The 485,974-nt window shown below is 47.6% G+C and overlaps 8 protein-coding genes and 1 non-coding gene across 13 annotated transcripts; 5 read left to right on the top strand and 4 right to left on the bottom strand.

Moving 5' to 3' along the window:
• Positions 1–9,878: 9,878 nt before the first annotated feature.
• Positions 9,879–39,898, bottom strand: KBTBD12 (kelch repeat and BTB domain containing 12). Its single transcript, XM_065749357.1, has 6 exons — positions 39,826–39,898; positions 36,739–37,874; positions 35,569–35,839; positions 32,434–32,584; positions 23,627–23,824; positions 9,879–13,622 (listed from the first exon to the last, which is right to left on the bottom strand). Exons 2-6 carry the CDS (start codon positions 37,806–37,808, stop codon positions 13,453–13,455), a joined length of 1,860 nt encoding a protein of 619 aa, XP_065605429.1. The 5' UTR covers positions 37,809–37,874; positions 39,826–39,898; the 3' UTR covers positions 9,879–13,452.
• A 17,603-nt stretch (positions 39,899–57,501) lies between these two features.
• Positions 57,502–109,295, top strand: MGLL (monoglyceride lipase). Its single transcript, XM_065749269.1, has 8 exons — positions 57,502–57,642; positions 58,157–58,295; positions 74,994–75,100; positions 96,439–96,575; positions 97,592–97,702; positions 103,559–103,648; positions 107,641–107,856; positions 108,267–109,295. Exons 1-8 carry the CDS (start codon positions 57,633–57,635, stop codon positions 108,390–108,392), a joined length of 936 nt encoding a protein of 311 aa, XP_065605341.1. The 5' UTR covers positions 57,502–57,632; the 3' UTR covers positions 108,393–109,295.
• Positions 109,296–115,327: 6,032 nt separating this feature from the next.
• ABTB1 (ankyrin repeat and BTB domain containing 1) lies at positions 115,328–138,892 on the bottom strand. The gene is made up of 12 exons (XM_065749262.1): positions 138,765–138,892; positions 137,732–137,794; positions 136,612–136,667; positions 135,482–135,626; positions 133,781–133,940; positions 132,785–132,830; positions 131,678–131,794; positions 126,790–126,905; positions 122,392–122,490; positions 121,675–121,842; positions 118,398–118,598; positions 115,328–116,718 (listed from the first exon to the last, which is right to left on the bottom strand). Exons 1-12 carry the CDS (start codon positions 138,818–138,820, stop codon positions 116,512–116,514), a joined length of 1,434 nt encoding a protein of 477 aa, XP_065605334.1. The 5' UTR covers positions 138,821–138,892; the 3' UTR covers positions 115,328–116,511.
• A 3,922-nt stretch (positions 138,893–142,814) lies between these two features.
• PODXL2 (podocalyxin like 2) lies at positions 142,815–170,572 on the bottom strand. Its single transcript, XM_065749387.1, has 8 exons — positions 170,509–170,572; positions 160,809–161,102; positions 151,113–152,008; positions 149,985–150,059; positions 146,916–147,072; positions 145,311–145,372; positions 143,648–143,827; positions 142,815–143,318 (listed from the first exon to the last, which is right to left on the bottom strand). Exons 1-8 carry the CDS (start codon positions 170,570–170,572, stop codon positions 143,109–143,111), a joined length of 1,938 nt encoding a protein of 645 aa, XP_065605459.1. The 3' UTR covers positions 142,815–143,108.
• A 7,094-nt stretch (positions 170,573–177,666) lies between these two features.
• Positions 177,667–189,150, bottom strand: MCM2 (minichromosome maintenance complex component 2). The gene is made up of 16 exons (XM_065749336.1): positions 189,116–189,150; positions 188,631–188,818; positions 188,045–188,220; positions 187,462–187,725; positions 186,313–186,532; positions 185,809–186,016; positions 185,209–185,343; positions 184,809–185,000; positions 183,639–183,732; positions 182,764–183,014; positions 182,393–182,519; positions 182,063–182,175; positions 181,700–181,942; positions 180,747–180,929; positions 179,298–179,453; positions 177,667–178,717 (listed from the first exon to the last, which is right to left on the bottom strand). Exons 1-16 carry the CDS (start codon positions 189,119–189,121, stop codon positions 178,607–178,609), a joined length of 2,667 nt encoding a protein of 888 aa, XP_065605408.1. The 5' UTR covers positions 189,122–189,150; the 3' UTR covers positions 177,667–178,606.
• A 544-nt stretch (positions 189,151–189,694) lies between these two features.
• On the top strand, positions 189,695–231,890 carry TPRA1 (transmembrane protein adipocyte associated 1). Of its 3 annotated transcripts, none has more exons than XM_065749265.1 (12): positions 189,695–189,766; positions 193,174–193,373; positions 193,511–193,643; positions 195,417–195,503; positions 197,060–197,132; positions 198,114–198,193; positions 199,303–199,413; positions 199,808–199,868; positions 200,319–200,421; positions 201,065–201,145; positions 202,200–203,057; positions 231,880–231,890. In XM_065749265.1, exons 2-11 carry the CDS (start codon positions 193,201–193,203, stop codon positions 202,432–202,434), a joined length of 1,137 nt encoding a protein of 378 aa, XP_065605337.1. In that variant the 5' UTR covers positions 189,695–189,766; positions 193,174–193,200; the 3' UTR covers positions 202,435–203,057; positions 231,880–231,890. The 3 variants fall into 3 exon arrangements, with proteins under 3 accessions (XP_065605337.1, XP_065605338.1, XP_065605339.1); XM_065749266.1 differs by having other exon boundaries at positions 189,696–189,766; positions 193,178–193,373; XM_065749267.1 differs by lacking the exon at positions 189,695–189,766 and adding an exon at positions 191,344–192,927.
• CHCHD6 (coiled-coil-helix-coiled-coil-helix domain containing 6) lies at positions 205,463–302,413 on the top strand. The gene is made up of 9 exons (XM_065749270.1): positions 205,463–205,580; positions 205,779–205,899; positions 207,225–207,294; positions 207,727–207,871; positions 233,926–233,946; positions 238,858–238,941; positions 257,058–257,128; positions 271,877–272,012; positions 301,873–302,413. Exons 1-9 carry the CDS (start codon positions 205,491–205,493, stop codon positions 301,894–301,896), a joined length of 762 nt encoding a protein of 253 aa, XP_065605342.1. The 5' UTR covers positions 205,463–205,490; the 3' UTR covers positions 301,897–302,413.
• A 12,852-nt stretch (positions 302,414–315,265) lies between these two features.
• On the top strand, positions 315,266–406,380 carry PLXNA1 (plexin A1). Of its 3 annotated transcripts, none has more exons than XM_065749260.1 (32): positions 315,266–315,474; positions 327,667–329,016; positions 332,575–332,757; positions 352,514–352,654; positions 354,784–354,884; positions 355,906–356,029; positions 358,068–358,221; positions 358,808–358,907; positions 365,087–365,201; positions 370,318–370,518; positions 376,303–376,399; positions 376,482–376,672; positions 379,072–379,223; positions 379,357–379,477; positions 379,697–379,833; positions 380,310–380,477; positions 381,347–381,440; positions 381,826–382,065; positions 382,183–382,326; positions 383,026–383,260; positions 384,621–384,763; positions 387,823–388,079; positions 390,451–390,517; positions 394,053–394,199; positions 394,595–394,754; positions 395,318–395,421; positions 395,845–395,941; positions 396,374–396,564; positions 397,383–397,552; positions 399,184–399,396; positions 402,328–402,478; positions 405,351–406,380. In XM_065749260.1, exons 2-32 carry the CDS (start codon positions 327,814–327,816, stop codon positions 405,444–405,446), a joined length of 5,697 nt encoding a protein of 1,898 aa, XP_065605332.1. In that variant the 5' UTR covers positions 315,266–315,474; positions 327,667–327,813; the 3' UTR covers positions 405,447–406,380. The 3 variants fall into 3 exon arrangements, with proteins under 3 accessions (XP_065605332.1, XP_065605333.1, XP_065605331.1); XM_065749261.1 differs by lacking the exon at positions 315,266–315,474 and adding an exon at positions 320,014–320,089 and having other exon boundaries at positions 387,829–388,079; XM_065749259.1 differs by lacking the exon at positions 315,266–315,474 and adding an exon at positions 320,014–320,089.
• Positions 406,381–463,839: 57,459 nt separating this feature from the next.
• TRNAL-UAA (transfer RNA leucine (anticodon UAA)) lies at positions 463,840–463,922 on the top strand. The gene has a single exon. It is a non-coding gene; the product is annotated as a tRNA-Leu (tRNA).
• Positions 463,923–485,974: the final 22,052 nt, after the last annotated feature.

Here is a 485,974-nt window from a genome sequence, read left to right as displayed (position 1 = left end):
AATTTATTAAAACACGGGGAACCACTGTGAGAGGTGCTGATAACATCACTATGCCTCATGGTGGTTAAGTTAGAAAGGGTAATGTGGCTTTGCTCTTATCTAAGCAGCTCTGTGCTTCTAGCCACTTAGAAATCAGGTGACTAGGTCACTGTCTAGACTCCACGCTCTGTGGAGATGCTGATGTGCACCTCTGGAGAAACACTGACTCCACTTATCTAACACATCTGTGTAAGGTGTCTTCTCAAAGATGTTATCTCTGAATCAAGCTTGGGCATTTTTGAGAGAGACTGAGGGGAAGCTTGTCAATCTGCTGTTTCTATTGTAATTGCTCTTTTGACAAACAGATAGTGTCAGTCTCTAGGGCCTCAGTCTATTTCTCCTCCACAGTGATAAATCTATCCTTAAAAAATGGCTTCTCAGGGTATAATGTCACGCTTATTCTTTATGCTGTTTTTATTTTAATCCGTGACATATAGATAGGTTAAATAAAGGGCTGTTACTCTTTACAAGGCCCATCTGTTAGGCATATGGATTTCCTGTTGTCTTTTGAAATAATTGCAGACAGTATTGTAATTTGGTTTGATAGAAGAAAACAAACCTTATAGTTACATACAGAATTGTCTACTTAGACACAGAAGCTGAAAAGTCAGCAGTTTTTGCTTACCTCTCTCTATTGTCCATTCTGAATCTGAAAAACTTCATATTTGGGGATATGAAAATACAGTCCTAAAGCTGAATTTGCCTCTGAAGTTCAATTCTGGAAATGAATGGTTTATGAAAACTAGCTTCCTTAGAAATCTACAGTGAAAAGCATCTTTTTTTTTTTTCCTTTTTTGCCTACTGAAGTAAAAAATACACATATAGAGAATTCAGGGTCAGCTGCTTTGTATAATCAGCTGTCACTCTTCAGAACAGAAGAGTGAAAGAAACTGAAGGTACAGTTGTTAGGGAATTATTTTGGTGACATTGCATGAGACACAGGGTCAAGTTTCAGCTTACAATGAGTCCCAGACTTGAACGGTTTATCTTGGGATCTATTTTGGTAGCCAGTCACACTTTGAGTGACAGAAGTAGCATTTGTAACAGTAGGGTTGGTTTTTACAGTTTTGGAGTAGTATTGACTGCTACAAAAGGACTCAGTTTAATACAGAGACAGCTGGTACAACTGGAGTGATGATGATGAGGCTGGCATATAATTAATTAACAGCTCTTTAGAAAAGAACAGTATCCGAGAAGCAGATGTAGATATTAAACAACTTATTTTCATGCCTTGATCTTCTTTGAACCAAATCAGTTCCTCACTTGTCACCAAAGTAATCCTGCTTTGGAAATAGTGTAATTTAGGGCCATTAAAATCATTCATATTCACTTAATGGCTTTGAATTTTGTTAGCCAATGTATTCCACTGTTTCACACAGTGTAAATCTTCAGCATTTGCTGCAAAATTATATATCTCAATATACCTCTATTACATTAGTACAAAATTGACATTTAATTACTGCTTTTGAAATGTCTACACACTGTAGTTATTGACTACAGGTGCTGGACCCAGTTGTGCTTAATTGTACCCCGATGCAAACAACAAAGGCTGTATGATTGCTTTAACAGTGAGGTAAAAAGAGAAAAGGAAAAAGGAAGAAGGTAGGAGTGGAGAGTAAAAGTGGAAAAAGGAGCACAGATGAATTTCTCACTGCATCCAAACAGTTTGGTTTAGTTCTAGCAGCATTGCTTAAAGAAACTGGCCACAAACTGTTTGAAGAGGTTGAATTAATCAAATCTGGGACATGCTCGCTCTCTGTTTCCACATTGCTGCTTGTATCTGTGTGACAAAGCTTTCATGTTGCATTGAATAAAGGCTTTTTTTTTTTTTTCTACCAAAGAAGCTAAAAGAAACTCTCTTTAGCTGTTGTTACAACACATCCTGGAATCTCTGGAGGGAAATAAATCTATTTGTTCCTACACACGTTTGTGTTTGTACACACACATAAACGGGGACATTCACCTTACAGAGTGGGGCTAGTTAATAGATGCAGCATTGGACTGCAAGAGGGAGCCAGGGTGCCAATACAGCTCTGTGTATGGGTCTGTTTAACAGCCATATTCATATACAGCCTCTGATACCTGATGTACAAACCAGTAATAGTCTATTTAACCACAAGGTGGAAGAACTGCTTTACTTATGATGCCACCTCAGCATGTGTGAAGTACAGAAAACTCTGTAGGCAAGTTTTATTATCATTCTTATTAGATATACGACATCAGTGGGACCATTTAGGACCAGAACTCCACATGCTGTGTGTTATATAAACGTGGCAATCCTGCCAGGAGCTTCCTGATGGTAGCTCCTATTGCTACACAGAGAACTTGGGTCTGTGTTACTTGAGATCACTGTGATGTGTTTCTCTGCATAATCCAGCTGTGCCACTAGAGATCTCTTCTTTGATGAGGTGTTGAGAACTACATTTCCAGTTAAGTATTACGGACTAGTATTTTCTTTGATAAATTTCAGCTTGTGCTTTATTACAGGGCAATGGAAAATGCTGGGTGAAGAGGTCTTTCTTCCTGGTGGAAACAAAGAAATTAGTTAATTTATCTTTTTTTTTTTTTTTTCTTTCCAATAAAATCCTCTGCTTCATTAATAGAAGGACTATACAAATGTAAATTCCTTCTAGGCCAACAGACTTCTAGTGGAGGACATGCATCCTAAAAGATAAAACCTGCATTATCTATAAGGGATGCAATTCAGGTTCTTTCCTAAATACAGGAAACTAAGAAATGCAAAAGCAGATCATATCCCAAAGTTTACAGAATTGTGTACAAAAAAAATTCCAGTTCAGATATCTAAACTCAGATGCCAAAACCACTGTTTAAATAGAATTGCCCTAGATACATCAAAAGAAGTAAACTTAGCTTCCCTGTCAGACATAACCCCAATATTGCAGTGCACGAAATAATTTCTGACATTACCAGGACGTGAGAGGTTAACTACACGTCTTCATACTGCTTTGCATGAAATGTTTTGAATCCTGAACTCCTGTTATGACTCACATCCCTATTTCTCCAACTTGCTCACCCAAGCACTCCTGGAACATCACTCTCCTCACTGCATTCATGGCAATGCCTCATCAGGTATCTAGAATACTTCATAATACTGTCACTTGAAAAAGAAAAAGAGGCCACAGAGAAGGGTTATTTTTCATGTTCTGTGTGTTTTACTGTGGCTGCCATAAGTGGATTCTGTACAAATGATACTAGAGCTAATGACCCCAAGCACGTTCACTGTTGCAGGGATTAAGAACTGGCTTTCAGTTATATGATCTGTTTTTCAACCATCAAACTGTTGACCTATCAAGAGGAAAAAAAAAGATAAACAAAAATGTGTGGAGGATTAGGAAAAGGAACCTGAGCTGTTTGATTTGGTATACAATGAATAAGGTTTGACTTGATTTTTGCTGCATTTTGTTCAATCATTTTAATGAAACTTCTCCCCAGAACATTTGCTTGAGGAACACTTTGCAATTAAAAACAGCATACTATTTCCAGTCATCAGTTTTTAAAAGTTTCTTTAATATTCTTATTATGCTTGCAGGTGTCAGGTAGCAGAGCTAGGTGTCTCTGTCGGTTTTTCTAATGGCTTTCTTTCGTACCATCATTGTAGAATCATAGAATCCTTTGCTTTGGAAGGGACCCTTAAAAGGTCTGACCCCCGTACAGTGGTCAGGGGCACCCACAGCTCCATCAGGTGCTCTGAGCCTGTCCAGCCTGACCTTGGGTGTCACCCAAGGTGGTGGCACCCACCACATCTCTGGGCAGCCTGTGCCAGTGCTTCACTCAGCCCTTTCTGTAAAAACCTTCTTCCTTAGATCCAATTTAAGCCTCCTTTCTTTTAACTGGAAACCATTTCCTCTTGTCCTGTCATCGTTTCCTGGTACCGCAAAAGTATTCACTGTCATTGACACAGAAACTAGAACTGCATTCTGGCTTTGAGTAGTCCACAGGCAGTGATATTTCCAATGGTCTTTGAGTTCAGTTTTGTCTTAGCTTCTTGATTTCCATTGTGTTGTAGGATTTGTTAAAAATGCCCCTCAGGAACACACTGTCATTTACATTGGGCGGGCGGTTGCTGTGGATGGTTCAGCAGTGGGTTCAATGTCATTCCCAGGAGCTGGTTCTTCCTCTAGACCTGGACCACCTGGATTTTTCAGTGGAACAACAGTGCCATTCAGCATCTGGATAATTTCAGCTTCTCAATCAGATGTACAAAGTGGTTTTTTTTGATACTATCTTTCCTTTTAAAAATTGCAGTTTGAATCCAAACAATATCAATTACTCGCTACGTATCACTTTGTCTAATTGCCCTCTGATTGGTTTTCCTTGGTCCCAGAGAAAGCTTTTATACGTGCTAACAGGATGCCAGCATTGGTTTGATCCTGCTCCTATTACAGAGCCAGAGTTCTGCTGGACTGCATCCTCTGAGTGGATCTCATCCCAATGGATCTCCTACTGCACTTTATAAAACACATCCAGTAATCCACTAACAACAGAAATACAATTTCAATACGCACTTCACAGAGTGCCAAAATAAAGCTAGCTGCAGCTTCCCTTCCCATTTGTGCTCATAAGGATTTACTTTCCTTATAAAAGAACCCTGTGTCTTTATCAAGCTCTATCTAGCTCAGCTGAGAAAATAAAGAGGTAAATACGAGCTGATATCACAATAGTACAAGCACATTGATTTCCTCCTTAAATGCAAGTGAGCAGGACCGTGGCCAACTGCAAAGAGTGCAGAGCTAACACACCGTGGCAGGGATGTGCCTGGTGGTTTGCTGGTTTTACATTGTTACACTGACTTTACCTGAAATAAGGAACAAATAAATCAGATTAAAGACTGAGCTGCCCAGGACAGCAGCATTAGTACAGAAAATTTCCTGGCAAGATCATTGTTATTATGTGTATCAGATGACTGCTTCATGCTGCAGTGCTGAGCAGGGGTGGAGTCTTAATCCTTTTTGAAATGTACTTGAAGAAAAACCTTTCGGAAGGTTTTATCATCTGCAAATACTTGAAAAAGGGTGAGCCTCTTATCCCGTGGTTTTGTTCGTATGCTGTTTGGCCTCTTTGTATGAGAGCACGAGGCATCAAGCAGCAAGCTCTTAACGTCTGAGTCATGACGAGGCTCTGCAGCAATTATCAATCTTTGATTGTACAATCGTTGACTGTTCCCCCCCCCGGAAAGCACTCCAAGGAGCAGACTGTACAGTGGGCGAGCTTCAGGGCTGAGCTGTATGCTGGTGCACCCAGGCATGGCTTGATAAGTGAATTTTCAAGTGGTGGTGCTGGCACCATCAGCCGCCGCACCACACACCCATTAGCGGGCGTTTGTTTCTTTCCCTGTGCCTCTTTGTGCTGTGCCAGTATACACAGTTCTGTAGCTTCATGGCAACACGGACGATGAAACGATTTGGCTGCAAAAGGCTTTTTGCAAGTTCTGCAGCTGAGCTACAGGCTTAGCTTCTTTCCTCTGCATTTCGGAGTCCTGATTGCACTGTGAGTGGATCTGGCTTAGGTACATGCATTTCACGTGAAGCCACGTCTCACAGCTCACAGTAATTCTTAGGCAAAACATTTCATACACGCAGAGGGCAAAAAACAAGTTATGTCAATGGGAATTCTGCCATTGATTCCAGTAGGTGAAGATTTGTCCTTAAAACATCAGTGCTGCAAGGAAGAAGAAACTTAAGGATCCTTTAACGACTGCGTACTCTGAATGTAAGCTGGAATTCTATGACTCTGTGGAGTCAAACACCTTTCCCCAGAGTCAGCTTACAGAGATACCACTTTGAGCATCTCGCCTGCTATTCTGTGGGAATTTAGAAAAATACAGATGAATGACAGATGCTGAAATATCTGATATGAAATTTGAGACTCAGATTAAGTACGAGCTTTCTCCCTTTAGGATTTGAACTGACCTTAACTAAGGAACTGCTCCCTTTGTTTTCAGTGGGCTTTTGCTGCAGTGAATGAACCAGGAGGAAGGGCAAAATGAAGAATGAACAGAGCAGACCCATCTGAAATGTTTTTTTGAGATAATGCTGGTCTGGGAGCTCCTTCCATTCAACTTCCCTTATACCTTTGCGCTCTCTCTCCCTGTTTGGGGTGTAGATAACACTAATGCAAAATTCATTTGGCTGATATCTTTAACATTGCTAATGGGAATCATCTGGAGAAGAGAACATGAAAATCACAGGCTATTTAGTCCATGACCTTGTTATTCAGGCTCCCAGCAGGGAGGCCAGCCATGACAGTGTTTATTTTTCTGTTGATTTTTTAGCATTTTGACCTATCCACTAGCTATGGGATTGCCATATAATAGCACATTGAGCAGTGGTCAGAGACAGGACAGCCAGCTACAGGGAGTCACTCTCGGCCTGCCCAGCATTTGACCTGCAAGGTGTAGGTCCCCATCACCAGGCTGTCACACCTCACCTCATGCTTTGTTTCCTTTCCGTCCTCACCCAAAAGGTGAGATCTTAGCCCTTGGCGATATTTTTAGGCAGACCTTAGGTCTGAGTATTACGACTTGCAGAGTGTGGGAGAGAAGCATCTGCCCTATTTTTTTTTATTTTATTTTTATTCATGTAACTCTTTCTGAACGTTTTTTTTTTTATAATCTTTGCCAACTAGCTGCTGTACACGGGTTTCTGGCCTAAAAGAAAACAGAACACATGGGCGGCTTTCTGATCAGACCTGTCCTGCAAACTAACTGCATTTATTTATTATGTTGCTTTACTGGGACTTTTGAACTGCAGGGGAATGCCAGTGCAACTCCCTGCCTTAGTTACAAATGTTCCCTTCCCTGCAAAACTTCTTAAGCTGAAAGATTTTTAGACTCTCAGGTGCCATGTATTAGATATTACCTGTCAGTTCAGCTAACATTATTTACTCATGCACACTGTGGGGAAGGCAGTGCAATCCCCAGTATGAATTCAGCAACTCAGCAAGTAGATGCCGCATTGTTTTTATGTTATCAATATCCTGAAGTCCACTTCTGCATATTCAGTAAGCAATTTCTTGGATGGAACAGTGCCTTTTAGCGGCCAGTTAAATGCATTACAGATTGGTTATGGAAACCCCCGGGGACTCAGAGCAGCTGCTTTCCTATCAATTCAGGTAATTCAGGTCTCAGTTACCCAGTAAATCTGCCACACTTCTGTAAACCACCCTCGGTCGGCTTGAGAGCAGTTGTGTCTATCTAAACAGCATACTTTATTAAATCAAGCCTGCATTGAGAAACATACACCCCTTCTTTAATTACTGCTGTTTAAATTCAGCCTCAATTAGTGACCTCTCAATTTGCTGAGATTACACTGCTCGGTATTCCTTGCTGTTTTCCTGGGAAGAAGTGAATGAAATGTCATAGTGAGCTGCAGACACACGGTGTCTTCTTTCCCAAGAGGGCTGAAGCTCTGAATGCTGTCTGCAGCTAAAACCGGGGAGATGGCAGAGGTGCAGTAATGATATTATTCTACCAGTGTACAGTATTTTGTGATCTCTAGATCTCAGCGTAACGATACAGCCACCACCTCCTCTAAAATCAGGGCAGACACGAATGGATAAGGGGGACGAGGGGTTGGGGAACAGCTTTAAACCGAAAGGGGGCATTTAGTTTATATTTTTGGAAGAAATTTTTTACTCAGAGAGCAGTGAGGCACTGGCATGGCTGCCCAGAGAGCTGTGGATGTACCCTGGAGGTGCTCAAGGCTATGGATGGGGCCCTGGACAGCCTGAGCTGGTGGAGGGCAGCCTGCCCAAGGCATGGCGATGGAACTGGAAGATTTTTAAAGTCCCCTCCAGCTTACGCCCTTCTGTAACGAGCACTGTTGCAAACGTTTCACACGGTTGAACCTAGGTGATGCTCAAGGCTAGGAACAAAACCCAGAGGCTAGGATTTCAGATCTGTGCTCTACTTATAAGCCAACACCCCCCTGCACTCCTCCTGCTGCTGGGAAGCCTGAGAGCCCACTGAATGGGTATCAGAGCTGTTTTATGTTGGCATTTTGCAGTTGTTTCAGCCACGTTCTAAAGGAATGAGTCAGGGATTTGTGTATGTGGGAAGTGGTTTCCTCTCACATTACCTTATATATGGATGAAGTATGAGGTTGCTGATTGGGAAAATAAAGTAGTGAGACTGACTGTCATTTTAGTGGCTGTGCTTGGATCTCATTATGAAAAGCCCCCAGCCTGAGGAGGCCAGTTTGGATAGCAGATTTCATAGAAAAGCTGGTGACATCACTCGCATTCTTGTAAAGAATGACTAGAAAGGGACAAAGTGGAGAAAAAATACCAATAGTTAACCTGATGCATTAGACACCAGGTTCTTCAGTGTAACTGTGGGAGAAAATCAGGCTAGGAGACATGAGCTATATTGCAGTAATGAAGATGCCTCCCTCTGTGCTTCTGACAGTTTTTCTAGCAGCTAGTGTTCAAGAATCAGAGATAACAATGATGGCTTGTGCCTGCAATCATTACAGCTATGGCACGCGCAGCATGCAAGGCATTTAATGTCAGACTAAGCAGCATAGTACTGCGAGACAGCAGCAAACAGAGCAGGGGTCACCTGCCTGCCCAGCTGGGTCAGAGCCAGGAAGCAGATGTGTCGCAAAGAAGGCAGATTGTGTTTGCAATGAATCTAAGTCACAGAACTTGGGTTGGAGGCCTGCTATGGTCATCTTCCATCCTTCAGAGTCAGTTTGTTGCTGGAGTAATGGGCTCCTAAGGAGCCTGGCAAACACCCCAGGTGGACATTCCCATCTTCTGGGGAGGCAAAGGGGAAAAGAAGGAGTGGATGGGCTGAGGCAGGAGCAGGGAAGGTAAAGGGAAACAGAAAAGACCTGCACAACACCTTCAGGAGTAATGGACTACAGCCAGCAAAAGATTTGGAGAAGGAAGACAGGCCAGGACTAAAAGATTTCCCCAACCATTCCATAGCTCAGCAAGGAATTTCAGCTTTTTGATCTGAGGCCTGGAATAGTTCCATATATTTAAAGAACAGCACTTTATTTGAAGTATTTTGATGAGCTATGCAGAGACAGGTTGCCAGGTAAGTGTTAAAAAGGGATTCTGCTGCTGTCAGTAAAGAACTTCCAAAAATAATGTTATACATATGTATAGAAAACGCATACAAGTATACATCCTGGAACACTTAAATGAGTTTTTGTTTGAAGGTAATTTCTTCTGGCAAGGCAGCACAGCTCAGCACCGTGCTGACTCTCTGCTCCAGCAGCACAAACACATAACCCAGCATGGCCTTCACCACGGCTGCAGTCAGGAGTGGTTATTAAATCTTTCCATCAGACACCCAGGCAGGGCAGTAAGCACATGGAAAAGAAGGAAGTGTACTTCTGTATAAGCTCTATGTATATTTTCTCTATTTCCCCATATTTCCTTTGCTTTCAACCTCAACATGTCAAATGATTGTAAATTGCAAGCATACTAGTTCCAGCTGAGCACAACTGGGGGTGAAAATAGCTTTTCTTTAAAGCTACAGCTACAGTCCACTTGAAAAGCTGTAGGGAAAGCCACGGAAACCTGCAAAGAGTAGCTGAAATTCTGACCTGGGGATTCAAAGCATTATGATTCATGAAACTAATTTTCAGAGGAGCTCCATAATCCATTAGGAGAGCAGCCTATGAAAGAGACCTCGTCGCTGCAACTAAGATAGTAATCAGTAGGTAAATCCATATTAAAAGAACATCATTGAGTTCCAGATCAGCAGAAAAACAATACAGACCTGCATAAATATACTTTATGACTTTATGTGCTTATATGTATTATTGTCACCTTTGCTTTCATTGCTTTTCAGGTGATCAAGGTCTCAATGCACAGTTTGAGTAGAGGAAAAATGTGAGATTAAGATCCAAGGTACAATCCTTTTACATCTTGAATTCTCCCTGGGAAGTGGCAGAAGCATCACTGCACCCACCTTGGCTCCTCCTCTGTTCATAACGTTCTGAGAGTAGCTCTAGGTTTTGTTGCTGGGAGCTCAGTTATAACCTCACTCAGCCTCTTGCCTGGAACATACCTGGGAATGCAGTATCCAGCAGCTTTGTGTGCACTGAGGTGATTTTCTGCTGGCAAGCTGAAGCATCCCGAATGGCAGAATACAACTGGAACACAATCCACAACCTTCCCCATGCATTTCAGTACTGCACATGAGGAAACTGTGCATGTGTTTGCCTTGCACAGAGGCAGGGACTAAACCACAAACCATCACAGTGGTGGCATGTGAGAACGCATAGTCAGCTGCTTGAGGGTTCATGTGTAGGCAGCTCTTGTGATCTCACAGGTGAAAACAGAGATTGGGGACCCACAGGGATCTTTATGAAATCAGCCATGCACTGACAATTTCAAAAGAAAACACGAATGGGGCCAAAAATAGAAAGCTTCAATTAGCTTTTCATAGCTTTTCATTTTTTTCTTTACTCCCCATGTACCATGTGACCAGTAACCTCTCCAATATTTTTTTATTTGTAGTTGGCAACTAGTGATGTACTTCAGTGTTTCAAGTGAAACCGAAGAGCATGTCTTTGCTTAATAATCCCCCCATTCATTCACACAGCCCTTAGCTTGCCAGCACTGCTTTGTTCACATTTCAGAATTATGGATGATGTCAAGGCAGCCTTGATTAAAGGCTCAGCTAACTGCTGCTCAGCTGGGAAGTGGCTGAAGTAAACTATTATTTCAGTGAAGCACACAAGCTTGGAGAATACATATTCTGCAACATTAGGATTCGTAACAGAAGAAATTAAGGCTCTCAAGGGCTTTCCCAGGAATGTGAGATTACCCATGAACATATCAGACATGCAACATTCGCACACTCCTGGAAGGATTTTGGCTCATATTGGTACCTCACAGTAAACATGCTTTCTGCTTCTTCCTTTCTCCCCTCAAGCTTTCCTTTCCAACTATTAGCTTAGAAACTGTAGTCGCCCCGGGGGCAAACGATGAACTAAGTGGGGTCCACACGACATTTAGAAGTTGGAATCTAAATTGGTCTGACTGTTCTTCTGTTCTAGATATTTAAACAAGAAGAAAACAACTCCCTGCTGGATACTTAGTGCTGGTCTGTCAGACAGAAACAGAGACACTGAAGTCATGTCAGCAGCCAGACCAGGCAGGCAGAAGGAAAGCAATGCTCCATGCATGGGAGGACAAGTGGCTTTTCAGTGGTCCATGAAGAAAACCAAAAAAGGTGATAGTGTATCTATAGGTACTGTAGGAGAATTTGGAGTAATTACAAGGAAACACTCAGCAGTTTGGTTGAGAGCTGCTCCTCAAACACTGCTTCCTGCTGACTTGAGGGCTCTGCAGAGACATTTTTGCCTATACTTCACAGGAATAACTGAAGTTTAAGGTATTTCCAATATTACATGGCTAGTCAGAAAACAATCTATTGCTTTTGTTTAAAAACATGTTTAAATAGATTTTTTTTCCACCTCTTTAGTCTTATATCTACAGCAATGTTTTTGAGCAGAGCAATCGAGTCTCTCTTGTCACAGCTCTCCTCTGGTCAGATAACACATATCAACAAAGAAAACAGAACAACTGGATGACATGTCACTGCTACAGACACGGGTGTCTGCATTTAGGCTGTGACACTCACTCTGCCCAGGAAACAAAGGGAGGAAAGAGATCAGTTTTTTGGCTCACAATTTACTCATTTTCTGCACGCTTTCCTCAGTTCCTCCCACCAACTCCTTTATTATCTGAGTAGTCCTCAGCATGTGATAACAGTTATCAGGTAAACTCCAGTGACCTTCCTGCTAATTGTTTTTATATGATAGATGAATATTCCCGTTGGATATTTTAAAGAATAGATCATGAATCAGAAAAGTCGGGACTGGGGAAGGGCTTTTGGGTCATCCTCTTCACCTCTATCTGCAAAAAGCATTGCAAGTTAAAAGAAAAAAAAAAAAGGACTCTCATTTTTGTAGCCTAACATGTGATTGTGAAAGAAAATGGGGATGTTCTGAAGTGCAAGTCCTGCAAGTGATTACAGATGAACCACCTGATGGATTCCCTCATTTCTTTGCCAATTGTTTCCTTCCAGTTTTGTGACTGCTTTTGTAACCATAAAAATCGACTTCCTGCTGACTGTGATAGTTCTTCTGCACTAACGTACTCTCACAATGCTTACCTCTGACATTCACTGTTGCATCATACTTTCATCTGAAGTTTCGGCCCAAGAACACAACTGAGGTTTCCAGTTCTCCTGTCCACACTGCACAGGCAATCACTGACCTATTCTGTGATGTAGGTACCAGGAGATGATGAATAGTGGTAGCTCAAATAGGACAGCTGTACTGGTAATGATTCACTGTCTTTCAAGCCCTGTCTTCAAGCCCTAGAAAGGCTAGCAAAGCTTTAAGAAACACCGTTTGAATTACCCCTCTTCACTGCGCTTATAGCCAATTCCACGGGTACAGAATTTGCCTTGTTTTTTCATTAAAGCTACTTCTATAAAACCAGCTACTTTACATAAACTCTAAATGCTGCTGTTTTTATCCTCCCTCCATAGAGGCAGAGCTGATATGCAGCTAACACTGTTTCTCCTTTATTTTGTTTTAATTTATATCTCCTCCTCCATCTGATCGCACAAGTTTCTGCCTCGTGACAGGTAGGATCTATGTGAAAATTTGAGCTGCTTCTCATCTTTGGTGCAGCATTACTAAAGGAAAATTCGTTTGTGACTTGTTGCCAGAAGACCAGTTTTCTACCAACACAGCCTCAGCTCTGCTGCCAAAGAAAGGATGTCCTGACTGTGGGTTAGATAATGTTTGCAGTAGCTAGTGTACTTGGCTAATGAACCTTGGCTAATGCTTTCTTTTTGTTTAAGCAAACAAATGCTCTTCTCCTTCTTCCCTCTGCTTCTGTATCACCCAATTAGTCTGTTGCTTTGGTACAGCCAGCCTGGTTTGCATCAGCTGACTTCAGATATTTCTTAGCCCCCTAGGTAGACTAGCAGAACTCAGCGGGATGAACAGTAACAGAGGGTTTCTCCTGGCTACAGCTTTCCTTCAAGCATGGTATTCTGCTGCAAGGTCAGCCTCAGGCTGCTTCCATGCCTAAGGCATAAGCCCCAGAAGCACACCTAGGCTGCACCACCAGATTACTTCTTGCACAGCTAAGTGGCAGACCAAGAGACAAGGCTAGCAAACTCAGCTTTCAGTCACAGAAGTCCAGAGTACAAGTGCTAGCAAATTAAGCATCATCTGAGAAGCACATTTTGAAGGCAGTTCTGTCCTTAAGCTTGTGGTGCCGGCTTCTCTCTCTCCATGGCACTTAGCCAATGGAGAGAACGGAGCCATTGGCTCCATCCAGAGCCAATGCAGCATTTCTCTCTCCACATTCATCTCTTTCTGCAGAATCTGGAAGCAGAGTGCCTTTGAAAATCTATTGGTCCACTAAATCAGGAGGAGGTGGGATAAGATCCCGTGGGTTCAGCCTAGCAACAAGGCATACATCATAGCTGTCGTGCATGAGGACATTGACGGCCACCACGTTCCACTGGTTCTCCCATGTATCTAACTCGAGGATCTCTTTGGTGATGACTTCATGACGAGCTGAAATGCAGAAGCAACAGCAGGAATCAGAATTGTGGCCCAATAGGATCAAAGAGGTTTGCAAAAGCATCATTGCTGTTCTTTAAAGGTTGGCAATGAAAAGGTACTTCGTGGTACCAACAGCTACACTGTCTGAGGAGTATGCGAATCCATCATAGAATCATTGTGGTTGGAAAAGACTTCTAAGATCATCTAGTCCAACCATCCACCTACTAGCAATATTGCCCACTGACCATGTCCCTGAGTACTACATCTCCGTGGATCTTGAATACCTCCATGGACAGTGACACCACCACCTCCCTGGACAGCTGTGTCAGTGCCTCACCTAATGTTTTTCCTAATGTTCAACTTGAATATCCCCTGGTGCAACTGCTTCTTGTCCTATGGAAATCAATGTTAATATATAGCAAACAAGTTGATGTAAATGGAAACCTATACAGTGTATTCACTACTCATCCCGTGAACAGCAGATAGAAACATAAGGCTCCCCACCTTGCTAGGAGCATGCAGGGGGTATCTCATTATGCAATCAAGTGTCAAATGCTCAGTTTAAGACATACTGCCTATTGTTAACAACGTGCCTACATACAGTGCATCATTTTTTCTTCACCATTAAAGCAGACAAGCAGCTTTTCACTAACAAAAGTAATCACCACGCAGCAGAGAACTGTAGTTGTCAACCAACAGTGCTGTATTGAACTTCTTGTGAAAGGTAACGCCTTTATTTGCTTGAACTCTCCAGCAATGTTGGTATTCAACTCCAAGCTATCTCCTAAAAATAAAAAGTATCTTTTGTTTTTGCCCACTTTCTCATCTTAAAGTTGCTTTCCACACTGAGATCCCCATTCATATCTTTTCTATAATTTATTATTCTTTACACCACCTCATGTCCAATCCTTCTTATCTTGTGGCTGCATCCCATCATTTGGACACTGCCCTTCTCTGGAAATGACAGCAAAAGTGTTGACAAAGAGTGAAACACAGAAGAGTATCTGCAGGCATATATTGCTTTTTGGGTTGGAAACATCACAGATGCCTCCAGAGGACAGCATCCTCATGGTTTTACAACCCCCCAGATGGTGTTACTGTGGTTTAGCTCCGAGCAAAATTGTTGCTGATGTTACAATGACGTAGAGCTGTGGGATTTAGACACCCCAGTGCTCCTTCACAAGTAGTTCTAGGATGTGGGGAGATCATATGAGGAAAAAAACACTCATTCCTCTGTTAGAAATTCTTTGCCTTGCTGAGCTATTGAGGTGCCCATCTGCACTTCTGCAGGACCTGCGAGAATTGAGGATCTCTTGGCTTTTTGGAAATTCATGTCATACATTTACCTAAGGAAACTACTCACCAACCTCTCCCCATCTCTGATCCCTCTGTCACCCAAGAAAGGAGCACAGCACAAGGTTTCTGCATTGCAGCCCATAAGCAATTTCCCCTTGATTGTGTCAGAACTGTGGCGACATTTTTGTTGGTCTCAGCCCTCTGGGAGCTTCACAGATCTTGCTTAGCAAATTTAGGATACCATCTCAGAACGTGGCCTCATTTGAATAGTCCTTGTTCTATTCCTTTCTTCCATTCCCAGAAAGTGAAACAACAGTGGTGAAGGTTTCCTTGTAGCACTTTGTTAGTTCATTAAGTATAGGAAAATAGGTAGGAAGGCGTCAACCTTGCATGGGAGAAGGCAGCAAACCTCTAAAATTCCCCACAGCATGTGAAGAGAAGGCACAACCGAACCCACGAGCAAATAGCACGTGGCAGTAGCCAAGAGTTCATATGCGTCCATATGACCCTGTGACAGGAGCAGGCTTTTCCTAGGAGACAACTATGAAGACAAACAGGCCTGAGCTGTGACACAGGAGGCTCCAGTCCCTGGATTTATTATTAGATCATCTCCTGTATGCAATAAATTTGTATGCCTGGATTTTCTTTGGCATATATCATGACAAAAATGAGACAACTGGAGGAAAGAAATCCAACAGTGGAACTGTCTGAAACCTTCATTGGGTGATTGGGACACTACAGAGAAAATCATAATTAAAATATCAAAGGCAGACTCAGCAACCCTTCCTTGCAAGCCTCGCTGTGTTTTTTCCTGACTCTGGTGAGTCACAACCTTCTGTGTCCCTCATTTCCCTTTTTTGTGGGATAATGTAGCTGGTTTGGTTCCCCGCTGCAAATTCTGATTTCCAGCATGTGGACTGTTAGCTAGCTCTTAACCCCTGGGAGATAAAGAGGTTACAGAGCTGAAATAAAGGAAGCAATCACTTCTCCAGTCTTGTCTTGTTTCATATGAAAAGAAGCAGCACTCTTTGTGCAAGAAAGTTCATGCAAGGAAACGCACTGCTCACAAGATCATTATGCTTCAAAATATGACACACACCCTTTTTTAGATGAGAAATGAGCTAAAGCACCTCAACTTTGACACCAACCTTCCTCACTCCCACACTCCCTTTGTGTGGACAGAGGAGAGGTAATGTCTATCACCAATTCTGGAAGTTTGCCACCTCTGATTCCAGACCATAATGTTGGATTTGTGCTTTAATTCCACTAAACTGCTTAAAATCTACCCAAATACAAATAGAATGTGAAATTCTTTTATCTGTTTGTGTGCTTTTAAGGCAGTAGCTTTGCAGCCAATTTTATTTAAAGGAGATAAAGACAACTACAAAAAGAAATTACACAGATAATCCTTTTAAAAAGCCACGCCACAGAATTCCCTATCACACATAGTGCCGTTCTGCATCACTTCCCAGACAGCCACTGTACCTAAGGAAGGGATTTCATTCCCTTCCAAAGTGTTTGCAATCTTTTCTTTCTACAAAATGAGGCTGTATTTTCCTGTGCATTATCATTTAATCACAAGAAGATGAAAAGTCTTCAGAAACTTCCTTTGCAGCCCTGATGCTTTAAAAACAGTAAAACAGCACTTACAGCAACATGACTTTCTCCTATTTGCAAAAGGAAAAGGCTATTTATTCTCTACAAAGGATTTTTTTATTTTTATTTCTACAGAGCCTGACTTCATTTTATGTTGTATGCTTTCTCACATCATTTGAATAAAGGCCGACCGTAAATCAGGATGGACCGTACTCAGAAAGACCCACACTATGACTGCAGGCAATGTTATAAATATTTGATCTGCCTTTATTTATTTATTTATTTATTTTTAACTTCATTCAATTCGTAAATTGGGCTTGGGAGGAGAAATGTTTTTTCTTCAGAGTATACTACGAACACAACTCTGGGTTGTTGGGGTTTTTTTTTTATCTCTCTATGAGAGCTCACTGACACTGACTGTTCTATGAGCGTTCATCTTAAGGAAAAAAGTAAGGAAATACGGAGAGTGTGTTCCTTAAAGCATGATGCTTCTACACACATCAGTGCAGGGCACAGGTAACCAAACCAGCTTTGGACAAGCACACCTGCAACCCAGCCATGGCACAGCCACTGCTGTATAGCCAGCTGTACCTATTAGGTAAGTTCATTCAGAGCAGGACCAGATACCTCAGCACAGAACCACACTGAGTAGTGGGGTGTATCATAGGATCACAGAATCACTAAGGATGGAAAAGACCTTCACGATCACCAAGTCCAGCCATCAACCCACCCTTGCCACACCCACTGACCCCATCCCTCAATTCCACATCTCCACCATTTGTGAACAGCTCCAGGGATGGTGACTCCACCACTCCCTAGGCAGCCCGCACCAGTGCATTACCACTCTTTCTGAGAAGAAATTCTTCCTGATACCCAACCTGAAGTAGTCTTGGTGTCGCATCTGACCCTTGCCCATGACATCTACCCTGAGATATCCTCACCCAGACCGCTTTCCTGAGCTCCTGCTGATGTCAGTCCTGGCACTTCTCAGGTCATCTCAGAACCTTTTCTTCTCCCATCAGCACAGTTCTCTAACATCCTTTATCTTCTCTACCCATTAATTGATTTATGAAAAAAGCCATCAAACCTCTAGTGGTTGAATTGTTAACTAGCTGCTTTGCTTTTTACATGGAAAAAGCACTAGAACATCACAAGGTGCCTGCCAGTCCCCAACGCTGCATACTCAGGGCACTCTTCCAAGGATTCCCAGGTCCTTGTTACACAACAGCCACCCCAGAGCTGTCCTGAAGCAGCTCGGCCTCCAGTGCTAGTTCCTAACTGGTTTTGCATGCCATTATCTGCACCAGAGAGCAGACGGTGATTTTAAACATGCGGGATTAGCCTCTGCTACTTATCTTCCTCACCACTAATAGCTGCTTTCATAATTACATGATGTAGAGTTAGGTGACTTGGGAATTCATGTTTGTGTCGCAGCAGGAAGAAAGTGCATTTAGATCGTTATCACCAGATGTACTGGATCCTGATGCGCAGAAGGAAAAAGAATAAGTTCATCAAGTCTGTGGCCTCCAATCCCATCTGAGCATGTGAGCTGCCCCCAGCTCCACCAGCCTCACTCGCACCCGCTGGGGTCACACACATCCATCATCTGTGCCTGTGGGCAGAAGCAGGCAGAGAATACACAGGAGGGGGAACTTGGCTCGGCTGTTTAACATGCTAGCCAGCCTTCAGGATGCCGAGTTCCAAGGCAGCATTCCCCACCAGACACAGCAAAAACTGAATTTACAGCTATGGCAGCTCGCTGTTTTCCAAGCACCTGCACGGAGTAAGGTAAGCTATGCTCTCATAGGCAAGGCTTCTATCCTCTCGCTCTGCTGTGTAATTCTTCAGGACTGCTATCCACCCATTCCCTCACAAATCAGTATCTATTAAAATTAAAATAAAGACTGGCCAACAGGAAGGAGCTTCTGATTCAGTTACTTCAACTGATTTCCTTGGGACCGATCCAGCTGCTTCAGCTTTTGAACTCTTTCCAGTTATCTATTGTTTGTAGGCCAGGCCTCCTCCAGCCTTACAGGGCACGGATCCTGCTGGTGCTGAGGGCAGGATGATGGGTCACAGCAGAGCAGGATCAGCGCTCTTGGAGTCAATGCACCATTCACGGGAATAAAAGCTGGGGGATCAGAATAAGAATTACTGGCCTCCAACCATATTAAGATACTGTTTCTAAATGCTTTGTGATGGGCTAATACATTATTAATCGGCGATATAAAGCATGTTTAGACTGTATGCATGGCAGGCAGTTATGAACACAATGGAAGATGTCATACGTGGCTGTAAGCCATGTTTCTAAACGACCTATTGACCTCCTTAGCAATTAATTAAAATGCATCAAAATATCAGTTAATCATTTATTAACCCTTTATAAACTATAAATGATCCTTTGCAAGGAGCACCACCGAATTGCTAATACAGTCAGGCGGCAAGCTGAATTTGGATCTGAAACAAGAAGGTGCTGCACACCAGCAATTCCCTGACCTGCACTGGCCTTATTTACCACAGCGAGTTTCTAGCTAATGAGCACAGGGCTGGAAGGAGCACCCCGGAGAGGTGCCAGAGCAGCCCTCCAGAGAAAGGACAGAATTCAAGTGGCATTTTTCAGGGTGGACCCGTAGAGACGCAGCATTGGTGTGTCAGATTTCCGTGCTGAGTGAAACGCAGGGACCCCGAATCCATTTCATGGGTGGGGGATGCATATGTAAATGGTAACAACTGTGGGCAGGAGAACTTTAATTATTCATCACTGCCTGGTAAATTCTAACTGAAGGAAGCAAGCAGTGCTGCAGATCGGCAGCCCAGGGTTTGCCCCTCTGCTTTATTTAGCTGGGAACATGCGAAGGTGCTGGAGAAACAGCTTTCCTTCCAATACCTCATCCCCCAAACTTCACAAGTCTAGTATTTACTGTGCCAGACTTCTTAATGTCTAGATTTAATTTGATTCCAGTAATGTACCATAACCACTGTAATAAAAAAACAGGCATTACAACAATTCCCCATCTAAATCACATTAATGGATGAGGCTGAGGGGAAAAGCCTTTATGGGAGATTAGTCAAAATAAATAACTATTAAGCTAGTCCACTATCAGAAGAGGGTGGCATGGAGATGCAAACTCATTAGCTCAGCTGGAATACAGTAATTACGACCCAGCTCTGTGCTGCCGCAAGCAGTGCTGCTGCTATTCCAGTGCATGGATTGCAATTTATGTAAATAGGGAAGAAGAGGCCAGAAGGTGCACCTGAGGTAAGCATACTATTCTTTTTTTCCTGTAGAATCAGAGTTACACAGCTAGCAGACTGCTACGGTATCACCCAGCTATCATTACAGACAAAATTGAGATTCTCGTGCTCCAAGTCCAGAAGCATCTCTTTCCTTTTTCCTTCTGCTGCCAGTAATGTCCCTGGAGTAAAAAAGTGAATTTCTATTTGATAGCAGCGATAAGTAAATAGCAGATCCGGGCTGAGCTGCTGTGGTCTCACATGGAATTTTAACATATAGAGGAAGGAAGCAGCAAATGTTATCTTCTCTGCTATGAACCGTGTTGGAGAAAGATGGCAGAGCAGCCAGTTCAGAGAAAGGCGGTTCCACATCAAATGCTATAGCTGATAAAATCACAAGGCATTTTAAGTGGCACGAGCCACTAGCAGCAGACATGTAAAGCATCTCATTTGAACTGAGGTGGTTGTCCCTTCACTTTGCACACCAGCTGATGACACATGGGCTTACAATAACGACAGCATTCGAATCACAATCAAGTTTAAATATCGTGGAATTCTGTTCAAATCTGAGGCAGACAGTGGGACCAGCATCTATAATCTAAAGCTACAACCAAGAAAGCAGACCCCTGCTGATTGTTCCCACACCCTCAGCCCCCAGAGACACTGCAAGATCTCTTTGAGGCCACAGCACGTCAATGAATGCACGTCTCCATGAGCTGATAGCAGTCCCAGCAAACGCACACTTGCTTTCTTTATTTACACTGGGGAAAAAATATTTGTAATATTCAGAAGCAGTCATAGGGAAAGAGAATACAGCATGGCAGTCATTTATTTGTGTGTAGTGCTCGCTGCATACATGCAGAGCTGCTCACCCTTCTCCAACAAGGGCCACTAATGAGCCTGCACCTGCCATGCCCAGCTTCACATTAATAGCTGCCAACCTGCGCAGGTGTCAGGTTTTAGGGCTATGTAAAGGCAAAGGAAATAAGATGTGTCAACAAGAACACCGTACACTCAGTCTGCAAAGGCTGCTTTAAAATCCATAGCTACAGCACTAAATGCAGCAACATATTTTAGCAATTAGTGGAAAGCTGCCTGGCTGCTGCACATTGGGTCCTTCTGAATATTCATACCCTTGACTATCATTTTCACTCTGCAGAACTACAAAGCAGTGGATAAACCCAATGATTTTAAACATATCTGAATCTCTTGCTGAGTGCTACAACACTGCTGACAAATAGCAGGCAACACTCATGCCTCTCAGCTACACGAACCAGAGCTGAGAGTCAGATGTGCAGATTATTGGTTCTTATTTGCCATAATGGTTTTAGTAGAAAATGAACTAATTTCTATAAACAATTAGCTAATGGACAGCGCATGGCAAGCCATGCTAAAGCAGGAAACTGGAATTTGAATTCAAAGCAAGCAGAATGTGTTTGGTACCTTTGGACAGGAAGGTACACAGAGCACAGTGCACACACAAGTAAAATTCAGATGAATAACATCCTTATTAGACCAACTTTTATGCTGTTGGATTAAGAGTGAGCTTAAATGAGTGCAAAGGGAAATTGAAGGAGGTGGGGACAGATATCCAGTGTAAACAGCTGCTTATGTACCTGGGCAAAGACTTCCCAGCACAGCAATATCTTGGGTTTGATTGCTTTTTTTATTTTATTTTGAGAAGCACTCATACTCAAGTGTTCACAGCAGCCTTTTAGAGTTCAGCAGGCAGCAAACACAGCCTACAGCTGTGCCTCCAGCTTGTTCCAAAAACTCCACTTGGTGGAAAGTAAATTACAATGTTTTGTAAAACTGGAATATCCTCTCTCGGTTGCATCCCTCACAAAAACTGAAGTTGCATGCCAAGAAGCCCAAAAGACTGAAACCAAACAAGGACATTCTAAAATAACCCTATATCTGCTACTAAAGCAGCAGCAGCACATGTTGTTCTGGGAATATACTGAATCTGCTGAGCAGCTGTAATTGTGAAAAAGCAAAGGCAAGCCACTCTTCAAGTTCCCACATAACAGTAACAACCCTCTGTCCCTCGCTCTAGCCTTCACCCCTAAAAACCAATACTCCTTCCAGCATGCAGAGAGACTGAGCCAGGGAAGGAAGCCAGCTAGATAACCTTCAGGTTCAGCATGCAGGCTCCAGACATCTATTCCTTGATGGTAGTAGCTAGAAGCTATTGTTATGAAGATTTAAACAACCCTTTTCCTCTAATTAATTGAGGGTCATGTTAAGAAGCCTATCTTTAAGGCACAGCTTCCTCTCAACTCCTCAGGCATTTGGATATATCAAACTTACAGCTGACAGTAGGAATCCTATTTTGGCTCCCTTGTTAAAAAGACATCACAATGTCTAACAACACAAACCCATGCTATTTCTGCACTGGCATATGAAATGCACGCATAGCAGGGTCAGAATTCAGGTTGCACAGGTAACTGCAAAATTGTCATTTTCTAACACCAACTTATTGCTTTCTAATCTAAACAGCACTTTTAGGGCAGTGAAGCTCAATGCACAATTACATAGACTGCAATAACGTAGCCAGGAATCAGGACCCCACGGTGCAGGCATTGTATGTGCATACAGAAGATGGCCAGCTTGAAACCCACAGGGGAACTTCCCACCTCTCCCAGTACTACCATTCTTAATGTGAGACTCAGAGACAGAACCTGGTGGTACTGCAAGGAGCCCTTTCATGGTTCTGAAGCTATCTTATTCAGAGAATTTCATACTAATCTGTTAGTCATCTTGAATGAAATTGCTTCATTTGACAGTGAAGACAATCAGCCTTTTGAGATGTAAACCCACTGGTTGTTTAGGCTTTTCCCTTACACTGCTGAGGAAAAAGGCAGATACGATGACACTGTGTTTGCTATGGAAATGCAAACATCATGATGCTGTGATGCATCATAACCATGTTCTGAAGTCACAGAATTTTCATCAGAGATGGCATAAATGCATGGCTGCTAGTGAGCTGCTGTACAACTGTTTTCAGGAAGCAGCCTCTTCAAGCAGCAGCAAACAGAGAGACGAGCTAAGACGTGGCAATGACTCAAAGAAATTGCAACCACAGTGTTTGTAATGGAACTGAAAACCAGCACAGCCACAGTCAGCATCATGTGGAGGAGACACCTCCCAGTGATACTACGTGAACATTCCTGGGCAGCAGTGAGCCTGACATGGCATGCATTAGTAGTGCATAATGCATTTGTGTTACTGCCATCACCTAGAAAGGAAATAGGGTTAGCAGCTGCTCCATAGTAGGAGAGTAAGTGTGCACGTGTTGAGAGGCTCTCTGCATTTATAATCAGAATATAATGCTCAATGGCACTGGGGATTTAGGCAGTAGGTGGGAGGAGGAAGATGAAGGGAGAAAAGTGGTCATGATGCTGGGATTTGAAATCAGCAGATCTGGGATTTTAGTACCTCAGCTCCCAGTCTAGGTTACTGATTAAATGTACAAGGTTTTCCAGCGCTGAAAATGAAAAGCATGTAAGTAAATAGATCTGCTGCCGCAGATCAATAATCCCTTAGCCTCCAACAAATATGCTCAAGTCCTTTAATGTTCATAACATGCACTGAGACTCTGATCTCAATAGCTCTGGATGTAAATCCAGAAGAATTCTGCCAAGTTCATAGTTTTGAAAAGGTTCAGTGCCGATCAGAAAAATCCATAATTTTTCATGCTTTGATAAAGCATGGGAGAATAAACAGAACACAACGCGTATTGACATTAGGAGTCAGCAGTCCAAAGGACTTATTCAGCTCTGTGGTTCCGGGGCACACCAGTGCCACCGACAAGGTTATTCAGCCAGGTCAGCCTGCATGCAGGGAAAGTGATTTCAACCAGGCAAAGAATTTCAGACTCGCTTGAGTACCTGCTCCATGAAATCCTCCGCAGAGGTACAGCTTCCCTTCCACGCAGCCTGCACAGGTAGAGTTTGTTCGCAAGGAGAGGAGGGGGGAAGGCATAGGAGGTCCATCCCTCCAGAAGTCTCCATCAGGGTTATAAATCTCCACTGCATCAAGACATTTCCGTGTCTGCCCCCTGTCACGGCCAAGGCACCCAATTCCTCCTATGGAAAAAGGACACTTAGGTCAAATGTAGCAGCCCCAGGAAAATACACTGCTGGTTGCATCTTTTTTGTGTATCTGTTTTGTTTACGTGTCCTCATATCCCTCCTGTTCCATTTCCAGCTCCAAAAGTTCATTAGGAAGTGAACTCAAAGCAGAAGACACCACCCATTACCAGCAGAAATACAGCAAGATCCTTTCTGAGGGCTTGTGGCAAAGGAAGGACAAGAAACATGTCTTCAAAACACAAAGGTATTTTTGTCTTGTTTTCTTCATTTGTGGTAGAAATTGTCATAATTATGTGCTTCGTGTGCTGGACTTTCTCATAGAGTTGTAGTGGATCCCAAATTATTTCCCAGTTACTGTTAGTGCTCATTAATCTCACTTGCTAACCAACAGTCACTCGGGTTTGTCTTTCTCAACGAAAGAAAGGTTATACCCATTTCTTAAGCAAAAGAAACAAAACCATCCCACATGCAGGAGCACCAACTGAGTTAGCTGTGACCAGCTCCCCTGCTGGAGGGTTAATTAGGATGCCCGAGTTCCTTGTGCGGCACTGAAACAGATCCCAGTTTTCATTTGCTGGGTGATACTGCAACAGGCTGCAGGAGCACTCGAGATCTCAGTGCAGTCTGCAAACACTGTGCCCTGGAAGCATAGTGCAAACACTGCCTTTCCAAATCTTTCCTGTTGATCAAAATCAGATTTTGACGCCATTCTCCTAAATTTATCAAGAAAAGCTTCAAGGACTACTCAGCCAACCTCTGCCTCAGATAAAGCTATTTAGCTGATTGCTTACCACACTCTTTGATTCTGTAGTATCCTTAGAATCAGAGTACAGGGTGACTTGATACCAGAATAAGAACAGCTATGGAGCACCATAGAAGGATAGTTAAGATAGCTCTCATTGGGAGCCAATAGTAAAGCTCCCCATAGACTGATTCAGCCTGTTCAGGAGACAACTTTGTGATGTCAGAGAGACTGCAGCAGGTTACCAAGCACTATTAAAATTGCTCAGGTGGCACTCAAGTTCCACCTGAGAAGATTTAGATGTTTATCCATAAGGAAGAGTCTTCATCTGAGGAATGAAAGAGGGTCTTGTTCAGGGGAATGGATGACAGGATGATACAAGCTGAGGCATGCATGTGGCATATCAGACTCAAATAACTGAATAGGTTTTTTTGATTACCTCAGTACTTCATGTACGCCAGTGCTTGAAGTGACCCCAGAACATTTTCTACAAGCCAAGTTGCTATTTGCTTATTTCTTAGTGTATTTTTATTGTCATTGCCAAGTTCACTAGCTATGGGGCATGGCAGCTTTAGAAATAAGAAATAATGAGGTAAGGCACAGTCAGAGCCTTTTGCAAAAAAGTCACCACCATTAGTAGTTAATGAAGACACTCAGCTGCCAGCCCTGGGGATCAGCTCCAAGCGTTTCCCCTCTACAATTACTAGAGAAGTAATCTGTAGTAGTCTATTGGAAATCTTTTCAAGAGTTTAAGAGCTACCACATTCTCAAACATTTACAAAACCTTCATGGGGTAATTTAAGCAATTTCAATTTGACCTCCTTTAATCCTGTCACAATCAGATAGTCCTGAAGGTACAAGATATCTCCAACTTATTTTTGCCCTCGACAGCCATTCCAGTTAAATCCAATTTCATGTTCAATTTACAACAAAGGCAAAGCTAAGTTCTCAGCAAAGAGAAAATGAGAAGGAAAATCGGAGGGAAGTCTAATTTTCAAGCTTAAAAAAAAGTGGTATTCTGAACAACAAGAAATCAAACTCACAGAAGAATTCCAATCTCCTTTCTTAAAACAATGTGAGCGCTGAAATATTGCTAACAAAGGAATGCAAGGATATTAGATTCTACCAGCACTGCTTTGCCTTGTTCCCAGATATGGTAGTTCAGAAATGCTCCTGCAAGACAATACTTTTTCCTCTATGGAGAGCAACATCTCAGGCCTCTTCCCAAAGGACTGAATACACAAATCAGCCGGAAAATTTCTCAAAGCAAAATCAAATCACATCTGCAACCATGTGGAGGCATCTCACATTAAACAGACCATCCATCACCTATAATGTGTACAACACACAAGACTTGAAATTAGCAGAAAAAATAAACTTGCTGCATCAGGCAATTCGTGCTGCTTTGTCCTCAGTCACTCACAGATCCCAGAACTCATCCTGTTTCACTGCCTTCTTCACTGAGATTTATTAAGCCATTAGGATTGCAAGCGGAGACATATGGAGTTGCAGTTAAGATCAAGAAGGCTGCCTGTTTTGTGTTCTCTGGGTACAAAGGCTGAGCAACTGAGTCGATGTTTTGTTCCTACAGAGGCCTCTATGTGGAACAGAGGTGCCCTTAAGAGGCTGAGGGAGAGCAGAAGGGCAGAGAGCTGTAAATCATTTGGGAGAGACTGTGCCAAGTGGATGTGTTCAAGATGTGTATACGTGACACCGAGGAACACTATTTAGTAGCAATATTGGTGGCAGGTGAACACTTGAACTCAGCAATCTTAGAGGTCTTTTCCAACCTTCTATATATTCTGTGATTCCAAATGCCCTGTCAGCAGCACAAGAGTCAAGAAAGGGTCATTTCTGTGTGTTTGAAACTGTGTCATTGCACCTTAAGCTACACAGAGTTATAAATAGGGTCATTATAACTTGTATGCTATGGTCACGACCTCCTGGGAGACCTAACAGGTGTGCTGAAGGGTAGCAATTGCTATTTGCACAGCTAAGGACTGCGTTAGATGCTGGGGAGGGTGGGTCAGTAACCCACACTCATCCCCTCTTGTCACAGAGTAGGGGAATTCAATGCCACCTGGCTCAGTCCCCTATGTAAAGCCCAATTGGGAGAGATAGTTTTCTCACCAGGAGTTTCAAACACTTCTGTCACTTTCACATTCATCACACACAGGGATTTAATCCCAGAACTCAGCCATCCCCATACTCACCCATTACAAACACACCCTTTCAACACGTTAGGCTTTTAACTTTATTGGCTTTCCCTAAGAGATATTTCAGATGCCACTGATGGACTAAAAAAAGCCAATGAAGTCACCTTTGTGTTCCCAAACCCATTAATGCTTGAGTGCTTTCCATATCACGCTTGGATGATTCTGCAACCACACATACTTTCAAGGGCACTCTGTAAGCAGTGGTTCTAATGGACTTTAAATTTAATATGAAGTTCTGCTTGTAAAATAAATAATATAGAAATGTACGTGATCTTCATATAGAAATCAGGATGGAAAAGACAAGCCTTTGATGCAAGAAGGCAAAGCAGAGGTAGGTGATGTGATTAGCACATCCTCAGCATCTCAATGAGGTACCGTCCTGTGCCTTTGCTGTATCCACACACTGTTTGTAGCTGGCTGAAGGCAGATATTTTTGCTTTGCCTAATGTCAGCTGCCTCTTTCTCACCCCAGTCTCATCTGAGAAGGCTGAATGCAATTTGCATCACATCACTTCTAATAACAGAACACCCTCTCAGTGCATAAGGGGGAATACCTGTAAGGGCTGTGAGGTGGTGTGCACTAGCAAAAATGAGTTCAGTAGATGCAAAGGAAAACAGCACCGTATGAATACACGTACATAGAATTGTTTGATCAGGAAGAAACCTTTAAAGGCCTTCTGGTTCAACCCCCCTGCAATGAACAGGGACACCCACAGCTCCATCAGATACTCAGAGCCTGTTTGGCCTTACCTTGGCTGTCTGCAGGCGTGGGACTGCCCACTTCTCTGGGCAGCCTGTGCCAGTGCTTCACTCAACCCTTAGGGTCTGAGTGTTGTGAACTGCTCATTAATGTTCATATTATCTAACATCATTCCCCCACGTACAGATAGCTTAAATTAAGGATGACCCACATCTCTCAGCTACAGCAGCATATTAGAGAAACATTCAGCTCCCAGAAGGAAGCTTGTCCCAGGCAAACACAATGAGCTTACCAGTAAGGCATAGCTGCACAAGCAGGCAACTGCAAAGAGTCCACTGACAGTCCAGAAGTCATCAGGCAACAGAAAGGGGAAGAAAACTTAATAGAGCCCCAGCCCTGTGCTTAAATGGTGCCTGTGAACCTATGGGCAGAGGGTGTGGGTGAAGGCCCCATGTGAGACTGATCAGGATGATTGAGATCTTTTAATGCCCTCAGGGCATTGATACTAGGATTCTTCACCATATAATTAAATACTCAGATCACAATACAGAGCAATATTTTCTCACTATCATTTCTGTGACTTGGTTGAAAAAAATAAAAAAAGAAGAAGAATTCTCCAACACGCAAGTGAAATCTAAACTCGTGCTCTCTTTTGCTTCTCATAAAATAATTTACTCTTAAAATGATCTCTGGAATGCACAATGGGCTTAATAGCATGAATCTCTTATGTAATGTTTCCCTTCATTAACAGCACTCAAGCTGAGAGTCTCAGCACTTCCATTGCTCGCTCACTGTCTGAGGAAACAGGGCTGCATAACTGGATTCCTGGAGAAATGAGGGAGCAGTAAAGCCAGTCCTGGCAGGCACTTCCAGAGATGAGAAGCACTGTCATTCTCCACTAACACGGAGCAAAGCAGATGATGTAATGCAGTTTGTGGAAAGCACAAGGGCAGAAGATTGATTAGAAGCATAGTTGAAAAAAAACCCCACAATTATCTTCTTCAACATGGTGAACGCTTCAGTTTCAGTCCCTTCTTTTCTCTTTAATGCCATGTTCTTGTTTCCTTCAGTAATCCTTAAGTGAGTAGGGAGCATTTCTGATCTTGTGTATCAAACCAAATTTTGCCTTTTTCATCCCTTCCTGCACACAGGCACCACAGAGACTGTGGCACAGGTACAACAGAGCAGAATCAGGCCCATAATCTGCCACTTGTCAGAAGTCCAAAGCATATCTAAAAATAGGCACGTTTATTTTAGAAGAAGGTGTTATTCAAATTCACAGCTAATACTCAAACCTGAAAGCTAAAATGCCTCCTTCCATTCCCTCCTACACAAGCTTTCCTTCTCAAGGAGACCCCAAAGTGCATATTCAAATAGGTACTTTATGACCAAGACTTTCAGTACTTAACTAAACCTCATTTAACTGCTTAAAACTTTTAAGAGAAGCTCTTGGCAAGAACTTGGGGAAAAAAACACCAAACAAGTTTCAAAGAGGTGGGATGCCAGGCTAAAGAGGATAAACAAAAATTCTTTGATTCCTAAATCTTCACTAATAGGATTTCCCATTTAAGTCCTTCTATATGTTCTTATTTTTAAAGCAGGAATTGCATAACATAAATGCTACCCTTGGTTAAATCTGCTGTGGTGATTCAGTATTTTTTAATAGTGACACATATTTCAGAAACAGCAGTTTTACAGAATGCATTTCATTATAAGGTAATAATATACCACTCAAAGGGCTCATTTGGGTAAATCTTCCTAATTTATCCCTTGGCTGCAATGAGTTTACAGAGTCTTAGCTGCATAGGATATTTTTTTAAAGCAAGAGCTTAAGATGCATGACCTGAAATAGAGCCCTCCCATCTGGTTTTCTTCCAAAAGTATCTCAATTGCCTCTGTCATTAAGAACACAATACTGCTCTTTCTTGGTCTTTCCAATGAATATAGTTATGTTCCTGGGAAAATATGGAGAGAAAGAGCTAAGACAGTCAAATGGGATGAAAAGGAGAAAGGATTTTGAGCCTTAGGAAATGCTATTCATTTTCTTTTAGGGTTTATGTGCTGTATAAGTAGCATAGAAATAGTACACAACAGTTGTAGGACTGCTGATTCAGACACATGGTACAAGTTCCTGCACAGTGTTATTATTCAGACAAAAAATCTCTAACCTATTTCTCATTTTCCTGTAATAACTGTGACTCTCGAGTAATTCCATTGAAAACATTAGGGTTTTACACACTGGTACCAGCAATTATGCTGGGAAGGGTTTTTGGGCAGTGATTGTGTACTTTACATTCTGTGCTGACAGGACTTCTCAAAACATAACACTTCAGTGGATAAGCATCAGATGCTGATCTGGTTAGAACAAAACACCACTGGTGTAACATCCCACCACTGAAATCAGCAGACTACTTACTACAGGTATATACCTACAGCAAAAAATTATGCTTGTATATCAAGGAGGCTGACACTTTTTCTCATTTAAAACTAATGCTCCATCTATGCTTTTTGCTTCACATTTATGATAGAACTTGGATTCATACGTCAGAGATATTAAAGATTAATGCTTTGTGAGGTGACTTGAGGCCATAACCATCCTCATTACACTTGGTACTTGGCCAGTGCAAGATTACACCTGGAGCAGAGACCGTGTGTAATAGCAGCAGAATAAGATGTCAGTATCAGTAACTGCACCATTGTTTGCAGACAGAGTTCTATGGGAAAGTGCTACATCATTTTTAGAGGCCTTGGAAAAATTTTCAGACTCCTCTACAGCTTCCAGACCATGACAGGTAACATTTACCATCCTAACATTAGGAGGAAAAATGTTCACTTCCACCAAAAGAGAAAATGTGGATTCAAACTCACATATCCAAAGGTAGAATTTTATGAGAAATCATTTTTGGATCTGTGTTGGGTTTATTTTTCAAGTTAAAAGTGAGCTGCAAAATTATTTGATTTCCTAAGGTAACAAGGCTTATGCAATTATCCACAGTAGATGTGTTCTTTGTGCTTATATTATTTTGTCTTCCTCTCACAGCTTTTGACTCCACTGGTCAGTTTCAGCCAAATTTTACAGATTTATGAACGTTAGAATCCTCATTTTGTGAAAATAGTGGAAAAGCTTTGTGAAAATAAGAGGAAATAGGGAAACAGGAGTTGGTGAACACAGCCCAGACCTACGTCAGAATGTCTTCTCTGCATTTGTGCTGCCTGATACTGACTCATTTATGTCTGTGTTTGCTGCAGTCACACCTTGCAGGGGACATGGCATCAAAACAGAGGCAGGTTCAGATAAACAACGATAAAACTTTCTAAAAAGTCTTCTCCTTGGGAATTACTCCAGATTTATGCTGTTCTAACTGAGAACAAACACTGAGAACACAAAAAATACATGTATTAACTCAGAGGATGGAACTTGCTCATTTTTGGTGCACCCTTTAACCCGAACATCCAGCACTCCTTATTTAAGAGCCTACTGAAGTTTACAGATGCTAACCTTTGACAATAATGTATCTCTGCTTGTGGAGCTCTCTTTCCATTCTTGCTTCTTTCTTGCTTTCTCCTGCTTGTGCCTGTGTGTCTGTCTCCAGGCTCTTAAGGGAAAGAAGCTTCTCTGAAAGGCAATTGCTGAGTTCAAGTTTTCCCTTTCTACTTAACAGACACTTTCTTAAAGATACCCACTGCAAAATGCTTCCTCTGTGTTACGTTAGGAACGCTCCCCATTGTATGTGGTTTATGATTAGCCAGACTAAACAAGAACACTTCTTACATAGGAAGCATGTTGATTTCATAAGACTGCGTTCACTGTGTTCACTTTGTTAGGCTTGTAAGTCGTAGTTTGAAGCAGAAGGGATTGCAAGATACTGATGTGATTGTTACCTTCTTCGTTTTCAATGCTACTGACCTTGGGAGTATGGAAGGACATCAGCACAGCTCACCACTGGAGCAATTGCACAGACTTCTCTCCCTCTTCAAGCAGTCTTCAGTGATGCATCTATCTATGATTCTTCTCCTACTTGCCTATTTACCTTTGTACTCCCTACTGTCTTCCCAAGATGTCCCTTCAGCTTTTTTCCCATATCGTTGCCAGTACCTACAATGTTTTTTTCTCTGGCTTCACTTTCCTGCCTTCCACCATCGTTTTCTCTCCATAAAATTCCTTCTAGTATTGCTTTTCAGAACTGTCTACTAGTGTTTAAGAGCAGATGATGTTCTTTCTACTGGCTTGGACAGACACTGGGATGCAGCCATAAAGACTTGCCTTTGGGAAGAGTCATGTTATGGATGAACTACAGAACTGGGGACTTACCAATAATTATTCTGGGACAACAAATTTGTGACAAGAGATTTGGGGAGAACTCTTCCACAAAACTCTTAAAACTTTGGGTTGAAATATTGTGCTGAAATGAAAAATTGAAAAGTTTGAATTAAAAAATAACGGTGAAAGATTCAGGCTTAAAAAAAAAAAGCACTCCACTGAGTTGGGTGGAAGAGAACGATTCATTGATTTTTATCAGAATTACAATGTTGGTTATGCCTGGGACATCCAAATTCTCTTTTACTTATGCCATTCCTTCTTGGCATGGAACACGTTAGTTAGCTTCCCACTGTACACCTGCAAAATGATGCTATCCGGGTTTCCCTATTCATCCTTTGAAATTTATTATTATTTATAGTACTCACCAGCACTCTGAAGAAAAGTAGTTTAAAAAGTGAAGTATCTTCGTTATGTTAATTCAGAACACTAAGCATTCATTTAATTTGATTTACATGTATTAAGGAAGGAAGAAATAGATCCCAAAAAATACCATCCATTAAATCCAACATACCTTTTATCCTACTGTACGTAGCAAAGAGTGAAATATTTCTCCTCACAGAAGCAACTTGCTGGAAAAAAAGACAAAGTCATGGTGCTATCTGTTAAAAATCTCTTTCCTCTTACCCAAGACATAAATCTCGCTGTTGACCACGGCTGTGCTGAAGCGGTATTTGGAGTACTTCATTGGCGCGCGCTCCGTCCATTTGTCTCGGCCTGGGTCGTACTGAAACATTCTGTTACTTAATCGATCCGGCTCATCGTCAGGCAGATCCATCTATATGAAATATGACAGCCATATAATAATACAACATTTGGAGCCCTCTGCACATGCCTACGTGCAATTAATCACAGCAGACAGATGAGCAGATAAATAACATAAACACATCAATTAGAGCTGCGAAGTGATGCACATGCAGGACGGTTTAACAGCACTGCTGACTGGTGGCTGGGAGTACGTCGTGGAAGGCAAATGAATAAGAGTGAATTTATATGCTGTAGCAGTAAAGCTGAGGATCTGGGTAATAACAATACATTTACGGGCCCAGCTCTGGCAGAACAAGGTTCTTATACAAGGCTGCTGTGAAGTACTAGTAATAGAGAAAAAAACTTGCTGTATTTTTTTCCTGCTAATGGCTGAATTTCTACTTCCACTGTTTTCCAGACCATACCATGAGTATTTGGTTGGCCTTACTCAGGCATGTGTATGTACATAGCTTATCCTCAAGTTGTACGTACAACCCTGCCTGCAGCAGTAGGGTTTGAACTAGATGGTCTTTGAGATATCTTCCAACCCAATCTATTCTTTGATTCAGTGATTCTAGCTAGTCAGCCACACCAGAGTACTGTCGTTCAACTGCTGCAACTTCTCCTTCAATACTTTTAATGGCAAGCTCCTAATGCTGTATCTTTGCTCCCAAAGTACCACACCTACTCCTTTTGTTCTTCACTATCTCTCCCTTTCTCTCCTGCATAACACAGGAAGCTCAGGGTATGTTTCTGAGTACAGTAGGCTTTGTGCTGAGGATCCTGAAACTTCAGGATTAAAGGTTTCATGTAGAGAGGATAGAACTACTTTGTTTACTTGTAAAGCTGGTTTATGTGTTCTTACATTCCAAAGATTCATTTCTAGCACTGATGGAAAAGGTTTAGCAGGACATGGTTAGTGGCAATATTGGTGGTAAGTAGACAGTTGGACTAGATGATTTTAGATGTCTTTTTCAACTTTAATGATTCTATGATATAACGTACGAGATAGTAGAAGTCAAACTAAAAGGCAATATATAACTTCTTGATTGTCCATTAGAGTGCCCAGGGACACATTTTTCTCCACGAGAGGTGTAAAATACTGATTTATTCACTGAGAAAGGAATAAACTGCATTTTCAACACAGAATAAGCATATACTTAAGAGCAGACACCATTTGACATGCTCTACATTCACATCCTACATCATTTCTGCAGTGACACACATGACAATCCGCTCTGTTACAAAAATACTACAAAGCTATAGTCTTGGATTAATTAGTATTAATCTGATAATCTGCAGACTGCTTTTGTATGGACTCACACCCTCACATACTCTTAGTAAAGCTGTGCTGATTGCCAGGTATGAATTTCAGGCATTTCCCAGGTGTCTGTGATTTTTTAAAACCATTGTTGGGTTAGTGTTTGTGGTTTGTGCATCTAAGCCATTTTCTCCCCCTTTCAATCTGTCCCGAAGACCTATTTAAGGCAGACAAAGCTGAATCACACTTCCACAGTTGGAATTGTTATGTCTTCCAGTTCAAGCTTTCCTTCTTTTTTAGTGGACAGATTGTTTCTACATTAAACCCTTACTTCTTTAAGGTATCCTTGCTCTGTTGTTTTAGTATGAGGAATGCTCTCTGGTCTTTGTTGTCTCCTTTGGGAACTTCAGCATCTAAACCCTGTTTGCTGAATACATCTCATATAAGCACTTCAAACAGTAATATATTTCAAGTGATCACAAAGCAATGAGATGTGATGACAGGCTGAAAACATCATAGCTGGCAGTAACGATTACAGGTGCTCTACATCACTGCCAAGTAGATGTGTTTTTTATTCTTTCCTGTATGCCCAGAACTGAACTGCAGTGAGCAGTAAATAAGGATGGATTAAACTCTTAAAAACATCTTTCACAGTGGGAACGACTGGAGAGAGCAAGCATTGTTTCTGACACCTACCTGCCTCATAGCACAGTTCTGTGTACTCCCTGTTGCACTGAAAATGGTATCTGTGGCCCTACTGAAAATCCCTGTTAAAACTTAATATGGTCAAGCAATGCAACTGAAGCAAAAAATGGGTGGATTGCAGGAACCTGTTTTATAGAAAATGCCTTAACTTTTCATTTAAAATATGATAAAAATCAAATTAATAAGCTTTAGATAACCAGGAAGTTTTCCTGAGAAGCTGAGGGAAACTAAATTTCAAATGTAAATCTGGCCTTGAAATTTACCTAGGTACATGGGTTTTGAATGCCAGGCTCAGTTAAGGAGCTCTGTATTGTCTAAAGAACATCATTTACTGACACTCAGCAACACGAAGAAGACAGCCTATAGGAAGAGGAAAGACTGCAGTTAATTTTTCCACAGTCTGTAATGACAACAGCAACAAGCTAAACAGCACATTTGATGGGACAAGGGGAAATGGCTTCAAACTAAAAGTGTGGAGATTTAGACTGGACGTAAGGAAGAAGGTTTTGTTTGGTTGTTTAAACAGTGAGGGTGGTGAAGTACAGGTTACCCAAGAGGTGGTGTGCCCCATCCCTGCAGACACCCAAGGTCCAGCTGGATGGGCTCTGAGCACCTGGTGGAGCTGTGGGTGCCCCTGTGCATTGCAGGGGTTGGACCAGATGGCCTTTAAGGCCACCAAACTCAGCATCCCTTCCAGCTCAGATGATTCTAAACAAGAATTGATATTTCTAGTTTCTGCAAATATAAGGTATTGAACCCAGCAGCTATTTTATGTGGAACTCACACTGACATGAAAAATCTAAAATCTTAAGAAAGCTCGTTCACCATGCACATCTTCATGAAAGAATTGCCCTTCTTGAAATTGGTATTCTCAGTGAGAATGACTTAACATGGATTAATATGGGTATCATTCCTCTTTACCCTGTCTGGTTTTCCTAGAAAAGATGTCATATAATGTGAGCAATTTATTCTCCCATGCAAGAAGCCATAAAATAGCACAACATGAAAAGCAAGCGTTTTTCTGCCATATAACTGGTACTTTTCTCAACCTGTGGTGTCCAGCCACCCAGGACATAGAGCTTGTTCTTCATTGTCACCGCTGCATGGCAGGCTAACGGCACTGGCAGAGGAGCTGTGCTTCTCCAGGTACCTTGCTCCTGGGAGTACTTCTCCATGCAGTTTGTGACCACATATTGATTTTTGATTTTCATTTGCCCTCCAATCACATAGAGATCATTGTGGACAGTGCCCAGTGCATAGAGTTCACGGAACTGAGCGGTGCACAGGCTGTGCCAAAACTGATTTCCTCGCTGGTGGTATCTGTGGGGAAATTCAAAGCTGTAAATGCCCTGCTTCAATGCAGTCCCATATGATTGCTTATAAATGTTAGCCCCTTCATCTTCAACGCTTATGCAGTGATGTGATGACAAGAGCAGCTTTCTCCTTCATAGAGAGTTTATACAATTGGCATCGTTGTTTGCAAGATCAAGCATTTTTAATATTAGGGATCCTGATTTTAAGCATTCTTTCGAAAAATATTTGAGCCTAATCAAGGTAAGGAGTCCCTTTTTTCTGCATGTGCTGTTCTGAAACTGTTCCCCACTGAAGTTATGGGAAGAGCAAGAAGTAAGCACGGCTACTTCATCTGACTTGTAGGGATTTACTTCATCCAATTTAGGTATCTATGTTTGAAAAAAAAAAGTTATTTTTAATTTTGTTTTTAATCCAGAAAAGCTCTGGCTTTCTTTAAAATGGGCTCATTTAAAAAAGACTTAAGTAGAATGAAATTTAAATCATCACAGTTTTCACCTCTGAGCAGCAATGTGGATTTTTCAGAGAAGACTTATCTCTGCCATACTGGATTCCTTAGGTTATTCACTTGACACATTTACCACTGCCCCAAAAAGAGAATCCTAGGAATATGTGGAGATTTCTGTTGGGAGAATATAAAATCCACATACAACAAAGTAGGATCTAATCGAGCTTATTTACACTAAGATTCCACTGTGGTAAACCCTCCTTTCAGGAGAAGAAGCAAAGGTTGCATATAAGTTCAGTTTACCATGAAAGTCAATTGTGAGAAACTGATTAGAGTAGCCAAAAATCTCAAAAACTTTCAGGTAAAGAACACTTTGTGTAATTGTCTTTTCTTGATCTTAGAAAAATTTTTTGGACTTAAAATCTATAAGTAATCAGGGATTTTCTGACAGGGTACACACCTATAAATTTCAATGTTCCTGTTTTTTTGTCTAGACATTTTGGCGGCGCTTGCCTCTCCTGCCACAATAATATCATTATTCTCAGTGACAACACCACTGCAAACACTTCCTAAACCCTCTCCATACTTTGGAGAGGAAATGAAGTAAGTCTTTTGTGTTGCAGGAGCATAGCAAAAACTGGCATCTGCATAGCTCCCATGTCTTGACCTAATGCCAAGGGAATTGTTGCCGATGCAGAGTAAGAGATCAGTAGTCTCCATGCCATATCGCAAGCTGAGAGAAGGGTGAGTGGCTAGTTTGATGCTTTTCAACGCGTCCTCAAACATATCATTGCATTCTGAATTGCACAGGATCATCGTGTTCCTTTTGCGGGCTTCCATGAGAAAGGAAGGGCTGACCAATACCAGTCTCACTTGCTTCAGGAGCTCAATAAGATGTTCTGCACGTGACTTTCTGCTGTGGTTCACCCATCTAATGACAAGGTCCAGAATGCTTTCCTCCCTGGAAACGTTCAGATCATCTGATTTTATAAGAGTCAACAGCTGCTGGACTTCAACCTCTAATATTTCTTCCTGTAAGCTCACCTCAGCAAAGTGCTGATATAAGTATCTCTTCGCTTGATCACATAAATCTTCTGCCCCAATCTGGTTTGCAAAGTAGTAGACGCCCACACAATTGGAAGCATCCATGTGGTCCATCATGTACTTCTGACACATCCTGAAAACGTCTTCCATCTGCATGAAATACGAAGCCAGTGCAACAGTCTGCACGTTCTGGTTAGTGAGGTGCAAATCCGCACTGTACATATAATTGAGTATTACAGACACACTCTCTGCAGAGATGTCATACAGTACCACTTCTCTCTGGGTGCATTCAACCAAGCCACAGGTAAACATGGCTTTGAAATAAGAACTGAAGGCAGCTAGTACCACCTTATGGCAGGGGAATTTCTCACCTTCAGCAACTAGCACAACATCAACTATCTCTGATGATTCTTTCATTCTTTTCACTTGTTCCAGTAAAGTCAAGCTATGGCGCTGCTTTCTTTTCTCCTCAGACCTATGATCCATGGTTTGATCTCCAAACTATCTCCTTTTAGATCTCCTTGGAATTCAAGATCTTCATCCAGAATGTTTCTAGAGATAGAATGGGAACACAGCTCAATAAGAAAGAATAACTAGGCAAATTAATATCACTGTTCATACCTAAAGATAAGTCATTCTGTAGAGTGTGTCATAAACTAGTAATACATCAATAGCATGTAGAATTATGGTAAGAATTCATGCTGAAGGTCTCCAGGACTTAAAAACAAACAAACAAGATTACTCCAAGCAATCATTAGTTTTTCATTTAACGTTTAATGCTTTCCCCCAAAGTTTTGTGATTATTCAAAGAAAATTTCAGACTCCCCCTTCAAAACAATCTTTTCCAGCTGCTTTCTCCCTCTTTTATTAAAATCAAGTGAAAGATTTCTGCTGACTTTAACAAACTCAAGGTATAACTCCCTCGGATATTCAATTTTGTCTTTCATGTGGACCCGGAGGAAATTAACCCACTGCTTAGGTGCTGAAATACCTCATTGTATTTTCAACTTTCCCCTTAGGTTGGGGAGTGGGATGGGACAGTGCTTTTTTCAGTGTTCACAGATTCATTCAGACTAGGAGTTATGCTTGGATAGGGAATTCAGGAAAGACTTTAAAAAGGCTACAAAACAAAAAAAGGAAAAAGGAAAAGGAATGTGAGACTTGCTTCTCTCATTACTTCTTACAGTGATCTACACCTCTGAAAAACAGTGGGAAATAAAGCCACTGGTGCTACCCAGTTCCCTGGCAATTATAGAAAGATGTGGGGCCCTTCAGTGAACCTCATGAGCTTTCAAGATTAGCCAGAATGTGAGGTACAGTGGAAAAGCTGTCAACAGGAGAATAAAACCTACCCATCACTTGAGGGATATCAGTCCTCAGCAGTTTCTGCCTCTAATATGGTAATGAGACAATTTTGTGGCAGAAATGCGTTAAGGAATCATGTCACGAATCACTGATGCACAGACAAGTCCTAAAGCTACAGTATAACCATGTTTGAAACATATTTGTAGCATAGTATGAATTGCTTAATGGGACTGCTCAAATGAGTAACATACCTCACCAGCTTAAAATTTGCAGCATCCGGATCTGGTACAACAGATTGGGCTTGCTTTCTCTAGTATGGAAAGCATAAGGAATAGCCTGTTTCATTATAGAAGTCTGCATCAATGTAGGAAATTATTATAGGAAATCCTTTGACATCTGATTTTTCTACAGAGATGGACCAAAAGAACCGAAATTTTATAGCTATTTCTGAAAAGGATATCTGCAGCTATACTATAGATTTCAAGCCTACTCTTTTAGCTGCCCAGTTGTTTTTGGAAGTGGTCATCATTCTATTTTAGCAAATTAAATACATTTCTCACTAAGTGCTAAATTAAAAGCCAGGCATGTTTAAAGACTAGCATTTCCTTGATTTTTATTGATTCTTTCCATATTCTAAATTTGGAACTAGAAGTAACACATCTGAGAGATGAATCTGGGTTATTATCAGTTTTAAAATGGATTTGGAAGAGAAAATATTAATTTTATAATCTGAACGTGGGCCAGGTTCTGAGCTCTTACGGTAATATTTAAAAAATCAATGAAAGATAATAAATTCTGCACAAAAATAAAGTGATGTTGAATGTAGATTTTTTTTCTCCTGGCTACACTGAAATGAAATTCAAGAAACCTTAGTTCTTAATTCTGTATCGACCGTCCATGGAGCAGCCTTTACATTCAACAAAAGCCTTTTTTGAAACAGCTGGGGTTTTTTTTATCCTTTGTGGTAATTAGATGGCCAATTTGTCATTTTCCCCTCTAGCTATTTTATTACTTCGTAATGGTTGGTTTTTGCTGCATTTAATAAACGAACTACTTCACGACTGAAAGATCATGTGTTATGAGTACACATCTCAAGCAGCTGAGTTGTACTGCCATTCACTGAGCCGCTCGTTCTCCAACTTGATGAAAGCGTTCACTACAAACAAGACCTCAATCAAGTTCAACAATCCAAACTAACCAAGCTTCTTCCTCCAAAATGATCAACTTCCCTCCTTTCTGTTTTTGATCCCATAACTTCACACATCCTCCACCTTCGCAGTAATGGACAAAATGTGCATTTCTGATGTGGAGAACAAGTGAGATGATTAATCATCACCATCTTTTCCAGACTTTTATACATATCAGGAAGCAGCGTGTAGAACTGAGTTACAGCTTAATTTCCCTTTGCTGGCCACCTTCAAGTTTTCTTTCACCATTAATTTAGCTTTCTTAAGATCAACGCTGTCTTTGATTACAAGGTTCAACAGATTTGCAAATTCCATGTGTTTGTTTAGAAATGATTTGGATATTCGACACAAAGTGAATGCTCACAGCCATCTTCCCTTTACTTTCTAAGGCATGAGCAGTAGAAATCTTGAACTACAACACAGCTGACACTGTTCACATGCCATTCTGAGTACAAGTTTGTGATCATAAATATCAAAATCATTTGAGTTAGAAGGGACCCTTAAAGGTCAACTGATCCAACCCCTGCGACAAACAGGGACACCCATAACTCCATCAGGTACTCAGAGCCTGTCCAGCCTGACCTGACCAGACTGAAGTAAGAAGCTTCTTCCTTATATCCACTCTATATATCCCCTCTAGTTTAAAACCATTTCCCCTCATCCTATCACACCAGACCTACCTAAAGAGTCTGTTCCTTTCCTTCTTATAGTGACAGAGATAGCCTATGACCATCACTCAAGTTGGACCACATGGCCTTTACACGTCTCTTCCATCTCAATTCTGTGATTCTATCAATCCTTTCATTAACTAGAAAGTTCACCCCCTACATTAGCTGCAAACTTGTCACTCCCTTCCTGGCTTTTATCAGTGTTTAGGTGAGGTCATTGGAAAAATATTAATATTCTCCTATATATCACTGGAAAGACCATTAAAGTGTAATAAAGAAATGAAGCTGCTTTGCTTTCCCCCCTGGGTTACAGAGGAGAAAGAGGGTACAAAGATATTAAAAGAAAGGATAAATGTGATACAAACACAATCTGCAGTCAGGCACTGTACTGAGATCATGCCAGAAGCTGGGTTGTCATTACAAAGCTCCCACACAAGGCTCAAATCCTTTGTAGCATCACCAGGAACTAAAATCAGAATTTTGGGATATTTCTTCTTTGTATTGTGAAGAATGGATTCAGGTACAAATCTTCCATTGATGTTATTTCACCTCAGAGCCACGCTGTTAATTTTCCTCCACTTCTGGCTATTAATTTTATGCACTTGTTAGCTGTTTTGTTAAATTTTGCTTCTTTTTTAACCTTTGTGTCATGAACCTTACACAAAGAGTCACGCTTAATGTCACACCCAAGCCACAGCACACGTTTTGCCAGGCAGTGGGGTGCTGTTTAAAACATAAATAAGCACGCTGCTGCGAGCTCAGCTCTTCAGCTTTTATGAAGCAACTATAAATAAATGCTGTCCTCAATTCTCAGTTACAGCACAGCCTCTTTGAACTGCCCCAGCGCACAGGGACTGCTAACCAGATGGAAACGTCTCATCAGGAATTTCCCTTAACCCCAGGAAAAAGAAAAAAGAAAAAGGCAGCCTTGTAATTAGAGACATTATTTTGGTCTGGGACATGGGTTTCCCTTGCCTCTCCCCATGTCTCTGGGAATTCACATGTTCCTGTGCCATGGCGGGAGGCTGGGAGCTGCAGGACCCGGCCCCAAAGAGGTCACAGAGCCCAGCATGGGTCAGCCCTGCCTCCTCCTTGCCTTGTTCTCATTATTCTCCACTTTAATGAGGCTGCCCTTCTTCAGCCTGCATCCCTTCAGGTGCTGAGCGGATCAGAGTTCAGTCACATCAAAGAAGCAGTGCCTCTGCCTATGAATTATTTGTGCTTCCTTTGTTATCAGTAAGCCAGGGAGTAAATCTGCTAATTGTGTGCATTATGACATTTGGCTGACAGCCACAGCCAGGCAGAAATCAACACTCGGATGATAATCGCATTATAATCTGGGTGGTTAATTGTGGAGGCTGTGCTGGCATTTAAGACTGGGATTTTAAGCCTCACTCCAGTACTCAGGAAGAGTGAATAACAATGCTAATCATGATAAAGGGAAAATATATCACAAGAATAAGGTACAGAAAGGAATCTTCCAGGGAATTATAGCCTATCTTACCTAATTCTTCGAAAGATGTTGGGAGAAATTGAATTATAACAACTTAGAGGCAATAAGGTGATAAAAGCAGCTACAGCACCTATCTATCAAGAACAAATTATGCCAGTCCAATGGGTTTTTTCCAGGGCTGATGGGGGATAAATTAGATAATTTGTCTTAAGTGAAATTATCCTATGATCTCATATGATATCGTTTGAAAAAATGTGATTAAATCAATGGAATAAATGAAGATAGTGAGTGGGCAATATTGGTGGTATGCAAACAGTTGGACTAGATGATTTTAGAGCTCCTCTCCAACCTTAGTGACTCTATGATTCTGTCACTTAGAAGTCCAAATGGATGAAAAAGCACATTCAAATAACAGTCATCCTTGATCAAACTGGGAAACACTGCTGGTCAGTAGGTAGAGAGCTGCTCCCTGAAACCGTAGGTGGACACTTCTTGCTTTGATTTATACATTATTTCATCAATGATTTTCATCCACTCTGGCAAGATAAAGTATAGGAAAAAGCGCAGAAGAGTGGAAGGGCACTTCAGTGGGAGAGCATCCAACTCTTTTTATAGAATTTATGTCTGTGTGGTTTGACAGAGTATACAGATAAATGTTGCTAATAAATGGTTCCCTGTGACAATTAGACATTTGGTGTTTGGGTGTAGCTCATCCACCACCATAAATCCCACTTCTCTCAAGTTCTCAGTATCCTACCAGTTGCTAAGTACTTAGAGATTTGGGTTCTTCAGGTTTTCAAAAGAAAGTTAAAATTGCATGTTCTATTTAAGCTCACTGTGTAATTTTGGAACTGAAGAGCCCACATTGCTTTCCACTGTAGAACTTCAGCCCCAACGTGCTTTAATAGGTTTGCCAGGGGGATAAGGTCACTCGAGTCAGAACAAGAACTCTCCTTGCTCAATGCTGTAGATTCTCCCAGAATCAGCCCTAGAGACAGTGTTCTTCAGGTGATCTGAACTGACCTAATGAGCAACCTGGTCCAGTGGGAGGCACCCCCACCTGTAGCAGGGGGGTTGGAACTAGGTGATCTTAAAGGTCCCTTCCAACCCAAACCATTCTATGGTTGCTGGAAGGGTCAGAGGAACTGCAAAGTTTTGAAGAAGTGAATGCTGCAGACATACTGACATCTGAGAAAGACGTCAACTATTTTTCTCCTTCCAATCCTGTGGCACCTTATTTATTCCCACATGCCATCTGACACCAAGGAGCTGAGCCAAGGCCCTCAGAAGTCTCCCGGCAGCCAGCTCCTGCTGTCTGTGGAACTTCTCTACCAGGTTATGGTGGCTGGGAGAAGCCAAACCTAACAGTGAGATTTAAGCAGCCTGCAGATCTGCTGAAATTGGTTGGGAATGTGCTTAACTATGGGAGACCTGGAGCTGCTTTAATCACCTTTCAAAGCACTTGGGAAATTGGTGATTCTGGAAAGGTTTGACAGCATGAGCTCTGTTTACACCCAAGACAGAGGTTCAGATGTGGGACTGGATTAACATTGATCCTACCTCAGCACATACAAGGCTTTTTTCTTTAAGCTGTTATAGACTCATAAAACCAAAGAAGCTAAAAACGAAAGACTTCACGGGCTGCCTCTTGAAATATGCCTTCACCTGCCCTTAATCTTTGTCTAGTTCAAGGCTTTGTGGAATCAGCCAAAAGAATCCCACAACATAAGTAGAAAACACACACGGCTCTGTTCACAAACACTTCCCTGTAAACAGCCCCCACCCTGAGCAATGACATACATTCTATTCTTCTTGTACAATTAGTGCAAACTCACATATACAGAGCCCATTTCTTTTACAGTTTACGTGTGCAGATCATTTTCTTACATATCAAAACTAAATGAAATGGCAAAGTGCTCCTCACAGTAGGAGGAGGCACAAGTTTTCTGCATAGCCAGTGATAGATGCCAGCAGAAGGAAAATGTGTTTCTGAGATGTAGTTCATTAGCTCTCTCAGCAGCCTGGCAGAGGTCAGAGAAGCTTCTCATTTTACTTTTCTCTAACCATACTGCAGAGTACAGGAAAGGCCTTCTTTCTGGAACAATTACACCATATCATGCTTTTATAGACGGAACTATATCACAATTAAAAGAAACAATCTGATAATTCGATGCAGACCAAACTCTATTTGCACTTTTACAGTAGAAAAGACCATTAATTGCAATTGCCAATATTATCATAAAACTCTGAAGTATGTACCCTTCTGGTTACCAAAGGTCAGTATGCAAACCTCAGTATGCCAGTTACTAAGCATCAAAATTAAAATAAATTACATGATGCAAACCTTAGAACTTAACATTAATTCTACTTTGAATCCAGCCCCCACCACAAGCTTTTTGTAGTTTCAGTTCCAAGCAAGTATTTAGGTACACCCATCCACACAGAAAAGGAAGCCATGCAGCACACCAGCACTCACACACCCATGATGTGCACCGAGTCTGTAATCCCCATATGAAACATTCTCAGTTTGTTGATGGTAAGAAGCAGTCCCAGGCACACAGGGATACTCCAGTGGGAGCAAAGCACTTCCTGCAGAATTACGGGTCCCTGAGGACACGTATCCAACATCCCAAAGCAGCCCCACTGCACCCACCCAGCTCAGCTCCAAGAAGGGGTTCAGCATGTACCTTTGTGAGCTTGGGAGCAGCAGGTGCCTGTGAGACTGTGTGGGAGAGGCAAGGATTGAAAAGGAGGGAAACAAACCTCATATCACAGCAGAGAGCTGCTGTGCACAGGAAGGTGACAGGGCTATGAATAGAGCTGGGCTCCTGGCTGGAAGGAGACAGCACTGCTCGGGTGTCATGCACAAGGCCATGTCAGGACAGCTGGCACCAGGGCTGCTCTCCCTCTCCAGTACCAGCAGAGGATATGCTATTGCTGCTAATTCAACCCACTCAAGGTGGGGCTCTGTAGAGACCACTGCCTCTACAGCCGAGCACCACCCCAGACTACTGCTCTTCCACACCTCAAGAGCTGAAGTTGGAACAACAGGATGAGGAGGAATGGCTTCCAAACTAAAAGAAAGGAGATTTAGACTGGATACAGCAAATTTCATTATAAAAGTGGCAATCCTTACAATTAAAGTGGTGAAGCACTGGCACAGGTTGCTCAGAGAGGTAGGCATCCCTGGAGACACCCACCATCCCTGCAGACAGCCAAGGTCAGGCTGGACGGGCTCTGAACACCCACTGGAGCTGCGTGTGTCCCCATTCATTGCAGGGGGGTGGGACCAGGTGGCCCCTGAGGATCTCTTCCAACTCAAACAATTTTAAGGCTAAAAAATTGAGTAGTTCCTCTCTGTGAGGGGTGAGCAGCTTTAGGAGGAAGGATTTTTGCCTACGAAGTATCTATGTATTGTTAATCAGTTGTAAACCACGATCATCAACACGCTTATGCTGATGTAAAACAGAAACAGATTCACTGAATTGATCCAAAATAACAGGGCTGCACTGATCTCCACCAGCTGCAGATCTGCTCCTCCAGTGGCATACTCCAAAAATTGAAGGGGGAAATCAAGAGGACCATAATACACTATTCATACCTCTGTGCATTTAAACAAAGATGAAGTAAAAAAATCAGGGCTGTAAAACCTGATTGATGTTGGGCCTATATTTTCAGCTGAGAAAGACATTAAAGGGATTTCCAGAACGCTCTCTTCCCAAGTGGTATTAATTTATTCTCTGAACTAATTGGTTGATTGATCATTATAACTTCTGAGAAAAATCTAAAAACAAATATCTTTACCTAGACCTTTAGTCAGATGGTAACATGGTTTTGAAAACAGGGTTTTCTCAGAAGCAGTGAGGGTTGTGTTCAGGAATGCTCGATAGTCAATAGCAATTTGTTGCTTTAAGGAGGAAATCAAGATGTACAACTCCTTGAAAAGCATATTTCATATAAATTGCAAACAAAAATAAGAAAAAAGTTACACAATGAAAGTCTGCTCAGACAGGAAATTTGATAGACCAGATTACAAAGATGTCTGTGGTCTATACTCCCAGATTGTTCCTATTAAAGTTCAGTTATCTTAGAAATATAAACACCCAATCCAATCCCATACTGTGGCTTCCACAGAAGCCAGGATGGAACAGTGAACCACATGCCCTAAAATGCCTTGTCCTCTTGTCACATGCAACAGTTCATAGCACCATGTTGGTTAACACTGAGCACATACATAATAAATTTTATTTATAGGAAATCACTCCACTACCATAATAGCGGGCCACCAACCAGTAAGGAGATCAAGCACCAAGGGCCCCATTCAACCTGGCCTTGATCACCTCCAGGGATAAAAGGAGCATCCACAGCTTCTGCAGTTCTGCTAGAAGTAAACCACGATACTTTGGTGGCTCTCTCTCCTTAGATAGGGCCCATTCAAATACAAGAAAACAGAAGCAGAGAGATTTACTTGACCCAGTGTAATCCCATTATCTCTTATTTCACTCTGAACAAAACACTGATTTTTTTTTCCCCTTTAAGATAAGCGCTGACCTCTAGAGCAGAGCAAGGGCAATCCAGACATGCCAGTAACTGCCCATCTGGGGAGCAGCACCCCTGTGGTCCCCCTGCATTGAAATATCTTCCTGGCTCAGCTGACCTGATTCCCAGGTTGCCTCACGGATAATGTGGCATGCCAACCACCCGCTGCTTTCTCATTTAAATAAATGAGAAAGTTGAGGCTAAATTAACACTCCAGCAGAGGTAATAAGGGCCAACTCAGCAGCTGCCGTGATGTATGCAAATTGCAGTTTCACACATTAGGAGCTAGATGTTGCTTAATTTGTAGGTCTTTCCGTCTTGAAAAAGAAAGAGCCTTTGTCAAATTCAGGCAATCTGTAAAAATGAAAGTAAAAAAGGGCCAAAGGGAGCTCCTAAAATCAGCTGCTCACCTGCACCTACCCTCTTCCTCCAGGGGTTTCCCTCCTGATCCCCTGATGTACAGTTATTACTGAGTTGCACTGCACTGTCTGATGCCTTTAGGCAAGGATCTGCTGATTTCCAGCAAATACACTGCCTGATTGAGGGGGCACCAACAGCCCTTCGGTACAACCAGAAACCTCCCCCCTCCCCATGTTGCAGCAACCCAGGAGCTTAACAGCCACCAGGTTTCTTTCTCTAGGAATGAAACTGTAGCAGAGCAAAGCGAGGCCTGTCATAGCAGCCAGTTAATCAGGCAGAAGGAAGGGGCAGATAGGAAAGAATCTGTTCTCCTTTTAGATCCATAGAGCTGACAACAGAGATAACAAAGAAACAACCAGCTGCATTTTTGAAAAAGCTGCTCTGAACATTACTAATACTCCCAATGCCTTTAAGAAATATATGAGTATATCTGTGCCAGGGTCAAAAAAAAAAAAAACCTTCCAAATGGAGACCAAAATGCAATTGAAAGTGCAGCAATGACAGTGGAACAGCAAGGTCCCAGGCTGCAGTAAGCGAGGATATGCTCAAAGGCAACAGTCACAGAAATAAAGAATCTACTTACCCTTGGAAGGCCTCAGGCACACAGAGATCCCCAGCAAGATACCCTTGCCTCCACTGCCAACCCTTAAATGAGGCCTGGGAAGGGGTGGATCCTGTCTCCACCCCTTGCAGTCACACAGGTGTGTTGCATTGCATGCACCTGAGCTCCCCTGGGGTGGCTCTGCCTTCCCACCAGGTACTCCATCACTGGCTTGGGCTGTGACTTAGCATCTCTAGTACAGAGACCAAATCTGAAAGTTACATAGGGAAATACATACTCAAAACAGTGGAACATGAGGTCATTATGGCCACAAAGAATAAAAAACTAACATTCCTCAGAAGATACAAGATAACATAAAAACACTGTGAATCGGACTGCCACTTAGTACAAACCCCTGCAATTCTCTCGGCCTTTGTCCCTCATCACCAAAGCAGGATGATGATGGTTTCATACCAGCTGGAGTGATTAATTCACTGAGCTGCAGGGCCCACGTGCCAACAGTGCAAATTAAGACACATATACAGGTTTGCATGCTCCAGTAAATTCTGCATTTGCTGCGGTCTTGTAACTATCACAAAGTTGTGCTACAAAAATGCACGAAGAGCTTCAGCAGCAGCAGCAGGTGAACTACCAAAACACAAAGCCAACTATGCATCACTTTTTTTGACAAACCGAGGCAATAACTCTGAGATACGTGGACTCCTCCTGTCACAAGCAGGAGACGTTTGTCTCTTAAATATCTCAAAGATGCTGCTTCATAGATGCCTAGATTTGAGCATTTGGCTGCAGATCTTCTCTACTATTCCCCCACTGCCCCAGCTAAGATTGATATTTGTAGCATAGTGCTGGAGTTCCAGTCCATGCAATTAATCTATATGCTAGAGCCAAACGGTCCAAAATACCTACTCACTTATCCATGCTTTCTTCTACCCATCCATCAGTCTTGAGGTGAAGGAAAGACTATCTAGTCAGGTAAATATTCTCTTTCATTGTATAGGTTGAATCATCAGCTGTAACTTTTTGAGTTCAGTGGTGAGGGAGCTCATAAATTAGGAGGCAAAAGCCTAGACAGATCTGCAGCAATGTCACCTGTTTAATTACTGGTCTGCAGTCGCCCCTAAACATGGGGCTTATTTTGTTCAAACCTGGCTACTGTATTTAGTGGTTTGTTCTAGAGTAGCACTGCATCACAGGAAATGAACAGGAGTTAGAATCATGGAAACATTAAGGTTGGAAAAGATCTCTAAGATCATTTAGTCCAATTGTCCACCCACCACCAATGTTATCCATTAACCACGTCCCTCAGTGCCCATTTCTTAACACCACCAGGGCTGGTGATTCCACCGCTCCCCAGGCAGCACCTTCCAATGCATTATCACTTTCTGGAGAAGAAATTGTTCCTAATATCCAACCTGAGCCTCCCCTGGTGCAACTTGAGGTCATTACAATCCTTCAAAAAAGTGAAATTTCTTCTACTTCTGTTCAATTAAAAAAAAAAAAAGAGGAAAAAAACGTATCATCTTCCAAGTTACACCCTATGTGGCACTCTTCCAAACCTCTTTCCATATGTTCTTAAGTGTTGAAAGCCCAAATGTTCCATATCTCACTGTCAAATTCTCTGGCTCTCTCCCAACAGCCCTTACAATACATTTGGGCATTGTCTAGTAAGAAAAAAATAAATACCTCAGATTGATAATTAAATATATATTTGATCATCTTCTAGATACAAATGGCCAAGGAGTGCAGCGCTGAATGAATCGTTCATGTGGACAGATTTTGAAATAGCAGAAGGACGTATTTCTGGTCTCACTGAAGCGGCCCCAGAAATTCTGGTATTGCTGGAGAGCTCTGAGACAAGGGGCAGAAGTGGAGACCAATGAGCCACTCAGGTAGCTCGCAGCAACTGCAGATGCTACTGACTCAAAGGCAGAAACAAAACCACAGACAGCTTTGATATAAGAGTACCAAAGACCGTGGCCAACATGTAGCAGATGTCTTGCACTGGGGCTAAGTGAGAGCTGGGGGATGAACATCCAGATTCAGTACTTTGGATGTTGTTACCAGCACATGCTGCTAATTTATAATAAGAACAAATAGGAAGGTTGCTACAGGCCTTGAGAATTGAAGATGCCCTTCTCTAAAGCTTGCTAACAATCCTTTGCTCTCTAGGGCTGTAATAATGTCATCATCATCATCTCACGTACAAGTACTTCATGTGGTTATAGATGTTCTGCCCTCTTTTTTACTGCAGTTCTCCTCATTTGTCATCCCCTTTCCCAAGGCATGCTTCTGGGCAATTATCATGTGCTTCAGCTCAGCCGAGGAGGGAAACTGGTGAATGTGTTTTCCCTTGCTAGGAGCTATAAAGTAAATTGTAGCAGATACTGCAAAAATCAAATAACCAAGAGGGTTTTCCTCTGATAAGCATTTCACTTGATGGATATTCTTTACTTTCTCCAGTATTTCTTCTGATTGACAGCAGGGTGAGAATCTGGCCTCCCATTAACTAACGAAAGCAGCTGTTTTGCTGACCCAGCTTCCTGGCTGGGAATGGATCCAGTCAGCTGTGGATAACAAATCCACTAATAGGGATTTCAAAGATTTCATACATTATTTCCTTTTTAATATTTACGCAGTTACTTTTCTTACAGAATCTGTTAGGCAGATGTTAGGAAGCAATATACATGAATTGGAAAGAAAATGCATGTCTTGCACAGCCGTACACTGAACATGTGTGAGTGGCTGGAGCAGAGAAACCAGAGATAAAGGAGAGAAAAAATAAAATGTATCAGTGCAGATCTGCCTAGGATTATAAAGAAGAAATAGCACAAGGCAAGCTCTTCTCATCAGCCATACATTCAGTGCACACCCAAAACAACAAGCCTGCGACCTTCTCTAACAACTGCTGAGTTATACTCACCATTGGTAAATGGAAGATGAATTTAGCCTTGACCAAGGAGGTGCAGTTCCCATCAATATCAAAGAGCCCTCCAGCCTGTTACATCGGTAGTCAGTGTGATGGACAGAGCTGAAACATTCCAACACACATTTTTGTGCTCAAAAATCCCAAAGCATCTTTAGATCACTGCACATACAGGTGTAACTAGGAGTGATCATGAGTTAAAACTCTTGCCTCCATGTGTAAAATTATTGTAATATAAACAAACTTCAGACAGTGACAGCAGCAGTAAAAAAATCCACGAGATCAGCATAGAAAGCAAAAACCAGAGGAGCATTTTGCCCCCAAAAATGCAGTTATCCAGGCTGGGGTTTTATCCAGAACATGATATTCCCTGTACTTGTAAACTTGGGGGATCTTTAAGACAGAAAAGTTACTGCTTGGGTTGTTTGTAGGGTTCTGATGGATAGATTTTGAGATGAGATTAGAAATACTAATTGTATAATTAGGTAAATAAAATCAGGTGCCATTAGGAACAGATTCTTCCCTCGGCTTACCTCCAGTATTGAGCCCTGCTATTCTCTGTCCTGACTTCTCCCCTGCAAAATAGTAATATCCCTCCTGCTGGATATGTTTAGAAATCCCAGCTTCAAAGCAGCAAATTAGAGTGAAATAAAATATTTCACTAAGTAATAATAAAAATACCAAGCGTCTTTTATGACATTTTCCATCAGTAGCAGTTAATGTACTCCATAGACCGGGCCGGTATAATTAACTTTATCATCCCGTAGAGCCAGAGCTACTGAGCCAAGTTAGGAAATAACTCACCTGTGACACCACAACTCTCTTACAATGCCTTTTAGGATCATAACACATCCTTGGGGGTTGTGCGTAGAGTCAATTTCATTCAAAAAATTCCATAACAGTGATCGCAGCCCTCTAAAATTCCACCTCAGTGTTTACAAATCTGCAAGCTCTATCAAAAATAATGTTGCAAAAGAAGCCTTAAAAGTCACAAGCCAGCCAGGACGTTCAATATTTCACATCTAAATTACAATATAAAACCTCATTTTGGGAAATGCAATGAAAGAACTGGGGTTGGGAGCTTTTTAAAACAACATTTGCCACAAAAATAATAATAATAATAATAATAAAAAAGGAGCTTGAACATTTGGGTTGCCAAGGCAGAAACAAGCACCACAGACACATTTTCTCCTTATGGGGATTCATCAAGGTTGTGCAGTGCAGCTGTTGCCTTACTAAAAGAAAGTTTCGGCCCCTGGCTGGAAGAAACAGAAACGTAATTATGTTATGATGAGCTGGAAAACACGCAAAGAAAAATTGGAATGCAAAGCATGATAAATGATGCATTGTCAACTGCAGAACAGCAAGAAAACCAGGCGGCACGATCATAACTCTTCTCCAGACAGCGCTTCCAGTCTGGCTACCCAAAGAAAGCGAATGGTGCTGGTGAGGCACTTGGCACAGGCTGCCACGGAGTGCTGGGGCCATGGCATCCCTGGGGGTGTTCAGCAACCGTGCAGATGTGGCACTGAGGGATGTGGTCGGTGGGCATGGTGGGGTGGGGTTGGATTTGGTGATCGTAGAGGTCTTTTCCAACCCGAATGCTTCTACAACTCTATGACTGTATCAGTAGTATCAGGGCTACATGCAGCTGTATCACAGTGGAACAGGACATGCCACGTTGTAGCAGACTCCTCAGTCTGTCTGCCCTCGCAGTGACAGGGACAGGGTTTCTCTTCACATCTGTTCTCATGGCGTAAGTGGGTTCAGAGGGAAAATGAGTAGTTATGGTTCCTTACTGGAATCTTCTCTTTAGAAACCAACGCCACCGGGCCGCAGAGATAAGACGGGATGTTTGTTCTGAGAAAACCCTCTAACGATTAGAAAGTTGATAAAAAATAATTGCTTAAGCCCACCCGCAGTCACTGGGGAGGGTGTTAGACCTCAATCAAGACCGCAGGCTTCAAGGACACAGCAGAGCTGTTGCTGTGCCCTCTAGTGCCCGACAGCTGCAATTTCTCCGCTGTTTCTAAATACCAGCAGTTGAGCACCCGAGAAAAACTGACTTCCTCCCTCCCTTGGTGGGGCGCTGATGAGGTTATGTAGGTCCAGAGCTTAAAAATTATATATCCTATTTATTTTGGAGCATAGAGCTGTCAGGAGAACTTCCCCTGTACAGACAAAACTTGAGGGCAGAGTTTCAGCCTTCTGGTTTGGATGTGCTGCTTTTGGAATGTGCTTCCAGAGTCCGGAGTTAATATTCTAGGGTTGATTTATGTTGTTGTTGGTTTAATTAATATATATATCTATATCAACAAAACCACCAAACCACCCATCAGAACGCGTATTGCCTCTGTAATTAAAACCAACCAGCTCTGAAATTAGCATCTACGTAGGATGGGTCATCTTCTGTACATCAGTTTAAAGGACTGAAACTTGTATTCAAACTGTGTGATTTGAAGCAGATATTTTTGGCCCTGTCAAATAAGTAGCACAGGCAAGACACTAATCTCTTCTCTCATACAGCACTGCTTGCGGTCACGGACTTGTAGGTAACTTCTAATGACAGTGGGATTTATAGTATTGTTATGACTTCTATTACCTACAAAAATAACGCTATCTTTATCACTAAATATTGACATTTTCGTGGTTAAAATGCTTTATTACTTCATGGTAATTTGCATCTAGGGTCATTATAGCACTTGCAGCTTCCTCTAGTAATTTATTCCCTCTGATTCGGGAGAATGAAAACGGATAGAAATTACCAACAAGCACCAACTGGTGGAAGCCTGCAAACAGTTCCTGTGCTGCTCAGATGCCCTGCAGTAACCATTCATCCTTTCTCCATTTCACACAGCACCACTTTGGGAAGAGGTGCATGACACTGCAGAACCACAGAGCTCGTTATAAGTTTTTCCATGTTGTTACACTAAACTTGATCAATCAAACACTGTCCTTCAGCATTCCCTTTCTCAATCCAATTTGCTTGACACCAAGTTTATACAAGTTTAGTTTTTGGCTGCAAGGCATTAAAATAGATATTTTAAAGGAAAACACAAACACTGTATCCCTGTGCCCACTCCTGGACATGTCTTGTGTGGGACAGACGAAGAGAAGGGCCAAACCTAAACAACAGCTCTACACTGACAGCTTCAGTGGCATCAGGTTCTCTGCTTTCCACTCAATTTCAACTGCTCTTCATTCATTCTCACTGTTTCCCATGTGCTCTCCCCTGTGCTGCCTGCTGCTCTCCAGCTTCTCCCTGCCTACTGTCATTTCTAGCATTTTCCTTTTGGAGGGGATTCTTCCATCACCACAAACTACTTGGATATTGTGCCATTGCGTCCTCTTCCTCCTGTATTCATTTTTCCCCATTTTCATCATCACAGAATCACCCAGAACCACAGAACTGTAGGGATTGGAAGGGACCTCTAGAGACCATCTAGTTCAACCCTCCTGCTGAAGTCTCCCTTTGAGGCCTTGGTGAACAGAATGCCCCATGGTTTAGCACCGACTCCCATAAAATTCCCTTCTCAAACCAAAATGCTTCCTCACAATACAAAAACATCAGATTGTCTGCCAACAGGAGCAGAGAGGCCATGCAAAATCTCATCACCTCCACATGCCAACAGCTTACAATCCATTAAAAATTCATTTTATGACTGAAAGCATCATGACAAAGAAAGTCCTGTCTCAGTCCCTTGCCCCACCACCAGAATTACACTGCAGCCCACCACATCCCCATCCCTCCTGCTCCCTTCCTTCTCTCTCCCTTTGTTGTGATGAAAGCTTCTCATTTGGATATTTTTTTCTGTAATTCTTGCAACTTTTCTTGAAATGTGGACTCTTTTCCTACAGTTTGCCCCTTTTGAGGGTCTATCCTTTCTCTATGTTCCTTTAGGTACCTTTGGCATCAGCAGTGATGCTAAACTTAAGCAATGCCTCATTCCTTAATAAAGCAAACATCTTTCCCTACTATTACCAAGTTAGTACAGAAGTGTATTTCTATTTGTTATTAGGACACTGATTGAGGTTTAACTGTGTTTCCGCAATGCATTTCACTCCACAGAGGCAAGAGAGGATGTTGCAGTCTCTTAAATACTGCACTCTTGTGCTCATACATCCCTTTGATTTCTCTCAGGGAGAATGGTATGCAATAATTACTCCGCTCAAGGCTTGTGTGTTGTTTTTATATCTGCTAGGTGGATACTTCAGATCCAATCCAGTGTTTTCAGGTGGCCTTTCATTCACAGCTTAAACTCCATGCAAGTAGCTGGTCATTGGTTGCTTCTCGCTTATTTTTATCCCAAGATGGGAGGGAGGGGCGTGCTTTCCATGCAAAGAAATGTCCCCAAATTCCTGTGGGCTCAAGGAAGGAGAGAGAAGGGAAGGAAGGGGTGGTTCGTGCTCCACTCATCCACTTCTGTTCAAATCTCTGCAGCGAGGTAGCTGAGTGTCAATGTGCTGACCAGGGCAGGCTCCCAAAGGCAGGATCTGGGTCCCAGCAAAGGTCATTTTCTTTCAGATGCTATTTTTGTCCTGTAGTATAGGCAGTGATCTTCCCTCGTCTCCCCCACCTCGCTGGGAACTCGGATATTCCCAGCACACAGCAGGAGAGGAGCCTGCTCCTGGCGTTTCATGGAGCGCCGCAGGGAAGCAGCGAAGTGCTCCTGGCAGAGCAGCTGTGTGAGCAGGGGAAGAGGGTGCTTCCTTCTTTCCTTGCTTTTTTATGCAGTTATTATCTGATCCGTACCCTTTAAATAAACATCCAAGTCCTTGATCCTCCCAGCAACGGAACTGGCTTCTTTAATAGCACCCAGCCCTGCCCAGACAGTAGCTGGCCCAGTAAATCCTAAACTCCACATACAGCTCCCAGGGCTCTGTTAAGACCCCAGCTGACCTAAATCTCGCTTGTTATAAGCAGCTATAAATGTGGTTTTTTTCTTAAGCAATGCCAATTGTTCTTCTGCGGTATATAACTAAACCTCCCCTTTAGGGCATTTAATATAAATGACACTGAAAGAGGAAGAAGTCTGCTTTTGATTTCCTTTTTCTTTTTATATGGGTCATCTCAGAGGTTTTACATTTATTGTTATTATTGTTAGCATTTATTTCTTTTCTTTCTTTGGAGGTTTGGGCTTGCTGAACACATTGAATAGTGTTAAAAACATTATAAAGAGCTGCTCCTTAAAAAGCTCTGACACCTTTAATTATATGCAGGCATCTAAAAAATAAAGCTTGTATTGTCAGCGTTGTGAAACATACTGAATCTGTGCTCTTAATATAAACAGAATCAGAGTCATAGAATCACTGAGGTCGGAAAAGACCTCCTCTAAGACCACCAAGTCCAAGTCCAACCCTTCCCCACCGTGCCCATAACCACATCCCTCAGTGCCACATCTCCACCAGGGGGATGATAGTGACACCCTGGGCAGCTGTGCCAGTGCCTCACTGTTCTTTCTGAGCAGATATTTTTTTTCCTAATATCCAACCCTTCCCTCGTGCTACTTGAGGCCTTTAACTCTTGTCCTAGAGGAACACAACAGTGTACCGAAGATGAACTCATACTGAGCTTTGTTATCCATCCTCTCAAAATACCACAGCTGCCGTCGTGAGAAGGGCTTTGTTGGATGGAATGTGAAAGAAAACCAATTACTGGGCCTCGATCTCCTGTCATGCTACCAATACTGCTGAGAGCACTCAATAAATACTGAACCCTTACAGCATTAAATGACAAAACTTCAGGTATCAGGAAGAACTCATTCTCCAGAAGGGTGGTAATGTGTTGGCACAGCTGCCCAGGGAGGTGGTGGATTCACTGTCCCTGGAGGTGTACAACTGTGTGGATGTGGCACAGAGGGACGTGGTCTGAGGGCACTACTGGTGGCAGTTGGACCGGATGATCTTGGAGGTCTTTTCCAGCCTCAGTGATTCCGAATGCCTCTGTGAGAGCTCAGTATCTGGATGCCTTTGGGCCTGGGGAGCTATTTCAGCTCCTGGGAACCTCGCAGCGACAATTTACATAAGCAAATGTCATATGCCATAAAATACATCCCAAATTATACAGTTGCAACATATGTATTGCATATAAGCTATGATAATTAGCTGCAGTATCTGTGTATAAATTATATCCTGCATTTTTTAAATTGCCTTCCTTCCTATACCACGAATGGGGTTGCAAATCAGGGTGCTTGGGTGCTCCTTTGAAGCAGTACCTCAAAGGTGTGATCTTCCCGGTGTGGCTTCAAGGGCTCACCTGGATCCTAAGAGCCAAGGGTGGATTTGGGACAGCACGGACAGGTTGGCACCGGGGCAGCCGGGGTGGGGGGGCTTCGCGGTGATGAACCCCATCCACGCTCCGAAGGAGGGGGTCTACGGGCGGCCCCTCCCGTGCCACCGAGGGCAGCGATGCGAGGGGCGGGCGGAGCCGGTGGGGGAGGCTGAGCTGCAAGGGGGGGACATAGGGGGGGGGGTCGGCGGCACCGCATGGGGGGGGGCAGCGAACCGAGCAGCGCCGGGGGGGCGACCACCGCGTCCCGGAGCCGGACCCGGGGAGGCTGCACGGAGCCGGGGAGGAGGGGAGGGTGGGGGGGGTGGGCTCCGTGCGACCTGAGCTGGAGCGGGTGCGCGGGTCCCTCCTCCTCCTCGCCCTCCTCCTCCTCCTCCTCCTCCTCCCCGCCGCTCGCAGCAAGTTGCGCTCGCGTCGGAGACGGCTCGGCAGCGGCGATCGCTTTGAGAAAAAAGGTCTCCCCCTGTCCCTCTGTCTCGCCCCCAGCCCCCACCGCCGTGGCCTCGACACAGTAAGTGGCAGGAAGGAAGTTTAGTTGCAAACAACCTGCGGCAGCGGTAACTTTGTGCTGCGTGCCTTCAAGGTGCCTTTGATGCGTGCGGCAGCTTCTGGCAAGTGGACTGCAGCTCTCCCAGCCGTCGGCCCTCCCTCTTCTTCCCCCCCCCCCCCAACTTCCCCCACCCTTCCCAACCTCCCCTCCCACCACCACCGCTACTTCAGCCCACACACGAAAAAAAAAAAAAAAAAAGAAAAAAAAGAAAAAGTGATGAAATGAAGGAGAAGTGGTGAAATTACCCAAACGACTTTCCGCCGGGAGCCAGCGAGCCGCCGAGAGGAGCTGCGGAGCGCTCCGGAGCTGCCCGGCACGGACCCAGCGGCACCGCAACGCGATGCACAGAGCCTCAGCTGCTGGAGCTCGCCTTGCCATGCCGGCTGCTCACTAGCATGCAAACCCTCGCCCAGGATGAAAACAGGTTTGTGGCAGTTTGCTGGAGATTTTTCCTTCCCCACCCCGCCGGCACTTTGCTGTCGGTGCGTGAGAAGATCTTAATGATGGCAACGGGCGCCTCTGCCGCGTTCCCTCCGCTGTTCTTTGGAGATAAATCTTTCATGCGGCTGTCTTTTCCTATCTGTGGTGGTTGCTGCACAATCTGCACTTGATTGCAGCTCAGATATTCTTTTTAAGATCCGCTTCACAAAATAATGCAAAGTAAACACAGATGGGAGAAGTGGGGGAGAGAAAGCTGTGATGAAGTAGTGATGGTGGATGGATCTTCCCTCCTTTCTCCCTCCACTGCCTTCCCCTGAATGCGAGCCTTCCCTGCTATGGCTTTAAAGATTTGGGCACTCTTTGGATGGAGGTTTGGAGGGACACTTCCATCGGCGGTGCTTGCTTTGCTGATCAACTTCCTTAATGTCTGTGGCTCCCAAACCTGTCAGCTTTGTCTCGCCTTCCCCTGTCCTCAAGTTTCTTCCATCACCTTGCAGGTCATTCATCCAGAATGCCCGAAGAAAGTTCACCAAAGCGGAGTCCTCAAAACATCCCATACAAGGACCTGCCCCACATCATCAACGCTGATGGGCAGCACCTCTTCTGCAGGTACTGGAAGCCACCAGCAGCTGCCAGGTGAGCACTTCACAGCAAATACCTTTTTGACCATCAGTAAGACTCTATGTTTTATTGCTTGGCTGGCGTGACTGGGCTATGTGCACCAGGCTTTGCAGAGCTGCTAAGAGATGTCTCTCTTCTGAGAAGAGAGCTCCTGCTGTAATGACTGGATTCCCCAACCCTTTCCTCACTCAAGCTCATCTTACAGATGTGAACCACAGAGTTACTCTCACCCTGTGCACAGCTGCCTCGCTTGGCACTTCTGTGTCTGCATCCAGAGTGGCACTTGCAGGTGGCTGTGCCTATCAGCAACAAAGTACCTTCAAACTAATAGCAATCAGGGAGGGATGGGATGCCAGCTCAGCGATAGCTGCCCTTCTTGATTTTCTTAGTGTCAACAAATACATCAGCATCTGAGTTCAGTCTGATCGGTAACAGCAGAAATCTCAGGGCAACAGGCAGAGTTGGTCTAACTGTGTTGCTTTTTAACTGCTCTTTTTTTTTCCCCCTTTTAATTTATCTGTGGCCAGTAAATGACTTAGGAAGCTCTCTCTGGGACCTCTCAGTGAGTTCAAAACTGAACTCAGTGAGAAACACAGACAAGGTATCAGATAGAGACATTTAAATAATGTCTTTTTCATAATTTAAATAGTGCCCTGAGTGTAATAGCTTTCTGTGCTGATTATGATCTGCTATAGAAAGCTATCTGTGTTTCTCCCGTAGTTATTTATGGCTGCTCATCTTGCTGCCAGTATCTGCTGTCAGATTCTGGCTTGACACATACTTTTGCTACCCCTAGTTGTATAGACAGCTACTTTACAAAATCTGGTTGTTAGTTGGTTGGTTGTTTCCAAGCAAGCCAAGGGGAAAAGCTATGTTGACTATTTTATCGTATTTTCTTTCTACAGCTGATAGGCAAGCACAGTAAAAGTTGTTGAAGCAGGAGTTCAGCTAGGCAGGAATTGCACTTTCCCATGCCCACCTGATGGGTTGCATCCAAACCATCTTGGAGAGGTGGATACGTGCCCAACTTCCCTGGCCTTGTGTTCGGTGCCTGCTGACCGAGGGGCCACACGGTGACTTACGGTCAGGAGGTGGCCTGCACCTATGCAATGTACATTGCCCCCTTGTCCCCAGGGCTGTGCAGCCACCCCATGCAGCTCCACTGCACTTACTGGGCTCTAGGACATTGGTTTTGCCTGAAGATCTGTGTTCCTACGATCCCTCCACAGAGCTCTCTGTAGTTACAACTATTCACCGACTTTCAGGAGGTGGAAAGTTTTTGGTGCAGATGTTTTCCACGTTCTTTGTACCAGCCTCAAGATTTCCTGTATTGAGGAAAAAAAAATGGTATCAAACCAAGCTTCTACTGTGAAATCAGGCTGTCTCATATTGTAATGCTAATTAATCATTAACTGCCCACAATGATCTTCATCCAGTAGTGAAACTGCTTTCTCTTTTCATGTTTAATTTCTTAGCAAATTAGTAGTGAGTGGATGGGTCTTTGATCAAGAAATGAAAGGATGATAAAGAACTGAGAGTTAAAACTTAGTGCCAAAGTCCTCTGGGTAGTTAATTTTTTAGGGCTCTGTGAACCAAGCAGTTAATTGAGAGCAAGCTTGCCCTACTTTTGTGACAACAAAAGTAGAGGGGATCAGTGTTGCTCATTTACAAGTGGTTCCTGTGTGTGTGTATTTGTATATGAGGAAGGGCGTACTGTTTATTATTAGCTTGTTTTGCATTGTTATGTATGAGAGAGAATGCAAGTGACTGAACAGCATGTTAGTGCCTATATTCTACAGTCAGGAACGCTCTTGAAGTGCTTTGATAGGCAAACCAAAAATACATCTTTTCCCTCTCACTTTTCATAAGTAGCTCAGCTTATTCTGCTTCATATGTAAAAGCTTGGCAACTTTCATCTAATTTTAAATGTTCAGCAAAAATGATCTATATATATGTACAGGGAGAGAGAGGCACCTCAGGGGACTTTTGTTGGCCTATTACAATTACTCTGTTTCAAATACTGAAGGTGATTCTTTCAGACTCACAACTCAATTGTTGATTCAGGTTGAAATCCTCACACTAATGAGTGACACTGTAACAGTCGAACGGTGGGATCTTCCATTGATCCATTATGCACCTCATCCCAGCTAGAGCTGCAGAAATACCTTTTCACTGCAGATGCCCAAAGGTTATCATTGACTTGGCTTCAATTAGAGCAGAACTTACTGTCCTCTATCCACCCCCCAGGGAGAAAATAATGGGATATCTGCCAAAGGGAAAAATTAAGAAGTGGTGCTGGTCTGGGGTTGGAGGGCAAACAATGGGTGGACACTGGGGCCAACCAGCAGACATTGCCCTTCGGAGTGGGTATTTCTCTTTTATTTCCTCAAACAGACCCGCAAAGGTGGAAAAAGGCTTAAACAAACAAACAAACAAACACAAAAATTGGTTGGGAAGATGAGAAATTTTGTAAGGCTCTTCTGTTCCGTGCACACAAATATTCAGGCTCAGATCCTGCACGGTGTTGATCCAACTGATCAGCCCATACTGGTGCACATATGGATGCTTTGTTGTAAGTGCCACCGAGGCCAAGGTTGTGGTGCGAGTGAAAGGCACCTATTGTGAGTTCCTCAGCGGGGGCTGCTTTGTTTCAGGGGGGGATTTAGGTGATTACTTCACAGGAAGCTGACACACAAAGGCACTCAGATGTCATAGTGATTAGATGGGGTAGATAGAGTAGATATTAACGGGGCTAAGGAAGGAGGGTGACTGTTCTTCACCTCTTGGAGTGAGGGGTCAGCCCATGGGGAGAGCTGGAGCTGCAGGTACAACATCCCAGCCAGCAACCTGGTGAGCTGACTGACTTGTTGAGCAAGTTTCATCCCCAGATGTAATTAAGGGGTCTTGTTGAATGTGGTGGGGAGGGAAAAGTCCTGTGTTCTGGTGTCGTTCTCTTGGATCCTGCCAAGAGCAGGGTTTGTGGAGCATGACAGCAGGTAGCTGGCGTGGGGAGCTCACTCGTGAGGTCCCAATTCTGGGACTGTATAATGTTGTTTGGAGGAGATAAACATTGGTACCAGAACAGATTGATCTCATGCCTATGGCATGTCCCAGTACCCGAGGAAATCTTACTTAATTGAAAAGCAGTCCTTGTATAAACAAAAACAACAGCTCCATGCAAGGTTACAACCTCTGCCACCACCCAGAGCCTCCTGAGTCAAAATATGAGGTAACAGGAGGTGAGGAATTAAGAAACCGTGCTCTGTTCCCAGCCCTCAGACAAAGCTGCTAAGAATAGAGGTGGAATGAGGAACGGGAAGGAAAGTCGGGAGGAGAAGTCAAACCATTTCCTTTGAGGCCCCAAAAGGGCTTGAAGAAGTTCAACAATGACCTTCATTCCCCTCTGTTCGATATCCTGGTGGCCTTTTCTGGATGTCTCAGCTGTTCCCATCACTGCCCAGATAACTACAAACTGTTTGGTGCACCTTGGGATTTGTTGACCCAGCTCAGTTTCGAAGCGTACCAATATCACCAGTTTTACCAATAGCCTGCACCCACCATTGACTTCAGAGTGGGACAGTAGTGTTTGGGTCTGCTCTGTAAGTACATATAAATGAAGGTTGGACACTTGAAGCTTGAGACGCACACCGTTAGAAGGTGCTTTTGAAAATGCACATTCTCTGGTGGGGAGGCTGCCTGGAGCTGACACATGTGTGAGCCACGTACGTTTTCCTGCTCGATTGTTAACGTACACTGAAATGGCTTGGTTTGACTTCAGACATCGTGACCGTGATTTAGGGAACAACACAATTATCTGAGTGAATGCTGCCTTTGTAGGAATTCTTTCAGCTCTACACTTCAAAAGTGTGATTAAAAATACAAAATGAAACAAAGCCCACCTGCTTCTCTATTTGCTTTTTTTTTTCCTTTTTAAAAATGCTTGTCATTCGTTCTGACTTGTTAGTGATAAAAGTGCAAGCCAAAAAGGAGAAAATCTATTTCTCTCTCCCTGAAGGACTTTGCAGAAGTGCCTGTACTGCAGAAATACAAACTGCCTTTAGATTTGAACCAGCCCTTGAACTGTGAATATTGCTTGCTGATTTTGGCACCTCATTATCAGCATTTCCATGGCATTTCCAGAAGAACAGCACTGCTCCCAGCATGAGCAGATGACAAAGTTAAATTTGACTTTCAGACCCTTCCAAAATGACTAAATAAATAAATAAACTGAAGCAAAGTCAAAGCAAAGGAAACCAAGTCACTAGTTTTAACGTCCCTGGTTATGCAGTGAAAGTCTCTAGAAATACAGACTTTTCTAATCCGGTGCCACTCTGGAAGAACGCTTTGGTTTGTACTAATGAGGTCAACTTCAAACTAATGCACAAGGGCCAAATTTGTATGGTTTAAAGTGACGTATGTCAGCATCATCTGTCATAGGGTGAACTGAGCTCTCTGCGTGCCTGATCACATCCATAGACAGAGCACAGGGGAAATAAGAGATTTTCGCTTAACGATTTTCATAGTTGAACCAACATTCCTGGCTTCACTTGCTATACTGCCTGAGTTTCTAAAGCCTTCCTTCTCCAGTTCATCAGATGTGTGCATTCCTTCAATGGTTATATTTTCTTTGCTCAATTTGAGAGACTTATTCATTGTGACTGGCAGCTTCCCATGATTTCTTATCCAGTTGGTGGGAAAATTAATAAACTAGCTTCACCTGTGAGGGACTCTGACAGACATGAGAGTGGCTTCACTTCTTGTCACGAGTGTTCCCAGCAGCTTCCATTCTGTAGGACAGGTTTTCTCCAGCCCCCACAGGAATGTCTGACAGATGCAAATCTCCTTTTTTTTTTCCATGGAAGTCAAGGAAAAAGACAAGTAACAAAGAGAATAACGATGCTTACAAACAGCTCCTTTTGTTTACTACAGTCTTAGGATCAGTTTCTGGGCACAAAGAAGACAGTGCAACTTTATGGATGCTGGTGTGTGGGATCAAGATGACTTCAGGAGTTCCCTGTTGTGAATCTCAGAAATTTCATTAAATTTTCATCCTGGTCCTGAGACAACAGCACAGGACACAGAATCGGTTTTTGGTTCTTCATGTGCCACTAAGCTGGTGAGCCAAGTCATCAACCAGATCATCAGACTTGTTACGTGTTGAAGGTGATGCCATCTCTGAAGCTGCAAACTCATGAACTGTGCCAAGGTTCCAGATGCAAGAACTCTTTCTTTCAGTAGCACGAGGAACATATAGGTTCAGACAAAACAATGAAAGCACCTGCACACTGTTCCCTGCCTCAGTTACTTTAGCACTCTTGAACACCCTGAGGCAGCAATTTCAGATCACCATAAACGCATCCACAAGACTTGGCTGGCACAGTTGTATTGGCTAGAAGACAATGTGTTTTCTAGCTGCATGTTGCAGAGGACTTGGCCTGGGTTTCCTTGTGAGTTCCCCTGAAGCTGCTGTGGCTTTGTGCTTTTCAGAGCCAGGCTGAACATCTGACCTCTTTGTTCTTCTGGGGAAATTACATTGTTCTAAGAGCTGTCCCTGCAGAAGCATTTGGCTGAGCTGCCTTCCCTATGCCCAGGCGTCCCATTGTTTGAATGTGCTTCCACTTGAATGGAAGCCATCAGTGTTTAACAACCTTCCAGAAGATGTGACAAAACTTTGACAGCAAATGGCTGATCCTCCGTGCCTTAAACTTTATCAAAGGAAGGACTATTGCATCCTGCCCAGGAGAATCCTTAAAATCCCTTGTCTCATCACACCCCAGAATCTTACCTTTAACTTAATTATATCCTTGTACTTCCCTACTTCATCGCCTCCATACTCCATACCCTTGTCACTACTTCACTAATACTGATACTATGACACTCTACCAGTATGGCTTATTATCCAACAGGGAGGAAAGTAGCAATGCCAGGCTAAAGTTTCTGATATCATTAAGACCTTGAGTAATACTTCATGTGTACTTCCATTGGAATGAGACTCCCCTTCTATGTGACAGACACTTGCTCTTCAGCCAGGATCCGTCTTCATTTCTGTCTAGTAGGCAATCACTTGATGACAGAGCTTCTGCATCCACGCTAACAAAGTGATGGCAAAGGCAGATTGCTAGACCTAAAATATTCAGTGGAAAAAAGAGGAAAAAAGAAGTAAACGAGGAGCAGAGAAGAGAGCAAAAAACAGTCAAGACTATGCACAATGACCAAAGATATAAATAACGGGGCCTTTGATTTCTCTGTGCTTTCGTTTCTCGCATCTAAAATTGGGTATCAAGGTGAGCGATGTAAGTGGGGTGAGAACAGTGAGATCTGGAGTCCCCAGAAAAAAGTCGCCTGAGAAAGTAATTTATTTCTTTAGAGTTTGTGGTTGAAGAGTGCTTGATGCTCAAGAAGAGATTTTTAAAAGCTACTATGTAATCATTAGTTGTTCTTGCTTTTCAGCTACAAGTCAATTGTCTCAGCATCAATCTACTAAAAGAAAAGAGAGAAAAAAAAGAAAATATTGACAGATGAGCTAGAGTCAATCATTCAATGGTAATAATGTAGTAATCTTTGGTCTGGTATTGTGTATAGATGAGCAAGCAGAAAATGTACAGACTACGATAGAATTAATAGATGAGAAAGATGACTGATTTTTTCAGTCATCTCTCTCTCCTATGCTAAAAAAAAAAAGAAACAACAACCAAAAAAACAAAAGCAAAAACAAAAAAACCCTTGCTCTGTAGGTTTTCTTTCCATCAAGCTTATAAACTGTGGTATGATGGAAAAAATTTAAAGCTTTGCCTCTTGCAAGGGCAGAAAGTTGGCTTGATTTGCTCCAGGTGTCAGCAGGTTACTTAATTTACCAGCTGGAAAGATAGATTTCATGTCTTATTTTTCAAAATAATTTTTACTTTTATTATTCAGAATTATCTCAGTAAGATTTCAAATTCTCTTGTCAAAATCCAGATATCTGCAGTGTCTTAATTTGCGGAGCTAAAGAAGTGAGGAATGATTGAGGAAGGACTAGGTAATTAAATTACTCTGGAGATAACATCTAGCTGACCTAATAGCAGTAGTGTTTATTGTTTGGTTTGGGTTTTTTTGTTGTTGTTGTTTCTTTTTTTTTTGAGTCTTGTGTGAGAGCTAGACTACTATATTTGAAGTAATAAAAACTGTATTCCAAGCAGCATTCATAATTTCATTTTATTAAAAGGATATTCAAGGGTCAGCCTTCAGCCATCATCTGGCCCTCTCTAAATGGTTTTAGTGAGGAGAACCACACAGTTAAAACCAGGTTGTCCTGAAAATGCACAGATTGCCTTTCTGATGTGATTAGCTGCCCACAGGTTCTTTAGCACAGAAAGCTTTTTAAAATGTGGCTTTTTCTTTCCAGATTCACTGTAGCCCTGTGAACGCAGCTCGAGAATGGGGCTAGGGGAACCCATGTTCAGGTTGAACATTAGGAAAAATTTATTCTCCAAAAGAGTGGTGAGGTGTTGGAACAGGCTGCCCTTGGAGGCGGTGGAGTTACTGTCCCTAGAGGTGTTCCTGAACTGTGGGATGTGGGTCAGTGGGCATGGTGGAGTTGGGTTCATGGTTGGACTTGGTGATCTTAGTGGTCTTAACGATTCTATGATTTTGGCTCTGCTGTTGAGTTCCCAGTGACTGCTGTAGGGCTGGGTTTTGCCTCACACTGTGTGTCCAACCCATGCCAGTGGCATGCTGCCTGGCCATGGGCAAGACTTTCACCTCCTGTACTCAGTTTACATGTCAAGGGTAGGGAGGATCAGTCCTTGCCCAGTGGGTGAGGGGTCTCTCGATCATCTCTTCATTAGATGGCTGTTTGCCAATCATAGTTGCACCCTTTGGAAAGCATGTTGGGTTTTATGAATGAGGAGTGTTGCACAAAAGCCAGCTGTTGTTATTGCTGATGCTATTTATTTACTGGTCGCACTTCTTCCAGAGCTATGGGATGGAAGAAAAGCAATCAGCAGATTCACTTTGTTTATATTCAATCACACTTTCGGTGTTTGGGGAATGTTAATTTGATAAACACAACTCCTAAAGCCCCTAGTTTTTCATGGTCATTGTATGACACCAAGGCATGGGTTCTGACCACCAGGGCTCTGCTTGTTGTGTGTCTTCAACTGCTGCTTTAGGAGTGGCACTCCCTTTGCACATCACATCAAAGGTAGCATCCATTCTTTGTGTTTTGCCTTGTGATCCCACAAATGGTGGCTTGTAAGTGGTCAGAGGAGAGGCTCAGGAGGACAAGCAAGGCATCCTGCTCTCCCCCACAGCTCTGACTCTTTCTTTGCCAGAGGAGCAGGAGCCAGCCAGCCTAGCAGTGGTGGAGTTAATAGCTGTAGTTTTGACAGTGTTTGCTCTTAGTATTGTCAAAGCTTTTTAGAAATGGTCCCAAATATGCGGTGCTTCTCAGTTTCTGGTGAAGCTATCCACAGAAAACACAGCATTCCTGCAGCAGAATAACAGCTTGTGGTTTAAATAAGTGTTGTTATTTCTGCTTTGCTGTAGGTGTACATGTATGTTTTGGCTCAGTGGCTGCCAGATACTGTAAATGAGTATTGATTTCCTTTTCTATTTTAAGCTTTTCTAAAGAAAAGGCATCCCACATACCTTTAGCTTTCTTTGCCTCTACTTAAAGTGATTACTTCTTTATTCCATTGTCATTACTCATCCTAATTTTAACAGTTGCACTCGAAGTTGCCCAGATCTCCATTCAACTTCTGTTGTTTAAAGCTGTTACATCTGGCCATCTTTGAGAGCAAACCAACAGGTCACTGTACAGAACTCATGGCAAGAAGATCCTTATTGATGTTGCTGTAGCATCTCTCGCTGCCATGGGTGATGGTGCCCTAGGACTGGAAATGAAAGAGAGTTTCAGGAAGCAAGTCTGTGGCAGCTAAGTTCTATGGACAAATGTGTTAGCTCAGTGCCACCATGAAATAACACAGACCTAGGTTTGGCAACAGAAGGCATTAGTCTCTCTCTGTTTGTTAACTTGTAAATCGTTGCACCTCTGCTGTGTTTCAGATTTATGTTGGTTAGAGACATGGATAAATATGCCAGCCTTTAAAGCCTATGTTCCAGCAGTCACTGCCTTAGGAAGATGATGGTGTGTCACGTTTAGCTGTTTATGTTCAACTTTCTTTCCTACCTCTGTGGCAAACATGGAATACAAAATTAATTGGAACAGGCTCAAAGCCTTGGCAAGTGCTTTGCTTGTGACATTACTGATTTCCCAGAGGAATAGTTCCTGATATTGATTTTGACAGAGACTGCAAAGCCTCTCTCTGCAAAGGTTCTCCTCATAGTCAGGCAGGGCTGGAGTGCAGCTCTGGGATGTGCCAAGAGGATTATTCATTAGAAATTAATGTGCTTAATCTCAAAGTATGCTAAAATATACATAACTACTTTATGATTGAGATATCAATCTTTGAGTTTCTGTCTCTATGGTTTTGGCCTAATTCCACACAGGCTTTTGGAAAGTCAGGCAGGAAATGATTGGTTCTTTGGAGACGCATGTCATCTGTGAAATCTGAACTGGCCTTTTAGAAGTCAGTTTGTGAAAGATAACCAATTAAGACTCCTGCAAACATAGAGAGCCGCAGACAAAACTGGATCCAAAAGGCAAAAGTGAGGAAGGGCAATTTCCTCTGCGCAGGAAATAATCAAGAACTCCTGAGCTTATCATGGTGGAATTATCTGGTACAAACCATGCTATCAGGTCTGAGCATTTCAGGGAACTGAAGTTTTCTGTTTGGCTTTAGACCATTGCTACACGTGGGAATTGTACAGTCAGGGCTATATTAAAAATTAATAATAGCATACTGTCTCAGGACAAGTACAATGTCATCGCCTTTCTTGCTCCTTACTCACAGATCACTTTCAAGCCAGTGGAAGATTTACCCAAGTAATTCTACAGTGCCTGATTTAAGTACTTTGTGCACTTTTTGATGCAAGCAGCAGCTTGGAAACAGTCTAATCATTTGTGCCACATGTGCACCGCTGTGTTTCTTCCCTGCAAAGGTGCTAGGGTAATTACCTGAATTCTTCCTTTTCTGTTTCACTGTCATGTCAAGAGTTGTCTGTGCCATCCATTTCCTGAAATAACAGTGTGAGAGTGGAGATGGTTTGATCAAAAACAAGTCACAGAAAATAGGTGTAGTTCTTCCTTCACAGATTGCTGTGCTCTGTAGAAAGGCAGTAGTAGAAGAGGAAAGAGTGGCACCACAGCAGAGTGCTCATCTGTCCCACATATCGAGAGCACTGGGTCCACAGTGGCCCACCAAGGAAAATTGCATCTTTGATACCAAAGTGAGAGAGTGTCCTGGAACCCTAGATTCTCTTCAGTTTTATTTAAAAAAAAAAAAAAAGGTGAGAAGATCCTGCTTATGAATTTCAAGCTACACGCACACATTTCAGTTCTGATCTCAGCCTTGTGTCCCATGAAGTACTACTTCAAAGCTTTCTTGAAACGAAATACAGCTGGTCTCAGATGTTGACTTTCAGGGACTTGTCTGGAGCTATGCAGTTGCAAGATTCAAATAATTCCACCTCGCCTGAAGTTTCCTTCATCTCTTTTCCCAGTATTAGACCAGTCATGAGTTATTTGTGGTGAGAGCTTGCTCTTCAAGGAGCTACTATAAATCAGCATAAGCTGTTTCTCCACATTGTTTTGTGCTGGCTCCAGCTAGTTCCTGTTGAGCTATTTGTTTCGAAATATATCTGTACTATCCAGTCCTGTCTCTGCTCTGTTGATTTATGGTGCCTAGGCTTTCTGGTGTTGTTGAATAACCCACCTGTGGTACTCGTCTTGGAGGTCACAGCAGCTTTCAGATCTCCTAACCCTATGCTGATGAGGAATCACTGCGATTTTGGAGTGCATTATGAAGCCAGGCTTGCAAGCATGTGCATGAACAGCTGCTGAAGTAATTCCTCATGGAAGCAAACATGGGTAAGACTGAGCCTTAAGTTTCCAACATGTTAGACAGTAGGATGCTGCTCAAACTAAAAGCAGCCCCTCTAGACAAGCTTGAATGGGAACTTTCAAGCGTGAGTAAATTGTTAAAGGGAGAAGATATGAAGCAGGATTTGCTGGAGGAGTTTATTTTAAAAATGCCAGTTCAGGATCTGGACCACAGTCCTGTGCTTTGATGCAGGCTCCGGTGTTCAGAGGTTGTTCACAGGCTGAACTACTACAGTCTTGAACCAATGCTAGCCTCAGTCTACCTGGAAAAGGTGAGTTCCTCCAAATTTAGAGCACTGTGAGACATTCGTGCTGATCGCAGGCACCTTCTGGAAGTTCCCAAAGAGGAAGACTCCATTGATGCTACAGGATCAGTGCTGTTAAGAGAAGGTCAGTGTAGACTTGACTAAAGATTAACATTTTTCCTTGAGTTGAAAAAAGTAGCAGTAGAACTGCTGGTTTAAGGTAGCATCATTAAACTCTGATGACAGCTGGAAAAGGATGTGACTACCAGGTTATGGGTCTGTGTAATAAAGCTGAGCATAAATGGGCCAGCAGAGCAAAGGCTATGAATGTGTTTTCCCAAAAAGCTGAGCAACAGAGCAAGCAAAGCACTTGAATTAAACGAATTTGCCTCTTTGAAACATGGGTTGGAATTCAGAGCAAAGTCATCACTTCTTGTGCCCTCAGATATACATAACTCTGTAAGTTTCCTGGCGACAGAAGGACGGCATGAAGGGACACACCTGACTCCACCATCAATTTTCCTGTCTAACTGGAGTCACCAGCCCGAATGCTTGGCTAGCTGGCTAGGTCACATGCATACACAACACGAGAGAAACACCCATAAATTTTTGTAATCCCTGCCCAAGGCCAAGTTCTGCCAGGGTCACTCAGGGCTATAGATCAAGAAAAGTGCAAAAGCTGACTCAAATAGCAGATACACAGGCATCCCTCTTCCAAACTGCAAGTCCACACCCAATACAAGAAGATCTAGAGACCTCCAGAGGAACATCAGCAACATCTGTTAAGTGAACAAAACATTTCACTCTTCATTATGTGTGCTTGGAAAATATTATCTGGATATTTCTGAGAAACAGGTAATCTTTAAAGGTAGAAAATGGGAATAGTGCTTAAATCTTAACCAAGTTACCATCTGCTATGTGCATAATCTTATTGTAGGGAAAGATAGGAAATCTTCAGAATCAGTGAGGGCTCCTAATACAAGAATGCATACCTGTAACTGATTTTCCATGACAATATCCTGTGGAAGCAAAATAGACACACATGATGTAATAAGTTTAAGTTTGTGATCAATTATCCAGATCTTTCTTCAGAAGTGCCACCAGTGAAGTATCTTTCATACACGTTTATTGTTTGCAGTACTTCTAAGAGTCAAGATGACACCAGCTGATAAATCAGCTGGAACAACACAGCCAATAATAATAATCAATTCAAGTAAGCCAGTCATTTTCTGGCAGCCTCAGCTAACTTGGAGCTTTCTTGTTGGTTAATTTTTAACAATTACTTGAGGAATCTGGTGTCAAGTATTCAAAGCTGCAAAAATCAGATGTTCTTCGTTAGAGCTGATCTGGTTCTGGCAAAAAAATCATATCAAATGAATGCATAGTTGCCTTCCATAGAATAACATGGTATTAGGTTAAGTTGCCAGGGTCTGATTCAGGAAATCACTTCTGCATGTGATTAAATCAGTCCTAATGCAGAACAGCATTTATAAATCCTTTTTTTAGCTTTAATCTTGTACTTTGTAAGTCCTACTGACTTTCATGAGTCGAAGGGAGTTTCCTGAGGTTAAGCAAGTACTTAAATATTGTTCTGAAGAGGGATGCTTTCAAATGGGGTGGGAAATATTGCATTTTTTATGTATGCAGTCATAGGAAGCTTGTCTTTAGTTCTTTGGTCTTGTCCCAGTGTTCTGAGATATTCTCTGGCAATATCACACACGGGCCCCACCAAAGTGCTTCAGCCCCGGAGGGCAGGATGGATCATACCACCCTGCTCACAGCCTGTCCCACCTGCACGTGGGATCTCTGGGCATGCTGCTGGCTCTGCAAGGTGCAGGTGCAACACAAGAGGGGCTGATACAGCCATGGGAGAGCAGCCCAGCAGAGATGTGGGTGTGGGGGCTGGTCACTGGCATGCACCATTACCTCCTAATAGCAGATAATGGTAAAAACTAACATTGGCCTGCTGTTTGTTGTGCTAAGTAACCACATCTGTTTGCCAAGCTGTGCAGTACCAGCAGGGAGGAACCTCTTGTGGTGAGGGAGGGAGGAGCAGAAGGCGATGAGAAGGGCAGGGACATGTGAAAACTGTTGCTTTTGCAAACAGCAATCAATAGCTGCTTTCCTTTCATAGCCATAATCACTATTGTACTGGTGAGGTGAGAGCTGGCCCACAGAGACTCACCTGTGCCCCAGCTCACACCTCGGTGTTGCGTGTGACACACCCATGGAGTGTGGGGAAATGTGTGATCACGTGCATCCAAGGTGCTGTCTTGAGCAGAAGCCAAAACAGCACTTTGGCACCATTTCGAGTTGTTCAGCAATTATTGTTCCACCAGCCCAAGCCAGCTGAAGCATCCAAAGATGTGTCAGGCCGATCTGCTTGCAGTTAGAAACGAGAGCTCGTGGGTTCAGGCACAGGTCAGCCTTCACAAGAAAGCATTGCAGGCTGTGAGCCATGCCTTCTACCTGAGATTTATATGTTTGCAAGGATTTCATCACTGAAATTGCGAGAGGTGAAGAAATTTCTCCCCACGATCGATCTGGTGCACGGCCAATACACAAACCTTGCTTAAACAACGCTTCCATTGAGGCACTGCAGCCACACGAAACCTTACAGGGTTTCTTGTATTGGTTTGAAATGATTCGCAGAAGCCCCTCTGTTCAAAGCCATCTCAGATATTCTGTTACATGTTTCTTCCTTTCCAGCCACTGCGATTCGAGAGCAGGGGTGTCTGCAAAAATGTTTGCATACAGTGAAGCACTGCCGTCACTCAAACCAGTCACTCGCTGTACTTGCACGCCAGCTTGCCAGGGAAAATATGTGCTCCATGTATTTGTTACACTGCCTTCAGGTACCCTTTGCCAAATCTAAACTTGTTTTTGGAAAATGGAAGATGAGGGGAAAGAGCCAAATCCTTCAGTCCTGGCTCAGATGATGCTCGGATAACTTCAGGTTTTCAAGGCGTTATATCCAATGCATGGCCCCTGTGCACAGAGACTCTGAAGATTGAGCTGCTTCTGTTTAGACATAGCAATTTGAACATTTTGCTCCTTGTTTATCAAACCTAAATTCATAGGACAAAACTTTGAAAAGTGTCTGAGCCATCTTGACAGCTACTGCCATTAGGGCTCCTAAGGCACAAACAGTCCCAGGGATTTTATTCAGTATTTTGCTCATGGCAATTGTCATGCTGGCTTAGATGTTGCAGGAACACCTTGCTTCTCTGCAGCACGGAGCTTTTTCTTTTCTTGCTGGCTTCACAGAAGATGAGGGGGCTGAGATCTAGCAGGTTGCTGTCAGGCAGAGTCACGGTGCTGCGGCAGTGTGAATGAAAGCAAAATTAGGGCTTTGCTGTCAGGGGGATGAAATATCAGCAAGCGTTTCCCGGCAAAGATCTCTTCAGCAGCTTCCCATTAGTTTTCATTCACTTGATGTATTTCAGTGCATACATTCAAATCATATTTCTCTGAGAAGGGAAGGGCTGTGTGTAGTCAGGCGAGCTGCGCCTTAATCTCTGTGCATAGTCAGCAGGAAGAAGGTTGGTGCTACAGAGAGTAACAGAGGGCTTAAGTGAAACACTGCAGAGAGGAGCTGCCAGGAGCCAGGGAGCAGGAGCGATGCACAGAGAGCCTCACTGACTGAGCTGGCCATCTGTGTGATGGGTGCACATGGGTCTTGTCTCACATTTCCTTAGTTTCTCCATCAGAGGCTGACTATGCCAGCCCTGGCTGGAGTCTGCGGGGCTGCCTGTGGCTGGGAAAGATGGGACATGCAAAGCAGTGATGGCTGTGTTTCAGAACGGTGACATTCTCCAGTGTGGAATGAGCAGACTTTCCATCTCTTCCACCTCTGGCACCGAGGGACATGGTTTGTTGGGGACGGTGGGGATGGGTTGGGGTTGGACTGGGTGATCTTAGTGGTCTTTTCCAATCTTAATGATTCTATGATTTGGTATTTGGATATATAATAATAGGCATTGCACTCTGGAAATCAGGTGGTCCAGCAAGTATATTGATAACGTGACAAGTGCATCGACAGGGGGGGCTGAAAAGGAAGGAATGAGTGCTCCACATCGACCATTTTGAAATCTTCAGTGAAAATAAAAAACATTTGTAAGTTGCAGCAAGTTGTGTTACGTGGCCTAACCTCAGCCTTGCTGATTAGTGTTAGAAAGATGCCAGAGCATCTTTGCATTGCTGTGTTTGAAGTCCCTCTGCTAAATCCTTCTGGTTTCAATGGGTGCTCTTTCAAGCTGTCTAGCATGAGCAAATACTTTGAAGCGGGTGCTCATCAAAGCGGCAGAGCAGGATTTTCTACACCACTCACATCTTTTTTTAAGTTTAAATATATTAAGATCAAAGCAGTTTACTGCAGTGAACACACAGAAAATGTATTCAAAACCTCAATCAAAATAAAGCAGAGGGAATCATTAGCTGTAAACTGCTGCATTATTTTGTGTTGTCAGTTCATTTAATGCACTGAAAACCTCAAACCTGTAGCCTTCTGACTGTTCTGCGTGGCTGATGTTCCAATGACAGATGGTACTTGTAAAGGAACAAGTCATGTTTATGCTACTAAAGCTGGATTTTGAAAAGTCACCTGTTGAATTCAGCAAAACTTATGTAATCTCATTGCTACTTCCACTGCATTTCTAGTCCAACTCTGCACAGACTTTGCCCAGTAAAAAGAATGAAAAAGTTCATTCAACTTCAGTCACTCTCACAGTGAAAATAAAGCATCGTTGGTGCAACTGTAATATTTGAAGATAAATTTTTCTTTGATGTCCTTCACAAAGAAGTGTCTATTAGACTGTCTATTTCCATGGTTCCTCTCTGTAGTTGTACAGTGACTATGTAAAAGTCCCCTTAATTGCCAAAGGGAAGCAACTGTTTGGGGGCAGAATGTGCAAGATTACCAGAACTGGGGTCAAAAGATAAAATTCCAAACTCGAAGCAATGTTCTGGACTCTGCTTGAGATTTGCTGTTTAGCTGAAATTTCATCTTTAAGCGTGCTCTGTAGCATTTGATAGTGCTGCAAAGTAAAAAGTTAGGGACCATTTGTGTTTCAAATCACCAGGAGATACCAACTCCATGAAACTCAAGGGCAGCATTCCCACTGCAAAAGCAGTGTGAAAGCCTCAAAGCCACGGTGTAGTTACCCACCCCAAGGACTGATGCTGATGTCCATCTGCATTTCGAACTTGTAGCAGATCCTGGTTGCAAATAACAGTCTGTCCCATGTACAGCTGACTTGTTTGCGGTCTGCCCTGCTGCCATCTGTTGAAGATTGAGCCGATGTTAGGTTAGGATGGCAATCTGTTTCCCCATGTTAAAACTCCCATCAGCCCTTATTTAACTTGCCTTGTATTTGCTGATATCTGAAATGCTGTTGCTAAATTGAATGTGCTGTTTTTGCTTGCGGCTCTGAAGCCTTTGTGCGTTGATTGCTGAGTTAATGATTTATACCTTAATGCTCCATTTAGGGCCCTCGTGTTTATCGCTCATGGCGCTGGGGAACACTGCGGCCGTTATGATGACTTGGCCCAGAGGCTGACAGAACTTAACTTGTTTGTATTTGCCCATGACCATGGTGAGTAGCCTAAAACAGTACTTGATTTACAGCAGCTCAGGACTTTACTGAGGCAAACGCCATTAAAGCTACTCAGCAGTGAGAGAAAAGTCAATAAAATACATATCAGCATAAATGAGAAAGGGAGTATTCAAAGCTCTGTAATAATCTGCATACTGAATCTATAAGAGAGCAACCCTATTTCTCTGGGTTTTCCTCAATCTTATCATTAACATTACTGCTGATGCTGATTTAACCTCTCTGTAAAGGACTATTTCTCTTTCACCTGTCACCTGGGGGGTGAGGAGGGATTGTCCACTGTCGCAGTGGGACTAGGAGCCACTTTTGCTGGATTCATGCTGCTCCTTGTACTGAAAAATCACAGAGGAGGGTCTGAAATGACAGCATAGCTTTCATACAGCAGCACAACTAGATAGCTGCACCCTTGGAACTTAAACAGGCATAGAGACATCACAGGCTTTTGTTTGGAGACGTCTCGACAGACCAGCAGAGACAACAGAGCTGGCTGTAGACCAGAGCTATGCTGGGAAAGCACCTTGTGTTTCTTCAAGGCTGTGCTAACGCTGCCACACTGCTCCACCCTCAACCTGTAAATACCTGGGCAATGCAGAGCCATGTAGGCTCACTGTCCCTGCCTTTTCCAGCTTGAGAATCTCTGCTCTGCTCCATTCCATGATGTAGGTATGCTGAGTATCACCGGATCTCCTGAAGCATTTGAAGCAGGACAGATTTGACCCATCTATCCTGCTATTTGGTAGCATCATCTCACACTTGACTCATAGAATGGCTTTGGATTGGAAGGGACCATAAAGATCATCAACCTCCAGTTTCACTGTTGTGGGCAGAGCTGCCCCCCACCAGATCAGGCTGCCCAGGGCCCCATCCAGCTTTGCTTTGAATGCTTCCAGTGATGGGGCATCCATAGCTTCTCTGGGCACGCTGTGCCAGTGCCTCACCACCTCTGAGTAAAGTCTCAGCTTCAGGTCTTACTTGTACTTGGAAGTCTTTGTTTTTATCCCTGCATATCACTGCCTCTCACTGCAAGAGTCAGTTTTGAGCTGACAGGTGAAATAGGATGATCTTCCACTGACATTGGAAAGCATACTGTAATGCAATGGGAAGTTCTCCCTAGCTCTCCTCAAAGGCAAGGTTGCTGAACTTGAGCTTGCAGATCCTGAAAGCTGTTGAAGGGAGAACACATGAGACACTGCACCATTTAGTCTGAGAGAGGAAGGGCAATGTCTCAGCAAATTCAAATACTCAAAGCTTCACCATGTTTTTGCTTTCATGATTCCTTTTCACTCACAGCACTGTACTTGGTGTGCAGAATTCTCCCTGACAAAAACAGGATCCAGTCCTGAACATGTAACTACTGTCTGTGGTTTTACAGGCAGTGCAGAGCTGACTTCACAAGGACAGTTGACCTGTGCAGGAGTATCTGATGACCACAGGCATCTGTTTCTCCTTATATAGCCAGAAATGTTCAAAGTGTGGTCTCATTCACATCGGTATACTTCCTTCTGATTCAGACGTAGGCTGTTGGGAGCATGCAATCATCCTAGCAGAAAGGGTCTCCATTCCTCTTTTGGTATCTATGTGACACAAAGTTCATGAGAAAGGCAGCGGCATGGACCCGTGCTGCTCACCCTGCAGCTGCACTCAGTAGACCACAATGTATGCAAAAAGTGATGGAATAAGGCCCTACGAATTTGTTCAAATGCCAGGGCCCATCACCCCAGGACTGTGGTTGCTCCCTGTGCATGCTGAGTAGGCCTTCATTCCTTGTTCCCTTAATACTCAATAACCATTTTGACAAGTGTAATTGAAATAGCAATATTTGAAGCAATGAGTCTAGAAAAAGTGATAGAGCATTGTATTTATTGCATGGATTTGGTACAGAGAATGACTCTTCTGTAGGTGGGAAGGAGCTTTGGGGTGAAGGATCCTGTCAGGTGTTTATTGTGCTGCATAAAGAGACAGTTATTTGCTCTTTTTCCTTGACTTTTTATTTTTTTTTAATTTTTTTTTTTTTTACTAGAGAAGCATAGGTAAGTTGTGTTTTTCTTTCTATAGACAGAATTGTTGAATCGATCATTTCACTTAAAACACTTCTGGTTGCTCGGTTGCTTAAGAGCATCATTCTCCCTGTCAGACCTACAGTATTCGTTGTCAACTCAGTTTGGTTTTCTTCATCACAAGAGGGAGAGGGCAAAGAGGAACCTGACAGCAGAACACTGAAGATGCAATTGTACTACACAAAGAGCTCATTTAAATGAGATTGGATTCACTAAGCTACAGAGACAATTAATGTATTTTAGTCTCTATAAAATAATATTTGCACCTAGAGAGGTGAGTGGTGAGGACAGAACTTGTCTGGAGTAATACAGTTACAGCCTGAGCTGAAGGACAGGGTCTGGGCTCTGAGCACCTGATGGAGCTGTAGGTGTCCCAGTTCAGTGCACTGGAGTTGAACTGGGCAAACTTTAGGGGTCCCTTCCAACTCCAACTATTCCATGACATACACACCTCCATTGCTAAATCAACCCAGAGCAAATGGAAGACTGTAACATTCCCCCACCATTTTCCCCTTTCCAAATCACCTCACTAGTGTGTTTCCTCTTTGTGTCTTTGGATAATATTAGTTTTTCAAATGCATTAGCAAAATAATTGCTTTCTCTTTGTAATTTCTTATGATAACTCTTAAGTACTTGGCATAGTTTTTTTGACCTGGATTCTTGTTCTGGAATACTCATGGATATATTTCCCAATTACAGCATTATATTATTCATGCAGTTCCACAGCATGGCTAGCATGATTTCCCAAATGAGTTGAGAAGTTGCTAGGGCTGTAGTATGTGTGACTTGACTGATTTATACGGTGTCTATCCTTCAGTCAAAAGGAGGAAAAATAATTTTCATTTATACTGCTGATTCTGTAAAAGCTCATATGTGGGCTGTAAATCTAGCTGAAGGCTGCTCTGCACCACTGTTTCTTGTTATGTGAGGCTACAGCAAAATGGCTGGTACATCACAGGGTAATAGTGCCCATCCAAATTTGTGTCTTCCTATTGGCATCAGAAAAGTGGCATTGGCTTGGTTCTCTCAGCATCTCAGAGCATGTTATTTTTGCATTTGCTCTTTCAAATACTTCACATTAACCTCTAGACAGCTGTATCTCATAGCTATGTTTTAGAAACTTTGCACATTAGTGGTGATAACTTATTTCCAGAAGACCTCTTAGGTCTCCTTTGCACCTAACATTGATAAATTGCTTTCTTTAATATCAGCCTCATGGAAGAGAAAAATGCTATTTCTTTGTGTGATGCAGCATTTCATCCTGTGGTCTCTTGCGTTTTGAAAGGCAGGTAATGGTTTTCCACGGTTACTGAGTGTACTCAGTCTGGAGCTTCATGAGTTAAGGTTGCTGAGATGACCCCACTATGTATTTCCATAAGGTTCAGCTTTGTTGAAACTAAATTTCACGTTTCGATTTCCTTCCTATTTTACTGTTTTATTACAGTCAACATTCTGATGACAGACAAAGAGACAGACAAATATATTAGGTTATTGGCAATCAATTTAGGGAATCCCTCCTAGAAGGAATACCCGTGGGAGATTCATCAAACTGGAGTGATATGGTAATTCTTCACAGAGCTGCAGACAGATTGCAGCTCCTTTAGTTACATTATAATATTTTAAGGTAAAGCAGAGAGCCAAGGAAAATGAGAATAAAGGATAGAGAATGTGTCTTTGTTTCCCCTAACCAAGCATTTTCAGTTGGTGAAGCACATGATGTTCCAGCTATCCTTGTCTCACTTCTTGAAACATCTCATTTGCTGAGATCTTATTTTGTACGGTTGCACTACATGGCCTGAGACCAGAACAACCACAGTTTCACCTTCAGAAGTGCACGTCAGCTAACAGGGGTTACAAAAGCATTCCACGATCCATGGCCCCCAAAAATACATTCATATAGCTCTTACACTTCTAACAATGATGGCAGAAGACGTCTTTTTCACTCAGAATTGCAGGTGCTACCTACGGGTAATGAGTAATGGTCTTCTGGTATGAGGATGAGGAAAGTGAATTACTACATCCTAACCAGGCAGCAGATCTTATCCTTTAGATTTGGTTGAGGACAGCACTTTGCAATGCTGGTGTGCACTGCAGATGGGCTAAGAGGACCCTCTCAGACACCTACTGCTGCTTGTGCTCCCCATTGATTTCCTCATTGCTTTCTCTATTTAAGTGTGTATTTTTAAAAAGCAGAAAGTAGCTGGAGGCTTTTAAATGCTTCAAATGTTACTTGGTGGTGGTGGCTTTTTTTTTTTTCAAGTGATTGCTGTGTTGTTGTTGCAACTGTTAAAAGACCATTTTGTTGATGAGAACAGAAGGCTTTTATTTATTCATAGCACTGGGAAGGATTGGTCTGATGAGAAAGGTTAAAAAGGACTGAACACAAATTGGGAGGGGGGGAAGACTAAGAAGGATGTCAGCATTAATAAGAGCATTAATAAAAATGAGGTGCAGTGAGAAGGAAGTGCTCATGGACACTGGGATGAGGGAATGTTCCTGGAGAGCAGTGCTCCCGATGATGTGAAATCACCATGGGTCTGGAGACATCAGCGTTGCAGGAGCACAAAATCACTGTTCTCTCCATGAATCCTACTTTCATTCATGCTCCCAGCAGCAGGAAGAACCTCACCAAATAGTTGGGATCTACTTGCACTGCCAACTTGCACTACCTGAGCTATATCAGCAGCCCTGCTCTGAGCAGCTGGTCTGCTGCTGATGTGCCCATCCTTAGAAAGATCTTTGGCTAGGGAAGAGAATCTAGAACTATCTCTGTACCTGTATCAGTGTGTTCTCTTTCTGAATTTGTGAAGTTGTTCACCTACCAGTGGCAATTGCAAGGCAGGAGACCCAGTAGCCAAGGTAAATTCCCCTCTCTTCCTCTGTATTTCCTCTGCATGAAGCCCAGCTCTTCACAAATCCTCTTCACAAAAGCTTTCTTTTAATATTTTTACATGTGGTTCCAAACAGAAGATTCCTAACCTAGAAGGAAATTTTTCAGAGCTCCTAATTAAATTCCACAAGTACATTCCCTATGGAGAAATTAGCCCGTTTGTTCTTCAGATTATCTCCACTTGTCCATCTTTCAGTATTTTATGATCATTTATTTGGATTGGAAAGAGAGCTGCTAAGTGGTGATTAATCTGTCCTGCCGTGATACAAGTGTATGGCATAAATCTTTGTATATATAGCTCCAAAAAATACCAGACTGAAAGCGTGTGACAGAGCAAAAGTAATGGGGATATAAGGGAACTCTTAAATGATTCTTTGACCTTTGCTCTGTGTCATACGGACCTGCGAGTCCCTGCTGAAACTCATCCATTCTCCCCTTTTAACCCAGGGGATGATTGAGCCATAAACATGCTGCTATGTGAAAAGCAGAGATGGCACCTCAGGGGATACAGAAGGGAATATTCACTCTGGTCTTTCCATCACTCAGCTTTTCTCATCCTAGCATCCCCTATATATTAACAGGAGCCTATAGAAGATGGCTGTATGGATGGACTAGCAGAGCTCAGCCAGTGCTGGCTTATCCCTGTTTTGACTCCAGATTTGGTACGGTCCCCAGCCAGTCTATCTCTCCCTGGCCTTTGCTTCTCCAAATGTTGAACAAAGGTAGCAGTCAGGCTTATCTGCCCTCTAGGGCAGCAGTGAGGAATGCTCAGCATGCACAGGGCATGCAGGAGGTAAAACCACAGGGCGCAGTTACCGGGTGAGAGTTCAGATAGTGCAGAACATTGTATAATTCCACAGGCAGTTGGAAAACTATAGGATTCCAGAGCAAAGTCCTCCTATTAAACTAACAGCTAATAAGTAAACTTCCTCCTGCCATCCAGGTCTGCTGGCAGGTGACCACTGGTCTTGTAGCACTGATCTTCAGGCAGCAGTGACTATTTGCTAAGGAGAAGAGGCCTGAACCTCTCTGAAAATATGGGCAAAATGATTCATACTGGTAAAAGGTCCAACTTTCCCCATGCTCTTGAATGTACTCTTTCAATTGGATAGTGTATTTCCTCTTGCTGTCTTCCAGTCTGCTGCATGAGGTTGGTTTCTGTTGGTAGCAGTGAGCATGTTTCTCAGAGGAAATAGTCATCAATATAGACCAAGTGGTCTCTATGCATTTCTTACAGTACAGGGATGTTGAACTGTGCCTATAAACATACCAGAATATAGCATAGCCCAACCTCAGGGTTGTAACAGGCAATTGTGGGTGCTTTGGGGAGGGGTTTCACTAAACAAAACTGTTCTATACTGTAGTGATTTTTGAGCAGCTTGTCACAGACATCTGCAACCCAGTCTTGCTCTGCTGAAATCATCTCAGAAGCAGACCTGTCACATCAGCACCAGCTCTTTGTCCACACTGGGATCTTAGAATCATAGAATCATTAAGGTTGGAAAAGACCACTAAGACCATCCAATCCAATTGCAAAACCATCACCACATGGCCTCCTCCAACACAGCAAGCAGTGTTTCTTTCTGAGGAAAGCAGCCACCCAACAGCAAGAAATCGCATACCCATGGTGGCTTGTGCTTGATCAAAGGCTGCAAGCTGAGATTTGGAAATGTATGTGCGGCTTTTATTTTGTCTTGTGAAGGCAGATGAAACAATGCCGTCAAGCAGGGAAGCAGCTAGACCACAGCAAACTAAAAATAAACAGATGATGAGTCTGAGTATGACCAGTGTTTCTGTAATGGAATGTTTTGCTTAAAGCATTTGAGTTTGGGAATGGTCAAGGGTGCTCAGAGGTGTTTCCCTTCCCTCTACTCCAAGGATGAGTTCGACAGACTTGCTGAGAGTAATCTGGAAACCATGCTTGATGTGAAAGGTGGGAAAGCACAGTGCTGAGTCATGGGAGTTGGGAAATCGTGAGAGCTGGGTTCACTTTTGGCACAGACACATTTAAAAGAGACAGCTGAGCCTCTGAAATTAGTTGTGTAGTGTCATCTAATGTGTGCTATGAAAACGTGCCAAAAAAAACTAAGGAGGCTCAAAGCAATCTTTCTGTTTATCTGACCATTTTTTTGAAGTCAGATAGGTTTGTCACATTATCAGTGATATAAAACAGGCCTATAAATTCCACGTGATTAACCAGAGTGGATGCAAGCATTGTTTGCATGAGGGGAAGGCAATGCAGATGCTCTTTCCCCATTGCCCCTGGATGTGCACATCACTAGACAATCACGTTGGACTGCAGCAAGGATTGTGAAATACTAGATATCGTTTCCTCTCTTCCCCCACTTGCTCTGCTACTTGCAACCACTCAGACATTTCCTCACTGCTCTAGACCTACCCTGTACCAAAGATTATTGAGTAAACAAGCACGTGTTATGCAGACGAGCAGAATCCTTGGCTTGGTTCCTGGCTAAGCTGAGTTGCTCTTGCTGCAGCTGAGGTGAGCAGGGGGAGGTGTGGATCTGAGCTGAAGCCTGCTCAGAGCTGGGACACCCTATCCTCAGCTCCGTCCCATCCACCTTTGGGCACTGTCAGGTGATGTGAAGAAGGCAATCCACAGCCAGCTCTTCTGGCCTTGCAAAAAGCCACAGTACAAGGGAATCCCTTCTGGGGCACAGCAGGATCTAAGGAGCTGATTTTTTACTCTGAAAGAAAGAGGCCGTGCGATCCGTCCTAGTTCTCCTAATTATTCACTGCTTATTAATGAGCGGGGGGAGGAATGTCAGTAGGTCATTCCATGAGATAGTACATCTTCTCAGCAGCTGCTTCTTGAACAAAGCCTCGCTGTTGGCCTTCACACAAGGAGGCGTGAGGCTGTAACAACGGGCCCTAGTGAGAGGGGAGACAACGGGAGAGGGAACAGAATGCTCCCTTTTTAACACAACTCTGAGCATGGAGCTGGCAGCATTGGCCACCTTCCAGACCGTGCTCCTCAACCTGTCACTGTTAACTGTTAACAGACAGGCTGCATGACAAAGATGTGTCATTCATTCAGGAAAGTTAAAAAGTTTCCTTCTTCCATAGGGGTTTGGTGCTTCTAGTTTGCCTTCCGTGCTTCTGCCTCTCAGATGAGAAATAGTCTCCATGATGCAGAGGAGTGGATCATTAAATTTGTGTGGAGTGCAGAGGATGCTGGGACTAAATGAGAGGAATTTTGGACAAGGGGTCCTGATGTTCAGGAATAGCATCCTTTATTCAGATAAATGGTGAGCAACCTGAAAGAACTGTAGATGTCCCTGTTCATTACAGGGGGTTTGGACTTGATGACTTCAGAGTCCTTTCCAACTCAAACAATTCTACAATCCTGTCAAATAGCCTTGACTTAATAAGCTCATTTCATTTTTCAGCCCGTTTTCTTGCTTCTGTGATCTCAAAGATCTGTGTAATTGTCGTCTATACTCAGTCTTTACGTATATAAATCAAGCATCTCCATGTCAGAAGGCAGGCTCAGACATATCTTGTCGCTGTGCTTCCTATTAGTGAAGGAAAGTTGACAACCTCCTGTAATGTTTTCAGCAGCTTCTTGCCCTCCCATAACCCGCTTTGCATGTGTATGCCTGTGTGCAAGATGGTTGAGGGTGGAAGGACAAGGACCAGATGTTTAATAAAGAGCTCAGGCTGAGAGAACAGATCATTTCACGTTACTAGATACATCTGCTCTCTGAAGCTGTTGAACAGATATCAAACTTGCTTCAGTCTTTGCTCCAGGGATCATTTCCTTTACTGGCTTTACACAGCAAGACATTAGTTCATATCAGCAAGGACATTGGCTTCAAGAAGCTATCTGGAAGAATATGTACCCTTCAGAGGAAAAAGCAGTAAAAAGAGGTTGCATATATCATCAGTGGAACTTTTTAATTAGTGGTGTGGATGATGGGATAGGAAGCACTTTCAGGAAGTTTACAAGGATATCAAATAGTAGAAAGCAAGTGCATGATAGAAGGCTGCTATTCACAGGGGCCTTGACAGGCTGAAGAAACGAACTGGCATGAAATGGGCTTTCAACAATGGCACTTGTGAGGTCCTGCATCTGGGGCAGAACAACCCTGTGCAGCAGGGAAGGTTGGGCAATGAATGAATAGAAAGCAGCTTTGCGGAAAAAGACCCGGAGATCCTTGCAGACAAGTTGAACATGGGTCAACAGTGTGACCTTGTGGTGAGGAAGGCCACCACATACTGGGCTGCACTGGAAAAACTATAGTCAACTGAAGAGAAGTGATTATTCCCTTCCATTGAGCATTTGTGAGACCACATCTGAAGCGCCGGGTCCAAATTGCTCCCCAGTACAAGGAAAACATTGACATACTGGAGCAAGGCCAGAGGAAGGCTGTCAAAACAATTAGAGTACTGGAGAACAAGATGTACAAGGAGAGGCTGATAAAACTGCATTTATTTAGCTTTAGAAGAGAAGGCTATCAGGATATTCTATTGCTGTCTACGAGTACCCAGAGTGGGAACAAAAAGGACCAGACTCTTCTTGAATGTTTGTGGTGATAGGATGAAGGAAATGACATATCACAGCTTGAGAAATTCCAATTAAACAAAAGGAAAAAATGTTGTCATCATGTGGGCAGACAAAAGCTAGAGGAGGACCCAGAGAAGTGGGGCAATCTGTAGCCTTGGAGATATTTAAAGCTCAAATGGACAAGGCCCTCTACAACCTGACAGAATGGCTTTCGGTAGGACCTTGAACTAGACAATCTCCACATATCCCTTCCAACCTCACTATGTCTATGGCTTTATTAACACCCTAAGGAACTTCCTAACTGCTAGCATATGGGACGTGTCTTCCAAAATTTAAATACAGGAGGTTTTGAAATGGGGGAAGAAATGACCCCTCTAAAAGCATGGTCCAGTGATCCATATAGTTAGGAACAGCTTTATCTTCAATGCCTTTTGATGCCTTTGCACAATGAGAAAAAGGAAGCATGTGTTTATTTTCACCTTTACAAGGACGTTTTTTTTCCCATAGCAACAGCATTTCATTAACATGACTAGCTTTGCTATTGTTTGTCAGTGGTATCTAATTTGGAGGAGGTTGTTTCAGAAGCTAATTACTGGTGATTCGTCACCTATAAATGTATCTTCATACAGATGTGGAGTTTGTCCTCCTGTAGAAGTACAAACGGCTGTTCTAAGTTATCGGACAACACTGGAAAAGTGCAGAAGAAAAGATGTTCTCTGTATGGAGCTCCTGTTGGGTTGAAACATAACCTAATTTCTTCAAACCCTTTTTAGATGGATAACAGGACCCAAAGAAACACTGTCTATCTCAGGCTGGTGTCTAGCTCAGTGCTAGTCTCTAGGAACAGGATTGTTGGGCAGTATTGTATTCAAAGTAAGCTCTTACTTGCACTGAAAAAGTAAGGCAAAGGACAGGTGGCTTTACAGAGAAAGGAAAATGCATAACTGGACTGTAAAACATTGTTATCCATTTCAGCTTAATTTTTATGCCCTTTGTACCCCACTTAGGTTGCAAATGACTGAATAAAATTGCTCTTGCTGGACTGAACAGCTACTGTAGTGGGGGAAACTACTCTGTGAAGAAAGCAAAACTTATCAGAGCTCCTAAAGAAAGAATTGCTCTTCAGATCACATAAGTAGCAATCTGTATGCAGTCACAGGAAGTCTCAATTAAGCTGCATGCTTTTTTGATCAAAAATGCAGTTGTCTCATTCCGTTTTTCACCAAACTGCTGCTATAACAGTTTTCCTGGGCCTGCCCCAGGCAAACTGATTGCCCTGTATTTGTCAGCACACTGTACGATGTTATTAGCTGGTACAGGATCTAAGCCAATAAAAGGGTCCTTACAAGTGAGGCATCAGACCCCATGGCATCCACTGGCTTCAGGGGACGTCCCTTAATGCTCCATGCTCTCAGAGGATGAGAGATACTTGCCAAAGTGCATGGAAGCAGTTGGTACACTGCTTTGCATGCCACGTAGTTCTGATATGCAGTGTTTGCTGGTTTATTTGCTCATTCATAACATGTGGTGTGTTGTTACAAAGCTCTGATTAAAATGAGTGGATTTTCTCCATAAATAAGTAACCACGTTGATTTTCCTGTGAGTATGTGTGTATGTTGCAGACTATGAACCCTTTTAAGTGTCTGTTCTCACAAGTCTGAACACCAACAGACATTTCTCTTTTTAATAAAAAAAAACAGACTGTTTTTAAAATTCAAGATGTTCTCCAGCAGTGGCCGCAAACAAGACACTTCATACTGCAGCAACACACCCCAGAAGCAAAATAGACAAAGAAGGAAGGGAAAAATGGTCTCTTTTTTTTTTTTGGATTCACATCTTCAAATTCTTCCCCTGTTAATTGAGTGGAGTGTTGTAGAGAAATATGTTTTGTCACCGTGTCGGGTGTTTTCAGTTACTCATGTTCCTCCTATTGCACATTCACTTTGAATGTGAAACAGAAAAAGCATTTCTTTGTTTATTAAAACATGCTATTATTAGGAGCACGGACAGGAGGACACTCCCTGGGTCATGGAGTGTTTTGTTCCTGCAAATAGCATCCACCAGTTTTTTTCACAAATGGCCCAAGCTCAGCTTTTAACCAAGTTTGGTTGGTAGCAAAGTGTGCTGCTCTGGGCCCATGCACCTCTGACTCTTAGAAATGCTCTCCCCACCTCTTGTCTCAGTGTCTTCTCGTGGGTTTTAAGGTTGGCTTTGTTATTTTAATAGGAAATTAATAAGACTTGGGCTGTTATTTTAGGGAAGAAAAGATGGTTTTCGCTGCGAAAGAGGTGTATGGGGAACTCTGGGAAACGTGGTTGGTGATTTGGGAAAATGATTTCAGAATTTAAAAAAATTAATCATCAAAACAGAAAGTCTCTGGCAGTGTGATACTCCTTTAGTCCATTAATATGCAGAGCAGAACATCTGGTCAGCTGTTGTTTGCTTTCCAACCCGGATGAGATTTTCCAGCACCGCTGTAACATTCCTTTCAGCCCTGAGCATTTTCTTTGTACAAACAAACTGAGGACTGCTAAAGGTCTCACAAAACCTATGGCCAGCTGGAAATAGTCTTCTCTGAAGGTGTGTGCACCCACTGTGAAGTCTTCTGCGCAGTCTGGTGGTCAGGGAGCCGCTTATAGTGCAGGAGTCTGATTTTGTAACGCACCAATCTGTTCACCAAGACATCAAAGGAGGACTGGTCAACCCATTTCTGTGAGCAGGTCTGTGCTGGCCATGGCAGAATTCATTGCAGTGACTCCAAAAATACTGCCTGCAGGCTCAGTTCATGGAGAAAGCTGCTAGACCCGTGGCATCCCTAATGCTGAGATTTATCGTGGGCACTTTCCAACCTGAGACTCCTTGTTCAGCTTAGAAAAACAAATAATGCTGAATTGTAGATGGTACAAAGAATCATTTTCAATCCAGGCCCCTTCAAATTGGCATTTTCCACGCTGCATTTGTTTTCTGTTTCTGAATTTATCAAAGGCAAAGCGTGCTGACGATTTGTTTCATTCAGTCTGCAGCCTGGTGGGGCCAAGCTTATGCTGGGGGAAGGGGGGGGAGATTGAACTGAGTCCTTCTGATCCTATTTGGGATGCAAAATAGCTTGCATAGCCCAGAAGCAGGATACAGGTCCCCAGCCTTCAACAGCACATTTGCAGTGGTGAGTTGGCGACCGAGGTGCAGAGATGCCAGCTAGGATTCAATCGCTGTCATCCAGGCATGATTTGAAGTGAGAAACAGAGCACAGAGAGCAGCAATCTGCCTGTTGGATTCTGACCTGCCTGGTAAATATATGTGCAGCAGGATTTCAGAGTTGCAGGGAGGAATTACAGAGGACAGTGGATCAGCTGCCAAAAAGCAGCTGAAACAATCACACTGAAATCAATCTGTACCAAGAGAGGACAGCAGTTCTGAGAGAATTATTGCTGCAGGACGAATTTAGTTGTGCTATTTTCTGCCATGCTACTTTTCCTGTGCTCCATCTTGTTGCCACACAACCCGGTGCCAGCTGGCAATCCTGGGCTGTCCTGGCACACTGTATAGGGCTGTCCCACCCGAGCACACTGCCTGACAGACCCCACTTAATGAGAAGAGGGGTTCTTAATTGTGTGGATGGGAAAAGCGGGTACCAGTTAGGGCTGGTAGGGTTTGGGTCAGCTGTAGCCCTGTTAAAAACAACAAAGGCTGTCCTTATTCCAAATTAATCCACCTGCTTCTTACATGATATAATCACTGAGTTTATGCAAAGTGGGTACAAAAAGCTGTCAGTGCTGGAAGAGTGCTATTTCCTTCATGCCCTGTCAGGAACAGGGACAAATCCAGCCTAATGAGGGTGGCACTGCCTGGTCATTAAACCACTGCCATGTGGCAGTGTGAAAGAGCGAAGCAGAAAGGAAAAACCTTCTCAGTGCTGTGGAACTCATGTTGTCCCAAGCTCCCTTCAGCCAAATCAGCCACAATTGCAATAGTACAGATCCCAAACACGGGAGCCAGGGAGCCCAGGTTTGTGAACGACCTTTTGGCAGCTCAGTTGGTAGAACACCTTGACGCTGTCTTTGAATGCTATAGCCAGGTTTATAAGCATTATCTTTGCTATCTATTTGCCAGTCGCTGGAAAAATAAAGAAGATTATATAACCAACTATCTGTGCCAAGATTGCTTTGGAGTAGAGAAATGCTGTACTCCAGTGCCAAGAATCTCACGGACTCAACATAACCCACCAGGAGCCCCTGTTCTATGTGGGAACTTGTGTTTATTTTAACATGCAAGTAAATTGGGTGAAAAAAGGCTCGGGGTTTTTTTGTTTGTTTGTTATTGATGTGGGTTCCCAATGGGTGATCTGTATGGAGGAGAACCTTTTGAAGAAAGCTTGAAAGAAATCTCTGCCTGTCCCCCAAGACATCAGTCAACAGCACGGAGGGAGTTACTGATGCTCCAGCTTTCATCTCTTTTTCTTCTTGATGCCTAATCTAGTGTTAGCAGTGAAGAATTAGGCTTGTCTTCCCTGAGATGAATCAATTTGATTGTTTTCTGAAGCATAAAAATGTTAAAAAAGTGATAGATAAAAATACAGATAGATAGATAGATAGATAGACAGATAGACAGGTAGATTGATTAGATAGATGATAGAAGAATAGGTAGATAAGGATAGATAAGGATAGGTAGATAAGGATAGATAGACAGATGGATAAACAGTTGTTTTAAAACTTAATTTAAAATAGCAGGAAGATTTTCCTTGGCTGCTAAAGAAGTCCTTATCCAGTGATAACTCTAGCTACCATTAATGGCATCTCAAGACATAGGTGGAGAGCACAACAGAAACTTAGACTATTCTTAAAATATATATCAGTGACGTATAGGCAGAATGAAACAGTGAGAGCCTAGATTAACTCCAGCAAAGTCCATGGAATTTTTCTGTGGTAACTGAGAGCTATTACTGGTTTTATGTCATCCCAGAATAAGTCTTTGAGGACTACCTCTGTTGTTAAATATACCCATCCCTTCTATACTCCACTGAATGATCCGCTCTATGGGAGAGAGAAATCTCAGTGCAACATCACAAGAAAAACAGTTTAAAATTATTATAGGGCCTTAAATAAAATCACTTATTACCTTATTGTAAGAAAATATATACTGTGTGCCTCACTTGTTTTTTATCTGACACTTACGTAGTGATTTTAATCCCATGGCAAAAAGAGATGAAATAGGAATGGCTTCACCCATCACAAAAGGGAACTCTTTTGTAGGGGAGCTCAACAGCTGCACAACCATCCATGCCAGCGTTGTGCAGCGATTTCAAGTCATGGTGGAGAAGGACGTGCCCTTCAGCTGCCTTTTGCTTTAGTGTTGCTGAGGGCTGGCCGCAGCGTCTGCTGTTTGTAAATGCAGCCTGTGAAGAGCTTATTATTTGCAGCATAAACACTCAGATGGCTTTTTTTCAGCATGTTTTCATGAGCAGCATGAAGTTCCAGGAACACTTTAAGAAAGTGCAATTCAGAGCCAAATTCAGCAACAGCATAAGGAATGGGCAAGTCTTGTAGAGCCAAGAGAACCATGCCTGCATCCATTAGAGATGAATTGAATCTTAACATCGGCAGTAACAGTTTGCCTTGTTGGACAGAGTTAATGACTGCTCTGATATGTACCAGGTCATTTTGTTTGTCATCTTTAGAGTACAGAAAAGATTTTAAATGGTTTCAGCAAGATGATTGGTTCTCTGCTGCCCAGCAATAAGGCACAAATAATTTTAGTATAGAAAATTGCCTGTTTCTTTTTTTTTTCTAACCAAGACAACAAACAATATAACTCTGTGTGTGCACTATTCTAAAAATATCTCAGCTCTGCAAATGTGTCTCTGATGTAGGCGGAGAAGGCTTTCAGTTTGCTGCACTCTTTGTGTGAGACAAGTGCATAAAGACTATCCAGCAAATGCTGAAAGGAAAATGATTTTCCTAATCTTGAGAAGGAAAAAGGATGATTCTGGACTTGTGTATTCAAAGCAAGACTTCCCTTTGATAAGAGGGAGGCAATTCTTCGGCAAATGCTTAATGTATAAAATGCTGAGGGTGGAGAGATACTGCTCGGTACCATAGCTAATGGCTTTATAACCTGGCTATTGTCATGGGAAACTGTATATTCACTGTATCTATATAGGTGGTACAAAAGAAGGGATGCTGAAGGCTGTTCAGACTGAGGAGAACAGACAAGAGTTGCCAGCAATAATATATCGCATGTTGTGATGTACTTCAGATCCTCAAAACAGATAAAGATGGAACCAGCTGTTGGGTTGAGCCTTCTCCTATAAGTTCTCAGTGCTTCCCAGATGTCTCAGGTGTCCCTGTCCTGTCCTTCACAGCTGCATGCAAAATGAAGAGTATGGACATACAGAGGGCAGGCACTACTGAGCGAATCAGGCTTGGTTTAAGACAAGAGGAGATGGCCTCAGGACAAGAGGTAATGGCCTCAAGTCGTGCCAGGGGAGAGTTGGGTTGGATATTAGAAAAAATGACTCAGAAAGAGTCATAAGGCACTGGCACAGGCTGCCCCGGGAGGTGGTGGAGTCACTGTCCCTGGAGGTATTCAAGAAATGTTCCACTAAGGGACATGGTTTATGGCCGTTGTGCTGATGGTTTGAGAGCTGGACTTGATCTCAGTGGTCTTTTCCAACCTTAATGATTCTATAATCCTGTTGCTGGGGAATGAAAAAAGCCAGTGGGGAAGAAAAAGCAGAATGGGCTCCCTCGCTGTGATGAAGATGCTCTCAGGGCAAGGAAGCTGCTTTGTTGAGCAGGGCTCTTTCTGATGGAATCAGAGGTGTTTCCTGTGTGTATTTGTTCTGCGAGTAGAACATTTGCTTTACATGTTCCTGAGGGTAAAGGAACAGCCTGTTGACTTTTCCAGATGTTGACTGTACTACTTTGAAGCTTATTCCTGTTGCTTTCATTGTTTGTGAGTCTGAATGGTGGATCAGATGTACTGCTTGTTAAATGAATAATTAAACTCTGGGGGCTTTGAAATCTAATATATTTAATTAATGAGCTTTGCTCACTCGATGAAAAAGATGTGTACTCGATTCATTATAAACCAAGTATAGTTTGCTCAGGAGTGAATTGTTCTGACAATTTGAAGTGTTTACTTGATCGTTATTTTCTTTCATTAAACCTCAAACAAAAAACCCAACACCCAAGCAGAAAATGAAAGCTTTGCACATTTGTTATGTACACCCATTATTAGTGTCATCTTGTGTATCGTATCACCCACATTCTCCATCTACGTGCTTTCTCCTTTCTCCTCCTCTGCAAAAATGCACTGCCTTACATTCTTGGATTAGAGTTAATTATTATGTTTAGATCTTGCAGTACCTGGGACCAAGGTCTGTGATGACGACCTACAGCTACACATACAACAAAAAGCAGTCCTTGCTCAGACAAGTTTAAATAGATCCCATAAATACAGGCATCAGCTGTAATGCCTTGTGACACCACTTAATTAGCTGCTACGACTTCCAAAATTAAAGCACTCCTGAAAACTGTATCTGCTTCATTTTGAGCTTTAAAGGTGGGCATTGGCAAAGCACTGTGCTGTATCACTGCCCATCCCATCTCCAGTTTGGGGAAGAAACCTGAGTCCTGAGGAACAAAGCAGATCTTTCACAATGTTCATAAACGCTTAGCACTCCTTCAAACCCCTCCTCCAAAAGGCATTCAGCTATTTGTTTCAAATGGACTTGTCAGATTCCAGCAGTAGATCTCTCCAGTAAGCTTACTGATCAAAGAGGTAGAGAAAGAAGAGGGTCTTCAGACTGAGCTTAGCACAGGATCTTGCAAAAATCCTTTCTTTGCTGCTGCCCATTGTGCTGCAGTGTGCTGGAGCAGTAAGATCACCTTTCTGACCTCCCACGGCCCCTTTGGGAGTGAATCACATCCATGCTCTGGCTTATTAAACCAGAGGCTGCTGCAGCAAGCCTTGCAAATGGCCCCACTGACATCATTAAGAAGAGTCCTTTTAGTGTGGGATTCTGCTCTGCAGGAGCAGCTCATCCACTGGAGGTTGTTAATGTGGCAGGTCTCGCATTTAGCAGCTCCTGCATCCACGCTCCATCATTAGTGCAGTTCCAAATGTATTTACGCCCTGGGAGCAGTAAACTTCTCCCAACCCTCCCTCTCAGTGATTCTCCCACTTTAAACTCTTTGAGTTAGGGACATGGAATTGTTTCAGTTGCAAGGGACCCTTAAAGATCATGTGGTCCAACCCCCTGCAATGCACAGGGACACCCACAGCTCCATCAGGTGCTCAGAGCCCGTCCAACCTGACCTTGGCTGGGATGGGGCACCACCACTACTCTGGGCAGCCTGTGCCAGTGCCTCACTTCCCTTATTGTAAAAAACTTCTTCCTTATATCCAGTCTAAATCTAAATTTCCTCTCTTTCAGTTTGAAACCATTTCCCCTTGTCCCGTCACAACAGTTAGGTATTTAGAGAGAAAAAAACAAGCACATGGTGTGATGGATCCTAAGCCAGGTGTCAAGCCCTGTGCTCCTGTTGGTTATTTCTACCATCAGTTGGCTGGAGACAGCGTTTCACCTCACCAGTGCCTGTGGTGGTAGCCTTACTGCAACAAAAATGGATCAAAATCATCTCTGTTCTCCCAAAGCAGGAAGCCTCCAAATATGTGAATAGTCAAGATCCAGACTCTGCCTGGAGAGTTACTGCTCCCCTGGCAGCTTTCTCATGTCCTCTCTAAGTTTTATGGCTTTTCCATAGTAAATAGTGAGCAAAGGCTGAAAAAACAACATAGACCATAATTTCTGCTCTCCCATGACTACGAGCTTTAAGGAACACCACTGACACTAGAAAATCTACAGCTAAAGTCCGTATTTTACCCTGCGCTTTTCATGTCACCTCATCTTCTGTGGCAAAACGTCCCATCTGGAGCTTTGAGGAATGGCTCACAGCACACCTGAGCACACAGGGTTGAGCAGTGCCTTTGTTAGGAGAGTCTGGCACTAGAAGGAGAAAGAAACACATACAGCCTGGGGCTTATATAGAAGCCAGAAAGCAAGACTCTGCTCAGGTGTGATGGAGTGGAGAGCCCAGAGGGATTTTCTCATCTTGGCTCAGCATGATTTGCTGAGGATTTGAGGCTCCTCCATCCAGAGGGAACGCAGCTAAGACAAAAGTTGTCAAAGCCCCTTCTCATTTGTTCTTCTCCCTGTTTCTCAGCAGAGGAGCTGTTCAGCAGCCTTCCCCGTTACCAACCCAGATAAGGATGCAGCTCTCTTTAAGATGAGCAGTGCTGCTGAGCTTACCCAAACTGAGATGGCTCCTTTATACAGGCAGAGCGACACCTATGCAATGATAATTCAATCCCCAGAGCCCTCTCACCATCAGGTATTCCACTGCCAAATCCTCAGCTTTGTCTTCCTGCTCAGGCAGTCAGCATTATTCCACCCAGAGGGGGATGTAGGGTTGGAGGATCTACAGCCACAGGGGGAATCATGCTCTGAGGTCATGCTTTCAGGCAGTGTTTACTGATCACAAGCCACTCTTCGTGCCCCCACATTGATAGAGCTGCAGTCTGAACAAACACATGCAGAAAATAGCATATTGGGCCAGACCTCTGCAGTCTTTATTCAGACTTTGTTAGACTTAGCTCCTTTGCTGATACTTTCTGAGCTGGGAGATTCAAACTTTCAATAAACTCATTCTCTGGTGGAATAAGTTTGGTTTCTTACAGAGGAGGAGAGGAAAGGAATATACACAACCAATGCCATCTAGCAGGGAGTATTGGTGCAAGGGCTTGCATGGTCTTCTTATACCACATATGCAGACAAACTGCTCCCCAAGCACTGCTGTGTGCCATGAGCAGGGAACAGTAGCTTAGTAGCTAAAAGCACGTTCGTTAAGCAATCAATAAAATTACCATAAACCTGGAGAAACTCAGTGGTCTGCTCATCAGAGCTGCTGCTCAGGCATTTCTTGGCTTCCCAAGCATAGATACCTCTCTGTTACAGGCAGCGTCGTTGTTGTGTAGTAGGACTGACAACCACAGAGGCCTTCCAGACCTGCCTCTCTCTCTTCAGGAACAGGGCAAAGCCTCACAGCTCCAAAACAGACTCACAGCCCATATACAGACCTGGGCCACAGCGATGCTGCTATTTCTGCTTGCTCAGCTGTCTCGCACAGACTGCACAGAAAGAGATATGAGAAGCAAGTGCACCGGAGAAAAAAGAAGTGGAAGTGCAGAGCTCTGCTAAGAGAGCAGGTTCCTCCCTCTGGACTGCTCAGCTCCTATCAGCTTGTTAAATCTGCAGTTCAAATGTTGAGCAGAAGACACATTTGAGCTACACAAAGTGAGATGACAGTATATGGAGGTTGGGAAAAAGATCCGCTAGCCCCACACATGGCTTTAGTTCTATAGATCATTTTAATTGGCTCTTCAGATTTGCTTCTGGCCACTGACCCATGGAAGATGCTTACTGCATCATATTTTGGCAGAAACTGGAGTGAGTGCATGGAGAGCAGCACTAGTAATATATTATTTGCAATTGACCAGGATGACATCTCTGTGTTGGTTGGGCAGATATCATGGCTGATTGCTGTGCTCGCTGCCATGAGTCCCAGCTCTGGAGACCACCTGGAAGAGCAAACAAGCAAGCTCAGGTTTTCTTAGACATCAGGATTCAACAAGCCATTACCCTCTGTGGCTTTCAATCTCTCCCTGCAGTCTGGTTCCACCAGAGAAGCCCCAGGGAGGCACACGCAAGGGGGGGAGGGTGATGTTTGGCACCCCCTACACTCCATCAGTATGGAAGTGGTTTGCATAGCATTTTTCCCTTCACTGTTCTCCTGGAATAGAAACCAACAGGGAACTGCTTTTAAGGAAGAATCCCATCCCTGGTAGATACCATCACATACGTGTGGTGTGGTACACATGCAAAGTGCTTCCCCAAGGTGGATTCCACTATACTGTAAGGGATGCAGTTTAGTGGGGAAATATTGGTGGTAGGTGGACAGTTGGACTAGATGAGGAGGTCTTTTCCAGTCTTGGTGATGCTGTGACTAATTTCAAGCCTTTGTGAGCTCAGAACTGCCTGGGACTGTGCTCGTGGATCTGCTGAGTCCACCTCTGCCAGGGATACCACCACTGTTTCCATGGCAACTCTTCATCTCCCATTTTTGTCATTCCTTTCCCTTTGATTAGACGAGATAATTCCCAGATACAGAATGAACCAGCAGCACCCAGGTACAGCACAGTTTGCGTGAGCACTTGTTTAGAAGGGGCATGCCACCTGATGTATCCCCGCTACGGGCTGCTGCCTCCCCCACCACTTGGCCTCTGCTCCTCAGCTCATAGTAGGAAGGCTCCCAGCTCACCTCCTGCTCCAGAGCAGCACTGAGCAGAGGACTCTGCAATGCTCATGCACACCCACACGTTGGAACAGCCTATATCCAAGGTCCATTAAGTTTATAGAAATTGTATCCAGCGTTCAGAATTTTTTCCCTTTCGTGGCAGTGCTCGTGCAGTAGTTCTCGCTCTACAGTGAACCATCAGATTCCAACAGCTACGATCCTTTATACTTCTGCAGCAGTCTTTCTGTTGAGAGATCACTGAACAGCTGAGGTCGTCAGGGACCTCTGGGTCCACGTGCTCCTTCCTCAGGGACACCCAGAGTTGAGTGCCCACGATCACATCCAGGCATCCTTTGAAGACCTCCAAGGAGGATAGCCTCAAAAAGACTGCAGGAGAAGGACAATAACAGCCCAATAGGCACATTTCAATAAAGCTTTTCTTGACTGCAACTGCTGTAAATCACTCAGATGCACGTTTCTCTTTTCCCCTACAGTTGGCCATGGGCAGAGTGAGGGGGATCGGATGGTCGTCTCTGACTTCCACGTCTTCATCAGGGACAGCTTGCAGCACATTGATCTCATGAAAAAGGATCATCCAGGGCTGCCCATCCTCATCCTGGGGCACTCCATGGTAAGCATCTTCCCACCCCTCCTTGCAGGGTACAATTGATTGGTCAGCATGCCTTACTGCACAAGTTCTGCCTCCACTATAGCTAGCCCTTAACTTCTCTGCCTGGATCACGGCCCTAATTAGTGCCCATTTGCAACAGTGGACCTGTTTTTCAGTGGGACCTTTCAATTATGCTGGGAACCCTACAAATCCTACCACCTCCCTGTAGCACTGGGCTTCTCCTTTCATTTTACTCAGTAACCAGGAGGGTAAGCCCTCCAAAGCTTTGTGAGCAGCTAGGGGATGAAGCACGAAAGCACTGCATAGCCTCATTCTGTTAAATAACCTTACAGGGAAACGTACCAAGGATTAGGGCTGCAAAAACAAAGGCAATGATTTGGTGAACACATCTGAAGTCGGGTTCTGACAGCACGGGCCAAATCCCTTTATTCAAGCTAGCAATATTCCCATTGATGTCATTGATCTTCTCCCCCTGCCTTCCTGGAGGAGAGAAAAATGAATAAGTGCTTTGGGATTCAGCCCATGCTCAGATAAATGATTGTTCTTGCATAAGAACGCATGGCATGCTCTGAAGTGCTCGCAAAGCCGCTGTAACAAGGAGCTAATTTCCCAGCAAGGTCTTTCAGATGCTTCTGGCTGCTGCTCTATTTAACAAGCCCTTGCTTCTCTGGAAGCGTGGAAAGTCACCAAAGATTTCCCTTGGCAACTAATCCTGTGCAAACTTCCCCCAGCGAGCCAGCCAAGTCCCTGCAACCCCCAGCCCTCCTTCTGTCCTCAGACTGAGCCCGGCCACAATTGGCTCAAAATGATGTGCACGGTGTCAGGCTGGGCTGGAGTGGTATCTGTGATGTGGAAAAGAAGGACATTTAACTCCCAGTAATGAGTGAGGATTTCTGCATGCTGGGTAGTCCGGGCAGAAATTGTTTGTTTTTTTGAACTAAACCCTTCCACTAACAGGATTACCATATAAGCCAGATGTTGTGAGCTGCACTAAGCCCTGTTATTCTGCAATGCAGGGGGGAGCCATCTCCATTCTGACAGCCAGCGAGAGGCCCAGTGACTTTTCAGGCATGCTGCTGATCTCTCCTCTGGTGGTTGCCAGCCCAGAAGTTGCCACCCCCATCAAGGTAAGAGCCAACAAGACATCTCTTCCATGGAAGGAAACTTACTGAGATCTCCAGCCTTCTCCTCTTAGAACAAGTAAAAATGGTTTCAAACTAAAAGAGGGGAGACTTAGATTGGACATAAGGAAGACTTTTTCTACAATAAGGGCAGTGAGGCACAGGCTGCCCGGAGAGGAGATGGGTGCCCCATCACTGGAGACAGCCAAGGTCAGGCTGGATGGGCTCTGAGCACCTGATGGAGCTGTGGGTGTCCCTGTGCATCACAGGGGTTGGACCACATGGCCTTTAAGGGTCCCTTCCAACTCAGATGATTCTACAAGAACACCAAACCCACTGAGATAGGTACCGCCTGAATGCCAATCAGTACATTGCTTTGGAGTGCCTCTCCCACAGCAGCACCCTCTGTTTGAAGGGGAAGTGAATCCTGAACTCATCTAGAAAAGCCTATGTAAATGGGAACCAGGGAGCAATGCACTACAGGAGGTGGGAGCAGACTGTGCTGTCATCACACGCCCCACAGCAGCCCACGCAGCGCCGGCCTTCCCCTTCCTCTCAGTTTTCTCCCTGACTCATACAGAGCCTGGTACAGTTGCAACACAGGCTGCTGGCGATGTCAGGGCAGGGTTATTTTAGACATTCGGGGGATGACTGATTTCTAAACAAAGCTAGAGTTCTTGAGCCCCAGGAATCCACGAGCCTGAATGGCTTCCAGCTAGAGCATCACAGCCCCAACATCAGCACCATCTGTGGCTACCACCTTGTGCATTTCCTTCTGTTGGTATTCAGGCTTTACCTCCTCCTGTCCACATCTCCCACCCTGGGTTATTTCTGACCCCAGTTTGCGCTGCCTGCTCTGTCCTCCTCCAGGGAGGAGGCCAGCCCTCAGCTCTCCCGCCCTTTCTAGATGCTTAAAGAATAAACAACTCTAAAAAGAGACTGTAAGCAAAGGGAAGGACCAAGCTAAGGCAGCAGTAATGAGAGAACAGCTCATTCCCACAGTCCTCATGCCTTTAACCTTTCTCCTTAGACTCTTCTAGGGCTAGCTTCTCATTTTCATCTACTTCTGAACTATTTCTCCTCCTAACCTTTCTCCTTAGACTCTTCTAGGGCTAGCTTCTCATTTTCATCTACTTCTGAACTATTTTTTTTCTCTTATTTTTTTCCTGAGAAAAAGGAGACATCTTGCTTCAGCTTTCAGCATAATCCTGTCACACCTTGTGCTGTACCTAAGCCACTGACTGACCCCACAAAAGACGATTACAAGCCCCAAGGGTGGCTTTTAATCATCTCTCTCTTCCATAGAAGGAAATGTGTTGAGACCTCCAGCCTCGAAATGCCAAACCCCGCTGAGAGCTGCACCACCTGGATGCCAGTCAGTGTTTTCCTCATGAGTGACTCCCCACAGGAGGAAAATACAGAAAGCTTTTCTTCCTTTTAGAGCTATTCAGTTTACTAGATGCCAAATCCTTTCTGAAATAAGGACTAACCAGCTCTATGGAAATTAGTGTTGCTGCAGTCTGGCTTCTTGCAGGTCAGTAGCAGATAGTAATGACATTTCAATGCAGGAAATCCTAATCTCTAACTGGAGTATTGCAAAGTTGTTTATGGGGTCACATTCCTAGGGAGCATCTCAAGCACAATAATAGCAGTTCACAGTGCATTCCTTTCTCTCAGATCTATTGCTGCTTCTCAAAACTGATAGAGATGTAATTATTTTTGAAATCTCTGCTGCATCAAATACATTTCAAAATCATTCCCAGAGTTGGAAAGACATTTGCAAGAGGAAGGAGTGAAAGCAAGCAGAGTATTCGTGCAAAAGCTGCCATTTTCCAAAAAGCTGAGCTCAAAACATTGGTGTGCTTTTTCCTTCTGAGAGCCAAAGGAAACAGCATTGGTGCCAGTGCCTCTGAGGCACAAAGGCTTCGGTTTTCCCCTGGAACCGGTGCGACTTTCCAGGCCGTGAGCCATTTCCCAAGGACCACTGCATTCAGCCCATCGCTGGGGCAGTTTCCAGCTGAGCAAGAATTTACCTTGGCTAAACAAATGAGAGCTCAAAGCAGCAACACAATTCATCCAGTGCCCTGGGAATCCTGATTGAAACATCCACCTTACTTGTTCTGAACCCAGTGAGGAGAGCAGGGTCCCGCTGCTCTCTCTGGACCCAACTTGGCTCTGAGCCTTCTATATTTCAAAGGATGCAAAGGGACAGAAACCACACGTGCTGACGAAGAGCAGCATGAGAATAAGAAAGCGTGTCCTGCTGAATTTCTGCTGATGAGTGCTGTGAAATAGAGTGGGCAGCACAATCTCAGAAATAATAACCATTACCCCCAGCATATGCCTGACACAATCAGTACACAAGAATGGCTCTTTGCTTCTTGAGTTTTCCATTTGGCCTCTTGCAGAGGTATGGAGACATCATACCTGGCATCTCCCTGATCACATACCATATCATATTCCTGATATCCCATCTCCCCGACATCCCTGCGCCCATTGCTCTCAGCCTGATAACAAGAGCTCATCACAGTGTTCCTCCCAGAGAGTTTTCTGCTCAGCCAAACGAGCCTGGCTAACTTAAGCAGCTCACACATCACCTTTTTGATAATCCAGCACATTTGTCAGTGAACTGCACTAAAAAACATTCACTCAAGCAGTTGGTCAAGAAGAGATCCTGAGAGAGAAGCAAGCACACAGACCTCCCCTGTGTGTGGGTACAGGGATTGCTCTGTTCAGAAGAAACACATCCACACTGCAAAGCATCCGTGCAGTTAAACCAATGCAAAACCCATGAAGTCAGCTTTGAGTTGCACTTCCAGTCAAGAGGCAACGTTCAGATCTCCATTTTGAGCTTATTTGGAGATTACTCTCACAGAGGAGGAGGTGGGAGATCTGAACTGTGCTAGGATTTCACACACCTGCATTGAGCAACTCAGCAGTGCTCTGAAGTGTCATCCTCAGCCCAGCCAATATCTCCAGCATTGCACTCTTGGTCATTTGGGAGCAGTTATCCCAAGAACCAACAATTGCCACTTTGAACCAACAGGGACATAAACTCCTCATATATCAAACACAGCCAGTCCTTCAATAACATGGCTTTTAATTAAAGTCCAGCATGTCACAGCTCGCATCACATTGCTCATAATTATTGGAGGCCCAGGGGAACCTTTTAACTTTTTGATTATAACGTAAAATTTCAGGTTCCCACTGGATGTGACCTTGAGTCATAGGACACGAGGTAATGGCCTGAAGTTGTTCTGGGGAGGTTCAGGTTGGATATTAGGAACAGTTTCTTCTCAGAAAGAGCTGTCAGGCACTGGCTCAGCTGCTCAGGGAGTGGTGAAGTCACCACCCCTGAAGGTGTTCCAGAACCATGGAGATGTGGCACTGGTTATGGGCATGGTGGGGAGGGTTGGGGTTGGACTTGTCATCTTACTGGTCTTTTCCAACCTGAATTCTATAATCCAAACGTGGAGGGTGTACTCCCAGCAGGTCTGAAGACCCTCCAAAAATCAGAGTCCTTTCCCAATGAGTCTTTCATACCAAAAGGTTCTGCCTGTGTGCAAATATGAGTTCATGTGCACACAGAAAATACATATACGTGGGCACATCTAATGTGTTACCTACAGAGCCTGGGGCTTCTCGTATGCAGCTGAACACCAGAAACATCTGCACTGACACCACTCACCTGGGCTGGAAGTGCTTGGGCCCAGATCCAGCTGTATTTCTGTAGCAGTTTGGCAAAACTCCAGATACGTGCAGAAGCTTCAGGAATTTTCCAAAGCGTGTCACAGAGGTCATCCGTAGGCTGTGGAGATAAGCACGTAACGTTAGAACAGAGAAATGGCCAAAAAACTGCTTTGCTCATCACCACCAAACATATGACTTCTTCCATAATCTAAGAAGATACCTACTAACTTTCTCCTAAAGCTGAATTCAAAAGCAGGGAAAGCCCTGCTCCCCGTTTTATGCGTGGTCATAGACCTAACTGTCTATTGCCTTAATAACAGTATACAGAATCTGCAGCTGACATTCTAAGCAGATCTTGAGAGAGCATCAGCTAACCTCTCACGCCGAGATTTTCCTCTTCACTTAGTGGTCATTAGGCACAGCAACTCACCCTAGCACTTAACTCAGGCTCCAATTTTAGGGCAGCCTAATTGCCTCAGGTTGGCACAGTAACGTTCAGAGGCAGGCACATCCAAACCACTATTCAGATCTCAGAGGTGTTCTGAGCTTGTTTCTCTCAGCCTTCGTAGGCTGAAAAGGAAACCTACAACAATTACATTTCCAAATTAAATGCCTCAGCAAAGGATCTACAGTTACTTTCCACATATCTGGGTCAGTGTAAGTGGTTTAGAGAAGCAAAACTTATGTAGTATTGTCAGCTTAAAGTCCTTACCTAGAATTCATTCCAGTGAATATCTCAAATCATCACAATGCATTAACACAACAGAAAAAAACCTCATTCTTGCTCATTGTACTTGCACCTGTGGGAGTATGTTTTTAATGGGTCAGCTCCAGAGATCTCAGGATAGGTTACTTTCATTCACACAGTCCAATTTTGACATGGTTTGGTGGGCAAGATGGAGATGAGCTGATAGTTTGACTTGATCTGAACAGCATTTCCAGCCTTAATGATCCTATGAAATGATGACACCTGTGTAAGAACAGGCAGCAGCAGGTATAGCTGCTTTAACCCCAAGAAAGAGAGCACTCACATTCCACTAACAAAGAAGACATCACTCGCCCCTTTCCAAGAATCAGGGCTTACCAAACACTACAAATAGAGAAGCTTCCCTGCCCCCCATTGCTTACACCTGTGCTCCCAGGACGGGCTACACCCCATCACCAGGTGCTCAGTCACTGGTTCAGGCCCTGACCTGATGGTTCCCGTGCACCTTGTTGGTAGCCACATCCAGCCCAAAGCACAGGTTCTCAGATCTGCTCTGAGTCCTCACTGCTTGTCACGTTGGACGACTTTGACTTCAACCTTGTGTTATTCCTCTAATATCATAATTACTCTGTCATGTATCATCTGTGATCCAAAATGTCAGAGCGCTTCAGAAGTGATTAAATCTAAGCAGAAACAGGGAACATAGGTGACAGCTCACCTGCAGGTATTAGCTGAGAACACAGAGGGGCTTGTAAAAAAACAACATACACTAATGGCACAATTTCTGACTCAGGTGGTGATCACTTAATTAAAGACAGCTACCAAAGGTCAGAGCAGAAACACAGTACCAACGTGCTTGTAGTGCTATTCAAATGAGTGATTTTCATCTGCCAGTGGTTTCAGGCCTGGGCTGCTGAATGCTTTTGTGTTTCCTTCCCAGGAGACAAGTGAGCAATAGATTCCTTAGCCAACGTGTGCACATTTTGTTGTTGCTTATTTGCAGATTCCCCTGAGGATCTGCTTTATCAGAAAGAGTGCAGCTCCTGCAAATGGCACAGAGTGTCACGTGCACCACAGCCTGAAATCAGAGCTGGGGCAGCAGGACAGGGCAGTGACAGCCACAAAAAAATAACAGCTCCGTGGGGAACGGAGACAGCTTTTTCCTATCAAGGTGCCTCACCCATACCTTTTTGGAAATTAACTTGAGGGTGAGAAAGAGGAAAGGGGTGATGAAGTTGCAGTGCGGTGGACTGAGAGCTGACACATGTCAGACCTGCACACCCACCCAATCCCAGGAGCAGTTTAGACACTCACTTTAAGAGAAATGCTTTAAAATATAGGACAGATCTCTATCCTGTGTCACCTGACGTTTCTCAACTGTTTAATTTCAGCACTGATTCCCACCAGCTCAGGATTGGGTCCTCTATGCCTCTCTGGCCCTAACCACTTGCTTTTCTCTTCCACAGGTTTTTGCAGCAAAAGTACTCAACCTTGTGCTTCCAAACTTGTCTCTGGGATCAATAGATCCAAGTGCCATTTCCCGGAACAAGAAGGAGGTGAGAACCTTAATGCCACTTAAAGTTACTGCGTAGTCGGTATCCTGTTGCATCCTTCTCTTTTCTCTTAAAAAAAAAAAGAAAAATCAAACACAAAAAGCATTTTGCTAAATCACAAGAGCTAGATCCATGCCCTTTTGCACAGAGCAGGACATGTGGCTCACCATGGGAAAGCAGCTCTGGCTCCCTGCATGCCTCCTGCTCCACCACCACTCCTCACTGCCTGCAAATGCTACCAAAGGCTGCATTTCCAACCCTGCTCTTTCAAGTGCAAAACTCCAGTGCCAGAGGTTGGTATTCCTGCTTTCACACCAGGATTGCATCGTGCTGAATGCATTCAGACAGATGAAAAAAAGCACGCTTGCCCTGAAGACCTCGTTACAAGCTCTCCTGGATTGCACTCTGGCTCTGCCACAGCCTTTCCAAACGGATTATGTGTTCTTTCTGTGCCTGGGAATAATACTGAAGCGAGCTGCAGTGAAGCAGCCATCGTAACAACCTAATTCCAGCTCCACTGCCAGTGTGAATGGAGTGGTTCCAGGATCAACTTCTGTCAGTGCCATCGTAGCTTGAGACTCTTCTCCCATTCACACCTTCTCCTAGCAAAAACCACTGCAGCCCATTCATGCCACCACTGGCACAGCCAGATGTCCCTGCAACTGCTGCCACAACACCTGACAATTCTCTTTCCCTCTCGGTGTGGAGGTAGGAGAGCAAGCAGGGAGACACGGTCAACAGGTGAGTGAAGCTGCTTGGTCCAGAGAGGGGAATGACCCAGAACTTGGTGTATTTCAGAAAGACTGAATGGAGAACGCAGCACCCAAAAGCAGGAGAGCTCACTGCTGTGGCGAGCTGCTCCGCTGACAAATGCTGTCACTTCTACTGCACACACAGTGCTAGAATTGAAGCTGAAAGGATCAGAAAGGAGCAAAGATGGTGTCAACTGATGCAGTGCATCAGCTTCAGTGCATTTAACTTGTACCGTTGACTCACCCATTAGAAAACTGCAAAGAAAATGAATCTCACAGAAGAGAATTATGAAGGCTGGAGAAGACCCCTGTGACCTCATCCATCCAATTGCCACCAGTACTGCCCACATCCCTCAGTGCCACATCTCCACAGTTCTGGAACACCCCACGCAGCACGTGCCAACGCATTACCACTCTTTTGAAGAAAAAATTCTTCCTAATGCCCAACCTGGCTCTTTCCTGGCACAACTTGAGGCCATACCCTCTTGTCCTATTGAATAGCAATCAGGCTTCCAGGGTTCAGGTCTAGGAATCCAAGGCTGTTCCCCCTCCCTGAGCAGTGAGCGTTGCTGGGACATGCGGCTCTCTGCCCGACTCAGGGTCATTACACAGCACTGTGTCACATCTGCTCTTTAAGGATGGCAGTTTTAAACACACCTGCTTCCAACAGCTGGATCTTCTGCTGGAAACTGCTGCACTAAAAGGCATGACAAGAGGAAAGTGCTGATGGGAGACACCCCAGTCATAATACAAGAAGAGTGTCAGCGAACTTCCTTAATTTACCACACAACGTTGTCCAAATATTTCCCTATTCCATGGGAACAATTTATAATAAGCACTATCCTGTGTTGTTTTACCTTTTTTTCCACCCAAATATTTACTGCTGCTCCCACTGCTGCGTGATGCTCCAAGTCTCAAGAGCTTCCTGTGTGTGTTGTTTTTTCTCTGCCCTTCCCCTTCCCGTGCAGGAAGGGAAAGCATTTCACGGCACATGAGAACAGGTCTGCTTCGGTATGCTCACAATGGAGGGTCTTCAGAACAAGGCTGCTCCCTGCCTTGCTGCCTGCCCATGAACTTGCCTCTGGCACAGCAGCAACGGGCTGCAATGCACTCAACAGAAGGTAACACAGCATCTCATCCTCTGGCTGCCACTGGCACACACTCCACCCTCCCTTTGGACACGGGTTGCACGGCCTTAAAGCACACAGTGTGCTGGAAACATCCATTATTTATATGTTAAACATATTCTTCTGCCCGGCCAACTTTTCATTCTCTGGAAATATTTTTGGGATGTCATCCAAGAATTTCCTGGTGAGGCTGTGTTCCCAGCAGGCTGTCCTCAGGGTGTACGCACCGCAACACAGGATGGCATGGAGATGCTCCTTTGATCCATTTGCAGTATCAAATGCAAGAGACACGAAAGAGAGCAAGGTACAACCTCAAAACCCCACTCCTGCTTCCAGGGTATAACAGCATAACCTGTAATAGTCTCAAAATGAAACAGGACAAGTAAATTGCCTTCATCGCAACAGCGAGCTCCTAAATCTTTAATTTTTTTCCTTTTTAATTATTTAATTTCTGCTTATTAGCTTGAAGCTGTGGACAAAGCTTCTGCTCTGCACTTACACCATGCTCTGAGCATTAGCTTTCCAACAAGGATTTTGTTGGTTCACGGGCAAAAAGATCCTCCCACCCACTGCTGATGGATCTGGGATGGGATAAAGTTACTGTTTTTTCCCCTTCCATCATCTATACAAAAACATTTGTTGACAGCTCAGTAGCTAAAACAATTCCCTGTTCTTTAGGAAGAGAGCAAGAGATAGAAACTTATTAGGTCATTCTCCTAGCACGTATGGCACAGGGGATGCATAGCACACATTAATTCATCAACATTATTTTACTCCACGGGAAGAGAATTTCTGTTAGTCCACCACCCACTTCTCCTGATTCTGCCTCTCCCTCAATTCCTTCTGTTAAAAGTATAATAAATAACAAAACATCTCAAGGCTGTGCTGCTTTAGTGCAGCACTAACTTAGACACGAGCTCAGCTGAAGCAAGAGTAGCCAGTGCAACCCAGTGGGTTTGCTCAAAGTGGGGGACAATGGGACATGGTTTAGCAGGCAATATTGATGGCAGGTGGACAGTTGGACTGGATGATCTCAGAGGGCTTTTCCAACCATAATGATTCTATGAAAACGCTGATGGAATTCAATGAAGCAAGAAGGCAATGGGGAAAGACCTCTGTGCACCTGTGCCTCCCTGCCAGCTCCATTTCCAGTGCTTCGTGCCCCAACACATTTAAGATGCCAAGGAAGAAAATCAGCTCTATACCCTTAGCAAACGAATGTCCCAGTTGGGAAAGCCCCACCACGTTGTGTCCTCCTGCCTTCCCAGTAACCTCACAATGTCCTCACCTTCCTGCAGAGCGAGGAGAGCTTGAACAAGACCTCTGTGTCCGCAAGGAGAGAAGGTGGCTTTGGCTAACCTATAAAGAACCCTCGTTTCTACAAACATCTGCCAGGGCCAAGAGAAACCTGGAGGCTGTGCCAGAGACCAACTCGTGATCAAAGCATTCTGGCAAATACTGAGATGGCAGTGGCTGTGTGGGCCGTCTCCATGTACAGTATACAAATATTTACTGTAGATTTGCCTGCTGCGGTAACTGCTCCTTCCTAGCAACTTTCTGCACCAGCTCTGGTGTATTTTTAGCCTCTCACAGTCTGGCTGAGCAAGTTGTTGACTTTTTTTCTTGCCTACCCCTAATCCCATCGTTATGTCTGCATCCTCTGTACCCAGAGCAGAGCATCTGTGTACAAGCACTGCACAGCAGACACGTCAGCTACCTGCAGGCCTAGGTCACAAAATCCTAGGTTGGAGGGGGCCTTAAGGACTATCTCATTCCAACCTGTGGACTAGTTGCCCCATGCCAGCTCAGGCTGCCCAGTGCCCCATCAAACCTGGCCTTAAATACCTCCAGGGATGGGGCATCCACAGCTCTGGGCAGCCGTGCCAGTGCCTCACCGCTCTGAGCACAGAATTTCTCCCTCACTGTTAGTTAGGGAGAAACAGGCAGCCATTATTCAGTTGCAGACGTGGTGAAGATGTCAGCCCTGACAATGGCAGGAATTCTTGATGGGGCAGGAAATGAGCGTGCGAGCCAAGGATAGAGCCTCCTCACCACCTGCTCTGCCCTTTCCGCATGAAATATTGCTAACCTGAAATCACCCCTCTCTCCCTGCCAGATAGAGTCCTACACATCCGACCCCCTGGTCTACCACGGTGGCATGAAGGTCTCCTTTGTCATCCAGCTGATGAATGCCATTGCCAGAATCGAGCGAGCTCTCCCCAAGCTGACTTTGCCCATCCTGGTGCTGCACGGCTCTTCTGACAAGCTCTGTGATATCAAAGGCTCCTATTTACTGATGGACACGGTGCAGAGCCAGGACAAGACACTGAAGGTCAGCACTCTCTCTCCATTTTTAGGATGCTGTCCCGCAAGGGTAGGGCTCGGCACCACTCACTGCAAAGCTCACACTGGGGAAGCAGGACTGGTGCCTGGCAAACCCAGCAAGTTCCCAGCCCCTCAGGGAAGGAAGGAATGCTTGGTGTTGAGCAGAGCAGGGTCTATCAGCACAGAAGATCTCTTTTTGAGGCAGAGTATGCCAGAGCCAATGGCATCCCTTTGATAAGTTGACACACACAAGATCGCTGAGGTTGGAAAGACCACTAGACCTTCTGGTCCAAACCACACCTGGGAGAAAAAACAGACAAGGAGTGGGATCGTGGGTGTTGCCAAGAGGAGCTGAAGGCTGCTCTGCCCATGAGGTTGTCTGTTCAGTGCTAATCCCTGCTCTCTCCCTGTCTGCAGGTGTACGAGGAAGCCTACCATGCACTGCACAAAGAGCTGCCTGAGGTCACCACCTCTGTCTTCACGGAAATACTGACGTGGGTCGGCCAGAAGGTCTCAGCAGCTGGAGAAACCAGCCAGACCTAAGAGCAATTCTTTCTGCAGCTCTTACTGGGGTTTCCTGGGAATAGAAGCTTTCCTGAATAGAATTCTCTCTGGAAAAGATCTAGCGTGGAGGGACTCGTGGGATATTTTTGCCATACACAGTGTAAGGGGTGGGGAGAGAGGCACAGGGTGGATGTTACTGGTGTAAATGACCCTTGCCATAATCTGAGGAAGCACTGACAGCTGTGGGAGCAGCCCCCAAAGCCTTCCAGGTTGGGAAATTTTAGTGAGATTCCCCTCACTCACCGAGCTTCCTCCATCACTTCCTCTTCTCTGCTTTCGCGGGGGTGGCAGGGGTGTATTAATACTGCAATAATTTTTTTGGTATGTTAGAGAAACCAGTACCTTCCACTTGGCAGTTTCAATTCCCTATCCCCACCACCTGGTCCTTTCACAGCCCTGGCTCTGGAGAGAGGAGCGGGTGAGCATAGACTCAAGCCCACGCATCCCATTCACAAACCAGGCTATTCCCAATGCCAAACCCCATCGCCTCTGCAAGATGAACTATTCTGTAAATAGTTGTAGGGGCTGCTTTTCTTCAACCCCTTCTTTTTTCCTTTTTTCTTTCTTCCCCACCCCCCATCTTGGGATTAATCATTTGCGCTACTGAAACTGAAAAAGCAGAGTTATATGAGAATATAGTAATATAATATATGATGTATATAGAGGTGGTTGGGAGCTGGGGAAGAAATGGGAGGAGAAGCTAGAAAAAGGTTAATTGTTCATTCTCTTGGTGAGGATGAATGTTGCCCCATCGGGATCCAGCCCTCTCACCATAACTTTACAATCATAATCTGTTGTTTCATCAGTTGGAAAACGTCCTGAGAAAAACCACTAGAGAGAAGTACAGAGCACCTGGTGGGTGGGGATTAGCAGCAGGCAGCTTCACGGTCCCCTGCTTCAGCAGGAAACCCACAGCATGACCCCAGCTCACCACCAAGCTCCTGCCCACCTCCTGCCCCTCTCCATCCACCTCTGCAAGTGAGGACACCGGGCTGCCCCAAGGTGACAAACCTCACGATGGGGCCCGGTGCTGCTGCCCCAGGCTGGATCCTGCCCCATGGGGGTCTTGCCCCTTCCTCCTGCCCTTGGAGCTGCTTCTGGAGAGATCCAGGAAAGGGACCTCTGTGCAATAGCAGGCAGAACCCATCAGCATGGTGGGATGCAGGATGTGTGGGTGCAGGATGCATTCTTGCCATCACCCCTACGTGCCCAAGTCAGGAAAGCTCTCTTATAGAGGTGAAAGCAGGCACTTTTCCACTTGTGTTTTCCTGCCTTTAAAGGGAGGAACCAGCTGGAGTTCTCCCAGCTCGTGATTAAAACAGCATTCCTGCGCAACCACGTGCTCCCACCCACCCCTGCTAAACCTGCAGTGACTCTCGCACTGTTGCTTTGCTGCAACTTCATTCTCCCAAGCAAGGGCCCTCCGTGCCAGGCACTGCTGGGAGAGGCACAGCAGCACCACGGTGGGGACCAGGCTCCTCAGGAGCAGAGCCACGTGGGTGTGACGCTGCGGTGACAGATGTCACACGGATCAGAGCAAAGCAATGACTTGAGGGTGGGATTTTCAAAAGCACTTTTCCCCAGGAAGCCAGGAGGAACGGATCAATGCCCCCCATTCTTTATGTCCCAAATTGACAAGCACTTTGCCAGGGAGCAGGAGGGTCAGAGCTCACTGCTGGCTCCCGCCTGCCCCAGGGTCTGCAGTCAGTGCCTTGCAGAGCGTGGCTCGCCCACCACACATCTGCAGTTTGGAAGGAAGGAAAGGAAGGCAGTTACGTGCACCTGGGGAACTCATCCCTCTGTCCAGCGGTGCTGGCTGCCCGAGGGAAGCTGTGATTGAAAAATCAGGTTAGCAAGCAAATATGTACCTGCTGCTCCCCTACCCTGCACATAAGCTACTTTATATTGACCCAGTTCAGTTTCCCCATGCCCTGGAGGAACCCTTCCTTCACTGACCAGATTAGCAACGAGCAGAGCTGCTGCCAAGGGAAATGTAATTAAACTATTTCCCAGCAGCGGGTCCCATGCACAGGGAGCACAGCCAGCCTTACAAATGTTGCTGTGCAGAGACCAGTCTGCCTTGGAGAAGAGGTGGCACCCGTGACCAAGCAATAGTGATGTGCAACTGCCATCCATGCCACCACCTGTAGCACTGGGAGGCCATTCCCCTCTGCCCACCACGTTTTCCACTTAGCCTGTTCTTTTTGTACCACTCTCCTCAGTACACTGCCACCACAGACCCTTGGAGATCACACTTATTTTTCCAAGTAATTTGTTTCTCTCGTTTTGTTTTGTCCCAGTTCGATAAAATACATTTATATATATATATACATATATAAAAGCATATATACATACACATGTATTTTCAGTGGGAAACCATATACAAGTTTAGGATTCTTAAAGGAATACAATGTATATTGCAACTAATAAATAAAGGTATGTTTTCTGAATGGAGCGTGTTTGGGGGCATCATTTGCTATCACCATCCCTCTAGAAAGAGATCTGAGAGACTAAATCCAGGTTTAGGTGCCCTTGCTGTCGTGAAAGTGATAGAATCACTGAGGTTGGAATAAGACCTCTAAGAACATCTAGTGCAACCATCAGCCCTACCACTGCCATAGCCAGAGGTGACCTTTCTGTTTTTAGCACAGGTTTGTTGCCCAGCCTTGGGCTCTGTGCCTATTTCCCCACCGAGCACTTAAGCCTCGTGCTGCCCTGAGCCGGTGTCACCTCTCAGGGATGTCATTATTCAGCCCAACGTCCACAAACAAGGAGCCATTTCCATAGCCCCCACCACAATGCCTCGGCATGGACTGACAGAGGGCTCACATCTGCTCAGAGCAGAGCAGGCAAGGGAAACTCTTCAGTGCCTGGAAGTACTCCACACATTCAGGAGGAAAACAACTCCTAGCAGATCAATGAAGAGTTCAGATGGGTTGCACGAGAAAGCACTGAAATCTGACCAAAGGAAACCGCTTGGCCTGGGGGAGAAACACAGGGAAACACTTGTGTCCTCTTGAAAGACAACACAGCTCCAGACCTGGAAGATTGTTGTTTAACCACACACACGATTGGAAAACGTCACATGAAGAAACAAGGAGCAGTCATCCTGGGAGGAGATGCACAGTGCCCACGTCTTGAAGGGCTTTGAGCGTACTAACCCCAGTGAGGGGCATCTCAGCAGAAAAAGCATTCTGGACATTTCACCCAAAACATTTTCAGCTCCTCAAGCAGAGATCGAACTTGCCACCAGCAAGCTTGTGTTAAAACTCTTGATTACAGTTCATTTTTACATCCAGGGAGGAGGAGGGTGCAAGGAGTTGGAGAGAGCAGATTGCTGGCTCCCGTTATGGAAGCAAACTTAATAAAATTCAGAGAAATATTGGTGGTTCTTGAGATGCTGTGCCAAGAATGTGTTAGAATAAAACCTTCTGAGCAGAAGGGAGAGAGAGAATGTCATCTTAGCCTCGATAGCAAAGATCAGCCTTCATCTCTGAAAGTATATCTCAGGGAATGGTAGCTAACGCATTTCCTTGCCTTCCCTCCAGAGCAGGTCTCTGCACAGCCTCACACAATTCATCACTGCTGCAGCCTTGCACGAATGGTATTGGGATGACCCTGGGTAGCAGAGAAGCAATAGGATAAAAGAATAAAAAGGGAGGGATGTTTTCCTGCTGGGGTTATAATGTAACCTCAGTGCTTCCATAGGAAAACTCCATCACATTCCCCTGGCTTTCTTTAAAAACAAAAGCCAAACCAAAAATACCACCCTGAGCTCACGAACCGACACATCTGACCCCAGCACAGCTCTCCTCCACCTCCCTCCTGCTCACACACTGTGCCAAAGCACAGCCTCGTGCCTTGCCATACCAGCAAGAGAGCAGGGAGCTAATGGCCCCGCTGGGACCAGCGGCCAGAAAACCACCCCACAGCCACAGCCAGGAGGGAGCAAGCCTGGAGCAGATGGCATCCTCCAGTCCCACTCTTCCCCCCCAAGCTCCGCCAGCAGCAGGAGGAGGGAGAGGAAAGCTCACACACTTGTTTCCCTGAGCTTACTTTGGGAACTGAGCAGCCAGACCCTCAAGGCCTGGGCTAGCACTCTACGTGGCACTGATCCTCTTCCAGGGCTCTCTTCAGCATCCTGAAGCACGCTGTGGATGTGTGAGCTCACAAAGCTGACCACAACTACCCACAGCAGGAAAAAACCACTCACCCACCTCATTTCCAACCTGCCCTAACGAGGCAGGCAGACATCACCTTGATTCAAAACAGGCCTCAGCTGTGACAAACTGTTTGCCAGTGTGGCATCTCTTATCCTAATAAACCCATTATGTCAAAACTGGTTTTGGCTTCGAAGGTGGAACTAAACCTGCTCTGCCAACACAGCCAACACCACCCCCCCACCCCCCCAAGAACCAAACCCAGACAAAACCCAGCAGGAGGGGAGAAGACAGCAAATACCTACATTTGTAACACTATAATATGATAGAAAGTGCAGCAGTGGCAGCATAGTAGCAAGGTCCTAGGTCACAGCAGGTAAGGATATGCTCAAATGTGGCAGCTGTGGATACAGAAACCAAGGAGACAATCTACTTACCCTTGGAAGGCCTCTGGTATGCAGGGATCCCCAGCAAGACGCCTTTGCCTCCACTGCCAACCCTCAAATGAGGGCTGGGAAGGGGTTGATCCTGGCTCCACCCCCTTGCAGTCACACAGGTGTGTTGAATTGCATGCACCTGAGCTCCCTGGGGTGGCCCTGCCTTCCCACCAGGTGCTCCATCACTGGTTCAGGCTGTGACTTAGCATTTCCACTGCAGTCCTCCAGGAGAAGAGAAAATGCCTGGGCACCCTGAGCCCTCTGAACAAGTCTGAGTAGTTAAGCACAGGAAACACTTTCTCTGCAGGCTGAGAAATGGATTTAATGGGAAGGCAGCAAGGACACGGGGTGACAAGCAGAGATGGACAGACAACCTGGGCAAGGTAAAGGAACAACACTCAAGGAACCCACCACATCCATCCAGAAATAACACCATGCTGACGTTAGTTGGTAACAAAGAGGCCACAGCAGGAAGAGATGTAGTGAAATAGACTGTTTTATTGCTGCACACATGCTTACATCTTCTTAAATATATCACTGCTCTGATAAATTTTACAATCTTCTTAATTCTGCAAGTGGCTAGTGGTAAATAAAAGGGACAGAGGCAACAGAACACAAAAAGGACACCAGCAACAGAAATAAAATCCTACATTATTTTGTGATAAAATTATTTGCAGCAAGAACGAAGTGAAATCAAATCTACATTTTGACCTGGCTCATGTTAATTAGAGAGCTTGCCTGCATGCTGACCATCTGCTGATGCATGCTTCTTCATAGTTTGTTTTGCCAAAAGGCATCTGCTGAGAAAAGAATGAGCACGTGCCTTGGTAATCCAGCTCCTGCACCTCACTCAGGACTAACAGGAGGCAAAGGCCACGTCCTGCTCTGCAGTGGCTCCGTGGGAGCCCCATGCAGGGCTGACCAAACCATTGCTGTGGAAAGCTGCCTACCAAGACATCAGAATTATGCAGAAGTAGAGGGGGTGCGGTAAACTTAACACCCTGCTTATGTTCAGTGTCATCTTCAGCCATAAATGGAGGAGAAACGCAGGGGGTGAAGCAGCTGGGCTAAGCTGTTGGCTGTCTCTGCAGCAGATTTGCATGAGACTGAGTAAGAAAGGAGGCAGCTCTGCTCTTCCAGCCTTCTTTGCCCAAAATATCTGGGACATTGCATCAGACCTTTCTAAACAGTCCTTCCCCTCCTCAAATCCACCGAGACGCCTTTACCAGTTCAAGTTGCACCGGGCTCTTTGGTGGTCTTGTCAAAGCCATCCTGAGCTTGGAGATGGACAGATGCATACATCCCCCACTCACACAACACACACACACAGCTCCTGTCCACGTCACCACGTCAAACATAAGCACGCTCTGATTGCTGCCATACTGCAACACACCCTGCACCCCCATACCCTTGTATGGCTGCAGAAAGCAAACCACAGCTCCTCCCAAGCATCCTGACACAGAAGAATTGAAGCAGCTGTGCAGCCACGATCCCTTGTCACCAAGAAACCAGTTTAACACAGAAAAGCACAGACACCTGGGGTCCCATCTCACTGTGCTCCATTCCTGCCCTGCCAGTTCTGTTCACAGCTTCTGCTAGGGCAACTCAATCCTGACATGATTTTGACAAAGTCTAGCTCCAGCAGTCAAACCCCAGTGACACTTTCTCAGTGAACCCAGCCTGCCCAGTGCAAGTGGTGCCCAAAGCCTGCCCACGAGGCTGCACACAGCTCCGGTGCACGCTGGGTACGGGCAGATGCTCTGAGCAAGGTTGGCAAGTTTGGTGAGAGCATGAGCACCTCACCAGGTGAGGTCAGACTCATCCACTCAGCAAATCCACACTTTGCAGCAAGTCCCTGCTGAACAGTGGTGCTCCAAACACTTCCCTTATCTGTGTGAAGCAATACTACCATTACAGGAAACAACACCCTGGAACTGCAGGGGACCAGTTCTCACCTCAAATGCTAAAAGCACACTTGACAGGGATTATTTCAAGCTCCCACTGCACAGAGTGACCAAAATGACAGTATGTATTAGTAACGGCAGCCACCATCTGTGCAAGATTCCCTGCGTGCTTCACACAATGCTTTTTCTTCCTCCCAACTCACAGCACAGCAGAATATGCCCAGCCTGAGCCTTGGAGACCTGAGACTCTCCTAACGTGCCATTCCACAGACAAACAGCTCTCAGGGCAGCTTACTTGGCAGGCAAAGCTTTGTGCAGGGGTACTGCCTGCTGATCAGTGCCGAGGAGAAATAACATCATTACCCTCATTAGGAGTCCAGGGAGACGAAGAGATAACATGACCTACTGCAGAATACAGAATCAAAAACATTTATTAGTACAAACAGTGAATTTCCTGGAGAACAATGAAGCTACAAGGCTGAAGTCTGAGTAAAGCCACAAGGTCAAAGAGTGGGACAGCTGCCCCCTGAGAGACCCAAAGGGCCCCTTTTTCTTTTTTTTTTTAAAGACTTCTGGTGACCCCTCTTCTCCTGATCTACCAGGAAGTCTGTTTTGCTCTACCACAATGGATCAAGAAAAAGACAAAAGTGCTGTTTCCAATAAGAAGGCATTTCCTTTCCCTGTTTGGGAGACAAGGGGCCTCTCCCTTCTTCATGCACTGAAAGCCACTGCTTTCTAGGAAAGAGAGGTCTCTGGTCTCCACTGCAGTCCCCAAGATATCTGTTCTGAAAGAAAAGCTTTTAAATTATTCAATTGCACATCACACGCAGAACAAGATCAAATCTCTGCTCTGTATCTCCCTCCGGATTGCATATACGTTGTCCATCTGTCAGACCTCAGGTATCTCAAAATCTGAGATATTTCCACTCCTTTGAGCGTGGAAATCCAAATGCCAACACTTCAGAGCAATGGAAAATTAGGGATGATCTGGAAGTAGCTTTGGCTTTTTTTTCACCTAAGAACTAGAACAGTAGGTGAAAACGGCACCTTCCATACAGCCAAGTGCTTCTGCATCTCTGTTAGGGAAGTGCTGCTCACCTTCTCCAATCTTACAAAGCTACAGAAGCCACCTCCTTTCTAATATACTCATTTGGAAAGTTTAATCCAGTTTTCTTCTGCTGCTGCTGGCAATTCAACAATTATCCTGGCATGAACCAGTTTATGAAGTGTGCTTTTGGGCAACAAAGGATGGATCCTAACATCAGGCAGTAGCAAGTCCCCCAGCACAGCTCCCTCACCCCCACGACTTGCAGACTCCTATCCACTCTGCGTTGTACAAAGCAGCAGCGACTAAATTAGGCTGAGCCTTGGGAGCTACTTCTGAAAAGAGACAAAAACAAAATAAAACCAAACACAAACCAGACATGCAAATGTCCAGACATAAATAAATTAAAAAGAAATCATGCCTGAAAGTGGATGGAAAAGAGGACAAGGTAGGGGGAAAAAGAAGCATTTGGAGACTCAGATGTTCTTGCACTCAGAGCCAACCCACCGGGGGGTTACGCAGGCTGCATACGACAGGCAGGATTTGCACACATCAGCACTCAAGCCCTATACTGGCCAGAAGGTTTTCCAGAGCTTCAAGTTTCTGGTTGGCTTCCTCGATGGCACTGTAAGTCTGCACATTGCTAGTGATGTGGAAGCGGATGTCGTCGACCAGGGGAATGGAGTCGGTCTCCTGCCGCTCCTCCACTGCCTCCGCGTTCTCCTTCACAGCAGTCACAAACTCCTCCAACTCCACCAGCTGGGTAGGGTGCGCAAAAGCATCATTAGGAAGACAAAGCAGCAAGTAAAGAGAGGTAAAGGGTTGGGATAGTGGGCTCTGTCACTGCTGAGAGAGCTGAAAGGGGAATGCTAAGGGCATACGGAAACTCAAACCTTTTCATCTATTCTTCTTAAGGACTGTTCTCTCCAGAAAGGCTCCCAAGCAGGAACTGGCAGCAGGAGCCATGAAAAGCTGCCAGACAGCTTTGAGAAATGTCTTGCAGCAGGCAAGACAGCAGTCCCTTCTGCCCAATTCAGAACCAGGAGACCCAGATGACTCTATCTCCACCATGGCACTCAGCCTCACCACCAACAGCCAACCAGCAGATCAGCAGCAATGAGCTGCTCTGTGCTCTGCTCAACCTGACAGAATCAGGCCATCTGCAAATGATTTTGTATCAAGTTCCCCAAGAACATGTGGTGTGCTGAAGGGTGAGAGGCAGCTTCCATCTGTCTATGTGACTGAAGTGCACCTGGGCACAGCAGGTTGCTAAGCCCTGGTCTGTGCTGTACATGCTGCCAAAATCTCACCCCATTGCCACCATCAGTGCTTCTCCACAAGATGCTGGCAGCTGCTGATGTTCTACCAGCTGGGGCAGAGCCATTTGTGCTAACACACTTAGGAAGGCACATTGCTGATACTGGGTCCAAGGATGCCCAATCAAGGTTAGGAAGGAAAATGCAAAGGGGACCAGGAGCTCTACCTTGCCCAGTTACTACTTCCGATATCAATTCAGCTTTCAAACCAAATCCCCTTTTAAGTCAGAACCTGGATGCCTACTGATGCATTTATCATCCCCAAACTATATGCTGTACAAAGTAACAGTGCCAAAATTATTTCCTTCACTGCTTTCACAATCAGGAAGAATTTCACACCTTTCAAGTTGCAGGTGAAAGTGCTACATTCCCATGTGAGCTGTACAAGCCATTAATAAAGATCTGTCTAAGGACAAAAACACCCCATAGATTCTAGTTTGTCCTTTTGCATAGCAACTTAGCCTATGAGTCCCAAACTTCAAGCTGTAATCATTCCATGTAACACTTAAGCGGAGCCTCATAAAGAAAACTTCAGTGTTAGAATCATTATTTCTGTCTGTTCAACAGCAAATTTCCCCAGTGAAAGCCTCTACTGTTAGATTTATCATCCTGGAGGAGAGAGGAGATCATACTGATTACTCTTTTTGACAGCAATATGCCAGGAAGAACATCCCTCCCCAACTTGAGCAGGCAATGAGCAAGCACTGGCATACATTTCCTGAACCAAGCTTCCCTGTAAACCCCATTGGGTTCTCCACGCTGCATTTGGGCAGTATCACTGCTGTTTCATCTGCAGCAGCTCAAAGTTCAGTGAAAGGCTCCGACCCAAAGCACCTGCAGAACTTTTTCAGTGAGTTTTTCACCTTGCAGTCCACGTTGCTGTGCTGGACAGCCGTTGACAGCATTTGGCTCGCTGCAGTGACACTCCACACCCTCCCTCCTAACCCATCACACACATTCCAACTCAACAGCTGCTCTTTTTCAGGAAGCACATTAAATCAGAGAGGGCAACTATTTATCACACACCGAAGTGCAACCACCAAATCTGCTGTACCCGTGGCTCTCTGTGCATTTAGATTTATGGGCACGCGTGGTGAGTGCAGTGGGGGGTGGCTCTGCTACCTTCTCGATGATCTTTGCCATGTACTCCGTGCACTGGTCCTCTAGCCGGGTCAGCTGGAACAGCTTTGCAATCCTCCAGATGCTGACAACGTTGTCTTCATCAAGGATCTGTGCCAAGGTCCTGCCACACAGGCGCTTGAGCCCAGGCAACAGGTACATGTCTGCCACACACAGCACGTCGTAGGCGTTTTCTGGGGACAGCTGGCAACAGCAAAGAGGGAAATTACTGCCCAATCCTCACCAGCAAACTGCCCTCTTGTGTCTTAGCAGAGATTCCCTGAACTGCTTCTTGGCCCATTAGAGGCACTAAGGAGAGGCAGGAGCTCAACCTGTCAGGGCCAGGCCTTCCACTCAGCCACTACAGAGGAGTTCAAACTGCAGCAGAGGCAGCTTGCTCACACCAAGCAAGAAGTCAGCCATTCTGCAGCTTTCCTCTCTAAGCACAAAGCAATGCTGAAAGCACTGCTGCACGATGGCTGCTAAGAAATGTTTTGTGTGCCAACAGAAGGAGGTAGCTCTTACCACAGGTACTGAATGCCCTTCAGAGATGGGCTGGCAGAACAGTGCACCTTGTTTCAACAGGGGCTTTTCCTTTCTTTTTCTACTTTTAGACTCACATTTTCTCAAAACTGTGCAAAGTTCCTTCCTCCAGCTGGCTCTGCGAAGTCAGGCAGTGTGTCCTCCTGTCCCCACTCTCCATTTTCTTCTCTTTTGGCAACTCCTGACCTTATCAAACTAAACCTGGAAGGCCCGAGTCAGCCAGTGAAAAAGGGAATGAGAAATCTGAGTGCAGACACTACAGGGATCTGAGATCAAGGATTCCACAGGCAAGTGGACACGACTCATCCCTGCCTCAAGCACAGCTCTCAGAGTTAGTAGTAATCTCTAGCAGTTACGGTCAGAACCAGGACAGGCAGAATCTAAAATCTAGCTCTGATGCACGTGGAGCCTTCAATCTATCACCATCAGGGCTGGATGAAGCACACAGAAGGAACACATCTAGTGGCACAGGAATATACCCAAGGTCAGAAAACTGCATGAGACCCAACTAGCTGAGAAACCTGATCAAATACTACTGGAGTTTTGAGAGGCATTCCAACAGAACTAAATTCATGCACCAGATGCTCAAGCTTACACTGTTTGCGAATGGCCTTTAACATTTTCAGACTCTTGAGGTAGGGAACCAGATTCCCATTTCCTTCTTGGGGATTTTTCTTCCTTGCAAGTGATGGGGGAATAAAAAATGTCATAGGTAATGCTGGAGACACCACCTCCAGCTTCACTCAATCTCTCCCCTCTGCCTGTGCAAATACTATTTTAGTCAGCAATCTGCGTCACTAACCTGGAACTACAGCCTCTTTCTGCATAGTTCTGTTCCTGCTAATGTGAAGTGCAAACAGTGCAGTATGAGCATTTTAACAGCCAGTCTACAGAATACAGCATATCCTGGCTGTGGAAGAAGCAAGATCACTTCTGTACAGAAATCAAGCCACACTGGTCTAGAGTGATGAGCTCTACTGCAGCACTGTCTGTTGCCCTGATAACTGCTCAGCAGCAAAAACACTGCTGTCCACATCTACAAGTGGCTGCTCACTCTGACAACTGCAAAAGGTTGATTATTTCTTCCCCTACAGCTGTCCACACTGGCGTTTGGACAAGCCACTCACAGCAAATGTCTCAGTAGTTTAACAACCTGCAACAGCTGTGCAGAAGGATGTAAGATGTATGAGAAGCATGTAATAGGTGCTACAGTGCCACAGTGTTCAAACAAAGCTCTTGGGGTTGTTAATCAAGTGCTGCTTTGTCCTTTTGTAAGGCTCCAGGAACCTCACAAGCTAGAGGTGTTCGACTCAGTAGTATTGATGGCAGCAGATTTCAGCTGTTAGATTGAGGGCAAACAAAACAAATGTTGTCACATAAAGCCTCGAGCCCACACAGATATTCTGATTGCCCACTTCTCTTTCCACCTGGAACCTTTTCTACCTTGTGTACACACGCCTCCCTCCCACTGCAAGCATTGTCACTACTGTGATGCAGAGCAGCTGTAGTAGTTCTCTGGAAAAAGAAAAGTAGAAGTAAGACATTGATACCTGACTGGAGAAACACAGGGCAGGGACAACGCTCCACATTCAAGTGTAGAACTTGAGCTACATCCCTGTTTTCCTGACCATTCATCTCCTGCTACCTTTTCATCACGAATGAACTCTAGCAGAAAAACTCACGTCCTGGTTGCTCACTCTAAAATTCATTTTGCACAGGAAACATAGATGCAAGACTCCTTTCATTCCTACATATTGTTACTGGTCTGTTTTCCTGCTCTAAGTGCAGACAGAGCAGCTGGGGCACCCCTTGGAAAGCAACAGCTGCCTGGGAAACATCCTTCCTGTAAACCATCACAAGGAGGGCAGGCAGACTGGAGAGGTGCAAGGGAAAGAGTCTTAAGGTCAGGAGCATCTTCATGACTCTAACACATGCTGAATACATCTCTCCCTACTGTTTATTTCTGGCTGCTGCTCAGAGATGAAGAGATCAACAGAAACAAGGTCACAGCTGCGTGTGCTCTCTGTACGTGGCAGCTAACCCAGAGCATGACTGCTGCTTTGGAAGAAGTGACACTGACAGGTGCAGCAGCCTCTGGTCACTCCCCTAATGCTAGAATGTGTTCTGGCATCTTGTAGTCAGACTTATGGAAAACATATGCCACAAAATCAAAGCAGGAAGCTGCCCCAACAATGACATTTGCTGCACCTTCCATTAAGCTCAAAATGGGGTCGTTTAGGGCTATTTTGTCCTTGCTTGCAAAGCTGAGCACAGCAAGGCCTTGGTCTCCCAGAGGACCCTCTGCCCACCACAGCAATAAGTAACAGTGGCAATAATGACTTGCTACAAATGGAAAAGTGGGCTACAATGCCAAGAGTAAATAAGCATGAATCTATTAACCTTTCCACATCTCCAAATGTGTTCAATCTGCCATCTACTGGCAGCTCCCCACCTTATCCTACCAGAAAGGGGACGTTAGTAAAGCTCTGCATTTACCAGACCAACATGCAAGCTTATTTCCAAACTTCTGTCACTGGGTGAAAGAGTAGGCATTGGCTTCCTGAATGTCATGCTCACTGACTGTTCCACAGCAAGTCCCATTACATGAGTCTCCTGAAGTAGCTGAGTAGGGCAACGGTATTTATGAAACCACCTACAGGATGTTGCAGAAAAACACTGCAGTGCACACCTCCAGAAGTAACCAGCACAGGAGAAAATGCTCTGTGGCCAGCCTCACCTCTGTATCATCACTGTAGATATAGTGGAGGACCCGGATGAAGATGTCTTCTGAGATGTTATGGAGGGTCACCACAGGGATGCTGGGCTGTGTCTGCAGCTCCTCACTCTCACAGAAATGGTCTTCAAGAAGGGCTTTGAAATAATCACTACGACCACAGAAAAATGCCTGGAGAAGAAAAGACAAAAGCACTAGTAACTATCTCTTCTCACTGCACCAAGCTAACAACACTACCACACAACCATCAGAAGCAGCTCAAAGATATTCCTGACTCCGATTCTCCCTTCATTCTGAAGCTGCATCTCCAGTCTTTGAGTGAGAGTTCTTCCTTTTCCCTACTTTATTTCTAAGCCTCAGAGCAAAAAAAGCATTTGTCAACTAAAGAGATTCACAAGTAGCATGGGACTGAAGCAGGATATTGAGTTGAGGCTGGATCTGAAAATCTATTCTTATTGCTATTTACTTGCAAACCAAACATTCCCCTGTCCAGGCACTGAACTCACATGCTGTATCTGAATTCATAAACGTATCTTCCCACCTTTGCAAGAAAGGCAAGATTTGCTGTTTCATTAAATGTTTTAAATAACCATTTCCCGCTGCAGTGAGACTCTCAGTTTTCCAGCTGATGAGGCAATGCTGTTTCTGCAAAGTGCATTCAGCACTGGAAGAACAGACTTCTGGCAATGGAAGAGAAGGCAGAATAGCACAGGAGCATACCTTATGGCATAAGAAGTTGTAATCTGCCACCCGGAAGCACACATCAGGACAACTATTGAAGTTGTCGGTGCTGTCAAACGGCAGCTCTCCAAAACCAACCTGCAAATTGAAATCAGAAAATCACATCTTTAGCATTCCTGCTATAAACATGCTCAAGACTGTGAGTGTGGACCTCTCGGTTTCCCCAGGCACAACCATCCATCTGTTCTCCTAGCACACCACAGAGCACCAGAAATGCTATGAACAAAGATTTCAATGGGAAGGACTGGAACCTGGTCTCTGTGCTCCTGACAGAGCTATTCCTGGTACAACTTACAGCTGCCTCTCTCATCCATGAGAACTCCCTGACCCTTCCATACACCTCCAGAAATCATTTCTGTGTTCCCTAGCAAGGCAGATAATCAAGTGGAGGCGAAGTTCATTTCTTGTGGGGGATATCATAAGCCTCCTAGAGCTCTGGACTGGCACATTACTGTGTAGATGTACAGGTGGAAGTAGTAAAGTATAGATTACATAGATGCATACACCAGCTTGAAATGGTTTGGCTACAATTACTGCTTCACTTGAATAATATAACATTTCCAAAGCACATTTTAAATTTCTCATTTGATTTCCAGCCAAAGATAGTGTTGTTGCAGTATTAATACTCTAGTGAATTATTTTAACACCAACACACCTCCTCCCAGTCCCACATGCCAACAAAGACAGCACGCACACACAAAAAAAATCTGTTGGCCTTATGTTATTTTAAAGTGATGCTTCCGAATGTTTTCACTTTCACCTTATTCTATGCACAGGGTAATTCAGTTGCTAAAAAAGAAGTTTGTATTCACAGTCATGTATCCAAGACAATTAATCTCCTGAAACAAAAGCGTCCCCTGGTTCTTGCTTTCCAGACACATGCCCTGACCCTGCCTGGGACAAAGAATTCAGTTTATTACCACCATTTCTCATCCATGAAAGTTAAATCCCAAGTTTGCACCTGGGAGAATCCTGGGCATAATGAGTGCTCTTCCAACTATAGAGGACCTAAGTATCATTTCCTCAACCCTACCTGGAAGCAACTTACTTACTTGCAGCTTTACTGAGCAGCTAGGTATCTCCTCTCCTCAAGACTAAGCAAAGACACAGCCTGTGATATGTTAGGTTGGTGCTCTTGGCTGAAATTAGTTTGTATGCAGTGGGGTTTCTCTCACAAAGGTTCTATAACGTGGCAAGACCCCAAGCTGGCAAAAGCTCACACCACCACTAAACATGGCAATCTGGCTCCATTTGCTGGGCTGTCCATCCACAGCAACATTTGGCAGCCTCTGCTTCCTGATCAGAGGAGAGTAAGCCCAATGACATGCAAATTGGGCACATGTTGTCACAGAGATGCCATGTCTCCCCTGTGAGCCCTTCCCTTGCACCCCACTAGGGCACTTCCCTCCCAGAAGACACAGCAATCCAGCTTGAGATGTAAACTCCCCAGCTCCTCTGCACATCCCTTCTTCGCTCTCTTTTCATTCCTCAAATGTAAAATTTGAAAATCCACCCCTCTGAGATAGGCACAGGAGTTCATTCGTCTCAGTTTGTCTTCCAAATGACAAAATGCTACTGGCTGAACCTCCAGCTTCCAGCCTCGCCTGCTCCCCCCTCTGATACTCAGGTTTACAAGGTCATTTCCAACTCCCACTACAAAAGCAGGTTCATTCTTTGTCACTCCTATTCAGCACAAAGTGGCTTTGCAGCATTTTTCCTTTTATTCCCCTCTTACGTCTCTACTGCTTCTACTCTCCTCCTCTGCCACACTTGAGAAGTTTCATCTCCCTTTCTGGGTCTCCCCATAGAAAAACAGTTTTTTTCCCCCGCCCCATTCAGACAACCATTTTCCCTCCAACTAGGCAAAGCACAGCTGCCAAAATTAAGTATATTAGCCCAGAGGCAAAAGCAGTCTAATGTCCAAGGTGCAAACACCTTCACAATAAAAACTCACCACACAGAAACATTCTCAACATCTCTTATAGCATAAGACAGTGTGAATATTCACAGCATCTTGCAGCCACCACAAGGATCAAGTCTTGGCTGTTAGGAATTTGCTATTACTGCTCAAATAGAAACGTTGCCAGAGGCAAAAGCACACAAAACAGCTCAGTGACAGCAATCTGTACCCTGGCCAAGAGATTATCTCAGCAAGAAGATTCAGCTGTAAATAAATTACAATGCTAAATACAAAGGTTAATGAGCCAAGAAGAGATTACCAGCCCATAATCAGATGCAAGTGGACTGGATAAAAAATTGGGAAGTAAGTGGTAATAGTTCAGTTGATCTGTCTCTGCCAAACAGAAAAAGTAAAGTTCAGGAACAACTGCCATGGACACGGCTGCAGTGACATCATTTCCAAACATGTAGCAATGATCTTTATCCCCAAAATGACAAATGGTCACATTTCTCATAGTCACACCATGTGTAAATACGGATGGAAAGAACTGTTTAGTTGAGGGCATGCTCTGATCCTCCTGATTTCATCTTGTGTTGGAAAATAACACAAGATAAAAGGTAATGACAAGGCAGTTGCAAGGAAGCAATGTGCCTGCAGTCCTCCACACTGCAAGTCCTGGATCTCTACCTCAGAGGTCAACTGTAGACACAAGATGAAGAGCTAGGTGGACAAGGCAGTGGAAGGACACTTGATTTTTGATGGTTCTTTAACCTAAATACGTCACTGCAAAATTTTACTGCGAGAAACCAATGAAGAGGCTGTTCTGGTCAGAAAATTCTGGCTACAAAAAAATGAAAAGAATAAAATGCTAATCAAAGTTTCAGTCACACAGTCACACACATTACTGAACAAGGAAATTGGAGTGCATAGTTTTCTGCAACGTTCAAAAATCAAAGATGTCACGTGAATTATTTATTTACAATCAAATGGAAAGTAGTGTACACCCCAATTTCCTTTGATACACCACCATATGATACTCAGCAGCTCAGAGCATCTCATCAAATGCTGATTATTAACTGAACTGCCAACAGGAAATGCTGATTTTTACTAGAAACCAAATACTAATTGTGATCTGCACGATTGTATAAAATGATTGTATTATTCCAAGTTTCATATTCTCCTTTCAGTTCCAACTCTGCATGAAAGAATTAAAAGGGAAATGAAATCCTTAAACCCTGATAGGAGTGTGCTAAAAGTATCAGGGAACAGTAATCAAACAGAAAGCATTATTTTTACTTGAGAAGCGACTTAAAATGTATGTAAATCTCACTGCTCTAGAGCCACGATCATTTGTTTCATTTCTAGAGAGGCAGTATTATGGCATACTTGCAGGACTGCCTCCCTTTAAAGCCTACAGGCATACAGAAAGGTATATTGAAAGCCACAAATGAATGCTCAGTTATATGGGGGAGGGAGGTCATACAGAAATAACTTTTGTGTTGGTAGATGGAAATTTGATACAGAAAAGGTCCCTCCATAACGTGTTCAGCACTCAGAGATTTTCTCTGCCAAAAGGCAATGCAAAACATGGGGGGATACTGCAAGTAACAATCCCTGTCCAGCAGCTTGGTCATATCTGCAGCAAACAAGTCTGTTCAGCAGAGGATGAAAAGAAAAAAGGAGAGGCAATAAACTTTGCTATACCACTCAGTCATACAACCTCTGGGCATAGCCACCCAAGATGAGTTCACATTATTAAATCTTATTAAATCCAGTGCTTGGCATGAGAGAGAAAAGAGTAGACATAAAAGTAAGCTGAATCTGCTGGTAGTACAGAAAGCAAGAGATGCAGGGAGAATGAAGGGCACCAATATTTAACCTGATCTGCAGCTGGAAGTGAAGATCCACAGTTTTGAGTCTAATATATCTGACTGTATTTTAACACAGCGATTGCCAACAAGACATAGTTAAGAAAAGTAAATCTACTGCCAGTCAGTTTGCTTCAGAGGAACTCACTTCTGCTTCAACTATTGCCCAGGTTTGAAAGCAGGATGTCAGTTCCTAGCAAGAAAGCCCAGCAAGGCACCTTCCCTCTTTATGTCCCTTTGGGTAACAATGCATGCTAGTGGCATATTCTGATGTGCAAGAAGGGCAGTAGAGAGATGGAAAAAGAGTGGGGGCCAACTCTTGTCCCACTGTAGTTGATGGAGAAATCCCCACCAAGTGCATGGCAAAGGTTTCATTTAGCAAGATCCCCACTGGGGGAAAAATGCAAGTGAAAGGACCAGCACTGGCAGCCTCATTAAACAATTTTACAGCACTTCCAAGCAGTAAAGTGCTTCGGCACTTACAAAATGAGCTTGAAGCATTAACACCAGCAAACCAGCAACCACTAAACTCAAATAGAGAGAATGCGATTGGACACGTGAACGCATCACAGCCCCACAGAGATCACAAGTAGTGTAAATGCTCCCTACCCGCAGTTCTGCTGGCAGGGCGCAGTCTGCTAGAAGAGCCAGATCTTCCTGCAGCTGGCAGTTATCTGTGGGCTCAATCGTCAGCACTTTCACACAGGTCCCTGGCTTGGAAGAGACTGGAAGAAGCAAAAAACAAATGAGCAGAGATGGCTAAATTCCCATACAAACATTGTCTCCCAGTTAGGGAAAAGAGACTCCAGGAAACACCAGTATTACTGCTGACTATTGCAGTGAAAGCTAAACAAGTGATTCTATGTAAGCATGCATACAGCATCCCTTGCCTCAATTGGTGAGTGGGGCTGGAAGGGGATGCAGGTATCACTGTCTCTCCTCAAACCTTACTCACTCCTTGCACTAGAATATGGTCTGTAGCAAAACCAAACTTGCTATAGACATATTTGAAGCCAGCTTGTTCTCTGCAATCCTTGCTATTCATTACAGCTGAGGACTGTCCTACAGACTGCCTCTGATCCCACAAGAGCCACCTGTACAATGACTTCCCCAGCTGACCACCCCTACCACTGACAGCATCACCTGAGGTCCAGACCACACCAGAGAGCATGCTGTTTAAAAGAAGCTGCCCCCGTGCCTCTCTGCTCTGCCAAGTCCTTTCAGCTATTTTTTTTCCAGGAACAAAGGAATTTATTCTTGTTTAGGTAATAAGTGCACCCAGGTTTGTTACCTATCCTCTACCTGCAGATCCCATAGCACTATGACCTTCAAAACACCTGGACTCAAGGGTGCCTTTGCATCTTCCTGTCTTGCCTTGTCACTCAGCAGATTGATTAAAGGGACACAATATACACACTTTCAGTTCTGTGGTCTCCAAAGCTGCAGGGGAGCTCATTAAATCCAAAAGTACTTTTCCTTTTTTTTTTTTTTTCCTTTTCATTTTTAAAATTCAGCCTTGCTGTACACCTGTAGTACCCCAGACTGCTGCCATGCCCACACAGAAGGGTTTGCTTTCCTTGCTGCCCAAGCACAAGTCTCCAGTTTGCTCCAGCATCAGCATCTCATCCATTAAACAAAGAAGGCTGGAGTCCCTCCTGAAACCACTGGGAACAAGATCTGCCATCATGAAAGATAAACACATTCAAACCTGCCATGCCTCCCCTTTGCTTGCACTGCCTCATTCCAGAAAGAAAGCAGTCTACTGTAACACTTCTAATCCCTTTTTCCATTGGAAATAGCAATGTAAGCTTGTAAAATTCAAGCTTTAAGAAATCTTCACTGCTTTTGAAAGTTCAGCTCTGTGAATAAGGACAGGAGCACTCTAACTTCAAACAAGCAGCAGAGCAAAGTATATCCAGCTATTCCATTGCAACAGCACAGCTGTTAGCACAGCCTTTCCTCTTTCTGACCACCTACCTCCTACAGTTCACTGCCTCAGGTTTTTTTCACAAGCTAGCATGCTTTGGGTGGGGACTGGGGCACGTAAGACGTTCAGGAGTCCCTGAACACAGGCAGGTGGAGCAGCACCAGCAAATGCAAGGTTGTAGTGAGAGGAACGCTTGAGAAGGAGCGACAGAGATGCAAAGTTAACTCTCAAGGACAAAAGAGTTAAGCTGAAGTGCTCGGCACAGCTTATGACAGTTATGATTCACTGCACTGAAACCCCTCGCAGGTGAATCACGCCACCTGGAGACCTCATTGTTTCCTGACATTTTGCACAGCACTGCATGAGCTCTGTCAGATGACTCTGCTGGGCCGTGGGCGAAACGAGACCACGACGTGCCACAAAACACGTTCTCCACCCCCTCCTTCCCATTATTGCTGCACCCTTCAGATATGCCACAGCTGTACCTCCAATGGGCAGAATATCCCAGAAAGGTACTGGAAGAGGAAGGATAATCTAGCGGTACAATGCAGCCAGGTATCATCACTGCTAAACAGATAGCTGAAGCAGGAGAGAGAGAGCACTGAATTCACTTTACTAGCACCGAATGCTACTTTGATATAGGGTAAATAAGCCAAAAAGAGACCTGGCCCCAACACAAACATAACGGAGTGCACTTTCTTGAAGAGCGCTGTCCATTTACAGACAGCATGAGGGAAGGAGATCTCTCACTGTGCAATTAGAAATTCTTTCTGGTAGAGTGAATTGTTTATATTTGTGTAGTGCCTATTGCAAGAGTTGCCAAATCAATCAGGCTCTGCAGCACTAATGGACCCAGAGAGTTTTAAGCAGTAGTCAAGCGAGAGAGCTCTTCTCATGGGATCTACAAAGCAGCTGTGCACTTCCATAGCAGCAAGGGAGGACAGTGATCTGCCTGAGAAGCACATCTATCAGGAGACACTTCAGACACTGTGTCTCTCAAAATCCAAGAGCACACAGTTGGTATCAAACCATCAGCTGCCTTTGCTTCCACTGCTCAGCACTTCTTTGCAGCCCTTTGTTTCAGGTGAGCCTGTGTAATGCAAAATCCAGACCAAAGCAAGCACCCAAACCTTTCCTAAGCAGCATCACACACAGATACCTCCTCCCAATGTCACAACAAATTATTATCACTGATTCTGTACATCCAGTGCCTCCGTACGAAGGCAAGTATCACAGATTTTACTCGAAACGTTTCTGTCCTACAGTTTCTAGAAATAACTACAGGACATTTGTTTTTAAATATATCCATTTCTGAATGAAGCAGACTATGGCTTAATCTAGAAAAACACCATTGGAGCTCTTCCAAACACTGCTACAGTCTTCCTCCTTGCAGACACAGCACACATGCACAGGAAAACATGTAAGCACTCACAAAGTCTATGCAACAGAAGGCCATAGGTCAGCCTTTCCTAAACTACTGCCTGTGGATGCTAAGTTTTAAGCACTTCTGAAATGCTGATTAACTCCATCTAGATAACAAGATTGAAGAGACTGCAATTATCTACTGGAGCTGCACAGGCCTAAATTCACAAATGTTACTGGGCTCCACAGGAAACACTTTCAACAGGCAGACAGTCCTCATGTACCAGAGGGAGCAGGAATGATTTGTCAGGTATCAGCCATGATGGGATCTAAGGTCTTTACTACTTTTAACATATATAATTCTTGTATACATTGTTTTTCCGAAGAATATGAGACAGAAACATCTAACAGATCAATCAGCTCTTCTATATATTCAGTTGAATTCGTAAATAAAAAGCAAGGCTTGTACTTCCACCACTGCTTTAAACACACTGATTACACCTAACATCAGGCCCCAGAAACAATAAACTCCTACCTGACAAAGAACAAAGAAATCAAACCACTTGTTCCACATCACCCAGGAAGTTTGTATCACACTTTTAAGTAAAGCTTGTACCTGGAACTTCCAAGCACTGTGCAATGTTACCCCACCATTTTCCATTTCTGAGTGTGCCAAGAAGTCAGTAGCTATGCAGTTTGCCAACTTAACCACTAGACTTTCTAATCCTCGAGTTTCCAGTTAGTGGCTTCACATAGCCAGCAAACTATTCACCTTATATTTTCCTGTCACAATTTAATTTAACCACATTTGAATGGTTATCTCTAGGGTCTCAGTAAGAGACTCAGTAAGACCCTAGGGTCTCAGTAAGACCCTAGAGGGAAAAAATAAATAATTAAAAAAAAACCAAACATCTCCAGCATCTCATTGGATTACTCTGATATCAAAAGATACCACAAGATAATTCTGTTATCCAATTTTTTATTTTCTAGTCATGGTATTCACCACTCCCTTCTTCCACCGACCATCCAATAAACACACTGCTATCTTACTCATAGAAAGAAAGTGAGAAATACATATTTAACTTCTGCAGATGTATGTTAACATTTGTGTTTATGTGGTGGAGGTAACACTTCTAGCACAGCTTCATGGTGCAAGGACTTACAGCCTGATCCATATGAGAACAGCTGTACTGTGGTAAGCTAATTGCACACGCCTAAGGGGAGACATATACACGGCAGTATCATCCAAGTGATTGCAGATAAGCAATTTCTTCAGGCAGATGTATTGTCCCTATCTGTTAAGCTCTGCAACTTAAAGAGGCTGAATAATCAGAACTCGTAATTCAAAAGGGAAAGCTGCAATAGCCTGCAATAGCTATACCCTTAAATGAAGGAAAAAGATGCTACTGATTTAAAAACTACAAACTATCTTCTTGAAATAAAACTAACTTGGTGGAAGGAGTTAAATGAAACAAAAATGAGATTTTTTTCAGCCTGAAGGTTTTGTTACTTGATAATTTTTTATGTAATGACTAAAACTGTGCTGTTTGGATTCTTCTCCACGTGTCCTTTCACTTGAACTAAGGAGATGAATGATAAACTCCAATTGTTCACTTTTATGCAATAAGTTGATGTCATGATTAGATCACAAGCTCTCTGAATTATAGAAAGCCCTCAAATAGAGGATTGAATCATTTAATGTTTGGCACATACATGCTTCATAAACACACGTGGCCTTTCAGAGATACTTCTCAGCTCTTAAAAAGAACTGTTGTATCTCTTTCTGTATCTCTTCTGAGCCAATTATCAAATGTTTTCCTTCAGTTAAGAGGCAGCTAAATGCAAAAAGGACTTCCAATTGTCCAAATTTTATCTCCCCAGGGATTTAAATAGGGTCTCTGCTGAAAAGCACTTCCCAATATACCCCAAGCACGCCAGTGCATGGCTGGCAACCACGGCAAAGTCCTGCTGCCACAGCTGTTGTACTATAGTGAAAACATACAATACAAATGATAAACATAAACATGCTAGAAACTACCCTACAGAGAGTATATGATTGAAAACTACCAAGCCAACACGGGAATTTCAGAACAGAATCACATTTCAGAAGCCCAAAGGACACCACGAAACATCTACCATCACACTTCCCTCTTTTTCCTTCAAAGAGCACGCACACAGAGCAGAGACAGCAGCAAGTAAAATGCTCACCGAATTCATAGACTTTTTTACATTTGATCTCCAAGTCATCTATGAGGTCCTGCAGCCAGCACTGTTTGGCTAATCTCTTGCAGTCATTTACATATTCTACATCAATATCAAGACGACCTGTCAAGGAGAAATGCAGATAGCTCTTATAACCCACATCACTTAGGTGTAAAAGCAGCAAATTCAAGGACTGATGACTAAAGGGCACAGAAATGCACTGATTAGATACAGTACCTCACCTTCAGTGTCAGGTCACACTCATTCCGAGAAGCTAAGATTTGCTACCTCTCTGCTCCCCACTTGGTACATCTCAGTTTGACATCTGATTCACATTCCCATCTTCCAGCATGTACCCTAACAGCTTCATTCAAGAGGTCAAAGACCTAACAGTCTTACACAAAAAAGCACCCAATTCTCTCAGAGAATTAGCAGCAAGCACGACTGCCATCATGGGCTTTGTAGCTTAGAGCAAGAAAAGACTTTAAGCCACAACACTGTCATCCCAGAATCCTTTACCACCACTGAAAACATGGCAAGGAACAGTTCTCAAAACACAGGACTGGAGGACAACCTTGAAGTTATTTTTTGGCACCACCTCCTGGCCTGAAGCAGCTCAGCACTCAGCATGCCTACAACACAACACCTGAGTTTTTGATTGAAGGTTTATTCAAGATCAACTTCTGCTCAAAAAAATAATCAGTCAGTAGTCAAATTGTTCAGAGTGCACTGCTCAGACGTGCCAGACTGAAAACGCTGTTTAGAGGAACCTAGGTTTTCAAGAGGTATGTAAATTGTTATTCCAGATGATAAATTTACTTTCTGTGAGTTAAAAATACATTCTCCATGTCTATTCAACCAATCAACCAAAGCTGTTATTTTTTTTAATTGACTCTAAAGCTATTGGCAGGACAAGAACTGGCAAAAGGTACAAAACTGGAAGAGCTGCAGATTGCTCACATTCTTCTCTTTGCCAGCAGAAAGGACATGTTGGCTACCCGTGTACCCAAACACACCTGTCTGTAAGCCAGTGCCACCCAAACTGTGCTATGGCAGAGGGACAGACAGCAGCCCACCAGCCACACATACATACACACACAGTAAATCATTTACCTGTGTATAGATACTGCAGCAGAGAGCCAAAGGCTGCGGGATTTATCTAAAACAAAACATGAGAAAGTTACCTTGAGAATTACCAGGAATTTAAGAATAAGCTTGAAACTTGACTGGATACAAACATGATCCTGCTGAGAAAAAAAAAAAGTTGGGGGAAACACACACACAAACACACAAACCCCATCTAAATGGCAACTCAGACAGCAGTCTGAACACCCAATTTCCTTGCTCCTTGCACAAGTAATGATGCCACTCCACCTGGTTTACACAGCTCTTTAGATGTATTGGCTGTTACTAATCCATGTGCCTGGCAGGCAGGATCAAACTAACAGGGGTGCTCCAAAGACAGTTTTAATCCAGACTCTAAAATCCCAACTTCTACTGGTCTCAAACATTTCCAGCTCTTCCTTTTAATTTGAGAGGCAGGCTGTGCTCTAATACAAAGAGAGAGACATCAAGTAACGTCCTGAGAAACTGGAAGTATGTTTTCCACAAGAGGCTTTGCACTGCCACAATTAAGCTATAGAAACATATGCCAGAGTACTGGTGATTAATGGATGGAATGCACTTAACAGCCTATTTAGTTCCTCATGTAAAGGCAACAAAAGGGACTCAATTAGTGCCAATTATGGAGGTGATGTCTTCCCTACAGACCACCTGTCCACCAGGAATTAGACAAATTCAACTCATCCCTCAGAGAAGCTGTGACACAGCTGGCAGATGGTAACAGCTACCTGCTACTGCGATTAATTAAGCTATATCTGAGGCCATGATAGAGGGAACAAAGGCAAAATATGCAGTCAACATGCCTTTTGTTATCTGAACAAGATGCTATTTTATGCAGAAAGTGCCTTCACAAGTCTTTCTCCTTGCCTAGGGTCACGACGCAGGAGCTACTCAGGGTGGAAATTAACCCCCAAATCATCCTTCCCACTCACTTCTCTCGCCCAGCTGAAATGAGAAAGAAAAGGCTAGAACAACAGCCATGCTCACCAGCGGGTGCTTCAGCACTATCATGTTCTTTCCCTTCCACTTGGTCTCAAACATTTCTGCAAAGTAGGCACTGCGAGCACTGAGAATGCAGCGGTGGGCACAGAAGGATTTGCCATGAACAATGAAAACGATGTCACTTTGATAACCCTGCTCCAGCAACCTGTATGGAACAAGGGGAGAGGAAAACTGATGCAGAATGAAAAAGGAGAGAACGGAGCAGAGCTAGTGGCAGACATGGCACAATGAGGACTTAAATGAACAACAGGTCAAAGAATGCAGGGGAAAAAGGGGTTTAAAAATTGCCCACTTTGCCTAGATGCCTCTTATCAAATGGGATGCACACACTTGCACAAAAGAATTACTCCACCACCAGATATGGTGCAGTTTTCCTGCTCTCTGGCCACTGTCAGTGTGCATGCCCTAACCGTGCAGCAAACAGGAAAGGACTTGAGATGACACATCCTCAGATGAAGGAAGGATGTTACACACATGCAACACAGGAGATTACTACATAAGAGATGAAGCCCTGCTTATGTTTGCTCACACATACCCTCCCTCATTCTTTAAAAGGAGAAAAGTAAGATCACTACTCAAAAGACTTCTGGCATCCATCACCAGTGTTTCCTAATACGCATCACTTTTTGGGGTTTACATTCTTACAAACATCTCTGAAAGGTCAAATGTGGTCAGAGAAGTCAGGCATTTTACTCCCCTTAGAAAGCAGGACTGATGTACTGAAAGATGTGGGGTCATACAAGCAGAGTCTTGAATGCTGACCTCGATTTTCCACCACTCAAACATCCTTCCTACTCATGTCTTGCCCAAAACAAAATAGAAACATTTGTGTTTAATTTTTGCCCCCTTCTGTTGTCTTTTGCATCAACCTTGATGCAAGGTCTGTTTGGAATGAGAAGTGGAAAGCAGCACTTCTTGGTTGTCATGTGTGCTCAGCCTTACATCATCTGAGCCACAGACTCACGGGGGAGAGACAGATCACCCTGCAAAACTCCACTTCTCTCAAAGGCAGAATCTGATTTAAGTCAGATAAATGAGTTTCCTTCCTCTACTCTTTCCCTACAGCTTTAGAAAGTAGGACTTTGAGGGCAGAAGAACAGTAAGAGGGGAAGACTGACACTAATCCCCAACTGCTAGAGCAAGTTAGGCTTCTTTTCAAGTCAAAACTACATAGTGAGACAGGCAACTTTCAGAAATATTTTGAATTCAAAATTAACACATGTTAATTCAATTTTAATGAACAGAAAGACCTCCCTATAAGTGAGCCTAAAGAAGCCCCAAACCGAGTATTTCAGGAACAAAACACCCATTATCACTGTTGGAAATCTTGGTTTGTAGGCTATTAGTACTTTAGCCCTGAAACTTAATTTCAGCTGACATTTATCCTAAATTGCTGATGTGGTTTTAGCAATCTGATTTTGGCTCGACAGCCAACCAGCTTTCCATTGGCTGTGGAGTGTGTAACTAGGTCACTGGAGGCTACATTGCAAATGTTTGCATACCTGGAAGTCAACCCTCGGGGCACGGAGGAACATCCCTTAGGAAGCCCTGCATGCCCAGGAAAAAGACAGGGCTCTGATTAGCTGACTTCCAAATCCACCCTTAACAGAGAGCTCGAATATCTAGCTTAACAGCTAAGGAAGGGTGACAGAATGCATGGCACACGGAGCTGTTTCATCTGCTTACCGCTGCAGGAAGACATCATAGTAGTCTCTTTTCATGCACTTTGCTGTGATCTGCTTGTACTCCTTCAGCAGACATCGGATGGCATCACTCAACGCTCCGTACAAACAACGCTCCCCATCAAATGTGTTTGCCTCACATTTCGCTCCTGCAAAGTGGCAACAGGTACACATCAGCAGGCAGTTACACCTTTCACGTGTCCCTGAGTGATCACTGAACAAGTACGTGCTTGGCTGGTGACACGTTTCACTGTCATCTCCAATGCTGCTGTGCTTTATTATGAAAATTCAATTCCCCCCACACCTGCATCAGCTAATGTTCTCCCACCGCTTAATCCCTTTCTGAAGGCATCATGACTCATCCATATACTGATTTTGGTAATAGGGTCTCAGCACGATTCCAGCACTGTTCTGAAAAGAGTCTCACTGGAGAGAGCATGACCTGGACGAATTGGACTTCTAACAGCTTCTCCAGAAGGCATTTCTGTCTTGTACAAGACAAGAGACACCTCTTTAGGTTAGGCTCTGCTAGAGATTTGAAGGGCACTTGCATTTTCCCATTTCAGAAATACATGTGGGGTAAATTAAGCAGAAGAGACAAATCTTCCAAGACCTGACTGCACACTGATTCCTCTGCTAGAATGCAGAGCACCACCACAACCTTAAGAAAGTTGGGTGCTGAGAACCTAAGGGGCATGCACCTTGTGTGGACAGTTTGCCTTCCTTTGCTTAAGGTTAGTAAAAAGCCTTTGCATTTCACCTTTAAGTCCTATATGAAGCAAGGCTAACAGAAGACTGCAAGAAAGCTTGACATGACAGTTCCTCAAACGAAGTACAGTTCTTACATCAACACACTCCCAAAAGAAATGCACACTTCCAAAACGTTAACTGTGATTTCTGAAAGTCATGCTGCCTCTTAAGTTAACACAGAAAGCTTCCCTGAAGTAAATTCAAGCAGCAAGTGGTCTGCAGAAGGGGCCAGGATGAACCCGCAGTGAGCAGAGGGTCTCAAATGCAGCCAGCAACCTCTAATCAGACAGTTCATTGAAACAGAAGTTTCCACAAGGTACAGGTAGAACAATACAGTCTCTACAGGCAAGTAAGAAGAAATATAATTGAGACACTTTTGCTCACCATTGGCTAGAAGATAGCGTACAAGCTCCTCGTGTCCACAGAGGCAAGCATAATACCTGGCAATAACAAGAGAAAGAAAACTGGAGATATAATAGGATACAAAATTCAGAGTTCGGGCACTGCACAGCATGAGAAATTCAGCACTGAGCCATTCGTGATAAGCTTAGAAGATGGCTCCTCATAGAAGTGAGGAACTGTTCCCAAATAACACGTAAGCCTGACCCAGATCAAGCAGGATCTGATCCTAGCACTACCAGGCACTGCTGTCTTGCAAGGAGATCTCAGGGTCCCAGTTCAAGTTCCACATCTTGTGTTGCACCACTGGCTGCCAAATCTGCCTCCTCATTTTAACAGAGTTCATTTCATGGACACTCAGCAATTCTACCCAACTCCCAGGAACACTCCTTTGGATGTCAATCTGATTGCTGCATAATGTGACAATGAGGGAACAGTGTTCATATCAGATGTACAGAAAACACACCCCTCAAAGTCCTTCTTAAGACTGTTTTGTTACCCCGTTCACACTCGATGCCTTTTCTAATTCACTCTCACAAAGAGCCCAAAGTGTCCTGTTCTCCTTAGGAGAATTCTATCAGCTGTACTGCAGCAGGCAAACGTGGCTTTACTTTGGGAAGCTACTCCATACTCTAAGTATATTGCAGACATCTAAAGATGCTTTGGAATTACAATGCAGGAACTTAAAAAGCTCAGCAAGGAGATTCATCACTACATACTGCAAGTTCACAGCCTTGCCAGACAGCAAACCAACCATCACTTTTGCACTTCATCAGGTCATGCTTTTGCCTGACAAGACATGCTAGAATGCCATAGACCTTAATGGAACAAACTGGCCTACCCAGGCCAAGAACAGACTGCTCCATCCAGGTTATTTGGTCACCAAATTAACTGTGCTTCTCATCACTATGTCCCTTAGTGAAACAAAGGCATATTTACCACAGCACCGACAGAGGGGAGAAGCAGAAATACGCAGCCAAATCTCCTACAAAGCAAAACGCAGCTCATTTTCTAACAGAGCTCCCAGATGTGATACAGAGAGAATGAAAGAGCCTTGAAAGCCCTGTCCTCCCGCCCAGCCAGTGCTCTACGGTGCAGGACTCACAGAGGTGTACTGTCCCACTTATCACGGACATTAATTTCCACATCTCGCTGCTCAAGAAGGTATCTGGAAGAGAAACAGGAGCAAAGTCATAAGTTCATGCAGTTGCTCGCACAGACATGTTCTCCTCTTCAAAAAAATACGAGCTTGAGTTTGTACAGTAACTTCCCAAGGCACAACAGGATCTGACGTTCAACTCTGGGAGCTGTCAGCTCTGGCTGAAGGGGAATCAGGCAAACCGAAGAACTGCAGCACGGGTTGGTGATTCCTTCAGTCTTAAATCAAATGTAAGGGAAGAGAGGGATCAAGCCCATCTCCTGCTGACCCCTAACAGGGCCAGAGCCATAGGAGAAGTAGGAGCAGAACCTTCATATGCTCCTAAAATGCTCATAGTGTGGATATGTGGCCAATATGTGGCCAAACTTACAAGGCCAAGGCTGGACTGCTTACCCCATCTGCGACTTTTCTTGCCATGAGTCACTCCAGACTGCCCTTAGTTCCTGTGGCTCCCTTGTCCTGCTCACTCACACTGTATCAAGTGCTGTCAACCCGGAAGGTGTGCCTTTAGCGCCTCTAGAAGCCAACCTTCCCCTTCTGCACAGACCTCCTAAGCAGCCTGGCTCTTACTACAGCCCGTCCCCACCTCCAGCGACAGCCAACCCTCAAACATTTCCCTCACCCACCACGCCAGTTCCTCCTTTCCCTCCCTCCATGCTTTCTTCCTCAAACTCCAGCTTCACCCCATTATCCCCCCCCCCACTTCCTCCCTTCTCAGCCCACTTCGGCTACATGTGCGGCTCGTCCCCTTTGCTTTCATAGCGTCCTCACAGTTTCTCCCCTATCTCCTCAGTGCTAGCTACCAAAATCCCCCGCAAGGTCACCCGCAGGGCCTCTCCTTCTGCAGCAAAGCTGCAACGTAACACTCGCAACGAATTACGGATGCAAACAGCCCCCCCGGGACCTAAGCGAGGAAGGCCGGGGATCGCGCAGGGCGAGGCCTCCAAGTACCCACTCCCCCCCCCCCAACCCCGCTCACCGCACGCGGCTCACGTCCCCCTTCTTGCAGCTGGTGAACAGATCGTTGGTGTCCATGGCCGGGGAAGGCCACGGGGCGGCGACGCCGCATTGACACTACGGGCGAAGGGCAGACCGCCGGGCCGGGGCACGGGGCCGAAGGGGCCGCGTCAGGACGGAAGCGCTCACGGATGTAAACACGGAGCGGACGGGGCGGCAGGAGAGGCCCCGCCACCGCAGGCGGAAGCGGCTCCGAGCGCAGCGCCCCCTGGCGTCCAGGAGGACCGACCGCCGCCCCGCGGAACCGGCTCCGCTCCTGGGAGAGACGGAGGCAGGGAAGGGGAACGAGACGCGACAAGCAGAAGCCACTCGGCTCAGTGGTCAGACACCGCAGAGGTGCGTTTTATTGCAAAGAAACCGAAAACCGCGGCCCCGGCGCTTGTAGGGCCAGACGCAAGTGTTTGTAGCGCCCAAGCAGGAGCCGGGGGTCCAGCAGGAAGGAGAGCTGCGAGGAGGGGGCCGGGCTGGGCTCGCGGAAGGGCTGCCAGCAAGGTGAAGGGCTGAGCTGCTCCTCGGCAGCCGCAGATGGCAACAGGGGAGCTGCGCTGGGCACCAGCCGCGCTGGGATGCTGCTCTGCTGCTTCAAGGTCACGGGGCAATCATCCACGCACCGCTGTGCCTCTATTTCACACTGCACGCTTTGCCCCGAGCTGATAGGTAAAGCGTTGGCAGCCCGTGTTGCAGACAGCGCGTCTCCGCAGTAAGCAGGCAGCTCTACATCTGACATGCCACGAGGCAGGCTTGCAGCACACGGGGTACTACACCCTTCTCTGCAGACCCCAGTCTGCAGCTGGGCCACCCCTGCCCCTCTCCGGCTACCGTCCCACAGAGGTGGAGCCGTTGTGCTCTTGGCTGTGCATCCAGCTGATGCCAGCACCACAGTGCTAGGGCACAGCGCTCGTGCTAGCTCTGACAAACCACTTTTGTTTCCACGCAGAGCCTCTGACTTCTGTCCGTAGTGCTGGAGGATGAGGGGAGCAGAAGGAGCCATGACTCTGGGATGGCTGTCCAGGGCTCCTACACTGTGACGCAGCAGAACATCCCATCTCATCACTTTGCAGACAGTGACATCCTTGTACAAATCATCCAATCCATCCGTGCTCTGTGCCATCCCCTCTGCTCACAAGCTGCTCCTGCAGCCCCTGTGAGTAAAGCAGGTGACTCTTCTAGGCAAGTCACAGGAAACAAATACCCACTGATAAAGAGAAGAAAGTCCTTTCTTAACTTTTTGCTTCCAATTGTTCGGCAGCCGCCAGGTGTCAGTGCGATCAAACGTTTGGCAGATGGGACTACAGCGAAGTCCTGGTGGGTGGAAAATGCTTTTCCAGGAATTGCTCTGTCTTGTCTGCTCTGGGGCCTGGTGCACCTCTCTGAGAAGTCCGGCTTTGACAGTCTTTGTTAAAAAGAAGTTTACCTACATTAAATTGATAGAAAAGTTTCCCATAACAAGACAAGTGATAAAGTTTCTCTTCCTTTTTAAGTCCTCCCTGTACAGACCTGGACCCAAGCACTGAACAGCAAAGTGAAACGGGCTACAGACAGCCTTTCTACAGCACCTCCCAGCCTGCACGTACTAGGAAGTGACCCATCTGCAGGACTTGCAGGAGAGGACAACAGTGCAATTGACTTAACAATATCAACCTAGTGCAAAAAATGATACAGAGAAAAAAAAAACAAATGGAAAAAGGTATAAAAAGATCACCAGACTACAACTAAATGCTATTAGCCAGTAGATTTGTGGAGATAAACTGAGATCATATAGCCAAGACCCTGTCAGAGACGTTAGAATATTGGTCTGGCCTTTGTGATAGCCACTGTCAGGCACTCGCAAGAGACCTTGGAGCACTCCAGATTCACAGGAATCCACCACAGGCTCTGGAATACAGTCAGGCTGTATAAACACAGGGCAGCAAACCAGGAGGATTTGCTGGTTATTAATAAGCCTCGGTGTCTTCCTTGCTTTTTTTAGAGTTTGAAGGCTTAGACCAGATCAGGAGGAGCTGAGTCCAACAAGAAGCATACTTTACTTTATCAGCACCTTGTTGTTTCTCTGAATTAGTAGCACAGGGAAAAGAGGGGGCAGCAAAGCAGCTCCTGGCAATGAAGCACACCAAGAAAGAGTTTTGTGTGTGAACTAATTCACATCTGACTGGTGAACGTACCTTTATAATAGCCACTGGGTTAAAAAAAAGCAACCAAACAAAAATTTAGTGAGGATTATTGGACTTAGAAACATACAGTGAAACTGCCTAAAGGCCACAGCTATGCCAGGCCCTGTTATGCTAAGTGCTATACAAACTCAAATTTAAACTCCATGCTTTAAATTTACTCACCATATTATATTAACAACTTGCATTTAATCCTGTGAACCTCAAAATGCCATCAATGCAGCCAATGAACTTGTGCAGTTTCACTGCACGAACCCACCAAATTCAGAAGGAGTCACAAGTGAGGGTCAGTCAGCAAAGGGCCACACGTGGCCATCCACATGCATTCACTGCTCCCCCACAACAGCCACCCATTATCAACTGCTAAGGCAGGAGAGAGAACTCCTGGTACCCGCAGCTCTGCCAACAAGATACAAAAGGAGCTGGTGGTCACCATCTCTTCCACAACACAAGGGAAAGGTACAAAGGCAGAATAAACACTGAAAATTGGAATCTGGATAGGAAACCAAAGGCTGACACTTTTCTTGAATAGACTTATCAAGCTGGTACTACATCAAGGTGATCTGTGTTTCAGTTTGTACGCAAAGCACTATGCAAAATGATACAGACTCTTTTGTACCTTGAGTTTAGGGACTAACATCGGGGAGGAACATGCTAAGAATACCTATACATTCAGAGACAGATTTACAGACTGCATATCTGGAGTCGTTCTGTACAAGGTCTCTTTAAAGACCAAATGTGAAGCTGCATCTTGCAGGAAAAGCAAGCAGATCACCATAATGGACAGGAATAGTGTTGCCACTGACCTAAGCAAGTCCCTCAATCCCTCATAACAGAAGAAACAAATGTTCTGGGATTCCAGGCTTGAAAGTAGTTCCAAGTCTCGATTTAGACAGGGCTCAGAGAACAATTATGCATATTCACGTGCCTTTTATCACACATCTTCAGGGAGTTGGGGCCTCAAAGTTGCCTGAGGCGTGCCTGAGAAACGTTCATTGGGGAGCTCTTAGATCTGCTTCTCATCCAAACAGGCTTTTACACTTGTTTGAATGCAGCAATTTTAAAGAGCAACCCTGATTAACACCAATACGATATTAAACACTCCACACTTCAAGGCAGGATCCTGGAAAGGAAACAAAAGGGCCAGAAAACCATCGGTTTGAGTTTCCACTTTTCTTCCTGTTAAAAGTCTCCCATAGTCTTTATGCTTTCTCAAAAAGATTAACTGAAACAAATCTATCCTGGAGAATGCAAAAGGAGTAGAAAAGACTTCCCAATCTAAGACCGAGACAAGGGATACTTTGCTGCTAATTTTACAGGCTGTTAGGTGAAAGAGGCAGGTAAAACTCTCCAACCTAATGCAAGTTTCCAGCTAAGATGCTGCACCATGGCACCACATCCTCTGCATCAGCCAAACAAGAATAAAGTGCCCAGACTTTGCAAGCACAGCTTGGAGCTGTGGAAGGGAAAAAGGAATCTGCACTGTTTAGGGGAGTGAGGTTGAGGGGGGGGGGGGGGGGGGGGGGGAAAGAGATGACAGCAAGATATTCTTCCCAGACATAAACATCTGAATGCTAGAGTGCTAAAAAAACCTCTTGTCATGGAGTGTAACACAATCTCAGCCAAGGATATCGACAGAGTTGTGGCTCCCTCCATCCAGAATACCACATACACTTCACAGCACCTGCAGGGATTGAGAGCTATTCAGAGATAAAAATCCAGATGTAGCAAGGTCAGGATCTGGCTGACATAACTTCAGCTGGACTCTCAAAGTGAATTTATTCCCCAAAGCTGGACTCTTAGTGCTAGACTTGCCTCGACTCCTTGCTTCTCAAGCCCAGACACTACCAGAGAGCTACAGTAAGTGCATTTAAAGGTGATGAAAGCATTGGTGCTACTGATAGGAACACACACAGAGACCTACCCACCCACCCATCCCACTTCCCTCTGTTCAGTGATCCTCCTGGCTCCAAGCCACGGATGCAGGCTCAGGACTTCCATCGGGAAAGCTTGCCCAAAAATCTGACCCTTTCTGAGCCTTTAAGAAGTTCCTGATAAGCCACCTGATCCCATGGTCCACCAGTCAAGATAGGAGAGAGACAATTATATTTCAGGCGTTTGTTCCCTCTCTTCTTTTTCTAAAGATGTGTGTCTTCCTCAAACACATCCACGTCTTCGCTTGCCTGCTTATTGATCAGGACATCCCAGCTGTCAGGGCCATTGATGGTGTTGCCACCATTCACGCTTGGCTTCTTCTCCTGCATTTCTGACTGGCTGTCACTAGCCACATCCAAGGTGGGGTTGTCATGGCAGCCGTTCTCAACAAAGCGCAGCTCCTCACCATGTGACTGCAAAGGAGGGAGAGGAGCAGAGATAAGTGAGGATAGGTTCTGGCACTGCTGAGAAGAAAAATCAGAACAGGTTATGAGGGTCACCAAAGCCTTAGCAGATCATCTTTGGAAAAAGTATATTTATTCCTGGCCCAAACCTTACAGCAGAAATGAGCCATCCTGAGTGGACAGGTTTACGTTTCACTAAATGGCTTCCTTGCTGCTCCAGCAGTGTATCCAGCTACGTCCACAAAGTGGATGGAAAAAACAATCCCCCTCAACTTGCCATAACCCTTCATCCCAAGGGATTAGAATCCAACCATCTTCCCCACCTGTCCCGTACTCACCATGTTCTTCATCTTAGGCAGGCGTCTCTGCCAGCAGTTGTATATGAGCCCCAGTACAATAATGATGGCACAGATGGAGCCAATGATCACCAGTACCACAAAGAGTTTCCCATAATCACTGCGTGTCTGGTTGGGGTGTGACTGACAGCTTGTGGTGGTTGAATAGTTCTGGATGCCAATCTGGAAGGAAGCAAGGAAAGAAGTACACTGAATACCCTGGCCTGTCATCAGGTAGGATCTGCTCAGTTTTCTGGGTATAAGTACAGGACTGTCACCACAGGCAGAAGAACTAAAAGGCAAGGTTAGGGAGCCAGGATGTTCACTGTCTTACACGACTAGAAGGCACATAAATTTAACACCATCATCTCTGAGAGCTGGCCAATCAGCCAAGTGTCAGAAGGCATAATCCTGCCTTGACTGCCTGCACAAGCACTGCACCAACATGCAAAACAGAGAGGCTTTCATGGGAGAAGATATCCAAGATTTAGTTCTCTTTTAATTGTCAGCAAAGCCCAACGACATTCCCTGTGACTTGGTGGGAACACAGCCTGGTTATGTAACAATTCAATACTAAGTATGATGGGTGTAAGAGAATATCCTCCCTCTTCTTTCCAAGCCCATGCTGCCACAAGGTCAGTGCAGTGAGCAGTGTTTCATTATTGATAGAGCTGGAGAGTCAGAGGCAGGCAGTGGGGCCACTGTGGTAGCATGCATGCTAATGTGGAGGTATTGCTGTACACAGAATTCAAACCTTACACTGACATGAATCCTTTCTGGACAGTTCTAGCTGCTGATGCTTCAGTCACACTATTTCTACAGGGTTGTCTTTTTAGCACTTTCTCTGGTGTAAGCTAATCAATAACTCACTGATCATTTAATTTGCTTTATCTAACTGCACCGGTTTGATAGGTCAGGGAAAAACCTGAGAGGAGACATCCAGCAAGGTGGTGGCCCAATTCTGATGCTAAAGTCAGCAGAATTACTCCAGGAGTGCTTAAAGGAAATAAAAGCAGCAGAATCAGGCCTTCAGTGCCTAAGCATCTAACTCAGAGATCACGAGTCTATTTTGCCTTCACCTCTTCACTCTTCCAAACTGCCTACAATTAGAGGCAAATGCATGAGGACATGAAGCAGCTAGCAGTGGATTATGGCATCCATTACCTGTGGCTCTCTGCCTCCCTTTGTGGAGGCAGTTACGTAAAAGGAGTGAAATGCAGACCCTGGAATAGCAGAAGGAATGTGTCCTATCTACAAGCACCTCCCTAACCTCCTTCAGCAAAGGCTGAGCAACTGGCAACAGCCAGTCTATGTAAATCAGCAGGGCTGATTCTGGGGCTCTGCAGCACTCACATCACCACAGGCAAGAGTGTGGAAGGTACGGGACTAAGCAGCCCAACAAAACAAATGTGTGAAAAGCAACTTCAAAACTAAGCCAGAAAAGCAGGTAGGGAATAACCCACAGTTACTCTCTTAATGGGAACAGACATAATGATCTGGCAACTACCAGAGAGGGCAGGAAGGACTTTGCCAAGTGTCAGATTAAACTGTGTGCCTGCTGTGGGTTCAGCACTTGGATAGACTGAGATGCCTCCACATTTGCAAGGTGCTTATTTTAATTGTATAGCCAGTCTTAAAGGATGGATGCAGGCAGACAGGCTTTTACCTCAGCTAAGCTCCTCTTAACATCCCCCAGTGCCATGAGAACATCTTTTGTAGGGATGACACCTGTAAAGAAGGAGATAGAGATCAGTGCTGCCCTTTCAGCTCAGGTTAACTAAGTTAGATGTACTCAACACTGTGAAATGCCTAATAGGATGGAAGCAGGGGAACACACATTTTTGTTCACTGGTACTTTAGGTTAGGAGACTGAAAATTCAAGGACAATAACACCAGGGGTACTGCCAAATGTTCCTCAAAGAGGGAAAAAATCCAGGCATGAACTGATACTACAGGCACCTAGGTACCCTCCCCCCAGCAGCCACAGAAGCTCTCAGGATCTGTATCTGCCCTGAGAGCAGCAACATCCTAAGTCATGGAGACAGGTGTGTGTGCTGCCCAGTTGAGCCTCCCTGCCCTTTCCAGCTCCTGAGCTGCAGCACTTAAGATGTTCCCACAGAAATCCATGCTCACCTGTCACATCCTTTTTAGCAAGTGTGTTTTGCTCTGCAGGGTCACTGTGGAAAGGTAAAGCCCCTGACACAACAGCACAGGCTGCTAAAGGTGTGCTGTAATAGCTCCACTTCCAGCAGGAGCTTTAGCCAAGGAGTCACCGGTCCACCATGAGCAAACCTCTCCTGGACCCTTCTTCCCTAACAGTTCCCAGGATGTTCTCCAAACCAGGTGAGCATGAACAGTCAAGGAGGATTTAGAGACTGAGGCCCATTTCTACTCTCACTTGTTAAGCAATAAAAAGAGAACCTAACAAAAGCACAACACTCCAGGGCACAAAATACTTTGCTTCCTGAAGTTTCTTAACTCAGGGATATATCCCAGGTTGGTTGTGCTTGTTCATACCTGTGTTTTCTTTCATTGGTTTGTGTATTCCCTCCCTTCCTTGGGAAGGGAGACATCCTCTCCCTTTCTTTTAGAAGACGAAATGCTTACCAAAGCCTTTTCATTGGCATATGGTTCAGCTTGGGAGAGATGTAATGATTTAAGGCATCGATACAGCAAATATCACTTAAACGTTAGCTGTATTTTCCTACTACTTCAGGGCCTTTTAGAGTACTGTTTTGTTTTTTTTTTCATATAGGCCACAATGTCAACATTAGAAGCCTCTAGCATGAAGCAGAAGCAGTATAGAAAAAGCATTCTCCTTCCAGAAGGGGATGAAGATGTTAAAATGCCCCAGCACAGCTTACTTCTAGTGTCAACTCTTTTTTTGCTTTGGGAATGCTAGAGAGGCACTCTGTCAGGACTGCCCAGGTACAGATGGGAGTTAAGTGGTAAGTTAAAAAGTGATCTAAGAGCAGGCTGTCATGTCCTGCCACAGCAGCAGCCTGCTCATAGGGGACAGCACAGAAGCACAGGGATAGAAGCTGACAAGTGCTCATGTGAAGGCAATCCAGGGGGGAGGAAAGCAGGAAGCAAAGTGCAGATCAAGCAGTGAGGGACAAGCCACTTCATTCCTCAAATCCTGTTAACACTGGGAATAGGTGGAACTGAACTGCAAACAGAGCAAAAGCTCCTTTCAACATGGCTAAGCATCTCCATTTGGGAGCACCCTAGAAACAACCCCTATCACAGGAAGACTCTTCCCAGCACTTACCCTGTTCCCCTGCCAGTGTCATTAGCAAGTGCTTGTCGTTTTCATTGGGTTTGCTCAGAGAGATCAGCCAGTGGTCCTGCAGTCCATCTGTCTGCCTGGAGAAGGCATCCTCCACCAGTGCCAACAGCTGGGGACCCCTCTCCAGCCGAAATTCCTCCTGCCATGGGAAAAGGACATTGGTGAGCAGTGGTAGGAATGGCAGGTGTAGCACTTTCAGGGCTCACATGACTGCGTGGCAAAGACACCTGCATCAGGTACACCCAAAACCCAGCAATGCTAAACCTGGTGCAGCCCCAGTGCCCGGGCTGGACCCGTGGAGTTCTCAGGACACACCTATCCTCCTTCCGGAGCTCCTGTGGCCACCACATACCCCACCCTGTGCTAAGCCCAGCACACAGGGATCCTGAAGCAACATCATCACGTAAGGCAAGCAGCAGCCAGGCTTTTCCCTGCAGCCAGTGCTGGGTCAGCAGGTGCAGCTCGGCCTGACATGCTCCAGCCATCTCTTGGCAGGCTCCTTCGCTGCTTTCCCACTCCTGTGTTTCTATTCTTATCTCCAGTTGCCATGTCAACCTGAAGGCCACACAGATGATTAATAAAATGGAGAGCTCTTGTTGCCATGGCAATTTGAAGCGCTCAAGGCAGGCACAGGCTTGTGCCGAAAAAGGCCTAATTGGAAAAGACACCGATGACTGGGGCCTGAATCATGAGGGCCTGCCAGTGCCTTGTCTCATCAAGTTATGGGTTTTGGCATCAGCAGGGAGGCTGGGGCAGCAGTGCAAGGATGCAGAGTGGTGCTGTGGAGCTGTGGTTCCTGCTGCCAGCCTGAGGCTCTGTTCTGGGGGATGTGGAGGAAAGGGGAGCAGCGTTGCCCTAGAGCAGGACAAGAGAGGTGAGAAGTTTCTAGTCACAGGGAAAGCAGGGGTTGCAGAGTACTGAGGAATTCTCCTTGGCAGAGAAAAGGGAGCTGTGAAAGAGTCTGAAAGCACACGAGCAGAGTTAGAGGTCGCCTCCTGAACACAGCCAGGTACCACCACTGGGTCAGATCCTGCAGTCCTCACTTAAGCAAAATTCCCAGGTGTACTGAGTGGGAGATGTGCCAGCAGGGACTAAAGTGACTGCCCTGACCAGAGCCTATTGAGGAGATAAATAGGCTGCCAGCTTAACCCAGCAATACAGACATCAACCCCACAGCAGGTAAATGCCCAGCACCATGAAGAACATTAACATTCAAGGTGTGACTCTGCAAGTGTCACACCTCCTCATCCCTTGGCTTTTCACTGGGGCTCTGTACTGAACCAGGCATCAAACACAATAAATGTTTTAAGAATCTCCATGCTAATTTAAGCTACAACACTTGTAATGGAGATTCTGCCTCATGGTCCCAGAAATCCAAGCTATACAGGCTTTGGATACAGAAAGCAGAAAACAAAAGGGACAGGCAGAGGGTAGGTGAGCCATCCAAACTAAGCAAAGGGGAGGAAACAAACTGTGTCAGTAATGGTGGAAAGGAGAAGAGTCTGATTCCAGTTTCAGCCATGCAAAGTGGTAACAGGAGAAAGGGAATGAATATGTATGTCATCAAGCGTCCCTTTGAATAACAAGGAAGAAAGCACAAATCACTCATTGGGAAATATGTTTTGAAAAATGAAATCAAGTAGAAGAAGAGTTCAGGCCTGCCTATCCCAGGACGCTGTCTTCTTTCAGCATGGCAGAACTGAGGATTCAACAGTAAAGGCATAATTTTATCAAGAGACATCAGCACATCAGCTTTTAAGCTCTCACCCTTCCAGTGGTTTAAACAACACAAGACCAAAAGAAGAAAGCTACCACGTTCTGCAAAATTAATAAGCATTTAAACTCCACAGAGATGCTAGAAAGAGTAATTGTGGATGCAAAAGAAACAGAGCAGCAGGAATACGGTTTTCAAGGACTGGTTTTCTAAGTTGCAATTGTGTACTGCAACAGAGATGCTTCAAGCTCTCCGAAGGGCAAACTAGACTGCATGAAGTCAGAAAGAAAAAGCCCAGCTTTTAATCTACCTTTAAAGCAGTCAACATTTTTAGTTTTGGCTTACACAACAAAGTCAACAGCTTTATCGTGTCAATCATCTGCTTTTGCTGTCCCCCAAAATTTCACCTTAAACACTAAAAAAAAAAAAACAAAAAAACCACCACAAACTCATCACTAGCAGAAATAGGTCAGTGGCAGAACTACCCTGCAGTAACAAATCCAGCCTGCTCTGCCCATGGCTGGAGCTGTAGCAAGCAGGGACACAAGGACAGAATATAGTTCCCCAATGAAATATTTTGGTCTCAGGCTGTCAGGCTCATCATCATTTTCAAGAATTATGAAAGGCACCTTGACCTCCAGCCTTTCATAACTAGTTTCCAACTGCCTGATGAAAGGCCTACCAGAGGTGAACGAGCCAGAGATCCACAAGGGGCTCCAGACTCATGAATTAACTGCAGCTTTATGGGGATGGATGGACGTGCATTGGATTAGCAGAGCGTGACTGGTTAGCAGACCCAGAGAACACATAAGATAAGGGGTTGGGAAAAAGAGGCACTTAAGGAAGATTTAGTGACAGCTTCTTGATACTGAGCCATTCACATGGCAAACGGGGAGTCCTTTTTCCTCTGAGCCATCAGAGAAATAGTACTACATCCTGGAAGGAGAAGAAGTACAAGGAAAAAGAACAGAGGAAAGGAGGATCTGACCTCAACACCACCATGTTGCCTGCAAGTAAGAGGTGCAGTGTTAAAGGCTCTAATGTCTCCTCATAAACCAGGTGAGAATTGGCACAAACTAACAGCCAGTAGTTAGTGAAAATCCAGTCTGGAATTTATATAGTCTAGACTTTGAGATAAATCCTCTCTCCACCCACTCTTTCCCCACTTGGAGAACAAGAATATTTTTTGTCCTTCCCTCCACAGCCTCTACAGGGCCTTTGAGAATTAATGCTTTTAAAATGTTTTGTAGTGAAAGCACACAGCAAGAGCTGTGCCTGCCTCCACATCTCTAAGCAATATTCCTCCCCTGCCATCAAATCTCTGTGGACATACTTACACAGTCGATGTTATCTGACATATTCAGGATGATGTAGTTTTTCCCCGCAAGGTTGCTCCAGTCTTTGCAGATCACCTGGAAAGACAAGACAAAGACAGATGGGTTCACATAGCAAATGCAGCTCTCCTGCTGAAAGTGCAGGGTACACAAGAGGCTGTGCCATACCCCAGAGAAGTGCTCCTCAAAGTAACTGTACTCTAACTTTTTGCACTAGGAAGGATTCACCTTTCCATTTGTGATGTGGGACACTAGGTGTTTCTGTTTTAGCAGAAGCACATGAGGCAAGGACAAGGTTGCTGTGTCAGCTTCCCACAGTCCATCTTAACTAGAGTACCTAGAGTCTGGGAAACTCACTGGAAAGCTCTCTGGCCTGCAGCCTTATTCTGTATGCAATCAGCACAGCGCAAAAACTAACAAAGAGCTTCTGTGGTCCTTAACTGGTGAAATAGGGTCCATCCATAAACTGTGTAGACAGGATTGGAAGCACAGAGGGACTAAGCTCAGGGTCCCAAATACCTTGGGATAGAAAGAACAAAAGCTTTCCCTGTCACTTTTTTTTTTCTTTTTTGCCAGTTTGATCCTCCTACCTCTCTTTCTTTTTACCAGCTGCCAGTCTGTTGGATTCAAGAACTGCAGCTCACCTCACACCTCCTCACCTACGAGTCCCCTAGACAAACACCCTCACAGATCACTGTACCCTGCTCCACCTGCTCTGCATCTGTTATCTGCATTAGGCAGCAGCAGAAGCAAAAATAGCACTACATTCTCACTCCCTTTCCAGAAATCCTTGGGGCCATTTTTGTCCTGACACTTCCAATAACGAAGGCTGAGGAAACAAGGAGCTCTTGCTGCTATGTGTGCCCCAGAGGGTAGGTGTTTTTTAGAAGCAATATTTTGGGCAGCAATTCATAAGGGAAGATGTCGGGGGGGGGGAGGAAGGAGGAAGGGCTTACTTCAAGAATCACGGGTACCCTTAACTCTCCAAAATCTAGTTTTTTGCTGGGGTGGGCAAACAGAAAAGCTACTTCCACCAGTCAGATCCAAGGCAGTGGTCAGGTTAAGGAGTTAAACACCCCATCAAATATCTCCACTGCTACCTCTCATCCACTGCCCACCTCCCAGTGCTACCTGTGCTGAATTCCAGGGCACTTCTGTTGGCAGCACGGCCATGCGGGCATCTCCAGCCTGTGGTGACAAGCTCCTTTCTGCTGTAACAGTCTCTGTTGCTACCTCTGTGTCATTCCAGATAGGATCCAGCACAGGCTCATCAGCCCTGTCCCACGGAGCTGCAGAGGAAGCTGGATGCTGCTCACCACCAGAAAGAGTCTGAGTATCTGCAGAGCTGCCTCCAGGAGGGAGCGTCCCCATAGGCATCTCTGCTGTCTGCTCCAGCTCAGTTAGCACTGTGGGCTCCAGCATCTCCCACCCCACTGTTGTCTCCAAGAACTCATCTCTGGCTGAATGTTCTTCCCCACCAGCCTCCGTCGTGGACTCTGAAAGCTCCGCACTTGTGGCAGTTGCAGTCTGTTCTGAATCAGCTCTCTCAACAGCCCACATATCTCCAGTTGTCACCTCAAATTGCTCTTCCAAAACACCAGGGGACTGTGCGGGAGTAGTAGGAAAAGCAGAGGACACAGGCAGAAGACCAGGACCCATGCTGCTCCCAAGGTCTAAGCCAGGAGAAACAGAGTCCTCTTCTTGCCCTCCTATGGCAGCCTCGGTCACAACATCTGGCCTGGCGGAGGCTGTGGAAAGCAGGAGAGCAGACAAAGACTCTTCTTGGTCCACTGGTTCAGAAGATGTAACTTCTGGCTCTGAGGTCTGGAGGCTCTCCAATGCTCCTCTTGAGTGGTCTATAGGGAGCAGCCCCTCCTCTTCCTCCAGTGTGCTGGAGAAAGGCGTGTGCAAGTCAGGCTCTACAAATTCTGCTGGTGTCTGGACAGTGGCTGCTTCCCAGTTCTTTTTTGTCTGTGTCCCATTCCCTTTCAGCACGGCCTTCTGAGAGGCAGCAGAAAAACTGTAGTCTAAAAAAAAGAGATCCAAGAGACTTCATGTCAAAACCTAAGCACCCAATAACTCTGAACAAAATGGAGCCGACCCCAATGCATGCATCTAGCCACAGATAGGGTCTAATGGCAGAGATCTTTAAGACAGGACAGCCTCCCACTGAAAAGAACAAACCCACCAGGTATGTGCAGGGCAAACTCTGGTATTTACCCAGCTCCCTGTCCCATCCAAATGGACCCACTTCCCCTAGGAAGTTACTCCTCTCACTCCTTTCTGCCCTGAAGGTGTTTTCATAGTCCTGCAACTAACAGCTTCAACGCCTGGTATCTCTAAGGTGAAGTTACAAGCGTTAGGAATCAGGCTGGGACTCAGGCATTCATTCTGCATGAGATTCAGAAACGTGGTAGATTGTAACAGCAGACACAAGCTAAATGGGAAATACCAGAGAAGAGAACAACAGCACAGTAAACCAAGTCCTTTTCCTTGGCACGGCCAGGTTATACACCAAAACCTGAATTAACCTAGGCATCTTTGAAATGCAGAACTCCAGTTTATAGAGCACTTTGCAGTGTAAAAGCCATCTCACAAACATCTGTGGGGTATCTGTGATATTCCCACATCATTAAGGTGCAGTTTTGCTGCAAGGAAGCAGAAGTCAGAAACGAGATGAATGTAACTCTCCTCCCTCCAACTTCAACTCCAAGCTGTCCTGTGGCTCTGACAATGAATGCCAATGATATTACTATCATCTCACAAATGTGAGGTTAGAGCAAGTAGTGGAAACCCAAAGAGGAGTAGAATAAGACAATCCATAAGAACAGACACATTAAGCTGGAGCCTTTAACTTTCTTGAGGAATCTCCCTGTTAGATCTGAGTAATTCTATTTCATCAGCTTGCTCCCTAATTAACTCCCTTTCTCCCCAGATGAGCACAGCACATACTTTGAGAAAGGGAAGGAAGGCAGTCTCTCTACAACCAGAAATGAGCACCCTGCCCAGTCTTTGGTTATGGGTAGTAAGCGACAGCCTGAAATCCCCAAGGCCTGCATCTCTTCTCCTGCCTGACAAAGTAGATGCCTCACTGAGCACTGCCAGCAGCTGTTGTCTGGTTGCCTTACAGAGATGATCTGCACAAGCCATCTCTGTACACCTGACTCCAAACCATTGAGAGCTGCTGCTGGAACAGGCACTGAACTCCTAAACAGAGAGGTCCACATCAGCATAGCTTCCATTGTCTTGAATGTGCTCTGGCAAAGAGAGCTGCCCATGTTGCTTCTCATCCTTCCTGATGGGAGAACCGTGCTGCTCCCGCTTCAGCCCTAGGGATGCTCCTGTTTAGCTGAGATGTAGCTTTCCTAATCCACATCCTCTTCCCTTCCATTGCCTGGTCTTCCCAGAGGTCTTAACCAAGAGTTACGTAACCCAGTGCCTGCAGAAATAGAGCTGCTGGTTAATGGCAGATGTGGCCACAGACCACAGAATTGAGGACATTAGGTCAGGACCCTCTGCAGACAGATGGTGAAGGTTTAGCACATCCCCCAGGGCTCTGCTGCTGCACAGATACTCAAGGTCTGTATCAAAAACATGGCAGCAGCCCTGCCTATCCTGACACACTGAATGAAAAGAGAGGTACATGTTGGTCCTGCCCTCTAAACCAAAGCCATCAGATGAGGCATTATTTTAAAGGATCAGTGACCCATTCTGCTACCTCCCTCACCTAGAGACATTCTCAGCTATTCTCGATTCCTCTCTACCTCCTTCTCTTCCCTCCCCTGCACCTCTTTGCAGCAGGAGAAAATAGGCACAGAAGAAAAACACATGGGGCAAAAGCAGCATGAAGTTTGCCCCAGAGGAGTAGGGAATGCTCCCAACCTATCAGCTCTCCTTTGAAGTCACAGGTTTAACATGACTTAAGGTGCTCTGTCACCAATTAGCTGGCTCCTGAGAGGAGAAGCCTGTGTGGTACAGCCAGGTTGCCTTTCCACAAACAAAATCTAAGGAAGCCTGAGGGACTGCTGCCTCTGCCATCTCTCCTGGGTGAAGGAAGCTCAGGAGAACTGGTCCCACTCTCTCCCAGCAGGCTCCTGTCTTCTGTGGCAGCTGAAAGCTGAAACCTGAGCTGCTTTTCAGAGGCAGCAAATCAGTGAAGCAGACACGCTCCCTGCTAACTAATTTCACATTCCCACTTGCCACCAGTCTTTCCACCACCCTCAGTCCTAAACCAAGAGCATCCACCTCCTGTCTGCTTCGGTAAGACCCCATGCTTCACAGTCTTAACTCCCTTCGTATCTTGCTCAGACTGTTATTCAGCTACTTACCTTGCAGACAGGGCAAGAGGCAAAACACAGAGAACACTGAATCTTGAGGTTTTCTGGCCAGAGTTGTACTGCTGTGTGCTCCTTAAAACAAGCTGCTCTCCATATAACTCAGATCCCAAAGCGGTTCGATCACCTACCAAGCTTAGAGATTCAGGGATGGTTATCAAACCCTTCCTTCCACACTTTTCAGATAGACACTTGGATCCTGCCTGGAAACATCTTTCACAGCCTCACTACCAAGGAAAGGTATCTACCTCCCAAGAGCAGGTCTTTTTAAAGCACTCATATTTCAGTTCCTTTCCCCCTTCCTCTACAGTTGGATGGAATTATTCCACACTGTCCATCTCCTTGGTATGACCATGCTGGTCCCATCATCTTCTTCCCAAGGCTCTTCCCAGACAAGCTGATTTCCATCACTCACATGCAATACAAAGCAAAGTGCTTCCCCACTGGAGACATCTCAGCACTTGCCTTGATTTCCCTTCCCCTAAACCCTATAGGAATACCAAAGGGCACCTCCCATTTTTAATGAACTGGCTGCATTGCCAGATCTGTCAAGCTGGTTTATCAGCTCATCAAACTGCAGTGAGGAAGCAGAAGGCTGCCAGTCAGAAGGGTTTCTGGGAAGGGAGTAAATAACAACCGCACACGTTGTTATCTCTGTTCCTGCCATAGTCTGCCTGCTAAGTCTCTCACTGAGTGCAGCAGTAGGTTGAAGAATGAGAGAAACTTGTGACCACACAAAGAGATGGCATGTGCCACATAGCATCATAAGAGGGAATGGTTTTAAACTAAGACAGAGGAGACTTAGGTTAGATACAAGAAGGAGTTTTTCACACAGAGGGTGGTGATGTACTGGAAGAGGCTTTTGTAATGGTATATAATAGGACCAGCTCATTCAAGTAGATGTCACAAAAGAAAGGAAAAGAGTGCTCATCCATCTCTGAGGATTAAGGCTCACAAGGGAGAACTCCACAGAGGAGGAACCTCCAGCAAGAGATCCTTCCTCCGTGGCAGTCAGCCCTTAAACGGGGTCTAACAGGGGCTGAGCCTGGCTCCACCTCTTCTGGTTGCACAGGTGAACTGCCTTCACCTGTGCTCCCAGGGCTGACTGGGTCTTTCCTTCTGGGGCTCAATCAGAGGTTCAGACCGTGACTCAGCAGTTGCCATACAGTTGCCCAGAGAGATCATGGATGCCCTATTCTTGGAGGGATTCAAGGCAAGGCTGGATGTGGCTCTGGGCAGCCTGGTCTAGTGGTTGGCGACTCTGCTCACGGCAAAGGGATTGAATCGAGATGATCTTTCTTCTCCAGCCACACAGTCCTGCAGGGAAAGACCAGATGAGGTGTGCCTGCCTGCTGAACTCCACATCGTGTTCTCTTCCAGAGCTTCTCAGTCACACACCTCCTTAGGAGTCCACCAATATGAAATTCCACACCCCCACCTCACCTCCTTGCCTTAGTTATGCCACCCTAATGCTTTCCACCAGTAGCCTTATTGCATCACAGCACTGAACTGTCTTCATCCCCCCCAGACCACAAAGATTTTCCCTTCTGAGCTCCCTTGAAAAGACCCTCGGGCACAATGTTCCATCTTGCATGGCCATTCTGCCACTCCAAGCCCCGCACACTGACATCTCCCAGGCAGACCTGAGCCTGGGTCGCACAGATTCATATCCTTTGCCTGTGGAGATAATTTGTCCTGGGAGAAGCGAACATGAGCTCCAAAGCTCTGCAAGAGACCCCATTTAGGCTGTGTCCTGCTTCCTCTGAAATCAATACCAAAACTTCCCTGACACCAGATGGGCCAGGACTTGGAACTCCGCCACAACACGATTCCCCAGCCAGACATTTAATTCATTACACTTCTGTTTCTCCTTCATTCAGAAGAGTTAGTCTCTGTTATTGTCCTCTGAGGTTCCTTAACCTGTATTTGTCACCATTAGCTGTTTAAAGGAACTGAGATAGCTCAGAAAAAGAGTGAGCCTCATCATTTTTAGTACACATAACCTGACCATAAGGTCTTTATTGGATTAAACTGGAAGATCATGTTAACTGGTGATTGAATTACTGATAACTAGAAGGCAGTGTAATAAAGACAAGAACATTCCCGGGCTCCCATCACAACAACACAGCTCAAAGTGCAAGACAAGCTTTAGCTGCTGCTTAAAATGCAGGCAGTTCTGAGGTGGTATCTTCTTGCTGGTTTACAGTATATAAAGCAGCAAGGCTTACTGCAAAAAGGCATACAACATCTGATTAAAATTGCACGGGGGTTTCAAGGAGGCAAAAAGGCAATCACTGGTGCTGGAACTGAGCCAGCTGGGGCTAATACCTTTGTCCTCCAGAACAGGTATGTGAAGTTACAGTCTGCCAATCCAAGATGCATCCAAAGAGATCACAGTTAAAAGACTCCAAAGGCAGCAAATCGGTTACGTTGCATGATGCTTGGAAGATGCTTCGGGTAGATACCAGGCGCTTTAAAGCACTGCAGCTGTTCCCAAACAGCCCCGTGCCTTTTTCCTGCTGTGTGCATGATCCACAGTAAGAAGAAAGCAGCTTCATGCAACATGGGATCAGACAAAGAGAGTCACACCAGAACAGCGTTATGCACAGACAGATTCCACTTGTTGCACATCAGTCTTTGCGAGCAGTGGCTTGGTCAAGATCACTTGTCCCAAGACAAATCACCTAACGTGTCAATGCACGTTAAACCAGGGCATAAACAAGAGGCATCTTGGGATCTGAGCTCAGGCAGGGGCTGCTCAGTGCTAAGCTTCTTATGTAGACAGTCTTTACCAGGTGCTTCATTTCATTAAGGCTTGGTAGAAGATGGTATTAAGAACTGCAGCTTTGCTGTCAGTCTGGATGAAGAGGCAGCAGATTTCAGTAAGGCTGAGTGAGACTGAGATCTCTCTGACAAGAGGCAAATAATTCATCAAGGAAGGAAGTGAATCTCTTCTATCAGAATTCTATCAATTTCAACAGCTTGCTTCCCAATTAACTCCCTTTGTCCCTAGGATGAGCACAGCACATATCACTATCAGAAAAGAGCGGAGGATGGAAGAGATTTTATCCTAATAGTTGGTTGGAAAACTTATTTTTCTTTAGATACAGTGCTTCTAACTTGCTTGCCCTTCTACCCCTCATCCCAGCTCTCGTGGAAATCTCTTCCACTCCTGACTATGAATAATTACAGATTACTTTTTTTCCTCCTTCAGAGTGCCACATGCCACCCCAGTGACTCACCAGCCCATAAGACCAAATTTGATAGCTCCCAGCTCAGACATGCCACGGACTTCACGGGAACAATCTTGGAGCTAGAAGTGCAGAATCTGTAAGGAAGTGAGCCTTGTGCCAGCCCAGCAACATGCTGGAGGCTGTGATGATGCACTCCAGCCCTCAGAGGCTCAGCTGTTGGGCAAGGGAGGAGAGGAGCAAAGTGCTGTCATTCACCAGTCTCTCCCAAGTCTTGGATCAATTTTCAGGAGCCCACACTTCCCACCAATTAATAATTAGGCTGCCTCAACCAAAAGATTTCACTGGACTGAGAACACAAGCCTTCAGACAAAACAAGATGGAGAAAGTGGAAAGGAAGGCAAAAAAAGCCAGATGCAAGTCCCCAAAGGTCCACTATATCTTTAAGGTTGAACTGGGGCTCAGGCCAACTTGATACTGAAGGCGAAACAAAGCAGCTAAATCCAAATGAAAATCTGAGCAGCTTTGGGGTTTCCCAGAAGCTGGAGGGCAGAAGCAGCACGTTCACAGCTCCTCCGACCTGCTGTCTGGCTAAAGTACAAGCCACCCACCACTTTTTTTTCTATAGAATATGGCACCCATTTTCCCAACAGACCTAACTATCTCTTCCAGATGCAGCTCCACCTGGTAATAGCTGTATGTGAACAACAAAGCCAAGACAAACTGATGGGTTAGTACACATCGCAACCGTGTGCTTCTGTGCACCCTCTGACAGAAGGAGATAAATCTCAGGGTCCTTCCTCGGGCTGATGCTCACTGATGTCAATATAGATTTACTATTCCTTACCATAAATCAGCAAAGGCACATTATTCAAGGGAATCAAGTGCCCCAGGCTGAGCTGTGCTCTGCCAGTGGGAGTTTGTTCTCACTTTCTAATGGACTAACAGGTGTTCCTACATGCCACATGTTTTCCAGAAATATTTTTAAAGGATGTTCAAGTGCACTTAAACAAAAACAAAAAGAAACAGCAGCTGCAGATTGTTTTGTTTTTTTGTCTCTCAGCCTCAGAGTCACAAAAAGGCAGAGCAGTTTCCCCACGCAGACTTCAGAACACACAAAAAAGAGAGATGACTAATACAGTTTTGAGCTCTCAGGAGATCTGGCCCATGTGAAAGGAGACCACCAATTCCAACCCCAGAGTCTTTACACGGAACAGGGAAGGAAGCCAGCACTACACATCTCCCTCCGTAGCCGTGAATTTTCCCACTCAAGTACTGTAACATTCTGTTTTCTGCCTCTATTGATACAGGGTCCCAAATCTGTGCCTGGGGCAGATCTAACAGCTATGCTGGGTTTTACTCCACTGTCATTCAGAGAGAGATCCTACATAAGGAGAACTTAGACTTCCTTCTTATTTTTTTTTTAAATAGCAGCTGTTTGAAACTGTTTAATGGATTTATAGGTTGAAAATAACCTAACAGATGTCATTACACAGTTCCACGAGGTATCACATGGCATCTGTCACACATGCAGAACATAAGATCCATTGGTTGCATGTCTGTCTCATGCACAGACTTTGCACGACAGAGTGGGCTTCCCAATTTAGGGATGCTATTACAATATCCTTTATTGTAAAATGACACACAGCAGGTTTCTAATTAAATTTTAAGTAGAAATGGGCTCCCAGCTCCTGAATAATTCAAACTGTTCTATTAACCAAGGTTCTGAAATGCCACCGAGACACGAGGTCTGGACACAGCAACAGCCAGGGAAAAAGCAGTGCTTGGAAGCACTGAAGTGCTGGGCAGCAGATAGGGCAGGGTATGCGTAAAGGACAGCTGAAAGAGCACATCTGCTCATGTAGGAAAGCACTGCAGGCAAGAACGGAAAGAGAGGTGAACGCGTTCTGCATACAAATGTGGCGAGGCACGTGCAAGAGGCAAGGCTGGATTTGGTACCCAGTGCATCTCGCTCTCAATGCACAAGCACATGCTGTTCTCCAAGTCACGTCCAGAGCTGTGAGGACACGCAGGTGCCTCCTGGCACACAAATAAAAGCGCTGCTGAGCACGCTGCCAGCTCGTGAGGGAGATTAAGCCGGAGCATGTCCCAGGGATGTGCTGGTGGGAACATCCAGCGTGAGCAACACTGCAGAGGAAGCATCTACTCAGCTTCTTCAGTACTCTACTCAGCTACTTCAGTACTCTACCCACAGCAAGCCTGCAAGTGCCCAGGAGCTGCATGAGCAGCAGGAACGTGGCTCGTTGAGTTTGAGGGCAATACCAGTGAGCAAACGGATTCAGAGACCTAAGCTAGGAAGGCCCTTGCCCTCCACAGAGTGCGTGGGGCCTCAGCGAGCAGCCTGAGCTGTGCTGTCGATTAGTGCAGCAGTTCTCACGCCTGTGTGAGCTCAGGTCTTTTTAAGGTCAGAAACGGGTATGAAGATAAGACTAACACAAGACCTGTGCCTTCTAAATCCAGACCTGAGTCAGACCTGCTGAGAGGAGGCAGTGATACTGGGTGAGGACGGATAGGGCTGCAGGCCTGGCTCCTGGTAACACTTAATACGTGCCCCACATGACACTTAAGAGCAGAAGCATGCAAAATAATCCCCTAAGCTACTGGAAACCCTGCAGAGACACCTCCACCTTCCTCCCATCATTTGCCCTGAGAGCACCTCAAAGCCAACAATGGACATGGGAGGGGACCACTGAGGGGGCCAACACTGAAAAATACCCAAAGAGAAAAGAAAGCTCAAATACTAATGCAGTTCATTTGCTCAAGAGGGAGGACAGCGTAGGCAGTAGGGCAGCTGCTGTCTTCAGTCAGGTCAAATCGCTACTGCAGTCACAGAGTGAGGAACCCAGGATTTGGCCTGGGAGATCCAGTCACGACCCAAATCCTAAGATGGTCTTGATCTCTGAGCCAGGGTCATGGGACCTTCATATCACAATTAATTGACACCAACAGAAAGAAGAAAGACAGAGAAAAATAAGGAGAAAAGAAGTGAGAGAGAAAAAAAGGTTCAAGGCAAATGGAAAACTAAGTGGAAGCAATACTCTTCCCAGCTCAGGGAACCTCACAGCAGCTCAGGAAAAAAGTCTCAGCTGGAACATGGTTTCTAAAGCCTGTGCTTGCTCAGGGTTCACTGGGGACACATCAGGCACTGAGGTGAGAAAATAGAGCTGACGTTTAATCTCAGCCCCTCTTAGGAAGAGTTATGTCAAAGCAGGAAAACAGATCCCCACATCCCTTTGCCTCCCCAGAGCCCTGGCAGAAAGAATAGGGTAAGAATAGCTTACCTGTTGCCGGTCCCAAGTCCAAGCTGGATTCGTTGAGCTCTCCCCCATCTTCCCAGAAGTACTGTGGAGGCTGTAAGATCTTGGACTCCTCATTCTCCTCGCTGGCAAAGCCTGATCCTGGGGCAGCATGCAGAGAGCTAGGGATGAGATCAGGCTCTGCAGTCTCAGGGCTGGATTGCTCATGGGAATTCAATGCCTCCAGATGGGACATAACAGCAAACTCCAGCAGGGAAGTTGAAGTGAGGCCATCAGTGGTCGGCTCCTCCGAGGAGGCAAGGCAGAGGCACAAAGTTCCTGTACAGTAACAATAAACCTGCATTAGAGAGAGAAGACTGACAGCAGGCTGCTCTTGTCTAGACAACCTGCTTAACCAACCCGCCTTTGGGGTAATTTGCCCCTCAGATGGGCTGCACTCTCAGCTGAGGAGGAAAATCAGGCTACGTGGGGAGATGCTCACAGCTATACAGAGTAGCACTCACAGCCAGGAAGAGCCAATGCCAAACAGCCACTTGGGCACTTCAGTGGAGCAGTGATGGGGCAGCCTTCTGGGGGCTTTTTGCCTCCTTGAAAGGATGGGTTGCCTTGTTAGTCATCCATCCTGCAAAGGAGGTGGAACATCTTATACTGAAGGCATAAAATCCCAGCTCTGCAAGTCAATGAGTTTCCTATTCAACTGTCACCCAGCCAAGATTTCACCCTAGTGCTCCCAGTCTGCAGCTACATTACATGCAGGGGGATTGATTTAAACCGAAATTATTTAAATCATCAATATTAATCGTGTTTTAAATCATCAGCCTGACAATCTATTCTTAAGCCATTGATTTTAACTTCATTTTGCATTCACATTTTTTTGTTTCTTTGAGGATAAGCTGACTATCACAGGTAAGAATTAAGACTAACAGCAAAAAAGCTACCAAATGTTAAGCAGGGAGGCAGGTGACACTTAACACTTTTGTTGAAACAATTACAGACCTGGTATTTCCATTTTACATACTAGAAAGTTTGACTGACACTTCTCGATTCCTCGATGAGACTTTAATTGTGATTTGTGTCAAGGTACATTCACATGTATATTGAGCTTCAATCAAAATGCAGGAAAACAGCATCTGGAACTTGGCTTTATTCAACCGATAAATACCACCATAAGTATGGAGACATAAGGAAAAACTACATTTCCCAAAACATGCTTTGCATTTAAAGCAGTTTTGTTAAGCAAGGGAAGTAACTAATGTGGGTGAACTGAACCAATAGCTTCCCAGCCCTCTGTTCTTCAGCACATTAAAACTAGAGGATCTCATCCTTTCACAGCTGAATTTTATTCATAGATTAAAAGAAATAAGAAAAAAGAGAAAGACAAGCTCTCCTGCTTCCTCAGCTTATAGCCAGTTTCTCAGTTTTTAATGAACTAGTCACTGAACTGAACTAATTGAATAAGCTGAAATGAAGACTAATTTGGCATCTTTCTTTGGTAACTGATTTTCCAAACGAAAGAAGTGCAGCAGATCTAACCCATCTGGGCTTCAATAAAATACCTGATACAGTGGTCCATGCAGAATTACAAGAGAAACAAAGAAAGACAACAGTTTGTTGAGAAATAGGCAACTGTAAGGCATTGGCTATAGCAAATTTGACAGAGGTCTCTTTTGGAGAGAGGCTATTAGAGGAAATCCTCAAGGTCTGTCCATGGACCTGGTGCTGTTTAACATTTTCTTAAGTGACCTTGCTACAAAAATTGGGAACAAAGCCATAAAATTAGCCAAGGAAACAAAGCTCGGAGATATCCTCACTGCACAGAAAGACTGTAGTAGAGCCAGGCGACCCCAAGGATGGAAATAACAGCTGTTACAAAAAAATGAACGCTGCGAAGTAGTAAGGTACCACCCTGAGAACCAGCAGCAACCATTCTCTGATATAAGATAGGAAACCATCCGTTAGAAACATCTTAAGAGGACAAACACCTGTATCAGAAAGAGCTCTGAGACTATCACCAGAATGCACATGTGAAAAAGCCTGCAGTCCTGAAGCATTTGAAACAGAGATTTTACAAAGCACTGCTGAGACATCACCTGAATGCTGCATGCAGATTTGGATACACGTGGCCTGAAAGAGTTAGGCAGAGCTGAATCTGCCTTCAGGCAAGGGCACTGACTGGGCAGCTTCCTGAGGTTCCTTCCCACCACGGGGTCCTATGACTCCACATCCCAGAAGGACAAATTCCTATCGGTGCAAGTACCAAGAAAAGTTATGGGGTGACAGAAGATGGGTTGGCCCCTGTGCTTTCACTGAAAACACTGGCTTCTTAGAGCAAAAAAATTATTTAGAGATTGCTGCTCACATGCCAGGTTGGTTACCAGACCCACCCTGGGAATGCTGGGAGCCCAGAAATGCCTTGTGCCTGCTCTGACCTTCTCCATCTATTTCTGCAAATCTCTGAACTGAACAAAAACCAATATTGGTTACTCTTTCCCATATTCATTTGAGCCCGGCTTCTGTACTTCTCAGCCTCATTTGTTTTGTTCTATTGATCCAAGGCAAGATCGGCTGAGACCATCGCAGCAACAAAAAGCAAATGGCAAAGGAGGCTGAGCATCACAGGGGCAGGAGCCTACTGCAGCACCACGGGGCCAAACAAAGCACTCTGGGCATCCCTGCGGGCTGCAGTGGGTAATGAGAACTTGCAGGCCTCACGGGTGGGAGCAGTGGTCCAGAGAGCCCCAGCCAGGCCAGCCCTGTGCTGCTTCAGTGGTGCCCAGCAAGCTCTGAAGCTCTGGAGCTGAGGCTGGGCTTTCCTGACCTGACATAAGACACCTGGCAGTGTCTGCATCGCTAACAGAGTGCTGCTGAGCCCTGTGCAGCTGAGCCAGAGACAGCACTTGTCTGGAGGAGCTTACAGCCTGTGACAGAGAACGGCAGAGAGGAGAAAGTGAATACTGTTTTCAAAGCTAACAAGAAAAGTGGAGATGAAGGATGGAGAGAGATTACAGCGGGTCCAAGGCCACATGGAAAATTCAGTGTAGCTGGGGGCAAAACTGATGGCTTGATCCTACTTTACCTCTTCATCTGTCCCAATGCCTCAGTTTCCTCCAAGTCCTGCGAACACAGATGTAGCTGATGTGACTCTCTGGCTTTCCAGCCATACCACAACATCCTCTTGCAGCCAGCCAGGCAAAGCCTCACGGCACAGCTGTGGTTTAAGCTACTCAGTTTCCATCATCCACACACCATTCAGGCTGCCTGCAGGTCACAGCCCATCTCAACACCCTACAACAAACACCTCATGGCAGATGAAGCTGGGGACCCAGAGAGCTAATCCCATTCCTCTGGGAAGCTCAGGCCCTGGGACTTGGTATACCCTCATTTAACTCTGAAATGTTTACACAGTTTAAACCCCCTAAGCTGCATTATCTTGTTTACTGGGCTACTCTGCTCTCCTCAGCCCAAGATAAAACTCCACCATCTCATCACTAAGAGTGAGTCACTAATAGGCACAGCTCGAGGAAGCCAGGTTTTCCTGGAGTGGATCTAGGGTAAGAAATCAGCTTGGGGCCTGACCCACAAGCACACAGCACAGAGGTTGGCCTGGGGGAACCCTCTGCCCAGCACCAGCCCAAACACCACAGGAAACCTTCTCCAGACAGCACTCTGACACCACTTTGTACCCTCTGCAGCAGCAGTGGTAACAACCTAAATGCTGGGTTTGTGGCACCAAACAAGGATTTGCCTCCTTTCCCCCAGCTCTATTCCAAGCATCTGATAAAGGAGCCCAGTGCAGCTGTCAACTCCGAGGCAAAGAAAGAATCAAAGCACAAGCTGAGCAGGAGGCAGTGAAGCGGAGTCGAGAAATATAACCCAAGGAATCAGTGCATAGCCATCATCCTCCTAGGATGGGGAATGGAGATCAGGCAACTTCCATCAGCCTCCCAGTCTGGTATATTAAAAGGCATATCAAGCAGTAGCAAAAAAGAAACACAAACGAATCAAACCGTGCGACTGTAGATGGGAGGGAGCGGGGAACTGAGCCAGGGCTCGCCAGCTGCTTCAATGGGGCGTTTGTCTCTCGTTTCTATTTTTGCGGCACCTCCGCGTAACCTGGGGGAGATGAGGCTCTGCATGCTAAAGAGGGCAGTCAGCCTTCAGGATGAGAGCACGGGAGACAACGCTGTGCCCAGCTCACAGAGAGGAGGGGTGAGAAAGGAGAGAAAGCGAGAGAGGTAAGCAGAGCCAGGAGAGGGAACAAAGGCAGGGAGCGTGCAGCGGGAGCAGCAAGAAGCTCCTGCGCTGCCTGCAAACTCCAGCTGCTGGCACCTTCAAACGCGACACGTGCAGGGAGCAGTGACCTTGCTGAAGATGCTTCTCGTCCCCAAGGAAGGGAAGAGGGGCGATTTCAACAGCAGAGTAATACTGCAGTGTTACCTTTCCATGGCGGCTGGAAAAGTGCCAGCCTGGAGCACACGCATGGAATGAGTGTGGTGGTTGCCGATCCCACCGGCGCCTCGGAAAACAGCTCCAATTCATGGCAGGGAGGCTTGCTCTGTAGCTACTCAGCAGCAGGAAAAAAAATATCTGAGAAAAGAATACCTTCCACCTATCTCCCAAAGTGCAGCTCCGAGTTTGTGAGCAATTCTAGGAGAACCCCGAAGTATTTTCTATACTAGGCAGCCAAGAACCACTCCATCCCTTTGCCAGAAGGCAAGCCACCTCTCCATGGGATGGGCAGCTGTTTAAAAGCTCCCAACTGGCCTATTGAATGGGGCTAGAAGTGAAAGAGGAAATCAGTTATTTCTGTATCCAGCTGAAATTAGAGGAGGGATTTGGGGACACTGAATGGAAGCTAACTGTGACTGTGTCAAGCAGCCTTTAAAATTGTCTTGCTTTTTGATTAACAACAAGCAAACCTCAGTTTTATCTCCAAGGAAATATACCAACATTCCATAAGACATCAATCACACGGGCTTGAGTTGCAGGGAGGCTCCTGTGCCCACTCTCTCCCCAGCTGGATAAGCTGGATTTAGCTCTCCTTCTTGGGTGCTGCAACTGTAACACACCACCCTGAATCAAGATCAGCCCTGCTTTAGAGGAAAAGCATTTGCCAGAGCACAGGCTCCGAATTCTTGGGCTCTCAGCATCAACTAGCAGAGCCTGCCTGTACAGTACCACCCAGGTATACACAGAAGAGGAGTCAGGGCATCTCTGTATCACCAATGCAACAGCTACAACAATGTCTATCTGTCCATGCTGCTGTTGACGTTCCCTTCAAGCCCAGCCCAAACCCAGGAGTTATCAAACAACATTATTTTGTAGGAGAGCTGGGTCAGGAATGGGTCATCTGTTGGTAATCAGTTAGGATAGAAACACAACGACCAGATGAGGGAAGCATCTGCCAGGGATATTCCCTCCCCAGACCACCCCCCGGAAAAGCTAGGGAGCATGGCCCAAGGGCAGGGAGGAGAGAGACCCAGGGGCAGAACAGCCAACGCACAAACCACGTGCTTGCAGAACATAAAAAAAACCACAGCTAATTCAAATAACAAAAAAGGATCCCAGCCACAGACGAGGGAGGAAGAGAAGATGAGGGCTGCTGTCCCAGCTGATTCCCCTGCTCTCACCTGGAGTCTCTGACCACGCAGCTTGTGCAGGGAAACACAAATGACAGCCACATAACAGACAGAAGTCATTTCGGTGCTAATTTAGTTACAGCTACACCGCTCCAGCCCAGCTCCCACCCGGCCCTATTGCTGCTCCCACACTGGACCAGACCACTTGCAAATTCAGCTGGGCCCCTAATTTCTGAGAACATTTCTAATTAGGGTTTCAGAAAACAAGATCAGACTGCTTATCCTCCTCCGTACTGTCAGCAAGCAGGTCCCTCACCCTGCATCCCTTGCAGCCGTTCACCTTCCCGTGGCCCTTTGCAAAGCAGTGGGAAAGGCAGTGCAGGAGCACATACAGATCCTGCTCTAATTGAAAAGAAGGTGACAAGGCACAACTGAAGAAGCCCTCGCAACTCTTCAGGAGATCCTAAAGCACAGTGTATTTGTGCCAAGCATCTTTATGCTTTTGTAGGTCTTTACAGCTGGCAGAATCAGAGAGCTCAAACACCGGGGCGCAGCGCGTGCTTGGCTGCACATATTGAGCACACACTACCTTGCCATTTGCAAAGGACTGCAAACATGTGCTCCCCTGACATTTCAGCAGAGAAACACCTACAGCACAGACCCCAGTACGACGTTGGGAAGCAGCCAGGCACTACCCCAAGATGCACCTGCTCCTACTGATGAATGCAGATGTGCACTGAGGTCTCACCTCTGGGGATGAAGGGATCCTCAGGCCAGCACCATGAAGCATCAGCTCTCCTACCCTTATCACCAGTAACGAGACAGCTCCAAGCACCACCACCCATCTCCACAGGGGTGCTACCACACAATAAGGTCACAGCAACTCAGCCGAGCCATTCTTCCCCCGCTCAGTCACCAACTGACACCGGGATTGCAGCCACGCTTGGTTTCAGTCTCCCAGACTGTTTGCCTTCGCTCCCTCCCGCATCGTCTCGGAGCCTTCACACCTCCCTCCTCCACTGCTGCAACGTCTGCTCTCCTCCACACCTCTCGCTACAAACAGTTCCCAGCTCAGGGGGAGACACAGCCCCCAGGGAAAAGGCACCAGGAAGGCAGCTGCAAACAGGAGAGGTGAATTTACTTCTCTGTTACCTTCCCTAGCTCCCCTCAAAGCAGCCCGCAGGCCCCCAGGGGTTAACAAACCGTAGATGAAAGCCACTGATCTAGGCAAAAAGAAAAACAACCCAGCCCACAGATTGCTTTGCCCTCTCACAGGCACAAAACATTTCATCCGTCTGCCAAAAAAACCACCTTGCCAGGCTCACACCTCTTGCTCGGCATCGATCTGGACTATGCACCACACAGAGGTGCACCCAATAAAGGTGTGCGGTTGCTCCGTCCGTGAGCTCCCTGCCTGGGCTACCACAGAGCAGGCATCCCTCCAGGCATGGTCAAAACGTATGAGAAAGCCACCTCTGACACCCAGCTCAGCCTAAAGAAAGCTGAAACTCATAGGCAGCTGGGCTCAGCAGCAGCGCAGTGTTAATCACCCAACTAAGCGTGTCCTCCAAGAGGCTCCAATGCAATTTCATGTAACCTGAGGCAAAAAAAAAGCCTCATGCAGCCTCAGTTGTCCTGCATGGGCACCAGCTACCTGCACAGCACCCCAGGTCAAAGAGGGAGCTGAGAGCAGTTGCAGTATATAAAGGGAAGGCTGCAAAGCTGGCCTACAGACAGCAAAAAAGAAACCCCACAACTTCAGTGCAGCTCCAGATTCAGAGCTTGGCCAGGCACAGGGGTGCTGGGGACACCATCGGGGCACACCTTCCTCGCCAGCATCCCCGTCCCCCCACGCAAACCGCTGCACGTGTCTGCTCTGTCTCTGCGTGACTGACTGGGCTACGCTCGTGTGGCTGACGAACAGCATCTCTCCATTCTTTCAGGATTACGTGTTTCAGCTGCTGGTGAGGACTGGAAGCAAGCTCACCCGCGTGCCAGTCGTGGGCTGCCATGCACCTTCCCGCAGCCCCTCTCACCACGGCCGCCTTTGTTGCTGCTGCTCATTTATTTACCCACAAAATGCCAGAGCGTCTTCCCACGCTGAGCAGAGGGGGGAAAAAAAACTTTTTGGTGTGCTCTGATCTGTAGCTTTTCGCCTGCAGCTTCCCCTTGAGGGCTTAATGTAGTTATTTCTACCCCTGATGCCTATAATTAAATGAACATTTCCTTATGGCACCGAAGAGGCCAAGGAAAAACTGACTACAGGGAATTTTCATCCATCCTGATTTATACTCCCTCAGCTCAGGCACATTCACGCACACAGTGTTAACAACGAATCTTCCAAGCAAGCTGAGAGGAAAATAAATAAATAAATAGCCCATATGCAGACAAGCAACACAGAAGAAATGAAAGGGAAAAGACCACTTCCCTCCTCTCTCCCTCTGCTTTTAACCACATCATTTTCCTAATTGTAAAAGCAAAAGGGCTCGGATACCAGCAGCCTGTGAAGGTGTTTCCGTGCTCCAACAGCAGACTGACGCTGCCCGGCTCACTGCTGGGACCCTGCTGCAGTGCACGCTGTGTTGCAGCCCATCCTGCAGGTCCACAGAGGCTCCTGACCCCATAGACAGACATCAGCACTCAGGCTTTAACCATGCCTGCCTTGAGGGACTGGAGGAGCAAGGCCACAGCACACTTAATTATTCCAGGCTGGAACAGCTCCTAAACCACAGAGCAAAGCTGCCAACCAAAATGGGGCTCAGTTTATAAATTCTCAGCAGCCTTGGCCTCCAATTTGAGATTCCTCTCAATGTAGGTAGGGATCCAGGTCTCCCTAGAGATGCTAAGCTAACCAAGTCCAGCCCACCAATGCCACCACACCCCACCAGGATTACCAGTTTCACTGGATAATGAAATGAGCTTCCCCTTGCCTCCCATCTTTAAGTCTCTGTGCTAGGGCAGCAGAGAGATCACAGAAATCCAAGGACCCAAATCCTCTGCCTCATCACCAGCTGGATAGCGACACTACAAAGTTTCCAGCAGTCTCAGCAGAAGAGGAAACACTCCCTCAGCACAGCAGCATCAGCTGTAGTCCTTTTGGCTGCCAGACTTTAAAACCACCACGAGGTCACTGTCCATCCTCCACAGAGCAAACGCAGCTTTTGAGCAATGGGGCCGGGGCCAGGTGCTAACAGAATGGCGGGTGAGAATTCAGCAGCTCCTCCCCACGCACACTGCTCAGAGGAAGGTTGGAAGGAATAGGGAGCACAGGTGATGAGATGCAGCCAGAGGACTTTGGCCAGCTGTGCCCTTAACGCAGAGCCTGCCTCGAGGAGCCCACAGAGCTGTCTCCCAGCTCAGCTCGGGCACGGCTTATCGCATCGGTGGCACAGCATATTGGCACGGCACCACAACAAGTCTTCTGATCCGTTTTGCTCTTTAAGCTCGCTATTGTTTGCGAACCTAAAAGGCTTTATCCCTTCTCTTGAGGGAGCCCCGGAGCACAGGGGCGAGGCACGGCACAGCCAGCCGCTCAGGGCCAGAGCGGTCCCGCAGCGCTTACAGATGGCACATTCCCCCACGAACATTTCCAGGAGATTGGGGCAATGAGATAAGCGCGGCGGGGGGCTGCGTGTCACTGCATCACAGCTCGGTCGCGCTGGTTGGGAAAGCAGCCCTCCCTCCCTGCCAGAATGACTCAAGACAAAGACTCCCCCACACTTGAGACGATCTGAACTCCTGCTCCCCAAACCTCACTCAAACCACGTTTCGGTACAAAAGGAGACGGCGGTTGGGAGGGAGAGCGCAATCCCAGCCTCGCGAGTCCCGAAGCCCTTTGTTGGGAGACCTCCCCAGATCATTTAAAAATAGGAGCTCAGCCCTCGCAACTATTCCCGCACTTAATTGCCGTTCCCTGGCACGCCACCTCCCCTCCAAATTTCAAGAGGGGGAGGGATAGGCAGCGAAACCCCCGCGGCGCCAGGTCCGAGAGAGAGCGGAGCGGGGTCGGAGCTGCGGGCACCGCGGGGGGACGGCTCCAGGGGACAGCAGCCGGCACCAAGCGAGCACTCAACGCGGAGCCCCAGAGCGGAGGGCGGCCCACACCCACCACCGGCGCTCGCCTCCCCCCATTTCCCTTCACTCACCGGCGGCCAGGAGGAGCAGCAGCAGCGGCGGCGGCAACGCCGGGGCCCGGAGCATCGGCTGCATGGCGGCGGCCGCTGCCCTGCCGCGCCGCCTCTTCACGGGGAGCGGGGCCGCCCCGCAGCCCGCCGGGCTCTGCCCCTCTCCTCCCCGCACCGCATCCCGGCGCCGCCTCCTCCTCCTCCGCCGCTCTGAGGGCGGGGGATGGCTCCGAGGCGGGCTCCGAGGCGGGCCCCTCGCGCTCCGCCGCACAACCAACCCCGGCCGCCCCCCCCGGGGTGGATATTGGGGGTTGGATGTTAGGAGAAGCTCCTCTGAGAGAGCGGTGGGGCAGCGGCACAGCGGCCCGGGGAGGTGGTGAGGTCACCGGCCCCGCAGGTGTTCCAGGATCGGGTGTATGTGGCTCGGTGTTCTTAGAGGTCTTTTCCACCCTCAGTGGTGCTGCGATGCTGAGCCAAACAGCCCCGGGTGTTTGGTACAGTCAGGACTGTAGCTCCCGCCAGACCATCAGCACCCCTTGGGGCAATTAACTCCATTTTTTCTAACTTTATTTCATTTGGGGTCTTTTTTTGGCTATTCTCTCCCCTCTGTCACCCATCCCCAGGCAGAAGTTACCTCACCAGGGCAGGTGACAGGCTGGCAGCACCCGTTACCCAAAGCAAAGCCAGCAGGCTTGAACCAAAGCCTTCTTTTGGACCACATCCTCCAGCACTCTGAAAGTCCTTTTTATTCCAGAATCAATGCAGCCCCCAGCCCCCACCGAGCAGGAAATGCAGCAGGAACTTCTGAGCCGCCGCTTAGTCCTTTGCTGAGATAAAAACCCCTCAGTGCACTCAGGCTCTAGCCCATGCGTGGCATGTAATGAATGCTCTTGTCATTTTTTCGCTTCTTCTGCTGGTAATTTGGCCGTCTCAGCATGCAGGTGGCTCACTATGAGCAAGAAACTAAGAGCCTTTCAGATCTCCTGACCCTGCCACATCCAGCCCCCCAATCTTAGAAACTGGATCCAGTGTCTCCAGCAGCCCAATGGCATCAAAGGAAGCGCAGAGATGCCCTCGTGAATTACACGGCCTTGCATCAGGGGAAGGGGAACTGTGCATGCTTCCTATGAGGCTCCTGGAAAAGAGAAGTGTCTTAGACAAGAAAATGAAATAAAATCAGTGCTGACATCGATCAGGCGGCAAAGCACAGAACAGCCAGTAGGGGTGGGCAACACCAGTGCTCTCTAATAGCAACGTGAACCTAAATACAGTGCAGCCAATGTCTTTGCCTTGCACTGCCTCTGATAGGCACGGCTGGCTCAGCTCCCCCGAGGTACTGACAGCTTTATAGGCAACGGCTTGCCATTTCTCCTTTGATCTTCTCCAGCCCCCCTACCTGGGTTTGTTCTCCAACAATGTTTGGTAAAAGGGGCTTTGCAATTGTACTGACTGCTTTTTTATAGCTGCTTCAAAGCCATCGAGGAAGGCAATAGCAGGAGAAACTTTCCAAGGTGTTACCGTGATCTGTTCTCCTTCAGAATTGTTCAATTTCACAGTTATGTCTATTAGAGGGAATCAAAAGGGAAGTGTGTATTTTAGGCTGCCGAAGCTGGAAATCCTTCTGCTGCCTCTCCCCGTAAGTTACCGTAACAGCTTTTGCCTCCAGGAAATTCAACCAGCTTTCTGATTTCAATTTAAGGGACACCGTGTTCGACAGTACCTGCAAACAAAAGCTACCGAAGCAGAGGAATGAGGTGATAGCTATGGGAAAGACTTTGGTGCCTAGAAGTTGTTAATTAAAAACAAATTAAACGCAAGCCTAATCTCAGCAGAAGCAGAACTTGTTTTGAAGCTCCAGTTTGAAAGAAAAGGCAAAAGTGCCACGTTAATTGGAATTATGCTGTTAAGATGTTTTATTCTCCTAAATACAGCAAAAGTGAATTCACCTACAAAGATGAAAGTGATCTATTGCCCTTGCTCAGCAGAGAGAGAAAATAAACAATAAGCAGAACAAATAAGCAGTCAGACAGTAAGCTCTTGCAGTGTTAGAAACGTAGGGTGCCACTAGGACTAGGGAAAGGGTTTAACCCTGTGCTGATTGCCCTCTCTCAGTAGTCCACACAACAGAAAGCTATCTGGGGCATATTACAGCAGGTGAAAGAAAATAAGCTGCTTTCAGACCTCGCCCAGTTACTCTGAGTGCTGGCTTTTTGGGACAGAGGCTGTGACACAGCAGGTTCGTGGCACACTCAGCTATTTAACCCCATGCGCTGTGAGGCTGAGCAGCTTTTTGGCCCCACATCCCACCTTGAGAGGAGGGCTTCAGGCTCCCCTGCCCCTCCTTTCTTAGGCTCAAGGAAGGATTTAACCTCTCCCTTTTTGTGATGTGTATTTATTTCAGAGTCTCTGGCATGCTTTATATAAGCTCATTTGCTGAGTTAGCCTTTTTAAAGCTGGAATACTGAAACATTTTTGACTGCACTGAGAAGGAATGGGCACCCACTATTCTTCTATAGCACAGGCATGCAGCTGCTCTGTGGCTTCTGCTCTCATCCAAAAATCCTGCTGGAGAAGACATAATCACTTCAAGAGGAGAGACCTGGAAGGCAGTTGGTGCCTTCCAGGATGTGCTGTAATTAAAGGGAAACTCAATCTCCTCTACAGAGAGCCCAGGAGCAGGAGCAAGACCTTCTGTATCACTCCGAGCCTTTCTTCATATCTGCACCATCTTCCTCCTCGTAGGGGAGGCTTCTCACCTGGGACACATTGCTGTTACCAATCCTGCTTGCTTCCCATGCCCTGATACCACATGGTAGAAGAGCAAGCGTGAGTTGTGGTTTACTTTTCCTCCCAGTTTTCACGTGCTTCCCTTCCCTGCTGGTCCGCGTGTCTCTCCTCTCTAAAGCAGAGCTGATTGCTGCATTAACAGCAGTGCCATTCTGCAGCAGGCTCTGACAGCAAGCCTCAGCGGACTCCTAGAGGGCAGATGGAAACAAAGCTATATTGAATTTGATTAAGGGGCCAGAATAACCTTTAACTGAGCTACCTGAGGCAAGGTGGCAGGCAGCTCTCCAGCTGAAAGCCAAAGCTGGTTCCCTCATATCACAGGGATGGAGCTCCCTGCTCTAGAGGAAGAGCAACCCAATTCCATTGCAGTAAGCATGCAGAGGGATGGTCACAGCCTTCAGCTGGTACAAGGGGTGACCACTGAGCTCCCAGCCAGGAAGGACGTGATCTCTTGAGGCTATTTCACATCATTTGAGTTAGGTTTCTGCATAATGTAAAAACCCCTTATTTCTTCACTAAGCTTAGAAACTCAGTTCCTAAGCAGAGCCCAAATTCCCCCTTTGGAAAAGGTTGCAGAAGGATGGAAAAACCTGCAAAAATACAGAAAACTAGATGTCATGAGAGCAAGCAAACCTCAGACTTGCAGGACCAGAAGCATAAACAAACTAAAGCTCAGCAGAGATGGATAATAATATTTCTACTCCCAGGTGGAGCTTAAATAGAGCACTTGGGCCATGGGCGGGGTGGTGAACCTAGGTGATGCTATTCAGGGTTATAAAGGCCTACTAGTACTCACAATGCCCAGACACCAATGGCTTTTCTCCTTGTACAGTGACCTGAGATAGTGTTTAGAGGGAGCGTGGGACACTCAATGAACAAAGGGCCTTCTCTGGAAAAAGCCCTGAGTAGCTCATGTGCTTTTCCTTGCTAAACTGGAGCACTCAATGCTTCTTTGAGAGAAGCTCCTGGTTCCTTAGCAGTTGGCTAAGTTGGGATGCAGTCAGCTCCAGTGCACAGGGAGCAGCCTGCATCTGAAGAGGTCTAATATCTATTGGCTCTGAGAATAAACATATACTGTCCTACAGGGACTGCTGGCACTCTTACTGCTGTGTTTCTGCATGGTTTGATGGGACAGAAGATCTTCAGCATCTTTTATGCAGAACTGTTATTTTTCAAGTCTCCCTGAACACCAGAGAACTCAGAAGAGAAAGTTGGCAGCTTCTCTAGGTTTCCCCCACGACCCACTCCTCCTTATCTTTAGTGGGAAGCGACGTGTGAGACGAGCAGAAAGAAGCACAGCCTGCTTTTCCAAGCAGCTTTTGCTCCAAAGATGCAGTGCTCAGCAGCCCCTTGAGGCTCCCTAAAGACGTTTAGTTATGGCTGAGGAGTGCGCTGGATGGCTGAAGTCATTGGCAGACCAGTGCTCCATGATAATGGAGACATTAAATCAGTCATGGCAGCATGAACTGCATAATAGATGCAAAATACAGCAGAAGTCTGATCCAATTTTGGCTCTACATTGTTAAGCGGTGAAGTATCTCAGGGATGGAAAAGTACTAGGAAGCGTGGAGTGTGCTCCACGTGCAGCGTGGCACAAGGGGAAGCAGTCTACTTGCCCACAAGTGTAGATGCAGAACTTCCAGATCCATATTCCCATAGTGTTTTAATGGCTCTGCATGCTGCAATTCACCTGATCAGTTCAGCTGAGGCCAACTAAGAGCCATAAGCACACGAAGGGGCCTTCCTGCTTCAACTGCAGCTGGTCGGTCTGTTCTAGGACCAGGTCACACTGTCCAATAGTGCTGCTTCATCTTGAGCATTGTGCTGTGAAACTTCTTGACAACCAGCTTCTGGCCAGCTCTTCAGAAAGCACACAGGAGATGGACAGATCAAGGTCCAGCCCAGGTCTGCTGTGAGAGAAACTGAAATAACACCGGTCCAGAAATAATGCATACGCTATTTTTTCCAAGTGTTTATGGCATTAACGTGGGGAAAAAAATCTTCAGTGTAGTGGAGGTAGAGCTTCCTGTACTTGGAGGGCATCTGCCATTTGACAAGCAGACTCAGAAACAGATGCTAAGCACATGGGTGCAACACAGGACTTGGAGATATAACGTAGCTGTTTATGATCACAATAAAGGCAGAAGCTCCCAAGATGCTAAACCCTTTCAGTAGGCAGGAAAGGGCTCAAGAAAGAGAGAAGATTTCTATCTTCCTCTTTTATTCCCAACTCATACCCTGCTGGGTTAGCTGGCTATCTGAAGGCACCTGCAGACACTGTATGTACATGTATATATATTGTAGAACCATAGAGTATCCCGTGTCCCCAGGGAACACAAGGATCAGGCTAATACTCCATCCAGGCAGAATGCTCCATGCTGGGCTGAGGTCAAACAGTTTCTATGAGATGCAGAGCCACGCTGTTCTCTTAGGAGCATGCACACAGCATGTTCAAATTAAACTGGATCAGGACCTGGCCTGTTGTGCCCTTTTCAAATCGAGATGTTCTTCCAAGGCTGATTAGAAGGGATGCTGCCTGGCATCACAGAGCTCTGCCTGCTCTGCAGGAAGCAAGCCCATCACCTTCCCATCCGTGCCCAGGCTGTGGATGAACCTCACCTCTCCAAAACTTTTCTTTATCCCCAAGTGATCAGAGGCAGCCCAGAGTGTTCAAATCTCAGCAGTGAGGATTGAAGTGCTCACGACTGACTAAACTCAAGGCTGTTCAGGGAGCAGCTCCTTATTTCACATGCAGCTTGGCTTGCTGATCTCCAGAACCCTACAGTAAAATCTTTGCCCCATTCTGCTGGAACATGCCCCTGGAGAGGCAGCCACTGCTCAAAGCAGCATCTATTTTCACTCATCTTCACCCCTGTCCAAACCAGACACCTGATGCTGTCAACAGCCAAAGTTTGCTCCAGGGAACCTGAAAAGCTCAGTGGCTGTGAGAAGAGGAACATGCCTTCAGACTGGCATTAACACTCCACCGCGCAGCTCATGTCAACATTAGCAAGGGCACAGCTGCAAGAATTCATTGCTCTGCTGGATGCTGGCAATGCAAGGTGGAAAGGCGTAACTCTATGTAGTGAGGATTCAAGATGAGGCAGCGAGTGAAGTGACAAACAAGTGACTCCAACAGTGGCATCCTTCTGTTGCCACAGCTCGCATCATGCACCGAGTGAGATGGCACAGAGGACAGGACTCAATCTTCATGCCATGATGCCAGTTCAGTTATCTGACAAGCTTGTTGCACCCCCCATTACTGCTGGGGTTGCTATCTCAGGGCCAGCACTTTCTCCAGCAAGGCCACAGGGTTCCCACAGAGCTGGACACAGCTCCAGGTTTCTCTCCTCAGGGATTGCCTCTGTTCATGGCCTCTGCCATCAGATGAGGTGCTAGCAGAGCTGTGCACGAAGCTCAAGAGCCACTCTGGCTTTCAGCAAGACCTGACCCCAGGGCTCCAGGCACACAGCAGCACTGCTGTCCCCCCACCACGGATCTGACACACTCACTCACTCAGAGAGCAAAGGGCAAGCTCAGGCAAGGAGGGCATGCCAGGAAAGTGACTCTGAGGGCTGCCTGCAGAAAGCCCTGGTAGACAGAGACCCAGTGGGAAGGGAAAAAGCCAGCCAAAACAGTTAAACAAATACACAGGAGGGAGCTGGCAGACAGAAAAGGCAATCACACTGAGCCAGTTTCAGGCTGAGAGTCATGTGCTAGGCCCCCAGCAGGGTTCAAGCTCCTGAATAACAGCCAGGCTGAGAGGGGACACACACATATCACCACGACAAAACTCCACAATGCTGGCAGCTAGGGACACGTCTGCTTGGCCAGCACAGAATTGCAGCATCCAGTTTACAAATTCTCCTGAGCAAAGGCAGGAGGAGGCTGGAGATGTTGTAGTGCCCACATCCAACCAGAAAAAGCACATTCACTTCAGCAGACCCTGGAGAGGTTTTACTGCTGCTCCCACACTGGTATCCAAGTCCCCTGGTATCCAAGTCCCAGCCAAGCTGGCAGATAAGTGCTGCTTTAGGATGGTCTCAAGGTGACAGCAGCACCCAGGGGACAGAGTTCCACAGAGGGATCAGAGCTCCAGACTGGAGCTGGGTGGAAATGGCAGCACTCACGTGACTGTACTGTGCACAACCATATCCTGGTATCCAGCCCCAAGGAGGACATGCAATAGCTGAAACCAATACAGGCAGGACTTATCTTTATCTGCACAAGCAGTGCCCGTAACCTGAAGACTAAACATAGGATGTCAGTACCCAGGCCATAACTGACCAGCAAACTGCTGAGCAGCTGCTGCAGCCTCAAGATTGTTCAGCTACACTCTTCCTTCCCACCATAACTGCAAGACTTAATACAACAAAAAAAAGGAAACAAAAGTATTGGAAATCAAATTGTATTAAAATTAATTGTATTAAAATGCACACAGTAAGAAAATTGCATGCGAATTATCAGCCCATCTTGCTCTCCTTTAACATTTCCAGCTCAGGGCTTCTCTACCATACTCAAGTAGCGATCTCAATAAAAGGATGTGAGGTGCTGTTCAGTTCAGGTGCCAGGACTTGGGTGAGCTGTAAATTCACATCAGCTAACAGCTGTGCAGAGTTATCACACACTGAGTCAGGGGAAGCCCTTTCCCTGAGGACACTGACCCTGCATATTCTGAAGGCACTTCTGCCCATCCACAACAGCCCTAATATTAGAAATGGTTTAAGTTTTGAATCATTCCTCATCTTCCTCCACCCCCCCTTCCTTTCACTTGCAGAAACCAAGCAGATCAGCCCATGTGGGCACCTGGGGAAATGTCAAGTGTCAGGTGCAAAGGCCTGGAGCTGAGCAGCTGCCTTGCTCACGTAGAGCTGAAAGCAGTTCCAATTACCACCCACAGCAGGTTGTGGAGTCACCAGAGATGGGAAAAAAGATCTCTGAAGGTGCTTGCAATCCAAGGGGCATGGACGAGGCAGACAAATGCCTTTCAAATGCTCCCACTCATCCCTCCTGCAGATGAGCTCTTAACAACTAGGGACAAATAAACAGCAAACACACCATCTCTGTGGCCAGCAATTCTTTCCCTGTTGGGCTCAGCTACAAAGCAGAACAGCGAACAAAATTGCTAAAGAGAATTGGCTGGGCATTTAACTACTTAACTCTGTTCTATTTACAATGTCTCCAGCAGCTCAGCAGTTCCTTAATCCATAAGGCACAAAGCAAGCAAGAGAATGTGTAGCTTAGTCCCTCTGGATCGTGAACTCTGTAGCACAGCTGGGTGGGCAGAAGCACAGATGTTTCATCTCACACATGGTGGGCTCTGCTGACAGCCTCAGAACTGCTGGACAATCAGCTTTCGTTTCACATCACGGCTGAACCTGTTCATCTTGAACACCTCGCTGTCATAGAAGGTGGAGAGGTTGTGGATGTTGATCTGCCGAGCCTGGGAAGAGGACAGAGCAGGGGGACAGGTAAGAGCTTATTCAGAAAAATACGCACCATGTGGTTTTCCACAGCAGAGGGCAGACAAAATTTGTCAGTCAGCAATCTCTGCTCAGCAGGAACCAGAACTGCAGTACCAGGGGAGACTGCAGGTCAGGAGAACAGAGCATTGGCAGAGCTCAGCTGAGTGAAGAGAGGATGCTGGCTCAGCATCTGCCTGCTCTCAGCTCGTCCTTCTACTTCCACTAGAGGAAAAGCACACTTATTAAAACTAGCTATTATCCCAAAGCTCCCAATCCTCATCCAGGTTTGTAGGATCTCTGACAGGGTACGGTCAGGATTTACTTCGACCTCAAAGCTTTATGGGGGTATGTGAGGACTGAAGAGGAAGAATATGGTACTTCCAGGCAAGACAGGAGTAGAGACAGATGAAACAGGCCTGGTTCTGGGCTGAACTGTGTAACACTGGGTTTTTACATTGACTCACAAGGACATATACACCACGAGAACACCTCTGTTTGAGGCTGCCAAGACAAAGCAGGAAGCAGCCTCACAGAAAGCTTGTTAGGATAAGCTCATACCTTATCCACCAGATCCTTCTCTGGGATTTCTATGGTGTCTTGCTGCGCCCCGTAGCGGTTTCTCTGGTACGTCACCTGCTCTGCAACCAGCTGCTTCAGGATGAACAGCAGCAGCTCGTTGTTGTCTCGCTTGAAGGAAAGGTAGCGGGAGAACGTCTGGGAGGGAGGATGAGACAAACCAAGAGGGTCAGGAACCCAGTGCCACACTGCAGGTCTCCTGTGCCCCAAACCAACCAATCCTTCTTCCACAGAGCACAAGGGGAACCGCATGACACCACTGTCACCTGCACTTAAGTGTTTCTTATGGGATTTCAGCCTTGCCAAGCTGTCATCTGCACACACAGTAACAATACAGCCCTGGATCACCCAAGTCAATTCTGTCAGCTGCTGACACCCATACAGAAATCTCTGGAGAGCCCTGAAGCCTCCCAAGGGCTGAAAGGGTATCACTGCGGAGGTTTGCTGCCCTTGGGGAAGGGTAGGGCAGTATCCCTTAACTGAGACTGCCCTGTGCCCAGCAGACTCTCACGCCTGGCTGGCAATCTGCAGCTAAAGAGAGAGGCCACGAGTCACCCAGACTGAGGGCAGGCACTCTGTGGATAGATGCCAGGCTGTGGCTGGCCAAGAGCTGTTCAGAGCCAGGCCCTGCCACTCAAAGGGCAGCCTCTCACTGAACCACACTGTGAGCTGCACTGGGATCATCAGTCCTCTGAGAAGCTCTTGAAAAACTGTAGAGAAACTGCCACTGGCTGTGGCAGCAGTGGAAGTGCTGGGCCAAAGCAGGAGAAGTGCCAAAAGAAGAGAAGCACAACAGATACAGAGGTTTGGGACATGCGTAGGGCAAGTAACCCAAAAGAATAGTATCCACAAGAAATAACGGAGTGAATGATATAGTTTGTAAGGCTTATCTGGGTGGTAAACAGACAACCAGTAAGTAAAGAAAGGCTCACCTTCTGCAGATGGTTGAGGCTTGCTCAAAACTCCACAGGGGAGGGATCTCCAGCAAGAGATCCTTCCCCAGTGGTGGTCAGCCCTTAAATGGGGTCTGGGAGAGGTGGAGCCAGACTCCACCCCTTCTGCTCACACAGTGCATTGCCTTCACCTGTGCTCCTGCAGCTGACTCAGTGCTCACCTCAGGTGATCCATCAGTGGTTCAGGCTGCAGTTCAGTAGTTCCCATACACACGTCTGTCCTCACTGTTATCTCAGCCCTGACAGAACATCACTGCTAAGAGAGCCCTTCCATGCCCCACAACAGACTAGCGACAGGCAGTGATTCTGAAGGCACTCCTGCATAAAAGTTCCCCATTTGTACATGTGTGGCATCTGCTTGTGCAGGACAGACCCCTACAGAGCCTGCAGGAGCCCCTTCCCACAGCCAGGACAAACAAGGGGGCTGCAGCCCGACCCTGAGGGTCAGGGGTGCGGTTCTTGGCTCAGTGGTACCCACCTTGCGCATGCTCCGCATGACACTGAACTTCTGCGTGTCGATGAAACTCTCCAGCATCACCCGGATGGCCATGTTGACATCGTCCTCCACCACGTAATCTCTCAGGTGCATGCGGGCGTGAGCCTCGGCCATCCGGATCATGGACTCAATGTGCCGCACCGTGATGGGGATGCTGCCAGTTGCCTAAGGAGGGAGGGGAAGGAGCAGCTCCTTAGTGAAGGATAGATGGCAGGGCAAGACTGGGGGCTTCTAGGTCAGGACCTGCTTTGCACTGTAGGAGACGTGCCTGGACCCCTGTGGACTGTGTAAAGTTAAGTAGGCTCTGCCATCTGCTGGCAAATCCTGCACAGTGTGGTCCAGACTCCAATATTTAACATTTTAGTCTGGTAGAACGTTAGGAAATGCTGTGTGGGGTCCCTCTTTGCCAGTGTTTAGTGCCTTTCCAGGGTCAGCAATCCTTAGGTTACCTTCACACCAAGCATTACGTGGAGAAACAAAAATGTTCAAGAAAAGAATTTCCCAAGCTCACCAAGTCTGACCTCAAAACATTCCACGTATTGTTGGAGAGGAAGAAATGAGCCTGAGAAACCTCTGATAGAAGGATATTTCTACACAGAACATCTTGTAACATAATAAGAGCATATGGGTCTGAGTGAATGCAAGCATCTCCTGTGGGCCTGCCACACTGGGTCACAATGAAAGGACTCTGCTCTGGCAGACTTGTGCATGTGTCCAGCCCATCACTCTGTGTATTACCTATGAGCAAGACTCTGCATCTAATTGAAGATGCATCTGTTCAGCAGATACTGTAGGATCTGCCGTCTCTCACAAAAAAAAGCAGCACAGATTCTTGTGACACGAATAGCTAGAGTGTGTCAACATATGCTGGAGCAGCCACAGGCTGATTTGCAGTCTGGATACATACTTCTTCCCTCTTTCCTCAGCATTCTCACCATAGACTCTTTCCTGAGGTCACTGTACATCCGGGCCACCTTGTCCTGGTCCATCTGGTTGAGTTTGGGGTGGACTTTCTCTTTGGCATAGACGATGTATTTCCTCAGGATCTCCTGAGGAATGGGTTCCACCCCATATGTATTGGGGAGAATAACCTCACTGGTGTCTCCATTCCCTGCCTCCTTGCTACCTGGGTGGTGCTTGACATGGCTGCCAACTACAAACCGGGCGAGCATTTCATCCTACAAGAGAGAAGTGTAATAACAGAACTGAAGACACCCACTAGACAGCAGAACTCCGTAAGCAGCCGCAGCTGAGCATCCTAAAAGCACAGCACAAGCACATTGACAGCATGATTTTACCTGCACGGGGTCCACTGTGTCTCTCACCACACACAGGATATCGAATCGAGAGATGATGGGCTCTGTCAGGTCTACGTTCTCCGAGAAAGTCAGCGATGGATCGTATCGACCACCTGGAGCAGAGACAAACCTCAACATCAACCACAGGCTTCAGGGCCGAAGCTTTGAGGTAAACACCAATCTCCTTCACAGGGAGACTTCCCTGCTCGCTTGATTTGTGTTCCAGACTGGAGAAATCACAGGCAGAGGAAAGGGAAGCTGCACCACAGTACTTGACACAACAGGACTGGTGCTGGAGGTATGAGTATTCCTGTGGCTCTCAGCACTTACCTATGGGATTGGCAGCAGCAATAACAGTGCAGCGAGCCTGTAAGGACGTGACAATGCCTGCTTTGGAGATGGAAATACTTTGCTGTTCCATGGCTTCGTGTATGCTGGTCCTATCCTGGTCGTTCATCTACAAGAAAGCAAAGATGATTCACCTCAAGTCAACGTTGTCTGATGCACCAAGGAGAACTAGCTTGCATGGGGTGCTCTGAAGAGAGTGCAAACTGCACTACAGAGCAGCAAAGGCCTAAACAAACTGCAGGAAGCCCGGTCTGCTGGCAGATGGCACCCCTAGTTATCACATCTCATCACAAAAGGTTATGGCCACCCCCTCCACAGCTCATCTTACCCAGAGAGATGCAGCTGGGACTCACCTTATCAAATTCATCAATCAGACAGACACCTCTGTCAGCCAGCACGAGGGCTCCTGCTTCCAAAGTCCACTCTTTGCTGACCGGGTGCCTCTGCACATAAGCTGTGAGACCCACAGCAGAAGCACCCTGGCCAGTGGTGAAGATGGCTCTGCTAGACACCTTCTCTATGTACTTAAGAAACTGTGACTTTGCAGTACCAGGGTCTCCACAGAGAAGCACATTGATGTCCCCACGGACTTTGTGTTTGCCACCTACAGCAGAAATGGGAGAGACACACAGGCAGCTGAGTCCTCTGTGCGTGACCTGAGAGCAACCCTATCCTGAACACCACAAAACTGAAGGGAAGGCAAAGAGTATGCAGAGAAATTATATAGAGAAAGTCAAGGGAAAATCAGATAGAGCTGTTGTCATATTTTGTTATGGCTAAGAACACTGAGAAGAACCAAAAGAACTGAAGGATCAATGCAGCAGCACATAAGCACTGGGAATAAAACAGAGCTTTTTCCTTTCCACTGCAACTGCAGCTTTTTAAATTGAGTGTAAAAAAGCATTTCTAACCCTGTTGAATGCATTCTTTTCAGATGATAACAAAACAGGACACCAACAGACCAACCCTTTAAAGTGCCATCAAGTATGACTTCCTAGAGGAAGAGGAATAAAAACAGGCCTAGGCTTGCAGCAGGAGCTGTTTTCAGTCTTAGCTTTTCTAATCTCACATCAGCTTTCAGTGTGATGGAACAGCCACTTCAATCAGAGTTCTCCCTCAGTCTGTTAACTCATCTGTCTCGAAGACACAGAGACAACCCTATCCACTCTCACTGCAACAGACAAATCCAGATCCCTTGAATCAGCCCTGCACAACACGTTACACTCACCTGGGTTTTTGGGCTCTCCACCAAACAGAGCTAAAGCCAAACCCCTCTTGATATCTTCATGTCCATAAATAGATGGGGCAATGCTGGCAAAAATCTGAAAGGAAAAGCAAAGGGTTATCTAGGGAGTAACATTTCCCAGCCTGGGCAGAAAGTGGCATGAAAACCAGCTTGGGTTGATCTATGGCTGCCGTTACTACAGAGCTGCTTTCAGAGTCTTCTACTGTTCATGCTGAGGACTTTTCAAAGGCAACCATCATAACCAGGAGTCACGTAAAGCTGTTCCAAAACAAAAAATGATGCTATTGGATCAACTGACACTGTTTAGTTTGGTGCTGGAAGAAGCAGCCACTGCCTCCAGACTCCAGTTGCACACCACAGTGGCTGTTATCACCTGTTGAGAAGCTAGGGACCTTGATTCACTGCACATGATAGGTGGATGGGTTGTGTTACGCATGAATCATGGTCAAATATGATTAACAACAGGCTTATTTTCTCAAGGGTGATCTGATACTAGTCTGACGCTGGAGAATGCTGATTTTAAAAGCTCTGACTTAAATGAAGCTGCTCTGCTCACCAGAAACAACACAGTCAAAAACTGTGCAACCAAGGCAACAGAGTGAAGTCTCCACACTGGAGAGTTAAAACACAACTTAAGTGAGGTTGAACATCAGTCCAGCAGCCTTCTTCTTTGGAGTATTGGATTCAGGTCTCAGGACGTGGAGACAAACAAAGCTACGACCTCCAGCACAGTTTAGCCATCAACATCCCCTCATCATCAGTTCTGCAAGCATTGGCCCCTCAGAATACCCCCTCACAGTTTGCTTTCAGGATATAGCAAGAGAGACTAATCATCAAGTATAAGCAGTCTGAGAACCTCTCACCCATTCTTCCAGCCTGTGGCCATGTGGAGGCTCAGAGAAAGAAGGGGAGGAACAGAAAATTTGATCCCCAGAAGGATGAGGGAAATGTCATATTTGCATCTCTCCCACAACTCATGTTTATCAACAGCTGAGAGATGATCAGAAGAGCACTCAGAGGGAACTGAGGTTTCTAATAGCCCCTCAACCCAGTGTTCAGCTAGCTGACACCTCGCATCGCTTTCTGATCCAACTGCCAGACGATGGATGGCTCTCAGCAGGAAAAGAAGGGTATTATTTGAGACAGACCCACCTTCTCCCCAATTTGCTCGTCCTTGGACAGAGCCACAAGCATCTTCACGTCCTCGTCGGTCAGCTCCCCAACAGCCAGCTTGTTGTCCTTCTTGGCAATGTGGTTGGCCAGGATCACGGTCGCAAACACTGGGAACCCGTTGGCAGTGTTCAAGGAGCCATCATAGTTGTTGTGATAGATCCCCGTGAGCTCCTGGGAAGCAGGAAATGGCCTGTCACTGCACGCACAGCATCAAACAGCCTCCTTTTTCCATTTTAAGATAATCAGCCTTGAAAGTAGCTGCCCAAATGTATCTGAAGACGATCTGTCCCCACTTCTCCTCTGATACAATTACTGCTGTCCCCCGTGATGTTATTGTCAGGGAGTTGAAAAATACTCTGTGCTCCCTCCACGTACTTACAATCTCATCCCCTGGCTTGCAGCTGTCAACCAGATCAGCAAGGAGAATGGCATCCTTGGAGCGGGGCAGCCTGCCAGCAGCTACCTTCCCAGGGCTCTCCTGGATTTTGATGCGCTGATAGTTCTGATAGACTGTCTGCAGCAAGAAAATAAAAGTTAACCAGCATGTCTGGGTGGCCTCAGCACTGCCACTTCTCAAAGGCACCACACTGGAAAGAGTCTACTCAAAGATTTACTCTATTTTGGCTAGAAAACTATAGGAGGACGGAAGTTGAGAACAGCCATTCCAGACCGTGACAGATAACAATGATGACAAATCTTTTTTCCATATAAGTTTCAGCTTCTGTGGTGTTGGTCCGACCTGGATCAGTTCCTGGGATAAAGGCACTCTGCTCGTGATGATTAAAAATATCAAAGCAAAGAATAAAAGCCAGATGCTCCACATCAGGGATTTTGCTACCGTCCTCCAGTTTCCTTAGCAGAATATACTGACCTAACTTGGAAAGAAGGACAGTTGGACAGCTTTTGTCCAGCCCAGGCAGAACCAGCAGCCTGCCTTGTTTGTGCAGTTAAGCAGCTCCCAGGCACCCACATCTCTTACCTCTTCCATGTTGATTTCAAAGGGGCCAAGAGATTGACACTCTGGACAGGAACCGGGTTTCACCTCCTGGTTCTGGGACTGAAAAAAGGGTCCCAAGATGAAGTTGCACTTGGTGCAGTTGTACTTGACCATGCTCAGCTGAGGCAGGACCCCTGTGCAACTCGTCACCACTCCACTGGTCCGGATCAACTGGTTCAAGTGTAGTTGCCTGAAGAAAGAGAGATACTGGATGCCCGCAGGGCACAGAATGCACAACACCCTGCAGATGCATTTCTGCTCCAAGGCACAACTACCACAGGCTTTCTAAGAAATAATTATTGGTAGGAAGATCAACGTTTGTGTTTTACCTTAGGGAACAACTCATCCTTAATCACTCTTTTTTCTGTTACAAGCTTAGCTATCCTGTTGGGTATATCTAGAACTGTGGCTTACAGACTAGCTCTCCTTAGCAACCCAGAGCCTGCTGTAGGTCCTACAGCCACTGCTGGTAGTTCTGCTGCTTACCTGAGCGACCTCAACTCTTCCACCAGAGGGAGGTGGGAGATACGAACGTGGATCTCCTGAGCAATACGATCATACTTTGGGTACATGGCCAACACCACTTCCTTGGCTGCTTCATCAAAGATCTTGAGCATTTCTGCTGGGGCCTCAGGTAGAAAGTAGGCAAGGACATGTTCCTGGGCAGCCAGGTCCTCGTAGTTCACCACCAGACTCTCTCTGTTCTCTTAAGAAAAAGAAAGGGAGCATTTCTTTTTCAACCTGCTCACTTCTCAGACAGCCTGTAAAAGATATTCAGAATGCACGGAAGCATGTTTCCTGCAAGCTGCACCTCCCCTGAGAAATGTGGAGGTCACCAATTTGAAAACGGATGGAAAAATCTTCTGAAGTTATTTTTCTAATATTTTTTTATCACTATTAATTGTATGATTATTCCTGTGCAGTTCTGCAGGTATTTCTCGGGCTCAATGTTCCTGAGACCCTGAGCCCAACAAACAACTCTCACACAGATCTGCAGGAAACACAAGCTAATAGCAGCAGAGACAACTGGCAAAAACCTTCTGCTTCTGATGCTCCTGAGATGGGGCAAGACAAACACCTTTTACTTTCTATCTGTGTAACACTGACCACGATCCAGTACTCCATCTTCTGACTCAATGTAAATGAGAAATACAAACAACTGAAGTTGTTCCTAAACATGATAATTTCAGCTTCAGAAAACTTTCAAAGAGTTTCTGTCCACGACTGCTTCTGTCAGTGCCTAATTAGAACACAACGCTGCAACACAGACATCATTTTCAAAGTCATAGGATCTGTTTGTGGGGATCCAGTTTCCAGTGTGAGAAAGTAACTGCCACAGACAGCAAGTTATTGTCTCTTTCAGGTCATGAGCATGCAGCCCACTGTCTGCTGCCCCACATACTTTTTGACAGCATTTCTAGGATGTGAATATAAATGAGCAGCAGACACGAGGGGCCTTCTGATTAGTCAGAATCAAAGAGGATAGTCATGGTGTTTCCATTATTCATTTATCCCTACTAGCATCAGTTTCTCAAAGTGCTGTCTGGAGTGAACGGGACAGGCAGAAAAAAATGTACCTGCAGACTGAATCAGTTGCAAAGTACCCACGTAAAGAGGGTTATCAGCCAGCTGTACCTTTGCACATGTCGCTGATCCTCTCCTTGAAGACATTGTGCCCGTGGTCATCCACGTGGGTCTTCAAGAAGTTCTTGAAGCGGTGGTAGATCTCGAGCCGGGGAGCTGCCATGGAAACCCACTCCCTCACTGAATGCCCTTTCATGTCTTCCAGATTCTCAATGCTCTCGATCATGTCTTCATCTTCCTCCTCCATGCCATCAGCAGCCCGCTCTGCCAGCCGCCTCTTCCGCGAAGGACGGTCTTCATCTTCGTCGTCACTATCTGTGGGTTGGGAAGATAAACTGGTCAGGGTTGGGATTCCCACTCCCCTTCCTTGGGCTAGTCATGGATGGGCTGCACAGGCTGTGGAAGCAAAGAGGCTGGCGCTTGGGATACAAACCAAGCACCACCTCAGGCCCAGCCGACCTCCAGTTCACTTCCAGCCTGGTTCCTGCAGCTTCCCCAGTAGCTGAAGTCTTTAAAGGGAAACATTTGTATGCAACAGCACTCAAACATCTCCATTAGCGTACTGAGAAAGTAAGTCCAAACAACAAACTTCCAAGACCATTTAAGGCTCTCCCACTCTGTCACCTCCACCTACCATACAGCAGCCCCCTCCTCATGCGGCCCATGCCCTGCTCCAGCTCACGGTCCCGCTGCCTCATTGCTCTCTCTGCTGCTTCCCTCTGGCTGGCAGTCAGCTCCTCCACATCTTCATCATCCAAGGCCAGGCCCTCTGCCTCGTAGACATCCAGCTCTGGGATGGGGCGGTAGTCCCTGTGGCACACAAAGAGCATTGAGACAAGCTCCACAAGGCATTTCTCCAGCCCTCCCTTGGCTACCACCACGTCAGGACAGATGTTCTGCAGTGAGCAAGAAGGAGCAAGGGGAGCTGCCGTGCAGTACGAAAGGCTCCAGCACCAGGATTACAAACACCAGCACTCAAGGCTGTGTTGTACAGTTCACCAGCTGGCTGGCAGGGCTGGCCGAGTAACAAAGCATTAACATTTATGGTCGCAAGAGCAAGGAGCTGGGGTAATAAAGGGAATATCTGCTTGACATATTGCACTGTTGTGTCAAGTTACTTTGTCGGATATCTCGGCATCAGCACGCACTGAGAACCCCAACAGCAAAACCTCATTCGCAAACGCAGCTCCCCAGACGCCGGCTCTCAGCGGCCTCCGTACCTCTCCATCCCCTCCCCGATGAGCTCTTCTCCTTCTTCCTCCTCCTCGGGGAGCCCCTCGGTGCCCAGGAGCCCTTCGGACTCATCCTCGAAGGGGGGCAGATCCCGGCCGGGGCTGGACGTGAAGGCATCGCCGCGACGGGAGCTGCGCACGGGGCTGGTGACCGCCGCCTGCGACTCGGAGGAGTCCTGCGAGGATGGGACAGCGGGTAAGGATGGACAGGGAAGCGGGCTGCCCCTCCTCCCCACCCGGGTAAGGGGGCTTGGCGGAGGGGAACGCTGCAGAGAAGATCCCCGATCCGCCCCAAAGCTCCCATCTCCGGGACAGGGCCACGTGGACACTTCCCACGATATCTGGAGCGTCCCCACCGAGCGCAGCCCCGTTAGAAAAGACAAACCAACGCACAACAGGGCTCCTTGCAGGGCGGGGAGGAATCGGGGATTGAGCCCACCCGCCCCAACCCAGCTCCCGTCCCGGCCGCTCACCGCCATCACCGCTTCCTACCCCGCCGGATTCCGCGCGAAACTGTACCACGTGGTCAGCAAAAGCGCGCGAAACCTTATGAATAATGAATATATCCGCCGCGTGCCCCGCCCCCGCCTCATGAATATGCATGAGGCTTCGCCGGGGGGCCCCGCGGCGACGACAGGCGAGAGCGGCTCGAGCTGAGTGCACTGCTCTGGGAGGAGAGCTGCTCAACCCATCGCTGGGCTGGGGCTCCCCTCCCCGGCAACAGAGGGCAGACGCCGGAGTACGGCCCATTGTATGTCCCGCGGAGCAAACTCAAAGCTCGTAGAAGGCATCAGCAGGTCGGGGGGGGGGGGGGGCTCTGAAACAACACGTGCGCGTCTGTCTGTGCAGGTCCTCTGCAGCCGCATAGCCAGGCAGCTCACGCTGGGGAGCACGCATCGCCTCCCGCCCCGCGCTGCCAGCCCCAAGCCCCGCAGCGTACCGCCCACCCGGGCCCTCCCACCGGCGCCGAGCTCCTCCTCCTCCGCTTACCATTGGCCGGGGCCTCCGCTTCTTTCCGCCTCCCCAGCAGCAGCGCTGGGGCCGCGGCCTGGCATGGCGGGGCTGGGCCCCCGCGACTGAGCGCTGGGAAGGCCAAGGCCGGGCAGAGCCGCGCCCAGCTGCGGGTATGGAGCGGGACGGCGGCGGGGGGGGCACGGCCTGGGCCTGGCTGCGGCCCTCGGAGCCCGGAGCGGGGGGGGTGGGGCGGTCTCTGCCCGCTGTCCCGGCCGCGCTCGGGCCTCGGGGCCGCGCTGGTTCTCGGGTGTGCGCGCGGAGCTCGGGGTGCTCTGGAGCCGCGCGCTTCGTCCCGCTGCTCTCGCAGCGGCTGCTCGCCTGTTGTTTGTGCGGAGCTGAGGCGTCCCCGTGCTGCTCCTTTCCTTCCTCTGCCTCGTGCGGGAAGGAAACGTGATGTGTGGTGTACCCCAGCTTGCTCCTGAGCTTGGCGTTCTGTCTGCTTTGACTTACTGGTGCTTTTGTTGCTTTTCTTTAGTTCCTCTCTTTTAGAGTTTCATCCTAAAGCAGAAGCGATAGTGAAAGCTGGGGAGAAGGGACTTGAGCCGTGGCAGGGCAGGCGGGCCACCTGTTGGTTCCAGTCCGGCCGTGAGTGGCAATGGCTTTGATCGAAGGGGAGATCTGAGCAACTGTCTTTATAGAGGACAGCAGCGGGAAAAGGTTTCCTCTCCCCTTTAAAGCCGTGTAACCTATTGAAGTAATGCTTTTGTTTAAGCAGGAATCCAGTAAGCATACTTCAGTTACACACATCCAGAGTTGTAGGGAGCGTACCAGCCCTGGTGCAGTCTGTGCTCACAAGGTTTTCCAATGCTGTTTCCAGAAAGAAAGCAAGCAATTGCTTTTGTTAAACCTGGAAGTGCAGTAGGTGTGTGTGCACCTGTACGTGGTTGAGTTTTGAGGCTGCAGAGAACTGCTGGTGACCTGGGCCATGGGTTTCCTTGAGCTTGGTTACAATATAAATATGTGTCCTGAACCAAAAAGCAGAATCCCGTCGGTAAGAGGCAGCTGCCTGCCCGGTGCTGTATCACAGTGGCATAGAAAACTCTTTTTCCTTTTGTTTTCTAGCATGTGGTGGTTCGAGCTGCTTGTCAGAAGGGATGGCTGGGGCACAGGGTGCTGCTGTGTGGCTGCGGGGAGGCTTCAGCTCCTCTGTGTGGGCTGGGCTGGTGGCCTTGGGCAGGGTGTGGTGAGTGATCTCTGGGCTATGCTCAGCTGACCCGGTTATGGGGCACGGGTTTGGGGTGTGCAGCAGGGAGCAGTGCTGCTGGGCATGATGGAGCCTAACTGCTTCCCTGGCGTCAGTTCCCAGTCCCATTGCTGTGGGTTTGTTGCTGGTGAGCACAACCAGGAACGGGATGCATCTCAGCATCCTCTCTGTAGTCTTTGGCTGTTAGAAAGACAAGAAGCGTGCTGGCAGTGTGCTCTGGCTGCCCTTCTGCAGCATGCTGCTCGTTTTGCTGCCCTGCCTTTGTAGGGTACTAGCTCCAGGGCGCAGTGAGCAGCCTGGCACGGTGGTAAGCTGGGTTCTGCTTTGCCCTTTGAAACCTCGTGACTGAGGCTGACTGTTGCATGTGGCCTCTCCTCTCCTTATCAGCAGCTCACTGTTGTTGCGTGATAGTGATGGATTCTAGGGAAAAAGGTTGGAGGCTGCTTGTTCTTCTTTCCTAAGAACACGTTTATTTTTCCATGTAGTTCTTCTGCAGGTTTAATCAAACCGTTTTCATTGGGGTTTCCCAGGTGAAATTCTTTGTCTCAGAAGCTGTTAGAGGTGTGATGGTTCACAGCTGGTGTAATTCTACTCACGCTCTGTGAGTTTTCTCTATCCTTTCCCAGCATTTTTAAGTATCAGAAGGAATAAGGGATTCTTCTGTGTTGGCAAATGTGACTGTGTGTTTGCTGCTGCTGAGCTGTGGAGGTCAGTGAAAATGCTTCAGAGGAGAAGAATGGAACAGAATTATTTACAGGAAATCCTTCTCAGTGGTGTCAGTCTAGAGGAGTGAGTTACTGGAGGGAAGAGAGGATGCTTCAGGGGAAGTCTGCAGTGTGAAGGTGGCTTGCTGGAACCCCCACTAGGACTGGGATCGTCTGGCACAGGTATTGCCATCTCAGCACAAAGTTGATCTTTCCAGCTTTCTGTGTGTTTATTTAACAATGTCTTATGTGCAGCATGGCATATGGCAGTTGGAAAGGAAAATCCTATCCCAGGGAGTATCTATCAATGTGGGTGAATCAAAGGGGAGGGGTTGTTGGGAGAGGCGTGGTGCCTCCAGTCCTCAGAAGAATTAGGATGAATCTCAGCCTCTGAAGGAAGGTCTGTGCCCTGGAGTCCTGAGGAGTTTGTGGGGAAGGTGCTGCTGAGCCCTGAAAGCTCCAGAGGTGACACAGGGTTGTGCTTGTTCTCTCTGACCTGTGAGTCATCTCAAACCTACCAGGAAAACGACCTGCTGACTCCTGGCACTGAGGCTGTTGGTTTTGCTATGCCAGCCAGGGTTTGATTCAAGCAGGGAGATTTTTTTCTTTTAAGATGAATTCTGGATTGGCCGTAGCACGTGGTTCAGTCTCTGGTGATGTGCATATCCACTCGAGCTTCTGAGGTGATGGTGGAACCAACAGAGAGACTGCAGCTGTTACTTCTACTGCTGCAGCACTTAGAAAGCCACTGGGTACAAGTTGTGTGGAGTGTAACAGAGAGCAAAGTTTGTCTTCTGCAAGGACAGCTAATAACACAGCAGCACAGGGCCTGGGGGTGGACAGATGGCAGAAAAGATAATGATCTCTCAGGGCAGGCAACTCAGAAACATCTCAGCAGGAGAATGGGAAGCTCTGTCTTGTCTGTTTTCTGGGTGCCTGAAGGGGGGTAAGGTAGGGCAGCAGGAGAGCCAAGCACCATGACTCGCTCTGAGTTCACAGCTCTTTGCTGCCAGTGAGCTTGAAGGAGATGCTAACTTTCTGCATCTTTACTGTGCTGCTTAAGATCAGAATAGTTCTGGTGTCTTGCAGAGAGGGAAATATGCTGAATTTTGGCTTTTTGAGGATTGATTTCTGAATACAGTCCCTGTAGGTAGAAGAATGTGGGTCTCTGACTGTGGAGTTGCTAGCAACTTTTCCTTTGCTGTTGTAGAAATTAGTTTGTTGACTTCTTGTGCTTGGGAGCTAGAATAATCGGTGCTCTGATGCAGCAGGATTTTTATCTGTCTGACGATGCCATGTATTGCTTCTGAGGTTTGATGTCTCCTATCAATCTGCTGAGGCTCAAATAATCACTGTTCTGAAGGTGCATTTTACTGTGATACAAGATGCTGATTTTACACTGTCTACCTTAATGGCTGTGTGCAGAGTAAAGGCAGGTGTTATTCTGTTGTGTAATAGTCTTTGATTACAATAATTTGCTGTTACATGCAGGAAGCAGTTGTGTGTGGCCCTAATGGAAGGGATATGCTTTTTTAACTCTGACTCACAACTGATTTAAAGTGCCCTTTTCTCTCTGCTGTTGTCTCGTGCCGTGTTTGACCTGAACAAGCAAGAAGGCAGGATATTCCAGTCCGTGATGACCACGATGAGATTCTCCATGTCTGACAACATCACACACTCTACTGCCCTGGTGACAGAACTAGATAATGTGACAGCTTTGTCTCCAACGACGCAGACAATCAATGGCACGAACATCACGGTGCCACATAAGTGCCTGCTGTTGCTCTATGAGGACATTGGGAAGTCCAGGTGAGAAAGAGAAGATGGGATCACAGTCTGGGTCAGGGAAAAGAGCTTGCTTTCTCAGAGCTGGGTGAGAAGGGGCTGGTACCTTGCTTTCTAGATGCTGAAGATCAGGACAAAACTGTTCTATTTACTTTTTGCAGAGTCCGCTACTGGGATCTTTTGCTCCTGGTTCCCAATGTGCTTTTCTTTATGTTTCTTCTCTGGAAGCTGCCCTCTGCCAGGGCCAAAATCCGGGTCACTTCCAGCCCAATCTTCACTACATTCTACATACTTGTGAGTACTGCTGTGTGCTTTTGAACTGATTGAAGGAGTGTTTTTGTTACCACTTGTGAGCAATACTGCTGAACCAATGGAGAGAGAGCCTAGACCAAATCTCACAGTTGGAGGTACGCTACCAGGAGTAGATTTTTTGCTGTCTGAACTCTGCTTTTCAGCTTCTGGTTATGTCCATATCTGGATATAGGTGGATTTATTCTATGGTGGCTTTTTTTTATTCTCTGGTCTCCTTCTGTTGTGCTGTAGACTTGGAATCCAGCATTTTATATTTTCCCTGTTCCTTGTGGTAAGTGGCATGACATGAAACCAGTATCTCACTGAGTTCACATGTGTGAAATGTTGGAGCATAATAAGCAGCTCCATACACAACTGCTCCAAACTTAAAAATAATAATAATAATAATTTTACTGTCAATTTCCAGTCTGGATTTAGGTATTCCTTTTCATTTCCAGTAATACAGGGAAGGTAAATGAAAATAAAAAGCTCTGAAGTCTCTCAGAAGCAAAACTCCTCAGAAACCAGAGGGAAGAAAGAGCGAGCTGACTCTGCTGTTGACAATTTCAGAGCAGTGTGAGAAGTAGAAAGTGCTGAAACAGTCGTAGAGAAAACTGCTTTCACTCAGTTTGATCTTCTGGATTATTCTCTCTGGAAATGAGTATCAGTATGTTCAGTGAGGATTTCCTTTCAGATGTCTCTTTGTCGCATTCTGAAGGAATGCTTTCTTGTGGAGTCAGTGATTAAAGCCAAGTTGATAGCTCTGGAGGACTCTATTGAAAGGAAAACACACCCTTTTTGCTTCCTCTCTGAGTTGTTGCTGCTCCAGGGATTTTCTTTTTTTGTCAGTGTTTTGTCCCTGTTTTCCACCCAAGAAGGGAATGTTGCATGGTTATTCTTTTGAGCAATTTGCATCTCCTCTTCCTCTGAGGAGGAAGCATCCTGCTGTAGGTGGCTTTTTGGTTGATTCCATTCTCCATCCACCTTGAAGTCAGCTTGTACTTCTCACTCTGTGATAGATGTGGCTGTTTCATACCTTTGTCATTAGTGTAAATAAGCCTGTAGCTTGGAGAATTGTATCTGGAAAAATCTGCTTTCTCAGAGAGCGAGTCTGTACAGCAGAGGATAGGTATATCCAACAGAGCTCTTCATTCTGTAGCATGGCTGAGGCAGCACAGAGACTGGAGGATTAGCCTTGCTGAGATCTGTGCTGTCATGCTGAAATGGTATGAGCTGACTTGGGTATCTTAACGCTGCACTGTGCAGTAGGTGAAGATGCTTTAAAGCTGTTATCGGAGTTGTCTTATCTTTTGCGTTCCTGAGCATTGTCAGTGTTGTGAAAAGAAACAACAGTGTGGATTTCAGCTTTATCAAAGATCTGAGATGAGGTAGTCGGTATCAAGTGGCTTCTGTTATCTGATGGGATTGGTTTATTCAGTCATACCAAGCACTTGATCTTCCAATTCAGAGAGATGTATTTTTTTGTATGATCGCCCCCAGTGAACTGAGAGGTGTGGAGAATGATTGCTTGTAAGAGAGTCGTCGTAAAGGAGTGCTTAATCTGACAGCTGAAGAGAGGTGCACCTTCATAAGCTCTAAGCCAGAATTCCTGTACCTGATAAACCTTCAGGAAGTTAACTCAAATATGTTATGGGAAGTCCCCAGTACACATAAAAAGACTTCGAAGCTGGCCTGGAAACAGCACGCCAGAAATGTCTATGATCACCATGCATACGTGCCTTTTGAATTAATCTCTTTGCTACTTTTTTCATGTAGGTATTTGTGGTGGCTTTGGTTGGTATTGCCCGTGCTGTTGTCTCCATGACTGTGAGTGCCTCTGATGCTGCCACAGTTGCTGATAAGGTAGGTACAGCACTCATTCTGGAGGCTCTGCTTTGTGGTGGTGTGGCCACGGTGTTCTGCTACTGCTTCCCATTTGTGTGCATGCAAGAGGAAGGTGGTTTTATTTGCAGTGCTTATAGCTGTGTTTACTATGAAATCCTGTTCTAGCTGTATCTAAGTGGTCACAACCTCTTCAGGCTGTAAAACAATGGGCTTCCTAATTTAGACATGCAAACGGTGGTAAAACTTTCCTGTTTCAGAGATAGAAAGTTCTGCTTTGCAAGAGCTAAACAAACATTTAGATACCTTTAGTGGATAGGAGAAGTGTGGCCTTCCATGTTCTTGCTGTCTTTGAAGGGCTCTTGGAAAAATACTGTACTTCCTTGTGTTGAAAGTAAATAAAACTACTTTTTGTCCTGATAGCAGGATGTCCTTGCAGTTACTTCCAGCACAGGGTGAACCCTTAACAAACAGGAAATAGCCTTGTATGTGCTGTTCCTTTGTAATCACTTGAGTTGCAACAGAGTGTTACCTAAAACAAAAAGCTCTGCCTATCTTGAGGTGCTGGAGAGAGAAGAGCCACAGATCATCTGCCTTTCTCACTGAGGATCTGTATGGTGTTTTTCTCCTTAATGTTGCCTGTCAGAGCATTTTTAGGCACTGTGTGTTATGTGTGGATGAGTATTTGTTGCATTTTCATTCACCTCTGTTGAACAGACAGAAGTCCAGGACTTGAGTAATGGAGAAGAGATGAGAAGTTGCTTTTTTCAGCTCTGCTGGTACTTCTCCACAGTACAATTGCTGAGAAGTTATGCAGAAAGACAGACTTGATATAATTTTTTCCTGCAGATGCCTCTTAACTGTTATTTTTTTATCCTTTTTCTCATATACACATATTTCTCTTGTGTTAAAAAGCATCACTTGCCTCTTATTATCTGCATATTTTCTAAGCAGTGCTACTGGGAGCTTGGAGAAAAAGAATTAATGAGCCAGAATCTAGGTTCTTGTACCCAGGTTCGACACTGGTTTATTGGAGGACTTTCTGGAAAGTCTCTTAACCTGCTGTTTATCTGGTCTTGTTTCACCAAATAAAGTATGGGAATGAAAATGACAGACTGGAAGCTATTAATTGCAGAGTTGGCTATATTTTGGATTTGGGGACCACTGTCTTTGAAGGAAGACTTATGTCTTCTTTCAGTCTTTACTTCAGAATTTACTACTTTAGGATCTGGCCCAGTTGAATATCAGAGCTGTAAGATCATTTTGAGTTGCTTCTTCCTTTGAGTAGCACAGAAGTGCATGGCTATGGCAAATGACCAGTTCATAAACGTGGCAGGCAGTGGCCACATTGTCTCTATGCTGTTTGCTTGCTCTCACATGATTGTCCTGTCCAGGCAAGGTCAGAGCTTGGGATGTGAAAAATAAGCATCGTGCAAATCATAAGGGAAGGTTGCAGGAATAGCCTGCTCACTGAGAGACAGCCATCCCCTGGAGTAGAGAGCATCATTTTCTGTATTAACTTGTAGCTGGTTCCTGGCTCCTTCTGATCATGTTCGTCTGTTTTCTTTATGCCACAGATCCTGTGGGAGATCACGAGGTTCTTCCTTCTGGCGATCGAGCTGAGCGTGGTGATTCTAGGCCTTGCCTTTGGTAAGTGTCAGGTGCTTTACTGAGTGCTACCAATGTTTCCTATTCCCTTCCTTTCCACCAAGGCTGCATCTGTAAGTGTGTGTTTAAGGGGTTCTGGAATAAAGACAGAAGACAAACTGGGCAGTTTGTTAGCAATGGTTGGAAGCCTGTGGTTACATTTATGGTTCTGCAACTTGTGCAGTTTCAGGGTTTATCTGTGCTTTGTTTCTCCTGCATGTGGTGAGGTACTGCACGACATGTGCAGAAGACTGTTTGTACACAGACCAGATGTCTGATCTTTGCATAAAACACATCTTATGTAAGATGGTTATGTTTGAGGATACTTCTGTCCTCTCACCCTTGTTTAGTTTGATTCTCTCCTGGCTTCATTCAATTCATTTGTAGTCAGTCACTCTGCATTCAGTTGTATGAGTGAAAATAGTTTGGAACACATCTTGCTGAGGGGCAGACGTGGGGGAGGGGGAACTTGATAGGTGTCTCTATCACATCTGCAATTGAGACTGGAGTACTGGTTCTCACTTCTGTGGGGTTGTAAAATAATACAGGCTGGAGGGAGCTTTCAGGGATTGATTGCTCCAGCACATCTCAGTGCAAATGGTTCTAAATTGTTAGGCCTTTCTTCCTCTAACTCAGTCTCCCATCACTGTTTTTCCTGAAAATAATCTCCAGCTTGTCCCTGTAGCAGATTATGGAGTCATTCCTGCTTTTATTCCTTTTGGCCTCATAACACCAGTGAATGAACTCGTTTATTTTTTGTATGTTTGTGTGGGTGGGAGGAAAGCAAGTTTAAAACCTATTGTTTTATGGGCTTTGTTTTGTGTTTAAAAGGATCAGCTCCGCAAGTGGAAGCAGTTATGAAGGGTTAAGTGAGCTGGAACCTTCCCATAGGGCATTTGGAAATGCAGATGTTTTCTTGTGATTGTTTTGGGGAGAACTGATTTTTAGCACATCCCGAATCACTTCTGTATTCGTTAATTCCAGGTCACCTGGAGAGCAAGTCAAGTGTGAAGCATGTTCTAGCAATCACTACAGTGCTGTCTTTAGCATATTCTGTCACTCAGGTGAGTATGTTAGAGCTGAAGAGGTTAACTGGCTTAAAGTCAGGTGTGGGGCTCCTGCCTGGGGCGTGGGGGAAGCAGCAGCATTGCTCTTTAGGCTGTGGGGGAAGACTGAATTCTTGTGGTAGTATATGAAGATCCCCAGAATATACTCTAGACAGTCCTCTTCATGGCATGAGTGGCTCAGCCAGGGTTGAGAAATAAGGTGGAAAATACAGATGGATGGCTTTGTCCAGTGGATCTTGGAACAAGAGTTGGAATTTCTCACATCTGTGCCATGAATTTTGAATCTGGCTTCAAGTGCAATGCAAACTAGATGGAGACTGCCCAAGTGTGCTCACCAGGCTGTGCACTATGCTGTTTGTCTCCTTTCTCTTGATCTGAGAGCTCTTGCTTCCCTTCAAATTAGCAGCTGGCTTGCTAACTCCATTTATTAGCTCAGTCCATCTCTCTGGACAATGCAGTATGTGTCTGGTGTTATTCTTCTCATTGGTATGTAAGTGGTCAGCCTTGTGCCTCTATTTGAGGTGATACCAGAATAACACAGGCAGCTGTTTGGTGATCAGGCCCTTGTGTGCAGAGGCAGTGAGCTGCTCATTACCAGATGACACTTAATTGTGCACCTACAGCTCTAGCACTTTGATACACTGAATCTGGGTTCAGTATATGCTTAAAAGTGCTTTTCTCTCTCCACTGTACGGTGGCTTCTGTTCTTAATCATTTCTCAGATTCAAATGGGGGAGACAGTCTTCTTTCCCAGCTCTTACACAAGTGTAGGCATTTATATTCTGGGTATAGCAAGATAGGTGTAAGTGAGAGATTCAAATGGGTCTCTGGAACAGATGGCTGATGGCATCCTCTCTCCTCCTTTTACTCTCTTTCTGGAATATCATTGATACTGTTTCCTTTAGATACTCATTCTTGTCACTTTGTTCCCCCCTCACGTCTTGTGCTTCTTCCTTTTCTCCTTGGTGAACTTAATGGGCAACATTTGTGTCTCAGGTGGCAGAGAACTTTTATTTGAACTTTAAACATAGTCTCTTTTATACAGACAGTCACTGTAACGAGGATACCAACCATAACAGTATTGTGATGTGCCATTTCTTTCCTAGGGGACCTTGGAAATCCTATACCCTGATGCTCACCTCTCAGCTGAAGACTTCAACATCTATGGCCACGGAGGGAGACACTTCTGGCTTGCCAGCTCTTGTTTCTTCTTTCTGGTGAGTATGAGGCATGTGTTAAATACTCTGACAGCCTCTCTGTATTTTCTAAATGAGACAAGGAGGATGATTTGAGTATAGAAAGGCCCTGGGCCCTTCCTGCCTGATAGGCAATGCAGCACTGATGCTTTTCACGAGGTGGAGAAGTGGAAGAAGTAAAGATGCAAACTGCAACAAATGAATCCCAGCTGAACTCAGGTGTTCCTCACTACCTTGTTTCTTGATGACTGGCCTTTGTGTGCAGATGAGGTGAGATGTGGAGCTCTCACATTTGCACTGGATTTAATAATGGGGGACTGTGCCCTGATTTGAGACATCTAGGATGCTCGTGATACCACATATTGTCCTTGCAAGTCTTCCTAAGCTACAGAAAAATCTTTTTTTGTCTCAACAGGTCTATTCCTTTGTGGTGATTCTTCCAAAAACTCCTCTTAAAGATCGGATTTCTCTGCCCTGTAAGTGACTGTAGTGTTTCCATCATGTAAATAGAGCAGCACCAGTATATAACATAAGTGGTGGGAGTAAGAGGTTCCTCTGTATGGCTGTGCTATGGATGCATCTAGCTGTTTCAGGGTACAACTTCAGATTGAGCTGTGGAGTTCTTTATTTGTCTCTAGTGTCTTGGCATGTGTTGCCAGAGCCATCTGCTTTCGTGCTCTCAGAGCTCATTTTCTGTGTGTTTGCATGCATACATGTGCAGGAGAGTATGTTCAGCCCTTTATACCTCTGTCAGTCCTGGCAGTGTGGGACAGAAAAATTTGGTCTTTACTGCTAAGAGTTTATAAATAACCAAGATGCTGAGATGCTTACACTGGGTTTGCTGTCTCTGTCAAACAGAACCTATTTGCATTGTGCTGGTGGTTATGAGGTTGAGCTTTACCTTTATGCCCATGTCTTTCTCACAGCCAGGAAGAGTTTTTACATTTATGCTGGGATCCTGGCAGTGCTGAATCTGGTGCAGGGTCTGGGCAGTGCCCTTCTCTGTGTGGATATTATAGAAGGACTGTGGTATGTATGTTGGGGAAGGAGTCTACAGCCTGCTTTCTAGTGGTACATTTGTGTCCTTCAACACTGTCTTGGGTAAACAAACTTCTACAGTGTTCCTAAGGAGGAATAAAGCTATTTTTTTTGTTGTTTTATTGGACGAAAAAAAAAAATTAAATGGTCAGGAAACTCACAGCTGGGAAGTCTTTGGAGCTGCATGTTCCACAGTGGTCTTGAGGTGGTGAACAAGAGCAGCAGCGTGAGTCCACTGATGCCTGGTCCATTGGCTTGTTTTGTATCTAATCAGCGAGCAAATAGCCTGTTTTTGGAAGTGGAGGTGCTGGAAGTAACAGAGGCACCTTCAGTCATATCTGGAGTCTCATTCTGCAGGGATCAATCACATTCCATGAGTCAAAACTGGGAGTACTGGGACTCTGCCTTGAGTCACATCCTGGGATGTGGCATGGTTCCCTTTCAGAGTGACTAGAAGCAGTGACATGGTTGCAGCAATGTCTGTTACTTTGCATGTTTAGCATAGGATTTGTGCTTGGCTTGCATGCTCTTGAAGGAAACAGAGTCGTTTCTTCTGCGTGGACGTGGTTGGGGTTATCCAGCTGTATTCTGTTTGAGTCCTAGATACATTCATGTTCCCTGTTGCTTTTGACAGCTGTGTTGATGCTACTACGTTCCTCTACTTCAGCTTCTTTGCACCTCTCATCTATGTGGCATTCCTGAAAGGCTTCTTTGGGTGAGTAGCAGGAACAGGGGTTGGGTTGTTACTTGATGGTTCTGTACCAAGATTTATTATGTGGTTGGAAAACAGGCAATGACTGGAATGCCACTTAGGGAGCCAGTGTTTCATTCCTGGCTTACTGATTTGCTTTTGTGGCCCTACACTGGCCACTTCTATCCAACACTCCCCTGTGTACAGGGTAGAGCTGATTGTATTCCTCCCAAACATTTCTGACAGTCGCTTCAGGGTCTGCATCCTATTCAGTGCAAAGTTCTGCTGCTGAAATCAGTGACTAAATGATGAGCGAGGCACTGAGTCCTGACAGATGAAGCTGGCTCCGAGTGGGTTTTTAGGTGGTTTGCTGATTAAGCAACCCTTAAGCTTTTGGGGTTCCCGTGCAATGAACCGGTCACCACTGGAAAGCTCTGTCGAGTGTTGATTGCAGGGCCGAGGGTGCCGCCGTGTGGCCGCTCAGGGGAGATGTGCGTTGGTAGAAAAGAGTGCTTCGATGTAAGCTGTATGTTCTGCTGTCTGAGCAGGAGACGTCAGTGAGGCTTCAGAACTACTAAAACCAGAGCATCAAAAATGTTTCTGATGTCTTCTGAAATCAGGACAGTACATGGAGATAGAAAGTGCTGTTTTGTGAGCGTGTGTATTTTGAGTTTCCTTTAGGGCACAAATGGAATGTGGAGTAGAATCCTTTGGCTGGATTTCACAGCAAACAGTGATGCCTGGGTGCTGTTCTCAGTAATTCTGAACTCACAAAGAGGAGAACGTGCTCACGACACTGATGTCAGGACTCTGCTGTGTTGTTTTTTTTTTTCCCTGGGTAGCCTGGTCTGAAGCTCCAGTTAGCACTGTTTCACAGCTGTTATTCCACTATGTCTATATCCAGACTGAAAGCTAATATATGACGTTCTTTAATAGAAGAGAAAGACATTCTTTAATAGAAGAGACAGTCCTTTGATACTTAAATGTGTTGTTTCAGTGCTGCTGAGTTTCTGTAAAGGATAAGTGGCTGTTATGAGATACTTTGCTTATATGTGTTTTAAATTCCTAATGACTCTAGGTCTGAGCCGAAGATCCTTTTCTCCTACAAATGTCAAGTGGATGAACCTGAAGATGTGGATGTGCACCTACCCCACGCTTATGCTGTTGCCAAGAAGGAGGGAATGGATTCTGGGTTCTACTCAAGCACTCAGATTGATACCACGGCCTACCTGGATGACGTGGCCTCTATGCCATATCACGTGGGCAGCATCAACAGCATAGACAGTGATCGTTGGAAAGCCATCAATTCCTAAGGCAGGGGTTCCCTGCACCTGATGCCTCGTTTTCCCTTGTAAACTCCCCGATACTGCAGATGTTAGGATATCCACTGGAAGTCTGTTCATTGCTATCTGCTGTGGCTTTCCTCTTTTTCCTTAGGATTTCTGAAACTTATTTTGGAACTAAGTTAACAGCCAAAATCCTTTTGGAATGAACATTTTTCTGTCGTTGCCTGAGAACAATTTAGAACAGTCCTGTTCATAAAAACCCATAAACACTGAACCTTCCTGATTCTTCGTGTTCCAGATGTGAATATGACCCAGAAGGCAGTCCTGACTGGCACCTCTTGCTTCTCAATGACTGACAGCACTTGCTTGCCAACTAAGGGAACGTTGTTTAGGGGCTGTTTATTTGTCTTCTACACCTAGAGAGAGAGCTTGGTGGTTTAAACCAAAATAGGTTTTTCTAGGCTTTCTCAGGCAGCACAGATGTCTGGATCTTGTCATAAGAACAGCACAGGCAGCAATAGCAGTGTCTAAATGAGGAAGCTGCTCAGTTGGACTCATCTCTGGTTTCAGCTAATGCTAATGAAAAATGTGAACTGCGATTGTTACGAGTTCAAAGGATTGTGTTCTGAGAGTGTGGGAAGGAGAAGAATGTCCAGCATATCCTAAGGCTGTTTTGGAGGGCTTATGCTAGTAGCTTGCAGCATGTGTGTGAGCTGACAAAACGACAGGGAGGCAGGACAGGCAGCTGCTGCCCAGCTGAGCTGAAGAAGTTGTGAAACAGTCCATGGATATGGCACTGCTGTGCATCTGAGCTCACAGGGAGATCTCTATAACAGCACTGAAGCATGGCTGAGTGTCAAGAACACAGCGTGTACGGTTGGTGTATGTTATCTGCAGTGTGCTTCATGGCTCTGGCAGGGTCATGGAGAGGGCTGTGAGGGAAGAGGCTGTCTCTGCTGATGAAGGCTTCAGAGATATTAAGATGCCTGAAGCAGAATGGAGGCTGATGAATCTGAGCTGTCAGTGCGTAGTGACTGGGAGCTCTCAAACACCATGGGCATCTTGGAACACCAGTCAGGTTGGTTCTAGGTTGGGAGGCAGGTGGGAAGGGATGCTCTGCTACAGCTTCTGTAGCGTCCTCTTCTGTTACCCTTCAGATCCCAAGACTTCTACTGACCTTACTAGGCTTTTTGTCTTGGTTTATTGAAAGTGCTTCCGGGCATGTGAAGTGTGGTTCATTTAAAAACTGGAACTTGATCTTTTCCACACTGGAATAGGGACTGTTGTCATTGCTGTTTGGCATGCAGTTCCAAGACATTTTGTTCCAATCCAGGGACTGTGAAGCTGATAGCTGCAATAAACTGGTTTCTGAGACAGATTGTGCTCTCCAATGATGAAGAGGCTTATTCTTCTAGCTTTGGGGTAGTCACCTTTGGGGAGCCTACCTAACCCTTCTGGGTAGGTGGAGATTTGCTGTAGGCGATAGCAACTTCCCATTAAAAATTGTATAAAGAAGGAATTTGAAACATTTCAGCACTGTGCATCTCTTGCCCTAGCTGTTCCTCAAGAAATACTGGGATAAGTGTTCCTCAAGAAATACTGGGATAAGAGTTCATGGGAAATCATGCAGGGTGCAGCATGGAGGTACCAGTTCAGGTCCTGAGCGGGTCTGGGGAAAGCATTTCTCACCGTAGGGGAAGAAACAGTTTGGATAAGAACACAAGGTTCCTATCAGTTGCCAAAACTATGCAGGCCCCTCGCTTATCTTTTTTTGTCAATGAGCAGTGCAGCCTCTCTGTTCTGCAGCCTGGGCACTTTGCCCTGCAGGCTTCTGGGTAGCTAGCGTTGCCACCATTAATAATAATAAATAATGCCACAAAACACTTTTTTTATCACAAAAAAGACTTCCATGTGTGAGAGCAAGTCTCAAGTGTCCTGCCTTCCACATTTCCATTAGGAAAGGGGTGGACAAGCAACTGGCCTGGCCAAGTCGGTCCTTGCCACGTTAGGGCAGTGTTCTGTGCTCCTCCTGTTGCTTGCTGCGAATCTGCCTCAGCCACATTTTACTTGTAGAAGGGATGGATGATGCAGTGCCTGAATTGCCCTGCTGCTGCTCTTAGTGTGGCTCCGATCATGAGCTGCTGTTAGCAAACGTGGGGAAACCTGCAGAGCTTCCCTGGAGTCGGTTGGCCTTGGATGGGTCTGAAAGGTCTGAATGTCTCTGCAGCTCACCTGAGCAGGTGGTCAGCATGGCTGCCCTGTCCTGTGCCTGCAGAGCTCCTGTATTTCTGGAGCAGCCTGTGTTCTGCTGCTGGGGAGCTCCTGTGCTAGGTCATGGACTGACCTTCCTTCTGTGTGTATATATAATGCTTTGGGCCGTATTTGCAATGGTCCTTGAGCAGAAGTGTGTTGTGTGTGGGGGTGTGCGTGTGTAAAGAGTCTAAATATAGAATAAATGTATATTTTTGTTTGTAAAATAAAGAAATAAAATGATGTTTGGCATAAATGGTTATACTTTCTTTCTCAAATGATCCATGTTTCGGAGAAAATGATTTTTAGAGTTAAAAACAGGTTTTGGCAGATGTTAATGGAATTATGTGGTGCCTTTTTGTAGCGGATGGATTTTTTTCCCTTCTTGGATGCCTATGACAGCATGTGGATGAGCAGAGCGTGGTCTTAAGCTTTAAGCAATTGAGAGAAGCCTTGGGCTTTTCTCCATGACTTGATCTTGCTGTTCCAGGTCAGGGTTTCTCCCTTCTTGTGTGGAGGTGACACACAGCTTCGCATTCTGGGCTTTGGAGCGACTGCTGGTGATCCTTTTCGGCTCAAGTGCCATCGGTTGAGGTGAGCAGGTGCCGGGTTAGAAATAACGCAGCTGTGAGAGTGGTCTGGGAGGAACGGCCCCGGGGACCGTGACCGCGCCGGACCACAGCTCCCACAATGCCCCGCGGCACGCCGCCAGCACGGCGCTTCGCGATTGGCCGTCCCGGAGCCGCCCGCCAATGGGAGCACGCCATGTTGGCGGGTGCCGGCAGCGTGTCGGGGCTGGGGGGAGAGGCATCCCCAGCGGCCGCCCCGCCGGCATGGGGGGCAGCGAGAGCAGCCAGGGCGGCAGGAAGGTGTCCTTCGGGCTGGACGAGCGGGAGCAAGTCCGGGTGCTGCACGGCATCAAGGTGAGGCGGGCACGGCTTCGGTCGGGGGGGGGACTGCTGCAGCCCCGGGCCGGCCTGCGCTCACCTCAGCGTTGCGTTGCGGGGTGAGCCCCGCGCCCCGCCTCTCCTCCGTGAAGGATGCTTGTTTCCGTCCGCTGCTCGTCCTCGTGCTTAGCTGACTAACTTGGTTGATTTCTTTCTCACGTATGCGCGTTTTAGCTCACTGAAGACGTAGTGAATCGAATGAAGGAATCTCAAAGTAGAAAGGACAGCCAGAGATCGCCCCGCTCATCCAGTGGTACAGCTCCAACAGCTGCGGAAGGGAAACCCAAATCTACAGGTACTGCCAGTCCCTGTCAGGTCTGTGGATTTGACACCTGTAGGGGAGCTGTTAGGTCAGGGTTTGACCTGGTGAAGGGGCGTGGCTGCCCGGTTCAGGGGTGTTGTTTCCCCTGAAACAACAGGCAAGTTGTTTGCACCTGTGTTCCCCACCAGACCAGAAGGGGTGGGCCAAGGGTGGAGCCCCCCTGGGCTCGGATAAGGGGCAGCCACTGAAGGTAGAGCATCTCTCAGGCCTAGGCTGCTTCCTGGGAAGGAGTGCTGCACACCTGGAGTGCCCCTTCACTAGTTGGGTGAGTTGCAGTCTTCTTTCTGTGGATAACTGTTGGCCTACCTGCACGTCAAGGGGTATTTTGCTGCTTCTGAAGTGGGACAGCGTGTTGCTGTCGCGTGTTATATAGCATGAGTATCCTGAGAGGAGCAGCTGAAATACTGTAGTTTTAGTTCTGTTGCTGTGTGACTTTAAGACAACTTGTTTTCATAGGTCCTTTTGTTTTGTCTATAGAGTGCTATCATTCTCAGAAGCATCAATAAACTTGCAGGACTTTGTGGTTATAGAGTTTCAGATAAACACGCAGTAAGCAAGGCAGTGATTATTTCATCTTTGTTTCTGGATTCCTTTTCCATGCACAGGGAGTTTATGGTGGATGGGTGGGGAGATGGTACTTTTTGTTGTTTGAAAATAAATTCCTTCTTGGAGGGGAAGGATAGACTGGATGCAGCTTATGTGATGTGTCAGGTGAACAGCGAGAACGTGATTTCTGAACTTGACTTTCTTTACAGTTCAGAAAATGATCTGATTTCTATTGGTTCACAAATATACTCTGTTGATAAACTTTTATCGGTGTGGATTACAGGCATACAAACTAACGTGAGGTTTATGAGCCAGGCCTTCACTGCTGGAAATTTCTTTGCTGTTAGCCTACATCTTTTCTGAAAGTGGTTTCAATTTTATGGATGAGCTCCATCAAATAATTTAATCTCTGTAATTACAAGGAAAGCGGGAAGAGTTAATGGAGCTAGAAGGAACAGCTAGAAAATGGGACTGGAAATATGCTCGTGTTTCACTGTGTGTGTGAGTAACATCCTTACCTAGATGCTTCTGCAGTGTGCTTGGTTCAGTGTGCCTTGTGAACACAGTGCTGGCAGTATCTCTTTCATGAATTCTAACTCAGATTTAGGTTTTGTTGAGGCTTTTCTAGGAGTGTTATTCATTCTCTTGGTGGGATAATGTGGGTTAAGTATTTTCTTCTCATCAAATAATTTATGCTGTGATGACAGCGTTTTGTGTTACGGTTGCTGCAGATTTCTGTTCTTTCTTTCTAGGAGTCCAGCCACCAGCAGCAGGTAACTCTGGTCAGAAGGCTACAGTTGCAGAGCAGGAGTTATACAGGAGGTGAGGTGAAGTTTGGGGAACAAGATAGTTTAGCTCCTTTTACACTGCCAAGCGAACTCCTTTTATTGTGGTACAGCCTTTCATCTTTTCTGAAGCAGTATCTATTTATCTAGCTAACTACATTCTGTTATTATGATTTTTAGATGAGAGTTAAGTACTTAATAGAGTTAAATGTAACTGAAATATAAGCTTACACGGAGCTCAGTTGGCTGTTTTTGCCTGTGAACACGTCAGTGAAAACTGCAGGTCATGCTTGAAGTTTGTTGGACTTTTCAGTTTCTGCTAATAATGGGGGGACTGCGAGCAGACTTTGTGCCTAATTGATTATGCATTTGGGTTTTTGCCCTCGTCAAGGATTGTCCATGCTAGGCCATGACCCCATTGCCAGAAGTCAGCTGGTCAGCTTTCTGTTTGTTTTTGGCACTGCTATAGGTATGAGCAGGAGCAGGCCCTGGTCCAAGAGGAGCTGCTCCGACTGGCCAAGAGAGAAAGGGAAGCAGCTGGTGAGACACTGAGCACTGCCCTTCAGTGGGAAAGGAACAGCACCATCGAGGAGAGGAAGAGAGCAGCTCAGCTGGTGAGTAACAGCACCATCCAGAGTATTCCCATGCAGGACAGTCTGAAATCTCTCTCCTTGAAGGGGTTTGTTATATGTCACTTGTATGTTGAGTTGAGAAACTGATTTAGTCTGAAACGCTTGCCACCTCTTTACTCTTTGGCTTACAGTGCAGGTGGCAAGCTGTGCCTCTCAGGCAGTGATTCTGAGGGCAGGCTGGCAGGGATTGGCATGAGCAATGATTGTGCTGAGGACAGCCTGACCTGTGGGGGGAGGAGGATGAATAGTAGGTCAGTGTGCTTTGTGTGTATGGGATTGTTGTCTCATTGTGTTCTATTGAACTGCAAAGTGTATGGAACATGTTTCAATACATGTGGGATCAAACTCTGATCTGACGTGTCATGAAGCTTTGCTTTGTGTTCCTGGAGCATGGCTGTGCAAGTACACAATTTAATTAAAATAATTCTTGAATCTTTTGTCGTCTTGGTAACAAAATGTATTGATGCTTAATGCTCTCTTGGTATCATTTCTGTGTTCTATTAAATACTGATGTTACTTTGACCATGCTGTGCTGCCTATACACAATACAGAGTCTTACTGGAACTGCCACTTCTTCCTGACCTGCAGTAGGATGAGGTGTGACAGCAAGGGGGGGCTGTGCTTCCTGCAGTGAGGTCAAACTGCCTGTTTGTGTGAACTCTGATGTTGAAAATCTTTGTTGAGAGAGCTGGGCTACGAGTTAATTCTCTTAACCTAATGCATACTGGGAGGACAGTTTGGAAGAGGGGACAGACTTGAGCAGTGTTTGCTGTCTGTGTTCTGTCCTACTGATCTCTTGGTTGTGCTTGATGGAACTGAAGACTCTCGGTGAGCGTGTTCTGTCTGTGTGCTGAGTATGGCTTACCCAGGTACGTGATTTGGCTGCAAAGCATTTTGAAGTTATAATACTGGGGGCTGAATAAATAAAATTGAAATGCAAATGACTATTATGGTTTGGGCAGAATGCTGTAGCCCATCTCTGGCAGTAGTGCTTCTGGAGAGCACGAGAACAGAGCAGCCACAAGGCAGTGCTTCCCACCTGCTGACCCTTGCAACTTCTGTTCTGAGGCTTCTTTGGTTAAAGGTTGTTTTATCACCTGTGAATGTATTCGTTGTGGTTTTGGACCTGTTAATGCCTTCTATCTCTCTAGTAACCTGTAGCATGTGACTGTCACTAAGGCTCTGAGGTTGCTCTCCCTGGTATAGCTGGTAACTTTTGCTTGCCAGATTGTGCCCTAACCATGGGAAGTCTGTCTGGTTGCTGAGCTTTGGGATAGTGATGTCTGAGGCAGGTGACTGCTATTGCTCTAGATAGGTGGTCTGGGTCAGCAGACACAGTGTTAGCTCTCTTCCCACTGGGAAGAGTGTTATCTTTATGAATGCAGTTAACAGCTGTGTAAAGAGAGGTGGAAGAAGTTAGTGTCCAGCCTAAAGATAAGGCCTGCCCTCCTGCAGTGGGCTACATAGGATGGTCTGAGAGCTGTGACTAGCAGAGACAGCAATAGTTGTGAAGTCTGATACCTCTAAAACGAGGTGGGGACTGACCTCTAATGTACAAAAGCTGTTTTCTTATCTGAATTAGCTTTGAATCCTGTGGTGTTGTACGTCCAGGTACTGCAAACTTGATGTTGTACAAATACTGGATCATGCTTTTCCAGTGTAACCTGCAAAACATAAATATTGGCCATGCAATGTGTTGCAAGGCTGAGAAACTTGAACTTCATTGCTCTTCAACTGTCTCCTGATCAGTCATAAACTTAAGACCCTTAAAAATGGAATAGTCTGGTCTGTCCTTCCAAAGATGAGGTCACAGCTACTGTCTGTTGGTCTGCAGGTGTCTTTCTAAGCAGGAACCGTTTCTGTCACACTTTTTGAATTGTTAGGATCCCTATTGGATTTGCTGTACCTCAGCTGCAGTTTCCTTTCAGGTATAGTCACCTGATTCTGCTTTCTGAATCCTATTTGTATCATATCTGCCCTTTGTCTTCCAGTATTTTCTTTTTCCTTTATTTGGAACAGAGCTTGAATATTTTTGCTCACTCTTCTGCTTTCTAGTCCTGGAGTGTTAAGTAAATAATGGATGTGGGATGCTCTTTCATCTCATCTGTATCTGTCCTCCCTCTCGGGCAGGAAGGAGTAGTGGAGGTAGATGTACCTGGTGGTACTCTCTGTGCAGATGGAACTGAAAATATTCTGCAGTTTATAAAGGAAACTGCTTTTGGAGTTCTTGTATTTTATTATGACCTACAAGGAAAGCCAGAGAAAAATGGGCCAGCTCCCATGATGGAAATAGGTTAGTAATTTGCTTCTAACAGTACTTACCTTTGTAAGAATTGAAAATCATGCCATGTATCGTTAGGTTTATTTTATTGTTTATTTTGATGCTTACAGTAAGATCCTGAGCTGCCCTGAGCCCTCCCTGCATCAGTTTGTTATAGCTGGCCTTCGCAGTGCTGCAATATCCTCCTTTAACTTTACCATTTGTGGATCGTAAATCCAAATAGGATAGCTGGATTTTGAAACCATTTCATTTTGATTGTGCTGAACATTGCTTGTCATTTAATCTGTGCTTTATGACTTTTGCTCTGCCTTTTATTATTGGCAGGATCTTCGAGGGACTTCAGTGATATTATATAGTGTACAGTCCTGGAGAGAGTGTGGCTAATGCTGTCAGGTTCTGGGCCCTTCATCCTTTTGGGATAGGGTACAGATTAAATCTGGTTGATCTTTCTTTTTCTGAACAGTTCACTGGTCACAGAAGAATGTGGATCCTGTTCTACATTTGTGTCTTGATTTATTTTTTTAGTAACTTAGAACAAGGAATTTAACTTGTAGATCACTTAGGTTTTGACTAAAGCTCCCTAAAGGTGTTCAGAGCTCTGTAAGTGGAAACACTGCAGCACTGTGTAGGTTTTGATGACCCATGTGGGACTGGCTCAGGTGGAAGCAGCCATCCACAGCAGCTGAGCACAGCTCTCACCAGTGGATATCAGATTTGTTTGTGCATCACTGCAGGATCACAGTACTGGCTGGACTCTCCAATAACTTAATGCCACAAGTACTAACAAGACAACAAGGATGATGTGTACAGTACATCAGAGCAGGGCCTGTGGTGTATAACTAAAGCCTGAAGTCCCATGTGCAATATGCAGGAATCACACCAGCCATCTTTTTTTTCCTGAATTCCACTTTGTGAAACTTCTAAACTTGTCTTACTTGAGTTATTTAATTCCTTGTCTTTGTTGTGAATAGTCTTGCATTTTCGTAAACCTCAAATCTTTCCTTTTTCATTTCCAATTAATCAAAACCTCATCTCTTAACTCCTTGCTGCTTCTGGCTTTTTTTTCCTACTAACAAAAGAAACTTTGCAAGCAAAGCTGCTCTTTTGTAATCTCCTAGGGCTGTGCAGGGTGTGCAGCATGAGCTGTCATCTTGGAGCCAGTGACTCCCAGCCTGATGGCTTTTGCTGGAACGTTTGAAACAAATCAATGTGGAATGGGGCTGGAGAAAAGCAGAAGCTGGTGGGGGGAATCAACGTGATTAAGCGAAGACATCTCATTACTGCTCTAGAAAGGGAGGATTATAACTTATAAAATAGGAGGATCTCATTTAGGGGCCGTGAGTGCCTGTGTTATCAGGACAGAGGGAGAGCAAATAGAATAAATGAAATTAATACTTTGAAAAGAAGCATTATGCGGATTTCAGAATTGAACTAATATGATTTGTGCCGAGCCTCAAAGTTCTTATCTTCCCATTTAATACCCCTCAGATAATGGCTTTGTCAGAGTTATTGACCAAGAGTCCTCGTACCACTTGGAAGGAATGAACTCAGAAATGGGGCGATGGTAGGACAAACTTTGCGCCATAATTAGCTGTTTCAGGCAAGACAGAAGGGCAGGGAAGTCCTTTCTCCAGCCAGTGACAAGGGATGGTTTACCACTCCCAGCCCTGAGCTCTAGCTGGCTGGATGGCTGCCTCATTTTTCTGGTGGCTCTTTGGGGAATGCGTGTGGGACAAAGTCCTTGCAGGAAGCAGGGCTTGGCCTGTCTCTGGGTGCTCCAGAGATGATTTTGATGCTGATTTTGATCAGTCATGGGCTGCTGGGTTCCTTTCAAAGGATCTGTTGCCCAGAAATAATCTATTTGCTTTTCGGAGCCTCACTTCTGACCTTGATTTGGGAGAGAAAGGCTGAAGGCAGAGTGCTGAGTGGGAACAACTTTGGTTGGGTCAGCAAGTTTTGATGTTGTTGTGAGTGTGGGATTCTGAGCTCCAGGGCTTTGCACACAACATGTACACACTCTAAGCTCCAAAGAGTCCCAGCACACGTTTCATGCATACCAGCTGGTATTTCTTTTGCCCCTTGGAAGGAATGATCCTATTGGCCCATCAGTAGAAAGCCTTCTTTGGTCTTCTGGTAACTGCTGAAGCTTCAAGCTCATCTTGCTTAGGTTCTTGCCCATTGTTATTGGCTGATGTTAACTGTAGAAGCAGCTGAACTGGGACTGGAAGGTAGACAACTCTGGTTCGTGCTGTCATTTCTTGCCACTGTGACAAGCTGTATTGACCAGCTGAGCTCCTGTAGTAGCAAAGTGTTGGTGATAGTGTGGGGACATCAGTGAGGTGAGTCTGTTATTTCTGGGCTCAGGCCTCTATCAGCAACACGTGTTTTTTTTTTTCCCTCCCCATGCACGTGAATTGTTGCAGTGGAAGGCAGTGATCCTGTCAGCTTTGCCTGATGGTTTGGGCATTGCTGTGGCAGTTCTGTTGGTGCTGTTTGCTCTGTGTTTACAATGTAGCTGCACGTTGTGCTCAAACTATTCTGTTTTTCAGTTTGCACATCTATGTTGCTAACACAAATGCTGTTTTTCTGTCTTCAGTAATTCTTTCTGTGTGGGTTTCTTGATGGAAGCCTTTTTGGTGGGTGAGACACTGACTTAAATCTGAAAACATGGGTACTTAGTTTTGAACTATAATGCAACGTGAGGGGGGAAAAAAATCGGGTTTTTAATGTTTAATTTCTCATTGCTGTTACAGTGATTAGCAACAAACATCTACACGTGCTTACTGCAGGAATCGACACCTTGCTTCAGATTCATTTTTATATTTTGTTTGGAATATGTAATGCATTTTAGGTATTGGGACCTGAATTTGCAATTTGGGTGCAGCCAGTTATGGGGACATGTCCTCCTGGTGGTCTGGCTGTTTGCAGAGCACTGACACTCTTGTGTCAGGCACTTACATACCCTCAGAGCATACCAAACCAGCCAGGGCTGCTGCTTGGGTTTGCCCAGGTGCTGTTGTCTTGGGCTAGAAGTTGCAGTGTGAGTGTTTCTGATTGCTTTTGCTAATTGGATAAAGCTGCCTTTTTAAGTATGTTGACACAAATGGAAAGGTGGAGGTTTTTTGATGCAAGCCTTGGTGATTTGTTACAGAAAGGGCATTGCTGATGTCTCTTAATGTAAATGAATTGAAACAGAAGTAGGGTGTATGTACAGTGACACTCCTATATGGCTTCTCTCAGCAATAAACTATTGGTTAAACAGAGCTGAAGGCACTGTTCCTCGGGAAGGGGTTCCTGCTGACAGAAGCTCATCCTGTTAGGCAGTAACTTCTGCTAGTTTGGAGCTTCCTGACACACACACACACACAACTTCAGGAGCAAAGGTAGGCCCCAACAGCTGAGATGCTGTAACAGCTCAGGGGGAGTTAGGATCTTAACCTGTGGTGTCATAATTTCTGGTTTATTTTCAGATAGACTTTATTTTTTAAGCTCTGCATTTAGCAGTTCTTTGGGTTGGACTTGGTAATTAACAGATATGCAGTGTTGCTTTGCCATTGCTAAGGGTTGGCTCTATTTGATGAGCTGTCTGTTGTTAGGTGTATGGTCAAGTACTGTGGGTGCTTCTAATTAGGAGATAGTGCCTGTCATTAAGTGCCAAAGATGTTTCCAAAGAGTCAGACAGCCCGTAGTTCTGCAAGCTCTCTTTTTATTTAAAATATTATTTTTTTGACCTAAAAAAGTCTGTTTAGTAGTAGCATTAATAAGGATGTGTTCCACTTCTCTGCATTTTTAATGCCTGATATGGAGACCTACTGCTGTGTGCAAGGAAGAGCCATTGTGCTTGGAGCCAGCCTGCCAGTGCTTCCCCAGCTGAGGACTCTGCAGGGTTTTGTAGCTCCATGTGTTGTTTCCTATGTTGCAGGCCATTGATGAGTGAATTAACTAGCTGGACTACGAGTAGCTTCAGATCCTTCAGATCTATTTGACTCTCCTGTTGTCTGAGTTGTTGAAATGCTTTTCCAGGCTTTCCTTTGAGGAATATGTGTTGATCAGTGGAGTCTTCAAAGTCAGTGGCCTCTTAATCTGAAACCTCTGAATGGAGCATCCCTTGTTTTTCCTCCACGGTTGGGATTCCTCTTTGGCTGCTGTCTTCTGCTATGAAAGTGGATGCATTTCTGCAGTGAAGGAATTCCTTTGTTGTATGAAACTATCAAACTTGTAAGGAATCCCTATACAAAGTCATCTTGCAGTATTAGATTTCTGATCTCCGAAGCACCTGTAAGATCTGAATTTAACTAAGACAGTTGTAGAGAATGTTTATTCCTATGAACTAACACAAAAAAATAATTATTTCTCCATTTTTCTCTTGAGGGAAGGTGAAGTGTTATCTGGCTTAGGGGTAAGCTGCAGCATCCTTTTCTCCTTATTTTCCCTGCTGCTGCTACGATTTGTCAGGCATTTTTATAGCATTTTTTTTGAACAATTTCCAATTTCTGCAGCTAGTCTTTTATCTCTGGACTCTGAAGGTTAATTTGTGTTCAGAGAGTTTTTGCAGATTTCAGCAGCTGATGGTCGTTTGTGAGCTTCTCATTTTTGTAGTCTCTTGTACTGAGAGACCTTATCACAAGGTTGGCCTCTTTTTAAATCCTACAGCTGCAAGAAATTGAAGTTGACTGTGGTGCTGCCTAATTCCCCTCTCTTGGCTTCAGTTCTTTTCTCCCCGTTTCACATCTTTTTGTCTTAAGATCATGTATTCCACATAAACTTCTTCCAAGTTTGTTTGTTCTAATTAAGGGTTACTGGAAAACCATCCTGTCATTTAAGAAGCAAGAGGTATGGTTAGTCTTCCTTGTTTTCCTGGCTATGACTAGGTATTTCACTACCTAATGCATTAAGGTGTTGCAGTAGGCTTTGCTTTCCTATGAGTCAGTATTGTGCAAAAGTGCTATTGTGGAATGAATTTGTTGTAGGGTGTAAAGGCTGAGAGTCTTACAATATAGTTCCCACTAGCTTGGTTAAACTTTAGTTTTGGATTATGATTTTTCTTTTCTCTTTTGTGTTTTTTTGGATATTGCATACAGTGAGGCAATGGCCCCAAGAGGAGATGGTGCTCCTTCCCTGCAGACAGCCAAGGTCAGGCTAGGTGGGCTCTGAGCACTTGGTGGAGCTGTAGAGTCCCTGTTCAGTGCAGGGGTTGAACTAGATGGCCTTCAGGGGCCTCTTCCAACTCCAACATTTCTATGATCTATCTTATTATTTGGTTATACTTTTCCAGTACTCGTTGCATTCTGTCTACAGAGTGGCAGTGTTTGAAACCTGAGCTGATGATCCTTTGGAACGAGGTGTTTCAGATCATTACAAAAGAGAACAAGGTAATGAATTCAAAGGGCTATAATATAATAGCTAGGAAATAAGTTTGCAGTGAGTGGAAAGCAGTGCAACATCTGTTCCAGATGTGAGGTAGGTGACCTGCTGCTGGATGTCACTTCTGTTGTTCCCTGAATGCTGTGAGAACCTGGTTTGATGCTCCTGCCTTGCAGCCTCAGTCTGTATGTCTTGGAGTGACAATATCTGGCAGTAGAAAGGGTGGTAAGGAAGATGTTTGTACCTGAGTTGGGAAGAGCATCATGCTCTGGGGATGCTGAGAGAGAAAGGCTGCAGAGGTCTTTTTGGATCTTGATAAGAAAGACTGACAAGTGTCTTAATAAAGCAGGTGTTTTAATGGTTTGGAATAGTGCAAGGATTATAGTGAGTGCATTGATAAGGTGTTCGGTTAGTCAGCTTCCTGACAGCCTGGGATGCCACCTGTGTGTGCACGGCCTTGTGGGATATTCCGGTGGGTTCCCATGCTGCAGCTGCTCCTGTAACAGATGGGCTTCTCAGGTATTGGACAGAGCAGCCCCAAGTGTCTTCAGCAAGGCTCCCAGTGCTAGCTGAGTGTGCATGGTATGATGGCTGCAATCAAAGCCAGCACTGGTGTTGTTTCTTTCTCATCTCTGAAGGATGCTGAAGCAATCTGATGCGAAGAACGAATTTCACTGAGGCTTTTCCCAGCGCTGTTACACCCTCAGCTACTGCTGGGCTTCCTAAAACCTTCTGCTGTTCACTGACAAAGTTTTTCACCCTTATTCGCTTCCCTCTCCCTCCCTGTCTCTGTCTCTTCCCCAAGCTGCAGGGGGTTGGCTCTGCTGCTGCTCGGTGGCGGTGTTATCGGCCGCGTGTGCAGAGGGTGAGATTGCAAGCGCCGCTGTTCTCCGCGACTCTAAGTATCAGACAATGTTTTACACGGCGTCCCATTCTCTAGCTGGCTGGTTGGACATGATGTTGGTACCTTATCTTCACGCTGACACACACTGGACATTAATAGAAATACATTGCCGAGGCACATGTGTGGAATTTCAAGCAGGCTGTCTAGCTGTGCTTTAGATAGTCTATTGTGTGCTTAACCTCTTGGAAGAGGTTTTGATGAGAAATGCATTATGTTAACTCTTGGGCAGCTGGGTGGACTCTCTTAGAGTTTCTTATTACAGTCAGCATAATATCTTCCTAATTGCATGCTGCTGATGGATTTTGGAGTTTCAGCAAGTTTTAAGCCTATCTTTCCACGAGCAGCATTCCTGCTTCCTAATGCAAATTCATAGGGAAGAAGTGGCTATGCATGCTGCTCGTGGGGAGAGGGGGATCTGAGGGGAGCGAGCCACCAGCAGCCTTGTTTAGCTTTGTCTAAAGTCTGTCCCTGTATTATTTTTGGCACTCTGATTAACTCGCATTAAGTGGAAACATGATGTGGATGCCATTGCTGCTATTTGCCAGGAATCCCTTCTGCTTTTGGAGCACCTCAGAATTTTTATTGTTTGTGCTGTATACTTTCTGTACTTATTTGTTGTGACCGTCTGCAATTATCTCTATTATTTATGAGTACTGAGTAAAACATGATGGAGAGTAGCTTCTTAAAAGGGACTGTACTGAGGGAGAGGAAATGAGCTTATGACTTTCTCTTTGATTATTTATTTTTTTTTTAAGACAATGAAAATAGAATACCTGCAAGGTTCTGAGGGAGAGAGAGTGGGAGAGTTAGCTGGCTTTTGTCTTTGTGTCTGTGGGGGGCTTTTTATCATTGAAGACTCCATAATGATGGGCAAACTTGAAGAATGGTGCTATGTGAGTTGAAAGTCAAAGCTGATCAAACAGACGGATAGAGCAGGCCTATGTATAATTACTGTCCAAAAGCCCCATAGTTTAATACTTGCTCGAATAGTACATTAGATGAAGGATACATTTGTTAAATAACCAGTGCTTTTGCAATTAGCAATGAGTGCTTGCCATGTCTGTTTGCTGTATCTTCAGCCTAACACTTTTGCTGTAGAAAATGCTCATTGTCTAGCAGATAACTTCAAGTCCCTTTCTTTTTTTTTATGCACATATGCTTCTATCTCTTCTCTCCCTTTTCCCTTCTCTCTAGCCTCTGAACTGAATGGAGTTGTTCCTCAGCATTCATCTTACTATAACTGTAATTTGGCAATGTCAAGCTGAAACTGTGCCTCCCCACTGTAGTTCTTGAATGTCCAGTGCACAAGTGGTTCCTCACAGAAAATGTTCTCTTCCCTGATGCAGACCTGAGCAATCAGTCATTTTGTATTTTCCTATGATGTGCTGTCCTATTCCAACAGCTAAATAAGGGAAAAGGAGGTTGGTTATGCTTATTTTATTTTTTTCCCTACTTAAACAACAAAACCACGTGTGTTGCTATTAAACATACCCACCCCTGATGCCATTTCCTGCTCGAGGCTCAGCCTTTGGAGTGTAACTTCTCTAAGCTTTGTGCTACTGAAGGTTATCATAGCAGGTTAAAAACCTACTTACCTGTGATATACTGCTACAGGGTGACCTGGGAGGGGTGGTTCTCTGCATTCTAATAAGAGCTTGACACTATTTCTTTAATGGTAACAGAAGTGGGATGCATCAACACCTCTTGCTTCTGAGCAGCCAGCAGTTAGTCTGTGCAGCTCAGGTCACTGTGGCCTTGTTCCAGATGCTAAAGAAGGTATAATTGCAGCCTTGAAGCTGGTAACAGCCACTTGCATTTTCTTTTCTTTAGAATAGCCCAGATGTACTTTGCCAAGTTCTGTGCATCTGTAAAAATGAGGGTTTCTTGTAATTAATCTGGAGTATCAGTTTGTGTTAAAATTAAGCAAAGCCATTAGCCCTGCTCAGGCTCCTATAATGTCATTCAAATGTAGCAGGCTTACTTTGTAAGGTTATTAAGGAGTGTGTTAAGGCACCTGGAGGGAGAGGAGCTCTGAAGGTCTTAACTACCATTCTGCTTTGTGTGATGGGACTAGTGGTTGGTAAATACCTTGCTGCCTCAGGCCTTTCCTGTGCTGGCTGTTCCCTTAGGAAAGGAAGTGGTTCAAGGGGTACCTTGGGTCTTCTTCAGATAGAATCAAAGCAGTTAGATGGAAGATTTCCTCCAACGTAATCTGACTAATGTGAACTTATCCCGTCTTAATTTCAGTGTTTTGATGTCATATGTCACAGAGGTAGGTAATGCTAGAGGACAGACTCGTCTGATTGTGTGTGTGTGTGCAGGACCAGACCATGTTGTGCCTTTTTATTGTTTTCACGTGTGTAGCAGTTAAGTCTGTTTTCTGCACGAGGTGTGTCTCGCTAGGCATTCCTAAGCTGCAGTGGAAATTGACATCTTTGTTATAAAACAAAGCCCTTCCATATCAAACTAGTCTGCTCCTGCTGCTCATTGGCCAGCAGATGTTGCTGTTGAGCTTGGTTAGGCTTCGCTGTTGAGTTCAGCAAGTTATTTGCCTATTTTAAGAGCTGTAATGCACTGATTTGGACTTACATTTCCTGCTTGATAATTCCAGTCATCTACTGGCAAGTCAATATAGTGGTACATCTTGTGTACTTGTGCGTGTAGATTAAAAAGAAAAAAGATATTAGAAAGTCTTTTTTGATCTGTATGTTATTAACTTGTTTGTTTGTTTTGTTTTTTAATTTCAGTATTGACTCTGAATTCTTAGGAAACTTTTCAGTTTTAGTGAAGCAATTTAATTTTTTTTTGTAGGAAGGAGTATGGCTTTTCAAGCAAGTCTTCAAAATCAGTTGATGCAGTTGGAGTCTAATGATTTATAAGCAGCATTTCCTCATTACTAACCCTTTCAACTTAGGATCTGGGGAAAAAAACAAACAAAAACAACTGTTACCTACCTCGTGTAGAATCTGGGGGATGCATGATGTATCATCTTGGGCTCAGAGCTGCTGCTCAGCCTGGGTTGCTCTGTGTGTTGATCTTGCAGACTATGCTGCTGTTCCACTCTTTGGGATGTGATTCTAGGTGTAGCACTCTTTGTGACTAGCCACTTTTTAAATACATTTTGGTCACCTGGCAGGGCTGATACCTGCACTGAGCTCATTTTTTTTCTGTGTCGAGCAGTTTCAAAGAAGCCTTGAGGATTTCCAGAAGGTGGCAGTGAAGGGATACCCACGAAGGCTGTGCCAGGAATTGGCCAGGAACTGCTGAGCTCTCAGATTGCTTACATACCAATGAAATGTCTCAAAGTTTTCACTTATTTGTTTTCATTCTGACTGTAGCTTCCCCTGGAATGACTGTGATATTTTTCAGAATGAGTTTACCCTGTGTGTTGCAGTCCATTGCTTTCTGTAGGAATACATTGCTTATAGTTGTGAGGGCACTGCATGCTGACATAGTTTACAAACTGGAGATCTATGTGGAATGAACCTGCTTCTACCTTCTCACCGTGCTTGCTGGGGCATGTTGTCTTGCTGAAATGCATGGATATAGCAGCTTGGGAGTTTGCTGTATGCTCAGGGACGGGACAGGGTTGTTGTCAGGACTACAGGTTTCCACGCACATGATGTGGGATGTTCTTAACTACCTCGGATTCCTCTTTGGTCTCCAGCTCTCTCGTTTCCATTAGTGCTTTTTGGAGGGGTAGATAGCTGCTGCTGACAGCAAGTTTGGGTTTTGGAAGTGGTGGGAGGATAGTAGCAGATGCTGTCCTAATGATATCTTATGCTTGATATCTAGGCTGCCTCCATTCCTCTGATCTCTTCAAGAATTGCTGCTTTGACCTGTGTCCTGGCACTCTAGTCTTATGTAATCTATGAAACTTGGTGTGCTTAAAACATATAAAAAGTTGTCTGGTTATCTGCAGACTGAGAAGGCGTGTACTGAAGGAACAGCGGAGTTTCAGCAGAAGTTAGAGACGTAATGAGGTGAAGTTGGCTGCTTCTCCCAGGTAACAGCGATAAGACCAAGAAGTAATGGCCTCAAGTTGCACCAGGGCAGATTCAGGTTGCACTTTAGGAAAAAATCCTCTCAGAAGGAGCAGCAGTAGTGCACTGGCACAGGCTGCACAGTGAGGTAGTAGAATCACTGTCTCTCAACAGTGGGGATGTGGCATTGAGATGTGGTCGCAGTGGGGGTGGGTTGATGGTTGTACTGGCTGACCTTAGAGGTCTTTTCCAACCTTAATGATTCTGTGATTCTATATGTGCTCCATTGTTGAAGTAGTAGTATCTCGGATCAGTCTTTACTGATACTGTTTCTGACTGACTTGAGTGGTTTGGAGTTTTAAAACAAAGGTGATCTAGTTGGCCTCAAACAAAATGAATTGCTGTTGCTTTCAGAGCAGAATCTTCTCTTGAGAGGGAAGTTGGTGGTTGGCTTCGATCCCTGCAGATTTTTAGGGAGGAGATTTGTATTTTTTCATCTGTTTTCAAGAAGGAGAAACAAGAGTTATGAAAACCACTTAAAGGTTCAGTTAAGATTTATTCTGGCTGCATAACTGCCTCCCATAATAACTTTAATATGCATCATCCCGAAGCTCCTAATTGGCCTTGGTGTTGGCAGGGCTTTCAGACCCCGCAGAATCTCCAATGTTCAGCAGCTTTTAGGAAGGAATGTAGCCAGAGAAGCACAAAAGATGAAATGGCTGCCTTATAAATCCTAACTGACCTTGAGAGTCCTTGTTGTAATGAACAGGAAGATGCTGTGGAGAGCCATCTAGACAAGAGTGGTGGTGGAAGGCTGTGTAGGAGTGCGTTTGGTGAGGTGGGAAAACAGGCCCAGGAGACCTCATGGACTTGGTGAGAGAAGAGAGTAAGTCAAGCACCTGCTCGTTGTTTCTGCTGTTGACTGGAGTCTTTGTCTGCATTAGCACTGATTAAAAGTGGCTTGCCTTGTGGCTGTTGGTGGGGGTGAGCTATGGAAGACCTGTGAAATGATCCCAACCAGTGGTCCCCTCTAGGCTGGCAGATCCCAGGATGGCACTCATTGGGTCGATCAGAGGCTGAAATTCTCTTCAGATCTTCCTCTGTTGCCTCTGTACCTGGGTGTGAGGTGGGAGCCCGCTGGGCTGTTAGGATGCTGTACTGTGTTTGTGAATGACAGAGCCGTCGCTGTCTCCCTCCTGGGCTGTTATTCGGGCACCTTTTGCAGACCCTAAATTCTCTCTAAAACAAATCATTTGGCTTAGTTTATTTTATTCCATTAAGTAATTTCTCTGCTAATGCATAATTATCTTGAGCAGTGACACTCGTCTGTGCTTTAATTATCGCAAAGCTGCACAATTCCCCCTCCCCCCTGCCTGGAAGTTGTCACTTGTGCGGGGTGGTTTTGCAGAGATAAGTGTGTAATAACATGGCAGTGCTTTGGGCCTCGCAGTACTCAGGCAGTTGCTGATTGCTAAATGTAGGCAATAGAGAAAGGGAAGATTTTGGTCTCTGTCTTCTGTTAGTGGCTCTTACTGAAGTGGAATAAGATATCGGGAAGGAGAAAGCTTATCGTAATACAAGCATGAAGATAAACCTGTGAGCAAATGCTCATTGGAGGAGTTATGCTTACAGGTCTTAGGATAACTTGGAAGCACGAGTATTTGTTTTTCTTCTGAAGAAATTTAAGAAATGAAGTGACCGTGATCTTGGGCAGCAGCCCAGATCCCTGGTTTTGTTTGAGAGAAAATCTTGGTATTTCTCTTTCCCTTTTTCTTTCAGCCTTCAAGCTTCCAGCTCTGTTTTCTGTAAACACCCTCTCTGAGCAAAAAAGAGCCCAATACACGTCTTTTATCCATGAGGAAATGCCATTGAGATACGAGTTGTTTGCTCCTAAGTTGGCAGAGGACGTGTAGTTGAGTGAAATACCTGCTGTTTCTTAACACTGGCCCCTCTCATCTGATAAGGAGTGTTTGTTGTTAGTGGAGTAGATGGGGTCAGTCCTTTCCAAACAAAGGACAAGAGAGCAGTGTGAAACTTGTGTCACTGGAAGGTGAAGGTCTGGGAACAAAATGTTCTTTGAGACTTCTAAAAAAATCTTCCAAAATCTGAGTGAGGGAAAAGCTGGAGGGGACTCTTGATTGTGCTCACCTAGTTTCACAAAGCTGGGAGAGCTGGGGTATAGACACCTTGTTTAACTTGCAGCAGTGCCCTGAGGTTTGTGGATGAAGACACGTGGAGTCTTTGTGGAGGACACAGGAGGAAGCCTGGTTGTGGATGAAGGTTTGTGGATGAAGACAACCTGGAGCGTGTGTCGTAAAGATAGCCAACTATGAGAGGGACCTGACAGAAGTGAGGACAGCATAAAGAAGCGAGGTCTGTTTATTATCTTTTAATGGATGGAAATGAGGCCATTTATTGGTGTTATCTGCTGGCAGAAATGTTCTGCCAGGTACCTTTGTCTGGAATGCTGACCAAGATGTGCAGTATGTAATTGCGTTCCAGTTTCCATGTGGACAACACTTAGGAGTAAAATTACTCTCTTACATACAGAAGCATTGAAATCTTTTCCTGTATTGTTATGAGGAAAGCCAGTTTCTGGTTGCTGACGGGCAGGAATGAGGAAGGGAGGAGTGTACAGCTTGTGTTATAACAAATTTCCTCGTCGCTGTGTACCTGCTGCACTTGGCTGGCAGCAGTTGCACCTGTTAAAGCAAGCTTTGGCCTGGAGGTATGCTGTATATTTTCTTTGGCCCAAGGACCTTGTCTTAAGTGTGTCACTTGAAGACTTCACAGCTTGCTGATCTCTAAATCTTTCTATCAATCATGGGCTTGTTTTCTGTGGTACTTATCATCGATGTTTTATGTGCATTCTGGATAAAATAGGTTGGCATATGGTGGTCAGTTTGGCTTTCTTCCTTTCAGGAAAGGCTATATTCAGGACTGCTCTTCCTGCAGGAACTTATATGTTCACCCTGTAGAAATTCAGTCTCCTGAAACTTTCTCTCCAGAAAGCTAAATGCCATTGCCCAGCTTCCAGGTGTTTTTTCTGTAATCCATGGGTTACAGTGGCTGTGTATGCTTATGTCAAAAGATTTTAAAGGTGGCAGAATGAATCCCAGAACAGGTGCTTGGGCTTTTGGTTTTGCTTAGAGAGTGCTGGAGAAACTGCCCAGAAACACACAGAGGTAAATACTGCCTTAAACACATGGTGAGGGGATGGTGTGGGCACACTGAGAGCACCTGGGGAAACCGTAAATGATTCAGGTGAGTTGTGTGAAATAATAACAAAATAAACATACGCTGTGAAGCCTGGGGATGTGAAGGAAAGGTGGGGCTAAAGCAGGGAATGGCACTGCCTGGCTTTGTGTGTGTGTGTGTAGTGCTTTTGCCTCCTGAGTTTGTTGGCAGGTGTGGAAAGAGAGGATCCCAGCCTGGCAAGTCAGCTGCCAGTGTGGCTGATGATTAATTGCCCTTTTTAAATTGCAATTATGTCAGTCATGGAACCCGTGAATATTAATTCCCGATTTACTGCTTGAAAAATTGAACAATGATGCGATGGATCCATTTTACTGATGTCTCAGAAGTGGGCTAAGTGCTACAGCTAGAAGTAAAGAAAAGAAATGCTGCTGTGACTGTTTGGCTGTGTCTGCCTTGCCTCTTCTTTTTGTGTTTCTGTTCCATTCTTCAGAATCCTCTGTGCTTACAGCACACTTCCCACACCAGTGTTGGTACGTGGAGTGAGTTAAGGCTGCAGGCAGTGTTAGTTACCTGGATTTGGTGGATGGCTTTCCACTGTTGGCTGCTGCTTCAGGAGTTCCTTACAGACTTAGGAATTGAACAGGGATTTAAAAGATATATATTTGTTGATTGCTGCTCCGTCTCTTTCTTTTCCTCTCAGATGCATGTAGCTTTTCCCTCCATTATACTTAGATGTTCTGAGGTAATTTTCTGCTGTCCTTCTTGGAAGGATATTTCCAGGCAAGCATTGCTGCACTGCGTTTGCTCTTCCTTCCATAATCTGCACAAAGGTATGAGTGATGGAAATACGATTTTTCTGGAGTTGCAGAACAGGAAAGCCCCAACCCCAGCACCCTCTGTTTGGTTCTTGGTGCTTTTTTTTTTTTAGGATTTGAAAACTACTTTGCCTTTCTTTTAAAGGTTTTCTATGCCTTCAGTTACAAGTGACTTTAGATGCTTGCGTATCTCATTGTTTGCTTCTCAGATTGGTATCTGCTGACCTATCAAATTGACCTTTCTTTTGTAAGAAGCAGAATTATCCAGTGGAAGTTGCACTAACATTCAGTCTTTGCTATTTGTTGTTCTTTTAGTTGTCCACTCTGTGCTGGGTAAAAGGTGACTGCTTCCTGACCAGTTCTCATAATGGGGCCATTGACTATAGAGGTCTAGGAGACCCTTAAATGGGGTCTGGGAGAGGTGGAGTCAGACTCCACCCCTTCTGGCCACACAGGTGAATTGCCTTCACCTGTGCTCCAGCAGCTGATGAAGTGCTCACCTCAGGTGATCAATACTTGGTATTGGTAGAAAATAAGTCTACAACCTGATGAATATTCTGAAATTAGTGTAGTTTTTTTTTCTCTACCTGAAGCAATGCTTCTTCATTTTGATATCTGTGGTGTTCTGTGTCCAGAAGGCCTTGCAGGAGAACTGTGTTCATAGTTAGGAATATCATTAGTTTGTTACTTTTGATCACTGTTTAGTGCTTAGCTTCATAAGCCACTATCATTATAGTTCAGCTTAGCCATTCATCAGCACGGTTACTGCGCCGCTGAATTAAAGGAGCTGAGAGTGGTGACCCCTATGAAGCAAGGGATTGGACTCAAAGGCTGCAGGTTCTGTGTTCAGAGTGCTAGGGAAAGCCTAGAAGATAAACAGCTGCAGCAGGGAATAGATTAATTAAAAAACAAAAAAAAACAACACAAAACCTAGGTTTTGCTTAGTGTTGCCCTTTCGTGGAGGAAAGACACTGGGCAGATGGTTCAGCTGATACCAGTAAATACTTCTTACCACCAGGTTCAGTGCTTCATTCTGACTTCCCTTCTCCCACTTTCAGCTCTCTAATTGCTTGTTTTCATTGGATCCTTTCCTTTTGGAAAGCTCCAGGCTGTCTTGTATTGCTACTATTGCCCTTAGAGGTGAAAATGAAGCAATTCGTTTCACAAAACGAGTATGCTGAATGGAAGGCTATTTAGCTACCAGGTTAGCTTCTTGTCGCTGTTCTTGGGGGTGTCATTTTTATCCTCCTCATCCTTCCTGTGGTAAGCATGCATGGCCAGGAGTTGCAGGTTCTCATGAGAAAGTAAAGGTGTTTTGGAACAAACCATGCTTGCCATCACTGTTGCGTCGTTGCTGTTTATTGTTAGGGACGGCAGATGGAGACTGAAACTCAAAATGGCTCTGTCCTATTGCACGAGGTAAAGAAATGGCTCAAACTTATAATGTGACTTAAAGGGGCAAGCAGTGTTGTGGTAGGCTTGAGAGGAGAAGGGAGGCTGTCTGCCTTTGTGTGTTAATATGTTTATTTTTGTGGGGGTTTTACTTTTTTCCTTTTCCCCAACACAATATCATATCAGTAGACCTTCTTGCTTGGCAATACCAGTGCTTGTGATGATTTCAGGGTAAGCCCTGCTTCCTCCAGGGCTGTGCTCTGAGAGGCTTCAGCACTGTGACTGCCAAGGGGGCACAGGAGGGCCCTGCTGCCTGCCCACCGCTTCTGTCAACAGAAGGAGCTTCGCAGAGCCGAGTAATACTTTGCAATTGAGTTTCTCTTTTAAAGACACTCTGATGCTAATGTCGATTTAATAAGGTTCTCTCATTCTCTCTCCTTGCTTAATTTGAAACGTCTAATTTTGTGCTTCACAGTTCTGAGCACAGAATTAGTGAGGGAAGAAGAGCTGGAGGCAGGGGGAGCAGAGTGCCGTGCCAGAAGTTGCCAGGGGAGATTGATTCAATAGAGTGTAAAGGTGCAAGAGGTTATATGGCCGTGGTTCAGAGCAACGTGTTGGTGGTACTAATGAGAAGGAAAGCGTGGTCCTTTAGGACATTGTATGGTCTCTGTAGGTGTATAACCAACTCAAAATGGAGTGCTGGAGCGTTGGTTCTTTGAGTGGATTTTTCTTTTGATTTTCTTATGTATGTATATGTTATATCTATAACGTGACAGGAGAGATATTGTTGTGAGATAAATATGCTTTTAAAGGTTTTTATTCTAAAGGTTGTTTTGGCGTTCACTTTCAGAAATACTGAGAGGTTATGGCAGATAGTGAATTCTATCTTGCTGATTTATTTCATCTATGCCTGGATACTTCTTCCTGCTTTAGTTTTATGCCAGTAGAAGAAGTTACTGACATCTCTGGACATCTTTATTTCCAGAGTAACATAGGAATTAAGTGTGAACTCCTCAGTACCACAGTGCAAAAAGATTAGCTAAAATATTTTACAAACCACAGTATTAAGACTTTTTCCTTTTGCTCCCTGGATTGTTGATGTACCTCTCCTGTACCTCTTAGGAAACCACTCCTGTGCAGCAGAGTTGAATGCTGATTTGCCTCTTGTTTGATTTGGATGACCAATCTTCTTACAACTGGGTGGGCAGTGTAAATGAGTGCAAGTTGTGTTCAGCTTAGTTTTATGAAAAAGCTGCCAGCATGTTTCATTGAAAACCTCATTAAATCACAATTAAATCTATAGGAAGAAGTAGACCGTCACAGCGAACACTTGATTGATGAGGTTTATAGTTTTCAGTGCTTGCAAGGGGAATAATCAGCTTCTTACTGCTGGGGTTCATGGAAAGCTGTGGCAAAGTCTTACCGTAGAATTACCAGAGATCTGTTCAGAGCTCTGGAAGCTGCCTGTGGACGGTGATCTGTGCCTGGGTTTCTTCTTTCCCGTGGCCTTGGTTAGATACGTTTCCCTTGTCTCAAACTCCTGTATAATGGAGTTCTCACCCTTTTTCCTTCACACATTGTTTTTTGAGGTAAGAGGTAATGGCCTTAAGATGCACCGGGGGAGTTTCATATATGATATTTGGAACAGTATCTTCTCAGAAAGAGTGGTGATGCAGTGGCACAGCTGCCCAGGGAGTGCAGGAGTCACTGTCCCTGGAGGTCCAGAGCCATGGAGATGTGGCACTGAGGGATGCGGTTATGGGCATGGTGGGGTTGGGTTGATGGCTGGGCCTGGTGATCTTAGAGATCTTTTCCAACGTTAATGATCTGTGATTCTTACTGTTACTTCAGGCACTTGCCTGTAGAGTGCACTTGTTCCTGTAGTCCTGCATACGGAACGAAGTTGCAGGGCCAACTGCTGGTGCAGATTCTAAAGAAGCCTGAACCAACCTTTCAGGATTTCTTTTTCCATTCCTTTCAGGGCCTTTGGTGACAAGTTTCCGGGAATGTTTGTCAAATGACTTAGCAGTCTGCTTATTTCTAGTCTACTGCGCTGGTCAACTTATTTGATCAATAAATCAATCAACAGGTTCTAAAAATTACTTTCATTGACTGTAGAGGTGTAGTGTACAGAAAGAGCTCACAAAGTAAATGACTGTGCTCTAACTGTAATTAGAGGGCAAACAGTGTGGAGATATGTTTGTAAATAGTATCTAGCACAATAAACAGAGCAATTTGTCTTCAGGATTCTGTGATACTGGGAGCTAGATTGACTCTTTCAATTTGCAAACTCACGAAGCATGAATCTTGGCTCTGTCAGGTCATCTGACTGCTATATTTAGAGCATCCAGTATTTTAAAGCTATGTTTCAGGTTCCTTGCATTTGATCAAAAGGTCTAGGAGTAAATGCTTTGGTTCTGTGTGGTTGCATGTAGCATCCTGTTAGAGCTGCAGGAGCTCCAATGAGAAGGAAGCATTAAAATTGTTTAATAAAGTCCTCGAGCTGCCCAACTCTTCCTGCACTCGGTCTATACTCTCCTCCTTGAGATAGCAGTAACGCCTGGCTTGAGATCCATACAGAGGCTGACAGTTACTACTCCCCTGTAGAAAGAGGACAGACTTGTCCATGTTTTTTCCAAGCCTCCTGCCTTGAGTAAGAGTGCACAGCAGAAATTGCTCATTGCATTGGCATTGAATCCTTGCCGTTCTTACAAGTGTTTAGCACTCGCACAGTGTGGAAAGCTGCCCTTTGTGAATTGTCCTCCCAAATGGAAAGCAACATTCCGCTGGCAGTGACAGAGGTTTGCAAGTTGCTGTTGATATAAACGCGCCCTGGAGGTTGCAATATAAAAATAAGGAGTACAGTTTTACAATAGCCTGAAATCCTTGGTGCTGAATGTATGCTCTTTTTTTTGCAGATGATTTCGTTATGAAATACTTGGGTTACATTAGAACGTGCAACCTTGCAGTGTTTTCTGATTTCAGCCTGTGGGAGCCAGGAGAAGTGTGTACCCGAGTCCTGGCATATTCACTTCTTAAAGCATGCCGTGGGATGCAAGTGCTTTGGAAACAAGAACCAGAGTCTCTAGTGGACATTTTGTCTATAGCTCTAAACCACAACTTAATTGGCAGCCTTTTCATAACACTGACTTTGGCATAGGATGCAGGGAATGCTGCAGGCCGAGTCTGAGGTATGTTTTCAGAAGTGGCTGCAGGGAAACTTAGTGCTTACTGCTTATCTCTCTGTAGTAATCATGGAAATGAGGGAGATTGTGGTCAAGACCCTCACTTCTCATTTCTCTTTCTTTCTGGCAGTCTATTAGTATCTTTCTACCTCAACTCCACTTTCCTCCTTTGATATACTTCACTTACAAGTATGACCAAATATACATAGTAGTGTGATACTTGCTTTGAGTTCTCCATAATACACTTGTTGTGGTCCTTTCTGCAAGGCTTTGTAACCCTCTTGATTTATTGTAGATCTTTGCTATTCTGTCTTTCCCACGTGCATTTTGGCAAACCGAGAGGTTGGATTTTTATCTAGAAAGATACTGACCCTATAATGCTGCATGAAGTGTGCATTGTGTATGACTGTGATGAAAGAGCAGTAGAATGGGAATATTTACAGGACTCACAGTGGGTAAGGACATGTACTGTGATGTTTGAAAGTCTGAGTCTCTGCCTGCAGAAAGATTTGTGTAGACAAATGGAATGCATCATTGTGAGTGATTTCCTCATTCAAGCATGTAATTAAGGCAGTCTTTGTCCATATTAAAAAGTAGCCTCAAAGTCAACTCTATTTCTCTTAAACTGTGTAGTATTTGACGTAATTTTCATTGAATAAAAAGAAACTAGTTTTCTAACCTTGTAGAAGGAACTTTGGATTCACAGTACTGTATTAAACCTATATTCAGCGGCTGGTGCCTATAAATACTTGTATTGTTCAAACAGGTAAAAATTGTGTTAGCGTTTGGGAGCAGGTGTGGATTGGGAATTCCTTCTCAGCTCACATGGTTAATCATTTTTGCTGCTTGGAGGCACGTGGGTTGATTGTGTAAGCTATCCTGATTTCTTACAAGGCAGTTGTTATGTTTGAAGTATGTAGTATGTTTGACTTGGGAACTAATGTATTTGGTATTTAACAACCTGGCAAGAAGAAGCTATATACCCAAATGCATGATCAGAAATAAGATTGGAAATGTAGCTGTTATTTTCCCTTGTCTGTACCATCCCTAGGAAGCCATATGCCACCCCTAGGCTGGCATAATGGGAGGCTGTATTAATGATTATGAGCTAGAAATAATCCAGGAGGAGTTGAGTGGCCTTTGCTTCTAGCTTTTTGAGAAAATACCTCATGGACTCAGTAGGATCTGAAATATGTTCTGGGGTAGCAGTCATAATTAATAATAGAATTTCCCAATGTCTTCTCTTGAGAGATTTATTTTTCTTTTGGCTAAATCAGTTGGGGTCTTGTAAAGTCTTACATCTAACAATCTGAGTGGAGGTTTAAGCAAGAAGGTGAAGATTTAAAGGGAGTTGTTGACTCACCTGCTAACAGCAGTAAGCATCTTAGGTGTGCAGCTTAGACAGCCAAGCTGTAAGATTCCTATAGGCATTGGGTGCTTGTCTGTTGGCAGCTTGCAAAATGAAAGCTGTGCGTGTACACGTATAAAAGTGGTGATGGAAAAAGAGAACATGGGAATGGGCTGAAGTATTAAAGCAAGCAATGAAAGCAGATGGTTTACTTTAGATTTTATAAAATAGGCTTCTCTTTATTTTAAATGAAAACTGTCAACTGTCAGCACTGCAAACCTATCTTCAGCAGTGCCATAACTATTAGAAGTGCAGTTGTCCCTGTATTGTAAAAGGGCAGAGGGTTTTTCTGATGCTTCCCATCCTCATATTTATAGAATCAAGCATGCTCTGTATATGTTAGTTGAGCATTTTCATCACAGCCTCATCTCAGAATGGTTTGCTGTTCAGTTGTCTCTTTCTGCTTGCTCTCCTGTGTCAGTTGGTTACATCTCTGACTTTCATTACATTTAATATTGATACTGCTTCAATTTTCCACTGAACTAGAAGTGTTTAAGGGTTTGGAGTGGGTATTGAATATTTACTGTTCAAATTCTTTAGTGCCTCCCATGATGACAAAGCTCGGAGTTGGATTATTTCCTTATGGAGAAAGGACTCTGCTAATTCAGTGATGTCTGGTCATCCAGATGTTAGAATATGTGCTGCAGAGCTGCACTCATGTTGGTATCTGAAGAGAAGTTGTTGTTTTAGTTGTTTTGGGCACCTGCTGCCACTCATTTCTTGCATATCTCACTCCATCTCCTTTATGGGCGATGCCCATAAAAGTAATCTGTGTTCAGTTCTTAAGCAGAAGATCTCTACCAGTCTGGTGGTCTGGGATCCTGAGTCATCGATCATGCTGTAGTCAGATTAGCTGTAGGGTGGTGTTAGGGTCCGTGGCGAGGTGATGGGCAGCCAGGTTCTGACTGTTTCTACTCAGGTCCCAAAGGTGCTGCCCACCCTTAGGCCACTTCATCGTGCGCATCCCTTTGTCCAGCGTTACCGACTGCAGAACCATATTTTGATTGCTAACCACTTTTTTAACGTTTCTTCAGCCTGTGACAGACACAAGTGGTGTGTATGGGTCAGGCAAAAGAAAATGCTGGAAATCATCCTTAAGGGTGAAGGACTGTTTTGACACAGTATTTGTGACTTCACTGATAGGTGGGAAAATATCCCCTGCTTGCAGAACCAGTGTTCAAATGTGAAGCTTTCAGAAGTACAGATGCGTGTTGTTCCCATATCCAACCAGAGTCTACTTCAAGCTGGCTGTGTCATTTTTTACCCCTATAAATACCTCGGACAGGGGTTGCTGATTTGACCTTGGGTCCCATTTCAATAATCGCTCGCTTCTGATCCAGTCAAAGGGAATATCTTGGTTTGGTTTTGACCCCAATAATAGAGTTCAGTATTGGTTCAGCTGTCCATTGGGTTATCTGAGTAACCCACTTGCTGCAGGAGAAGAGTGCAGCAGTACTGAGGGTGTGAAGTGATGGCTGTGCCCAAGGGCAGGGATTTTAATGCTCACACCTGCAACTGGGAGCTGGAAGTGAAATCTGGTTAGGAAGCAAGGAAGCCAGATGTTACTAATTTCTTACAGTTAGCTTAAACTTGGAAAGTACTGTTGGACACACTGCATCTCTTATTATCAGCGATGATAAATGCAAGCCTACTGAAAATCTTGGCACAGACTTAAGTAGTAGTACGACTTACACCAGTAGCCAGGGTTTTCATTTTTTGTGTTTTATTATATTTTATTTAGTCTGTGCTTCGCTCCAGACACAATTCTTTCCCAGCCCAGGAATATCTCCTATTGCATTAAAACCTGGTTTAAGTTTCCCCTTCCCTTTCATTGGACTACATCCATCTGTTGCTGGTGTAATAATTTTTCTTCCTTCTTGAAGGTGACAAAATTAAAGCCTTTGGCAGTACTGGCGGAGAAGATGCCCTGAGGTTAGCAATGGTGTAATTGTACCGTTGTGCATTATAGTTAATAGGGATACAACAAGGATCACATTTTAGTGAAGAGTTCTTGCTCTCAGCAGCTGCCCTGTGCTACTGAGTCAGTGCCCCGTGATTTATTTTGTCATGCAAGTATTTGTCCACCAGGGATGTGCCAGTGGCTTTGGTGTCTCAAGGATGACGTGCACATCTAGTAATGAGCTGCTGGTATGCATGACCTACCTGCTGAAATAATCATGCTACAAAGAGCTCTGTTTTTCCTGTCCATCTGCCCAGGATGGACAGCCTTGCTGTTGTTAAAACACTAAGCACATCTGTCCAGACTGTAAAAATCAGAAGAAAAATATTATTCGGATCAGGTGCTTGGCAAGATGGGTCAGTGATTGCTGGTCAGCACCTGTTGTGTGTCAGGTTGTTTGGCCAAGGACTTGATGCCAGTGTATCAAACCTGCCTTCAGGAAGGGCACTGGCTTTCTCTTGCTGAGTTTTCCCAGCTGTTGTGAAGGATGATGATGGGCAACACACGCAGTGGGTGGCACATCACCCCTCACTTACCTGAAGTAGCTGCTGTGTGCCTTGAGAATGATGGCAGGTCTCATACACATATTATATTCCACTGTCTGCTCCATCTGGCACCGAACTGTGACCAGGAGGAAGGTTCCTCCTGCCCTGCCAACATCTCCCAAATAAATAATCATCATAATAATGGCTGGTCTGGAGTTCCTGCTTATGGGGAGAACTGCTGGGCAGCTGGGGCCCTGAGAGGCAGGGAAGACTTTGCAGCCCTTGATGACAAATGAGAGCTGTGGCTGCCTCATAAATGCTTTGGCTTCAGAAGGGGGTGTTTATGGGCATGAAATGTTTATCGTCTTGCACTTGCTTTGCTGCTGCTGGGTTACTGTGCAAGTCAAAAGTAGTAATAAGTAAGAAAGAGGTAATGCTGCAACCTGCTGGATCTGCTTGGCTTGCCAGCAAATGAAGGACGTGGAAAGAGTTTTGTAATGTGCATGAAGTAGTATTTGATCCCCTTTGAAGGAGGATCCCCTCAGTCAACTGGCTTTCTGTTGAGAGGCACTCTGAGGTTGTCGTGTCAGGAAGACCACTTGCTTTTGAGGTCAGGTGCCTGAATGCTGCCTTGGCAAAAAGATTCATGTTCTTCACGAGCAATTTGAAAGCGTGGCTGTTGGTCTGCTCCTTTTGGGTGTCCCAGTGCTGCCCCTCCGTTGGTGCAGTTGTGGATGGTGCTGTGCAGTGCCTTGTGTGACACCCTGGCTGCTGCACAGCAGTATGTGCTTAGCTCCGGCTCTGAGGGGGCATCCTGCAGCAGTCTTCAGTGGGTCTGCTTTGTTTTTATTTCAGGGGAGGTGTGCTTCTGCTTTAATAGCACAGTTCCCAACAGGGGACAGCACTGCACTATTTAAGATGCTAGTCATTTTTAAGGAACTTTTCTAAACTTGTCATCCTAAAAGCTATATTGTGCAGCAGCAGGCGGCCTCCATAAATCACTGATTTCTCTTTTTCTTCTCTTTTCCTTCCTTTTTCTCTCGTGCTCTCTTTATTCCAAGCCTGCGGATTTGGACGCCTGGGTAAGCTCGCTTTTTTTTTGTGTCTGGATCTTGCTTATTCCAAGTGTCATGTTGTTACTGCGTGCGTACAGATTGTTATTGCTGAGCACAGATGCAGGATTTTATTTTCTGTCATTACATTTTAAAAGGTGTTCAGCTAGAAAATTGCATATTATTTCCTCCATAAAGGTTTTCACTGGTTCCTTTTGTGTAGCTTACAGCTGCTGAAACCAAACTTGGTCTGGTGATGTGTGTAGTTGGCGAAGACAGTGGCAGAAACAGGAGGAAATGAAGGTTACACCAGTACTGCTTTTTAAGGCTGTTAGACTGCATCTGGGGTCTGAAACAAAGCAAGCAGTTGCCAGCCTTCAAGAGAATGAGATGGGGGGACAAAAAGCCAAGTGATGTGGTAGGCCTTGCCTGTTTGGAATAGTGACTGCAGGCAGCTCCACGTTGTTGGTGATTTTTCTGCTGATGCAAATGGAAGTTCAGTCAATGCTCCCCTGTGGTTGCTGGTCTGGCACAGCCCTCCCTGTAGAATTCTGCTGCTTACTCTGGGGCATGATGTGTGCTGGCTGCCCCTTGCTGCTCGCATTGTCCTTTCAGCCCCGCTGTTCTCTTTAGGCTTGGCCAGAAGCATGCCAACCAGCTGATTTTGGAGGTAGTGCTGTTCTTCAGTGCGTTGCTATTAATTCCTTTGTCTGCTCTTGGAGCCTTTAATAGTATTTATTTTTCTCCCCTGCCTCCTGGGCTGCTGCCAGGGCTGGAAGAGACACTGGAAAGCATGAAGTGTAAGAACTCAGGTTGGTGAAGGTTTGGAAAGGCAGGTTGAAGTACCCAGCCCCAACACCTGCCGTGCTGCTGCATGGATGTTGGTGGGTGTCTTTGCAGGAAGATGGCGACTCTTCTCAGCAAAGTGCAGAACCAAGGCGTCCAATAGAGGCTTCAGGACCTTTCTTCATCCCTGTAGCTTGTTCCCTTGGGTTGCTTATGACTGCTTCTCTGAGCATCATCTCACTTGTTCCTCTGTGGCTGGTGAACGTGTTTTGCCAAGAAGATCAGTACTTTTATAATAACCTTGCCAACTGCTCTGACTTACCTCTGAGGAAGGAGATTGAGGTGTGGACCATCCCTTCTAGGCTGACTCGTCCTTTGCGAGGAGGGGGCTTTTTTTCTCCCAGTGGTCTTTTCCATGCTGTCTCCCAGCAGCACTGCAGGTCTCCAGCAGCTGCAGGCTGTGTTCTTCCTGCACTTGATTCCCACATGCTGCAGTCCCTGCTGTAATCTAACCCTGCCTAGAAGCCCTTTTAAAGCAAATTTCCTTCCTAGTTTTCACATTTAACAAGGTGATGAGAAGGAAACTGTGATTAAAAGTAATAAAACTCTGCTGTTATTTCACAGAGGAAAACCAAAGCTGATTTGTGAATGGGTGTAGCTAGAGTGAAGCCCAGCTCTACCAGACCAGGTGCACAGTGTGCTGAGCTGTGTGTTGGCTGCAGCTCAGGGTGAGGCTCAGTTTCTTGCTCTGTTCAGAGAGAATGAACCAATAATTCATTAACTCAATTAAGAGACTTGTAAAATATTTCTCTTGGCCTGGCTGTCAGCTAGCAGGCCAGTGCTTGGATTCTTCAGCAGAGCCAGTTTGTAATGTGTAGCTCTAGAAATGTGCTGTCACAGTTAGTTTCTAAATGGATTACTGGATAAAGGGTGGGGAGGAGGCATGGAGTCATGCATGCCTGTGCCTCAGCTCTTTGTCATGTTTCACAGTGGCATCTAGATAACCTGAAAAACTTCAGGCTCCGGAAAGAGTTTGAAGATTTAAAAAGTAGGAAGAACTTGAGCCAGTCCAGGTATGCATGTGCCTGGAAGCTCTAGTAGCATGCTCATAGCTTATCTTCACTGTCGTTTTGTAGGAATTTAATGCTTTTAACTTCATTGCAAAGAGTTCCTGAGCTGGAGATGCTCAAGACCTGCCTGGACACCTCCCTGTGCAACCTGGCCTAGGGAGCTGCTTTGGCAGGGGGTTGGACTCAATCTCTAGAGGTCCCTTCCAACCCCTACAGTTCTGTCATTTCCTAAATGAATCTGATGGTTTTGTGAAGAGGGAAATTGCTTGCTGCGTACCTTCTATTTGGCAAATATTTGTCTGTCCTGTGTTACTCTTCAGAATGTTGAGTGTATCTGGGTATTTTACAACCAACAGTGTTCTGCCTCTTTGTTTTCTGTACTCATTCCTCCTTGCCGTGACAGTGCTGTGTTCTACAGTACAGTTTCTCAGATGTCATCTCCAGGCTTTGGTTGCCTCTCGTGTGCCACGTTTCAGCTCAGATGTCATTTCTGCAGCATGGATGAGAAATGCAGCTTTCCAATATGTGATTTTTCAAACCACTGTCTTATCGTGCACGTCTTTCCTTCTTCTTCCATTCTTTATTTTTCAAGGCCTTCATGTGAAAAGCGTATCTGATGCTTTGTTTGCCACCTGCAATCTCAGTCCCCTGTGAAATTGTAATCATCTCCATGGCAGCCAGTTCTGTCTGGGACATCACAGGCTTCTGACTTGAGGTAGGGAAAAGGAGGCAGGACAAGAGGAACTCTTAATAAATATCCTGTGTTCGTAGAAATATCCCTTGTTGCCTAACCCAGTTTGGAACAGTGAATATTTCAAGTGATACGCACCCTGACTGTACCATTCATATTTCAAACATCATCATAAAGTGTACTAAAGTTTCTAGTAAGAACAGCTGGGAGTAGAGAGAAACAGAAGCAACTTTTAAGCAGATATTTTGCTCCATAGGATGTTTCTCAGTGTACTTGAGCAGCTCTTTGAAACACTGAAAATATGTTTGAATTGTGAGTAAAAATTTTCACTGCAAACTCTGGATCACTCTGCAATTTAATGGTGGTAATGTGGGATCATCTGTGTATGCCAAGGTCTTGCCCACTAGCACTGTTTCGTGGGCTGTTTTTCTTCTCCCAGAGAAGTCTGCTGCTCCAGAAGAGTAGCACTGCCACGTCATTCATTTGCTTGGACTACAGAAAAACTTTCTCACTTTTCATAGGATCAGTCCTTTGGCTGTTTCCATCTTGTATTATGGCTTTACACTGAAAGCTGCTTCTATCTTAATTATGCAGGAGGGACAGCACTCTGTTACTCTTCTTTCATTTCCTTATGTGTTTTATCCTTAAGGAAATGTGAAGCACTTTTTTAGTAATCTTATTTTATGGGTATTATGCAGAAAATTAGCAGGAGAATCAAAGTCCTTTGCATCCCCACCAGACCGCTGTCCCTTCTTCTTCTGTTTCGTTTCAGCTGAAATTGTCTAGTCCTGTACTGAGCATGGATCTGAGTTCAAAAGGATCATTCCAGTTCCCTTATTAAAAAAAATGGAAATCCTGGCAGTTAGAAGGTGCCCATCAGTGCCCTTATTGTTGTGGAGGTGTAGCTCATCTCTCACTTGGCCTATCCCTTGCTGGAGGTTATACAGCAGCTCTGGCTAAACCAAAGCCAGAGATTTTGCTGTTGAGCAGGAGTCTTTGAGAACAAGGGCATGTAGATGTGAGTCTGCAGTGCTTGTGCCTTATCCTGGCCCTGCTGACTGGGCTGACAAACATGAGAACCAGGGTTGTTTTTTTAATTTTTATTTTAAAAAGAAACAGACCCCCAGCCTCTGTTTCACGTGCTCATACTTTGTTCATCAGCCATCTCTCATCTCTCTTCTCAGCCATATTTATACCGCTGTAGTTCATCAGCAGGGGAGCAGAAAGGAGGAAACGCATGGCAACTTGCTTTCAGATGTAATTTTTCTCATTAACAATGGCTGTTGGCTGTAAAATGACAGGTCTGAGCCTGCGGGGATGTTTCTGTCCCAGTTGGTTAATCGTGTTGGACCAGCATTTTCTGTGATTGTACCACCATTAGTGGGATGCTGTAGGTTAGCACCCGTGGTCAGCTGGCTACTCGTGTAGTTGTGAAATATCTTCTGAGTGGTGGTAACTTATGAGGCCCCAGAGACCTTGCAGTGGGGTGGGAGGAGAAACACAAGTGCCATTCTTCCTGCTATTGTTGCTTTTTATTTTTAGATTGAAAAAGTTTGGCTCAATTCCATTGATGCCACATTTTCTTAATGCTAGCTGAGCTTAGGAGTGGGAATGCAGCGAGGTGCTGCCCGTCGTAAAGAGCTGAAAGACAAAAGCTGTTGCTATGAACTGTTTTATTTTAACTTTTTTAACTGGCCGTTGTTAGTTGGTGACCAGGTTAGGCCTTCATGCTTTTGTATACCAAACTTTGGAAGCGTGATGCTTCTACTTGAGACGAAAGAGAGGAATTCTGACTTAATCTTCCCTCCAAAGCTGCATCACCTGACTAGAGGAGCTCTGGGGGTGCAGCTTGGTAGTGTACGTGCAGAGGGTGTGTAAGCAGAACACTCAATTGTATGGCAGTGGCTTTAACTATGTGTGCTATAACATAGATTCACATTGGGTGTTTCCCTTAACGATTGTAGGGATGTTTTGTCTATATAAAAGTTTTCTGACCCTCGAAGGAGAAGTGTTTATGGAGTGGAGAACTTGAGGCTTATTTTTAAGGTAGCAGGAGGGAATTTGTAATAAGCATCATGGTTCCTGTAACATGGGTAAGGCAGACTTCAGAAAAGGACAGTTGGTAAGTCCAGATGCATTACCTTTGTGTGCTTATAAACTTTCGTATAAAAAGGAGGAATAAAAACAAGGGAATATGTTTGAGTATGTTACTAACTGGTGTTTCATGCTGGTGGGGATAGTCCCAGATGAACCAGATTGACAGGGATCCCATACGCCAGAGCAAGGTGGATTTTCTGAGTTCCTTCCAGTCTGCATCCCACGTGCTTTCCGTGCCCTCACTTTCTTTACCTTAAATTTCTTCTTCTGCTCATTCTCCTTCGTTCTTCTTCCCAGGCCGTGGAGCTGCAGGGCAGGGAGGCAGAGCTGAAGCGGCAAGAGGCCTTCTATAAAGAGCAGTTGGCCCGCATTGAGAGGAAGGTAAGGCCAAGCTGTCCTGTGTGGCCTCCAGCTCCTAACGGGACCGGTTGTGGATCTAAGCAGAGAAGCAAGCACTGTGCTGAAACCTGGAGCTGTCAGCACCCTTTGTCTGCCCCCTCTTTATGTAATTAAATAATGAAAGAGCTGAACAAACAGAGCCTTTTGAAGAACTCAAGTTTAGAGATGAGTGGTTTTTAACTAAAAAACAAATGTTCATAGTGATTCAAACTTTTTTCCATTATGGGGTTTAGATAAAAGCTAGATTTGCTGTGTTGTTTTTTTTTTGTTGTTGTTAAAAATCCTCACTAGGTCTTTTTTTTTGTTTTTTTTCTTAAATCACAAATCTCTCTCTAAATGTGAATTAAAGTTGTATTATTAATTGTCCTCTGGGGAGCCCAGCAGTTCAAAGGATGTTGCTGCAGCGCGCTGTTTCTTGCTGGATAAGCCTTTGAAATGAACTTGATTTGAAGAGACGCTGTCAAGCATCTTTTAAGCCTGAAATGACCTTTGAAAATCCATTTAGGGATTTGAATCTCTCCCTTAAATGTGGGGTTTGCTTCTCTGTTTAATTGTTTACCATGATGAGTTTTTAAAAATTGATGCCATAAAAATAGGAGCAGCCATGCTGTTCCTCATGAACTAATGCGGTTCTTACTTCCTGGCAAAATGAAATAATATTATAAGCAGCCTTTATTTTTTAATAAATGTGGAGAATAATGTTCTCCAGTTTGAAGCAATTAGACCTGCTGACAGGGAGTTGCATACATCCAACTCGTTCTTATGTGACTGAAAAATGCAAAGCAATGAACGAGGTGGGTCGTAAAGAGATGGAAATCAATCAGCTTTACTACAGTCATGTAGCAACATGGTGAATGTGGAACGCAGGAGAACTACAGATTACAGTGCTGATAGAAAGCTACTAGCACGCTTCTTCCCCCTCTCATTCCTTGCTGCTGCATGATTGTCCATGCAGCAGTTTGGTTTGTTTAAGCCACTGATGGTGAAACATGCCCACGAGCAATTTCGTATGATGCAATTTTGCAACACTTTAATCTATACAGTTCATTAAAAAATAAACTATTAAAACTACCACTTAGTGCTGCATTCAGATTTTAAATTCTATTTCCAGATAATGGGGATTGTTCAGTGGAATTGCAAACAATCTAGCAGCTATCGTTCTAATTATCACAGTTGCCCATATGTTCATATGCAAAGGGAATTTTTGCAGTTTCTTGGTCTCATACTGTGTGCTTCCATTACGTTCTCACCAGATCTGGTCTCACGAAGCAGAAACTGCAGGGGAAATTTCTCTGTGTGTGTGTGTCCCTTATGGGCAGTGGAATGGGGAGAAGTTTGTGGCCAACCTGCCCTGTGCTCCTCTTCAAGTCTTCTGTTGCATTTAGCATTTTCCTGTTCAGATCTGTGTCCCTTGTAACGAGGTGATGAAGCAATGGACTTGGGTATTTTTATTTTTTGGTGCTGGGTTGTTTCAGGGGAGTAAGGTTGCTTGCTCGTAGCCCTCTGCAAACTGTGGAGGTGCACAGAAAACTGCCTTTGAGTTCTTACATATCTAAAGAAAAAGCAGATTAAGAAGTGCAGGGTTTCTTTCCTCTCCTGAAACACTGGGAAGTTTCTGACCCTTAAACACTAGCATTTTGTTCGTAATAAAATGGAAGAATGCCTTCAACCATTAGACTGGAGTGGGAGGTGGTGGGGGCTAGAAGGGAGATGAGAGAAATGTACTTGAAACGGTGTAATAAAGCTTAATTGTATTAGTTTTGAAAAAGGTTTTCGATCTCTGTGGATAATTTTATTCCTATAATGGGTGGAAAGATGGAAAACACAGCACAGAACAATCTTTTTTATTAGCTGTTGCTTTTATATAATTCTGCTTTTATTTGTTGAATACACGCAGACCTTGACGTGTACTTATTTATTTATTTAGCCTTCAGTTGTGCCAAAGTCTTCCAACTCGGGCTTTTATTTATGCCTATATATAAACACACATGTAGCGTATGTACATTAGGGTGAAAAAAACAACATAATATAGGTGTATTAGAAAAATAAAGTGAAACTATCAGGGAGAATGAGCTGAGAGAAGCTTTGAAGAAGTGTCCTTTCTCTTGCTGGAGCGTGATCACTGCTTGCTTGAAGGTGTTGGGCTAGGGGTGAAGAGTTGTGGTGGCTCAGTGTGGAGTTAGAAAGCCAAATTTTGTCTTCCTAGGGTCCATGCTGACCCTCTCACCTCCCGTCTTCCATAAACTCAGTTTGGCTTTGTCCCTACTCCCTCCTGACAACGGAATTCAAGATGGCAAGTCCTGTAGGTTTGTTTCGAAGGGATTTGTTTTGAGCAGTTCATGGGAAGAACCATCACCTTCCTGGTAGGATGCCAAGACCAGCTGTGTAGTTCAAGAAGCATACCTCTTACAACACAGAAGCTGCTGAACTGTGTCAGACAGACTGCCCTTGGTTCTTCTGACAGTGGTCAGCTTACAAAGGCTGCGTGGTAAGATGCAAACAACCACCAATCCCCTTTAAACAAAGGAATCCCCTTGGAGAATGGCTTTGAGAAAACTCTGAAGCGTTGTCGATCGCTGACATGTGGCTTGCTGCACAAGTTTGTTTTCATTCAGTATTTTCATTTGCTGTAATGGATCCTGGGTCACTGCCAGCATTCTTGGCTGCTTTTTTCTGCACTTGTTTAGCTCTTTCCCTCAGTATCATGTGGCACCGTGTGCCACGGGTTAGCTATATGCACTGTAAATTCTTTTACCGACTTCAAATAGTCCTTGTCATTTAATATGCCTTATGTGAAGGGGATGAAAGGAATTCTTCATTAGTCATTCTCTGTAGCTTTCTATTCTGTTCCCTCTTTTACTTTCCCACTAAGCTGAGCAGTCCTCACCTTTTCAGCCTCTGCTTGTGTGAATGTTATTTTTCCAGGTTTCTCATTCTACTTGGTTGTCTCGGAGCCCTTTTCCCCTGCAGTTCTGTCTTTGAGACGTATTGACCAGAATTGAACTCAGTAGTTCCCTTGAACGAGGTAGATTGTGTGAATATATTATCCCTTTACTTTGTAATCTCTAAAAGAGTACTGTAATCTACTGGACAGAGCACAGAATTGGAAGCAAAAAACTCCTCATTTTCTAATAGCTGTTTCTCTTTGGGGAGTTTGAAACAATTACTTAGTCCATCTATCTCTGTTATTCCATCTGTAAGATGGAATAGCTTATAAAGGGAGGGCAAAGTGCTGTGAAACAGTAAAGCTATACAAATGCTAAAAAGGTTTTGCATGAGATGAGCTACGGGTGTACCTTATTTCAAATAGATCTTAAAGTGGATTTTTGCTAGACAGCTTTTCATTACATTTTTTGCAGGAAGGGGCATGTGTTAAGAAATCATTTCAGTGCTTCTTCTGGGTTTTTCCCCATGTCTTCTAAGAAAATTCTGGAAGAAGAAAGCCTGAGTGCAGCAGTGCTTTGTCACGTTGAAGATGCATCTGGTTCAATTTGTTGGTCCTGACTGACTGGCAGTGGCTGCTGAGGGACTGAGTGCAGCATCAGGGTGGCAAGTCAATGTGATACTGCTCCAAGTGCTTTCTCAGCCTGTGCTCATTTGTGACTCAGGTACTTCCTGAGATGTCTCTTTGCTAATCCTAGGTGGATCACTATTATTTTCAGTCTCTTCTTGAGCAGTCCTCCACCCAGCTGTATGTTGTGTCAACTAGTGCTTCCTTCAGTGCTTTGAGATGAGACCTGGGTACATTGATAGGAATGGTTGGACTTTTAACTCTATCTTGTAACAAAGGTTTTACATTCCGTCCGCGTAATTTGGAGCTGTTTCACAAGGAGTGGGTCTCATTTCAACTGTTACTTGAGAGCTGGGCTTAGGCTGATGTTATTTTGTTCCTGATCGTGTCTGATAAACAGGGGCAGTAGGAGATGGAGGGAGCTTGTTACAAATCATTAGCATACGCACTGCCCAGAACTGAGATTTGTGTTGAGGAATCAAGGTATTCGCTGTCCTACCACTTCCATATGATAGAAATATCCTTTATATAAGAATGATAAGAAAGAAATCCACTCTCTTCCTGCCACCTTTCAGATACCAAGGGATTTCACTTAGCATTTTAGTTGTATAGTTTCTCCCAAGTAAATATTTGTTAGATTTGTTTTGCTATTTGGCCTCTTGCTTGGTTTAACCTAACAAAATTTAAGGGCAATGCTACAATACAGAAAAACCCAGGTAGCTGTTTGAAGAAGTGTAAAGCAGTGGAGAGGCTGAAGGTAATCTCAGCAGATGAAGTGAAACTCTTCGCTGTAGACTGATGTCTGTTGTTTGTTTGAATTTTCCTAAGCTGCAGCTCCCACGTTATCTTCTATTAGGTGGCAATGGACTACTGAGAGCTCTGGGTACATTAATATACAATGTTTTCTGCTTGTAGCTTTTCAGAACAGTAAGTAGCAGAAAAGGTATTTGTAAGCTGTGGTGTATTTATGCAAGTGGGAAAGGAATGCATTAAAGAAATAGCATTTTTATTAATAAAGTAGACTGCACTTCTTTGCTTAGCTTCACACATCTTGTAATTTGGTGTGTGGCGTTCACCTGGCTTGGATTGCTTAAATGAATCTCTTTTTGCCCATGTACTTACTATATAATTTGTGTTTGCAAGGCGTTTAGCACGTGAAAAATTGGAGAGAAGTGAACTTACTCTCGTTTGTTATTCTTATTGGCCTTGATCGTCGCTCTGGGAGCGGTCTCCCACTCTGTGGGGCAGAACAAACCAACATCCCTTGGCGAAAGTGACAGGAGCTTCTGTTGAAGGAGACAAGGGATCCGTTCCCTGAGCTGGGATCCTGGTGTGGGTCCGTATCTGTGAGACCCAAGGAGCACTCACCCAGCCTTGGGAAGGAAAGCTGTGATGGGATGTGTTCATCTTGAACTGAGCCCTCTGCCCTCTCAGTGGGAATTAAACGTTTGGTGCGTTCTCTACATGATTTGATGGTTCCTGGTGGATGTCGCTGACGCCGTTTATTTTCTCAGTGAAGTGGCCTGTAACATCTCGGGGCTGAGTGTGAGCTATTGCAGTGTGTGTAATGGCTGCTTTCTTTGCCCCCGGTCGCTGTATCACTGGTCGCTAACTTATTGCTCTATAAAGTGCCATGGGATACTCTGAGGGAGAACAGTGAGTGTGAAACTAAGCAGTTCTCCAGAAGAGCCTTTTCCTTTTGGAAGTAATCCTTCCTCCCTCCTTCATAATTCAGTTTTACAATATTTCTGCCTTCCATTTTTTCATTACCTAATATGTTGAAATCTCATCTCACCCCCTGCTGCAAACCTTCCCCCTCTCCAAACTGCTGCACTGCATTGTGTGCTACAGCAGCTCTGCTCCACAGTAGTGGTTTGCCTTTCAGACCAGTGGAGCAGTATAATGAAGCACCCAGTTCATCCAGCTGTTGATTTTCATCTTCTGAGCGCAGGAAGGTTAATCCACGGTATGGTTTTCTGAAGTAGACTGATAAGATCCCTCCTAATCATCCAGATCACTTCCCAGTAGCTTGGGCTGGCTGGCTGAGGCTGTGCTGTTCCCATTCAGGCTCTAGCCTTTGGATTCTTAGAGCAGTAAGATTTTATCCTGCGTGTCAGTGAAGTTTCTAAGCAGCAACAGAAAGAAATAATAACAGAAGTGGAATTGCCATCTGAAGTGCTTTTGACCTTCCATCCCCCTCCTCTCTCTCAGTTACTCACAGACACTGAATGTTATGCTGGCTGAGGAGGGGGGACTGCAGCATCCCGATTCCTTCTTCCTGCTGGTACCCACAGAGCAGCATGGGACAGAGGCTGTGCTTCCACCCTTGCTCTGCAGCATCCCTGTCTGCAGGGAGAGGCTGCTTCATGCTTCCACCTGCTGCCTTAAGCCTGCTTCAGTGTCTTGTGCTCAGTTCCCCCATTTAATGGCTGTTTTGCTGAAAGCTTGTAAAGTTTAGTAGTTAATATACCTCAGTATGCCAGCTTTTAGAGATCAGATAAATTGATTGGTAATTTGATGAACTCAAGGAACATCTATAATAGGGTAAATAAAATGTGTTAGATGTCAGCGGTGCCTCTGTGCCTTCTCTGCAGCCTGTGTGTTTGCTCTTCAATATGTGTTGACTGATGTACAGTACATTACATCAAATTACGAGCAGCTTCTATGCAAACAGCAACTAAGTGTTTTCTTCCTTTTCAGTCTTCAGGATTAGTGTAGAGATGCATTTGCCGTCTGCGTGCTGAAGGGTGAACTGTCAGAGCCTTCTGGGTGATTTTGTTTCCCTGGCATTTAGAGTACCTTTGCAGGGAGGGAGAATGATGCTCATGGGCTGCAGCGTCTTGGAGGAATCCATCCTCAGGCTCGACTTGTGAAATAAATGTGGCAATGTGTGGTTTGAACTTAGTGTTTTAACACTGAATTTAGCAGCTGAATTTAGATAACAATCTGGTATCTGGTCTCATCAGTGTATCACTATGAAGACTTGTTAAAGGCAGAACAAAAAGACCTAGAATGTAATCTTGTCTCTTTGTTAGAGCTGAGTGCTGGAGTGTTTGTCCAGTCTGGTCCAAAAAGAGCAAAACAAGCCATACTTTTTGTCTTCCTTTCAAGAGCTTTTTTCATTACCTAATGTTTCTGATGCCACCCCCTTCCTGTTTATATTCAATCCAGTTTTCCCTCCTTATCATTCATTTTCTCATTGCCTGATAGAGTTCTGTTTTCTGTGTTTGTGCCATTCATAAGCAGAGGGGGATTTATAAAAGTATGTATGTACAGGTAGCACTTTAGCAGTAAAGACAGTGCTACTTTCTTAGTGGAAAGCAGGACACACATGCATATATATATATATATATATATAAATTTTGTATATATATATAATATGCTCACACGTGCTTTCTCTGTCTGCCTCAGCTATTTTTTGCTGTGGTATAGTTGTGCTGTAGTACCAGGTACATTATCCTGCTACTATAAATACCAGTGCTGCCTGTTACTTCCGTGTAATTGGCCAACCAGTGTACAATTAATTTTTGGCCCTGTTATTGCAGTATTGGCTATTTTATGAAACTGTGGAGAGCTAGCATGGTGAATTGATTAAATATGTTGCAAACCTTAGGCCAAAGTCTGTGTGTCTGCTGGGATTTGGATGATTGGAGCTCGTGTTCCTCTTGGGATATTCCAGATTTAGGCTTGGCCTTGGAAATTGTTTCAGGTAGACAACTTCCCTGTGCTTGGAGTCCATAGGACTCTGACTCTGGGGAATGTGAGATTTCTCTTTCAGCCTGCAGCATTCCTTCCGTGTGCAGCAGGGAAAAAGGCATCGATATTGCAACTAAAAATAAAACCAAGGCTTAGGTCCATATTGAAGATGTCCATAAATCCTTGCGTTACCCTTACAGAACATGCTTTTATCGTGTCGATATAAAAGATAGTTAATAATTGCTCTGAAAATTGAGCAGAACATTTCAAATTTGTGCTGGATTAAGTAGACCAGGGATCAAACTCTGAAAGGGGACTGCCCTGCATTTACAGTGGCTGTGCTTCTGAAGTGAGGGTGCTCAGTGGTTTACCATGGATGCATTAAATGCACGTTTCGTGACAGCCGAGTGCTGCTTCTCTGGAGGTTTTCCCCCATCTGTCATTCACTTTGAAGAAAATTATAAATAAAACTATTCCAATTTCTTGAACACAACGCACGTTCCCAGAATGACTCAGAAGTAGCTTGTAAATAACATGTTTTAATATGCTTAAATATATGTGTGCTCGGAGGCTTGCTGTGAGGTCTTGAGCCAATGCAAATGGTATTTGTTTTGTCTGTCTCAGTGTCCTGACCCTAGGATGCTATCTGGTGAGTTGTCTGCTTGTTTTTGGGGTTGGCCAGTTGTCCAACTGCCTATTCTGCTGCTTCCCCAAATGATTCCCATCTCAGTTTACCATTAAACACCTTGACTCTAATAATGGGGGTTACCTGAGTCACCCATTTGCTGTCTAGCCCCATTATGAGTACAAAATAATGACTAATTTTGTTTGGTGTTCTGTTTTTACTGAAGGTAACAAATGCATCTGATGGACTTCAGTGCGGAGTCCAGCCCTGACACGTGGGGAGAGGAGGGGTTTGTCCTGCACAGCCAGGTGCTGCAGGGAGAGGCAGAGCCAGAATGCTTCTGTGCTGTCCTCCTGCAAGGGACAGGAGGAGCGAGGGGTGGGAGGGGGAAATGCAGTGCTGGGGTGAAATGCTAAGTGCATGAACATCTTCAAAGGAGACTCCACCACCTCTCTGTGCAGCCTGTGCCAGTGCTCCGTCACTGCCCTGTGAAGAAGTGCATTATTTCAGGAGAACAGCTAGTGTTTCTTTTCCGTCCCAACTACTGCATCTCAAGCTTCTTAAGGAAAAAAGATGCAATTCTTTCTTCTTCTTTCTCCCTATACATTCTTCTGATCACAAGCTGTGTGTTTGCTTGTGTAACTCTAAGCTGCAACAGTGCTGTGAGTTTGCGTGCTTGGGCCAATCCAGGAGTGCCTGGCTTTCTTTTTTTTTCCCTTGGGGTTGTTTTATGATGTATTGGATGCTATACAGAAATCATCTGATTTGCCCTGACACAGAGCAAGCCTTGAACTGGCTGGGCTGTGGTTCCTGAAATGGGGAGAACGACTCACACAGATGTATGAAAAGCTGTGCTGCATGCCTGCCTGGGCATGCGTGTGAACTGGGAACTTTCAGCTGCTCTCTAGAGCTGTTATATATTTTTTTTTAACATGAATTTTCATAATAGCTGTGTATACCATAAAATTTACTGTGGCCTCTCAGAGGATTAAGAATAATATATGAGGTCTTTCACATTTAGGTTGTTCCTTCAGATAGAGCTTCTGTAAGCAGTACCAAATAGCCATTACTTCCTGCTGGCTTATCGTTCATTCATGTGGCACTGAGATAATATCTCTCTCTTCAGTGTGAGGCAAGTGTTTGTTGCAGCTCTTGAGATGCTCTAGCAGCAAAGCTTTGCCAGAATTTTCTGGTTTGGAGTTAAGATGTAATTATTATTCTGTAGCAGGCCAGAAGTGAGAAACCCTCTGCTCACTTCCCTCTAGGTTCTGTATTGCAGTTTTAATCTGGTGGACCAACTGCTGTTGGAAGCTGCAAGTGATGGCCTGAGCTGGGGCTGTGACCATCCCTGCTTGGAGGATGGGGGGACATATCCTTTGTCTGCCTGGGGGCATTGGATTTCCATATTAGTGTTTCCTTCTCAATAGCCCCACTATAAAAACACTTCTTTCCTCCTTTGACATCCTGTGGTCCTTCTGCTCAGGGGGGCTTCTCTTTTGGGGACTTCGCAAGCTCTTTGTCAGCTACAGAGGTGTTTCTTCAATGCCTTTTCTTCTTCAGAGGAAGCAAAATGACTCTGTTGAGAACCATATAGAAGATGTCTGAAAGCAGGGAGAACAAGACTGTCAAATGTTGGAAAAGAAATTGCTTACAAACACTTTCTGATTTCTGCCTTGTCCCTATTACCATCATTCCTCCTTTGTCCTCCTTGGCTTTTTATCTTAGGATAAACATCATATTTATTTTCAGTTGACTGTAGGGAGGATTTCAATCCATTTTGAATAGCGAAATAAATAAAAAATGATACTAGTGTTCCTTTCTGTGGAGCAGCTGATGCCTTGCAGGAGAACCAGAGGTTTTATGGCAGCTATCATAAAGGGAGGCCGAAGGGATCTCTGTTCTTCCATCTTCTTGTTATCAGTGCTTTGTGTTATATTTTATTGCCCTTTTTAAGCAATAATCAGTATTTCTGAGTAAAAAGACTCAATAACTGTTTTTTCTCTGATTGTAAAATAAATATACCGTTGTTTTTTATTGTCTAAGCATTTATTAATAAAGGGGAGTAAAGTCAGGTTATCCTCGTAAAACTGCTTTTGAGCTGTGGAGCTGGGAGTTGTTTTCCAGGTAGTCATTAGCTAAGATTTTTACATCACTGAAAGGTAAGTGAAAACTGTCTCCATTCAAGAAATAAGCAGAGCCTAAGGTTTTTTTAATCATTTTTTTATAAGGTTAGCATTTATCAAAGCAGCTTTTGTTCGTTCACTTTCTGGTTGTCCACGTATGGCTTTTTTTTCTTCAGATGCTCTGATTACCAGTAACCTGAGCTTGAAGTTTTGAATAATGAGCTCCTGAGCATCTCCAGACAGAGCTGCAAGCCAGCAGGCACTTCCCCAAGTATGGAGTTGTCAGTGTCATTAACCATGAACAGTGACCTGTAAAGTCCTAGTGGTCTTTTTGGCCGTAATCATTAAACCAGCCTCTACCACAGGATAAAATGGAAAGAGAAGCTGCAAGCATAGGGAGAGAAACCTGACTGAAAATACAAATATCTTCAGAAAACGCTCTGGGAGTAATAATAATAAAGAAAAAGTATGGTGGCAAAATAAATTGCTGCTGATATAATTTGTCTTCCTTTCCCAAGTTTGCCTCTAGTATGGCAGCTTCTCTTTCTTCGATAAATAAATGCAAGGAAGAGAATTGCTGCCAAAATCTGTCACATTTCTGGAACTTTCAGCCCCTGATTATTCACATTAAGTCTCCCCCCTCCAGCAGTACGGTGCTCTGAATATGTACACCCACCATTCTGTCAGATCCGTGCAGTCTGCGTCTGGTTCATCTTCTGTGTCTTTGATGTGCTCCATAACGTAGGCAAAGAGAGGTCTGATAGTCTCTCTAAAAACCTGACAGTTTGTGTGACAATCTGTCCACGGATCCACAGGCTCCTTGTCAACCAAATGAGCCTTTGAATATTGGAGGTTTTCGGCACTGTGCTTGCAGCATTGCATATGCACTAAGGGGAGAGTACAACAGGCTTCCTTGTAACCTGAGAGATGTCTGCAATCATTTCAGGGACGTTTCATCATTGCTTGTTGGCTGGTTCTCAGCCCTGCACATGTCGGGGTTATTTTAGCAAAGCTTGATTTACTGGGAGCTGCACACGGAGAATAATTTGCAGTCAAGGGTAGAGGAAAGACCCTCGGAGGGTGGAGCTTGCAGGCTTTGGTGTGCTTCTGGCTGTTTGTTTCTTGTAGTGACTCTTCCTTGCATTTCTCTTTACCCAGGGACATGGTGCATTTTTCTTCTGTGTTTCCAGTCCCCTGATGCATCCCTCTGCCTTGGGGCCCTCCTGCTCTGGGATCCCAGTGTGTTGCTTCCCTTAGCTACCTGTTGTGGAAAGGAATGGGAGTGTGGATGTAGTACAGAAGTGGGATAGGAGCTGTTACGCGGGTCAGTTGCCTGCTGTTTAGAAATGGGCTGAGGGCTATTCTCAGCTGAGAGCAGGGAGCTGGAGCTGTCGTGTTCCTGTCCAAGGAAGTGGGAGTTCAGATGGAGGTTCTGTCAAATCCTAGCTTTGTCATGATGGCATCTAACATAGCTGTAATATCCTTGTTTCTTCCTGAAATAAGCTCCTGTGATGGATCTGACGGGGAAGCGTACTTACCATCTTTTTTTTTTTAATGTATGACAAGCACTTGATGGCTGCCAATTTTCTTTTTTTTTTTTCTTTTTTTCCTTCCAAAGTGCTGGTCAGCCTCCGAGTGAAACCTTCACTGCAGTGCTTGGGATGCTCTGATAATTCACGTCTTCCCCTCTCCTCTGCTTGCGCTGCCATTGATTCCCCGCATCCTTGGCAGTCTCTTGTCCAAGGCCCAGCTGGTAAGGGCAGAGCCCTGGGATCAATCTCTTGCTCCTGGCCCTGCGACCAGGTAGGAGCTGCAGGTGCACAGCCACAGTGTGGTCCATGGGCAGCCCAACCAGGCTTTGGTGTTCTCTGCAGTGGATGCTGAAAACCCTTGATGTGTAATTGATGCCTGGGAAGCCCGTTTACCTGTACTTGTCAGGTATAATTGATTTGGGCACTTAATGTGAATTTCTCACCTAGTACTCCTAGCTCCTGTATTAGACTTTCTGCTCCTCTCTCTCCTACTGCAACGTTAGTGTGAATCTGAGCCTTTCACGTTGCTGTTGCTGTCCAGAAAAGCCTGGGTTGCCCACTGGCATTTCATGGCCTTTCTCTTTGAAGGTGCTTTTTACCTTCTGGAGTCTGTGTTTAAAGAATTAATCATGCTATATTTGCAGTCCTTCAGAGCAGTGTGCTTTAAAGCAATCTCGTATAAAAGCAGCATTTAATTCTTTCTGATGGTTTTGTTTTGTTTCACTCCTCCTTCCCCTTTTAATCACCTCTGTAGTAATGGCTTCTTAATGTTGTTGGCTGCCTTTCTGATTTGAAGGCAACGTGAGGCTTTTCTGCTCGTTTCCAGTGAGGCACTCTCACCCAGTTTGCAGCTCTTTGGAGAAGTTCTGATGTTGTTTTCCATGGGGTACGTGTTTTAACTGGACTTCTTCCAGGGGAGATGTGTGGAGACAGTCTGACTCTGGTGTGCAGTTTTGGTCTGAGGCTGCAAACCTGTTCTTACCCTGGTGATGCTCCTCAGTGAGGAGATGGGTTTGATTCACGGTGTGGTGTAGGGCCAGCGTGACCTTTTTGTGCTTGTTATCCCCAGGATAAGCCCAGCTGTGGTGCTTCTCCCCAAGCCTACCTCCTCAAGGTTTTGTGAGGACTGGTATTTTGTGGGATTTTATCTCTGAGAAGCTCTCTAGGTGTGCTACAGAATTAATATTTTGTTTTCAGCCCAAGATAACATTACAGTCAGGAGAAGTGCTGTTCAAACAGGAATATAATTCTGCCCAGAACTAGTTTGACTTTTGTATGCTGTTACTGTGGACATTGCTCTTTCTCTGGCTTCTCTGAATCTTAATCCAAAATTTATGATCTCGCAGCCTGTTGCCAAAGGAAAGAATAGAATGACACAAATTCAGTGCTCGTTTCATTATTGTTCTCAGCAGGAGGAGTGGATGAACCCACACATGAACAGCAAACAACAGAGCTATGTTTAAAAGTTGGCTTTGACTAAAAGAAAATATATTTTCTCCTTATCAGAAAACTGTTGTAGTTGCTTGTGTCCCTCCTCTGTTACCTTTTGAGAGAAAACATTTGAACTATAGTAAAAGCTGTTTGACCCTTGGCTTCTGTGCTCTCGTGATGCACTTTGCATGCAATTTTCTCTTCGTTGTTAATTGGCCTCTGTATATGTGAACTTGTGCTTGAAAGGAATGAGAAAATGCAAGCACTGGCTTTTAGCTAAAGGCAGAGGTTGTTTCTTGCAGTGTGTCCTGAAATTCCCAAGCTCCCAGTTCTGCACCAAGGTTGATAGCAGTGATTGATGGTGTCGATTGATTGCAACGGATCCAAAGGTTCACGCAGCGAAAAGATGAGTTGGGCTCATCTGCCTCAGGTGTGGTAATATTTCAAATCTGTGTAGAGCCATTTGCATGAGACTTCAGAGACATGAGGTCTAACATCCTGATTTATAGCGAGTGTGAACCAGCAACTTGGGGAAGTCTGGGGGACCTGAGTATATCTTCGCTCCCCTGTCCCCAGGCACGTGGCTGGGCAGCAGTGGTGTGCTGGTTTCTCATGGAGAGGTGGGGTCTTATTTTGTACTTCAGCAGTCAGAAGGAGGAATTTGAACGTCTTCTATCTGATATTGGATCCAGGAGCTGTAACCTCTGCTTTCCTTTCCCTTTTCTCTCCTGTGATGTGGCGCCGGCTCTCACGCTCCTCCCAGCGTGACTGTGACTTGTGCTTGGAGGTCTGCTGGAAGCTGCTGAGTGCGACGTCAGGAGGGGGATCGAAGCAATGTGTCTGTCAGGTGCGAGGCAGATTGTACCATCTAATCCCTGGCTGTCGTCTGCAGCATTTGTCAAGGCCTCCACTGGCCTGCTCCGTTTCATCAGGGGTATCGCTAGCATTCATCTAGGCTGGCAGCATTTCAACAGCTGTTAATCCTCTTTGTATCTTTAAGCGCTGTGACCGCTGACAAGCTTCTGTGCTTTGAGGTGTCAAAATATCTGAAGATAGGTCTGGTGATTTTATTTTATTTTATTTTTTTATACTGTTTTAATCCCGACACCTTCTGATCTGTTGACCCAATCTGAACCTGATGAAGGAATCTGTGTCTCAGGCTCGGTTTTTTTGCTGCTTGATGTTTGCCAAAAATCGTGCCTACAATCTAATTCATCTCTAGTTCCTCATGCTCGTGTTGCTTGGTTTTGTGTCTTACATGTTACCGCAAGTAGTGCATGTTTTACTGGAGTTGTGAGGAATGTGGTTTAATGTCAGTGTGAGAATGAGCTGGCAGGGTTTTCTCTTTATGCTTCAATTACTTTCCCTCCTGAAATAGCCCTGAGAAGTCCTTTTGCTAGGTTGTTTTCTTAATTCCTTTGCTTTATGTTGTGGGAAGGACCTGGACGCTCTAGAGAGATGTAGTGGTGGAGTTTCCGTGTGTGGAGGAACCACTGGGAAAATACAGCCTCAAGTTTTAAATTCAGATCCCTTTGGAGAAGGACTTTTTAGTCCGAAGTCTTCTAGAGAAGAGTAGGGGGCAAGGGCATAGCAGCAAAGCTGCTGCAGAACAGCAGCAGAGTGAAGGAAAATAGTTCTGTTGGTCTTTAGGCTCTAGTTATGTATTTTTATAACTTCTCGGTGTTTTTATTATTTGCTACGAACCATCATTTAATAGCAGGGGAAAATCTTTCCAACTAACATTTCTTTGTTTCGGTTGTTCGTCCTCTCTGGAGAGCTCTCTCCCCATATGACATCTCTGATGTTCTGAGGTTGGCTCCCCTAAGGCTCAGCTTTATTGAGAGAAGTGAAACGTTTTAGGTGGTTCATTCATTCTTTCTTTGTCTCTTGTTATTCGAGCCCTTACAGTGTCTTTTGGTCATGTTTTTAAGCTTATTTCTGCAGCTAAGACTGCCAGGAGCTTTATTTAATAATAGTCGAGGTCTCACGTTCAACTTTTTCTTTGTGGGCTGCCGTTTTATCCCAAGCATCGAATATTGTGAGAGTAAATTAAAAGCTGCATGGGTGTCCTCTAATTTTATGTTGAACGTTCTGCTCTGCTGTGTGACTGGATATTGTTTTAGGAAGTTAAAGGCCTTTGCTAAGATTATGGGCAGCTCCATCTTCCTTTCAAGTGCAAACACTGTGCCTTGATCCAACAGAGGAGCCCTTGCGGGTGGGAGGCTCTGCTGGAGTTGCTGGAGGTTTTTGCTGGTTCCTGGCTTGCTTCCTCATTTGCAACCTTAGTAAGTCTTAGGATTTGGAAGGCATTGGTTTATGCACTGCCAAAGCAGCACGATGGGGCAAAATAATAAAAAGGAGGATATCTTGCATCTGCAGCTGTATAGGTTGAGGATATTGGGAGGTTTGCTCCCGAAGGCCAGTGCTGAAAGGTCTTTCCCTGCTGCTAAGAGTAAACACCATTTTCCCAAGGCAGGAAGGGCCTAGAGGCCAGGGAAAACCTGTTTAACAGGCCTTCTTGTTGAACAAACTCAAGTTTACGTAGGAAAACTGTTTTTCTTACTTGAGGAAGCATTTGAAGGTAATGATTCACAGCATCGGAAATACTGCTTCATTTGGTTTAGGTTTTTTGAAGGGAAAGGAGGAGGAAGACGGGAAAGGGTTGAGGTCCAGCACAAGAGGGTCAGTTGAATCCAATGCAGTTGAATCCTTTTAATTTGTAAAGCAGAGCAGCTTTCAGCTTCGGGTTGAATGTCTGTGCCCCTCTTTGATCTTTGCATTGTGCCATGTTCCTTGTGGTTTCTTTGAGGCCGATCTCCCCCTCGCTGAGAATCTTGCCTCTCCGCTCAGGTTCTCACTTGCCTGCTTTTCATCAGCTTCAGGCTCCAGAGCTGTTTCATACTGGTTTCTTTCCCAGCTATTTTTGTCCACGTTTGCAGCTGATTTTGTTGAAGACGGGGCTGGCTGTGGTACTGGGCAGATGAACTCTCCCTAATAAACTGTGCGAGGTTGCGCTGCGTCCGCTGCAGTTAACGGTGCAGTCAACAAATGAATCTGTTGGCAGCTTTTTTTCTTTCTTTGGGTGGGTTAAATGCCAGCCTCATGCTGGGTCTCACGTACAACGTATTTGTTCCTGTTTTCCTCTCCTGCTGCTGTTTTACTGCAGAGTGCTGCAGGCTAATAGTATCTGACGGGGCTACTTCCTATTGCCTGAAAAATGTTTAATTTTACTCCCTTGCTTTCTCACTTTCCCGCTTTCCCTCATTTTGATCTCTCAAATCCAGTCCCTTTGAGAAATCAGACAGTATAAAATATGAAAATTGCTTGGTTAGTAATTGGGGGAAACGATGAGGCTTACGAAACCCACGGAGATAACGCTAACGTCTACTTACTCATATTATTTAATTTTTAATGGCAAATTTAATTAATGGAGCACAGGTCTTGTGGTTTCATGTGTGAATAAGTAACAGCAGGGAGCTGAAAGTCATGAGGTCTGTTTACAGGACAGGGAAAAGGCTCCATTAAAAGCTGAACTTTTTCATTATAGGAAGGAGTAAAATGGGTTTAATAGCATGGAAGTTTGATTGGTATGTAACTGGTAAGTAAATGAAAACATTAATGGCAATTCTGATAGCAAAATGCATTTTGAAGTGGTTACTCATCCATGATTTTTCACTTTAAGTCTTTCTCCCAGGTCAAAGTTTGCAGAAGGAGAGTCTGTTCTGTGGGTTTTTTGGTTTTGTTTTTTTCTCAGTATGTGACATCAATTGAGACACCAGAGATAAATGCTTAAATGTAGCACCTTGAAGTCTAGGCTTTGAAAACCTTTATAAACCTTCCAATTAGCCAAGCTTCACACGACTTCAGTGATGCAGGTAGCTGTTATCCCTAGCTTGCGGGTGGAAAATGGTGACTTGCCCAAGATTGCACCAGTGGCAGAGCTGCTAATAGAACTTGAGTTATATCTGTCCTTTCCGTAACCACTGAGAAATGTGTGTAGTCTAATCATGTGCAGGACCCCAGCTGCTTTTATGGGAAAATAAATGAAGAAGGGCAAGAGTAGTGTTCTGTTTAGAATGACTGAATTTGAAGAGAGAAGATAGCTGCACCTGGCCCTAAATGAATAGCTGTCCTTGCTTTCAGTACCATTTTGTCACTTCTTTGAGCATCGCATATTTTCTACGTGTGCCTGTTCAGACTAAAGGCCTCGCAGATGAGCTCTGAGTGAGGCAATGGCAGCTATTTCAGCATGAAGTCCAGAGGCTTTGCCTGCAGCAGCCCCATCAGCAGTTCAGTGACACAATCCCATGCAGTGAAGCTGCTGGGGTGCACGGCCCTTCCCTCCTGCTGCTCTGCTTGGGAGGCCTCAGAGCAGCGCAGGAGGAATTCAGCCTCAGTGCTCAGTGGCTGAGCAGCTCTCAACTAAGACTTTCTGTGCAAGCTCAGGAGAATTTAGTGCAGACCTCTTAAGCCCTGCAGCAAGACACTACAGACTCTGTTCGGCAAAGCCTTGGCTGATGCCTGATATGCCTCCCTACGTTGTTGAAAGAGAAACAGGCTGCATAATTTTCTTTTAAAGAATAAGGAACATAAGTAGAAGCACTGAAATGTAAAATGGATTTTCCCGTGCTAGCAGCCAATTTTGATACTCTGCACGTCAGTAACTTACAAGATTCTTCACAGCAATTAATGTAAGAGAACAAAGCACAGCCTAATTCAGAATAACTCGGGGTAGGAAACACCTTGCTTTTGTGGTTATGTGGAATAATCAAAGCCCTTTCTTTTCCTTCACAAAGGTGAAGTATTTAAGAAAGATGTAAATCACAGAATGGTTTGAGTTGGAGGGGATCTTAATGATCATCCAGTTCCAACCCCCCTGCCATGGGCAGGGCTGTCACCAACTAGGTCAGACTGCCCAGAGCCCCATCCAACCTGCCTTGCATGCCTCTGGCAATGAGACATCCATGACCTCTCTGGACATAATGTAGCCTTGATGCATTTTCTTGCATTTAAAATAAACTTTTAAGCATTTTTTGTGTGTGTTCTTTGAACTGAACATGCTTTTTGTTGTTGGAAATGGTTATCAATTATACAATTATACATATGATATATATCCCTGATGGGATAAGATCTGATGTGCCTTTCATTTTTAGAGCTGAGCATTATGTTCTTTGTTGCAGAATGCAGAAATCTACAAGCTGACATCGGAGCAGTACCAAGAGGCAGCCACCAAGGCAGAGGAATGGATAAAGTGAGAAACCATTTCTGCTCTTTTCTGCATTTCCAGTTGTGTTTTGTGATGCTGTGTGTAAAGCCACTGGACCATTTGGTAAACACTGTAAAGTTACTTCTTGTCACTTATTTAGGGGGATGGGGAGCTGTGTGTTGCCATCTTTTCTTGTTGTGCCAAGCTTGACAGAAATCAGCATAAAGTTTTTAGATCTTTCAATAGAAGAAGACGACTGAGGATGTGGACTAGAAAATCCAAGTAAAACAGGAGTATTTACCAGGCTCTTTAAAATACGTTGGAACATGTTTAATCTGCTCCAACTTTGACCCAATGTATTTAGCCCATTGCTGAAATGTATGAGCTAATGTATGTGAGAATGCAAAATGTGACTTCTAAAGGTTTTCATTGTCCATGGAAGAAGAAGATAAGTAGCTGAAATTGTGGCCATCTAGTTTTATATCAGATAGAGTTGTGGTTAGCATAAATGTTTTCTTAAAACGGGTGCAGTGATATTTCTGACCTCCTTAACTGGCCACGGTATAATTAGGGAACGTTTTGTATTTTTGCCCTGAGCATATTTAGTATCTAAATTCCATTTGTATTTGCCAGTAGTGTTACATGGCTTATTGTTCCACATTCTCTAACAGCTGTCAAAGAAATATTTTCTATAATTCCTTATTATTAATGAATCCAAAGCAATTATACTGTCATGAGCAACGCTCAGATCTCAGTTGGGTAAACAGTTGGCCAACATGCAGTAAACTGGAGTAGCAACATATGTAGTCCAGTTGGGTCCAGTCCAGATTGTATGATACTTAATTGCATAAATAGATTATATATCAGTGAGGAATATGTTAGTGGAGTGTACAGTATATTGTGCTGTCTTCATTTAAAATGAAGTTTGGCTGCCAAAGTATCGCATAACCTGTTGTAATTTCACATTTTTGTTTGGACAGTGAAGCAGTAAGTTGCTAAAGAAGCCAAAACAAGGCAGCTAACACATCACATTTATATTCATACTAATTTCCATAGCAGAATTCTTAAGTACAGTTTTAAAATAATTTAAAAATAATAATAATAATCCATAAAGTTCTGAGAATCTTTGATCAGTTGAGTTTTCTCTTAAATTTGCTTCTTCAGGGATGTGATCAAATGTTGTGAATAGATGTAACGATGTTCTGATCTTACCACTTTGTAAAGGAAGAGATGTAACCTTGGGTTATGCTCTTTACTTCCCATTACAGACTTTAACCTATTTTTACAATATTCTTGAGTTGAATTCCTGAGGTTTACTTTGTTCTAATTCTTGTGGAGATGAATAGTGGCGATGCAGGAGATGCTCTTGTGTCGGAAGTGTTTCTCATACAGATTGGTGGCTGTAGCCAGTGTAAGTGCCAATTGACTTTCTTTTTCATTCAAGGTTCAAAAAACAAGTTTTTTGGTTATGGGTCTCATGGTAGGAGGGGTGTGGGGGGGTCCCTTCCACTTTGAGTGCTTGGCATCTGCCAGTCCCTGGCTTCTGGCCTTAACTGTACACTGCTTTTCTGTTTGAATGACATATGAGCTTCACCTGTCATAAGGAGTCATATTCCTTGGGCTGTCTTCCTGACAGCCAAGAGGGACACCTGCCCTGCTGGAATTTCATTCTGAGAAAGGATAACATGGCTGGGGAGTGCTTTGAGAAGAGACAAGCTGTGTGACACTAGTAAAACTGAGGGGGCAAGTGAACATCATACTTCTGTTCCTTTACAGTGCAGGTTGTCAGCCATAACCAGGACTGCACTGAGCTACGTGTTGGAGTCCAGTCTCTAGGACTGATCGTGCCCTTTGATAACTGAATGTCAGGGAAGAATCATTGCTCAGTGCTGTCAGTCTGCAGTGTGTGTGTGACTCTTACAGCTGTATGCAGCCATCTTTCTCAAGATTGCCACCTCAGCATCCAGCATGCAGAAAACACGATGAGAACACCACGTGCATTAGGTGAGATCACCATACAGCTGGGTCAGAGTCAGGGGACCTTCCTTCGTGTGCTGGCATCTGTGCTCGTTTGGTAGGATTTGAAATTTGCTTGTTATGAGGACCTCTTTAGGCCCTGCACATTCAGATCTTCCTGCAGCCTGTTTGTAGTCATAAATTACAAGGTTCTGTGAATTTGGTGAAAATAATAATTTGCTCATCTTGTTTTGCAATTTCACATTAGACATACAGGCACAGTAAGTGCTAAGCTAGGTAAGACTGATTTATGCAGATCTAGTAACTTGGATGACACAAACTCCAGGAAAATTACATGAACTGGAATGTAACCAAATTATGAATGAAGCACGGGTCTGCCTGCTTGCAGTGCTGGGTTTCAACAGCTCCTGTGTTAGAAGCAGATCAGGAGTGGCATTTTTTTCTGTTTAATGAGGAAAATGCATTTCCATCCCATGGTTGTTTCATCCCATCTTTGTCTCAATGTGAACTCCTAGATGTGCCTCTGGCACCTGCCCATTGTGTTCCCAGTCTGCCCAGTATTTGCTGCTGTCTGCCACTGTGTATAAGCAGAGCTGACGGATGAAGGGAGGACTCGAGTTGTGTCTGTTTCCATAGTGAGTGCACCGTTTTTTCAGAGTCGGCATTGAAGCAAAGATAAGAAATACCTGAAACAAACAAACAAAAAAAAGCATTTTCTTGGCATTTATTGACTTTTGCAAACTCCTTTATCAACATCTGCAGCTCTGCACAAACAGTCAAGAGTTCTCTGGACTATTTTCTTTCCTCAATGATTATCAAGCGCTTCAGGATTTAAGAATACTGCACAAGCTATCTACCAGTAATGCTTTGCAGTGTGCCTGCGAGGTAGGCAGGTAAACCATCTGCATTTGTATAGGAATAGAAGTGAAGTGCTTGAGTGCAGAGCTTCATATTAAATCACTGACACAGTCATTAGCTCCAGCTTTCTACTTTGGGGCAGGATGCCTCCGTGGCCTGGCTGCCGTGACGTGCCTTGTTCCTCATCTCCTCACCTGAGCCCAGCCTGCTCCTGCATTCCTTCCACCTCAATGTCTTCTTCTTTGTTCTGTGCTCTGTCCAACCTCTTTCTTTCTCCCAGGAAGAAGATCCTAGCAACAAGAAACCAGCGAGCACAGCTTTCAGCACCTTAAGCAACTTGCCCTCGTTGCTTACATGCTGTGGTGAATTGGACTCCTGCCACGGACACATTGTCTCTATGATGTTGTTATAATTGATGCGTTATTATTTTTCTCTTTTGTTAACCATCAGAATTAGTCTGGGGACCTAGAACTTTTTTTTTTTCCCTTCCTTCCCTGTTTAGCAAACTGCACTTCAGTAACCACCCACAAAAGAAGCAGTGTGTAAATAAAAAGCCAGTGCTCCCCGCCCTTCGCTTCGTTCCACATCCTTTTCTCAGTGTTCATAGAGCCATGACTCAGACTGGGTTTAGAGAAGACAACTTGCTAATCCCCTCCCTGCTACAGAGAATAAAATGGCATTTCATTCCAAGCTCTATTAATGTGCTCGCTCCAGGGATAAAGCAGCACTCCCAAAAGGCAGTGGCCAAATTTTTTTTTCTGTTGCGTTGTCTTTGTCTTCCTTTGAGTGTTACATTTAGATTAGCTTCTGAGGATTAAATGTTATTACAGTCTCTGAATCTGTTAAGGGGGAGGGAAAAAAAAAAGCCATCAGTGAAGAGGTTATAGCTTAGTGCAGGCACTCTGGATTTATCCTCAGAATGTTGGTGGCGGGTTCTTTTTTTTTTTTTTAATAAAAAAATGTGATTTATTTTCTTTTGTGAAGGTCATATTTTATTTTTGTGGTTGTTAGGTTTGGTTGGAGGAATTAACATGGGTGGGGGACGCGGCTTGCTCTGAAAGGTAAAGCTATGGGAATGGAGTGAGGGGATTAGGAAGCTGTTAAAAGATACAGTTGTTCAGAAGTGAGTTTTTCCCTCTTGAGTTTCTCTCCCTGTAGCTTGCTGAACCCTCCCTGGGGCTGCTTACCGAGGCTGTGCTGCGTTGCATGTTGTGCTGAGAGAACGCTGTGTGCTCTGTTCTGCTGCCGAGGAGCGCGTAAAGAACATCGCTATCTTATCCTGATAGAGATCAGCCTTGAATCCAAGGCAGCTTTCCAGTGGGGAAAGTGCCAAAGAGATGCACTCCATGTGGGACTTGGTATTTAAGAGGTCTCTTTAATGGTCTTGAGATCTTTAAACTTAATGGACATCAGTATTTAAGATGATCGTGTTAGTACTCGCTGGTTTCTCTAAGTATCCTCCTGGGCTGAGCGTGGTGTTGAGAACCAAACTGACACAGTGGGGTAGGGGAGAAAATTCATAGATGGGCTGTCTGCTGCCATGAGGAATTTGTGGCTTGCTTTCAGGACTCGCAGAAATGAACGTTTTTATTGAATTGTGCAAGATTTCCTGAGACAGATGATCCCTCAATTAAAATGACGACAGTAACTGGAACCTAGACCTGCCTCTTCTTTTTATTTTCTCCTTCCTTTGTGTAGATCTGGGAAGTTCGTAAGATACTTACGTGGTGAAACAGGAGTTCATTAATTTTGATATCTGCCACAAAGCCCTATCTATTTCAACAGAGGGCTGTGCCCAGAAGTCGAGCTCTGAAATAGTTATTCTGTGGACAGTCATGAAGCCTAAGGAGAAGAAGGGTAAAGACATAATAGTTTTCAAACAAAATTGCTTTGAGATTTCTCCTATCGTTAGATTAGATAGATGATTAGTTCAGCCTTGAAATTAAGAGCCCCTGCAATAGGGATTTCAGAATTTTCAGGGATAAAAAGCGGTGATTAGTGCTTAGAGCTTGTCCTCAGCCTTATCTGTCACTGAAATGATTATATCTGGCCCAAAAATGTTTGCCCCATCCCAGTCTCATTCTTCCCTCAGTGCTTGCTTTGTGTCAGTTGTTATTCCATCTGTGGCTATTCTGCTCCATGTAATCTTTACTTAAAGAGATGAGTTATTAGTTGAAGCTTTGCTGTTTCTCACGTTTGTGAAGTTGGTCTTTATGGGACGTAGGAATATGGCTGACAGTGACCATTTTCTGTGGAGTTACTTTAACAACAGGTAAGAGAGTAGGTGGGTCAGTTTTGACTTCGTGCCACTGCATGTGGTGTGAATATTTCTGGAAGAAAGCCTTTTGGGACTTTGTGAAACAGAACTGAAATTGATTTTGACTCATTTACATTAGCGTGTAAACATTTTCCTTACTAATTGTGGAAGGCCTGTTGTTAAGCAGCTGTCTACCAGTGCATTGATTTCCAGGCGTTGTGTTGCTCCTCTACTACTTTAGGAACGTGGTTTGTGGTGACAAAAGTCAAATACTTGTAACAGAGTTGTGCAAACGTACCAGTTGAGCCAGATTATCCCTTTTTTTTTTTTTTTGGACTGATCTTCAGCTGAAAAAATGTATGAGATTGCTTGCTTGCTCTATCCAACTGTTGTGTATTCTTTTTGCAGCCTTCTTGGGGATTACTAAGCTGCTGCTTCGAAGGAAGGGCTTTCCTCTTGCCTGCTTAGTAAGATGATGTGCTGTTCTGCTGTTCACAGTATCATCTTTCCTTTTATGCACGTCGAGGAATGAATAATAAATCAGTCCAATGAACTGAGATTGCAGTTCAGTTAGTGCTGAAAAAACTGGTGTGAAATATTAATATATCGTTTCAAAACGGTAAGAGTATTTCTTCAAAGGTGTGTAGGTAGAACTTGGGAGTTTATAACATAAAACCCGAATAGCAAAGGAAGAGGTGCCAAAGAGACTCTGTAGTCTATTAGGGATGGTTCTATTACTATCGATTTTTACATGGAAACTGCTTGTATTCTTCTCTAACGTTGCCATTATAAAACTCTTACATCAGGGTTTGTTGGCAGGCCGAATCCAGATTGTTTTCAAAAGTGTGGATGTTTGGGCAGCTGTTAAAACTCAGGTGTACTGTGTGCATCGGAGTACATGAAATGTTTCAGCTCAAAACTCTTCATTCTGGAGAATGCAGGGGAAGTAGAAGCCGATCACTGCCCTTGGTTCAGTGGTCACCATTCCTGTGGATGGTGGCATGAAAATTTCTCCATGTTTCATAGTATTTTGAGTATTTACATGTAATAAGTCCACACTGAAGTTTGGAAGGCCTTTGCATCTCAGCTCCCATGTTCCCCTTGGCTTCAGTTCGGAAAAGGTATTGTGAATGTTAATTAATGATCCACGTAAACTCACCCCATGCTTTTTTGCCCCTGCCCTCCTGCACGTGTGCTGCATGGGGTGGTCAGGACGTGGGGCTGCTTTGTAAAGGATGGAGGCTATATTTGTCTGGGGAAGCTTTCTGAAAAGAATGGTGAATTAAAGATGTCAGAAGCAATAATGCCTGAGAAACCACTTATTACCAGTGAATTAATGACTTGTTTACTAATTAGGAGCCTAAAGCGGAGTTGAGGTAACACTCCGTTCAGTTTGGTCATTAATTCACTAACAAGTGATTTCAAGGGCAGTGCTGCTATTTTGAACAGTAATTGTGTTCTTGGTTTGGGATTATACGCTTTGTGCAAAATGTCTTTGCTGTTGAGTCAGCCTTATCCTGGAGGGATGATAGGAGAGACCAAAGGCAAGTAGATGGGGGAAGTTGGAAGGGAGAAGTAGTTTGTTCTGTAGGTCAGAGTTTGTGTCTTCATCTGCTGAGGACATAACTGGAGCTGCAGGACAGTGCCATTCTGCACAGCAGAGGTTGGTGGTGTTTGGTGTTACTGGCTGATGAGAGCAAGGTCCTTCCCTCTCTTCTAAAGGGACATCCCCACCGTCAGATGTGGTTTGGTGTCTTACTTTTGTATTTCTTTAATTGGTGTGATTTTGATAATTCGTGAGGTTGCCCTTGCAAAACTTGTTCCTAGGTTAAAGGGATCCCGTCAGCTGTGGAGCTCAGATCAGGATGCTCAGCCCTACAGCCTGAGGACCTCACAGGGATTTGCTTCCTATTCTTTTCTTTCCTTTTGCTTGCTAGCTCTGGAAGTATCTCCTGTGTGCCTCTCTGGGGCTTATGCACACCACATCAACCAGAAGTGGAGCTCATTTGGCTCCCAAAAGGGACATTTATAAGACAGGGACACTTGCTCGCTTGGGGTTGGACACTGCTTCCTCAGAGAAACCGTCTCAGTGTTATGTTCCCATGGGCTGAACCTGACCACGAGTGGCAGTGGAGCAGCTCGAGGTAGGCACTGTTCTCATTAACTCACCTGTTCTCTGCATTACCTAGGTTATTTTTGTAAGGATTTCTTTCAATTCTCAGAGAACTTACTGAAATAATATTCATTTTAAAACAAACAAAATATCCCAACCTCCCCACTCCCTTCGTCGGTGAAAGCCCCATTCCTGCTGCTCTCTGGGGGATGAGGAGCTGCCTAATGAAGATCTTGCTGAGTCAGTACTCAGCAAATTGCACAGCATGCTGAGAGGGGACACTGTGGCTTTGAAGATCAGAGCATGTGCAGAGAAGGGGATTTATAATAAGGTGGATGCTGAGCTTCAGATCCCACCTGAACCCTTAATGCTGGTGGCTTGGTTCCCTTCTGTCTCCGCATCGTCAGCAGGTTGCACCCTGCTCTCAGTGCAGAACATCCTGTTGGATTCATGTTTTTGTCCATCACTAGGGCCCCTCTGTGTAGTCTGGTGTGTAACTAAAAGGGCTCAGTACAGTGCTGAGTGACATTTAAGGAAAGTAACTGCTGCTTAAATGAGTGGCCAGGGTTTCTTTTTGAAAAGAACATTTCCTTCGCAGTCTGACATCATTACAAGATCATCCTGCATAGGAACAAATTACTGCAGGCGTCTGTCCCTCATGTCTTGTGGTTGTATGAAATTAGCATAACAGATACTCAGTTACATAAGAGTATTTTTAGGAGGGGGTTTCATGTACCTGAAAAGATGGGGCCAGTGTTCTTTCAGCAGTCGCTTCCCCAGGAAGCGTGGCGTTACAGCATTATCACAACCCAAAAATTCTTAGGGCTGCTGCTGTGTTTGCTTCCTGACCCGAGTTCTTAACTGTTTCTTAGATGATGTTTTTTTATCTTAAGAAAGAACATCCCTATTCGGGTCACTTGTTGGGCTGTGTGTTGTTTTCAGATTCAGTTATTGCTTGCTATATTGCTTTTCTGCCTTGTGGGAGCTGAGCCAGCTTCCTTTCTGATTCAGAGAGCTCCTTCCAGCAACAAGATTCTGACTCATTCCTGCTTGGCTTCCAGAGACCGTTTTGCTGCTAACTTTAGGCTCTTCATCTTTGCTAGTCAACTTTTAGTAGTTTGGCAAAAATGGTGCATGGCTTTGTTGGGCAGGAGATCCAGTTCTGTAAACTTCTGTATCTCTTGGCAAGGCAGCCAAGAGACTGCAGTTTTCCTTTCATCTTCCAAACTGACAGTTTCTTGTAACTCGGTATTCTACCATCATAATCAGTAAAGAATTCACATCCATGTACGCTGAAATGATCTACTTGTAGGGAAAAATCTCTCATTATTTCACACCGTTTGCCATCTGCCATGCAGAATGCTAATAGGGATGATTAGTGATTGGGTTTGCAGGTTTGGTGGGTATTGCCACTTCCAATAAGCAAAACATATAGCCCATCACCAGTGCCTGTGACTGAGTAAGGCAGCTAAATGTGGAAGAAGCTGCATCCTTACAAATAAATATAAAGCTTTTTAAGGTGGCTTATGGCTTAAATGGGGAAGGGCTACTCACATGTGAGGTTAAACCATGTAGGAGAGTTTGTGTTGCCTTGGAGTAAGTAAGGTAGAGAGCTGGAACCTGCAGTGCATGGGTAATACAGTTTCTTTGCATGGATGTCATCTGTGAAATAGAGAGTACAGACTCTCCATGACAGCACTGACTTGTGTGAACGTTCCGAAATCAGGTGTTACACAAAACCCTTAAATATTAATTATATTCCACCTCAGTCTGTGGGTTTAAAACGTTGTTGTTTTTTCCTAGAGAAAACGTGGTTAGGTTAGATTGCCTTCTGTGATGGGGTTCCAGCAGCACAGTGGCACAACAGGTTGCTGACACTGTTGAGATTGGGACGTTTGTTTTTACTGTTGTTCTCAGTGATAGAATCTAATTAGTCACACAGAAGATTTCAGAACAGCTGACTATCTGTGGTTGGAAGGAAAGGAGTTATGTCCTGGAAAAGACAAGGGTGCACCGAGTGCACAGATTGCAGTGGGGAATTGAGGTGGCAGCTTCAAATGCTGTCAGAAGAGGAACGGAGGTTGGGGAGTATTTGAGTGACGAATTTTCTAATTTGCATGGAAACTCTGATTTATTTCATAAATATGTATTTGTTAGGCTTTTCCATGGACAAGGTAGGGGAAGAGAGAAGCTGGTGACCTGCTAGTGAAGTGCAGCTGTGGAGAAGGAGAAAGAGAGAAGAAATGCTGCGCTGTGCAGTAATGTGTTGCAGACAGTATGAAAAGACATGGGAAGGATGTAGGATTGCAACTACCAGCTGAAATGTGGAGGTAGTGCCCTTGTTCTTAAAACTGTCATGAGGTTTCACCCTTCCTTTTAATCCAAGCCCTTTATGAAGTATGTTATCTCTACAAACAGGGTATTCCATACAGATCAATGGCAAAGCTGTTGAACAGTGCTTTGAATATGTGATGCTGATCAGAGGTGTCTCCTTCCTGATAATGTTAGTTTATTCTTGTGAGGCATGCAGTTTGTTTGCACTATGCTAGGTTATGTGGCTTAGACAGTACTGATTTTTTTTAATTAGATATTTGGATAATCTATCAGTAATCTTCCATCTATTATTTCTGTCATCAGGCAGCTGCAAAATGACTCTTCCCTCTTTCGTTCAAGCCATGTTACCAAGCTGACATGCAGGGTCAGGGAATCCCATAGGCTGCAGCGAGGCCATGGTGTTTGCTTTGTGATAGCACAACATCCTGTAGCCTGCAATGGAAGTCTGCTTTCTTGGCTGTTTGTTCTGTGCTGATGAGTTTGTTATATGTGAATGAAATGCTTCAATTGTGTTTAATTTTCTGCTGTAAATGTCAAGGATGCAGTAATGAGAGAGGATGGAACCTTTCTATTCACTGTGTATTGCATCTGTCTGGAGTTATTTTCCTGACATGTTAAAGAGGAGCCATCAGAGCCAACTGCTACCCAAGGGAGAATGCAGTTTTACAGGTCAGTTAACCACTTAGCGCTTTCGTATATGTACGGTGCAGCACACCACATTTGTGACCAAACATCACTGAGCTTAGTCTGAAATCCATCTGGCTACACAACCATGCTAACCAACTGTTTGACACGTCTCTGACTCCTTTCTGACACACAGAAACTGCTGCGTGCGTGCGTGCCCTGGGCTTTGCTCTCAGTGCAGCCCGTGAGCTTTGTTGCTGATCTCTGAGGCTGTCTGCACTGTAGTTACGGTGGTGATTAATGTGGTTTGCTCAAGTTAGCTCTGACACTGGTTGCAGTCAAATAGTGCAGCAGAAAGCAGGTAATCTGGTTATTGGGTTTTGCAGCCCACAGGAAATTCGAGGTTGCTGCACCGTGTTGGCCACTTCTGTAGTGGAGCAAGCTATTCTAAAGTTGGCTTGTACAAGAAGCCCTGGGTGTCTTTGGGTTTTGCTTTGAGTAGAGGTGTCTCTGTGTCTAGGTTTAGATACCTTCAGTCTCTGTCGTAAGTTTTTTCTCAGCTTGAATGGTTTCCCAGAGTAAAAGGTAAAAAGAGAATCTTGCCTCTAATTCCATCTGGAATTGCTGTTCTTCCCAGTAAAGCCAAGTGACGGCGAGGTACTCACTGTGGATTTTGGACTAGCTTAAGGAGCTGTCAAGTCCTAAAGCTTTCGAGTTCTATCTCTACTTGGCTAGTCTGATTTTTCATCTGGGTGGAAGTAAGTAGCAAATGCATACACATCTTCCAACTTTCCCTTGCTTTCCAATACCGAGCCCATAATTCTGCTTCCAAAAAGGGAAGCTGTCAGCAGCAATGAGCTGGTAGCCATCGTGCTATGCTTGAAACCTGCCTGTGGGATCTGTGTACTGATGATACTGCCTTAAATTGGTTCTTGAAATAAGTTTGTGTGTTTGTCTTTGAGAGCTGTGCGGCTCCTTGATTAATTGATGGACATTTAGACCAGCACTCTGCTCACTATTGCAGCACTTATGATGGAAATTCTTGAAGAACCTTGCTTTAACCTCCCAGATGCTCAGCACTTTTTCATGGGGTTTATATCCACATAGAAGTGAATTTGCCAAGACAAATGAATGCAGTTATTGACTGGAGCAGCCGTTACCTGCCGCTGTTGAACAGTTAGGAGAGGGTTAAGAAGAAAACCTCTTCTGAGCCACTAGATTGGCCCTGACTAAGATGAATGTCTAATTCACTCCCAGCGTCCTTACTGCTGCCAGTAATAAAAAGCTTGCTTCACATATTCACCCCACTGCAGACGTTTCTCTTAAATTAAATATCAAGAGGACATATAATAGCACGATTCCACACCAAGCCAATATTATCAGATTGATGTCAGCAGTGATAATAGAAGAAGGATAAGTTGATGGGATTTCATTTGTTAAATAAAGTAAAGGGAATACGCAGCGATCGAGAGGATTTGGTAACTCTTGGTGTGTCGAAATGCAGCACGATCACACTCGTTCCATCTTACCTCAAGGGATAGCAGAGAGAAGGATACCCTTTGTTTCATGTTAAGAAAACCCATCCCTTCTTTTCCAGACAAAGACCTGATTTAGACCCTTCAATGGGAGGGGGAGAGGAAGGTCTGAAATGATGGCTTTTGTGTGTTCGTAGCCTTCTGTCCCATTGCACAGCAGAGAGGCTGAGGATTTTCTCCACTGTGACTGGGGAGCCACTGCTAATGAGTTTTATTTCTAGATTAATCCTTTTTTTTTTTTTCCCTACCTGTAATCTTTTCTCCTTTCCTCTTCCTTGATCATGTATTATTGTTTTAATCTTTCATATTTTGTGTGCCCTGCATTTATATCTAGGGTATAGTCAGAGCTCGATTCCTGTAGTTTCTTGTCTGTGGGTATTTTCCTACCCTCTCACCCAGACCTTTTCCTTTTCCTTTCCCTTTTTTTTTTTTTGGTCTTCTGTAAATGAGCCTCCTGCATCTGTTTTCATAATAGCAGTAGCAATTACAATGCATTTTATTTTAGACAGAGGCTAATTGCCTACCTTTCTTCGTGGTAGCATATTATGCTTAAAACTGTGACCCACTTTAGAAGAAAGGTCGAAGCTTACTGTTCATCTGCTCTTTCTGTATTCAAACCTCATCCCTTCTCCACTGTCTTCTTTCCCCTTCATTGTTTAAAACCCTCCAGCAACAAAGCATTTACCAAGAGCAGTGTCCTGAAGTTGTTTTTATTCTGAAGGTTAGATACTGCCCATAGCCTTGAGCTGAAGCTCTCCCTCTTTCTGAATCCAGCATACCATGCCCTCAGCCAAACTGTGCTCCATTGGACTTGGATGTCTTGCACAGCCCTGGACTGTGCAGGATGTGCTTCCTTGTGCTGGGCTTACGTTTCTTGCCCCTGTATTTCACAGGTCACACCACGTGCTGGGTCACAGGGGCACTCGTCTGAGCTTCCTGCTCCCCAAGTGAGATGTCGTCCTCTGTAGGATTTAGCTGGTGTGTTTGAACTTCCAGTTCGTTTGCAAATGCACTCATAAATGGATTTGTGGGATTTGTATTGATAATTACATCAGCTGACTTCGTGCTACGTTGATTAGATTCTCTAAATCTCTTTTGAGAAGGTGGTACGACTGATGCAAAGCTAGAGTTTCTCCACAATACTCGTGCTGTTCGGTTCCGATCAGTCCAGGCTGCTTTCCCTCCCCCAGCTCTCTGTGTGAAAATTACAAAATGCCCTTCAGTTTAACATGGCTGAGTTGAAAAAAAACCTAATTTTAAAAGTCTTAACTTCTCCAATGAATTGAGGGATTTGATGGTATTTCCTGACCTGGTATTGTTTGGTATCGTTTCCACAGTCTCACTGATTTGATTAGAGTGATATTAAAGTTAGTGACAAAGCAAAATGCCAATATTATGAGTTTTTGATGCTCTCTCTGGTTTCTTTTCTATTCCAAGACTTGAAGATTTTTTTTGGAATATGGATTTTCAGAGGCTTTAAAGGTGATTTGCTACGGAACATAGAAATTACTAATGCATGCCTGCCTCTGGGGACTGCGTGTGAAACAAGTTTCTTCTAAAAGCTGTAGGGTTAGGGTGAAAAAGAAGTCTTATTTTGGTGGCTTTCTGATCCAAGCATCAGTGTTTCTGTGTGGCTGTCACACTGTTGCTGGTAAATTCTTAGTTAGAATCATAGGACCCTCAGAGTTGGAAGGGACCTTTAAAGGCCGTCTAGTCCAGCTCCCCTGCGGTGACCAGCTCAGTCAGGCTGCCCAGGGTCTGATCCAGCCTCACCTTGGAAGTCTCCGGGAACTGGGGCATCAACCTCATCACTGGGCAGCCTGTTCCAGTGCCTGTTTGTGTATGTTGTGGGGTATGACCGAGGACTGAAGTATTGTTTGGAGTATGCCTCATCGATAGTGTTGCTGATACAGATGGTTTCTTTTTTCTTCTGTTGTCAGTTCCACTTGCTTTCCTTACAAAAATGAGTGTGATTTGGAAATCCCTATCTGTGGTCTCCAGAAAACTCGCTTCAAGATGTCATGTTTCTTAGAGATCTCTTACACCAGGAATAGGTGGCGTTTTCTTCCTACCTGATGGGAAACGCTATTGCAGACTGAGTGTCTGTTGTTACTGTGGAAATGAGTGCAGCATCGTATGGCATTCGTGTCTGCTTGTAACGTCAGGTGCCTTGGAAAGAAGTGCATTTGATCTTTGAGCACAGATCTCTTTAAGCACATTGAGGCAGGGAATTTAAGGAATTAAGTGGATTTATGATTTAGAGGGCGGTGTCTTAGTGCTGCTACTCCTAAGCACATGCTCTCTGCTGAAATGTACTGTGGCAGTTCTGCTCCAAATTCCTGCCATTTGTGTCTGCCTGTCTGTGCAGGCAGCTGATGACAGTGCTGGTACTGTGCTTGTGCCACTGTGGCTAGGATTGTTTTACAATGACCTTCTCTTTATTGGTGCTGTTGCTGAAGGTGTGCCATATGTACACATGCACATGATAGTCCAAGAACATCATCCATAGTTGTTCTTGAGTAGCTGTCAGCACTGCTTGTGAGGTATGAGTACTAATTGCTTCAGAAATGCAAAGAAGCAGATACCTGGTCTTGCTATTATTCTGTTTGTTTATACTTAGTTACCAGGGGAATTTTGGAAATGTTTTAATAGATGAGAATTGAGTAGGTAGAGGTAGCCCATTCGGCAGGTCCATTCAGTTCCTAGTCAGTCTGCTGTAGATCTGATGCAAGCCCAGCCAGAATTCCTGACCTGCCAAAGATTTGCAGTATGACTGGGGGAAATTGTTGAACCTCTTGGAATTGGTTTTTCTTAACTGTGAAGGAGACGTGGTATTTTATCTATGAGTAAAACAGCCTCCCACACTGACCTAGTAAGAATATGTTCCATCTTTCTGCTTAGTACTGTGGCTTTTTCAGCTCGAAGACATCGTTGGTCATTTAACCCACTTTGGTGATTGCTGCTCCTACTGGTTTCTTTATTTTTTAGAACTGAGTGATTCCAACGCAAGATTGGAGTGTGTGCTGCCAGTGAATTGATAGTCAGTAGCTGAAAACTCCCCTTTGCACATCTTTCTGTTCTTGTTCTGCCTGCAGGAGGAGGAACACCGATCCTGTCTGTGCAAGCCTGCAGTCTGAGATTCTGAAGTGCTACCAAGAAAACCAGCATGAAGTGCTCAAATGCTCGGAGCTGGCTAAGGAGTATCAGCGCTGTGTCAGTGCAGCTCAGAAGGTAATAAAAGCTTCCCTGATACACTTGCTGGCTTTGCTGGCTTGTTCTGCATAGTGTTTGCTTCTGGGAAATGTCTCTGAGGTCTGTGGTGTCCTTCAGTCTAATTGGGAGGTACACTGGAGGCAGATTTTCCTCAGGATGCACTTCTGCCCATTCACATTGATCCAGTGCTGCCCAGTCTCGCTGTGGTATGTCCCAGCTTGCTTCCCATCAGTGCTCCTGTGGTGCTGAGCTGCCTCCAAAACAGTAATATGGATGCTCCTAGGCTTCGAAGTCTGCCACAATGATTTCCCCACATTTCACCTTCTTGAATGCAGTGTTCTGTAGTAGATGGTAGTCTCATCTATTTTGCCAATATTAGCAACGTTTTGAACAGTCTCTAAACATCCTGCTTCCATTAAGTGACCTCATAATTATCAGTCTTTCTTTTCCTGTCTGCATGGGGAAAACTTGTTAAGTGGCAAAGCTGCTGCCTCTGGAAGGACCTTCATGCTCCTGAAAGCTGTTTGTGTTGTGCAGAGGTCCAACAAGCCATTACGGCTCTGCCCTCAGAGATGCAGAGCACTCCTAGCTTCTCTTGATGCCTTAGTACAGTGTCTGCCGAGCACCTTGGAAGAATCTGTGGCTTTGAAAGCAGGTGAAGGAGAAAGGAAAAAGGAAGCATTTGGATGTTACAACTTGGATATGATCTTGGGAAATGTGTGTGATAAGACATAAGGTAATGTCTGGAGCGTAAGGGATGCTGTTCCCCACGTGAGAATTCAGTGGGTCAGATGTCCCTCGAGGGCAGACTTCTTTTTTGATTATAAAATAAAATCTGTAAAGGGTTTTGAGACTATAGTAGGGTGGGTTTGGGGAAGGGATGGAGCCTTCTGGGAATAGAAAACTGAGACTCCTCTCTTGGGATTATTAATGTGAAGGCAGAGGGTGGGGGAGGTGGAGATTTCATAGAAGCAGTCTTTCTCTGTCGCATTAGCATTGTGAGGGGAAGCTGTATGCCTGATTTAAGTATAACATGAAACAAGCTGCCAGCCGGCTCCCAGAAGAAGCCCGACAGAAGGAGATGGGAAAATTGTCAGGATATATTAGACCAAATGTTGTTGCTAGTCCTGGTGGAATTTTTTTCCTTCCTGTTTACAAAGAAGGTCTTTGTATGTCTGCAAATCAGCAAGGTTAAAGCTGCCAGGGAAAGGGCTTTTCTCTGATATCTTTAAAGTCCCCAGCTCCCAAAACATGTGGTTTCTTTTTCTTTCTTAGCTCTAAAGTGAAGTGGTGCCTTCGCTGCTGCACAGTCCGTGCCCTCTGTTGCTGTGTGTGGAGCTCTGGTGCATCGGCTGCCAGGCTCTGTTACCTGAAGCTTCCTCCCTGCCTCCTGTAAATCAGCCTCGTAGCCTTTTCGGTGGAGTATATCTTTAGCAAATGCATTTACCAATACATCTTTATTGCATGCAGTGCGGGCGGAATGTGATTACCAAAGAAGACAGATTGCATTAAACTTCAGCATATTTGCAAGCTGCGGCTCCAAGCCGCCTGAGAAAGGGGCTGGGATGCTGCCAGCCCTGAGCCCCAGCCCGGCGTTATTAAAGAGCAAATTGGAAGCTAAATGACTGGTAACAGCAGAGGGCAGTGAAAGATCCTATTAACTTGGAGCTTGCTTAGATTTGTGTAGTGTGGGTTTCTCTTTATTTCCTTGGCATGTTTTCTTTATAAACTGAAGAAACTTGGAGTGTTCAGGGATTATTTTTTTCCCCCCCCCACTCTTTTGGAAAGTTCCTGGAAGAAGCGGTGCACAGGACACAGACTTGCTGTGGATGATGACAGTGTGACAGAGAATCTCCTTGCTACACTCTAAAAAGGGGAAGGAGAAACTGAGGCACAGGTAGCTGAACCTTGCAGCTGGATACAGGCATGAGAGGGTTTGCAAGTGTAAACCCAAATAAGATGTGTGCGAGGCAGAACATCTCCTGTAGTTTCCTTTATCCCAGGACAGCTCAAGCCCTGACAATTTCCCTCAGTGCTCTTTGACTCCTGAGATATATATGTAGTGATCACAAGCTGTTGTGCTTTTTCCTGGACTACGAAACTCCCTCCTCCCTTTCCTATTTAAGCTGTTATTTTTCTTTAAGTTTAAATTAGCAGCATCTTCCACCAAATGGCTTTTTGTCTCACGCATTCCTCATTTGGGTTGGAGGAATGTGGGAAAAGAGGGGTCAGAATCTCTTGATTTCTTGGTTGTTTTGTTTTTATTTTTGTTTTTTTTAAACAGAATTTGTTTGCTATTACAGAAGGATGTTGTAATCAAAGCTGGATGTGGGACTTCAGCTCCCTTGCACGCTGGTGATTTGTTCTTCTGCTTTTCACTAAAGATTTTATAAGGCTTGGTGAATATTCTTTAATGAAGCATCTGGTTCTCTGCAAGTTCTTTTTGATGGCTGGTAAAATGTCTTCAAGGCATGGATACATTAGACTCAGAGAAAGCAAGCTCTGGATTCCGAGGCTGAAAATTACAACTTATAGTGGATGACTGTAATTCCTTGCATCTTCCCCCTTACTGTGTTGCTTTGAGACCATTCCTTTGGGCACCCTTTTCCCTTTGCCTGTTGCTGTGCACGTTTCTCATCCAAGATTTGAGATGCAACCTCAATTATCTCTGCCCCACGCAGATATGTCGGGTAATAATTTCTGAAATCTGGAAACTTACTTTCTGCTCTCCTTTCCTGTACAGGCCCTCTTGCTGGAACAGGTTACTGTAGTGCATGATAGAGGTGTAATTTTTGTTACCTCTTTTGTATGTTTTCTGCTCATTGGGGCTTCTTTTGTAGTCAGGGGAGAGAAATAGATGCTGCAAGAGTGTGGTGCATCACATCCTAGAAGGGTCTTCTGAAGGAGGTCAGTGGGATTGCCATCTGCAAGTGGCTGTTCTACTGCTTAGGCACACCAAGGCCATCAACTTCAGACTTAATGCCTGTGGTTGGATGCAACTGGAGTGATCCTCATTTGCTCTCAGACTAACACACTTACTGGCTTTGCTGTTTGTTTGTTCTGAATGTTAAGCTTTGCTTGTGTTCTCGTGGGCTCCAGGTTGCCCCCTGCAACCTGAGCTTTGCTTATGCCAAAGCCCTCTGACATCAGAGCACGTTGCTGTAATGCCTCCTGTTTAATTTAGGAGTGTTTTATCTTTTCTGGTGGTCTGTTTTCGTGGCTCTGCAGAACTTCGGCTGCAGCATAAGAATTGCTGGTTTTAAATCTAATAAAAGCTGGGATAATGGGACAGCTGTGGGAGGGGCAGTTCCCATTGTGTCTTTTAAAATTGCCTGTAGTTTATTGACCGCAAGTTTCACCAAGAGCTACTGCTGCCGTTAGATAATGAGAATTGAAAATTGCTGCTGCTGTTTCCCTGAGGTTTTATCTCGTGCCAATGAGAGGAGGGTGTGGAAGGAAGAGGAGAGTGGGTAGTGGAAATCTGTGCAATTTCTTTTTTTGTACCCAGATAGAAAAGAAAAACAAGTGATTTTTTGGAAGTGTGGGTCCTGTGGTGGAACTGCTCTCCTGCTCTGTACATGTGCGCTCACGTGCGAATTCTGTTTGGATCTCTGTGACCTCTTCTGCTTCCTGCATGTCCTGTTCACACCAGTGGGTGGTTCTGAGTTTCCATAGGGTTTTAGTTGGTTAATCTGTTACGTAAGTGGTGGTTATGCAAAGGAGACTCTGACCAGCTGCCACCTGAAAAATGTGGCCTCTGCTGAGCACATATTAATGTGATTTGAGATTTTGAACAGTGCTGCTGCTTACAGTTGTGTGCAGAGAAATGCCCTCTGCATCCCTGCTCTTCCAAGCATTCTCTTTATGTCTCCAGGTGCTTGTCTTTCACCGAGGGACCAAGGTGATGTTTTTGTGCTCTAGCTGCTGGCCAAACCAAGTTATGAAGAGCTGCATACTCAGACACGTGTATTCCCTTGTCAATGGGAGGTGTATACACTGAGCTAGGAGCCATTCATAATTCTGCGCCTTTTCTCTCTGTTCTACATCCAGCATCTCACGAGCCTGCTTTTCATAACAGACAAAGGTAAACCTCTTTCTATCAAGGCTTTAGGGCTTGTCTGCATAAGGAAATTAGAATGCAATAAACTGGTGAATGAGTTTATTGTATAGCAACTTCTCTGTATGCAAACGTACTTGGTTTGTAATGGAAGCGCAGGGAAAATTCACCCTCATTTGCTGTGAGTCACTCTGCTATGCAAACAAGCCCTGGCAGAACCATGACTAGATTCCAGCAGGCATAGATGTCTAACACAACCTTGAGTCTACTACGTTGTCCTTTACCCTTGACTAGAGGAGTAATAAAAAAAAAAAGTGTAGCCAGTTTACTGCTCCTGCTTTTCCGAGGGGTCTCTGTGGATGCCCACTTCCCATTCAACACCCACAGCAGGGCATTGCAGCTCTGCCTGAAGTTTACTTCTTCTCTGTGAGCAGTGAGCTGTGATACCATGGCTGAGAAGATGCAGCCATGCAGTGTCCCTTCCTGATGGAACAGCTTTGCTCATGCTTTTGGGTCCCGCAGCTCCAGGAGACATGGGGTGCCATGGGCTATATTGCAGGTAACTCAGATCATCTTTAGCTTCCTGGTACACAATTGTGTCCATCCTGCTGGACTGTAGAATGCTTTATAGATCGGGTCACATTGGGATAGAGACCAGCTGGAGGTTTCCATAATTGGGGAACTGTAAACCAGGTAGAGTGACTTGAGAAATGCCAAGGCTCTGCTTCTCTCACTGACGCTCTGCAGATCTAAATCGGAGCAATTGAAGCCTTGTAGAGAAGATATATCGCGAGGTGTGCTGCTTGAAATACAGTATATCTAACTTGGAAGGCTTTAGGGTTGTTTGAGCTTTCTGAAGTTCAGCTTTGTGCTTTGAGATAAATCTGTGTATTTGGTATCTCGAGCGTGATATCCTATCCCTACCCTCAGCCAGGTATGTGCCTGCCCTGCCGTTCGTCTCTCTGCCCTTGTTCAAAGCAAACGTATCTGTAAAGTGTTTTTCTTGCTTTCTCTGTAAAGTCAACTCTCTTCTTTTAATCTTTCTCTCTTCCAACCTTTATTTGTCCAAATGCTGCGGTGATAACACTATCGGAGGAGTTTATGACTCAATAAATGGCCCCCACAAGGGAATCAGTGGAGAGGCCGCAAGCTGCAGGCAGCTGCTGTTTATTTAGTCGTAAACACAGAGGAGAGCAGCACTGGATTCATTGTACCCAGGCATCTCCTGACCTGTTATTTGCAAAGGTGAAAATGATCCATATTTTGCTCCCATTTATAAAAGATGGCAACAGTTATTGTTTAGATATATGTATTTTTTTAAGGTGTCAGTTCTCGGTTCCGTTGGGTCTTTGGTCCTTGCACAACGTTTCTGATTCACAGGAGTTCATCAGTGGATAAACTAAAAATATAGAGCTGCCTGAAAGGACATAAAGCGCCATCTTAATATATGAGGCATGTCCCAGAGTAAAATGCTGGCCTACTTAAAATGGAAATGGCTGCTGCATATACCCGGTATTCATGAAACTGGAGGCGTAAGTTCTTTATTTGCTCTGTATCTCAGCACTTCACAAAGCCCTGATGTTCCCCACAGCCTGGCAAATCGTCAGCACTTATTAACCCAACTGCCTTTCTGACTGTGCTGTTTGTGGTCCATACGTAAAGCGCAGACATAATACATTCCAGAGTTGGCCATTTTCAAAGAAAACAAGAGCATAAATAAGTGTAAAACTTTTCTTTTTACCCAACTTATTGTGCTTCAAGACTTCTCTTCCAGGGAGGTTTAGTCCACAGCCTGCATGTTCCTTTGCTTTCAAGTTCTTGCAGCCATTGCCTAGTCTGGAAGGAAGGCATCCTGCCCTCATTCTCTTCTTCAGAACAGTCTGTTGTCTAAGAGCCTTACCACAGTCCATGTGTATTTATTTTTGGCTTTCTATTTTTTGCTTGCTTGGATATATATTTTTTGACATTGTTACAGTGAGTCAGAATTGCCTTTGGGTCTAATTTCTTGCTTAATGACTCTAATCTCAGATATACTTAAAGGTAAAATTAGTCTAAACGTGCCCATTTTACAGATGGATTTGAAGGGAACTTTGTGAAAAGAGTCATTTTCTGAAGTTGGGCCGTGTGGCGTTTTGTTGCATTTGAAATGTGCTCTGTGCTGCAGCTCCTTTTGATTTAAAACTTGGTTTGCCTGAACCTGTTTAAAAGCAGCCTGAAAAAGTCTAAGGTAATGAGTGTGCTGTAAGAGCTAGCCAGTGAGGAGCGAGATGTGGTACCTGGCCTTGTGATGTGGTCTTTGGGTGGGTGGATCCAAACAGGTTTGTTTGAAGTTGGGTATCAAAACTTCAAGTAAAATCAGGCCAAGCACTATCAGAAAAGGAATGTGTTTCTCTGGTGTATCATTCTATGTTTTGAAACTATTCCTTTATTAACTTAAACTAATGAGACTACGTGGATATACCTAAAGAGTCTCTTGTGTGCTCTGTGTGGTGCGTTAGGCAGTGTTTTCCCAAGAGCTGTAGCCTGCTTGCAGCTAGGTTTATCTGCTATGGGAAGCAGTTGCTTGGGGGTGAGAGTGTGTTGTGATACATCATGCTGCTTTAATGCCAGATATTTTCACAAAAGATTTGTAGCGCAGTGTTGGCAAGTTGAAAGTGGAAATTCTTACTCAGATTAATTCTGGGAGACTGATGACCAAGCAGTCCTGGACAGAAGGCAGTTGATTTCCAATTTTTAACCTGCATGTTTTGCTGCTGAAGTTAGATTGAAACAGATCCACAGAAATTGCTGTCGATAGCAACTGCTGGTTAGAAGCACAAGGTCAGTGGTCAAATGCCTTCTGACTCCCAGGAAGCTCCAAAATAGCCTTGGCTTCCACAGCTTCAGTGCTAATGTTAGATCCATTCTCTGTCAACTTGGCTATAACTTGGGAAATTGTATCTGGGATGCCAAAGTTCCTCGTGACAAACTGGGGAAACTAAAGATTTGTTAGGCTTGCTGTTGGTCTTGGTCTCTGCAGGATGGCTTCCTGCTGCAAGCACTTTGTCGTTTTCTCACACCATCCATCAGCTGTTTTATTAGCAGGTCTTGGGGCTGAATACCTTGCGGGCCAGGAGGATTTAATGCCTTCACCGCTCAGTTGAATCTGTCTGTAGATGGCGTGCAGGGGGTTGTTCTGGTGGCACTGGTCCTAATAGGGTGGAAGAACCGCTGCCAGGCAAGCGAGGCTGCTCCACGTCGCCCTTTGGGGAGCCTGGGAAGCTGATGAACAGCACACGGGCCCTTGGTTTAGTAGAAAACCAGTCTGTTTTGCATCAGACCTGTCTCACATTGGGGGAGACGGCTTGGGGAAGTTATCCTGAAGCTGCGTGCCTGGCATGTTCCATCCACGGACCATCCCTATCCAAAAATACAGGGCATTCATATTGCAAAACCTAAATTCTGTAGGGTGGGCTCTTTTGGAATCAGGACCGCATGAACTGTGGTTTTCAACCCCTTATGGCACTGCCTTTCTGCACAGCAGGCCTCCTTACCTCCTGTGGGAAGCTGGTGGAAGGCTCCTGCAGACCACTCAGCATTTACCAGGCGGCTGGTGCCTGTTACACTTAGCATGTGTTACCTTTGTAACACGAGGGAAGGAGATAGTGCAGTCCTGAGTTAGTCTGGTGTTGCAACGTTTTGTGCTAAGTTGTTTCTGAAGCTGGAAACCTGTTTTGCTCTGTTGTGGCAAGCCTGCCTGTATCCAGAAATGCAGACTAAATTATTCTGACAATGTGTTCATTCTTTGTCCCTGCTGAATGCCTGTTTGTCCTAGTGTAAGTGGATTTTGGGATCAGCCAACCTCCAGCTCTGAATGAGTCTAAGAAGGTATGGTGGGGAGGGTCTAAAGGTCGTTTTGCAAGCAGCTGACTCCCTGCATATATTAGGGGGAATGATTCTTAAAATAATGCTATTGGAAAGCTGATTTAACTTTTGAAATACCTGTGGTCTGTGAAATCTCAGCTCTTCTCCCTCTGTCCTTCAAGCTCTCTGCTTGCCCTCTGCCTGCTTATCTTTCTGTCATTCCCGATTACCTCTACCCATCTGCCTCTGCTTTCTCTCCCGCTCAGTTTATCAGTCCACGTTTGCTGCCCACGAGGACTGGGCTTATTTTTCTGAGCAGGTCATCTGTTGGGATACTTCAATGGGCAGTGTAACAGAAAGATAAGGGTTACTTGGTTCAGTCTGTTAGTAAAGCATTATTACATTGTTCCTTTATGGGGGGACTGGGAGCGCTGAACACCCACTCCATCTGCAGTGTCTGTATGTGCTTCTGAGGATGAATTGGATGTTGGTTTGAAGAAGACTGTGATATTTCTATTTTATTTTTTTAAAACTCTTGATCGGGTTAAGAGCGTGCCCAGGGATCATTCCAGCTTTGCCTCAGTGGACTGTTTCAATCCTTACCTGCTCTAAATGTTTCATATACAGATAGAGAATTTTTTTTTTTTTTTTTTTTTTTGCTCATTTGTTCTCTGGATTCTTCTTTGAGTTTGCCAGCAAGGATGGTTCTGTGCGTTCTGGTGGTTATCACACGGTGGACATGTTCCCCCAGGCCATGTTAGGAGGAGCAGATGAAAGCTTTTGCTTTAAGTAATGCTGGAGGTGGCCTATTTAGGATTATCATCCTTTTAACAAGCTCCATAATATTTCTGGGCACTAGGTTCCTGGCAGCACCATTGGACTTCCTGTGATAACAGTCATGCATCATCTCTTAGTACCAAGCCTAAGTGTGTTTGAGGGTATCCTGAGGCTCAGCAATTCTTCTCAAGTCTTGTTAGAAGTACACAGCCACTGAAAAATGCATAGGATGCGGTGATTCAGATGGGCTTCTTCCCAGCTGTGTGCCGCAGGAGCTGCTACGATGAAGGCACTGTGACAGGGCTAGGATGCACCAGAGGAGTTTTCATGGAGAGCTTGTATGGTGCCCACGGCCACCTCGATGCTCTGCAGAGCCAAGCTTACCGCATTTGGGTGGGCTCCAAATTGACCTCTCTGGAGCAGAAACAGGTCTGTCGCTGACGACAGGCCAGGTGTGATGTTCCTATAAATTCCCCTCTTTGTAGCCTTTACCCAAAGTCTCCTGCACTTCTGGGAACTGTTTAGTTCACGACTAATAAACACTTCAGAAGCTATTAAATGAGAACCTCGTATTGTGCTCCAGCCTGTGCTGTTGTGAGGACTGTGTGCACGCGAAGCTGTGGCATGAACTTGAGATCTCAAGTTACTTGTTTAATGTCAAATTTGTGCTGATTGGGAGATGAATGAGAGGGATCTCGGGCTGCCTGAGACAGTTCCCAGTGCTTTGTTTTGCTGAGCCTTGATATCGCTGCAGCACAGCCCCGTAGAATACAGGGAATTCTCTCCTGTCGTGTAAGTGTGTTAGCAGCTTTCTTGCACTGATGGATTAAAGCCAGACTGTGCTCGGTAAACATAGATAAATAATAAAAGGTGAGATTGTGTGCAGTGATCCCAGGTCTCCTTTCTCCAGCTGCCACCTTCTGCCTGTTTGCTGGGAACCTTTGTGTGGGCAGACGGCCTTGCTTGAGAGAACAGGCCGTGCACTATTCCTGACAGAGCCAAAGGTGGCTGATGCAGAGCCAAAGGAGAGCTGCTCTCCCAGGGACTGAAATGTCAACAAAGATGTTCTGCATTACAGGGCCCTGACTTGCTTTTGTATAAAAACTGAACAGATGCTGGAAGGTCAGGAGCTTTGCTGTATACAGAGCAGCCCCTGGAGAGCAGGGCAGGGCCTGTTCAAGCGTCGTGGGTAATGTTCTGGGTTTAATGTGCCAGCATTTCCCCGTGCTGTACAGCTGGCTGGCTGTTCCCCTGCAGCCCTGTCTGGGTTTTTATCCCAACCGAGGAAGCAGGACTCACGTAGCCATGTCGTGTGTTGGTGAGCACGGTTCCTGTCCCACTCCCTGCTTGCTCTGATCCTGCTGACAGGTTGCATTGATATTCCTCAGAGGCACCACGGCTCTGAAGTAATAAGTTCCTGTACATCTTGTGAAAGCAGGCAATTAGGTGGAGGAAAGGGAACCCAGTGGTGCTTGTGCAGGGGGAATCATATCGAGTCACCCCTTATTATTACTTAGTCCCAGAGGAACTTGACTTTGACTTGAGAATCTGGAGGAACTGACCTCAGTTCTGCTGTTTGTGAAGCAGCTCATTTCTGCTTCAGAATTGGCTTGCCTTGGTGTTTGGGGGCTGACTTGTTCTTACTGCTGTGATCAGCTTTGTTGGAGGAGCTCAGCAAAGTTAGCACTGTAGACAGTGGAGGAGGAGGCAGCCTTGATTTTTAGGAGCGGTCTTTGGATAAAACCTTCTCTCTGTGTAATATTTCCTTGTTCACTTTTGAGAAATGGAAGCATTATCCTTTAAAACATCACCCCCCCCTTTTATTATTATTTTTTTTATTTTTAGGATGAGGTGGAAGATGCTGTATTGGGTGTGAGCAACCTGGAAGAAGAGCCAGTGGGTCTAAAGTAGCTTGTGTTCTTGCTCCCTGCACCCCTTTCTGTCCAGTCAAACGTTTCGCTTGGTATGTACGAGCTCTGGACCAGATCCTAGCTGCCCTGAGCACCTTCTCCAGCTCACCAGATCTTGTGCTTAGTTGGCAGCTTCGTGCTATGTTATCTTGTTTTTGCTGCTGCATTTTGAGGCAGGGCAGCAGACGAGATGGGGGAAGAGGAATGGTGAGACAAGGACCAGCACAACAGACGACAGTGTGTGATTGGACAGCACTCGGGTGCTCAGGGCGGTCGCAGGCAATTGGAATTGGGTTTATGAAGTTTTCTCAGCCCCTGTCAACACAATGCTGGACTTTGAAGCATGGTTTCTTCTGAGCTTTGTTTTCCCGCAAAAACTTCAGATGTGATCCATCAAGGAGTGTGAAATATATTTAAAATCCCTCTGCTACCTTTTTCTCACAGTCAGCAGGGCTGTGCTTTCTTCTCTGTCATGGAGTTGTTTGCTGTTGAGAATAAGCAGTCTCTTTTCTTGTGATTCCTTACCTCTCTTCATGATGTGATGCCATCAACAGAGCCAGCTGTTCCAGTCTGAGGGCCTGCCTCTTCCTTCATGCACTCATGTTGATTGTGTTGTGGCTGTATCTGGAACCAGATCCGCTATAATAAGAGCGATCTCCGCCTTGAAGCTTGAGTGTTGGATCCAAATTCCTGCCGCAGTAAGCTGTGGGATCTGAGACATCCCACATGAGGAAGAGAGCAAACTGAGCAGCTGGGAAGACCTGACAACAAGGCCTGTCTGCTCCTGTGGGGAAGATGGCAGCTTTGATAGGCTTTATAGAAAAAAAAAATATTCTAAAGGAGCAGAAATGCAGGAATTAATCCCTGGATGGCAGCTGTAGCAGAAGGACAAGGTACAAAATATTCTCGTAAATCCTGCACATTGAAGTTCTGACTCTTAATATCTCAAACTGCTGTCTCAAGTCTTTGTCAGCATGGGCTTTTTCCCAGTGTCTCGGGTTCATGGCATCCCTGTTCAGCCAAGAAAACTGCCAGGCTGTGCTTTGACTTCAGCTCCAGCTGTTCAGTGCAAAAAGCTTTCCCTGCCACTATGAAAAGCTTTTCTTAAGGGACAACATTAAAGCAGGAGTGTTGTGGTGCTTGAAGGTTGAAGTAGGCATCCTCCCTTGAGAAGTGTCTTCCAAATCACAGCAGTCTGGTACACTGTCATGTGGATAAAAGGCCATAGGGACTGTGCATTAATCTGTAACTGTGTAATTAATCTCTTCGGTAGTGTTGGATCTGACTGATGTTCGAACCCACCTGCCAGGTATGTAAAAGAATTTCTTCAGTAGCTCTGAACTGCTTCACAAGGCTCTAGGCTGTAACCTTGCATCTGTGTCCTCCCTGCTTTTCTTCACCTTCCTTGGCTCTTGCTCCGTCTTTGTTCCTCATTTGCTCTGTTGTTATTTTCCCTGGCTTTATCAGTATTGCCTTGTACCTGAACACAGTACCTGGTTGCACCTCCATCCTGGCAGCACGGTGGTGAAGTAGGATGCCATGCTGCATGCCTCACACAGGTCAAGCTTGTCTTCTTCCTACTAATTGCCTTAGAAACAACAAGAGTTTCTTGAACTTGGCACAAACTTTGTAAGTGCCACTAGACTCCTGACAGACTTCTGTCCCTGCGTGTTGCAGAGCTGTAAGAACATGCCTTGGTTTCCCACTTGGGATTTATTATTTACAAATTTACTTTTAGACGTGCACTTGATTTTTGTTATTTTTTTTAATCTTTGCAAAACTTCCTTTTCCTGGAAGAAAATGTCAGAATATCATCTTTAAAAACACAAGAAATTGACTGTTCCTATTGGTCAGGACCTAGAACAGTGCAGGACCCCCTGTCTGGGCCCACTATCCCTAGGTCAAATGCTGTATAGCACTGCTGAGTTACTCTCTCTGTGGCACATGCAGATTTATCTGTTCTGCAGTGTGCTGAGTTCAGCTCTGATCGGAGTGCCACGCCAGCACCAGGATGGCTGTTGGGCAGTGCATAGCAAGTGTTGGAGCTATAGGCAAGGGTAGACTGGTCTAGGGCTCTTCTGTGACATTTAGTAACTGAAACTCAAGCTGTGGGTATTTCACGTATCCTTTAAGCTGGGGCTCTCTTGAATCCTGTGGGTGATATGTTCCTCACTACCTACATGAGCAGCTCTGGCCACCTGTGGAACTTTTCTTTTAGAATGTAAAGAAAGCTAAACATATGCCATTGCCTATTTTTGCTGCTGCTGCCTCCTCCCCCTGTCTCTTCCTTTACTCACCTCTCTCTAAAGTTTGGGCTCAGATTTTTCCTTTCCCTCTGTCTTCCTTTTTTTTTTTTTACCTGCTTCCCTCCAGTGTCTCTGCACTGTCTCCCTCTCACCCTCCTCTCCTCTCTCCTGTCCCCTTTGTTTGCATTTCCTTCCTTGCACAGTTGGGATTGAAGCTGACACCAGACCGCCTATTCCCTGCGGCACTGGAAAGCGGAGGCTGCGCTTCCCTCGGGGGGCAAGGCAGAGTTCAATATCTGTCTTATTTTAAGTATGCATCTTAACGGGGCTGATCAGAGGAGCAGAGAAATCGTTGGGCTCTGAGTACTGGAAGCTTGTAAAGACAGAGAGGAATCCTCTGCATCCCCCTGTGCCCCTCGCTGAACGTGAAAGCAGCTCAGCACAGGGGAGGTTGACTCAGGAAACATGGGTGAGTTTGAGAGACTCTCAGTTAAAGGAGGATGGGGAAGATCTGCGTGCTTGTATAAGCATCACACCTTCTTTTTCTGCTTCAGCTTTCTCATCTTGTCAGATTTATACACTTATTTTTAACCTTGGAGGATCCCAAAGTACGTTACCCAACTATCCATCAGCCTTGCAGGATGCTGTTTGCCTTGGGCGACTGAAAGATTGATCACTGATGATCATGCTCTTATGGTGAGGAGACAAGCTGGGGTATCCCTGTTTCGTGTTGTTATCACAACCACTGTCATGGCAAGATGCAAGAGATGGATTTGCTGGTTTTGCAGAATGAGTAGCAGCTGTACTAAGGCAAGTCTTGTGCCCAGCTGGTTTATCATCTGAATGGTTCTGCTGTGTGGCCCTAGGCAATGCTGTGGTACGGTTACCTAAAGGACAGAATAGAAAGCCAGTGCTTAAGAGTTCAGCAGCTCCCAACAGCAGGTTAGGACTGGAATTGAGAGGTAGCCTGTTGAATTGAAGCTGCAGTTGTAATTTTAGTTTGGATGGAACGTGTGTAGTTCAGCAGCATAGCAGGGTCCTGACTCTTGTTAAAATGTCAGGGTCCTTCAGGACCATGGGAAGGTCAAGACATCTGCTGGAAACCTCTTATCAGCTATTACTTTCTGGGTTGCAATCTACTTTTAGTTTACTTGAGATTGTTCAAGTGGTCAAATCTGATCTGTCCAGCTGAGGTTGTTCAAGGGTATATCAGCAGAAGTGTGGGAGAGGCTGCAAGCTCATCCTTTTTGTGTTCTCTTCTAGTGTCATTGACTGGTGAGGTGCCTGACCCATCAGAGGAGGTACCTGACAGCATCAGGACTCAATACCGGGTGACTGTCAGCTGGAGAAATACTGTGACTGTGCTCAGAATAGATTAGTAGTAGGGCTGCTTTGGGCTCTGCTCTGGAGGGGGAAGAAATACGCAGATTGAGGAAGCTACCCCCAGAACTGCTCAGATAAAGCTGGAATAACAAACCTTTTTGATTGGAGGAAGGAGATCCTCCTGTAGCATTTCTTTCGTCTGAATTCCCTTCTACTTAAAGGAAAAGTAATAGTTGAGACTCTGCAGTTGGAGACTGGCTTACGTTAGCAAAATGAAATGCGTGAGCAATAGAAGAATTGACTGCTGGTGTGGATGGATTTGGCCTTCTGTTCTGATTCTGCCTTTTTTTTTTTCCCAAGGATCCATGTTTCCTGGACTCCGACGAGGTGTGTCGGTTGCTGTCCCTGCAACAGTTTGCTCAGTATTTGTGGAAGAGGTTGTGCATTTGAAGTGGGTGGGGAATGGAAACAAGAATTGGCACCGTGCAGCCGAGTTCTCCTCTGCAGTGCTGCATACTCAGTTGTCATTTTTTCCTCTCCTTTCTGAAAAGTTTTGGTTTCACGTCTTAAAATAGCTAGCAGAGAAAGAGAGCTCACTGCCTACCAGGACAGACCTTCCCCAGCCGTGCTCTTTCAGCTCATTCCTGCCCTGGAGATGGCTGTGCTGGAGCTGTGAGCCCTTGTCATGTGTCTGTGTCCTCTGTCCTTGCGTGCAGCACTGTGTACACCATGCTGCAAGCCTGATGTGGTGTTGTTCTTCCTCTTAGACCTTTTCTGAACAGTTAGCCTATTCTTTATGCACCATCAGTCTTTCTGAAACACAACACACCTCCACATTGTTTCCAGGGCGGGTTCTGCGTGGGGTGGGGGGGAGCTCTGGTTGCAGAATTGCCTGAACTGTTTGCTGTAAGGTTGCCCCAGTTGCTGCGCCCATGGAGGCTGTGCCAGAGCTAGGAGAACTCCTTGGGAAAGCAAACAAGCTACTCCAGTGCTGGCTTTCATGTGTAAATTGTTAAGGCTTTGACCCTGGCTCTCTAGATGTAAAAGTCTTTGTTAGCCCCCTTACTTCATCTCTTGCCAAGTCAGAAAATCCAGGTACTTAGCGGGAGCTGTTGCTTGTACGACCTTCATGCATGAAACAGTTTCTCTTCTAAAACGTTTTTTTCCCCTTTATCAGTTATTCATTGAAGAGTCTCTCTGCATCTGTAGGTATTTTGAAGGGTAGCTATTATTTTACCATTTTAATTTTCCCAGCTGTTCAAATAATTGTTTTAACCTCTCAGTGCCTGGGAAATGCTTTCCACATTCCTGTTTGCATTGCATTTCTTCAGTCTCATGGTTGAAGATACGAGCAAACGTTTCCCCCCAGTCCAGGTGGTCACTCCGTGTCTTTCTTCTCTACAGCTCTAATGGTATGTTGGTTTGAATGGGACCCTGAGAGTAAGGAGCAGCAACAGCACAGCCCTCCTCTTTGTCATACCAGTTCAGACTTCATCGCCTCAGTTTTCATTTTCCATTTTTCCCTTCATGTTTCCAATAAGTGCTGCTTTTCTTAAGCACATCTTTCAAGGCTTTGCCATCGGGACAGTGGTGCAGTTTGAAATGTAAGTGGCAACGTGGCATTTTTGAACGTGTTGCTGTAGTTTCTCTCAAGTATTTTTTCCACGTGTTCAGAAAGTTCCAAGAGGTGATTTATAATTTATCAAACTAAGCATAAAACACCTGACTGCGAAACCTATCAATCTGATCCCATCTCTTTCTAGCCCTTTAATTAGGGAAGCCCTGCTGAAAAATGTACCCATCAACTACTGAGAAATGGTGCGTTCCTGGACCCTTGGTATAAATCTTCAGTTATCCAGGTGCCAAAATGCTGTCAGAACTGACAGATCTTAGAAAATACACCCACAGGCAGAACATTATCCATTATACCAGCACTGAGCAGTGGGCAGTAAGGAAAAATCAGCAGAGGATGTGTCTTTATCAACTTTAATTGGCTTTTCCCATTGATAAGGATCAGGGTACCCAGCAAGGAGGAGAACCTATCTAGCAGTTTGATCTTTCCATCCCCGAGCTGAAGGGTGCAGTCCATCTCCACTGACGTGTGATGTGGACTTGTCTCAGCACGGCAGTCTGCAGCCTACGGAGAGGGCTGCCAGCCTGTCTTCGGTGAGCGACCGTGCTTAAACAAGCGTGAAGAATGAATTACTCTGGATAAGTTGGGTTTCGTCTGTGCTCTTGTTGCTTGAAATGCACTTTGAGAGAGCCAAAGTTAGTTAAACTTTTCTTGGTTTGGAGGAGCTCCTGGATTACAGCTAGCTGGGCTCTGAAATGAAGGAGCTGAGTAATGGATGCTGTGGTACGAGCAGGAGGCGGTGGAGAAAGGAAGCAGCGACTTTGCAAGAGCTACTGGATATGACACATGTAGAGGTTTGGGGAATACAGCAAGCTTCTGCTGGGTCATTTAGCACTGCAGGTTTATCTGTGGCTTTGCATCACAGACAGAGGAGTCAGCAGCTGCCCGGGTTCCTCCTGGGAAGGCTGTTCTGCAGCATCTTCTATTTTCTAAACCACTTAAATGTTTCAGTTTTTCCTTCACGCCGCTTACATCTCTTGCTATTAGATTTATAAAAGTTTTATTAGAGTAAATAATACAGTGAAGATGATTGCAAATCTATTACTACGCTAGTCTTTATCTGTTTGATTAATGAGAATGACTCATTTCTTTATTTATCAATTTGGCAGTGCGTGGTGCTTCTTGGGCTAAATTCTGCATAATTTCTCCACGTGGCTTTATTTTAAGTTTCTCTTCTGCTAAACCAAACTCATACGTCCTATCCTATTTCCATAAATAATGGAACACAGAAGTAACTCCATTTGAAAAACAGAGTTTACTGAGTGTACTTTATTGCGGAAATGAAATTTTTGCAGTCCCTGATGGTCATAAAAGCCTGACTGTGAGGCCATCACAGGGCTGCAATCAAGGAAACATCAGCGTAACCCTTCATTTAAAAAGGTTTTTAAACACATTATAAACGATGGCTATCCAAACAAATGAAGGAGCAGTCTGACATCCAAGGCTTGCTGCGTGGAGAGCCTGGCTTCTACAGGACTGTCATCTTCTAGAGCGTGTCCTGGAAGCCCCACCTGATGGGGATGGGGCTGGGAAGTGTGGATGTGGCTCTGCAGCCTCAGGCAGCTCTGCTCTGGTTTGCTCCTTGCATGCCCATGGCTGTGGCAGCCTCTTGCCTGGCTGAGTGCTCTGCCTGGCACAGGGGGGTCCCAGCTGGGTTACATTCTAGAGCCTGCCACTGAGCAGGCCGTAAGAATATGATGGACCTTATGGGAAAACAGTGTTGTGTATTTTTTTTTCCCTTTCTTTTCTTAGCCAAATGATAAGCAGCTACAGTGACTTCTTGTGTTCAGAAGGTTTTAGAGACTTGAAGCGTGTGGGAGGGAAGGCTAACAAAGTCCATTCTGTTGTTCTGATTGAAGCTGTCTTTTTACAAGCCCGGCCTGTCGAGCGTGTTGTCACTGTTCTTTGCAGCGAGGGGAAGGCTGAAGCTTCAGAAGACTTCTGGAGATTATATACAAACCCGTGTGAGTAGCCTCAAACACCATGATTCACGTGGTTTCCGTGGATGCTGGCCATACTGCGGTTTGGGGGATTCTGTTGAACTGATGCAAATGCCACATCAGATTTAGCAGGATGGCATATCCCTGCCTGCTGGCCATAAGCTCTGTGTGAAAGAAGGGATTCCAGCATGTGCAGCCTGAGGAGAGGATAACGAGCTCCAAGACTTATTACCCATTATAAAATCATAATTCCAGGTGAAATATAGCTGGGGAAACAGATCGGGGTTTTGACATCTTTGTTTCTGCGAGAGCAAGTGAACACTGAGGGGTAGCATCGCCTTCAGTGACTGTAGGCCACCACAGAAGTGTTTTGCCAAAGCAGCAGTGTAAATGCAGGCTGACAGAGCCTGACACCAGGGCTTTGTTGCTCCCAAATACCCGATGGTTGCCCGTGTGCCCAGCTCCCAGCTGCCTCCTGCCTGAAAGCAAAGCTGTGGGATCTTTCTCTCTTTCTAAACCTTTTGCTCTGTTTTAATCGAGCTCTGGGAGCCATTGTGTGCATAGTGCTGCAGGATCCTTGTCTCATAAGGGCCTTGATAAATATGTATTGTGTTGTCAAGTGTCCCTACCCTCCTCTACAGGTAGCAGTGAGAAGCAGGCTGCATGCCATGAGCTGTTGCTTCTCCAGGATCAATAAAAACAAGATGGCACAGGGGATTGTGGGAAGAGGAGCCCGGATAGCTGCCTTCAGCATCACCTGCTAATAGCACAGCTATTTATAGATCAGCTGAGGCTTTATCAACCAGATTGTTAAATTAATATTTACATTACCAGTGTCATTGTCTCGCACTGAAAATCTCATTTGCATCAGTGCTTGGATGGAAGGGCAGCGTTCGGTGCTCCAGCTATGTGTGCTTGATAAAAGTCTGTGCTGTGTGCAGTGTGTGTTTGAAGCCACTGCTGACAGATCCCTGCTTTGTGAATCCTCTCCTCCCCACTGCAGCATTTCCCCACCTTTCTGTGCCACTCGTTGCTCGCAGGAGAGCTCTCAGCTTTGTTCCCAGCTGCCTGCTGCTCACCTTGAGGCTGATCTCACCAGAGATGTGCAGCATTTCTGCACAGCGATTCCTGGTTAATCTCTGCCCCTCGGAGAGGCTCGAGCTGTGGATGGCTTGTGGGTAATTTAATAACTAACAGACAAAGAGGACGTAGATTGTGCTAACTTAGCCCAGATGCAATCCTCCCCCCCCCCATCCCTGTTTGCATCTGTTTGCATGAATTTTGCTAGCATGCCTTGATTTCCATGCTGGCAGCAGGAGGTGGTGCTGCTCAGCAGAGCTGTGCTGAGCACAGCAGCTCACACCTGGCTGAGCAGGCTCGGTCCCGGTGCGCACACCCGCCTGCTTTTCAGAAGGGGAGAGCAATCTACTTGCTGGACGCGCCGGTAGCTGTCTCGTAGTCCTTGGGCGACCTTGAGCAGTCATTTAACTCGTGTTTGTTTGCCCAGCTCTACCTGGGCAGATATTACTTCTGTGGTTTGGAGGGTTGAGGTTGAACGGATGTCTCGGAAATGCCGCGGATGAGAAGTGAGATGGAGGTATTGGTGCTGCTGTCTCAGACAGCTGATCAGAGAGCAGCTTCACCTGCCTGTCTTGCTGCTTCGTGCTTCAAAGCTGCCTGGGTGCTGGGGTTGTGTGGGAATGGGGAGGCAGGTGTCACAGCCTCAGCCTAGCTGCCAATAAGCTCCTGGTGCTGCTGCTGTGTTAGTCCTAATCTGCCTTTGGCCTGTGAGGGGATAATGGTATCTGTCTTTCTGACACCTCTGCAGGCTCTCTGGGCGCCTCGTTACTCTTTTTTGGGAGGGAACGTTGCACTCCTGTTCTCCCTGCAGAGGAGAGCTCCTATTCCCAGCTGAACCCCATCAGTGCTGAGCTGGGGCACGGGGCCCCAGATGTCTCTTCCCTTGGCATGCAGGAGGGGACAGGGACATGGGCCAGCTGCAGACACGGGTCTGGAAAGCCTGGGATCCAGTGCTGTGCTGCCCCAGCTCTGCTCCTCACCCTGTGCCCATCTCACCAGCTCTGTTACTGAAGGTAGCTCCCAACTCTTATATTTTTCAGATCTCCCAAGCATTTTTCTTTGTTTCTTTTTGCTTTTTTTTTTTTTTTTTTTTTTACTTTATGCTGATATTCAGGGGAGATTGGCTTTAACACAGGATGTCAAGGTCTTTTCCTAGAGAGCTGACAGTAAGTATAGGTGTTCTGGATGTGCACGGGCTATCGGGATTAGACATCCTTACTCAGAAACATTGGCTGAGGCAGACCGACACTCCTCCTGCCACAGAGGCAGGCAAGCACTCTCTGATGCCAAGCCTTGAAGTATTTGGCATGTTTTCTGCTGCCCTAGTTTTGTGCAGTTGTTCCTGAAGTTTTACAAGTACACGAAAACCTTAGTTCTGTTTAAAAATTAAAAACCAAATGGAAAAAAATCAAGGCCTCCTGCTCAGAAGGCTCCGGTACAAGAATGTGACCCAGGCACTTCAACCCAGAAGGCAAGTGGAATAACCCCGGTGCACTTCTGAACGGTTTTATGTCAACTCTGTGGTTTTGGGGAGAGTTTCTGGCTTCTCTTTTGGGTTTTGAGCCCGTAAGGGTGTGCAGCAGGGCTCGTTTCTTGGGTGGGGGAGTGCCGGTGGCTCTGCAGGAGTTCCCACGTGTGCAGTGTCCCCCGCAAGCAGTACCAGTCGGTCTTCCCACATCAGAGGAGCCCACCCTTCATTTTTTCACATCTCATTTACTTTTTAATTTGCACTTTTTTTTTCACTTGTTCCACTTTTCAAGCATTCCCTGCAAGCCCGAGGATCTCAGGCTCTTCATCTTTCAACGGAAGCCAAGAATTCGTGTAAGAACACGATTCTGGGCCATTGCTTTGACATTTTCGTGGTTATGTCATATGTCATCAGGCTTTCATGCAGGCTGGCAGCACTGCTTACACTGAGCGTAGTTGTTCACACAGGGGAGTGGTCCGGCTCCGGACCCCTGGGCTGATCTGGAGGAGGAGGCAGCCTGGCCTCTCTGCGCCTTTACCTTTGTCTCTGGGCAGAGGCACGTGCTCCTGGGATCGCAGCGGAGTCGGTGGGCACACACTCACACCTCTGTGCTGCCTGATGGGGGGAGGCACGCAGCCGGACTCCCACGACAGCCAGGCTTCCAATAAAGCTGAAACACAGAGGTATTGTTTGTCCAACCGCTGGCAAATGCACAGAGCCATTGTGCGGCCTGAAAGCCTTGGCGCTTTATTCTCTGCAGACTGAATGGCAGCCGCGGGTAATAATAACACAAGATTAAAAAAGCCAACATTATAGGGGCATTTACAACCCACTGAGAGAGTGAAATCTCAGCAAGGCTGAGCCGTGTCTCTAGCGATCCTCCGTTTTTCCTGCTTGATGAGGAAATGATGGGCAGCTCTGGAGAAATGGCTGCTGAGGAGCAGATGAAAGGGGAGCGGGTTGGCAGCTCAAACACTGCACTCAGAGTGGGACAAACCAACCCTATTGGTAGGGATAAAAAAGAATGCAAAGACACTGACATTTAAAGGAGCGCTTCCTTTTGTTAGAAGTTGGGTCTTTAATTCAGCTTCAGCTCCAGTTCTTTAACTCGTGTGTCTTAATACAGCTGTGTGCACATACATCTGTCTGAACCAGAGGAACATCCTCTCTGGATGTGCCCAGGCTGTGGGGTAGTGATGAGATCTCGATGCCAGCTCTACCCTTGCTCCTTAGGTATCGCAGCAGGCTGACCCTGGCAGTGTAGAGCTGCTGGTAGTGCCCTGCTCAGACGGGTTGTGCAGCTGCCTGGGACTCAGCAGTGCCTTCCAGATGTGACCTTGCTCTTTGGCATGAAGGATGGAATGAGTGAAACGGTGGTAGATCTCTTAAAGCTTGAAGTGATAAAATCGCTTTGTAAAAGTGCTTGCTTACCCAGCTGGGGCAGCTATCATCGATGACTGCAGTTTTCCATTTTAAAAGCATTCAGTTCTAGTTTCTTGCTTTGCTTGTGCTAGGCAGGATGGCATGGGAATTACTGGGACCAAGTGTTGTTTCTTGTGTGGGACATGATGGGGATCCCAGCAGCCAGGCTGCTTCACAGACTCATCTGCTTGGATTAATGAATCTGTCCCGGCCCCCGTTTCTCCAAGAGTGATGAGAAGTTACTTATGGCACAGGGGTTTGTGAGCTGCTTTCTATATTGGCCATTTGGTGAGGAAAGAAATTCAGCTCAGAGGGCTCTTTGGAAGAATAAAGTGTTTGAGTTTGTTCTGTTCTAATCCTGGTTATGGAAAATTGACAAGTTCCTATTAAAGTCTCTTTAAACGTAAGATATAAATAAATGTGGATTGCACTGCATTTTTTTCTTCTTTGTCCCCTTCCCTCTTTCTTTTTATTTCTTTTTACATTTAAATGTTGCCTGTCTCATCCTATTGACTGTTCAGGTTGGGACCTGAGGTTCTGCTGTGCTGGCGCAGACCCATGGAGGTAAGCTGTGGGCTTGCTTTGTTTCCACAGGTTGCAAGTCTGAACTGAAACGTATGTTAATGATAAGGGCTCTGTGGGAGGGAGATGCAAAGAGGTGTTGAGTGACACTAGAAAAGAATGGTCTAGGAGGTGGGAAGAGAGGATGTAGCTAAAACTAAATACGATGCTTGCTTTCTGCCAGATCCTTTGCAGCAGAAGCGTGGATGTATTCCCAGCTGACAGCCCCCTCGTCTCTCTTTCTCCCTCCTTTTTCTGTCTCCCCCTCTGGGGCTACTCTGTTAGGATGAGTTGCTTCCAAGCAGACAATACTTTTCCAGCAGATAAACGGACACCTAAGAAGCTGTGCTGGTATCTATCATAAACAGACATGCAGCACAGTGAGGGAAATTACAGGACGGGGGCCAGCATCATTTGTCATATATATAAAAAGGGCCTAAAAAAACCCAACCAACTCCCCCTCCACTTGAGCAGCGTCCACAAGAGCAGCAAGCAGCACACTTAGAAACTGTCATTTTCTTTCCCAGTCTCTTAATGCATTATAAAAAAAACTCCAGTTAAATGTTCTACCTCGGGTCCTGTTTGTAAAGGATGCGTTTTAGGTGGAAGCAGGTGTCTGTCCTGACACAGATGCAGGGCTATAAATTTGCAGTAGAAGGGATGGGAGATTATTTAGTAGGCTTCTGTGGCTTGTTCCAGCATCTGGCATTCTACCAGGGCACCTTCTGAAGAGGGAGAGGGACAGGAAGGAGCCAGAGAACTGCTGAGCTGCACTTCCCTGCCTTGTGCCCACGCAGCAAGGAGGCTTCTGCGTGTCTGGGCTCCTTGGTGCTGACAAGAGGAGTGGCAGGGTGAGATATTTGGGGTTTATCGAGCGACTTCTGGCATCTCTAAGAGGCATAGTTGAGTCACTTGGCTGTCTCAGCACAGGCCACTGACACCTCACATCTGTTAATTCTCTGTCTGTGGAGTCGCACTCCTCTCTCTGCTCTGTCCCACTTGCTTTTGCCTCTTCTGCCTGAAAAAAAGGGAGAGCGACATCTACACCCATATGGGTGAGATGAATATGGCTATCACACAAATAAAATTACTGGCTGCCAAATAGCAACAGCTTAATGAAAATGTGAACTGTTAAACAAATAAAGCCAGTCAAGCTCATAACACTTCTGCGTGGAATCTCACTGTGTCACCGAGCAGAAATAGAATTAAGTGCAGAAGAGGGATGCCGAGGGAGGTTGCCTGTGCCTGCCTTGCTGTGCTGGGTGTATGGGGCAGGGACAGGCAGGAGTGAGCCCATACCCTCATGTGGACGTGCAGCTGCAGCAGCCATCCTCTTCTCCCATTGGTGTGTGTGACAAGTCTGGGGCAGTGGGTGGCCTGCGACAAGTCCTCTGAGTTCAGAGGACAACTGAAATTGTTCTGTCTCATTTCTTTTTTCCTGTTGTCTCACCTAGGCTTGGTCTCCGAGCTGTGTGGAGTCCCCAGCCTGCTGAGGATGAACTGGGTGTGGGTCACACCAAGCCTTAGTGCACTCTGGAGTTGGAAACATGTACAAGTTTACCTTTAACATGTGTTTGTTTCTCTGGGTGACCTTGTGTAATTTCCTTGCACTGGATCTGTTTCATGCTGTCCTGCTGCCTTTATCTAATTTGTTTTTTTGTGTATGTTACTGCTGTCAAGTGAAGTGTAATTTGTTTGAGAAGTGGTGCTTATAACAAGGATCCTGCTAGTAATCCCTGCTCTGAATCCCTGTATACACAATGCTCCAGGAATAATTAAAGTCAGAAACTTCAATCTGGAGGGATGCACAGGGGAAGCCTGTCCTGAAATGAAGCTTGGCATATGTAAAGGGACCAGTGACAAGGAGATGTTACAAAAGGAAGGAAAAATGAATGCTTGCCCATCTCCAGGGATCTAGGCTCACAGGGAAAGAACTCCAGAAAGGAGGATCTCCAACAAGAGAGCCTTTCTTGGTGGCAGTCAGCCCTTAAATGAGGTTTAGGAGGCGTTGAGCTGGCTCCACCCCTTCTGGTCACACAGGTGAACTGCTTTCACCTGTGCTCCCAGGGCTGACTGGGTCTTTCCTTCTGGGGCTCAGTCAGTGGTTCAGGCTGTGGCTCGGCAGTCCCCATACAGCATAGCTGGCCTTCATACTTCCACTGCTTTTTAACAGTAAGGTTTGCCCATTTTTGTTCCAGAACTGGATGTAAGTAGAAGCTTGACATCCTGAATTTATGCACGTAACACTGCTGTTCATCAGTCACTATTGTTATTGTATTCTTTCTCTCGATTAATTTTCCTCAGTAGTCTGCAGAGATCATTTGCCAGCTTGTTTCCAATTCCTGTACCTTCCTGGCACCTTGTTTGGTAACGTCTTGCATCGTGTACTTTCCATTTCTCTAATTCGTTTAATTCAAAATATTGGGACGGCTTTGTGAGTATGTATCGCGTCTCTTTCTTCCTTCCCGTGGGAGATTACAGGTCACGTATACAACTTAATCCAAGGTCTTTTGGCTTCTGGGATTATTCTTTTCCTTTTATCCACCAGGAGTGGGAGTATGTGGAAGGTGCCCCCTTTGTGTGTGTGTGTTTTGTGAAGGTTGCTCAGAGCAGGCCTTGGCGGTGCAGCAGTTAAACCCTGCTGTCAGTGTCCCCCAGCAACCACTTTACTGTTGCTGTCCTTAGTTTGCAGATGTCTTGGGTTTTAGGGTTTGCAATAATGAAATTCTGTTGCATCAGTAAGTGGTTTTCCATTCCTTTTGGCTCTGGAAACGGATATTCACAGTTGGGTGAAGTTCATTTTAATCCTTACAAAACCAGAGCTCTATTTGTACAAGTTGCTGTTGTTCTGCTTTTGGATCCTCCTGGGACTAATCTACGAGCTTGCACAGTGCTCGGGGTGCCTCTTGTTGAGGGGCAGAGGGGTGCTCAGCATTATCCCATCTTCCTGTGCAGTCCTGACTTCAGCTTGTTCTGGAAAGGTGCTGTGCTGTGTTTGTACCTATAGTTTCTGATGTGTATAAATAGCAGGATGCAATTACCATCCCCTGAGGTAAAATCATTCTGCTGGCTGTAAAGAAAGAGGGTCACAGTCCTAAAGGGAAATGATTTTAAAGCAATCTTGACCAAGTCTAGTAGAGCCATTTCAGATCACTTAACACTCAGCCAATCCTTCACAGCACTTGTGATATGTCCTCTTTACTTGTCGAGAGACAGTGGTACTAATGCTTGTCAGGGGATAAAGAAAACTGCTGATGAAGTGCAGCACAGGCTTGGGGTGGGTGAGCATCGCCGGAGGTGTGGCAGTGAGGGACGTGGTCAGTGGGCATGGTGCAGGTGGCTTGGGGTTGGACTTGCTGCTCTTACAGTGTTCTTTTCGACCTTAATGATTCGATGATTCTGTGTTGGGGCAGGGCAGAGTCTGGCGCTGTTCGGCACATGGAGCTGTGGTCAGCAGGGAGCTGAGAGATGCTCTGGCCAAGCTGGTGGGAGCAGCAGGCAGCAGCTGCAGGTGTGCTGGGAGCAGCCAGGGCACGGAGCAGGCACTGCTTCACGCAGGTGATTTTCTTAATCTCAGTCCTTTGCAGCAGCTGGATAGCCACGGCTCCGTGGGTTAGCAGAGCTCTGAGCCAGTACCTGATAGTGAAATGCTCCGTGTCTGATTTTTGTCCTTTAGAGCTCCTGTGTGATTTTATTGGGTAACAAAAATGGTTTAAATAATAGAACAGACCCAATGAAGTTGTGCAGCGATGCAGAAGGGCTGAGGAAGGGTTATTTCCTTTCTTTCCATTCCTTTTCCCCTCCTGCCTCGCCTCCCAAGTGTGGGTGGAATCTGCGTGTCAGGCACTGGCCCGGCCCAATGGCTTTTCTTAACAGCAAGAATGAGATTAAACGCAATTAACATCGATTGAACAAAACCCGTCCTCGGTTTGCACGCCAATTAATTAATCAGCCATCCTTTCAGTGGCAGCCCTCCGCAGAGCCCTGTTTGTTCCTCCTGGCCCTACCATTTTGCAGCACGTGTCCCACATGAAAAGAGCTGAGCGTGGCCTCCTGCTCCCCACTGTGGGTCCGGGGCTCCCAGCTCAGCCAGGGGCTCTGTGCTGCTTGGGGACTGCAGAGCTGCTCAGTCAGTGGCAAAGCATTTCCCGTGAAGCAAGGCTGACAGTGGGAGCACTCTGTGAGTTAGAATAATTGTCTGGAGGAAATCAATGTTAGAATGCATGAACAAACAGGTGAGGCTCGGAATAGCTGGAGGTTGGTTGTGCTAGGAAATAGCTTGGTGTTCTGGCAGCGCGGGGCGATGTGATGGCACATCCTGGGTGTCTGCTGAAAGCTCTGTTGTGCTGCCCTGCTCCGAGCACGCCGTGCAGGGAAGCAGCCGAGAAGTCACAGGGTGAGCTTCTCTGCTCTGCAAAGCTATTAACGCCGGCGCGGAGGAGAGGGACAACAAAACTCTTTTAATAGCATTTTGAATTAATGCTTTTTGTTGCTGCCAGGCGTGCTCAGGCCCCTTCGTATTCCAAACCCAAGGACAGCAACTGTTGGACTCCTGAAGGATGAGGGAGACAGAGAGGCTTTTCTGTGCAATAACTGTATGGCACAGAAGTGCTACGATCCATTAGTCAGCACAGCTGCTCCGCAAAACAGCCAATACCCCGAATGTAACAGAACAAATTGCACATAACCAAAAAATACCTACAGCATACATCAAACCGGAGTGACTCAAATGTCCCTTGCAATGCTCTGGGGTGCTAATAGCCCCACAACAAATGCCTTATCCAGCAGAAAGGCCTTGAACACCCGTCTTAGGGCGGGTGAGGATTTCTGGAGTTTGTTAGTGCCTCCTTGCAGATGAACAGAGATGAAAAAGTGACTCGGTCGTGTTACTGAAGTCTGCTGCGTGCCTACAGGTCTTCTGGGTTTGAGAAAACTGCCTGCGCGTGGCACAGAGCTGGGAACTGTGGAGATTAATTTCTACTTTGTCACTGACGTTCTGAATGCACTGAGTCATTTATCATGGGGACCTGCTCTCTGATTTCTTCATGGCTACACGGTGCCCAGATGTGCGAGCACCGTGGTGTGACTGCTTGAAGGAGTGTTAGAACAAAGGTAAGGCATTCACTGGAAGACACTTGCAAGGTTTACCCCTGTGAGACTGAAGGCTGGTTAAATAAATACATCTTGGCCCCGCTGGGGCTTGGCAGATTGTGTCTGGCAAAAACCCAGAGGGAAATAGGTTCCTCGAGGCCTCTTGTTGGAGTTCACAAAGAAAGGTTCCGTCTGGAGCTGAGGCATGGAGCAGGTGGGAGATGGAGAGGATGCTGAGCTCCTGCACTGGGACACAGCTGTGATGGGTTGCCTCAAACCCCTTGCTGAAGACGCAATTCTTGTAGTGCTGGGCTGGACTTCTGCAAATCAGAACCTGGTGTCTGCCTGTCTGCCCTCCCTCTGCAAGAAGGGCACTGTCATCCTGATTCATCAGTGAGTGCTGCACACTGCAAGGCTGCTTGCGTCCTGAATCCTTACCCAAGACTGCAGCAGAGAGCAGCTGAAGCTGGCTGCGGGGCAGTTACTCTGTGATGCATCACTCAACTCCAGGCTGAGCCTCAACTCGATTAATTAGGAGGATCCCATCACGTGGGAACAGCTTGTGGCTGCAAGCTGCCTGGGCCTGTTGCTTGTGCTGCCTGGCTGGTGCATCTACAACGCTAAGGGTGTGCAGGAGAGAAAAGGCTGCTTCTTCCCCTTCCTGGCTCCTCCTGCCCAAGGTAGCATCACAGCAGCCCTGGGGCATCTTGCAGGGAGGATTTCAGGTTGGAAGGGACCCCAGGGGGTGCCAGATCTGGATCCACGGGGCGGCAGTGCTAGCTGGAGTTGAAACACTGGTGTGAACGGCTGGCTTAGCAAAGAGTGGGTTTAGTCTTGGAGATGTGGCATCCTTCCACGCTATTACCCAGCGTACGAGGCATGAAATCAATGCAACTGTGCTTTTAAGTAGTTAGCCACAGCTTTATGAACTGACAGCTCAGGAACAGTGAAAACGATTACGTGCGTATGGTGACAAGTGTATTCTTACATCAGCTGCTCCTGGACCAGGAGGCCCTCAGAGTCTCCGCGTGCTGCAGCTGGGTGATGCTCTGCAGGAACTGCTGGAGGAGGAGAGCTCTGATCTCTGCTTCTGACCTCCAGTGCTGTTGGCATTAATGGTGTCTTCACTGCACAGCACATTCCCCAGAATGTGGACAGGTTTAGAAGCTGTACTCTGCTTTCCCGTTGTTGTTTGTTTGCCTCTTTCTTCTGAAGCAGCACAGAGTGATAGGCACTATTGTTACCTGCATCTATTGTTCCCAGAAACTTCCCTCGGTGTGAGCAGCACAGCAGGAAATTGGTGTCTAGCCTGTTTGGCATCCCATCAGCTTTTGGCCCAGCGATCCCCGCAGAAGATTTTGGGAAAGCTTAGTCACGCAGCGTGAGATGGAACCTGGTGTTTTTGCACAAGGAGTATTTGTGAGCCTCCAGCTGGACTGTCCTCAGAACGTGGACAAGCCAGGCTGGGAGGAATTGACTGAGGTGAAGCGCTGGCTGTTTATGTTTGCTCCTGGACAAGCAAAAGAATGTAGTTATGATTACAAACATGAAATGGTGTAACCGAGGGTCTTTTAAATAGCTTTAAAGGAAATCTTTTGGCGTCTTCTGGAGGGGTTAAGTGCAGAGTGGCCACGAGGGTGGCTTTATCACAAAGCATAGCCTTGACACTTAACTGAAGTGTTACAGCATGAATACAGCAAATTCCTGTGTCCCAAAAGTGATTGGAAGCTGTTGCTGCTCTGCTCGCTGCATCTTGTGTGAGTGCTGTGAGAATTTTTACAACGCACTGCACTGTGCAAAGTTTTTAAGTACTAATGGTGAGAAAAATTACCTGGGAAATTAGAGTCAGTCGAGTAATATTGATGGTTCACTTGTCAGATTTGTGGCTAAGCTTTGTCTAAATAATTTGGCAAACAATTTTCTCTTGAACCTCTTGAAGCTTCTCTGGTTCATTGCTGTTAGAGACGGGGCTGTCTTTGGAGACGTGTGGTCTGAGCATGCTGACGTTGTGAGTGTTAAGCTGCAAATGTTGGCCTTAGTAGCGTAGTCTGAGTTGCTCTGTTTTCCTTCCCTTTTTACATCGGTCCTGCTCTGAGCATTGGGATGAGGGGTGTGCTTCTGGCAGCTGCTGATCCAAGTGCTCCCGTGTCCTGCTGGGGCTGAGGCTTGGCGTGGAGCTGTGCTCGCTCCTGCTGCTCAGCTGCTCTGAGCCCCAGATAGGACTGCAGCCTTCCTCTCCTGCTGCAGCCCATCAGATTTATAAGTCCTGATTGTTTACAACTGACCATATATTCTTGTTCATAGGATCAGCCTTGTCTTTGATATCGTGACCTGCTCTCTCGCTTCCACAGTCCTCAGTGTCTGACTGTTTTGCAGAAGGCAATACCGGATACGTTTTCTGAAGGATTTTCTGTAGTTTCTCACCCCAGGCAGCATTACTCCTTTGTTTCTGAAAGAAATAGTCCAAGGTCAACAGCTGTGTAACTAACTTGCTGCCTTTTCCTTTGTCTCCTTTTTTTTCTTCCAGGAGCTTTTAGTTAACTCTGGATAAACATCAGCCACCAAAGAGCAGAGGACAGGGACCACTGACGCCCCTGGAAGGCCCAGCACCCTTCTGGATAAGCACTGACCAAAACTGGTGCCTTCTGCCCTTCGTGGTCCAACACAGCGATGTGATTCCTCTTCTAATGGCCTGCATGTGTTGGTCTGTGTGGATGCTTCTGGAGCCAGGCAAAGGGTCTTAGGAGAAGGGGGAACACTGTTGCTTCATTTTTGTGTTGTAATAGAATGTAAGGAGTGGTCTTGATCCCAGCACACCTTGTTGCTTGGAGGCGTACCCCACACAGGCCTGGTTCACCCTGTGCTAGCTTTGGTTTCACCAACCCCTGTCTGTTTTAAGAGTTATCTTTGTTTGTTTGCTCCAGAATTAAGGGTCTGAAGTACATGGAAGTAACCCCGACTAGCTTGTTGGGATTAACTGCTCCTAGCATGCTTTGATTGGCTACACCAACAGGCATGTTTCTTCCCTTCCGAGGTTCCCTCCTAAATAATAAAGTGTTTAATGGTCACTGCGTGCTGTGAGATACTTTCAGTCCCTGAGTCTGTAGATTGCTGTTTCCTACCTCCTACCCGTGCCAACAAAAACTCCCACCAAGCGTGGGGAATAGAAGCGTTTCCAGTCGTGGTTTATAAGTCACTAAACTTGTTCTTTTAGGTCCCAGGCTGAACAAGTTTGGCTTATTTGAAAGTACTTGGAAGAGTGCAGAGTCCTGGCCAAAGAGAATCAGTGTTGGTGAATCATGCTGGAAAACACCCTGCCCGCTGAATGCAGAGCCCTAGTTGTCTGTCCTTATGCTGCTGTTGTGCGTGGTTCCTCCTCTGCTGTCTGCCTGTGCTTGGTGGTGTGTCCTCGTGGAGCCAAGCGGGAGCTCTGCTGCTGGCATCTCATCATCCAGCTGATGGGCCTGTCTGGGAACAGGTCTGGTTTGTAACTCCATTCCCTTTCTCTGCCTGAAACCCCTCCTCCTCTTGGTGGCTCCTGCTGCTCTTGTCCTCCTTACTGTGTCTGATGGGTTCTGAGGGATGTGGTGGTGGAGTTTTGGAGGCCGTGTCAGATGTTAAGGTAGCGTTTATGAAAGTAAATGAGAGTTATATTCTATGTTATATTCCGCTTTTAGGCAGCAATTTGGAGCTTCATATCTTCATTAAAGCAACAAAATTCCTTTCCTTTTGAGAGCTGATGCCACAACTCTCTTCTTCCTCAGAAGCGATCTTTGCTTGTTGTTGTGAGGGGCAAAAATTCCAACTCTCCATTGCTGTGCAGGTGAAACCAGAAGAAAGAAGGGTTTTCCAAAGCAAAATAAGGTACTTTGTGTCCTCAGGTCTGTTTGTGGCAGCATTGGGTGGGCTTCTGCTGGGCCCACCATGCTGGCTTCTGCAGAGCTGCACAACTGCTGCTGCTGCATGTGGAAATGTGAAGAAGCAAGGCCTGTCACTGGCTGGATTTTAAATTGCTGTTGGTCTAAAGAGGAAAAATACGTATTTTGTCTCGTCTTCATTTTCCTCTTGCCCCCATCTAATGTTGCCCTGGCGTAAGTAATTTGCATGTCATTATTTCAGCTGCCCTAAATTGGGGGGACTATGATGCCAGGGCTGATTATCAGTCAGCGCTGGACCATTTTTTTCTGTTAGGCAACCGTGATCCATTTCCACGCTCTTTTATAATGAGCTTTATTTACCAAATTGGCAACTCCTCTGTTGAGAAATAACTGATTACAGTATTCAGGGAGTTGCTGTCATCTCAAGATACGCAGGTGTCTGTGGAACACAAACAGATGCGATCGTTCAGACAGTGAACTCAACTGATAGAGGGTAGAGGAAAATATCAGCCATAAAATCGTAAATGTAACATCTCCAGTTAATGTTGGCCAGGTGCACTGCGGCTGTTTTGCAGCCCAACAAGGACAGAGTGGCACTCTGAGGCCATGCAGCATCTCCAGATGAGGGACTGCTTGGTTATTAGCTGAAAATATACCTCTTGCACATCATCCTACTTCAGCATTGCCTCGCCTAACCCGCAGTCTCTGAGGACGGGATTCAGTTGGTTGTGCAGCGTTAAGGTTGGAAACTGCTCTGTCTGTGCTAGGTTGGAGCTCGGTGGTGAATGTCTGCAAACTTGCTGGTGACCCTGAGTGCAGGGATTGGGTCTCAGCTGCTCACCCCTCAGCTTTGTCCCTTTCCTTTGGTGCTGCACAGTGCCCAGTAGTTTTCCTGCTGTAGTTTTCCTGCTGCGTTTGCCCTCATCATCGACATGGATAGCTGGGCCTAGAAAAAAATGATGAGGAGAGATGTTGATGGGAAACTGCTGAGGATGAAGCACAGTTCACAGAGCCACAGCTGCCATCTGGATGCAAAATCTACAGGTAATACAGCTTCAAGTGAGAGGTTTTTCAATTTCCTCCCCTGTTCCCGTATCACAGAAGCCCTCACAGAGACGGAAGAAGCCAAACATCTGCAATTAGGCTCCCTGTCCTTACGTCTCTCCTTAGCAGCTTGTTGGATATCTGGAGCATTAGGTTTTTTTTCGTGTGGGATTGTGACTGCAGGTCTCCAAAGTGGCAGAGATGGTTATTCCTGGTGGCTGGTGCTGACGAGGTGTCCTTATCCTGTCGCAGTTGGCATTAGTGGGCAGCTTGGACCACAGGATAACCAAGGGCTGAGCCTGCTGGAGTCAGGCTTTCAGAGTGCCCTCTTCACTAGAATGAATTGTTTTAAAGCCCGACGGATGGATGGAGTGAATAAAATTTTTATTCATGCATAATTTCGTGATGTTGCAGAAGAAAAACAACAAAGTAAGAGAAGGTGAAGCAAATAACAGAACTGATAGACATTTTCCAGTAGGCTTCAGTAGGTTTTTAAAGGAAACATTCCATGAGTGCTCTGAGATGCCAGTGTGCAAGGACATCTCGGGCTCTCTAAGCACCAAATTTGTGCTCCTGCATATGAACACAAGCCATTGCCTCCTGTTGTTAATATTTCACACTTGGCTTTGCAAGATGTTTTATCTAATATCCTCTCTGCATTCAGGCTTCAACCAATCCTGCCTTGTCCACCACGGGAGGGGCTGGAGGAGGAAGGCAATCACCAAGCATGCCTGTAATCCACGTAGGAGGGTTTTGTGTAGCTGTAGGGGGAGAGAGAAGAGTACGTCTCATTTCCTATTTTATAGTCTGCTGAATCCTGTGATCCCATGCTGTGTGCTCCTTTTCGAGGCAGAATTTTTCCATTTGTCTTTTGAATGATTGTTATTTTTTATTGCCAAACTGGTTAGGAGTGTTTGCAGCTTGTCACTAAATTATCTAATTCCCTAAAGCGTTTCGTCGCCAGTCATCTGCGTGTCTCAGGACTGTGTGCTTTGGTTTGCCCTGGTGCCTTGCTCCTTTTGGGTTAGAAGCAGTACTGATGCTCTAACGATGCAATTCAGTGCTCCTGGTTTAAATACAGCCTGCAACAGCTTTCTTTGCTCCCCCACTCCCAAGGAGCCTTTGCACCCTCCTTTCCTTTCAGCTGGCACAGCACTCTGGGAAGCTCCTGGGAGCCAGATGGGCTGCTTGGAGCCCTGCAGGTCCGTAGCCTCACACCTGCTCCCCTATTTATTTTTTTTTTGCCCTTGGAGAAAGATGGATGTGATGCTCCCAAAATGACTTGCCTGACCTCCTGAGCTGTCAGCCTTATCACTGTTGGTTGTGCGTGTCTTGGCTTCCCATTGCTGTGCTTGGGAGACTGAAGGGCAGTGGGGACTGAAGTGATTAGCCTGGGCCACCCTCTGCTCCTGGAGCTTGTTGAGGGCAGTAAGGATGCTCCAGCTCTGGTGTTAATTACCCAGCAGCAGTCCTTGCACAGCCCGGGGCAAAGCTGCAGGGAGCAAATGGAGCAGCTGTTGGTCTCTAGAGAGCTCCATGTCAAAAGTGTCTTGGATTTAATGACACGTGCTCGTTTCAGACTTCTTGCAAAGGTCAGCACGTGGCAGAGAGCCTTCCTTTGCCATGTTGCAAAGGAGAGCAGCAAACAAACTTAACAGTTTCCAAGTTGCAGATGAAATCAGCTGCTCCATATGGGGTACGTAACAAGCTGCACCTGATGCTGGCTTCCCTTTGCAAATGGCCTAAATTAGATGTTCTTCCTGCTTTCACTTGATGGAGCAGAACTGCTTGGTCCAGCAGATCTTTTTGTGCAAAGCATTACGAGGTTTTTAGTGCCTGTGTTTGGTTCCTGCTGCCTGGTGTTGAGTTACGTGGGAGCTACAGCACGAAAGGAGAACGGGGTGGGAAGTGAAGTTTCCTTCCAATTCCTACCTTGCCCCCTCCTTTGTTTTCAGGAAGTTTTTTAGAAAAAAAAATGCAATTTTTGATATGTGTGGGGTGTATTTGCTAATTAGCACGAGCCCAGTCCGAGAGCATTGGCTCACAGGGCTCTGTTTGGAGTGTCAGGATCTGCACACCTTCTCACTTACTGAGTGCAGGGTTGAGAGCTGTGGAGGAAGTTGTCTTCATCTCCCATGTCCAGCTGCTGACTTTTACGGCAAACTGGTGCACGTACACTTCCTGTTCTCTTCTATATGAAAACGTTATCCATCACTGTTTAAGACTGGGAAAGATTACTGGGTCACGCAGACTGCCAAGTAGGGAAGGGCGTAGGGTGGGAGCAACAAGGCCTTGGCTTTCTGGGCATCATGCTGGAAACTCAGAATCCTTTTGGGTTCTCCACTGCTGCTCCTTTCAGATGCCTTTTCTGCAACACTGAGCACCCGTTTCTCTGGGGCTGGATGTGCTCTGAGGCAGCTGCCCTCTTCTGATGGCCGTGTGCATAGGTACATTTCGACCCACGTGCATTGTTAACCTGTGTGCATACTCTGAAGGACGTGAACGGATAATTTGAGCCCTACAGGTGATGGAATACCCACCCATACCATGGGAAACCTCAGCATCCACCTGCTGAGGCTGTGCAGGTGTGAGCACGAGGGTCCCTGCTTTGGTTGGCGGTGTTGGGCTCTCACCGAGGAGCTGGAACAGCTCCAACTGGCAATTATTTTTCTTCCAGCTTTAGATCAGTTTTGTATTATTCAGTTCTTGAACTGCCTGAGCTAATTTCTATAATGGGCACCAGCTGAGGGACGTCAGCAAGAATGAAAGGGTGTTATTTTTTCCCTCCTACGACTGCACGAGCATCCTTCTGCATCCATTCTCTGGGCGATGGAGTCCATCGACAAAGCCAGTTTGATTTTTATTTTCTATGAATGGGGAGTGCCACTGTAAGTCAGGATTAGCTAAACATAACATTAAAAATAAAGCACAGCTATTAATTTAATGGGTTCCTCGTTACAACCATCGTAAAACAAGTAAACAGGAACTCTGCCAGTGCTGCCGTGCGTTCCCCCTCCGAGCACTCCAACCAAGGGAGAGATTTGAGTTTTTGCCATAGGATACAGCAGTGTGAGCACGTGTGGCTTTTCAAATATTAATTCTTCCCTTTTCTTTCAGTAGCCTTTCAGCTGCTGGTGACTGCAAGGGAGCTTCATGGCTTCAACGAGCTGGGGGGGGGAAACACCGCTTCAGGATTGAGCTTAAATCATATCAGCAAAAATAAAAGCTCACTAAAGACGGAGAAATTGCTCTTCATGGGCTGCTTCAACAGAATAGCTTTGATAGTCCCCTTAATCCTTATTTACTTATTTTTTCGTTTGCAAGCCTTCTTAGTATGGCGTGTTTTTCCCTCCTTAGCTTGCAGCGTGCTGTTGCCAGCCCGTGATAACTTCCTTGGATTGCAGTTTATTGGATTAAGTGGCTCGGTGCTGTGCATCCGATGCCGGGCGCTGCACGTAGCCTGAGCCTGGTGGTCCATGTAGATGACAGGGATCTGATCTCAAGGTGACAGCATTCAAGTGTGGCATCAGGAGGAAGAGGTGTTTGCTTTCTCGTTGGGAGTGATGGGCCAGGTGTTTCAAAGCATAATTTTGGTTAACAAAACAAAAACTCCAGTCAGTGGTGTGAGGAATTACACAGGAAAAGGAGAGCAGTGTGCTTGCTGTGACATGAAGCCCATCTTACAGCCATAGTCACTGCCCGCTGGTGCTTACCTTGTGGGTCTGCTGGGGAGGCCCAACCCTACAAACCTCTTGGGGACAACCAACCCACCTCTGGAATAAGTTGTACTTGAGGGAGCTGGGCTCGGGCTCGCTTTTAAGTCACTGGGAGTGAAAGCTGATGCTTTAACATTGCTACGGACCTTGCAGCCCTCCTGGGCAAGGAGGTGGTACAGTCGCAGCTCACCTCAGGAAGCAGAATTCTGCCGCTCTCAGCTCCAGAGAAAATTAGGTTTTAATAAGGAGTGCGAGGATTCTTGAAGCCAGAAGCCCTTACTGAATGTGGACAGTGGTGCCAAAAGGATGTCGTGGCTCAGCCCAGCTCCTGGCCCTGTGGCCACCCAGGGACAGCCACCTCGCTTTGGTCCAGAGGAGTTATTTCACCCAGCCTTCTGTTTTAGGGAAAGCAATTTCTAAACTGCTCTGTAACATTTCCTCTTGGTATTCCGCAGCTCTACAAACCCTTTACCCCCCAAAAACCTTCTGAGGTTTTCAGCTTAGATCAAAGCTTCTACACGAAGACTGCAGGAGCAGAACCTTTCATCTCACGATGTGTGTCCAAAAAGACCATGCCTGGCCCAGTGTTGTCTTGCTCACGCTGAGTCTGAGTTTTGGGGGGCAGGAGGGGAAGTGATCGTGGTGAAGGAGTAGTTAAAATACACTTTTAACTGTAGAAAAATAACAGCTTTGGTTCTCATTTCCTACAGCTCCTCGGAGACCCCAGGACTTGAGTTAGTGAGTAGGAAAGCAGCAGAGCTGGGCAGTGAGTGCCACCAAGGTGCCTGTGGTCCAAACATCTTACCTGCAGACTGCCTGGTGATTCTGTAGCCCCTTGCTGTTGGCAATGGATGGAGGTACTGCAACATCCCAGGAGTGAGATGCGGATGTTTGGAGGGGCTCAGGTAGCTTCTGCCATTCCTAAAGCACTCTGCAGGGTCTGAGGATCTCTGTGCAAACTGCTGCTGCTCTGCCCCCTCTGTATGTTCTGTAAGTGATTGTTTGTGTTTTATTAATGCCAATAACTTTCTAGCTTCAGCTGTTGGTGTACAATTTGATATTTATATCTATTTGTAATATCCAGACTTCTTACTATCTAGATTAATCCTTGAATTAATCTGATGTCGAGCTATTATTGTGACAATTGAGTATACAACTTGACATTCATGCTGTATGTTGTGTGGCTAATTTATGTAACTCAATTTATAAATTACACAAATTGGCTCCATAATTTACTGCATACCTTGTGCACTTCACTGTAATATTCCCAGTTTGCAATTTAAACAATCCTTATAGTAAGAATAATTTACGCTGAAGACTCTTGAATAATTCTGCAATCTATTCCTGGACAGATGAGGAGCCAAGTTGGCTAAACAAACATTTTCCTGGTGTTGGGTTTGACTTGTTAATCACCTTCCCCAGCCCCAGGTTGAGCTGTAGCCCATCCTCACCCCAGGCCTCGTGGCATTCCAGAGCATGGGGACGGGGGGGCTTCTTGCAGTCACCAACCTGCTGTCCCGCAGAGGAAGGGATGTCCCCCTTGGCCCCAGGCTGGAGGTGGCCATCGTGGCACCGCAGCTGCTCCCAGCCACCCGTGGGACCGACAAGCAGTTATTGATGTGCACAGTGCTGGCACGTGGGCAGCTGGACCCACGCAGCCCCCAGACCCGCGTGGGCCGGCCCTGACCCTGCCAGCTCTGTAATTATCTGCTGCAAGCCCAAACAATTAGGAGTCTTTGCTCTCCCTTCCCCTCCCCCCCCCTCTCCTAATTGTTCCTGGCAAAAAGAGGTTAATTAAACTCAGAAAATATCCCTTTTCTCCCCACTCCTAAGCAGGAGACTTAATTTTCTCTTTATATTTGTATTCAATTAATTCCTGCAAAAAGCTCCGACTATATTTTTTGGTATAATTTCTTCCTTTGTCTCTCTGTCTCATTGTTAATCCTCACATATTCAGTTTTTTTTCTTTTTTTTTTCCCCTCCCTTTTCCCCTGGATTTGAAATTCGATTACCATTTCAGAAGGCAGGCGTTTGAAGAGAAAATTGAATAATACCCATCCAGCCTTGATAAGAAGGGACATTGAGAGTGATTTGTGAAGCAGATTTCTCCCCTCCGTCCCGTGTCCGTGGGTCACCCCCAGGCCTGGGTGGCTGTGCGAGGTGACACGGGGACAGAAGCTGTGCCCCACCAGGGGTGCCCGCTCTCTGTCATCTCGTGGCTGCCAACGGAGCTGGGGGCTGGGTGGGAAAATCACGAGTGGGGACGTGTGTTGGGGGGCTCCCTTATGGCACAGAGCTTCTGGCAGGCAGCACGAGGTGGCACTGTGGCTCCGCGTTCTGCTCCATCCCAGGCAGCCCCGGCTCTGTGCCCGTGGGCTGCGGGGCACTCCGCTAAGCCCAGGGCTGCAGGCTTGAGGGCAGGGGGGCTGTGAAGGGGCTGGAGCACGGATCTAGTGGGGAAACTGGGGGGGGTGGTTCAGTCTGGATGTTAAGAAACGTTTCTTCTTAGGAGGAGTGGTGATGGGGTGGCACGGCTGCCCAGGGAGCGGCGGAGTCACTGCCCCTGGAGGTGCTGCAGTGCTGTGGAGATGCCCACATCCCTCTGTGCCACGTGAAGGGGTTGGACTTTACTGATTGTGGAGGTATTTTCCAAGCTGAGCAGCAGCCGATGGGGTGTAGGAGAGGTGTCTGGGGACCTGGGAGGTGCTGGGGGCCAGCAGCACGCTCGTGTCATTACATTACATTTTGTAGCCCAGAGCCCAGATGGATTGCAGCGCACGCAGCCTCGTGCTGTGCTTTATTACAAGCTGGTTAATAACTCCGTACTGATGGTTTGTTAAAGGAGTTAATTCACCCTGGACTCTTTGCTCGTTTAGGCTGCGTGGCTCAGCCGAAGCTACACCAGCATGAGCCCCTCCAGTTTGCAAAATTCACCCTTCAGGCTCCTGGCCGGGCACGAAGCACACGGACAGGGCTGTGTCCCTCTCCTCGTGCCCTGCAGCTCCCCTGGCATCAGCAGTGCTCAGAGCATGGCATCCTGCCCGTCCTGGTGACACCAGGTAGCAGAGCTGCCCTGCGGCACCGCGCTGCGAGCTGGCGTTAAGAGTACATATTGACATTAAAAAAAGTCCCCTCTGTACCTATTAATTGAAGTCATTAAATTTAATGGGATGGTTATTGCATGTTAAATAAATACCAGCTAATTATGAAAAACATATTTGCCAAGGTTTAACCATAGAAAAGATGCCTCAATTACATGGTTATTAAACCTCAAAAAATATACACTTTTAATAATGAAGTGACATTTAAATAACATACATTCACTGTCTTATTAAGCACTGATTCTTTTCATATTTGAGGACTTCAATTTGGAGCATTTTCCCTGCCACTGACAGTACCATGAATCATTAACTGTCTTTCACTCATCGTTTTGTAAACTTTTTTTTCCTCAATCCACAGGCTGCGCTGCTGTGGTCGCTTCTTTTCTTCCAGCTCTCCCTTCGGGTAGAGGGGATTTGCCAGGGAAGCATGCAGGGAGAGAGGGAAGTCCTGGGCTGTTGCTTTGAATTGCTAAAGCCTCTCCGAAGAGCCCTTCCTCAATCTGCCATCCTACAGTAGCCAGGCAGCTGAGCTTGTCAGGATTTCTGGCGTATCCTTTTTGGGAGGTTCTGCCCCTCTCTTGTTTTCACAGATCCGATCAGTCTGTAAAGAGAGCAGCTGGGACTGGGACAAGAGGAGCACGGGCTGCAGCGGGAGCCCTGAGCCCCGCAGTGACTGGGAAGGGATGAGCTCTTTGGGGAGCTGCCTGGCACTGCGGCGTGGCTGTGAGGATGGCAGGGAGGTAGGTAAGCAGAGAGGGCACGCGGGCTCCTCTGCTTTAATGCATTTATTGATTGCAGTGAACACGGCAGGATATAATTTAGAAATCGCTCTCCCAGAATCAATCAATTAAAGGCCCTGCTGGTAATTTGGGGGCCCTTTAGTTAGAGCCCCTTCCCTCAACTTGCACACCTCGCCATTCCTGCTTTGCTCTTTGGAGACTTCTGTCTCCCCTGCCAGCCGCTGGGTCCCTTTCTGTCTAGGGCAGCCTACTCCCCCTCTCCTGCCAGCAGATCTGCTGCTGTCTGGGAACCAGCACTGTCTCCTTGCCTCCTGAACCAGCCATCATTGGCAGGATGTCAGCGTGCCAGGGACCGCTTGTAATGCTTCCTGCTGCGAGGTAGATAATCCGTGTTTGGGAGGCCTCCGTGGGCAGCAATGGGTACTGAAGCACTTAAATTAATGATGAAGAAATTAAAGCCACCGGCAGCAGGGGCTCCCTGCCTTCCCAGGCCCAGAGAGGCTTCCAGAGGCTCTGCTGGAGGCCTGGAGGCAAAGCAGAGGGGTGATGGTGCCCCGTCCTTAGAGACAGCCAAGGTCAGGCTGGACAGGCTCTGAGCTCCGGGAGGAGCTGTGGATGTCCCTGTGCATTGCAGGGGGGGTTGGACCAGATGACCACCACAGTAACTTAATAAACACAACACCACGTCTCTGGATAGCTCGTGGGTGTGAAACTGAAGCTTGGATGCTCTGCTGCCAGGAGCTGCTGCTATGTTTTCACCACGCTGGGCTCTTCATCTTCACCAAAATTTGTGATGCTTCTCGAGGGAGCTCTGTGCTGCAATATAACGTTCTTGTATAGGCAAATGGTCTTAAGTAATGGTTTCTGCCTTTTTTTTTTTTTAAGGTATATTTATCATATCTTTTATTGAATAGAATTAAAGCAGAATTAGAAAGTAAAATAACTTTAATTACGAACTTCATGATTCAGTATGTTGTAAATCCTTCAGCATAATATTGTGCCATAAAAATGCTATTTTGTGATAATTATTATTATTATAATTAATGTTCCTTAATTGCTAATGTCGCAGGCATGTGTTATCTCCCAGGTTTTCTCACAGTGTCTCTGGAAGAGCTCCTCGGTGGGGATGCAGAGCACTCAGCTGGATGCAGGCACGTGGTCCATTGAAGGGGTTGGGACCATCTGGGCTGCCCCTATGAGCCCGGTGCTGGTGGTGGGTGTCTGGAGGTGCCTGTGCTCTGCCTTACCCTAGTGGCACCTGGGCAGGTGGGCTGGCTCTTCTGGGAGCTGCTGGGGCTGCCTGGCTATTGCCCCATGTGGGGCTTTGCTGGGTATTGTGTGTCCTTTCAGGAGCTCGGGATGCCTGAGTGCTGGGCTCCTTCTGGTTCTCCTCCTCAACCAGCTCGCAGGCAGCCTTGCTCGAGTTTTGGAGCACCAAGGATGAGCTGAATGCCTTTGCAGTGCCCACCAGGAGACACACACAGCGCTGGGAGCAGAGCTGCAGCGTGCGAGCAAGGCGGATGTGATGGGGAGAACTGCGGTGGCTCACAGAGGGAGGAGGAGGGATGTCTGCCAGCTGCTTCCCAGCACAGTGCGTGCACCTCACCCTGCCCTGAGCTGCGTGGCAGGAGCCAAAGGCACTTTCCCACTGTGGGGCATGCAGGTGGGTGCTGTGTGCAGAGCATCCTGGGTGCTGCAGTGCCAGGAGGTGGTGCTCTTCGTATTGGCTAAGCCTAGCCACGCAAAGCAGCGGAGTCCTCTTACCGAGAGCAGGATGGGAAAGTGGTGGGATTTACGCTTTGGCTGCAGTGGAGCTGAGCCACTCTCATTAGCATCGTTTACGAGCTCGGAGGACGCTGCTGGTGTCTGGAGGCAGCGCACAGAGCGAGTCCTGAGCTCTGCTGCCAGCCCAGGCCCAGGTGCGAGGGAGGAGCGAGGAGCAAAGGGAGTGAAACTCCCGATGCCAAACGTGTGAATTTTTCATGTGAGCCAGAGGCCTCGCTCGTAGCAGCATGGGGCTGCCCAGGAGCAGCTGAGAGCAGAAGGCACGAGAACAGCCACCGAGCCACCTGCTTCGCCGCGGTGAGTGCGCGCGGGGTGAAGCCGAAACCAGGATGCATTTTTAATGATGCAGGCAGGGCTGAGTTTCTTTAAATAAGACTAGACAATGAATATGCGCTCTGTAAGCCATGTAGTGCTCCACGGATGCATTATTTACAGCAGCTTCTTCCTTGTCCGTTTAAATTTTACATGGGCACCGGAGAAAGCGAAGGGACTGCTTGGCGTCTCGTGGCCGCCCGCTTGTCCCATGTGATGGAGATGAATTTCTCAGCTGCCAGAGGGTTTGGTGCTGACTGCTCCCCTCACTTGGACGCTGGAGGAACAGCCAGGCTGGGAGATGGTGTGTGGACAGGGGAGCAGCTCTGCTAAAGGTGGACTCAGCCAAACCAAGGGGTGCCTTTTCACAGTTCCTTTCCCAAAAGGAGGTGATGGGGAGATCAGTGACCTGGGTTTTAGTGTTGCTGATGCATCGTCTGGTCGTAATCACTGTGCTCTGCCTTCACCCTGAGCATGAAATGGAAGAGGGATGCTATTAGACCATCGCATGACCCCTTGTCCGTACGGCACACTGAGCACAGCAGCTCTCTTCCTGGCCCTTGTGGAGAGACAGAAAGCCTTGGGGAATTAGCAGATGAGACAAAGTCATCCTGGAGGGGAGGGAGGAGGTGAATTTGCTCTGCAAAAAGAGCACTCAGCTGGACCTGAGCGGGGAGGGAATAGGGGCTGGGAGTGAGCGGCAGCGTGGGGGCTGCAGCACAGGGGATAGAGGGAGGCCTAAATACCCCTTTACCCAGGGCAGCGCTGGGACGACTTCTCTTGCCTTCTTCAGTCTCTGTGAGACTGACAGCAAACCTCTGCTCCCGCCAGGTAAAATGCCCCAGAACCTGCTGCAGCTGGCCGTGACGTGCCGCTGAGTCACTGGATGCCTGGTGGCACTCAGCATGCTGATGGATCACACTGCACCCTTCTGCAGGCTGCGACAAATCACAGCAGCTGCACCATCTCCCCTGGGTATCTGAGCTCAGCTGCTGCCGTGCATCGTGGTGGGGTGGGGGGTCCCTGCACGGTGGCACCACATCCCCTGTGCTGGGCAGGTGTCAGTCTCTCAGACTCTCTGCAGAGCGCGGTGAAGTCGGGAAGTGATTTTCTTTCTTCCCTTCAAAGTTGCCCCGACTGGAAGTCAGGCCCGTCTGCTTTTGGTTCCCGCTGTGCAGGGAAGCCTGGATGTGATTCATCAAGGGATGTCTGATTTGCTTAGCAGGAGCCCTCCGGCTGCCGGCTGCAAGCACAAAGTGGTTCAGCAGCAGCTGCAAAGGTGGGACCCGAGTCTGGGAGCTGATGGACACGAGGCCTCTCTCTCTGGGCCTTGGGAGATGGCAGCTTGACGGCTTGGAAAATAGGCTGAGATGAAGGAATATCAATACAGAGAGAGAGCTGTTCCTGCCGAACAGCCCCGGGGCAGCTAACGTGAAATGCTGGTTGTCTCCCAGGAGTTGACAGGTGTCTGCATCGGGCTTCCTGCTAATTAAGCGCTGTTGTGAGTCGCTGGTAAAGGGATGGAGGAGCCAGGAAGGAGCTCACTCATGAAGGTACGGTCGAGGGGCCTCTGCTGGGCTCCTTCCCACCCAGGGACGTGCTGTGTGAAGGACTGGTGCGTACGTGGGGAAGTCGGGGTGCTCCCAGACCTCTCTTTCTCCTATCCCTCTCCTCTTTTGGGGTGCCCTGCTGAGCCCGGCTGACCTCTCTTCCCAGCCCTGATTGCGAGGAGCCTCTCACTGTAATTAATGGCAGTGCTAATAGAAAATTCCCCGTTTCAAGGAACATAAGCACAGTGGGATGGAGGAAGGGTCCATTTATTAGCAACGCTTTGCGGGCACCTGTGGATCCAGAGGGTGTCTGTAGCAGCAGGCACAGGATAAAAGCAGGCAGCAAAGTGTCCTCCTCACCATGGGATGGGAGGAACGACAGCCCCCATGCCGTCCTGGGTTCCTTCCCCATGTGCCCCTCCAGTGCTTTTTGCCTGCTGGCTGTCTGCAGCTGTGATCCCCTGAAAAATGGCTTTATTCATTACCCATTTTAATTTCAGTCTGGATCCCCAGAGCTCTGCAGACACATTTTGTTATCCTGGCTGTCAAGAAGCTTAAAGAGCTGCTGACGCCTCCTGGAAAACTTTGACAAACCCTCTGTTTGGGCACTGAGCTGCCTCCCCAGCCTGTCTGCCCAGGCTTTCTGCTCCCTGCTTCTTTATTAGCAGTGATGTCAGTGAGGATAGGAGGAGGAAAAAAAAAACCCCATCGCTGGCATCTGTGCAGAACCGATCTCCTCTTGAGGCCCCTTCCCTTCCAGAGGATGAGCTGGGACTGAGCAGAGCCACAGAGGTTGAGGATCAAAAGACCAAATTTGTGTTGCAGGCTGTTAGAGCTGCTGGGATGAAGGCACTGAATTTATCCCTGTACACTTGGAGGGTTTAAACCTGCGGCTGCGGGCTCTTGGGGAACCATTTCAGATGGTCTACAGGAGGTGAGCTGTGGGGAGATGTCTTGTGCTTGAGGACCTGTGCAGAAGTCTGTGTTCCCAATGGGAAATTTTTAGCAGTCAGAAATGGTTGGAAAATCACAAATTTAGCTGCTTATTTATAGCCCCTCACCACTCAGTTGGACTGGATTAACCCGGTGAGCTGAGCGGAACAACTTCCCTATCTATCTATTCTGGCTCTCGTCGGCCATCTAATCCTCTCCCAATTAGTTTCTTTTTACAAAGTAGTTGTCAGGCTGCTTTTAGAGAACAAAGTGCCCCTCGGTCTCTTCAGTAACGTGGGGAAGTGCACCAGACACACCGAGAACAGATTGTCTCTAAATGTGATTTTGGTCAAAGTTCTGCTTAAAGAAGTGCAGAGTCAGCCACATGCTTTTAGCATAATGAGAACGAGCCAGCCGAACCCGTAACCTCTGTGGTTTTGGTCCAGCTGAGAATGGAGTCATCTTCTGCCTCAAACCCTTCCTCCCAGCACCCTGCCGAGCTCTGAAATTCGGAGTGCCTTTGAGGTGCCACTCAAGCCAGCTGTCCTCGGGCAGGATGGAGCAGTGGCTGGCAGCCCCCGGAGGTCTGTCAGCTCCAGGGGGGTGAGGATGCACAATGCTGAGGGGGAGCAGAGCAATTACAAGGCCTACAGGGGCAGGACCAGGCTTTCTGTGCTAACGAGATCCTGCTGCAGGGGTGAGGTGTCTGGGCTCTGAGGGAGAAGCCCTGAGTGACAAGCTGTCCCCGTGCCCTCTGGGCACATTGGAATGGCCACAGGAGACCCATCAGCTCAGTGGGTCACTGCAAGCTGAGGCTTCTTCCCACCTTGGCTTAACCCCTGCCTGGTCCCTGCACTGAGCTCTTGGCGTGGGGCTCCTGGTGTACCTTGTTTGTTTTCATTCCTCTCCTTGCCTGGTACCCCCTGCTCCTGACCTCTGCTAATACATTTAGCATCGCTAATGCCATTTGATAACCATAAAATCGTTAAGGTTGGAAAAAGACCACAGAGATCACCTAGTCCTACCGATGAGCTATGTTAACTGTTGGAAATTGTAGGTAAGAGTAAGCTACCCTGATGGCTGAAATGTTTGAGCAGTAATAGAGCTGTAACCACAGCTCTCTGGCCACCAACCCCTGGAAAGCCCACCCGTCCCCAGGTGACATTGCTGGGGCTGGCGCTGCTTGGGTGGCAGGAGCTGTGCTGGTGACAGTGGTGCCACGGCTCTTTTTTGAGCTCTTCCACCTCTGCTTCACTCATCACTGCTTTGACCATCCATCACCCTCCCTATCAGCCCAAATAAATCACTCCAGCTCTCTTCCTGCTGGTGCCGAGCTGGGGATCTGGGAGCTGCCCTGCACGTGGAGTGAGGAAGGGATAATCCACCCCCCCTTCCCTGCATCTGCAGGATGAGATAGTGGCCGTGAGAGCAAGGTGCCCGTGCAGCCCTCCTGCGAGAGAGCGGATTTAAAAGCGGCAGTGGGAGATTGCCTGAATATCTCTCCCTTCTTCTTTATGTGTTTAAGAGGTTTCGCTGTCTCAGTAACTCCCCTGGGAGACCCAAGTAGCAGCCTCTTTGGATGTGAATACCTGACAAGTTTTTAATGTGAAATGAATTCACTAAATTTAGTCTCTTGGAGGGAATAATAATAAAAAAAAAAAAAAAAAAGAAAAAAGAAAAGAAAAAAAAAAAAGAGAGAACCGCTTCTTTCAATCTGGGGGAAATTATCCAAACCCCAGCCACTTCCCTGCCATCAGAGCAAGCTGATTTGTTCTCTTCTCCTCCGTCTCAAAAGCTTTTAAGTCTGGGCCCCATGTGTGCCTGTGCACAAATAAGAGGTGGGAGAATGGCAGGCACCAACGTGGTGTCCCAGGGGGATGAGACAGCCCCCAGACTCCACATGACAGATGCTGACAGGGGCAGGGAGGGGGATATATGAGAGAAAAACTGGGGAAAATGACCCCTCTGGGTCGGGAGAGCCCTTGTGTCTGTGTCTTGGGATGCCATCTTTGTTTTCTAGTGGGCTTTAAGCAGGACATAACAGGTGTTGGGGGCTGGAAGAAAAGAGCACTTTGTCACATCCATCCACATCAACTGGTCTCCACTCCATCCTCCTACTCTAGCCAGAGCTTCTAAGGGCCACGTTTTTCTCTCTGTCCTGCTCTCCTTCCATGCCTCTCCCAAGGGCCCAGCGGTGGCCTCTATACTCTCTTGGCTGAAGGAGGTCTACCCTGCATTCATGAGCAGCATTTTCATCCTGGGTGAGGATCTGTATGAGCCTGTAACTGCTGGCACAGGCAGAAGCAAGCAGACGTGCTGGATGTTGGTGGCTGAGCATCTCTACGTGTCCATACAAGGTGAGCCCTCGTGTTCCTGCATCTCCTGGCAGGAGAGCAGCCCCACGCCTCTGGTGAAGTCAGTGGAGGTGATGATGATGATGTTATTTAGTTCTATTTGCCTTTTAAAAGGTCACATCCCAGCCCGGGGATGCCGGAGCCGTGGGAGGGAGGTCGTTCCTCTCTGTAGGGCCTACGCAAACACGCAAGCATAGCCAGGGGAGGAAGCGTGGCATGGGGACGCCGTGGCCCGGCGGGAGGGAAAACAAAGGAGGGGGGAAACGACGGTGATAAAAATGGCTGGCACCGGGCGCCTTTTAAAAAGACAAATAATCAACTCCAGCTGCCCATTTGTCTTTTTTATGGCTTTTACTATTTTTTTCCCCTTGCTAATTTTATGCGGACGCAGCACCGCCGGAAAGATGCTGAGCTGACAGCTCCGAGGACAAAGTCCGGCCCTTATCGGCAGCGCTGTGCGAGGCGGCTTCGGCCCCACACCCGATGGGGCCGAGCGGGGCCCCAGGGCAGGGAAGGCACGCGTCCCTATGAGGGCACAGAGTAACGTCGGGGCACGAGGCGGCCGTCGGGCAGCGGGATGCGGCAGCACCCCGCCCCTCTGCAGCTCGGGGTGGGGAAATTTCCCCTAAGTCCTCCTCCTTGCCGTTGTTTCTGCGAGCGCTTTGCACTAATCGGTGTGGTTCTGCCCACGTGTTTTGCGTGCGGTGCTTCGGGGCGTTATTGCCACGCAGGGCTGGGAGTGCTGCAGTCCCTATCACGCTTTTCTCAGCTGGAGAGGCTCGGGAGGATACAGGGCAAGCGGGCGAGCCCCGCTACCCCGCCCGGAGGCGTGGCGAGGACGTCTCCGTCCTTTCCCGAGGTGCCCCCCCTCAAGCGGCCCCACCCTACTCCCGCCCCTTTTAAGCCAGCCCGGCCATCGCCGCTTTAAGACGGAGCAGGCGTGGCCAGCCAGCTCCCGCCTCTCGCGGGACGCGGGCGCCCCCTGGAGGCTGAGCCGGGCGGTGCCGCCCACTCCCTCCGCGCGGCGGCGGCGCGGCCGTGCGCGTGCGCGTGGCGGCGGGGGCGCGCGGCGGGCGGCGTTCCGTCGGGGCCCCGCGCCGCCGTCCCATTCATGCGGGGCAGCGGCGGCGGCGCGAGGAGGGAGGGTGGGAGCGGAGCCGCGGCGGCGGGAGGGCACGGAGGAGGAGGAGGAGGAGGAGGAGGAGGCGGCGACGGCGAAGGAGGAGGAGGAGGAGGCGGAGGAAGAAGCAGCGGCGGCGGCGGGGCCCGGCGGCAGCGCGGCTGGAATGCGGTTATGGCAGGCAGGGCTGGGGCGAGCGCGGAGCCGAGCCGTGAGTAACCCCGCTTGCAACTTTCCGCGTGCCTTTACGCGCCCGCCCGCCCGGCGCTGCGGGTTGGAGAACCGTGGGGTATCGGCATTCCCGAAAAGCGAACGGAGAACGGCGGCCGAAGCGGGGCTCGCCCGGGGCGGGGCACGGAGGGGGAGGGGGGGCCCGCGGTCTTAACCCCCCCCCCCCCCCAACCCCCCAATCCGATCCTCCTCCGGTGCCGCACCGCCGCTACGTGCCCGGTGCTCGGGGCGCGGCACCGCTCGGCTCGGGCTCGGCTGCATTTTGCCTTCGGGCAGAGGCCGAGGGCACTGCTCTCGGCGTCGTGATTGGGATCCGCCGTTGGGAGCGGTTACCGTTGTCATCGCACTGTAGTTGGGCAGAGAAACGCGGAGCCCGAGGGGGTGCGGTGCGGGAGGAGGGGGGTGGGGGGGTGGGGGATCCTTGGCAGCTCCGCGGTGCGTTGGGATTGAGCCCGAAATCCCTTCTTCCGTTCTCCTGGAGGGGAGATTCCTCCTCCTGCCCCCGGGGCTGGACGTGAAGGTCACTGCTTAGCGGGGAGATGGATGGGGGTGAGCACGCGATGAGCTCGCTCGTTGCTCCCCGGCTGTTCCCGGTCCCGCTGCGGGACGCGGAGGGGAGAAAAGTTGGGCAGAGCCGCTCCTCGGGCGGTGATCGCTTCGTGCCGAGCGGGATCTGTGCGGAGCCCATTACCAGCCCGCTTTCTTTTTTTTTCTTTTTTTTTTTTCCCTTCTATTTCTTTTGTGTGCGGACTTGGGGGGGGGGGGTGGGAGAGGAGACAAGGCTGTTGACTACATCAAAGGTTATCCATTTGAAAACAGCGTTTTCCTCCGAACGGCGGCTAATTGCTTCCTGAACAATCTCGGGCTCTTTTGTATATACTCAGTGGGTAAAGCGAACCGCGGCGTCTCCGTGCCGAGGCACCGACGGCAGAAAGCGGCGGGGACGTGGAGGGGCAGCGGGGCTGAGCCTGGGGGGGAGGGATGCGGGGATGGGATGGGATGGGATGGGAGGGTACCGCCAGCGGATGCCGGAGTGTGGGCGGCGAGGAAGTTTGGGCTCCGGATCCGTGGTCAGGGAACGACGGAGGGATGGAAGGATGGGCGAATCCCGGTGTGTGCGTGTGCCAGGCTGCGCGGTGGCATGCCGTGGCTGGGCTCTGCGTGCCCGGTGGGAGGCGGTTGGTATCCGCAAGTTTTAGCGGCGTTGCGTTTGCTTAGCGGGGATTTTATCGGGGCCGCTCGCAGCTGGAGCCCTTCCGCAGCGAGCCTCGGTGCTTCCCCGGCTTTATTCTATGGGCGCGTGGGGTTGGGAGCGGAGCACGTAGCTCGCTGTGCGGAGACAAAGCGCTGCCCTGCGGAAGGCAGAGGGCCCTGCGACACATAAACAAACTCAGGCTCCTGCGAGCGGGGAGCACTGCCCGCATGCAGCATCCTCCTGCATCCCGCCGGGCTTTGTCTGCGTGCGGGGTGCTGCCATCGCTCGTGTCCCCAGGCGGCAGGATGGCTTCGGCAGCCCCGGCAGCGCAGCAGAGGAGCTGGCACATCTCTGTACTGCAATGGGTGGTGCACGCGGGGCATGTGTGCTATCCCTGCTGCCTGCCGGGCTCTCTGCGGGCTTGGGTTCTGCGTGGCCGATGTGGTTATGCCCGTGGAGGTGTTAGGCAACGTGTGCTGTGCCTGTAGGGCTGTGGCCCTTCTCCTGATGGAGCTGAGCTGTGATGCCCAGTGCAACCCGTGCAGGGGGAGCCGCATCCTTCCCCGCCTCCGTGGTGTGCCCCGCGGGTCCCAGTGCTGTTGTGGATTCATGGTGGAAACGTGGGCTCTGACACCGCGTCGGACCCCTCAGGCTCGGTCCTGGGGGTGCTCTCGTGCATTATGGAAACCTGAAGCCGTATGTGTGGGTTTTGTGCTGGGTTCAGGCAGACAGACACCTTGCCTTCCCCACTGTGGCTGAGGCGTGCTGGGAGCCAACCGGTGCCCACCCCAGCATCCCCACTGCCCCCAGCCTTTGTTCCACGTGGAAGCCACCATTTCAAACCCTGCCCTAAGACATCCAGAAGTTGTTCGTTCCCCTCAGCCGAAGCTTGGCACACCCCCTCCTTGCTGCCTGCGTGTCGAGTCTGTAAACCCCCCCATATACCCACAGACCCCATCACGGCGTGTGTCAGCCAGCAGGATTTGAGCTGGGGCACGAGGAGCGCGTGGGCCCCTTTTCCAAGAGGATTGCTTTGTGTTCCGAGGGCTTTAGGTGGGGAAAGTGCCCGTGTGAGCGCATTACAGCTGCTGGGCTGGGATCCGTGGCTCTGAGCGGCGGCCTGGCCTCCTCCCCAGCCTTCCCTCGGCCGCTCGCCGGCCAACTTGGCACGGAGGCCAAGGAGCGGCAGTAATCCAATTTGGGCCGTTTAACTGCACTTCGCTATCCGCGCTGCTGGCCGGAGCTCGGGCACTTTAATCTGGCTAATGACCCCGGCTTTGGGGTTGAGTAATCGCCGACCATTTGCTTGATTTGCTTTTTCCTTTCCGGTGGGGCAGGAGCTGAGCTGGAGCTGGGCCTCCACACAGGTACCCGGGGCCTTGGGGGGAGGAGAGGGGTGGGGGTCTCCTTCTACGTGCTTTCCCTATGTCCTGTGCAGATCAACCCTTCTGTACTTGGCCGCTCTGCTGTTATCTTCAGGATCGCGAAGCAGCCCCTTGAAAACTGCCTCCCTCTCCCTTTGGTCACCTCCTGCTTGACGTAGAAAACACAGGGGCATTAAAACGGGGGGGGGGGGGGGGGGGGAGAGGGGGTATAGAAGAAAAGCCAACCCCAAACCGATGTGAGTGCTGCGGCACGTGAGGGGTTAGGAGGAGCCGTGCTGCTGTGCGAGCAGGATGTCGGCCGCATCCCCGCTCTGAACCGGCTCCAGCCTTTCTCCATCCCCGGCGTTTTGTTGGCTTTTTTTTTTTTTTGTGTGTGTGTGTGTTTTTTTTTTCCTCCCGGTTGTGTCCGGGCCCTGATCCTCCGCGATATGGGGCCTCTGGCCGCCGTCCAGGCCGAAGCGTTGGTGTAATCGTAGAAGCCCTGAGAGTCCCTTTGCTTTACGTGCTTGGTTAAGCGACTGCCTGTGTGTCAAAATAGTCAAGCCCTTGCAGAAGTAAATCTCTCGCGAGCGGAGAGGCAGGATCTCAGGGTCTCAGGATCTCAGGGTCTCAGGATCTCAGGATCTCGGTGCTGGGGAAGGAGCTGTCTGGGCTCGGAGCTGCTGATAACATCTAGAGGTAATTCTAACGGCACTGAGTTGTTGGCTTTGCGTGGACGGCAGCGCTTTGTGTGCAGGAGCTCGTTCTGCTCTTCCCGTGCGGACTGTTAGCATCAACAGGGGAAGAGGAAAACCCAAAAATATTTTAGGATTTTAAAAACAAGCTCGCAGCTTGGCTCGTGTGCAGCGTGATGTTTTCTGTTAGCGGCTCTGTGGCTTTGCTGGGCCGTGCAGGGAGCTGCACGAGGGCTCTCAGCTCTGTCCCAGGCACCGGGGCAGGCAGGAGGAGGGCACAGCTCACTCGTCTGTACCCTGTGTTTGCAGTGCTCACAGCCTCTGTGGCCTCTGCGGTGTTAAAGATGGGCTCCTCCTGTACCTCCTTGGGCGTTTCAGCTGCCAGCAGTGCCGGTACACGGGTGGGATGTTTGCCCCATCCTGCCCTGGGTGTGCGGGGGTTTCTCCCCTCCAGAGGACAGCGAGGATTCAGAACCTGTTTTTCAGGCTGATGTCATCAGGAAGAAATGGGGGAGGAGAAAGGCAGGAAGGCAGGCAAGAGATCAGCCTCCGCGGGTCGGCAAGCCCGGCAGGGCTCCTGCAGCCCGGGCTCGTGTTGCCCCCAGCCCTCACCCGCTGCCACCCGCGTGTTGGCAGCGCCCGTGGGCTCATGGGGAGGGCTCCTGGTGGCACAGCCTCGTGGGTGAGTGCCCCGGCCCCGTGCTTTTGGCACGCGGCTCCCTGCCCTCCGCAGGCTGACGTCACCCACTGGGGCCACCGTGCAGCCGCTCTCGTTAGCGGGGAGCAGGGTTTTGGCAGTGGGAGCAGTGTGTGTCCTCCCATCTCCCTGTGCTGGCCGCTGTCCCTCGGGCACGCTGCATCCAGGCTCCCCAGCGGGCTCTGCCCACGTTGGATGGGTGAATCGTGGGCAGCCTCGTGCTCCGTGCCTGCGTGTGCCTCGCTGCTTTCATTGGATGCTCCCGGCCCGTCCTGCGTGCGAGTGAAACCTCTGTTAACCTCTCAAAGCAGAGTTTCCCTTCTTTGTGTTGTTGCTGTTGGAGCCCTTTCAGGGGCTGCTCGTGGCTCTGCCCCGCTGAGCCCACAGCCCTGCAGTGAGGTGCGGGGTCTTGTAGGGAAAGGGAGAACTGGGCTTTGGCTGGGGAAAGCTTTTGGAGAAGTGGAGGTGTTTAGTGGTCCCCGGGCTTCACTACGAGCAGCGTGTGCCCTGCGCTGGCGATTATGTGGAAAAATGGGTGTTTCAGCTCAGCCTGGATCTGTGCTGGATGAAAGCAACCCTGGTGCTAGCTCCTTGTGCTGGAAGTGCAGCAGTCCTCCTGCTCCCATTCACTGATTGAGACTGGGAGCTTCGGGGTGCACCCGCTCTGCCCTTGGTGTATTTGGGCATTGGGTGATGCTGGTGGCAAAAAGACTTCTGCTGGGAACTGTCCTGTGGATGAGCTTCTGGCTTGCTGCTGCTCCTGATGGGAACCAGCAGAGCTGGTTTTTGGGGTGTTTGCTGTGAGAACCCCAATCTGGAGCGTGGCAGCCGAGGTGAAAGGTAGCCTATGGGGGCTCGGTCTGGACTTGTGTGCTTTGAAGCTGGGGCAGAGCATTGTGAAGTGGGCTCTGCATCACTGTAATGGCCCTGTGGCTGCAGGAGCTGCAGTGTGTGCACTGTGCTTCCTCCTGGGAAACATTCTCCTTGTCTTGGGATGTAAGGGGTCAAAATCCTTGGGGTCACGGTGGTGTGGGGCACAGTGCAGCTCTGGCCCGTGCCCTGTGGGCAATGAGAGCTCTGAAGATGGGAGAGATTCCTGATGTTGTGACTGAGGTTGGAGGGGGCCAGCTCCAGTGCTTGCCACTGATTTCATCAGGGCTTGGCTCCAGCCAGGGATAAGGTTTGCAATGATTGCACTCACTGGGGAGGAGGGAGGGATCCCAGCAAAATAGTTCCTAGCGGCCATGTGCGGGGCAGAAAGGAGTTAAAGCTTGGCCCTGCTGCAGATGATGGCATATATAAGTGCAGCTCCTAACTGGGTAACTCCAGCAGCCTCCTCTTATTGTTGTAAGGCTTTTCCCAGGCAGACAGACCTAAAAATATACCCGCTGCATTGTGAGACTGGCTCTCCTGTGGCCTGCAGGCTTTTCTCTCCTCTGTGTAATCTCTCCTCTCTCCCTTTGGCTAATTACTGGCAGCAAGGCAGCTCGTGCATTTGAAGATGGAGCCAGGTCCTGCTCAGTCCGTGCTCTATTGCTGAGAGCAGCGAGCGAATCGCAGAGATTGCAGATGAAGCCCCATTGCTTCTCGTTGCTCCTATCCTCCCCGGGGTCAGCTAGGAGAGCTTTCATTCCCACAAATTTTCTCTCCCAACCTCTGTGTCAGAGCACTCCTGCCAGGCTGTAGAGCTGTTGGAGCGGTCCCAGAGCAAGAAAACTCTTCTCAACTCTTCTGCACCCGGGCACGGAGTGCAAGCACTGGGGGCAGCAGGGGATGCTCTGTCCAGCCTTTGCCTTTTAAGGTTTGTTTTATCCAGCTTGGCACTTCTGTTTCATATTATCAAAAGTGATGATTGCTTTCCCAAAGTACGTTCTCCTGCCCTGAACCCAGGGGTACCTTCACCATGCTGGGGTTTGGCGTTCCCATGCTCCCGCTGTCGCCCTTCCCCTCTGTGTGCTGCTGGTGTGTGAGCTGGGTTGAGTTTTGATGGCAGTCTCCTTGCCACAGCTGTGGTATTGTATTGTTCCTGTCCCCACGCTGGGTAGATAGGGCTGTGCTCGTGCTGAGGTTTGGGTTTGGTTTGGGTCACGTGTGCCTCCTATCACTCCCAGCTCCCCGTCCCTCTGCTGGGGGGATGGAGCTGCTGGGTGTTGCAGTGGTGCTGGGGGGGAGTGGGTGCGTGATGCTGCCGTGCTCAGCTTGGAGGAGAAGGTAAAGATGTGGTGACAGCTGTGCTGTCTGCTTTGCAAGGGATGCCTCCCCGTTTTTGAGGGCAGGAACCTTCCTCTGGCAACCCACAGTGCTGCCTGGGTGAACCCGCAGGCTGCGCAGATAGGGGATGGCAAACCCTGGTGTGAGGTGCTTGCATTCTGCAGCAATCCCACGCAGGGATGTGTGGGATTGGGACCACCTGGTCCGTTTCCAGGGCTGGTGGCCCTGCTGCACCCTCAGCGCTGTGTTAGCTTCTGTGCTGCACAAACCCTATCGCACAGACCTCTCTCTCAAGGATACCGCCCTGGGGGTGGGTGGGGAGGCCGAAGGCACTCGGAGCTGCTGGGGCAGAGCTTGAGGAGCTGAGCACACCATAAAGATCTGGGTTTGGACGAGGTGTGCAGGCGGTGCCCAAAGCGTCCGGAGGCATTACCCTGTGCTGCTGGCATGGCACCAGCTGCCCTGGGATGGCACGGCTCCTGGTGCAGCCCGGCAGTCACCACGGGCCATATTTCCTACTGCTGCCACTCCCTGCTGGGATCCTGCTGGTTGTGCTGGGCCAGGAGCGGGTGATCCCTGCACGGGCTGAGTCATTGATGGGTGATAAGGAGAGGGAGGCTCTTCCCTGCTCGCTTTTGGAGCAGTTTATCTGCAGAGCAGGGCTGGGAAACAAAAGGGCTGTGCCCACTTCCCAGCCACGGACCTTCGTTTTGAAGCCTCTCCTGTCCTCAGCCTCCTGGGCTTTTGTCAGGTGCCAGGGCTGTCAGGCAGCGTGCCAGGGCTCCCCCAGCTCCTTTAAAAGGCGACTTTGAGATCCCTGGCTTGAGCTGTGCCTCACACGCCCTAGCCCGGCTCGAGCCGCAGCTCCTGCAGGCTCCGTCATGCGCTGTTTGAGTAGTAAATTGGTGCCGCCGTTTGTGTCTTCCTTCATTCACAAAAGCTGTCCTTTTTTTACCTCCCCCCCCCCGCTGTTTGCTTTTCCTCTTTATAAAAGCGGTATCCTCCTAATGAGCAGCGTGCCCATCTCCAATTAAGCCAAGGGTAACTGGGGTGCGGCGTGAGGCTGGAAGTGCCTCTCTTGGCCGAGCTCAGGGGGATGCCCCCAGCATGGCAGCGGGGTTGGGATCCCTTTGTGCTTATGAGCTGGAGGCAAACTGGGTTTTTGTACCAGCTCCCCATTCTGTGGCGGAGAGGTGCAGAAGCCACGGGCTGGCTGCTTGCTAGCAGCCGATGCTTTGTTGTTGCCAGTGGTCCTCGTGCAGATTTTCTTCTGGAGTGGGAGGCAGCGGGGGCATTTCGTTGCGAGGCCTCTGTGGGGTGGAACAGGCTTACTGCTGTGCCAGGAGCTGCGGGAAGGCCTCGTGACCCTCATGTTTTTGTCTTTCCTCCCTCTAGGGTTGACCAGACTGGCGGTGCCCATGATGCCCTGAATGCTGAGCGCAGCAGAAGCAGAGGAGACTGTATCCCGTTAGCTCCTCATCCTTCCCTCCTTACCCCTTTAGTCTGGATTTGTTTCTATTTATTTTGTGGCTGGGTTTGGGCATGGCCTTGGCCGGGTGTGACACTGCCGCGATGCGGCTCCTTTGGCTCAGGCACCACTTGTCCGTCAACATTTGGACCCTGCTGCTCTTGGGGAGCACCTGGCTACCGCTGGCGGAAGGCAGCCCCAAGTCTCCCTTTAGGACTTTCTCAGTTACAGACTGGAGCTTGACACACCTGGTGGTCCACAACAAAACCGGGGAGGTCTACGTGGGGGCCGTCAATCGGATCTACAAGCTCTCCAATAACCTCACGCTCCTGCGGACACACGTGACGGGGCCCGTGGAGGACAACGAGAAGTGCTATCCTCCGCCCAGCGTTCAGTCCTGCCCGCACGGGCTGGTCACCACCAACAACGTGAACAAACTGCTGCTGGTGGACTACTCGGGGAACAGGCTGATCGCCTGCGGCAGTGCCTCGCAGGGTATCTGCCAGTTCCTGCGGCTGGACGACCTCTTCAAGTTGGGTGAGCCCCACCACCGCAAGGAGCACTACCTCTCCAGCGTCAACGAGTCGGGGACCATGTCTGGGGTCATCATCGAGGTGCTGAACGGGCAGAACAAGCTCTTCATTGGGACGCCCATCGATGGCAAGTCGGAGTACTTCCCCACGCTCTCCAGCCGCAAGCTGATGGCCAACGAGGAGAACGCGGAGATGTTTGGCTTTGTCTACCAGGATGAGTTTGTCTCGTCCCAGCTTAAGATCCCCTCGGACACGCTCTCCAAGTTCCCCACCTTTGACATTTACTACATCTACAGCTTCAGCAGCGAGCAGTTTGTGTACTACCTGACCTTGCAGCTGGACACCCAGCTCACCTCGCCCGACTCCACCGGGGAGCAGTTCTTCACCTCCAAGATCGTCCGCCTCTGCGTGGACGACCCCAAGTTCTACTCCTACGTGGAGTTCCCCATCGGCTGCGTGCAGGATGGCATCGAGTACCGCCTGATCCAGGACGCTTACCTGACCAAGCCCGGCAAGGCTTTGGCCAAGTACCTGGGCATCTCGGAGCGGGAGGATATCCTCTTCACCATCTTCTCCCAGGGCCAGAAAAACAGAGTTAAGCCTCCCAAGGAGTCTGTGCTCTGCCTCTTCACGTTGAAGAAGATCAAGGATAAGATCAAGGAACGGATTCAGTCATGCTACAGAGGGGAAGGGAAACTCTCGCTGCCCTGGCTCTTGAATAAGGAGCTGGGCTGCATCAACTCGGTAAGTTCACGCCTGTCTCTGTGCATGCCAGGTGGTTTTTGGCTCCTGGCTGGACTCTCCAGACCCTTCCCTGTTACCTGACCCGACTTGTTCTCCTGACAGGAGGCCGCTCTCTTGCTCTGGGGACTGGCACGGTTAGGGCTGTGCGTTCAGCTTGCTTGGTAGCATTCCTTGTGGAGACTGTGGCTTTGGTGTGGGAAGGCTGTCTGGGTTTGGGTTGAATCAGTGTCTGCTGATAGCTCCTGGCCCCGAGCAGGAGGCCGAGTGCTGGCACGGGTCTCTCATTCCCTGTGGAGTAAAGGGGTGTGGGTGAGCTGGTTTTGAGGGCAAAGATGCTCAACCCTCAGAGGGACGAATGATGTCTGCTGCATCTCTGCCAGGGAGACCGTGCAGGTGCCGTGGACGAATTTGGGAGGATTTGTTTGTGTGGGGCCTGGCAGAGCTGTGGCTGAGAGGAAGCTGCTGGGACAGGACAATGAGGGGATCTATGAGGGATCTGAGCAGGGAGGGTGGCAGAGAGGTTGGCAGTCCCAGTGGAGGTCGGTTGGGTGCACAGCTTGGCGGGACCACATCCTCGCTGAAGTGTGCTGGATAGAAAAGGGTATGAGGAGCAGGGAGCAGTTGCAGTCGCTGGGTTTGTTTTCCTACTAGAGGAGGCAGGAGGGGAAAACATCATCGTGCTCCTTCCCCCATCGTGTCCCAGATCTCGGAGGACAGCAGCTGCCTCCAGCTCCGGGTGCCCCCATGTCCCCGCAGAGCAGTGCTGCCTCCTTCCCGTGTCCTCCCCGCTGCTCCGAAGGAGACGGCTAACAGCTGCCTGACAAAGTAAAGGGTTTGCTGTCAAGAGCGCTGGGCTCGCAAATCAGATTTTGGCTTTGAACTAATTCAATTTTGGTGGAAAATGATGAAATCGTTACACTGCTGCTCGTTGGGTCGTGCAGCTGCTGGCTCAGGCAGAGGAGATGCCTGCCGCTGTCTCCCCGTGCACTCCCAGCCCCTCTTCCCCTCGTGTGGGCTCTGCCTGACGTGCCCCCTATAAAACAACCGGGTGCTGTTTTCTGTCCCCATCCTGCTCCTCCTGCCAGGCACAGCACGAGGTGCTGAGCCTCAGCCCCTGGCCACGCTGGGAGCGAGCCAAATCGGGGCCCGCAGAGCATGTAACCTCCTGGCAGGGATCTGTGTGCCCCTCGTAAAATGCAGCCACCTCTGGGGTGGGTGGTGGCAGCTGACAGATCTCGCGGTGATGGATGCCGGCCAGAAAATAAAAAGGCATGTTGATTTCTTTTTTTTTTTTTTTTTTAAGGAGGCAGAATGTAATTGCTAAAGTCAGTAGTTGCTCGGGATTTACGCCTGGTCTGTATGGGAAATGTCCCAGGAGCTCCGTCGCTCCTGCTCGGGATTTACGGTTTAAAGTCTCCTCTGGAAAGTGGAAAGTCCAGACCTCATTTCTTTGCACATCAGAGGGACTTCCCAGATCCAGAAAGCCACATCCCCAGGGACCAGTCCACCTGCGCTGTGCCGGGCTGGGGGAGGAAGGCTGGGGGAGGAAGGCTGTTGGGAGCAGTGCCAGCACCACGTGGGCATCACAGCCAGGGTCATGGCTCTGTGCATGGTGACACAGACCGTGGGGCAAGGAGGCTTCCTGACCCGGGTGCTGGCTTCCTTCTTACTCCAAACCCTAATGCAGCATCCTGCTCAGCTCTGAGCTGTGGGGTGCTAAGCCCTGTGGGGCTGCCAGGAGATGCCGCCAGGCTTGGCAGTGAGCTTGGGAACCATGAGTGCTTCCAGGGGTTTTGCTGCTCTGGATGGGATGTGCACGGCCGCTTTTTGGTGTTGGTACCCAGCTCCCAAAGTGCCCGGCTTGGCTTCCACTGCCACCCTATGTGCTGGGCATGGGCCTTTGTGGGAAGCAGCCCCGGCAGGAGCAGGAAGGCAGATGTTGAATGGCAGGCGTGGGAGGGCGGGGTGTGTGTATAATGGTATTAACTGGCAAATTACTGGCCAATTAATAACGCTAAGCGGCACGAGTCTCGCCTCTGCTGTCTGCTCCCTCATTGCTTTTGTAAGTGGGCTTGAAGGGAGGCAGTGAGACGAGGCATGTCAAGGAGGCTGCCTGTTCCTGGCCGGATCTCTTAGCTTGGTGTGCCCCCCACTTTGGGGCTGCTTCACAGGGGAAATCGGGGTCTTCTGCCACAACTGTCGTGCCGGTGGGGAGGAGCAGACTGTGCCACGCAGTGGGGCCGTGGTGCTGGTGGGTGCCACCATCCTCGTGCTGCCCACTCATCCCTGTGAGGTGCCTGCCTACTCTTCCCTGACGAGGCAGCGTGCTGTTAATGAGCTAATTGTCGGCGTAATTATTTATCGAGGTGGTGTCTGCATCTCGGTGGCGGGCGGGTGCTCCTCGCGGCCCTGGAGTGCAGCTGTATTTGTCGTTTCCCAGAGAGTTTGTTGAGACAAAGCAGAGAGGAGTAAACACCATAAACATTTATCCTCTTGCATATTCAGCAGCTGATGAGGTTGGGGAAGCTGCAAATTGGAGTGCAGAGAGAACAGAAATTGCATTGGCTTCCAGGGGCTGCCAGGGCTTAAATACCTTCATGGTTTGTGCTCGGGGCTGTGTTAACCCCTGTGCTGCTGCCCTGTTTTTGGGGTTGGTGCATCTTGCGTTGCTTGGGTGTCCCCAAGCTCCCCCAGTTTAGAGAAGGATGAAGAAAGGAGTCAGGCGTGGCGAGGAGTCAGTCTGTGGCCGTATCCTAAACCAGGCACCAGAACTTAGAATGACTGAGCAAGCAAGACTACATCTCCAGACTGCTTTAGGAGGACAAGTGTGCCCAGCTGGAGTTGTTCCCATTCCTCTGCTGCAAAAAGGATGGCACAGTGCTGACTGCAGCCAGGAGCAGGACTGCCGGCCTTGGGGTTGTACAGTGAGCCTGGGTGGGGTGACCACATCTGCATCTGACAGCCCAGGGAACGTGCGGCTTTTCTGGGAGCTGTTTTTGGGGTGTGAGATGGTCAGGACCTCCAGTTCTGGGGCTGCAGTTCCCCCTGCTCAGGTCTCTGTGCTGGGTGGAAGTGGTGGGGCTGCTGCTTTCAGCAGCCGGAGCTGCTTAGTGCGTGTGTGCGCACAGAGCTTGGGAGCACGGCATTTTCCCATATGTTGCATGCACATGCTGTATGGATTTAAAGCCCCGTGGGGACTGGCATGCGTTCGGAGGCAGTTGCTTGCCAAAAACCTCTCCCCTTTAAATTTGAAGTTACATAAGGAGCCTCTTGAAGTGGAAAATGCTGTGGCCCGAGCAGGCTGCTTGCCTCTCCAGGAGCTGTGCCTCGGGGTGCCTCCCTTCCAGCCCCAGCTGCACGTACCAAGGCTTGCTGTGGCCACCCAGCAGCAGCTCCACTCCAACCAGATCAGTGGCATACTGCAGCCTGCCAGAAAGCCTGGGTTGGCTGGGACCACGGCCCCTGCTCCATCCTGCCGTGGGGCTGGAGGTCAGCGTGAGCCCTTGTTGCTCTCTGATGCTCCCGAACGCTTATCTCTCTCCTGTTCTCTTCCCGCAGCCGCTGCAGATTGATGACAACTTCTGTGGCCAGGATTTTAACCAGCCCCTTGGTGGGACCGTCACCATCGAGGGGACCCCGCTTTTTGTGGATAAAGAGGACGGGATGACCTCGGTGGCTGCGTATGACTACAGAGGACAAACTGTCGTGTTCGCGGGCACACGGAGTGGGAAGATCAAAAAGGTAGGAGAGCCTCTGCCCCATCGTGGGGGATGTCCCCGTGCTGATGGGGAGATGTCTGCTTTTGGCTTGGTGGCCCTTCAGTGCAGGGTGGAGTGCATCCCCATTGCTCCGCTCTGCCAAATGACAGCTGAACCTCTGTCTTGTGGGAGGGCTGTAACACTGTGTTTCAGTACTGGGTCAGTGTGTCCTGTTGTCCCTCAGAGCTGTTGATTTGCTCTGTAGCTGTTGTGGGGCTGGCTGTGCCTGGCCAGGTCTGCACTCCTTGGCCTGGGAAAGGCCAGCAGAGATGGGTGCTGGTGTCTCCATTGCTGCTGTGGGAGACATTGAGCTGGGTTGGCAGGATGGAGCTTCTCCTCTTGGCTATTTGTGGATTCAGAGTTGCTGTAACTGTTGTCCTCGTGTCTGAAGTGTGATTGAAGTGGAGGAAGTAGGATCTGTAATTGAAGTTTCTGCCCCAGCTCTGGAGGAACCCTTCACCAAGGAGATGATGAGCTGTGCTCTTACTGCTGTGGTGGGGATTTCTCCAGCCTGGTTTGATACTCTCACACAGTCAGTGTGAGGTGCCCTGCCTTGCAGGGAGGGGTGCATTTTTCAGGAGATGGTGGGGTGAGAAGGCTGGCTGTGTGCTCTGCCCATACTGGCAGTAGTGTGTGGTAGCCAAACTGGTCTGAGACGTTCCCTTGGCAGGACAGAGCCCTCGGGGGCTGCGGAGTGCTCCAGCCTGGCTGCACAGAGCCATCTCCCAGCGTGGGGGAGACTTTTCCTGTGCCCCACCACTGCACAAAGGCCCCTTGTTGGTGGCAATTAGCAAATTGCTCTGAGTGTGTATTTCTCTGTATCTCCACAGGGCACGGACTTCCTGTTATCACAACATCGTTCCTATAATTACAGCCGTGCATGCCCTGTATAAACATGGCTTGTGTTAGCAGCGTCCTCAGCCAGGCAGTGGCAAAGCAAAGGTCCTGGCAATAGGCAGGAAGAGGAGATTTGGCTGAGGAGCCCCAGCACCCTTCCTAGGGCAGGTCCTGCATTTGATCTGCTTCTCCTTATCCATGCTGTTTAAAACAAAACCTTCCCGTACATCCCCTGGGGACGCTGGGGAGGAGAACACAGGACAGGAGCCAGAGCTTGGCCTCGTGGACCTGTTCTCAGTAGGGTGGGATCTGGGTGCAGTTTGAGTGGTTTCCTCTCCTGCACAGCTTCCCTATTTTGGCTGATTTCTGCCCATCACTGGTGTGTCCCAACGTTCAGTGGTCCCGGAGAGCTGGGTAGGTCCTATGGGGCCCGAGGGAATGGAGCACAACTCAGAGGGGCACGAAGAGGTGGGTGTCTGTCCTGTACCAGCATGAGGATCCAGGCAGGTTTTGTAGGCTCACCCCTAGCAGATAGTGATATTGGGGTAAGGGTTGGCCATTCCCTGCGTGGCCTCTGCCCCGCAGCGTAGAAGCTCTGTGTGGGCTCTGAGAGCTGTGCTGAGCCCTGGGGGGCCAGAGCTGTCCTCGGCTGTGACCTTGGGCTGTGTGGCCCAGCCCTTTTGCCGGGCAGGCTCACAAAGCGCTGCCTCAGCAGCTACCTGATCCTGCTGCCTGGCTGTCTGCGGGGCCGCGGTGAGGGGACGGCTGTGAGCACATCCCTGGCTGGTGCTGATGTGTGCTCAGCTGCTTTGTTTTTGGGTGCTGGGATGGCAGCATGGGGGGTGGCAGTTTAGGGCCAGCGCTGCGGTCCCAGGCTGCAGTGAGGTCCTCCAGCTACCTGCCCATCTCCTGGCAGCGTTGGGCATCCCTCTGCTTGCAGCTCCTTGCTGTTTCCTCTTCCCCTTGGCAAGTGCCTGTGTTTTGGCTTCGTGTGCCCTGAGCCTTCATAGGGAGGTGCCTGCAGTGTCCCTTTGCATCCATGCTGCTCCCGCTGGAGGATTTGGTTTAGGCCCTACAATAACACAGCAGTGTGCTGAGGGCTGTGGCACAGTACAGACAGGCACTCTGTGCTCCCCATCCCCAGGAATGCTGCGGTGCATGCCAGTCAGACAAGGGGACACTGATCGTGCCATCTGGGCCAGGGTAAGGTCAGGGCAGAGTCACTGCTGTGTCTGGATTTTCCTTGGATGGCAGCTCCCATGGCCAGCATTTGTCCAGGCTGTTGCATGCAGACAGAGCCTTCCTTTGTCCCCTGAAAAAGCCACGCGAGCCTGGCTTCCCTGCAGTGGCTGTGGGGCTGCAGGGCAGCACCTGCCACCACCACAGCTGGAGCCTGCCCTGCCCTTTGCCTCCAGACCCCCCTGTTCCACATCCCCCTAACCCTGGGCCGGTCTGAAACCATCCCTTTAGCTTCCCAGGGCAGCACTATGCATGGGGATTCGGGAGGGGAAAGCGATGTGAGCACTGTCAGAACCGAGGGATGTTTTTGGGACTGGGAGCGTGTTGCTGGGGGAGGGGCAGAGTGGCATCGGGTAGGATGGGGGCACGGGACTGCTGTGATGCTGAACGAGTTGCAGCCCTGCAGCTGCCCGCTCCAGGCACGCCGTTATCTTTGGATGGTGCCGAGTTATGCAGGGAGGCCAGGCTTGGAAAGCCCTGAGCCCTCGTGCTCGCTGCCCTCCGCCAGCAGTCATGGGGCTGTGTTGTTTGGGGAATTTCTCCTGCTGCCAGGATGAGTAACGTGGGGATGACTCCGGCCGAGCTGCTGGTGTTGGATGCGAGCCACTTCCTCTCCACGCTGCAGCTCGTTCTGTGGGTGCATCACAGACCCGTCCTTGTGTGCCTCGTGGGGAAGTGACACAAAAATGACACAGGGACACGAACCTGGAGCACGCTGCGTGGGGACTTCTAGAGGAAATCTGAGCAAGAGCAGCAAAGTTTGCTTCCCGGCATCTGCCTTGTGCCTGGAAATCGCCAGCCTTCATCACTGCTGCAGCTTTGCTCGGGGTGCTGTGCTTGTGCTTCTGCAGAAGGTGTGGAGGTGAGCGCTGCATCAGGCTGAGTGCCCCTTGCTACCAGCTGAGCATTCGCTTTCAGAGGATCTCTTTGTCTGGCCCTGGCTGCCCCTTTGCCACTGTAATCTCTTTAGCTCCTTCCCTGTCCTGAAAGCAGATGGCCTTGGGTGCTAACGCATCAGGGCGCATCCCTGCTGGGAATTTTCTCCCCCCTGCAGCTCGTGTGTTTATCCTCTCCCACAGACAGCACAGCTGAACGCCCCGTGTCTGGTTTCTTTGGCTTCTCGGCTTTAACAATAATAACAACAACCACACACACACAAAAAAATAAAACAAATAAACTCTTTGTGCTAAGTGGGTCATCCCTGTCGGTGCACAGACGCACGCGGTGCTCTCTTCTCCTGGGCAGGGCCCGGGGACCTCGCAGCTCCTGCGTGGGGAGTTGTGTTGGCAGCCCACGCTCAGCGTGGCTGTTGGGTGGGCACTGTGGGGCCGGGGCTGAGCAGCTGCAGGGCAGGGTGTGAGGAGCAGCGGGAGGAATCTACAGGCTGGGACTTTGTAGGAATTTACCCATCATTTGCTGACTCTGGGCTGGGAAATGGTGGTGGTTTTGTTTTCTTTTTTTGCTTTCTCGCTGCTTGGGGCAGCGCTGGTGCTTTCTTCCCTTCTGATTTTGCTTCTAAAGAATGATTTATTTATTTATTTGCCTCTAAGTGTTTTTAAAGAAAAATCTCTTCCCTTTGTGAAAAGCCCCTCTGCTTTCTTCCTCTCCCCCCTTCCTCCAGCTGTGTCGCGAGTCAATGATTATCCCCTCTGGGTTGGCAGGGAGCATAGGGCATCTGCTAGTCATGTGCTGGGTATTTGTGTGGATGGCTGCTTTGCTGGCTGCAGTTAGTGCTGGGGGCTGCTGGAGAAGGGGAGATGTGGATCTGGAGGGAGCAGGAATGTCTCCTCCATTGGGAGCAGTACCTGGCTGCTCACCCTGTCCTTGGCAGTGGAGGCTAGTTGCCTGCTTTGGAGGGCATCTGGTGACCTTAACTTGTGTCTTTTGGAGTTGTGTAGATCTCCGTTGGGTGCCAGGTTAAGGGCAGAGTCTGCTGGGATCTGTACCCTGCTGTGGGGGGGGGGGGGTCAAGGCTGATGGTCATTGAAGCACCTCATGAGTTGAAACTGGGCTTCTGGTTTCTGAGTGACTGCTCTGCTTCTGGCTCTCAGGGCAGCCAAAGTTGGGCAGAGCTGCTCCTGGTCTCCAAGAGCTCCTCTGCATGGCTGGAGACCACGCTGCTGACTTCAGAAGGGCTTTGCGTGGGGCTAGCACCCTCCTCCCGGCGATGCCCTGGGCTCTGTGTCGCAGATACAGAAACAAAACTCGTTACGTCTGGTTCTCCAATCCACAAATCACCCGGTGGAGGTCAGGGTCCTCGTGAGACCGCAAGGAGAAAGCACGAGGCTCCCTGCCTGGTGTTAGTCCCCGTCCTGCTGGCCACGCGGCTCCTTCCACATCGCCTCTGCTTAGCACTAAGGCAGCTTAAGCAGCTCGTGGCTGTAAAGGGGCCCATTGTGTCCGCGCGTGTGAAATCCAGCTCCCGGAGAGGGCTCGGCTCCCCTCGTGACCCCCGTGTCCCCATCCTGCAGGGAGCTGGCCCCTTGCCCTTCTGCAGGGATCCACAGTGACCCGCTGTGTCGTGCAGCTCCTTTTGGAGGTGCTGCCTGGGCTGGGTGTTGGGGTACCTCAGCAGCTGCACCCATACCTCTGCAGTGCAGTGGGGAGCGCATCAAGGCTGGGCCCCCGCGTGTATTCCTGCTGCTTCAGTGAGCGTGGCGGAGCTGGGAGAGCAGCTGGCTGCACCGCACAAGGGCCTTTTGTTCCTGCCGCCTCTGCCCTCTCCCGCTCCGTCCCCATCCCATCCCTCGGGGTCCCCGCTCCCCACCACGCCTGCAGCTCTTTAGGGCCTGCAGCTCTTTAGGGCAGCAGCCTCAGCCCCATGGGGGAGACGGGCGCCAGGGAGCGCGCGCCTGCGTTCCTCCCCGATCAATAGAGATAATTTTATTGCTGTGACAAGGTAGCCAGCGGTTGCCAAAGTGCATCCATCAAATACCTCTCGGCCGCTCCCGGCCCCCTTGAGAGCTCTCACCGGAGCTGTTAAGTGCAGGCTGTTTTAATCAAGGTGGATGGGGTGCGGAGCTCGGGAGGAGGAAGGGGGCCCCCTTGGCCTGCGATGGGCTTTGTTGAGCTCCGCACAGGATGTCTCATTGTTGGAGGAAACAATTAGAAATTCATCGTGAACTGCCGGCCTCTGGGACCTGCTGGGGCAGCAGCTGCTGGCTCTGTCCTCGGGTGACTTTGGGGAAGGATGGGGCTGAGCCCCCGCTGTCCTCCTGCCTCTCGTGGGACGCTGCAGGGTGCCTGCCCCTAGCACGGAGGAGCTTTTGGGGCGTCCTTCCTCGCCCAACCCCGATGCTCCAGGCTCTGTGACTCAAGCCATAACTCTTCTTTTTCCCCTCCATCTGCTCTGCAGTCAGCACAAAGCCGGCAGGTGAAGAGATGGAGAGAGGAGCCAGGCATGCTGCCAGGCAGGGCCATAGCCCAGCTCAGACCTTCCCTGCAGAAAGCGCTGACTCCGTGCAGCTCCAAGCAGCCCCATCCGTCAGCTGGGCACAGAGCATCGTGCTGGGCACGGGCACCCTCATGCAAGGTGACTTTGGAAGGCAGGAGCTGGAGGAGGCCCTGAGGTGCGACTGTTTCTGGCATTTCTGGTCCTTTCTGTGCTTCTCTCTTCTGGGATCAGGCTTTGGGGATCCAGGCACACTCTGAGCTTGGTGGTTTCCTTTCTTCCCTATGCACTTGGTTTAGATAATGCCAGCCACCTTGGTCCATCTCCCTGCCCATTGTGGGTGCCCCAGTGGGGCTGTGGTCACCTACTGGGGACCTCAGTGATGGCCCCTTGAGGATGTGACAGGGTGAAAAGCCATCCCATTGAGATGGAGATGAGCTGGGAGGCCCCTGTGCTGTCAAGGCCGTCCTGTTGGAACCATTGTGCCTATTCACAGGCTTGAACACTGACTAATTTTAGCTTTTTGGGTGGAATAATGGCCTGAGCCTCCCACCGAAGGCAGTAGAGAGAACAGAGGGCACTGGGAGAGCCCTAAAGGCAGCAATCTGTGTGCTGGTATTCAGGCTGCAGCCCCAGCTAATGGTGCCTGAGCAATCTGTGTAGGAAACTCCACCCAGAGTGGAGATGTGAGGACACGGGACCTGGACTCCATCTGCCCCTTGGATCCATCCCCTTGTTTTGATACCTGTGGGGTTGTTCAGCTGTGCATGGTGCTGGGCCATGGGGCAGCTCAGAGTGAGCCATTGCTTGGCCTCTGCTGCGCCTTGCTCTTGGAAGTTGTGGGCTGAACTGCTCTGAACCAGCATGGAGGGGATGCTGTGGTGGTGATGGGGGAGGTAGGGCGGCAGGAAGGTGCCCTGTGGGATTACAGTGCTGGGGGCGAAATAGAAAAATGTGTGGTTGGGTGGTGAACAGCCCCGAGCTCTGCTCGTCAAAGAGCAGAGTGGTGCCAGGTTTGGGTGTGCCACCTGCATCAGGATGTGTTCCCCAGCCCCAGGAGGTGCTAATCCTGGCTTAGGGCAGCACTTAGCATTGGATGTGAAGGTGCTTCGTGTGGAATGCATTTGCTTTCGTTAATCCCTTCACTGGATGTGGCTGTGGGGTGGAAAAGCCCCACAGTCCACGAGTGGGCTGCAGGTACCACCTCTTCTTCCCATCTCCTTCCTACCAGAACATTACCACCACTCACCCTTGGTCTTTGTGTGCACTCAGAGCTGCTGCTGTCACGGAGAATCCCCGTGGCAGTGGGAGCAATCTGTCTGCATGGGAAGCAACAGTGGGGAAGTTTTATTTAATGGACGCTTAGTTCTTCTGTTGCAATTTAGCAGCTGGATATAAAGAAGAGAGCCAGCACCACGTGACAAGCTGCCTCTCTGCGGATGGAGAATACACCGAAGGGAGAATCCCACGGAGGATGAGCTGAGAGCACTTGGTGCTCTTGAGGGCAGTGTCCCTTGGTTGCTGGTGGGAGCTGGGGGAGCACTGTGCCCCATGGCCGTCCCCGTATGAGCAGCAGAAACAGTGCCAGGCTGCCGTAGCCATGTGCTTTTTATTAGCTGCAACTGTAATGATGTATGTTGGATTGCTCTCCTACGTTGATAAAATTACCAGACCTTGAACAAAGGGAGGAAAAAGTCTCTGTGACCTTGAAGGTGGTGGTTCACTTGTCTTCATTTCATTCCCCTCGGCTGGGGATGCGGGTCAGTTTTGGGTGCTATTTATAGAGCACTTGGCTCGATGGTTTTCTTTACAAAGCGAAAGGTTGTCACCTTTGTTTCTGATACTGCGGAGAGGAGCTGCTCAGGGGAAAAGGAAGCATAAATGAGATTTCTTTCCTGAGTGTTCCCCTTTGTGGCAAAGCTTTGCAAACTGAGCAGCCCCCGACCAGCACGGAGGCATAACTGGTGCTGCCCAGTGCTGTGCTGTTGGAGCCGTGACTGGATCCAGCATGGCCAGGCTTCTTGTGCCTGGTGCTGTTTTGGCTGAAACAAAGCGTTATCCGAATCCTTCCCCCCTCCCATCCCATAAGAAGGGGGGCTGCATTTTCCACCTCCTTTGTGGCCGCCTGTATGCAGGGGTGGCATCACCTGCCCGCGCCTGCATCCCCCTTCTCCAGCCTCGTTTGTAATTGACAGACTCATTGAAACAACAAATGTTGCCGTAATTTAATTTTCCGACAAACAATAGTCCGGGGACAATGTTAAATTCATGAAACTGGCTTAATGTGATGAAATTTAATGAAGCAATTTGCCTGCTATCCTGGGCGCTGGCGCCGTGCAGGGCCATGGCTGTGCACGCCTTCCTCTGCTTCCCGTCCCACAGCAGCTCCAGGTGCCCTTGGGGATGAGCTCCACGTGGGACGCTGGGGATGGGACTGTGTCCCTCTGAGTGGGCTGTCTTTGGGCTTCCAGCCAGGTGGGTCCCTTGATGGGGGAACGGGAGGTTTGCCTGAGGCTGATCTTGCTCTTGGGGTACGGCATCCCTCAACTTTAGGGTGCCAGACTGGAGGCTCAAGTGCTCAAGTAGGGATTTTTGCCACGCGCACAGACCCTCAGGCACCCTGACACCAGCACTGCTCGCACTTCTGCTGTGCTCTGAGCGAGGTTTCCCTGCTGTTTCCTTCCTCCTGGTGATTGACACAACCCTGTGGATCTTAATTACATTCCAGCATCTGCAGAGCGAATGCTCACACAGCTACTGGCTTGCTTGGTCTTGCCTTCACTTGTGTTTTTGGGGACAGCCCCGTGTCCTGGCATGCTGGGGGCTGTGTCTGCAGCATGTCTTTGCTGGGTGCCATGGCCACCACGGCTGGGGCAGCACCAGGCTTCTCCTTGGCTCAGCTCTCTGAACTGGCAGCTGTGAGCAAAACGTAACTGGAAAGCATCATGGAGAAAGGGTAGTGCAGTCTTCATGTGTGCATACGTGTGCCTATATATATATGTTTTCCTTTAAAAGCTCCCAAAATAGGCCTGTGTCCTAGCCAGGGTGGGTGTGTCTGTAATTTGCTGTGGAAAGCAGTGTGTTAGCACGACTTGCACATACACAGAGCCCTTCACAAAGGCTGCACAGCCCCAGCGTGGCATGGTGACCTCCATCCCTCCCATCAGAGCATCCTTCCTGCTCCTCTCACTGCATCCCAGCATTGAGGAGCAGTAAGCAAACTCCTTCAAAAACATACCCACCCAGCAAATCTGCACCTCGTACGTGGCCTGTACCTGCTACAGTGCTGTGGGGGTGGTTTCCACCCAGCTCTGGGGGGGGGGACTTCCCAAATTGAATTCTGTGTTTATTTCCCCAGGGCTTCTCTCTGTTACTCTCCCTCTCTTTCTGGTATGTTTATGAGCCTCAGGGGATCTGTTTTTACACTCAGTGTTTAAAATTAAAGATGCGTTTCTCTTCTAGCAGGTGAGATAAACCCTCCACGCCTTAGCTCAGGGTTTTCTTCTCCTCTTAAACCTGCACAGGAGAACTTGGGGGGCTGGAGCACACAGCCTGGGGGGGCCTCGGTGCCCTCCTTGCACCCGCGTGCATAGCCAAACCCTGCTGTTGAGAGCCCCAGCTCCCTTTCTCCCTCCAGCTTTGTCCTTTTGAACCTTTCTGCCTGACAGCTGCTCGTGCAAGCTGTTGAAACAAGAGCTCCGCTTCACTTTGGAAATGGAAGCAATTAAGAAGCTTGCAACCAGCTCCAGCCCTCCCCGACACCGTATCTGCCTTTTTGGGGCTTTCTGCTTGGCTTTACCTCGTGCTTGTCCTGTGAGGCAAAGCCAAGCAGAGCTGGCTTTGGGGGCTGAGCTGGTTTGGGGGCTGCACGTGGGGGTGCCAACCATCCTCACCTCCCAAATCCCCGCTCTCTGGACAAAGCTGTGGAGGCCGCGTTGTTCCTGCTCCCTTCACCTCCCCTCCCTAATTCTGTCTGCGCTGGTGAGCAGAGAGAAGCAGAGCAAGGGAGAGCTTGGTTTTTGTGTTGCTTTATTTTTTTTTTTTTAATGGTTTGCGGATTTCTGGAGTTGTTTTTCATCAGGACGGCGATAGTTGTGCAGAGGCAATTAATTGGAGGGAGAAGTTGACGGCGATAAATGTCAGGAATGTTTCGAGAATGGTTTGGATGAAATACATTTTTTTTTTTTCTAAAGCCTCCCAACGAAAACAAAAACCTTGGCCTATTTTGAACCTTGCCAAAGAGAAACAACTTGAAAATGTCGCTTTTTGTGTGTGTGAGCCGTTTAAGTGCCTTTTTCCCCTCTCACCCATGCTCGTTAAACAAAAGCATGTGTTCTGGCGTGGCTCCTCGGGGCAGGAGCACGGTGCAGGGCTGCACGGAGCGTGGATGCAGTGGGATGGAGGCATTACATTAGGATGGCTGCAGGAGTGCTGCAGGTCCCCGTACTTGGCTCCATGTCTCAGAGCAGGGCTGGGGTCGGCTTGCTGCTCTGTCTGCACCACGGCTTTCTCCTCTGTGCTGTCTGCAGATGGTGATGCCTGCAGCCAAAAGGAGGAGTGCGACTGTAAATGCGTGCGGAGCACTTTGATATCCTCAGGCAGAAGGTGATAAAGAAAAGAATTAATGCTTAAAAGCGATGCTGGTGCCCCGTGGCTGCAGCTCAGGGTGCGTGGGCTGTTTGCAGACCCGCTGTGCCCTGGGCTTGCAGGAGGGGCAGGAGCAAAATGGGTCTTGGTGTGGAGCATGTGACAGTTCTGGGAGAAGAGAATGGTCTCAGATCTCCCAGGGAGGATTTCTATCCGTGTGCATGGCCTGAAACTTGCCCGGGATGTTTTGTTGTGTCAATCTGTGTTCACCCTGAGGAAGCCAAACCCTCTTGTTTTCTGGCTCTCAGGCTCTGCGGTACCTCCAGCCCCAGCTGCAGCGTTCGGTGCTGGTGTGTTTTTCATAAAGGCTCTTAATCACACACAGGATGTTTCTGTTTATTCAAGAAATAAAATCACACAAACAACCCACCCCCAATTTGGCTTTCGCTGAGCATCAGCTGCTTGACCCGAGGCTGAGCTGGAGAAATCCTCGCCAGCCTCCTGCAGCCTGACCTGAGCTCAGTGCTGTGCCCTGGACACGTGCCTGGCACCGGGACCGGCGTGGGGCAGTAGGATTGGCACTGGGGCATGGTGGCATCTTGTAGGATCTCGAGGTGGAGAGGCTCAGGGAGCAGGAGGAACCAACCTTGAGGTTTCTGGGGACCTGGCACCGGCTCTGCTAACAACAGCACAATTGTTTTTGGCTGAGCTGGCTCCCGGTGAGGGCTGGAGGTGAGCTGGAACTGTGGGTTCATTACTGGGATTGCGTGTCACCCCAGGGCACCTGTCCCCCAGGTGCAAGGACATGCCACCAGCACTGGCACTGTGTCACCGGCTTTTGCTTTGGGCCCCATCTTTTGGGGTTTAGGTGGAAGGAGAGCAGGGATGTGTCAGGACGGACTGGAATAAAAACCTGACTTTCCCTGGTGCCTGTTGCACGCACTGGTCCCATCGCTGTCATTTCCATAGCAAAGCAGTGGGCCTGTAACTCAGCAAGAAGGAAACCTGTGCCACGCTCCTTCGCGTCCTCAGGGGCGATTAGAATAATTTAATAGGCCATTAATGAGAGTGAGAGAAGTGCTGGAGGAGCAGGAGGAGGGTCGGGAGGGCTGTGAGGAAGCGGGGCTGGATTTTGGCAGGGAGCAGGTCACATTGGCAACCTGCTTCCTTTGCCTTAGATGTGTTATGAAGTTTTTGAGGTTGCTTGAAAAGTGTCTGGGGAGCGGTGGCGAGCCAAGCGGGCCGCGGGCCAACTCTCAGCTAAACATGTTGTTGTGTAAAATTGTAGTCAATTAATTTAAGACCTGCCAATTTCGACTGCAGAGAGCTAGGAGGTTCTGTCAAGTCTTCAATGGGATAAAAAGGGGAGAAGGGGGGATTAGTTTTCAGCGCTTGGAAGGGCAAGCAGCGATCCTCCGCGCAGCGCCGCAGAGTGCCTTGCTCTCACTCTCTGCTGCTTTGGGTTTTGATAAACCCAGTGCCACCGATGTGAAGGGCCCTGCAGGGAGCATCGCCTTGCTGGCATGTCCCCTGCTCACTGGTGGCATGTCCTGGAGTGGGGACTTGGCTGCGGTGCCTGCTCCACTTTAGTTTTCCATCTCTGAATCACTGCTGTGCACGTGGATGTGCGTGTCCGTCAGCCCGCTGCCTCCTCCCTGGGCTCACCCAGGGCACCCTGTGTTCCTTTGTCACTTGTCACCAGAGACTGCAGAACTAGCACTTGAGGGATTGTTTTGCCCTCACCCCACTGTGGGTGTTGGGGTGTCTGTGCGGGGTGGAGCAGCTCGGCATCCCGTGGCACTGCACGCTTGTGTTTTTTGGAGCGACTTGGAGCCGTGTGTCCCTGCTGCTGGGCTCTGCCACGTGTCACTGTGCCGTGTCGTCACTGCTTCGCGTGCATTTCCCCGGGATACATTAAGGGTAATTTCCTCTGACTTCGCTTGTTAATATTTCACTGGGCCATGGGAGCAGCCTGCACAGCCCTCGCTTCAAAGCAGGGCAGCTCCCGACGCCTTTGCCTTTTAGCTCTTGGTTTCACCAGCTTTTGCTATGGCTTGTCCCGTGGTTTAAAGTGATGTAAAACCACCCAGTGGCCGAGCAAGCTGGGTGGGTGAGTCTGTGGGGCTGGTGGCACGTGCCATGTGCCAGCTCTGCCCTGTAGCCCTCACCCATCCAGGCACAGAGGTTTGAACCCGTTGGTAAAGTACACTTTTTGGGAATGACTTTTGGGTTCTTCTCATTCCTGATCCGGACTCCACAGATCAGAGCTTGCGAAAGGGGCTGGGCTTGTCCCTCCAGGAGCAATAACAGAAGAATTACTGCATTGCATGGGCGTCTTTATGTGTTTTTTAAACCGTGCCTCCTAATTATAAATAATGGCTGTGATATGAGATATGATTATGATGAATGGTGATTCTGTATTCTGTCTGCATTAGCGGCTTTAACCTTGCCGGGGTAATTATGTCTCATTTCAAATTCTGATACTATTTATTTGAGGTAGGGGACTGGGAATTTAATTTCTACTGCTTTGTCTTTTAGTATTATTATTATTTGAAAAAGATACCTTTGCAAAATTGTTTTTTAATAATTCCCTCCAGTGGCAGCGCCAGCTCGTTAATATTTGAGGGGACTGCACGGAGCTCTTGGGAGAGGTAGAAGGGGCACGGGAGGCAGGGGCTGATAGGATCCCGTGGGAAGAGGGTGCCCAGAGATGGGGTTTGGTGAGGACAGCACATCGGTGTCACTGGTGCCACCGGCCCAGGTGCCACGTCCCTGCAGAGCGGTTCCTCCTGCAGCTCCACAGCTCCTGGCTGGGGGTGCATCCAGGGGTCCCAGCTCGGTCCCAGGGCTGAGCTGGCCCCTGCCCATCTCACCCCGCCTCTGACAGCACGTTTAATTAAAAATCAAATCAAAGCTTGCACACGTGATTCTTAATCAGTTTGAAGCCTGTGCGAGAATAAAGTAATTATACCACTCGTTTGGTTACAGTAATTAAAACTTTAATTAACGTCATTTCCCACCCCTTGGCCTCTCTCTACAGTGCGGATCCTCAGGCGGGTGCACCCTTGGGCTGCTGATCTCACGGGGAAGCACGCTGTGAATTCAGGCATCGCTCGTCCCTGCTCCCTCCAAACCCCGTGCCAGCCTCCTCTCCTCCACGGACGTCGGGTCCAGCAGGGACCGTGGCAGCTCTCTTGCTGTGCCGTTGGGTGCCGGGCTGCCTGTGGCCCCGCTGCTGTCACACGAGTGGCAGTCTCTGCTTGAGATCCCCTGGCAGCCGTTGTGGCTCTGGGGAGGTGAGATGGTGGCAGGTGTTCCCGAAAGCTGTTCTGAGAATTTCGCTCTGAACGCAGCACGTGCTCCTCCGGACTTGTGGGCAGGGAGGCACGCGTGCATGGAGCAGCCCTAGCTGTGTGCTGGGGGCTCGGGCAGGTGCTGGGGCTGTGCTGTGGGTGTTGGTGCTGCTTGCTGTCCAAGGGAATGTGAGCAGAGAGGGCAGCTTTGCAGCCGTGTGAGTGCTGCAGAGAGAGCGCCTGCGCAGTGTAGAGCCCGAGCTCTTAAATATCTGCAGCGGTATCCTTAGGGAAAGCAATCTCTGTATTTAAATCTTCTCAATCTCTCCTTCGAAATTGCTGCTATCCACGGGCTGAAGAGCTTCATTTCCATCCTGTTTGTGAATGGAGAGTGCACACTGCAGTGCTCATGCTGCTGCTGGGCGTGCTGCGGCCCTGCGTCTCTTTGAGCAGTCACAGAACTGTTTGATCTGAATGGGTCCCTTAAAGGCCATCTCCTCCAACCCCCCCTGCAGTGACCAGGGACACCCACGGCTCCATCAGGTGCTCAGAGCCCATCCAACCTGACCTTGGCTGTCCTCCACGTCGCCGTGTGCTGCGTGGAGCACGGTTGGCAGGGATGGGCACACGTTGGGCTGCGCTGAGGGCTGCAGGACAGGGTTAGTGGGGCGTGGTGGTGCTGGGTTGGCAGGTGGACTTGGTGATCTTAGTGTTCTTTTCCACCTTCAGCGATTCTGCATTTCAAAGCCTTGAAGTGCAGAAGGAATGTCAGAGTGGAGAGCTCTGCAAACACGCAGGGAGCTTGGGGCGGGGAGGGCAAGGTGCGGTTGGAAGCAAAATATTTGCATGTGCTCTGCTCCACGCTTGGCACAGGTTCATTAGCAGTGGGGGCAGCAGCAGGCTCCCCCCAGCCTTGGTGTGTGGGAGCAGGAGGGGGGAGCAACCTGCAGTTTCCATCTCGATCACTGACGTGTTGATTTAAAGGTGAAAAAAAAAAATGGGAAGGGTGTCTGTAGCTTTCCTGCTGCCTGATAACGATGGATTACTTTCCCATGAAGCACATGAAACAATATATAATTTGTCACTGAATTCACGAGGCATTCTGCATGTCCAGTTCTGCTGCCTGCCTGAGACGTTAATGTTTAATGCTGTCAGCGTGCCGTGCATTTTTTCAGACCTTGGTTTTCATTTATTTTTTTCTTTCCTATTGCTTCTCAGCTTCCCCTGTCCCTGTCGGGTGTGATTTGTTGGGATAAAAACAGCAGGGCAGCGGTAAAAGAGGAGTGATGCCGGTGTCAAACAGGATGCACCCAGGGCTGCCCCTGTCCCTGCTGGGAGAGGATGGGTTTTGTTGGTGTTGGGATGCATCTGCAGCAGTGTGTTACCGCAGCACGGGGCTTTGGGGCCGTGTGGTGTGGGAGTGATGGCTGTTGCACTTGAGGTGGGGGCTGTTCCCAACCCTGCGTGGGCTTTTCCTGCCTTCTGATGGCCCTTCCTTGTCCTCAGCTCCTCTCTGCTGCGTTGTTGTTATAGGGAGCAGGGAGGAAGCAGCTATTTTCCTGGGGCTGATGTGGGGGGGAAGGAGCAGGAGGATCAGCTGATCTCCAGCGTGCTGCAGCGCTGGGAGCCTCCTGTATGCTCTCTCACAGCTCCAGGCAGAGCCCTGCTGCCTCCTCCCTGGGTTTTGGACTCCCCAGCAGCTGGCTGGGAAGGGAGCATCCTCTCTGTGTGTGTGTGTGTGTCCTGGTGCGTGGAGGGATGCATTCTTAGTCATCAGCACTGTGTTGCCTTGCTCAGGTTGTGCTGGGTGAAGAGTTGTGTTGCCTTTTTGAACTGGGCATTGGAGCAAGCAGGAAAATAAACAGTGTTTTGGGTGCACGGTGGGCTGGCCAGGAGCGCTGCAGGAGAGATTCTTAGGCTGACACCCATGGGACAGAAAGCTGGTGGTCTTCTTGCTGCAGAGCAGGTGGAAATTAAAGTGCTGTGGTCATACTGGAGAGCCACCAGGGATGGCCATGGCGGTGTGGGGGATCTGTCTTCCTCCTCTGCCCTTCCTCCCCGGGGCAGCCCCAGGGCAGCGGCTGCGCATCGCTGGGCACCGTGCTCATCCTCTGACTGAGTCAGCCCTGAGTGATGCTGATTGGGAAATAATTGCGATAATAATAGAGATATTTTGCTCCCGAGGAACGAGACGATACAAGCTGGGCGCTCAGCCAGGAGAGTTTTGAAGGGCAAAGCCGAGAAATCAATGGCTCGAGACCGCCGGAGCAGCTGACGGGTTGGGGGGGAGGGGCTGCACCCATACCTAGGTGTGTCCCAGAGCAAGCATGGGGCTCCTGGGGTGGGGGACTTGGAGCTCTCACCCCGCTCTGTGGTCTCCCCACGTCCCTCTTTCACCAGCATTTGGCTCTATCTCAGTTCCTCACCGGTGGCTGCAGCTCCAGCACCGGGTGCTTCCCTCCAGCGGTTGCATTTTCCTACTGGGTGGGAAAGCAGTGGTGTCACAGCCGTGGGGATTGTTGCTGCTAGGAGCATTGATTTAGATGAAGTATCTTCTTGGGGTTTTTTTTTGTCTTGTTTTTTGCTTTATTATACTGATATAATTAAAGTTCCAATATTCTCTGGCTCAGTGCGGGGCCTGGGACGCGAGCCTTGCTTGTATTAATCTTTATAAACGGGTTGCACTGAGTGGCAGCTCAGCTCACCCTTTGCCCTCGGTGCGTTATGAGTGCGGAAGCAGCATCGTGGCCCTGTGCTGCCTGCTGACATCTCCCCGAGCTCTGCGTGCCCCCAGAATGCTGTGTCAGACCCCCAGAAGTGCTCTCGGCTGCAGTGCGGTGGTCACGGGGGGGGGTCATGGGCACATTCCTGTGCGGGGCAGCTGCTGCCTGCCCAGGCTGCATTGCTGGCATTTTTCTGCTGGGATATGGCAGGAATGCATCTCCTAATCTCCCTTCCCGCTGCCCATGTCTTTGCAGCTCAGTTCTCTTTACCCACAGCTGTGCAGCAGAGCTGAGCCATCCCAGCAGTGATCTGCTCGGTGCTCATCCTTACCCCTGCTGGATTCAGAGAGCTTTGGTGACCTGTAACACAGCGTTCAGCGCTGCACCCTCGCCTCGTGATGGGGACACATCCCGTCCCCAGCCACCAACCCTGTCCAAAAGCACTGTCCCCATCAGCTGTGTTCCCCCCCCCCCCCCCCCCTTCTTCCAAGGACATCTGATGCTGCAGCCTCACAGCTGCTGCTGGTCCTGCATTTTTGGGGTGGCTGAGTGTAAGGATGGAGGGGAGAGAGGAGTGTGCTCCCCCCAGAGCAGCTGATGCAGGAACCTCAGTTTGGAAACCAGAGAAGGGCACGCAGGCAGCAGCTGCCGTGCTGCTGCTCCCCGGGGTTGTGAGGGAGGCATGTGGGGCTGCTGGGGGCCCGGCTGCCTCGGGGTGAGCCCGGGCCATGCGCACAGGGCTGGCTATAGGATCCTCTCCTTTCTGCCTGGTGTTGGGTGACACCCCCCAGCAGCTGTCACGGACACCCCAGGTTGGCTGAGCAGGTCCTGTGTGGCATTGGGGAGGTATTTTGCGTGGTGCTGATGTTCCTGCAGCACGGAGACCCCCCCCCCAGCCCGTGTGTTGTCACCTTCCACTTGCAGCCCTGGGCTCTGCAGAGCTGTCCATGCAGGTTTACCACTCACCACATCCCCGGCGAGGGAGTGAGGGGAGGCTCTGAAACGCGCTCCCGTAAATAAGCCCTCCTTTCTCTTTGCCTGTCAGCGCTGCGCGAGCCCCGTGCAACTGGAAAGGGTCCCCGTGAAAAGGCTGCGGAGTGTGTTTGAGGCAGATAAGTCCCTGCCTTTGAAGTGTGGCAGGCGGGCGAAAGCACCCTCCTCTCGTGGCTCCTGCCAGCCGCTGAGCATTAATCACAGCCCGCGCAGATAAGAGCACAAAGCGTCGCCGAGCACTTCTCGTGCCAAGAGGAGGGGGCTGCCGGCAGCGGGCAGGGGGCGGGAGAGCCAGGTGTCCCCCTGCGGGGACGTGGGTGACACCGGCTCGTCTCTTGGTCACTGTGTCTGTGCAGCTGTGCCGTGCAGCCTGCCCAGGCTCCTGCTGCTGCTTGTTAAATGCAAAGGCAGCCCTGGTATGTTGGCAGCCGCTTTTCTTGCCGGCTGTGCCTGCTCCCTCCCCACCCGCAGTGGCCGCGCTGCCCGTGGCTGCTGTTGGGTTGTCTGATCTCTGCCTTCGAGGGGTAACGGTGGGGATGTGGCACTGAGGGCCGTGATGATAACCATGGTGGGGGGGTTTTGTTGGATTTGGTGATCGTAGAGGTGTTTTCCAACCTGAATGATTCTGTGGTGTCACCACCTGCTACCCAGACTGGGTAGCTTCTCAGCCCTGAGCTGTGCACATTGCCACCGCAGGTTCCTTGGAGTTGTGCAGCTCAAGGGACAGGATATGTGGGTTGGGAGGAACATGGTCTCGGTTTTGTGTGGTTGTGTGTGGAGCCAGGAGTTGAACTCAGACCCTTATGGGTCCCTTCCAGCTTGGGGCTGGGGGAGGCAATGCCATCCTCCATTTTATTGCATCCCCGTGGCTCCTTTCAGCTTTCAGGAAGGAAAGCCTGAGCCCGAAGGAACCAGCTCCTCCGCTCAGAGACAGGCAGAGCGAGGGCAGGAATCCAGAGCGAGAAATTAGTGCGAGTAATTATTAGTATTGGGTAATTATGTCAGCGTCAGGATGAGGAGAAAGGTTAATAGATTATTTTTTTTTTCTTTTTAGTAAATGTCTTTTCCCCTGGGTGGAAGGGAAGCAGGGTGGGCAGGAAGGCACGTGCTTCCGAGGGGGCTGCTCTGATTAAAGCACATCCTCTCCCCCTGCCCCAAACCACCGCCGGCCCCGCGGGTGGGAACGGGCCGGGAGCGACCCCATGCCGGTAAGCAATGCTGCTCATCCCATCCACCAGCTTTGGGAAACCACCATCCGATGGCCCAAGCATCCCATCCAGGTCTTCAGACCCCATTTTCCTGCCCCCCCATCCAGACCTGCAGTTAGAACACCCTTAGCAGTGGGAGCCGTGCACACCGCAGACCCCACCGGAGCACTCCGTGTGCTGCAGCCCTCTGTGCTTACAGCGATTATTTTTAGGTCCTTCCTGGAGCTTCAAATTAACTGGAAGTGCTTCACGTTCTGGGTTTTTTTTTTATTTTTTGTGGGAAATTTATTTATTTATTTTTGCTACACCGCTTTCCCAGCACTGCGCGGTGCAATAATGTAATGGGGAAATTACCCCGCTAGTTAAAAATTACTGCCAGCGCGACATCCACCCGTAGATCTATTTTAGAACCAGGGTAAAACCTTATCGATTCCTCTGCGCCGCAGCTACGGCCCATAAAAGGGCTGGAAAGGTGTGTTTGTCACGTTGCCATAGCGAGGGATGGATGCTGCTGCTGGGATTGCTACAAAACCCTCCTCTGGGGGGGGGATGCTGAGAGCCCCGGGGTGATGCTGGCTGGTCTTGTGTGGGGTGTGCCTGTACGGGTGCTGGGGGTTTGAGTTCTGATGTTGGAGTAGGGTGAATGTGGTCCTGAAGCCGGGTGTGAAGATACCCCCAGCAGGATGGGATGGACGTGGGGGCATCTCTTGGGTGGTGGTACCTGGTGTGGTGGTGATGGGGAGCGCGGTGTGGGTGAGTAGTGCTGATGGGCAGTTAACCTACTCTGGGTTATCACGGAGGAAGCACTCCTCAGTAATGGATGTAGAGGTGTGCAGCAGGGGAGGGAAGCAGAGAAGGTGCATTTTTGGCTGTGCCATGGGCTCCAATGAGCTCTGTCTGCCCCATTGAGGCCGGTCCTGAGGTCCCTCCACTCACTGCCACTCCCTGGCTGCTCAGGGGTCTCTTTCTTCAGTTAAACACATTTGTTTTGTAAAATGGCCTAAAAATAATCTGGGACTGGTGCACGCAGGAGGCTGGCGGTGAATCAAAGGCACCGCTCTAATTAAACGGCCCCGGTTTGTTTGTGAGCCGCATACATTTCCATGCTAATCAGCTGCACGCCAGGATCCGGCTTCCCCGGCTCCTGATTGGGAACGATGCAAATGGGGAGGGGGGACTGGGGGCATGGGGCAGTGCTTGGGGTGAGATGTGTTGTTTTTGGAGGGGGTCCCCGTCAGCCTTGGCATTGGCTCTGACAACTCTGTGTTTCACTCTGTGTGCTCCTGCTGCTGCTGGGGAAGTGTTGAGATGTTGGTAGGGTCTGGGCTGCTTTGCCATGTTGTGGTGGCCTTGGTTTGTCCCCTCCAGAGAGGGATTGGGGGCAGCATCCCGATAACGGGGCACATTCCCCAGCCAGGCAGAGGTGAAGGATACATGGGTCTGTGCTCACCCCCTCTCTCTCCTGCAGATCCTGGTGGACTTGCCGACTGACAGGAAGCACCAGGCGCTGCAGTATGAGAACGTGGTGGCCCATGAGGGCAGCTCCATCCTGCGGGACCTGGTGCTGAGCCCGGACCGCCAGCACCTCTACGCCATGACCGAGAAGCAGGTAGGAGTGGGGGCTGCAGCCCCCAAAGCCACGCCATCGCCACGTGCTGTGTCACTTGTCTTCCCTCCCCCCTCTCTGTTCCCTGCCGAGCTGTGCTGGTGGCATCCCCCAGACGCACTGTTGTCATTTCTACGTACTGCCTTGGCCCTGATGTCCGGTCTGTGCTTTCTCTCTTCATCCTTTGATGTCGCACTGGGGACAACCCCTGCCCGAAAGTCACTTGCCTGCTGATCCTAATGGCCAGAAAGGGCAGATGAGATGTTCCCCAAGCTCTGGCCCCAGCTGCCACCAGGGCCGGCCAGCCACTTCTGTCCCGCCTCAGACAGACCACCTGGGAACACACAGCTCCTCCCTACTCCCCCTTGTACAAAAACACCACCTTAGGGCACGGCTCCCAGACATGGCCCTTCTGTTCCTCTCCTCCCCACGGTCCCTGCTCTGAGCGTTAATTGTTAGCAGCAGCTGCTTGAAATCCCTGTGTTTTGGGGAGTAAGGGCTGCTGCGAGAGCTGGCATCCCTGCTGCGGGGCCATGAACCTCCATCCTGCCCTCGGGCTCTGCAAGAAGCTCCTTGCTCTGAACAGCCTGTTCTCTCTGGGATGGCTGCTTTTGCACCCTGGGGCAAGGGGGGGCATTGGCTGGAGCTGGTACAGCTGATGTGTCCCCAGACCTCAGAGTGTGCATGTCTGTGCCTACTGCTGCCACCCCCAGTTTACAGCCATCCAAAGGTACAAATCCAACCCAGGCATAGGCATGCAGCTGTCATCCTAGAGGTGCAGTTGGGGCTCACGATAAGAAGTTATAGTTGGCTGCGAGGGGGTTTGCATGCTCCTGGGCTTGCTGGAGAGCCTGCTGCTACAAGTTAATCCATCAAAGGGCTGCCAGCACGGGTGAGGTCCCTACAGCGTCAGGGCTTTGTGCCGAGCGACAGTGGCACTTTTTGGAGCCGTCAGGCTCCTGTGTGGTCACAGCATCATGGCCTGGCCCGGTCTCCTTCCCACACCCTACCTGGGTGGCAGAGGAGGAGGGAGCCCAGCTCAGCGGTGACAGCTCTGCATTTGTCCCCAGTGAGGAAGGGGACAAGGGGCTGCTTTTTTTTCCCCAAACACCAACTCTGTGCTGGTCTCCCAGCCCCAGCTCCTCATCAGCTTCTCTTTGGGTAGCTTTGCTGCAGGCAGAGCGTTCTCACCCAAGGTTATCTCAGGAATGTCTCAGGAGTTTGGAGTTGAGCTGGGCTCTGCCTGATGGAGAGAGGTGTGTATGGGTGGGAGTGCTGCACAACTCCTGGCCGCTGGCCCGGGGCTTTGGAAGGGGGAAGGATGCTGGAGCAGGGCCTTGCGTTTGTCTAGACAGCCCCACGGGGATGGCAGATCCTCCTCCCAGTTCCTGTCTCTGGTTTCTGGTCTGCTGCAGGAAACCTGAGGCTTTCCAGGTGAGACAGAAACTGGATTTGGGCTGCGGAGTTCAAAACAAAAGCATTGCCCTACCACAGCTCACAGAGGGGGTCTCCCAGTGCTGTGCCCGTTGCTCTCCCCACCCTCTGTCGTCCTTGCTGCAGAGCATCACAGCTTTTCCTCCCTTTGACAGGAGCTCCTGGGATTGAGGCTGTGGTCAATGGGGGGGAGACTGGGGAAGCAGAGGAAGGGAGGAACTTCCTGAGCCCCCATCCTGTGTGCCCCCCCCCCACTTCTTCTCCCCACTCCTTAATAAAAGCTGCTCTCTTCCCTGCTGCAGCTTGGTGTTATCAGAATGCTGGTGGAAAGTAATTAAATGAACAGTTGTAACAGAGCTCGAAGGGCTCGGAGAATGAGGGGATTTTAATCAAATCTGGAGGAGCAATTAATAAAGGAGCAGTAACCCTTTCAGAGCAGGACCGCCAGCTGCAGGGGTGTGTGGGAGGCACTGGAAGCTCATGTCAGGGCTGAGCCATTCCCCAAACTCTGCAGAGATGAAGGTTTCCCCATTCTGGCCTTGGAGTTAGTGGCTCTTGTTCCTGCAGAGCTCCTAGACTCAGAGGTGTGATGCCCAAACCGTTCCCCAGTGCACCATGGGGTGGTGGATCCACAGCCCTTTGAACCCTCGGTGTCCCAGCTGTCCCCTTGGGCAGCCCTTCACTGCCTTTTCCCACAGGTGACGCGGGTGCCAGTGGAGAGCTGTGAGCAATATGAGAGCTGTGAGCTGTGCCTGGGCTCCCGGGACCCCCACTGTGGCTGGTGCATCCTCCACAACGTGTAAGTACCAGGGCCAGAGCTGCAAAGCTTTGCTGACTGCGTCATTCCTACTGCTGTCCTACACACCTCACGCCCAGCTGTGGGGCATGGAGCCCTCCAAGGGGTTCCTTAGGACTGTGCCAGCTTGTCCTGTTTCAACGCTGATGGGGCTGTGCCTTGAGTACTGTGCTTGGTTTTGGGACTTTTGCTGCAAGGCCCTGAGGTGCTGGAGGGCGTTCAGAAAAAGGCTGTGAGGGGTCTGGAGCACGAGTCTCACAGGGAGCTGCTGAGGGAAGTGGGATGAGAAGAATAGGCTCAGGGGAGACCTTACTGCTCTGCAACTGCCTGAAAGGAGGCTGAGTTGAGGTGAGCGTCGGCCTCTTCTCCCGTGTAACAGCAATGATAGGGTAAGTTGTACACAGCGAGGTTCAGGTTGGACGCGAGGAAACATTTCTTCTCAGAAGAAGTGATGGTGCACTGGCACAGCTGCCCAGGGAAGTGGTGGGGTCACCGTCTCTGAAGGTGTTGAGGAACTGTGGAGATGTGGCACTGAGGGACGTGGTCTGTGGGCATGGTGGGGGCGGACCGACAGTTGGACTGGATGGTCTTAAGAGATCTTTTCCAGCCTTAATGATGCTATGGTTTTATGACAGGACCGTAAGACGCGTGCATTGTTCACTTTCTCTCTCCATTTTGCCTACCAGTTAATTAAAACACTTCCCATAACGAAATAATGTTGTTGTGGAAAGCACGAAGAGCGGCGGGGAGAGAGTTGTCTGCTCCGTAAAGGAGCTGATGGAGCATTGCGGGCTGCTCTGCAGGGGCTGGGGAGATGTGTGTGTTTGACAGGGATGCTGCAACAGCAGAGGAGAGAGACGTGAGCGTGGCTGCACTGTAGCAGAGGTGCTGGCCCAAGGGGATAGCAGAGCTTCTATTCTGACCTCAGGCACCTGCAGTCCATTGCTGGGCACCTCATTCCCCCTCCCCCCACGGGGTGTTTCTCAGCCTCTCCTCCTCAGCGTGGTGTTTCCATCCCCCCCAGGTGCTCGCGCAAGGACCGCTGTGAACGGGCGGATGAGCCCCAGCGTTTCGCCTCCGAGCTGCAGCAGTGTGTGCAGCTCACAGTCCAGCCCAGGAACATCTCCGTCACCATGTCCGAGGTCCCGGTGAGTCCTCAGAGCTGGGAAGGCAGCAATTAAGTTAAATAACGAGCGTACAACCGATAGGGAGAAACGAGAAGGGAGATCTGATAGAAATAAAACATGGGGGATTGATGAGGGCTGGCCTGTTGCTGGATGCAGATAATAAAACTGTTGATTACTGTTCAGAAAAGACGTAACCCAGCAATAAACGTTCCTCCACAATACAAATAACAACATCAGATTTGCCATTTGTAGGCCAGAGATCCATCTAGCTCAATATCCTGTCTGACAGCGGCCAGGAGTAGGTATTTTTGGGACGTGACTTAGATGCACAGCTCGGTGCTCTGTCTGTGCAGACAGAAGGGATGATGTACTTCCATGAAGTATTTTCCAGACCATTAGCACTGTAAAGAGAATGCAAAACAGCGTATACTAGCAATAAACTTCTGCAAGCTGCCAGCTCTGGATGTCTGGCACTCAGGAGTCCTGAAGGAGTTGGCCTAAGAGTTCCTTGGCTTGCAGACGTGGCTTTGTAATAAAGAAGTGGATGTTGAGGAAAGTCCAGCAAGCAGAAAAGGCGCTCGTTGGAAGGGCACGTGGGGTGGCCCAAGTAGCTCCAGATTGCTTGCTTTGACATCAAGCTGAGAAAAGCCAGTGGAAAAAAAAAACAACAAGGCAGGATACAACTAATGAAGAATCAAGGATGGGAATATAATTAATGCTAGTCAATGTAGTTTTGTGTCAAACAAACCACATTTTGTTCTTTGATGAAATTATGACTTGAATTAGAAGAGGGACTGCAGGGATGCGATGTCTCTAGACTTGTACAAGGCATTTGACTCGGTACAACACAACATTCTGATTAAAAATTAGCATTATACAATATTGATAAAGCATGTGTTAAGTGGATTAAGAACTGGCTCCGTGACAGATCTCAAAAAGTCGTCGTCAGAGGGGAATTGTCACTGAATGGAAACATTCTGAAAGTGCTTCTGCAGGGATTGCAGTGCAGCTTTGGCTTTTTGTTGGTAACGTGGAAACAAATGCGGGTTTGCTGCTGCTGAGATCTGCAGAGGATGCTGCTGCTGATGGGGTGGCACGTTATAGGGTGCTGGGGAGGAGATCCCCATGGGGTTTGCCCTAGTTCAGCAGGGAAGGTGGGTTTAACAGTGCCAAGTCCTGAGCTGGACCTTGAGGAGGAAAGCTGGCTTTCGAGAGTTGTCGTGGGAAGCAGTGATGTTGGAAAGGATCCCGGTGCTCTGACCCTGGGGAGGGCTGCTGCTTCTCCCTTGGCATTGCTGGGGGGCATTTGTGGCTCTCCCTGGGGCTGTTTCTGTGCCTGCTGGCTGCATGTGCCATGGGGTCTGCTGTGATCAGTGCTGGGATGTGGCACTCAGGCTGGAGTCCACCGCTTAAAGGAGGCTGAGCACCTTTAGTAAACAGCATGTAAATGAGTTGGAGCTGGAGAAAATGCCTTCCAGTGAGAGACTTCCCGAGCTCAATCTGCTTAGCTTATCAAAAAGAAGATTAAGAGGTGACTTGATTACAGAGTATAAGTGCCTTTACGAGGAGCAAATATCAGGGACTAAAGGGCTTTTTAATCTATCAAGGAAAGGCATAACAAGAACTAATGGCTGGAAGCTGAGAAAAATTCAAATTAGAAATAAGGCAAGCATTTTGTAAAATGAGAACTGCTGACCCCTGCAATGAATTTGCAGAGGAAGAGGTGAATTCCTCCCCTCTTGATGTCTGCAGAAGTAGCTGCTTTTCTGTAAAGCATTCTTTAGCCAAACACGGGGCTCGGTCTCCGCAGAGAGGTTGAGACATAATGGTTTGTGGTGCAGCGAAGGGCAGAGGATGTCGGGCTGTGATGCATTCAGTCTTCTGAGCCATTTGCATCTCACTCCTGGCTTGAGCGATGAGGTCCTGCATGGGGACCGTGCGTGTGGGCGAGGGAGGGGGGTTGTACCCCTGGTTTTTCTGCTGGCTGTTTGCTCACAGCAGGCACAGAGGAGTCCTTTTGCTAGTTTCCTGAGGCCGTGCTCCATGTTCCCTCCCCCAGCTGGTCCTGCAGGCCTGGAATGTCCCCGACCTGTCAGCAGGAGTCAACTGCTCCTTCGAAGACTTCACCGAATCCGAGAGCCGCATTGAAGATGGGAAGATCTACTGCAGCTCTCCCTCTGCCAAGGATGTCATCCCCATCACCAGGGGCCGTGGTGAGCATGTGTCCCTTGTCCTGGCTTCGCCCCATCCCCAAGCTGGGGCGGAGATGTGCTCTTGGGGTGCTGGTGGAAAAAGGACATGGCTGCTTCTCCACGAGTGGTGCTTGCCCTCCATGTCGTTGCTCTTTTCCAAGCCGTGGGTACAGCTGTGTGCTGACACTGTGATGTTCTGTGCAGCAGTCCTGCAAAACCTGGCCACTCTGGCCTTGTGCCAAACCTGTGGACCGTTTCTGTAGATGTCCACGTACTCTTGGGCACTGCAGATCGCAGAACTGTTAGGCTCTCTCCTCCATTTGTCACTCACATACCCCAAGGCACTTGTCCCCATGCTGCAGTTAGCTGAAGGGGCTTGGTGCTGCGCCTGGGCTGTGCTGGCCCACTTGGTGGCTGAATGGGTATGGCTGGGCACTTTCCTTTTGTTTCCTTTTATTTCTGGATTTGGGATTTCATTAGTTAACAGGAGTGGAGATTGTCGCCCAGATCCTTGCGACCCATCACAAGCTGCGGGGCTGAACACTGGCTTCAGTGTTCATTTCACTGTGTCATTTCTGATGCCTTTCTCTGCCTTGCTCTCTCCCAGGGGATAAGCGAGTGGTGAAACTCTACCTGAAATCCAAGGAGACAGGGAAGAAGTTTGCCTCTGTGGATTTTGTTTTCTACAACTGCAGTGTCCATCAATCGTAAGTGGCCTGGGCTTCGTGAGCATGCTCTGGGAGCAGATGGGCTGGGCAGTGTGAGACTCGATCCGAGAGATCTCCATTTGTGGGTGCTGATGTTGCAAGAAGAAATTAAGGTTGAGCACAGCGGTATTGGCAGTGAACACCCTCCTTTTGCCCTCGTAAACTGGGACAGTGACCAGAGAGCCCACAGTTGGTTTGGGTGTGTGAGAACATGCAGCACCAGGGCAGACCCCCACTTAAGAACAGAGCTTCCAGTTGGAAAAAGCTTTGAAAGAAGAAGCAAATCTACTGCATTGCAGGCTGTAGCAGTCCATGTGACTGAAAATGCCAAGCATCTTGTTATTCCTGGAAACAGTTAATAGGAGCAACTTGGCAAAAGGAGAGCCTGTGTTTTCCTATGACAGTACCTGCTTCCCAGGCTTGCTGGAGGGAGGGCTGGAAAGTTACAGCAACGCTGAGTGGAACATGCTGCATGTCGTGGGGCAATTACCCAAGAATTTCCTCAGTGGAAGTAATTGTGAATTTGCTTTCTTGTCAGGCTGCCTTGAAATCTACTCCAAGCGCGGGTCTTTAGGCTGTTTGAGATATGCATGTGATAAAATAGAGGAGGTGGGGATTATGGACGTGCTGTCTAAGCACAGTGTACAAGTCTCTGCCAGGCAGCTGCTGATGAGATGCTGAGGATGCTGAGAGCGTTGGGGAAGATGCTGGGGTGTGTTTGGGCAGAGAATTCGGAGCTGGAGAACGCGAGCAATTTCGTTCTGCTGCCAGAAGCCTCCCACGGATGGCCCCTGCTCCAGCTGATCAGTAATTACAGATAAGCAAATGTGGAGTGATCTCTCTGGGGCAGCTTTTGTTGCGGAGGATCTAGCCTGGCTTGGGGGGCTGTGCTGCTGATGGCTCTTTCAGTGCGTGTTCAGCAAGCAGGCTGCATTTTGCTTTTTGATCAGAGAAAAGCAGGTGAGGTGCAGGCACCCCATCGTGAGAATGAGGCAAAGGAGAGCCCAAAGGTCCTCTGCTCGTGCTCCTGCTCGAGCCAGGGCTGAGGAACAGCAAACCTGCATCACAGCCCTGGATGTGGGGGGCAGGGCTGTGCTTGGGGAGCGCAGCAGCAGCGAGCGGGCAGTCCGCACACTTGACTTTCTCCCTCACCTTGACTCACGAGATGAGCTTTGTCTCCCTTCACGTCGCGTGGTTTCAATAACATGAGCTCAGCTTTGGCTCAGGGATGGCTGCGTGTCATTATTTTGCAAATTAAAAAGCGGATGTGACTTTTATTTTTATTTATTTTAATGAGAGCAACAAGGCTTTTAAGTAGGAAGGGGATCAGATCGGTCCAACTGGGGCCACAACATTTTGGTCCAGTGGGAAGAGCTGGTGAGGGAGTTGACATTTCATTTTGTGTGCCTTTATATAGCAGCACAAGAACCCCCCCCATCCCCATCCCCAACAAACCTACAACAAAGAACCCTGACTGATTTATTACTGCGTTGATGTTTAATTTTGGGTGCATTATTTAAAAAGGCTAATTATGGGTGCATTAATATTTATGGGCTTCGGTTGGAGCTGATAGAATAGTCCGTGTTCGAGGCTGGTGAACGTTATTATTATTTTCTTTACATCAAGAATTTTAGGGTTTGGAGGCAATTTTAACTGCGCGACCTGCAATCGGATCATAACCAAAGAACATGACAATACCCAGGGTGATGCAATACTTTTAAATACCATTTGCAGACAGGCATCTTTAATGGATCTCTCTGGAGTTAATAGCCTTTCGGATCCAGGTTTCATATTTTGTGGAGGAAAATCTATAAGTCAGCTTGATATATTCTGCATTGGGAACAATGTGCTTTACCACGAGGCTAATGTTTTTGGTTGTTTTTTTTTTTTCCTGTGGAGTTCTCTGATTGCCATGCATTATGTTTTCCTTTTTTTTTTTCTTTTCTATTTGGGCAGCTTTGGTTGGGTTGGGAGCCAGAGGCCTGAGTGTTGAATCGTTTCTCAGCTACGGATGAAGTGTTTGGACTGGTGAAGGCCCTGGGCTGCCTTCCAGGGACAGCCCTTTGTGTCACTGGCTGCAAGGGGACTGTCCCCCCTGGACGCTTCAAGGTGGATGCTGGCATCCCTTGAGAACTTTGTCACCAGCTCCTTTAGCAGGGAGGTGTGATTGCCACTCTTGTTGGTATTTGGAAAGTGGTGGCAGTCAGGTGAAGCTGCTTGTGCCTGGAAAAAAGGCAGTGTTGTGCACCCATTTGACAGAAGGGTAGAAAGGATGACTCAGGGAACGACTGACCTGCCAGCCTGATCCCTGTGCTGGAGAAGATCCTCAAGCAGGTCTCCCTGGAAGCTGTGCTAAGGCACATGGAAGAGAGGGAGGTGTTATGGGATAACCAGCATGGCTTCACCAAAGGCAGATCCTGCCTGACCAACCTGGTGGCCTTCTATGATGCACCAGTGGACAAGGGAATCACAGAGTTGTAGAGGTTGGAAGAGATCATCAAGTCCAACCCTCTACCAAAGCAGCTCCCTAGCCCAGATTGCACAGGCAGGCGTCCAGGCAGGCCTTGAATGTCTGCAGAGAAGGAGACTCCACCTCTGTGTGCAGCTCCAGTGCTGTGTCACTGCACTGTGAAGAAGTGGAAGAGCCACTGATGCTATCACTACAAACTGTGGGATGTAAGGCTGGAGCACAGCCCTGCCAAAAAGGACCTGGGGGTACTGATGGCTGTCAGCTGGACACGAGCAGTGTGCCTTTGCAGCCCTGAAAGTCATCCGGATCCTGGGCTGCACCAGAGCTGCTCCACTAAATCTGCACCGCTTTGCAAAAACACCTTTGCAGCAGAGCCCTGCTCCCAGCTTTACAGGATTAGAAGGGCGAGGAGGGAGGCAGGGCTTGCTGTGATTGAAAAATGATCAGGGTTTATTGGTGGTGAAAACAAATCACTTCCCGGTAAGAGTGGAGGGGATGAGCCCTGTGGCTGGATCATGCTGCAGCCTGTAGAAGGATGAGGATGCTGGCAGGGGAGTTTCACTGTATGACCTTTAAAGGTCCCTTCCGACTCATTCGCTTCTGTGATCCTATACGTGTGGTTCAGGGGTTTGGGCTGGGCAGGGTCTGGGCTCCTGACTTAGTTTGCTGGGAGCTGATTGCTAAGGGCATGAGGCAGAGCTGGGTCCTCACAGCTTGCTCACTGACACTCATGACGTGGGTGTGTTCCCTCAGGGGCTTCCTATGGGGCACTGATGGGTGAATGTGTTTGAAGACTTCTGGGTGCTTTGATAGCCTGATGAATCCACCCGTGTCCATCCAGAGAGCTGCATGCAGATGCTGAGGTCATTTTTCTAAGCATTAAGCTTCCTCTTCAAAGCGTTCTGGGAAATAAGTTCCCTTTAAAGATAAAGGCATGACGTTGGGCTCAGTGGGTGAGGGGGAAATCCCTCTGCGATGCTCACAGAGAGGGGAATTCCTTGGGACCCTCCTCGCCCAGCCCTCTGCCTGCAGAAACCAGCTGTTTCCAGGGACAACCAAGAGGTATTTGTTCCTTCTGCATCCATGTTTGCTGTCTGGATTTCCTTTCTGGAAACCAGAGGCTGTGATACCAAGAGGAGAGCCAGGCAGACCGGGAACTGGTGCCTGTGCTGTGCTTACAATCTTTGTGCTTGTGATGATGGCACTGACCTCGTGGCCGTGCATTGCTGCAGCTGTGACCCCCGAGGTGCTGAGCATCCCAAGAGTGCTGTAAGAGCTCCGGCAATGGGCTGAGTGTGCTGAGGAGCCCCAGCTCCTCCTGTGGGCTGGCTGGGAGCTGCCCGCACATGGCTTCTGCCCCGCAGCCCAGCACTGCATTTCCAGATGCTTACAGATGCTTCTCAAACATACGGACAGATGGCTGCAAGCAGTTGAGGAGGTGTATATTTGTGTTTTATGATCTCTGAGCTGCGAGGCTGTAACAGATCTGGGTGTAGGAAGCACCAGGCTCTGCTTGGGATCACCTGTGTTGGGTCACGTTTGCCCCCGCGAGCAGCACCCTTAAGCTGGCACAAAGGGAAGGGCAGAAACTTGGGTGTCCTAAGACTCTGCTGCTCTTTCTGGGGAAGGAGTTTTGCAGGCAGGCAGCAAGCCCAGGCTTGTCTTGGGATGGGGAATCTGCAGAGCAATTCAGAATTCCTGGAGAGGCTGCACGAGGGCGTCAGCACAGCCGAGGCCGTGACCCACTTTCCTGCCCTCCTCTCTGCCTTCAGCTCTGCATGGCCCCTGCGTGGGCACAGAGGGGGGGCAGTGGGGAGCGAGCTGAGGCTCAGTGTCTGTGCTGCATCCCCAGCATCAGCACTATGCCTTGCTTCGAGGAAGGGGGGGCTTCACATGCGGGAGAAACTCCCTCTAATTATCAGGAGTGATGAAAGCCTCTTAGGCAAGAAGTGATGAGGGAAAAAGTGCCTGACCGTGGGAAGGAGAGAGACAGCACAGATGGCATCGTGCTGCCAAGCAACCTGCTCCTGCATGGGGAACAGACAGCAGTGACAAATGGACGCGTTGGGGATGCAACCCCAGCCCCACAGTGCAGTGCAACCTTGGGCAGCCGTGGGCATGGAGCAGTGCCCGTCCCACAGCAGCACACCAGTCCCAGCTAGTTGCTCACCCTGTGGCCTCTGTTTAGAAAGGGATCTTGGGCTTCAGTCACTGCTCAGCTCCTTTCCTGTGGGACTGCTGGGTTAGGGTTAGCAGAGGGCTGGGAGTCGTAGTGAGGTGCCCAGGGTGACATAGATTAGAACAGAATCGAAGAATGAATGGGTTGGGGTGGAAGGGACCTTAAAGACCATTCAATTCCAGCACCAGGCGGTGGGCAGGGACACCTCCCACTGGACCAGGGTGGCTGGAGCTGGGGTTTAGCCATGCCCCTGGCACTGGCTGCTTTGCAGGAGCTTTGACTGATGGTGCTCTGGTACAGGCTGTACATAACTGTGCAGTGAGATGTATGTGTTGAACTTACTGACAGTGGCTCTTGATATGCTTACAGTGAGTGGAAAGCTGAGGTAGGGTGTGAGAATCGTCGGCAAGGATACGGGCTTTAAAGGCAGAGCTGGGCGTCAGGGGTGGGCACCCTGCATAGTGTGTCCTCACAGGATGCTGTGGGTGTAGGAGCCGTGCCACGGCTGTAGGAGTGTGCTTGTCCGTTAACAAGGGGGCCAGGGCACCGGGGAGGATACACAGAAGTCAAATGGCAAAGGAGAACCTTGGGTGAAACAGCCAGCTGTGATGTGCCCCTGCCTTGTCAGAACAGGGCTGGGACAGGCTCTTTACCCAGGATGTTTGGGATGCCTCACACAGAACAGACCCTGTGGCCAGAAACCCCCTGCTGCCTGTACCTCCTCCTCTTCTGGATGGCCTCTGGTGCCTGCTGAGCTTCCACCAGGGTTAACCCCTGCGTTCCCCGCCTCGCTGCCTCCACTCCTGCATTTCCCTGCCCTCCAGCCATGGGGGACGAGGGCAGGAGTAATCCCTGAGCTTCATTTGTGCCCCCACCCTGCACACCCCCATCCATCAAAGCAGCCAGAGCTGGGAGGCCACGGCTGTGCTTTTAAGTCGAATCTCTGCAGCTGAAATAAAAATCGCATATATTTGCATAAGGAGCATCTCAATTAGCATATTTGTGGGTAAAGCTAAAAGGGCTGTTCATTTGGAAGTGAAAATGTGAGCGAAACATGGAAATGACTTCCAGCCCCCTTTGCAAGCAGCTTAATTAAATATTTCCTTAGTGCGTGCGCGTGGATTTAGGAAGCTATTGCTGTACATGCAGTGGGGTGTGAAACCCCCAGGCCTTGGAGCCGTGACCCTGCATGGTGAGCACATTGTGCATACAGGCACTGGCACAGCCGCACGCAGGGGTTGTGGGGTGCCCCATCCCTGGAGGTGTTGGAGGCCAGGTCGGTTGGGACCCTGGGCAGCCTGAGCTGGTGCCCCTGCTACATGTGGCAGAGCGGTGGAGCTGCATGGTTTTGAAGTCCCTTCCAACTGAAGCTGTTCTATGACTCTATAAGATGGGGGGAGAGAGAGAGAGGCATTATCGGGGCTGCTTAGCCCCCAGGCTGATGCAGAACTGGCTGCCTTGGGGCACTGAGCCAAAAGTGATGCCCTTTGCTCTGCTTACCTAATGCTGCCCGCTCTGATCTCTCTGCAGCTGCCTGTCCTGTGTGAATGGCTCCTTCCCCTGCCACTGGTGCAAGTACCGCCACATCTGCACCCACAACGCTGCGGACTGCTCCTTCCTGGAGGGACGTGTCAAGCTCTCTGAGGTAAGGCAGTGCGAGCCAGCTCTGCTCTTCTAAACCCTTCCCTGCAGGCCAGGGAGAGCAGAAAGCCTTCAGGACCCTGTGCGTGGCCGTGATGCTGTCTGGGAAGCAAGGAGGGAGTGTGGGGGAAGGGCTGTGTGAGCTGAGCAGTGCTGGTGCAGGGGCTGCTAGGGAATCTGGGCTAAGTCAGGAGGCACTTTAGGCTGAACGAAGTCAGAAACAAAGGCAGAGACGCTTAAGCATTTCCTTTGATGTTTTTGAAGGGAGCAAGCTTGAACTGTCACTGCAGAACAACTTGTTTTCAGAGAGAGGAAAGCTTAAAGCCGTAAAACAAACCATTTCGCTGAACCTCACGCGTTCTTCGTCTGTAATACGTTGCTAAGAAGCATGTTTTGGGGGGGCTTATCCTGCGTGGGATCCATGCCACCAGCCAGGGAAATCCATCACTTGCAGGGCATCTGCAGGAGAGCCGTGCTTCTGCACCCTGCCCCGCATCACAGGCTGGGTTCTGGGAAGGTGGCTGTGGTGATCTGTCTCTTGTAATTTGTGCCTTGTGAGGTCTCCCTTTGCACTCAGGCTCTTGTGTCCCCTTCTGGTTCAGGGTTTTCGTCCTCCCTCTGTTCCCATGCCTCAGTGCTGAGCTTGGGGCATGTGTGGAGTTAGATGGAGCTGACTGTGGCCATGGTGCCCTCAGCCCTATTACTCACTTCCCTCTTGCTGTGTCTTTTTCCTTCCTGCCTCCTTGGCTGCTCCGGGCTCCTCACTGGTGCAGGTCAAACTCCCAGCAGGGAACAATCAATTTTTACCCCTTCTTCCTGCCTCCCTCTTCCATCACTTGAGGAGCTCGAGCCCTCCAGCAGGGGTTGGGCCATTACTTAGCCAGAGCCCCTCCACCAGCAGCACGATGGCTGTTGTGCTGGGGACAGGATAGATGGAGCAGCACCTTCACACATCTTCTCCCTTCCAGTACATGAAGGGAGCTTACAGGCAGGAGGGGGACCAACTTACTGCACAGTCTGATAGTGACAGGAGGAGGGGGAATGGCTATAAACTTAAAAGAGAGGAGGGGTAGGTTAGATAGGGGTAGGTTAGCTGCTGGATGTTCAGGGGACATTTGGGGTTTGTAGCCTGCAAGCAGATGTGCTTGGGTCTCCTGTTGGGGTCTCCAAGTTGTGCACCTCTGTGGTGTTCAGGAGCGAAGGGTGTGGATTGGTGACACAACCTACACGGGGCTATACTGGATCTCATCCTTACTGTCAGCATGGAGCTGAGCAAAGCCTGCTCACAGCCAAGTGCATCTGGAGAGCTGGAAAAGCCCAGGCATCTCTCTCGCGTGTAGGTAGGTGGGGTTGGCACTTGCTATTTCAGCACAGCAAAGGAGAGTGATGGAAACGTGATGCTGCTCGTCACCCAAGCAGGGTGTTGTTGCATGGGATGTGCTGTGGCCCCACCACCGGTGCTCTGCCTGCTTGCCCCCATGGAAATGCCAAGATACGAGAGCAGCGATGGCTTTCTGCTGGCCCTGCGACCACAAACAACCAAACTCCATGTTCTGGCACCTTCTGTCCTGGTATGATCCGAGCTCAAGGAGGCTGCATCTCGCTCATCGATGCTCAACTTGTTCTGCACGGCCGGCATTGTGCTTAGGCCAGAAGCAGCCCGACTCAGCGACCCACACAAAGGGGAATTATGTAATGTGAGGAGATTAGAAAAAGCTGTTATCTCCCAGCTTGTGCCCTGAAGAAATCTGGCGAGGGTTCAGCCTGTCCTTGAGGTCGCCTTTCCAGCCAGCTCTGTGCCTCTGCAAACAGGACGCTCAACGATGGCAGTTCCCAGCAGCTCTGCTGTGTGTGGTGGTGGGCAGCTGCTGGGACTCTTGCCCCGTCCCTTCCAGGCAAACCCAAAAGCAACCAGTAATATCCCCATCATATTGTCTTTAGGACGTGTGCTCCTTTCCCAGGGGACAGCAGTTGTGCCACTTCCGAGCGTAGGCAGGCTGTGCCCCTGCAGACCTCTTGGTCACCCCAGGATCTGGAGCAGTGCCTGCCTCGAGGTTTGGAAAGCCTGGCTCTGCTTGTTTGCACTTTGGTGTGGCCTCAGCAGTTCCTGGCAGGGCATCCTCAGACCAGCCACAGCTGTGGGCTGCATGTTGGTGCTGGGATCGGAAATCTGCCCTTTCCCCTGGGCAGGGGTGAGCTGGTGCCAGAGCGTGGCACTGCTGGACAAATAAAGGGCAGCTGTTCAACCGTATGCTCTCTGCAGGAGGATGTGTGACTCGGTTATTTTAGGTAAGATCTGGTATGTCTGCAGTTCATTTGGCAGGAGCGTGGTGCATGCTGGTCAAGAAGGGGCACGGAAGTCTGCCCACACGAGGGCTTAACTCAGCATCTGCTGCTTCCCACTGGTGCCTGAACCACAGCGATGTCATTCATCTCTTTCTGGGTGTTGCACAGGAAAAGATGAACAGCAACCCAGTGCATTGCCTTGGGATGTCCCTGAAAGCGTGGGGTGCTTGGGCTCTGTTGTGGGACACAGCAGGGAGGAGCTGGAGCCACCGTGCACACCGATGTGCCTGGGAACAGCAGCAGCAGGAGGGATGTCCCTGCATGCTGGCTGCTGTGGTTTTGAGCCCTCAGCTCTGGAGCCTTTGATTACTTTGCATTCCCGGAGATCCTTGTTCTCTGTGGCTTTCTCCAGGGGTAAAGCAGTGGGATGGGAGGGAGGATCATGCAGCACTCTGCTTGTCCCCACTTGCAGAGCCCAGTGGTGGCTGTGGGTGTGAGCAGCAATGGAAAAGGAATTCTCCTTTCCCAAAAAGCTGTTTGCTGAGACATTCCTGTTGTCTGCCAACGCACAGCTACCATGTAGAGTGAAGGCCTTGCAGCATTTGGGGACCAACTGTGTTTGCTGAGTCTAAGCACATTCTTATGCTTGTTCTTCATTCCCTTGTCTGATGGAGGTGGCTAAGAACAGGAGGACTTCTTAAGGGATCCTGAAACCTCCAAGGAAATGGCACTTTGACTTGGCTGGGAAGAAGGCTGGCCCTCTGGGTGCTGTGGCAGCTGGAGCAGAGGTGATGTTGGCAAATAACTCATCCAGCCCTTAGGTGCTTAAGGAAGCTGGCACCCAAGGCAGGCGGAGCATGCTGTGCCCTGTGACCAGCCATTGTCACCAGGGACTTGGGCAGGTTGAAGCAAGCCCCATCCTGCTTTCATCCCCATGTCTGATGATACAGCTGTGCAGCTGGAGCTGGGAGCTGCCAGAGGAACCCAAACTGCAGCATTTGCAATGTGCCTCTTAGCTCTCCAAGCAAACCTAGGCACCCTCGTGATGTAGAGCTAGTAGAACAGCTTTAATGGGAGAAACTGAGTTGTGCTGTGTTGGGGAGGGTGGGAGAGGACGTCTTGTTTTGCTCTTCATCCCTTAACTCTAAAGCTCCTGTGTGTAGAAAGTTGTTTTCTGCAGGAAGGCAAGCCACAGGGACTGGACAAAGCCTTTCAAGGGCCTTAAGTGACAGGCAGAGTTCTGTCAGCTGTTTGGATGACTTGTAGGGGAAGTGAGTTGTCCAAATTCCCCCACCCCTCCTGCCATCCCGGGGCTGGGCAGCACTGCCCCAGCACCCACCAGCACCAGGTGCTTCCTGTTTGGGAGCCAGCTGAAATTTTTGCTGGATGAGACACTTCTGGAGGCAGATGCAGAGCATGTGATGTCGTGGGGGGGAGGGGGGGAACTCAGCTCCATCTCAAACCATGAGTCAGCAAATGGGCCCCATGGAGGCGCGTGCATGGGGGGAGGGATGCCTGTGCCTGCTGCACCCCTTGGGTTTTAGGAGTCCTAGGGTCTTGTGGGCATCCACGGTGAGCCCAGCTGTGTGGATAGAGCGCCTGCTGCCCTGGCTGGACTGAGAGCATCAGTGCTGATGGTAAAATGAGGAGGTGGAAGCTCTGAGAGCTACCATCACTGTGCCGAGGGTCCCCAGCCTGGCCCTGCTTTGCTCTGTTTCAGCATGTTTTGGGGGCAAATAGGTTATCTCCTTAAAAACTACACTTTGGGGGGAATACGGGCTTGAGAAGAGTGGAAAACAGGAAAAGCCGAGATGAGATGGGGTTTTCTGGTAATATTTGCTAAATGAAACAGTTTTTAAAAGCTCTCCGCACCACATCAAAGTCAGGCTGATCTCAGCCTGTGGGATAAAGCCTGGGGCTGTACAGGGTCTGGCCCAGCCCGGCAGCAGCAGTTCCTGGTTTCAGACCATCTCATTTTCACACACGTTATTTTGGGCCAACCCTTCCAGGAGTCACTGCCCTAGGTGTGAGACCCCCAGAAGGCTCCTCCACAAAGTCAGTGAGGGATTGCATCAGGCTGTTATTGCCCGAGTGGCATCCATCAGGGATGCTGAGCTGTTTTGTTGCCTGAGCTCGTTTATTTTTGCTCCCTCCTGCTCCCCTGTGCTCTGCACACACAGCTTCCCTGGAGCAGCTGGGCGCCGGCAGATATTAAAAGCCGCACGGAGATCCCTGGGGAGTGGGGGGGGGGGGTACTGGGGGGAGCCTTCCTCCTAGCTCGGACTCATTGGTGCCCCTCTGGAGCTGGTTTTAGGCACCCTGCCATCAGGCTAGGTGGGGTGAGGCTGCTTTGAGCTGGCCGCAGAAATAGTGGCTCATTGCAGCAACCACAGAGTCATGTTGCGGAGGGACAAAAGGGGTAAAAGGCTTTTCTGTCTGGGTCGTGGACAAAGGGGATTGGAGGCCATGTGAAGTTGGAGAGTGCAGCCTGACAGGGCACGGCCCAGCAGGCATTAACACTGCCTACTGACTGCAGTGACAGCAGAAGGGCCCACCTTGTTGGAGTCATCGTGCTCAAACATAGAAACGATGTGTTGCTGCCTCGGACCAAGGTCCTATAGCTGATCCCCTCCCTGCCTCCCACACTCAGGATCAACGTGAAGCATGGAAAGCACTCGCCTGCCATGAGGTTCACTTCTGGTATTCCGCATTCAGGGCTTTGCTCAGGTTATCCATGACATGGTGATGTGGGGCATGGTGTGCTCGGGGTGGCCAGGCTTTGTTTTCTCTCAGCGCTTTGCCCTGCTTCATCACTGCCCTTGCTCTCCTTGTAGGACTGCCCTCAGATCCTGCCCTCCACCCAGATCTACATCCCAGTGGGTGTGGTGAAGCCCATCACCCTGACAGCCAAGAACCTGCCGCAGCCACAGTCCGGCCAGCGCAACTATGAGTGCATCTTCCACATCCCTGGCAGCACCACCCGCGTCACCGCCCTGCGCTTCAACAGCACCAGCATCCAGTGCCAGAACACCTCGGTGAGTGCTCTGTGCTGTGAGATCATGCAGCATTTCTCTGCCCTGTGCATGCTTCATTTGCAGGCTGCTCGTCCCTGCCTGCTGCGTGGCCAGGTGTGCTTTCCCTGGGGCAGGTGATGGAGATTTTGAGACCTGGGGGGGGGAGGGCTCCCAACCTGTGCTCTCCGCTGCCCCGTGTCCAGGTGCACGGGGAGGATGTGGGGTTGTTCCAGATGGGATCAGTACTCCTGCTGCCCCAGGAGACCCACCAAGATTTTGGAGGACTTCCAAGGAAACTCACTTTTGGAAGCTGAAGAAAGTTGCCTGGGCCAGGGCCAGCTGAACTGGATGTGTCAGAGCCATGCTTCCCTCCCCTCTGCCTCCCTGACCTCAGAATCCAGCCAACACCTTCTCCTTGTCTTGCTCTACGTGTGTTCCTCCCACTCGTTCTGTCCCTAAGCAGGCTGAGGTTTTGCAGCCGTGTGAGCGTGGCCCTGCTGCACGGCCATCCCACGTGTGGAGCACCAAGGCCCCGAGCAGACGGACCCAGGGTATTAATAGCTGTCCCCTCCAGGGAGATGGCACTGCTTAGCTACACAGCTGCCCCTCTGGGCTCTGCACCGACCTTTCTTTATCTGCATGGAGCCAGCCCCTCCCTTCTTCCCTCTGATTTAATCCTTTTAAAATTTGTTTTCCGTCTCTTGCACTGTGAAAGCTCATTTGCAACCTAACACCAGCGCCAGTCCCTGCTCCCCCGTCCTTCGGTGGCACAGTGACATTTAGAAGCCATTGGAGGAGCCTCCGTGGGATGCAGTGTTTGTGCACGAGGAGCATCCCGAGCCCACTGCTGCTTACTCTGGGGCTGCTCTGCTGCCAGAGCTCCTGCTTTGCCACGCACAGTTTGCTGGGAGCAGGAACGCTGGCTGTCCTGAGCTGCAGGTGAAAATGGTGCTGGTGGGTCTGTGTTGATGCTGATCCTTCACCACACGGAGCTCTCCTCAGACACCATTTCAGCTATCGCCAGAGATCAGGCACAGCTCAGTGCTGGAGACTGTGGGGCTCAGGTGGCCCGCTCCCTGGGCTGTGTGTTTGACCCCCAAATTGCCCCAAATTAGAAGGAAATGTCTGGAAAACGAGCCAGCAGCGTTGCAGGCTGCACGGGCTTGGGATGGGCTCTGCAGTGCTGGAGTGTGAGGCAGGAGGCTTTGTTTTCAGGCACAGGGCAGCTTCACAGAAGGGGGAAAAAAGTTCTGGCTTGAAAGAAGCTGTCTTTCTTCCTTTCAGGGTCTGCTCGCCTGCTGTAACGCGTGAGGGCATTTAGCCAGGCTGCTTTATGGTGTGCGTGATTCAAATTCACACTTCTGTGAAGCTTGTCTCCTCCCTGTCTTTTTTGCAGTCCATCTGGCTCGCTGATGGCACATCACTCTGCATGCCGTCCCCAGTGCTGACCAGGGGCTTCATCACCACCACGCTGGGGGGCTCTGAGGGCTCATGCCCCTTGGATCCATTCCTTGGGTCGGGTTTGGGTGTTGCCTGGTGCAGAGGGCACTGGGAAACCGAGAACTGGAGGAGCAGTGAAATCCTCCCTTCGCGGAGGGGAGGAATTGATGCCGTCCATTCAGGAAGGCTTTCAGAGGACTTTGTTTCCTCGAGTTCAATGGGATCTAAACAAGAGGTTAATTACTTTGCTGAATTAGGGATGTTTTCCTGAATTGCAGATGAATGGGAAGGATAATAAGTCAAGTCCACTTGAAAGTCTTTGTCTTTTGTTTAGTTTTAGTGCTTGTCAAACTCCAGTGACTTTTTGGCACTTTGAAGAAAGGACATCTTTGTTAAATATTCAACAGTCCATTCATTAAGGTTTGAGTGCTGACTATAAACATCATGTGAGACACCCGATAGATGTGCAGCAGGCTCAAGGGAGAGCAGGCTCGGTGTTCCCCATACAACCCAGGTCAGAAAGTGAGCAGAGAAACCCCTTTTGTGCCTCCTCACTGCGGTCTTTTCTCCTCTTCAAAAGGAAGGCAACCCTGAGGGTTTTCTGCCTGCACTGTGTAGAGGCAAAAAGGGAAAATGTGACTTGAGACAGTAAATTCTTCACCAGTGCAGCAGTTTTTTGTTAGTTGGGTGGCACTTAGGGACGTGGCTCGGTGGGCAGTACAGGGCAGACGGTTGGACTGGATGCTCTTAGAGATCTTCTCTTAATTCTGTGATTCTGGAAGCAGATTCTCAGGTTTACTGTGAAGGGTGGGCAGATGGTCACCTGTGTCCCTCGCATCGTGCTGCTGAATTTCATGTTCCAAGCAGCTCCTACCTCTGCCCGTTCTTTCCCAAGAAAGTAGCCCGAGAGCTGCTCGTTCCCTTTAAATGTAAAAATAGGAAGAACCCTCATCTCCCTTCCACGAGTTTGTTGTCTCAGCACTTTAAATGAAGCCTCACGCCTCAATTATTTCCCTTTGCCTTTAACAAAAGCCCCACGTGGCCGTGAGCAGCTGTGTCAACTCCGGGTCTCCCTTTCTGCTCCTTCCTCCCAATCCCCCCGGCACGTGTCACCCACGCGTCAGCTGTGGTCCCCTCTGTCACCCCTGCGTGCAGATGTGGGTCGGGACCTTCTCCCCAGCACCGTGTGGGCAGCACTCAGTGACCTTGTCCCTGTGATGAAGTGACGGAGCCCTGCAAAGCATCCTGCCCTCCCCCACCTTCAATGGGAGGAACGTGTTCGTGGTACCCGGCGCCGCGTGGATGCTGAGGTTGGGGATGGATGTCAGCAAGGCTGGCGAGACCCAGCAGATGGATGCTTTCTGGGTGTTGTTGGATGTTGCTTTATTCCCAAAGCCTCGAGTTCTTGCCGAATTCCAAGCAGGGCGAATCCAGCTGAAAAAGGGGGAGGTGGATGTGAGAAGAACAAGAGGAGATCCGGAATCAGAGGGCAAGCCTCAGGTTGTGCTGTTGTGTGGCTGACAGCGTTTCACCAAGCCTACGGTGTATTTATAGAGGAACATAAATCATGCACACATGCCCTGCTCGAGCGCCGTGCACCTCCAGTGTGTGTATCTCTAATTAAGCAGCCGTGGAGATGGAGACGGGACCGGAGCCCACAACCGTTCTCCAACAAAGCCGCGCGCTCTGTCCTAGCGCTGCCTGCATTTATCTTTCCTGCAGCAGTGTTTAAAGTGAAAAGGGAGTATCAGGAGAGTTTGATAGGATCCAATTAAATTCCAGCAGATAAAATAATGATGAATTGCAGTTGAGCCCTGGCGAGACACGATGTACATTACTGCCGTCCCCGCAGTGAGGGGAAGGAGTTGAGGTCATCAACTACAGAAAAATAGGACACAGCTGCAGCCGAGCGGCTCCTCCAGAAACACAGCCCAGGGGGATGGTGCTGGGAGAGGGAGGGGAGGGTCCTGTTGGGCGGAGGGAGCTTGGGATGTGTGGGTTTGCTCAGGCTGGGCAGGGGAGCGACCCCTGCACTGCCTTTCTTGGGGATCCCTGCTAGCTCATGGGTGAGCAGGGGAGCTCCGTCCCCACCACTGACTCACTCCCATGTCCTGCATTGTCCTGTCCCTTTTGTGGGCGCCATGGCACTTGAGTGTGCTTTTTTCCCTTTCAGCACCCGGGCAGTGCCCGTTTATTGCTTTGCAAGGCAAAGTAACTCAGCTTGAGGCTGGCGGCGTGTGTGTGGAGCAGAACACAGTGTGGCTGTGAGGCTGCCATGTGCCACCAGCCCCAGCCTCCTGCATGCAGCCGTTTGTTACCCAGGGAGTTAATAACTGTTAAATGCTTAATGGATATTCAGCCATGTGTTTGCTGGAGGTGAGGAGGAGCCGACGGGGCAGCACCCACACTGTAAAGGATACTTAGGTGGCCAGGAGAGTGCTGGAGGTCTGGGGTCACCTCTTCCCAAGTGCAAATGCAAGCATTCCAATGCATAAGAGGGTTAGCATGCTTGTGGGTAGGAAGAGGTACAGGGGGGAGCAGGAGCAGGAGGGCGGTTTTGGCTGTGCCATCAGCACGTGGCCCCAGCCCTGACTGCTCACCCTTATGTTGCTCCCAAGCCCAGGACCATGGAGGCTGCGTGGTCTTCTCCAGCTTCTGGAGCAATCCCAAAGTGGGTCTGTAGGGAGTGAGTGCCAGAGGGGTGTGCTGCCCCGAATGCAGCGTGGTGGTGTCCTTGCTGAGATGGGTGGCATCTCTTGTGCACGTTCCTTCTTTGCTAACCTGCCTGGGTCTCAGAGCTGGTGCGTGAAGAGTTAACTCTCTCCCTCCCTCTCCTCCTATTCTTCTTCCTCCACCCTCTTACCCACCTCCCAGAAGAACTAATTTCTAAAAGCAGCCAGGGTAGAGAGATGCAAATAAGTGTTTTGGACAGCTGCAGGCTGGATGCCTTCCCGAGATGCCAGGGCCCCAAATGAGACATGTCAGAGTACAAATTGAAAATGCCAATTTCACTTACACTGCCACGTGGCTCGTCACAGCAAAACTCCGCTGCGGTGCTGCTGTGGCCCTCCCTGGCACGTGCTGCGTCGTGCTGCAGGGGACAGTCCCATTGCTGCTGTGGGTCTGGCTCCTGGTCCCAGTCCTGCCCAGGTTGTATGGCTGGTTGAGAGTTCGGGTGAAGGATGGAGGAAGGTGGAGGGATGTGGGCTCTTGGCCCTGTTCTGGCTCCGTTTTCCTAAGCTTGGAGTGGAGTGTTGTTGAGATACTCTTATGATTTCTGGCCCATGTGGGAGCTGACGGAGCTGCCCTGCAGAGAGGTGGTGGTGGTGGGCTCAGGAAAGGGGTGAGGTTGCAGTTGGGTGTATTCTTGCCTTAAAACCGCTGTGTGCATCTGATCAGTGGCAGCTGTGCTACCCAGGAGTGTGTTTTGGGGCTCTTCCAGCCTGGCCCTTGGGTGTGGGACCATCAGCCAAAAGCAGTGGATCGTACAATCACAGAGTCATGAAGACTGGAAATGATGACGTAGTCTAGCTGTCCACCTACCACCAATACTGCCTGCTAACCGTGTCCCTAAGCACCACATCTCCACGTTCCTTGAACACCTCGAGGGATGTGTAACCTGGGACAGGAGCTGGCTTCTTGGTCAAGCTGCTGCCCAAGCATCCGCGGCTCCTAACAAACTCCAGCAAGCCATGAATCATTCATTTAATCTCTCCTGACACGCCTGTCATTTTCTCCGGAGAGGAGCGGGGAATCTCTTGCCGAAGGAGGTCATTAGCTGTCAGGGACGGTTCCGACTGCCTTCCTGTCTCCGTATCGATTAAAGCTCTCCGCCTGCATGCCGGGGCTGTGCGGGGAATATTGATGGGGCTGCCGGGGCTGAGACTCAGGTTTCAAAGGAAGAGAGAGCGGGGTTGGGTGGGAGGAGGCACCGGGCTGGGAGCTGGGCGCTGTGGAGCCGTAGGGATCCAGCTCCATCGCTGTGCTAGGCTGCCGGCGCTGGTCCTGGGATGTGGGGAAGGATGCAGCCCACCCCTCCCTGTTCCTGGTGTGGAGAGGTGCGCGTGTGTTTTGGATGTTATCTATTTCAGCCTCTTCAGCAGCAGCTTCAGACCTTTGGGTTTATGGGTTTTGGTTTATTTAGGAAGCCTCTTGTTGTTTGTTTTTATGCCAGGCTTGCCTACTGGTTTGCCTGTACTGTGTCCGCTTTTTTTGCCCAGGCAGTCTGACCTGTCCCTGTGTGGCCAGGCCCGTCTCTTGCAGGCTCCATCCCTCTCTTTTTGGCTGACAGGGGTCAGCCCCATAGCAGAGCCCTCCACCTCCCCACGTACATGTCCGATGATCTCCTTCTGTCCCTTCCTGCAGTACTTCTACGAAGGCAACGACATCAGCGATCTGCCGGTTAACTTATCCGTGGTCTGGAACGGAAACTTCGTCATCGACAACCCCCAGAACATCCAGGGTAAGCGAGGCTGAGTGCTGGGGACGGGGCGATTCCCCCTGCTGCCTTCAGGGCTGACATCTCTCCCCACGTGCTGTTGCAGCCCACCTGTACAAGTGCTCGGCCCTGCGGGAGAGCTGCGGGCTGTGCCTGAAGGCCGACCCGCGCTTCGAGTGCGGCTGGTGCGTGTCGGAGAAGCGCTGCACGCTGCGGCAGCACTGCGTGGCCTACGAGAGCAGCTGGATGCACGCCAGCAGCGGCAACAGCCGCTGCACCGACCCCAAGATCACTAAGGTACGGGACCGCGCGGGGATCGCGGGTGCGTGCCAAATCCACTCGGGGCCAGGGGTTCATCGTGCCCGGCTCTGACAGCTTTTATGACCTTCCTTTCACAAGATTGCCCGTCTTAATGTTAACGTGTCTGTCGGCCGGGCTCGGGGTGCTTTAGGAGGGATTGGTGTGTAATTCCATGCGATCCGTTCTGTTTACCCACGGCTCACAGGGCGGGCAGGCATTGCTGGTGTTAATTACCGGAGTCCTAGTGCTGTGTCTGATCTGTTTGGGTTTCTGCGTGTTATCTGATGAAAGCTGGAGACCAGAGCCCTGCCATTCCCACTGCCCCCACGTCCCGTGTGCGTCCCTCCTCTGCAAGGGCAGGATCGAGCCCCAGTGCCTGTACTGAATCATGAACTGTAGGGGTTGGAAGGGACTTCTAGAGATCATCGAGTCCAACCCCTGCCGAAGCAGCTCCCTAGACCAGCTTGCACAGGCAGGCCTGGTCCAGCCTGGTGCTGGCTTACAGCAGTCAGCTTGGGGGCTCCTTGTTGCTGCCGATGGCAGAGGTGGTGGTGGTGAGGTCCCTGTAACAGCTCCTGCCCTGGAATATCACTGAGCTCACGTGAAGGCAGCCAGGGCCACGAATCATCAGCATCCGCATGCACAGTGCAGCGGATGGCATTTGGCTCGCAGCGGGCTCTCCATCGTTATACGGTTTGGCAGTAATTGCAGATGCAGCATAAGCGGATCTGTTAGCAGGTGGGCTTGACCTTGGTGCTGCTCCGTGCCCTGGGGCCGACACGAGCAGGCGGTTGCTGCAGATTGTCGACGTGGTGCTTCTCCAGCTGCTGCTGCTGCTTGCCACAGGCCCTGTCCTGCACCCAGGGCTGTGGGTGTAAGTCACGGGTTAGGAGGGAAAGAGGAGACCCCTGCAGAGGTTCAAAAATGATGTGGAACCTCTCCCCAACCCAGCAAGCTGGGGAGTGAATGTTTGTGGGTGATGGAGCTGGGCTGGGAGGTGGCCCCAATTCTTCACCATTGCTCGGTGATGGAGACAGGCGGCCCTGCAAACCTGCATGGGTCCTGCTGGGTGCTGGCCATGACCCTCACAGTGATAGCCCTTCCCCTGGCTGTCCCCTTCCCGTGCTGCTGTCACTTGTGCCCACCAAAGCTATTTACCTGTTGGGTTAGAAGGACCCTGTGAAACCAATTAGAAGAGCAGTGTTTGCTGGTGCTAGGGCTTTGGAGTGGGAGGCTGGGGGCATGCTCTGCCCTCTATGCCAGCCCCTGCTCCCATGCGGCTTGTTTAGCTGTGACCTTCCTGTGCTGCGCCGTGAACGGAGTCACCTCTTTCCCAGGCTTGTTTCTCCCTGAACACGTGGCCCTTGTCAGGTTTGCAGGGAGGAGGAGGAATCCAACATGCCAGAGCAGCTTTTAACACTCATCTAAAAATACCAAACAGGCGCTTATTACCAGACCCCCCCAGCAGAGCTCAGTGCAGCGGGAAGAGTAAATGTGATCACTTGCTGCAGCTCCATAAGTGAGCCCTGATCTTGTGTCCGTGCTGACTTTAGGCAAATAGCAGTGCCCAAAGCCCAGTAGGGTTTTGCCACTGCATAAAGCAGGAGCTGTGGTTGCCTTGGGCTTGCTGTGAGCTCTAGGGTGCTGGTGGAGCCCCTGTCCCAGTGCAGGCGTGCAGCCCTGCCACGTGTTCTGCTTAGCACTGCAGGTGTGCAGTGCTGTCAGATCGCCCCTAGTCGCCTGGTTGGGGGCAGCAGTGGGCCTGCACCTCTTTGTTCATTTGTCATCCCAACACCTTCTGTCAGGCCACACCTGTCTGCTTTGTTGGGAATCATCCTGGTCGATGAGGCATGGCGCGAGGCAGAGGCTCTCCAGCAGCTGGCCAGCTTGGCAGGGGTTTGGATGGCAGAGAGACAAGCAGGATCCGTGTTCCCCTCTGCCTGCTGCGTTGGCTGTGAGGACTTGGTGGGGATTGTTCCTCACATGAGAACAGATTGGGTGTGGGGACCTCATCTCTCAGTATATGGGTCCTTCCCAAAGGCAAACTCATGCGTTTCTGTGGTTGGCTGGGTCTGCCTCATCTCCATCCTTTCTGTGTCCTCATCTCCTGTGTATCACCCGCCTCCATCTGCAGCACGGTGTCCACGTCGCAGCCTGCTGCTCCCACACATCTGGCACCTCCAGACTCACTCCTCGGGGGCCATGTGGGCACGGCAGGCATTCAGGAAGCCTGATGTGCTCTGTGCACATGCTCTGGCATTTGTCACAGCCTGTCTGCTCCTCAGCAGGGAGCGGTGCCCATCTCGGTGCCACGCGGGCTGCAGCCAGCAGAGCGAGGCATCCCCTGCAGCCCGGTGGCTCCGCTCCCTTGGCTGATGTGCCGTGCTGTCCCCTAGCTGTCACCTGAGACCGGCCCCAGGCAAGGAGGGACCCGTCTGACCATCACCGGGGAGAACCTGGGCCTCAAATTTGAAGACGTGCGCTGGGGCGTTCGAGTGGGCAAAGTGATGTGCATCCCCATCGAGAGCGAGTACATCAGCGCCGAGCAGTGAGTGTGGGCAAGGGGGTCACCTCGGTGCATGGAGATGGGGGGGGGTCAGGGCACAAATACTGCCTGTGCCTGCAGAAGATGTGTGTGGAAGCAAAGCCCAGGCTGGAGCTTCTCTCCCTGTGTCTTTTAGGATTGTGTGTGAAATCGGAGACGCCAGCCCGAGCAAGGTCCACGATGCGCGGGTTGAAGTGTGCATCCGGGACTGCTCCCCCAACTACAGGGCCACCTCTCCCAAGAGCTTCACCTTTGTGGTAAGCCCCAGTGTCACCCTGCGCTCTGGGGACGGGGCTGGTGTCACACATGGGTGGGGGCCGTGGGAGGAAGGTGACTTCGGGCGTCTTGCTGTCAGCACCCAGCGCCATTCCCTGTTAGTCACCCACCCTCCCCGTCTCCCATCATCCACTCATGGATGCTTGGGACCCGGGTCCCCTCGCAGCCTATCACACATTGGGGCTGTTCTCCTTTGGCAGACACCCACTTTCTCCCGGGTGACCCCCGCCCGTGGTCCTCTCTCCGGCGGCACCTGGATTGCCATCGAAGGAAGCCATCTGAACGCCGGCAGCAATGTCACCGTCACCATCGGGGGACGGCCCTGTGCCTTTTCAGGGTGAGGGGCGTGGAGACACGGGGGGGGGCAGGAGGTGGGTTGCACCTCCAGGGGCGACAGAACCCCCAAACAGAGCAGATCCCATTGAGCCAAATCCCGTGGGCACCTTGGAGGAGTGTCCTCTGAAACCTCTTTGTCAGAGGCTCCAGGAAGAGCCTAAAGCGTGGGGATTTTTCTCTAAAAGCACAGAGCCCTGAGGCATGAAGTGGATAATTTTTAGATTAGGGATGATAATGGAGCGGCTCTTTAAATATTTTCCTGTGGTAATTACTGGTTATCAGCTCTAATCGCTGCTGTTTGCAGCAGCCACGCAATGGGAACGCTCAGGAGCAGCTCAGCCTTTCCCGGCTGCCTTTTGTTTCATTTCTTGAGTTCATTTTTCTCTCCCTTTCCCACTCGGCAGTTTCACAAGGGGCAGGTAGGGGTGCTGTCACCTCCCTCCTCTCCAATCCCTGACTGTCCCATTTCTGCCCCAGGAGAAGTGCCCGTGAGATCCGCTGCAGGACCCCCCCCGGCCATGCTCCTGGCGGGTCCCCCATCCTCATCAACATCAACCGGGCAGAGCTGAGCAACCCGGAGGTGAAGTACAACTACACGGAGGATCCCACCATCCAAAAGATCGATCCTGAGTGGAGCATCAACAGGTGGGTGCAGGGCTGCCCACGGGGATGCAGTGGGATGCAGTGAGGCTCTGCTGGGCACGGATCCCCCATCCTGATCCCCCATCCTGATCCACATTTCTCAGTGTTGCTGCAATATCCCCCAGGGCCGTGCTCCAGAGAGGAGCGTGAGGAACGACTTGGCACTGGGTCCCTGCTAACTCCTGGCCTGCAGTGCTCAGCCTGGCAGGGGGGCAAGAGCGCAGAGAGCTTTGGATCTGCTTAATTTCAGCTTGACATTTGGCGGCGGCGAATAAAATTAAAATATTTCCCATCGGGGGATTTTTGAAATGTTTGCATATTTATTTATTTATTTATTTATTTATTTTTCTAAAAGGTTTGAATTGGCTGGAGAGGAGATGAAGGAATCCATTAAGTGCTTGTGCTAAGGGAAACCTTCCCCAGGGTGCAGATGAGGAACGAGCTCCCCGGGTGCATGGCCGAGTTCTCTGGGGCTTTTAACACTAAGTGGCAGAGAAAACCCCACAGGGACCAGCCTGGCTTGGCACCTGCTGCCTGTCACCTCCCTCTGCCATGGAGGAAAGGGGTGGCAGGAAGGACCTCCCATTGGTGACACTTTCCCATTGCTTGTTCCTTTATTTGGAGCTGCATTCAGGCTCCAGGCCCTCCAAACCATGCAGACACAGGGTGGGATTTTAGGGCTGTTTGACAGCTGAGATGATTTGGTGCTGGTCCTGCTCTCCATGGTGACGGAGCTGGAGAATGGGGCCCTGGGGCACCCAGACTGGGGCAGGTGAGCCTCTGTCTGGTGAGGATGGGGAACGCTGGTCTTCCAGAACTGAGGACCTCACATAACAGCTGCTTCTCCCAACCTTTCATTTCTGTGCCTCTAGTGGTGGGACGCTGCTGACCGTGACTGGCACCAACCTGGCCACTATCAAAGAGCCCAAGATCCGAGCCAAGTACTGCAGCTCTGAAAGGGAGAATGTAAGTGATGCTGGCTGCTGGGGAGGGCTGAGATTGGGACCGGACCACAAGGACCCTGGAATCGAGATGTGCTGCCTTGGGGGTGGTGGTGTCCAGGGGCTGCGTCCAGAAGAGAGGCACTGGGGCAGTGATATCCCTGCCCGGCACTGCTAGGGTGAGATCTGGGCAGAAAGACCCCATCCCCGCCAAGCTCTCCCACTTACTATCGCCCATTTCTAAAATGCAGGTAGTGGGGTGTCACATATCATCTGCTGACATTATGGCACAGATTCAGAGTCTAAATCCTGCATCCAGAGCTTTGAGGGGGTCCCTGTTAGGTCAGACCTTGTCCTCGCTGCTGGGAGTCGGGTCTGACCCCAACCTGTGCTCCCCCCCCTCCCCCCAGAACTGCACTGTGTACAACGACACCACCATGGTGTGCTATGCACCTTCCATCGACAACCCTGAGCGGAGCCCTCCCGAGGTCGGTGACAGGCCGGATGAGATCGGGTTCATCATGGATAACGTCCAGGCCTTGCTGATCATCAACACCACCAACTTTGTCTACTACCCGGACCCCGTCTTTGAGCCGCTCAGCCCCACGGGGATGCTGGAGCTGAAACCCAGCTCTCCCCTCATCCTCAAGGTAAGGCTGCGTGCACCCAGAGCGTGGTTCTGCTGGGGCAGATTTGCTCTGTGATGAGATTTTGGAGCATTTCCCTTTATGCTGGAGCTGACTGCTTCGTTCTTTGTTCCCCCAAAGGGCAGGAACCTGCTCCCTCCGGCTGCGGGGAACTCCCGCCTCAACTACACGGTGCTGATCGGGGACACTCCTTGCACCCTGACTGTGTCTGAGACCCAGCTGCTCTGTGAGTCCCCTAACCTCACCGGCCAGCACAAAGTCACGGTAAGCACCCAGCCCCCCCGGGCAGGAGGAACGGAGGAGGAAACACGGCGCTCATGGTCCCAGGCTGGGCATCACAGTCTTCCTGCCAGCACTGGCCCTGCTAAGTGTGCTCGTCCTCAGACAAGGATGGATAGCACACTTGTAGGAACAGTCCGTGGGAGACTTTTCCCTACTTGCCATGAGTCGCTCTCCCTAATTGTGTGCTTGGTGTGGGACCAGATGTTTTGTCCTCTTCCTGACACGCTCAGCCGGGCGTTCCTGCACCCTGTCAAGAGTCACTGAGTGCCAGGGCACAGCTGGAGCCAAGCACAGGGGGGTTCCCACCCCATCCCTGGTCCCCATCACACAGTATGCCACACTCCATGTGCATCAGCTTGCTGCACAGCACTGCTTGCACTCCTGGCCTGCACAGCCTTGCCTGCTTGAAAGGGACCTGGCACGCTCTCCTTGGGCTCCCCATCTATCAGGGATCTCGCTTCACATCCCATCTGTTATTGTAACGCTGGCTGAATGAGACCTCAGACTCCCTGCCTGCTCCATGCATGGTGGCAGCGTGTCCTGCATCATGTTGCTACGTGCCGTAGCGAGCTCCTGGGGCACTGTGGGATGCTCCGTGCTTCCCCACATCCCTTTGTTCCCAGCATGCTGGGAAGACACAGTGCCCCCTGACCCTTGGCTTTTTCTCCCACTGCGATGCAGATTAAAGCTGGAGGGTTCGAGTTCTCTCCGGGCACGCTGCAGATCTACTCGGACAGCCTGCTCACCCTGCCTGCCATCATCGGGATCGGCGGCGGCGGCGGCTTGCTGCTGCTCATCATCATCATCGTCCTCATCGCCTACAAGCGCAAGTCCCGCGACGCTGACCGCACCCTGAAGCGCCTCCAGCTGCAGATGGACAACCTGGAGTCCCGGGTGGCCCTGGAGTGCAAAGAAGGTGAGCAGTCCCGGCCCTCAGCTTTGGGTCGGGTCTGGGTTTTGTATCAGGCACCCTGAGACAAGTCTGTCATCACCGACCTCAGTGTGTGGGGTCAGGATTCAGCCCTCTGCGTCACACCTCCACCCTTTTCTTCCTCCTTGTGGCACCCCACGGACTCTGAGCTGGGCCGGTCTCTGTGCCAGCCCCGTGCTCTGGGTGCTCCCACCCTTTCCTTTCAGAGAGGGAATGGAACCGAGCAAAGCTGCTTCGTCAGGGAAAGCAAACCCATTTTAGGTGGGATTTGGGCATTTTTCCAGTTGAAGAAATTCCCCCCAGTTTCTCCAAGCACGAGCAAAGGGGGGTAAGCGAGGGCTGCCTGTGAGCAGGCAATTGGTCTCTCATTACGTGATAGACGGATGCTGTGAAATCGGACAGAATTCCTTGTATGATCCTGCTGATAAAACCTAATTGCCCATTATCCCCCTGAGCTGGCTCCCGGGGCCCCGACCCTGCCAAGCACCACCACAACCAGCCCTGAGCCTGCGGATGGAGCAGGCACCTACAACGAGATAATAAAAAGGGGAACGAAAGAAAAACCCTTTCCTTCCCCAAATCCCCATCCCTAAACAGACGTGTGGATGGCAGTGGTGACAGGGAGAGGGGAGGGAACTGGTGTCTTGTCTTCCACAGCTGGCAGATAAAAGGATCTGCTTTTAATTAAAAGGCACAATCTCTTCCCTGCCTTTTCTCTTTTCTAGTCCCACTAGTTACAGATAAGATAGCACGCCTTTCAAGCTGACGGTTTGTTTTTTCTCATCAGGCTGACGAGCCTGCAGTCCTCTGCTGTGCTTTCAGCTCCCTTTAAAGTGCCGTTAATTTGATTTTTCTGAGGGTTTTCTCCCCCTCTCTCCCCCTACCTCTTTCCCATCTCCAGGACTTCTCTCCCGTCAGCTTTTCCCCGTAGGTGCAATTAAAGGTTCAGGACCCCCCTGCATCACTTTCCCTTGGGAATCAGGAGGTGCCGGGGTGGGTGTGTTTAGCTCTTCTCTCCAGTAGTATTTAGGTCAAAACAGAATGAGGACATTCTTGTGGTTTCGGGCTAAGGTTTCCCCCAGTAGTTCTGGCTTCGTGCAAACCTTGCCTTTCCTGGCTGCCCCTGGGATCCCGTTGAGCCTGTAAGTGCTGAGCAAGGGGAATTGCAGCCCCCTGGGACCCTCTGGTCCCGTTCCCAGCTGATTTATTCCGAGGGCATCATCCCCTCTGTCTCTGGCTCAGAGCACTGCCCTGAGGACCCAGCTGTCGGGTGCCAGGGAACGTTTTGGGTGGCAGTGCAGCGTGCTGGGGGCCATGTTACTGAATTCTGCTTTATTCCATCCAGCCTTTGCTGAGCTGCAGACGGACATTAACGAACTGACTAACGACCTGGACGGGGCCGGCATCCCTTTCCTGGATTACCGCACTTACGCCATGCGGGTTCTGTTCCCCGGGATAGAAGACCACCCGGTGCTGAAGGAGATGGAGGTGTGGTACTGGGTGTCTGTGTGTCTCTGCGGGGTTTCATGCTGGGGTCTCACCTCTGGGACGGAGAGGGGTGTGATGTGGAGATGCTCATCCACCTCCTTGCGGCTTCTGAGCTGCGTGTGGGGACTTTGGGGCTTCCAGAGGAGGATGCCCTGAGCGTGGGGGTACAGAGATGCTCTGATCCTCAGGCAGACAGGGAGGGACGCAGGCTGGCGAGGCTGGGCAGAACTATGCTCCTTCCATAGCTGAGCTTTGCCAGAAGCCAGGAGCGAGCCCACCCCTTCTGCAATAGAACGGATAAACAGCACATAGTGGAGAGAGCAAAGTGTTTCGGGGCTGTGGAGTAGGAACAATAAAGGATTGCTGCTGCCTGTGTGCTTGCAAGGCTGGTGGTTGCACTGCAGGAGGGATGGGGGAAACTTGAGGGATGTGAGCACAGCCTGAGTGGTTGCTGCTCTCTCTGACATTAATATCAATATTTATATTAATATCATTGCTGCTGTCATTTTCTACGGCACTTGCTCTAATCAGCTGGATTTGTTTGATGCCTGCGTTGCTGCTCTTTGCTGGCAAACTTGTCCAACATGCCCCATGTCTGTGGCTCTGTTTCCCAGTGCAGAGCCCAATGTGGGCATCCTGCTCCCCAGAGCAGCACCCTTTTCTCTCCCAGCCTCCCCACATCTGCCTCATTTGGGGCATACAGTGCAGGGCTGCTGGGGCCACCGCTGGTTGGAGAGATGAGGAGGGTGAACCTCAGCTTCCCCTTGCTGCTGACCCGGTGTGGTAATTCATGTTGGTACGGGATTCACTTGGTATCTGGGAGAAGCACAACCCTAGCCATCACCAATTGCAAGCACACGTGCTGGTGTTGTCAGGCAGCAGGCCAGGGGAGCTGGCCCTGTGCCTGCTCCCTAATCCCAGCTCCAGGGGCAGCGGGGTCCCTGTTTCCGTGGATTTCCCCGTGCAGCTCAGGTTTCCCAGATGCTCAGGGCCGTTGCTGGCCGTGGGGCCCTCCCATGGGCACGGCCCTTCCTGTCCCTGCAGCAGCCGGGCTCAGCTCTGCTCTGTTCCTGCTCCTATGGGGTTTTCCTTAAGATGTTTCCTGGAGGCAGCGATGCAGAGCTGGTAGAACAGGTGCGTGGAGGGGGCACCTTGGAGGGGGTGAGAGCAGAAAGCTCTCCTGGCTGCATCTGTTGGATGCTGCGGTCCCTTCTGAAGGGGGGAGGGGTGGAAACGATATCAAACTGGAGCTCTGGAGAGGAAATGGCAGAGGAGTAATTGTGAATTAGTCAGGGGGACTGGGCAGGAGTTCATCCACTCCCAGCTCCTAATTTAAAACATCCCACCAGAAGGAGCATGCGGGCTCAGCTTTGCCTTGGGGGGAACAAAGGGTTAAATTTCCAAGGCAGCAAAAAAAAAAAAAATCACCCAAAAACCCCAAAAGAGATTAAATAAAGCAACTACAGTTGTGCAAGCTTCATATAATTGAATCAGGTTTGCTTTTATTTGTCTCTTTGCTCAGAGTGTAACATTAGTTACTGCAGATGACGGGAGGGAAGCGGCGCTCGCTCGTGCACCCGCTAATCCACAGCCAAGCATTACACTGTCATTACCAGCTCCCTTTCTCTTTACGTTTGTTGGGGGGGAGGTTTGTTGCTTTGTGTGAGTTTAAGCCTGATTAAATATTTAATTCAGTATTGTTCATTTATTTCTGCTAATGATCAGCGAGTTAAACACGGCGGTGCAGGCAGGCAGGCAGCGGGGTGGTACGTGTAGGGCTGCGCACAGTGGGTGCTGCCGTCCTCTGGTGCCCTTCCCAAACCCCGTATGATGGCTTCTGTTGGTCAGGACCCATCCCTGCCCTCCCTCCAGTTGAATGCTGTCCCTGGAGGTGCTCCAGACCACGGAGATGTGGCACTGAGGGACGTGACCCGTGGGCATGGTGGGGTTGGGTTGATCTTAGCTCTTCTCTCCAACTGTAATGATGCTGTGAGTTGGCGTGACGGTGATGGGTTGGTGGTTGGGCTTAGATGATCTTGGAGGTCTTTTCCAACCTCAGTGGGAGAATCCCTAAGGACAGGGACAGAGGGGTTTGTCATTTCTCTGACTCCATGCTGGGATGTGAAAGCGTTCCCTCTCTCTTGCATGGCGGTGGGACACACGGGGCTCGTGTGACACATACAAGGAAATGGGATTATTTTTCTCCTGTGGGAGGCAGCAGCAGTTTTGGAGGGGGAAGGCACAAGCACGAGGAGCTTTGCTGAACCAAAAAGCGACGATCCAAAGTTTTGATTGAAGTGAAATGATTTGATGTGTCAAAACCCTCTCCTTCATTTTGAGCTGATGTTTTGAAATGAGGAGTCTTGTTTTGTCTCCAAATATCGACACAAAATGAAATTTCTCACTTATTCTCCCAATCAGGAAGACAAGGGGAAAAAAAATCATTAAAATTGACGTTTCACCGGAGCGAGGCTTTTATTCAGAGGAAACCATCTTTTCTAATAGGAAGGTGTTGTGTGTAAAAATGCTCATTTCTGATAAGAAATATGGTCGGTGCTGAGCAGAGCAGCGCTAACGAAGGCGATGAGGGGATGAAAGGAGCCCAGCCCGTTCCCAGCTGGACATGGCTGAGATACAGCTTCAAAAGCAAAAAGGAATATTTCAGGCTGTTTCTGGAGAGGGACGGACCCAGGTTTCCACTATTTACTCCTCTGTCTGAAATCTGTCGTCCAAAATCCAGCAGCTTTGCCGACTGCAGCGCTCGGTATTGAGGCTTCATTTGCTTCTGGGTATTGAAAAGGAGCAGGCAGACCTTCAGTGCGACACCCACACCATGTGCTGGGTGGGAATTGGGCTTCTTGGTAGCTGACATTAGAATTTTGATATGTGGGAACAAGGACCACATATGTGAGGGATGTGCATGCATGTCTGTGCATACGTGTGTGGAGTTGATGTATGCACTGATGCCTCAAGACTGTGCTAACTCGATCTGCATCCCCGCTGACTTCTCATTGCCCTCCTGCTCGCGCCCATCTCCCAGCTTTGCTCTATCCCTGCAGGTCCAGGCGAACGTGGAGAAGTCCCTGACCCTTTTTGGGCAGCTGTTGAACAAGAAGCACTTCCTGCTGACCTTCATCCGCACGCTGGAGGCCCAGCGGAGCTTTTCCATGCGGGACCGTGGCAATGTGGCCTCGCTCATCATGACGGCGCTGCAGGGTGAGATGGAGTATGCCACGGGTGTTCTGAAGCAGCTCCTCTCTGACCTCATCGAGAAGAACCTGGAGAGTAAGAACCATCCCAAGCTGCTCCTGCGGAGGTGAGCGGCCATTTAAAGGGCTGGAGTTGTGCGGTGGTGCCCCGGTGTGCCAGCAGCCAACAAGAGCCCTTCTCTCCTCGCCATCTCTTTATGGGCTTTGCCCACCTTGGGTGGGGGGTTACCGAGCAGATCTCTGCAAGCCCAGGAGTCTCACTCAGGGCCAGGGTAGAGCGTGAGCAGGAGGCAGCTTGCCAAGCCCCGCCGTGAGTGTCTGCCTGGGCCATCAATATTTAATGATAGCTCTGAGCTCTCCTTCATCACAGGCTGATGAATATTGAAAGATACACCAAGTGCTGAACAAAAACAATTAATAAGCTCCACCAGCCCAGCCCGAGGCCCTCCGTGCCATCCCTTCGCATGCTGTGCCTGTACCAGCCCGCAGCAGGGATGCAGCAGCATCCCTCCAAGTGGGGATGGCTGCAGTGTTGGCGTGTCACCAAAAAGGCACGAGGATGCCAGAGCATCTTTCAGACATCATCTGACGTTCTTGGCACGGCCAGGCTGGACGGAGCCCGTTGGGCTTTGTGTGCTTGGCCATGGGGTGATGCCTGGAGGTACAGCTGTGTCCCTGGCTGCGTTCCCTTGGCTGGTCTCTGCCTCGTTTGTCACCTACATCCCAAAGGACCCCGTGGTTTCTCAGAGCACCTCAGAAAGAATAATGTGCCAGACAGTGTGGTGCAGATGTGCAGCTGGCGAGGGTAGGATGGTGGGGGAGCCAACCTGTGTGTCCCAGAGCTGAGCACGTCCCTAGGCTCTTCCCCTCTTGCTGTCCCTCTGTGACAGCAGGCTTCGCAGAGGCAGGTGGAGCTGTGGGAGGCTTAGGACAGGGATGAGGATGAGGTCCCCTATTCGTCCCCTGCTTGTCCCCAGGTAAAATTTAACCAGACTTTGCTCTTCCTGCAGCCACGGCATTCGAGGCTGCACTTCCTCCATCCTTTTGATTAGCTGTGCTGTTGGGTGAGAGAATGTACTTACCGCCCAGAGCAACCGGATTACCATTGATCTGACTGGGGAGAGCTGTTATTTATTTATTTTCTTATTGGATAATCCCCCGTTGCTGTGACATCTGGCCCCGTTGTAGATAAAGACAAACATCTGCAGGAGCTCTGGAGATGGATGTTTGGGGCAGACAGTGGAGGAGCTGGGCTGGGGCTGAGGTGGGTGTCTACTGGTAACATCAGCCCATCGTTTCCCTGGCTTTCTCCCTACACCTTTGTCTCTTTTTTTTCCTCCTCTTAATGAATTAATCTTGGCTGATGGGCTCAGGAAAGCTTTCCTCCTGCAGGCTGAGGTATTACCGTCCTGTAATGCTTTAAGGAGGGCTCTGAGGGCAAAAAGGGCTAAACCCCATTAGCACCAGAGAAAGGCTTGGAGAGGGCAGTACGTCCCATAGTCAGCGTGAATAAACTCCAGGAAAGTGGATTTTCTAATCCAGCCATCTGGCCATTGAGAATGGCTCCTGTCCCATGTGCCCTACGTGGCATTGCCTTTGGGCACTGGGGTCCCTCCTGAGCACTCTGAGGCTCGAGTTCCTTCTTTCTTTTGTTTCCTGAGCCAACCTGTGTGTGTTCCCTTGGTGTAATAGGAAGGCAGGTCTGTCTGGGAGGTTATTGGTATTGCTTGTGCTTTCGAGAGCATCTGCGTTTACAAGTAGCTGATCTGATGATTAATGGGTGGATAAGCTGAGAAGTATAACCAGAGGGTTTCAGGAGGCTGGCTGGCATTTTTACCTGAAAGGGAGTACAAGTGACTTTAAAAATAATGGAGATGTTAAGGTGAAGTTTGGTCTCGTGACAGCAAGACCAGCCTGTGGTGCAGAGGCAGGCACGTTTAGCTGTGAGCTGTGTGATGATGATGGGCCAAAGGGGTGTGTTGGAAGGGACCTTAAAGACCATTTGGTTCAGTGCTTTCCTTTAGGTCTCGGTCTAACTGGGGAGCTGGAAGGAGGTTTGGTGATATTTGACCTAGTTTAGGGGTCTCATACAGTCCACTCTCTGCAGAGGGAGCTGCCAGGCTCTGGTAGGACATGACAGAAGAAGCATACTGTGTTTAAGTAAAAGGTGCCAGGGAGAAGTAGAAGGCTGGTCAGTCATCCCCTGGGTGAGACTCCTCATGGGACAAGGTCATTCCCACTCTCTCCACTTCTCTAAGTGCACTGGAGACCTATTTGCTTCTCCCTCCTGCAGGGCTGATGTGGCTTAGCCTTGCAGGTAATCAGGCATGTTCCTAGGGCTTTTGCTGTCTCCCTCATTGCTTTGTCCCTTCCCAGATGTGACCTTTGAAAGCCAAAAATGGGTTAGCCACATTCCAGCTGGCATCAGAGACTTAAAGTGTCCTCTCCTGATGGTTTTGCTTTCCGCCTTCCCTACAGAACAGAGTCAGTTGCAGAGAAGATGCTGACAAATTGGTTCACATTTCTGCTCTACAAGTTCCTGAAGGTGAGTTTGGGAGGGACTGCTAACCCTCTGTGGGAGCAGAGGTGGGTTCCTGCCTTGCTGGGGTGGGCAGCACATCACCTAGGGCCTGGGCTGATGTATTTCCTCAGTCTGCAGTTCTCTCCTGGAGTGCTGATCGCTTCCCAGGCCTTGGTTTCCTTCCCACATTTCTGAGATGTGATTACTGATTCTGGCTTCCCTTATGGGGAAAGAGCTGAGATTGAGAAATGAAATGCAGGCGGGGATTGCTTAATGCAGACTGGTCTTGAGATCTTCATAAAAACAGTGCCTGGAGAAAGGATAAATCTGTAGGAACCCAGATGAGTCTTGAATCCCTTCCGAGTGATCCCCACTCCTCCCTTCTGTCGCAGCTCAGGAGGACGAAGCCCCAGGAGCTGGTCCCACTTAGACACGCTTGTGCTCGGAGGATATTTCTGCCAATTTGATCTCATTTTCCTTCATCTGTCTTCTGAAACCAAGGCTTCTCACAGCGGGCTTGTTTCTCCCAGGCATCTCCACTTTTCCTGTTGCTTCCCCTCTAAAAGTTGCCCTTAGGTCCCACTGGGGCCGCAGCTCCTTGTGCCATCACACGTGTTCCTGGGGACAGATGCTGCTGGCCACCTTGCCCATGCTGGCAAGCACTGTGTCCTGGTGGTGCTTTGGGCTGAGGCTGGCAGTCCCACTGTTGGCTTGTCAATCAGCGGGGCTGTTTCTTGGGATCCTGCCTGGCTCAGTGAGGCTGGGTGGCACGCAGGCGTTTTTGTGGGATTTCATCCCTCATTAAGATAAAGGGAGTTTGAACCATTTCCAGCCAAGAGATGAGAGTGAGCGGGAGTCTGTGCAGAACTCAAGTGATCGTCAACGAGAGGTGATTTATAATATCACTTACATGCACTTGGCTTTTTGCCTCTGTCGAGGGATAGCCTGTATCTATAAAAATCTAGCTGTAGCGTGTGGCAGAGATTGCTTTCCAGGGGTGGGAGAGGAGAAAAGCTGTGCCATTCACAGGGATGTTGCAGACTTCCCTGACCTCCTCACACTGCTGCTTTACTTGGTGCTGCCTCCCCTTGCCTCTTGCTTTGGCAGTGCCATGTAGGAAGGTGTGGGTAGGAGGTCCCCTCCCAAGGAGGGGAGGCAAAGGAGTGGGTCAGATCCCTCCATTTTTTGTGCCCAAATGGGATTGGTCAGCTCTGCTGCGGATGAGCTTGAAGTGAATGTGGTTATTCTTCAGCCCAAAGCAGAGCATGCATCCTTCCAACACCCCAAGGTGACATCTGGGGATGCTGCTGGTTTCACGTGCCTCATCTGATGCCCTTGTCCTGTCCGTGGCTGGACAGAGCCCTATGGGTGCATCAAAGGGACATGGTCACCTCCTTCAGAAGCTGCTCTGGACGGGTTCATTTACCTCCAGTGGACACGGGGTTGGAGGATCAGCCTTCTTCTGAAGCCCTTCCCCAAGCTATGGGCTTAGCAGAAGAAATCGCCTCTGGTCTCTCGTTGGTAGCAGCAGGAGAAAGAAATCTGCTCTAGCTGCACTGTTACAGGAGGAATATGCTCAGGAGGGCTCAGGTAAACTGACCAATTCACCCAAATCATCTCCTTGGGGAGGTGGTGGAGGCCTTCAGTGCTGGGGTCACTCAGATTAGATTGGAATAGGCTTGAGGGTGCCCCTCCTGTGCCAGCTCCACTGAAGGAGACCCACGGGGCCTTTCCCTCCTGTCTCCCGGCACTGAAGATCACAGGTGGCATCAAAAGCAGGGAGGACCAGTGGAGTAGATGGAGAGGTATCATAGCAGACAGTTTGCCAGCAGGAAAACATGTGCCTTGCACCAAACCACGGTAATTGTGCATGTAAATGAAGCAGGCGGATGTGTGCACAGCTGCCAGAGCTGTGCTCAGCAAACCTGCCCGGAGCAGCCTGGCCCTGGGGTGGGATAGGGGATAGGGACAGAGACAGGACAGCCTGCTGCTGCCCAGGGCTGAGGGTGGAGGCAAGATGGCAGCGTTTGAAACCGCTGCTGGGACCCCGCAGTAGCATTTATCAGATTCTTAATGAGACACGCCAGGAAAACCGAGAGGGATAATTCGAGACAAGCGGTGAAAAATGCACGATATTAGGTGCCTGATGAACTACATCTAGTTGGTACAGTTTGAGCATGCACCTCAGCCTGCACCCCACGCACTGGCATGTGTGTGGATGCACCGTTCACAAGTGTTTGCTTGGCTTGCAGGGAGTATCCCCCAACCCCTCCTTGTTCTGTCCGGCAGACACAGCTGGGAGGTAGCAGTCACCCAGCACCATGCAGGCTGGTCCATCCCACGGTTCCCCTTGTGGCTCAGAAAGCCTGCGTGGTGCTGGAGAAGTGATGTGCCCATCACCAGGATCCCCTCCATCCCTCTGAGGAATCTGTATGGCCAAGATCTAACCTAAAGAGGTTTATTCCCCATCAGCCAGGCTGGTGTCTGAGCAGCGGAGGAGGTGATCCCTGGTCCCAGCCATTTATTCTCCATCCATTCTTCATTCCCCAGACTGGAAGCCTCACAAGGAGTTTTTATAAGCAATGAAAAGAAGCAATTCCCTGTCTTTCTGCCTCGGCTGGTGGGCTCGTTGTGAGTGCTGGGGGCACGTGGCTTTGGGGCCAGCCCAGCAAGGTGGCTGTTAGCACGTGGCATAGCACCCACCTTGGGTCTCTCACTTCTCCGAGCTGACTTAATGAAGCCAAGTTTGCAAATGAAACATAATTTCAAAGACAGACGTGTTGTCGGAAGGTCTGGGGATGATGTATGCCTGTTCCTGCTCGTTAGCAGCTGTCTCTTTAATTACCACAGATGCTAACGAGATGCTAACAGCATATGGTGACAGGGAGAGCAGCCGCACTTTGCACCAAAGTACAATTTATCTGTGAGGCGGTCGGGAGGGAGGGGTGAGGGCTGGGGGGGTAAAATCTATTGAGATTTCTTCCCTGCTGCCACCCTGCCCTGTCTTCCCATTTAGGGATAACATCTGTATCTGGAAGGGCGCGCTGGGATGAAGTGCAGTGGAGCGCTTTGAGCCTTGGGTGGTTAAGTGTCATCCATTTCCAACTGCCCTTCTCCAGCTCATGGCTTCAGGCTGCTTGGGCCATTGTTGTGCCTCAGCTCTGGCCGTGGCAGGTCCTGGATTGCTGCGGTTTTAACATCCAGCTTCTTTGGGTGAAGCATCCGCTTCCTCTGTCTTCTTCCCACCTGCAAGGCAGACACTGATGTGGCTAGTAGCTAGTGCTGGCTCTGACTGTAGGGGTTTGATAGGAGGGACTAAATGGCTTAGCTGCAGGAAATGGTCTCCCAGTCCATTTCATCAGGTTGGAGACCTCCAGCAAGTTTTCAAGGAGAATCAATTGATCCAGGGTACAAATTGCCTCTGTGTTTATAAAGCCGTGGATGGGACTTGATGCCATGGGGGCACAACAGGCTTCTGTCGCTGTGGTTCTGGAAGGCAAGGCTGGCTCCCAGCACCTTCTCACTCCTCCCTCTTCCTCCCCTCCATCCCATTCCGCAGGAGTGTGCTGGGGAGCCACTCTTCATGCTCTACTGTGCCATCAAGCAGCAAATGGAGAAGGGACCCATTGATGCCATCACAGGAGAGGCTCGCTACTCCCTCAGTGAAGACAAGCTTATCCGGCAGCAGATCGACTACAAAATGCTGGTTAGTGCAAGTGGAAGCCTCACTCGTACTAGGTCTTGCCACGATCCCTAGACCAGCTATTTAACATTGGAGACGCCCACAGGGCTTTGCAGAGAGTGTTTTTTCCTTTATTACTCTTTCCAGCATCTGTGGGAATCAAAGTTAGAGGCTGGGAGTTACTGTGGGAGATGAACTACTACTCGTTCCGTATGAGCTGTCTATCCCGTCCAGCCGTGTGTTAAGTGGGTCCTTCCTCTGGCTGGGTTGGAAGGGGAGAGGTGGGAAGAAAAAGGAATATGCCACGAGGCCACACCTTCAGAGTGAGCTGGGATGGAGCAGATGTGACTGTAGACAGCTGCAGCTCTGTGCCCTTGGATCTGCCATCCTCACACTCAGTTCTTGCTGCCCCTCTGCAGACCCTCAACTGTGTGAACCCTGAGAATGAGAATGCGCCAGAGATTCCTGTTAAGGTGCTGAACTGTGACACCATCACGCAGGTGAAAGAGAAGCTGCTGGATGCTGTCTACAAGGGAGTGCCCTATTCCCAGCGTCCCAAAGCTGGAGACATGGACCTAGGTAAGAAAGAGGGGCCAAGCACTCTCCTTGAAACAGCCAAAGTGCTAAAAAAAAAACCCACAAACATTCAAGGCAAGCAAATGTGAATCTCCTTTAGGACACGAGTCCTGTCAGGACAGGAGTAATTTTGCTTGTACAGTTCACTTTGCATAAGATGGCTGTGCTGGTGGCACTGGCTGTGCATGGGGATCTCTGGGGTGAGAATGTGTGTCCTGCCAGTAGAGAGGAGAGGAGCTCTCCGTGCTCTGGCTTTGGTTTGGGCTGCAGGCTGAGGGACAAGGGCAGAAATTGTTGTGGGCAGTGTTAATAGTCATGTTGTTGGAGGAGGAGCAGGAGGATGGAGAGGAGTGAAATAAAATGGTTGCCAGGGCCAAACTGATGCTGCTTTTGTTGAATACTTAGAAACAGCTTTTGCCCAACACCATGTTGACAGTCATCAGTCTGTAGGTTTGAAGGTGATGGCAGGGCTCTTTCGTTTATCCCAGACCTTGCTCCTCTGCTCTGCTTGGCTTTGTCCTCCAAGCTGCCTGCTAACCATGAGCCCTTCTCCCTCACTGGGACAGAGTGGCGGCAGGGCAGGATGGCCCGGATCATACTGCAGGATGAAGATGTCACCACAAAGATTGACAATGACTGGAAGAGGCTAAACACCCTGGCCCACTACCAGGTAATGCTGTCCATGGTGGAGCGCTGAGCAGTCACTAGCTGCTGAGAGCCTGAGTAGCAACCCTCCCTCCTTATGTTGGGTTTGGCTCTCCTTGCTGCTCATGCAGGGACGTGGCCAGGGGTCTGTGGTCACTTCTCTGCACAGTGTCTCTGTTCAAGGAAGCACTAAATGGAGCATCTTCAGGGCTCTAACAGACCACTCTGTGCTCTGACATTGCTTTGGCATTTTCAACTCCAAGCTTTCAGTGCATTTCTGTTGTGCCCTGTGGCCCTGAGCTGTTGCGGAGGTAGATGGTGCCCCCCCTCCCTGGGGTGGGGTGCAGTGCAGCTTCATCCCTCTGGGGCCAGCTTCTTCCTGCTCTGGGACTGTTCTTTGCCTGTGTATCTCAGTGTCACAGCTCACTCATGCCATCTCTGCCCGCAGGTGACGGATGGCTCCTCAGTAGCCCTGGTGCCCAAGCAGAACTCAGCGTACAACATCTCCAACTCCTCAACCTTCACCAAGTCCCTCAGCAGATACGGTGAGTGCTCAGGGGGACCCAGACTCTCTTCTCTGTTGGCAGACAGAGCAGCACCAGGCTGGGTTTGAAGACTGAGGCGCAGGGCTTGCTGGATCACGGTCCTCTAAATGCTTGATGCTCCTGTACTGGTGTCTGAGGGAGAGAGCAGTTCCCCACAGAGCCATCTCTTTTTGCAACATGTTGGAGAGGGGAGAAAGACAAGTCAGATGGCTGCAACTCAAGGGTCTCCTCCATTTGATCCCCCTGAAATCTAATGAAGGAAGTCACGGGGGGACTAAGCACTTAAATAAGCCTAGCTGAGGCCTCCATCAAACATGCTGGCGAGTGTGCTTTGTAACACACGCTGAAGTCAGAGCAGAGGACGGGGATGGAGGGCTGGTGGAGAGGTGGAGGTCAGTAAGATACGAGTTCCTCTCTGTTTGGTGCTTGCAGAGAGCATGCTGCGGACAGCCAGCAGCCCCGACAGCCTGCGCTCACGCACCCCCATGATCACCCCGGACCTGGAGAGTGGCACCAAGCTCTGGCACTTGGTAAAAAACCACGACCACATGGACCAGCGGGAGGGTGACCGGGGCAGCAAGATGGTCTCTGAGATCTACCTGACCCGCCTGCTGGCCACCAAGGTATGGCACAGGGACACACAGCTACCACATGGCTTTTGTAGTCTGGATGAGGAGGGATAAGGATTTATATTGTCCAGAGGTGCTGCTGCTTTTTGTTAGACTGCTGCTTCAGTACTAGAGCCATTTTCCTGATCTTCGGATCTGAGCTGGAGGTGATATTTTTGTGTGTCACAGCCCTCAGTGAATATCCCTTGAGTGAATGTTCCTAGTTGTTTTCATGCCCTTTGGCACTTCCACTGTTCCCTGTATCGCTGAGCAACTGCTGGATTGGGAAGCAGTTGCCTGCTCCAGGGCACCTCATCCCATTTGTTTGGTGTGTGGGGTAAAGCTGGTACACCTAGGGTGTACCTGGGGCATTACAGCACACACATCCCTCAACCTGCGTAAAATAGGGTGAGTACTGTTTGCCTGGGATCTCTCTGGAGAGGGCCAGGGGCTGTACTGAAGTTACTGGCTCAGAACAGCAGAGATTGGGGTCAGCTGTCTCTTGTGGTGTGGCTCCCTGCATTGTAGTGATTAAGGTTTGCTTGGTGTTATTTGTGCTCCAGTCTTGGGTACCTTAATGGAACCCAAATAAAGACCATGGTACAACATCTATCCCCCCCAGTTTTTGCTCTGTGTGGTGTTTTCATGCTTTCAGCACACCAAACAGTGCAATGAAGGAGAAATCTCCTTGCTGTTCTATTGGTTTAAAACCAGAATGGTTATGCAGACAGTACTGTGCTTCTGTTCCAGGTTGTAAGAGTAGGAGTGAAGTTAGTTTAGAGGCCCATCTCTGTGCCACTGCTGAATGGCCCTTCTTTCCCTCTCCTCCTCAGGGCACCCTGCAGAAATTTGTGGATGACCTGTTTGAGACGATCTTCAGCACAGCACATCGTGGGAGCGCGCTGCCCCTCGCCATCAAGTACATGTTTGATTTCCTGGATGAGCAAGCTGATAAGCACCAGATCAATGATTATGATGTCAGGCACACCTGGAAGAGTAACTGGTAATGAGAGGGGCAGCGGGGCAGGGGCTAATGATGTCACAGCTAATGATACCTCCCTACCCTTCCTACGGGGAGCAGAAATATGCCTCTGGTTGTCCCTGGAAGCGTTCCAGCACAAGAGAGGCCCATCTCTCTGTGTTTTGGGTGTGGGTAAATCCCTTACATGCCTTCCTGCAGTGGAAAAAATCCCAGGAATGCAGTGCTCACTCTGCCCTTGAATTTGTGCTGCCACAGTACCACGTTCCCCCTTACTGCTGGAGCTGGCTGAGGACAAACACGATCCTGTTCTCATCTCACCTTGAGAGTGAGCACAGCACGGCCTTCCCTGTCCTCTGGGCTCCTCCAGAGATGCCAGCCTGCATTCTTGTCTCGGTTGTCCTGGAGGTGTTTGCCACACTGCCTCCTGTCACTCACCAGAGCGTGCCCTAACAGAGTTAGTGTAAAGCCGTGCACGCATCCTCTGTAACCTCGCCTGCAGAGCCAACCCATCAGCTCTGCTAATCGCTCTCTGAAAAGCAGGGAGGAGCTGCTTATGAGACCTCAGTGAGGGCTGTGCTGGGGCCAGGGCTCGAGCACACGTTGGCTCCTTCTCTGCAGCCCCCCCTCGACATTCTGCCTTTCTGCTGCCTCACTGATTTCATCTCTCTTGATCTTGCTGTTGCCGGAGATGGGTACGTACGTTCCTGTGCCTGGCATTTGTTAAATGGCAGCCAAATTGCTTTTGTATAGTTCAGTAACTGTTGGCAATTAGCGGGGCAGGAAAAGAAACATTTTTAAATGGAGATGTGAGAGTGCGGAAGTGCTTGGAACTGATTTATAACTCTGCTTTCTATATTAAAAGAAGGAGCGAAAGGCAAGGGAGGAAAAAAAAAGCCCCGCTCTGCAGGGGCTGGGCATGCAGGCTCTTGCATACTAATGCCTGTGCTTATCTCTGGGTGCTAATTCGATGTGTGGAGCTAATTTCTTGAGGCCATTCCCTTCACAAATGAAATATGTACATGCACCCGGTACCCTCATTAGGAAAGTCCTGGGGAATGAAGTGTGTTTTGTCTAAGATAAAAGCTTTCGCTGGGTGTTGGTGCTGAGGAATGACAGATTGGAGAGGCATTCTAATGGAGGGAGACCCTAAAAGGCTCCTGGGAGAGGAGAGGGGCAAAAGAGTGGGAAATGGAATGATGGAGAGTGGCATGTGTGTAAGTATGCAGCAAACATCCAGTCCCACTGCCTCCACCGCTGAGAAATGTGTCTCCAGCATCTGAGGCTGCCTAAATCATCCTCTTGTCTTAAACGTGCTAATGAGCCTCTGGAGGAATCCAGCGACCCCCTCCTCCAGCATGAGAGATGTGTGAAATGCCTCCAAGTGTCTTAGAATTATTGATACGAGAGGTGGGAGCTGTGCCTGGTGACCCATGGGCTCAGTGAGGGCTGTTCTGTGCGAGTGGACCCATGAAGAAGCAGCAGCTCTTTGCTGCCCTGCGTTGTCTTTGGAGATGCTGACAGTGCTGAGGGGTTTCTCCATGGAGAGCTGTGAGCAGAGGACGTGGTATTGCTCTGAGGTAAAGGCAAATGGGTGTTTGCCCAGTTTGTTGGGTTCAGTTCACATGCTGACTCCTGTTTCTTTCTTCCTTCAGTCTACCTCTACGTTTTTGGGTGAATGTGATTAAGAACCCCCAGTTTGTGTTCGATATTCACAAGAACAGTATTACTGATGCCTGCCTATCCGTGGTGGCTCAGACATTCATGGACTCCTGCTCAACTTCTGAGCACAAATTAGGAAAGGACTCTCCCTCCAACAAACTACTGTACGCCAAGGACATCCCCAACTACAAGAGCTGGGTAGAAAGGTGAGTAGACTTGACATTATCTCCTTGCTTCCCTTGGAGGATTTATTTAGGTGTAAGTACTTCACACTGAGAGTTTGGTTGTTGAGGATACCGTGAAGAGGGACTGTGCTAGTGCTGGTGGTTGGTAATCCTTGTCTGGGAGATGCTGCTTTCTTGTGATTGTCTCCAGGAGTGAGTTTGCAATGACTGTTTGACAGAGCTGTTTTTGTCTTGCTTGAAGGATGCTAAAAGCAGCCTCCACTTTTGGTTTGTCTGATGTTTTCTGTTGTAAAAACTTGGTCAGTGCTAAGAAATTGCTAACATCTCCCTTGATTGCTTTTGAAGAGCAGTAAGAAGTAAGCCATGGACTAGAGAAGTGCCTTTTTTGTAACGTGACAGTACATGCAGGTTTTGCTGAAATGGTTGAAAATTGCCATTTCCCATCTCTCATCCCTTTGTGTATCTCGCCTGGGATCATGATGAGAGCTCGTGCTCCGAGGCAGTGCTTGGGCAAGGAGCAGGTCCCTTGCTCCTCCCAATACCCTTCATTCATGAGTGCTGATGAGGGACATCTTTCTGCCCCCCTGAATTAATGCTGTGTTAAAGATTCAGACTTCGAACGCTACTGATTGCAAATTGATGCTCCTGGGCATGAAGCTTTGTTTAGTTCTCCTTTTTGGGAGAAAAACCTGGGAGATGTCCTGCAAAGCCCTGCAAATAGAGCTACTGTTAGAATATTGCTGGGTTGTGCAATGGGATTTTAAAAAGCTTAAAAAAAAAAAAGTCAAATCTCAGGTTTCCAATGCAACCTACCCCTTGTGATGACAAGCTGTGCTAAAGTTCATGCTCTGTATTTTGCTGAGGACCCTTTCCATTTGTGATGTCTGGATTGGATACTGAATGAGACATGTGAAAGATATCCAGGCAGTAATAAGCATTGTATTTTCTAGTTTGTAAGCTTATGTTGTCCTTGGTTGTTTGCTAGTACTCAGTTTTGTATTTGTGTCACACCGTTGGCATGCCTGGTGCTTTGCAGGCAGGTGAAAAGACAGGGTTCTTCCCTCGAGGAAGAGGCAGCTTGGATCAGAAGAAAAGATGTCCCTGAAATATGCTGGCTGAGAGATGAACTGTGTTGTAATAGGAGGGAGTTCTTTGCAGAGGGCTAGAGGGGCCTTTGGAGAGAGGTCCCTTAGGAGCATCACAAACTTCGCTGCCTTTAAGCATAGGGGGAATTTCTCTGACCTTGCCATCTCTGTGACAAAAAATACTCTGCGTTGTGTTATACTCAGCCTGCAGAGAAAAGGTATGAAACCATTCCAGAGAGAAACATCAGTCTAGGCGTGCTTCCTCCCCGGGGAGAAGATGGGAGATGTAACCAGTGACAGATGTTCCTGCCACTGCTTAGTGTGGAGCAGGAGCGTGCTGGGGTGTGCTGCTTGGGAGCACGGGGTGCAGTCCCAGAGGCAGCGAGTGGGGTGTGAGTGCCTTTCCCAGCACTTGTCTGCTGTTGGGTTTTGCTGCAAAATCTGTCTTTTCTGACTTTTGGCATGGTTATCCTTGTCGAGCTTTGCAGAGGCAGGGTTGGAGGGTTGGAGTAGTGCAGGGGTGGCTGAGTGGGACACACAGTCCCCCTAGCAGCTCTGTCTACCACCTGGATTCAGGCATCCTAAAAAAAGGCAGAAGGAGTGTGTTAAAGGGTTTAGGGGGTGCGAGGCTCTTGGAAGAGAGTGCTGCCAGGGTCGTGTCTGGGGTCTTGGTCCACGCAAGCCATGCATGCTTGTATTGACAGATACTGTTTCCTGTCATCCTTTGTGTCATGGTAAAACTGCTTCACTTTACCTGGACATGTAAGGGCTGCCCAAGTATTTTATCACTAGCTGAGCTGAGCACCGTGGGATGGAGTGGATCCTCAGCTTCTTCTCCTCGAGTGGTCTTACTGCCATCTGCTCCTATCCAAATGCTCCAGCTGTGTCCCACCTCAGCATTCAGCTGATGATGCTAATGATGCTAATCACTGTAGCAGAAACTTTACTGAGCTGTTTGAGGAGCCATGAGGTGCAAAGCAAACCTGAGAGGGAGCTGTGCTCTGTGTTTCCAGGTGCTGGGAACAGGCAGGGCTCGTTTGCTGCGGATGAGGTTTCTTTCTGGATAGAGGCCCATGGACCTAAGTGTGGTTTCTTAAAGACCTCAGTCTGTTGCTTGAATTTGTACCTGTGCGTGCTAAGTCTGCATCATAAAATCCCTCCTGGCTTTTTAGAAGCGAAATACTCTGTTTTTCTGGATGGTACAGGCCGTGTCTGGCTTTCCTGTTATTTGCTGAGCATGTCAGTGGTGTAAACATGGGGTGGGATGCTGAATCTTAAGGTGTCCAAGGGTGGTGTCCTACTGATGACAACCATAAGGGAATGCAGCTGTGCAGAGAAGAGCAGGCATGTGTCACTGCAAGAGCTTGATCATAGAATGGCTTAGGTTGGAAGGGACCTGGAAGTTCATCTAGTTCCAATGGTGTAAAGTTACCTTGAGTGCCGTCTCTGGCTTTAGCAGCATTCTGAACTTAGAGCGGTAACAAACCCGTGTGTGTTGCATCGTGGGTTCTGCCAGATGGGTGTCAGTTTGGAGAAAAAGTGTGTGATTTATGAGACTGGAAAGTCCCTGATCATGGCTCCTCAGCATGATGGGCTGGGCTGGGCTCAGCCAGGGCTCTATGGCTTGATACTGCTGCTCTGGCAGCACGTTGCTGATGATGCTCACTTGTTGCAAAGCACTGGGAATCCTCTGGATGAACTGCAGCAGTACAGTGACGGATAGTGGTGTGTTGCCTCTTTGAGGAAAGATGCTCCTCGTGCTACTTCTCCAGGGGTTTTCGGTAAGCATCGCGGTTCTGGGCTCGTCCCCTTTGCTCCCTCAATATTTCTGACTGGCTCTTCCATTTCTCCTGCCTCTCCCTTGCAGATATTATGCAGATATTGCTAAAATGCCAGCTATCAGTGACCAGGACATGAGCGCCTACCTGGCAGAGCAGTCACGGTTACACCTCAGCCAGTTCAACAGCATGAGTGCGCTGCACGAGATCTACTCCTACATCACCAAGTACAAGGATGAGGTAAGATCCAGCATCGGGACCTCGAACCTGTGTCTCATAGCCCTCAGTTTTGCATTCCCCCCGTTTTATGAGGTGGGGGTAGGTGGTTCACAAGGCTGAGATCAGAGGTGAGGCCATGTGTGGAGCCAGGAGCTTAGGGACAGTCCTATCTTTGCTCTGTGTCCCTTCCTGTGCTGACAAGGAGGGCTTAATTCCCACGTTTTCTGCTGGAACAATGTGGAAAATATCTATTTTTCTTTTTCCTGTACGTGCACTTGGCATGTGAGCATAGCAGAGCTGCAGAGTTGGTAGCACAATTGCAGTGTGCCTACTCTATCTGTCATGCCCTGCACCACAGTTATGCTGGCATCATCCAGCTCCGTTCCACAGGGATGTGGGAGGATGTGGTGGCCTCTTCAGCACTTTCTTTGGGAGTATCAGTAAGAATGGCCAAAACCCCCTCAACTGGAATTTATACAAATTAACTTCACAAAGCACTGCTCAAATTTGCACCCCGCATCTTTTTATTAAAGCAATAAAATATGTAACTACAGTAAAACATAGATCTATACATACAACACGATAATATCCGTTTTATTCTCCCAATAAAGCAGACAGATGACTGTGTGAACGGTGGCTTATTTAGATGACAGAGCACTGGCACTTCTTGCTTGGGGGGGTGGGCCCCATCACTGCAGTAACAGAGCTGGCTGTGGGTTTAAGGACAGCAATGGGGCCGTGGTGGCCAAAATCCTCATGTAGCTGAGTGCTTCGTAGGGAGGGAGAAGGAGGAGGCTGAGGAGGGTTTCCACTCCCCTTGATTGCCTGGCTTGCCTACAGGAATCCAGAAGCCCTGGTGCTTGGGAAGGGGCTACATGGTGGTCACTGTAGTGATGCTGGTGGAATCCCTGTGCCGTTCACCAGCTGCAGTGGGATGACATCTCTGGTGGGCCTGTAATTCTGTGTGATGGGTTGGCCATGAGGGTCTTGGGACGTTTTGCAGCTCTATGGTTACCATGAGGGTGGCAGAGGAACAGTTAGGTGGATCCAGATCACTCAGCATCCCTCAGTGACCATCAGGTAACTCCCTTCCTCCAGGGTAAAAGTCCCCAGCCCTTAAACAAAACTTGGGTGAGAGAAGAGAAGGGGCCACTGATGAACTGCTCCTTGGGGGCACAGGTTCTCGTCTTGTCAGCTAGCTGCAGCCTGACATCTGTTGAGTGTCTTGCTCTCCAAGCATTGCAAGCGTGTTCACAGCTCTCAGGAACTTCTTTTATTATTTGTAATGGAATTAATAAATGGCAGCTGTTCCCTTTGTTTGTTTTCATTCATTAAGCGCAATTATATGCAGCCCGAGTGCACCCTCTTTGATGCAAAATGGGAGAGAATAATTTTTCGTGTTGTTCAGTGCAATAATAAGCTGTCATTGGCTGTGAATGAAGATCATAATTAATTTTCACGTGGATACTTGCATCTTGGTAATCAGTGGTCCTGGCTCCTTACAGCAGGTGATAAACGTGTGTCTCAGCACTGATTTCATAGAATCATGGAATTGTTTGAGTTGGAAGTTACCTATAAGGATCATCTAGTCTGACTCTTTTATTGCAAGTTTATGTAAGGGTGGGATAAAAGAGGACTAGGTAAGTGCAGGGGCAGGTTGTGAGTTTTCTAACACCTCAGCATTGCACAGTACACAGCTGGCTCAGTAGGAGAGGCAGAAGTGATGGGAATGCACTCCTACTCAGCTTCTCAGACCAACCTCCCCTTATTCCAGCTTGGCCACTCCTAACACACGTGGGGTTTTGGTTTCAGCAGCAGTGTGGCTGTAGGTACTTCGTTTTGCCCACAGCAGCAGCACCCAGCTGCTCTGCACCTCGCAACAGTGCTTCTACTTCCCCCAGGCATCAGTCATCCCTTCAGCACCAGTCCTGTCCCAGAACACCTCGCAGGGCACTCCTGCCCATGCCAAGCACTGCTGCATCTCCTCGCAGCTCTGCCAGCCCGCAGGCACTGTAGCACTGCTTAATCAAAGGAAGCTGATTCCCCATTAAGAAGTTACCTGTAGGGCTCCTGATGGACTTTGCCTGCCTCCTAGTAAGTCTATTAATTATACAACAGTTTGTTTCCAATTATGCGGCCAATGAAATGGTTAATCAAGTCCCCCTTGACGGATGCCTTGATATTTAATTGCAAAAAAATTTGCTCTCTCAACTAGCTCACCCGAGGAGATGAGATTTCTGTCAGGTTTGTTTCTTCTTTTGAGTCTGCTTTCCTGCTCTGCTGGCACGGCCTTAGTGAGACAAGGCCTGTGCCTGTGGAGGGGGCAGATGCCCTTATGCTTCGTTACTCTCTCCTGCCCACTCTGAGCCCTTTCCACCAGCACTCCCCAGACCTGCAGTCCCATTCTTAGGGACAAGGGGGCTGTTGCCATCTCTGTATCTCGTTCCCACTAAGGGGTTTTGGTGGAAGAAAGCTGTCTTCTTGATAGGACAAGAGTAACGACCTTAAGTTGCCCCAGGGGAGATTCAGGTTGGATGCCAGGACAGATTTGGTCTCTGAATGGTCTATGAAAAGCAGCCAGTGCTTCTCTGGGACTCGGTAGGTTCTCTGGGGGCATGGATGTAGCTGGAAGCAGTTACTGCCTTTTGGATTTGCCCCGCATTTCTCGCTAGATGTCCGTTCTCTTCATTCCTGCTCGCTGGGTTGGCTTCTCGCTCGCTGCAGCTGGCACACCCGTGGGGTGACAGCTGGGGGCAGGGTCCTGCACCTCTCACCTCCTCCATTCGACGTGGGAGCCAAGCCGTGATGCCTGTCGTGGGCCCCTGTGTGTGCACGTCAGGATGGGTGTGCAAAGGCCGATCCTCACCCCCTCGTCTGCCCTCTTCTCCCGCAGATTTTAGCCGCGTTAGAGAAGGACGAGCAGGCCAGGAGGCAGCGGCTGAGGAGTAAGCTGGAGCAGGCAATTGACACGATGGCCTTAAGCAGCTGAAGAGGCGGCGGCACGGTGCCAGCTTCCCGAGCAGCGGGAGGAGGAGGCAAGCAGGACACTTCAGGGCTGGGGCTGGACGCGCCCGCCGGCGCCTCCGCACACTTCCCACATACGAACCAAGGAAAACCTCGCGTGCGAGCGGAAAACAAAATCCCGACGACAGCAGCAACAAGGATGAAAACCCCTCTACGCACACCCCGACGCGACCGGGACATGGCAGAGACCTTGCAAAGGGGCGATGCGGGGCAGAGGAGGAGGGAGCCGCGTGCCCCATGGACCCGTTGGGACCCCCGGGCCAGGCAGAGCCCCTGAGCCCACGGGGAAGGAGGGTCGGGACCGTGGGGCTTTTTAGGACGGCATTTGGATGTTGTTGTTACTTTGGTGGAGGGAGGGGGGTGGGCTCCTGTTTGTACTGTACTTGACTTGCTCTCCCCTCTTTGCCCCCGGCTGTCTGCCCCCTCTCCTCATCCCCTCTGTTTCTTTTTCTGTCTCTTCCCACCCCCCCCCCCCCCTCCCCTCTCCTTTCTCTCTCTCTCTGGCCTTCTGCCACTAGTGTTAACTGCTATATTTGCACAATTTACACGAGGCAAAATTTTTAATTTAAAGAAAGAAAAAAAATTAAGAAGTATAACGAAAAAATGGGAGGGGAATGAAAAAAGAAAAAAAAAAAACAGAAAAAAGAGGATTCTAAATTTTGCAGCTAACTAACGAAAACCGGTTTTAAAAATAAGCTAAAGGACTGATGCTGGGGAGATTTGGTGGTGGGGGCAGCAGGGGTGGGCAGGAAAGGGAGAAATCCCTGAGCTTTGGTATTTCTTAAAATGCGTCCTGTGCCATGTTTTATTTGAATGTTGTTTAGTGAAAAAAAAAAAAAGAAAGAAAAAAGAAAAAAAAAAAGGAAAAAAAAATCAAAACAACGACAAAAAAAAACAAACCAACGTGGGAGTTCTGTTAGCTGAGTAGATGCTCTTATTTAAATGCTGCTTGAGTGGTTGTGGAGGCTGTGAGCTGGCTGAGGGAGGTCGGAGAGGAGGATTGGTATTCTTTCCCTGGGGGATGCGTTCAGGGCTCATCCTTGCCAGGTGGAGGACGGCACGTGGCAGGGGACCTGAAGAGCCAGTCTGGTACTTTGGTTTTTACCCATTGCCTTCCTGCTGGCCACCCACAGCACCAGTCAGTTGGTTTCAGGCTCCTTGAAAGGAGAAGGCAGGGACGGGACTGACATTATGACTGCATGGTTAAAAACTTTTCCTTTTGCTGTTTTATTATTATTTTTTCTTTTAAGGGGGAGGGAGGTGCAGGATTCCTGCCATTTTTTTTGTGCTGACGCAGGGATCCCAGGGTTGGATCATTACCTTTTTCCCCCTTGCTTCGTGCTATGCTTGTGGCTGGAGCTGGGCACCAGCCTGTGGAGGGACCGAACTGGGACTGTCCTCTGCTCCCCTGCCCCGGGCAGCCCAGGCTTGTGCAGGGATTCCCACTCCACATCTTCGTTCCTCTCTCTCTTTTCCTTCTTTCTCCCCCCTTTCTCTCCTTGCTGTCACCCCATCTCCCCTCCACTCCATCTGCCCTTCCCATGGGTTGTGCTGCTGGCATTTCACGGGGAGACCCCCCCCCCCCCCCCACACCCTTTCCAAACATCAGATCTGCACGGTTTTCTACTTTCCTGAAAGAAATACGAAAACAAAAGGTGCCGAATGCTGCCCGGAGTTGGAGCAGGTGACCAAAACTTTCCTAAAAACATTTCCTTTTCTGTCCCAAGAGCTCCTGCTGCTCCCCGGGCTGAGCGGAGGGGATCGTGCTCTGCCAGAAGTGGTGACAGCAGAAGTCCAAGTGGGCAGGAGCCCTCTGGTTTCTGCTCATTCCCATAAACTGCAAGATAGGGAGGGGGGAGGGGGGGAAGAGGGAGAAATAATGAAGTTTTTAATTAAAAGAAAAAAAAAATAAAAGCGTGTATATATATATATGTGGTTACAATCTAATTCTCGTGCCCCAGTGGGGTGCTGTATAGTTAACTGAAGGAGAATCAAACCGATATAAATATGAAATAAATTTACACAGCCAGTTTAAAAAGAAAAAAAAAAAAAAAAAGAAAAGGATACCAAATGGTCTGGAAGAAATTTCTGAGCATTTCTCACCATGCAGAACAATCGTTTCAAGCCTGCGCATCTCTCATTATGTTGTGATTTTGTTTGGTTTGGTTTGGTTTTAATAAGGAGGGGAAGGAGAAAATGCTGATTGAAAAAAAAAAAAGCAAATGACAACAACAACAACAACAACCAACCAACCACCAAAACGGAAGTGTTTTCAAAAGAAGTAATAATTGTTTCCCAAACCTGGGAACCCCCGAGCTGATATCTGAGAGCTGTGGGCTGTTGCATGACTGTGCTAGATTTTAGTCTGAGTTGATCTTACAGAAGGAAAAAAAGAAAAAAAAGCATAAAAAAACTGCAAGTGTTGAATCCTAGAGGTTTGTTTAGACCTTTAATCTATTTTTTATTTTGTTTTCTTTTTAATTTGAAATTAATTTGTCGCTTTCTTGTCCAAAAGAAAGAAAGAAAAAAAAGATAGACTTCAGTGGTTGACATCTCCACTGTGGTACTCGGAGAGCCTTAAAGGACAGCTGTGTGCTGGGAACCTCGGTGGGACTGAACCCTCCTGGGGGTCCCCAGATGGCACAGCTCATGGGGCCAATATGGTGGGAGCTCCAGCAGTGCCACAGTTGGGTTTGGTGCAGGTGCAGTATGAGGTCGGCCCGAGGTTCTGGCACCCCTGCGGTCCCACTGCAGCGGTAAGAGCATCTGAGGAATGTTTGGTGGGTGCTGATGGAGCTGAGCATGTGCTATTTTGTTGATGGTTTGCCGATGGGGGGACTCTGGCTGTTGCTGGTTGGGGAGGGTGGAGGTTTTTGTCTGAGCCCCCTCCTGAGATTTTCAGGCAGCGCTGGTGAGAGCAGAGGCTCACCGGGCTGCTCTGTTGCTGCGGGTATGTCCTTGGCCATGTCACATAGCTGTGTTGGATGGCTCTCAGCCCTGGTGGGCCTGTGATGGACAGCAGGGAAGTCCTTGGGGGCCATGCTAGGTGGGATAGTGGTGTCACAGCATTGCTGGGCTCTCAGGACTCCTCTTGGCTTCCTCTGCCTTCACTGCCAAGCTCTTCTCACCCTGTCCTGCATCCCCCATCCCATGCGGTGAGGAGAGCCCACAGTGCGGTCCTGGGGACAGGCTGACGTCTTCCTCCTGAGGAGGCTTTGCTCCACCCAAGCACCCCCTCTGGGGTCCCCTCGCTGTCGGTCGCGGGTGCCTCCATGGCAGATGGTTGCGGCTGGGGGACGTTTTGCAGTGCAGCCTGCAGCCCCCGCTGCTCCTTGGTGCTACCTTTGCCTTTCGCCTGATGCCCAGTGTCCTTAATCCTGCAGGCAGCCCTTTACCCCTGCCCTTGGGGGTGGGGGTGGGGGGGAGAGGGGAGAGGCCAGGAGGCATCGTGGGATGTCCCATATCAGCGACACTATGCGTGCCCCCGTCCTGCATTTGGGGATAGAGCACGGAGGAGGCCAAACCCCACCAGCTGCCAGCAGGCCCCCGCCTGCCCCTGCTGCTCACATTGCCTTTTCAGTGGGAGGTTCCCAAAAAAACGCAGCCTGGCCTGGAAGTGTCCCCAGACCCCTCGTCCCCATCCTGTGCCTCAGGGTGGGGAGCAGGGGGTGACCCCCGGGCCCATCCGGCCCCAAAGCGCACAATGAGCTGTCCTTTAAGAAAGACAGGGGGGGAACTAATGCAAACCTGGTGGAAGGCGGAGAGTTTTAATAGTTTTAAGAAATTAAATGGGGAGGAAGAAAATAAATAAATGAGAATCCGGAGTCCTTGATTAACTTTCTGTGATTGTTTCAGACTTGAAGCAACAGGCCAGCGTGGCTGGCCGCACACCCTTTGATCGTGTAAATATCCTGCTATTTCCTATTTTAATGTTCTTCAGATTTAGTACTTGTAAATAAACACACGCATCAAGGAGAGATTAAACATTTTTGCTAACGCCGGTGTCTGGCCTGTGTTTATGGGCAGCACGGGTGGGAGGAGTGGAGCCCAAAATGGCAGTGGGCATGCGGCCTGCTGAGCTGCGAGCACTGCTCTGCTGATGGGGCACCCTGGAGACCCCTGGTTACCTTCAAACGGTGTCGGGGAGTGGGCTGGATCCTAATGCGAGGTCCCCGTGGTGACTGTGTGTGGTGAGGGTGGGTGGGCACGGGGATGTTGGCAGGCAGGAGCAGTTTGCTGTATGGGGTCAAGGCTACGGCTCTGCCCGGCGTGAGAACCAAAATCCCACAGGTTAAGCTGTTGACTTGGTGTCTTCCCCTCCTGGAAACAACCTCTGGAGTAGTTTGGGTGGTTACAGATTGCAGATGCAACTTTTGTCTGCACTTAGCATGTATACAAACGGCCTGGTTTTTATTTATTTTTTCTGTGGTTTTCCTACTCTCCAGCACTGAGTCCATCAGCAGCGAGAGCTGGACTTCCACAATGATTGATATGGTTTTTATTCCCTCATCTTCAAATCATAGAATCATTAAGGCTGAAAAAGACCACTGAGATCGTCTAGTCCAACCAACAACCCATGCCTGTGAGTGCTCTGGACCTCATCCCTCAGTGCAATATCTACCATTTTCTTGAACACCTCCAGAAAGTGTGACTCCACCACCTCCCTGGGCAGCCTGTTGCAGTGCCTGACTGCTCCGAGAAGAATTTTTTCCTAATATCCAACCTGAACCTCAATCTCCCCAGATTTTGTGTTGCTTCTGCAGACAGTGGGACACTGGAAGCTCGTGGGAGCTGAGCACTGGGCAGTTGGATGCTGCTGTGTACAGGAACTGCGTATTATTTCCTTATTTATTTATTACTTATTTATTTATTACTTATTATATAAGTATTATTTCCTGAAAGTTTTTTCCTCCAACCTGTAGCATGAGCAATCTGAGGTCAAGTTTGGCAGCTCCACGAGCAACTTCTGTGGGGTTTGGTGCTTCGCTCTGATCCCTTTGCAGGCAGGGAATCCCTTCATGTTTTCTTTATGCTTTTTCTACTCTTGTTCTCAACGTTTCCTCTATTGTTCCAGTTGGGGGAAAAAAAAATAATCCAAGAAAACTATTGGTTGGCAAACTAAATGAGTATCTTATATTTCACAATTGCCAGAATGTTTTTCAATACCAATTGCCTCGTTTTGTCAAGGAACTAGAGTTTCTGGCTTGGAGCCAGCGTGTCCGAGTCCGACGACAGCTCCGAATGTCTTTGTTTGCTGCCCGAGTTCTAGTGCCGAGCTAAGCAGAAAAAGATTACCAGGGTCTACAAATGATTTGTGTAATCCACAAATGCACTTTATTTGATTAAACGATAAAATGGGGACCTCCCAGCAGTAACACACAGCCCTGCCACCAGAGACGGCGGTCATCTGTCAAGGCTGAGGTGGCCGCTTCCCTTCGTGCACCGCATGCGGGAACCCCAAGTTTGTGGCTGCTCCTGTGGGGACCCTGAGTCTAATGATGACGCCTGGTGCTCCAGGTAAGTGGCACATCCTCTGTACTTGGGGCTGGGAGCTTGAAACCCCACATGGGATCTGAAGATCTTGGATGGGGCTTTCTGCGTCAGATTGTTGCCGTGGTCTTGCACTTTCCTTTTGGACTTCTTGGGGACTTCTTTGGACCATGGGGAATCTCTCCTGCCTTTGGCTGCGTTCCCTCTTCTATATAACAAGAGTGGTGAAGGCCAGCATGTGCAAAAATAAGAGCAGAAAGCACCGTGCATCACCTTGGAGCAGGATTAGTACAGGACTCACAGCCTGCAGCTTGGGGACTTGGCACTGTGGGATTTGGTGAGGCTTTGAGCATCCCAGCGTAGTAGAAGATTCCTTGCCCATAACAGGCAGACTGGGACTAGATGATCTTTAATGTTCCTTCCTTCCACCCCAAACTGTCCTGTGGTTCTGTAATCGTGAGCAGGAGCGAGTGTCAGCCCCAAATTGAGCTCCTGCCCTGGGTGAGCTCAGCTCCTGCAAGACAAGCAGGTTTGTCCTGGGGATTAATGCCTCCTTTACCTACCACCCACAAGCCCAATGCTTCTGTTGCTGCCTCCGATGAGCTAAGATATATATGCATATTAGAGATAGATACATATATATACGAACTGTATATATAAAATCTATAGCTATGCATATAATGCAGTATAAATTAAAACCCAGCTAGAGCATTAGCGTGGGTTGTGGGTGGTAGGCCACGTGCTGGGCTCAGACCTTAAAGGGGAAAGCTCAGGGCAGCTCCACGTGCCCCTGCAAGGAGGAAGATGCAATGGGGAGTTTCTTCCTGCTCAGAGGCGATGATTAAGTTTTTTTTTTCCGAGCTCCCAGGGGAAAAAAAACACAAAGTCCATAAATTGTGTAGGCAGTGAGGGCCGAGCAGAGGAACACAGCCCCTCCTCACTCTGCCTGGACTAATGAAAATCGCAGCCATGCTGGGAAGTGATTGGTTGACGTTTGTTCTTCTCTTCAAATGTAGTGGTAAAAAGCCCACAGTTTGCGGCTCAGATTGGAGGTGAAATCATTAGGAGGTGGCAGGCGATGGCTGACACACGTTAATGTGCCATGGCTTTTTATCTATCTATCTATCTATCTATCTATCTATCTATCTATCTATCTATCTATCTATCTATCTATCTATCTAAGGCAAGTTATTGCTTCGGGAAAATGACTGTCTCCCCTGGTGGAAACAGAGCAGAGGGAGGGGGAGAATTGATTTTTCTTGAGTTTTCTAGCACCAGACAGCTCCAGAGATGGGAGAGCTGTGGGGGCTGACAGAGTGACACGCTCCTGGGTGCTGCTGGCTGCCTCTTTTTGGAGGCTGCTTCTTTGGAGGGGCTGGAGATGTGACCAGAGATCTTGGCTGTGACTGTCAAGAGCGATTTATCCATGAGGTTAAGTCACGTGGGAAATGTGGCAGCTCACATCTCCCCGTCCCTCTGGCCCCAGTGGCTTGGGTGAACACCACGTGCCTGGCACGGGTGACCACAGCCACCCCGAAGTGCCAGGGCAGCCCCACAGCCCGGGGGTTCCTCTGGGCTTTGAAGGGGGTGGCTGTGTATCAGCATAACTTCACACATCCTGTTCCTAGGCTTCCTCCCTGGCATTAATGCTGTTGCGGTGGGCTTGGACTGGCCTTCCCCTCCCTCTGCTGGAAGGAAGCAGAACTGGCCGATATCCTTCCCTGGGACCAGGCTCGTTTTGCTGTCCCTTGAATACAGGAGGCGTCCATTGGCGTCCACCAGCGCGATGACTCCTGATAACGTGCTGGAGATTGGGGGTCATTGCTTGCTGCTCCTATATCACAGCGATCACAACACACGTTGCAGAAGGGACCATTCGTTTACAGTCCCCCAAACCATCCTGGTGAGGAAAACTGAAGGATGACACCTTGCTTTGCCCAAGGTCATGCAGCAGGTTGCATCAGGGATGAAACTACCTGCGCTGGCATTGCTTGGAACCAGACTTTTGTTACTGCCCCGAGTGTCTGGACCACTCACAGCATCCCAAGCTGGATTTTTGCTTTTTTCTCAGCCAGACTTTTTTTCTTTCTTTCTTTTTCTTTTTTCTTTTTCCTTCTTTATGAACGAAATTCTCTCTTCACAGCCCCTATTCTCTCAGGGGCTCTTCCACTCAGCAGTAGCCCAATTTCCTTTTATAGCTTGTACAATGACTGTCCTAATTACAATTAAAACCAGGAACGCGCTAATCAAATCTTTTACTATTCTAGACAAACTCAGAAAATGAGTAAAATTAGTGACACATGGACAAAAAAAAAACCAACAACAGAAAAGACAAGGCAAGAAGTGTGCGAGCTGGTACTAATGCAGAGAGGGACTTAAAGAGAGCAGTGGGATTTCTACACTCATCTGCAGACGCTGATGGTGGGAGTGGGGTCGTGTGGTCCTGGGGGGCTCCTCCATCCCATTGCCCATGGGAGTTCCCATGGTAACAGAGCTTTTTGATGGTGAAAACCCGTGGCACTTTGAGTGAATCAGCCCCTAAACCCAAATGGGGTTAACGGCAGAGCAAGGACGGGTGAACATTGGTGTCATTGGGGCAGAAGGAAGGCAGCAAGCAGCGAGTAAATAACGAGCATGGGAGTGGGGCCGGCGTCTGCTGCAGCTTGAACATATGGCCAGAGGGGTATTTACTTCAGTGGGAAATCACAGGGAAATGTGAGGGGCTGAGTGATTTTACCACCCAACTCTGTCACATCTTCCAACTTTGAGTGAGTGGGGAAACCAGGGGTGCTGGAATGTGGAGGTCCCACGTGTTTGTGTTTGGGAGGGACTCATAGCTTTGTGGAATAATGCCCCAGGATCACAGGAAGGCTGCAGAGATAGGATGGAGGAAGGGCCAAAGAGTGAAGCCCTTTCTGCAGCTTGCTGCTCACTGGGAGTTACGGATTCCTTTCAGTACTCAGGGAGGCTGTAAGAAAGTAGGGGGTGGGCTCTAGCGAGGTCTGCTGCAATAGGACAAGGGGAAATGGTTTCAAGCTAAAAGAGAGAATGTAAGAAGACTGAAGAAGTTTTTTACTGTAAGAGTAGTTAGGCACTGGTTGTGCAGAGAAGTGGTGGTGCCAAGACACCAAGGTCAGGCTGGACGGGATCTGAGCACCTGATGGAGCTGTAGTTGTCCCTGTTTGTTGCAGGGGAGTTGGACCAGATGGGCTTTAAGAGTCCCTTCTAACTCAGTGCTATGATTCTATGATCACGTTATGGATCCCGTAAAACAGCCTTAAGCTACAGGAGTTACTCCCAGTGTGATCTATTCAGTCCCCAGCTGGATGATCCCACAGTCAGACCTCAGAACTGAGCATTGATTCACTTTGGTATCGCGTTAAAAATTAAGAAGTGTTTCACATTAGAAAAGAGCTGGTTGCTCTTTCTCCTCTCCCTCTCCCTCTCCCTCTCCCTCTCCTCTCCATTACTTTGTCAAAGTACTCCAGGTGTAATACTTATGTTTTATAGGCCTGAAGCACGAGATTATTCAATTTGCTTTATAGTTTGATAAATCCACTTGGATGTGGTAATTGAACTGCACAGCCTGGGGAGGAGGGAATTTCTGTAGCAGCTTCAGCCACTGCTTCCAACCACTGCTGTGTGATGGGGTGGACAGGAGGCAGTGAAACCTGCTGGGGTTTGAACTTTATGTTTACGAAGAGACAATAACCACCAGAGAGGTGGTGGGTGCCTGTCCCTGGAGACAGCCAAGGTCAGGCTGGACGGGCTCTGAGCACCTGATGGAGCTGTGGGTGTCCCTGTTTGTTGCAGGTGGGACCTTTTGACTCAATTGATTCTATAATTCTGTTACATAATACAGTGCTTGTGACAGCAGAAATTTGGTACAGGACCCAAGAAGCTGTTCCCAGCCTCTTGTTACAGGTGTACTCGATGTCCAGCTCTTCCTCTGAAGTTTTCTAATTAATCAAATTCCTGGCATTAGATGAATCTTCCTCGGCAGACCAGGTGTCTTTCAGCCTGGCTCTCAGAGGGCCAGCATCCCCCAGAAGCATATGGTGAGGAAGCTGAAGTCAGCTCCTTTACTTGAAGAAGAGCTGATCTGCTGGTAAGCCTCTTGTAAGGTACTGTCCTTACAACACAGCAAGGCTTGGGGCTCTGATGAAAGCGAGTGAAACACAAATGCAGGGAATTTGCACGCATCTAGACCTCATCTCTCAGGGCGCCTTGGCTAGAGGGGCATTGGATTGGACTCTTTAATCCAAATGCTGTTAGGAGCTTCCTCTTGCTGCTCGACAAAAGTCAGTGCTTCACTGAGAGGGATATTGATCCTATGTGATATCAAAGCCTTGGAGAACCTTGGGAATATTGGGAATTGTTTTGCTTCTCCCACCATGGTGTTCCACAGCAGCTACAGGAGGGGTGAGACTGCCAGCTCATTGTTCCTGCTGGAGGAGATGCCCTGCTTTTCCTGTTTTAGACATCATCCCCCAGGGCTATTAATACAGCATTTCCCAGAAGGGCTAAATTTAAAGCAAATGGAAGCATATTATATTTTTGGCTCCAGTAGGTAGAACTGTATAACACTCTGCACTCATTTTTGCTTTTCCTGTCCCTCTCTGCACAGAGTGTATATCATAGGCTGTCATTGTATTTAAATAATAAAGCAGAACCAGGATTATTTTGTACACTTTTTTCTCCTCTCTGATCTCCCCATTGAAAAATGCATGGAAAGCAACAGATGTTTCGACTTTGTAGCTTGAACCTTCTCAGCTGTTTGAAGATTTGATGTAAAGTTCTTTGAACATCAGTTTCAGAGGAGACTCTCTTAGTAACTGTTGCCATGCAAAATTCATAATTAATGAAGATTTCAGGGGTATGGTGGGTTTTAAAAAATGTTATTTCATTATTATTATTATTTTGTGCAATTCTTAACGAGCTTGGAGATGCAGCCCTGTCCAACTGGAAGGAGTAAGTCAGCAGTGTGATGGCATTGCCTTCTCCAGGCTGCTGGGCTCAGGGGCAACCAGCGGGGCTCTCTGCTTGGCTGGGGGCGAATGGGGGCTGATTAAGGCAGGGCGCGCCGTAATTAGGGGCTGGGGTTGGGGCACTTACCTGCTGCCCGCTGTATCAAAGCAAGGCTCTGGGCTGACTCTGTGGGCTGGGTTACCCCCTAGTGGCTGCAGCTAACAGCAGAGAAGGGAAGCGTTTGCCTTGCAGATGTGCTTGCGGTGTGCTGGATGCTCCTTCCCCTGTTGCTGACTGCATGGGAGCAGACAGCAGTGCTGTGGGAAACGTGAGGCTCAGGGCCCCCCAGGAACTGCTGCAGAGTGATGCTAACACCCAGGTGAGCTGTGATGCATGATTCCTGCACTGGGAGGGATTCTTGCTGGGAATTCCTCCGCTGGGAGGGAGTGCTTGCTGCTGGGACAGGATGGCCGGTCACGATCCTGTGGACACCACATCAGTGCAACCCTTCCGGGTCACCTTTTGGGGTGTCAAACACAGATGGTTGCATCACCACGAGCTCAGGCTGCTCTCATCTTTCTCCTGGACTCACTTGCCTTTCCCACATCGACACTCGGTGCATCTCTGCCTTTCAGTGACCCCTTCTCTGTCCTGCTAAGGGACAGGGCAGGACCTTAGGTGGGCTGGTAGCACCCAGCTTGGTGATAGCAGGAATGTCCCTGCCTGAGCTAGAGCAGATTTAGGGTAGCCTACGTGACACTTTTCCATTGGGTCCACCCAGTGCTCTAAGGGACATTTGGGCTCATGACCAAACAGCAGTCCCCTGGTTTCAAGGCAGCACATCAGTGACTGCTATCTGGAACACAGGCATGTGCATGCAGCACTCCGACCATCCCCAGCATCCCCTGGGAGAGGCAGAGGCTCAGCAGTGTCAGCAATGACCGGTGCCACTCGGCTGCCACCAGCAAGCCACCACTGTCTGCCGTGGTGGAGGCATCAAGTCATGCATTTAATTGGTGCCTACTGGATCTTTTTTTCCTGCAGCTACAGTTTGTGCTACTTCTTGTGACATCCGCGAGAAGCAGTGATTTAGGTTTGTTTGTGTGTCTGACTCAGAGGGTTTCTCCTCGCCGGCATCCGACCCCTTCCCCCCATCCTGACAGCTGTTTTTCTGTGTCACTGGACTGGAGTAAGAGGAGTCTTCTGGGTCGTGGAGTTGAGGGTTGGGCAGGGGAAGGAGAGCACAGCCGTGTCAGCCGTCAGGGCAGCTTGAGGGACATGCCACTCTTGTTGCTGCTGATGCCCCGGGACGTGGTAGACGTTGCTGTCCTCCAGCACATGATCTGCAGCTGGGCCTCCGTCACATCACTGCTGTGTCACTGTGCCCCAGCTGCTGGATGGGCTTCGGTGGCCTCAGAGGCAGACAGGGCAGCACTGGGGCTGTACAGGCTTGAGGTGACACTTGTTCACGTGTGGCTGTGCTGGGTTTTCTGCCTGCTGCTGAAGGGAACAAAATCTTGGAGGCTCTGCGCATGGGTAAGTCAGTTTGGACTTAGCAGAGCGCAGAGGAAATGTCTCTGGTGGTGTTTCTTGGACTGGAGAGGCTGGGGTTGGTTCCTGGCTGTGCCAGCGTGCCTCCTAACCCACTCATCAGGGCTCTGGGCACCACGCTCACCCTGCTGTCCTTCAGGGAATGCAATGCAATAGGAGGTGACAGCACGCAGAGCTGTCAGGCACTGCCTGTCATCCTCAGCCAATGCGATGAAGGCCTCTGGGGCTGCTGCCCTCCCCTCCTGACCATTCTGCTGGGCTGTGTGCATGTGAGGGGCTCATGGGGACTATTGTCCTGCTTATTCCTAGGCTTCACCTCATTGCACAAATATTTCTGCCCTTTTTGTCCACCTAGGAACAAAGGGTACCTTCTGCCCTTCCTCTTGTCTTTCCTTGGATTTATTCATATTGCACCGCTGATGCAGTGGGATGAGGTGTGGGGAAGGTCAAGGGGGCTTCCTGCAGGAAGAAGAAGGCAGTCTGAGTGAAGATGCACTGATTTGGGGATAGCAGAGTACATCCATGTTTAGCCAGATTCTTTGGGCTAAAGAACAGGCCCTATTGCACTCTTTATGCATGGAATCTTTTCACTGACTTTTTTCTGCAGTAGCAATCCTCCTGCACCCCTTAACGCTTTCTGCTCAGCTTCCTTCCATGGGCACGCCGTGCTCTGTTGGTTTCCAGTCCTTCTGCAGCCCTCACTGACCCTGTCTCCTGTAACCCGCTGTGGCAGACACAGCCCCGCAGCCCTGATGGGCTCCGTGCTCGGCAGAGGGGAATGGCTCTGGACTCTAATCCAAGCCGACAGATTGAGGTCAAACGCGCCTTTGGTGCAAGGAATGGAGAAGGGCAGGAGAAGGGAAGGGGGAGAGTGTGGAGTGGGCAAGAGAGAGGTGAAGGACCTACGGGGACCCAGTGAGCAAGCCCAAAAGATGCCCTGGCGTTGTGTTACCTGGATCTGTCAGGCAGAGTCCCTTCCCCATAGCACATGTGTAAGGAGGTGGCAGGATGGAAGGGGGATACCCTGTTCCTGGAGGCATTTAAGTCCAGGCTGCACAGGGCCCTGGGCAGCCTGATCTGGTGGTTGGTAGCACTGCCCATGTCAGGGGGTTGGGACAAGATGGTCTTTAAGGTCCTTTCCAACCGAAGCCATTCTATGGTTCTATAAGGTGAACTCTTTGCTCCTTGTGAGCCCTCAAGCATGCTGCTATCTTCTCATTTTGTTTAGGATGGAGATGACTCAGCTTTCTTTCGTTCAAGGTGGGCAGGCGTTATGAAGAAAGCCCTGAGAGGCTCTGAAAGCCTCTGCTCCTGGCTGCTACTTCTTGGGCACAGCTAAACTGTTCTATACAGCATAGATGCCTCAAGTCTTTCACTGCTTGAGGAGCACAGAGCAGTCTGTAGCTCTCCCAGCTGCACAAGACCCTGTTCCTCGTATCCAGAGGTGATGTATTCATGGGTTGACAAGCTGAGGGAGAGGGGCTGGGAGCTGCACTGAGGGCTGGGCTGCTCTGATGCAAATCCTGTTAGTGGTGAAGAGGGATGAGAGGGAGAGAAATGTGGAAAGACAATCAGCTCCAGACAGAATATATGTATTTTTTGCCTGCTCCCTGGGAGACTTTTGAGAGTCTCAGAGCAGCATTTCACATAGTTGCTCAAGTGAAACTGCTCTGAATAAATAGTTGAGTTTCAGCAGTGGAGATTTAAAACCTGAGTCTTGGCAATTTTTGGCTGCTGAAAATCCCTTGGTATTTTTCAGAGTAGTGGGTGTGTTAACCCTGGTACCATGGCCAAATTCCCAGCTGGGAGCCACCTCATAAAATCCTTTTCATACTGCTAGCATGCTTCATGTTAAAAATCTTTCCTCCTCTTTTTTATGTATTATTTTTTTTACGTTTTCCCTGTCATTTGCCCAGCTGCCTCACTGCTCTAGTGAGGCATCACTTTGAGCTTAGACGTGTTTTTAGCTTCTTTATATATTTTTAGCACCAGTGTCATTCTTCCACATTCATTGCTTTTTTTTCCTTGTTTATAGTCAGGATGCAGAGAGTAATAACATCTCCTTTGGTCAAGTAAACAAAAAGTCTGTGTGTCCCCACTCCTCCCATCCTTAGAGTGGATGACTTGTTGTTGGTGTCCCCTTCCCTCTGCTTCTGCTCCACCAGATCCCAGTCTGGCTCTACATTGCCTGGGCTAAGCCTCATTCACTTTACCACAACAAATCTCATTAAATTCACTAAAATGCAGATTTTCCTTTATCTATGAGATTAGTTATTAACAGAAAAATAAGACAAAAATGAAAAAGTCCCCAAACAGGATAGTATGTCATCCCTCAGCCCTCCTCTTGCCCTCCCTTCTTCCCTTACACACAGGGTTGTCAGATGTTCAGATTTCTTTTTCATTCTTCTTACTTACAGGCTGCACTTTGTGTTCTCCATCTCCTCACTGATGGATATATCAAAGCCCTCGCTCTAGTCCTGTCATGGCATGGCCTGGTTCCTGCAGGACATTGACCTAGGGGCCCATCACTTGCTCACAGGAAGGTCTTGGATCCTCACTTCCCTTCCCTTATGGTAAATATATTTTCCTTAGATATTGGAAAAAACTCTTTGCTCGGGTGGTGCTTTGGCACTGGTACACCTGCCCAGAGAAGTTGTGGATGCCCCATTCCTGGAGGCGTTCAAGGCCAGGTTGGATGGGGCACTGATCTAGGGGATGGTAACCAGCCTACAGCAGGGAGGTTGGAACTAGAAAACATGCAAGGTCTCCTCCAAACTAAGCCATTCTACAACTTCCCCTACTGGCTACCCAGCTTAGCTCATATGCTTACACTTATTGGCTCTGTCCAGAGCTGTCGAGAAGAATTCATTTGGTCTTGAGGCCTCACCTAGATTTTCTGTGAACTCTCTTCCTCTGTCCTGCTCACAGCATTGCCTGTTCAGTCTTTATTATCTTTGTGTTTGTATGGCTGGAGAACCTTTCACTATTTGTTTTAATATCCTTCCTAAGGTCTAATTCACTTTGACTTCTGGCATTTCTCACTCCATCTCTACTTCACAGCCCCTGAAAAACTGCTTTCTCTGCTGCTTAATCATTTCTGTTCTTATGCTCTCTCCTTATTCCTTCTGTCCCTATTACAATATTCATTCCAGCATGGTAGGAGCTGTTTAGGAGCTTCTCCTTGCGTATTTTTCCATACTTCAGATGCATTCTCTAGGGAGCTTTGCATTTGGTTTGAAGACATTTGAACTTCTATTTTATATCCAAGACATGGGTTTGCCCTTTTGAGACCAGGAACCTTTAGGTAGCACTCTACTGCTGTATGTCTGTTCTGTTTAAAATAAGTCAAACGGGGGATAAGTTTTAAATAAGTCACCCTAGCCATCATTATTTTCCAGTTACAGCTCTTCCACAGAGCTCTTATCACTTACCAGTGTTGAGCCTAAACCAATATCATTTCTGGGTGCTGCATCTACTGCAGCCATTCCGTTTTGTGACAGTTGCAGCTAGGATGTCTGGACCCTACTGTTTTAGGGTGTTTGGGGCTTTTTTATCTTCATTTGGCAAGTTAGTCTCCCAGGGTAAGTATTTTGCTGGTAGCCTCTCCATGTCTATTCAAACCTGTCTAGCATTAGTCAAACTGGGCAACACAAGGCATAGATCAGGTCTTTTCCCCATGTGACATATCCAACCCAGTTCTCTTCTGCCACGTAGCTTGCAGCACAAAGTCCTCTTTCTCTTCCCTTCTCCAGCCTTTCTGTGGCTCAGGATGAGCCTGCCCCAGCTGGCTCTGCCTCTTGGGTGCAAACCTCTGATTGCCCACAAGCCTGGAGCCAGCAGCTCCTGCTGCGCATACTGCTCCCACTTGCCCTCAGCAGCTGTGCAGAAACAAGCTTGCCTCTGAACCTTTTCCATAATTACCTTTTTTTTCCCCCTTCTTTCCTGTAGCATATTGTCAGTGTCTTTTGGTCTCTGAGCCTCCTGGGACCCTCAGGAGAACACACGAACTGATTTCTTACGGAAAGGGAATGAGCAGCCCCCAAGTTGCCAGTCTGGGTGGATTATCTTGTCCTCTTGGTTTTAATAAGCTGCACAAAATTAAAGACTGACTGTGGATTAGGGTTTTTTTTTAATTATTTTTTTTCTGCGTTTAACTTGGCACATAACTGTAGTAAGAACAAAGGATTCTGGGTCCTCATGCACCACACTGCCACTAATAGGGAACCCATTAAGGCTGGTGGGCAGAATCATAGAGTCACAGGTTGGAAAAGACCACTAAGATCATCCAGTCCAACCATCCACCCGTCCCCATCGTGCCCACTAGAGACCAAGGGGTTTGCAGTTTGGTGGACTTAACCTGTCACTGAATCTTTTTGCAGTGTTTTAGCAGTTTGTGTGGGTTTGCATGTACTGCGTCTGTTTTCTTTCCCCTCCTCTCCACTTCATCTTCACTTTCTCCCTCACCACAAACCTGATTTTAAAAGTACACACATTTATTAATTTATGAGCTGTGGTCAGTGCTGTGGGAAGAGAGATCTGGAGGGAAAGAAGCTGGGGCACACGTCAGGGCCATAATGAGATCAGGGACAGAGGAGGATCTGTGTTTGGACTCTGTTACCACTTTCATTTGGACACTTGATCCTCAAGTGAATGAATACAGCACATGACAGTGTCAGCTCTCTAGCAGCTTAATATTTCTGCGGATGATTGATAGCACTGTGCACAGGACCTTCAGACACGAGGATGGGCAAGCATAGACCACAAATATCGTGAGCTTGCAGCTGACAGTGGTGCCTAGATGAGGGAACAGGAGGAGAGCACATCCCCTGCTGCTCTCCTCCACTTCCCACAGCTGCAGTACCCACAGCCTGGTGCAAGCAGTCGATTGCTCAGCTCCATGGGGTGCAAGGAAGGATCTGTTCCTGCTTCGTTCAGGCCTTACAGCAACATTTCTGCGTGTGCTCTTACCTGGCATGAAACAACTCACAGCTCTTCTTGACAATGATAAAAAATTGGTATCCCTAAGAAGAGCACGGACCAGGATTTAGGAAAGCATAGTGGGCACTGGAGTTATCTCGCACAGCAGCTTTCAGGAGCAGGATGCAATCCCGCTGTGCTGTGGTAGGTGATGAGGCCACAGCTCTGAGCGTGGTTCTGGATCGTGGAGCCCATGTTCTCCTTGTTTCACGGTTTTCAGATTCACACTCTAAATCACTGTGGGGAGCTGGAAGGCTGGGTGAGATGGGATCAGTCCCTCCTAAACACGTGGTCATCACTGCCCCAGGTCTGCAAGGCTGACCCACGCTGAAATACCGTTAATTCGCTGCAGCACCCGTGCTCTTCAGCCTCCTGCCTGCCTCCTCCTCTCCCCCAGCCAACTGCATTACTGATTCAAATGCTATGAAGAGCATATAGATCCATGTCAGGGCAGGACAGGGAATCAGGAAGCAGTCTGCGTGAGATGAGTCCCGATGATGGAGCCCATGCAGGACAGAGCTGTCCCTTCTTGCTGCTCCTGTGCAGCCCATGTGGTTTCAGCCTGCTGGAGTGACAGGACAGGGGAAGCACATCCCCTCTGCTCCCAGTTGGAGGGCACAGAGCTGGAGGGTACAGGTGCTGCTCCCTGCCTTCATAGAATCATTAGGGCTGGAAAAGACCACCAAGACCATCAAATCCACCTGTCAACCCATCACTACCTTGCCCACTAAACCACATCCCTCTGTGCCATTCTGGTTGCATCTGCCTCTGGAAAAAAAAAACAAAATACGAGAAAAACAATAGAAGGTGAATGTATTGTCCTGATGGTAAGTACTGTTTGCATTTGGTGGTGTTGGAATCTTTTCTTGTTTAACCCTCCATCCCAACTCCCAACAGAAAAATGAGTTTTCCTCCTTGCAAGCCCTGGATTCCAGCACCTTCCCAGCATGCACTGTGTGAATTAGGAGGTGCTTGTACTGTGGTGTTGGTGGTGGCTCTTCAAAGGGATGATCTTGCCAGGCTGTTACTACAAAGCTGTCCAAGACCGTGGCAGTGCCCCACAAACGAGGCTTGTGGTTGCAGTGCTTCTTGGGAGAGCTTAGTGGCTTTGAGGAGAAAAAACACAAATAGAGGCATCTGGGATGTGTTAGGACTCCTTTGACATACAGGGAGTCTTCTGGGTTTTTCCTAAGCGATGTAAAAACAAAAAGACTGGTCATCATCTGGCCTTTCTGATCTCAACGTGCATCTCATTAATGAAGGGGAAAAATGTTGCAGGGAATTCGTGAGTTGGCTCAGTCATGTGTGGGAAAAGATAGAAACGGAGGGGGGAAGCACTGCTTTGAATGTAACCTCCATATGCCCATTTAGGATTTAATAAGAGAGTTACCACATCGCTGTAAGTGACAGCTGGTTATTAGAAGCAGACACTGAAGCTGTGGATGATCTGAAGGCAATGCTGATGCTTAGCTATTCGTACATCACTACGTCTGCCTTTAATAAAGACTTTTAATTTTGTTAACATGCATTAACTAGCTTATTAAATCCAAATAAAATGGGTATCTTACTCTTAATGCAACCACAGAAAAAGGACCCAATGCCAAACCCTGCCTCTCCAGCTCTGGCCCATGATTTCTTGAGTAAAACCTGTAGCCATGGACAGGTTGAATCCAGCATGTCATTCTGGCGGATTCACTGTAACTTTATTTCCTCTCTCCACCCATTCTTACTTTCTTTGACTTGTTCATTTCCTTGCTTAGCCCCCTCTGGAGCTGTATGTGGGCAATGTGCAGCCCAAATCACAGAATTGTTAAGGTTGGAAAAGACCACTAAAGTCACCAAGTCCAACCATCATCCCACCCCCACTGTGCCCACTGAGCACGTTCCTCAGTGCCACATCTCCACAGCCCTTTGAGCACCTCCAGGGAGGATGACTCCACCACCTCCCTCAGCAGCATGTGCCAATGCTTCCACACTCTTTAGGAGGATAAACATTTCCTAATATCTAACATGAGTTGGATATTATTATCCAACTCAAAGTTGTTCAAAGTGAAAAACAGGAAGCAAGTATCATTTCAGTATCGCCGGTCTCAGTGGAGGCAGCACTTCTAACCTCTCTAAATGAATGAGAGATCTGCATCAGCTCTTCAGGCTGAAACATCCTGGGGCTGGGAGGGACAAAAGAGCTGGGCTCAGTGGTGTATTCTCCATCTGTTGTGCTTTCTGCTTTTAATAATGACGGATCGTGATGCTTTTAGCGTGGTGGGAGTGTCCATGAGCCTGTTGTGCAGGATGAGCGCTGCCAGCACACTGCTGCTGCTTTCCACATTTGCAGACAAATTTGCTTGGATCAGGCTCACCCTCTGCTTTTCTAAGCCAATCTTTGTGTTTGAGCCAAGGTGCCTGCACAGCGTGACAGAGGCAGCGCTCTGGGATGGCTGCTGGTTTGCACCACGCTGGCAATGTGTTGGTTTCTCTGGCATCGGGCTCTTGGGTTGCCCGAAGCACTCCCTTGTACCTCTGCAACGTGGAGGGGTTCAGCCAGCTGCTCCCTGCCCATGAGGAGGGCTGAATGGGCTTGAGGGCAGGGTGCTACTTGTGATCACAGTTCCTCTGTCCGGGGACCATGCTCCACAGGCAATGCCATGCTCCTGCCTTGCTCCATCCCTGGTCCTGGTGAGAGCTGCTAACGTGACAGCACACAATGGCAGAGCGGGTGCTGCTGAGGTGAGCACGCTCAGGGCTGCTGGCCTCATTGGTCCCTACTTCCGTCTAACCAGCAGAGCGGAGAAATTGCCTGTTACCTCAGGTCGATTTTTCATGCACTCCTAAATTGCTTTGTATTGACACGCTGTCAGAAATGGATTGTCACATTCACCCAGTCTGAGCTGGGCTGGGGTTTGCAAGCATGTGCTGTCAGGCTGATATCTCTGCAGGTCGAGGTCCGGGTGGGGGAGTGGTGGGGTGCCTGGGGTCTTTCTCTCTCCTTGATCTCTTCTTGGGTTTGTAGAGCTGTTTTGCAGCACTTTCTGGAAGTTATCTGTGGTGAATATATGAGCCAGTGAAGGAGAAGGCTCACTGTATCCTCCTCTGTTTGGACATGTCCCCTTTCTAATGGTTATGTCATAAAAGTGACCTGTGAGACTGGTAGCTGCTCACCATGGCTCTGTGGCCCCGTAGTCTGATTCTGCTCAGTCTCTGCCATGTGAGCTTTTTCACTTTGTAAGGAATGAGCAAAAATTATCAAATCCCTGGATTGGATTGCAGAGAGGGACTAAGAAGAAGCAGAACTTCACCATAGGTACTCAGGCACTCACCTGGGAGTAGAAGAGATATGGGCTCCTGTTCAAGCTTCAGTAAATACCTATCTCAATTAAGCTATGAAATCATCTCTTCCCCTGCCCGTCTCTTCAGCCCAATGAATATTTACTCATTTCATGCATGGTGGAAGAGACTGAAATTCATGATATGATTATACTTGACTAATCTCAAATTTCTGTGCGATGTTTGAGGTCTTTTCTCCATTTCTTTCGTGCTCCAGAACTGTGAGGAACCTCCTCCTTCACCCACTACGCTTTCTCAATCACTTCTGCTTAAATTTATTCCCCTTTGTCTTCACATGAGCACAGCTTTGGTTGCTCTCATAATAGTTCCTATTTTGTTCAGTTTTGCCTTTCTCGATATTCGGGACTGCAGGTGTCTTCTTGTGCAGGAAAACATCTGGGTCATAGCATGATAACTGCCCCAGGTCATCCCTGCAGTGACCTTTTCCTACCCCTCGTGAACGTGGTGTGGGAAATGCTGTGGCCATTTGGCTGCTCTTGGCTGAGGGCTGCAGACATCCAAGCCAACTCAAGAAGCAGCATTTATCCAGGCACACACTTTCCCTGGTAGCTTTGTCCCTACGGCCCACTTGACATTAATTGCTGTGCTGCTGATGTGGCAGTGAGTCTCAGTCCCTGCTGCCCGCAGCTACTTGGAGAACAAGGCAGATGAGAGTTGCCGGGTGTCAGACCAGCTTCCTCCCTGCCTGACTCTGTCTGAACATCTTTGTCCTTTTCAGTGCCTGACACCACTGCTGTATCACAGATGAAAAGCATCCTTGCTGTATGGCACAGTCCCTGCCATTTCCTCACTTGATTTGTCTTTCTCCTTTCGTTTTTCTCTGCTCAGCCTTTTCTTCTCCTCCCCCTTCACTCCGATCCATCAGACTTCTCCTAAGCCCTGAAGTGTTGTGACTGGGGCTGACTGACAGCACTTCATGCCTGACATACATCTCTGGGATGCAGCCCAGGATGTGTATTTGAGAGCAAAGTTGGATTATAAAGTGCTGTGTGGGAGTCTCTGAAAAGGGAGTCAAAACATCATCAAGCCTCTTCTTCCTGAAAGGAATGGAAATATCACATGGAGACTGCTGATGCCAAGGGTGGTTTTTGTTGTACACAGGCTGGACAGGGTCATCCCGTCCTGCAGGTGCTGAAACTTGTCCTCATCCCCTTTGAATGCTGCTACAAAGATTGAGAAGAGCCAGAGGGCAAACCTTCCTTGTCTGTGTTTGTGGTAGTGCCTACAAGCTCCGCTTGGGTCCATGCAGACAAGAAGTAATGGCCTCAAGTTGCACCAGAGGTGGTTTGGGTTGGATATTGGGGAACATTTTTTCTCAGAAAGGGAACAGGCTGCCCAGGGAGGTTGTGGAGTCACTGACCCTGGAGGCATTCAAGAAACATGGAGATGTGGCACTGAGGGACGTGGTCAGTGGGCACAGAGGGGATGGGTGGATATTGGACTTGGTGATCTTAGAGGTTTTTTCCAACTTTAATGATTTTGTGACTCTATATGGATAGCGTGGAGCAAGTAGAGGAATAAGTTTCTACTTCACATGGCCTGAGAACAGGACACAACACCACATAGCGTATCACCTTCCTGTGATTTGGCAGGGGAAGATGAAAACATTGTGGCTGCACACAGAGTGAGTTGATTCATGAGACTTCCTTCCATCCATTCTTCATCGCTGGACTTTCTGGGAAGCTATTTCCCAGCTCTGCTTCCTCCTCCTCCAAAACTGGAGTGGGTAGAGACGCACTGGCCAAGCTCTGGCTGGAGCAGCAGCTCTGAAGTGCTTTGTTCAGCCAATGCATTCATCTTCTTTCAGCCCTCCCCAGGCTCTCAGGTTATTTTTGGTGAGTGTGAGAGTATTTTCAGAAGAATGGCCTCTGATGATTCTGCAGAGAGGTGTAGCTCTGCTGTGAATGAGGGTAGCGTGGCCTGGCATGGAAGATCTGGGTGAAGCAGAAGCAGCTGTACTCTCTCTCAGCCCACCTGCAGCCTTGAGACTGCTCACCCAAGCTCAGTGATCACCTCCCAGGGCTGGAGCCAGTCTGCTCTGCTGTCTCCCAGCCAGTGTGTTCTTTAGACAAGGTGGTTGAGTTGGAAGGTCTGATCTGCACTTGGTGGCCTGTAATTATGAAAGCCATGCTCAGCACTATCATGTCACTCTGCACTGCTTGCTACCTCTCTGGTTTTCCAAGCACAGCAATTACTGCTCTCTGAGCACCTTTTGTGCTTATGTTCCCTGCCTTAAGCAAAGTCATCTAAAAGCCCTTTCTACTGGCTCCCCCTGGGACCCCAGGTGCTGCTTGGAAATCTCTTAGAGAAGTAATCATCCCCTTTGGATTGCACCATCATTCATCTACCATTTCTCTGACAGTCTTAATTTTCTTGTGTTCTTGGCTGTTGAGTGCCAAAAGCAAAACACTGCAGACTTCTGTTTTGTAGAAAAGCAGCAGGGTCACTGCTTGTCCCTTGATCTCCACACCAGTTCCTTCTGTCCTCTGCCTTTCTCCCAACCTGCTGCCCTATCCCCTTATTTTCTGGTGCCTTTGGCCACTAAAGTGGGAAGCTGGGTAAGTAACTTGATGTATTAACAGCTGGTGGGAGGAATATTCACATTCCCAGATTGAGAGGATACGTGCACATGGTCACGACAAGAAACTCAGGCTGGTCTGGAGGTCCATTTCTCCTCTTGTACGGTGTGTGGTGTTGCTGTCCTGCCATGGGTTCACAGAAAAGGAAGGGTTGGAATAGACTAAGGACCAGCTTGCATTAGTCTAGCTTAGATCAAATCACACAGGGCCTCCTCGACTTAACCACTGTATTAGCTTTTCAGGATTGGCTCTTTATCTCGGAGCAGACCCAAGCAAGCTCTTCCTCTGTGCAGGGCACTGTGTGTGGTATGGATGGAGCTTGCCTGAGACCAGCTATCGAGGGCCAACCCTTCTGAGAAAGTGAGTAACTCCTGTGCAGGAATTAGCAGTCAGCACACCTGTTACTACAAGAGACCCCAGCTGAAAAGAGAAGAAGGATAAAAAAAAAAAAAAACAGGGAAAAAAAAGAGGCACTTCAATTTGTTGCAATTATCTCAATTTTCCCAGGATGAGGATCCTTGAGATATTTATCTGATTTACAAGGGTATGCTTGCAAGGCAGCAGGCATAGGGACCTTAAAGAGACACTCTTCAATTCCCTATGGTGGGGGGGAAAGAAAGGAAAAAGATGAGTGAGGAGAAGGCACTGAAAGGAGAACGATGTAGAGCTGGGAAAGGAGGAAGGCTGCCTGCTTGCTCTGTGTGTTTTCTCCTGTGATTAATAATTTGTGGAAAACATTGCTGACCACGAGCAATGCTGAAGGCTGCTTCAGAGGGGTGTCTGGGCAGAAGCAGATGGGAGCTGGCAGGGATGGGGTGGGGATCCTGCTGGGGACTGGGATGTCTTTGAACTTTCAGCAGTTGTTGTTCCAGGACAGTTGTGTTAAGCTCTTGCTGAAGAATTTCATGAGTTTCACTTGGGGAAATGATGAGGGTTAGTTTTATATTGGGCCTGGAGAACTTGCTGGAGAAAAAATGGGACTCTTCATGTTATCTCTACAGGGAAGCAGCTCTGAAAAACCTCCACCTTTCCTGAGAGCTTGGCTGCCTGACTGCCTTCCCTGCAGCTCTTCACACCTCCCTTTCCCTTCCATCACGTTCAGGCTTCTCAGCTTCCCTTCTCAGCCCTTTTGCCTCTCTGTTGCTCCTTCATGTCTACATCTCTCATTGTTCCTCCAACACTGCCTTGTCACATCATACCCTGCTCCCGTGATTTGACAATAGAGAGAAAAAAGAAGGGATTCAGTGGAGTGGCAAATGAAACGGGGAAGTGGAAGAGGAGGAGGAGAGAAAGAGAAGATCAGAGGGAATGAGAGCAAATGCTTGTAGCTAAATGCAGCTTGGGAAGTCACCTGGGGGAGTCATTGACTGAGGGGTCGCTGACCCTTGTGAGTAAATTTCTGTAATAAACTGGAGAAAGTACTGGCAGGCCCAAGTGATTTACTTTAGAAATTGCTGTAGTTCAGCTCCCCTCAAATGCAATTCAGCAGGACTGTTAGCAGGCGCAAAGCCCTTGCCAGTCTTAATATGGATTACTTTTCTCCGTCCCTTAAGTTCATCTCTTTACAGCACAGTTATGTTCCCATAAATTTGCTGCAGCATGTTCATCAGCAGCTGGCCCATTGGAAAGGGTTTGTGTCCACTGGAAAAGCCTGTTGTATAAAGCTCACATTGGCAATGTACCTTTATAAGGCCCTTCTGGAGCCACATTACTCTGCTAAAGAGCAGCTTGGTCAAGGACCAACCAGTTTCAAAGAATCATGGTATCACTAAGGTTGGAAAGATATCTCCTAGTCCAACCATCAGGCCATATCTGTGACTGCTCTAGACCACGTCACTTGGCACAACATCTGCTCTTTTGAACACCTCTAGGGGATGGTGACTCCTCCAGTGCCCTGGGCAGCCTGTGCTGATACTACTCATTCTGAGAAGAAGTTTTTGCTAATATTCAAATTAAACCTGGCTGAGTTAAGACTTACCTGTCACACACAGACACCTGTAGGCCATCACTGCGCATCTCCCATCTTCTGCCTCTGAAGTAGCTGACTGTTAAATGAGAGGCAGTCTTAATATGAGGGAGAGATTTGCAGATCTCTGATGTCAGTGAAGTTCCTCATGCCATCAGAAAGGATTCATGAAGGAATTCAGAAGTCTCCTCTGGATTGCAGAGGTCTAGTTGTTCATCTGTATCTATTAGTACTTCATTGCATATTGCATGGTATAAATACTGATTATATGAGATTGAGCTGTTCTCTGTTAAAAATCTTGTGATGATAAGTATGCATCATGTATTTCTCTCTGCAGAGCTGGGTAGCTGACACATGGCATAGGATTTATTTCTTAGGGTTGGTATTTCAGAAGCAGGACTCTGCTCCATGGGTAGGGATCAGAATATCACAAATTTTGTAGAGTTCATTGCAGGGGATTGCGTGGAGAAAGAAGGACCCTGGGCAGCAGAGTGAGCTTTGAGGACAAGCCCCATTGTGAAGTGGTCAATGTGAGGAGCATTTCCAGCCCTGGAGCCAGAACCTGTTGGCTCCTGCAGCTGTTCCTACCTGCCCACTCCTTCCTCTTAGCCACCATTCATTCACAAGCTCTAGAGAAAGGAAAAAAAAAAGAGAGAGAAGGAAATCCAGGGGAGGAAAAACCTCAAAGAGCAGTGCATTTCTTGTTGTTTGATCTTTGAGGAGTGTTGAGGAAATCTCTTAGGCCTCTATCTGCCCGATTGGGCTGGTAAGGAGATTATGGACCTCGTGTTTCTGCAGGAAAACACCCGGCCGCTGGGCCTGGCATGCTAATCCAGACAAAGGATAACAGCAGCCTAATTAATTCTCATGTCTCTGAATCTGATAACAGCGCAGTACACAGATGAGTCCGTAAGGACTTAATGAGTTTAATCGACTGCACTTGATGATTTTATTTGAAACCTTGTGCCACGCATTAAACTATTAAAAATACACTTGAACTTGATTGACAGCCATAATCCAGGCAAAGCTGCCTTAATCTGCGGGGTAGGAGTGGGGCAACTGCACATCTTCCAGCCAAGGGAGCAGGGAGCTGGGCACAGGGGTGACATTAGCAGTCAGTCGACAGGTAAGATACAAGTTGTACCAGGGGAGACTCAGGTTGGATATGAGGAAAAATTTCTTCCCAGAAAGAGTGGTGAGGCACTGGAGCAAGCTCCCCATGGGGGTGATGAAATCATCATCCCCAGTGAGGATCAAGAAAAGGGTGCATGTCACAGAGGGTGGCTTAGTGGTGTGGTAGTGCTGGGTGGATGGTTGATGTTGGTGATCTTCGACGTCTTGTCCAACCTTAATGACTCAATGAGTTTGCATGATAGTGGTGGTTTGATGGTTGTACTAGATGATCTAGCTGTGGTTTTTCCAGTCTAAATGATTCTGTGATAACAGAAGGATGCAAAAGGTTAGGAATTGGGAGAGCAGTGAAGAGTCTCTACAAGAAGGCTGGTATCAAAGAGCAAGCTCTGCATGTCTGGTTGTGCTCATCCAAAAAGGAGCACTAAACCAAGGAAAGAAATAACATGGAAGTCTGCTTTGAAAGTCCCTTGGCCCTCCTCCCTCTTCCATTTAAAGTAATTTGCAAAAGATTTTCAAAATTATAAACCAATTTGCAAATAAACGATCATGATTAATGGCATATTCTTTAAGAGGCGACAGATCGGTAATAGATCTGTAATCCCCCTTATTATGCAGGAACCATTAACAGCAGTAGGCGTTGAGAAGCTAAAATAGGCTCCAGCTACATCTCTAGAGCTGAGCAGGTCAAGTTTTTGTTACGCCTTCTTTACCTATAGCTGTGCTCGTAATTATTATAAGGCAACGTATCTCCATGGCACTTGGGTTTCACAGGTTACTTATCCCACTTACCCCGTGCTCCCTTACTTGTGCTCTTACACTTACATGTGCTCTCTGGCAGCAGAGACAAAACCTTCATCAGCTGATAAAATGCTCCTCTCTCCCACCATCACATTTCCAGCCTCCTGATATTTCTCTGGGGTGGTCTATGGGGCTCCTGGCTCTGCCTCGGTGCTGCTGGTGGTGATGGGACATCTGGGGAAGTGGTTATTCAAGCTGGGTGAATTTGGTGCAAGGGGAAAATGGGTGGGGGTCCCATCTGGAGTTTTTGCTAGGAAGAGCTCTCCAGCACCCTGTCCATAAGCACTCCCACACCTTAAAGTGCTCCTTCGAGACACCATGCGAACAAGAGCAGTGACAGCACTTTTGATCTCTGAAATAGCAAGGATTTGCCATGTGGAAATAAGCAGATGATCCGACAGCCCAAAGCACACACCTTACTGTGAAGGAGTGCAAAACCCCTTCCAGTGATTCCCTTCACTCAGAGAAAATCCCTTCCTGACCTTGCACCCAGTGAGTGGTTTAATGGCTGGTACACGAACGGGACAGGCCACGCAACTGCAGGAGAGACTGTGTACATCCCACTGAGCAGCAGCCCAGGGCAGAGGGCACCTCACCTTGCTCTCTCCTTCACAATTCACTTGGAATAAGATGCTGTCCACTTTTTGCATTCAAATATAGCTGTAAGATTTTATTTCCCAGCTTATACATTATTTTTTTTCCACTCATCTTTATATATACATTTCTTTTTCTGCAGCATGCCATAGTACCCTGAAGTCTATTGTACGTGCACTGGTTGGGATGTTTTCAAGCTGGAACAGGAAGGTGAATGAAGAAAGAGGTGCTACAAGGAAAGGTGTAGTAGTGCCCTGGTGATGCTCCTTCCAGAGAAAAAACTGTGCTATGGGAATTATTCTCAGATGAATTAACATTGAAATCCTGCCCTCTTCTCCCATCGAAGCCTAGTGTGCCTGGGAAGTATAGAGCTGTTAATTTAAGGTACTGTATGTCCTGACTAATTACATCAGTCCTGGCTGCAGCTGTCTTTTGCATCTCACCTTAAAATGCATTGTGATGTTGCTATTTGCTGTTAAACAGATGTTGTATGCTTTCCCAGTAGGGGCTACATTTTAATTTTTTTATCGATAGGAAAATAATTGGCATATCTTTGACAGAAGAACGCTGGAGGGTCTTAATGGGGGAGATCAGCTCGGGAATGGCAAAATATTTTCATCTCTTCCAGGTTGTTAGTGCTTTGATTAAGCAGACTAATATTTCTGACTCTGTCACTTAGCCTGAACAGCAGGGTATTTCGTTATCAGGTAATTCCCTGCCTACAGTGGCTACATAAATGGCTGTATGTAAATCATGTGGTTAATAATGCTCCATTATTGAAGGCAGATGCGGCTGCTAATTACGGAGCTTCAGATGCTCGCTGAAATCGCGGCAGATATCATCCCCTGGCTGTCCCCAGACCCAGTGGCCAAGTGGGGTACCACGGACAGCAGTGTGAGGGCTCCCCTCATCCCACAGCTGCATCCTGGGGTGCTGGTGTGCTGCAGGGCACGGGTGGGAAGCGCGGGTGCAGCCGGCACGCTCAGCAAGCAGCTGTGCCACCAGCGCCTTCGTCAAATATTTACCCTTTGTTTCAATCCTGACCTCCCTGCCTCCCAAGATAAATAATTTAGTGTGGGAGCCTTGAAGGTTAATCTTGCATTTATTTAATGTTACGGGACACTTGGCTCACTTGCAGCTAAAAGCTCTGCGTGATGGTTGTTAGTTTATTAAATCCGAGTGCCGTTTTCTTCACTCTCTTTTTGGACTGTTGAAAGGAAGGGTGGAGGAAGGAAGTGAGGAGCTATCTGTGCGTGGACTTCTGCTCCACCAGGAGCAGCACCCCAGGGTACTGTTAGTCCACGTCCTCATCAATGGACATACTGGGCAAAGAGGCTGGGGAAGAAGCCAAGCACATGGAGCAGACTGACTGCTGAAGTCAGGTGGGCTTTTGTAGCCTAGCCTGTCACTCTGCATCAGACGCTCCCTCCCAGTTTGGGTTTATAGCCAGTGACTCATCATGGGGAAGCTACATTTCTGGACAGGGTGTCTGGATGCATTCAAGTGCAGACTGATTTGGTCAGCGAGAAGAGAAGAAACCTCCCCCCCTCAGACCCAGCTCATGCATTGCCAGTCCTTGGCATTCTCTTCAGAAAGCTCTGCATTTGTCTGGATGCACTCCTCACCTCTTGCAATGATAGCTACACTCATCCACCACTTCAGAGCATCTTGTTAACTTCCTTCCCACCCTTGTTTTTAAAGGCTTCCTAAGGAGAAATTACTCTGATCTCTCTGAATCAAATAACCCTTTACATCTGGTAGCGTTAGGGCTAGCTAGGGAAGAGGAGCTGTGTCGGAGGATGCTGGCAGTGTGATCACACCATAGCATAGTCACATTTTCACCTGCTCATGTGGTCCAGCACAGCTGTGACTTGCTGGTAATTACTTGCTTGTAGCTGGTGTGAGACTCCCAGTTTTAAAAGCCATCTGCTTACCTCCAGATCCCTGTCGTGTGATCTTTCATTTGGAGTTCACCTCTACGGTTTATGGCAGCTTCCAGGATAACAGTCCAGCTGGAGTTCCTCTTGACTCCATTCTGTGTTGGCTTTGTCTCCTTTTAAAGGACATTTTGTGTCTTTCAGTGAATGCCAACCAGGAGGCTCAGTGTAGCCTGGCAGTATTTTTTGACCCAAACGGAACAGCAATGTACGGTGGGCAGGAGATTGGAGTGCCTGGATGTTCATTTGTGCACTCCAAATCTGCTCAGGTAGAGATGTGATCAGAATGACCTTTCCCATGAGCTTCAAGTGCTTCAATATTAAATGGGAAATAGCACAAGATCAATGTGCCTCGTGGCTTTTTAATGCTCTATTCTGAACCAGGAGAGACAGTAATAAGAAAAAGTCAGAATAATTTAATAAACGCTGTGTGTGCTTTTTGTTTTTTTCTTTCTGGAGAAGATACTAAGATGTGTTTGGATTGGTGAACAGGCTCGGTTTTGTTGGGGGCAGTAGTTCAGCTGAATCCCTACCTCATTCTAATACTTGTTGGCACATGCTGCTTGGGATACAAGCACGGGGGCAGGTTTAGGGCACCTGAGCATGCTCCCTGCCTGTATTGCCTCCTGGAGGAATTGATTTCCCCTCTCTATGGGGAGCTCTGGTGTCCAGCGCCAGGGCAGGAGAATAACTGCCTCTCAGTCTGCCCTCCACCCACTGGTCCTTGGAGAGGTCCTGTGTGTGTCAGCAGTCTCTGGAGGTAGGATGACCTGGGGAAAAAGCACATTGCAGTTGGTGCCTGCTTAATAAATGATCCTACATTGGAAGGTGTTCGAGTTGAAGGTTTTCCAAGGACAACAGGGAATTCACAGCTACGATCTGTGTGTGGCTCCCCAGACCTTTCAATATAAGCATCTGTGGATGTGTTGTTCAGACTCTTTCATGTCAGCCTTTCTACACCATTTCCAAGGTTTAACACTTAAAATCATGACAAACACACTCTAACACCCTCATAATCTAAGCAGTTCTGATCAAACTGGAACTCACTCTCATAACACCCTGCCACCTACACCGGCCTGCTTATTGCTGCCAGCCTTTCGCCAAGCTCTTAGCTTTTGTGCTAGGACAAGGTGATTGACGTTGCTTTGTGTGTCTTGATAATAGAGCAATGCACCACTTTGAGAAATCAAATTCACATCAGTGTCTCCCCCAACAAACCTGTTCTGTCAACAGCCTTTTTCATTTTTTTTCCCTCCGTATTTAAGAATATATCAAACCAGCCAGGTGCAGTTGCTGAAGGAAACAGCTAATTCCCCTTATACAAGCCTCTTGTGGGGAGAAGTGCTGGGCAGCCCAGCCCTGAACATGGAACTGGAATTGTGAATGGGATTAGGGGCAAATCTGATGGCCCAGCTTCCTGAAAGCCAATTACTGGCTGTTACAAAGGGTGAATTTTATTTCTGAGGTTAGAAATGCATCCGTGAGTCTGGAGAAAAAAGTAAAAATAAAAGAAGCTCAGCAATCAAAGGGAAGTTCAAAGGGTTTTTAATCTCTCTCTCTCTCTCTCTCTCTCTCTCTCTCTCTCTCTCTCTATCTATCTATCTATCTATCATAATTCTATCTACTGCAGTTGGAGCTCAGAAGGGAGTGCTTGTGCTTATGCTCTTGGACAACTCTCTTCTTTGTCCCAGCTCTGCTTTTCCTTATCGATTCTGGTCATAATGTGATTTCTCTCTTGTACAGCTGAGAAAGAAACAACTGTCTTGTCTTCTCCCAACTGGACACAGCCCAGTACTGCTTGGAGCTGTCCTTTGGAGCTCTCCAAGGAGCTGTACCACCATGTTGGGGCTCAGATCTGTACAGCAGATGGGTAAAACGTGCCCAAATTTCCTCACCTCTCTTCTTCTTTCCCCTCAAGTACGTAAAAGTAGGGTTCCCAGCAAGCAGTAGGTTGCTGGGAAGATTCATTTTTGGCTTTGCAAAGAGCACCTCTGTGGTTTTATCCTGAAAAGCTTTCCCTTCCTCTCTGGACCTGGTTTGATGTGATGGAATATGCTTTGTCTTGAGCCTCAGAAGGCAAGTGGGTCTGTGTGGAGAGGCAATGGCCTAAAGTTGTGCTGAGGGATGTTCAGGTTGGATATTAGGAAACATTTCCTCTCTGAAAGAGTGGTAATGTATTGGAACAGGCTGTCCAGAGAGGCGGTGGGTGGAATCACCATCCCTGGAAGTGCTCGAGGAAAGGGTAAATGCGGCACTTGGGGGCACAGTGGTGATGGTTGATGGTTGGACTTAAAGATCTCAGAGGTCTTTTCCGACGTTAATGATTCTGTGATTCTATGATTCTATGAACTTCCTCCTTTCTCTGCAGTTTCAGCTCTGCAGTGATGTTCTGCATGAGCATGCACCCATACTGGGGCACCAGCTATAATTGCACTGGGTCCAAGCTGAGCTCTGGGATGTCCTTGCAGGAGAGCCATGCTGCTGTCTCTCCCCACACTCTGCAGCATCCCCCTCTTTATTTACTGAGAGCTTTGGGATCATGTGTGATGAAGGCATATAAGCAATCATCACAGGAGCTAGGGTAGGAAGCAGAGGGCTTGTTTGTTTTTTTGGATCCAGAGCTGTTTGCTCAGCTGCATCTGTATCACTGCTAATTATTAAGACATTTATTACCATGCTTTATTTATGTGCGCGGGTGCTTGTTTACATTACTGTAGAGACTCTAGCTTTAGTTGCTCTTGCAGGAGAGGTTTTGGATCCTTGTCAGAATGGGTAGAGTATCCCAACGCTCTCATCCAGGAGTAGGATATCTTCAGCACTCTGGGACTCCTCTGTTTCATTTCTATTCTTTTCCTCCAAGAGCTGAGACTTTTCCAGTCACCTGGATGAGCCGCCATGCCTACAGGGCACCATATCTTCATTTTTTGTGTGTTCCTCACTCTATTTAAATCAGGAAGTCCTGAGTTCAAGAGGTTTCTCTCCTCTGTGAATGCTCCTTGGAGTGATGGAGCTGAGATGCTCACGAGAAGGCTGCAGGAAGATGTGGGATTAACGAAGGAGATTTGTTCATACAGACTGTTATGAAAAGCAGAATTGAGGTTTTGGAGGTGCTGTGCAGAGATGGGGAGGTTAACCCTGCCAGGGCTTATGACTTGTATCAGGGCAGATGCTGCTGGCAGCTGGTAAATAAGAAAGATGCATGCTTGATATTAAAAAGGAACTCTTAAAGTGCAGAAGGCCTTCAAGCTGCTCACCTCCAGGCAGCTCCACTGCATCTCACTGTTGCAGGGAAGGGGTCTTTCCTTGGGGACTTTCCCCTGGTGACAACTTGCACATTGCTGTTGCTAGATGGTTTCTGGTGAGAAAAGGGTGGCACAAAACTAACAGTCATGGCAGCAACCAAGGAGGGTACCAATGGAGTGGTTAAGACAAGGCAGCAGGAGTCAGGTCTCTGGTTTCTATCTGGTAAGAATCAAGGTGTGACCTTGGGCAAAAGATTGTGACTTGATTGTGCCCTTGTGAAGAGGTCATGAACTGAGGAGGCCTTGTTACATAGCCCAGAGAATTCAGAGTGGTCCAGCTCAGGATATTCTTTGATTCTTAGATATATGGGTAGGAAGAAGGGCTGAAACTCTCTTTGCCTTTCCCATAAAGCCACCTCTGGCCCTATGTAGTGCATCTGAACCTGGGTGACACCTCTGTGTGTGCATGTGAAGGCCAGAAATGCAGCCACGGATGTCTCTTCATTGTGCAGTTGCTTCCTGGGCTGCTCCCTGCATCTCCTCTTTATTTCTTTACGCATTATTAGCTACCCAGAGAAGGCGTCCTGCCTCAGTAATGGCACCCATACTTACAAACCCTGCTCAGCCCTTGGGCTCCTGGAAAGCAGCAGCTGCAGCCCCAGAACCAAACCCTAGCTCTAACCCTAACCTTAACCCTGTCACCAGAGAGAGCTGTGTTGAACTGAATGGTATCTCCTCCTTCCCCCACCCATTGTCTTTCCAGTGTCTTTTCCCTGATTTGAATGGATCTAACCATCCTGGCTTTGCCAGTGCATTCAGAGCCTTTGTGGCTGCGAGGCGACATTATGCAGGAGGGACGGGATAATTTCATGCGTGTTTACATACATCTGCATTCCAAATCGGCTCCAATTTGTGCATTTGTCAAAACCAGCATGCTGATCTTTTTCAGAAATTTCACTAGCTCTTCCTTTCCCTTAACCTCTTCTGTGCAGAGCAGCAAAGGGCATCTGTCTGCCAGGCAGAAGCAGAGCTCACATGCTGGAGCCGCCTGCCTGACCCAGGGGCTGCAGTGATGCTCTTTGAAAAACTCCCTGCTGGAAGCAGCAAGAAGATCCTGGGGCTCCCCACTGGGGTTTCATCGCTCCTGAAGCAAGCAAAGGGCTGTTGCCATCGCTGCTTCATTGCTTGCACAAACATATGGTACAAAATGCAGCTGCAGCAGAGCCCAAGTGGTCTGTGCAGTGAGGAAGGTGACGCTGGCTGGTCCCTCCAGTTCTGCATCTTGCTCCTCGGTCATTTTACAATACAGTGACCAGGGAACTAAATAGACAGAATTTTGTTGAGGAACTGCATATAATTTTAGCTGATCTTTTTAAAACAAGCAGTGTTTAGTGGCAGCTTGCCTTGGTTTGTTCTATTGATCAGAAAATGCTGTAGTTTTGTTTGGTTAAAGAAAAAGAACAAACCAGGGCAGACTGGAGGTATATTGGAGTTGGTGACAAAGCTTTTTCTGCATTCTCTGCTTAAAGACATGGTGGCCATGAATGACACCTGGTATTGTGTTCTGGTCATGGCTGCTGGGGAGTGATCCTGCAGTGAGGGAGCCTGTATAGAAAAGGTGCAATGCAAGGCATGATGTTCAGCCATATCCAGCCAGGAGCTGCCAGTCTGATGCCCGCAGTGACCATAGTTCTGTTTTCTTGGGATGTAGCCCTGGGAGCTGACAAAATAAAACAACAGTTGCTCAGTTCCAGTAAGCAATGGTTTGGGAGGGATATGAACAGCCCTTCCTTTCAGGGCAGGAAACACAGCAAATGAGATCATAGAATCATTTGATTTGGAAGGGACCCTTACAAGCCATCTGGCTCAGCCCCTGCAGTGTGCAGGGACACCCACAGCTCCATCAGGTGCTCAGAGCCCGTCCACTCTGACCTTGGCTGTCTGCAGGGACGATGACTCCACCACCTCCCTGGGCAGCCTGTGCCTCTCCAGGTAGCACTTTCTGAAAGAGTCCTCTCTGGGAAGAAAAGTTGTGTCAGCAAAGAAGTGCTGGCATTTACCAAAGCCATTTGCCTTAGCTGCCTCCAGTTGCCCGTTTCATTTCTCTGTCGCAGGGTGTGCCGGAGCCATCCTTTCATATGTCTGACCAGTAATTAATTAAGAGGGGATCAGGCTGATAATGCCCCGTAATCCCTTCTCTCCCATCATTTTGTTCAGTAATCCTTTTAATGCTGTAACTCAGGGTGGGGGCAGCAGAGGAGGGGAAGCTGAGCTGTGATACGATGCCACCACATCCCACTGCCTCCCTCCTCTACATCCTCCAGGGGACAGCTCACAGGGTAACAAGGGAGGGAAGAATTCACCTGTGGGGTGAGAGGCAGGTGGGAAGACACAGCTGTGGGGAGAGTAGAGCTGCTGCTGGGTGTTGGGGGTGGCCAGAGACTGTGGGCCTTGGGTGGGAGAGGGTTAGGACATAGAAAGGCCAGTGTTTGATGTGCCAGTGACAGCTGTGACAGCCCTGCACTACCATGTGAATTGGCCACCATCAGTGCTGCCGCTGCTGACCCTCCTTTCCTGCCAGGTCAGGAGAAAAATGGAGGTTGTTGCCAGCGTGCACAGCAAAGGGTTTAGGCACTGATAAAGTGCATCATATCAACATCCCACTGATGGGAAATTCTTTCCCCTCGCACTGCCCAGCATCCCTGTCTCTATCTGTCTCAACCTTAAATACTTTCTTTCCCGACAGCTGAAGAGGAGATGTGAACCTGCCGACTGCAGGGACTAAGTGGGTCTGAAGGGCCTTTTGTTTGATCAGAGCAGTGGTTATTACCCCTGACAGCCACAGGGGGGGAAGTCTCCAAGGTGTGTTTGACTGAGTTAAGGTGCCTTTGATACAAACTTCTCTTCATCCCATTTAAATGGGGGATCATTTCCATTCACGGTGAGGCGAAGCTTATGCAGCAGCAGCAATGTGGAGTGGGATGCTTTTACCTACCTGGAAGTGTGGTCTTGTCTTCCTGAGGTTTGGGAGCACCTCTCAGGGCTGCATGGAGGTTTGGCCCATGGTAGCACATCTTGATGGAGAAGCCACAACAATGCACGTGGTGCTTTAGAGATGGAACGAGGGTCATTTGCTACTGCAATCCCTAAATCCCCTCTCTGCATGTGTTTAATAACACAGATGTCTATAAAGCAAATGCCAGCTGATTATCTGAAAACATGTTTGCTGAGCGTGAACAACTTCGTAATAATCAAACACCACAGATAAACACTGAATAGATGGTTTTGTAACTTCAGAGATTGGGTTTGTAGTCTGTTACGTAGCAAAATAGTAAATAACGTACAGCAAACCTTCCAGATGACTGTACAAATGGAGTCCCTGGAGCTGCTGCTGCCTTGTTGCTCCTAGCTCACTCTTTTGGAGATCACTGAATCGAAGAATGGCTGAGGTTGGAAGGGACCTTAAAGATCTCCGAGCTCCAGCATCCTGCCATAGGAAGGACTGCCACCTGCTAGATCTGGCTGCCCAAGGCTCCCTCCAAGGGTGGAGGTGGAAACCAGTTCTCTGGGTACAGGGTGGCTGTTGGGTGTTTCTAGGGTCTCTTGCCCAGGTCACAGCCTGGCTGGGACCCCTTCCTCTGCCCAGCTCCTCACCTCAGAGGCACAGTTTGCAGTGTTGGTGATGAGTGTGGGTTCTTGCTGATCTGCTAAGCAATTTTTAACAGTTTTAATGTGAACATTTCTAGCTGAATGGGCATCTTGTGGTCCAAATGGGGCTGTTTTCTTCTAACTAGACACCTGTGGACGCCTTTGCCCAAGTCTTCTCAGTAGGAGCTCACAGGCTGCAGCTCACCCACTCTTTGTGCTAAGCTCCGGCTCTGCTGTGGGCTTTTTTCTTCTCTGCATCATTTAAAATAGCACAGAAAGTTAAGCATCTGTTTTAAAATAGCTTTGTTAAAATAAAAAAAAAAAAAGAAAGAAAAGAAAAGCTTACTCCCCATGGCAATCAAAGAAAGAAAGAATAACCTCCCAGCAGCATCTGCTAAGTTATAGGCAGAGAGGATCGTGTGCAGAATAAATGTGGGTCCTTGGCTTGACACTTCTGATAGGGTCAAGTTTTCCCTGCACCATAATGAGGTCTTGTTAGGAAAGTGGGAGTGGCGAGTGATGCTCTTTTCTCTTGGATCTCTGCATTTCAGGCTACCTGCAGAAGGAGAGTGATCGGGGATGGGAAGGAGGAAAAGAATCGGTGTCTCAGATATTTCTACCTTGGGCTGTGATGTTCTGAGGTGACAGCAGTGGAAGAAGAAAAGATGGGGACAAGGAGTAGCAGGGGGCCAGGCGAGCTCTGCGAACAATGCACATCTTCCCCACTTTCTTTTCTTCACCAATCTTTGTTGGTCCTTCTGTTAGATGTTTCAGCTTCATGTTTCCATGATGAGGGGCCTGGGAGATGTGTTGGCAAAAGCTTTGCGTTGCTGGCAGCAAGGAGACTTTACAGATCTGCAGGTTCTTGTGGCATCTAAGTGGATGGGGAGGGGAAGGACTCCAAACTTTCAATCAATCCCTGCCAGCTCTTTCCCATTTGAGAGGAGCGAGGCTCGCCTTGTTAAAGACAAAACGAGAGTGAGAATGGGCAGCGTGCCAAGAGCCATTTGAGAGGCAGGTGAGACTTTCTGAAGGAAGAAATATCCATTCAACTTTAAATTGAAGTGTGTTAAATAAGGATGCTGTTTAGAGCTAATAAGGCAGGCAGCGAGCTGGAGAGCACAGCTGGGGTTATGTCTCTCCGAGCTGGATTCGGCCACGGCTCTTGTCGTGTCCATGGAAATGAGCTCCAGGCAGGTGTTGCCCTAATTCCTGGCGATGCACAGCGGTCAGCATAGTTTGCTTGTCTTTGTGGGTGGATTTTTTTTGAGTGGTTGAATCCTAAGGCTGGAGTCACGGGGCCTGCACAGGGCTGAGTGAGAGCACACGGGGGGTTGGGGGCTGCAGCATTTGGGTTTCCAGAGAGAGCTGGGGAAAGCTAGCATAGCACCTGCTTTTCTTTGGATTTTCTCTACCTGAGGGCCCTGACTCTCTGCATGAGAAGTATTCTGCTTTTATTTTATTTGTAATTTCTCTGTTTTTGTACTATGCTGCAATGTAAAAGAATGGATGCAAATTATCACCTAAATCCAGGTTGGAGCGTGCTACTGAAGGGACAGGTACCACGCAGTAATTAAAGAGCATGAAATTCTCCATGAGATGTTCGTTAGAGTGCTCTAAATAACCAATTGCTGTTTCTTAAATATGCAGTAATTACTGTAATCAGGCACAGTTTGGTCTGGAATTTAATAAGGCCTTACTGGAGAGTCCATTAGATCACTAGGAGGTCAGTGGGATAATCCAAAAGCAGTGCCTGTTTGCCTGCACGTTGGTAAGATAGAATCATAAAATGGCTCAGGCTGGAAGGGACATTAAAGCTCATCAAACTCCAACACCCTTGTCAGGAGCAGCGTTGCCAGCCTTGGTTTTGGTTGTTGTTTCACGCTAGAAATCAGATCAGTGCTGCCCAGTCAACGAGGTAGGGAACTGGACACGACCCGATGCACAACTGGTGGTTCTGTTAGGGCTCAGTCCCCACTGTGCCATGGCTTGGTCCAACGCCCTGCAGTGCTCCCTTGGTTTCCCAGGCAGAGAAGTGAGGTGTAGTAGAGGGGAACTGTGACTTTTTGGGTGTTGCAGGCAAGCCCTGTGCTCGTTGCGCACCCTGCACAGTGCTAGAGGAGCTCGCAGTGCTCCTGTGTCTGGGTTACACATGCTGTGTACCAGATTGTTGAGATCTTTTCCTCACTGAGCACTCCTGTCACCATTGTATGCGTCACCCTTTCATGTTAAGAATGAGGAAACGTGCCTGGGTGATTTATCTTATGACAAAGTAAAGAAAGACTCATTGGAAAAAACGCTATTTCCATCCTAGCTGGTGGGCCGGAAAACATTGTCTGCCCAAGATGTGTTTCCTTTAAACATTACAGAGCCTAGGAAATGAAACAAGGGATGGGACGCTGCCTGGGCATTGCTCTGCGGTGAGTCAAGCTCCCAGGGCGAGGTCTGGCTGTCAGCAGGAGCTCACACCATTGCAGATACTTAGGGTTGAGAAGTTTATTGGATATTTTTGGCTGATATCTACGTTCTGGCTGCAGCACCCCTGTGCTTGGCAGTGATAAGATCCAGTTTAAGATCATGACGCGTTGCTGGGTTTGAGATCTGCACTTCCCAGCCCCACTCCTACAATTGGGTGTTGCTGTATTGTCTGTCTCTCCCCCAGGAACGGAAAACAGAACGGAGGGACATTGTTGCAGAAGTTCCTGCTCTCCAAAATGGAAAAAAACAGACGCGGGGTCTGAAACAATTTCAGTTGCTCACTTAATTCCGTTGCGTGTGTGAGGAACAGGCGCTTCAGAAGAAATGCTTCTTTTAATTGCTAGCATTCCATGATAATTCATTTTTCCCTCCTGAACAAGATTTTGCCCTGCCCTCAGCACCACAGCCTTTGAATCTCACTGGCAGGCTTCATGGGATTATCTTCGCTCAGGGAGGGGGCCCCGCTTCTCCAGGAGCACCTCTATCTTCCCACTGCTTGAGTGACACTCGCCTGATCTTTCAGACACATAATCTAAGCAGCCCCGCATCATTGGAGCCCAATTTAATGCCAAGCTGTAAATTGAAGGATCAGAAGCACCAAGCCACAATGAAATCCTGCTCGCAGATTAGGGAGTCCTGGCCGAGCAGCCCTAGAAATTGAACTAGGGGACTGGACAAAATCAATTTGTTTCACCCAAAGGGCAGAGCTGCTACTGAATTGCATGAAAAAGAGAAGGGCAGAGTCTCCCATTACCATGCACCTAAGTAGGGGGATGAGACATTTGAAAGTGCAGCCTGACCTTTTCTAGCTAAAATGTCCCAAACACTGACTTGACTCCCTGTCTGCTTCCTTTATTTCCTTTTTATTTTCCTCCCCCTGCCTTCCCACAACTTGGGTGGTATTTTTAGGCTCTAGCCTAAAAAGATGTAATGATGGTCCTGAAAAGGGAATTGGCTTCTATACAAACCTTGGAGCAGAGCTGGCCCAGCTGCACATCCCTTCCTTGGCACACAACCCGGGCACGTAATGCAATGTAGGTGCTCCTGGGAAAGCAGGAGCAGGGACTGGGCTGTGCGGGGGACCTCACTTGAGGACCATGGTGGAGAAAGAAGGGCATTGGGATTAGAAGCTATTGACAGAGAATGCGTTGTGCCTTCCTTCTACCTAGGGCTTTATGGATTGTCTCCCCCTGAGAGGAGAAACTGGTGGTGTGCATCTCAAACGTGCTCATTTCGTGCTCCGTGTAGCAGCTCCATTGTGGAGGATGGACGGGAGGAGGAGAGGCCACTCTGTGAGCAGTGAGCTGTGCACTGGGAGCTCCAGAGGCTGCTCACGGGGCAAGTCTCTACTTAACATACGGTGAAAAACAAGTTCCCATGTGGCTTGAAGTGCCTGCACAGGAACAAAAGCTCTTCAGAAACATGGGTAACGCTGTGGCTCTTCTTCAAGCAGAGTAGTTCATGCACTACCAGGAAGAATGCAGCCATGAGGAAGATGTGGAGTCTTCTGCTGTTCAGCACAGTACTGCTCTCGCTGCTCCTCTCTGGAGCAATCCATGTTCCTTGGGAAAGCAGTGCTGATCCTCCTCTGACCTGCGACCCTGCAACTGGATCCTTGATGGGTGAAGAGCGAGCAGTTCACTAATAAATTGCCCACACATGTGCAAACGTACCCCACACTGGAAAGCACCTTACAGAGGCACCCTGTGTTGAGTACCTCCAAACTGCATTATGCTTGGAAATCTCCTGTCTCAAGAGTTTACAAGCAATAGTGAGTGGCCCTGGCTTCACTATTGATATCTGTTCTGCAATCAACTCTGCTATCAGTTCTGGTTTTGATATTGTTTCCAGTTCATTAACCATGGCTGGTGGGAGGCGGCTTGCCACATGGCAGCCCAGCAGAATATCAGATGTGGCTTGATCAAATTCAAAGCAGTATGAGATGTGGAACAGATTACAGGCTGGATCACGTAAGCCACAAACCACATTAAAAGTGTAAGAGCTACAATAGATATTCTGCTCTCAAACTTCAACATGATCTTGAATGAAAGGATTTCCCCTGCCTCCAGCCCTTCTCTCTCCAAAAAAAGGATTTCTGTCTCCAGGAAATACAGTCCTGGTGCATGAAGTACCTTGGGTACGGTGAGCATCTTTGCATAACAATGTCATGTCAAACAAATTCCCTCCTGCTCCTTGTCTACTGCCTGATGTATTGTGCCCCAAAACATTTTTGACTACCTGCCACCTGATGGCTATGAAATTAACAATTGCAAAGGCAACTGTGAAATGAAAATTAAAGTGGGGGGGTGGGGGAGAAGGAGGGGAAAAGACAACGATCTGGTGCTGAATCTGGGAGTGACGGAAAAGGAAGGCCAGCTGGGAATGGGGTCTGTCCTCCCCTCACTGGGCGAGAAGCATCTCTCAAGTGCTGTACAGGTGGGCAATGGTGTGGAAGGGCTTTCTGATTATACGAGCGGTGAGGCCCTGAAGCAGCCTGCCCAGGGAGGTGGTGGAGTCACTGTCCCTGGAGGTGTTCAAGAAAAGAGTGGATGTGAGGCTGAGAGACATGGCCAGTGGATGTGGTGGGATGGGTTGACAGTTGGACTTGATGGTCTTAGTGGTCTTTTCCAACCTTAACAATCTTATGATTCAAGGTCAGGCTGGATGGGCTCTGAGCACCTGTTGGAGCTGTAGGTGTTCCTGTTCATCGCAGGGAAGTTGGACCAGGTGACCTTTTAAGTTCCCTTCCAACTCAAACAATTCTTTGATTAATTATGGCTAATGACTGTTAATCAGCTCATTAGTAATACTGGTCGGAGTTGTGTAAGAAGAAAGATTTGGTCGTCTCTGAGAACTAGAGCCCTTCCCTGGCTGCAGACTCACTGCTAGCTGCGTGTGGGAGGAGGACAAAGAGGATATTTTGGTCCTGAATGCCAGATGTTGCAGTACCACAATGGTTCTGAGCGCCCGCATCCTCTTGGGTGCTGTGTCGAGTCCCTGGGAGATGGGGACTCGGGGCTCCATGACATTTCCAGTGCAGACATAATTAAAGCCTTCCCTGCCTGCCATGGAGCATATGGGACGTGTTAGCAGAGTAATTAAATTTTGTGAAGTGAGTCTTCACTGGAGAGCTGGAGGGTGGGTCGGTGCAAGGCAGGGGAGAGGCAATGTGTGCACCCCTTATCGGGAGGGAGTGCTGCCCCTGGTCCTAACATCTCCGTCTGCCATGAGCTGGGAAAATAATTAAGTGGTGTCTCATTTGCATTATGTACTGGGCTTATACATATGAAAAGATACTGAGGAAGTTGATCAGACTGCAGAGATGTATGAGGTTCAAAAGGATGGTATTTGTATGTGGATAGGAATTTTGCCTTCTATTTTTTCTCAGAGTGAGAAAACTCTTACTTCTTTAGAAGAAAACAGAAGTGTTAACTCAGCTCGAACAAAATTCCTTCCAGAGTTGAAGGAGTTCTTTGCAGCTGTACCAGGGAAAACGTCATTTTATTTTGCATCCCCCCAAAAAACTGAGATTCTCCTCCAATCTCAGCAATACAAGTCATACTGTTTTCCTTCTCCATATCTCTTGGTTCACCTATCGCATCTTGTATTCCTCCAGCACTGTGTTGGTGTCACTCTTACAAAAGAACCCATTCTTGTAACCACCCAGTTTCATGCAGAGATGATTGCTGAGGTTATTAATACCGTGGCAGGTCTCTCTCTTCCCGAGGTCATATCTACAGTGACCCACTCTTTCCTCTGTTCGAGATGCTGGTGGAGGAAACTGCAGGCTGGGAAGGCTGGAAAGTGGTGACAAACCACTGACATCTCTGAAATGATTGCTGGTTTTGGAGCTTTTTTGGGGGGGAAGTGGTGATGGAAGGGGGTTTTCACCATCAGCTTCTCTGCTGTTGGGCCACGTTGTTTGCTATTCAAAGCGAGCACGTGGCAGCTTTGGAATAGCACAAGCAGCTGTGTTTGAAGAAGTGCTCCCTAATTATACTCCTGCTTGATGAGCACAACAGCCCATTGTGCTGGCCCCAGCCGGCTGTTGGTATCCTGATGTCCCCAGTAATCCAAACTAGGCACTGGGACACGCACTCCTTTGGCACTGCCTTCTGCCCCACAGGGCACTGCCCCACATTTGTGCTCTTGGATGCCCAGAAAGGAACATGCCAACCTAAAAAGGGCTTGTGAGCCCTGGAGCCAAGTGTCACTGGTGGATAGTTTTGCTTCTTTTACATATTATAGACCTGTGGAATCATTAAGATTGGAAAAGACCACTAAGATCATCCAGTCCAACCATCAACCCATCCCTGCCATGCCCACTAACCGTGTGCCTCAGTGCCACACCACTGCAGTCCTTGAACACCTCCAGGGATGATGATTCCACCCCCCTCTCCCCATGCAGCCCGTTCCAGTGCACCACTCTTTTTGTTTAGGAGGAGAGAACACAGTTGGATGTGCAGAGGCTTTTCTGGATGAGGAAACCTGGAGCTCCTGTACCATCCTTGTGCAAAGCTGAGGTTCATCATTTCCCTTGGAGTCACTCTGGAGTCCTGCTCCTTCCACAGAGTGTGAGTACTGGCATTTGCATAAGTCTGGTGGGTTGTAAAGCACAGCTGAGAAATGCAGGGGAAGAGAGAGGGGGTTGAGCTGGGACTTTGTATCTGGAAGTCCTTTGGAAGTGCAGACTCCTCAGAACCGCTGAGGTGGGGAAAAAGAGATCCAAAACAGCAATGTTTGCCTGGTGCCATAGAGTAAATTCTCTACCACAGTACCCAGAATCACCACAGCTAGGCCAGACAGATATACCCACAACATACAGGTAAATCCCTTCTTTCACCCTCTACTAAAAATGCTGATGAGGGAAGAGCAGGGCTCCAAGTGATGCTGAAAAATGGAGTCGCAACTGCTCCTTCCTAAAGAAACTGCTTGGCTTCATATTTGCTTTGCATCTGCCTCAGCATCTTCGCCATTCCTTTTCTGGAGATGGTTCACTCTGGCTGGAGGGGCAGCTGTGACTGACAGTGAATCTTTCCTTGCAATCTCGGCCCTCCCCCCCCAGTTCTCCCCCTGTCAAAACATTTTTTCATCGAGGATGAGAGATGCACATCTCAAAAATACTCCTGAGCAAAAAAAAGCATTATCAGTTTTTCGTGATGGAAAGTTCAGGAGGTCTCAGTGTTCTTTCCCCTTCATTTCTAATTAGAAGTTATAGACTGGAGACTCCCCACAAGTCATTAAAGCTCCTACATTTAGCATCAATTCTTCCAAAATATGGTGCTTCCCAAACGGTTTGCTCATCTTTTGGAAATGTTTCCCTGGGTAGTTTCCCTTGCCTCTCCTGGCAGCTGCTCCTTTATCTAATTGCTCGTCTTATGCTCATCTCAGCTGGCTGAGATATGGTTTTGAGATTGTCAGTTTTGTAAGTATGCAGTGATGGTGGATGCTTTTGAGTTAGGAGCTGGAGCAGAGTTTCAGATCTGAGGTACTTCCCAAACCTTCTGGTTCTGTCTGGGTCAGCATGGATGTGTGTCCTTGGCCATCTGGGGTACAAAAGGGGCCAAAAACCCCACAGCAAACACTTTGCCTGGCAGCCTGCTGGATCTTCCATGGAGGCACAGTGGGTTTTTGGCCAGCTTGTGACACATGTGCTCTGATAAATCCAGATGTGTTTTGGGGACTGGGTTTCCAAGGTGGCTGTACCCAAGTGCAGAAAGGAGCAGGGATTTGCAGTGGCCAGAATGTTGTTCTTGATGCCTCTGAGTGCACTTGGGAAAGAAGGTGAAGGCTCTTTACTTGGGAGTGACACTGTCCCCTGCCTTCCTTGTGCCCAGCTCTATCTGAAGCTCTGTCTATGCTCAAGATGCTCATAGCCACAGAGCTCCCCATTTCCCTTTGCTCAGCTCACAAGGCAGAAACTTTATTTGCAATTTGCTTTGCAGTATCTCAGCCTGGAAACTGAAGCAGTGAGAGGGAGGGAGAGAGGAGAAGAAATATGTAACTAGGTCAGTCTGCTCCACATTACAGCTTCATCCTTCACCCGGGGAGGAGCTGTGGTCTTTGCCCGCCTCTTGCTGTTCCCATTCAGTCACTTGATGGGGTTTCTAGCTACTTTGAGCCTACAACCTTCAGATCAAGATTTTTATTTTCAACTTGGCTTCCACGTTCGACTCTACTCCTTTCAACCTGTGTTCAGAGGCTCACAGTGGAAGAAACCTTTTGCTGTATTTAATTGTAAAAGTTCCTTCCCTATAAAACTCCTGGCAAATGGGGCTGGCTCAGTGGTTAGTGCTTTGCTCTCCTCCTCTCAGGGCCAAAGTTCAGCTGCTCAGTGCCTGGCTGCCTCTTCCCCTGCCCAAGAAGGAGTTTTTAATCACAGTAGGATGGGATGGTTTGGCTTATTCACAGCGGGGCTGCAATGCCAATTGCTATTAGGTCTCTTGTTCAAATGTGGCCTGGATTGTTAATGAAGACTTAACTGTTTTGTGGCTGGTGTGTGATGAGTTGTTGGGCCTGCACGTATCTATGCAATGAGCATCAGCTGCTTTCCCATTCCCCATTCTGCATCACCTCTCTCCATGTTTATGCTGATCCACAGTCACCAAGGTGTGTGTGGGGCACTGTCCCATCTTCTTCTACCTCTTCATTCTGAAGCTGGAGGCACAAAACTGCTCAGCAAGGCTGCCTTAATTGGCAGGTATCATTAATAACAGCATGAAAGATGTGACATCTTTATCTACTAGTAAGCAGTGTGTGAATTATGGGGAGGTGCTGCACTACTCATTCTGGGCTAGATCCTGCCCTCTGGCAAGCAGCACCAGGTGTGCTGAAGGTGAGGCCACACACAAAGCTGTGTGCACTCAAACCTGCTCAGGGAAGCCTTCTCTTTTACTGGGATTGGATCTGAGAGCAAAGGGCAGTGAAAGCTGTGGTAAGGTGCCAGGGATCATCTGCCCAGAGAAACTGTGGATGCCCCATCCCTGGAGGCATTCAAGGCCAGGCTGGATGGGGCCCTGGGCAGCTTGAGCTGGTGTCTGATCTAGTGGTTGGCAACCCTGCCTGTGGAGTTGAAACTAAATGATCTTTGAGGTCTCTTCCAACCCAAATTGCTCTCAGATGCTTTGAAGTTGAGCTAGGTGAGGTTCAGGTTGGGTATTAGGAAACATTTCTTCTCAGGAAGAGTGGTGAGGCAGTGGCACAGCTGCCCAGGAATGTTGGAGTCACTGTCCCTGGAGGTGATGCAGAACGGTGGAGATGTGGCACGGAGGGATGTGGTCAGTGGGCACGGTGAGGGCGGGTGGGTGATCGGACTTTGTGATCTCAGAGATCTTTTCCAACATTAATGATTCTGTGATTTGGATGAGGGGTCTACTTCTCAAGTATCGGTGAGCATTATTAGAACCAAAACTTTGTTGTTGTTGTTGTTAATGAATCTCGTACTACTCAGGCTCAGACAGTATTTGCAAACCATGGGGAGAAAAAGATTTAACAACAACAACAACAGAAGAGCATTAGTGGGAAATAATCTCATCAGCCCCAACTCTCCAGCAGCGCTGGAGACAGGAAAATGATGCCTTTTTATTAGCCTTATTGTCTTTAATTAAAGCGTTCAGCAGAACCCTCTGATAATGGACTGCAACTGAGGTCGGCAGCATTTGTAATAACACAATACAGGGTTCAATTAAGTTGTACTTTTGTAGCTTTTCATCTCCACTTTAAACAAGCTGGTGATATATGCAGAATGATTACCTTTCCGAGCTGGGTGAAAAGGGGGGGGGGGGCTTGGGAGAACAAATCACTTGTTGCTGTATAACTGATGCTGTACAAATAATCTGTTTTCCCACCTTGTTCTCATGCATTCAGCCTGTTTGTAGGGTATCCCATCATTGCCACCCTGCCAGCCTGGCTGTAATTTGGCTTCTATACTGCAGCCATTAGAGGCAGTTTTTGTATACCACATCTTTGTGTGGCTGTGGGGATCCGCAGCAGGTTTCCCAGACCTGAGCCTTTAAAAAAAAAAAGCGTTTCTGATGGTTGTGGTACCTAAAGAGCTCCAAACAAACAGGGGGATCAGAGGCAGCAGAAGAAAAGATCAGAGGTCTGGGTATAACCATTTGAGCTGAAAGACTGTGGGTGATTGACAAGCAGTTGATATTTGCTGCTCCTTCTTTTCCCTGCTCTTTTGAATTATTGGCCATAAAACACCCCGCAGTCACACTCTTGCTGTGTCAGAGAGAGAGAGAGAGAAGCCAAGAAAGGACCCACATGGCTAACACTTAACTTTATCTTCTCCATTAAGTAATGCTAAATTAGAATGGAATCTCTCTGGTTATACAGGTGACAGCTATATGAAGACCAAATGAATTCCCTATGATCAGCACCATTAAAGAGAACACGTTGGCAGAATTCATGATGACGGGACACTTACTGTGTGTGTAACTCATGGAAGTGTGCAGGAAACCCATAGTAAATCTGGCTGGGGCTTTATGTCAGGCTTTAAAAAAAGACAAAAAAAAATGTGGCTTTTAGAGCTTCTGTTCAGATTCTCATCTCTCCAGCCCTGATGTAAATGGGTTTTCATTGCAGGGCTGGTGGTAATCTCTCTGGATTTATGGCACGAGAATGGGCTGTGGGGAAGGTAGAGCTGGTCCCCATCCTGGTTCTTGCTGTCATGCTGTGGCACCCCACAAAGGCACACACAAAGACTGTGTACAGACCAAAATTACAGTGAGATAATTACCTTCTGCCTCCTCACAGCACAGTTTTACCTGAATACTGCTCATTCCATGTGCTTTTACTGTCTCTCATGTAGTGTAGCTATGCACTGTCAAACAGCTGTTCAGCTCCACCCTAGAAAAATAGCTTCAATAAAATGCGTTTCCCATACAGGTCATATATTGGTTAATTCATCCTTTTGGGAGAACTTCCAGACAGGAAATGTGGAGGCAGAGAAAGCTGTCCCAGCAGAGCACAACTTCTAAATTAAATCCAGTCCCAGCTCCCACTACCTGCCATTGTTACTTAGGTGAAAAGGGAAAGTGGAGGGCTGAGATTTGCTGAGGTTGTGTCCGGCTGCTGCGTCACTGCTCCATCTCAAGAGACAGCACCATCCCAAGATGGACTGAGGGTTGCACAGTACCTTCCTACCTCTGTGACAGAACAACCAGACTTAGAATCACAGAATCATCTGAGTTGGAAATGACCCTTAAATGCCATATGGTCCAACCCCAGGGACACCTGCAGCTCCATCAGGAGCTCAGAGCCCGTCCAGCCTGACCTCGGCTGTCCCCATGAACGGGGCACCCATCGCCTCTTCGAGCAGCCTGTGCCAGTGCCTCACTGCCCATATTTCCTTACATCCCTTCTTTTAGCTTGAAAAAATTTCCCCCTATTTTGCTTTGTTTGTTTTTTGCCACACCTATGCCATGCTGTAACCAAGTATGTGGAGGGGTACTCGGATGCACTGGGCTCCCTTCATTCATGAAGTTAAAATGTGTTGGAAAGGAAAAACTCTGGAGCTACCTTCAAGGTGAACCGGCTCCGGCAGGTTTTGTAGAGAGAGGAGGCACAAAAAAGGGCTGCCTCTGGCCATTCCCCTCAGATCATGTACTCCACCAAACCTGTTGGGGTTTTGGGATGTCATTTTGTGTGGTTGTTGCAGAAGCCACTTGTGTGAAGTCTCGCTCTGCCCTGTGCTCCGCATGGCATTGCTATTATTGCACCCTGACTGCCTCTGAGACAATTTCTTGCCTATTAAAACGCAGTTATGGCCTAGAAAGTGATAGTGTAAGAATGGCTTATCAGTGCTCTGTAGCTATATGCTCTAATCATCCGTACTGAAGGCCTGAGAATGCTCCCAGAGAAGCCAATAAGACTTTTTCCATTGACTTCAAAGGCAGCAGAGAGCAATTTAGCTGCTGCCACCAGACAAAGCAGATTAGGCTACAGCTGGTACTTCCACAGCTAACTTGGCTCTGAAATCCTGACAATCTAAATGTATTTTTGCTACATGGAATACTTAAAAATAGACAAGATAAAGTAGCAGGGAAAACAGATTGCTGGGAATGTTCCTTCCCCAGTAGGAGAAATGGACTAGCTGAACCTAGCAGGGCTTTTCCCTCTCGAGTGTGTGTGAGTCTATGATTTTTGTCAGCAAACTAAGCACTTCTGAGCCAGAGGCAGCACAGAAAGCCGTTAGAAGCAATTTAGAGGTGCTGGTATCATAATTTTTCACTCCAAGAGGAACTTCTATTTTTGCATGTATTTGTAGGGCTCAGAAAGATTCCCCCGAATCCAGCAAGACATGGAGCAGTGCCTGCATGGAGACAGCCCCATGGACACAAACCGTAAGTCATAACAATGCATGTGTTTTGATGGGGCTGTTCCTCCCATCTGCCTCATGGGAGGAGGATATCGAGTGCACGACGTTGGAGAAGATCAAAGAGGCTCCTATAGCTAATAAATCACCAATAATGGGTGACTTTGCCTGCCCACACATAAGGAGGCCAACAGTGTTTAGTGAATCAATGTCTCACTACTTTAAATTATCCTCAGAACTGTTCCTTCGAAGGCATGCAAGACAAGGGGCTTTTTCGATTTAGCCTCCAGTAACATGGAGGATGAGGTTCAAGACGAATGGCTTCCTACGCACCAGCAATCATAGTAAAGCCCTGTCTGTCACCCTCATGGACTGCATCAAAACTCGGCCAGGAACTCTGATCTTTGGAAAGGAGAAGCTGAAGGAAATGGAAGAGCAATAAATGAGAGTTAGAGCCGAGCCCCTCAGACTATGTATAAAGACAGACTATATATAAAGGCAGTTTACTCATCCCAGAGGGAAGCAAGGGCTGTGTAAATGGTAGAGAGGAGGGATGCATGAGCTGCATGAATAAGTTTTGCTGAAGGTGGAGCCAGCACAGAGCAGCCCACCTAAGGTGCAGAGCCCCAGCATGGCTGGGGCAGAGGCAGAGGTCTCTGCCTGCCTTGCCTGGAACTTAGAGACAGCCCATAGTTTCACCAAAAAGGCAGAGGAGTGTCTGGCTGGTGAGCTCAGCACATAAGCTGGGACCTCTTTGGTCCCAGGGAAACACCGAGCTCCCTGAAGCACTCAGCATGGGCTCGGTACAAACCTGAGCATCTCATTATCCAGGTTTTCCACCCTGGAGAAGAAGCTCTGTCTGCACTGACCTTAATGTGAAATTAAAGCCATTTAAGCAGGTAACAGCCAGACAGCTGGGTGCATCCATGCGATGGAGGCGTTTGTCTCTATTTGCAGACAAGCTGTGTATGCGCTTCCATTTCGCTCAACTTTTGCTGCTTGTTTATTTAGCTAATAAGAGCCAGCAATCTGCCTCGCACAGCCGTGCAGACAGCAGAGCAGAGCATGCCCCAAGACTGCCTTTTGTTAAACACTTGTTGGCCTTATGGCAGTAGCTGTGGCTCACCTGCTGCAGGAGGGAGCTGCAGGGAAGGCAATTGCTTTTGCTCACGTGGAGCACGTCCCATCGCTGTCCATCGGTGTGGGTACAGAACTGATGTGTTACCATCCCTGGGGTGGAGTTACACCATTATCAAGAGTCTCTGCAGTGTGGCACCATTTCTCTGCATCTCACATCTGTTTTGATACTGATGGCAGCTGGACCAGTGTTATCATAATGCCCGTGTCTCCGTCCCTCTGGAGATGGACAGGAGGAGGCAGCTTTGCCTCTCCACCCATGTCAGTGCTTCAGAGGAGTCTGAATTTAATCACAGAAGAGTGCAGTGGGGACAGCTGCTGCAAAACTTCTTCTTCATCCATCTCTACAAGGGAACTAATGTTGCATTTCAGGGAAATGCTGTGCCACTGCCTTATCTTATGCTTCTGCACCCGGCAGTCCTTTCTGAATTTTTGAGCCTAACTCCCACTGCCTCCTGCTTTTACCAGCCAGCCTTAGGTGTCCCAGATGCTACTTGGGAGTGAAACACAGCTGCTGCCTTCGAGAGCTATCCATCTTCTCCTTTTGTGGTTAAAAGATGCTGAACATTAGCAATGTCTGTCCTTCATTGCTTTGTGCTATGGTTACAGTGGTGATGGATTGATGGTTGGACTTGGTCCTAGAGGTTTTTTCCAAACTTAAGGGTTCTATGAACTCATTTCAGGGAGCCATCAAACAGACAAGAGATGCTCACCCATATAACAGGCAGAAGCTAGAGGACTCCAGCCGTGCTTCCTCATAAGCCGTTCTCATTGCAGTTCCTCCAGTGCATGCCCTAACTCTTAGCACTCTCACAGCGATCAGGGTCTTGCAGAAACAACCTTACCAAGATTTCTGACTTCTTTTTCCCATTCCCTTAGTTTCTTCCCATGCTGGTCTGAGCACCTTCCCACAGGGTAAGGGAATTTGGTGGCAAAGGGAAAAGCACATGGGGGGAAATCAAATTGAAAATCAGCAGTGAGCATTTCCCCATGAGCCCTGAGCTAGAGCTTGGCGGAGGCAGCAAAAGTTTCCTTGAAAATGTTATCTGCAGCTTTTAGGTAGGGTCTCAGTTTCCTAAGGGATGCAGTAAGGACCATACTCACCCACCACCCTAGGCTCTTTGTGAGCACAGAACAAGAAATACCATGCACACATCTCTACTTGCATGGATACACACTAAATGGGATGTTTTGGGGTCTTAAATTTAGCTGTCTATTATGCATTCACAGGTCTGCTGGAGCACAAAGGAGCAAATGCTTTCTCATTTATCCAACGCTTAGCTGCTAATTAGGAGTTTTTAGGACATACAGTTTGAGGTGTTACCAATTAGCTCTATTGTGGACCAAGACCGGAGCTGCTATTTGTTTGTCACAGTCACTGAAAGCCAAAAAACAAATATCGGTGTCTCCTCCCTCTTTCCCCATCGCCTTAGCACAGCTGTGCAATGAAATAATAATAATTTCATTGTCTCCTTTTCAAAACCCTACCTTTAAAACCGATTGTTAAAAAACCCCCACGTGGCTTATTTTGCCTAATTATTAAAAATCAGGCTTTAAATTCGAGAAGAAAGGCTATATTAAAAAAAAGTGCACAAAAAAAGAAGAAGAAATAAAGGATGCAGATGAATGAGGGTAATGTGCTAGAGGTATTCTTCTATTGTTTATGATCTGGTGTTTTGAAGGGAGCTATGGGAGGTAAGTGCTTGAAGCCCACATGACTTCAGAGGGGTTTAATACCATTTCACTGTGGCTCTATTGAAAAGTGAGTGTCAAAAAAAACCTAAACAAAACAAAACAAAAAAAAACCCAACTAACCTCTGTTGCAGAGAAATAGAAGAAATTTGAAGAACTTTATTTGAAATGGAAAAAGAAGTTGAAAACTATTCCACTCTGGGAGTTTGTTTCCCATTTTCTCAGGAAGCTACCTACCTTATGTCAGGAGAGACTCACTTTTGCTATACTCCCTTGCACCAGCCAGCTCCACCTTGATACAGCCTGGCCCCTCTCATGCACAGGAGGTTGAAGGGACTGCATGGACAGAAGCTGAGCGTGAAGAGAAGCAGGAAAAGCAAACTGGAACATCTCAAATGCTAGGCCTATGCTGGAACTGAAGCTGAGGGACGACTGAGAGCCTCCATAGGTTTGTATTCCTCCTCACTCTTCTTCTCCAGAGCTTTTTTTCCTTCAACTTGGTATTAGTGGCATGAGATACAAAGGAAATAAATGAAGGCACATATGCACATGGTCCAGGTGCCCTCCTGTCAGGTGGTGGTAAACCCACTGAACAGGCAAGCTCAGCTTTCAACAGTTCCCTTCACAGGTTATGTCTAATTGGGAGAATCCTGGGTTTTGTCATTGATGATTTTAGCAAGATGGTCTTCTGAGACATCAAAGAAGTCCAGCTGGTAACCCATATGGAGAAATATATATACGTTCTATAAACATATTATCCCTAGAAAGCTCTTGTACATACTATGTGTGAGCTCACTCCGTACACCTACTCTTTACCATAGCCTGATTTTAGACACTGTATGACAGATAGTCCCACTGATACCTGTCAGTATTTCAACACGGAGTCTGCTTGGAGTTCCCTGCACTCTTGGAGAAGAAAACTTTTTTCTCCTGGTTGTTCCATAAGATTTTTCACCCAGAGCTGCTTCAGTCATCACTGATTTCCTCTACGAGTAGAGGATCAGATTCACCCTTCTCTGATTTCTTGTTGGAATATGCAAGCCAGGTACTTGGAGATTATTCCCATGTTGTGTTGGACTGAGTTTAACACAATGCAGCACATAGAGGGGAAGGGAGATAATTCATAAAGGCTTCAGAACCCCATTTGGGGTACCTGTACTCTCAGAAGCACAGGGAAGTGGATCTCTCTCCTTCTTGTCTCACTTCTGCTGTAAGTAGACAAGTGGTAGGCTCAGTGCTGGGCACTGGGAAATGCTTGATCTTCAGCTGAGGCACAGCAGCAGCTGTAGGCACGTACACTTTAGCTAAACCAGGACTGGCAAGAGGATGGCAAGACTGTATTTTAATCCTTCCTCAAGGTTGTTCATGGGGAGAGACACATATGTGCTGGTATCGCTGCGTAACTGTGCATCTAGGTTTCAGACCGTGCTAATCCCAGGCATGTACTGATGTGCTCCAGGCTGAGCTTGCTGCCATCTGAAGGCAGGTGCCCCCAGCCCATGAGAGATGCTGTTACAGTGCCAGCTGGGTGCTCTCCTTGATAAAACTTCATCCCCTCACTTCCTACATTCATTCACTTGTCAAGAGCAAAGACTCGTTTTAACACTGTGGATTCTAAATTTTCTCTGATGTAATTATTGTTTGACACTGCAGCCCTTCCAAGAACCTTACATAAGGAAAGGGAAAGAATTAAATATGAGAGATGTCTAAAAATAAAACTATTAAAAAGAGACAGAAGCTGTTTTCTGAGCAGCAGGAATGATGTGGTGCCTCTGGGAGAGGATGTGCTGAGCCAAAGGAGATGTTCTGCTTTCAGGCAGTGCCTTTCATTATACTTCAGTGAAGTTCTGTGCTTTTCTGAAGTTCTTAGGTGCAGTGCTTTTAGAAATGAGCCTGTTCTTTCTCTTTGCTCTTGCAAAAACCACGACTTTCATACCATTTCCCAAGCCAATCTTCCTTTACAGATTGTGCAGCCAAAATTTCCCTTCTCTAATTAACCCAGAATGGTTTTTGAAGAAGTTTTAGCCACAGAGAACATCGAATTTAGCTCTTAGCCTGGAGCCAAGCTCTGGGCTAAAGAACACATGTCATTTTAGGAATTCATGCAGACACACCTTGACATCTGGGATGTGATATGTCGCCTGCACGCTTCCCCGTGGAGCCAGTGAGCAGTGGTGGGCACTGCTGATGCTGCAGGTGGGGCACAAAGGGACTTTGCCATTCATTCCAACACCTTGTTCAAGCTAGCCAAGTAATTGCAGCTGATTTCTCTGACACATGCGAGCCCTCTTCTGCTAGTGTTTGTCTATGTGATAACTTAATTGCTTCGTTTCTTTTTTGGGTGGCTTCTGAGCTGCATACTGTAGCGTTTCCTAAATGTGACCTGTAAAAAAAAACTGTCTTCTCTGGTTTCCTATGGAATGTTCCTCTGTAGTGCTGAAAGGCAGACAAAAATACAACACACAGCGCTTTCCAGCAAGATTTCGATATGTCCTTAACAGAATGTGGTTTACAGGTATCTGCTGAAATTCAGGGATCATCTGCCTTGAACTGGAACCAACCAGGCTTTCAGTTCCTTAAAGGCTCTGGTGCTGGTGGTTCCACCTCTAGAAACAGTAAGGTTAGTGTCCAGCTCTGCCTGTTGTAACGACCTGTCCCGCAGGCAGATACGACAGCCCCCGAAGCCAGTTACCTGCTAATAGGTGTCAAGCTTAAGCTGCTCGGATGGACTTTGTTCCTTTGCTTCTGTTACAGAAAGCAGTGAATTTCACCCTCTTCAGATGCCTTAGATGGGATGAAGCTGTCTGAATGTTTTTCTCTCTGCAGTGGCTGTAGAAAAAAGTCTGGCAGTCGGCACTTGGCAAGAGTAGATGAATATACACTGAATGTCTCATTTACATCGGGTCCCTTTTTGTCTTCATGGCTTGGGCACCCAGCATCTGAAATACCAGTATCACACCTCTGTGATCCTCAATGTGTTCTTGAGCTTTCTTTTCTACACAGCTGTGACTCATTTCTCTGTGCTGTATGAGATGATATTCGGAAGAGGCATGCAACAGTGACAGGGAGAGATGGGTCTGTGATGATTTCTTTTATTTAGCCCGGACTAGATACAGATAAAGTGAAACCTTGCTACACAAGCATCCTGTCCAGAATATCCATGGGAATGACAATCTGGGAAGGCGATGGCTTTGAAATGAGAAACCATCACTATTCACTCCAGCCATTTCATTGAGAACCCATTCAAAACCAAAGAAGGCACAATGATGTGAAGCCTAGGAGTTCTGAGTCCTCAAGATTGACTTTTTTTAAAGAAACTGTCTGTTGTCCAAAAGGCATTTGTAGAAAATGCTGAGAGAATAATTAAAAATAACGATAGCTTGTCGAAAATAGTGAACAGGTGGAAGATCATTCCTGAGCAGGAGAAAGTAATGCATTATTTGCTATCACTTACTGCCTTACAACTTAATCAACAAAGAAAACATATTTTCCCTCTGGGGTAAATATCCTCCAGTAGTTGCATGAGACCATTGGTTTTTAATCCCATCTGTGTGCCCACAGTACCAGGTCTTTGTTTCCTCTGGCTGTTTGCAAGGCTCATGGAAAAGCTTTCCTCCTGAGCTATAGAGCCAACAAGCAGTGGGGCATTGTGTCACATTCTGCAGAGAACAAACTTTCACCTGTAGGCATGCAATGCGTATCTCTTAGTCCTTCTGAAAGAAAGCCAGCTGCATGTAAATTGAGGCGGCTTGGTTTCCTGAACTGCCTCTCCAGAGGCAGGAGAAATAGGAAGGATGAATGATTTTCTGTGCTTGCTTGCTTCTTTATTCTGAAAGCTACTGGCTGCACGGTAACGTTATCCTGTTCCACTGTTCTTTTTGTCAGTGAACTCCAGCTACTCTCCAAGTGTGGTACAAGCTTACACTGATGTGTGGGACAACAACAATGTCTTTAGATATACTCAATTCTTGAAGTCTGAAGACCTTCCTCATTAAGAGCAACATGAAGTCAGCATAGGAGCTATAAGCAGCAAGTTTTCTCACCCCCAATCCTGCTGGGCAAGAAGGAGCCAAGCTGTCGTGTCTCACTCCATCTATATGACCCTGGTAGGACTGCTCTGCGCCCAACACTGCCATCATTTCATGCTCCTGATGGTTGTCGCCTACGCAGCAAACTGCTCTTATAGCAGGAGAGGGCACAGAAGAAACGTGGAGGAGAACCCTGCCCTACTGCTTCTCATTGCCAACCAGTTTCTAAAGTGAGGATGTGGAGATCATTTTCACCCCCGCATCAGTAAAGCAGTGCAGATTTGTCCTGAAATCTCTTACAAAGTGCCACTTCTACCCTGCCTTGCTCATGACATTATGGCTTTGGATTTTTGTCTTTTTCTTAACTACCAATCAGCCACCCTCCAGCTGCAGTAATAACGTGTGGGATGGCAGTTGCCTCCAGTGGCTGTTTAAATTAAACACAGATCTACTGAATAGACACTGAGTGTCAAGAGATCTCTTCTGGGAGGTGAGAGGAGGAACTGCATCCCAGTTAGCATTGCCAGTGTGCCTCTGAACCTAAGGACAACACCTTTCTGACTTCAGGACATGTTGGTATCATTTTCCTTAAGCAGTCTGTGTGCCTGCTGTCTCCTAGCTGAGGGTTAGAGGCTGTGATTATGCATTATATTTAGACTCCTCTAAAGTTTCCATCAGCCTTGGAGACTCAGCTTGAGTTCTAAAATGAGTGCAACACGGCTGTTAGCCAGGCACTGCTTCAACCCAGAGGTTACAGTGAGGTAGGGGAAGCTCAGAAGTGGATGTGGCTAGGGGAGAGACATCCCTGGAGAGACTGATCCTACTGCTTTATTCAGCCCTCAGGATATCAGTTCAGGCAGCACGTCCCGGATGGGCCCACGGGGTTATGGTCAGTGTTAGCTTCAAAGCTGGGTACTATGGGGATACAAGCAGAGCAGGTCATGGATGTCCTTGAGGGCAGCTCCTTTCTCCCCATGCTGTGAAGAGCAGATGTGGTGTAAAAGCTTCCTCTAGCAGAGAGCATGATTAATCTTTGCTTCTTAGAGGATGACAAATATATTATATTCGCCGACATGCACACGCATTCTCCTCGTCTGATGGGTGACCCCTGTCTTAATGCCAAGCGTGCGAGGTCCAGCTCTGTAAACGAAGAGGAGAGCTTTGCAAGCTCATTAATGCTTTGAAGTTGCTCATTAGGACCAGATTCCTCTAGAGCTGGCAAGCGTAACACACTTTGTGAGCATGGCTTCATTTGATATTAATGCGGGTGCTGCAGCTGGAGGCATCCAGAGATGCTGAGCTGCCATTCTGCACACAGACCAGCGCAGTGGGTTGCTGCGGCTGTAATGGGAAAGGTAAAGGGAAGCAGAGAATGTTTCTGTCCTCTCTTGGCATGATTTGTGTGTGTGGGTAGATTAACCTGGTCCTCTGCTGAGCTGCAGCATCCTGTACCGGGCCTTCCCAGCCCTTCCCATGTGCTCCAGTGTGTCTTCAGCAGAGGGGATGCTCTGTTGAATGGGTCTGGCCAGGTTTCTCTGTGTGGGCATCATGGGGAGCATGGCAGTGCGTGGGAGCCAGGTCATTTGGGGGCTCCCTGGGAGGGGACAAGACTGAGAATGAGTTGCAGAATCCCACTGAATCAACGGCAGCCCTGTGTGGAGGTGCTGGCCTGGGAAGCATGAGAGTGGCTGAAATGAAAGACAGGAAACATCAGGTTCCTGTGGCTTAAGGGCTAAAGAGTTAGTGCATGTAGCTGTTTTGAGGCTGAGGGTTTGAATCTCATGTGAGTCAACAGATACCTTTTGTTTTTTTCCTTCTAAAACAAAAGAAGAGCTGGGTGAAACAAAAGCTGTACCTTGCCAAAAAGGAAAAAGAAAGAATCAGCTCCCCCACTGTTTTTTCTCACCAAATGCCCCCCAAAAATCTGAACTACAGAGGGAGTGAGGATCAGGACCTGAGGTGGAAGGATGGTGTTTAAACTACTTGGCTTCTCCAGCGAGCACTGGTGGGCTGACAGAGCTGCATGTGTCCCTCTGGACACCAGCAGGGTCAGGATGACAACCTCCAGAGATATCTGTGCTCCTGGAACAGTGGCCTGGCATGGCACATGGGCTCCATTCTGTTCTCCGTGGCCCATGAGAACTGTTGACTCCCAGTTTGGCTAGGGTGGACAAACTGGGGCTGAGCCAGATGCTGCTTGGTAATGGAGCACCAGGAGGGAAAAACTGAGATTTTGGAAAATTCATGGGATTAGTAAACGGTTTTTTTTGTGTGTGTGTGATATAAGTAAAGGGAGTAAGGCAGCTTTCTTGCTGTGCTGTGCCAGAAGATTTGCTGGGGATCTTAAAGGAAGCAGTGAGAAGGGGAAATGTTGCTGGGCCTGGGAAGAGGCTTGGGCTGGGATTTTGGTGGCTTGGTGAGCCGAGCGTCCTTAAGGGGAGGACCGGGATGGCCAGGGGTCAGCAGGCAGCCCACCAGGATGGCCGAGTGGTGAAGGCGTTGGACTTAAGATCCAATGGGCGCATGCCCGCGTGGGTTCGAACCCCACTTCTGGTAGGAGTCTCCTTTTTCCATCAGGCTACAAACCCCATCCTGGTTTTTAGAGCAGCTACTTGGAGCAGGGACGGGAGCTGTCAGCCAAGATATTGTGGGGGCCAGGACCATTGGACACCCCAGCGTGAGCACTCTGATGAGACTGAGTGACTTTATTATCCAGGCTGGATGTGGGAGAGATGTGAGCAAAGCCCTCTAGCACAAAGTTACAACTCTTATCCTCTGTGTACGGAGCGTTGGGATCGCTGTGGGCTTGAATCCCACATGCCACCAAAACGGAGACTTGTTTTTCCCAAGACAGAAGCAGAAAAGCCTGACTATCCTGAGGAAGACAAAAAAAGAGGTCGAGCTTTAAGCAGCTCAAGCCAGCAGGAACACGTGTGAAGAAGTGGGTTTGGGGTTTGAGATTCATGCTGGATTCTCTTGCCAGCTCTGACCTGTGACCCCAGGCCCGAGTCTTGGCACCGTTTGGCCTTCTCTGGAGAGATCTAGCAGTGTCAGCAGTCCCTGGAAGAGGTCTAAGAGGGCTCACAGCATGGCACGAGGATGTTCCTGGTTAAACTGGGGAAATGCAGGGCAAACTGAGAGCTCCTCCTGTGCTAAGCATGGCTTGGGTTGGCACACACAAAACACTCATGAGATTTTTTAATTCCCTTCCTCTAGTGTGTGGATGGGCTGCACATATTTCCCTCTGCAAAGGTTTAGCCCACCGGACCCGTGGAGATGCTATCCGACTTTCATTTGGCTGCTTTGCTCCAACCCTGAGGCCAAACGGAAATGTCCTACTGCTGGGACATGATTTGAAGTGATGGTGTTAATTTGGTTAATTAGGATTCCTGGGTAGCGTGCGTGTCTTGCAAATCAGCTTACCATTGTCGTATCTCTGCAAAGAGTTATTTGCTGGTGCATGAGGTTATGTATGAATTTACGATTATGATGTAGGACCATTAATTTCATGTTTGTGGCAGATGATGCAGCTCAATTAAAAGTTGCATGTTAAGATCCTTGGCTCTCTCTGATATATTGGAATCAGCCGGTGGCCTGCAGGAAGGATTACAAGGCCCGTAACTGTGGCCATATAACAAATGGGGCAGGACCCAGAGGAGAGGACATGGGAGGAATTACTGCTCCTCTCCCACTTGATTAGTTCTGGGAGTGAAATGTTGTGTGTATCCGCCAGTTGCGACTAACCTCAGTCATTAAGTGACGCAAAGAATGACAAATACTTCTCTGAGAGCTGTAGAGTAAATAACTCCTAATGACGATACTCCACCAGGGAATAGTATAGAAGATGGTATATTTTAAGTAGTTCTATACAAACAGTTATACAGGTAATACAAAAGAGAAGATGGCTCACCTTTAAGATGACAAGGCTCGCAGAGGACTCCACATGGGAGGGATCTCCAAGAAGAGATCCTTCCCTGGTGGTGGTCAGCCCTTAAATGGGGTTTGAGAGAGGAGGAACTAGGCTCCACCCCTTCCACCCACACAGGTATATCACCTTCACCTGTGCCCCCATGGCTGACTTGGTGCTCACCTCAGGTGACCAATCAGTGGTTCAGGCCGTGATTCAGCAGTTCCCATACACTCCACCCCTTCACGACATGAACCACTGATCAAGTAACCATAAGGTGAGTTCCCCTTGATACAGAGACCCAATACATCGCGACGCTTACATAATTGCCCGTCGCAACGCATGCTGATGTAATCTGATATGAGTGATGATCGGCGCATCCGTCGAACTCTTCTTTGGGCCAGTGCTCGGTGGTATCTACTGGAAGCATGTAATCATACAGTGCAGGTCCATCTTACGTGTCATCAGTCCCGGTTAGACCATCACCAGATGCTTCACATGGTCTTATAACAACTCTGGAACACTGCAGTATTGTTTTGATTCCTTCTGGTGATTCATAGACTTATGGGGAGTAATACAAGTGTTTTAGAGGTACCAAGAGGGGAAGATCCGCTTTCCAGGGCAAGATACAGGCCGTATTCCTGTCTTGGGTTAACACTTCAGCTTGTACAGGGGCACGCCCTGGTCGCCTGTACCAAACCCTTTGACCCGATGTCTGTGGCTGTACGACTATATCAGGCACCAAAGGGGGTGTCCTGATCTGCCACAGAGACATGATAGGGGTCCCCTTAGCAATGAAGACTGGAGTGTTAACCATTATTTCAGTAGGCCATGTACCTATAACCGGAGGAGCTACCGAACCCCCCACCTCCAATAATCTCCCCCAAGGTGCAAGTAGGCCGCACCATCGTGGTCCTACCTGCACCTTCCAGGGCCATTTTATTCTATTGGTACCTGGTTCTAGGTCTTCAGGGGCAGGGAGCAGAAGGTTGTTCTCATTGCCAATCTGAGGTTTCACTTCATTATCGGTGCCCGTAATTTGGATCCTAAGTGGGGAGGCCCATATTGTTTGTAACATTTTCAAGGCACTGGGTCTGCCATCTCTAGGTCTTTCATTCAGGTCCCGCAGGGTCTCATGGAGTCTCTTTGTCCACCCCTGCAGGGACTGAGAGTCTGTCTTCAGGGCAGCCTTGAGAATACCATTGTAACGTTCGATAAGGCCTGCCCCCGTTGGATTATATGGCAGGTGGAATCGCCACTCAATATTATTTTCTTCTGCCCAGCGTTGTATCACTGCACCCGTGAAATGACTTCCTTGGTCACTCTCGATGACTTGCGGTGTCCCGTAGGCAGCCATCAACCTTGTGAGTGCCTTTATAGTGTATGCCTGGTTGGCTTTTGGTACTGGATAGGCCTGCATTAGCCCACTCGCGGTGTCGACACAGGTTAGGGCATATCTCGCCCCCTCAGACCGAGGGAGAGGCCCAATATAATCAACCTGCCACCTCTGTAGAGGATTGTGTCCTCTAGCAAGATGGGCTGTAGTTTCAGGCAACGACCTCGGTCTTATCTTAGAGCAGGCGTCACAGTCTCGGCATGCTTGAGCGATGTCCGATAGTTGTACGGGCAGTCCCCACGCTTTAGCGGCTGCCCACATGGTCTTCTGCCCAGCATGCCGCAGCTTTTGATGTAGCCAGTAAGCGATATTCTCAGATGGAGAGTTCTCAACCCATCTAACTCGGGCCAGTGTGTCGGCTTCATCATTTCCTGGTGACTGTAGGGGTTGATGACCAGAAACATGGTAGACACACACAGTTCTGTGTTTGACTGTATTCCATATGTCTAACCACATATCTTTGCCCCAGATCGGTCGGGAGTGGATAGTCCAATCCTGGGTGGCCCACTGTGCGATCCAAAGAGTGAGCCCCCGATACACAGCCCAACTATCTGTGCAAATATTCAGGATACCATCACCAGGTTCTTTGGTTATAACCATCCACACCGCCCGCAGCTCTGCCCACTGGCTGCTTTGACCATCCCCCTCTTCGAACCAGATTGTGTCTGTGGCAGGATGGTACGCTACTGCTCTCCACTTACTTGGGTTGCCCTTGCTGGACCCATCCGTGTACCAGGCATCTTCAGGAATAGGATATTTTCCTTCCTGGACGGGACTCTTCTGTGGTGGAGCAACCGAAGTTTGTTTTGGTGCATCACTATGATACGTTACTGGGCCAAGAATCTTCTGAAGCTCTTCTTTCAACGGTGAGGAAGATAGACTACTCCTCTGACTGAGATAGGCAACCCATCGTGCCACCGTCTGCGCCTGGGCCACCCCCGTCTTAGGAAGGTGGGTCAGATCTCTTACCCACCCCTGGATTGGCAATGTAGTCTTGACTATAACTTCGGCCGTTTGGGTTATTGGCTCTACCGCTTGTAATGCAGAATAGGCAGCCAATAACTGTTTTTCAATCATACTATATCTTTCCTCTGCTCCATGCCACACCTGAGACCAAAATCCAATGGGGGTCCGAACAGAACTCTGACGTTGCCACAGGCCCCAGCCAAAGCCATCTTGAGTTACGTGAACATCTAGCTCAGCTGGAAGGGTAGGATCAAATATACCCAGTGCCTGGGCTTGTTTAACCGCCTGTTTCGCCTGTTGAAAAGCATCCTGTTCTGTTCTCCCCCAGTCCCATAATTGGCCCTTTTTGGTAAGTCTATATAAAGGTCTCAGCAGCTGCGCCAAATGAGGTATAAAGGAACGCCAATATCCCAATATACCCAGGAATTCCTGCAGCTGCTTTGGTGTTGTAGGGACTGGAAATGCCTGAACCTTATCTATGACGGCATCAGGTAATACTTTGGTCTTTCCTGACCAGACTACCCCTAGAAATTTTACGGACAGTCCTGGACCTTGCACTTTTTGAGGATTGATAGCCCATCCTCTTTCACTTAGGTAGGCAGTTAATGAATCTGCTGCCTCCCCTACTGCTTCCAGTGAGTCGGATGTTAACAGGAGGTCATCAATATAGTGGTATAGGTTCACACTGTTTGGTTTCCTCCAATCAGCCAGGTCACGTGCCACCAAATTATGACAGTATGTTGGTGAGTGCACGTACCCCTGTGGCAAGACCTGAAAGGTCCACTGCCTGCCTCCCCACGTAAATGCAAATTGATCTTGTGATTCTTTAGCAATAGGTATGCTAAAAAACGCATTCGCTAAATCCAGGACACAATGGTAGGTTTTAATTTCCCTACTAAGAGTGTCCATTAAGGAGGCAATATTGGGTACGGCCGCATGGATGGGCGGCGTGACCTTATTCAGTTCCCTATAATCCACCGTCATTCTCCATGTTCCATCCGACTTCCGTACTGGCCATATGGGGGAATTATATGGGCTGTGTGCAGGCCTTATAATACCTACTTTCTCTAATTCCTGCACTGTTTTTGATATTTCTTCTTGTCCACCCGGGAGTCTGTACTGTCTTACATTAGTAATCCGGCGTGGTTTTGGCAAACAAATGGGCCCATGTTTCGCATGGCCCCTCAATATTGTCCGTATTGCCCGGATACTAATGTACCTCTGCCGTAGTCTGAACTCTCCCACAGTTGTCTGGAGAGCCAGACCCCATAGAATGTCTATGCCCAAGATATATTCTGGAATTGGGGCAATCGACACCTTATACTCCCGGGGCGGGAGACGCCCAACCCCCAATTTCAGCCACGTCTGGGTGACTGGAATAGTCTGTCCCCCAAACCCACCAATCATCACTCTATTACCCTTAAATTTCGTTGGGTCTCCATATATAATCGATGTTTCTGCGCCAGTATCCACTAGAGCCATCACCTTCTGCACATTTGTCCTGGACCAGAATATTGTTAGTTCTACATAGGGCCTCCGGTCACAGCTAGAGGCCCTATGGGGACCAGAATTTTCCGTTAATCCATGAATTTTGCCAGATCTAAATCTTTTGCCACAGGTGGCTCAGGCACTGTAGCCTGTGACACCTGCGGATATTTTTTCCTTCTGTTCGGTATTATAAAGTCAGCCAAATTCCAGGTTGTTGTTGGTGTTTTTTCTATAATTCGTACTCCCGATTTTCTGGGAGCACTCTGAAATTTCTGATCATTTCTAAGCTGTTTCCACAGCTGTAACAAAACATGGTTGGGTTGCCCATCAATTTTGGTAAATGCAACCCCAGCCCGTATGAGATCATTAAACATAGTCCTCCGGGATACCCGTACGGGGCCTGATCGGGGCATCCGTGGAGCAGGCTTTTTAGTTCTAATAGGGAAGGCCTCAGCATCTTCCACTATACGAACATTACGCCTGGTTCTTACGCGCTCCGTCTCCCCTAAGTCTGCTACTAACTGGGCTGCCTGCTGTACGATGGCTTCTGATGCCACCAACGGATTTAATATGGAAACCAACATCCCATATAGGTGGGAGGGGGCCTGCTGTAGTATTAGATCTCTCATGCCCGCTGTAAATTTTTCCGTATCGGGGCTTTCAAAAGTGTCCGCATACAGAGCCTCCCTCATACCCAGTTCTCTGATATAGGTCTGGAGGTCCTCCATAGAGGACCACAAACCAGTATTAAGAGGGATATCGGTTTTGTTGGGCCATGTCAAGCGGCATGCAGCCATCAACCAATCTATAATAGAATGGTTTTCCTCATTATAATGGACAGCTGCATATAATCTTTGTCTTAATGCCGGGTTTATCGTTATAGATGCTAATTTTGACATTTCTGTTCCATTTACTAAAACACTTTCAGCTCCTGCATCCCATAACCTTAGGAGCCATGATGGTATGCTTTCTCTTGGTTTCTGATGGAACCGTTGTACTAGGTCCATCAACTCATTGGCTGTATATGGACGAGCGGTCACATGGAGGCAGGTTTCTGCAGGGGGCCATTGGTCAGGAGGCACCCCTGCTGGTCTATCCTGTACCTTCTTTGTTTTTTGAGTTATAATAGGCCGAATCTCGAATGGGTCCATCATAGATGGAGTTTCGAGATCTGCCTTAGAGATCTTTTCCCCTGTCATATCAGAGTCTTCTTCCTCTGATTTTGGGGTGTCTTCTACCAATATATTCCTTATTTGTCTTGTGGGGACATTTAGGCCAGGCTTTTTGGTTGTTAACGTACCCAGCTGTTGTTCCAGTTTCTCAATACGGTCTCGTAATAACTGATTTTCAGTCTCCAAATTAACATTTGCAACATCTAACTTGAGTATGGCCATTACTAATGGCCAGGCTACTGCAGAGGCAGCTAACCGCCGCTCCTTGGTAACAAGTATGTCTTTATCTAATCCTACAAAGTAGTCAGTCAAATAAGATGGAGAAGGAGCGGCAGTCCCTGGAACCCGCATGGGTCCCCATTTCTCAATAACGGATGCCAATCCATAGTAGGGTGACCCCATGAATCCTGGAATTAGACCAGGGATTGTCTGTTCTAGGGGGGTAACGTTCTCCCCCTTGGCCCATTTAAACATATTCCAAATAAACGACATTATGGATTTAGTTAGAGCTGCCTGGCTCGCCAAATGTAGAGTAAATAACTCCTAATGACGATACTCCACCAGGGAATAGTATAGAAGATGGTATATTTTAAGTAGTTCTATACAAACAGTTATACAGGTAATACAAAAGAGAAGATGGCTCACCTTTAAGATGACAAGGCTCGCAGAGGACTCCACATGGGAGGGATCTCCAAGAAGAGATCCTTCCCTGGTGGTGGTCAGCCCTTAAATGGGGTTTGAGAGAGGAGGAACTAGGCTCCACCCCTTCCACCCACACAGGTATATCACCTTCACCTGTGCCCCCATGGCTGACTTGGTGCTCACCTCAGGTGACCAATCAGTGGTTCAGGCCGTGATTCAGCAGTTCCCATACACGAGCACACTAGGGGGTCCGAGCAGCACTGTAGGTCTTTTGCCTCTGATGACTTGGAGTCAGACTCCTGTTTCACCCTTGTGTCAAAGGCATTTACTGCCTTCCACTGAGTTCAAAGCCCAATTCACCTCATTTGAGCTTATCTGTTGATCCATATTCTCACAAATCTTGTGTTCTTTTCCACCCCAAGGGTATGGGCTCTCCTCTGCTCTTGATTCATAGAGGCTATCTATCCATCCGCTCTGCAAAACTGTTGGGCAGATAGAGCGTTGTCTGCAACCACCCGGAGCTGAATTAATAGCTTTTCAGTGGCACAGCTCTGCACACAGGGTTGAGTGGACATCTGGGGCCAAGTGTTGATTCAGCTCAGGACTGAGATCAAATGGCAGAGCCAGGTAAGAAGGCTGAGCAGGAGATGTGGGGCTGGAGCAGCAAGGAGGCCAGTTATCAGGGCATGTTAGGGCTGTGGTGGACTGCGAAATAAGGGACATGGCTCACTGGGCATGGTGGTGGTGGCTTGATGGTTGGACTAGATGATCTCAGTGGTCTTTTTCAACCTTAATGATTCTACGTGTCTACGATAAGCTGCCTCCTACCAGGCCACAGCTTCCCTCCTTCTCAAAAAGTCCCGTAACCTCCAAGTGTTTGACAGAGATAAGAAGAGCAGCTTGTCCAATATCCAGTGCCTCATATTTATTAAGATGGTTACTGCTGGTTAAACACCAATAGTTTATTAAAATATATTTATTATAGATTAATCATGCAATATGCACATCTGTTATGTTGTGGTTAAAAGTAAACCTCGGTAAAAGGTTTTTAATAATGAATTTGTATTGAAGTAGTGTATAATAAGTATCTTCAGCAATCTCACTCTATTTCACAAGACAGTTTTATGTTCAATAAATACCTAGACATTATTAAAAACATATTTATCAAAGATTAACGGTGTTGAAATAGATACAAATCTAAGCTGCTAAGCTCAATAAGTGGGCCTATAATAATCAATTCCCATATTAAAACACAATAATAGCCCTGTTTAAATGAAATGGGTTTTTGGGATCTTTGTAAGTGCCATCTTTTGCTGTGTGCTCCTGCTTGCAGATCTCAGATTAGATCATGGAACATTTGTACTTAAAATAAATCAAAGTAAAAGCAAACCAGGGCAGGCAGTTTCAGGAATGAGCAACCAGAACTTCAAAGGATGTAGGTCAATGCCAGACCACAGGCATCACAGCAGCCAGTCTGGCTTGCCCCAGCTCTATATCCCAGAGAAATCCCCATACCCAGTCCAAACTACAGCTCGTGACACTTCCTCCAGCCCCACCACTTCCAGGATCGGTAGTCTGGAGCAGCAGCTCTCAAAATCTCTAACATGACAGATGCACCCGCTCTGTTTTGGATAGAGAAACAGACCGCCTGTCTTGTATCCCGTTATTTTCTAGTGCTTGGAGGCAGAGTGCTTAAATGAGCTTGCTATTTAGGAGGTAAATAAAACATTATTGTTTTACTGTTGTAATGCTACTGCTATAATTGCTGGCTGGTGGGTAACGAGAGCTTCAGCCCGTGCTGTGCTGCAGCTGCTGGGAGCAGTGCCCCAGGTGCTCACTGTTTTGTGCTGTGTGTGCCTCTTGGAGCATTTGGTGGTCAGTGTGGGATGTTACCGCCATACCTGTGATCTACTGGTGGGAAAATTTGCCCCTTGTGATGGCAGAATTTCAGAAAGCAGCCTGAGGGACAGACATACCTCGTTGCTACTCAGCAGTTCTCAAATATTTGGTGCTTTACTGTCTCTCATCTGCCTGTTGACTTCTTCCTTTTTTCTGTATGGGTTGGAACAATACACACAGGCGTTGTCTTACCCCTATGGGATCAGCTTCTTTTCCCAAGTAATAAAACAAGAGGTAATGGCCTCAAGTTGCACCAGGGGAGTTTCAAGTTGGATATCAGGAAAAATTCCTTCTCAGAAAGAATGATGATGCACTGGCAGAGGATGCCCAGGGAGTGGTGGGGTCACCATCCCTGGAGGTGTTTGAGAACCATGGAGATGTGGCACTGAAGGACGTGGTCAGTGGGCACGGTGGGAGTGGGCTGGGGTCGGACTTGGTGATCCTGGAGGACTTTTCCAACCTTAGTGATTCCATGGTTCTGCATTTTAGATGCTATCAAGCGGCTCTATAGGCTAAGGTGTGTGCATGGGCTGGCAAGGAAACCTTTCTAAGACAGGACAGGGTCAGGGCATGGTGAAAGAAACTGAACAGCCTCTGGGAGATGGATGGACACATTGGAAAGATGGTGGCTGAGAAGAAGTGGGGAATTTCTGTCTTGAGTTAGCCTCTCATCCTAGTGCACTGAGTATATGTACCTCCTAATATATGAATCCAATAAATCCTATCTCTGCTTGTATCTCTGTTAGGTGTTGCAAATCTATGGCTTCGGGAGTTGTCTCAGGACCTGGTCCATATAACAATAAAGAGCTTTCTGTGCTTTGCTGGGTGACAATAACTCTTTAGTGGTTTGAAGTGCTGGCTTTGCTGGGTGTTGTGAAGACTGATTGTATTTTACCTAGAATTTTCTATTTACTTCATACCTATCTCCAGGAGTCCCTGACTTCACTTTTCATCCCACCTGGGGAAGCATGACCTGAAGAGCTTGGATTGCTTGTATGTCTCTAATGCAATCACACACTCTGTGGACATCCCAGAAGTCATACTTGTTTATACCCTGAATGAATTTGTCTTTCACACACGTTTCTCAGCCCACCCACCCTGAGGAGGATGCTTAGCTGGCAGAGGGGAGTTTTCCATCTTAGCAGAGGGCTGCAATTACAGAGGTGACCAGAGAGAAAAGACAAACGGGCACGCGCCACTGCCTTTAATAGAAGGCAATGATTCTTTTGGGCTCCGGAGTAATACAGGAGATCTGGTTTTAATAAATTAACAGCCTACAAGTAACAATCTCAAGCAATTAAACTCTGGAATGAAAGCGAGCACCATGAAATGTATTCTGGAGCTTACAGAGAGTGGAAAAGACAATCCCCAAGCAGTGAAGAAGGCAAAAAATAAAATAAAAATGCTCCAGAGAGAGTGAGCAAAGTCTGCTCCCCTCTTGTTTCTGTTGTGCATGTATGTGGGCATCTCATCTTGCTCTCTGTCACCTCTCCTTCCTCTGCTGGACTCTGAGGACATGACTTGGAGCCTCACTGGATTCATCCAAGTCTTTAGGTCTCCATCATCTTCATGCTTGCAATTGTAGGCAAAAGAGTGCTCGTGGTTAGAAGGGGATGGCTGATGGGAGGGATGGGAAGTGTCTGGGAGCTTGAGAATGGCTAAAAGCTGAGGAGGGGAACAAATACAAAACAGCTTAGCCTCCCTGTCTTACATTAATAGGCTGTACGGAATCCGCTTTGCCATAGAATTCAATTTATTTCCATTTAAAGGCTGTTCTTCTCAATCAATGCAGCTAATAAATAGCTGCTGATGGCCATGACCCTCGGGCTGAGGGAAGAATTTATCTTCTGAGCCAATTAAAGGAATTGAACAAGTCCTTTTAATAACGCTATGAGACTTTATTAAATATATATATGTATGGAGAGAGGAAGAAATCCTCCTCCTGGGCCTTGCAGAAAAGAGTCAGGTGAGTTGTAGGAGGGCTTAATGCTTTAACTTGCCTTGTGAAACTTGTAGGGGAACTGTAGCATTCCTTGTGAATGCAAAGGAATGCTTTTCTTTTTCTTTTTTTTTTTTGATATCTTTAAAAAAAGAATAAACAAAACAAAAAATGTAAAGGCCAATTATGTTCCTATCTTTCCAGGTCTGTAAGGAGTTTGGTGTGAGTAGTGAACTTCAACATTGTGGTGGGTGATATCAATGACTTGATAGCCATGACGACTCTTTCGTGGACAATGAGGATTGCTCTGCATGTTCTGTGGGCGTGAGGGCAGCGGGACTGAAGGCATCAGAGCCTTTGGCCTCTGGTACATCCTTGCTCTCAGGGGTAAGGTGGAACTAAGCTCTCCATGGCTTCATTTCTGTGATTTACGTGACTTTATTTTAGTGGCAAAAATCCAAACTGACCTCTTTTCTTGTGGAGGGGTGGGAAGCATCCTATGGGCTTTGTGGGTTCCTAAACCTGGCAATGGAGCTAGGGCTTGGTTGAGAGAGTGTTTGTACCTCGGAAGATGGACAGGTGCAAATGAGGTGGTGAGGAAAGCTGAACAGATACCTAGTCAGTTTTTACAAAGCTACATAACCCCAAATGGCAGCAGGTCTTCTCCACTCCATCACTCTCCTGTCAATGAAATCTCATGACTCGTGTTGGCATCAGATGAGAGCATCTGTCAAACACACAAGTCTCCTTCAAACACTGCTGTGCTGAAGGGAAGTCTCTTATCTCCATTTTACAGATGGCAAGCAGAGGCACAGAGAGGTTAATTGACTTGCCCAAAGTCAACACAGGAGGTCTAGAAGTGACACCAGATCCCTCAAATCCCTGTCTCCTGGCTTAATCATAAGACCATCCATCTATTCTCTTTCTCAGGATTCCCAAATACATGCAGTAATTCAGCCACTTGTATGGGCAGACTGAAGGTAAAGCCTGGGCATTCCTGGTGATGGTTTCTTAATTCTACATCAATTACAACCTTAGAGGGTGAGAGCTTTTTGTTGGCTATTGTTTGTTTTTCGTTATTTTATTTTATTATTTTTGAAGTGAGACATATGTGCTTGAGTGTGAGGAAGAGCATTCACTCTTGGGGAGGTATTCCAGAGCTGTCGATGCCAAAGGACTTCTCAACGAAGTTTAGGTATAGAAAAGACATTTCTGTCTGGCTTCTAATGAACCTCTCATACTAAACTGAGCAGCTTGGTCCCACAGATAGAAAACAAAGAGCAACCTCTATTTTGAAATGGTCACCTGGAGATAGAACTACACAGGGTATTTGAGATTTGTCCTCGGCAGCAGTTCCCCTATCTATGCAAGCAAGCGTGGAAGTCCACTGAGAAGTGTGGCAAGGTATAAACATTTCCATCACAATGTCTCTTGTGTCAAAAGTGTGAATGGAAGAAGGTGAGTCCTGAGTGAGCTCTGATGAACACGGGAACAAGCACTACTCTCCCTCTGAGACTGAGAAGGAAATCACAACTGTAAGTCTGCCTGTTTCAATTTGCAAGCTTTCTGCAACATCACTGTTTCTTCTTCTTGCTCTCTCATTTTCATTTTTTATTAATTACCTGGCGACAATTTTCCCAGAGGATTCTGTTTCCCATTAATTATTAGGAGAACTACAGGGGGAAAGTTGAACTGATGGAGAGCTCCCTCTGAGAACATCAAGTGGAAGGATTTTCTATTGCCTCCATGAGTATCTTTTTGATAGTCACCTTGCACAGGGGGCTAAATGACCTGTCCACATTGCAAAATAAGTTCTGTGCTGCAGTGGAGCAAGCTGAGTAAAGAAACTAGAAGTGTTGTTTTTCTGTCACGGAAGACTAACACACAACTTGGATGGAATCGATCAGCATGCTTTGTACGTTGTGTGTTATCATGTACCCTGTGTAGGAGAATTCACAGACAGAAAATAGTGTCAGTGCAGGACCATACTGCACTTGCATCACCATTTTCTGTTGCTGGAAATCTAGATATGGAAAGAGAAGGAGTAATGCTGGCTGAAATCTCAGGTCCAGATGGTGACTGTCCCCAGTACAGATGAATAATGAAGGTGGAGGAAGAGCATCTGCTCTTCAGAAGCCATAGGTTTCATAATAGTATCTTTTACTGTCCCCACAGTGTACTAAGATTCATGGAAATTTCTTGAAAGAAATTCAGGTGTTAACACTGGCTGACTCCTTGGTCTAGCATGTCTGTTTGAACACTGTTGGCATTCAATTTCTATTTGAAAGAAGTACGTTGATATTTTGGTGATCCTGATCTGTAGACCTTCTTCTGTGGATTATTGTTACTGAATACCATTACCTAGCGTATCTGGTACTTAGGTACTTCTGTGCAACTAGAATGGTGTCCTCCATCCATAAACTCTGCAACAAGTCAGGAAGTGACAGGATTTCCACCAGAAAATCCTGGCTAGGTTTGCTGGGAGGGGAATTGGGTGAACATAGCCCCAGAGCTGAAAGCAAGTTTCTGAGCTTTAAGTTAAGGACCTTAAATTGCATTAAAAGTAGCTGCCTTCTGATGCCAAGCCCTGTTGTCCAGACAGGGTGACTTTCTGCACAAGATAGCACTGCTCCAACCTGTTCCAAGCGCATCCACTACTACCCCTCCTGAAGGGCTCTGTTCAGGTGTAGTGCTTTATTACACGTCAACTCCCATGCTGTTTTACAACACGGTTTCCATGGTTACCCACCACCCCCTGTAACCCATGGAGCCTGTAAAGAGACAGGGCTGCAATTCACGGTGGCAGGAGCTGTCATGTGCAGAGATGGGTTGGTACCAACGAAGACCCAAGCTCAGGCCCTGGCTGTGAGATTTGCTGCCCTGGGAGCTGCTCTTTGTGTTGGGAAGCATTGGGGTTGGAGGTGGGTGAAGGTGGGAGACCTTGTCACGCCTCAGGTAATTGTCATGCTGCTCCCAACTGCCCTACTTCTTACCCTCATGTCAACACCAGACACTTAACCTGCCAGCTGTTGGAGTTCATTGCAAGGGTGGGACTGCGAGAAGTGACTCGGATCTCCTTGCTCCTAGTGAAAGCCACAGGTTTGTTGGAATGAAGATACCATTGTGGTGTCTCATTGGATTTGGCCCAAACGGGATTATTATTACCCTTTCCAGGAAAACAGTTTGGATGCATTTCTATTTCATGTTCTGGGGTGGCTTGTTTTAATGATAAAAGTATGCTCTGACAGATTTTTAAGGAAGGACCATGGAGCACACTTGGATAACATGACCACTATGGAAAATGAAATTTTATGGGCATAATTATTTAACAGAACACTTCCTAGTGCTCAGCTGTCTGTCTAGTTGGATCAGACCATTCCCACAAATCAGTTACTGTCATTTGATATTTGCTTGCTGTTGAGCTGCCAAATAGTTGCATGTGCAAGGATGCTACCCAAAATAGTTAAAAGAGCCCGTAAAAATAAGAGATTTGGAAGGTTTCAAGGTGAAGCAGATTAAAACCTTATTTCCCTGAGGAGAAAATCGATGTTGGCTGTAAAAACAATTTTATAAAATCAAGCTTCCTCCACCCAAAATAAGTCATCCTAAACCATAAACGTTGTGCTTTCAGGGAACACCCTTTCCCTCCAACTGTATCAGAAATTAACAATTTTGACAAGTTATTTTCTACCAGCTCCAGGTAAGGTGGATGAAGGGCCCTTGAGTTGTCAGTAGATAACAAATTGGAGATCAGTCTGAAATAGTATATTACTGCAAATAACGTCCTCTGCCGCCATGGAGGCAAAATATGCCATGGGAAGGGAACAGTCCATCCCTACGTGGTTTGAATTCATCCCCAGAACAAACCATGCACTTGGTCCCAGCCACCACCATGAGACCTGGGAGGGAGCTAAAAGAGGAGTGACCAGACCACCCTTTCTGCCTTCGGATCGCTAAATGATCAGATGTTTGGAAAAACTGATTTATGTGGGAAGCCTCAAACGGCTAAACGAGGCTACGAGATGACAAGGCGTACTTCTGTGCATGGGAAAAAGCCTAAAAATATCTGAAGGGTGTAAACATGAAGGAGAGAGCTGCGGTATCAAAGGGACAGCGCACGGTACAGGGTTCAGAGCTGGCAGCTTTCACTGCCGTTTGGATCAGCGGATGGGGGATAACTGAGAGGCAGAGCTGACTTATCATGACTGTATTTCACTTAGTGTTGTTGCTCTGTGGCTCGAGTTGTCATGCCCTATTCCCTACAGACGGGCATCGGGAGCTGTCCCACTGAAATATTGCCTGCAAACGAAACGAAGCGACAAAATATTCCCCGCCCTGCTTAATTGTGGTGACCTCCAAAGCTCTGTGATGGATGGGGGCCCACTGAGAGCAAGGGGGCTTTCCCCATGGGGCTGTGCAACAAGCTCTCACCTGCCAAGTGCCATTTGTCCTTGCAGTCGCTCCCTTCCTTCTCAAGCAATAAGATGCCACATGGATCATCATTATCTGACCCCAAGAAATTGTTATATATTTCCTATAGCTCTCTCTAGATATATGGTTGGATTCTCAGCTGATGGGAAGCAACGCTGATTCATAGCAGCTGAAGATAGAGCCCCTTGTGTTTTGTCTTGTCTTCTCATCTCATTGAACTTCCCAAGGATCTAAATGAATGTAAGGGAAATATGACCTTGGCTCACTGAATTGTTTTGGGGGCTAATGTGCTGAGAGATTTATGGGCAAAGAGATTTCTTCTTCTTTCTTCTTTTTTCTTTTTTCTTTTTCCTTTTCTTTAATAAAAAAATTGCTTTCATTCAGCAGCTTTGATGGAAAGCCTGCGAGGACCCATGATAAGTATGTAACCGGAACAGACTCATATTAGACATCACTGTTACAAATCTATTAGTCCCACACATTAGAGCATGTGCTGGACCTGATGAGCTACACTGGTGGGAACATGAGTCATTTTCTGAAATAGATGTAGCTTGCAAATCTTTTAGACTGTTATCCAATTCCTTTTCTTTCAGTTTAATTAGGATATAAAGCATGGCCTTAAGAGCTCACGAGAGTGGAAAAAGCTCCATGTAAAGGATAGGGAGCCAGCTGTGAGCATCTCCCACCTGTTCTGCTGCTGATCCTGCTGGATGCTGCCCACCAGGTGGTTTTGCTGTCCCCTCAAGGGTCAGGTCTCTTGAAACAGTGCAAGACAGGACAGAGCTGCTCTTGCTCCAGTGAGGGTAATGTGCAGAAAGCAGGTTGGACTCGGGCTTCCTCTGCATCCCTGCTCAGCCAAACCCTCACTGGGAGAAGCTGGGTTCCCCTCCTGGCCTGCATTGCTTTTGGCACCCACGGGGACTTGGCCAGCACCCAGCATCACTCCTGACGTGGGGAGGGGTCTGCAGGGTAACACAGCGACAGCAGAGAGCAGCAACGATCAAATCAGCGGTGGTTCTTTTCCAGCCACATATGCAAAGCACCTATAATGAGCACAGACGAGCCCCTGAGATCTGTGATGCTGCTGATGAATTAATATAAAATCAAACCATACACTTTAAAGACAAGAGCATCCAGCCCTTCTCATAACCAATGCAGGACATGTTTCATCCAGAGCAGATCTGCTATCATTGGAGCTCTTTCTGTTCTTGAATTCATCTGTTCCGTACGTCTGAGGACTGCTGCAATTAGCATTTGGCTTTGCAGAATTCAGAGCCTAATTCCTATGAATTTCTATGTCTCCCTTTCTCTTGTTTTGATTCTTTTTTGTCCGTTTGGTAGTTTGTTTGGTAACATATTTCCTGTTTGTAATTAAAAATAGCAGAGATGGGCATTTACTTTATTCCTGGACGGATTCCTTTGGATAAGGATTTATTTCTTTTTTTAAAGAAGGACACCTGGTTTCCCCATAAATGAGTGTTGGCAGGTTGAGGGGGGAGCGGGGAGGGAGGGGAGAAATGCATCTGTTTAGAACAAATGCAACACCATTGGAAAGCTTGGTAATATGATCCAAGATTGGCCCCATTGCCTGATGCTTTAAACATATGGCATGCTCCTATATATATTATGCATGGAAACTAGCTGCATGCACAGAGCAGCCGTTCTGCAATGTTTTACATACAGCCTGCCAAACCCTTCACTTCCCTGTTCGTATTCAAACACAGCTCTCAGCGAAGACAATGAGCTTTTATCTAAAAGACTCACAGTGTTACGCACGCTCCAACCCTTCTCTCCTAATTTCATCTCATCTGGATAGGATTTTGTACTTATGCACTGAGCCCTGACCTTCCTGCTCCTGAGGGCTCGTGTAGATGGAAACGTGCAGGACTGTGGCAATGGAGGAAGTGCTGCTGGACAGGAAAATAAGTCTCATCTGCAGCAACATCGATAACTCTGATGTAATGCTCATATATATCCATATGTTAGCTCTGGCTCTTGTTATTATGTACCCAGCATTGCCTAGGATTGCTAAGAGAGATTTCCAGGTTCACCTAGGCAGGATGGGCACTGCGATCTACAATGGTACATGCTAAGAGCTGAGGAGAAACTGCCCTACTCTGACATAGGCCCTTCTACCTAGCCTTTGTCTGAGCTTTCTTTGTTGGGTAGGGAAGCTGCTCTTTGAGGTGGAACTTTTTACATCATCCGTGCAAGGAAGACATGTACATTCATGAAGCATTCTGTGTTTTTATTAGTGTGTCCAAGGCAGGGCAATGAAGCTGTGGGGGATCTGGAGCACAGGTCTTAAGGGGAGCAGCTGAGCAAACTGGGATTGTTCAATCTGGAGAAGAGGAGGCTCAGAGGACACCTTACTGCTCTCTACAACTGCCTGAAAGGAGCTGGGGATTTGTCTCTTTTCCCAGGTGAAACTGATAGGAGGAGAGGTAAAGGATTTAACTTGCCCCAGGGGAGGTTCAGGCTGGATATTAGGAAACATTTATTCTCAGAAAGAGTGTGATGCATTGGCACAGGCTGCCCAGAGAGGTGGTGGAGTCACTGTCCCTGGAGGTTTCGAAGAACCATGTGAATGTGGCACTGAGGGACATGGTTAGTGGGCATGAGGGGGGTGGGTTGTCAGTTGGACTGGACTGTCTTTGAGGTTTTTGCACCCTTTATGATTCTGTGACTCTATGCTCTTTGCACTGCCGGGCTGGGGATACATTTTCAGGGGAGAGGGAAGAATTTCCTTTTTTTTTCCTAGAATTTTCTTGAATGGTTGAACCAGGCATTAACCTAGCAGGCAGCCCAGTGTTCTCACGTGTTTCCGTACTCTGTTGATGTATTTGCCCTTTTCTGGGGGTCACAGGTGGCAGGTGGTCTCTTTACCACATGGTATTTCTAATGCCTCTTTAAGTGGTGACAGTTTCAATATGCAAAAAGCAGACTTTTCTGAGTCAAGAAAAGAACTGTTCAGTCCAGCAGCACCTGTTGTTATCCAGAGCTTCACTGCCAACCAAGACACCACCTGCCTGCCAAGGAGGCGTTGAGGCATCCAGAAACAACGCAAAGAGTTTTGCACATCTTCTTCCACCATTATCTCTGCAACAGAACATTTCCAGCAGTGTATCGGCTTTGACAGGCGTAATTACACCTAATGAGGTGTCAAAACTTTGCAGTTCTGCAGAACTTACTGTCAGTCTGATCCCTGTCCACCCACGTCTCCATTGAGAGGGTCTGAAACTGGTCAACGCTTCTTTTGAGTTGCTGCTAGTTGGAAGCTGGCATGAGTTCTAGGAATTTGATTAAAGAGAACATCCTCCTCCTTTTGTCATCTTTAGCACTGAATAGGGAAAAGTGTTTTTGCTGTCTTTGAATTTCATTTTCTCCTCCGCATAAAATATGATCTAATTTTCCTGAGCTCTGTCAGGTACTAGGGGAATTCCTGTCCTCTTCTTCCTGTAAATACACTCTGTGGCCTCACAGCACTGACACCAAAATCCTACACAATTAGACCGTAAAGGGTGATCCAAATTCAGATTTAATCTCGGGCAAAGAGAAGCCTTTAGATCAAAAATCCCAACTACTGTGCAAAGCAAAGGCTCTGAATACACCGCGATGCAATGATCATTAGAGAAGCAGAAGATCTAAAGTTTAACACTCACCCAGATGAGTGATGGATAAACATGGTTTTCCTAAAAAATAAAAAAGCACTTTCTCATGCTCTTTAATCCATCCAGAATTAACAACTGGGTGCTGACTGAGACACAGCTTGATTGGGAAGAGATGAAGGGACAGAGTGGAAGCTTAACACACAGCCAGCTCAAAATGAATGTGTTTAATGCTGCCTATCTCAGAAGCTTTGAAGAAAAAGCCCTCCTGTCCTCAGTGGTTCTCTGCAGTAACTTTTTGGCATTAAAGTTCGCGTAAGAGAATTATGAGTTCCCATTATTGCATATGGAGATGGGATCCATTGTGCTGATTCCAACACTGTGGAGATTTAACATTTTGCCATGCTTCGTTCTGCACATACGCTATGATGTGTCCTTTTCAAGTCGCAGCTGACTACATCGAAATCTTGACTGACATTGCTTATCTGATAGAGACCGCTTCTTCTCTGGCTGCTCTTTAGAGCGATAAATGTCAGGAGTTTGGGAGTTTGCTTGTATCTGGGCATTCAATCTGAGACTTTGGGCAGGTAATTATCCTTAGACCATGGGACTTTGTCATGAAATCCACTGCTGTGCTTGTATAAGGAACAAGTCAGCCAAGGGTCATGGATTCAAAGTGTCCAGGAATCGGGAAGCCTCCACAAAGATAAGAGAAGAAGGATAAAATCTGAACAAAGATTTTCCCCTACTGAAAATGAAAGCAGGCCTTTTCTGACATCATGAAGTTGTCTGCGCTGTTCACCTGGGAAGGCCATGAATTGGGACTGACCCAGTGGCCTCCAGATTTGAGGATTCAGTCAACCGAGCAAAGCAACTAACCCTTGCAGGCCAGTGTCACAGCTGGAGCAATACGATAAAACCCTTATGAGAAGGAACTGAGATCTAGGGCAGCCAGCGAGTGCTCAGCAGAAAACTTTCTTTCCCTCTCAACTCAACACAATTTCTGTTCTGGTGAAGTTCACAAGGAAGAAACACCTAGAGAATTGGAGGTTTCTCCTGCTCCATTCCTTCATGGTTCTTATTTCTGCTTTTCCAGTCCTACTCAGTTCCTTACTTCCAGCATTTATCAGTTGAAAACTGAAAATGGGTTTCAGTGGAATCTATCACATTTTGACTGGAACCGTTCTCAATGCTGATGAGCTCTGAGAAATTAGTGTTGGCAGTGCGGGGAAGGAGAGGGAGGCAGGGAGCATCTTGACTCCCTTTTGTCCAGTACAGGGCTGTACCCTCCAGTGTGTCCCACAGATGAAATAATTAAGGTCTCTGGCTGGAAATAATGTCGGCCTTCTTTTCTGGAAAAGCCGTCCAACCTCGTTGGCTTCTCATACACCACAGGAGGAGGTCAGGAAAGTGGGGTGACTGTGGGGTGGCACTGAGAGGATGGAGAGGCTCCGGCAGCTTCCCCCACCTCCCTGGAGCTCACTGCAGTGTGCCATTTGGAGCACAGGGCGAGGAAGGCTTTCTCTGTGTTCACACGCCTGAGTCAGTTCATTTAGGAGCCGGAGGGTAACAATTGCTTCATCTGGTTGTCTTTTTGTTGTTCATGTGCCTTTGTTTGCTTCCCCCTCCTTTCCCCTTAACATACCCTTTGAGCTGTTCTTTAATTGAAGTAAACGGAGCAGCTGCTATGTGTGTGTTGTTTTTCCCATTTTCCCCTGTGAGTCACACATTTCCTTCCTTAATGTCTCTATCTTCGTTGGTCTGTACTAATGAAGCTCCACATCTCAGCTGCTGAATGCTCAAGCTCGTCTGCCTGGAATTTTCTAACTCATCTCAATTCATTTCCCACTTTCCCCTTTCCCTCCTGCTGCCTTTCTCCTGTTCCCATCCCATTTCTCTTCTCTCCCTGTCTTTGCCTCTTCCTCCACCCCTCCCTGCATGTGTCTCGCTGGCCACAGCTCCCTGCCCCTTCAACTACCTGCAGGGACAGGAACTATGCAGGTGAGCTCAGCTCTTGTTGTGCCTCCTTCCCAGCAGCCCCTTCCCTGCTTGCTGCCCTCTGCATTGCCCCTTTCACTCAGCTTCTTTTCTCCTGCACCGTTCTTCAGAGCAATCCATGAAGCACTTTCAAATCCATGTTTAAGTTGGCCCCTCCTGACCCCATCTGCTCACAGTCTCCAGCAGCAGCCTGTAATGCCCTGTGCTTCAGAGGAAAGTGAGTTTGTCCTCTGCCCCTGCCCCTGCCTATCAGAGATGCTCGTGTTCTGCACAAAGCTCAACTCAAGGCTGAAACCAGAGGTGCACCGGCCAAGGGCTATGGGAGTGCAGACGCACAGGGTGCTACACATCACTGAGTACAAATGATGCACGTGCTGGGAAATGTAACATCATCGCAGGTGCCATGGTGAGGAAGGGCTCCTACAGCTCTCTGCTGCGGAGGGGCTGGAGGAGCCCCTCCTGGGAGCTAGGAAACACTGGGGAAGTACATTGTCCCTTTGGTTCCTCTCTGCTTCATAGGGGAAGAAAATAAGGCTGTACAGTCCCATGCCTGAGACTCAGTGGACAAAGCTATCTCTTAGCTGGGTGTCTTGCATGGGTTTCAACCACACAGCCCAGAACAAACAATGGAAATGGCAAATGGCAATGATTTCACTCTGCTTTGCTTTGCTTGTGGGAGTCATTCTTTCTACAGCTCTACTTACTCCAAGATAAGAACAGTAACGTGGGTCATAGAAAGTGATGTTCTGGCCAGAGCTGTATGCCATGGAGAGCTGAGGGAGAAGATGTGAACCAAAAGGCTGTGCCCTAAATAAAATCAGGTATGTCCCAGAGCACCCCTGCTTGGTGCTTGCCTCTGATGAAATGCAGAACAAGTCAGCTGAAGCCTGCTGATCAGGGGTTTCAGTGCTAATCCTGCTCTTTTTTTTTTCATTATTCTTCATTTTTGGTGGTTACTGATGGGCATTTCCAGCGTTCATTTCAGCTCCACACCCTGCTGATCTCTGTTGCATTTATATCCTTGCTCAGACAGAATTGTTTAAAAAGCTGGGGAACCGAGGAGCAAAGAAGCAAGGATATATTAGAAACTTGGAGTCAGAGCATATCACCTGTAACGTGTCAGCAACCCCCTCTGTAGGAGAGCCTGTGACCAGACAGCACT

The sequence above is a fragment of the Cyrtonyx montezumae genome, unplaced genomic scaffold, assembly GCF_038088225.1.
Source record: "Cyrtonyx montezumae isolate F1298 unplaced genomic scaffold, pur_monq_1.0 scaffold_6, whole genome shotgun sequence".
Taxonomy (NCBI): domain Eukaryota; kingdom Metazoa; phylum Chordata; class Aves; order Galliformes; family Odontophoridae; genus Cyrtonyx; species Cyrtonyx montezumae.
Note: the sequence above shows the minus strand (reverse complement) of the source record. Positions and strands in the feature narration are given on the sequence as shown.

What these genes read in the sequence shown, in the direction of transcription:
- MGLL (XM_065749269.1), top strand. An exon ending in TGTATTTGCCCATGACCATG is followed by an intron (nt 75,101 to 96,438) that starts GTGAGTAGCCTA and finishes TTTCCCCTACAG; the next exon opens with TTGGCCATGGGCAGAGTGAG. An exon ending in TCATCCTGGGGCACTCCATG is followed by an intron (nt 96,576 to 97,591) that starts GTAAGCATCTTC and finishes TCTGCAATGCAG; the next exon opens with GGGGGAGCCATCTCCATTCT.
- KBTBD12 (XM_065749357.1), bottom strand. Translation starts at nt 37,808, where the DNA reads ATGGATCATAGGTCTGAGGAGAAAAGAAAGCAGCGCCATAGCTTGACT. An exon ending in TGGGTGGCTGGACACCACAG is followed by an intron (nt 32,585 to 35,568) that starts GTTGAGAAAAGT and finishes TATTTCATATAG; the next exon opens with ATGGATCTGCCTGACGATGA. An exon ending in CAGCGAGATTTATGTCTTGG is followed by an intron (nt 23,825 to 32,433) that starts GTAAGAGGAAAG and finishes CTTTTTCCATAG; the next exon opens with GAGGAATTGGGTGCCTTGGC.
- CHCHD6 (XM_065749270.1), top strand. Translation starts at nt 205,491, where the DNA reads ATGGGGGGCAGCGAGAGCAGCCAGGGCGGCAGGAAGGTGTCCTTCGGG. An exon ending in GGAAGAGAGCAGCTCAGCTG is followed by an intron (nt 207,872 to 233,925) that starts GTGAGTAACAGC and finishes CTTTATTCCAAG; the next exon opens with CCTGCGGATTTGGACGCCTG. An exon ending in GTGTCAGTGCAGCTCAGAAG is followed by an intron (nt 272,013 to 301,872) that starts GTAATAAAAGCT and finishes TTTTTCTTCCAG; the next exon opens with GAGCTTTTAGTTAACTCTGG.
- ABTB1 (XM_065749262.1), bottom strand. Translation starts at nt 138,820, where the DNA reads ATGGACACCAACGATCTGTTCACCAGCTGCAAGAAGGGGGACGTGAGC. An exon ending in AAGTGGGACAGTACACCTCT is followed by an intron (nt 136,668 to 137,731) that starts GTGAGTCCTGCA and finishes TGTTATTGCCAG; the next exon opens with GTATTATGCTTGCCTCTGTG. An exon ending in ACAACTTCTTATGCCATAAG is followed by an intron (nt 121,843 to 122,391) that starts GTATGCTCCTGT and finishes TTTCTTCTCCAG; the next exon opens with GCATTTTTCTGTGGTCGTAG.
- TPRA1 (XM_065749265.1), top strand. Translation starts at nt 193,201, where the DNA reads ATGACCACGATGAGATTCTCCATGTCTGACAACATCACACACTCTACT. An exon ending in GAGGACATTGGGAAGTCCAG is followed by an intron (nt 193,374 to 193,510) that starts GTGAGAAAGAGA and finishes TACTTTTTGCAG; the next exon opens with AGTCCGCTACTGGGATCTTT. An exon ending in TTCCTGAAAGGCTTCTTTGG is followed by an intron (nt 201,146 to 202,199) that starts GTGAGTAGCAGG and finishes TAATGACTCTAG; the next exon opens with GTCTGAGCCGAAGATCCTTT.
- PLXNA1 (XM_065749260.1), top strand. Translation starts at nt 327,814, where the DNA reads ATGGCCTTGGCCGGGTGTGACACTGCCGCGATGCGGCTCCTTTGGCTC. An exon ending in GGAGTGGGAAGATCAAAAAG is followed by an intron (nt 332,758 to 352,513) that starts GTAGGAGAGCCT and finishes TCTCTCCTGCAG; the next exon opens with ATCCTGGTGGACTTGCCGAC. An exon ending in AACTGCAGTGTCCATCAATC is followed by an intron (nt 358,908 to 365,086) that starts GTAAGTGGCCTG and finishes ATCTCTCTGCAG; the next exon opens with CTGCCTGTCCTGTGTGAATG.
- PODXL2 (XM_065749387.1), bottom strand. Translation starts at nt 170,572, where the DNA reads ATGCAGCCGATGCTCCGGGCCCCGGCGTTGCCGCCGCCGCTGCTGCTG. An exon ending in TGTCAGATAACATCGACTGT is followed by an intron (nt 147,073 to 149,984) that starts GTAAGTATGTCC and finishes TTCCCATGGCAG; the next exon opens with GAGGAATTTCGGCTGGAGAG. An exon ending in TTAAGAGGAGCTTAGCTGAG is followed by an intron (nt 143,828 to 145,310) that starts GTAAAAGCCTGT and finishes GCTTCCTTCCAG; the next exon opens with ATTGGCATCCAGAACTATTC.
- MCM2 (XM_065749336.1), bottom strand. An exon ending in GAGGAGGGGGCTGCTGTATG is followed by an intron (nt 187,726 to 188,044) that starts GTAGGTGGAGGT and finishes CCCAACCCACAG; the next exon opens with ATAGTGACGACGAAGATGAA. An exon ending in GAAGAGTTGAGGTCGCTCAG is followed by an intron (nt 186,017 to 186,312) that starts GTAAGCAGCAGA and finishes CTCTTTCTTCAG; the next exon opens with GCAACTACACTTGAACCAGT.